Source organism: Excalfactoria chinensis, chromosome 4 (genome assembly GCF_039878825.1).
Source record: "Excalfactoria chinensis isolate bCotChi1 chromosome 4, bCotChi1.hap2, whole genome shotgun sequence".
Lineage (NCBI taxonomy): Eukaryota > Metazoa > Chordata > Aves > Galliformes > Phasianidae > Excalfactoria > Excalfactoria chinensis.
In genome coordinates, this window is record NC_092828.1 from 58,177,948 (window position 1) to 58,658,900 (window position 480,953).

At 37.9% G+C, this 480,953-nt stretch overlaps 3 protein-coding genes and 2 long non-coding RNA genes across 6 annotated transcripts; 3 read left to right on the forward strand and 2 right to left on the reverse strand.

Annotated features, from left to right (window-relative positions):
* The first annotated feature begins 70,075 nt into the window (after nt 1–70,075).
* Nucleotides 70,076–311,089, forward strand: INPP4B (inositol polyphosphate-4-phosphatase type II B). The gene is given in 28 exon segments (XM_072334549.1): nt 70,076–70,134; nt 73,292–73,353; nt 92,015–92,073; nt 142,823–142,907; nt 152,766–152,862; nt 152,864–152,991; nt 154,746–154,790; nt 169,444–169,562; nt 171,355–171,471; nt 205,352–205,402; nt 208,113–208,192; nt 214,663–214,774; nt 216,971–217,043; nt 223,156–223,303; nt 231,665–231,795; nt 235,914–236,018; nt 243,600–243,708; nt 251,430–251,607; nt 255,426–255,638; nt 260,386–260,524; nt 268,304–268,476; nt 269,452–269,575; nt 270,575–270,692; nt 275,180–275,320; nt 277,292–277,389; nt 281,955–282,067; nt 287,127–287,281; nt 309,707–311,089. Coding segments are annotated over 26 exon segments (3,039 nt in total). The 5' UTR covers nt 70,076–70,134; nt 73,292–73,353; nt 92,015–92,061; the 3' UTR covers nt 309,882–311,089.
* Nucleotides 311,090–317,104: 6,015 nt separating this feature from the next.
* Nucleotides 317,105–323,110, forward strand: LOC140250946 (uncharacterized). Its single transcript, XR_011903339.1, has 4 exons — nt 317,105–317,196; nt 319,077–319,232; nt 319,877–319,955; nt 322,857–323,110. It is a non-coding gene; the product is annotated as an uncharacterized lncRNA (long non-coding RNA).
* Nucleotides 323,111–326,823: 3,713 nt separating this feature from the next.
* Nucleotides 326,824–343,831, forward strand: LOC140252184 (uncharacterized). The gene is made up of 3 exons (XR_011903562.1): nt 326,824–327,072; nt 334,322–334,399; nt 343,505–343,831. It is a non-coding gene; the product is annotated as an uncharacterized lncRNA (long non-coding RNA).
* A 13,517-nt stretch (nt 343,832–357,348) lies between these two features.
* IL15 (interleukin 15) lies at nt 357,349–386,165 on the reverse strand. Its single transcript, XM_072336027.1, has 7 exons — nt 386,082–386,165; nt 377,320–377,448; nt 363,300–363,409; nt 362,063–362,144; nt 361,543–361,584; nt 358,174–358,317; nt 357,349–357,594 (listed from the first exon to the last, which is right to left on the reverse strand). Exons 2-7 carry the CDS (start codon nt 377,380–377,382, stop codon nt 357,469–357,471), a joined length of 567 nt encoding a protein of 188 aa, XP_072192128.1. The 5' UTR covers nt 377,383–377,448; nt 386,082–386,165; the 3' UTR covers nt 357,349–357,468.
* Nucleotides 386,166–446,692: 60,527 nt separating this feature from the next.
* ZNF330 (zinc finger protein 330) lies at nt 446,693–456,754 on the reverse strand. 2 transcript variants are annotated; one of them, XM_072335184.1, is made up of 10 exons: nt 456,628–456,754; nt 454,345–454,474; nt 454,083–454,102; nt 453,899–453,969; nt 451,844–451,923; nt 450,957–451,083; nt 450,145–450,249; nt 449,219–449,265; nt 448,026–448,143; nt 446,693–447,383 (listed from the first exon to the last, which is right to left on the reverse strand). In XM_072335184.1, the coding sequence occupies exons 2-10, from the start codon at nt 454,462–454,464 to the stop codon at nt 447,109–447,111; spliced, it is 963 nt and encodes a 320-aa protein (XP_072191285.1). In that variant the 5' UTR covers nt 454,465–454,474; nt 456,628–456,754; the 3' UTR covers nt 446,693–447,108. The 2 variants fall into 2 exon arrangements, with proteins under 2 accessions (XP_072191285.1, XP_072191286.1); XM_072335185.1 differs by having other exon boundaries at nt 456,608–456,719.
* Nucleotides 456,755–480,953: the final 24,199 nt, after the last annotated feature.

Consider the following 480,953-nt stretch of genomic DNA (forward strand, 5'->3'; position numbering starts at 1 on the left):
CTCCCTTCCTCCCTTCCTCCCTTCCTCCCTTCCTCCCTTCCTCCCTTTCTTTTTCCCTTCCTTCCTTCCCTCCCTCCCTCCCTTTCTTTCCTTCCTTCCTCTCATTCCCTTCATTAGATTAATGTAAAATGTAAAATGAGGTTCTGGCAGTCTTAACTTGAGCACACACAATGGTTTGTGGGATGAATGAATGAAGCAAATCTCTGAGCGTTTTCAAGACTATTCTCAGAGAGTGTTTCCCAGTGCATCTGGGGCTTCCCAGCATAGGGTCTACTTGTGTCTCTGCTCAGTAAAAGCAAAGCCATAGCCAAAATGAAGGCACACAGCACGGTTTCTGCTTCCATTCTTGTGTCCATGCATAGATGTCAGTGTAATTCCACCTGGGAAACAAAACTGAAAGTGTTCACTTCTCAGCTGTTTTCCTTTAGCAACACCTCGATTTGTTCAACTACCTGGCTGCTTGCTTGCAATTGTGCTAAAAATGCGAGACTGCTAATAATGGTAGTTCCCTCTCCTCTAATGAGTGCTCTGAAACAAAAGATTTAAAGATATCAACTTTTACATTATGAACTCAGTGTCTGTAGTTCCCAACATCCAACACTGTATGTGAAAGAGTGGGTTGAAGGAAGGTACAAACTGGGATTTTCACATGGCATCTAAGGGCGGCTGGATATCATTCCCAAGGGAATACTGATGGACCTTAGCATCACCAAGAAAGTCACTAAAGGTTCCTTCTCCTCTTTCATGGTTATCTGATGTGTGGGGCTTAGCAGACCACTGAAGAAATTTTCCCTCTTTCTTTAGGCACTGGGCTGTGATACTCTTCGTTACTTTCTGGAAACTGGATCACCTCTGCACTATAGAAGGAAATTAAATTCCCTTTCTTTTAATTATACTGTTACCCTTACTCCAGAGTTCGTATAGGAATATAATAGTAATGGAAAATACAATTATAAAATCTCTTGAGCTCATGCACGAATAAAACCGTCAAATAAGACAAAGTGTTAATAAAATCTTATACAACCTAGGGAATACTACTGTAATAACACCGAATGGAGAATAAGCCATACATAACAAAAATATAGTAATATAATAAAAATAATATAACCAAAGTTGTGTTACTTAATTAAAAACCTTTCCCTTAATGTCATTTGGTTATGTTCCCTTTCCACCAGAGGTCAAATTTATCCCTGGTGTGACTTCAAGGGAGTGTTAACAGATGGATTTCTGCCTTTGATGAGGACTACTGAGAAGTTTTTGGCACTCTGCTCCTAAAGCTCTGAGCATCCTCTTTTGTCAATGGCACTAACCTGTTCTATAACTCTTCAAGCTTCTTAGCATATGTCCCTGCTTGCCCCTGCTCCTGGTGTTCCTGTCCTTGAATGTCTTCTAATGACACTGTCATTCATAGGGAAACAGAAGTATTTGCTTGAACTCAGGCTGCAGAGTCATCTGTTATATAGCGAATATCAGAATCAGTAGATGGAGCTGTACCACCTAATAGGAGCTTGTTTAGACTATAGCTACATCCATATGAGCACAGGCATTATATTAGTTCAGACCAGGAACACACATGTGAAGCACATCTCTTCCCAGCTGTCCCTGTAAATAAGGTGGAGGCAAGAACAGCTCTGTGTGATCCTGATGGGTTGGGCTGGAATGTTTCTACTGCCTCTGGGATGAAAATACTGCTTTCCAAATATGCTTGAGATAAAACCCACAGGAAGTTGATCAGAAAGCAGTAAGGCATATTTTGTTTAAATATAACCATTGTCTCACACAAAACTGCCTGTTTGACTGAGTGTGACCATGAAATTGAGCTTTTTCAGTGCTCCCCTGGAAAACATTAGATATGGTCGGAGATCTGCATGTGCAGGTTACCTTTTTATTGTGTATGTTTTCTACCTTCTCAAGAAAATAATCAAACAATCACTTGCACTGATTGAATTTGTTTTGTCTTTGTTTCACTTAATTTTGGTCTTTTATTCTGTATGAATGCTCGTGTTTGAATGAAATAGCTGTCTGAGTTCATCAGTCAAACAAAGAGTAAGCTAGCATGAGCTATCTTCCCTAACTTGAAAAATATCATCTTGCTAGCATTAAAACTCTATTTTTTGTCAGTTTTACTAGTCCGATTCACAATTTGCAGTTCTGGTAGCCCACTCTGAAGTATCTTTTCATACAACTGCATCTGTGACTACACAGCAGTTGCCTTAACATGTCGAGACCTGGTATTATTTTTATTGCTTTAATAGCTCTCAAAAGTCACGGTGTGCCATACAACAGGCAGAGGGACTCATACAGTAAATCTTGTAACATCTCTTGTTTATATTCTGCTCACACTCTAGAGTATGTAGAAACATAGCATCTTATTTGCCCACTTCTTTATTGCATATGTGCACTTGGTAGATTAATGTTTCAGTGATTCTTCCACTGTAAATGCAAAATCCTTTTCCTATTCACTGTGCTGGATGATTACTCCATTTAGTACATTCCTGAGCTTGATTCCTTATTTCCAGGCTAATTATTTTACAAAGTGCAACATCTAATCTCAACTATCATGTCAAACTGTCAATACCTCTAACTCATTCTTTCTAACTTGTAGAAAAATCAAACCAAACATTCAACAGAAATAATGAACATGAATTCAGAATGTAGAGGAAACCACTCATTCAGCTGTCACTGCTTTTCAGAACAGTTGACAAAGATCGGAGATCAGTGACGCAGCACATGGTTTGTCCCACATGTCTTTGCACTATGACTTCTCCTAGACTCTCCCTTACTTATCTAAGTGCTTCTTTGACACAGTAACATCTGAGATTTTATTACCCACTCTTACCTATTAGGTCACTTATATGAAATACTGCTTCAGTGATGTTTTCTGTTAAAAACAGCTCTTCCCTCTTGCTGCCATTCTCCCTTGGGCTATGTAAGGTCTGTGTAGAAAATAACTTCTCGCAGTGGTTTTTATCCTCATTTTCTGCAGGAGGCATTAACTTCTTTGAAGAACTTCTTTCTGGGGATTTCAGACTGGTAAAGATATCTTTTCGAATCTTTGCTAAAACATACTAAATGGTGTAGATCTCAGTATTAACAAAGAAAATTAGTTTCCTTGCCAACCAGGTATGTGTCTTGCAACAGGCTGATCAAAGATGTCAGTATGAAGTCTTTAATTGAAAGATTATGCACTTGAAATGCTCATTTTGCACAAAATTTAGGAGGCAAGTGGCAAGGACTAATTGCAGTACCTCAGTTTTCTAAAGCAACGGAAGTCAATGTGTGTAGTATCCAATTTTCACCTCAATAGCTGTAGAAGGGAGCCAAGAGAGTACATGGACTCAAAGAAAGAAGGACTCCAGAGGACAAAGACTTGAATTCCATTTTATAGATTGCCTTTTCAAACTGTAGATTGTTACAAAGCAGGCTTAGTGAGAAGACTAAGAAGGGAAAGAGATAACTGTCTCAAGCTGTAGTGAAAGGGAAATCTCAGATAGACTGCAATTAAAAAAAAAAAGGAAAAAAAAAAAAGAAAAAAAAAAAGGGGGGGATTAATCAATCATTCACTAAATCAGTGTTCCTTGGGAGGTTGGTTTTCCCTCCTTTGTGAAACTGGATGTGACCTTGAGTAACCTGGCCTAATTCTGAAGCTGAATCTAACTTTGAAGCTGGTGATGTGGACCAGATGATCTCTGGTAGCCACTTTTGACATAAATAGTTCTGATCCTGTTGTTATAAAATATCTGGTAAGATAACTGAGATGAAAAAGGAGAAGTTGAGAGGGTGAAGCAGAAAAGGAAAGGGTATCTCTGGTGCCTACTGTAATTTTTTGTCTTATTTTTATAATTTTGACTTGTGCTATTGCAGAAAGTTCAAGAAAGCTCTGTCTAAACAACTCAGATCCAAAAGCTTACAGCCCCACAAATGGCAGCTCATTTTAAAAAAAATAAGTTAAGTATTTGCTCTTATTAGAATGTATTTTTTGAATTGAATTTAGCATCATCACAAGCTAGATCTGTAGCAACACAATATTTAAATGTAGCAGCATTCATGAGAATACACTACTTGTAATCTGTCTTCCAAAGAGAGCTTTCTATAAAACAACATCAAATTACAATATTTACTTCTGGCATAGTTGAATCTTTCCTATGGAAGCAAAACTAGACGAGATTTTCAGTGTCTTTGGTAACTTGCTTATCTCTGATGATTCACATGCATTCATATTGACACTTACTTTCATCCATCAATCATTCTGTAGCTGTATCCACAAGTAGTTTTTGGCTTTAAACTTGAAATTTGAGGATGGAATAGTGATTTAGATGAAAAGTTGCAGCTCAGAGTAGAAGAGGGAGTTAGGAAGTACTGCAGGCGATTACGCTGATTTCTCTTTTGTTTAAAAGTCTTTGAAAACAGTGCTTGAGATCCTTGGGCAAGGACGGTGGTCTGGTGGTCAGTGATCTAAAAATAACAATGAGAGCATGCGCAGATCTAGCAGCAGCACTGGTGATTCATGGTTTATCTGATTCTTCCACTTCAAAAAATATTCCCTTGCATCTCTGCGTGGCATCATCTTACATCTTCTCCCCAAGATATGCTGCGTTAAGAAGTCAGTAGAGCATAAAGTTGTTCCATTTTCAACATAATGGGAATCCGGTCTTTTCTGGATTTTATATTTTTAGGGACTCTGAATGAGATCCGTAGCTTATATTGTACATTTGTGATATTTCATTTGCTTTTCTGCAGTACTCCCTTGCTGAACTAAGAGAGGCTATGTTAGACGTCATGTGAAAAGACTCATAGTACTAAAAACTGAAAAAAATATGTGCTCCAAGCAGTATTTTCCTCAGAAATGCTGGGCAAACACGGCAGCACATTTTAGCCTTTCACATATTCGCATACAAAGTTTATGTTTTCTTTCAGTGATTAGTGGAAGGGAAAGTTGCTACAGTGACATTTCAGTGTAAATTTATGATTTATTAATGCATTTGAAATGCTCTGCTAAATCGCGTTCCTCTTCCCTTCCCTTGTGCCTTTACTATCTTATTCATGCATAACTCCTTTCTTCCTTATATGAAAGCATTCTGTTCCATACAAACTGTGAAAGCATTACTGTCAATGTGGTTGCTACTTCTCTGGTCCTGAATGAGGGACAAAGGCATTGGAAATGACGGGAAATTACTACTAAGAAGCAATTTTAATCTTCTTAATTGAACACAGCCAAGCAACAGTTACTTAAAATGAAACTCCAGTGTAGTATTTCCAGCAGATGTTTATGGTTCTCTGTCTATCTTTATAGCTTAGTGGTTAAACCAGTAAATACCACCAGCTCTGTGGAGGCAGTTAAATGGAGGTTTTTTTACTCCTCAGAGTGATTCTTGATGTTCAGTATCAGCAGAAGTGTTGCTGAAAGGCAGGGGAATGCTCACTGAGATCACTGTGCCATGGATCTTCTTGTGGGATCTAAGGGATGCTCCAGGAGAACCTTCCCCAGCCAGGGCTTCTGGCTGGGTTGGGCACATGCTGCAGGAAAGGCCCTGAGTGTCATGCAGAAACATTCTAGTGATTTTGCTCAGGAACTGAGGGCTTTCTTTTCTTTCAAGTTAAGGATGTTGGTGGCTGACACATAGAGACTCAAGCAAGTCAAGAGCAATTCTGATAACAATATTTTTCCAAGTGGAATGTTTGGCATCTGATCATCCCAGGGCCAGACACTGAGATTTCAGGTCAAGAGTTAACCCTGATACCAGCAAACATAGAGATAGTTCTGCTGAGTGCAGGAGGACTCGGATTTTACACATGATGGCAAATATCTCCTCTCACCTGACTAACCAGCTGACCAAAGAGAAAAAGAATTAGAGCCTAGGGGTGGGAAGATTGACTGTAGCTCTGTAATTTGCTTACATTTTCCCCAAGTTTATTAATTAAGGGAATTTTAGGAGGTAGGGAGGCTAACAAATTGTTAAATGAAGAGCTGCTATGACTGCTCTCCCCGTGGTTCCCTCTTGCTGAAGGGTTCTCTCCTCCCTCATGGCATGAGATCATTTCAGAAAGGCCCTGCAGTCCTCCTCTGTAATTGTTGGCTTCTTCAGTGAAGTTCTTATATAGCCTTTTTAGAAGGCAGTAAAATGCCTGCATCTGGAGCCCTGGAGCCCTCGTTCTGGTCTTTGCATTTACAAGAGCTGCTGTGTTTAATTAACAGCTATCACTGACACACACACACAAAGCCAACAACAACAAAAAAAACCCACAAAAAAAACCAAACAAACCAAAAAAACCCATAATATCAGAGGTAATTAACAAAGTATTTACTCATTAACAAAGTATTTACTGCATACATCTCTGCTAGATATCAGATTATAGAGATGTAAAAAAAAGTGATACTCCTGCACTGCTGAGCAGTCTGAAATGAACTGGAAACCCTAGCTTGGCACCCCACAGGCTTTGGTCTTTAATAAATATTTCATTTAGCAATATATCAGAGTCCTGTCCTTGGATTCCAGAGCATGTGCTCTTATCTATTTTAGCTCCAGAGTCTGGCATTAAGATAACTCACATTCAGCACTGAAATTCAGCAGGTTTGGCCAATCACATTTCCAGAGAATCAAGCTAGAAATTACTTAACATTGGCAAATTAGTCATATTTTTATGGTAGGAGAGAGCTTGTGTTCCTATGTATCTTGGTGGTTACAAGCTCAAATACACTTGTTTTGAAAGTGATATCAGGAAATGAATTCCCTTTACCATATCCTTGCAAGAGAGTGCTGAATGACATCAAAAAGAAATGTGTCTACTTCTATAAAAACATGGATCTGTTGGTATCCTATCTTCCACTCTAAGGAAATTGGATAAAACACTGCTTATGTCATCATTTGTTTCTTTGAGTGCAATTCGCATCTTATTTGACTTGCAGTAGAAAAAGTGCTTTCCACCCACCTCTCCTAGTTTGGTCAGCTTTCCGCCAGCTGTGGTTTGCCCTTTCGAAGCCCTTGTACTGCTGATAGTGTGTAGGAAGCAAGCTTAGCTAAAGCTTTATAATCCTATCCAAAGACTCTGTAACTTGGGTGGTAGGAAAGAAAGAGAGGTAGAGGAGGAGAACCATCTTTAATGTTTAACTTAGTTAAATCTTCATAATCCTGTCCAAATACTCCATAACTTGGGTAGTAGGAAAGCAGGGTAAAGGAAGAGAACCATTTTTAATTTTTAAACTAACACATCTTTTTTAAGACATCAATTCAGGCTACTATGAAAATTAGCTGGAGCTGCGCATGATTTAGAAGATGTGAATAATTACTGTGCTGTGGCTGTCTTGAGGGTTTTATACTGCTGATTATCTGAGTTCTGATGTGTTTAACTTTCATTGCGTTATTTCAAGTGGCTCCTACTGACTTGGGCCCCGAGTTGTTGCTTTATGACAGCAAGGCTCCCAGGTAACCGGACACAAGATAGGAATAGAAAGATCTAAATATGTACATATATTTTCCTGTTAAGCATAGGGTTCAGTTGTTGCTGCCTTTAATAAGAATAAATACTGGGTGTAGCCCTGTTATTTATCAAATCCAGCCATAACATTCCTAATTACAATTGGAAAATACTTTGGTCACAGCAATCTCTGCTTTAACAAGAAAATCCTGACCCTACATCAGAAGCTTCCAAGTCTTTACTACCTGGCCAAGGAGCAAGACTGTGTGATGAGAAAGACTGTTTTTTATTCCAAACATCTTGCAGAGTTAAGTCATAATCCTGCAGCAGTTTGATATTACCACATGGTGTTGATAGAGTGCTTAGTGGCAAATAAAATGCATATGGAACAAATCATCTCTGATGCATTTTTTATCACCTCAATCATATTTATTTTTGTGGTGCAGCTTCATTTTCCTATACGAAGGCTCATTTTTATGACTTCTTTTCTTAATTTTGTGCCCATTTGTTTTTGCCTGTCTCTAGTGATCACACATTGTTTTAGTGTTATATAAACATTTGAAATGGTATTAATTTGGATTATTTTATTAGAAATGTTATGGGTAGTTTCATTTGTTTCTATTTTTATGTCTGATGAAAGTCTACATAAGTGTGATCATTTACTCAGTGTATCTGACAATTATACAATGTTTATTAATTAAATTATTTCCTATGTTGCTGTCTTACCAGCAAAATGTGAAGTAAAAGAATTCAGTGGAAGGAAGTACAAAGAAATTTCCTTAAATCACATAGAACATAACCATGGTGATCATAATTGTTGAATAGATGGATAAAATAAGCTGAGTTTATCTGCCTGCAGGCACAAGTCAATTAATCAAGAAACCATGTTTACCATATTTCTATTTCAGCTAGCCAGAAGAGAAAACCCCAGAAGGAAAAAAAAATATATAATAAGAAAATGCTTCTTTTTATAGGCACTTTATTTCTGCCTTTTGCAAGTCTCTGTAATCCTCTTCGGTCATGTGTGTAGGTGTTTACAAATGCTCTGAAGGGGCATCTCGTGGAAGAGCTCCTGGCAGCTGTGAATTGGCTCCACTACACGCAGCAATGTTATCAGCACTGTAGGTTTGACTGCAGTACTTCATGCTTTCAGAGAGCAATATTCAAACAGCTTGTCAGGATAAACTTTGTATTATGTATTAGCTGGTACTGGAGCTACAGCTTAGCCTCTGTACAAATAGCCCTTTCTCCCTTTACTGGCCTTCTCAGGAAAGTAGAAATATTTGCAGAATGTACCCAGATATTTCAAGATATGAGGGAGTACTGTGAAAATTCCCTTTTTCATTTTGTTCTTTTTGTGCTTTTTGAGTATGGCGAAGACAGTGACTCTAGAAAAGTTTTGTGAGGCATCTGGTAAATCTTTGAGTATTACTGAATTAAATCTATTATTTGTGGACTACCAGTCATTCTTAGTCTGACTTCTACTGTCAGTCTTACCTGCAGTTGCTTACAGTCACATTTTCCTGCTTCCAGTTCTGTCAAAAAAGACCATACTGCATATCTCCCTACTAACCCTTGTTCACAAAAACAGCTGTTGCTGCTGCTGTGGCTCTTGCTGTGATGTGACCACCTTAATGTGATGTCTGCCTGTAGGATTACAGCACGGGCGGTACGGATGCATGCCTGCAGTCTCATCTTTTTGTTGTTGTGCAGTGAGATAAAGCTGTCAGCATTCACTCAGGAAACGTTTATGGATGCACACCATCTTCATGAATACAAAGACTATCTCTGATGACACTGTTCAGGTATAACTGAGTGATCTTCTGAGGGTGGGTAGGGCAGCTTCAAATGGTACCAGTTGTTCCTTTCACCATGTCCCCCTTGTTGTCTTCTTTACCATGTTAGAGGAAAAGCAGGAACAGATACGAGTAATAGCCATGATGTAAGGAAATTCAAGCACTTTACCAATTTCATACAGGCCCCACAGCAGCATATTTTTTTTTTTGCTCTGGAAATGCTTATATTCTATATGGGAGAGATGTTGCTTGCAGGCTGCTGAAGCAGAATTGGTGGACTGAGGCCTAGTAATGGAAGAAATAGCTGGAATAATATGAAACCCTAAAGTACAGTAACAGGATGTATTTTCTAATGTAAAAATTTTATGAAGGCTGGTTTTTGGAGTAGGATGAAATCCCGACTGAATCGCAATTGGCAGTTTGTTATAGCAGCTCTTCCTGAATTTCTCGTAAACTGATACAGGGTTGTTTTGGTTGAGGGTAAACAGTTCCCCAAAGGAAAAAAATGGTATTAACGTGCTCCTAGCTCTAAATCAGAAAGAATTGCCGGTTGTCCTCCTTTAACTGGAGTTTTATTCTAATATCTTTCAGTCCTTCCAACTTCCATCTTTTTTTCTTTTTCTCCTGATAATTTTAAAGAAGCACATGTGCTAAAAGCCAATCAGGAACGTTTTATCAAAACGGCTTTTATAAAGAAACAAGGTTCTGGCTGGTAGTTCTTCTCCCTTCCTCACTATATCTTTTACTTTGATGGCAAATTATTTTAAAGTGAGAAGAAATATTCTGGAAAGCATTTCAACGTCTGGCTGAACAGCTGCAGAATGAAGTGTCTTGGGTTTTGATCTTCTTTAAAATGTCTTTGCATAAATTAGCAGAATGGAAACATTTATAATTTATTGACGTGTTTTGGCTGTGAGCTTATGTTGCTAACAATCTGATTAAATGGGAAAAAAGTCATAATAATTTGCCTTTTCTTGCCAGCCTTCAAGTTTATTTCCTTTTCGGTAGCTGCTACCAACTTGGGCTACAGTTGCTTTTCTTGTACCTTGGGACAAAGGACGTACTTGATTGTGACAAGTCACTGTTTTGCATTTATAATCCCAAAATGTCTCTATCCCAAAATTAGACCATAGCCTACAATACTAAGCAATAATCATCCCTGTCTTTTTCATCTGCCTGCTGCTCTGTGCACTTCCACCAGCCTGGCCCTGGGAGATTATTATGGCTTTGGCAGCATTTACAGAATCAGACCAAATCACTGCGGGTTTACTACCAGGGGTTTTCTGGAGGTCTCAGCACCCCTTGTGCCTGGCCCTGCACAGACACGTGGTGAGAGTTACTGCCTGACCTACAAGGACACCTGAAAGCTGCAGCAGCAGATACATGGAGCAGAAACTGGAGCTGAGACTAATCTGGTGTGGTGACTCCAAATATCAATTAGCTGGGAACAAATTTTAATCCCTCCTTGAGCTGGGCAGGATTTCATTCGGTATCAAGAGGTGACAGGCTGTATCATTCACTTGCCACACTTTGTGTTCAGGGAAGAGGCTTATTAAGTCCTAATCTTTTTGCATTTTGCACAGACCCAATTGCCTTGTTTCTGGGAATATGAGCACAGCTGCCTAGGACAAAGGACGCTCAAAGATATTCCTTCCTTTTTGCTGGGTGCCATCACTGCCCACAGTGCCAGCCAATATCCCGAGCTGTGCAGTATTGGAGGCAGCAGCACTGCCCTGCTGAGTGGTGCCATCCTATGAGCCCCTCACAGCCTCACAGCCACAGCACAGAGGCTGCCACTGCTCATCGTGCAGGGTGGGCACTGTTAGTCAAATGGACAAACACACAGCTGTCAAAGATGCATTAACACAGTCTTCAAAGTCATATGTCGATACAGTATAGAGGAAACAAATTATTCTAGAAGCATCTGAATTCATTTACCTTCAGTCTGTGCAAGAGCCCTTCTTGGCTTGTCAGTCCTGCTGTCGGTGCCATCCGAATCACTTTTAGATCATGTTTGGCTTCCTTTTTCTTTTTTGTTTGCAAAACTGGGGAATAATAGCTACTGTGCAGTTGAGTGCAATGTCTTGGGTTGTGAAGGGCAGAAAAATATTAACCACAGTTGGCAGAACAGCTGGGACTTGAACAATTAGCCTCTAGACACATGGTTACAGCTCTTCTCCTCAAAGCCCTGAGATGTTTTGAGGGGAATTGGTTCCTCATTCTCATTTTGCTCTGCAAAAAATTGTGTGAAAGTTGCGAGATTATATATAGTGACAAAACAGCCTATAGCAGTGACCAGAATTATGCTACCTGTGATTAATAAAAAATGACAACACTGCCTGTATGTGGCCTATCTCAGCAAAGAATCTGGAAGTTACAAATACAGTCTGATCTCTTTCCCAGTGATATCCATGATGAAAGATTCATCACTTTATCTAACACAAGAACAGGCTGCTTGCAGAACTGATGTACGAATTATATGTACGGCACGGTTAATCTCCCATTAAGCTGCAGCCACACCTGTTTGAAATGTTGCAAAATCCAATAGTTCATGGCCTCGTTACATAATGGTGTGAGACAGAGGTGAGGAGCATCACAGCCACTTCAGTCTGCACAGGGAACAGGCAAACAGCTACAGATCCGTCTGGGTACCTGTGCTAGGCTGCTCATACTGAATAAAAGCTCTGCAAAATACTGAATGGTGGCTGGTTTAAGGACCTTGAGATGGAGGTTTTCTCTTCCTCTGGTCACTATTTGACACATCAGGGCCAGGGGGATCAGCTGAGAACACAATCTGTGGAGCATGAGTCCAGCCTCAGTGACCTGGAGGAGTTTCCCCATCTGCACTGTGTACTGAGGGTAAAAGCAAAGCTCTAGTGCAGAGCTCTGCAGGATTTCTGAGTTATACTGTAGGCTGAGTATTTGCCCTCATTTTTACCGTGTTTTATGTTTAAACTCCAAAATGCTCTAGATTCAGTAGGGCAAAAAATGAAAGTAACCACTAGCCAAAGAAATTTCTGTATCTTTTGATTTCCTGGGTTCTCTCCAGGAAGTACAGCATGGCACCATGTCTCCTGGTTTCTTTTGAAATCAAGCACCTCCAGTAACTCCATGCCCTCTTCACACAGGACTGAGGAAGTGATTCATTATTGACTGGGGGAGAGGACAGTGTGCAATCAGTATCTGTTGTGACATGATTTCTATACGATGTTTTATTTGCTTTCTTCTTCTAAATAGGAAATGTTCCTGCGAAGTGGTGGTGGTGTCAACTTTGTGATCAGATAGAGCCTGCAACAAAATGAATGTGGAAGTGATGAGGAAGACCTTATGTTTACTCTCTGAATATTTTTATTCAGTGTAAGATAAAGGTCATTCTGGAGAAACATGTCAAGAGTTCTCATGAGGCAGGAAAACATCTAATGTAACCAGAGAACCAGGAGGTCTACAAAGGATTTAAACAATAAGGAGGAAAAAGGTTGTATTTTTTGAAATCCGTAAGTTTTCTATTTAAATTAAAGGACATTCACCTGGATTGTGTTTTCTGAGGTGGGCAGTGCACACACTGAAGAAAACATTTGGTGTAAAATGATTCCCTCTATTACTGTTCAGAGATGCAGCACTAGTAGCCCACCGCTCTTCTCTTCCTTGTGCTGGGGTGAAGTGGCACTTGGCAGGCACTTACATGCTACACTGCAAAAACATACATCTAAAAGAACAAGTCTTAACAGGTATAAGAGATAATACCAAATTCTGAATCACTTTCTGAAACCTTGTTCTCCTATGAGGTTTCTCACTCTTGCTGAAATTGGAAGAACTGAATGTAAGTCACTACTAAGGTCACTGTAATCAGGAAGTGTAAATTAAAAAGAGCCTTTTAAGCATTGTGTATTTACATTATGTAAAACGTGCTTTTCAATTGCTCTCGCCACCCCCCTCTTTGTCTATTTCTGAAAGACATCAGTTTTCTTCTGTGTCAAGGTTTCAGAGTTTGTATACTAAGAAATAAACAAAGAATGAGGCAAGGAAAGCTTGCTTCTTGAAGCTGTTGCCTTCTTTTCTAGTAGGCAGATATGACAGATCAAGAATCCTCTGGATAAAAGAGAGCTAACTGGATGGAGATTTGGGATACATTTCCATTTTCATCTAATTGAATGAAAAAAATATATCTGGTGAAAAGATGTCATTGGGTATCAGCCTAAGTCAAATCAATAGTTTCAGGGTCTCTCTCCTGTTCCAACTATGCAACAAAGAGCATCTCTTTCACTGTTGTCAGTTGCTGCTCTTTTTCACATTGAAAAGGCTATGGGTAAAATGGCAAAGCAAGGTGCCCTTTTAAGGGGTAAAGGCCTAGTAAGAAGCACTGACTGAATTGCTACTAGCATTTACTTATTTTTTAAAAGCAGAAGTAGGTGTAATCTGCTTCAACAGATAGTGTAAATACCTTCATAAACAAAATGGATAACGAACATAGAAGAATTTGTCTTGGCACATCCAAGGGAGCCTCCAACATTTACAACCTGATTACATAGTTCAGAAGGGCTGCTTACAAGCTGGTCATAGAATCATAGAATCAATCACAGGGTTGGAAAGGACCTACAAGATCATCTAGTCCAACCGTCCTCCTATTTCCATTGCTACCACAAGCCACTAAACCATATTTCATAGCTCCTCATCCAGACACCTCTTGAACACTGACAGGTGAATCTACCAGCTCCCTGGGCAGGCCATTCCAGTGCCTGACCACTCTGTGAGTGGTCAGCTCATACCAGTTGTGGTCAAGCTTGCATTGTCCACCTCATGGCAGTTTATCCAATTATAATAACATCTTAGAAAAGTATATGGTTTCGTGGCAGAATTTCTGAATAAGCAGATAATATCAAATTTGACTATTGCCTATGCTAGCTTCATTTTGGAGATGAGGTCCTAAAACTAAACTTTTGGTCTTCCTTCTAGAAAAACACAGAGTTCTATCAGACACTCACTTAATGACTGACTGACGTGCAGTGCTTTATTCTTCTGTGTGTTCTCCATCCTCACTACTGTGGTCTTTTCCCACACAGCATACTAAAATACTGTAAGCATTGCTAATTACTAACAGAAGAATCAGTACTAGCAATCAAATCTAAAGTATCTGACTTCCTCAGACATTTGCTAGACAGTCTTGTGTTGTCTTTCTGCTGCTGGTAATCTGTCTAACCTTCAGTATTGCACTGCAGAACAGGGTTGCAGCACTGTTGCCTCTCCCAGACACACAGCACACTGATGCCTGGCAGTCAGCACCTGCCATGATGGATGCAACCAGTGTTGCTTTGAACAGGACAGGACCGGAGACAACCTAGCCCTTAGCACATGAATATTGCCAAGTGCTTTTTGTACTCATTTCCATCACTTCACAGCTCTCAGGTTGTGGCTGATCCTGGTGAATACTGAGACAGTGACACTGTTACATGTAAAAGAGGTGAATGAGGTGAAAAGTAAATCCATTTAGGTTCACTGAAACAAAGCTGTAATATCCTTATCAGATTTGTATACTAGATCAAAAAAACTGTTCTAGGAGCTCTTGTCTATATAGGGGGTGACCTTTCTGTAGTCTAGAACTGTTCATACAGTCACCTGCCACCTTACTGCCACTTTAGTAGGTTTAGATTAGTTTGGAGTGCATCTGGATGAGGGACAGCATGGCAAAAACTATAATGGCAAGCAACATCCCTGTTCCCGATGATGCTCTTGGTTGCAGTAGGACACTAGGACTGCCTGAAACTGCTCTAAAAGGCTACTGACAAGTGTGATACAGTGGCTGTCTGAATTAAGGAGATGAAATAAAACAGTAGGCACTGAAAGGCATACAATGAAACTTTGGAACATAGTGTCGTTAGGCAATAGTACCAGCATAATAAATATGTGCGTGTTTTCCCCTTACCTACCCTTCCCTCAGTGACAATGTTCACTTCCCCTAGACAGTTCTTTTGTGCCTTTGTGCTCAGTCACCACCTCAGAGATTGTGAAGGGCAGATCAGTCACAATGTTTGCTGAATCCTTGCCCTTCCTGCTTGAATTGCCCACAGGGAAGGCAATCAATTCAGGCATCTTGTAAACAGTAAGGAACATTTTCTGAACACCATTAAAAAAATAAATTATTTTAACCCAAAATTTTAACCGGAATTTATCATTAGGTTTCTCATTTTACATGAAACGTTCAGTACTACACTGATTTTTATATTATGCTGAAGTATAGATTGCTATGAACACAAATTCTTTACTTTTTCACAGTAATGCTTTAATTAGGCATTGCTCTTAAGTGGGCCTTGGGACTGCCTCCCTTCTAAGGAGGCCAGAAATGAAGCAGAGCTCCATCCCTCCAACATGCTGACTCATTTAACTCTGCTCTGCTGGTACATAAGTCAGAAGCATTTACCTCTGTGAAACATAAAATTCCTATTTTTTATAGCTCTCAGGCAACAATATTTCTCCTCTTGCAACTGGCCATGCACCTAGAACATAATCTCCTTCTTAGCAGTTAATTTTAGAAAGGAGAATAAATAGTAGTGTGTCAAGATTATATATATATAGCATCTTGGCGTACTGCAGTTTTGTCCTAAGGTGTTTGTTATTTGGCATTGACAAGGAAGTGGGTTGTTGGGTTTTTTGTGTGTTTGTTTTTGTTTTCTTGCTGAGAAGTAAGACTTCACTTTGAACAGCTCACAGCTCCTCTCACCATAGAGAGAAATCCTCAGAAATCAAGGAGGGTTATTCTGTTTCAGAAATTATTTCACTTTCTATGGTGGGTTTATAGAAGGAATGCTCTGAAAGCAATGCCTCCTGTTTTACTATGTTGGCTCATAAGGTCAGAGGTGGATGATGGTGGTTTGTCAGTAAAGGGTGGACCTTCCCACCAATATTCCATTCCATGTTGTTGTTGTGTGACTGGTGGCAGCAGAGGGGCACTCTGACAAAATGACATCTGACGTGGAAGTGGGTATGAAGCGAAGATGTGTCACTGAATTCCTCCACGAGGAAAAAAATGGCACCCACTGACATTCATCAACACTTACTGAATGTTTCTGGATACCAAACAGTGGATGTGAGCACAGTGAGGCTGTGGGTGGTGCGTTTCAACAGCATCAACACTTAGAGTGGGTCACCTCCGCTATGCAGATATTTACAAGTGCAGCTCTTGTTTACCTCTGGCAAAAATGCATAGCTAGTGGTGGTGGCTCTGTCAAAAAATGAGGTTTTGTAGCTGAGAATTTTCTCTATCCAAAAGTGATACTTTGCTCTTTGTACCTGTTGTAGTTTCCATGGAAATAAACAGAAGGCATTACTTTTGGAGCAATCTACCTATGTTTGACACAGCTAATCTGGAGCCAAACAGCCACAAAACAGAAATGATCTTTTCTTCCTTGTGTCAATAACTGAAATAGCCATTTTCAGAGCACACTGTAGGAGGAGATATATGTGCCAAATGCAGGTTTCTATTCCACAAGTTGTACAGTTTTAGTGAACATGAAAAAAATAAGTGCAAATTTTGTGAGAACTTATGTTGGCTGAAATTGAAGCATGAATCTTAGGTGAATGGCAAAGGTGCTTCATTTGCTGTGGTCTATGTGCAAAAGAGGTAAGGAAAATACCAGGTCACTACTGCTCGATTCATTTTTAGGTATGGCAAAGTGGGTATTGAGAGGCACCATTTAGATTCAATAGCTTTTTGTGTGTGCCATGCACCAACTGAACAGCAGTGGAATTTGCTGTATTTATTATTTTCTGGAAGTGTCGGAAGCTGTGGTGTCTTTGATGTTGCTTTCCTTTTTCCTTTTTTCCTCACACATTAGTCAAATACATCTTTCACTCCCCCTTTAGTGTTCAACTCTAAGCCTATCTAACCAAAGGAAAGCAATTCACCACAGTGAATGTGAGGCAGAACTCTCTTCCCTACTGAGAGAGATCAACTCCTTCAGGAAAACCAGCAGGCCAAAGGGAGCACTGAGACCCAGCAGTTCTGGGAGGAACTGGTGCTTTGCAGTGGCCGGGTCCTGCCACCACAAGGGACTCGCTGTTCTGAAGACCAGCCTGCTAGCCTGGACCTGGGGCCACCTTAATGTCAGCCTGTGGTTTCCTGGGTGGAGCTGGCCTGCTAGAAATATGGGTAAGCATGCTGTGACTGGCCCAAATACCTGTGGGTAGACTTACCCCATATCCTCCTTACTCTACCAGGAAGAGCTCCAGGCTGCTGTTATGACTCTCCTTAAGGAAGCAGTCTCTCATCCCACCTCAAACGCCACACAGGACAGCTAAAACCTCAGGCCATTCTATTTCACGGCTACCTGCTGCTCGGAGCCTTTCCTTGTGTTTCTTCCTGAGATAATCAAATAGGGATCCCACTCAGCTGCTTTCCCTGAAATCCCTCTGGCATCCCTGCGTGGTTCTCCTCAAGGATGAGGACTTGCAGCCCACAGAGCAAGGAATGAGAGGCAGTCAGCTCTTCACCTAGAGCTGCACTTAACTATCCAGCACTCAACCTGTTGTTAACACCTGCTAAGTCTTTTCCTCCCTTTCATCTATGTTACAATATAGTCTGGATTTAAAAAATGGGCTTTCTCTTGCTACTTTGTAGCAATTTAATCTCCTTTACATGTTGTAGCACCGGTAGTTCTTGATCAAGGCACTGAAACCTTGTGTTTTGTTTTCAGCATTCTTTGAACAACGGAGTAAGTCTGTCTGGTAGAAAGATCCTACTTTCCAAGACCAAAACAGTTTATCATCCTCTGCTCTTCTCAGTGTGCTCTCAGCTTTTATCCTCTTTCTTATTAAAGGCTACTGTGCATAACTCTAGTTTGTTGTTTACAGAGATGTAATTGTCAGAGTGGTTAAAGGACTCTGTTCTTACATCTGTTTTTAACCTCTATTTACTGCCATCTCCAGTTTATTTTATCATATATCCAACCTCTGCTGCCAGTTTGCACTGTCATTAGTTCCCTGTGCTTTTCACCTAGAGTTGCTGTGAACCCACTGCAGTGGTAATTCAGGAGCTCTCCTACTTACCCACATGAAGTTTTGCAGAAGACATTGAAGATGTGCCCCCATCTGCAAGGGGTTGCTGTGCTCTCATCTGCATGAGCAGGTTTTGACAAGCAACCCAAAAACAAATGCTCTAGAAACTGCTAGAAGAGACAGCAGTTAAACTCTCGGACACAGGGGGCTGATATTTTTGTTGCCAGGAAGAAGACCTGACAAGAGGAGACCTGCATGACTTTGGATCCCAAACTTCTTCAGGTTTTGCCCTTCAGTTAAGATATCCACAGAAGGCTGTTCTTTCAGAACAAAATCGCAGATAGGGATGAAAGAGAGACTGCAGTACAAGGGAAAAGTAAATGATTAGGAGAAGAAAAAAAAGAAAGAAAACCCAAAACAACAGCAAATAAAAAAAGAAGATAGAGATAGAGAGAAAATCATTGTCTGTTTCCTTTGAACCTGCTACCAGTTTCTTTGATCTGTTTTTGGAGTTGTGGTCCCTCAGCTGAGGAAGATGAAGCAGCGTCTCTCAATAAGCTTTGAAGAGCTATCTGTTGTTCAGTTTGTTTATACCAGACATCCAAATTCATTATCTTTTCTTATTCTATCGATGTACTAGACCTGGAGAAAAAGGGAAAGACAAGCAGTCGTTATGCTAATACAGCTTGATTAGTGTGTGAAACTGAAGCTTAAAATCAAGTGCATCCTATCATTTTGACAGTTGGCCCAGCTACTATTATGAAATCCTTCCCTTGCTGTATGGCGTGATGGCTGAAAATAGTCAATTGCTTACATTTCAGCTCGGTATTATGTTTTCTTTGCAATTTATGTGACAGCTGTTAAACAATGCTATGCGATTTTATAAAGACCAAATCATCCACACAAGTAGCCCCACTGAGCTGGATTTGTGCTCAATAATACAGGGGTAAATGCAGATTAGCTCCTTCAAAGGCAACGGAATAATTCCAGATTTACAGTGGTGTAACCAGGTCATAAACATTATTATGACTAGTTCTGAGGAAAATCAAACAAACAAACAAACAAGCAGGCATTTGCTTAAACTCTCCTGGGAGAGTCTGGAAGGAATTGTTTTCGAGGTTATCATAAGCGATGGTATAGGAGGCAAGAAAAACTGACTGTGAAAGTTCTGAACCAGCAGTTGTTAATGAAGTAAAATTGCCAGATACCCCACCAGGGAATGTGGTAAAGAAAGAGGCATCTCGGTACTGTATGTAGGTCTGTTGTCAGAACACCAAAGAAATAATTGTATGGGGAAACTGAGCGACTGCTGTGAGGAAATTTACAAATTATTTTGGAGAATCAGTAAACATCGCAGGTAAGAATCACTGGCTTTAATGCACTGCTTTTTGCATTTCAAGTTAGCATACAAGCCATCCTATCATTTAGATGACAACACACTTGTCTGAGAAACTACTGCCTGGGAAGAAAGCCAGGAGCTAAGGAAACTAGTAAAGGGAGAAAGCATGTTCCATAATGCCGTGCTTCAAAGAAGGTATGCTGTAGCCTGATATTTTTACAATTTCCTTGGGACTGATCTCCATATCCTTGAAGCAGTACACTTTTATGTGAACAATGGTTACTGCTTAATGAGAAGTGAAAGACTGGGCACCCCTCATTCTTTACACTTTATTTCCTCCCTTGCTCCCCTCTCATCTCCCAGCCCCAAATGCAGAGCTTACACCAACCCTTTTCCAGCAAAGTTTAGGACTGCAGGTTAAGATGCACATCCTTTCTTCTGTTCTGCTGCTGGCTGCATCTTTGAATGGAAGCATAATTTTGTTGGTCGTTGGTGCTGTTTATTGCTAATCTATTCTCTAATTGTAGAGAATACTTTATGAGTAGCCCAGCACTAACCAAAAACTGTAGGTCTCTAAATACTGTAGTTATAAATTTCTACAGGATTTTAGTACTGCACCTTATTAGCCTGCCAAGATGAATGGTTGTTGTATGCATTCTTTTTTCTTTCTTTTTTTTTTTTTTTTTTCCTTAGTAAAAGCACATGTCATTACAAAGAGTAGAGCCTGGACAGAAAAAAAAAACAACCCTCCTGTATTGCATAAAAATGACTCAGAAGGGTGTAGTGTCCTCTGAAGATGCGGTGCTATATTTCATGGAGCTTGCAGGGATGGCTAGAGGAGAACTCCCCTTCAGAGAGCAAATATATTTTTAGGAACAGAGCTATAGGATAAAGTGTAGGGCTGCCAAAGAAGAACGTTTGCATTGTTTAGTATCATGTAATAAAATAAGGGAAATAAAGTGGAGTAATGTGGCTGATCTAACTTGAACTAACTGCTTAGAGATGTTCATAGAGCTTTCCTGTAATGTAAATTAAATAATGCTAGTAATCAAGGACTATAGAAGTGAATACAATAGAGCAGGTCACACACCAGTGTTCTGTGAAGTGTACGTCAGCTATTTAAAGAGCAAAATTAGAAATACTACCTCAGTTGAATTAAGTGAAAGTCTCAATACATCAGTCTAGCATAAAATTTGTTTTTACTTCCTTAAATTATAGGTTTTATGCATTAAATATGAGCACATTGCGTAAGTTTGGCCAATGAAGTTGTCCTACAGTATTAGGAAATTGAGATATTTCACAGCTAAAGGAAAGTGCATGTAAAAGACGTGAAACTTCAGTGTATAAAAGGGAAGGGATGACTCTTGCAAACTTATTAGAACTGGCAAATTACTCTACCCCTGGCACACTGAGCTAGCATGACCAGTGATGAGTAAAGCTTTTGGAAATTGAAAATAATAAAACCAATTCCCATTCCTGCATGGGTCACAAGAAATTGAACACATTAGATGCTTAAACACAGCAGGAAGTTGTCTTTTCTTAAATGATAAATTGCTTGGCAGCAAATGAAGCTCACAAAAAGTGATTTTATGCTCCTATTTTCTGTAAAATATGTGATAGATTTTATGATCATTTTACTTTATTTTATTGCTTTCATATGGGTGCTTGAAATAAATTTTATGCATTGTTTTTTACCAGTAGAACAGTAAAAAATAATAATACAGTTGCATGCTGTTCCATACAACTCTGCCCCAGCTGAAACCAGGATGTACAGTTGCTGAAATGATTTATGTTTGCAGATGTATAAAAGTTATATATGTTGCCACCCGAAATTATGATTAATTTATTGCCTAAGAAGCTTGTTGAAACAACGAGTGCATACCCATATGAATGGCTATTTTGCTTTTTTAAAAGCCCTGAAGACAAAAAAAGGAGCGATAACGGATCTTTATAGAAATTCTATTACTCTAAATAAAATAATAATAATAAAAATTATGCTGTGATTTAATTGTCGTTAGTAAATATTTGTAATAATCAAATGTTTGTAATAATTGCATCATTATATAACTACCAACTAAAATGACATAAAGTGACATATTCATCAAGAAAAGCAGGCAGCACTGTTTATTATTGATTAATTGTCAGTCTTTCTGTCCACAGGACGCATGACTGGTTTCAGGTATAGAACAGAAATAATTCTGCTGGAATCTAACTCCAGTGAGTTTTTCCTGGTGTGCAGCCCAACCCCATGCCACTTTTCCCCTCCTTCTGTATAGGCATTCTGTTGTACTACCTTTTCACCTACTGAAGGCTGCTGGTGGTGATACTCATCTGTTGTACAGTTTCTGCTATTTGCCAGAGCAGCCCAATGGGGACAAAGCTGTAATTTAAGACACTTCAACAAGGAAGAGAAGCATAAAGATCCTACTTTGATGTATGGCAGGGACCCTAGATATAATTGGCTGGATGTTCTGACAGATGTGACATATTACAATTAAAAACTTATTCTTCTACATATGTGCAACTTCAGGAGTGAGAGATAAGGGAAGAGTTTCCCGTGTGAAGCACTGCTGTACAGGGAAGTTGGTGGCTTCTCTGCTGTTCATGGCGGGATTTATGTCCTGGCCTTGGCCAAACACCTCCAGGGAACCTTAGGGATTTACAGGCGCTGTTAGAAACAATGCCCTGTACTTTCCATACACTGAAAGGTTTCTTGTAATTGGTTATCATGCACACAAATCTGATGTAAAAAAAGAAAACAGGGCTGGGGTATCCACACTGGGTGGATATGTCCAGGTTGTGGGTCTATGGTCGTGATGTTGTGTTATTCTACTGTACATAGCCATGGAGAATGAGCTTCTGTATGCAGTCTGTCCTCTTTTCTCGCATTCTCTTTGTCCCGCAGCCTTTGATCTACCCTTAATTCTTCTTAATTCTGCACTTTAGGCTTCTTTCTGTAGGAAAGAAGTGTTACTGTGAATGGGACACTCAATTACATTCTATAAGCTATAAGTTTTTTTCTTTATTATATCCTATGGTGGAAGCCTTTCACCATACATTTACCATGGAATTCAAAACTTCTTGCTAACCAGTGTCCTGGATTATCATGCAGGAGTGAGAGTAGAGAGTAGCCTCTTGTAAACCAGTGACAGGGCTTTTGCTTTTTATTTTTCACCATATTTTTCCCCTTGCAAACACACCGTGCTTATTTGATCTGTCACATCTGACATGGCAATCTTCGGATGAATCTTTCTTTCCTGCAAAAGGAAGTTTTTTACCTAAAGGTTTGGGTTTTTTGGATATTTTTTTTTTTTTCTTTGTCCTTCAGAGAAGTCGTTTAAGAATTCACAGCTGCAAGTAAAGGAACAAGTCAGGTAAATAGGAAAATGTGTGCCCTTTGCCTCTGTACACTTTATTTATTTATTTATTTATTTATTTATTTATTTTACATCAGAATGAAAACTGAGTTACTGCTGTGTGGTCTTTTCATTTAATTTTATTCAATATGCCAGTCATTTCCCAGTTTCTTTAATATTTGCAGTACCTTTCAGAGCACAGAAAATTATCAGTTTCTTGCTCAGGTTAATCACTTCTGTGGTAGAGGTGAAACTATATCAAGGCTATTATCTGAATCACACACATGCAAACCCTCTTTTTCTTGAATACTATTCTAATTTGTTTGCACTTAACCTTGGTTACTGATGAACATGTTCAGAATGGGCAAGAAAAAAACTTTCACTTCAGACTTGCTAGAAAACAGTATTCAGCAGAGCTGTGCTGGGCTGACTGAAGGAACTTGTGCTCTTTATCAGTGACTGGAGTCTAGCAAGAGGAAAGCCATTCATCATGGGAAAGTGTAGAAATCCCCCATTAGAACTTGCTGCTTCTTCACATCTCAAAAACTAAAGCCTTCAACTATGCTTGTTTCTTTTCTTGTACACTGAGTCCAGTAAAATAAAAGCATCTGATTGTTTGGTAAGTATGCCAGCTGTGCAGGTATCTGGCACTAACATACATGTCAGAACGTGTTAAACAGTTTGCCTACTTAATACATAAGGAAAATCCCCTAAGGAAAACATCTCAGCTTTTGCCAGTGATTTGAATTTCCGTTGAGCTCAGTTCTATAGTCTGTGCATTCCTTGCTGAAGAGAAACTCGTGTTTAATTTGATGGGCATTTGACCTGTTTAATCAATTTGGGTAAGGAAGGCAGCATTTAGTCCAGTGTTATTAATAGATAAAAGACTTCTGAAGTCTGTAATCAGTTTTGGAAATCAGTTCCTCACAGATCTTAGAGAAGACCAAGTATGATATTTTGTTTCAACTTGTGGATACTAATCCATGTTATTACTTCATGAAAGTGTGTGTTCACGTGTTTGAAGTAAAATGATGCCAAGAAGTGGTGATGTTCTTCATAGTCCCAGCAAAACTCATGTTAGCAAACTTTCCAGTTAACCTATGATCCACAGCTTGATGATGCAGTGATCACTCAAAGATGCTGCACTTGCCCCAGAGGAATCTAAAGTGTCTAAAGTGCTAGATGCATTTACAAAAGAGTCTATTTCCCACCGTGACATATACCTTTTTAAGTTCATTCTCCATCTGCATTAATGGCTGGCTTAACTAAAATGCATTCGCAAACTGAGTGGTCTCTACAAAATCTAACAATAAGTGAAGGCAACCCCTGTGACGTGGGATGCAAATGCACACATCGTTGCTGCTTTAGCTGAGAAGCAGCTCAGGCAGAAATCGATATGTAAGTGAGGCAGAAGGGAGGTGTCAGACAAGATGAATTGTCTTGTTCATCTCCCTATATCCAAACCCAAAATCGCTAATGCACTTGGCTGCCAATTCCACATCTGTTTTTAAGAGATTTTGATACATCATTAAGCAGTCTTTAAGTATGAGCTCCCACTTCAAGGCAGCTTTGAAAAAACAGGCCGCTGGACTGCACTTAGATATTTTTGCCCCCCAAAACAACAGCAAACATGGGTAAAAATCACTATTCGTGTCTTAAATTCTAGGTTACTTCTAAAGAAAGTATGTAATAAGTGATATACAATAGAAGAGAATGATGTGTTTGTGTTCTGGCACTGCTGGCCATGGCAGGGAGCTGAGGCAGCCTGCACTAGCCCTCTTTGACCTGGCACTGCTGTTGATGGCCAGATGGTGGGATGTCAAAGATCTGGGCCCCTGTTGCACCTTGTGCATTGAACAGAGCCTAAGCAGTGTGGTGTTGTTGGGGACAGGGTCCTGTATGGCTGCAATGTGTCCCACCTCATTCCTAATCCACCAAAAAAAGAACAAAAAGAACAACAAAAGGCACAGACAGATCTGAGCTCAAAAACAAGCAGTCCAACTTATCAGTTTCATCTTAGAAACCACTTAGTGCCTTGAGTGAAACAAATGAAACACTACTAGAATGAGTTGTGCCTGGCGTCAGACAACAGACAAGCAGTAAGATACACTTTAAATTAAGAAACAAGCTGACTTCTTTTTCCCCTTCAGTTCTTGCCAGTGCAACAGTCTTTTAGATGTAAGCAGCTGTGTTTCCCTTAGTTTTGTTGTTGTGGTTTATATGTTTAATACCCATCATTTGACCTATTCAGGACCAACTGCATGTATTTATTTATTTTATTTTGTGGTGTTGATGCAGGCACAATCAGCAGTTACTGTATTAAAAACCAGCTGTCTCTCTGAAACTCGATACCCTGTCCTTACACCATCTCATCTGCCCAGGAGAACTCTTTCAGTATTTAAAATGAGACACTGTGTTTGTAACAGGTCAGAAAAATAACAGCCATCCTCGCTGGAAATCATAATAATTGATAATAATTTGTAGTGGGGTTCAGATTTTGTAACTTTCCTTTATTCTTCTTGGACCTGTGAGATTTGCTTGTTACGTACTGAATAATACTTAAAATTAATTTTAATTTGATCCCTTTTTAAAACTTATTTCTATTACTCCGAAGGACTAGCACATGTTTTTTATATGCCTAGTTTTATGCAGTGTTTTTGGAGTTAAAAACTTAGAAACTGCAGAATAACATGAGGCTAGTCGTTCCTTATGCAATTCAAAGGGAGTAATCATGATTACATTGGAGATGAACCTAGAACGTGTTTTAATATCACTTGTCTCTGCAGCAGAAGGTAACCTATTTGATTTCTTTTTTTAATCATTGAAGTCATTAAAGAGCATCTGCTAAATTGTATTTTACTTATTTAGTTATTCTAATAATTCACAAATATGAAAAATGCTAACATTACAGATTAACATGCATAGCATGCATGGAGGTCGCTTTCAGTGTGAATCTTTATTGGATGAACTATGGACCTTCAAGACAGAACCTGTAAAAATAATTTAGTTGAGGGATTTTATGATGCTAAAGACACAAGCCTCAAAGACTTGAAGCTAAAATAGCAACATGACCACGCATTCCTTATTCTCATCAGAAAGACCAGCAATTTTAAATGACTTTTTGTCTTCTTGAAATTCAATATCATTTTTTATCAAAGAAACCACCAGGAGAAACTAAGAAAGTGTTGTGGAATACACTGAGTAGCTTAAAGTCCTTCAGACTTTCTCAACAAAATTATTTCCTTACTTAACTGTAGGGTTTACAAGCAGCTAAGAAGTAAATCTTTCCGAGTTCAATGTCAAAGCTCATAAATCTAAACTTAGATACTGCAGAAAATGGAAAGATTTCTGCTAGAGAGTGAAAAATATTAGTTTGTCTCTTCCATTCTGAATATGGTGACATACCAGAAATGAAATAAAAGTTGTGAGCTGAATGAACATGGACATGGTCCTGAGACCCTTGTCTGTAGTTCTCGTCAGTATCTGTTTTATTAATTAAAGATGATTTGTCATCTATCTTCAAAGCAGCACATCTTGATCTCCCTCTATGACCAGGTGACCACTCTAGCAGATGAGGAAAAGGCTGTGGACATAGTCTATCTGTACTTTAGTAAAGCCTTTAACACTGTTGCCCATAGCATTCTGCTGGAGAGGCTGGCAGCTCTTGGATTAGACAGCTGTACTCTTTGCTGCATAAACAGCTGAGTGGATGGCTCAGTGATGGTGTGTGTGGGTGGTGGTGAATGGATTTAAATCTAGTTGGTGACTGGTCACGAGTGGAGTTCCACAGGGGATGGTAATGGGGTCTATCCTATTTAATATATTTATTGATGATCTGGATGAGGGAATTTTCAAGATGCAATTGAACAAGGCTCTAGATAATCTCATCTAGGTTCTCTTTTCCCATGAAAGACTGAACTTGGTGATCCTTCAGGATCCATTCCAGTCTGGGCTGTTCTGTGGATCTATGGTTCTCATCTGTGATACAAACCTCAGCTCTCTTTAACTGCTAACATACAGAGAATGCATAGACACACAATACAATCTTCAGTTGCCTAAATTAAGGAGTTGCTTAGCTAAAGTCTAGGTTCTTTCATTTGGCTAAAGTGCGTAAGTTCCATTTCCACAAAACCTGAAGACAACAAGGGATCTGGGACATAAATGAGTCATGGCCTAAAATAGAGGAGTCAGGATGTGGCTGGGACATAGACAGCTGTGGGTGGCAGATCCAAGGCCTCAGGTTAGACACAGTTTAGCAGCTTATCCTTCCTGTAAGAGTGAAACAATCACAGAAAGAATAACATACATCAGGGTGGCACATGAAACCCCATTGCCGTTCTTTTTTTTCTATTATGTAAAATGAAACTTGCCTGCCTACTGTAAGCTGAACTGTAGCTACTGTTGGCCTATTGAAAATTCTCTTTGGTTTGACTTTGAAAGAAACCTCCAACTTGCTTTTTTAGATTTTAAAGCAGTACAGTTTTTAAGCTAGTTATTTTACAGCCTGAGATAATGATGATTCATTCAGTTTGCCTTTCTCGAGCATTACGCGCTGAAATTATCACCAAGGTAATTAAATGTTTGTTATCAGGCAATAATAAAGCATAATAATCTCTAGCAATTATAAAGGCCTTAGAACCTGAGGTTGAGATCACCTAGGAAAAGTTGAATGTTTTAAGTAATAAATTTTCTTGAAAAATGGTCTTGCCTTTGTACCATATTTTAATAATTACATTTTGGCTAAAAATTCTTTTTTGTAGTTGAGTCTCCTGGCAAGAAACTTAGTATCTTACTTAATATTCCAGCTTCACTGTGTTTGGACTATTTTATGGTATATTGTGTTACATGTTTCAGAGACATTTCTGTGCTGTTGTGATGGATCTGCTTTGAAAGATCAGTGATTCTTTTGTGATTCTTCAGAAAGCATGACGTTCCATGGTTGTGCTTTGCTAAATAATTCTTTTGTTTTAAACACTGTATTATTTTAACAAAAATATATACAAATAATTTCAGAGTATTATATCTATATAAAATTTATGTATGAATATCTGTTAATTACATGCACTATGATATACCTATACTATCTATATACTATCTATATTATACACAGCATATACTATGTTTATGGTGTGTGTATATGCTGTATAGTTACAGAACTATATAACTATTTAGCAAAAGTATCTACAACCACACTGAAATATGCTTTTTTAGAGTTAGTATATCTCTGCTTTATTATGCACATTAATGGGAAGATTAATGTAGTTTCTCTTCTGTTGAAGGGAGCAGGCAAACAAGCACGTTTTGTTAAGCTGCTGCTACATTTTTTAGTAAAAATTCATTAAGTGTAGTAAAATGGAATGAATTGGGTGTATTGAGTAGAAAGAATTGAATGAATTTCAGCAATATTTTTCCAACAGAGCAACCAACTGGATTTCAGCAGATTGGACACATATGGGCTGATACAAAGATTTTGCTGGTCCCACCTTAAGACAAGCAGGTGCTGACAGAATCTGGCCTCTGGACTTTGATGAAAAGAGACAATTAGGGCTCAGCTTGTGTTCTCAGACTGACTTACTTAAACACTGACTCATTTATATTTGTGGAGAACTAAGAGGTCCATCTTTTGAATTGAAAATCCAGTGATGTTAAGGAAAGCTGTTTGTTCAGTCTTTCTGTATGTCTTGGATGTGTAGTTGACAAGAATGAGATCATGGAATCATCTAGGTCAGAAAAGACATTCACGGTCACCAAGTATAAACACTAACCTGACCTACTGAGACCAATGAGGTCTCCCCTTATTTTCCTCCAGAATAAGCAGTCCCTGTTCTTTCCTCATATGTATTGAATTCTAACCTCTTCACCAGGTATACTGTTCTTCTCTGACTGTGTTTCAGCAATTCAGTGTCCTTGTAGTGAGCAGCCCAGAACTGAACACACTACTCAAGGTGTGGTGTTACCAGAGCTTCATACAAGGGGACAATCAGTACCTTAGTCCTTCTGGTTACATAGCTTCTGGTTAAGGCTAGGAGCCACTGGCCTTCTTGGACACCTGGGCATGCTGCTGGCATACATTCAGCTAGCTGATGACCAGCAGCCCCAGGTCCTTTTCTGCTGGGCAGCTTTCCATCCACTCTTCCCCAGGTCAATAATGCCTCATGGAGTTGTTGTGACCCAAGTGCAGGGTTTGGTCCATCTCTCTAGGCCTTGGACTATGTCTCTGTCTAGGCAGTTGGATTCAGCACATCAGTTATATAACATTTATTCTAAACAACAAACTGGCAGTGAAAGGTGGACTGAGCTGTATCTTTGTACCAGACATACCTCTCAGGAAGGCCAGTGAGCTTACTTTCCTCCAGACTCTGTCTGCATAGCTGTCCATCCCCACTGGCACTCCCACTCATTGGAGGGAGTTGAAGCAGTTTATGTTACGGCTCCTCATGGTAAAGGGACAGCTGAAGTTACTGAGGTTGTTCTGGCTCACATCTGTTTGCAGTTTGACTCAGAAACTGGTTCAGTCTCTGTCCCATTTTGAAGCAAAAAAATAAAAAAATTGAGACTTGTATTTCATCCAAGTTCCTTATCAGAGATCTCCAACTCTTCTGCCACCTCTGAGTACAGGATGAATCTAATTGTATTTTTTCAGTGTCACTGTATCAACATCTAATCCTTTACTGGGAAAAAGAGCAGCCTGTGGAGTTATGCCAGTTTACCTTAGTAAGGAAGCTTCATTATTCTCCTTCAGCTAAAAGGAAAGGGGTGAAAAACCTCACAGAGCAAAAGGGAGAGTGAAGTAATTGATTTGTAAGTCTTGACATATAGCTGGGAGAAAGGCTACTGGGGAAGTAGGAAAGGCAAAGATTTCAGAAGCCTTGGTCAGCTTTCCCCTGGATGTCTGCAACAACTGAAGGGTTTCTTCAGACTTCTCTGGACTACTTTTTTCTTTCTTCCTTGGTGTGTGTATTTTCTTAATGTGAGGAGTCGTTACTATGATGGGAGCCCTAGCTCCAGGAGAATACCTCTAATTCCACCCTGCAGCCAGCCTCTGCCTATGTGGGCAGGCTGGTTCTCTCCTTGCATGCCCTCTCCAAGGATCTCTAGCACCGAAGTGCAAGTGCTGGAGGATTCAGGAGAAAACCCCATTACAGCCCCTTTCAAGCATGAACTGTAACAACTCTTACTCTTGAAAGTCAGTATGACTCCCATAATTTATTCATCCCAAGATGTATTCATCCATTCATTATTTATTTGTGTTTGTTTTACTACTATCATTACAATTTCATAAACAGCAGTGCAAAGAGAAAGACGGGACGTTACAGAGAGAGTCAGCTGCTGGAGGAAGATCTTGGGCTTGCTTCTTCTTGGCCACTGGTCACCCCCAGAATTTTTATAGGGGTTATTACAGAGAAAGCAGAAGTTCTTTTCTTCTTTCCTTTTTCTAGGTAAATGAAAGCCTTTTGTTCCAAGTAAAGTCTTCTTCACAGTCATTTATAGTCTTTTAATATGATGAGGATGCTAGACCATTATGAAGCTACGAGGGATTCTACTAAGTGCAGAAGATGAGATTAAGGGGAAATTGAGATTTCAGTTTCAGTATTTCCCTCCTCAGTTCAATCCGTGAATGCAGATTTCAGCAGGTAGAAGGACTGAACTGGTTTAAGGCCTACTCAGAAGATGAACAGATTTAGATGTATTATTTCAGGCTGTAATCTGGTGTACTTATTACAAGGAAAATGGAGGATTGTGTTGAAAAGAAAAAGGGGTAAATCCATTGCAGAACGTCAGCTCCCCTGTGCCCTTCCTTCTCAGGCTCAAATGCACAGTGTCTAGGCAGATAGTTTGGAGCTATCAATTTACTGTGACTCAGCTGTGGTAGCTCACTGTCTCAATATGCTCCTCACGAATCAGCTGTGAGGTAACACGAATTGGCTTGAGCCACCTTCATGATTGCTGTGTGGAGAGAGAAGTTCAAGTATCAGGTACATTAAGGCACAGCACTGACAGCCAGTGGGTTCTCATTAGGGAACTTGAGCCTTTCTGTAGCACAATGCTTTCTGAAATGTGTTATTGACGTTATAAAAGCCATAGCAGCTTTGTTCTTAGTACTGCCCTCTAGACCTACTTCTTTCAAACAATATACAGCCCTATTGTAAATCAATGTCTGAAACCACTGCAGTGGTACTACTTTCATCTGGAGGGACCATTTTGTAGAAAAGAGAGGTTTCTTTTTCTAAAGAAAGTGTTCTTAATTTTGTAGGGAATCTTTCTGAGGCTTTTCAATCAGCCATAGTGCAGAAACATGGGTTTGTTATTCATTAAAAAAGAAAGAAAGAAAGAAAGAAAGAAAGAAAGAAAGAAAGAAAGAAAGAAAGAAAGAAAGAAAGAAAGAAAGAAAGAAAGAAAGAAAGAAAGAAAGAAAGAAAGAAAGAAAGAAAGAAAGAAAGAAAGAAGGAAAGAAGTTCAAAGAAAGAAAAAGATTTCTTCTTTACCCCTATGTGGAAGGAAAAATAAATAAATAAGTTGCCATCAAATTAGATGGTGACATATCAGCCTTTTATGTAAATCAGGAGAAGAGGTTAAGTAGTCGTAAAAAAGGCTTTAGCCCTGGGAAACATGAAAAGTGGACTGTTCCAGATTTGATATGTCCTGGATTTTTAGAAGGACAGCATATCTGAAGCTTCGTTTAAAAGAACTGTGCTTTTTGAAATACATGAAGCCAGTAAAATGAACTTATGGTCTGAGGGATGAAAATTTAATAAGGAAAAGAAACCCTAAATAATGCAGGGAAATGTCAGGGATATTTGAACATTTTGTTGCAGAATATCTGGTACTCACAGTTGTTTCTTACAAACTGTTTTGTCTTTAACAAACTCATGCTCTTTTTTTCCCCCCAGTGTTGGCGCAGGTGAGAACAGCTGTGAGATGGAAGAACAGAAGCTGGCATCCTCTGTTCTCTTCAACAACTATGCCAAATCTGTTTTGTTGATTGCATGAAGGAGCACACAGGCTGTAGGTTCAGCAGATATGGTCTGCATATTAAAAATGTAAGCAACCAAAAATATGAGGTTTTAGGCACTATTCCCTTACTTGGGCATCCTTACTAATATCCTTTCGACTAAGTTTCAGAAGGTCCCTGGCTGGCTGTGACTGCAGTTATTGGCTCATATATACTGTAAGGATGCAGTATTGGATAGCAATGCTAGTAAGTGGCAGCAGTTTGCTTATTGGAGGACACAGAAGAAAATCAACAAGTTTGCTATTTGGGTTAGAAAACCTATGCCAAAATAATGTTATCTATCCAGATCTTGTATGTATATCAGAATTGTGGATATTTGTTAAGCACCTAAATAACAAAATTTTGCATTAAAACATAGTCTAATTTTAGGTCAGTTTCACTCACACGTACATCATAATACAGAAGACGGAGTGACTTAAAATATTTATAGTATTGTGCTGTAACATATCTTAATGCAATCCCTGCATTTACATTTCATTTAGCTGTTATCCTGCCCTTAGGGAAATCTCTTTTGCCTAAGAATGCACAAATGTAACAAAAAGAATCACAAAAACAACAAAAAATGAACATTAGCAATATTCATAGAAGGAAGAAATACCTGAAATTTCACCATTTTATGATGTGGAACTTGAGAAGATGATTGATAGTTTTCCAGTGGCCTAGGGAAAAAAAAATACAAAATAAACTCTAGGGAAATGAATGCTTCTGATAGAGTTGCAGTTAAAAATGAGGAGAACTTTGCCCCAAATTGAAGTTCAGCAGAAACTCAAAGCCCCATGACTTGAAAGCAAATCAAAAGTGGAAGAATGGTCTTTTGATCAAGGCACTGACCTAAGAGCAAGTACAGGTTCATGTCTTTGCTCTGCTGCAGACTTCCTGTCTTTATATCTTCTGTCTCTCTGCTTCTGTGCTTTCTTTCTTTTTTCTTTTTTCATGTAGTGAGCCTGATAACATCTAAATTGCACGCTGCCTCAGATGGGGCTATCTTTGACTCTGCCAAGAAGTGAATAGTTTGGTGAGGGCTCACTCGTGTGGTCTCATGGTGCCGTGGTAATGCTTAACACATTGGCAGAAACACTTCTCAGTCAAAACGTTTCCGATTTTGACATGTTTTTTTTGCAACCGTGTATCACAGTTTCATTTCACAGTCCAACTTCTCAGCAAGTTTTTAAGCTGCAGATTTTTCCATCGGAAAGATCTAAGTGCAGTGAGATAAAATATTTCATGAAAATGCATCAACCTCCTCATATTCCAAGGTGTGTTATGAAAACACTTTGCTGTGGATGGGACAAAAGGATTTCTTTTATATTTCCCAGTCTTTTTTGCACCCTTGCAAAGAAATGGGAGCCTTAGTAAATCTAAATCTTTTAGAACATGTTGCTTCATGAACAACCGAGGTATTTTTGACACTTTGCTTTGACACGTGGTTAAAACAACTGTAAAAAGTCTATGGATTTCCTCTCCAATGTATGTTCCACGTTCTTACCAGCATTACTGCACAGTGTCCGCTGAGATCACCATTTTAATAAAAATGTCTTCAAAGCTTTAATTCCACTGTTATTAATTCAAAAAACCTCTTAGAATTTCAGTGTTCATAAAAGAAAAATCTTCTTGTGCTCACTGATATATAAATGTAATCCTTCTAACACAGCAACACTGAATAATGAGCCAAAAGCTACAGATCTAATTACTGGGCATCACTGGCTCAGGAGTCAGAAAAACCTTGACTGTGAATAAACAACCTGACTTCTATTATTGAAGTATCATATCTTGTACCAAACAAACGCTGTATCTTCTTATGATAAAGAAATGCATCTTTATGAAAAGATTAGATCAGCTGATTATGTAACAGCATATTTCTGGCCTAATAACATCCAACCAGAATTAGTCCTGGTATTGCAGGTCTTTGCAATGAATTGTAATCAGGGTATGATAAGAAGGAAAGGAGATGAGGGCTGTGCATCAGTGTAAATGGAGAGATGGGGCTTGATGACTTCCCTGTTTTTTGTTTTGCTTTGTTTACATCGCTAAGCTGAGAAACAAATGACAAATACAAAGTTGTATTTTCACTTGAAAACAGTGTTGGAGGCTGGGGAGTAGGTTGAGAGTGCAGACTAGAGGGGTTGAAAGCCCTGTACTGCACTGGGACTCCTTGTCCAAGTGCCTGGCCCAACAGCTGCTGGCCTTGCAGACAGGAGCTCTCTGGCCTCCAAGGAGTACTGCAGGGAAGATAAAGGCTGTTTAATCCAACTAGCTTTTCTGGTCCTCTTGTTCCTGGGCAGCTTCTTTTTTTCAAAGCATCCCTGGACTTTCAGAAAGCTTACCACTGATTAATAAGATGATAGCAAGGTAATTGTGGGAACAGCTTGCCTTGGGCTGATGTCTAGAGCAGAACCTGCACTCCATATCTATGCACAGTTCTTCATGTTCATTTGAGAGGCATAAAACAGATTCTGTGTAAATCCTTGGATTTCTGTCATATACATTCAATCGAATGAATGAATACCATTTGCCTGTTTCTCTAAAAGAAAGTGAATTTCCTAATTATGGAGATAACTGAGAAATATATTAAAAAAAAAAAAAAAAGGTTGTGGGTGGAGGGAGGAAAGCCATGGGGGGAACCACTTAAAATGAGAGTAGTCTTTTCCAGGACTACTCTCAAATGCAAACACAGACACCTTGGAATCAGAAGACTGTAGACATGGCAAGAACAGACAGGCTTGTAGCAAGCACTGATTTAAGCAGTGGAGCAGAGAATGGCAAGGTAGGCATTGGTGTGGTGGGGCTGGATTTCAAATGAATGAGACTATTCATCAGGACTGTGGGAGATAAAACATTAGGAGTGTGTAAGTTAAGTATATCTTCAATTAAGGTCATTTTCCATTCAACATGAATAAATCCACTATTAGCTGCACAAACTGATAAAAATTATAATCAAGGAAAAAGCTATATAGCACTCAACCTTTGTGCTAATATGGGACAGGAATTAATTTGGTCTTTGTTATGTCAAATCAGGAGGCTAAGCTCACATTCAGCCCAATGTGAACAACTGACAACTGCTACGACAGGATCTTCAAAGTGCCCTAATCATGTAGGTACATCTGGGTAGCCTATCCATTATAGCAGGAAAGACTTACAAAAGTAATAGGCTATAAAAGTCTAATAATTCAAATATAGCCATTCCTTTGTATTCATAATGGGGAAAATTAAAATCTTCTGGATTAGATTTGAGGAGGTAGTGACAAGTGAGGAGCAGTGTGAGAAACGATGGACAATTATAGAACCTTGGCGAGGAACTGACATCCCTCTTGTAAGGAGAAACTGCATCTCACAAGCCTTCTGGAGACTGTTAAGAGTCAGAGAGCATTCAGGTTGTGGTTACTGAGTTGATGGAGTCCATTTGGATTTCCAGAAGATTGGTGGTTAGGTGTAAGGTCCCTTAAGGAAAATTTCAGCAATGACATAAGGGAAATATCTTTCAATAAATGAAATTGATTCAGGAGAGTAAAAAAACAAACAAACAACAACAACAACAAAAACACAAAACAAAGAAAAAACCCACAACAGTTAAGAAATACTAACAAAAGAACCCATTATCTTAATAATAACACAATGACAGTTGAAATTTAGTGCAACTCAAATGTAAAGAGGGACAAAACATCCTGGGTTTACGCAACCTCCAATTTTAGTAGTGATACTCAGGAGTGATAACTTGAGTTTCACAGCTATACGAAAATGTCTGATCACAACCACAGAAAAAAAGAAGTAATAAAGTTGAAATTTGACCTAGCATTAGAAATCATGAGGAAAAGAGGAAACAACTGAGAACCAATTCCCTTGTTTGAATGCAGAATGCTTCCCTGGTCCTGGCATTTCAAAGGATGTAGAAGAACTGACAAGGTTTAGAAAATGACAATAGGCTCAGCAAAGTTACCAGAAGCATTCCTTTCCAAGACAAGATTAAAAAGGCTGGAATCCTTCACACTGAAAAAGAGTTGTGTAAAGCAGCTAGTGACATAGAGGAGTGGATAGCAATTGACTGTTCACAATTTTTTTCCACTACAAGAATAAAAGGACATCAGACAGAGGTAATGTAAGCCAAATTCACTGGCACAGATGCCCAGAGAAGCTGTGGGTGTCCCTTCCCTTAGACAGTCAGAGTCAGGCTGGATGGAACCCTGGGCAGCCTGAGCTGGTGGGGGGCAGCTGTGCTCGTGGTAGAGCTTGGACCTGGTGGGCTCTGAGGTCTCTTCCAACCCAAGCCATTCTATGGGTAACAAGCCTGTGGAACGCCTTGTGGGATGCTATGAACACTAACACTTCTGCATCTGGATGAGGATGTCATGAGGGATGCTCAGTGTCCAGAGATCAAGCCTGGTTAAGGAATCCCCTGAGCTGCAAAGGGCTGAAGGCTGTCAGGGTCTTGGGAATACCACGTGTCTTGCTCCTCAGGCATGTGCTTTAGCATGTGGGTGGAAAAAGAATAATGAGTAACTGGATCTGCTCTGGTTTGCTTTGGTTCTTCTATCTGGTTCTTCTATAACATTGTATCAGCAACAGATCAAAGCAGTTTCTAACTTCAGGGCCTTCTGTGGTCCAAGATCCAAGGCAAACCTTCACTGGGAATGTTATCAATGTCACAGTTTTGTCAAGATCCTCTGGCAGAAATGCACACCCAGACAAGTTTGCAGAGAAATCTCTATCTAGCAAATGAAGCAAATAAACTCTGGCATCTCATCTTGTGCCCTGGAGAGTTGCCTGGCAGGCTGATACTGAATTAAAATGCTTAATCACAATCTGCTGAACATGCAAGGTTTCCATGTACTTTGACCTCACATGAGGAGAATAGATACAAATAATACTGTAGAGACCATGCTATAATTTATACATCATCCTATGTGGTGGCAGCAGGACAAAATATTACAAGTTATAGATCTGTGGCAATACTATGCATGTAGTAAAATCATAGCAGTTAGCATTTATGGGCTGATTATTGGGCACTCTGAAGCTGCTATATACATCACTGACAACCTAACAGGGGAATTAAAGTGAGTGAAAGTTCCTTTTTACATCCATTTAGTCTCTCTTATGCTGCCAAAGCAAAGTAAATTGGTCTTAGAGCAGTGAAGAGCAGACTGTTCCAGTTTAAATCTGCCGTTGCTTACAGAAAGGTAGTGCCTGCCCATTTTATTTCAGACAGGGAGAAGTATGAGGGAAATGGCAGGAGAATCAACTTGCCGCTGATGTAGGCTGTAAATGCATGCTGCAGAGCTACTTCCTTGATTTCAGGCGACACAGAAGAACAAGTTGTAACAAATGACACAGAAAAACGTTCTCTAGATTTGAGCTGTTTCAACAATAATTTGTTGTCCATCAGACTCATGAGGCTTAACTAATGCTTTGTGAATTATATCAAGTAAGATATCCTTTTTCACCAAATATTTTTTCCAGTTGATTAGCCTGTAACTCAAATGTCTCTTGAGTAAGATACAAATTCTGGATGCCCTAATAAACTGACCAGCCAGTAATTCATTCCCACTGCCACGCAGCTTTCAGTTTTGTAATCTTGGGGGGGTTATCCCTGTCAGTACAATTTTTTGATTAAAAAGAATTGGTTATTTTCCACCAGCTCTGTATCTGACGTCACACCTCCTGATGTAAATAGAAAAAGAAGTGTGGGACTGCATCTGTCACCCCCATTCTGCATTTAAAGCCAGGCTGGGCCATACTGATCCTCCTGCCTCCCCACTTCAATAAACCTGCTGGGCCACCATCAGAGGTACCAAATATACTTGCTTTTACAGAATTTTAGCTGACTTTACTTTTTGGATATATGTTTTTAAATGATAAACACTAACTAAAAAATATAAAACATATTTATATATATATAAAGTTTTAAATCATGGCACAGGTCTGTAGTACCATTTTTTGTAGGCTTGTGGAAAAGCAAATAACATAAACTCACCTCTAACTGCAGTAGATTAACAACATAAAAATCAAGCCTTGCCTTTGCAGCTCTTTATCCTAGCATGGTGTGCAACAACAGGCAAAGCTTTTAGCCTGCAGAGACTAAGGGAGAATTCTAATATATAAGAGATGGGCACTTTCATTATCATTAACAAGCATGCTGGATTATTCATGAAAGCCTCACTTACGGATATAAGCAGGCATTTGCCATTTATTCCTTAGTGTAATTTAACTCATCGCATCACTTCTTCACGTTAACCTCATGGAAGGTCTTTTGATCTTAATCTACTTTTTTTTATTAACGCTATACTAAAACTCTGTATGCATTTGCACCCAACCATCTAGAGCTGGATTACAGAGTCATCCAATAGGGGCAATACATATGTCAGTGTCATGGGAAATATTGCAAGGATTACCAAAATGAAGAGTCTGGAATTAGCTGGAAGTATATTGGGAGGACTGACTCTATAGGGCTACTCCCGTCCTGCAGGTTTGTAGGAGGAATCTGACACTTGGCTTGCAAATATTGCTCTGTATTAAAGAGCTGATTTGTCTGAAAGAGCATTTTAGACCCTCAGAGCCGCTGATCTATTGAAAGCCCAGAGGAGGATGAGCAAGGTAAGGTACTTACAGCATGATGAAGGATGGTAACATTTGCTTCCTGGTGCTTCAATCTCATCACCAGTGAGAAGGCTGAGCAAACTGGTCTTTTTGCATTTATGTGGCTTTGTTTAGGCATGGTCAAGTGGCAATGTTCCTATAGACATTTAGCTGAAGAGAAAATAGAAGGGATACTTCATAGCAAGCTTGCCTTGTTTATTTGGATGGAGCCAGGAAGGAATATTCAAGTAGGGTACTGACCTAGTTTTATGCTAAAGAGACAGAGATATGACTACAAATGGCTACATCTTCAAATTATAGTGAGGGAGGTAGAAGTAGAACTGAGTGTTGTCTACACTTGCAATTTGCTGTTTTGAGATAAGGCAGGGAGAAATGGGTAATCTTCATTTTGCCAAATTAGAGGGAGGTTCGCTGTTGACTTGCCTTTTTCCTCAGCTACACAATTTCATAGAGTTATGTGTGTTTGCTTCATACCTGTAACCTGTAAAAGTTGTTCAAATTTTAAAACACAGTAAGTTTCACACTCAATCATCTCATTAGCAAAAAATCATCTGCTTAGTTGTATGGGAGATTGGTAATCACAGCCTGAACCTCTGATTAATCAGCTGAGGCAAGTATGGGGTCAGCTGTGGGAGCACAGGTGAGAGTGATGTAGCTGTGCTCCCGGAAGGGGTGGAGCTTGACTCCATCCCCTCTGAGACCTCATTTAAGGGCTGACTCCCACTGGAGCAGTATCTCTTGGAGATCGCTCACCAGGGAGGACTGCCTCAGCTGCTTCAGTCAAGGCACCACCGTTGGTGAGTTTTCCCTTTACTCATTCACTTATATACCTTCTGTACATTTTGTTTCCATCTGTACATTTAAAACCAATACATTTGGCGAGCCAGCCAGGAGCCTGCAAATATCGGAAAAAAAAATGTCTTTCCTGTGGAATGTGTTTAGCTGGTTCAAGGGGGAGAAGATCACCCCCTTAGGGAAAATCCTCCCTGGACAAATACCAGGGTTTGAGGCATCCCCATATTTTCAATTAGCGACGATTATAGAACAATGGGGGCCCTTACGGGTAACGGGCAATATGTCCCCTTACCATCTAACTGAATACTTTCAGGGGTTGCAAAAAGATATTTTGACAACCAAAGAAAGGCAAATGGCTGCATCCATGGCTGCTTGGCCTTTATTGAATGCTTTAAATCAGGCAGAGGTTAAATCAGATAAGATTGAACATGAAAATCAATTATTAAAAGCCCGCATTGAAAAATTGGAGGGCGAAATTAATCTATTAACGGGGAAAAATTCATCATTTTTTTCAAACACCCCCCAAATTAGATATATTACAATGGATGATAGTAAGGATCCTGAAACATCGGATCAAACTAAGGTCACCAAATCTGACCTAGAAGAGCCACTTAAGACGGACTTATTAGAAGTCCGTCCTATGGTAACCCAAAAAACAAAAAAAGTCCAGGAGCGACCAGCAGGGGTGCCTCCTGATCAATGGACCCCTGCTGACTCCTATTTACACGTAACAGCACGTCCATATACACCCACCGAACTTATGGATCTAGTACAGCGCTTCAGGCAAAGACCAAGGGAAAGTGTCCCAGCCTGGCTGTTACGATTATGGGACTCGGGAGCTGAAAGTGTAATAGTTAGCGGCTCCGAGGTATCTAAACTAGCAACTATAACAGTCCATCCTGCCCTGAGGCAGAGATTGTACTCAGGGTCCCAGTTCCCTGAAGAGAATCATTCGATCGTAGATTGGATAATGGCTGCCTGCCGTATGGTATGGTCAAATAAAACAGACATGCCAATACATACAGGAATGTGGTCTTCTATGGAAGACCTACAAAATTATATCCGGGAACTAGGCATGCGAGAGGCTGTCTATGAAGATGTATCTGTTAGTCCGGACATGGTGAAGTTTTCCGCGGGAATGAGGGACCTAATCTTACAACAGGCTCCCTCACATATGTATGGAACATTGGTTTCTATATTGAATCCTCTAGTGGCCGCAGAGGCAGCAGTCCAGCATGCTGCCCAATTGGTAGCGGACCTGGGGGAAACGGAGCGCCTAAGAACCAAGCGCAATATTAGAGTAATTGAAGATCCTGAAGTTTTTCCAATAGCCCGAGCCAGGAGATCGGCTCCACGAACCCCTCGGGCGGGACCCATTAGGGTGTCCCGAAAACAAATGTTTAATGATCTACTCCGAGCAGGTGTTCAATTTGCCAAAATTGATGGGCAGCCCAATCACGTTCTGCTTCAGTTGTGGAAACAGCTGAAGGATGAACAAAAATTTCAAAACCGCCCCAAAAGACCGGGGATAAGGCTTATAGAACGACGACCAACAACAGTTTGGAATCTAGAAGACTTTATCGTGCCAAATAGGAAAAAGAGGCCACCTCAGGTGCCTCGGGTCACAGTACCAGAGGCATCAGAGGTAAAAGACTTGAATCTGGCCCAGTTTATGGCGTGATGAGGGACGTCAGTCACCCTAGGGCCTCTAGATGGGACCGGAGGCCCTATGTGGAATTGACAATATATTGGTCCCGAGAAAATGTGCAGAAGGTTATGGCCCTCGTTGATACGGGGGCGGAAACATCTATAATTTATGGAGACCCAACAAAATTCAGAGGGAACAAAGTAATGATTGGAGGCTTTGGGGGACAGACCGTTCCAGTCACCCAAACTTGGGTAAAATTGGGGGTCGGGCGCCTCCCACCACGGGAGTACAAGGTATCTATTGCTCCAATTCCGGAGTACATATTGGGAATTGATATCTTGTGGGGTCTGGCTCTCCACACAACAGTGGGAGAGTTCCGGTTGCGGCAGAGATGCATTAGTATCCGGGCAATTCAGACAATATTGAGAGGCCATGCAAAACATGAGCCTATTTGTCTGCCCAAGCCACGTCGGATTACTAATGTAAAACAGTACAGACTCCCAGGTGGGCAGGATGAAATAACAAAAACAGTGCAGGAATTAGAAAGAGTGGGTATTATAAGGCCTGCACATAGCCCGTACAACTCCCCAATATGGCCAGTGCGAAAATCGGATGGAACATGGAGGATGACAGTGGATTACAGGGAATTAAACAAGGTCACGCCGCCCGTTCATGCAGCCGTACCCAATATTGCCTCCCTAATGGACACACTAAGTAGAGAAATTAAAACGTATCACTGTGTCCTAGACTTAGCGAATGCATTCTTCAGTATTCCAATTAGTGAAGAATCACAAGACCAGTTTGCATTCACATGGGAAGGCAGGCAGTGGACTTTTCAGGTTCTGCCGCAAGGGTACGTGCATTCACCTACTTTTTGTCATAATTTGGTGGCGCGTGATCTGGCTAAGTGGCAGAAGCCACATAATGTAAATTTATATCATTATATCGATGACCTCCTGTTAACATCCGATTCGTTAGAGGCGGTGAGACAAGCAGCAGATTTATTGATAGCTTATCTGCAGAAGAGAGGGTGGGCTATAAACCCACAGAAGGTGCAAGGTCCGGGGCTATCTGTAAAATTCCTGGGAGTAATTTGGTCCGGAAAAACCAAAGTACTACCCAGTGCAGTAGTGGATAAAGTCCAAGCGTTCCCAGTCCCTACAACATCGAAACAGCTACAAGAGTTCTTAGGTATATTGGGGTATTGGCGCTCCTTTATACCTCACTTAGCTCAGTTGTTGAGGCCATTGTATAAGCTTACCAAGAAGGGTCAATCGTGGAACTGGGGGAAGGTAGAACAAGATGCTTTCCAACAGGCAAAGCTGGCAGTTAAACAAGCCCAGGCATTGGGTATATTTGATCCGACCCTCCCAGCTGAACTAGACGTTCATGTTACCCAGGATGGTTTTGGCTGGGGCCTGTGGCAACGCCAGAGTTCTGTTCGAACCCCCATTGGATTCTGGTCTCAGGTTTGGCACGGAGCAGAAGAAAGATACAGCATGATTGAAAAACAGTTATTGGCTGCCTATTCAGCGTTACAAGCGGTAGAGCCAATAACGCAAACAGCAGAGGTTATAGTTAAAACTACATTACCGATCCAGGGGTGGGTAAGAGATCTAACTCACCTTCCTAAGACAGGGGTGGCCCAAGCACAGACGGTAGCACGATGGGTCGCCTATCTAAGTCAAAGAAGCAGCCTGTCTTCGTCTCCACTCAAGGAGGAATTACAGAAGATCCTAGGCCCAGTGACATATCGCAGTGATACGCCGAAAGAACCAATGGTCGCTCCACCAGAGAAGAGCCCTGTTCAGGAAGGAAGATATCCTATTCCTGAAGATGCCTGGTATACGGATGGGTCCAGCAGAGGCAACCCGAGCAAGTGGCGAGCTATAGCATACCATCCCTCTACTGAGACAATCTGGTTTGATGAGGGGGATGGTCAGAGCAGCCAATGGGCAGAATTACGAGCCGTGTGGATGGTTATAACTAAAGAACCTGGTGATGGCATCCTGAACATCTGTACGGATAGTTGGGCCGTGTACCGGGGGCTTACTCTGTGGATTACGCAGTGGGCTACCCAGGAATGGACTATCCACGCCCGACCGATCTGGGGGAAAGACATGTGGGTAGACATTTGGAATACAGTCAAACACAGGACGGTATGTGTCTACCATGTCTCTGGTCATCAACCCCTGCAGTCACCAGGAAACGATGAAGCGGACACACTGGCCCGAGTTCGATGGATTGGGAATTCACAATCCGAAAATATTGCCCGATGGTTACATCAGAAGCTACGGCATGCTGGACAAAAGATAATGTGGGCAGCTGCTAAAGCATGGGGGCTGCCTGTACAGTTATCTGATATCGTCCAAGCATGTCAGGACTGTGACGCTTGCTCGAAGATGAGACCAAGACCGTTGCCTGAAACAACATCCCACATTGCTAGAGGATATAGTCCTCTTCAGAGATGGCAGGTTGATTACATTGGGCCCCTCCCTCGGTCTGAGGGGGCGAGATATGCCCTGACCTGCGTTGATACTGTAAGTGGACTGCTGCAAGCCTATCCCGTACCAAAGGCAAATCAAGCATATACAATTAAGGCACTCACTAAACTGATGTCTGCATATGGGACACCTCAAGTCATCGAGAGCGACCAAGGGACTCACTTTACTGGAGCGATGATACAGCGCTGGGCAGAAGAGAACAACATTGAATGGCGATTCCATCTGCCATATAATCCAACAGGGGCAGGCCTTATTGAACGCTACAATGGTATTCTTAAGGCTGCCCTGAAGACAGACTCCCAGTCCCTGCAGGGGTGGACAAAAAGATTATACGAAACCCTGCGGGACTTGAACGAAAGACCTCGGGATGGCAGACCCAGTGCTCTGAAAATGTTACACACTATATGGGCCTCCCCTCTTAGGATTCAAATTACAGGTGCTGATAATGAGGTAAAACCGCAGGTTGGTAATGACAATAATCTTCTGCTCCCTGCCCCTGAGAATCTAAAACCAGGAATCCATAAGATAAATTGGCCCTGGAAGGTGCAAGTAGGACCCAAGTGGTGTGGCCTACTTGCACCTTGGGGGAGACTATTGGAGGCGGGAGGTTCAGTTACCCCCTCGGTGATAGGTACATGGCCTACTGACATCGTGGTCAATACTCCGGTCTTTATTGCTAAAGGGACACCCATCATGTCCCTATGGCAGATCAGGACTCCTCCTCTGGTGCCAGATATAGTTATACAGCCACAGATATCTGGCCAGAGGGTATGGTATCGGAGGCCGGGACATAATCCGGTGCGAGCAGAAGTATTGACCCAAGACAAGAATACGGCCTGTATCTTGCCCTGGAGGGCAGACCTTCCTCTCCTGGTACCCTTGAAACATCTGTATTACTCTCCCTAAGATTCTAAGCCTCTAGGACCATCAGAGAACAATTTGTGTGGACTGATGAAACGCAAATGGACCTGCACCTCGAGATGGCTTGTCTCCAGTAACATCTATCAAGCACTGGCCCACGGAAGATCGTGAATACCCATCCAATCATCATTTGAATAACATCAGCATTCGGTGCGACGGGAAATTGTATCAGCGTCGCGTTGGGTCTCTGTGATAAGGGAAAACTCACCTAATCATTGGTTCACGCTGTGAAGGGGTGGAGTGTATGGGAGATTGGTAATCACAGCCTGAACCTCTGATTAATCAGCTGAGGCAAGTATGGGGTCAGCTGTGGGAGCACAGGTGAGAGTGATGTAGCTGTGCTCCCGGAAGGGGTGGAGCTTGACTCCATCCCCTCTGAGACCTCATTTAAGGGCTGACTCCCACTGGAGCAGTATCTCTTGGAGATCGCTCACCAGGGAGGACTGCCTCAGCTGCTTCAGTCAAGGCACCACCGTTGGTGAGTTTTCCCTTTACTCATTCACTTATATACCTTCTGTACATTTTGTTTCCATCTGTACATTTAAAACCAATACATTAGTACTGGTCTGCTCAGCACCTTAATGAATATGTATTTTAAGATGGCTGGCTACCCTAGAAGTTGCTTTTGTGTAACACTTATTCCTATTAAAAAATCAGGATATTTCTATGAGATTTTTGACTTGCATTCAATTTTGCACGAGAATTCTCTGTTAAACTATTCAGTATGTATAAAAACAAAACCCCAGAGATCTTAGAAGATCCACGGATCTTTTCCATAAAATGTTTTCACTCTTCCTCTCATCTGTCTTTCTCTTGTAAGTTCTACCTGCTCCCATATCTCTGCTATTCTAATAAATGACAGTCATATTAAGACAATATTGAAAATATTAAGAAAAATCAAACATAAATCCATGAAATTGTTGATTTAGAGCAGAACTAAAAATAGTACTGTCACCCCTTCCCCCATCAAAAAAAGGCAGTGAGGGTTTGATTAGGTTGTTGCAAAAGGAAAAGCAGCTTCCTAGAGATGATCTCTGCATAACAGCCTTATTTTCTTCTATCCCTATTCTTCCTTCTCTTGGCTCCAATGCTGATACTGTTATTATGGCAATAATAGGTATTTATGCTGTTCGTGCTATTACCCAAATGTGTGACTTGATTAGTGTGCTTGCAACCTGACAATACTGCAGTATTTTTTATGGCAACTAATGGCTGGGAGAAGGCACAAAAGGGAGGGACACTACATTACATTAAGGCTGCAACTAAATCTGAACATGCTGCTGTGTTCCTCATTCACAGGGGACAGAAGATCAGTTGCTTTCTCTCTCAGCTTATCTCCCTCTGATTTTTGGATTTTGCTTGAAAATCCAATAAGGAGACATTGAAAACAGTCGAAGTGGCATATATGGTCATTACATTTCATCTTAAAAGAGTGAAATCTGCATGCTTGTGCTGTGAAGCAATAAATACACACAGGCTGAGCATGTTGATGGACCTGGATTAAAGGGTGATGCAAGGGAACCAAAGCAGGCTTCATTTACTTCAGATTTCTAAAATGCACTCTAAATATTTCCTTCAGCCTCTCTGCTATTACTATATGTAACACCAAACTGAGCTAAAGGTAGCATTTTCCCCTTTGCAGGCATTTAAAAACCTTACCCGTATTTCTGAACAGCCAAAATATAATTAAAATACACAATACATTTCAGTCCAGCCACCAGGTGCAGTAGATTTTGTTTGTCTAAATCCAACATCCTCACTGAAAATATAAATAAATATGTCTCGCTTTATACCTGTGTATCAGAGATTTCAGACAACTATTTTGTCTGGCTGTTGCAGGTTTGTTTTTCTCTTGGCTTTAGAGGTCTTGCTTGATCAGTAAATAGAGGAACTTCAGGAATGTGGGTTTTTGTTTTTTTTGGCTTTATTGATATATACAAGTAGAGATTTGATTGCCTGTAAGGTACCACAGAACATGATAAATACTTTTCCTATGTGTACTACCTGATCTCACAGCTGAGTAAACAGCATAAACAAAATGTCAGGAGAGAAAAAAGCTAGATGGTGCTTCTCTGATCAGCAACTGTAGATTTAAGTTTGAAGAAATATTCTGACAATTTTCCTGATGTTTTAACCTTTTTATTGTAACACTCCTTGTATTTCCTTTGTTAACAGTACTGCAGAGATACATGGATTAATCCAACTACTCTTTCCAAACAGCAGATCTGTTTACTAGTCTTCTGTACACTGCTCCTAGAAATCCTAAAGTAAGGTGAATAAATGCCTCAACACTTATCAAAGTAAATTACATCGTGAAAAACATAAACTTGGCATCTAAACCAGTATTGTCCTGGTTTAGATACTCTTTTATGTTACGGTATCTTTTTGTATTCCTTTTTCCAACCTTATTTACAGAAATTGTACTCAGAGATTTAAAGCATCCTATTCCGTTTTATACTAGGTGTAACAGCACAGGAACTATCAGCCTACAGTCAGATGGAGAAATTCCTTGATAAGACTGCTATCATTGCTTTCATCTTTCATCTCCTTTGTTTATAGCAACGCTTTTCAAAAGGAGAATACAATGCACCAGAATGCATCTGGCAAAGAAGGGGAGTTGGTATTACTAGTAGCTGTTGAGGTACTGAACATCAGTGTTAAATGAAGGAAAGGGACGCCTTGAAGAACATCAGATCTCACTGTGCTTCTTTGTTCTTGCTCTCATTTTGTCTGCATTATCTCTGCAATCCTATCACGTTCCCAAATTTTGATTTTTTTGTCTTTTGCACCAATCATACAAAATTTCAACAAAGATGAAAAATAAACATCTGAACAGTGAATGGCAAGAAGCTTTGAAATACTTCTACCTTCCTGCATGAAATCTGATATCAGGTCCCCTTGCTTTCTAAATTTAATATGAAAATGAGTACGACAAGAAACATATATCTATGGGTTTAATCGAGAGAAGTTGCATTCAGCAGTGTATTCTGAAATAAGGCACCCACGAAAGCACATGATTGACTCAAGTCCTTAGAGACTCATTACTAGTTGCAATTCCACAGCTTTTTCCTTGTGCCTTATCCTCACCAGTAATTGTTGAATACTTTAACCCCAGCCCAAATGAAAAAGAAGAAAATGAATGGCTGACCTGGAAGTAATGTTGTGATATAAATACTGTCTAGTCTTCCTCTCAAGCTAGTATTACATGCAAGTTAATTTCATTCTTCAAGCAACAAGGGACATATACCCAATCTTTTGCAGGCAAGCTAGAGCTCATTCTGATGTACTCTGAGCATGGCTGAGGTGAAGCACTTCTGACTGAAGGAACCTGTTTAAACTACACTCATTATTTCTGCCATACAATAAAAATTTGGAAAAAAACCAAAACAACAAAAAAACCAACCCTCTCCTCTGGAGGCCTATTTCCACCTAAAGGAGAATTTGTCTCCAAACATTTAATATACAAGCCCAGAATGTCAAACTTCCCATGTAGGGTTTTTTTGTTTGTTTGTTTGGTTGGTTTTTATTTTGGCTTTTTTTGCCTTTGCTTCTCCATTTTTTTTTCTCTCTTTGTTTAAAAGAAATTTGAAAGTAACTTCCTCAGGCAGACCATTATTTGAAGAGGCAGGAAAGGTAAAAAAGACAAATAAAAAATAAATTAAAACATTCAAGATATTCTGCAATGAGATTTTTAGGAAATCTAAAGGAAAAAAAAAATCAATATTGGTCTCAGTATACATTGCAAGAGGAATGTAACATTTCAGCGTGTAGTGGAAATGCTAAGTCAAGGCTTAGAACCAATGATTAAGCACCTGCTGGGAATGCAGAGCCAACCCCAAGTAGCTCAGCTACATGCTGAGTATCAGAGCAACCAGAAGGAGTGGAGCCAGGACCCATCCCTTCCCAGACCTCGTGTAAGGGTTGGCAGTGGAGGCATTTCTTGCTGGAGGTTCCTGTGGCCTTCTGAAGGTAAGCAGTTGTTTTTATTTCTTTGATTCATAGCTGGTGTACTTGGGCTCATCCTTACTTGCCTCAGGATTTTGCCACCCTGCTATTATTGCTGTGCTTTCCATCTCATTACAGCATGAGAACTTGAATTGCTTTTCACAGAAGAAATAGATGTCTCCCCGATTCCTTTGGCAAAGACCACTGGTTAAGAACTTTGTGGAGACCAGTGTTCTTTTCATCTTTTACTCTTAGCTTTCTTTACCCAGTGAATGTTTCCAGGATTTGAAGGATTACTGTTCTTTCCATAGAACAGCACATGTGATGTTGAGTGCAGCTTTTCTCTTCTCCCATAGCAAAATAAAACCTTCTAGGAGTGGCTGCTTCCAGGAGCTCTGAGGAACTGCCAAGCCTTTGCCTTGGGTTTGCTCTCCACCTCTATCCTTTTTCTTCTCATCTATCACACCCTCCCCAACACATACCATAGACCTAGGGTACTTGGCTCACTCTTCTGAGGTTTTGCTGGTGTATAGGAGATTGGTGATCACAGCCTGAACCTCTGATTAATCAGCTGAGGCAAGTGTGGGGTCAGCTGTGGGAGCACAGGTGAGAGTAATTTAGCTGTGCTCCCAGAAGGGGTGGAGCTTGATGTCACCTCCTCTAGACCTCACGTAAGGGCTGACCACCACAAAGGCAGCATCTCTTGGAGATTGCTCCCTGGTGGAGATTGCCTCAGCATTTCCTGGCAAAGGCATCCATATAGGTGAGTTTTCCTTATAAATAACCTTTTGAATATCTGTTACCATCTTTGTATTGTTTCACCTTACAGCTAGTTAATAACAAATGTGCGGGAAGTAAATTCTACCTGGGTTTGGCTGGTAGGAAGCTCCATGTGCATTTCATATAGAGTGGGTGTAGTTATTTTCTGCTACCTAGATAAACTGATAGAAGTTTGCTCTTGCTAAGAATGGGCTAGACTTCTCATGTGGCCTGACATATGACTTGACTTATTTTAAATATTTTCCTCCTCTTTGAATGAATAATACTTCACTCTTGTGTGGGGTCCTCTGTTGAAGATTTTAGTTTGTGCTGAACACCTCAATCAATTAAAGGCTACTCTGTTCTAGACACAGAGTAAACCAGACAATCGTCTGAGAAATAATTGAAGTTTCTTTTTCATATGGTTCCTTCTTAAGGTTTATGACCTTTCCCACACCAACAATTCCAATTTCTTCTAAGCTAATCCTATGGCACATGAAGGAAAGATTTTTTTTTTTCCCCAGTGCTTTCCTCACACTAAGTCATCTTGGTCAAAGTGAAGTAAAATTATATTTTTTGGCTGGAATGGCACATTGGTGCTGAAAAGCCAATTGTAGCCTGGGATCAAACTTAACTGACATATGAGGTCAGTGAAGGGGTTTACAGGTATTTTGCAAGTGAGTTGGATCTATGCAAATTTATGGTCCCAAAATTATGTCTCAGGTGAATGTCTGGAACTAAAACCCGTTGCTCTCACCACCAATCACTGTGTAGTAGTTATTTTCATTGCTTTCATTTACCTTACAATGCAAGGCAGAAGAAACAGCCCTTGGCAGAACATACGGACCCCTTTAAGCAGTGAGCATTATTAGCTCTTAGCTACTCTATTTCTGTTACATGCAAGTTTCTACAGGACAGGCAGGGTCAAAGTCCAAAGTATATCAAAGATCAGGAAATGAGAAGTAAGGGTCGTTATCAGCTAGGCATATATCGAGCTCTCCAAAATATTCTTTGTGCTACTCCTTTAAATTGCAGTATGGGGAAAAGAATATACCATTAAGCAGTGATGATTTTAGATTAATCATTTACCCTAAGCCAGGCTGCAGTATCATCTGTAGACAAGAGACTGCTATTTTTGAATGGCATCAAATTGTGAATTTAAGCACAGTGGGTAGGAAAATGCTGCAAAGGGTTTTGCAAGTGATTGCTCATCTTTGTAGTAAAATATATCCTTTTTGAAGTCCTGCTGTGACCAGCATAAAAAGATCAGGGGTGAGTGTCTGCATGTGGTCTGCCAACGTGTAGGAAACAGAAGTAAAATCATTGTCCAATGTAGGCCTGGGTACATTACAGGCACATGAATAAGCCAACACAAAGTGGTGATACAAAGTTATCCTCCAAGTTATGCTCTGAGATCCAGGTAGCTAAGACTGTATAGTGTTGGCTGATTAGAGCAGAGGTCAGCAAGTTTTCAAACAATGGATGTCAGAACTGTGTTTTTGTTCCTTAAATTAGAGGAAAAGAGCAACAGGAAGAACTCATCAAACTCCCCCTGGAAGCCAGAAGTTTTTCCCTCTAGAGAAGGATTGCTACCAATTATCTGACTGCTGGCATCTTACATCCATGACAGATGAGCTCCTTGCTTCTAGTGTAGAGCCGTGCACCAGCCCTACTTTCAGATGCCTCCTTTAAGCTGCTACACCTTCCTAAATAGCACATACACATGCTATTCAGAGCTGCTTGTTTGATGTCTTGAGCAGTGAGTGTATTTTTTTCAGACCTAGATTTTTGCCAGAAAGTGTTTGATGTGGTAAATCTACTGTTGCTAGCAATAACATTCCTCTTGATGCACGGATGAAGTATGGTGAAAGACAGATGTGTTCTGGAAGCCTTTAGTTAGTTTATCTCAGTTAGGTCCCTGGTGGTTACCCTGCAGGAAGAAGAGAGGGTTGAAACATCATGGCACAGGGTACCAGGCTACAACACTCCAATGTTTTGTTAGCCTGCATGTCAGAAACCCACCAAAAAGCTGTGAAACTTCCCATACCAACTTTATTTTTTATGCTCACACACTGTTTTGTGCTGCATATGTTAGACCAATGGAAGTATAAGTTAAAGTAAGAGGGGAAAATTGCTTCTGAACACAGTGACAGGCTTGCACAAATCATGCTCTCAGTTATCAGTTCCTCCTGTCATACAAGCCTGAAGCCAGTGCAAAAGGCCTGAAATCCAGTGCAAAAGGGAATGGCCAGCAAATGGAATAAAACACAATTTCTAAAAATGATTCTTTTGTTGGTGTTCACAACTTATTTATGTTTCACCTTTTCAAACTTTAAATGCCTACTTTTCTGTGGAAGAGCGTCTATGTTAAAATTCCAGTTTAAATTATTTCATTTAGTTTTTAAATGCATAGTTTTCTTTAGGCAAGTGTGGTACCTTGTTGGACTCCTCCTGCTGTGAATTTGCAGGGCATACATTAGAGGATTATACGTGTGCAGCTATAAAAGAAAACGCATATTAAATGAGAAAGAGTTCACATAATCATTTTATCAGGCTACCAATGATAAGGTATCATATATTGCTGCTTCATGCTGGCAGGCATTTATGAATTTTCAGTTTTTTAGATGCTGCAGACGGATCCAAAAGCTATTTCAAAGGAGGATGCGAACTGCTGTGTGAACTGCACCACCACAGAGCTCTAAGGACTTCATTTTCTATTGCACTGAGCCTTTTAATTTTCACCCTGCAAAGTAAATAAAACGCTATCATGGTTTGAGAGAAAGTTATCTTCAGCATAAAGGGATGTAAATTAATTACACCAGGGAGAATAATGTAAATGTGAACTCTGCTGTTTTCTGCTAATTCTTTCCTTTGGAAGATGAGAAAATTGGGAACAGCTGGCCATTGGCAGGGGGAATTTTTAGGCACTGCTGTTTGAGAAGACAACAGTTCTTGATTCTGAATGGTGAGGTAAGGAAAAACAGAGGTTTAAATTCAGAAGAAAATTAGATTTGTTGGAGGTTTTTGGAAGGATTTTTAAGAAGATTGATGATATTATGTTTGTAAATAGGGAATTGTTGCAGTTTGAACTTTTGAGAAGGAAACCAATAGTCTGAATTCTAATTTCAGGGGGTGTTTATGGGGGGGAATACATGCCATGAAGCTGCATTTCTGACTGTAGGGTTTTTCTTGTTTGAGAAATATTTTAATATTGATTTTTTTTTTCTGGATGTCAATAATATGCTTTAAATCAGGCCTGTTGAAATTCTGCACGTAAAGGGAATGTGGGAATGCTGCAATAGCAAAACCCTGTTAGGAAATAGGGAACGCTGTATTTCTGCATTTCAGCTTGTCTGATGACTTTATTGTTTCAGACAATAAACCAACTGTTGGCTTGACCTTCCACCTTCTGTCCCAAACAAGTATTGCCAAAAGATGTTCAAGTATTTTTGCCTTCTGAGATGAAACAGAGCAGTGTTATTTATTTATTTGGCAGAGGTTAAGCGTCCATCATCCAGTAATAAGGCTTTTGGCCTGAAAGATGGCAAACAGCAGCAGTCCTATTAAAAACTATGGCTTCTGCCTTGGGTAAAGGCTAGTAGAAAGACTTGAAGCCTGCTGAGTTTGTACTAATAGGACTAAAACAGTTAATTGCTGTCTTTTATGCTGTGTAGTCATTTATGTGGGTGCACCATGAGCAGAAAATGAAATCTGTTTTTTTTGTGTTAAGGCTGCAGCCTCCGCAGTCTTTAATACTCTATGTGAATATGCCTGTCTTACTTGCAGGATATGACTGTGCTTAGGCCTAGGCATTGTTGTCAAAGGAGGAAGATGGTTTGATGCAGTGGCTCTGCAAGTTTTGAAATAGCTTACGTGACATAAAGAACGTTAAAATAAAACCGCTGCATTATCATGTTTTGAGCAGCTGAGGAAGTTTATTCTGCCCAACATATTAATACTCATACAAAGGCAATGTTTCTAATGTCATGTTAGTGATAGAATCGTGTTTGCTGTCCCGTGGAACTCTGGCTGTTACTGTTTGTTTTCATTTTTATTTTTTCTAATAACACACACAAAGAAAACAACCGAAGTATGACAAAAAAAAAAAACCAGGAAAACAAACTTTGAATGACATTAAATTAAGAGCTTCAGAGAAAAAGCCATTGAAAAAACAGCAGTGCAAAAGTTCTTTCTGAGATATTTAAGGTTGACTGTTTTTCTAACTTTTTGGGGAAAAAAAGCTAAATTACCATCCAGATGGATGCTGATGATACATATCTTACATCCAGTGCATAGAACAACTTTGTTACAACCATTCCCTACTGGTACCACAAACACTAAATACTATAGAAGTGTTAAGGAAGCAATTCTATCTATCTTTTACCAGGAGGTGCAATCTGTGCAGCACAGGACTTTGTTTTGGTGGGATTTTTATTATTCGAGTTACTAATTTCTTGTTTGATAAGCAGTATGATGCTATCGCAGTGATCTTTTTGCTAGTGCTTCTGTATTGTTTTTCATTACTGCCTTTTGATGAAGTCTGCAGTCTTAGATAACTGAGGAAGTGTTCCACACTGTTCTCTTCTGTCTTTTCTAGTAAGGTATGTCTCAGTTTCACCTCTGCTTTATTAGCTGTACAGCTTCTACTGTTTTCGGGTGTTATATGTTGCCAGTGGCCTGTGTAGGCCTCTCTGCCCTGGAGTCCTGGTACAGTGGATTGCCCTCACAGAACAAGCTGTAAAGTCAAGATATTGGTTCATTCAGTACTTCATATTTTCCTGTTCCCTTACAGAACTTACTTCGGTCTTCTTGCTTCTTTTGCAGTTTTTTTATTTTTATTTTTTATAGCTGTGTTGCAATGGGTATTTTGGGTATAAATCACCCTTAGATCAGCAGGATAACTTTTTGCAAACGTTCATCATCAGTGTAAGTAACAAGGTGTGAGGCACTGACAGCCAAACTGTAGTTCACGGTCACTGATTCTGTGTTTGTTAAGAGCCTGACAGAGTTCACAGGCTTCAATTCTGTGCAGTAATCTACAGTGACACTTGGGCAGGAAGCTGTACCAGCCAAGTTCAGTCTTGCTTCGGCTGTGTTTTTGGTAATATTCACTCGGTGCTTTAGATTCTGGTTCAGTGCCGGGAACATCCTTTGGTTTCAGGCAGGGTTGTTGGCTGTGGAGTGAGGAGGATGGTGGTTTTAAGGGGTGTCCATTATCAGTCACAGATAACAAAACAGTTTATGCTTTTGTTAAGATTTGTTTCTTGAACTACTTCTTTGTGATCAAAAAACCTTTTCTTTTTCTGTATTATGGCTGTCACAGAGAAGCAATGTGATTATCTTACATAGCCATTCATACTGGCTATCCTGAGAGCAAGTGGGCTTGGATTTTTACTCTAGCCACACCTTTAAAGGTGTTTCAGACTCAGGAATGCAGATTACTTGAGATAACTTTCAGCTTTCCTTTGCTGCTGTGCCTGTATCTAACTACTCTGCATCTTAAAAAGGTTAGTGTGACAGACCGAATTGTGTTTGGTGTATGTTAACCCCTTTCCCTTGATAAACAGTTACACAGAACACTGATCAAATATAACACAAAAAGCTTCTTGGAAACAAACCATTTTGTCCACCTAGATGTACTCTGAGCAAAGGCCTATAACAGCAAAGTTTTCTGTTTTCTCTTGCTTAGATTTTTGCCTTTCCATGAAACTCTGGTATATTCCCATGAACGCTGTGCTGGGAGACTCAGATTGCGTGCTGCAGCTTCTCCACCAGAGAGAGACTGCTTGAGATGCTGACAGACCTTTAAATCCTACTGCTTTTTTTCATCCTGGAGTTAGTGATTTAGTGTTCTCTTTGATCCTGAGCCTTGGCCTGGAAATAGTAAGCCTTGCTAGCTGGATTGGAGCAGAGCAGAGATATTCCACTGTAGCTCCACATGCTGTTCCCCTGAGAAGCCCTCAGTCTGTCACAGTTTAATTTCTTGTTTCCTCCTTCACCTCCTTATCCTCATCCCTTTTACTGAGTGAGAAACCCTCAATTTGATTCTACAGTCAAACTGAATAAATCAGAGTAGGAAGCTTAGATACCCTTAACGTTTATAAGATGTAATACAAGAGGTCATGTGTAGGAGTAGGGTTGATAGCTGCTAGGCTTGCAGAAAAGGAAAGACTTTCTAGGCAGCATTTTTGATTTGAAAAATATAGTTGGGGGAATACCAGTAAACAAATAATAGGAAAACTGCCTCAGTACACATTTGCTTTTGATTCTTTCCCTGCTACTCCAGCTGTCTATTAAAGGCTGGGCTTCAGATGCTGCTTTCCATATGCCAGAACGTGTTGAATTACACAGCCAAGCGGCTTCATCACGGTAGTGTCTCATGCTCTAATGGTGCAAATTTGCAGTGCTTTTTTGAGAATGCTTTTATGGCTCGTCTGATGCATTTATTATGAATCACAGGTATATGTAGGTTAAAATTTTCAAGCCTGGATGGATGCAGTTAAACATCCAAAACCTATAGTTAGGCCCTTGAAGAAAGTAGTGAGCACTGAAACATATTTGAAATCATTTTGGGCTCAATACTTTTGAACATTAGATGACATTTTTATGCTTAAGTGTAGCTTTGAGCTCTGAAAACTTTGTGTGATGAAAGTTTTAAACTATACAACAATTCAAAAACATTTCAGAGGAGGAATACAACTCTAATGCAATTCAGTGGGGCAAAGAAGATAGGTGAGTCTTCTGAACGGGCATCTTCTGGTGATACCTTGTCTTAACATAGAAGTCTAATCTAAAAATCTGACTGCTTCCTTCCTGTGCTCTGCAGTATGACCTGCTGTACAACAAAGCCTTGCCTGAGAATAAAGTGTATGGTCAAGATCATTGTATTGATAACAGCTCCTTGTAGAAGAAGCTGCAAGATATTAAGGTTTCACTACTGAAATAACTAAGCAGGTGCTCTGTAGCACATTTAAGAGTATTTCATTTGAAAAGTAACTGCAGAGTAAACCTGAACTATATTCAGTTCTTCAGGGAGCACAGAGAAAGAGACAGACTGTAGAACTCCATCTGGTTAAGTTCTCCTAGTTGCCTGCCTAGCACGTCACTTCTCATTGGAGGCAGTCTGGTATCAGTTCATACACCAGTAGGATCTTTTGTGCTGTGTATTATGCTACAAAACATTAAAAATCAAACAAGAAGGCAGATTATGAAGAAATTCCTGTTGTGAGAAGCAAAATAATGTTCATGAGATACGGTTTCACTTCATTACAGTGGCTTGCTCAGCATGAGCACAATTCTGCAAATACTTATGACTGAATAGCTTTACATAAATGTGTGGTCCCATCAAGCTAGGTCTTTATCCATTACTTTTATTGCTTAAGCATTTAGACCTGGCCTACTCATGTGTCTTCTCAAGGTTTTCCTTTCTATTTTTATCTAATTTAAAGCAAATATTTGGTTAGCTCTTCCCTCCTGCTTTCAATTTTGACTCTGTGCAACTTGGTCTTGACTTAAATTTTTTGGGACTAATTTCTTGTGTTGTCCAGATATCAGTAGGTGACTAAGCAGTCAATAACAAATGTTTTGATGTAGAAAACTCAATCCCAACATTGCAGGAAGTGTTACTGAGTGGGTTGAAGTAATCTAATGTATATTGGCTTTGTGTTTTGTGCATGGTGGCATAGGAATTGCTTATTCAGCTCCACTCTCAAACTGGGTCCAGCTGTGGTGTGGAAGTACTCTGGGTAGCACCAATTCAAGTCAGAAGCACTGAAATTCATTAGCAGGAGAAGCAAGGTATTTATTAGCGCAGCCCAAGGGCTCCGCCGCGCTCTGGGGATGCCCCGAGGCTGCTCTGACGAGCAAGGGGACCACTAAGCGTAGCAGCGGTGCTCCTGCCTCGAGGCGGATAGCTCCATACACACGCGCCACCCCGGGGGCCTCGAGAGCAGCGCGGAGCGCGAGGTGAAGCCCTCCGGGCGCCTCGCTGCCGTGAGCGGGCTGCGTCTTTCTCTCCGTCCCAAACTTCTGCGGCTCAGAACGCAAACGCGGCCGCTCGCTCCGCTTCCCGCTCCGGGCGCGGGAAGTGACAAACGCTTCCCCAGCGCGCTCGGGCCGCCCGGTCGAAAGAGGCGGAGTTGCTCCGCCCGGCCCGGCCCCGCCGCCAGCCGCCCGCCGAGGGACTGCCGCCTGCCGGGCCGCCCCCCGGGGCCGGGCGGGCTCCCGCCGCTGGCGCGAGGCAGAGGCGGCCGCGGAGGCCGGGCTCCCTCTGGGCGGCGGGAGGTGAATGGCAAGCGGCGGCTTCTTCCTCCCACAGCCCAGCGTCTGTCTCGCCTCCTCCAGCAGCAGCAGCAGCAGCGGGTCACCTCCGCGCGGCCGTGCCGTGCCGCCTGTCTGCCTGCTGCAGGGCTCCGAGCCACGCGGGCTGCGAGCGGCCACCGCCGGCGGCTGCGGTGACATTGGGAGGAGACTCGGCCGAGGGCGGCGCCGGGGGCAGGAACGCCGGTGCTCGCAGCGAGCGGGAGCCGCAACTCGCCCTCGCGGCGGGGCGGGCGAGCCCGGCTCTGGGTGCCGAGAAGCGCAGACCTTCGTTTCCTCTCGCTGCCGCCGCGCTGGAAGCTGCGGACTATAAATAGCAGCTCGCCGAGCAGCACACGCACGTACCGGGGGAAAGTGCCACGCAGGTCGCGCCGCCGCCGGGCAGGTAAGCGCCGTCGGGGCACGGCGGGCGGGCGGGGCGCTTTGGTTCCTCGTTTCCCCGCTGGCTCTGGCGTGTCGGGAGAGATTAAAAACCGGGAGCGGTGCTGCCGGAGTCCGTCCCTTTTATTCCCTTATCAAGTTTCTTAAGGCTACAGCCCGCGAGGCGTGCGCGGCCCTGAGCGGGGGCTGAGAGCGCCCTCGGCGCTGCCCTCGGCGCCGCGCGGGGCGAAATGCGGTGGAAGCGGCAGGGAAGCTATTAGGTAGAAATAAGTTGAGCGGAGTTGCGGCTTGCGGTGCTGTCGGCCAGGAAAGGCGGGAGGGACGGGCCTGCGGGGTGAGAAGGGATGGTGTTTAATCTGCGAGGCAGCGGAGCTCTTGCTCTTTCCGCCGAAATGACATACGGTTTTTGAAGCGGGAATGGCAGAGCTAGTGCTTATCTCTTTGCCTGCTCCCTAAAGCTGACCCTGTGTGCTGTTTGCAATGCAAATAATGGCACGAGGTCTTCGTGGAGCTGGTTTCATTATTTATGTATTTATTATTTTCCCATCTGATGTGCGATTAATTAATTAACCTGATGCTTCTGTTTCTCTTTAGCAGAATAAATTGATTTGTTTACTTGCCCCTTAACGATGTGGTAAAATATCTATCCCCAAACCAGGCTGTATGTATGCCTTTTCAATCTGGCTTTGAATCTCAAAACGAGACTCATTTTTTGGTCTTTGCTGTTTCACAGGCCCCCCTCTATCTGTACTTCAGTGGCTAACATAGCACATACGATGGTGGGAAATGTCTGCGTTTCTCACACTGCATGATGGCAGGAGTTCATGTAAAGATTTGGTTATTGACAAAACCCAGTTTCCTGTTATGTGTTTTACAATTGAGATGATCTGTGACAAGACAGTGTTTCAAACATTTTACTTTAATTGCTTTGTTTATTTAATTTGAGGTAGATTTAAGACCCACTGTGCATCTCAGGCTTTAGTGCCATGAACCTGTGTATTCTGTGGGGTTTGTGCATGTGAGTCCTTGTTACTGTAAGTGTCCGTGCAGGGCTGAATACTGCTTACTGTTGACATGAAGATGCTAGTCAGAAGATAAATAGGATGAGGAAATCAGCCCTGATGATGTGGATGGGAGCACAGGGCAGTGTTGCTACTTCAGAGTCCTTTTTTTCTTCTTTTTTTCTTGCTTTTTTTCCTTTCCCCTTCCTTCCCTTTTCTGTTAGTGTCTCTGAAGATCACCTATCTTGAAAAATAAAGCTTTTCTTTTACTTGCAAGTCCTCAAGTTCCAGTTTTCCATGGGCTCTTCCAACCTCACATGTGCCGATCCCTCTTTTGGCCTGGTTTCTCTGGAGAGCTGTATCTGCAAGGTTGCCTTAGCTTTCACATCAAAGAATTGTAGTTAGAGCTATCAGTCTGGCTGTAGGTAGTATGCTTATGAATTTGTCTCAAGAGGTAGCAAATAGTATTCCCTCGCTCTTCACATTTGTCACATTTGCAGTGACTAAGTTCTTACTTGATCATGCTTATGCATTTCAGCCATGGGTTTTAAGATGTTAGTTGTCAGTACCTGTAGAGCTTCCACTTTTTAAAGTAGCAACTGTTTCGGTCTTCTAAAGTGTTTTAGATTTAAATTCTGAATTCCTTCTCAATCCATAAGAGGCTGTGCAAGACTGTTCTTTCATTTACTGTAGTTTCAAGCCTGTAGCTGCAGGGGAGGTTAATATTGATTTCCATAGATTAGGATGCTAATAGGCTTTTTGCCTCACCTAACAAACTAAGCCTCTTCTTCCTGTTTGTCAGTGAGTTTGCCCTGTATGTACCTTTAGGTTGTTATTAGTGTTGAAGAAGGCTCTGTTTAATGAAAATTCAGAAGATGTGAGCTCAAGATGCTTACTCAACATAGTACTGTGTCAAACGTGGTAAATGGGATGCTGTTTGTCAAGTTCATTTCTTTGGCAGATAGAATTAGTCCTCAGTTGCCTTGTGACATGGCATTAAAAATTAAATCAAGTTGTGTTTTCTTGGTGAATATTTTTCTTCTTGTGGTTGTGTAGTTTGTTTGTATGAAATTTGACCCTATGCTCTTACCTCAGTGAACACATAGCTTGATTACAGTAGTGAAGTCAGTCTGTGCTTTGGCTGGGAGCACTGATTTAACAGCATTTTTCTTCTAAACTTTTCACATATACATAACCAAAGCACTTTCATTTTTATCAATTTGCTTAATTCTGTTAGCTGTACAGCTGCCAATAGGAGTTTGCTTGTTGCAGAAATGCTCATTTGGCAAATAGAGTGCAATCTCTTAATAAGAGACACTAAGAAGTCTTAATATTATTTGATTTTTTTTCTTTTAATTGTAAGAGGTAGCTGTATAAAGGAAAATTAAGGAGAAACTCTCGTGGAAAATGAGCTTTTATTGTGTATTGACGGTTTTTAATGTACCATCATGTTTTTAGTCATTCATAAGCAATGATTCCAGCAATATTAATAGGATGCACTATTCTTAAGGTGACTATTTCTGTTAAGAAAGTGACTTAGAAACATGACAGTGGCCATAAATGGCCAGGTGCTAAATGTGACTTGGTATCTTGCTGTATGTTTACTGCTTTGCAAATGGAGCATTAAACAGTGTGTCAACACTGAGGTTTTGTACAGAGTTTCTATTACAGCAGTAACCTTACTGCTTTGCCTGGGTTTTGTTTGCTTTGTGAATGTGTGGACAGCTAAAGAAAACAGGTAGGAGCTGAGTTGTATAGGATGAAATTGTGTTCTCTGATATAATTACATGGTTGGAATAAATTTCTTTAATGAGTTATTCCAGTTCGCACGCACAGAATTTGGCCCACAGAAGTGGGAGCTGTGTTGTATTTGATGTTCAGAATAAGTCAGTTTGGTGCTTCAACAGTTTGCTGATGCACTTCCTGATTGGGGATTGTGATAAATTTTTAAATTAATAATCAGGAAGTTGGAGGATATATGAGAAACAAGATGCCTTCGTGTTTTACCCAAGTTTGTGGTTCCTTCTGTCCAAGATGCAACTACAGGGCTATGCTACATCTGCTGTAGAATGACCATGTGATGGAACCTTTCTGTTAGCTGGAAGTGATAAAAATGGCAGTGTTGCCTTTGTGGGGGAAATCGTCCATGCAGCAATCTTGCCTGCAGTTTTGCACCACAGCTCTTACTGCAAGAGCTCTGTGATCAGCTTCATGAGCTTATTTTAAAAAGGCATTGAAATAATCACCTACACTTGAGAAATACTCTCTAATTTCAGCTACAACTTCTGTACAAGTGCAGATGCTAAAGCAGCAGTAATTTAGTTTTCACTTGGTGAGTCTATATTAGATATTTTTCTAGATGAAGTATATGCTATAGAAATATATGTATATAAAAGCGGATACTTTTTATCTGTTGCGTCTCCAGGATTCTTTTCCTCTTTTCCTGCTCTCGGTGTCAGATGCCTTTTGAAGTTTTAGTACTAAGAAACATATTGTTTAGGCTAGTTACTGTAGTTTTTTTCCTTCTAGTAATTGGTAGTTTACAACAAATATATACTAAGGGTAACACCTGCAATTTTCTTCGGTTTTAGGAAGCTTGCATAGTGGCAGAGCATTGGAGACTTGGAGCATATGAATGTAGGCTTCACTAGGTGGCAGTGTAAAATACAGAGAAACCTTCAGTCACTTGAATTTTTAAACCCCCCAGCAGCTACTGCTCTGATGGCTCTGTTCATAGATAAGCTTATTTTTGCTGCACGAGATGCTGTGAAATATCAAATCATTTATCTTGAGTTTATTTATCATTTGTCTTGGGATTTACTTTGTTTGAGTAAGAGAATAAATTTGGGCAACTACTTTAAGATAGCTTCCATACTGTTAAATTCTGGCTATAGTTTAATCTTTGGGATCTTGCTTGTGGCTTTTATTTATTTCTTAGGAAAGCCAGATGTATATTTGCAAGCCTTGTTTGAGATGGATATTTTAAAACTGTAGGATGCAAGCACCAATGGAGGAAACTAATCAGTAGATGAGGCTTGATTTTAATGTTATGTATGTATCTCTATTAGGACCGTTTATCATTTACACAGGAAGGTCTGACAAGGGTATTATTGTTTTTTTTTCTAATAAAAGAAATTAGATTGTACGTAATTTCCAGGGCAAATGACTAATGGTAATGTGCAAGTACTGTTACAGTTTGCCTTTTCCTTGCAGAAAGTGTGTGTGTGAAGATACATTCATAAAACCAGTTGCTGTCACTTCAGTCATCTTCAAATGGTAGATTTGCCTCCAAAAGCCCGTATGCACCTCAGTGTTATATATGCATTATAGGAAGGTTTCAGAGAGAGCGGGAGTTGGAACTGTTGTTTGTGGGCAAAATGCATCCTTTGTTAGTATACCTCAGTACATCTTCTGAGTTTGCTTTATTCTGATCAAGGTGGAAAAAATAACATTTGCAAGAAACCTTTAAATCAGTTTCTGTAGCATCAAGATATGATAGCCTGGAGTTACATTTCCCTACTAAAGCATAAAAAGCAAGAGGAACTACAGGACCCAGCCTGTAAAGATTGTGAGCAGTTGCTGAACTGTTTTGTTATCCATTTGCAAGTAAAATTAGAAAGCAGTTTGATGTAACACCATGAAAGCTTTACGTTTTTGTAAATTGGATTTTCTTTCTCTGACAAAAAAAAAAACAACAAAACAAAACACAACAACAAAACCAATCCAAAAACCTGTTCACAATAGTGGCTTTGGAACTGCATATTGGAAAAGGCAAAGCTGTCCACATGCTGCGATTATTTAATATACTCAGGCTGTCAAAATATATATGTAAATATATGTAGTGCTTTCCACTAAATTTAATCAGTAATAAGCTTGGCAGTAAATTAGGAAGACTGTAAGTACAAGTCATGAGTTGATGAATATGTTTGAAGAAATATTATTTTACAAAATCCCAAATTCTAATAATGACTCTTTTTAAGGAGAATCTAGAAGGGTACTAGAAAGCAGTAGGAGTGTTTAGTGAGGAAATAACTCTTCCTTTCCTTCCTTTTCTGCTGGTGCTATAGTGCTTTTCATAGGAGAAAACTGTAGGTACCATTGATAACTAAGAGTATTTTGAAGATGATGTGAAAGCTTCATCAATAGAAAATGCAGATGTGTCAAAAGCCCTGTCCTTGGAGACCATACTGCGTACACGTGTCTTTGAGTGGTACTGTAAGTAGTGCCTTCCCCTACTGCTTGCTACTTGTATGTAGTCTTATAAAAATTCACCCCTAACTTCTGTCATTTATTGATTGTGGTGAAGGAAACTATGTGTAAATTCTTTTTGGCAGTTCGGAGTCTTGGTTGGGTTCAGCATTCACACACAGTTTCTTTTTTTTTGTTTGGTTTGTTTTGATCAGCATTCCTAATGGAATGGCAAACTGTGGTGACCTTGCACGAATAAAAAAGCATGCTAAATGTCAGTGTATTTAAAAAGTAAAAAAGAAAAAGAAGAAAAGATAAAAGGCTGCAGAGGTTTTTATTAACATGAATAGGAATTTTTCCTGCAATTTGTAGCTGAAGATGGGTCTAATGATACAGGGCAGCCTGACTGACCAGTTTCCTGACAAAAGCATACTGTGAAAAGTTTCTGACTCCTAGGGCAAAAGGAAAAAGCACTGAAGCAACGTTAAATGGCTGTCTTTTATGTAGGCTTAAAATAAATTTCAAACACATTCCAGAAATAAACCATCTGATGCCACGCTTTCCTCACCAACTGCGTTCATGGGAAACTGAAATCCCTTTGTCCAGTTGGATGTAAAGACCAAGGAGGCCTGCTCTGTGCAGGTGTGCTGGTTGCATTCTTGATGGTTTTTTGTGGGGTGTGATGATGCTATTATTAATATATTTCAGCTTGGAGTCTGTCATCTTGATTCCTGCTGGTTTTGCTCGGTCTGGCACTTGGCTGTAGTTTGAGGTCCACCTGCTTATTCTCTACAGTTTTACTCTAAAATTTTACAGCTAAATATTTTGGATGTCACTGAGTGCATCGTGCCTATTTGTGTGCTGTGTGATAAGGCTGCTGAAGTACCCCTCAAATTTTGTCCTACTTGCTAATGTGATGTTAAAAGGAAGGTGGGAACTTTTATTTTCACTTTGTGTGCATGTAGGAGAGATTTTTTTTTTTTGCTTCTGCTAATACAGATACTTCAGTTGCCTGCTGCAGATGCATCTTTCTGTAGTTTTGGGTACTTAGTGCAGGTAAAGTGGAATTTTTTTCTGAGGTTCATGACTATCTCTCTATATTAAAAATATACATAATTCTCTCTATATTAAAAATATACCTAATTTCTGTTCTCATTAACTGTTCTACTTTGGGAAATAAAACCAAACAAAAAATAACAAACCTCCCAAACATATGCACAATTTGACTATTTTATTTAAAACAGTATTTTTACTTAAGATACTGATGAATATCTAGCCTATGCCTATGAGAACATGCTCTTGTCAGATACCTTCTAAATTCTGAAAAACATCAACTTTGAGAGTCTATTTTTGTGTCCTAGAAGAGCACTGTCTCGCACTACAATTTGAAGGTTAAGGTAGAAATATTTTACTAAAATCCAATTACAGAGCACAGGAATACTGAAAATATAGCAGAAGATATATTTTTAAGCAATTTTAAAAGACACTGCCAGCCAGTTGGTTATGACCCTAGTTTTTCATTTCTGTGTTTGGAGCGGTGTTTCAGCTTTACATCCAGATGATTTGTTGGTTCTGCTGTGGTAAATAATTCAAAAGAGCCTTGTTGTACAGTCAGCAGTGTCACACATCTCTCACCTCCCCTAAGTGATGAGAGCAGGTTCTGACCCTGTTTGCACTGCTGTAAGTTTTTCTGAGGCTTGTGGAAGCACTTTGTAAGACCTTTTTCTTTTCTCTTTTGTCTCTTTCTCCCCTTCCCTAAAGCAGTTTTCAGTTTCTTAGCTCAGTTTAAAATTGCTTTAAAAATATTAATTGTATCACTTCCTAGTGTTGATTCTGGAAATGCACAGAAGGAGTGATATGGTCAGAGCGATGTGGAAATGCTGGTATTTTGGAAGCAAGTGTGGATGCCATCTTGAAAACCTTCTCTGGGCAGGGACTTGGGCTTATGTGCAGGTCAGATATGCTAATGCCTTGAACAGGCAAGGTGGGATGAATCTCTCTTAGAACAACAGCAAGGAATGGGAGAAGTGGTGGCTGTAGAGTGGGAAATGTCTGGGGAACCATAAAAATATCGGGGCTGGTAGAAACTTTCCTACCAGCTGGGAAATGAAGAGGTGCCCCAAGTGTCCTTCGTACTGCATCTTCAGCAATGGAATTAAGTCTTGGTCTGCTTGCTGACTGTGCATCTTGCCTCAAAGGTTCTTTTGTCTGTGGTTATGTGTAGAGAACTTGTGAGTATGGTCATGGAGAGCATCAGGATCTTTGGTGTCTTTAATTTGGATTTGTGAGTGGCTGGTAAAGACTTTTTTGGTTCTGTTACACATATTTGAGTCACACTGGTGAGCCCTGTTCTTTGTTTTGTGTCTTTCATACAATGTGAAGCACAGGCATAAGACTTCCTTATTTCCTGGTTTCCTTCTTTAACTGTCATGGATTGATATCTTGAATTGATACCTCCTTCCTGGACATGCAGTGATAAGCTTTCAGATCAGAACTTTCCTTGAAACTGTCTTGTGGCGTTAGACCTCATGGTTACCTGGGAGATGAAAAGAGTGGAGTTTGTTCCAACTTCTTCATAGTAACAACTTTTTTTTCTCCTCCATCCTGTATGAAGATGAAAAATAAGTTTTATATACAGAACTACTATCAAGTAGACCTTGAACTAATGTGAATGATACTCCCGTGTACTATTAAACTCCCAGTTGCTTTATTGCTTAATGAAAGGTGCGTATATATATATATATTTTTTTTTTTTTTTGTTGGAATTTAATAACTAGTATTTATTGTGTCTGCATTTATTAGTGAAGATAACTCAGTCTTCGACATAGAGCGGTTAAATTGTTCTCTTATTATGGTCAGTAACACTGGTTTTTACTGTTTCTTCACACATGGCTGCCTTTCACCTTGATCTAGTTCTGTCCAAATAATGTTGTTTCAGTTCTAGCCCAGTGAAGGATATTCATAGCTTTCAGACCTTGTCTTTGTCATCCCCGGACTGCTTGCAGACCCGGACAGCGTAAGCCAGCACCTAGAGCTAAGGTGGGAGTTGTGTGTAACTTGCACTGTTGTTCTTAGTAGGTTTTTGTGTATCTGACAGTTGATGCAACTAAACCAGTGTAGAAAATCCAGATCTTGTAGTATTTGTAGGTAGCAAGGGGCTATGAGTATGTGAGTGTAGGTCATGAACTGTAGTGACTTGGATAAATATAGTGTGAATTATTTTATTTATACCGTCTATACCAAATAAACACTATCCATTGACCTAAATACAATCATATGTGAAGAAAGGGGTAGAAAGTGTAAATTCAGAATAGAGAAATAGGATTTATTTTTTTTATTTTTTTTTATTTTTATTTTTTGCAATGCAACACGTAGGAAAGGGATGCCTTAAAAAAGTTACCAGGCAAGGAGGAGATAATGAAAGCAACAGGCAGAGGGAATTGCACGGCCATTATGGGTAAACAACTTGGGCTACTCCAGATAAGGGACCAACTTAATTTAAGAAGAAAAGATGTCTGAATGTAGTTAACCCATTTATCAATAAGTTATGTTGAAAAACCATTAGTCTTCCTACGCGCATTAACACTTTGCCTATAATTGCAGCATAGCTTTGAAAGGGAACTTTCTAAACATTCTTTGACATTACATTAAAAATGTATAAACAGTGTTTTACTCAAAAGTTATTTTTGATCATAATTTGCACCTTTTTTTTTTTCATCATAAAATATTTAATTTAATTGTCCTTTTTAAGAGAAAGCTGAGATTTGTAGCAAGAATTGCATTTTCTCTTGATCATCTTTGAAAGAGAGAGAGAGGAAGATGTGGAAGAAGGAAGATATAATGTTTCTGCTAATGTTTACTGTGTATTCCACAGGTTAAAAGAAACTACCTTTTCTCTCAGTTGGTCTTGATGATACATAACTAATTAAATGTTAGATTTCTCACTTCTGGCAAAGAGTTTTATACATTTTTTTCCTTGAAGGAAAAGGCCTTATCTCATTTATGGATAATGGTACATGTAATAGTGCCAATGAGATAGTTCATAAGCATATTTTTTAACAGTCACTTAAAAATGAAGATAAATACAAAGCCCTCTTGAAGCTCTCTTGTATTAATTTCTTTATCTAGTTACAACAGCCAGTTGAGGTGTTTTTTTTTTTTTTTTTTTTTTTTTTTTTTTTTTTTTTTTTTAATTGGGCTAAGAAAAAAATAATGGCAAGTAAGATAAAGTGCAGTCTGGAAGAATGTTTAGGAAAAAAAGTATGAGTTTGGAGTATTTACATTAAAGAACTGTACAACTGGCGAAGTAAAGGCAGGTAGATGTTTGAGAGGCACCGAGTTAACTTATATTAGCATACCAGAGAAAAAATCTGAAAAGACATGGAAGGCACCTCTTGTTGAAGAAACAAGATATCCTGTGTGGCTTGCTGGAGCAGGGAATGAATCTAGATGACTGAAACCAATGATTTTGAAGTCTAAAGATGTCCTATTTTATATTCCATTTGATTCTGAGTGAATGACTCTTCAGTATTGTGCAACCAATTAATTTCTGAAGGGAGGAAACAGAAGGTTTTTTCTTATCTACAGCACAGAAATTTAAATATCTATCTACATATTTTGTTGTGTCTTCTGTCATTTTCTGTTTTGGAGGAGACTTTTTCATGCGAAGGTGGAAGTGCTGCAAAATAAATGAGTCCATGCGAGCAAACAAGTGAACTTGGACAGTATCAGAATGATTTCATTTCACAATGGATCTGGGGTTTGGCTAGGGTTTTTAGTGCGGCTCTTCAAGGATCTGCTTTCCCTTCAGCCTCTGTGTCAGAACCACAGAAGATGCTACTGCATGTGGGTGGTGTAACAGCATCAGGGTGGGATAATAGTATCGAGCCAGGCATCCTACTCCTGTAGCTTATTATTCAATACAGTTAAGACCGTGGAGTAAAAAGGAAGGGAATGAGGGACAGAATGGATTGGGAAGCTTGCTGCTCATGTTTTAAAGAGAGGAAAGAAGATTACGGGGAAGAGGCAGGTGGGGTTTTGAAAACCTGAATGCACAGCATAGTCTCAGTAAGTGCTATGAATCCAGTTTGAGGACTTGGTTTTTGTTTTCAAAATAGTCAAAAAAATTGACAGATGATTTGAAAACCTATGCTTTGGGCTATCCTGTCGATTATGTCTGAGTGAGCTGGAGTGGTGGATCATACTGTGCGATCAAGTAGGCAGTTTGTACTGGGTTATCCAACTGATGAAGGTGTGGATGCTGTCTATGCCTGCAAGCTTTGTCTGGTCAGTTATTGCACCACCCTGGCTGCAGCATTGCCACTTGAACAAATTCATCAACATGTGAGAAGTGTATGGAAATGGTGATGCCCGCATTGCCTAGGGAAGCACTCGTTTGTTCAAGAAAAAGTGAGTGGTGGTTTTACAAGTTTGAGGCTGGCCTATAACTAGGGCTGTTAAATTGAAAGCTTTTAAATTACTGTGAACCTGAATTTGGAACATATCAACGTAATACCTGAAGCCTTCCATTTCAAATAATATTATTACTTGTACTTGGTTTCCTAAGTGGTTACTGAATATGTGATGCGACATTTGCAAATAGTGGCATTATTTAGTAAACTGCTGTTACTCTTACTGGTGTACTTGGATGCATTAGTCATTGACTGTCTTATTACAGTCCTGAGTTCATACAGAGTGCTCATGCATAAATGAACATGTATAAAACTTCATCGGGCCAGAAGGGCGGCAAGGGAAAAAACATAGACATGCCAGAGGTACTGGTGGAACCAAAGAGGAGACATCAGCATTCTCACAGGAAACTTCTGGTGCTGTACTTAACAGTAAACTAACTGTATGTAATAAGTTTCACCGTTTTGTCTGGTACTACCTTGCACCTCTATAACATGATGTAAGTGTTATGAATTCAACTGTGTGTGGGTGGGCATCTTATTATTCAGTGGGGCACAGATTCTTGATAATAGCAGCAGGATTCAGCTTCCAAATCATGTTGCTGTAATGGATAGTTACTTCATTTTTTTAAAAAATTAATTAATTTTTTTTTTTAAAGTAGTTTTACTATGTTGCTTTTGAATTTAATACTTAAAATGTCAATATTACTAATGATAAGAGTAATATTGAGGAACCTTAATATTAAAATCAATGCCATAAGAAAGAGCATGTGGTAATTTTTGCAGATTAAGTGGGTAGGAACTCTCTCACAATTCCTTTGGTATTTGGTTGCTTACTGCTTCTTGATAAAGAACCACATCTTCCTTTGTGTCTGCCCGAAGTGGAATTCCATTGAAACAAAGTAGATACTAAAGGCTAGTTAATTCAGATAAGAATTTGTATTTGTAGATTTATTTATTTATTTTTTTTTTAAACTTAATACTGAGAATTGAAACTGGAAGTTCTCATCTATGTCAGTAAAGTCTGGGTTGGCACAGTTCATAATTCTGTTCTGGTCTGTCCTTGGTGCTTGAGATTTTACAGCTCTGTTCCTCATTCAGAGAAGTGCATAATTAGAAACAGGATAAAGTGTGATGGTCATATCCTTAGATGTATGCTCATAAGAATCTCTCTCTGCGGGGTGGTTTCCTGGTGACTTAGCTGAAGCAGAAGGATCAGGTGAGACCAAGAAATGGACCCTGATTAAAGTCTTAAAATTGTATCCAGATGGGTAGCTTTATTCATGCAAAGACTTGCTGTGAGTTGTTGTTTAGATATCTTGAAATTTTTTTTTTTTTTTTTTTTTTTTTTTTTTTTTTTTTTTTTTTTTGCAAAATTTCTGGTACTCTGCCCAGTGGTGCAGGGACTGTTTTGTTTTGCTGTTAGCTTATGTAGCAATGGTTATGGAAGGATGGTTGGACTAGATGGTCTTGTAGGTCCTTTCCAACCTTGTGATTCTATGATTCTTAGTAGTCCAGTTTGCTATTCTTTTGTGTGGTTGTTAACAAAGCAATATCAATAATTATTCAGTAATCTGGCTAGAAATGTGTATTGCCTCAGTATGTATACCGAAATCATATATTCAGCTGTGCTCATCTGCATTTCTTCTTCGTTCTTTTTGTACAAGTGGTACTTTTCAGTCTTAATCTAAAATGTAATGTTATTCTTGCAGGAAGCTTAATTACTTTTTCCTGTCAACACGAAACTGTGGAGTTTCTGGCTGGAAAAGGTTGGTGTTCAAGATATAACCTGACTTTATAAGGGAAAATAAAATAAATTGTTTACATGGGAGAGGCTAGAGAATAGAGCGGCCTTCCTAGTGAAAATCTTACACTGTTCCCAGCATAAGCCAGCTTTATGCAAAGGAAAATTAGGTAGTACCTTAATGCAAGCCAGGGATAATTGAACGAGCAACTGAGCATGAAGCATCAGGAGCATTTTTCTTAGGAAGGATGAGAAGAATGAGCACGAGTAACTTGGAAAGCTGGAGGTGAAATGGTAATCCCTTTATTCCTTCTGCTGTCATCAGTGTTTTCTTTCGTGGTTTCTGAGGCTGTTTTCCTGACAAACAGTGATGAGAAAGAGCTGAAAATTTGAAGTACAGTTATGCATGCTGTTTTAAACTGAGGAAATGTAATAAAGTAACAAAGTTTATCTAAACTGTCTCATGTGTCGTTGTCTGCTGATTTTGGTGGTGATAGAGCAGCTACAAAAATTCGATTATGCCAACCTTTGGGCAGTTTGAGAAAGTCTAAGACCAGGAAAATTAGAAATGACAAGAATGCTGGGGAGAGCAAGGGAAAATATGACATGTCTGTATTTCTCCTAGTCTCCTTGCTTTCCTTTGTGAGATGCAAGTGCAGCTTACTTCAGGGCATGGCAGATAGCTGCTGTCTTTTTATTCTTATTAAAAACAAACAAGAAAAAACAACACAAGGCCCAGACATGACCAACAGCAACAGCAACAGGAAAAAACAACCTTCAATTGCATCTCAAAAGTAGTTCTTTTTTTTTTTTTTTTTTTTTTTTTTTTTTTTTTTTTGAATTACCTTCCTATGCTTGTGTAGATTTGGTATGCCAATAAATGTAAGTTAAAACATTATAAAAATAACACAACGGCACTTTATTTGTAGTCCACAGATAATGTCTCACGAATACCAAAAACCTTGTTCAAGCTGTAATCAAAATACTAGTTGAGAAAGCAACACAGTTGTTAGTTTCTATCTGAAGAGAAGGGGAAATGATTGTAATTTTTTTGATCCACCACAGGAAAAAGGGATCTTAATTACACACCTTTAACCTATAAAATTGATGCTGATCCCTTATGTATCCGACTGGAACAGGGTGATTGGTTAGGAAGTACTTGGACAGTAGTAGTGTTTGTTGGTATAGTATTTGTTAGGTGGACAGATCTCTTTCATCTTTCAAGATGAGAACTGGATCACTGTAGGCTATGAGATGACTTGGAAACATATGGTGTAGATAGGCATGAAAGAAATCTAACAGAAGTGACATGTTTTTTGGTTTTGGTCTAATAGAGCAACAAATCCAACAGCAGTATTTAGTTCCAACTTGTTAAAACATTCTAACTTTTAAGGTTGGTTGCCCAGATTACCCCCCACTGTAGTTTGTATCCACTCAGTCTGGTTCAAGTGATATAGTGTCATGAAAAGGTGATACATTTTTGCATAGGTTGTATTTTTATTTATTTATTTATTTATTTTTTACCTGGGGACACAGAAAGCTGGACAGAGGAGCATGCAAAGGCATTCCTGAGGGTAATGAATTCCCTCATGAAGTAAGAGTGATGAGAGTATTCTGTAGGGAGTTGATGCAAGGCAGTGTGGTATACGGTACTGAGTGGGTATGTTTCTGCCAGCAGCCAGAGGTGAATGGATCATCTCCACTTCCTGCACTATAATTCCAAGCAAAGGGAGCAGAATTGGTACCATGGAGTTACCTGATGATAGAAAAAGGGGTAAATACTTCTCTGCAACTGTAGGTAGAAGGGGAGAAAAAAAAAAAAAAAAAAAAAAAAAAAAAGTTGTCGTATTTTTTAACCTCTTTTTTGCTGTGATTTTCATTGTTCAGATTGAATATGCAAATTACCAATCAAATCTATTAATTTTTTTTATCAGTATCTGTTGAAATGAAATTAAATGGGAAAGAATGCAGCTGTCAGTGGGAGCTGTGTTCAGTTAATGACTGTAAAGTCTAACCTCAAGCTAGGGCTCTATTTGTTTTTGTATAGATAAGGGATTTGATGGAAGCATTTTGCTATGATAACATTTCAGAATTTTGACATATATTTAAATAGATGTGGACTGTGTGCTCGAATCTGTACTTAGCCTTTCACTTAACCCGAAGACTTACAAATGCAAACACAATAAATGAACAAAGCATTCAGTAAAATCATTGTGAGTGATGCCTGTCATATGGGAATAACAGCATACTAACTGCTTGAACTGTTCACAGCATGAGACCTAGAGGATACAGCCTCAGCTGTGGCCGGTTATGGCATGGAGTTGTTGTAAAATATGGTTGCTGTAAAATACATACTAGATGATATGCTATCCTTTTGGTGTTATGTGTTTTAAATGCTCTGTTTTGGGTTAAAGGCAGCAGTGAGTACTGCTGATTTGCCTTTGAATGTATACAGTGTCCTAGAACAGTTTTCCACCATCTCTATTGTATGGAAGCTGATGACATAGCTGTCTTGTGTGACAGGTCAGTCTGACACTGCTGTAGTCAGAGCAGATCTGTTGAGAAATGTGAGAAAAGTTTGTCCTCAGGCTCTTTTTCTGTTAACTGAATAGATCTGATCAACATGCAGTAGCACAGGATTTGAAGTACATTCCCATACTTGGGGAATGTGGAAGATGAGGGTGTTATTTCTTTCTCTGTGTTTGGGATTGCTCACACTTCAATTGGCTTAGTGCTGAATCCTCATGGTCTGTGTTGCTCAGATTGGTCAAGCCATAAGGTGCTTTGGTTAAATGGATTTTCTCATGTTTAGATTGGCTTGCAGCGCCCCATTCCATTGTATAAAGGGGGATGTTGGGCCATTTTCTCTCTAAGAGAAGGGTTTGGTTTACTACTAGCCACGTAAGGGCTAGTCCTCCAAAGAAGCTACAATAACTGTCAATTTGTCCTCTATTATTTTGAGTTATAGGTACCCAGAAGCCCTTTCTATCTTGGTGCAGTGATGATTCTATGAAAACTCTTAGAATGCTTGCATTGTGTGCGTGTACAAGCACTGCTCAGAAAGTAATGCCTCCTATTTTATTACATTGGCTCATAGTGTGAGAGGCAGGTGTTGGTGGTATGGCAATAAGAGGGTGAACCTTCTCACCAATATACCATTCCATGTTGTTGCTGTGTGACAGGTGAAAGCAGAGGGGCACTCTGACAGAAGGACATCTGACATGGAAGTGCATGTGAAGCGAAGGTGTGTAATTGAATTCTCTCCCATGTGGAAAAAATGGCACCCACTGACATTCATGGACACTTAATGAATGTTTCTGGTGACCAAACGGTGGATGTGAGCACAGTGTGGTGGTAGGTGGTGCATTTCACCAGTGGTGACAATGGGCCACCTCTTCTGGTGTAGATTTTTACGACCATGACATGAAGGCTTTTGTTCATCATCACTGGCAAAGACACATAGCTAATGGTGGTGGCTATGTTGAAAAACAATGTTTTGTATTTGAGAATTTGTTCTGTCAAATAGCATTATTGTGCTCATTGTATCTTTTGTGGTTTCCATGGAAATGAACAGAATGCATTACTTTCAGAACAACCTACATATTTTTGATCTTACTGCTGAGAATACATAATACTTGATTCCAGTACTCCCCAAATTTGCTTCATCAATGGAAGAATACTTAACTCTCACTTTGAGTTTTAGCCATCTCTTGAAATGGCAGTGAAATTGTGCCTCACCTCAGGATGAAGTGTTCTGCTGATAATGTGAACTTACTTAGAAAATTTTCTTGAAGTTAACTTTTTCCATGAGCAGAAGCTTTATTAAGATTTGACTGTTTCTCCACAATGGTTTTTATGTTCTCTATCAACAGTACTTAGGTATAGGGGGTTTCTGGAAGGAAATTTCAGTGAATTGCTCAGTTTTTGCTTTCTGCTCCATTATCCATTCAGCTCAGCTTGATTTGTGTTGGTAGCAGCAGTAGAATGCAAGGAGCAGAGAAATAAATTGCTGGTTTTGCACATCCTCTGACCAGAAGTGTTTGTTAGTTAGTCCTTTCTTTCTTCCTTCCAGTCAGGGCGTTTCTGTATAGAAATGTATTTCTTCAAAATGAGAGTACATACGATTTATAGTGCTGTTTTCACCCTGGAAATGGAGAATTATTTTTCCTTCTGGAAGGTACTACCATTCAGACTCATTTCTAAAGGTTTTTGCAACTCAAAGAAAATAAATACATCAAACTCTGAAATCCCTAATTTTGTGATTCTTCTGAGGCCAAATGTGTAGAACCAGAACTTTGCCCCTTTGGAAAGAATGTTCTGTGAGCAAGCATAGTCTCTTTCACAATTAATTGAGTTATCGTTGATCTTTCTGTTATATCTGAAACATTTGGTTCACAGATACTCTACTTATTGGCTAATTAAATCCTACTTCACTCTTCACATTCAGGTTCCATACTTGCTGTGCTTTTCCGAAATAACCAAAATATGTATGATCCAGATCCATGGTGTAAGAGAAGCAAAAACAGATTGAAGTGGTGCAGTTATTGATGAGTAAAGTGATCAGAAAAGCAAAGGTTTGCAAGATCACAATGCCGGCATCCATCTAGCTGACTTCTAGGGCTTGTTTCATGTACCAGGTGATGAGAAATAGAGCCACCTTGTGAAGACCTCTGCTGGGGAATGCATTATTTTATTGCCTTTAAAGCACAACAGGATTATAAGCATCTATAGTTAGCCGTGTCTAGTCTGTAATCAGGCTCAGTAGGAAAGATTAGGTGTTCTCATATAGAGAAACATGGCTGTAGAAGATTGGCAGAAGGCAATATCAAAAATACTAAGGCAACTGGATTTAGCTAATCAGTACTCCAAAGAAGTTGGAGAAATTGGTTTTGTTTCTGAATACTTCAAGTGTAGCCTAAGGTAAAACTGCTGTCTACTAGATGTGAAGTGATTCCTTTCAGATTTAAGGAAATGGCTTATTGGCATACATTTATCTGCTTGATTATGTGCTTATTTGCTTACTGGTAGTGATCAGCTCTGCTATTACAGAATTTAATCCTATGAGGAATGGTCTTTCAAGTATGTAGAACCATAACCTTCAGGGATTATGATTCAGATGCATTTAAAAGAACAATTCAGGTATTAAAACACAATTTTATTACTGAGCATCCTGAGACCTCTGTCCTTTTGCTCAGTACAGAGAACTATGAAACAGTGGTAGAGAGCAAATCAGTTGCTCTGCTGTGGAATGTCCGACTGATGCAAGACTCAACGCTGGTATTTACTTCTCATAAAATACTGAGAAATTAAGACTCTACCTTCACACAACAATGTTCTGGTTTAGCCTGGTCCTTTAGGGCACATAAGTGGAGATCTACTGCAAAGGAAATATTAAGTTGCCTATATCTCACTTACTGATTCCTCAAAATTTAGGAAGTAGGGATTTGTACTTCAGATATTTACAGATAATCACTTAATTATCTGTTTCTTTTTTTTTTTTATTTTAAGAGTTGTTTTTTTTTTTTTAATGTATTTACTGGGCAATGAGCTGGTTTTTCTTTTACTTATTTTGTTCTGGGACTTCCTTGTCTTTCCCTTCTCCAGTAGCTATACTTGATGCCTTACTATGTCCTCTCCTTTGTTGAGGATGTACCGTTCTCACTGTAGGCTGTGGTAGAAAATGATGTAATACATATAATACACATGTATATAATCAAACAAAAAACTCCTGATAAAGCCATTAGGGAATAAGGTTTTGTGACTAACCCTTATTAGCTTCCATTTAAGTATGTCTGCATTCCAGACTATTTCTTGGGAACAGGGGCTGTTTGCAGTTGAATAATTTTTTTGCCAAACTTGTAGGCAAAGTAATTCCAAAGTGAAGACTAAAATTAACAAATAAATAAATTAATAGATTAATAAAAAGGCATCAATAATAGTGAAGATAGTCTTGACTGATAGTTTTCTGGCCTGTGTATTAAAAATATAGGTGGCACATGGGCTAATCAAGTTGCTTGAAAATGACAAGGGGTACTGTTGTAATAAGAGGTTGCATGTATTCAAGCACATTTGTAAAGCTAGCCAAGCTGTCATTTCCTGTAAAATAATGTGGAAACCGAATGTAGATAACTATAGCAATAATTCTACTGTACGGTTAAGAAGTATAGTACAACTCATCTGACTGAATACCTTGCCTATAACACAAAGACTTTGCCAAGGCAAAATATCCTTGTCTTAAGATTTGAACAGTCTGTTAATTAAATGTGAGGGAGAAGTGAGGTTGAGCAGGCAAGAAAAGGGGTTAGGTTATGACTTCCAGTAGGGCCAGGCTTCATTGAAGGTGTGAACTGATGGCATTGAAGGGTCCTAGGAGAATGTATGTTGTAACCTTTGAGTTGATGTGGTGGAAGCTACATTCACTCTTGTATTTGTCACTAATACAGCATCTCTTTAGTGCTCAATGGAGAGGTGACAGTGTTTCACTAGGAATTTTTAAAGGAGAGTAGTGGCTGTATTTCTTCGGTTTCTTATTGTGGAGAGGGAAAAAAAAGAAAAAAAAAAAAAGAAAATTAGTTTTAATGTTCTGTCTTTCTGCGATAGAGTCTGGATCCAATGATCAGGTTTGCTATTTTGAATAGCCTAGCTGGAAGCTTTGTGATAAAGCTGTCTGCATATATTTAACTTTCCAGTAAGAATATGAAGCCTGAACTGCCAAAATCATTGAGTAATTCAGTGTCAATTGACTCCCGTTTATGCACCACCATGTATGTGTTCTTTGATACTGAATCAATATAGATAGTGTTTTGGTAACCATTCACATCTTTGTATATAACGTCAATTGCTGGTAAAACCAACCTTGTACTGTTACAGTTCTGTGCAACCATTTCTTTACTTAGCCTCGCCTTTGTTTTTAATAAATCATGTAGTAGTATAAAGAAGAAAACTATCCCAGTTACTGTTTGGTCTCTTCTCCCCTGGTGATAACTCAGGCAGGAGTTGAAAGGAAAAGGACAGATGCCTCTTTAAATGCATCTTGTTAATACAAAGAAAATGATTTCTGAGGCTGTGGGAGAAACGTGTAAAGTGAGGTAGAATATTCATATTTATTCAAGTATGTGAACACTTATTACTTCTAAGGAAAATATGAAGCATAAAAGTCTTGAGAAAATGCATTTCTCATTTCTTCTCTGAAGAAAAAAAAATTCTCATAAATAACACTGAGGGTTGTGTTCTGTCAAAATGTTCTGCATTTTAAGCAAAGATGGCTTAATCTCAATTTTAAGCATCATATGAAATGCTTAGAAATCTATGTGAATTATACTGAACAGTAGTGTCTTCTTGTATTAACTTTTTCTGTTCCGTGCCACACAGAACAGCAACATTCTATATTTGTTGCTTGTTTTCTACATGTTTGGCCATTTCACATTCTTTCAGTAAGTAAGGCTTGGTTTTCTTTCAATGTGAACATCTCCTAGTGACAGAGATAGTGTTAGCTATTGTTTCTAATTCTAAATTGCTTCTGACTGTTTTACATGTGGGGAGTACGAAAATACAGAGTTGTGGCTGCTGCTTTTACACTTTGTCCTGATTTTCTTTATTGTTGCTTAAGAAAAGTGACAAGTTGCCATTTGAAATCCAGAGCTTTCTTACTACGGCAGTACCCTTGCAGGCTCTCTAAGTTGTGGTGTTTTGCTGTGATTACACAACTAAAATTTAATACTTCTCAGTGACTAAACTCAATTTCCAGTTTGAATGTTTTCAAGATTCCAAGAAACCATGACAAGTTTCTAACAGGACAGTAAGCCTGCACTTGATCTTCCTGTGAGATTTTTCCTTGTTTCTTGAAAAACCAGTCACTGGGAATTCCACATAACACATGGCAGTGACGATAACAGCCTACTTTATTTCTCTGGAGAGAAGGTGAAAGTAGTGATGAGTTCTAATGAACCTTTTTTCCAAGCCTGCTGACCTATTTTGTTGATTGCATTCCCTTGTCATGGGTAGACCAAAAGCATACAGGCTGGAGATCACATAGGACTTAAGTGTGTTGGAATGAGAAGGTGACATTAACTTGGTAGGTTTGCAGATCTGCCGGACAAAAGACTTAGATGATAAACTCAGTTCATTGTAATGCACATTCAGTATGTTAGTGGAAGCTTGTGGTTCTAAAAACAAGGCAGAAGTCTGGCAAATGGAGAGTAGTAAAGAGATGCATGTTAGTGACCCTGCAGACAGTGGAGATTTCTTTTGGAAGGGTCCAGTGGGCTAGAGAAGATGCTCAGCTGTGTGAAGGCTCCCCTGGTAGTGAACAGAGAATCTTGAGTGCTAATCCTACAGAAATTATTTGGAGATGCTGACCCTTTAAATCACATCTGGTGAAATAGAGGTCTTTTGAAAATTGAGCTCAAATTTTAATTCCTGGAGAGACAGCTTGCTGGCACTGAGAGTTTGTGCCATTGCTGAGGTGAAGAACCTGACTGTGAAATGTGACAGATTTGCATAATGCCTATGTTTTGATTTTTTTCTTTTTTAAGTCTATATTATAAAAGGTAGACAATCCAGAAGAACATGCAAATAAATTGGGGTAACAGCGTAGAACAGCTGACAGTTACTAGAATTGTAGTTAAGTGCAGTAAGTATTTCTGAAAACAATGCTTAGGTAATATAACTAGCGGTTACAGCTATGTCAGCTTTAAGCTCAGTTAAGCATTTGTCAGCTGAAGCACAAAGCAGAAGAACTTCTGTGCAAGTGCCAGGAGCTCAGGGCATAAGTGGAGTAATTTGAATTGCAGAATATAGACTGGATATTGTGGCCATAAGATCATAGCCTAACAGTCACGACAGAGTGTTCCTACTGATGGATATGACCTTTTCAGGAATGCTAGAAATAGAGGTTATTACATAGTACTGTAATACATGATGCATAACTCTCATAATTAAGAGACTGTCAAAGTGAAACAGGAGCTACTAGGTGGATAGGAGCTTAGTGAGAAGTGGAATTGCATATTGCTTGATTTCTGTAGTAGGCACAGAGCTGGATCTGGAGAGAAGAAACTATTGGTACAAAGATGAAAAAGACCTGATATGTTGTGAGATTACAAGGACTGGAAGGCATTTACTATAAAGAATCATAGAAAAACCGAATATTCCAAATTGGGAGGGACCCACAAGGATCATCAAGTCCAACCCCTGGCTCTATGCAGGACCAACTAACTGTCAAATATTTTAAATAAAATAAACCATTTGGCTTTCTTTGAGTCATCCAATAAGGCAAAGGAGAAAACTTAAAGGTAAGGTAAGGGTCAGCGGTGGCATAATAATGTGGATAATTGAAAGATTAAGGTATTTCATTTGGAAATTACAGAAAGCTTGTGCTGCAAAAGCAGATAAGTGCTAGAATAGCATTCCATTGGAGATATCAAGATAAACCTATCTGCTTTTAGTTTTGAGCTCAATACTATACATTGTGAAAGGGACTGGATTCTGTTGTTGCTTTTGATAGTTTGGTAAGCCATAGATTTAATTCTGTTCTGTTTTTAATGTGGTTGGACCCTGTTTCAAGTTCCATTGATTGGTAGGAACCATAAGGCACTGGTTGCTGTCAGTTTTTCTTTGAATTACATCCACAAGCTTTAGGGGGAGTAACTTCTTTTTACAGTTTCTTGTGAGGATTAAATCCAATCAAGTTGAAATGCCACTAAAGTGCTTACAAAGAGTTGCTCTAAATCTTTTATTTCCTTGTCAAGAGAAATGTCTTATAGGACTTCAGGCCTTTAAAATGGATACACCTATAGCTGACATGTTTCTCACCCTTGATAATTCCTTTGTCCTTGAAGGCTGATAATAGGAAAAATCTTTTATTCTTGAAAATGTTATGACCAGCACAAAAAAGGCGACAATTTCCCCCAGTGTATGGGAGATTGGTAATCACAGCCTGAACCTCTGATTAATCAGCTGAGGCAAGTATGGGGTCAGCTGTGGGAGCACAGGTGAGAGTGATGTAGCTGTGCTCCCGGAAGGGGTGGAGCTTGACTCCATCCCCTCTGAGACCTCATTTAAGGGCTGACTCCCACTGGAGCAGTATCTCTTGGAGATCGCTCACCAGGGAGGACTGCCTCAGCTGCTTCAGTCAAGGCACCACCGTTGGTGAGTTTTCCCTTTACTCATTCACTTATATACCTTCTGTACATTTTGTTTCCATCTGTACATTTAAAACCAATACACCCCAGCCTGCCCTGGCAGTTACTACAACTGTAGAAACCCATCTGGTCTTGGTTCCTGTGCTAATGGCAGGGTTGTTACCTTCCAAATTAGGGTCTTCACAGTGATTTTGAATTAATGTTTTGTTTTCTTTTTTTTTTGCTACAGCAGGAGAGATCAGTTGATACATGCGCAGACCAGTTAAATCTAGTGAAATGTTGATGGGGAGGGAACAAATAAACAGTATATGGCTCAATAAAGAAATCTTGTGAGTCTGCGTTACTGCTTACAGGAAGGAAAAGAGAAAGGATAAAATTTTAACACCAAAGGGAGGTGTTGGCCAGAAGATAAAGCTTTGGTAATGTTTACCAAGAAGGTAAAAGGAACTTCATGCTTTCCAAAATGCAAGATTTCTTTCTTTCCCCCTCTCTTTTAAGATCTTTATGCTAGGAAGGGATGGTGAGAGTTAAGTTTGTGAGAAACAATGAGAACAACTTGCTACTGTTCATATCTTCCAGCTAACATCCTAATTGCCTGCCTGGCTTTAGGAAATTAAGGAAGAAGTCCATTTTTGAGCCATTTATGGATTTGTTTTTTGCCTTTCTTGTGAGGTGCTGATCTATCGTAATGAATTGTTAATGGGAGAGCAACAACCATCACTGGGTAAATTGAGTAGGATATTTTTGTGTTTATATTGTGTGTGCTTGCAGTCTGCCAATTTTAAGATGTTCCTGGGCAAAGATGATGTCTGTTTACTAGCAGAATTTATATTTCTTAACCTTCTTTTTCTAAATACCTGCACAAATTATGTTTCTGCTTTGAAGAAGGTAGACAAAATAACCTCAGTTCCTGAATAGTTAAGGCTAATGTCCAGAGATTCATCAACAAGGAAGAAAAAACTCTCAAGTCCATTGATGTTCTACTTGAGATAGCAATTTTCTGGCTATTGTATGTTGGCTGAAGGAAGTACCCCAACCCTCCAGCAGTTGCAGCAGAGCTTTTGGCCTACAGAGGAACCTAGGTTCATTCAGATTCCTGGGAGGAGCAGTGGGTTCATCACAAAACTAACTCTTCTGGCCTGGATCCTGAGGTGTGTGTGTGCTGCCTCCTTACCTACCTGTTATCCTTCTCTATCTGCCAGCATCTCCCACATAGGTTTCCTCTTTTGCATTCCTCTCTGCATGTTCTCTGTTCTCCCACCAGCTTTGATGACTTCACTGCTCCCAGGCCAGACCCAGTCAGTGTACAAGCTCTAAACATCAACTCCTATACTTGCTTTTGTTGCCTCTGAAGATGTTTGGTCCTCTTGTTCCCACACATCCAGTCTCCTTACCATTTCCCTGTTTGAGCTGGTGGTCTCTGATAGCCTCATGCTGTGGAGCTCTTTCTATGCTCTGTAGTTTTAACACAGCCTTTGAAAAGTGTATCTTTGAATGGCACATCTTAGAAAATGCTGTTACACTGTTTTCTGGAGAAATACTTCTGTTTCATAAGTTACCTTGTGTTTTCTTATTATTTAAAACAAAACCAAGCACTAATTCTGAGATAGTTAAATCTTCAGAGATTCACATCTTTTAATGCATGGAAATTCAATTAAGATCAAAATAAAAGCAGGAGGAATTTGCAGTGATAGAACAATGCAGTAAGGAAGATAATTCACAATGATATTATTCAAATTTAATTTGGTGTTTAAGTAGTTGCACTATTTCATAGTCACTTGAACTATATGGCTGTGCTGTTTATATTCTTTCCCAGAATCTGGCTGTATGTCAGCAGTAATCATAGGTAACTGCTTCAGTGCTAACTGGGACTGAGTATAGTCCTGCCATAATTTTTACTTGGAAGGTATATGGGGCTTGTTGTTTGAAGCCCCTTTCATTAGCTTTTGAGATGCTACTGCTGCATCAGCGCGTGCTGTAAATGGAAGTTGTAGGCTAACAGGCTGGTGAGAGGGGCTGGGGTTTTGCTTTGCTTCTCTGATAGGACGACAAGAAAGCAAAGAATGCTGGTGTGACAAGGAGTAGTCTGTTCATAATGCCAGAAACATGCCTATAATAAGTTTCATACGCTACTGAGCTTTGAAGGCGTATGCTTTTAGGGATAAAGCTTTGCTTTTAATACTTCTTAGAGTTGTGTGGATTTTTGTGTGTGTGTGTGTGTGTGTGTGTGTGTGTGTCAGATCTGTTGGTCCCCTAAGTTCTGTTTCTCTGCTCCAGGATGGTTTCCCCATTTTTTCTTTTGTTCAGGAGGTCTTTGAGAAGCTGGGAATCCTTCAAAGTATGTGGGTGTGATTAAAATGCAGGAGAAAAACTTCTAGTCTGCTGTTGAGCAGCTTTTCCAGGCTGTGCAATGAGGTACAGTTTCAGTAGGGATAGAAGAGAGGCTGCTACCAAACATTCATGTCCTGAGGCAAGATCAGTTCTGTGGCAAGAGGTTTGGACTGTACTAGGCAGCTGTGATTTTTCATCACAGACGTGCCCAGCCTGAGCAAAGGGGACTGCCTGCCTCCAGTAAAAAATCACCATAGTTTCATTTTCAGTACAAAATTCATTTAAGTCAGTTCATACCTGTTCTTAACCGTTGCATTGTGCCACTGAAGTCACAGGCTCTTTACTCCAAATAGTTCTGTGCCTAAGCAACATGATTCTGTTGTGTGCGTTACTGGGAAAACTTTTTTTCTTTGTTACTGCTGTGAAGTTTTTCATCTTCGTGTGATGTTTTGTATCTGAAGAAAGGGCATTGTTTTTGATTTAGTTGGGCTACTTCTCAGTTCTTAAAAGTCTTAGACTGAAGCTGTTTAAGAATCTTTGCTAGATGTTTGTCTGTGACTCCTGGTAGCTGAAGAGAGTAGGATGGCATTTGTTACTGTACAGAAATCTAAATATATGACCATGTTACCCAGTTAGGTTGAGATATGTTATTGTTTTAGTTGCCAGGTGGGTATAAGGCAGCAACTTCCTTGGTGGTTCTTATATTCTGTTCCATTTCTTCCCTGCTCCCCTTCTGAATATTTGTTCTGTGTACCTACCTGAACATTCCTTTTCCCAGATGGCATGATAGTTTCTGCTGAATTGAGACTTTGAGACTAATGGAATGCTAACATTGAATCATTATTATTGAGATGCAGTTAAAATGATATATTGCTCTTCCTTAACATAATAACATTAAGTCACTGTTTCCTACGTTTATTTATTCAGCAATTGTGTTCTCAACTGAGATAGTATCTTTTTTTTAATCAGAAGTGTAGGTAGCCAGTTATCTGCGATCTGCCAGGAGCAACGTATTTAAATAGGGAAAGTACTTCATACAGGTTTTTCTTTCTATGTCTGAGTTTTAATTATTCAATGTGAGCATCGCCATCTCTTTATTTACCACACTTTCATTGAGACTGGGGGAACCCAGTAATCTCTTCCTTTTGGAAGGTGCAGAAGAGCTCATGGTCTGTCCTGAACTGTGGGACTGTAAAATAGAAGCCTTTGCTGGGTCTGCAGACACACCAGAGCTTCTGTAAGGAAAAACATACAAGTTTTTCTCTTGAAGACCATGCGAGGAAATGACAGCCAAAGCAGAATTGACAGTTCCAAGAAAAGTGGGTAAGGTTCTTTCTTGCTAATGCCAAAACAAAAATAGTGGTGGACTGTCTGAAACTTGCTGAAGGATTTTTGTGCCAAGTACTTAATCTCATACATGAAAATAGAAATAAATTGTTGTATTTTAATTTATGTGGTTGACTTGACTCAGACTACTCAAGGCTAAAATCTTTTTAGAGCTCAAATGAACCCCAAGTCTCTCAAATACTGTTAAAAATCTTCTTAGATTTATATCTTAGATAAACGCCCCTGATATCTCTAATCTGGTGTGTGTGTGGGGGGGGGGATAGAGGGCAACCTTTTCATCACTGATTTCTCAGCAATGTATTTTTTTTTTTTCTTCCTATCAGTATAGATACAGAATTCTGCTTCTAGGATAGAAGGCAAAGCAACAAATGCTAAGAAAATCAGAATTGTTTGGGACTGAAAGCATTTCAAGATCCTTAAAAAAAAGAAAGACTTTACCTTACAGAGTGTAGGCTGCAGCCTCAGTGCAGTAGCTTGTTATAGCAAAAATGGACAGAGAACTGTTATGACATCAGTTTTAATATTTTAGGGCTGCCTTTACCTTCTACATTGGTATAAGTACTGGAAGAGACAGTAAAAAGGTCTTTCAGAGATGGTAGATGCTGTTCTTGCTGCTGGAATACTGAATCTTATACAGTGGAGCATGCTGCAATTTAATATATTGCACTCTTTGGAACTGGTTGTTGTATCTACCTCTCCAGGCCACAGAGAGTTGGTAGGTCACTGGTCCTTACACCCTTGATTCCTTCAGGCTAGCTGGCTGACACTTGAACTCTACAATGGCTGTGGTGTTACACTCACTGCTCCTTTTTTTTTGTTGTTGATGTTTAATTTTGTTTTATTTGAAGTGGCAGGTTACAAAAAGCTAGTCTGCTTATATTCCTGGAGACTACAGAAAGAATTCTGCTTTGTAAATTTGTAAATAAATAGGGAATTAAAGTCAAACATTTAACTGGGGTGTATTCTGAGAACATGTTGTTGCAGGCATGGCTGGACTCCTACTAGCCAGGTTATTGGAGTACATCTGATGTCTTAAAAACATCAATTGCAGTCCATTTTGGTAATAGCTTTGGAAGACTGACTTTATAGTTTTGAGAGTTATTTCAAGGAAACTTGGGAACCAAATGACTATATTGCAAGTGTTTCAGGATAGCATGTGCATTGTGAAGATAGTTTGTATCTTAATGACACTGGTGACCTCCTGCTGTTATTTCTTTGATCATCTTTTAGCTTGGTGGTTAGTCTGAACTGATGAAATGCCTCTTAGTATGCTGTTCTGCAGATCTTGCTTTCACTCTTTTCTGGCAACTCACAAAATGTTTGACTGGTTTGGTTTCCCAATAAATTCAGGTTTTGGTAATTGTCTGGGGAAAAAGTAGTGAGAGAGGCTTTGGATTCTGCATGGCTGTCTCTCTAAACTGAAGTATTAAATTATGCCTGTCTCTCAAACCATCAGCATTAAATAACTGAAGATGGTATCTTTTTCCAGCTGAGTTCTGAGGAAGGAGATTAGCCAGAAGAACATTTAAAGGCTGTGTATGAGTAAGCAGTCTTTCTGACTGACAGCTGTATTCTGAAATGGAGCCAGAAGGGAAGTTGATTGTAGATAATGAGTTTTTCTGCTCCTCCAAGGAAAACCAATGCTGCAGCTGAAGGCAGACATTTCTATCATGGTTTTTACCTTCTATTTTATTGCTGTCACAACATTAGCCATGATTATCATTGGATGACCATCAAGTTAGTTCATTAAACTCAACTTTGAGTTCTGTAGTCTCTTATGTCTTTTAGGTCTGAATAACTTAGAGACATTGTTGGATGGGTTTAGCTTCTCTGTAAGACTTGCAGAGAACAGACACCTTGGTTGTTCTTGCCCGGCAGAACTGCTGGCTCAGCTGCCTTGCATTTCAAGGCTAGTGTTGACTTGTATGTATCAAAGCGTGCTATCTTGAGGGTTTTAACTGCTGTGTACTAGTCTTACTGTCCCGTGTGATTTATATGTTATGGCTTCTATTCAGGCCAAGTGATCCACAGATGTACTAAGAATTTTCTAGACAGTTACTGCGTTACTGATAGATCAGTGCAAGAGGCGTACCATTTCCCTTAGGGGAAAGAATAAGAAAATCAATATCCATGTCTCCCTGTGGAGTTTATTTACTCTTTCTAATAGCATTGCCAGATTAACAGATTAATATTTTGGGTGTCTGGCTGTGTGTCCTCTTTTGCTGGGAAGCAAAAGCCTTTTTGAATAGTAGTTTACAACTTGTTTCTTCCCCGTGTCTTCTGTGCTTTGCAGTTCTCTGTGGAGTACAGATGTCTGTACTTTACAGTAATTACTGCATTTAAGCATAATTAGAGTTTAGCCAGTAACCTTCATTTCTTCCTTAGCATAATTTTATTCAGTTACTGATGGTTTTCAATGACTCCTTCCATCTGGGACTGGACTACTAGGATCTGGCTTCTTCCATGCTGTTTGAAGAGGTTGAAAAAATTTCAAGTAACTGTATAGCTGAAGGTACTGTGTAGGGTGGATTTAAAAGGCCCATAAACTGACCATTTTTTGTGTTTTATTTTTAATTTAAATCAAATAAGGCTATTGCAAGCACTGTGTTCACTACTGTTGTAAAAGTCCATTATGTCCATAAAACTGAGTAATTGAACTCAGTATACAGAGCCTAGTGGGAATATGCAGATTGTCAATCCCAAAGTCCCTTTAGATTATATGCAAGGGGAATTATGGCAGGTTTTTGTCTGTCACATTGGCCAGCTCAGCATCCTTTTTTTTCTTTTTTTATTCTTTTTTTATTCTTTTTTTTTTCCTTTTTTTTTTTTCTTTTTTCTCTTTCTTTTCTTTTTTTTTTTCTTTTTTTTTTCTCTTTTTTTTTTCTCTTTTTTTTTTTTTTTTTTTTTTTTTTTTCTTTTTCTTTTCCTGTCCCCTTCATCTCTAACAGTTTGGGTCTTCAAAACCAAGTATGTTTATAGTATTAGATTATAGTTTTGATAAATATCCTTTTCGTAACATTGTTATGACTCATCTTTCCACATTTTTAGTTCATCAATTTAGTGTACACAGGCTCCATGCAGGTGTGGCTGCTCATTTGGAGCCAGCATCTCATTTTGATCGCAGTAGCGTGCTTGTATGTTGTAAATTGTAGGTCAGACTTTGTGATGACTGTAAGGCATGAAAATAAACAAGAATAGCCGTTGATGCTGAAGGGAAAACAAAATTGAAAAGAGGGGGAAGAACGATTGGAGAAGTGAAAACTGTAGATATGTAATGCTTAGGTATGTGATGGGATTACTTCTAAGGTTCTCGTTTCTTGCTTGTGAAGGTATAGGTAAGGAAAAGCAAACTTGGAATAGTTTTTAACTTTATGGGAATTCTTCAGAGAATTGTGGAATAAGTTGCGAAAAACTTATTAGAAGACTTGTCTTCTGACCATCGTGTTTATGATTTGTCCATTTTTCACAATGTACAGAGTAATATTTGAACATGGCCTGCTTTTGGTCTTATAGTGCTATTGGAATGGGCTGTGGTTTGTTGATTTCCCAATCAATTTCCCAATAGAAAGAGTCTGTATAAGTCTTTGATTGTGAGAGGTGAAAAAAAAAAACAGTCTAAAGAAGGAAAATTGGGAATAAAAGGGCCAACAAAAAGGTACACTACAAATCGTGTAACTTGTTCTTCATCTCAACAGCTGAGAAAAACTTGATTAGGAGTTGTTGAAAGCTGTAGTTCTCTTGCTGTGAAAGATGATATCATTGGAAGAACTCCCAACTTAGTGATGGAAAGTGGCCTTTTAAGTCCGCTCATGGGAAGGATTCTTTAAGTAATATTACAGCTGCATTAAGAGCCACCTGAGAAACTTATGTTGTTTGTTTGCATAAGGGTGATTCCAACAACTTCTTTTGAGAACAACCCTTAGAAAAAGATTGGATATTAAGAATGTATAAGGTTTTGGAGATTAAAAAAATCTATTTAAAACTACTTATGCCCTTATTTTCTCCCTTTTGCAGCAACGTGAAATGGTGTAACTGCAATTTGAACAAATGTTTGTTCTCCATACAACTTTCAGTTTCCAAAATTGCAGCTACTGAACTGAAATTTTGAGTTATTTCAGATAAACAGAAGGGGCTCGTAGGGAACTGAAGATCTTGTATATGTATCCAGTCTAATTTATTTTCATCAAGTTGCATTTCTGATGAACATACATTCGAATAATTATTTTCCTGAATTGAAATTTCCGAAACTAATTGAAAACTGTTAAAATATCATGAATGAAGAATTACTGACTTAGTAATAAGTCATGGCATAACAAAATACCAGTACTTGAGTAAGTTATGGAACAGTTTGTACTTTGTATTCTATTAGAGTTATTGTTCTGGTGGAGGAGATAGAACATGTCGTGGGTTAACCTAAAATCACAGAAGAACAAGGCAACTTCTACCCCCTAAGCTGCCGCATAAATGCATATTTGAGCTTTCTAGTTATTGATACGCCTATAGCCAAGCTGTATTATCAGTATTATTAAACTGTGTAAATAGTGCATCAAACTACAACTTCTGCATGAAATTGTAGAGACTCTGGAAAGCTCAACTTACTATTTTTTAGGTGATTGTATGGGAACAAGACTGCTTGGATTTTTTTCCTATCATTTGTACTACTTCCATACTATGAAATAAAGTATTTGTAGTACATAACTCAAATGAAATAACAGTAAACAGTAACAAACTTTTTTTTTTTTTTTTGTTTTCTGTATTTCAGTTGACCTTCATATCTGCTGCTTAAATTATGCTCTGCTTGAACAAACTAACTAGCATCAGTATTGTCCTCCATCATTTACTTATCTTCATCTTCCTTGGCAACTGAATGAGACTGAATGTCAAAAATCTGTCTGTGCTGGTCAAGTGATCATCAGGTTGTTTTGGCAAGGAAAGAAAGCTGAAGATTTGCAGAGTGCTCAGGGATGAAAATTAGATTAAATAGAAATGATATGCAGTGAAAACAGCCCATGGTTGATGTGCATGTTTGCTGTAGATGTCAGCTCACAGTTGCACTAATCACCTACATCTCTGTCTTCAGTTATCTTAATTACTGATGCTTGAGTGATGCTAAATATTTTTCTAAGTAAGGAAGTTTAAAACAAGCTATTCAGTTTGCTCAGTTTTTCAAGTATCCTTTGTTACATGCTTGAGAAACAGTACTCAAGGCTTAAGGTTTTTTTTCCTCCCCCCTTTTTGACTAGTTGGCTGCAAGTCACCAGTTGTTAGTTTCAGTGTTTAAAGTGTTGTTATCCTGTTTCTCAAGCCTCATTCCCCCAAAATTGCAGTCTCTTGTCATAAGTTTTTTATGGATCACTTTGCCACCACCTTTGCAGGTTTTCTCTGGCATTTATGATCTTATTTAAAATGTCTTTCAATTGCCAGTAAGCTTGAACAAATGTCTGTTCCCTAGGTAGCTGTTAGGAAATAGTCCCTATTTAGCTGTAGAATCACTTTTAATGCATTCATTTCAGCAACAGCAAATGTTTTATTTTCACTTGTCCCAACTGGTCTTCATTGAGATGCATTTATTTTGATTTTATTAGGATTAAAAAAAAAAAAAAAGGCACAGACTTGATTATGATAAGAGGCTGTAAATATGTGCTACGCTTACAGAATGTTTTATGTTTTCTAAGTAAGTTGAGTAGCCACAGCTACTTCAGGTTTCCCCTGAGTCACCTTGCGCTGAGCAGTCCCAGTTCCCTCAGCTTCATTGCCTTTGTCTGAACATGCTTCAGGCCCTCAGTGTCTTCCATGTAGTGAAGGGCCAGAACCGAACACAGTACCTAAGTGCAGCCTCACCAGAGCTGAGTGAAGATGGACGATCTCTCCCTGCTCCTGCTGGTGGCACTGCTTCTGATAGAAGCCAAGATGCCATTGACCTTCTTGGCTACCTGGCACACTGCTGCCTCATGTTTAGCCAAGCTTCGACCAGCACCCTCAGCTCCAAATCTTGCATGCAATCTTCTGCTCATTCTGCACCAAGCCTGTAGCGCTGTCTGGGGTTCTTGTGGTCAAAGTGCAGGGCCTGACACTTAGTCCTGTTGAACTTCATCCTAATGGCCTCAGACCAGCGATCCTCCCTGTCCGGACATCTCTGAAGGGCCTTCCTAACCCAGGCAGATTACTGCTTCTTCCCAGCTTGATGGCATCTCCAAACTTACTGAAGGTGCACTCAGTTCCCTTGTTGAAGTCATAAATACAGACATTAAATATCAACAGCCTTGTAATCATAAGCAGCATACCGGGCTCTGTCCAATGGAATAATGATGTTTGGAGGATGTGGAATATTTTTCTGCATTTAGTGATACATTTAGTGCTACCATTGCTTCAAAAAAGCCCTTTTATTCACCAGGCATCCACGTAGCATGATATCCTATCTCTAGCATGGTCAGTAAAGGTTGATTTTTAGTAAAACATTTTGAAAGCTAAATATGCATGGAATGTTCCTTTTGCTTAATAAATCCTTCTGGCTCATAGCAATCAGTCTATGACCTTTTGATTGAAAGGCTGCATTTTGACCATTGTATATTCTATCAATTTTGAGGCTTGTCATCATCAAGAATGACTAATCTTCAGATGTTCTACTTGTGCTGCTAGAGGTAGTAACTTTCACAAGTACATAAAAATACCTTTTACTAGGAGTAGATTCCTTCTGTGGATGCAGGGCTCTGAGGGTGAAACATAGGCTAAACAGAGTTACAAATTTCTTTTTGTAAACATAATCTCAGTTTTGGTAACTGTTCTTAGATGTTAGTTGGTGAACGTGCATCAATTTACGCTACTCTTCTTGTTCTCCTCTTGTGTTGTTATTATCCATTAGTAGGTATGGAAGGATCCAGAAACAACCAAAACCAAATCAACAAAAGAAAAACAGAAACAAGCCAAACCAAAGGGAAAAAAAATAATTAAGAATAATAAAAAATCACCAATCTCCCCCTGCAACAGCAACACAAAACCGAACAAAAATTATCCCCGCATCTCACATATAACTGTTATCAGTTATTGTGAGTCACAGTGACTGTAGCTAAAACTTCCACTTGTAGGAGAAAGCTTTTCTCATTTTCGGGTGCTCTCTATTGAAAAATCTGTATTGAAATTATCAAGAATAAAAGATAACTGTATTTATTTAACAAGATTTCCCTGTTTCTGTCATATGACTTAACTGGTGGTCCAGCACTGAGGGACGTACAAAAATCCCATAGAGGCAGCTGTGAGGTAACCATGACATTAGGGCTTTTACAGCAATTAAAGTTTGGCTGCTGTCTAGGTACATGGTGTTTCACACATCATCTCAAGGAAAACGAAAGAGGTTACACTGGTATGTGAAGTGTTTGTTTATGATAGATATGTCATGCTGTCTATACCCATCGGTACAGAAGTGCTTTCTTTGTAAGGAAAAATGAAGCAATAAAAAAAAAAAAGGGCTAGTTCAGTAAGAAAGCTTTTTTTTTTTTTTTTTTTTAATCCACCCTAGATTTCTAAAACATTCTTTTCTCTTAAAAGTTTGTGTGTATTTGTTTGCATATGAGCACAAATACAATGCTGTTTTCATTCGTTAATTGCTTTTTTTTTTTTTTTGAAGTGTAGTGAAATAACAGTAAAGTGACTGAATAGGTAGGTCTCATTTCCTCACTGCTTTCTGAAAACCACAAATCCAGATGAGCATGTTGTGATCTAAGTAAAATACTGAATGTTTTTGTCTTTAAAATGATTGCATTTTATCTTTTGAAATGGCAAGTGTGAAAACTGTAGCATGCTAAAGTGTCTGTTCCTGTATGAGGAAGAGGCAGAGAAACAGAAAACACAGTGGAGTGTCTGCTGCAGTCACCAATTCTCTCAGCTGCAGAGTAGAGGAAACCTTCTGGGAAGTTATCTGACATTTAACAGCATGTTGTACATAGGCAGATGCTGAGTGAAGCTGGCTTTTTTTTGCTTGTTAATGATTTTCTTTTCTGACCTTTATTACTAATGCATCTTCTTTAAGAAGCTTTTAATGTGTGAAGACAAAAGGTTGTTTTTATTAATCTCTTACTTCTTTGCATACAGAAACGAGAGAGGAATGGTGCTGACTGAAAGGAAATCTGCTCTTTCTAATGAAAAATAAGGTAATTCATTTTCGTACTGCTTTTATTCACATGTAAGTTTAATCTGTATGAACTGGAGCAATCCTTTTCTGTGATAGCTACTGGCATTGTCCTTTTAGGGGAAAAAGATATTTTTAGAATGGTAGAGATGAAAAATTGACTGTTTGCCTTCTGTAATGCTGATATTCTTCATGATATCAACATTACTGAATTATGAATAAATAGTCTGTGGTCAGATTTTGCTCACAGATTTAAATCTGGAATTTCTCTTCTGAGTGTACTGGCATAACCAAAGCCAGTATTTCACTGTTTGACTGAGGTACTATCCTAATGTTCAAGATGGAATTTGAGACCCAGTACATTTTTTTGCTGTTGTTTTCTAGCTAAATTTACTATGTAGTGGTTTTGGGTTTTGTTTTTTTTTTTTTGTTTTTGTTTTTTTTTTTGTTCTCTCCTTTATGCATGAGTACTTTGCTTTGATGTAAAGGACAGTTATATGTTTAGAATGAAGGGCCTCTTAAAAGAGTGTCTGACCCTGATGCATAATGAAAGTCTTGCAGAAGATGCTGAGTGCCCTCATTTGACTTTGGATTGAACAGAAGTTGAGGCTGCCTATCCTCTGGAAGGAATAAACTCCAAGAGTGGAATTGGTCTTTTTCTTACTTTTTATTTGGCATTATGAACGCTGCTTCTTGGTTGAATGGTAATAGAATTGGGGTATAGTGCGAAGCTTGGGATGCTTCCTGTTGTTTATGAAATCCTTTATAGTTGGCTCTTAAGATACTCCTGTGTACCGTATGGACCAGTAATTGAATAGAAATGATACTACTGTTTTACTGATTGTTTATTACATGTGAAAGATTTTCAACGTGATATAGTGGCTTATTTTAATATTATACTTGCATGTTTACCTGTATATAATTCCAAAGGACTTTTTGCTTACAAAGGACTATTTAGAAGTGTGTGATGGATTTCTATACCTATGCAAACAACATGATACTGGTTTCTTTGGCTTGACCATCATATGGCTATAATCCTTCGAGTGGTAAAAAGACATACAAGTCTTACATAGCTGAAAGTAAAATTCTGTCCATGATAGCCCTATGTCACATCCTTCAGTGTGTTACTATTCTGTTGTATGACTTAAAGAAATTATGTTTGGCAAAGGGTTTTGAGTTTGATCACTTTCTTACCCACCTTCCTTCAAGTTTGTGAATTTCACAGGAGCCTCTGACATTTTGTAGAACAGTTTCAGGATGATTGACCATTTAGGCAAAGTATGAGGAGATATGGTGGGTGCTCAGTTTAAAAATGTCACAAATTTCTAGACTCAGTACATAGGTTACTGGGTGATTAAAGGCCAGTGACTTAAAATAAATCACATTAAATGATGTAGCACTTGCTAGGGGGCTTACTTTCTAGGAGTTTATGGAATTGCCATTTTTAGAAGCTTCTACTGTTGGGTGCTTTAAAGGATTGTTTCTCCTACAAAGGCAGATTTCTGTTGAATTTAAAATTGTTACTCAGTAGAATACAATTTGTAGCCATACTAAATAAAACTAAAGAAATTTGTGCTGTGGGAACAGATTGGAGTGCATCCCGTTCTTCCCTTATCTGATTCCAGAAAAGAAGAGGGGTCTTGTCTGATGCAGATGTTGGCCATGTGAAATCATAATTTGAATTTTGGGTGTTTAGTTTACCAGTATAATTAGCAATTGAAAATAGCATTGTCATAAAATTTAAACACCTTAATAGGCATAGCTGCTAGCTTTGTGCTTTTTTATATTCAACTGAAACTTCTGTGAATTCAGGAAACGTAGTGTGTCAAAATTGTGTCCAGTAGAGTGCTGTTGAAACTGTGCTCGTATTTTTGTTACTGGAACCTGACTTGGTTTCTTAAGGCTTGATGTGGAAGAAAAGTAACTGTTTTGGAAGCTCATCTGAATGATGAACAGCTAATTTCAGAAGAAACAGTTGTGAGGTGAAGACTGATTTGCTGCTGTTCATTAATTGCTGTCAGAGGCACGTGCGTGTCTGCATACACAAATGCTTATAGTTTAATGACAGGCTTTCATTCTAGTTCAGATGTACATAAATTATACTACTTATATAAAAAGAATATTCACTACAGAATTTGGAAGGATGCCTCCTGACTTCTGGGTGCTGTAAATCTTTAGCAGTGTGGTAGTACATTTTTAGTTCAAGGGGGAAAAAAAATGTTTATTCTTTCAGTTTATTATATATCAATGTTGTAGAATAACCTATTAGGCATGTTAAGGATATTTATTTTCCTTTAACTAGCAAAGTAATTGGTTATTTAGACTGAGTGGGCTAAGAAGTAGACCTGAGCCAGGATCCAGAATCTGCTAGTGGTAATATTTTCCTTTGGGCTTTCCTGTAGACTTAGGTTGTTGGCTTTGTTTATTTGTTTATCCACTTGTTTATTATTTGTTTATTTATACACTTGAGCGTAGGTGGCAAGGTTATGATAACAATGGTGCTTCAGTAGTGATATGTAGGAGAAATTCAGGGGCTCTGCAGTGGACCTGTTATGGAGAGGACCCATGCTCATGCACTGCAAGAAGAAATTACTTGATCCTGGAGCAGGAGAAGAGTGTGAGGACGAGTCCATAGCAAAAGAACTGTTATGAACCGTCCACAATCCCTTTCTGTTTCTCTCTATGCTACTTAGAAGGTAGAGGAGTAGGGAATGAAGCAGTAATGCTGAGGCTAGGGAAAAGTGGGTGAGGTAAAGTGTTATAGTTTTGTGTGTTTCTCATCTTGTCAGTATTTTTAGTGGTAATAAATGAAATTAATTTTTCCTAAGTTGAATCTGTTTTGACTGTGATGGTAATTGGCAAGTTCTTATTTTCATCTTGACCCACCAGCTTTTCAATTGTATTTTCTCCTCCTAGGTCTTTCGAGGAGGAGTGAGAAAGTTAGCTGGGTGGGCATCAGGGAGCTGGCCAAAATCAATCTACTCTAGATGCCATGTGAGACCTGTATGTTTTTAATGTCTTTCTCTGTGAAGTCCTAAAACTGTGAGTTTGCATGTGGAGGTTTTCTTTGTACTTCCAAAGAAGAGGCAGGTGTTTGCAGTTGTGTCCTCCCAAACTCAGACATGTTACCTGAAGACAGCAATTGTCAAACTGTGTTCCATAAAGCTGTGGTGGGCAGTGTGACTGAGCTGCACAGCCTTACATGTAGTGGTATTTTCTGATGGAAGTTTGGCATTATTCTAATCTTGAAGCAATTCGAACAGATCCTAGTCCAAATTCTTGAGAACAGTGATGTTGTTGGGGGTTTTCAGATCAGCTGTGAGTTAGAACTAGAAAGCAATATGGCTTATGTGCCTCATTGAAAGTCTGTGCTGTGCTGTGGTTTTAGCTATGTATTTATATTTTAGACAGTTCCAGCCTGGGAGGGACGTTCTTCCAGATGTCATGTGAGTGGGAAACAGGAGGGAAGGTTGCTGGGTAATAATAGGTGTTAGTATGTATAATAAATACTGTGGTTTTATGTGCATTTTTTCATTGACATTGAGGGCTTCTGACTTCAAATGTCTTTGAGGATTGCAGTATTAAGTAAAAAAAACAGTATGTATTTTTAACTGGAGATCAGAATTTGTAAGAATATTTTTATACATATGTTTTTAAGAACACTGCAATTTGTTGCTTACTAAATGCCATACTATGTCATTTCCTTGCTCTTTTCTGTTAATAGGTCCTTCAGGATAACCTCGTTGTTTTTTCTAAGAAAGAAGCAAACATATTATAACTATTCTCAATCCTTTTTGGTCCTGTTTAGTGCCCATCCCCTCCTGCCCCTCCCACCCAAAAAAACCAACAAAAAAAACCCCACCAAACAACACAAAAAAATTAAGAAAGACAAAGTACTTGCTAAATATGCATGAATTTGGAGTGACTGCTACTGAAATGAAAAAAAAAGAAACCTACCTAACCCATGTTATGTTTCAATTTTCCATATATTGATATTCCCAATTGGAGTGCTTATACTTAGCTGGATTTGTAAATTACTTTGCAGTCTACACATAAAAAGATATACTAAAACATGCAATTATGTTTTTGCTTCTCGGTAATAGCTCCAGAGGGTCCATTTTGTTATAGTGCATAAACATTTTGACACTGCTACTTATTTTTAAATATATATTTAGGAATGTAGAAGTATTTTTTGATCAGTACTCTAGTTGGATTCTCTAGGAAATTCCTTAATGTCTATTGTGTAAATCTTTCTTAGGTTCAAATTGAGATTGTGGAGAAGTAACCATTGAGTCCATTAGTTTTGTTTGTCTGTGTATTGGCTCAATTAAGTCATGCTACTTTTTTAATATTTTGGACATTTTTTGAGTGAAAGTTTGCCTTTTAAGACTTTTGCTATATTAATTTAGGGAAAAAATCATGTAGATGGAAAGAAGCTTAGTTTTATGGAGGACCGTATTTAAAGTAAAAGACATTAAGAGTGCTGGAAGTAACTTAAATTGGCTTTCGTCATACTTTACGTATTTAATTGCAAATAGCTTTTTTCTCTGATATGAAAGATGTCATACAAATTTGCTACTGCAACATATTTATGTTGTAGTGAATCTATACCCTTATTTCTTAACCCAGGGTATATACTGAAGAAATTGCTGATTTAACTTCACAGGTGTAAACTGGAAGGCTATATGAAATCTGAAAGTATTAAACAGTGCTGAATATTTTGAGACTGTTCTAGTGATGAATTGCATTTCCTTAAACTGAATGCATTGTTAGCCTTAAGATTTTGCAGACAAGAATAATAAGTAAGTCTGAATGGCTTCACTGTTGATAATCACAGGCTTGCTTGCAATGTTTGCTTAACATAAATTACATTGTTATAGCATTTATCATAACTCTGATATATTATTAACAATTGGCAGAAAAGCTTCAAAGTAAGTTTCCGTGTTGGCTTGTAAGTCAGTAACCAAAGAACCAAGTGCAGGATGGAAATAATAGAATAATGACATACTTCTGAGTTCCTGATTTGAACTGTATTGTAATGCAGCTGTGAAAACGCTACTCAAGTTTTCATGGCTTAGTATATTTAAGTTCTGCTGTAAAAATGTGAGATTGTATCAATGAATCTTTTCTGCATTCAGATAGGTATTAACAATGTGTTTCCAGCATTTCAGTGTAGGCAAACAGCTTCAATATTTTCCTTTCCCACTTGATATCTTTTAAATATTATTATAGAGTGAGATTGTATTATTTTTATTGAAGCTGTGCAGTCTTTTCTGTTTTGTTGGACTGTGGAGAGGTATGTGCGTGTATTTCTATGTAATTTAGGATTCTATAAGTCAGTGATCTCTCTAGGGCATATTGAAATAAAAGTATCTCTTCTGGCTAAGGATGTAATTCTCAGAAACCATTTTTCAGCAGTGGTTTCAATTTTCAAGAGCATGCTCTGTATCAGTTGAAGTGTTAAGGTCTGAGCAGCCAAAGTCAGTGTTGCTGTGCTGTGTAGCTTTGCTTTGTGATAGACTGTGATTACTGATGTGTATTTTGGCTAAATACTGCATGTATAATATTGATTATGACCATGTTTTGAAAGGCCTGTAAGATTAGAAGCAGGTAAGTGAATTTATGTCCATAATATAATATTCCTTCAGTAAGTTTCAGCTAAGTGTATTATTGTTATTGTTGTGCTGGTAGGACTTTGATTTATACTAAGAAATAGAAGATAGCATAATTGTGTCATAGATCTGGAAGCTGCATCACCCCTTACATGGCTTAAAAGCCTTTGTGTGTTTCAGGGTGTTTTCAGCTCTGTTTTCTGTGTGTTTCTGCCTGTACTTAATTGAGAAGTGGTTTGTCACCATACGACCGGAATGAGGCTTTTGTATGTATATAAAAAAAACTTACATATGTGCTGAGGCAGGCAGGGTTCACTTAAGAACTCAGTTCTGGTTCAATTGAGAGAAGGGATGTTTCCATGTAACTTTTGATATTCTATCTTAGTCAGATACTGCATGCCTGTAGTAAGGTAAGTAAAATAAGCTCTCTTAATAAGGTATTGAAGGTATTGTGCAGGTCAGTGATTGATCTTTTTAAGGTTTAAGGTCCTTATTTGAGTAGGGCCTATTTTTAAATAACCATTTGCAGGGCCCCTGATATCATACTGTGAAGGCACTTGGGAAAGTTTGTATGCCTTAACTAGAATAGTAGCTTTTATTTTTGTTCTGTATGTTTGCTTTTCAAAGGCTTCTTAATGCTTTTAGCCATATTGGGTGAGAAAAATGTTATGCAGAGAACTCATGCTAATTGAATGCTGTTAACTAACCTTTTAGTATAAATGGTGACAGTTGTGATGCCCTCGTTGCCATTTAAGGCATCGTGAAGCATGATGTAGATAATGCCACTATAGTGTCTGGAGGGAGGCAGCTGCTGTCTTCATGCTGCTCATGAAGAGATAATGTAGGGATCACAAAGTTGTCTGGAAGAACTAGGGCAGAACAGCAAGTAGGCAAACATAACACCGAGTTTCTCAATAGTTGTTTCTCTGAAGCTGTTGTGGTCCTTGTCCAGACCCCCGTGTATGTTAGAACTCCTGCAGACCACTGCATCCTAGTGGGACCTGAACTCAAGCTCTCCTCAGATAGCAAGGGCTCACTGAGCTTTATTACTGAGAGGCTATACAGCACTACTTGTGTGTGTGTGCTGGCTGTTGTTGCACTTTTCTTTCCAATAATACTTAAAAATGTAATTTATAATTATTGAGTTATGAGAATGATTATTTACTTCTGTTTTTATTATAAATTATAAGGCTTTCCCTTCCCTGCCCTCCCAGATTAATAAGATCCTGGCAAGCCTTACTGCCTTTTTAACCTTGATTCCCTCATTTATCTTGCTGCCTCTCCTTCCTGCCTACAGATACTACAGACTTACTGTCCGGGTACTAAAACCCTCCCTTCCCTAGTGTCAGAGGCAGACCTTTCTAACCCATGCCTGCTTTGACAATTCCATTCTTTTTCTAATTCATATCTTTTTTCATTTCATCTTTAACTTATTCATTAATTTCTTGTTTTTCCTCTATCTCTTTCATAGAATAAGCATGCTTTAATCCTTCCTGACATGTGCATACCTGTCCTTGACTCACCTGTTATTCTCTTTAATACCTACAGTTTATTATTACTGTGTATATGCTGACATCTCTTATGGTTCTATCTCAGCATCTCATGTTCTACTAATCTACTTAGAATGGTCTTTTCTCAGTGAGAGCAAGAGGTGAATCTTGCACTATCTGCAACTTCCAATGCTAGCTCATTATCTGATTCCTGTCACTCCACTTTTTCTTGGTTGTTCTCAACTACTTTCTTCAACTTTATTTCCTTTGGGAATTTGTGGGTTGCTATATCCAGAGTTAAAGGATATGTACTTAAAATTGCATATTCTTAAGTGCTAAATTGCATATGGATCTGCTTCAGTGCCAGTTTGCCCAAACTGTGCTTTCCTCTTGCCTTTCAGAGAGCTCTTCCTGTGCATTTAGCCATGAATTCAATTTCATTGTGAATCAAACAGCTGCTTAATCTTTCCTGTCAAGTTCTTCCTCCCATTGCTTTTGATGTCTGAAGCAAATATTACTTCCCTTCCTGCTATTTGTACCTCTGACTTTAGCATCACTTTCAGTGGGGATGTTTCGAAGTATTCATGTTTTGTCTATGTCTGTATTTTGCAGATTCATATTAAGATGGAACAATTTCATTCTCTCTCTCTCTGTTACCTAAAACTCTTAACTGAGTTCATTTTGCTCTGTGCTTTCAGTTACAGGAAGTTCCTTCTCCTAATCTTAGGAAAGATAACATTTGGTCATATCAGTTAAAACTCCTGCAAAAATAACTTCACTAGCATTTTATTATTATTATTATTATTATTATTATTATTATTATTATTTTGTTAGTCTTTCCTTTGAGATTAAATCTTGCATTATGCTTTTTCTATTAAATGTCAAGATTTTTCTTAGTCTCCAGTACTTCACATGTTCTCCTTTTTAAGTCTAAATCTCAGTTGTCCAGCACATACTGTGCCCTGTTTTATAAGCCTTTGAAATCAAGGAAATGCTAAAACAAGACACTTAGTAAGAAGAATAATTTATTATCTTAATGCTCTGTCTTCAGAAATCTTTGCTGAAAATTGACAGTGGTAGTGCCATCTTTTTATGGAATCATAAAATCTTCTGGGTTGGAAGGGACCTTTAAAGGTTATCTAGTCCAACTCGCCCGCAGTGAACAGGGATATCTACAACTAGATCTGGTTGCTCAGAGCAATGTTGAGGCTGGCCTTGAATGTCTCCAAGGATGGGGTGTCTATCACCTCCCTGAGCAGCCTGTGCTTCACTACACTCATCATAAGGAGAGGTTTTCCTTATAACCAGTCTAATTCTCTCCTTTGTTTGTTTGAAACCATTTCCTCTTCTCCAGTCACCAGAGACACTGCTGAAGAGTCTGTCCCCTTCTTTCTTATAGCCCTCCTTTAGATACTGTGAAAGGCTGCTATCAGGATTCCCTGAAGCCTTCTCTTCTTCACACTGGACAGCCCTAGCTCTCTCAGCGCATCTTTGCAGGGTGGGTGTTCCATCCCTTGAGCCATTTTTGTGGCCCTCCTCTGAATGCACTCTAACAGGTCCATGTAACTATTGTATTTAGCATTTCTGATGCTCTCAGCTGCTTGTGTAATTTGATGTTGTCTTATATGTCCGAGATGTTCTTTTAAATTGTCCTTAGCCCCATTTCTTACTTTTGAAATAATGTCTGTCTATATCTGCACAGTAGATGCTAACAGAGTAGAGTGGTGCTTGATCTGAGATGTAAATGCTCTAGTGATATCTAATCATTTAATTTGAGGAAGTCACTAGATTTGTGAATGTTATCTAGTAGAATTACCTAGATGATTTTTTAATAGCTTGTGTTCTTCATTATTTCTGTAGCAATTACTATGTTACAATCAAATAATATTTGGAATTCCATGTGTTAGAATTAAATAATTGGCAGTAATGAAATAGTAACCTTGTTTAGAGCAGATAATTGTGTAGATAAATATATTTAATAACAAATTGTAGCATATCCCTCTACAGTTCTGTCTTGGTTCATTGACTCTTGATGTATCTGATGTTGTGGTGAACCATGTCATAGTTACTGAAGCATGGGGCTTGCTAATGTTGGGCAGCTTTGTGTTTGGCTGCCTGGGGCTGAGTAGGTCTTCGCTTCTCGGGTAAGTTTGCAGGATCAGCTTTTATTAGCTGTTCTGTGTGACTTGGATGACAATTTTCATAATGCAAGCTACAGTTGTTAAAAAAAAGACTCCTAACAGCTGTCTGGTTTTGGTAGGAGAAACCTGATGAGTATGTTATTGGAAACAAGAAAGGCTTTGAAACTGCAAATAGTGCACAGTACGTAGCAGCCTCTATCTGAGTAGGTGTTGCAACTAAAATAGTTCACAGTTCTTACCACATGAAAGATACTTAGGGAAGGAAAAAAGAATAAAAACATCAGTAGACTGGCTTACTACTCTAAGTGATGACTCTTCCTACAGAGCATGAATCCACACTGAAACAAATCAGGAAAATGTTTTTGTTTTCTATTGTGAATTTCATGTTCTCCTATTGTTAGTACTGAATATAAATAAAGAGCTGTTTGGCTCTGTTTCACTTAACAGGTTGCAGCTAAAGTGCTGGTAGGAAGATAAAGCAATACCAGTGATAGTACTTGACTATTGCACTTCTGTTCATCAGAACCGAGATATTACTTCTAAGATGAAAATTTTGTGAAGCTGAAGGTAAATCTTTGAAATTACTTAGCTTCTTTATGAATGGTAGCCAAAGAAACAGCAGCTCTTCCCCCTTCTTCTTTTAATTAAAAAAAGAAAACACACCCCAAAACAATGGGTTGAATGGCACATCTTCTCTAAGTCTGTAAGCCAAGAACCAGATGAGGATACTGTTGCTAAAGCACTTCTTCACTGAAAGGAGCCTGTTCCTTATATGAAACATCGCTCATGATTATTTATCTTGGTTAACATATACCGTAGCCTGGCTGCCAGTCTGTGCATGCTACACTTTTCCATTGAATCACTTTGTCTCATTTTTAGAACATAACCACTGCTGAAGTTACCGTGTACTTTGTTTATAAGCTGTCAATAGATGGCAGCAGCAATCTCTTGAAACAAGTTTTAGCTTACCAGCTAAGTGAGCATCCTCCACTAAAGTTAACTAATTCTAAGAAAATGTACTCTACTAAACTAATTCACTGAGGGCAACAATTGCTTTTATTTTTGCTTTAAAACAGAATTTTGAAGCTGTTGATTAACCTTAGTTTAGACTTATAGCAAGATTATGAGAGAAGTAAAGCCAGAGGTGCTTGAGTCATCTTGCGATTGATACCAGCCAGCCCAAGGAACTAGCTAGTAGATGTGCCTTACTTCTACTGTCAGACATGAGCTTCAGGCTTGTCAGTGCTTGCTGCATTGTGTAATCATTAGTGAAGTTTGTATTTAGCAGAAGGGAGAAGAGAGCTGTATGAATCCACCAGGAGGCCAAGGTGTTGGTCTTAAAATAGCATCCTAAGCTTTTTAAAAATTCTTGCAACTTCAGTGTTTCTGTAGTTTGAGAGCAGCCTGACATACACTTAAATACCCTACTGAGCTGGTTTGAATTAAAAGCATGTGCTATGGCTGCTGAAAAACTGTCCAGACAACAGACCATCTTTCTCTTCCATAACCAAGCTGCCACGACTTGGGGATGCCTCTTCAGTGGGGATGAGAGGCCATTTGTTTTGGTATCAGCACGAGGATGAATGTGGAAAGGTCAAGATCCAGGTCACATCACAGCCAAAAGTTCTGGGAAGGTGGCACAGAGGGGAGGGAAAGAGGAGGTCAGCTAAACAGCAAAGCATAGCCATGCTTCCAGAGGCTCCTGAAGTGAGAGGATCTCCATCAGTATCTTTACTAACCACAACTATTTATTATTATTGTTATTGTTATTATTTTTCTTATTTCCTGAGTAATGGTAGCTAATATTAAGTCTAACATTATAAAAGTGGTTTTGGATTTTCCAAATATGTGCAGTTTTTACCAGCATTGAGCTTTATTTAGTATTTTTTCACTTGGTTGATGAAGCTAGTGAGATCCTGCAAACCTGTCTTCAGTTTTAGGTTTGTGTCTCTTCTGTTGCTTTAGGAAATGTTACCATCTTACTATATACATCCTTATTCCTGGGCATCTGTTAATGTACTTCCTTAATCTCATGTACCTTGTATTTGTTCTCTGCTTCCTCAAGTTCTCAGACTTCATATCATCTTTACTGTTTGAAAAGTCTGCTTGATATTGGATGTATTTGTAGACTTTTGCCAATGACCTTTTCCTTAGAGGAGTATTTGTAAAGGATAAGACAGATGTGGAACACAAGCTCACGAAGCATAAAATGGATATCTATGTGCTCTTTCAGAAGCGTATAAAAGCTTTCCTAAATATAAGAACATTTTGAAATATTCCCATGGGAGAAGATAAGCCTTAGCATTACTGGCAGTGCTTGCTTTTTATCACAGCATAACACACTGGTGCTAATGGATCATTTCTTCAGAGGATGACAATTAATTCTATTTCTGCTAAGTGCACTGCAGATACTACCATAACATGGTGCCTGAATGTCAAGCCCATCTCCTACCAGTATCAGCTGATTTTATTTCTTTGTAGTGGGGATTACGGGATGCAGTGCTATTGCTCTGTTGAGGTAATTATGAAGAATCTGCAGCTGTTCACTGTCTCCTTTTTTGCAGGAGTTATTTTGATGATAGTGGCTTGTTGTGTCACAAAGGTGAGTTGAAAGAAGACCAATTTGTTTGTCCCTTTAAAAAGACAAAGCAAACAAATGAAAACATTCTCCAAAAATAGCAACACTAGTGTCATTTCAAAATCAGTAGGTGGAACTGTTTTTAGCTGACCCAGTCTTAGATTTTTATGGATATCTTCCAAATGCACAGGAAGGTTAAATAAACAACCTCAAATGCTAATGGGACATTTTGAGGATTAATTTTAATGCAATCCAAGGGCACTACATAGTACAGTAAGAGACCAATGTGTTTAGTATTTTAGAGGAATAAATGCAGTATGCAATTGGCTTTTACTAATTAGACTTTCTGTGAGGAGCAAGACCATTTTATCAATTACTTGGTACTTAGGCTGCATTTTATTAATGCTTTGATAGATTCTACTCTGCTCAACCTTATTTTAATAACTGCGCATGGCTTTCCCAACCAACTCCAAAGTTTATTACCAAGTTGATGAGGTTTTTGTTTTGTTTTTCTTTTTAAGTGAAAATGACTGAAGAAGGGATTAAAAAGCAGAGGAGGAAGCATTAGGATGGTGTAAGTTTTTCTGTGTGTATGCTTCCTTTTTTCATCAGCCCATTCATCAGCCTTGTCTTTTTCTTTTTTTCTTTTTGGGAAATGTTAAATGGGCTTTAAGGAGTTAAGAGCTAAGTCTGAAATGCTGGACCCGTGGCTACTACTAGAAGCCAAATCATCACTTGGAATATTTCAGAGTTTTGTGTGTTTCTCTTTAATGAATAAACATGAGAAATCCTATCAGGTTTATGGAAGCACCTCTGTGTTCTTGAAGCATTTTCTACTAGCCATTCTTTTTTTTACCAGTGTGCAGTTTTGTAGATGGAGGCAAAGTCTGCCTTGAAAATATCAATTGGTCCTGCACATCTCTCTGAATGCTTCTAAGACTCATATATTATTTGTATGGCCTTAAGGGATTGGTACTTGCTGTATCTTGTCTTGGAATCTTTCCATTTACAGTCACTGGTTGTCACAGTACAGTTGCATTAAAAAGGCAGGATCTGAGGCCTTCTGGTGCTGGCTATTTGTTAATTTGCAGATGAAAAACAATTTCCATTCTGTAAGTTAAAATATTGCTGAGGTATTTTTAAGATTGAGAACTGCGTTTACAAACAGAATTCCTGTGGTGATAAAATAATTAACACTTGAACAAACATGATTAAATCTTACGTGTTGGTCTGGCTTAAACAAAAAGTTGTGAATTGAAGGAAAAAGAGTGTGGTTTTACATGTGTTAATGCTAAATTTAAAGAATGATTTGATATGTTTGATAATCTACATTGAGGAAGCTGTGTGAGAATTAAATTTCTGGCAACAAAACATTCCAATCCTGTGGCCTTCTGTCCAAGCTGCAACCCGTTTCTGAGCTGTGTAATATAAATGCAGCTAAGAGGCTTATTGGCAGCTTAGGCCTTCAGCTCACAAGTGTTCACATGAGCACAGTTTGGGTGCATGGGGGCTCTGTGCTCTTGCTGTGACAGGCCCAGTACATCATGGAGAAAGCACCATGGGATAAGTCATAGGCTATTAATAAGAATCAGGGGGTTTAAATACCACTGAAGTCTGACCTTTACAAGGAAGCTTGATAGCCTCTGCTAGAAAATTTATTCAGTCTGTGGCCTGGGGAGAAGGAATATATTTTTTTCTTTGCTTTTGTTTGACATGTTGCTTAGATCTGAAATAAAAATTATTTTTGTTAAACTATTCTCTACAGAGAAGGAGGGATTATTCTCAGGAAAGGCAATACAAATAAGTACACTAAGTTTTATCTGTCAGATTTTAAACCAAGAAGGAAATGCAGCTTCTCACCTTATCTTGCTCATAACAAGTAAAGCTTCTGAAGCTTTTATTCATTTCTCTAAACCACAAGTAGTGGATCTAAAATTATTGAACAGACTCCAGTGACTTTAAAATGTCACCAAACATAATTTAATAATGTCACAGGTGCAAAAATACAATTATTGCTAAAAAGTTCAGTATTTCTCATCCTTGCATGTTAGAGGAGAAGTGAAGATAGTTATCTGTCCTCATTCCTCTGAGAAAAGTTGTGTCAGTAGGACTTCCCACTTGTTCTGGAGTCTCTGAAGAGAGGTGAGAGTAAAACACTTGATGAAGGCTTTTGCCTTTCAGATTCTGTAGAGATTCAGGTCATCGCCTCCAGCCAACGAGACAGTCTGCATTAGCTGACCATGAATCTGTGCTGTAGTATACATTGAGCCAAGTGGTTGAGCAAAAATCGTCATACTTAGCTGTGGTCTAATTTGCTAACTGGTTTACCTTGGTAGGTCCCCTCCATGCTGTAGGCTCCCCTGGTTGGAGCTCTTGGACTGATCCAGTTTGGACAGCACTGTTTGTGTTGCTCTTACCTTACTTAACAGACTTCCATTGTAAGTTTCACCTTGGTGCTTATGTATATTTTGCATACTCATAAACCCCTTAGTTATTAAAGTTGAAGATACTGCTACTGTTCCTTGGCTTTTTAAAAAATAATTATTTACTAATTTTTTTTGGCCAACTGTTCAGATCTACTGTAGCTAATGCAATTAATTATTTCTTTCCTATTATAAAGATTTTTTCCATCCTAGTTGAGAAGAGTTGGGAAAAATGCCACTGAGGCATTATTTGTGTCTCACCCATATTTCCCTTGATGTCATACAGGTAGATGCCAACCTGTTGTTTTACTTCAGACTATTATATATGTTTATTGGCTGGTAAACTTACAAAAGATTGCATAAAATAACTCAAAAAGATGGGGACTGGTGTTCCATAGCTTATACAGCTTGGCTGCATTTTGAATTCAGAAAAGCTTTCAGGGCATGGCAACAGCCAGACTGTGTTTATGCTCTGGAGGTCTGCTCTAATTTCAGCCACTCTAATTCTGTTCTACTGGCTTGTCATTTCTTTCCTTACTGATAGTTTTATTTTATTGACTTCTGTTTCAATTTTTTTTATACTGGTGTTTTAAGTAAGCTCACACCTGAGACATACTGAATTATTTGGTTGGCAGGATTAGGGCTCTCTTATTGAATAATGCATCCTTGTTCTTTCTGTAGAGCAGCTTGGAGATAATGGAAACTTTCATTCATAGAGATCCTGGTTATCCTGTTTTCTCTTCTCTCCCCTGCCTACCCCAATATCTGGAGTAGATGCAAATATATTTTATCTAAATCTGCAAACAGGCTGAGTGAGAAATGTCTTCAAATTCTTTCTGTTTGATGCTGGAAGTAAGCTGTAAATGTCTGAACTACCAGTGCTAACAATTTTATCTCCTTCAAAACTTGGTTAGCTGTTTATTTTGTTTTTCCAGCTGTCGCTTCTAAATAACAGGGGATCTAAGTCTTCTTTGCAGACATACAATCTAATTTGAATGTTTTCAATCTAATTCTACTGTATTCTACAGATAAATGCTCTATTTGTTGAATGAAGCTTTATTTTAATTCTCATGCGAATGAGGTTTTGAGTGTGTAATCTAATTCATACAAATTAGATAAATTGAGGATGAGATTGAACTGTAATTAATTTGTTACTTGATTTCATAATTGCATTGCTTACTCGCTTTTTAATTACATGCTTTGTTCTCCACATTCCTTTTAGAAGGTCTTTGTCTATGAGTTTGATGCTCAAAGTTGAAGGAATCTGTTGAATTGTATTCCTGAAAAAGACATTTGTTGTGGCACATCCTAAACAGTGCTTCCTGCTAAGTAGGAAAATGTAACCCAAAAATGGGGTCTTGTGTTCCGTGGAGCAATGTGATTCATGCGTAAACATTGCAGGGTAAAATAAGTTGTAATCAGAAACGATATTCTGTATTCTAGAAATTCTCATCAACAATACATAAGCCAAACTTCCATGATCTTTTGGTAGCTGCTCTCTGGTCATTACTTCATCTCTACGTGCTTGTTATTAATCAGGATTCTGTAAATCTTGTAAAAGGTACATGGTTTCATGTGTCTCTGTCTCCCTGCTTTGTGGAAGAAGTCACTAAGGAGAAGTCATGTACTGAATTCTGCGTTTTCCCCCTTATGGTCATTTTTCCTCCTTCTATACTTCCTGCTTGTCAGTAAGCAGTTTCCATGCCCCAGAGGGATTTTTAGTGGTGTTAATAGCTACCTAAATCATGAGTGTTGCCCTCTTGGATTGTCTTAAAGGCACAGGATGAAACCTGCCAGCATCATCAAAATACCCTTTGATCGACGACATCTCACAATGTAAGGTATCCCAAAACTTGACTTCCTACACATCTTTTCATTTCTGTAGGAAAATTCCAGCTATTGCCTTCTCCTTTCAAAGCGTGTTAAAACTGCGCCTGTTAAAAATTCGAGAAGATCCTTTTAAAGTTGGATGTAATTTTTAGAGCTGTGTAGCTGAAAAAACCCAAAAAACAAGAAACATGCTCCTCTTTTCTTTCAAGTCATGAAGGAGTTCCACAATGGTAAATAGTCTATGTACTACTTTAAAAGGAATATATATTTTCCTATCCAAAGGAGACTGCTGAAGGAAGACAATTCTTGCCTATTAAGAAATATAGTTGTAGCATGTAAAATAGGGAAATGGAATATTTGAAGATGCAGCTGCTTTCATTTTATGATCTCTTGTCCTTTGTTATGCCTTTCAGAATTAGAAAAGGCACTCTTAAATGTGAATCAGAAAATAACGGCAAGGGTAAAAATGTTAGTTTTGGCAGTGGTTTAAAGTAAATTAAACTTGAGAAATGTTCAGAGTCAGGTGTTCCCATTTTGATCCATTTTCTTCCCTTAATGTATCCCTGGCATTCTGTGTTGTAAATGACCTTTTCCATTTCAAATTAAAGTAAATGCAAATTAGTGAAATGAAGCTGCTGCTTTTTCTATTTCCAGACCAGAAATAAGAAATATTTTCTAGTCCAAGTAAGCAGTAAGCAAACATTTAGAGGTAAGAAAGGCACAGAGTTTTTTATATCGTTTTGTTCCTTGGGCACTTCATTTCGCATGATGGTCTGTGCTGGCCTGTGAGACCTGAAGTCTGTAGGTATGGCTGTGCCCCTGCCAGAGGTCATTTGTGGGAAGCTGTGGGTAGCAACCAGAACTTGCCAAACTGTGTTAGTGAAGTGTTGTGTTTCTCTCAAGATTGGTAGATTGTAACAAAACCTTAATTCTGCTTAGCTCTGCTGAAGTGTAGCTTAGCATGCCCTTACTAATAGAAGAGGTTGGAAGTACACAGCTTTTTAACATAGCAGTGTAGGAACCCAGCAGTCTGGTGGCCATCTTAGTGCACAGTTGCTTTCACATGCGTAAATGTGTGTTAGAAATTGGTTGGCCAAGACAGATTCTCAAATGACATTTTCTTGCGCCAGCAAAGCAATGTGAGATGGGACTCAGTGTTAAAAAAGAAATTGGTATTAAAAAGTGCTTTATTTTAGGTAGCTGTTGCCAAGCCCTGAGTGCTGGCTGCATCAATTGAATATCAGACAGTTCACATTTCCTTGATGAGAATTTCCAGAATACAGAATATTAGACAGTCTAATGGCATTTAAATTTTTTACCAGGTAGGATTATTTTGTAATTCTCTGCTTGAGACAATGGCCCTGAATTGCCTGATATTGCTCTGAAGTAAATCTGGATTTATTTAACTATTTGCTTTGTTTCAAATAAAATGTATTAATAAGCAAGTCTTCTCTACATTTTCTACATCCCTCTTCCTTTCTTAGTCTTAGAGTCTTAGCCCATATTTTTGATTCTAATGTGCAGGCATCTTAGACTTTTGTGATGCAGAGCCCTCAAGTTCTTGGTTTTGTTGACACCACTGGTTTCCTTAACCATGTGCTTCTCCCTTACTCTGAAGCCTTGAACGAAAGTGTTGGACTTTACCAGGTCTTGTACAGGTGAGGGTTTGGAAGAGGAGCAAGTGATGAGGGTTTGGAATAAAAATGATTTGCTTCTTTCTTATGCTTTTACTCAATTGTGATAGGGGCTGTGTGACCTCCAGTGTTCTACTTGGAGGAGAGTTTGTCGAGTATAAGCTAGTCATGGAAATTGAGTTTTTTCTTTAAAATGTGTCAGTTTAATTATTTTAAGTTCCCTATGACAGAGCTGCAGCGTGTGCTGCAGAACAGAAACCTCCATGAAGTGTCTTGAGCTTCTTCAGGCTCTCAGTGAGAGTAGAGAGTGATATATCCTTCCAATTCAATAATCTGTCTAAGATTTTCATTACTCTGATTTTATTGCTCTAGTAGTCAGGAGGCCTATAAAAGCTGACCAGGAGTGGTACTTTCCCATAATTGGTAAAAACACTTATATATACAGAATGGCTAAAGTAAGATTCAGAACTCCATAAGCTTAATAGGAATTTTTTCCTGCAGTAATTGAATATTCTTTTGAGAAGTGGATTTTGGTATGCTTCAGAAAGGGCTGGACTTTTCCAAACTAAACAGCAACAACAAAAAGCCCAACAAAAACAAAAAAGCATTTTGTAATTTCTTTTTTAAAGAATGAGTGTACTTTTTGGATTTCAGTAATAACAACTCTTTTGCTCCTGTATTACACAAAAGAATACATTATATATTAATTAGAAGTTAATATATATTAAACAAATTCCTGTAGAACTCTTTAACTTCCCATTAAACAACCACTTAAATTTAAGCAGAGCTCTCCAGAAGCATAGTATCTTGCAGTCAACATCAATTAAGGTTTTTTCTTTAAAACTTAAAAAAGGAGTAGTGTTAGTAATAGTCCTCCAAAATGCAGGACTGAGTGGGAGCTGGGTTCAGCAAACATAGCCAGTGAACTTCATAATGTTTTATGGTGCCACAAATAGCATTCCCTCATGTTGATACTGATGACTGCATCATGTGCTTTTGCATATATATATATTTTAAATTAGATTTTGTGTTGGAGATGTGTCTTAATGTCTCAGCAAAGCCAAAATGAATGACATACAGGAATAGTCTGGGGAGTCTTAAGATTCATTCACGTTCAGTTATTGTGCACCTGATTGCTTGCCTTGTGGTTTGAGATGAAAGCTTTGTTGTACAGTCCATTTTACTCCATTAGTTGAATTTCCATATGAAAGAAAACCTACTGGTTTTATTTAATAACTTGATGTCAGCAATATATTATGTTCTACTTTTTCTGCACTTTGTCTACCACTAATAACTGAGCGAGGGAGCCTCCTGTCTCTTTAATACTGACTTCTCTTGGGGATCAGGTAATCTTTCCAAAGGAAATACTGCAATGAGTTAGGTCTGGTTTGGTGGATGGTTTGTACTTTTGGTACTATTTAAATCCTGCAGTCCAAAATTTGATGATATCAGACTGCTGTAGTTAATGCTTTATTGTATTTATTGTAGCATTCATTCAGGTGGCTCCTTGCACGTGAATGAACATCAAAGGTTATGTGCACTTCACAGGATTATCACATGGCGATTTATGCAAAGTAGGACTGACAGGGTCCCCTCTTCAGATGTTGGGTCTCTTGTTTCTTGAACACTTCAAATTGTATTTTTCTAGCCTGGTATAGCAATTAGCTACTTCCTTAGTCTTCCTTTGTCTCTGTTTTTGTCTTATTTTGTCCATCTTCTCTTTTTTTTTTTTTTTTCTCTCCTTCCATCATAGCATCCTTTTCTGGATTAACAATGTTCTCTTCTCCCACTGACTTCATTCTTATTTTCCATGTATTCCATGTTTCATATCGTATATAATTACAGTATTAATGGATATATCATTTTTTTTTTTTTTAAACAGCCATTAAACTTGACATAAGAGTTTGTGACTCTTACTATTGCGTTTTATAATAATTATCCCTAACTATTAATCAAGGCAAAGAATAGCAACTAATTTAATGAACTAATTCTTTACCACAGGATAATTACTTACTTTGTGAGTAATATTTTAAGTAGGTTGCAAATGATGTTGTAAGAATACAAAACATTTAAATGGTTCAGTTAATAAACTGCCATTGCTTTTCCATTTACTGATTTAACATCCATTTAACCTTTTGAACCTAATTGTTTTTCAGTAAACTGGCTAAACCTGCCTTATAATGCCTATCAATTTTTCGCCTCTGAAGTAGAGCATTTTTTTAATACTTGTAAATGAAATTATCTTGGGCTGTAGTTGCAGGACTACTGCAGTCTCTCTTACTGCTGGAAGAATATAAATTTGTTGCATGTGGTTCTAACATCACTGGCAATGAGCTCAGTACTAGAGCTTGCTGTGAGTTAAATTGACTTCCAGGCTGCAAGTTTCCTGTAGTTCAAATACAGAATATAGATGTAAATCTGCGCTTAATCTCTGAAATGCTGATAGACTTGAAATTTAGTAAACTTCTCAATTTCATTTTTAAAGAAGGAAACTTGTCTTTCAAAAATGTAAAGCTGTTGCTATTTCAGTACAAATTACAACACATTGTTATATTTCTGCTCATGTTGTACACAAAATTAAGGATGCCAAAGCTTCCTTCAGTGTAAATTCTACTGTGTTGTGCCTGTGTTGTGTTATGCTCATTTGTTTCACCTCTTCGGAGGCTTGATGAAAATAAGAGGACTATATAGAGAAAGTGTGCGTGATGGTGTTTTTTTTCCTTAGCTCACCAAATGAAAAAAAAAAAAGAAAAAAAAAAAAAAGAAAAAAAAGAAAAATAGCGTATCAGACTTGCTCATGTTGTTCATTTAGTTCCAAAATTTAAAAGTTTGAGAAATACAATCTGATATTTACAGACCAAGACAGGCATGCTGGGCAAGAATTGTTTGGCTATTGCTATTTGGAGAATAGTTAAATATTTGCTCTGAGGCCTTCCCTTGAGTCCATGGCATGGGAAGCCAAGCTGAATGTGCACAGGGCAGATGGGAGAAGGTCTTCAGCAGCCCTCCTCAGGCTTCCTCTGGAGACTAAAGCTGTTCTTCCTGTACTGGGAAGCACATGGAACACCAGACTAGTGGTTATATGAAAACCCCATGCTTTCTGTCTTTCAGAGATTATATTGAGAATAACTTGTTCTCTCCAGGGTTTATACATTTGCTGAAATGTAGTTTTTCTTGTCTTCATCAGTTCTCTTTAAGTGCTTCATGAAGGAAATAAAATAGACAAGTCTTCAGCTAAACGTTAGAAATGGTATGATGCAAATCACCTACAACGTGGATTCATGCCAGAATCACTTAGTGAAATACAACAAACAAAAACCCAACAATTAAAAAAACCCTCTGAACCAGTGAAAACTAGTCACAAGAATAAGAACTGGAATAGTAAATATATCTGTTTTAGGAACTGTTGTGCTCTGAAGAGAATGAATGTATAAGATGTGAATAAATGGAAAGATAGGAAGTCATGGGGTTCCAGGACCACATATTGTTTATGTTGGGCTGTGGCAGACAGCATGTAAGTAGACTCCTGTAGTTAGGAAGGTAACAACCCAAACTTCCACTGCCAAGCTGTTTGTTGCAATAGTAACTCCAGGGCAAAACAAACAAACCAAAAAACTCTGCTTCCCCATTAAAATTCTGATCAGAGAAATAGTGTACAAAGTCAATGAATGGAAAAATGCACTTACATGCATTTGTAACCCAATTCCCCCCGCTGTTTGTTGTGGGGAATTTATAAAATACTGACTTAGATCCGTCTAAGGCAAAAGTATTTGTTGTTCACAATATGGAAAAATTGGCAATAAATTTCACTAATCATCTGGAAGTCCTTCTTCAAACTGTTTCAACTGATGTCAGTTTTTTGTTGCTGAATTTGATGTACCAAGTGATTTGGGAATGTGCTGTGGGAAGCAAAATTCATATTCTAATCTGTCCATGTAGATGTTTGTTGTGTATGACTGTTACTGATAAACAAAAGCAAATGAGCCATCTTTGATCATTAAGATGCAGTTTACCAATTTAGAATATTCTATATGAAAAAACAGTGGTGAAAATTTCAAGCAAAAGGATGAATGCTGCATTGTCAGTAGTAGTTAGTACGGTTACTGTATAACATCAGTTTTAACACAGATACATTGTTATGACAGCTTGGTTTGTTCTTGAAGGTCAACTGCTATTCCAGGTGAAAATTACTTGCTCATTCAGGTGACATTGTTACTACTAATAATATTTAAAAAAAATAGTTTTATGTATTTTTTTTATGGATTCTAACAATTTTCTAACACTGGTAATTGTTCTTTTCATTTGGCTGTTTTCTAGACTTATTAGTGGTGGGATGATGCTCTATCATGTTGTTTTAAGCATCACTGTGCAAAAAGCTTAAAAGCTCAAAAAGGGTCATAGAGACAGAAAGACAAGTGAACCTTTGCTGATTTAAAATAAGGTCAGCTTGACTTCAGCCATCTACATCTGTTAGTGCTACATGAAGCTCTGGAATAGTAGGTAAGGGTCACTGATGCTGTAACTGTAAGATGTCAAGTCTTTGTAACTTGATAAGAAACTGTGTCAGCTCTCTCTCATTTTATTTTGTAATCTGTGGACAACTTCCCCATCTCTCTTGCTTGAAACGTTTATACATGTTTCAAATACAGAAGTTGTACATGAGAAAAGACAAAATAAAATAAAATAAAATAATCTGTGGAGGTGGGTAATGGTGGCAGTTTTTGTCATCTTCGTAGACTTTTTGAACTCAGTCTTGGATTTGGTAGGCATATGTTTTGTGCAGGAGAGACAGGGCAGTGAAGGTAGTTTTCCTATTATTTGCAATATCCTTAGACTCGTGAGTACATCAAACTACCCTTACAGTTTAGCACAGCCTCCATTCTGCTCTATGTTGTACCTGCTAACTTATAGCCCCAAATGGCCATTCTAAGCGTACCTTGTCTTTGGGCTATTGTTTTGCAGAGGGTTTGTATGCCATCATCTGCAAGTCAGCAGGATGTAGAAATTGAAGACATGGAAAATCACTAGATATCGAATTAAACCAACTTAACATCTTGTACTTCTTGCTATACTCAAGTGAACATAGGTTTAGCCTGTTCAGTAACTGGATTTTGTAAGTGGAGAGATCAGTTCCACATATCCCAATAGCCTAAAAAAAAAAAAAAAAAAAAAAAAAAAGCCAAAACATTTTCCTCCCCCCCATGAAAATTAGTCATTTTCTTTAGACAGATCATTCTTTTAAATTCAGAAGGTGATTTGGGTATATACTACATTGGATCTGGTTGTTCTGCAAGTAACACGCTAAATTTGTGCTCTAGGCAGCATGCTGATTACATTAGAAAGACAATCATTATGTTGGCTCCAAGTGATTTGAGGTTATTTTGCCTAGGTCAGCTAGTGCAGGAGGTTTGGCAAGCATGAAACAGGCTGCTTTCACTTTTTGTGTGAAGTGGTTGCCTGTGAAAATAATTTCAGTGACATCTCAGTGTCTTGCTTTTTTCAAGTCAGGTATTTGATTTTTTTGTATATGTGCAAGTGCATGCTTGTGTGTGATAGGAAGGATGTAGGGCTGGGCACCTTGAGAGGGCACCACTAACCAAACAAACATACCTTAAGTGACCGTACATGATATTGCTCTAGGATAACAATGCTTAACTCGCTATCTCTAGCATAATGGTGTTTCTGTTCTTCTCCCTTGGTGTATGCAAGAAGTGCCACAGGGTTCCTCATTTGGGTGTTCTATCTTTGAGCAACAGAATGGGCATCTAGCATGTAATCTTGAAGGGAAGCTGCAAAGCATGCAAACCCAGCATGTATTTTATCCTATGTCAGGTGATATTCTAATGTTTTGAAAAACATGTACTAAAAAGTATTTCACTGCTTGTCTTGATTCCAAGTTCATAAATAGCCTAAAATCATCTGATTAAGGTCAAGGATGGTAACATATGCTACAAGCTGCAAGATTTTCTGTGCTCCAATATGATATTTTTAAAAAGTCTGCACATTCCTGAAAGTACTGTACAGTTAATTGCATTCTCGGGGCATCTTGAAATATGGAATTCTGTTCTTCTGCTGTGGCTTCTAGTGGTGATGCTTAGTGCTGCTTAGAGAGTGTTTTTAAATCTATTTCTTTTTATAAGGGACTGAGGTCAGAGAACTGATTTTTTTTAAAATCTTTGGCATTTTTAGTTAGCCCTATTTCTTGGTACCCCTTTATAATCTACTGGCAAAGTTAATTGCTTTAACCTTAATAGTCATCCTGCTGCTTCTCTGGAAGTTGCCTGAAATTTTGAAATGAAATTTACGCTGCTAAGTGTACATTTTCACTTCAGTATTTTCCTCTATAAATTGTCTGAAGTACTTGTTTAAACAAAACATCTCACTGCTTTTGAGTCATGCTGTATACTGTTGCAGTAATTGTTCCCATACTGGCTCAATGAGAGCAGTGGTGTTGCATTTCTGCCGAGGAAAATCCTTCCGGTTATAAGTTCACTTGTCCTAAAGAAAATAGACACCAAACGTGTCAGCCATTCCTCCTTCAGGGAACTGTGGCAATGTACTGGGGAGTAAAAGGGTGGTCTTTGTCAAGGGTAGGGGCTCTGTTCCCACCAGCCCCCTGTACCATGTTAGATAGCAGTGTTTGCCTTTCTGTGGGGAGCAGATCAGGTAGATGCTGCCAGCTCTCTGCTCTACAGACTGATCTATAGAAAGTAAAATTTTGTCTAGTGTTCTTCTGCACCTTTATGCATAATTATTTTTGGCGCTGTACACACATAGAATCAGTCATTTTCTGTTACCAGTGAATCTAACAGATTTCACCTTAAAATACATTTATGTGATGATGGAATCCCTTATTTTTCCAGAATGATATCCTCTTTCCTACAGTACGGTAGGTAAACAGAAAAGAAAAATATCGATTGAGTGGAAAATCAGTCTGTTGGTGAGGGCTGTGCTAAGGGTCGAGAGGAGATGGTTAAGGATCCTGCAAATACATCTATGTGTGTTTTCTATAATGTTCACAAGACTGTAGAATGAAAAAAGTACAAGCAAGTTGCTCGATTGTTTTCTTAGCCAGGTAAACTTTACCTAAGTCTTATGTCCAGATGAGATTTTTTTGTTTGGTTTTGTTTCATCCTTATGGCTTTCTAGGGAGAAGAACTGGTTTAGACTTAAAGGGAGATTATAAAACTGACCAGATAAAAATGAAAAACATTGGCCAGGCAGCTTCCCAGGTGCATGTTAGATGTTGTGGTATGTTCTCAGGGGGATCATGATTCTTCAAACCTCGAGACAGTGCCAGAATATTGGGAGAGAACCAGACTACTTTAATTTGTTACAGTGAAGCTCTCAATGTGCAAGCAAGCTTTGTTTTTTCCCCAACCTACTCTAAATGGATATTGCTTAACTACAAGCGTAGATGTCTGTTTTTCTTGTGAAAAAGATATGAATGTTTTAAAAAAGAAATGATTAAAAAAAAAAAAAAAAGAAAGAAAGAAAGAAATGAAGAGCAATTCAGGTAGTGAAATATTTATCTAGTAATAAAAATAATGTAGCTATTGCTGGGAATCAGCTGTTCATGTGATTTAGCTGTGTTCCTAAGAATCTTTCTGTGCTAAAATGCAGTGAGGAAAAATTGCTACTAATGGTCTTGAGAATGATTGAGTAATTGCTCTGAAAATCTACGTATGCAAATCAAATAATATACTGGAGTTTAGAAATAAAACAGATTTTAGAGCTAGTTATTTCAGATTTAATAATAAACTGGCAAGTGCTGGCACAATGAAAAGGCTTCTGCCCAGGTGTGCGCCCCAGAGCAGTGACAGCCCTTCTTCCTTCCTCTGTGCTTCCGCTGCTCAGTGCAGCACTGCTTTGCCCCTTTTGCTCCTTGTCTTTTTTGACTGAGCGAGACTTGTAATTCCAAATGCAATGAAAATGTGCAATGGCATGAACCTTTCTGAGAAGCTTCCACCAAGAGACCAATGTGTGCAGTAATTTAGGAATGTTTGTGACAGTCTATTATGTACTTGACATTATTTGAGTAGAACAAAAGCCATAGCAGAAAAAAGTAATGTGATAGAAAACGACTTGTCCAAGGGTGTGAATTATGCTTGAGTTGAAGTTTTGAGCCACAGAGGAATGCAGAGGAATTTTGTGTGTGTGTTTCAGCATTGGTTTTGTTTGTATGTTTCAAGCTACAGCAAACTGTTGTTTTTTAACTTGTTTTACAAATCGTGATTTCAAGGGAAAAATGGTGGTCTAACTTGCATTTGACATTGCTGTATTGGTTAAATGAGGAATTTCCAAAATGTGAAATGATTTTTTTTCTCAATTTCCCATGGAAACACGGCATACGTAGCTGTCAAATTTGAGTATGACTTTGTCCAAGCTACAGGAGTACAGAGTTGATTGAGCTGATCTGAAGCTCAAATTCAGCAGAGCAGGTGAGAGGAAGCACTTAATCTCTCTGACTCCTAGCTGTCTGGGGGTTTGTAGCTGTAAGACATTCTTCATTTTTTCTCTAAGAGTATACAGCATGCTGGCCTGTTCTATGATTCCTTCCCTACCATTTTCGTTGCCTGTAGTTTTGTATATACAACTTCAGTTCTGGCTTGTTATGTGAGGAGTATGGAATTTCTCCTGATTTATATAGCTTGCTGAGGGATGCAAATTCTGGAGACTGGTTTTATATGGTGTATAATTTTCTTTGTAGTGAAATCACTATTGAAATTTGTTGAGTACTTATTTTATGTGGGCTAGGATTCATCTCAGAAGTAAAGAATGTAAATATTAATCGATGTATTTGATCAAAGAGGTTCAATTAAGTTAATAATTACTTATCTAAGAAGAACTATTTGAATAAAATGGTAATACTTTTTGAGCACATACAGAGTTGGTGCCTTATGAGTGAAAGAGTCTCTAGATGAGGGAGGGGTGGGCATGGTATGAAGACAGCCTCTTTCAGATGGGGCTTTTTCCCTAGCCAGACCTTATGTGAAGAAGGGAAATTTGGAAGGTAACTTCATTGCCCAGCATCGCTGAGTCAGGCCTTACGGGGAGTCCAAGTGAAATAGATTATTTCAGGTTCGTTTTGTGTAATTTCTGTGAATGTGAAACTACTTTCTCCATGTAAATTTGACATTTGAGAAGCCTATAGTACATCTGAGTTAGAGACTGCAGCCAGTTTCATGTTTTGAATGGTATGCAGGCGGCTGATGAGACCAGGAATTACTGGAACGCTTCTGATTGTTCTCAGTGGTGCCTAGTAGGATTTAAACATCTGTAACAGATTGATTGTAGAATTTTTACTTATAGTTATTTTTCATTTTTGGGTCAGTGTAGGATTTTATAAATTATAAGTAAGTGTTCGGAGTCGCTTACTTAAAGTTAGCCTTGATTTTCAACCTCTAGTGGCTAAATGAATACGTAGCTGCCTAATGTATTTTAATTATTATTTTGGGGATTTGAGATGTGACTGCCTCTGAACTGAGCAATAGGCCCCTGACATCACATGCTGATATTTGCTATTTTGACTCTTCTTCAGAGCTTAAAGTGTGATGGGAACAAAATGAAGTAAGTGAAAATTAGAGTTGCTATACAGCAGATATAAAAATGTGAAGTACTTGGTAATATAGATTCCCTTGTAATTTAGGACTAGAAAAAAGCTAGATTCTTTAAAAACACAAACACAGTGACTGAAACTGGTCTTAAATAATTTATTTGGTAATCTATAGAGCTGCGTTGGTGTGATGATTGTGGTTCACCAGATCAGATTTACAGAACAGATTAATGTAAAAAACTTCAGCTGTTTTTTAAGATGATTGTGTATATTTTGGTCATTTGGAAAATTGGATTGGGCTGATATTATATGTATTGAGTAAAAGGTATACATAACACATAAATCTATGTCCAGAATGGAGAAATGGTAACATTGCAGAGAATGAATGGCTGTATTTTATGATACTATTGCTTGCTGCCTTGTTTTTGGTATTTTTGTTACTGGGCACAGTAAAGATGGCAGGATGGAGACCAAAACCTGCAGGCTCATGTAGGGTTATTCCCTTTCTCCTCCTTAGCTTACTAGTATTTCAGCTTAAATTTCAGAACTGCAAGCCAAGACACGTCAGAATGTCAGATTTTTTTATTTGACAGCTGTTTTTAATTAGGCTTGAAGAGTTCAGATCCATTTTAAGACCTCATCTAAACTCTCTCTACTGGAAAATCATGTGTTAATGGTAATCTGTCTCTGAAATCTGATTGTAGTAATTTGGTTAAAATTTCTCTTAGAAAATTCTGCCTCCTGCCCTAAACAAAAACTTGACTTGAAGGTTGTTGGTTCTGCCCATACAAGCAGTTTTTATTGTGGAGTGAGCCCATGTTGCGCAGTCAGATTTCTGAAATGTTCGATTTAGATTTGAAGCCACAGCCAAAGGGAACTTCAAATGCACACATCTTATCTGAACCATTCCTTTAAACTCTGGAGAAATTATGGCTTGCTTCCTGTCCATAAAGGCCTTGCATTTTAAGTCATATTTCAAAAGAATAGAGATGTTATGTGTTTAAGAAATTGTTTTTTCTATCTGTTTTTCCTTATAGTCTATAGTTCTATGGGCTACAGGCTACTAACAACTGTGTAGAGACAGAAATCAGATGCTGTGTATGGAAAATACTAAGCAAGAAGACCCATTTCCTATGAGTCTACTTTGAGCAAATTCTATGGATTCAGACTCTATCCCTCAGAACTGCACAACTGGAAAGAGACAAACATTGAATCACAGAATTGTAGGGGTTGGAAGGAATCTCTAGAGATCATCAAGTCTGACTTCCAGGCTGATGCCTTGCAAGGTGGGATGACAGTAACTCAGTAATAAGGGATATATTACAGGCAACATACTTAGGAGGAGTAATTTGTTTCAGTAGATAGTGTACATAGCCTTAATAAAAGTTCATTGCCTTAGTTTGCACCATTCAGTTAAGTCTCCTAGTCTTCCACAAAATGAAATCTTTGTTGTCCAGAAAAAACTCTGTTGATAGCTACTGCTTTATATCAATCACAAGTGTAAAATGAAGAAAATTGATTTAAGTATTGTAAGGTGTAAACTAACAGCATTAGAAGTTTATCTTATCTGTCTTCTCTAGAACAATTTTTGCAACAAAATAGCAACCTGTGCTTTAACAGTGGTTCTGCTGAATGCACAGGCTGTAAGGTGATTCAAAATGTGAACTCTGAAATCAAATTCATTCTTGGTGCAAGTCTCAAGTCTCTGGATAACTGTATTTGACCCACAGCTGCTTTTATCCTTTATAATGGTAGCCTGTGACAAAACAGAGTATGGAATCATCAGCTAAAATACCTTGCCAGGTTGAAGAACAGATAGTAATGTTTCTTAGTGAATGGTAATGTATGTTTTTTGTTTTTTTTTTTAAGTATCCCCTAGCAGTTTCAAAGCACTGTTTCAACATAAAATTAGGTCTAGTAGGCACTGTTATAACTTAATTGTTGGTTTTATAAGCAATATGACTATACAAATATTACTTGTAATGTCAAAGAGAAACTTATAAAAGTGGTGATATTTCTGGTTGTTTTATTTTTCACATTAGACAGACTTGCATAGGAGTCCAGCCATTGCTTTTTACTAGGGAAGAAGGCATGCAGACTTGCCAGAATTAGAGGTATCTGGGGAAGATGTGAAATAGCCATCATGAACTTTCTCTTTTTCGACTTCTTCAAAGTAATTGTTTTTTAATGGATATTACTTAACTAAGTAAAATCAGAAAGCTGGGGCCAATATCAGGATAATGCCATCCTAAGAAAATTGTGTAAGATTTCAAGATGTCATTCAGCTGGATCTTTTTAGCGTTTGTATGAGGACTACTCTGAAATTAATACCTACTATATTATTATGTTGACCCATGATGTTGGAGGTGGCTGTTGTTGGAATGACAGTGAAGGCTGAACGTTCCCACCAGTATCCCAGTTACATTTTGTTGCTATGTAACAATTGGCAGCAGAGGGGGAGTGTGACAAAATGGTGTCTGTCATGGTAGTGCATATGAAACAACTGTATGGCATTGAGTTCCACTATGCGGATAAAATGGCACCCATTTACATTCATCAGTGTTTGCTGGAGCTTGACAGACATTGTATGCGAACACACTGAGGTGGTGGGTGGTGTGTTTCAGGAGTCATAAGAGTGATGTGAAAGACAAGGCATGTTCCAGACATATGCAGATTTTGTTATAAGGGCGGCATGCAGACCTTTGTTCATCACTGGCAAAAATGTGTATAGCTAGTGGTGGTGACTTTGTTGAAAAGTAGTGTTTTGGTAGCTGAGAATTCGCTCAATTAATTAGTGTTCTTTGTATCTGTTGTAGTTTCCAGATAAATAAATAGGCGACATTACTTTTAGAAGTGATCTAAGTAGTTCTCAAAGGTTTTCTGCCTTTTAAATAACTGTAATATAAGAACCAGTTCTGCAACAATGCGAGAACAGTGGTATAGCACCTGAAAATTGAAGGTTTTTGGCATTGTACTGTGTGAACTGTGCTGCTGGAGCCATTTTCTTCATCGAATAGTACTTCTGCATGCAGAAATCTTTTTGAAGTGGGAGTGAATTACAAAGCTCAAGTCTTCTAGTCAGATATATTCTTTCCATCTTTCTTTCATGTTCTTAAGCTTTAGTTTCTTCAGTATGTGCGCCAAGTGATTTTTAGTACCAGAATTTTATCTTGCATTTGATTTTTAAAGTTCTGTGCTGATATCCCATCTCAGTGTGTTTGATTATTTTCCTCTTTTGAAGGAGGGAGGGTGAAGCCAGCTCACCCAGAACTTAGGGCTGCATTTCCAATTATATCTTCAGAAAGGAAATGGAAATATGCTTGGTGTTGCAATAAATATTAAATGTTACTTTAGTGAGACCAGGGGCTCATACAGTCCAATGTCACTTCATTTTGAATGCCTTTTATATTTGGAGCTTTTTTCCCAAGATTAGGGGGAAAAAAAAAATCTTTAATGTTTAAAGAGTAGCTTAACTCCATCATGTAAAGTGAAGTATCTATGAAGATGGCTGGGAAAAAGTAGTAAAGAATAACTCAAAGTTGTACTACATGTATTTTTCAGATCATTTCTCTCTAATTTGTCAAATAAATCAGCGTGAGATGTTTGAATGTAATCACAAGGCCTTTTTTTCCTTCTTAAAGTATATAGCTTCTTAAACTTTAAACACTTCAGAAGGAGTATAACTTCCACATTGTTTGAATTTTTTTTTGTTTGATCATATTCGTTTGAGTCACTGGATTATTGTCTATGATTCATTCATCAAAGTTCTTTTATGTTGTCTTACTATTAGAGGTCATGACGGTTTTAAAAATAATCCTATCTCACTAATGGGCTGATTATATTTTAAGAGGAAGCAAGTACGTATCCCTTGAGGAAAAGAACTATATATTTTGGACCAAGAGAAGAGGGAGATGAAGTGAAAAGATTCTGTTGAATAGTAGAAGAACAGTAAAAGAATAAAACTGAACATTTTATGAAGGGTTGAGAATGATTTCTCCAGGGTATAGAGCTGCTTTAAGGGACATGAAGGTTTTACTGTTGTTACAGCCTCAAGGTCTCCTAAACGACCCATTTACCTACTGTGCAAACCATTCAGCTTCCAAAATCACAGAGGACATTTAATAGCTATATTTGAATTTCTGTCACTCTTCATAATCTTTAAATAAGAATTCTTACCAAGTATGCTCATATTTTGTGCTCTTTTCTCATGGGCCAAGTTTTTTTGCATTTTGTTCAAGTTGATTTTATTTTATTTGAGGTCCTCGCATTTTATCCCTTTAAATTAAAGTGAACTTGTTCTCAGACTTTTATACTAGTAATAGCACTCTCACTAGCATTCAGTATTAGCTTTCTTATAGGTATGAATGGAAAACTTATTTCTGTAAGATGTGTCACGCTTTTTTCAATTCAGTGCTGAAAACTTTGCAAGTCCCATTATTATCTTTGTATTTGAAGATAAGCATCTCTGTTAAGAAGAAATTCTAACCTGAAATGTTAAAAACATTTAGAAGGCAAGTGTTGACAATGGAAAAAAGTAAAGGAAAGAACAAGTGGAACACTTGTTCTATATACATACATGAAGCATAATGTCACTGATAATGCAGTGAACATCTATTAAGTTATGTTTTGCTTTGTTAAGTGTAGAGCTATTCTAGGGGACCAGAGTTCAAGAAAAAGGCATTAAACACTCAGCATCCTCTAACACTTGAGCAAGATATGCATCATTCTTATTTTGTGTTTAGTCTTTTCCAGCTCTTTTCACCAAATGCGCTAATAGAATATTAACAGTTTCTTAGCCTGTATCCATGTATAAAGATAGCAATCATCTGCTTAGCAAATCTGTGTGACCCAGTACTGCATGTGTAATAGAAAATTTTGACACAAGGGAATTATATTGCTGCTTCAGTCCAGCAGGAGCAATATGAGGCAGCATTCCACTAAGGAACAGAGCTCAGCAGGGCCTCTCCTGTAATTTAAATTTCAAGTTTAAGCTTCCTCTCTTAAAAACAAAACAAAACACCACCGCCAACAAAAAATAAACAAACAGAAAAACATGGCAAAGCCCCAAAGACAATGATGATCATAATGATAATCATGATTTTTTTTTTTGGTTGCACAAATATGGAAGATGCAAACTCCCTGCATTATGTTTGCAAAAGTGCATAAGCCTTAATTTAGTAGAGTGCAGTGATAATGTTCATCTTGCAACTTATGTAAGATACTAGAGGACCCCAGTGTCACAGCAGGCTAGTGGCAAAATTATATCAACATTTCAGAATTTGATTATCTGAGGCATCATAAACATGTAGGATGAAATGCATTTGTTTTCTGGTGTAGAAAGTAAATATTAATAACAAAACCTCACCACAGCACATTTGGTTTTTGTATGTTTTATTTGAGTAAGAAGATAGATGAAACAGGTGAAATGTGGAACTAAGTACCCACAGGTTGATCCAGTTACAGTTTGTAACAGTGCACCATGAATTTTGACAAGTGTGCAAGTTTTGCAGACTTGTATCTCCTTTTTGCAAAAAGGATAGACTGGTTTGAGGGAAAGTTAGACATGGTTGCTTTGGACTGAAGAGCGTGTGCATCGGGAAACTGAAACCTATTTCTGTTTCAGTTGGAAGCACCTGATGGATTTTTCAAGCAAGCTCTGCTTTTTGAATTCTAAAATGCGGAGCTGTTTTTCTAAACACTCCTTTGTACTTTGAACTTGAGTTGTATACGGAATGTTTTTCCTAAGTATGAATTAAAAGGGTGATTCTATACTTATTTCTATTTGTTTTTTTTTGTTTGCTTGCTTTTGTTTTTGTTTGTATATACATAACATTGGCCTTCCTCAAGTTTATATTTTCGGAAATAAGACTTGCAGTTATTTTTGGCCTTTAACTCTGAGTCAAAAAATGCTCCATAATTCAGTACCTTTACACATGGCACATCATCAAGGGAAGAAAGTATTATGTTTACCTTAAAAAGTTGAGGATGGTCATGTAGCAAAGTAACAGTAGCATTTTGAAGAGGAGTGTATGACCAAGTGGTGGTGAAATAGAGGGAAGTAGCTATTAATATACAGGTGGCAGGGGCAGAAATATGTCAGTGATGTAGAGCTGATAAGGTCAGGAGCGATGAGAGTTGGACAAAAAGTAGGCTTATCTATTGTACATGTTTTACTTGGAATAGTTATTTCTTTACTTGGAATAGTTAAATTCTTTTTTATGTCAGATTTTCTGATCTGACAGAATTTAGTAAATAGGATTAAAGGATACAGAGTTTAACCTTAATTCCTGGGAAATGGTTTGTCAGATATCATATTGTGGACTTTTCTGTAGACGTTACAATTAAAAAAACTGCAGAAGTACTGATCTTGGGGTTTATACTTGTCCTTTGTGTCTTATAAATCTTAGGGCAGTATTTAAGGTCATAGTAAAAGTGGGCTTAGAATAGCTGGATGACATCTTTTAGATGAATATTGCTTGAGTGATCATAGAATGGAGATTTTGCTAAAGAGAGTCTATCAGTTTTAGCAAGAACAAGGCCTAATACTAATTTGTTGTTTTAGTAAAGTTCTTCCTAGGTTGGTTTTGAATTACGAACCTTGCTTAATGGAGTTTCTCACAGAGGGGGTAGTGAGGTGTTGCAACTAGCTGCCCAAAGAGGCTGCGGGTGCCCATTTCCTGGAGATCTTCAAGGCCGGGGTAGATGGGACCCTGGGCAACCTGATCTAGAGCTTGATAGTGACTGTCAACCCTGCCTGCAGCAATGGGGCTGGAGCTAGATGATCTTTGAGGTTCCTGACAACCCCAGTCATTCTATAATTCTATGTTAAATACTGGATCTCTTCCCACCCAGTGGTAGGTTCTGCTCAGTGACAGAAAACATATTTATTTATTTCTCATTAGATAACAGTGGAAGTTTTTAATCTTGCAGATAAAGCTTTTTTAGGTAGAAGTGAGGACAGCTGTTAGTCTACATAGAAAAAGGAATGTGTTTTTTTAGGGAGACTAATGGAATGTAGATCTGCAATGTCTCTGAGCTAATGGAGAGAGATCAGTAATAAGGCATGTCTGCATGACAGCAACCTAGAAGTCTGCAGTTTGCTAAGTGTGAAATGCAGGTACTTGAGGAAGCTGTATCTGGTTGTTATAATGTAGTTATAACATTATAGCAGTGCCCCCTTTAGATGGAGGACATTACTTGAACTGAGCTTTATGTAAAACATTTGGAGACCTGTCTCCATTTTTAGGCAGAGCTGAGTTTTGCTCTGCTACAGCCTAATGTGTGGCTGCGATCTGAATCTGCTTTCTCATGTTCAGTGTAATGTTTGGATGCGGTCTGAAACATCTTTTTGGGAGCTGCTGTGCTACAACATGACTGTTACTAGGTACTTACCTATCCTGAACTGTGATGATTATATTGCCCGTAATGGTTGCTGTCTCTGGCTCAAGTTGGGAAGTATTTAAAAAGAAAACTTCAAGGTATTATGAACATTAGTTGGTGTCTGTAACTGGTTACCTAGTTAAGTGTAGTCTTTATGCTTAACTGGCTCACTTAGAGTGTTGACTTAGGACCATTTAGGACCCTAGAAAAGGCTGTTTGTAATCTCAGTACATGTCTTCATGAAATAACAGGTTAACCTGGGTTCTTTCTGTACTGGTTTGGGTAAGGAATGTGCAATTCCAGGATGTCACACTGCTTCTTTATTTTTGGACATTATCAGTTGCATGGGCAGAGTTCCAGAGGGCAATCTCTAAACTGAAAAGAGGATACAATTAGCAGTGCATTCTTTGGCTGAGCTTGGGCTTGGATGCTCTCTATTGATTATACAATTTAAAACATTGTGTGTTTTTCTCATGTGAACATAGTGCCTTTATTCTGCTATCTACAGATTAAGTAAAATAAAATCTGCTATCTTTTTTTCTACAGAGTAGACAAACTTTGGGTTTGATTTTGTGGGGGATTTCTAAGTGAGAGTAAAGTGAGTTAGCCTTGGGGGACCTGGAGAATTGTCATTGCAATTACTGCATGCAAAATCACATTTAATTATTATAAAAATCAATTAAGAACTTAACTTAGGTAGTATTTCAACCTTGTGATCTTCATCTTTAATCATACATATATTTTTCATGTCTCAACAGAAGTCTTGTCACTGCAACACAGTAGAACCATGTAATTGTCAAGTTTAGCACTAGCATGTATGTTCTGTTAAAGCTAACTGTGGTTTTATGCAAATATTTTGGCAACATACCGTGTTAATACAGTGATTATTTCCAGAAGAAAAAAAGGTGAAGCCAAAAGCAGATTGCAAGCTCACATTACCTTAAAACAAAATGAAACCATATATCTGTTCAGCTTGTGGTGAGGCAGATGTTCTTTGGATTTACAATGTCAACTCCCAGCAATCAGGATTAAGTGGTTTTTTGGTGTTTTGTTTTTCTTTTTTTTGCAGGGCCTCAAATGTCACTGAAGCAGCTGACTGCTTTGTGTATTCAGGAAATGCTGGCAGCTGTAGGGAAGCAGGGTCAGTGGCTATTCCAGCCAGGAGCACAAATTGGTCAAGGGTTTTTCTGTTATTAGGCTTCTGTTCTGTTTGGTGTTTCTTATATCTATTTAGTTATTTTTTATTTTGTGTGCCAAGAAAAGTTTGTTCAAGTATTCAAGGATGTCAGTTAACTGATGGTGGTCTTTTTAATATTGTGTTTTAATCTTTACTGAACTTGAAATAGATAGCTTCTAAGTTGAAAAGACTGTTTCCTGGAATATCAAATACAGATTTTAAGGGGAAAGAAACTGGGAAGAAATAAAGTTCTAATATAGATTGAGATTCCTGTATGATTTGTGTCCTTGCAGTGCTTTTCATTAAGGAGTCATTGTCTTTGTACCTTGCTGAAGAACTGTGTTCCTGGGCTTGTGTTTAAAACAAATAAGAGACCTAAAGACCATTGACATATGAGCAGAGAACATAAATAACTTTTTTCTAACACAACAGTAATGTTGAAATAACAGTGATTAGCATCAATATCACCAGGTCCTTTTAACTGGTGGTTTGAATCCATGTGTAAAGCTGTGCAGCACAGATGAATGCATCTACAGGATGATGCTGTTAAAGGCAAGTCCTTGGATTGTCCCTTGGTCTCAGCTGTATGATTCTGTGCCTACCTTTGTGCTTTTGCTGGTGGTTCTTGAATTGGTTCAGTCCATAAAGCTGACAGAGAAATATTTACATTTCTGTCTGAGCTGTTTTTCTTCATGTTAATAGTGGGTTCTGCTTATGGAGAATCTCATAGAGGAAGTACTGAAACAAGCGCAAGGAATGTGTGGCAGTGGGGGACAGTAGTATGGAAAGAGGAAGGAATCATTCAGGAGGGCAGAAAAACTACTTACTGTTTGTTATACATCTACTTACAGATGGGAATTGAACTGACCCAACTATGTTGCTTCCTTCACTCTATATTTTGTGGGATTTTCTGAAATACTTTGTGGCAGATATATCCCTGTCTTCCCTTGTTCAGCGGTGTGTGAATTGCGCTGGTTTAACAATGAAAGCTTTGAAGAGCTATGAAAACAGAACACACAGTATATGGTAGGTCACACAATAGAATAACCAAACTTCTTCAAAGAAGGCATGGAAGCAGAGGCTCATCATAGAAATATTTGTGTCACAACACTGTATTGAAATGCAGCATTCTTTCTTTTCTTATTAATCTGGAAAGAGTGAGCTGATTTTTTGATCTCATGCATAAGATTTTTTTTCACATAAAAAGGTGCTTGGAAATTGGTATTTAATGTGAACAGATCTGAGTCATAATTAACACCTAGAATGGAGGAAGCCTAAAGGCTTAACAGAATTTGTACGCAGTGATGCTGAAGCAGGGTGACCTCAATGTGGTAGGACATTTTTATGTTTGCCAAGTCACATCAGGTTTCCATATTGGAAATATAAAAACATGTTGGACCTTTCACTTACCTTTCTAAACTTTTGGCATAGTCTGCCTTTGATAATTGCTCAGCAGTCAGAAATTCTATCATGTATTTTAGATTCAGATTTTTTTTATTCCTAATAACTTGTATGTAAAAATTACAGAAGGCAGTAACATGTTATTGCTGTAGCCTCTTTTCTTACTGTTTTCTTATACTAGTACCTTCTTATACTAGTGTTTTGAATAATAAATTATTTTCTTTTTGGTGTTACTGTCCTTTGGCCTTAGTCATGACTGTTATAAAGACTTAGTATTATGTTGTGGAAGTTGTGTTTTGGACAGTTATTTACATCCATGATGCTGAAGCATGGAGTTTATGAAGGTCAGCATGACTTAATTTAAGGCTGAAATTGTGGTGCACCAAACGAATTAGCAAAGGATTGTCTGCTTAAAATTTAGAAGTGGATCAGCAAAGGCATTTTCTGTGGAGACAGGGAAGCAGCTGGAGGAGCCCAGTGCAGCTGCCTGCAGTTGCTTGGCCCTGGATGTGACAACTGCCCTGCAGCCGTGGCGCAGAGTTCTGTCTAGGGATGATTTGGGAAGCTTGAGATATGTAAATGATCTAAATAGGGGGAATTGGAGGCATTCGGTGTTGACACACTGGCATGTAATTGTAACGGAAAACAGTAGCACATGTACGTCTTGTTACATATAACTGTCAGTAATCATAGAATTATAGACTGGTTGAGGTTCAAAGGGATGCCTTAGGATCATTTTATCCAACCCTGCTGCTTCTTTCAGTGTCATCTAGACCACATTGCCTAAGATCATATCCAGGCAGGTGCCTTTGAATATATCCAGAGAAGACTCCACAATCTCTCCAGACAACCTGTTCCTGTGCTCAGTCACCCTCATAGAGAAGAAGCTTATTCTCATGTGCTTCCTGTGTTGCAGTTTGAGCCCACTGCCTCTTCTCTTATTGCCAGGCACCACCAAAAACATCTGCCTAATCCTATTGATACTATCCCTTAAGATGTTTGTACATGTTAATGAGATTTCCCCACAGTCTTATTCAGTTTAAACAGGTCTAGCTCTGTCAGCCTTTCCTCATTGGAGAGATGCTGCAGCACCTTTCATCTCTGTAGCCCTTTGCTGGACTGGCCCCTTGTCTTTTTTTGTACTAGGGAGCTGAGAACTGGGCACAGTAATTCAGATGTGCCCTCACCAAGAAGGAGTAGAGGGGGAGGATCACCTCAGCCTGCTGGCAGTATTTTTCCCAGTGTACCCCAGGATCCCATTGGCCCTCTTGGCCATGAGGAAGCATGTCTTCTTGCTCATGGTCAGCCTGTTGTGCACCAGAACTCCCAGATACTCAGCAGGGCTGCTTTCCAGCAGGTCAGCCCCAGCCTGTACTGATACATGTGGTTATTTCTCCAGGGTGTAGGACTCTGCACTTGTACTTTTGAATTTCATGATGTTCTCTGCTCATCTTTTCAGTCTGTCAAGGTATCTCTGATAAGTTTCTGGTGTAACTGCCATTCCACCTAGTTTGGGATCATCAGCAAACTTGCTGAAGGTTCACTCTGTGCCTTCATCTAAGTCAGTGATGCTACTGTGCTGTTCCTGAGCTTTATCTGGAAGATCGTAGAATAATAGAATGACTTGGGTTGGAAGGGACGTCAAAGGTAATCAGGTTCCAACCCCCCTGCCACATGAAAGACTTCCACCCTCCATTTTTAATACTAGATCAGGCTGCCCAGGGCACCATTTAAGATGACTCTAATTCAGAAGAGACCTGAAGCAGTTTGTCTTAATACTGCATTTTCTGCCTTCACCTGCCATAAAGGGTGCAGTGTAAAAAGTGATTGGGTTTGTGTTTTCTTGATGAACTGCTTAGAAGAATTGCACCTTACGTCATCCACTGCATTTTTAGTGAAGTGAGCTTCTCAGACAATCTTGATGCCTTCACAAGTAGGAAGATGGTAATAATTATACTCTACATTAAACATTATACATTAAGACCAAATGGGGCAAGTAAAGTAACTGTTACTTGTGGCTAATAAAGGGAGCCCAAATGAACTATCTTGTGTGTGAATTGTGTTAATTAATGCATGGGGTTTTTTTCAGCTTGATGCATTGGAAGATTTTCAGTCTGAAGTGAATGTAGCATTAACATTAAGCTGTAGTGTTCCAAATCCCAGCAGCTGCTGGTTATGTCAACCATCAGGCTTTCTGCTACTCCAGTATTGAAAGTTAGCAGGCATTTGGTAGCAGCCCATGGAGAGGAGGATGCTGCAATGTGTCTGCAAAGTGTTAAGAAGTACTGTCATCTAGCAGACTCATTTTGTTCTTTTACATTCCCTTTCACTGTGGCCTTTTCAAGTGTTTCCTTCAGGGGACCATAGGTACTGAAATTACATTATGAATTGTAAATGTCTGGGTCACTGTGGGGAAATAAACACCCACAAAAAAAAATAAAAATAAAATGTAACCAGCAAAATTTCTGTCTGCTACACTGTTCTTGCTGGGAAAACTCATTCAGTTGTAATTATTATGTAATTTCTATGTATTTCCTCATTATATAGTATGCTTTTCAGGTGATGAAAATACACATAGTAAATTAAATAAGGCACAACAGCTAAGGACTGAATCCAGCCTTCTTGACAATATAATATGATATTGCATTAATGTTATATCGTGTTAATGATTCATATTTGTATAAAGCCTCAGTTATAAAAAATTGTTAGGATTTTCTTGACAACTTTGAGTTAAGCTGTAAGTCTGTTGATGAAATGAAATGTTTTACTATCACTTCTTTAGGGTGCTCTGTTGTGACAGCAAGAGTAACTTCTCAGAAGATGGTCTTTTTTTTTTTTTTTCCTTAAGAAAAAACAGCAACAAGAAGTAATGAGGTAGAATTAAAATATAGTCTGGAGTTGTATTTGCAGGAAATTTACATTCAAAAACTGATGCAAGGAAGCTTTAAATGGGCACAAGAAGCGTAATTTGGGATTACCATATTTGAGATAATTATTATAGCGTGGTCAGCAGCTGCTAGCAAAATGTTTCAAATAGTAGATGTGTTACTACTGCTGTTACTGTTACTTAATATTCCTAGCCACTTGCTTGCATTAAACTCTGGTTGCATTTTAATAGTGTGCTCAGCGTGTCAATTTAAAAACAGCGTAAGTTGGATGTTAGCTCTAGTTCTCATTTTTAATATATTGCATAGGATAATGTGCTACTGAAGGCTGCTTCTCTTGAGGACTTCTTGCTTGTCTGAAAATTTATCTCAAGATATTCTACAGCAAAAAATTAACACAGATTGATCTTGCATATCTGTCCAATAGTTAGGAGAAAGATTAGGGGAAATTAGTTTGATTTAATTTTCCTTTCTCTTTCTCCAAATGTATTGCATTTATATTGAGTTCTTAGAACAGCTATGAGGTCAAAAATACTTAATTCTAAACTTATTTTTTAATTGATTTTTTTTTTCTTTTTTAGCAAAAATAGAGACTTTCAAAAGTACTACTTTGTCTCTGGAAATGACATTATGTATCTTCTAAGTAATCTCATGACTTCCACAATTTAGTTGGGCACATGGGATTCATTTATTCATCTTAAGGTTCATATTTAGTACTGATTCATTTAGTTGTAAAGAGCATTAAAGAAAGAAGATAAAATCTTAGATTCCTTGTTGCTTCATCTTCTAAAAATTCTATACATTGTTTCACGTGTAATATTTTGTAGTTTTTCTTTATTTCTGTCAAAACCAACTCACGTGGCTAACAGTGGAAGAAGTCTGAGTGTACAACCAGAACCCCACACCAGTGCTCAACTTTGAAATACAGTGCTGAGCTTTCCCCTTATCACTGCTGTGTCCCTTCCTTCCTCTACTGCTGGTCTCTTAATGAACGTCTATGCTCACTCAGCTTTATCCACCTTCTTACCCCAAAGTCTGGAGAAATGCAGGCTCAGGAGTTGCCTGTGAAGATATGTGGAAGCAGAGATCATGTGCTAAGTGAGAGATAGAACTGGTGGCTCTGGGCTTTGTCCTGAACAGCAATTAAGAAGGTATCTGTAGATGTTACATGGGGACAAAGGTTAGCCTCTTTATTTAATCTTAATTCCTGAAGGGGAAAATAGCTTGTATTCCCACTCTGAGCTGAGTTCCTGGAAATAAAATCAGCCCATAGCTAGGAATTGCATTTCTTTCTTCTCCTGCTATTACACATTTCAAAGCACTCATCTCTGGATACTGCTTGATGAGCTTTTAGCATTGTTTGAGAAAAATGAAAGCATGTATGCAGTGATGTTATGCATGTATTGTATTTTACCAGGGTGCTTGCAAAAATCATGAGGTGCTGAAGTGTTGCTTTGTGTGTGAGAAGGAAACAAAACTGAATGGCTTTATTAATGGTGTGCAGTCACTTTAAAGCAATTAACTGGCGTGTACTACTTACATCCCATTGAATGTGACTACAGTGTGTTAGTATAATAAACAGACATCTTCTGTAATACTTTTAAAAGTCACCGTTATCTGCTCTGGCATATACAGTAGTAGTAATAATGATGGACATACTGGGTGCTGAAGTCGATGTTGTAAATGAATTCGTGTGGTTTCTGTGCAACTGAGTGTAATAGTCTATTATTTCTTTAATATGCTCTTCTTTTGTTTTTGTACTCTAGGTTGTTGGTTGCCCTTCATGTTATGTCATTTTGATCAGTTGCCTGGGGAGTACTGAATTGTACACTCAGTGTTTAAGGCACTGCAATTACAGTGAGATGAGATATGAAGCAATAAATGGCTTTTGGTGGTGATGAAATGCCAAAGCAGTGATGAGACCTGATGAAAAAGAAATGTTTCTGAAAGTTTGTTGGGGAATGTTTTGTTTTGCTCTAGGTAGAGAATAACACAAGTAGATAGAAACATAAAAAATAGCTATAAACTTATTGCACACAGAGGCTGCTTCCTTCTGCTGCTTGTTCACTCTCTGCTTTGCCTCTGGGTTGCTGCTGAAACTCTGTTGTGAAGAATTTAAGTGTAGAAAAAAAGTTTGTTATTAAAAACAAAAAGGATCCAATGCATAATAGTACATGTAAGATAAGTATGTATATTTGCAGGTGGATACTTTGCATGTGTAGTTGTGTTTCCGGTGGACAAATCTACTTGTGCTGTTGCACCTTTGAAAACATTGTAGAGACAAATTGGAAATAGTTTTTGAAGTGGAGTTACTGCTTATTTCAGTGTCTGTGAGGATAAAACAAGCATGGTTCTACAAATTTCCAGAGAATACCATGGTTACAATTGCACTTAAGCATTTGTAATGTGTATTGGAATGCTTTTGGTTTGCTATTTATGATTGGTGCTAAAGTATGTCATCTATGGATTTTTTTTCCCCATCTTACTGAGACTAGTAATTACAGCTTCAAGTCAGACTGTGAAAACCAAATGAAGATTGAACTTGCCTCTGAAAAGTATTTCAAAGCTGTTATGTTACAATAAGCATTGACATTTCCAGAACACTGTGTAGTTTCATCATCATTAATTCAGTGCTTTCAGCCGCACCTTCCTTTTAATAAGAAACATGAATGTATTTTAATTTTGTTCTGAAACTGCTTTTGGGAAAGTTAATTACTGTTATCTGTAATTGAGTATTTGAAAGAATTGTTTCAGAATCTTGAACCTGTCTTTTTATGACCAAGCGAGAATGAAAATGCAAAAGGACAAGATAAAGGTTATATCTTATACCTACTCAGCAAGCATGCAGTAAAATTATTGTGGAATGCCAGTAAGCTTTTAGAATGCTTTAGGTAAAGATTTACAAGTCCAGTATGAACAATTAAAACACAACAACAAAAACAGCTTATTTTTTCATATCTATTTAGCGAGTCTCTGCCATGCTATCATTTTAATGTTGCTTTGTTCACGGGAAAAACATATGTTCTTGTTCTACTTTGAAAACGCTTCTCATTTGTGTTATTATACATTCAACCTATTCAACCTAACACTGCATGGTATTTAATATACTTAGTTTGTGTATATGTATGTGCATATGTTTAGTTTCATAAGCATATATGTATAGTTTCATAAGCAAACTATACTGGACTACTCAAATATGCAGATTCTTTTGAGACTACTAATGTATCATTACGTTGTAAATAAAGCTAAATTTTCTTTAGGGATTATCTGCTGTGAATTCTTCTAGAAATGCTTTCTCTGCCTATGGCTGCACAGCATAAGCCTTTGACATAGTTGCTAGATAAAAACATTCCCTGCAAATTAGGAGATAGTTATTGCATTAGTTAGATTTACAGTTTATATCCAACCTCAGATTTTTAGAGGTAAAAATGAAAGTCGTGTCTACCTCAGCTGTATGAACTCTTCAGTTGTCCACATTGTCCTCTTGTGTACATCAAAACTGTTGTATATTTTCTACATAGTGGGAAATATTGGTGATATTAGGATGATTGGACTGGATGATCTTAGAGGTCTTCCTGTGATTCTGCGATTCTAAGTTTCTACCTCCACGTCTCCTTTCCATATTTTTCTGATTTATTTTCTGTAGCCTTTACTGGGTAAGACTTTCCACCTCTGTTGGCTGCTTTTGCTTAAGAAGGCATTAAACAGACAGATGAAAATAAGCAGTTGAGAAGATAGGTACTGATTTTACCTATGGGCAGGATAGTCTGTTCTCAATGGTTGTGTTGTTGTTTCAAGTGCAATAGCCAGTTCAGTGAGCAGTTACCCAATGTAAATTTCAAAAACATACATAAGTATCACTGTGTACTCTTTTTTTTTTTTTTTTTTCTTTGTCCCTCTCATTTGAAGTGTTTTTAAAACATTCATTAATAGTTTTTAAGGAAATCTTTTGAACATCTTTAATGACATTTTCAGTTTGGAATACATCAGCTGGAAATAAGGTGGCACTTCAGTAACTAAAGGGTTGTGAAACTCTTGAGTTGGACTACGTGGTCTACAAGATTTCCTGGAAGACTTCTCTTTTTCTACTATTTCTCTCTCTCTGTCTCTATTTTCTTAAATAGAGCTTAGTTTTACTACAGTGGTTTGATGTGTTAATAATGTGTGGTTAGTTTGTTGGATTGTTTTTTTTTTTTTTTGTTCTGTGTAAGTCCTGCTGTTTTCCCTCAATATTACATGTAGTGTTACAGTTTTAGTTTAGGAAGTGCAGTAGTTCTTTGCAACTTGAAGCATAAATTTGAGTCACTATACAAGTACTACCAGATAACTTTACACAGCTTCCTAGCCTTTTAATGAAGTCACGTATAACATCACAAACTTAAGTGCACCTTTTGGAAGGTAATATACTCAGTTTTTTTCCTAATGAATATCAAAACATGAAGTATTCAATTAGTAGATCACTTTGAGCAAAGTTTGCATGCTTAAAGCGGAATGCTTTAAAAGGATAGATGCCCTGATTTCTCTGAGTATGAACACTTATGCATTGAGCCATTAGTCTGAATATTTTTGTTATGACTCCACGAATGATATTTGTTTTAAGGCATGGTAGAGTTTGTCACTTTAACTTCAACATTAACTTCAACAGTCTGTTTGATGCTTGCTGTTCATAGGCAGCACGTGGTATCCTAGACTCTAATTTGATCACTATTCTGAGATGCATAAAATGTACTGAAATAGCATTTAGATGTAAATAAAGAAATATTTAGGGCCTGTTGATCCTGTAATCAGTCGGTAATTTCTAGATAATTACAAATCAGTAAATGAATCTTAAAATGCCTTTGTTTGTTTTTGTACCTGCTTTGCATGTAGAACATGATACTTATGTGTCTGAGATTCTGCTCACTGATAGCAGCCTGTGTAGATGGTCTCTTCTATCTTGTGCTTTTGGCTTTGAAGAATGTTAGCATAGCTGTAGCCTGCAGCCATGGGCCATGACTGAACTTTGTGGATTTGTTATTTGTACTTGGATTACTGTAGAGTTTAAAAAGAAAAGTTTTATTTACAGAAGGAGGGTGGCTAGATCTAAGAACAGATTACAGTTTCCTCTAATGTATTGACAGATCATTGTATAAAAATGATACCTCCTATATGGATATCTTTGGAAAACTTGTTTGCATTGTACATTAAGTCACTGAATTTAGTTTGTGTTTGGATGTGCTGTGATGTTCCTGCTCCAGTAAGTCAGTATCCTTCTTGCTTGTACATATTTACCTGTTAACCTTACTTTGCTACCTGTTGAAGGTGCCTTTGTGAAATCTTCTGTCTGTGGGGTCATCACTCCCATTTTCTTTCTCTGCATCTGTGGTGATGAAGAATGGGATCAGCAGTCAGAGGCTATGTCATCAATTACGCTGACTTCTACAGCTGAGAAGTGACAAATGCTTGATTACAAATCTAAAGCCTTCAAGGTCTGAAATCAAACCAGCATTATTCAAAAGGAAGTAAAGGTGAAGGTAGTTGCTTGCATCAATTAGATCAAATTTAGCATCTCTGAATGAAAAGTTAATATCTAGGAGGAGGGCAAGAAGAGAAGTTCTTGATAGAAGGGAGAGATGTGAGAAAGCAGCTACATCTGAAAGGGATGGGTCAGGCTGTTTATGGTTGGTGGAATCTGATGAGTTGGCTGTGGAGGGAGAAATCAAACTGAGCACATAACTTTTATTTTATGGCCCATTAGATATATTTGGTACCTAGCACAGTTATGAATTTTAGCTGTTATGTCAGTTTGCCTGTAAAACTGCAGCCTCTGTTCCAAAGCTTATGTCTGGGAAGAGGTTTGTTGGTTTCCCTTGTGGATAGCATGAGAGCTCAAGTGACTGTTTTATGAGTACTGTCCCTCTACTGATATCAGACTATCTTTGTCCTGAGTCAATTGTTTGCATGAATATACTTTTCGTCTTTTTAAAATTTGTCTGTGCTTAGTTAGTCTTCTTTCAAGTAGCCCAATGTATGAATAGATTATGTTCAAATAAAGCTAGAAGCTTTTTAAATTGAGATATTTTCAAACATTTAATTAGCCGCCTTCTGATATATAACAGAATGAAAATTATTGTTGCTGTTTGTAAGGCTCGTCTTCCAGTTTCCAAACATCTAATTGCCAACAGTTTGTCACATGAATGCTTCACTAGTTCCTGTACAGTGAGAGAGTTCTTAAGACATAATCCTGAAGATCAGAAAGTCAATATCATTTGAACTAAAGCAATCTTGTTAATCAGTCATAGAATGATAGAATTGCTCAGGTTGGAAAAGACCTTTAAGATCATCAAGTCCAAACAAAACCTAACCATACTACCCTAACTCTAACAACCCTCTGCTGAATCATGTCCTGGAGCATCATTTCCAAATGGTTTTTAAGCATTCAGGGGTGGTGACTCAACCACCTCCCTGGGGAGGTTATTCCAGTGCTTTAACAACCCTCTCTGTAAAAAAGTTGTTCCTGATATTCAGTCTAAACCTCCCCTGGCACAACTTGAGGCCATTTCCCCTTGTCCTGTCACCACTAAGAAAAGGCCAACCCTGCTCTCACTGTAAGCACCTTTCAGATATTGGAAGAGAAAAATAAGGTCTCCCCTCAGCTTCCTCTTCCCCAGACAAAACAGCCCCAGTTCCTTCAGTTAATTCTCATAGAGCACATTCTCCAAGCCCTTCACAAGCCTTGTTGCCCTTTTCTGAACCTGCTCCAGCACCTCCATGTCCTTTTACAAAGGCAGGATGACTTCCCTAGTCCTCCTCACTGCATTATTCCTGATAAAAGCCAGGATGCTATTGGCCTTCTTGGCCACCTTTTTTCCAGATTGAGTGATTATGACCTAGATGTTTTGCTTTGCTGTCTGAGAGTCCACATATGTGTTGCTCACATTGCCTGAAAAGAGGAGAAACAGTTTCTTGTGGAGAGAGGAATAAACAGAAAAAAGTCTTTTTTTTTTTTTTTTTTTTTTTTTCCTTACTCTTACAGGTTTGGGTTTCTGTGTAGTGTGATTTCTTTTGTTGGTTGCTTTGTTTTTCCCTCAAATATAAAATATAGAACACAAGAATATCTTTGTGCGTATGAAATAATGGGCCTAATTTTGCTCCTCTGGGAAAAGGGACCAGGCATGGCTGTGTTTGGCACAGAAACCAGGGGCAGGCTGAAGGCAGAGCAGTACTCCAGCAAACCTGCTCACATTGCTCTGAGCTTGGGAAGGAGCCAGAGGGTTGCTGTTGCTTTGGCTGCAGAAAAGAGAAGAAATAAGAGTGGAAGGGATATCTTGGGGAGCGCTGTGCATATCTCCATGCATCATGAAGGACAAAGTATTTGTCCCAAGGGGAGGGGCTGGTATTCTTCCCATCATTCTCACTCATTGGGCATCCTGATGGAAGGAGGTTATTTATCTTTTTGGCTCATACAGCTGAGCCTTTTTTTTTGTTTTTGTTTTTATGGGATTGTTGTAAGCTCTCATGATTCAAATTGTGTTCAGCAAGGAAATTTCTGTAGAAATTACTTCTTTGTAAAGGAAGTATTACAATCTCAAGATTTGAGTAGTTACATGACCCTTAAGTTTTCGGAATTTAGCTTAAAATCATACTTGGTTTGTTTGTTTGTTTTTAAAGCAATAAAAATAGCAATGTGCTTTGGGAACCTGGTGGCCTGTAATGCGTAGATTCCCTCCTGAAACTCCCCTCCTGCAGTAGGGCTGAGATTTATAATAAAAGCTTGTGATGCTGTAGCTCCAGCAATTGGGAATTACTGAAAATTATGCCAGATGTTGTGAGAGTTGCTATAATGTGATGAGAGCTGGCAGACATGGAAAGAAACATCCTTCATTGTCAACCTTTAAATATGCAAAGATAATGCATTTTACAAATACACAATTCCTGTAGTGATAACATTTTGGTATTCTGCCTTCCTTACCCTTCTGGTTCTGCTAAAACTGGTAAAAACTGTAATCAAGCTGCCAGTGCCTTATTTTAAAGTATGGTTAGCATTCATTTCTTTTTTCTAGGCTATTTTTGAAGGCAGTATATTGGGAGCTGAGCCAGTATTAATAATGTAAGGTTTTTTTCCTCTCTCATTAAGAAGACAGGCAAAAATTGTAAAACAGTATTTTTCAAATTATGTTATCTGAGGTATATGTTGTGATATGGCACTCGAGTTGCACACAAAATATAACTTAACTAATTCAGATATGAACTCAGTTTAATGAACTTCAGGTGAGAATGGTAATTTGAGGTCCTTTCAGGCTCTGTGTAGAATGTGTTTAATTTGTATTTTTTTTTAATAGTGTTTATACATAATAAACTGATTTAATATAGAGCGTGAATTAAAATGTTTACATATTTTTATTAATGCATTTTAAAATTTAAAAAATATTGGTTAAATATTCACATTTATTAAAGTTAATAGTTCATTAAAAGCACTGCAGGATTTATTCAGTGATGTAAGTCAACAGCATTTTCCACGGTGAATGTAAATCAGTGGTATTATTGTCAGCAAGAAGTTGGCATTTAGTGGCATTATGTGACTGCTTGATCATAGTAGGGAAGATGATGACTTGAGTGTCTTTCATTGAGCTGACAGTTTGTAAAGGTGGCTGTGCCCTACCTTCCTTATCACACAGTGTGGATCATAGGCTTTGCAGTACTTATTAGGCTGGGTATATGAATTTGGCAATAGAATATATAGAGTTAGAGAAGATTTCAGATGGTTGAAATTGCACTGAATAATCTTTGCCAGTGTTTAAAGCAAGCAACATTTTTAGATGTACAAACTGTATACTTGCTTATGTTATGCAGTCCCTTTTTATTTAGCACGTTTTTGATCTTTTTTGTAATGGATATATCGCTGTAGAAATCGTGTCCATCTTTTAGTACTATTAGCTTCTCTTTTTGTGAATAAAGTTACAGTGATGAAACTTGTAGCTTTTTAGATTATTATTATTATTATTTTTTAAATCTCAAATATATAAGTGGTGCTTTTACTGAAGAACGATGAACCTTATCTGTGCTGACACTGAAGTAGAAAATGTAGGCTGTAATGTTCAATGCATATGTACATTACTGAACGATTATTGATCTGACTAGTTCATTCACCAACAATGATGCTGAAAAATCTTAAGAACACAGGAAAGTTGTAAAAATTGTACAACTCACACCATTTATTAAATGATTTTGCAACTTTCCAACTACTGGTATTAGACCTCGTCTGATGAACTTGAGGTTATGAATGCTGTTATTTGTTAAGTTTGAGCCTTCAGTGCACTGCAGGCTTGCTAAGAGATATTGGCCAAGTCATCATGCTTGGTCATCATCTTCTAGCTCCGCTCCTGGAAAGTCAGCATTCAGTAGGTTTCTTCTTATGCATTCTGTGATTGTCTGAAATCATTGGCAGACTTCCTGAAGTGTTTCCTGTTTGTTACTTGTGATTCAAAACTGTCTGCTTTGAACATTAGAAGTGAGTTAAATTTTCTCCCACTTGTTTTGTTCATGAAAGACCGCATCAGTGCCATGAAAGGCCACGGTAGTGTTAGGTAAGTGAGGAGAATTTTTTTTTTCAGAAAATGTAGAGTCAAGCTATCTATTTAAAAATGAGCAGAAAACTGTCAAAAACAAACAGACAAACAACAACAACAAAAAACTTGGATCTGTTCCTGGCAGGTCAAATGGCACAGTATAGATGTAGCAAATAAGAAGGCGAGCAAGCTTATACGAGAGACAGATGCTATAAGCTGTTTTACAAGTCATACACAACATTAAATATATGGAACCTTAAGTTCCTTCTTCTGGTGGAATTTTTAAATGTTGTAACATGTGGAGTAAAGAAATATTTAAGGAAGGAACATTAAAGGAATAGTTTACATTAGTCCCTTTAGAATCTCACTGAAGTATGAGAATGAAAACTCTGACAAGTTGGGATCCTGCAGTGAGGAAATGTATGGATGCATATACTAGTGATTAAGGATAAAAAATGGATAAAAAGAGTTTTGAAGGAAAAAAAGATCAATTCTACGGGTATGATTGATTACCTCGCTCTGCTTGAAAAATGAGTCAGACTTACTAAAGTAAAAGAGGAGGCTTCATCTCTGCATAGCACTCCCAAGAAAATGATACTGGCAACTTGGATCATATTACACTCTGCCATAAGTCCATATCACTTAATGCTATTTGAATTGCATAGCTAGAGACAACATTTGAAGTTTCAATTTATGATAAAGAAATCCTTTTAAAATGAAAATTAAATAGATATTGTAGGATTGCATATTTTGTTCAGTTGGAAATACTATTAGTATCCGAATTTTCATTCAGCATTAGTAGTAAATATGGAAGTTGGAATGAGATGGACTTATCTGATCTGCTTAAAAAGAAAGTGGTACCCAAACCTATGGTATGAAGAAGATATTGAGTTATTTTTTTCTTAGTTTCATTTGTGGCCTTTTCAAACAGTTCATTCCCATTGAGCTGAAGTAGGGTAGCACATAATGGTAATTAAAGAATGCTTTTATCCATCTGCTTACTATTATGCTTTGTGTCTTTCTGGCTACATACTGTGCTGGCTGTTAACAGCTGAACAGAAGGACTTCCCTGTCAGGTTTCAGATCCTAATGTTTTGTCATTTTTATGTCTCACAGAGTTCTGAAGCCTCCGAGGTGGTAATCCTGGAGTGGTGCTGGGTTCTGGAGTTCAAGTGTAAAACAGATGTTTCCATAATTCTCAGTAAGTAAGACACGATTCAGTATGTTCAGTGTGAATTTTTTATTTCAGTCAACAAAAAACAAAAATGCAACCACTGGTACACTGGAACTTTGCCTTAAGCTCAGCTAAAATGTGATCTTTTGTCTGTTAATGATGCACACATCTAAATGTTGCTCTGTGAATTAATGCCATCGAACAGCCCCTAAAAGCCATAGGTATTATTTTTTCTAAAATCAAAGATCATCTTTCTGTAGCAATAAGTTTGATCCTCTGGTTTTGCTTTTTTTGTGTCTCATATCAGCTTTTCATTCACTGGATTAGCTTTTTGACTGTTTAAAAAAAAAACAACACAAAAAAACACAAGAAGAAGCGTAAATTTGAAAGAGGGAAGTATTTCATAGAAATCAGAACCACTATTTTAGTACAAAGACTTTCATTTGGGAAAAAGCTGTTGTAGTTTTCTCTGCAGGAGAAATTCAACCATTCTGATAAGTTGTTTTTTTTTTTATAATGGAGTGAGCTCACTGAGTTACTACGGCAGATTATTGAATTCTTTGGGCCAGTTTGCCACTTTCTGTTAGTTTTAACAATCTAAGAGGTTTAGAAAACAATTAATTTCTGCCTATCTCGATCTGAGAAAGTGAAGATTTAGTTGTGTATTTTTATTCTGTCCGGTATTGTTTCTGAGTTTTTATTATTTCCAGCCATACAGTAAAATGAGAGTCTGATAAGGGAGGAATTCTTACACGTTTCATTTTCAGAGTGTCTTGCTTCAAAGTGTAGAATATAAATTGCACACATGAAACTGAAAAATGCATTTCATTTAAATACTTGTGTGATGTCTGTCTAAGTATGATCATTCAAAGTACATGCTGTAGTTGAGAGATGGATAAATCTGTTCTGTGCAGTAGGGTCATGCTAGCCTGAGAATAGTGCTGGCGGGATAGTAAAACTGGCCAGAGGGAAAAAAAGCTTATGTTGAATTTGTAGACCTGATGGCCTGCTTTGAGCAGAAATCCCTACCTTATGTTTTTGTAAGCACCAAAATCTCCAGCTCACTAAAGCAAAAATATTTCATTAATTCTCTTAACTTCTGTCCTCGCTTCCTTGAAGTGATTGGTTGCATTTGAGAAGGCTGAGATGTATTCATTGTGGGTTTTTTCCTTTTCTGAGTAGAATTTTGAGGAACAGGTCCAATCCTGCATTTAATGGAATTAAATCTCACATCTTCTGCTTAATGTTGAAACGCTGCATTAAAAAGGACTTTCTGGTTTTCAAAGCATTACTCTGCATAACTATAATAGCTGAATGATCACCATTGACTCTCAAATTGAGGCTATTGTAATTATGCCTTTATTGATTCTACATCATTAATTGGAATCATTGGCTTTATGAGGTGGTGATGTTAAGGTTGGTTATAAATACTGTCATTCCGGTTCCCTTCTGGCACTTCTTTTATAATGCTGGAACACAATGCTGCTATAGCAAGAACTCGGTTATAATTACTACCATGATTTTTTCAGTTGTCTTTGAAGCCTGCAAACAGGATAGCTTCTGTGACAGTGAGGCTGTCAGATTTGCAGTCCAAACACTGGGGAATTAGGCAACAGTGAGTACCGAGTAAGCACTTCAGGCTGCCTATGGAGAAAAAGAGATTGGCAGTTTGTATGGAAAAAAAAAAGTACTTTCATAGTTAGGAACAGAAGTTGTTACTTGAGTGATGAACCTTCTAAAAGACTGAGTTTGAGGTCTCGTAGTGTAGGTAAAAGTAAGGGTGAGGTGTCTGAAAAGTCTTTAAAGCATGTGTTTAAGGAAAAAAGAAGAAACAGTATGGAAAACTTGGGGTATGCCGAGCCATCGAAGGATGAATGAATACCTGGAAAGTGAGCAAAGGAATACAGCAGAAGACAGAGGAGGAAACAGAGAGGTAGAAGAGAAATGGATTTCAAGCTTGGCAGTTTTCCTGTGCTAGAAAATAAGGGCAAGAGGTTGGCAAATGATTTATTGGATGGGAAAGGAGGAAGTAGGCTAGAGTATTGTGAGATATTAAAACAAAAGTGAAGAGGAGTAAAGATAGTATACTCTATAGTGAGTAAGGGTAAATATCAAAAGAGGTGAAATAATACTCAGTGTGGTCTAGGAAAAAATAGAATTCAGATGACAAGAGGTGGAATAAAAAAAAAAAAAGGACCTTGAGAATGAAATTCTTTATCAGCGGGGGCTTTGCTCATGAAGACAAGTTGCATTATCACTAGATGGTCATTAAGATCCATACATTGGGTGTCAAAAGAGAAAGGGAAAAAGAAAAGACTGTAAGATGTGTATAGAGGGCTTAAATATGTTCAGGTGAAAGCAGGATAGAGGGTGTAACTGTTCACAAATACCTCTTGGGCAACTACATCAGAACAAAATGAAGTTTCACTTGTGGTATGGTGCTGGCAGATAGCAAGATAAAAACTGTCACAGAGTTATCTAGATCAATCTATATCTGTGACAGGGCAGTAGGCCTGTGGGCCCCCAAAAGTGGGAAAGAGAAAGGAGTAGGGAGATGGAAGCTGGTCTTAAGGAAACAAACGGAGAGCAGTGGCAACAATCTGAGGAAAACTTATTTTACTACGATATCTGAATGCAAGATAACACAATATAATGCAATCTAATTGATATTGAGGCTAATAAATCAAGTAAAATGAGAGAGAGAGTTTTCCGAAGACTGAGAAGCCTACTTTGAAGTGGAAGGCACGTGTCTTGGAAGCACACCCACACCTGCTGCCAGGCAGTGAGAGAGAGAGCAAGCATCACTTCTGTGACATATTTCCCTCTCTGACCGTGAGGTCCTCTGGGACATGTAGTTCTTCTCTGTGCTCCACATGATGTTATGATGTGGCATACCAATAGCAAAAATTATAAAACCATGACAAAAAGAATCAGTGAGTGGTTCATGATCAGGCTTGGAATTGCAAGGAGCAGATCCTCTTAGGAGCTATGTTAAGGCACATAAGAGATGAAGAGGTGTTTGGAGACAGCCAGCATGGCTTCACCAAGGGCAGATCTTGCCTGACCAATCTGGTGGCCTTCTGTGATGGAGTGAAGGTGTCAGTGGAGATGGGAAGGGTGATGAATGTCATCTACCTGGACTTCTGCAAAGCCTTTGACGTGGTCCTTCACACATCCTTCTCTCTAAACTGGAGAGGTATGGATTTGAAGGATGGACTGTTAAATGGATTAGGAATTGGCTGGCTGGACACAGCCAAAGGGTTGTGATTAATGGTTCTGTGTCATGGTGGAGTCTGGTCACAAGCTTCTTCAGGCGTTGGTCTTGGGACCAGTGTTCTTCAATATCTTCATCAATGACACAAACGATGGCATTGAGTGCACCCTCAGCAAGTTTGCAGATGACACCAAGCTGAGCAGTGCAGTCGATACGTTGGAGGGAAGGGAAGCCATCCAGAAGGACCTGGACAGTCTGGAAAAGTGGGCCCATGAAAACCTAATGAGGTTCAGTAAGGCCAAGTGCAGGGTGCTGCACTTGGATCAGGGCAATCGCAGGTATTCACACAAACTGGGGGAAGATCTCCTTGAGAGCAGCCCTGAGGAGAAGGAAGGACTGGAGGTCTTGGTAGACGAGAAGCTGGACATGAGCCAGCAGGGAGAGGGAAGTGATTGTCCCCATCTACTCAGCTTTTGTGAGGCCCCATCTGGAGTATTGCATTCAGGCCTGTGGCCCCCAGTACAAGGAGGATGTGGAGCTCTTGGGGAGGGTCCAGAGGAGTATTGTGTGTAGTTTCTCAGTAAGAAGTAAGAAACTAAGAGCTCTGGCATCCAGGTAGGGCTAATGAGGCAAGGGGAAGGGTGAGGGAACACAGGAAGACTACAGGGTTTCTGATGCAACATTATAGTTAACTGGCACATCTTGCAGAGTGTCAGGCAAAAGGTCTACATGTAGAAATACCACTAAGATGGCAAGCATTCCCTTTTTCCATTTGCAAGTGGTACATAAACCACACGGAACATTTTGTTTCCTTAAACGCTGGTGGTTTGGAAAGGCGCGTCAGTATCACTTCCCATTTTGTAGGTGGACTAACTGAGGCATACAACAAGGTTACTCTTCCAGAACTGAATAGAGGATTGAGATCTCTGAAGCTTGCCTCAACTGAAGTAGAGTTATGGTTCAGCTTCTGTTTTGCAAAATCAGTCCATTTCTGTGCAAAAGCTTTATCCAGCATTCAGTGAATGCTGCGTTCAGTGATGTTGTGGTGCTTAAATACTTGTGTGGTCTGTAAAGGTGTGCTGTTTGGGCAGCAAAAAGGTAGGGCACGTTTTAAAGTCTGCTGGTATTAAAAGAAACAAATTATTACAGCGCAGTAGACAATCTGAGGAAACAAAGTTCTGTATCATGCCATGTTTATTTCAAATACTTCAATCTTTTTTGTGAGCTTCTGTGGGGAGTTAATTGCAGATGATAATGGTAATTCCCAAAAGTTTATTTCAGAATTGCAAAGTAAAATAAATAAAAGAAAAACAAAGGCCCAACCATAGAAGATAAAATTCTTAATTAAATTCCTTATCTTTGATTGAGAATTTAAGTTCCAAAGGAAGATTAGCATAGCATCATGAGTAACCATGGGATGATTTCATCAATACCAATTTGAACGTGAAATGCATCAGCATATAGAATTCAGTCAGCTTTGTGAATTAAATGCCTCTGATGTCTGTATTAGAAATATCCTGCAGATATAATTTACGTATCAAAGCTTCATTCTGCTTTTATTACAGCATATGCTGGTTAGCTGTGACAGTGCTTTGTATTTTAGAGTGACAATGGTTCATTGATATTCCCGACCATTTCTCACTGCTGAGAACATGCATTTTGCTAGTTTGAGTGAACAGGGATCCTTTAATGCTCCGTGTATGTATATTGGCATGGAAGGGGAAAAACTTTACCCTCTAGAAAAGGAGGGGCTGTCATCATGGTCACTGGTCAGATGCTTTCTACATGTTTTAATTCAAATACTGACAGTAATTAATTTTGTTCTCTGTTAAACATTAACTTTATAACTCTCCTTAATCAGTCTTGATCAGTCTTCCTGATACTTTTACATATTTGGTGAAATAGAGCAATAGAACTATCTTAAGGAAAAAAACAAAACAAAACTGAAAAGCAATACCAAATCAAAGAAGTTTTAGCAAACAGCATTTCCCATTTACTGTATTCTACTTTATTTTTAAAAGTCTATTATACAGTCTTTTGAAAGGCAAGGATCAATTCCCAGTAATTATTAAAACAGTGAGACACTTTTAACAAGAATTTTTTCCCCAAGTATTTGCAAAGGAAAGAGGCAGTTGATAGTGTTGAATTGAAAATTGGTGGAAATTTAGGTTTAATTAAAATGTGAATATAATAATTTAAGAAGTTATTCTGGGATGATGAAACTAATATCAAAATACACTTCTGACTAAAGAGAGTTAAGAGTAGAAGATACTTCAGTACTTTGGGGATATTTCAGCTTTTCTGTGTGTTGTTTTGTTATTTGACAGAAGTGCTGTTAGAGCAGAGAGGCTGAATTCTTTATTTGAGCTGCAGAAGTCCTAAGGGACCACAACTTTATATACTGACTTCAGTTGGAGAAGCTCTGCTGAGGTCAAGCTTCAGAAAGAGTTATTGGTGCAGAGTCTATATCAGAAAAGGCTGTATTAACAGACTATTTTTTCCCCCCTCTATCTGCTTTCTGACCCTAACAAGAGTCCCTGTTAATGAAATAAGGAGTAGAAGCAGTGTAGCCTCTGGACCAGATGAGCTTTCCATAACATCAGTGTATGTGATACCTCCATTTCTGTCCTCTCTGTGTATCAAGGGACAGGAAGTCAAAAGAAGTTTGAAGGTTCTTATACAGTGTGAAAGCTGGGAAATTTCTGGACTACATAACTTTGCTTAATAATGTGTGTGCAGCAAAACATTATTGCTGGCCAAGTGGATGCATGTTTGTATAGTCCCAAGTACGAATTCCACCTGTTGTAAACACAGAGCCCTGCTACAGAACCTGTTCCTGTAGATGTCACAAATGGCACCTTGGCTGTAGGCTTGCTTTCAGTGTCTTATACAAATATCAGTGCTAATGCTGAGCATCAGTGCCATGCACTAGAATTAGTGTTGCTTCCTCCTCCCCTTCCCTTTTCCTGTGAGGCTGATTAGCTGATTTTTGCCAATCACCAATGACCAGCTCAATTTGACAGGGTAGAAATGTGAGAGGAAACAGTTTGATATACAGCTATTTATTGCAGCTGTGGTCTAGAGTTTAATAGGAAATATGAAGAATATGTCCAACTTGCCATACTTTTAGATTTACTCTTGTGTTAATATAGTATGCTAGCAGTTACCTTTCATTTAAGCACTCTGCTAGTTTCTGTGAAACAAATGAGATATCCTGGGAAAAGCTAAGGACAAAGCTTTGTATAGTGCCAATTCATAAAGTGATTTCAATTAGCACTGTACAATTCTACTACCAGTATGAATGCTGTCAGATTCCTGTAGGTTATGTCAGCATCTCAGTGTCTGAGACAGAATGACTGAATCACAGTTCATTTATTTTATGGGTTTATTCAAGCTATCAAAAGATACTATGTTGGTTCCTGTAGTTCTGTAGACCTTTCTTTGATCAAGAAGAAAAAATGTAAAGGTATATATTGTAAAAACATACAATTTTCATTTTTATATGGGCTGTGAAGTGTTTGTTTGGAAGGGTTACTCCTTTGTTTCACCAGAGGAAAAGAAGGGGTTCTGAAAGAAAGCCGTTGTGTTCATGTGCAAATGAAGATTTTTCTTGGATTTATGCCACAGAACTTAAGAAAAAAATATATCTCAGATGTCCAGCACTGAGATGAAAATTACCATTCTGCTACTGGAGATCCCCAAGTGGGTGCTGATAGTGGTATTGTTTCCCTAAATCTTGCATTCAAAGCTTATGTCTTAACAATAAAAGTAGGAATCTGCGCCAGATAGAGAACTGGTCTCACTGAAGTCAGCAGTAAACACTTTCAAAAACATGTGCTTTTTTTCCCCAGAACTAACTGATGTCAACAATAACAGAGCATAATACAAAATCTTTTGTATTTTCTACAGAAACCCTGTAGTACAAAAGGTTTGTTTGTTTGTTTTTTTGCTCACCCATGAAATCCTCTGGTGTAGGATGTCTAAGTACAAATATGATTCCATCAATATGTCCACTACCGCCTTGAGTCCTTCACTAGATGTGAAGATTGTCGATACACAGTTTGTTTTTCAGAAAGCCTCATTGCAGCTCAGTTGTGCTTTCCTGCTGCAACCTGTCTTTAGGTATCTGAGCAAAAACTTTTATATCAAATTTAAAATAATAGTTAAGATGATGATTTATTATATGAGTAAACCTGTTCTCCTTGTTGCCACAGACATTTTTGCCAACGCGCATTTAGAAAATGATGAAGACAGTGCCTGTATTTCTCTGTGTATGAACTGTTTCTTACCAGCTGTATGTTCTGCAGAATAAAACTTCCTACGCTGGCAGAGACTAATATATTTGGAGAACATTTATATTCTTTCAGAGAACTTAATTTTGAGTATTCCAGAGAACTAAATATAGCAGACTGTAGTGTTTTGAAGTGATTAGCTTAGAATGGATTTCGAGATCTCAAAACTGGCACCTGTTAGGTCAGAATGTGCTGAATTATGTCCATTCCTACTGCATTTCACTATCAGTTTCTGGTTACATGCATATTAAGTATGAATCAGCATGCCTTTTGTGCTTGGCAGTCTGAGAGATAAGTATAAATAGAATGATTTCAATTGCAAAACATTGATTTCCCTCTAAAGCAGATGTTTTTTATTTAGCTAGTGGCAGAATGTTTTGAGGCAAAATCACTGTTCCTATTTACATCTGTAAATAAAGAGCAGAGAGAAAAAGAACCTCTCAGCACATTCAAATTTTGGCTGCAAAGCATTTGCTTGTTAAACAGTTTTAGTTAAGGCATGTTGGATATCCTAACCACTTCTGTTAAAAAGTGTCTAGGATTTTAAAGGCTGAATGGTACAAACAGGTGTTTTGTGTGCACGGAAATATATATATTTTTTAATTAGAATGACTGCTAGAAAATTTTGATTAGGGCATCTCAGATATCTTAGCAAATCACATGTGACATTGTAGATGAATTTTCTGTGTCTAAGCTCATGTTTCACAAACAGTAAACATCAGCTTGTTCAGGTTTGGTCACTCAAGGCAAGTCTATCTTGCGTGTAAACAGGGATAAAGAGAACATCTGCATCACCCCCAGATTGTGAATATTCTTGTCACAAGAGCTGAATACATTGTTTCACAGACTCTGGGTCTAGAGGTAAGATTTTGAGCTCTTATTAGCTCTTCTCCAATTACCGGGAAAAGCAGAAGGATGCTTCACCAGTTTCTTCTTCACTTCCCTCTTGTTCCTTTTGAGTTCTGTAGTCCTGCTGGTCTAGAATTCTTAGCAGCAGCTGCAGCCACATATTTTACATTTCCTTAGATCCACTACCAGACAAAAATACTTGTTTCACCTCTGCTGGGATTTGTGCCAACACCATCTTAAGAGACTTGCAGATTTGAGGTTTGCATCTTTTGTCCTCCATAACAATAAAAGCATAGTTAATTGTAAGTGACAGATGTTTAGTTTATGAAGTGCAAATAGGTTTAGAATAACATATGTGGGTAAGTGCCCAAGGTTAGATGCTCAATTTAGGAAAAGGGAAATAAGTTCACTTTGTATATGGGAAAGTTTTTTAGGTTGTTTGGCTTTGAGCTAATTATGAAAGCACATAAGTGTTCTGTTTCATCCAGCAGTATTATCTATGGTACATTCAGGTCAAAATGATTTTGACCAAATTATTAAGTCCTTAAGTAACACAGATACTTGATAGAGGTTTATGTTTCTGAGTCGTTTGGTAACATCTTTTAAAGAGACATTAATTTTTGTTTCTTTTCCAGTTCATTCTTAATTGTGTGTATTGCAGAAAACGTCACATGGAATTTGTGACTTTGTGAAGTTGCCTGTGTCACAGAACTTTAAATGCCCAAGAGTTGTTTATTCTTTCTGTGCTAATTCTAATCAAATGACTGACCCTTGCTTCTTACCTGCATTTCCATAGAAGCTTCAGCTTATTTAATTCCTTAGAACCATAGAATCGCTCAGGTTGGAAAAGACCTTAAAGATCACTGAGTCCAACCACAATCTAACTATGCTATCCTAACTAACAACCCTCCTCTAAATCATGTCCCCTGTTCCTTTTTACATTTGTCCTTGAAAAACCTGATCGTTAAGCAATTAGACTTCAGGCAGAACAGTACAAGACTTGTATAGTAATGACGGCAGAAACTCTCATGAACAACTTGGTAGATCTTTTCAGAGGAACTATGTCATGCTAAATTATCTCTATGTATTGATGAGCAGTACTCTGCCAAGGATGAATAAAACACTGAGCATTAAAGGTCAGCTCTAATAGGAGAACTGATGAACACATTCTGTTAAATCCCACTGCCTCTGTCTGTCTGCTGCCCCTGCTAAATCAAATTCTACTTTATGTTAGCAGTTCTGATAGGCACCTGCTGGGCTGCAGAATCTGTACTGAAAAAGATCTTCCCATTTCAATTTGATTCTGCCACCTTGTTTAGCAATATTTTAATTGCTTTTGGAAGCACTCCATGGATAAGCTTTGTATTGCACTAAGTATGTAAGAATAGGGGTTTGATACAAGAGGTAAATGAGGTGCATGGGTCTGTGACAGAAGAAACATAGTGGTTTTAGTGGTGCACGGCATCAATTTTGTTGTGATCCCTTGTCTGAGAAAGAATTGCTAAAAATAGTGTTAATGTTTTCTGATAGCTGAAATTCAGAGTGGAGAACCAGATCTTTACCCTGAAGCTGCATCAAAAACGGACTGTGAATCTTGGTCTGTGGCACTGGGAGAGGCAAACTCAAAGTCTGAGGAATAAAATTCATCAGCTCTGGAGGTTGATCATGGAGGTCAAAGAGGAGAGAGCATCAGATGAAGCACAACAGTTTCTCCCTTCATCACAAATAGACAGCCTAGGAGAGCCACAGCTTACGAGTAAGTGCACATGCTCGTTTTATTGAATGGTACAGTAATAATGCACAAGAATTTGTAGTACTACAGAGAATGTCTCAAGCAGTGTACGTAATGCTGTTTAATTTGCTGGATGACAAGTTGCAGTTGTAGATGCAGCAAACTGATAACTGTTATCTTTAACTATTATTACCTGTTACATTTTCAGTTACTCAGATAATGTTCAGGGAAACAAATATGTAATTACTACGTTTCTAGCATTTTTCTCTATTTTCTTCATGAAAGTTAAATATTCTTTTGTTCTGTGTGAACATGTGGACTTGTAAGACAACCTGATACCTTTGATAACTTTGTTAAGTAAGCTTTAGTGATACTTAAATTAGAGAACTTGGTAACATCTTTTAAAGATACATTGTACTATGTGATATGAAAGCACTTTGGGGTTTGAAAGCATCAAGACATATTTTGAACCATGTTTGATTCACAGGGGCCTGAACCACGTTGTATTGCTGTGTACAGGATTTCAGTTGTCTGATTTATCAATCAAGTCTGTATCCAGCATACTCATAAAAATGTTCCAATATGCTGAATGTGCTAGTGATGAAGTTGAACTCTGAGAAATTTGTCATCAGAGAATTTTTTATAATTCTATTTTAAAATAAATAAGGAATCTTATTTGTTATTTCTTACTGGCTGAGGCCTTTCAATGCTTTCCAGCTGTTAATTTTTTCCTGCATATGAATGATTAGCTACAATAGTGATAACAGTGTGGCACTAGACCTGTTCTACAACATTGTTTTCATGGAGTAAAACCAGCTATCTTATTTTTAAAATTGCAACAAGATTCTTACTTCCATTTTATATACTATCCTGGTTCTTCCAAATTTGAGCAGTTTGTTTGGTATTTGTGAATACAACGTATGATCATTTGATGATGATGACAAGATGATGATGAGACAGCACATGAATGTGAAACAGTTTCATTTCTACAAGTTTAATCAATACTGTAGTTATGATTCAATTACTTCCTGCTGAGGGTGAACAACCAAATATTATTTATTATCATCCTTTCTGTGTTTCTATAGTTGTGGTTCTGCGGTTCACTCCTTTATCATCTCTACCCCTTTCCTGTTAAATATGCACTAGAACTCCAAAATGAAAGGAACTAAAATACTCTTTCTTTTCCTTAGCATATGAAAAAAATGTAGTGGTATTTTCTATTAAGGAGTAGAGTTTTTTGTTGTTTTACAGTTTGTGTAACACACTTGTATATTTTACTTGATTGATGTGATTTATGTACTTTAACGTGATATACTTTTTGTTTCCATTTTTAATGCAATGGTAAACTCACTTAAAAAAAAAGAAAGTGATATTTGTCTGAAAAATATTAAATCTGTAGATAGCTGTTGTGACTGAATCTTATGTGTACCCCACCCATAATTCTTTCTTAGTTTTCTTTCTCAGCAATGAAAAGTTACTTTTAAAAAGAAACATTATTATTATTAATATTTCTATTTTTTGGTCAAATATTTCATGCAAAGATTTATTTCACTGAGCTTTTAGTATAAAGTGTTACTCCACTCATCATGGCAGATATTTGGTATGGTATGAGTTAAGCATGTGAATGGTATTTTAGATGGTATTAAAAAAAACAAAAACAACACACATACACACACACAAAAAAAACAACAAACCCAGATATTGAAATCAGATTATTTCTAACCATTTTTTTTAAATTATTTTTTTTTCCTTTTTTTTTTTTTTTTTAACTTTGGAAGGTATTCAGAGAATTGCAAACGAGCCAAAGCTGGAGTTCAGTCTTGGTAAGATAGAGTTTTGCCTTCTTGGAGTTGCAGTGTGTGCCTGCATGCATGTGTGAAGAATTTGTGTACAAAATGTTACATAGTACTACATGTTATCTGTAGAAAAATAAGTAAATTAAAGAACTGTAGTTCATTTAGACTGGAGATTTGTTTGCTCATGTGTCTTCTAAAATCTTGGCTGTATGTTCTTGATTCGGTGAAATGACTGAAGATATGTACAAAGTTGTCCCATTCCACCTTTGTCCTTTGTATTATTTCAGCCCTCACTCCCACCTTCGCATAATGCATTATGCCAGCTTGGCTTGCACACCTACAGTACTCACTATATTAAACCATGTATTCTTTAAAAAAACCCAAAAACCAACCAAACAAAAAAACTCACCCAACAACTTAATAAAACATAAATTCAGAAATCTATCCTTCTGTCCTTATAGGGTAGGAGTTGTCTTAATTTGCATTGCCTCATTCTGTCATAGTCTTTAAATATCAGTCTGTGCTAATTGTATGGCTGAATATGCAAGGCTCAAAAAATCCTCAGTAGTGAAAATTGGGAAGCTCTTCAACTTGTGTTCTGGCTGCTTCTTGCAATTTGAAAAATTCTCCTTGTATGATATTTCTGTTACATAACAAAATAAGTATGTATAAATATTACACAAGGAAATATTTCATATTTATAATTTTTCTGTTGATTTATATTCATACGTATTCTCTCTATATTATATAATATATATTGTAGAGAGATATGTGTAGAATCTAAGTAGAGAAATACACATATATAGAGATAGATATCTATTCTCTATATGGCAATGTATTGTGGTTGACAACCCATTATATACCTAGTAGAGCATGATTCGTTTTTGCTGTGTTATCTGCTTAGTTTTTGTGTTTGTTAAGAGGTAATTCTTCATAGAAGTGGTCATGGAAATGCTTGCAACTTGTTGGCATGCCTTGCTTCTTAGTGATGTTCAATAAGCACTTAGGACTTGCTTAAATTTAATTTCTGTGCAGGTTATAAAAACTAAAGTTCTGTGTAACACCTTGCTATGTAACAGTTATTCACCATGGTGAGCTTACGTGCAGTGATGTTTATTTGCTTTGAATTGGATCAGAGTATGTGATGAAATAGAAATGCTGGGTAGATCATGATGGCGCAATATATTCCAGTAAGATTCCAGCAAATATTCCTGGCAAATATTCCAGCAAACTTCCTAATATGAATCATTAATACTGTGAGGATGTTTCAGGTAGTATTCTCCAACTCTGTGTAATTTAAATCTCTTTTGTTTCTGGACACTTTTGCTTTTAAGCATTTTTTTTTCCTTTGATCTACCAGGGAAAAATTGGTGATGATCTTGTAAATACAAATGTGTACCAAACAGGGCTGTGATTAAGGAAAACATTTTCCTTTAAATCTGACAGAATAAAGATTGTGACTGTCATGTTTTGATATAAATGCATCTAGAGATAAATCTTGAATAGCTATGCCTAATCTACTTAGAGAGAAGTTGTAGATACCTGAATTTGAAAAGCTATTTAATACTTGAAGGGTTTTTATGGAATATAACAATTCTGAGAAACAGGGTTTTATCAACTTAGTTCTCAAGTGATGCAGCAGATAATAGGATTAACTTCTGTTAGAAATTCTGAAATGTATCAAATCAATGTATTTATATGGCTGTGGGAAAATGAGGCTAATAGTATTCCTTTTTCAAATCTTAAATAAAATTGTTAGTCTTTTCAGTAAACTCAATTTCCTTTTAATACTGAAACTAGTAATTTTGGTCTACTTCACACTTTACTTGTTGGTTTCATAAATGTTGATTCCTGTTTTTTTCAGATTCTTTTCTGTCTTAAGATTTCAAAGGGGTAAGGTTTGTGTATCCATTAAAAGATGTGAAGTTTTCTGGGAGGTTGAGTATGAACTCAGTGCCTGATGAGGTGAAGGACTGGAAGCTGAATAACTACAGGAGATCAGTCTAAGCATGGGTTAATCTACCTTAATTCTTACTGATATGGGTATTCACCCTGCTTTGCCTGAACTGATTCTGGATCCTGAGCTAGAATACTCAAAGCAATTAGAAACCTTTATGGTAACTTGTAAGTGTTACTGAGTGTTACATAGGAAAAGATTTCCAGAGTTATTGAAGAATTTATTGATATAGGTGGACATTTAATTATGTCAAAATTGGGTGTGCTAGTTTGTTACTTAGGTGTTATAAAAAAACACCACCAAAAAGCAACTCAGTTGCTACCTTAATTTGTTTCTTAGTATTTTTACAAGCTTAATGCTTGCTTTCTGAGGTATTAGGCATTCCAGTGAACATGAAAATCTTTTAAATTATTCTGACTTAACTGAAAACTTGTGTTTCCAGGGTATTTTAAAAGTAGTTCAGTGGAATTTAGGATTAAGGATCATTAAACTAAAGAGAATTTATTTTCAGCACACACCACTGCTTTTTGTCCTCATTATTTTTATCGTCCTGCTTTTTCTCAAAAATACATCACCTACTTTGCATATTTCCTTCTGTTTTTCTTGCCTATGTACTCTTTCTAGTTTAGTTTTTGAACCCCTTTCTCTCAAGTGACTCTTTAGATTTCCATGCATGAATTCCATGTGGACCTCTTACATCTCATTAATTGAGCCTTGATTTTGGAGGTGCGGGTGTGCATGTGTTTGGCCTATTACACCTTTAATCTTTAGGCTGCCAGAATGATAGAAAAGCATAGGTAGGAAAGATTTGTATGATATGATGACTGAGCTGGAGAGGGGAGATGATGATGGTGGTTTACCTTACTTAACAAGTTCTCTAGTGAAAGAACATTTGTGACAACACCTTCATAGAGGAGGCTTGCAATTAGCCCATTTCTCCTGTTGCACGACCAACACAGCTGCAGGTACAGCTCTTTTATGATCTGATGGCCTTGTGCTTATCTGATATGTAGTGATACAACCACAAGTGATTAGTTTGTGGTTCTGGGAAGCTCTTCTGGATGAAGAGGGCTATTTTGATCCTTACTAAGAATCATTTCTATTGCAGATATTTATACACAGAGAGCAACAAGCCAGTTCAAGCTGAAGTATTCCTTTGTTCTTACAGAAAACTCTGTAAGACTTCCTTACCTACAACAAAGATTTTTATGGCAGTCCTGGCACCGCTGTTGTCTTCCAGCCTTTCCCTACCTTCCAGGAAGCTGACTTTTGGTCTGGGAAAATAATTGATTTTTTTTAAAACATGCTGTTGTTGTCAAAGAGGCTGAGTAGACCTGGAGTGTCTGCAGAATATTTTCATCAATACATGTTAGTTTAGTCCGTAGTGCGTGTTACTAGAAATAAGCTTCACTTTTATAAATTCTACATAACTACTCTGTTTTGCCTGTTAAAGGGGCTGATTTTCATCAAACAGCAATGTCTATTAATTTTGCTTTAATTTTAAACTTCTATTTATCGAGAAATAGTATATACAGCAAAGATTACTTAAGAGTTATTTTTATTTTTTATTTTGTTTTCCAGTAGCTGAAGTGTCAGTTTTTCCTTCTGTCCAATGCCCTATATGGTTCTGGGAGGTCTGCTGTGCAGATGTAAGAAATAGATTGTATGTTTGAATAATTGGACGAGGTCATTTAGGAAGTGAAAAACAACACGATTTAGGAACTTGGAGCATCCTTCATATGAGGAGAGGCTGAAAGAAAGAGCTGGGACTGCAGCCTAGGGAAGATATACACAGTCAATAATGTGTATAAGTATGTGGCTGGAGATGGGAGGCAGTAAAGATGAGGAGCCAGATTCTTCTGTTATACTCTGTGAAAGTGGGATAGGCAATAGATGCAAGTTAAGATACTTAAATTCTATCAGAACATGGAAAAACAGCCCATAGAGGCTGTTGAGTCTCTATCCTTGGAGAGGCTAAAACTCAACAGAGTTCTGGGAAACCTGCTGTAGCTCATTGTGCTCTGGCAAAGGGGTTGGGCTTGAATTCAACACATCTGTTATGACCAAAGTCTTTCTGGAATATGTGACAGGGATTTGCCATGTAATTTAACATGGCAAAGTTTTTTTGGCCCTCTTTAGAGCCGACTATTAGTGACTGGCTTGTAACTGACTCTTAAAATGCTCTGTAGCATACATCAGTAATAAGGTGTGTGTTGGCTTGATCTATAAATCCTTCAGGATCTCTAAATAATCTCTTACAATTATGTTGAAATTAGACTTTTTATAATTGTTGCTATTTGTCTGAACTAGAGCAGTTTTAGAGAACTTCTCTTATGAACTGTTTCATGGTGTGTTTAGCATGATTCAGGAAAGCACACTTCTGATATCAGCATGAATTGTTTCTTGGGCAAGGCACAAGTTGGAAGCATAGAGAGCTGAGTAAAACTGGAAATGAAATTTTAATTGCCTGGGATAATATCTGATTGGTGCATATTCTATTGTTTTATGTTTGCGTGTGAAGGTTTGCTTATTTATTTATGTATATTCCTAGGGGAGACTTATTAGCAAAAGTACTTGTAAAATGTTAACGTAGAACAGAAAATTGTTACTGAATATATATTTACAGCACTACTGTCTAGGAGTAAAATTCAAATGGACACTTTTCATCCCGAGTTGAAACTTTCTCCTTTTACCATGCATGAAAAAGTTGAGGACAAGATTGGCTGAAAGACCAGCTGAGAATGACTCTTTTATTGTTAGTGCCCTTTACCAAGAGGGTGGGCATGAGTTCAGGATGATTACTGTATCCTTGATCCAATTTCAGTGACAATTTTAATATGATATATAGAAATTACCGTTCATATTCTTATTTTGTCACCTCTATCCCTGCTGCTAGTAACTCTTCACCTTTTTTGGGGTGGAGGGGTTTGTTTTTGGTGCTTAATCAAGGTGGGATGATTTCAAGAGGATGATTTGAATGTCTACTTGAATGCATTTAGTAACTTTCTGTATTTTGTGGCTGCTAAGTTAGCGGTGAACAGAATGATAAACTTGGATCCATCTGCATCTGACCTCTTTCTGGTCCACTGCTTAACTGAATTCAAAGGGGTTCTGGCAACATTTCTCCTTCAGCCTTCCCGCTGGGTCTGTTGTGAAGGAAATAAGCATTGATGTTTTTTATAGAGCATGGACTAGCAGCTGTGCCCTGTCACCTCCTGCCAGCCCAGGACTGTGAAGATAGGTACATGGTTTGCAAATCTTGACAGGGCCTGAGATAGAGGCATTGCTGCACAGCATTGTCCAAGCTAGGGTGATTGAGATGTACCCAGAAGTTGACCTTTGTATACATGAGGATCTCTTGCAGTTGAAAGCTTAAATACCTGGAGATTTTAAATATCTCCTGAGCTAGATAGCAGGTGTGTGAAGTACTCTGTTTAAAATCCACTTGTGGGCATCTGCCTTTTTGTGAGTTGACTTTTGACTTCTTCCTGGCACTTCTTGCAGTTGGTCTTCTAGCCCGGTCTGCAAAACACTTAATAAAAAATTCTTTGGAGATTTCCTCATATCTCTTTCCTTGTCTGCTTTTCTGCTGGATGTTAGTCACCTTATAATTCCAAAAGAGCCTGGATAATTTGGGAGACAAAAAGCAAAGAAATGACTTGCAGTTTACAGTAGTCATTTAATTCATGCCTCTTGTACAAAACAGTAATGATTAAATGGATGTGAAACAATTCTGTTTTGCTAGGCCGATACTATAGTAACAGAAACACTTTGAAGTAGTTCAAAGCATAATCTCTTGACTTTTTAGGTATTTAAAGGTAATGCACTGTGTTTACTGAATGTTTGTTTCTCAAATGACTGTTGTTAAATACTTCTCTAAATATGCCTATAGAAATAATTGTGGTAATGTTTTCCTGTTATAAAGTGTCTCCCAGTAGACTTCTTTTTTTAATCCTTGTATGAAGGATCAGAAGTTCTATAAAAAGAAAAACATCTAATTAATAGAAGACTAAAGTCATCCTCTCTTTTTGAACACGTTAGTTATAGATGTACTTATTTTTGGAATATGTGTCCTACAGTGAGGTTTGACTTGAAAATGAAGCTCCCCTGCAGGCTCTGAGCGAACAGAATTGTATTCAAAGCACTGCAAAATTCTATGTGATATTGGATGCAGCATGGTGCTGTGGACATTACAAGCAGTCTCACTTATCTGAGGTTCTTGGGAAGGACTTTGCTGAGAACAAACTAAGTTACTTATATTCTTCTTCATTATTTTGCCCACATCTTCTGTTGATAACAAAGTTTTTAATACTGCTATGGACACTTCAGTTTTTGTGGTTAATCGCATTTTTAGTGTAGTTCTTTCTAGCTGTATGGAATATAAAATGGAAATAAAATAGACTGAGCTAAATTGGGGGGAAAAAATAAAGCTTGAATATCTTGTGGAATATTGTTTAAATGCTCAAAACAAGTGTTGGAGCTGACAGCATGATATAAAAACCTCTATGCTGCATTGAAAATATATTTCACAGGGATTGGATGAGTACAGAATTTTATTTTCATGAATTTGGAAGACTTTGATTCTTTAAAGACCAGAATTTTTAACTTCTGGTAAGATGAAGATTTTTGACTGTAATGATGGTAAATGAACTGGGTCTAAAACTAGGAGTGTTTTCAACTAAGATCTGAATGTGCTTCAGTTGAGATTAAGAGAAGCAATGTTTAATTCTGCATGTTAATGTCAAATTCATGAGGAAATCACTCTACATAAATAAACGAATATTTGTTTTAGCCCTTAACTAATATTTCTTTGTACATTATCATTTGAAAAAGAAATGAATAGTGGTATTCACTAGCAGTTTCTCATGGACAACAGGGCTCTGACCACATAGTTAGTTAGCCTGTAATTGCTGGACTCTATTACTTAATTGTATGTCTTTATTATCAAAAGGAAATTTCTTCAACAGTTCTGAATGTGTATTACGAGGATGCACATGAAAAAATATATCTGTGGTAAACCTAAAGAACAGCTGTGTTTTCTTTACATATTAGAGAAAAAGATTGCTCTAGAGAATTGTAAGGTAATACTGTGCACTAAGGATCAAAACTATGTAATGTTTCATTTGTCAACTGGTACAGCGCTATATAAACGCTCATGTCAAAGTAAGCACCATATGCTGCTATAATGAGGAAAGATGTGGCAGACTGAGAACTGTGAGAGACTTGGAACTTGTTTCTTTTTGTCTTCTGGTGATATTGCTGATATTTTTTCTAAATTTATTTCTGCAAAGATGGAGAAAGTAAGAAATGAACAGTATCTATTTTATTTACAGAATCTGTTAAGTTCTATGTACCTGCTGTGAGCTTATAGTATAAAGGGATGCACAGTTAAAAGAAAAAGGGAAGTCTTCATACTGTTCACTGCTCTACTAATTCTTCAAGTGGAGCTTAAGCCTGTAGTCTCTCTGTTTATAGGATAGTGAGGAAACTGGAAATTACAGCAAATTTTCTTCTTTATTAGAAACTTGCTATGACAATATTGGGAAAAGGTGAAGGAAGAAGTGATATTTAGCTCTGTTTCCAGGACATTTAAACCTTTCTGTGGCATTCTAAAATGCCAACTATGCCAAAATAAATTACATCTTTAGAACAGCAGCAGATTCATATAAAAACATACTTTGATAGGAATATATTTTGGAATGTGTTATGGATAGCAGTTTTTTTAGGCTGCTAGCCTTTTTCTTCTTTTTTTTTTTTTTTTTTTTTTTTTCCCTATTGCTCTCTCCAGGGAATGAAGACACCTTCAGGGCAAGGCATAAATACCATTTAAAAAATAATTAAAAATAATTAAAAAAATAATTAAAAAAAAATACCATGGTTGCACCATGATCAGGATTATTTTGAACAGAATGTAAATGCAATAGCTAAAAATCTAAAGCTGCAAAAGCGGTGCTGTGCTGTCCTGCAACTACTACAGAATATGAGAAGAGTTCCCTGTTCAGTTATGTATGGTATACTCAATAAAGAAATGTAAACTCTTTGGAAAGAATTGCATTTTTCTAACTGAGTATGTTACTATAAGATAGAAATATTCTGAGCATCAGAAGTTAAAGAATTCTTAAAATACTGTGCCATAACATTTTATCATCTGTTTCATGACTTAATGCCAGAAGTTTGCTTCTGTGACCTTGGTGCCACAGTGTAGCTTAGGTTAAGAGAACACAGAGGAGGCAGACATCTTACATACAATTCTAAATAAAGCTAGAATGTGATGATTGTGAGTGATGAGCTTGCAGGAAGCAGATCGTCTAACAAGTTAGTCATGGGTTAACTGCGCTGCTCGAATGTCAGTTGCGCAGAATGAGGGTTAATGTGAGTACCATTGCATTCATTTCACCACTGAAAATACAATGCCTGTGAGCTGTATGTTGATCCAGTCAGCCTGTTTCCTGACTCTCTTGCATCTATCATACTTAAGCTCTATAAATAACTAGAGTTGTCTAGGCTGAATGGCAGGGAAGCAGTGTGAAAAATATCTGCTCTTGCATATTCAAAAAACTGAAACCCACACTCAGGAAATGCCTATTATTTCTCCTGAGAAAAGTTACGCTCCAAACCTTTGCATTTATTTTATTTTATTGGAGAAGGAAGAATACTATTTTAAAGTCCTGTATGTAGTGCTCTAGTCCAGAATTAGGCGTCAGGCAAAATACAATATATATGCAACAAACTGATATTTCTCAAGTACTGCAAAACCTGGAGCTGGCAGAGCTTGCTTTGGAATTCAACACTTCCGATATTCAAGGTGGTAATTCCGATGAGATCTAGCATTTCCTATACAAATGAATTAGAGTATGGCTGGCATCTCAACTCCTGGGCATGATCACATATCCCAGCTCTCCACTAGCATGCAGTGTTTTGTAACCAGCAGACCATGCTTCTGTCCTCTTTGAGTGTTTATTAAACAACTGTACTATTTTATCTGCAAATTGGGTGGGTAATGATTTATATATTTTTTTCTCAGTATACTGATATTTTAATTGCAGTGAGTATCACTAACTCTGATTTTTATTTTTTTTTTTCTTCAAACGTGTTTGTGGAAATGTGATGGAGATCTTTGTTTTGTGTAATATAACTTCCTCGTCATCTCTTTTTTCTTCGATGGTTGGAGGAAAAAAAAAAAGAATTCTTCCCACTGTTAATTACAAGCATCTGAGGAATACTTAACTGTATTATGTACGTGCATTTCCTTGTGATACAACTAGGTTACTTTAGCAACCAGCTGTGCATTCCAGAGAAGAGAAACATATTTTCATACAAGTCTCTCATCCCCAGAGATGGGAGCTGTGATCTTAGACTGTACTTAGGTAAAAACGAGTGGAGCTTGACTTACTTGTATGCATAATCTAAATGCAGTCTTCTATATGCATTCTTTTCTCAGTACTCACTGTTGTACTGTGGATCTTACTGGGAGTTTGCAACTGGAAACTGCTGTGGAAGAAGCTTTTTTTACAGTGTAGGAGTCTGTTCTTTCTAATCCCAAGGTAGTGATTTATTATGAGACTCTATCTGGGAAGCTGCTCATTAACGCCATTCTGGGATAATACCGGTCCTCCAACACTTTCCTTGGTTGCTTTCTGGCATGTTTTGCCACACGGAGGACACATCTCTCTCCTGTTCTCTTTTCTCTTTCAGTTGCCTTTACACTCCTAAGTCAAGCATGTGCCCAAAGTTGTCCTGTGTGTTCCTAAGCCTTTGTGTTCCTGGCTGATGGTCTTCTTTTCAGCAGTCTTGGTTAGCAGTGTGCAGTGAAGGCAGAAGCAGTGGCTTTGCGTGCTTTCTTCTCTTACACCACTCCCCAGGGCAGAGGTAAAAAAAAAAAACAAACACAAACAACAAAACAAACAGAAACAGCAACAAAAAAAGTACTGTTTAGTGTTCTGCATATAGCACAGGTCTCAGTGTAGTTTTCTCTTATTTAATATGTGCTTTTGCCCACTAAGGAATATCTGTACCTCAGTTAATTAGTCTGTCAAGGCAGACTGTACATTATTATTTATATTCTGTGTTGCTTTGGGATAGTAATGCTGCTGTATTGCCAGTGAAATGAAAAAAAAGTTGAACTGCACGTTCGTGTAAATATATGTGTATGTGATAGATCAGCTTCTTCCATGCCCCTTTTTTGAGATACTTCTGATCTTCTGTTGGGAGTGCTTACAAAATGATGAGCTCTGGAGAAAACAGGGGTATTGTGTAGTTTAATTCCTGTCCCTTGCGGGTCCCTTGGAATCTATCTAGGTTTGGGAAATGGAAAGAAGTAATGGGGGAATTGTGTTGTTTTTATCACTAATTAGAGGAAAAGCTACCCCAGAAATTACTGTGTAGGCTGGTGGACAAACTGTGTGAATCCCTAGGCTGATAAGACGTTCGCCAGTGTTCTATTATTTCCTCTAATAACAAAGAAGAATAAACACGGCACTGTCAATGCAGTTTCCCAAGTTTTTTTGTATAGTCCTTGGCTTCCTGCTTTATACAACTCTGTCAGCTTTGAGCAGAGGATGTCTTTCATTCTTTCTGCCCACCTAGTTTGTTCCAGCTGCTGGAGCTTTTTCAGTTCAGGGAGGTACTGCATTCTCCCCATTCCCCTACCAGATTAATTTCTTTCAGATCCTCATTGGATTCAGTGCTTGGAGCAGTGTTGAGCAGCTGGTCAGAACTGTAGTTTCAGCTGAGGAATTTCCAGACTATTTTTTTTTTTACTTCTGTGACTCTGTTAGTGAAAACATGAATCAAGTTGCTATTGTTTTACAGCATAGCTGAGTTATGAGCAAACAGTAACCAGGCATTCCCTTTTGCATGTGCACACAGAGAAGGATGAAGATCAGAGCCAGCATGTTTGTGTAGTGCACAGAGCACTAAAATGTTGCACATGGCAAGACTCGAGAATCAAACACCTACTTACAGAGCTTATGCTTACTGCACACAGAGCTTATATACGTAGTAGTGGAACTGGAATGTGTAGAACAATGTATAGGCACAACTAGAAGAGTAGTATTTATTTACTGTGATTTGTGAATAATATTGTAGTCTTAACTGTAGAACAGCTACAGCAATGAAAATGAAACAATTCTTCACTTTTATTCTTTAGGAAATAAATGTTAAATGATAACTATTAAATTATTTCCTGATTTAAGGCATTTTAAATGGTAAGGCGGTTCATACGTAGGCCACAACATTTTGCAAAATACATAACTACAAGTTTGAAAATTTATTCTATAGCGTTTCTTCCTTTCAGCTTTTTATCTTGCTGCCCAGACTGTGATTCCTTTGTTGTCTTTCTTTCCTTTTCCATTGCTTACAATGTGGGGGAATGGTTTCTTCTTGCCCTCATACCTTTTTATTTGTTGATCTAAAAGCATAAATTATTCCCAGTGTAGTTCTTCCTTTAAACATTCATTGTACGCTTGTAGGCTTAGCAGAGATGGGATCACCGGGGCAGTGGATGATTCAGGCATTTACTCGCTGAGTCAGCAGTCACACTGAGTAGATTCATATACTTCAGTCATGTAAATACAAGCTGTCACATCAGTTCACTGAGTTTTCATGTGGAGTTTTTGCAAAATTAATTCCAGCATGGTAAAGTAGTGTGACCTGTGTATGCAGTCTGCTTGGATGGTAGGTTGTGATGTGAAGTATATTCATGTAATGTTGCCTGCTTTCACTGTCTTAAGAAAACAGCCTTATTATTCATTTCACGTTTGCATTTTCATCTGTTTTTGATTAACATGCCGATGATGTTCAACAGATGGATTTAAATAAAGACTGTACATCCTGTACATCATTGTGCATCTGTGTAACATTTCACCTTGTCCAAAGAGTGTGGCCTCTTTCTTTGGGAAGTCCTAATATTGTCAGAGATTTTGCTGGTTGAAAGGACACTAATTCAGCATGGGGCTGTGGAGCTGGCCAGGCTGTGGGTAGGATATAAAAAGAACTTGTCCCATTCTTTTGTGAGAAGTTGCTTAAAATAAAATGTGTTAGTTGGGCCATTTTTAAGTGGTATGATGATGTGTTCTGGCCCAGACTGAAAAATACCAGGTCACCGCAACTCTCCTCTGCTAGTGACAATCTTATTCAGTATCTTTTCTGACTGAAGGGTGGTTGTGAATGGCAGTGACTCAGTGTCATAGTAAACACAAATAACTTTGTCTTCAAATAGATGAGTTTTTTGTTGTATTTCTTTTATACTTCTGCTCTGGGGGCTCCCAGAGTCTTCTGATACTTTGTGCTGATCCTCACAAATTGGAGTAATACAGATCAGTTATTTTCAGTCAACTACACCCAGCAAAATTCAAGATTCTAGGCTACCTTTTTACAAGAAAAGGATCTACTGATTGGGTTTTCCTACTACTAAAGAAATCAGTGGTCTTCTAAGCTCACCAAGGCTGTGGTCTCTTAGTGCATATTCTTCTTATTGCTTGAGGTTTATCAGTGGGATAAAAACCTGTGATATTGGCTGATAGAAGAATTTATTTTATCTAGTTAATGTATTTGATGTCTCATACGTATATCAAGCTGTTAGTAATTGAGGGATTTACCTCCATTCAGAATGCACTGTTACTTTTTACAAGAGCTTAGCTGTAGGATTCTTGCCAGAGGCTGTGTATTTTAATTTAATTTAGATTAGTTGGTTTGTTTTTTTTTTTTTAATTTTATTGTTTTTTTTTTAATTTATTTTAGTTTTCCAGAGTTTCTCCTCCTGTCATCTCTGGAGATCCATTGCATTGAGCTGGCCACCCTTCCTTTATGATGGTTGTGAAAAATTTGACGGTTATTTTTCCAGGTTCTGGAAGAGAACATTTACTCTCATTGCTCCTTTGAAACAGCATTTTTAAGTGTGCTGTATTCTAAAAATGGAGTCATAGAGTAGAACAACCATTTAAGGATTGGGTGGTGATGAAAGACTAAGATTTCAGGTGAAAATGGCGTACCTGCAATTTCTGAGTACTTGATACTGCTTCTTTATGTCAGTTGTGGTTGCTGTTACTTTTTTACTTCAGAGGTTTGTGACCAACTGCGGAGATGATACAGTTCAAATAGATTTGTGTCTGCCCTATCTGATGTACTTAATTAAATACTTTTCTGTAAATCCAATAAAATAATTCTTCAGGTACTATCAGGTATTGAGAGTAACTTCAATAACGTAGTGAGCCTTAGAAGTAAAGATTTTCTGGCAACTTTTTATTGAAGTCTGGTGCTAATTTGTAAGGTCTCCATCCATGCAGAAACCTTTATTGTTATCCTACTTTTACCACCAAATGATGATAAAGTCGGTTTCAGACTTTACAGTAAGATTTCATTGGAAATTTGGACATAAGAAGAAACTTCAAGATATCCCATGAGGGTTAGATTTAATTATTTCCTTGTTCTTGTAACTTTTATGGAAAATTACTAACAAAAGGCTGGATGGTTCATTTTTGTTTTCTTTAATCCTCAAGTGGCAGGTGCAAGCCCAAAGGAAAAATGGTATAAACCAAGCTGAGCTGGCCTTTTGTGTCTATCAGAGCTTTCCTTGCTTTCTCATAAGACCAGGTTTGCTTGCTGAGAGGATAATTTGACTCACCTTTAGAAAGTTAAAGGTCAGCTGCACTTGAGGAAGCCCCTGTTTGGCAGAGACTTCCACAAAATGTCCTCAGCTCTTTTATTTTTTTTAGCAATTACCCTCCCTAAAATGGTAGTCTTTTCTTTTCCTGCCTTAGAATTCTAGGATTCCAGTGTTGCTCAATGAACTGCAGAAAATACTGAATAGATCCAATTTTAGTATTCTCTGTTGCATGTTCTCTTCTTGAATGTAAGGTGGATGGCTTTTAACTTTGAGCCACTGTATGCCATATCAGTACATGTCCTCTCTGCAGTGTAGCTACTGCTGATCTTATTTCTTTCCCACTCCTTTTTTTTTTTTTTATCTTCTTTTTCTTGTTGCTTTTTCTGCTTTTATGTCAGAACGCTTGAGGTATTTTAGTCTAAAAAATTAACTCAGTCACCTGTATCACTATAAGCACAAGTTAAAAATGAATTATTAAAGAATAACTGAATCCCTTGATATTTTTTTTCCAGTAAAATGTGTTTTAATAATGATCTAAAGTAGTCGGAAGTCAGTTATTCTTCTCACGTGCATGCCAATCAATGACAAGAGAATTGTTTGTTTGCTGCCTGATTTTAATTATGTAGATTTTTATTATGAGTTCTACTAAAAAGCTTGTAATGTGACATCAGATGATATAAACCAATCTGATCTCTAGAATGTCTTTCGAGTAGTCATATACTGAAAAACTCTCAGAAAAGAAATGATCAAGTTAGGCTGCTAAGAGAGATTTCATGGCAAATTAAATGAATGCTTGTATAAAATTACCCACTGTCCCAATGTGTGCAAGTGTGAGGGTGTGCATGCGCACATTTGCATTCTGAAGCTGATGAGCCTCTGGTAGGGAGCTTTGCAGAAGCTGCAAGTATTTTTAGTGGAAACGAAATCTCAGTTCAGTTCTGCAGCATGTGACTTCCTATTTCTGTAAGTTACTTCCAAGAGACTTCCTCTGCTAAAACAGCTTGTCTCTGGAGATTTGAGCTGGAGCTGGAGTATAGTCTGCTTTGTCCTGTGCCTGTGGCAGAGTTTTCCCAGAGTTTTCATTTGAGTATTTTATTTTTCTTTTGTACTGTCTCCAGCATGCAAGGATCTAGTGGCTGCTACCCGTGATCGGAAGCTGAATACGTTTATACAAGTCTCAGTGGTACATCCAGCAGAGCACGTTTTAACGAGATATTCGAGTACTGAAATCGTGGAGGTGAGTGTCTTTCTTATTCAATTAACATTAATTGCTCTTTTTTGTTTGTTTGTTTCCTTAGAAACTTAGAAATGAAACTAGTCAGTGCACAGTCTTAGGTAAGGAAGCACACTCTGGCTGTTAGCAAAGCATACCTAAGAGCACTCTGTAGTTCTTGGCATTTAACGAGGACAAACAGTAATGAACTTGCCTTTTCATGAAAGCTCTATTTTTTCAAGCAAAGACTTACAGAATACTCCAGTTCTTCAGATGTTGGTCTAGACTGAAACAGTGAATAGTTGCTCTCAGGAAAGAGTAAGGCTATGTAAAGTAAAGGTAAACTCAGATTACAGTGGGATTGGAAAGTGTTTTTGTACTACAGAAGAACAGAGGCACATTATGTAGTCTGTTACACTTTCTGGTTTTTGGTCTATTCCTTTTTTCCATTGGAAGTTGATATTTTTGCAATATGAAAAATAGTAGTCTACTTCTATGATGAGGAGAAAATGTATGTTATGTCTGTATGTTCATATATGATAGTAACTTGTGTCATGTATTGTAGCAAAAGTTGTCTAGGCTGCTTTGCTCCTTTTCATTTTGCACTGTTAGTGTCAGAGACAACAAAAATCAATTAAATATAAAATTATTTAAATCTGAACAGACAGTGTAGGTATATAGCTTACTTATTCGCTTTGCTGTTTACTGCAGAGATTCATTAAGAACAGAAAAGTCTTACTGTAAAAACAGACACCTGAATTTACTTTACCAAACACTTGTTTTGACTGTTAAATACATTGAAAATATTTCATGAGCTCTTTGTGATCTTACAGTTTTACCCAACTACTAAATTAAATTGTTGTGCTTTCAACTACCAACCATCCTGAAGCTGCTTACTTCAAATATCTTGTATCTGATCAGGATATTTCATTGCAGACAGTCTGGAACAATATTGTGGAGCACATGTAATAGTTGTTTCTTTCCTTTTTTTTTTTTTTTTTTTTTTTTAATAGAAGCGTGTACAATTACTAAGGCAATGTCTTGATATAGAACATGTTTGAGGGCATGAATAATTCTATGAAATCATTGTCAAGGCTCTCAGCTTCCTTCATAGTCAAGCTCTGGGGGGAGGAGGTGTCATGGGCAGAGAAAAGTTAATTTCAGCAAGTGAAATTATATTTATCATGCTAAATCTAAACAAAATTTAAGAATACTAGCCTGGTAAGTTTGGAAATTATGATGCTGCTGTTGTTATAATTATGAGTTAAGTGATTACAAGGCACAGAAACATTGTCTTACTCCATTACCACCTAAAGAGAGGAACTTTAATCCCTGCAAAAAATAAAAAATAAAATAAAAAGTCAGTATCCGTAATGTAACATGAAGATTTCCTGTAACATTTCTATAGACTTTTCATTTTGATTTATCTAAGATATCTCAGGATTTTTTTGGTAAGTTCTTAGTTCATTTAAAGTGATGTGAAACTAAATACTTTACAAGAAGTATCACAGGAGAAGGTGGGACATTTTTTATTACAGATCATTATCCCCTATACTGATGCCTGCAGGCTGAACTGTTTGGCTTGTTTATAGGTTGTTTCAGAAGCACTTAAGTTCTTATCCAGTGTGACAGCTCTAAAGTTGTCTGGTTCGTTATTCATTTCATGTAGCACTGAGCTTTATACAGCAGAGGAGTGTAAACAGATAAGTTCTGCTAAAGAGAATATTTCTGTGCATGCTTCCGTACATGTATCCATCATGTTGTGCTGTGTGTTGCACAGCTGTTACCTTACTGAATATTTACTTGTGTTGTGCAGGGAACAAGAGATCCACTGTTTCTGACTGGTGTGACATTCCCACCGGAATACCCCATCTATGAAGAGACTAAAATAAAACTCACAGTCTATGATGTCAAAGATAAATCTCAAGACACGGTGAGCATTTTGGTTTTTTTTGCATAAATCAAACTCAGAATTAAATTTCCACTATTGTGTTCTTCATTCCTTTTCAGCAGGCTTGCAGCTTGTAAAAATGAGATTATGCTTTTACACAATATACTTAATTTCAGTTATTATATTACAGAATAGAGAAAGAGAACCATGCAGTTAAGATGGACCCTTTGCTAATGTTTAATTGGTTACATGAATCACTGCAGGTATTTCTGGGAAATGAAAGGTTAATCTCTTATACTTTCTGAAAGCAGTGAACATAGGGAATGGATTGGGATAGCAACATGAATAAGTTTTCAGAAATATGTTTTTGATTGTATTGTATTTTATACCAAGAAGAGGTGGGAAATAGAGAGGATTGGTTATGTTTTTCTTTTAAACTCTTGCATGGTGATACTTACTACTCATCATTGGTTCCTGCTGATTTGAAAGGGTCTAAGATCACATCTGTTGCTAAAGGTGAATTGTTTGGATTCCAGTGTTGTGCGTTTTTAGATACAGTGGCAGTTTCTTACACTGATAAATAGTTACTTCAGAAGATGTATGGAGATCACTAGCAATATGAGTGATTTAAGTGTCAGATAAAGGCCTTGAGTGCCATTTTATGTACTCTGGGTGATCTAGGACAGACATAAAGAGCTGTAAGTTACGCAGGACCTATGGGAGTTACATGTTTTTCTTCTGTGACAGATAGGTTTCACTTAGGCATTGAAAGCAGTCCTTGAAACCTGTCTTCAATTAGCCAAATTACTCTTTGTGTATCTGTAATTGGTCCCTGATGTGATTAAAGACCATAAAAGATCATGTGATGACCATGCATGCATTCATTATCCATAAGAAGGAAATTACAGCCATAACACGTAGCTTCTGTCTTTGAACTACTCCCACGAGTAGAGTTATGGTCAGAGGACTTCTATTTATTTATTTATTTAAGGATTGAAAACAAGTTGATATGTTTGCTTAAATTTTAGATCTTCATTAGTAAATAAATTGGTTCTCCCTCCCCGCTATGCTCTCTAATGGGAATATGTGAAGTACTTTTGTCTGTAGAATATGGATTTCTTTCAGCTTACAGTAAGTTATTTTTCATTCTTGAAAAGTAACAGGGAAGGGAACTGTGCGCACTACTTTGCAGAATTAGTATGTTTTAATTTTCGGTTATGATTTAGATTACAGGACTTAAAATGATATCTGCTTTTTCTTCAATAAAATGTTGCAGATTCAATCCCTTCCAGTTTCTAAGCTATAGTGACTGACAGCACGATGGGTAAAAATATTATTCTGTATAGAGAAAAAAGTGAACTTGATTCCTAGACCTATCCCTCTGGTTTCCTTCTGGTTAGATCTTGAATATCTATGTAGTACGTCTTCTACAGGAAAAGTTACGTATGAAAGATCTAACCTAGAGAAGGAATACAATTTGGTAACTTTTAAGAACTTTTTATAACCGTTCCTTATAATTAAGTACAGGATTAGAGTATATCCCAGATAATCGTATCAACACAGCTTATAAGTCTCTGGAGACTTAATGTTTTTCTTTTTTAAATTAGAAAATGTTAATGCCATCTGGTTTATGTGCATTTGGCCTTTTTTAATATTCAACCTCTTTAAAACTGTCTGTAGATAAGAAAAAATTAAATAAGGTGTGAGATTGAATTCGAGGTATGTTGTATACATTTGTGAATGGCCATGGGCCATCCAGATTGATACTTCATTTCTGACAATATTCAGAGTTGCTGTTCAGTTCCTGGAATATCAGCCAGGATGAAAGTAATTCCATGACTTACTTTGAAGCCATCATACTTTCTTGTTAGTTCAGGTGATATTTTTGAGTCTGGAGAATCTGGATTCCTAAAAGTCAGCTTAAAGTGAGATAGCTTGATAGCATTACCAGCTACAGCACTACATACCTTAATGCTTGTTTCATGATCCAGGAAGTGGGATGCATCCGTTTGGCAGTGAGCTGTTCCAAGAGTTGTGGCTTTACCATTGTGATTTTCCAGGCTACAATAAAGATGGCTTCTTTAGTTCATAAAAGCTGCTGTCACAGCTTACCACTGCAACATGTATCCCTGCCATCTCTCCAAACTTGAGCACAAGTAATGCATGTAGGATGAAGGGGAAGCCAAGGCTTTTGAGTCGTCTGTGCTATGCTAGGCTCTGCTTCCAGACTAGACAGATTTGCTGCCAGCTCATGCAAGTGATCCATCTATGGCAGAATAAACCTTGGATTTGACTGCTGAATATGTTTTAGGAATTGGGCAAAAAGCCACAGTAAAAAGACTCTCACAATGTCAAGGCTATTTTACTTCTACTACTTTAGTTAACCATTTCAGAGTAGCTTGTATCGCTCATCACACTGCAGTTCAGAAATAGGCGTATTTAAGAAGTGGATTTTGAGCATTATTTAAACTTTGAACAGGACGTTACTGCCCCAAGTAGAGGACTGTTAAGGACTCAGCCTTACTTTTAAAGCAATTGGATCTTTACTGTGAAGTGAAAATAATTGGATGCTGCTCAGCTTGTGCATGCAGGTGATAATGATGAAGTGAAAGGGGATGCTCCCCAATGAGAAAAAAACAGAATATTTTTTGGCAGTGCTGATATGCTGTTTATGCTGCCCTTCTAAAAAAGATTTTAAAATAACATTCTTTTGCCTGTTATTTAACTTGCATTTGTTTGAGAAGAACAGTTTAATTATGTTTAAGTGCTCTGCAGCTGGCATCACATTCAATGTGCTTGACACACTGGATGTTCTAGCTGCACTTTTTGTATTGTATGCGTGTCTGTCTGATGTTCTTCATAATTATATCTTGGCTGTATCATGTTTTCTGTAGTTGTGACTCTTTAATAGAAAGAAATATGAGTTTTAGTACTTTGGCCAGCCTTCCTAGGTAATGGTGATTGGTTACTATAAATTTTCATGTACATAGAAACTTCTAATAGAGATTATGCTATTCTTACTTTACTTTGATAGAGCTGGAATCAAGAAGTTAATAACAATCATAAAGTATAATTTAAATACACCAGTAAAGCCAAGCATACAAAACAGGGAGTAGTGTCATGGTCTGAAAAATGTACAGTGACATCTGTTTCTACATCAGGAAGATTTTCTCTCCATTCTGCCATGGGCAAGATTGTTTCTCTGGCTTGAGTTGTGCTTTCTTTAAGAATTTTTGATACTTGAGTTTTGTCTTAATGCTTGGGCTGCACCTGTTCTTTAAACCATTGTCCAGGAAAACTGGAATTAGAGGCTCATATGCTGCTTGAAATATCACCACTGTGTGACTGTTGCATAGGCATGCTATTCTTAGCTTTTCTCTAAGCATGCAGGTTTGTCCAGTTCAGTCTATCAAGTTGTAATGCTGAGCAGGATTTGTTCCCTTTAAAAATACTGCATAGCATAAGTCAGGTAACTGCTGCATGGTGGATCTGCAGATTAAAAATAGATGAGTTCATTTTATATTAAGAGGAGAGAATGCCTGGTGACTGATTTGGGAGGCAGCAGTCTTTTTGTTCTGCACTGAAAATACGTACATTTGTGTCTTATTGAACCCCAGAATTATTAAGGTTGGTAAAGACCTCTCCAATCATCTTGCTGAACCATCAGCCTAATACCACAATGCACTACAACACTATTTTTTAGGGAAGCACTGTAACAAGTCTTTATTTTCATTTGCTTTGTTTTTTAACGATTGATTCTGTTTCCACATCTGCATCTGATTTGATTTGATATAATTTAATGCAGTAATAGGCACAGCTCAATATCTTAATATACGGACTTTAGAGTGGTCTTGAAAATTTTCTTGTCTTATATGTTGGAATTGTGTTGTCTTAAATGCAGTGAGGTCTCAAGGTATGCACTGATGCAATGTTCTGGTGTGATGTGCAGTGTTTCAAACTGCCTCCTGTTGATGCAGACATCAAGAGGTGTTGGAAGCAGGAGAGAGAGGCCCTGTGACATCTTTGTGTATTGGGTCTGTGCAGAATTCCTTGCAGATTCTCCTTTTCTTTAGGAGGAGATAGAATCCAGAAGCTTGAGAATAAACTTTAAAAGTGTATTGTAGACAATTTTGTGTACAACTAAGGCTAAAGACTTAGCAGATGATGCCAGCAGGTAGATGCCATCTCCTTTGGGTAGGTATAATTACTGGAACTCATGGTTTATTCCAAATGTGAACAGCAACTGTAATACTGCAGTTCTGGATATGGGAACATGCATTACCAAGTTACAGCTCTAGGTAATTTAGGTTTCAAGCTACTTGTCTTTTACTGTTCTGTTTTGAAACTTCTGCTAGACTTCCTCACTATGAATGAAAATTCACAAAAGCTTTATGCTTTGTTGTTGTTGTTGTTGTTGTTTTCTTGTGTTTCTTTGTACTGCAAATATCCCTTATAAAACAGAATAATTGTACTGGGTTAAGTGGGAAATGAAGACTTTCAAAAAAGAGGCATTTTAAGTTGAATTTGTAGCCAAATCTGAAGTGACAGTCTTCTGAGTTCCCTTGTGGGCATTGATTTGTATGACAGAACCACCACACATCTCGGTGTGTTTGCCATTTGTGCTGAAGAGACCCGTGGCTTGCATATGAGTAATGCTGCAGAGCAGTATGTAAAACACATTAGTAGGGATAAATGTGAAAGCTTGAACATCACCTACCTGCATGCTGCCTCTACCAGAGTGCTCTTAATGCCTCGTACTTGTGAACACTGAAGCTTCTGAGACTAGGTTTCTTTTTTTCTTTAAAACCAGAGTAATCTTATGAGTGCTCTTCTTTGTTTAATGAAAAAGCTCTTCAAATTCTTCCTTTTCTCAGTTCTGTTCACTGTCATCTCTGCAGGATTTGTACAGAAATATTGCCTTAAATTAGAAACTCTTATTATCTCATTCTTTTTAATAGAGCAGTACTGCTCAGTGTCACTGCCCTAACCACAGAAATACTTGTAATAATCCTTTATTCATGTTTCTTTTCAAAACCGTCCAATATTTTTTTCATGAATGTATACTTGAGTGATTCAATTTTTCTTTTGCTCCAAACCTTATATTCTTACCAAATGCCATTACTGGGGCTATAATGGAGGGAAATTTGTTTTTGTTCTTCTGGGCATGTGCAGGTGGAGCACACCTTAAGGAATTACTGTTTGTCTTTCTCAGTATTTTCTTAGAAGTCTGGGAACTTAAAGGGAAATTCAAACTGCTTACTTTCATTTGGCTTTAGATTGAAATAAAATCTATTTTTTAAGTGTTTGAGAGTATAAGGAGGAAAGTTTCTTACATCTTAGGGATGTCTAAAAGAAGGGAAGGTAAGTGTCAAGACCATGAACGCTGCAGGTGTGCTTAACACGAAGCCCATTTGTAACCTTACCTTTGTGCCTTGAAAATCCAGTGGGAGGGCGTTGGTTTTGCAGAAGTCCATCTCTCTGAAAGCATCCTCCTCTTCTTACTTTTTCCCTTATTCATACATATATATACACACACACACACACACACACACAGATATACATACAAATATATATACACACATTCCTAATTGAAGCAAACTCCTCCTTACTGTTGTGCCTTCAGGGAAAGCCATGATCTGCTCTTTTCTAATTTTCCATTTTCTTTTTTTTTTTTAAAACCTACATGTGTCAATCAAGTGCTACTTCTGCCACCTGTCAGGCAAATGCTCGCAGTAAGAGCTGATTCTTTGGTAAAGGATGCCTTGGATATTTCTCATTTTAATTGCAGAGAAACATAAAACACATGATAACCTATTCCTGTAGAATTGATTTCAACTATGTAAGGATTTCAGTAATATAGATACAATTGTTCAAATCTCTCTAGTACTATCCCAAGAGCTTGCAAATATATCCTTCTACTGTAAGTACTTTTTATATGCACATTCAGCTTCCAAGGAAGACTGGCCTGTGCTGCTGTCAGGTTAGGTACTGGAGCCCTGAGGGGTGGGAAGCAGGTTCCTGGCAGCCCAGATGTTGCAAGAATAGAGCATTTCCTTACACTCAGTGCAGTAACACAGGATAGCTTGAGTGGCTATGAGGCTAGAGTCTGCCGATTCTTATTGATGGCTGTTCTTTTTTTCGGATGAAAGGAAGTTAAGCCTATCACACCAGCACAAACCCTAAATCATGTGAAAGATAAGCTGATGTTCAAGGAAATGTCATTGGGTTACCATTAGCTGTAGCAGCTTAAAATTATTATGTATGCAACAGTTGTAGTGTTTTTTTGATAGCTGCTGGGTAGTTCTAAAAGAAGGAAACTCTCTGCAGAGTAAAAAACAAATATGTGGAAGATAACTTTTTTCAAGAAAGCTCCACTGTGCCTGTTGGATTAATTTTAGGTAGTTAATTTACCTAATTACTGTTTTGTTTTCCATGTTTTCTGCATGTTTTTTCCTCCCTCTTAATGTAGGCTTTATAACAGTTCCTATTATAAGTAATTGTCTTTATACCACAGCAACAAATGTTCATGTCTTGTTTTCACTCGCTGCCAGAATTGTACATTAATAGAAATTAGTTAACTGTGAAAATTGCACTAAATCTTGAAAAACAAAGGAAAATCAATGCTTATAGCATAGCTACTGCCTCTTTATCTTTGCTAAAGTAATTCATTTTTAATTTTTTCCCCACAAAAGCAGTTTTAGAACTAATAGAAATAATTAAGCAACCTCTTTTTTTTTTTTTTTTTTTTTTTTTTTAAATCTCTGTTCTTTTAATATATTTAAAATTGTATTGGTTCTCAAATTCTCAAGCATCTCATTTTCTGGAAAGGCACTTAGAACTACTGAGGTAAAATTGAAGGTCTTGTCTGTTTAAAATCTGTTACTTCATTCCAAAAAAAAATTCTGCATAACATGAAAAGAAATGCATGTTTAGCAGTGATAAGTGTCTGCTTACACGTCTGTGTTACAAAAGCAGGCTGTTTTGCTGTAAATATTTAGGGAAATTGAAAGTAGAACAAATCTACTATTGTTTAAGAAACTATATGCAATTGATGTAATGATGGCTAGAAAGCCATGAGAAGGCCAAACTTAGTCTGTAGCATGGTGAAAGTTTAGTGTGTTTGCCTTTCCTGGTAATACATGTCTAACTCCAGTTTCTAGGGGTGGATATTTGAGTGAAAAAAACTAACATTATACATCTGAATGAACATCAGTGATTGAGCTTGAGATTTGAATGTGTTAAGCAGTTCCCATACTGAAATGTAAATCGACTCTTTCATGGTGTTAATGGACTTTTGGGGGGCTGATTTCTTTTCACTGAGAAGTCAACTAACTTCCCTCACCTTGAGTTTATTACTTGTTAAGACCATGAATCATTACCAAGGAGTTACTGGCTCATGCTAATTGCTTTCCTCTGGGTGATGTAATTCTGTGTAAAAAGCTTCCAAAAATGTCAAATCGAGTCAGTGACAAGCTATTGCCTAATAGGTGTACTTAAAACCCACTGTTTTTAAGTAGGGTACTCTTGTTGCCTAAAGCAACAAAGCAGGGGGATGTAATTTCCAGAGGCCCACATAGAAGATCAGAGGGCTAGAGCAGCTCTTCTACAAAGAAAGACTGAGGGAGTTGGGCTTGTTCATCCTGGAGAACGGAAGATTCCTCATTGGAGGAGACCTCATTGCTTCCTTCATAGCCTTCCAGTACCTGAAAGGGGGTTTTAAATAGAGGAAGACCAGCTTTTTAGATGGTCTGATAGTGCTAGGGCAAGGGAGAATGGTTTTAAACAAAGAGAGGTGTGATTTAGTTTAGATGTTAAGAGGAAATTATTTACTCAGAGGGTGGTGAAACACTGGAACCAGTCTGCACAGAGAAGCATTGGATGGCCCACCCCTGGAGACATTCAAGGCCAGGTTGGATGGAGCCCTGGGAAGCTTGGTCTGCAGGAATGTTTCTCTTACCCTGGCAAGAGAGTTGGAATTGGATCTGCTTTAAGGTCATTCCAACCCAAGCCATTCTATCATCTCTGAAATCAGTTTCCTTTTTCTGTAGCCAGGGTTCAGAGTAGAAAGGCATCTACAAAATAGTCTTAAAATACTGCTTTAAAATAGTTATGGCATAGTGATCTGGTACTGGTAATCTGTTCTTCTCTAGTCCTTCTCCTCTCAATATGTAGCTGTACTTATTTTGTGCAAAAAAAGGCAACTGTATACACTGTGAATTACATACTTCAGAGTTAAGCAAGCCTTGTAGTGTTGTGTTGCAGCTCTTTTGGAATGCATTACACATGTACACACAGTATGGTGTTTGAGTCAAATCAAGGAAAGTGTCAGTGGCCCCAAATTTTTGTTGTACAGGAGTCACAGTGAGTGAATGCTATACATAAGAAATAAATGACTGAGGAAAAACTTATTTCAGAGATCTCCTAAGGCACATGGAACAGGAAGTACAAGAAAAACCCCACATAAGTAAACAGCCATAGCTTATTTTGTTCGTGTAAGTGGAAATCAGTTAATACATACATTTCCTACCTTTGGGATTTTCAGTCTGATGACATTTAGTCCTTTTGGTGTTTTGTTTCAGCATTCCAGGGTGTTAAGTACTTGAGGGTTTTGTCTTATTTCCCCCCTTCTGGAGTTCTTGTCACTGTAATACTATAGTATTATGCAGCTGTTGATGTTTATTCTGGCAAGCTTCTTATTCTGAAATTCTTTGTCATATATCCACTCTTACCCATCCCTTTTTCTCCCCCTCTTCTTGCCTCTTCCCTCCCTTCCTCTCACTTTTCCCCTTGAATTTTAAGGGATACGAGAGTATAGTTCTTTACCCTCATTCTGTTTTTCTTTATCAGCTTTCTCTGCAGGCTTCAGCTTGTTTCAGTTAGGCACAGCATTTTAAGCAGAACTGTCGTAGCTGCTCTTAGAGCTATCACAGTAACTTAGTTTAGATTAAAACCAAATGCATCAATTACCAAACAGAGCCCTGTCTGTTCTGATGATGAAACTTGTACCTGAGCTATCTGCAGATGTAATTCAGAGGTCTCTCAGTAGGGAGAAATTATCAAAGTGGTTTTTGTCTAAAAGCAGACAAGCAGGCATGCTGTCGTATGCACTGAAGAGCTGTACATCTGCATCAGTTCTGGTGTACACGCTTCTGTGCAGAAAGATATTTATTTATTTATTTAAAGATATATGTACAACTATGATCTAGCTTGATACATATAATCATTTCTGGTGGAGGATGAAGTCTACTTCATGTATCTCATGTATTTTTGTCTGCATTGCTCTGGTATTAGTTGTATTGTAGAAGTGTGGACATCCATCACTAAGCTGTTCTTAGGTGATGCAAAGAAAGTTGCTATTTCTGTGGTGCAGAACAGCAGAGTAAAATTCAGCACAGGATTTTCTCTGAATCTGCTAGAAAAGAATTTATTTGGGTGTTACTTCCTCGTAAGTTTATGCCTGTATTTTTTCCACCAAAATATGGGAGCAGAACCTGGAAGCATCACTGGATCTCAGCTCCTCAGTTTTATGTCCTGTTCTTTACTTGCCAGAAGTTTAACAGCATCAGAAGCAGTCAATAGCACTTCTGCTCTCCTATAAACATTAAGAGATAAAAGCTAATTCATTTGGTTGCTGCAGCATCTGCACTGTGAGCAGTTGTATGGCTCATTTTGTCTTAAAATGCAGATGAGTAAATTGAAGTTGAGGGAGAAAACTCTTTCTCTGACATTACTCCACCAGACAGGATTGTTTGCTTCCTCATTTTAAAAAATAAATAAATAAATCCCAATGGAAAAAACTGTGCTATATGGGACAAATATGATTTATTTCCTTTAGAAGGCCGTAGTCACTGTGTCTTTGCGATGCTTGGAAGGGCTGCATTTTGACACACAGCACCCTTAGTGAAATGGAGCGAGGAGGTCCTTGATTTGTTACAGCTATAGATTCTCCACTGCCTCTGTTCCTGGGGAATAACTTGGCAGCTTTTCAAAAAGAAGTAATTGCAAGGCTCTCACTCAAGAAATTATCTTTGAATGTGGAAGCTCTGGACATTTACTGCCCAATTATTGCTACCCTGTTCTGAAATAACATCACCCCTGTGACAAGGAGTTTTCTGAATAATTTACTGTGCCCAAATGGTTTTCAGGCTTGGGTATGTCAGAATAAAGACTGTCCTTGCAGTATAAATTAGAGGATGAGTACATACACCCTTACAACTGAGAAGCATCCTAAAAGTCTTTTTCTATGTAGGTATCACAGTGTATGAGTCTTCTATCCAAAGTTTGACTATCCATTAGGAGAACCTTAGCCCTGTGAAGTAGCAGTTCTTTCCTGATGGGTAAATCTGTGTTAACATAGAGTTGGCCATAGTACAGAACATTTTATAGAGATGCAGTGGTGGATTCTTTCCCTCTGCTCCTTCCTGAAAGTGTTCCCGAGGTAGCTGTGGATCAGTCCCAAGAGCAACCTCCTCCTGGAAAAGATCAGAAGGCTAAATATTTCCATCTCTATTTCTGGATACATAAAATATCACAATCAGAAGTGCATTCAATATGAAGAAGATAAAAAGCCTATAAACTCCAGCTGCATTAAAATCTGCATGAATTATCCTTGCAAAAGCATGAGCTATCTACTGAGTGAGGTAGAGAGAGTAGGAAGTGTTTCACCTAGTCTGGGAAAGCAGTTGCTTGTCTTGGTTTTGCTGGCTTCTTTATTCACCCTCCCCTAGCAAGTTCACTTTTATTTCATGAAGTGAAACCTGTTTTAGAAGGTGATACTAGGCAAAGCAGCCTGTAAGTGTTAGATAAACTCACCTCAGGAATGCTGACCTAGTATATGGGTCCTCTCACATGGGTTTTGGGGTTTGGTCATTATGGGTTGCTTTCACAGGGAAGAAGGGAAAGTGGCTATCTGTAATCAGATCCTTGGCCTGATAGTACTATTAACTTGCCAGATCTAACTGACTGAATCAGTATTTCCATGGGGCATATTTACTGGAGATGAGGCTGCCAGGCTGTTGCTTGCAGCTTGAAATAGAGGTTAGTATCCAAGCAAATCTTTCATGAAGGAAGGCTGAAGTTCTGAAAGGTGTATGTATTCGTGTCAAATTTTGCTAATTGTCTTGAAGAAAAGGACTGCAGTTTTTCCTTTTCATCTCTTCCTCCTACCCCACTTTTCACATCATGGTGAAGATTTCTGTGGTTTATTTTATAAGCTGAGAGAAAAAATGAGTTTATCCTTCATGGTATTAGAAGAACAGTATGTGTTGTTTAGTGTTCTGGCTTCTCTCTGCAGGGCTTTTTAATAGAATAAGTAGTAAAAAAAAAAATAAAATCTCGAGGAAAGTTGAAAATGGTCCGTACTGAAATTCTGAATAGAGCTGAAAATATACTATATGTTGGAATAGTTTCTATGTACGTGAGAAGAACTTGGATACAAGTACGCAGTCATGCAGGGTCTTGGAATAGTTGCTAATTGTTTTAAGTTTATCTTTAAAAAAAGGCCTTCACACTTATTATCTTCATTTATTTGTTAGTGCCTTTTTTCTGTCTCCAAATCTATTTATCTAACCATTTATTTATTTATTTTGTGACTGCTATGTTAACTGGCTTTATATCCCTTCTATTTTTAGTAGGGAAATAGAAGAAGTAGGGTTTTGATTGCTGTATGTGGTTAGTTTCAAATCCAGAGTTAGAGTTTCAGCAGTGTTTGTAAGTCCTTTTCTCTGGTGTCTGTGTCTGAAAGCAGGGGGTGGTATGTGGCTGAATATCTGTCTCTGATAGTTCAAATACAGAGGGGTTTTTTTGCAGCAGATACTGAGTGTTCCCATTTGTCCTCTGGGATTCTCTGGAATGGTTACTGTGTTCAGTGTATTTTGACACTGATTATTAACTTGAAGGAATTTATTTACTGGAAAATACTTAAGCTGGAAAGAACAGTAACTGCCCTTTTAGTTTGGAGAATTCCAGATCAATAGCCTCTTATTTTTTAAATAAAATCCTTGTGGCAGCAAGTAATTATTTCGAAGTTGGAAAAATATAACTGAATTTTAGATAGTTGTAATTGTGATTGCTCTTTCCTCTTATATTTTGTCTTGGTAGTAGCCTTGCAGAGTTTTTCTAAGTCTGCCATCTTAGTGCAAGCTGCCTGTACTCGCTTTTGTATAAATCCCTGTCTGTAGTGTGTAGGCTGGAAGAGAGCTGGAAGTTCTTTGGAGTAAATTTGAAGATGCTGAACCAGAGATATGGCCCTTCAGCTTCCGCCTACTCTGCTTTTTTCAATCAAGCTCTAACTCAGTTTCAGTGCATCTGTGCTGCACAGTTGTTCAGTGTGAGGGGCATAGGGAGAAAAAGCTGTGGTACTTTTTTCCTCTAACTCTACATGATCAATTTGGACAGCTTGAGAGCTTGGGTAAGTCTGTCTTCAAGTTGGTATGCTGACTCTGTGGGAAGCAGGTACATACAGTGGAATTTACATTGGACAGACCTAGCTGCAGCTGCAAGTCTGTTAGTAAGATTGGTTTATGTGCAGTGCTTACTTCTTTGAGTTTTGTTAAAAATAGTATCTTGAAAACGGAAATAATTTCCTTGGTATGCTGGCAGGTCTCCAGCAGAAGGTGTGTGAGCACTGCAGTATTTCATAAAGGAAGAAGGGGATGAATGCCTCACAGATCTTCATGGAAATTATGAAATGCCCCATGATCTTTTGATACACTCATGTTGTTTACCAATTATATTCCTACCTGTCAGTTTTACTAATTTCTAGAGTTAGGTCAATAGTGAATGCACTGTGATTTGACATGGCCTGCCTAGCACCTCTGTGTGGTAAATGTGCCTCTGCTTTCGGGCAACCAGTAGGACAGGAAGATGGAAGCACAAAAGCAGCACCTCTGAAGGCTTGGACATAGAAACTAAAAACTTAGCAGAAGGATTTTAATTAGCTTTTTGTCTGCTGGCAAATGTCTAGATTCAAAAAGCGCTCTAAAAATAATGATGTTTAGCCTTTGACTTTTCTAGTTTGTGACAGCCTCAGCTCATGTTTCTATTCTCTGTTTTAGAATTTTCATTTTACCTAAGATGATGTTAAGGATTAGGAGTGTTGAAATTTATGAAGTCAGTTAGATCTGAGCTATTTAAACAATTAATGATGCTAGTGGGCTGCTGTATGGGTTGCAATTGGCATCCAGTTTCTCATATTTATTTTAAGCTACTTCAGATATTTTTAGTCATCTTTTTAACTATTCATACACTTTCAAAGATGCCTTAAAAAATCTGTCAGTGCCTTAAGTACTTAAGTACAATTAAGAAAAGCAACTGTAGTATAGTATCTCCAGATTGACATCTGGACAGATGTTCATGTACTAATGCAAAAGCAGTAAGCTTTGTAAAGTTTCAAGTGAGGCCGTGTGACCTCTGGTCCAAAGCACATTCATGGCTATCATATGGCTCCTCAGAGCTGCTCCTAATTGCTATCGTTTGTGGCTTTAGAAGCTGATAGGGGGTATATGTGCTGACCTGGACCCTGATGTATATTTTCAGTAGAGTTTCGTGGCACAGTTTTTTGAGTTGATCGGCCTTACCATATATATGATGTGGCCCAGCTGAAAGGCATGGCAGTGTCCAGACTTCCTAACTGCTGGCATGTTGGTGACTATCTTAAAATATAAGGAGTTGAGGACATTCAGTTGTATGATTTATATGTCCTGAAAAGGAGAATGGGAACTTTGGTTGTAATGTAGCTGTGTTGGATAGAATGAAACAAATACTGTGGCAGTAGAAGATAATCCTGGAACACATCTGGCAGGCCTACAGGCAATCAGCAACAACATCAAGATAAACTCTTCTCAGAAAAAGAAAAAGCTGCTGTAACTGTAATGAAAGAGCAATTCAGCAGACCAGACTATTTCCACTGAACCCTTTTGGACTAAATGCCAAAACACTACTAATGTGTCCAGCTTAATTCACTTTCCTACAGTGAAGCTGAGTAGATCGCACTCTGTCTAGTCTCAGTAATTCTGATGTTCTGTTTAGTTTAGTACTTCGGCACACAGATGGTTCCTGTAGCATAGTCTTTGTCTAATGTGTCGAGAAAGAAGTGTTTTGTTGAATTTGGTTCTGATTTCACCATTGTTAAATGTCTTCTTTATCTTCTAAACAAACTGTCTGTTTTGTTGTTGCTGTTTTTTGTTCTACTACATTGTAAAACTTATCCATGCTATGTTTGCTTTTTTTTTTTTCTCGAGGGGATGAAGATTAATGTTGGTCATTTAAGTGGTTAAAACTATCTTAGAATTTAACTGGCCATTTAGAAGAGCAAGAACAGACACTACATATGAGCAATTTTCAGTCATTGAAAAAGATGTTTTAAAAGAAGTGCAGTGATAGTTGATCCATGACAAAGGGAGAAATTAATTAAAAAAAAAGATAAGATAATTAGTAAATTTTGGTTTTTAATTACCAGCTTCTCTGTTTTAACTTCTGAACTGAGATACAAATGATGTCCTCATTACTCCTGTTTGTTAGTCATGGAAAAATCTGTGAAGGCCTTGATCCTGTGCTTGTAAATCTTTGTTATACATGACCTCTGGAAAGGAAATTGTGTTGAATACTATTTGGGTCTGTCATCATGTCCTTGCTAAACTCCTGTCTGATTTTGCACTTTGGGGCACAATAACTTGCTTCAGGATAAGTATTGAAAGGTTTAAGACAAAACTCACACGTCTATATGGAGTTTTTGGTGCAGAAATCTTTTACTGTGAATATACATCACAGAGCATCACAGTGAATAAAAGTATTCATTTTTATGTATTTCAGCTTGTGGTGGGGTTGTTTTTTTGTTTGTTTATTCAGTTTGGTTGGTTGTACAGTTTGGTTGTTTTTTTGTCTTTTTAAAATTGTTTTTATTAGTTTTGATTTCAAGTAATTAGGAATGGAGAGTTGGCTTTCAAGAAGGCATGAGGAAGATTTGGGGGAGGAGGTGGAGTAAAATACTGATCCTGTGCTCATGTGTAGTCTGCACAACAACATTATAACTATTGAAACTATGGCATCTTATTCATATATTTCAAGACCAAACTGAACTGGGATTTGGCTAAAACTGTTAGCTTGCGTTCCACTGAATATTGGATCCACATAAGCGGCATGGTTAAAAATGATGCAAGCTTTGTAGCAGAGTATCTGTTCAGATACAGAAGTTGTAGCCCTCAGAACAGTGCCAACATTACTACAGTCAGGCAGTACTCAGAAGTATTTGGAAGGAGTAAAGCTCAAAGAGTCTTTCAGGGGGAAGTTTTTAGTATTCAGTGTACAGACTTTGACTTTTAGCTACTTCATCTATGTACACTAAGAATGTTTCTAGTCAAATACAAGTGAGAACATGAAATTAAAAGTTCTGTTGCCCGCCTTATTTTCTAACAGCCCTGGTTTTAGAGTCTGGGGAATACTGCCTTGGTTTAAATAGGTCTTCGCCTTTCTTTGATGTTAAGATGCACAGTTATATTTGTTTGCAATAATTATCCCATTTTCCTTTTGTTTTCTGATGCTAAATAAATATAGCTACTGTAGTCTTATTACCTGAAATAGGTTTGCCATTCATTACAACTTTTTTTGAATATGAATGGCCAGTGTACACAGTATTGCTGATAAAATAGAAATACCATTCCTAATGCATCCTAAAAGTTTACTTGCTTTTTTGTTATCTCATACTCAGCCTGCTTATTTATGATCTGCTTAGGTCTTTTTGCTGCTGCATTTTTTTTTGAACAAATGTACTTTTAGCTTAGAGGAAGTGCTGATTGTTACTAATTGAATACATTGCTTGGTACTTGATATGCTTATGTTTCTGTTACTCAGATCCTCCATGTGTAATTCTGTCTGTATCACACCGAGGCTTTGCTCACTGTAGGCTCTGATGTTGTAAATTCCTGGTAATGTAGTTTTTTGCCATAGTGTTCAGTGAAAATATTATATGAAATTAGCGTTGTGCCTGAGTCTCAAGGAATGCTTTCAATACCTGAAGGGAACTTACTCCCAGGAGGGGAGCAAACTCTTCGAAAGGGCTGATAATAGCAGGACTAGGGGAAATGGTTTTAAGTTAAAAGAGGGAAGATTTAGGTTGGATGTTAGGGGGAAGTTCTTTACTAGGAGAGTGGTTAGGTCCTGGAACAGGCTGCCCAGGGAGGTTGTGGATGCCCCATCCTTGGAGGTGTTCAAGACCAGGTTGGACGGGGCTCTGGGCAACCTGATCTAGTAAAGACGTATGTTTGGTGGCCCTGCTAGGCAGGGGGGTTGGAACTACATGATCCTTGAGATCCCTTCCAACCCGGGTCATTCTGTGATTCTGTGATTCTGTGTAATGCTCCTTCGTGTTTGAAACATACTATTTCCTGATTAGCCAGTCTGCCAATCTCTCTGATTTCTTTTCAGCTGACTAATGATTTTTGAAAAGGCACTATATCAAATGTTTTGTTTAAGTCCAGAAGTTGAGCTAATGTATTTCTTTTGACTAAGACAATCAGTTCTGTTATTGAAGAAAAAGCCAAAGTCAGACCAGCTTAGTAAACATTTATTTAATACGTGCATATTTTTTTAAGAAGCTTGATAATCATTATTAGGCAGATGCCAGTACTAATGGCTTTCATGTTGGTCTGTCCTAAAAGAAACGACTGGTGTTTAGCCTTTAGAAGAGCTACATCCCTTTGGCTTTCTATCCCCTGATTTTTTTAAAATTTGAAAACTAATGAGCCTTTTGCTGTTTAATAGCTTCAGTTTTTAGCTCAGCTTGACCATTTTAGTTCTACTGTACCTTACTCGATGTGGAATATTTAGCTTTACCTTATTGGAGTATTTGGCTTCTAGCTTATTGGCTTTTTTCCACTCCTTAAATATGCCATGCTTATTTGTATTATAATTTTCAATATGTATGAGAAACAAGGTTAATTAGTGCTGGATTCTTTCTGAAATCAACTTTTAATACCTGTAGCTTTTCTCTTTTTAAAGAATCTACTTAGCTAGAGATGAGTTACATGGCTGCTACTATAGAGAGTACTGTAAAGGCTACAATCCCAAAATGTGGTATCTGGGAATGATTTGCAGAAAAAAAAAATATCTCTTAAGATCTTCAGATCCTACTGCATGTTTAGATAACACTTGTTATTTTGAAAGAGGAAAAAATGGAAGTTGGATGTTCTCCTGATTTGTGAAAGAGTGAAAGTTAAGTCATTTCATTTCTTCAAATATGGCAGTTTAAGCAATAGAGAGATGCTCGTAGTATAAAAAAGACACCCTAGGAACCTAATGGGTTTAGGAATCTGCTGGAAGGTGTGCATTGCACAACATCCTTCTTCTAAGGCTTTTTAATTTAGTAAAGAGCTGAAAGAAATTTGTTTGGATATTTCAGACTCAATAATGAGCAGAAGCAGAATTGTCACTCAGCGGTCATTCTTTACAGTAAGGGTGACAGAGCCCTGGAATGGGCTGCCCAGAGAGGTGGTGGAGTCTCCTTCTATGGAGATACTCTAGACCCATCTGTATGCCTACCTTTGTGGTCTGCTGTAGGATACAAGGGTGCATGCTCTAGCAGGGGGGTTGGACTTGATGATCTCTTGAGGTCCCTTCCAACCACTGCAATTCCATGGTACTGTGATCTCATCAATAAGTCTGTCATGAGGATGTATATTGTGAAACAGAACATCACCTCTAGCAGCAAACTTGGTGTGGAGAAATGTAGTTCAGAGAACTAACATAAATCATATAGTAGTTGACTAAAGGCTGTATTTATGGCTCCAAGGTGTTTTACTGGGTTGTAATATGATTATGCCTGAAGGTGGACAGGTATTAATTTTACATCTGCTCTGTTGAGTGGGACTCAGAATTGCTGTTGAGTGCTTTAGCCAAGAGTATGTACAACATAAGTAGAGTAGTAATATCTGGAGTGATCTCATTCTTTTCTCCTTTGTTATCGCATCCTGTGTATGTTGTGTACCATACTGCAACATATATTTTAAAAATATGTATTTTATATAAATCTATCTGCTGTCTTAAGTCAGCACCCAAATTCTTTTATTTTCTTTCTAGATCTGTGAGGCTCTTGGTGTGATGCAAACCAATTTTCTAAGTCCTCTGCAAAACTCAATCACTTCAATAGCGTATTGGATAAGCAATACAGTGCGGGAGTTGCAAATCAGAAGTCTCAGAATGGCCTGGCTTTTAATGTAGCTCAGCCCAGCTGGATTTTATGGCTGAGACATGTTTTTGGGGGATGGTTCCAATTTGGTCTTGGGCTTTGAAGAGGTATTTTAATAGTGCAGTGTTTGGAATACATAAATGAGTTTCTTAGGGGGATACCCCTAGCTGCAAACAGAGGAAGGAAGCTGAGTAATCCTGTGGTATGTGAAATGGGAGATGTGAGCCTGTGTTCTTAATTCTGCCACAAGCATAGTGTGCTATCAAAGGCAAGTCACAAATGTTTTATTTCTTTTCAGCAAAGGCTTTGAATTTTTTGGAATTACTCCTACTGCATGAGAAAAATGTTTGTGTGCATTGCTAGAATCTATGTATATGGTATTAAAATTTAAGATGTTATGTACCTAACATTTCCTTTTAATGGAAGATAATGTTTAAAAAAAAATAAAATCAAGGTGTTTTGTTTATTTGTTTTTTAGAAAGACAGAATGAATACTACAGGCAAAAGAGACTTTCTGACTGAAATGACCAGTGCAGAATGGTGAAATTATACTGTTAGTGTTCCTTGCTGCTGGTCTTAGGGCGTATGATGGAAGAGGTGCTGATTTTCCCCTACCCCTTCAATGTGCAGAATCACGACTGGAATGGAGCAAAAATGCTTTAATGTAAAAACAGTTTCTCAACAGCTAAAACAAATAATAGAATTGTATGGCATTTCTTTATCTCACTCAAATGTTTAAAAGCACATAGTTATAAAGGTAGGAGAGGCAGAATGTTTCTCTCAATGGTCTTATGGCCAGATTTTATCCTGCAGTGAACTGGGATGTGCCACAGAATCGGTACCCAAAGCACTGCTGTGGCTCCTGGATCTATTAGCCTTTTTGTACAGAAAGAATATTTTGAGGTGCGAGTCCTGCTGGCTGTTACTGTGGATGATGAAAAAAGGAGCATGGTTTGAGCTGCCATCATGTAATAGCCACCTTTAATTAAAATGGTATTATATATAACCTTCAACATGGTATTTTGAATTGTCCTGTTTTGTTGTTGCTTGCCTCCTGGAGGGACCTTGATTTTTTATTTTTTTTTATTTCCTGCAGCCTGTTTGTACTTTTTATGTGTGTTGTTATTGCGTGTTTAAACATACCAACACATAGAGGTGGCTTTTGTTAGGGTTTGTGGCTTTTTTAATGTGTTCTATTTTGTTTTATAAACATGAAATGTGGGTGTCAGACACTCCTGATATATTGCGCAGGAATTCCTGTAATTTTCTGGAACTCAAAGCCATTTTAGTGCGAACGTTCCTCATATATGCAGAGAACAGAACTTATTCTCTGCAAGTAACAAGCAGGAAAGTCAGGACTGGATTACTGTCCTGACAGTATCTGAACTCACTTACTGAACAGTCCATTGAATTCAGGCTTATGGGTTGCATCTTCCAGGAAAATGCAGTATGTAGAATAAGTGTAACAATAAAATAGTTGTAAAACAAAGAATTGGTATGAAATCATACTGTAAGCACTGGTATATAACATCTAGCAGTCTGTTTCACCTCATGCTGTTTCTGATATTGAAGGGGAGATGGGAGGCCTAATTATGAACTGCTATCATTTTGAATTTGAAATTCTGAAGGTCCAGTTTGCAGAGGTTGTAATAAAGAGAAGCTGCACATGTGTAAGTTCAGAAGAACACAGAGGGGATTTTGCTTTGTCATGTGAACATCAAGAACTGTGTACCGCCAGTCAAGCACAGCGCCTCGTTCAATTTCTCATTACCTGAAAACAAGTATATAAATGTAGAAAGAGGTAGAATTGTTTTCTGAGAATAGGTTCAGCTTAATTGTGCTGATTCCTAGAGTCCTGGGAGCTGTATTGGCCCTGTGCCACAGGGCAGCCTTTAGCTCTGCCCTCCACGCAAGAGGAGTTACTTTGCTGGATGATTCATGGGCTGCCAATGGAGTAAGAGTTACAAAGAATGTGTTGGAACTGTTTGTTATCAGCAGAGGATGTGAGAAATTCTGGTGAGAAAAAAGTGAGAGGAAAAAATATTGCTGCTAATACAATTAAAATGCGTAACTGGAAATGGCTTTTGTTGTTGCTTGTCTATAAGGAGGCACTGCTGGAAATGCACTGAGCCTCTGCTCAGGAAGTGTGGGTTTCTTAAAAGCTATCCACTAGGTACCATTCCTTATCTTTACAGAGAAATATTGTCAAGATAAAATGATGGTCAATTTGCAGATTTTATTTACTGGAAAGAATAATTCACTGTGATAACACTGTCTTTATTTCACTGAAACAAAACAAGAATAATAGCTATGCTCTTGAGAGATCTTAAGCTTCTGTAGCACAGTAGATTAAAATAAAATAATAATAATAATAATAATAAAGGTTAAAAACCATGAATAATTCATTGTAATTTTACAAAAATAGTTTGGAGATAGGAAAGAAAAAGACTGCTAGACTTGACTTCTCAAACCATTTTTTCTGCAGTTCATTTTCTTACTGTTGTTGGGAGCTGTAGTACGTACTGGCAGGAGGTCCCTTGAGGGTAGGCACTTGTAAAGTTAAGTATATGGTTATAAAAGGATATTTGATCTTTGTAGAAACACTGGAGGATTTGTATATATGTGGCAATAGAACTAATGATGCTAATGGTGATGGTGATGCTTCTAGCTGTGGTTTCATACTGTTGTTTGGGAAACTATGTTTATTTAAATATAAGTTGTGCAGCACTAATATTTTCACATGCAAACTGGAGTTAAAAGTAAAGTAAGCTCCATTGTTTGGGTGGTCCATGGAAGTCACAAAACTGATGTACAAAAACGAAGCCCTGATGAAGTGTTTAGCAACGATAGGCCTTTTAAAAAGACTTCTAACAGCTGTGTTTAAAAATAAAATCACAAAAAATGTTTTGTTTTTTTTTTTCTAATAATGGGATTTCTTTGCATATTCTATATGTGTTATACTTAGGTTTTACACACTAGTTGTAATACTTAAAAAATGAAATGAAAACTGCTGCAAAGTTCAGAGTTAGATTCTTGGTAGTGAAGAATTGGAAAGAGTGGAAGTTTGGCATAGCAGCTCAGGAAACTCTTTGAGGAAGCACATAAATCCTGGAAAATTGCTTCTGTTGTGTGACCCTTACTAGTACTGCCAAGGATGAGATGTAAATATCAGCTTCCCTCTGCAGGGCCATGCAGCACTCTTTGTTAATCTATTTGGTGAGGGAAACAAAATGATCATCTTCTCTAGGAAGCAGGTATATTGCAGTCGGCATATGAGTTTTGAAGAAAAGCAGAGTCTGGGTGTTTTGTAGGTATCATTTAATCTAATCAATTCTCTATTACTGAGGCTGAAAATACCATTGCTTGTGTCTTCTAGTGAGAGATGGTGGTGTATTAAGTGAGGTGTGGGAACTCAGTACTTCACCACAGTAATGTTTCCTATACACAGTATTAATGGGAAGAAATTGACATTTGTGAAGAACAAAGATGCTACTCAGGGGAAAAAGTTAACAGCTAAATTAAACTGTGACAGTAGAATCAAAAATTGTAGTGACAGACATGAAAGGATGGGAAGCAGAGTGTTGGCATTCTGGACCGATGTGCAGAGAATCCAATAGCCTATGCACTCAGTTCTGGAGGGTAGGGGTTTTTAGCTTTAATTTGATGTTAGGTGTTATGTTCCAGATGGTACATTAGATGTTACCATTCCAGAGATTAATATAGATCAGAAGAGAGTTTTTGTAATATCACAGATAAAAGGCTTTTAGATTTCAAATACCTGCTGTTTCTTGCATTGATTATGCTTCTCCTCTCCTCACAGAAATCTAAAAGTTGTCATTTGTGTGTTCATGAATTCTTGAAATTCGTTCATTGGGTCTTGGTTTCATCCCTTATGGATAGCAAGGAAAACAAGTATCCTTAAATTAAAGCAAACGTGAGATTTCTTAGAATGTTGGAGGACCCTCAGAAATTCTTAAACTGTTTTTTTGAGGTATATGCAACTGTGAACTGCTCACAGTGCGAAGTATTTGTGGTGCGTAGAGTGATGCATAATTCTCTGCCTTTCTGTGCCACGATCTCTGTGTAGGAGGATGAGAATTTTAAGCTGTTTAAATCAGACCTGTCATGCGTGTTTTATTAATCCAAACATTATCTTAAACTGTTAAGTTCCACATGCAGTTTGAATCAGAACCTTTTAAAATGAATGTTCAGTTATTATTTTTAAATGTGGACTTTCAAATAAATCAGCTGTGTTTTCATTTTTGTAGGGACTGAGGTACCAAAGAACATTAGCATGGGTGTTATTCCAATTGTGTTGTTTCAAAAGCAAGAGAAATTGAATTTTATAGTGTTCTTGGTGCTGATTCTGAGACTGTATTGATGCTTATGCTGACAGGTTTTAAGTTCTTGCAGTAGCATTAAATTAGGTATTGCTTTAAGCTTTTTTCATGCTTAAAACTGCTTCCACCGAAGGTGTATAAATAAGCAATTTATGTACTCTGAATTAATTTCCCATTTTTCTTCTTGTACCTCTGAGTAAAAGCTATTTCTTATCCTTACATTTATGTGCAAATAAAAGTAATTGTAGTAAATACATAAGGGAATTTTTGTTTGAATGATCTCCTGGTAGCTAAATTCTTAAACCTTTGGATATTTTAAATTATTTTTTACTTAATATAGTTCGATTAGTAAAAACACTTAAAAGCATTCTGATTGTTTTGTTTATTTAATTTATAACTGTGTACAAACGATAGAATAAATTTAGGCATGCTTTGAGGAGAGTTTTAAGTTTGGTTGGGGGCAGATTTCAATATTCATTGCAAATGAATGCCTATGGTATTTGTACTGTATGAAATAGCAATCAAGATTGGTGAATATATGTGAATACAAGATTTTTCACTTGTTGGAAAGATGTGGTAACCTCTTCCAGGCAGTTTCTAATCATGTGGGAGAGCAATGACATTTAGAGAGCAGCTTAAATGATGCATAAATCTGGACTGCTTTCCTGAATGAAGACTGTTCTCTCCTCCTTATTTCATTTCTCATGTTCCTCAACTTGAATTTAGAATACAAATAGCGTTTTGTAGCTTATTTCTCTGAGAGTTTCACCTATTTTGTATCCAGATTTCTTTGTGATCTTCAGTTAATAATTGTTTTTGGTATTGTTTGAAAAAGCCACTGATTAGTAGGATGTCTAACCCAATCCTTATAACCTAGTTGTATATTTAATTAGTAGCTTAAAATGATTTGTAATGAGAACAATAAATAAAACCAAGTATTACGGTACTGATCAGTTAGTGTGACTGACTGAATTTATAATAGCAAAATAAGCTAGTGCTACATGTACATGTGCTCATTTCCAGCTGAAGCTGCTAGAGGAGAATGTGCAATACTTAAAACTTAAAACTGCTCTAACCTGACTGATTCTGAATTTCATTTCCTGTACTTCTACTTTCTTGTCAGCTATTATATCCTCTTTTCATTTGTTCCACTCTCAGGTGGAATAAATTAAGTTTTAAGTACAGTTCATTCAAATATCTCTAGAATTCATTGCCCTCATTACATTCTAATCTTTTCGTCATTTGTAAATGTGGCTGTTACTGCTCTAAATAACCATCCTGACTAACTGTAGCTTAAGAATTAAAAATCCCATTTAGGGTCCCCATTTGGGTTTGGGTTTTATTTTGTTTTGTTTTGGTGTTGTTTTTATATATATATATATATATATATATATATATATACACACACACACACATATATATATATATATAAAACACATATATACACATATATATATATATCTATTTCCATTCAGCTGTTGAATGTGGCCTTTTTTGACACTGGAAATTTTATGTAATTTATTAGAAAACTAGGCATGTGAGCCTTTACATTCATTACATTCATGCTTGATCATTTTGTCTTGAAATGCTTACTGAAATTACATAAAGATTCAGGCATTTTTATCCAGAGTTGTTTTGTGTTGCTCCCGATGTTAGTTAGAAGGTGAGTCTGCAAGGTGCCTTCAGGCAGCTACTATAATAGTCATGGTAGAAGCAGAGTATCTGTAATTATTCATACAGAATTTATTGTATGTGTTGGAAGTAGCTCTATAAACACCATTTATTGTTTTATATGTAAGTTATTCTTTGTGGCATACATTTTTTTTTTATTATTATTATTTTTTTTATATATATGTGAGCTGTAAAGGGGAAATCTCTGAATATTAACTTTCTGGAACTACTACCATCATATCAGACTGTAGTATATTGCACTCTTCAAGGCATTACATCATAACCTGTCCTCAAGCCATACAGATTACCATACATTGACATGCTAACTATGCTGCATGTAACTCATCTTGTATTTAAATGCTCTTCTTTTATAAATAATTTTTCACTGTGCCAGAGGATAAGAGTGTACTCTGTGTGGGAGAAGAAAAGTAGAAAAACTGAAGGCCCTTGTGTATTTGTGTAAAGTGTAGATGAACACCACTGAACTGGAGCCTATATTTGATAAACCTTTCTGTGGTTCTTTGCTTGAATGTGGCCAATGCTATTACTGAGAAGCTGACAAATTAAAATTATTTTGATTCTCAAGACTACTACCACATTTTTAGAAGTATAGCCTATATGCAGTGTATTAAGTAGAATCTCTTTGTTGTTTTCAAGTCATTTCAGGACACCATGGTGTCTCTAGTCAGCTATTAATAATTGCTAATTATCAAAATCTATAGGAGGATAGGTCGGCACCTTTGATTTATTTAGAAAAAGGCCTGTTTGCTAATTGACATGACAGAAAAGCATTACAGCTAAGTTGTTCTCTTTCGTTCGCTGTTATTATTCTTCACTCACTGTCGAGTGAACTTCTAATACTTATTTTGATCTGAGGACTGTTACTTCCTTCAAATACAGATATGTTCCATGAGCCTGTTTACCTAGATGTGGGTCTAGTTCAGTGGAATTCATACTACTGAGGAGGCTCATGCCAAATAGTTTTTTAATGAGTTGACTTGAGTTGGGAGCAGACCAGGTAAGGAAACTTACTGACAGTATTTAAGAAAAGGAATTTTTGTTGAGCAGCACTGAAATACTCACCTTTCAGAATTTCTGATTCCCTCTTCTAGCATTAAATTTTGTGTATCTTGAGATACAATACTGACTTTAAATCTCTCCATCCTACGGCATTTCATGTTATTTGCTGAGGAGATAAAAGGTGAGTCAGCAACTGCTATCATCTTAGCAGAGCACTGTTGGAAGCAATGAAGGATGCAATCATGAAAAATGATTCTGCACATCAAAGGTGAAGGAGCAGTGCATGAATTATGAAAGAGTGGGGAGAAAAGCTGTCACAGAAGTTTGTGTTGTAACTTCCCATCTCCTGGTTGTGGCAACTTAATAAGCTGTAGTGATGTAGCTAGCAGCTGGATACCTCCCAGAAAATACCTGTCTGGTAGGCTGGAAGGGAGATGGCTTGACTTTGAAACATCAAAAAAGATCACAGAGAGAGAGACTGTTCTCTTGTATAGCTTACACATACAGGTGAGGAAAATGATTATGGCTGCAAAGGGTTTGAGATCAGTCATATGCATTTTGTATGAAAGTGACTGAATATAGTTTCACTGATAAAAACAATGAAATATTATTAAGAAATTTTTCTCTATTACAACCTAGAATTGGAAAAAAATGGAATCATGAGATGTTTGCTTTTGCCTTGAGTTGTAGGTACAAAAATAGGCTTAGGTTGCTGCAGAAGGTAAAATAGGTCCACAACGACACCTACTTCGTATCTGTAAAGAAAAAAGCGTAGCTTAAGGGGGAGATGTGATTCCATCCTGAAATCACTTCTGAAGTCAGCAGTGAATTTCTGTATTTAATAAAGAAATAAACCTTTCTCTTTCTTATTTCAGGAGGGAAAGGTTAGTATAACGCTCAGAACACCATCAAAGATTGTTTGTTTACAGATGGCTGGTAAGCAGTCTGTTTGGGTATTTATGTACTTAGTAGTTTAATTCCAGTTATGCAGTTTGAATTGCATAACTGAAATTTAGTCTAGGAACAAAATAATTTCTCAAATAAAAATACATTTGTATATTTTCCTTTGTAAGCAGTTTTGGAATCGCTTATGTTTGGGTAGCTGGAAATGTTTGTTTGTAGACAGCTTCTGATATGTCAGAACAGACATCTGCAGTCTTTTCCCAGGAGCTCCCAGAAGTTCTTGTGAGAAAATTTTTTCTCCCCTCAAGGGTGTATTGTGTTAGCAATGCAGAGGAAGCATCAGGGGGCCCTGGACAAAATATTAAGTTGCAAGTCAGAACTGGAGTAATTCAGACCTGAAGGGCCATTACCTAGGGAAGCTACAGCTATGGGATTGCTAAAATGGACTTTCAGAGATAGATATATCCTGAGCACAAATGTGAAGAAAACAAGCCTGGACAATATATATATATATATATATTTAAGGTGTTTACTCCAACTTGTCTAGCCTGTACTTTTATGCCTTCTAGCACAGTAAATCTGATGAGAACTTCTACAGTTCCCTGAATCAAAATTGTATTACCATCCACTCGGTAATACAGGTACCAGACCTCAGTCCCCTTACTGTATTTTAAATATTACCAGCAAATATCATAACATAGCAATCCTAATTGAAAAGTCTGATTTTCTTCGCTTTTGTGGAAATACATGCAAAGGGTTGTCCATGTATGAGAGCAAATTTTGGCATGTGAAGTAGATTCCTCTCCTCCTAAAGGGATGTTGTCAGCTAAGGAAACTGTTTGCCCACAAATCCATTTTGAAGAACTTGGAGTCAAGAGTAATAGAAACAGGATGAATTACAATAGTCTCCAAGTACATGAATGTACATTTTCTGCTATCAGACGCATTTGAGTTCATGCATTTGAAACAATTGAGATAAAGTACAGTGCACATAATGAGTTGATTACCGTGTAACTGAGCAGCAGATATAATACAGCAGAGGGAGGCAAGTGAGATTCCCAGATGTGTCAAGGGAACTATCTTCAATTTACAGAATTTAGGCCTTTTCTCAAACCTGTGAATAACGTGATTGTTTTTGTTTAAGGAAGATGAGTTAAAACTGGATGAGATAAGATGATGTGGGGAATGGAAGCCTACTGTATCATCATATGTTGCAGAAGCTTGGCTTATTATCCTAATCAAATGAAGTACAAGAGGGCATATGATTTCTTTCGTATGAATACATCAGGAGACCAGTGTGAAGAAGAGAAAATAATGACTTAGCTAAAAGACCATATTGGCAGAAGAGCAAATTAATATGTGGTCTCCATGAATAATTCTTGGCTTCAAATTGGAAAATGACTCAGAACTGTTATAGGAATCAACTTCTTAAATGACCTTCTGACCTTTTAGTCAGAAGAGTGAAAACAGAAATGGAAAGAATTCTGAGCTGTAATGCAAAAATTTGTGAAGGGATTTTTATTATATATTGTCTACAATTCTAAAATACTGAAACAAATGCCCACAGGGGTTGACAGAGTGATAATAGTGTCTCCTAAAGGGTCCTTAATTAGGGTGTGTACTGGAGATATGTCTGCTCCAGCAACAAAAAGTTTTAAATGCTAGGTACTTGTAACTGGCTCATTACTGCAAATAGTGTGATTTTTAACTTAGACCATAATTTCTGAAGAACTTAATGTGATTTTTAAGAAAATAATTACAAATTATGAAAGGCAGTCTTCAGCATACTCAAAAATAGACTGTTCATCCAGCTAAGAAAAAAAATGTTCATTCCAACTTTGTCGAGGTATCCAGAATCACAGTGCACTTTTAACCTGCTTTGATGCTGAAGTTCATGTTCTTACAATATTATCATGCCAACAAGCTCACCTTTTGATCAGTCCAGTAGTACTTACCTTAATTTTTGTAGTGCATCTTATACTGAAGTGAAATAGTTGGCTGCCTATTGGTCATGAACCCAGCGTATGCTTCTTACCAGCCCTGGATTATATTCTCTCAAGTGTCCCCTGAGAGAAGTGCTTAGATTACAAGTTTTTTCCTTGGCTCTCTAGCATAGCTTTTTGGCACAGGTTATCTGATACTCATATGGAAATTTGTCAGGCCCTGTGAACAGTGCTGAATGCTTTCATTTTAGGAAGGCATTTTTCCCAGAAATTCCAGCTTTAACACTAGGGCTATAGTCTGCAGCTTCAGGGAAGCAAGATGCTCAAATAGATGGACTGTGAGACAGACAGCAAGACAGATCAGCCTTATCTTGCTCAAGTAATATGCACAGCTTGATGAAGAAAGAAGGAAGTACCTATGTTGCGTTTTCTGTTTTTCTTTTAATTGTGGAGTCTGTTTTGGTGATTTTGGAGAGTGCAACTGTAATAAACTGCCTGAGTTATTCAGACTTGAGCAAGCAACAGCTCCCTGTTGGCTGGCCTGTATAAATGAGGAGCCAAAAAAGCTTAGCAGTGCTTCATCAGTAGCTTGCAGACAGAATATGCCTGCTGTGATTTCTATTTCATAGTGAAAATGCGGAAAGAAAAGGGTCATCACAAGCATCCTGACTGAGTTCTTTACTCCTTGGATTTTTGCAGATTGGTCCCAGTATGTGACAGAATTTGAAAACTGTTTGTGATTTGGTTCCCTGAAATCATCATGGGGGGAAAAAAGCAAGCATCTTACTGCCTGATTGTAATGACTAGGTACTTCACATGTGATGTTCTTTTATATTACAATTATAACTTATTAAATGCCCAGAATGTCCAGTACTTGCATAAAACTATGGAATGTTTTTATTCCAAATGATTAGGCTTCGTTGAAATGAGCTGACAGACAGTGAAAAAGCGTGTATATAATTAATGGGTGGTCATTATATTGAATTATTTACTGCACTATTACATTATTAATTTGCCGTTAATAATTATGGTGAGCCAGTGTGTTGTCAGTGCCCCATTGTAGCTGGATGTGTTGCAGCCAAAACCTTTGCGCTTTTTCAGACTGCTGCTACATGTGAACTGTCACTTCTAGGTGTTTCTTCATGTTTGCAAACCATGCACTGAAACCAAAATGCAAAGGTCTTTGTTTGTAAGCAGCTGGTTACAAGCTCGGGATGATTATTTCATCACACCAAACAAAAATTTCTTGCAGCCTTGGTCTGCATTAACTCTTTGGTGTCAGCTAAGTGCAGCAGTACGTGACATTTTCTCGTCCCTTAAAAACAGCGTACAACAGAAACAGATACTGCCAGAGTCTCTGTACTCCAAATCTCAATAAAGAGCAAATTAATTACTAGTAGCAGTAGAGTTTCTATTTTTAGTGATGCCAGGACTCAAATGTTAATTGTCTCTAATTTTTAAAGACCATTTTTGTCACTTTTAATCTCTTACATGTTCTTACAGTTGACAGACCTTTCTCTCAGGAAAAAGAAGTTGTTTGAAATAGGCTAGAAAAATGCATCTGGTGCTCATTCTATATACTACATTAACAAGTTTCCTCCTTTCATTTTTCATCGCATACAGCAAAAGCACATTAAGATTATTTAGATTTATTTGGCTAGATATTACAGCTTTTTCATACTTTCCTTGTCTGCAAGAGATAAATCAAATGTGGGCTTTTGCCTTCAAGGATTAGTTGTTTATCATATGAATTGCTCTGAAAGTGAGTAGACCTAGATATCATACAGTTGTAACTGTGATTCAAAAGTATGATTTTCACTTCTGTATTTCAGTTCTGGGGCATGTATAATCATAGAAATGTATGGGAGAAGAGCGTTTTTTCAGTGTAGCCATTTCTCTAGTTGGCTGCGTGGTAATTTCCAGACTAATGGTGTCAGCAGCTGAAGCTGTGAACCGTGCTGAGTTTGGCCCTAGACCCAAGTCCTGTGAATTCCTAAACTGCAGGTATGGCCTGCATCATTTCCACCATGGTATGGTGCAAGACAGTATAGCTTCAGTATGACTGGCAGTTACATTGATTCAGTAAGCCTTGGTGGAAATTAGCTCTCACATATACTGATTTTACTGTCCCTTGGCACAGTCCACCTCCTTCCACTTGGATGCCACAAAAGTTGCATGCCTGTTGAAATACACTCACTATGGGGAGACCTCCTAAGTGATTTGTTATTTCTGAACTGCGGATTTCAATTTACTTTTGAAGGTTCATCTGATCACATGCCCAAGCATTAAGTAAATAAAAATAAAATTTTTAAAATTGTAAATCGGATATCTAATTTCTGCTTGCTCCTAATACACCCAATTCTGCGCTTACATAAGCTGTTAAATCTTGTTAACATCAGTCTTTACTGAGGAGGCTTCTTCTAATGCTTGTTTTGTGCCACACGTTGGCAAATGAAATACACCTACACTTCTTTAGAAAGAGTGCAAGGTGCAGCCTACACAGAGAAGCAGGAAGATACGCAGTTGCAGAGAAGCTGGGTAGAAAAGCAGTTTATGATGACTCTTAGAGACTAAGATCTTTGCATTTTCTGTTATCCTCAAATTCCTTCTTCTAAAGTGTGCCTGGAGGCAGTATCTAGTCTCTCTGCTGCTCAAACAAATGCTTCTGACTCTGCACCCTGCAAAGTAAAGTAATCTCACATTACCTGTGAAAAGTACTCAAATGTACGCAAGTATTCCAGCCTTTCTGCTTGACCCTTTCAGGTAAATAACAGCTGATACTGTCATTTCATATACAGCAGGTAGTAGAGACATGCAAATAGTTAAGGAAAGTGTGTTTTATGTCTCTGTAAAAGAACTGCATTAAGGTTGATAGAATTTCTTTTTCTTCTATTTATTTATTTATTTATTTATTTATTTGTGTGTGTGTGTGTGTGTGTGTAGTTTAATTTTAACATTTGTTAATCTCTCTGCATAGCATCTTTTCCATTGGAACTGTAGATCCTTGCAATATTAGGCATGCCTTTTGGGGGAAATATTTTCTTCATTACTTTACATGGACTCTTAGTAATAGTCATGTAATAATGCTTGGAGAATTTGCATTATGTCTTCCATAAAATCTGACAAGATATCGATGAAAGTGTTTTACTTTGCTGAGTTTTATATTGACAGAACTATTTAGTAAATTGCCAATCTATTTGATGGCAGTGAATGTGTATACTGTCAAATTTGTATCTTTTTTTAAAAACAAATTTTAAGTGTGTTGGAATGGCATATGTCTTATACAAGCCTATTGATATTACTGTAGAACCTAGCACCACTTTCAGCATTTTCATTTCTTCTAGCACATATACCTGAAGCTGCAACTTCTTTAATGAGAGTTACAAAGAAATGCAGTCATTCTCTGGTGGTTGGTGGTGCAGTAGCTGGCAGGTGGGTGGGGACAGTGTCCTTATCAGCTTTCGGTGGAGTTGTGGTGGTTGTATAAGCAGAGTTCAGCACTTGCCTTTGATGCCAAGAGGGTTGTGAGGGGAAGGAAAGTGCAAATGGTCACTATCCCTGAGCACCTCCAGGTGATATAAAGGTAAGATGTCTATTTAGGTTGTGCTCTTGCACTACTGCTGGGGTTGTACCAAGGGAATGAAATTGAAGGCCTTCCTGGAAAACTCTAGTTTTAAAGAGTTCAAGTCAATTTTTCTGTGACTTTCTTCAGTGGACATCACCAGTGCTTTGTCACATCAGGAGAAAACTTGGTTGTTTTGAGTTACTAGACATGTAATGGTTTATAGAATAGGGCAACTTAGCAGCCAGCAACAGTAAGTGCAGGGAGCTCACTGAAAGCCATAGGGGATTTGATGAGGTTGAGTAACTGAGAAAATAATGTAGTACTATTTCTTGGCAGAACTTAGGTGCCTTTTGAACTTGGCCGTCAATCACTAACCAAAACACAAGGACTTTAATTAAGGTCACACAAAAGTATTACGAATAATAATTATTCCATCTTTTGAATTCTTGATGGCATGTATGGTATACAAAACCATGACAGTGTGGATGGGGATTACTGTTGTGAGTAACCAAAAGAAATGTTCTTTGTCAAAGGCGGGTTTATATGATGAAAAAAAGACAGGTAATTAAAGCTGAATCTATACTTTGAGAAATTTGACACTCAGATATGCCTGATCTGTGCACTAAAAGTATAAGTTAGATATTAATTGTTCTGTATATGATATTGAAAATATAGAAACATACAATGTTAATGGAGTGGTTATAACCACTCCATGCCCTTGTGTTTTTCATGGTGTACTACACACAAACATTTTTACTATTCTATGAAGTACAAGTTTGAATAGTCATTGTAAATGCTTTGTATTTGGCCTAGGATATAAGCTATATTTCTTAATTACTTTTTTGACCTCTTCATACATCTCTTGTCTCACAAGGTAAGAAGGGAACATATGTTTTTCTAGGGAAGTTAAATCTTCCACCACTTCTGAATAATCTCATTTTCCAAAGGTTTACGTTTTGCTTAGGAAAACCTGGAACACATAATGTGAGAACAAAAGTTGTCTGAGATTGAAGTCTACCTTTGTATTTCTGTCTTGTAGTTTTAGAATGCTAGTTTATGACAAGCTTTAAAAAAAAAAACAAACAAAAAAAAAACACAACAAAACCCAGCTTGTTTAATCCAGTGATGTACGAGGAGAATATTTGCTTTTGAAAATTCTTCTCATTTTTCTGCTTATCCTTGCATTTTGTGTATTGAGTTTAGAGCTGCAGAATTATTTTCTATCTGTATACAAGGTATCCGCCTTTATGTTTCTAATGATCTGTGCCTTGGCCTGTTGAGACACCTCATTATGTACTTAGATAGTTGTAGTATTTTGAGCAATTAAATATGTCTGGGGAACTATACTAATAGATAATATGAAAGGGACCAAATTATAGCTCCCATATGACTTCTCTTTTTAATGAATATTTTAAAACATACTTCTCAAGATAAATCAATCAAAAAACAATAATTTAAAAAAAAAAGTTAATAAAAATAGCCACCAGATATACTTAGATCAGAAGTCCAGTTTCCATTCAGCAGAGATATTTTTGATATCTTAAAGTGGCTTAGTCAAATACTAGGATCACAAAATACAGTATTCATGCACATCTGGCTATCAGACTATTGGTTAGAAAGTGATACTACATAGGTCACTCCAAAAGTAATACCTCTTATTTATTTCCAAGGAAATGAAAACTACAAAGAGCATAATAAGACTGATAGTAGAAACTCTCTGCTACAGAATGCCATTTTTCAATACGATCACTACCATTAGCTATGCATTTTCACCAATGGTGTACAAGAGTCTGCAAGTCATGCTTGTAAAAATCTACACCAGCTGGAGGAATCCACTGTTTCCCAACTGCTATGATGGTGTCATTGTTAAGTAAATATTGCCCACACAGTCCAGCTTTCACTGGATTAGTGTCTTCTATTTGGTCTCCATAAAAGTTCAGCAATAATCAGTGAATGTCAATGGTCACTGTATTTTCCACATGGCAGTACTCACTGAGACACCTTTGCTTCATATGCTCTTCCATGTCAGATGCCCCTCTGCTGCCTTCTGTTGCATGGCAACAAAATGCAATAGGAGGTTCAGCCTCTACTGCTGTACCACTTCTTACTTTGTGTGCTGACTTAATGAGATAGGACATAATATTTTCAGAGCAGTTCTCATACATGCATATATACCTTTTAAATATATACTATATATATTTTAAAAGTGCATGAGTACTTCTCTCATTTTTGGAAAGTGCCAACAACAACAAAAATAATGTTTGCCTTGCCTTATTTTTGTTTTTCTTTCTCCTCTCAGGTCCATACCACTGTCCTACCTGATCACAAGGAGACAAGAGCAGATGTTGGAGTAAGCAATTTTTTGTTTATTAGTGGATTCTTCACCTAATCGACAGACACAGACATCAAAGAGAAATGGCATTCAGCTTAAAGGCTAAGCACGAGCAGGCAAGCTTGGTTTTTTAGAAAAAAGTTAGCTTAAGTGAATAAAGAATCAAGGCAGGAGCAACATGCTTGGTGATTGATGTCATCCCATTCACTAATTGTTTTCAGTTGAAATTATCCTGAGGCAGGCACAACTACCTAGATTTCTTGCTAATGCCATACAAACCATCTGGATATTGAGAGCGCAGAATTGCATTATCTGAATGAGCCTTGCCAATCGCTCTCTCATTTTCACATGCAGAGTATAAACAGTGCAGAATATAAATAGTCCTGCCTGTCTGGTCTATTTTTGGCAAAGGTATTTGGGATTTCTTTTTTGTTTTTGGGAAGGCTAGAGTCTCCCAGATAATATGCAAGTCTCGGCAGGGGTAGGAAAACATTAGTCCTGCTAGAGCTGAATAAAAGACCAAACAGGATCTGGGATTTTTACATTCTAAGTCTAAGGTGCTGAATTTCCTGCATTTTCAGGGCTTCCATGGCAGAGTTTGCAGCACTTCAGCTAATGTTCAGAAAACCTGTAATTTGGCAGCACTTTCAGGCTTAGTGAAATAATCAATGCGTTTCATCTTTTTATGTAACTGTTACAGAGACTTCTCTCTTTGGCTAGGTGGGATAATTTATCGAACTAGTCAAGACTCATATTTTCAGATGTATAACCATAAGTACTCCGCTACCAAAATTATTGGAATATTGCTCTGTAATTAGAGTTACAGCAGCTGTTCTGTTTGAAGTCTAATTTTAAAGTGCAAAGTTCAATTGGTTTGTAGACTGCCAGTTTAGGCCCCCAGGGTATAAGATTTGTCTCCAAATAAGTTTGGAAAAAGTAATCTCCAGCATCATTTGAAATTAGACCCCTTGAACTCTCTGCGTTTAGGTCATGGAATTATTCACAACTGTAGTTAATTTTGCTAAGAATTCCCAATTGCATTGCCAGGTAAAGGTAGCTTTATTATAAATAAGCATAAGAGTATGAGACAAGCAAATAAGTGGATTTATTGTTTTTTAACCCCATAAAATTATTCAACTTCAATTTTGTGATCCCAGAGAGCTAGTTGAAACGCTCAGAGATGGTTAGTGGATATAGTGCCCAAAGCTCCTAGATTCTATGAAAGGACTGTGTAACCACCTCCTAGCTTTGGTCATATAAGGAATCCTACTTTGGGTTCTGGAATGGATTTGTAGTCTGCTGTACTGTAAAAAGAAGCACCAAACTTGTATCAGTTTTGTTCAGATCTCCCACTTCCTCTTTTCAAGTGGTAAGGTTGTAGATACAAACATTTAACTGACATGAAATGCCAATGAAAGGCTGCTCTAAAGAAGTTGTACCAAAGAATGTATTCTCATTGGACAGAGAAGGATGTGCTCTTTTAAGATGAGTAATCTGAGCTAATCGTGCCACCATAGAGTTTTAACAGAAAAAAATGCTGTCACGACTGATCTAAAGGAAGATGAAGATGTCTGTGTGTCTACTCTAGCAAGGCAGTGCATCATCAGACCTGGGTGTATTTCTAACAAGTATATGTTTCAGTTGGCAGTGAAAACTAACCAGATTTTATGTGACTGTGTCCTTTTTATTGATAAATTTTGCTTACCAACTTGAGTTTGATATTGTGGCTTACCTAAATTGGGTATTGTGATTTAAACGATATGCATGAAAACCTATCTTAGTACAGACATAATAATATCTATACTAAGATCTACATAATAAATATATAAATATATGTAAATATTAAATATATAGCTGAGCCTTCTTGAAATAAAGCAGTCTGCAGGGTTATTTTGTTTATTTTTGTTGTTCTTTTTTAACAAAAGGAAGATGATTACTCAGTACTAACAAATCCTCATTTTCCCCCAGGTTCTTAGTTGGTCTCTGCATGCTGTGTGTTGATTTCACATAGGAGCAATTTGATTATTCTTGTATCTGGAGATCCAAGATTCCATATAGTTTTCAGTGGTATTTTATTTTGATTTCAAGAGTAGAGTGAAATCAGGGTAGAGTAATAAACACAGACATTGTGTTTCATTTAATGATTTTTGTAAAAATGCAAAACAAACTAGTTAACATTATCATAGAATCACAAGGTTGGGAAGGACCTACAAGATCATCTAGGCCAACCGTCCTCCCATTACTGTAGCTACAGCAAACCACTAAACCATATCTCGTAGCTCCTCATCCAGATGCCTCTTGAACTCTGCCCTGTTTGTTTCCCGGGAGAAAAGGCCAACCGCCTCATTGCATCCTCCCTTCAGGAAGTTGTAGACTGTAATGAAGTCTCCCCTGAGCCTCCTCCAGGTTAAACAATCCCAGCTCCCTGAGCTGCTCCTCATAAGACTTGTGCTTCAGACCCCTCATCAGTTTTGTTGCCCTTCTCTGGATGTGTTCCAGGGCCTTGATGTCTTTCTTATAGTTAGGAGCCCAAAACTGAACACAATACTTGAGATGCAGCCTCACCGGAGGCAAACTATTCACAAGTAATTTCTGTTATATAATTTGTTGAACTAGTATGTTGGGATGTTTCTAGGTACCAAAGAAAGATAGGAAGACCAAAAAAGTAACAATTGAAACTTCAAAAATTGATAGAGATTTTCTCTTTTCTTTCTGCTTCATTTCATAGCGAAGCTTCCTGGGCTGTACAACTTTTACAGTAGGAGATTTGGTGAAGTCAAAGGAACAACAGTTGACTCTTACCCTCAGGTAATTGTTTTCATCTGTAGTAAACCAGATCAAGTTAATAATCCATCTCATTGGATGATTCCTGCTTGACTGTTAGAAACTCTGTATTTTGTTGCTTATATTAGATGTCAGCTTGAAGTGCTTCTGTTTCTCCATACACTAAGACAAAAGAAAATACTAATTACTAAAGTTGATAAGAAAAGGTTAGTATTTTTTTGATGTAAACACATGGAAGAATTTCAGTGAACTTAAAGGTAGAGGATTTTGTTTCACAGTTTCCATTAGAAATGAGTGTAATATTCTCAGTTTGGTTTCATAGGTGTATCTTAAAGAATAAGAATTTTACAGTTTGCTGTCAGAGGGCTAAATGTCTAAATGACAGTGGGGGTTGATGTCCAACACTGTTCAGTGACACAACACATGTATCTGCAGGAGAGTCATGACCAGTGTTTGAAAACTAGGGTAGTGATTAATGGATATTTATTAAAGCTCTGAACTGAAGAATACAGTTTTCACCTTTGGTGCTGACTTACAGTTATAAGATACATTAAGATATAAATGAAAACCATTTTAAGATCAGGGGAAATATTTTAGCTTGTGATTTTTCAGTATGAATCCATTGGACTGGGCATGGTATTGATTTGCAGTTTTTGCAAGCACAATGGAAATTCATTTGGGATGACTGGATAGGCATAGGTAAAATTCTCTGAGCATCATGTTTCTACATAGCACAGTTTTGAGGGTAAGAAGATGTGATTAAGAAAGTTGAGACTCGTGGTAGAAGATACTCCTAAGTCTTCTGGTGTATATTCTGCCTGCAGTATTACACATAGGTGATGTAGAAAATTTGTGTTACATATTTTATTCTGCATATGAGTTGAACATGAAGCCAGCCTTGAATTCATTGTTCAGAGTCCAGTGTTCATTGCCATTGTCATAGTTCCATCATGTCAAAGTGTCTTCATTTTTTGAAAGGAAACCTTTTGGAATATTTTTTTTCTACTACTGTATCAGCATTCCTATTGTAGCATTAATTGTTACATACATAAACTTGCAGGGTGAGGCTAAAATGCCTTGGTTTCACATTTACCCAGATACAGAAAATGCCACATATACCAAGAGTATAGTTTTATTTTTTGATGGTACAGGATTAGATAAAATGTGAACTGATGGAAATATTTGGTTAAATAAATACCAAAGTAATGTTTGTAAAAGCCTATTCTTAGAGGATTTCAAATTCTCAAGGTCATTTTTGCAGTGGTTTAAGTATGTGACCTTTGTTTCTATGACTTTCTTATCAAATAATCACTATAAATTACTATATTTTTAGCAACTTTCCCCCCATTAGAATTCAGAATCTCCCTACAGCAAGTTTTACCAGGACTCCATCCTGAAATGATTTCTTGGCTGCTTCATGTCATTGTCATCCACCACAGGAAGTAGATAAAAGACAGGTGTATCTCCCAAAGAGTTGAGGGGAAATGTTATACTGAAATAATGAAAACAGAGAATGGATTGAACATTGCAGAACTTCATGTGTTTACATTGCAATTTTATAAAATATTATTTATCAGTGAACTTGTTTAAAATCCATATAGTTGTAGATAGACTTCACTGTGGTTCCACGAAATAAACAGAAGGCAACAGCATTTTAATACAAGTACAGTAGTTTTTTGCTTACATAGTTAATGTATTGCATCTGTGGAGAAAATGGATTTTATGGCATTTTGTATGTTAGCCTGTACTAACTGCATTTGTTTTGTATTATGCACTGGAGAATGGGGCTGCCTGCTTGACTGGAAATCATACCAGTTGCTTTTCAGGCAGTCAGTGGCTTTGTCATTTATAATTAACACTGTTATGCAAATACACAGTCTGTTTCTCTTTTTCTTTCTGTTCTTAAGCCATTTTTTTGGGTTGAAAGGTATAGCCATGGGAGAAAATTAGCAGGCCTGAATTTGCATACTCACTGTGCAGTTATGAGACTCAATGAGAAGTGCATCGGAGGCGAGTAACTATCATTCTCAGTCCATCTAGCTCATCTGCTAGCTTGTTTCTTCCTTCTTTTCTGGATGCTTGTGTTTTTATCGCTGGAGGTGTTGAGATGGATGTTTCTGATGCTCAGGACAGTTCTAGGTAGCTCTTTGTCTCCTCTTTGATGAAACTGATATTAGCCTGGTGGTTCTCAAGGACACGGGGTGGTAAGCAAACCCATGTATATAATGAACTTTACAGTAGTGTTAGAAGCATTACTAAGCAATTGTGGTTTTAAACCTGAGCTGAGTTCAAGACAACTTCAAAAGCATCTGGATTTGGCTTGGTAAACTAAACAACATTATGGCCTCAAGTTGTGCCAAGGTAAGTTAAGGTTGGATGTTAGGAAACACTTCTTTACAGAAATGGTAGTTAAACATTGGAATAGGCTCCCCAGGGAGGTGGTTGAGTCACCATCCCTGGATGTGTTTAAGAGCTGTTTGGATGTGGTGCTGAGAGATATGATTTAGCAGAGTTGTTAGAGTTAAGGTACTATGGTTAGGCTGAGGTTAGACTTGATCTTTGAGGTCTTTCCAACTTGGGTGATTCTTTGATTCTGTGTAGCACTAATGGAACTACTGCTTTAAGTTTGAAAACTACTGTTTCACTTGGAACTACGCTCTAGGGTTTATGAGAAGATGGGACTTTGATTGTTCCAGTGTAGGTGGGTGCCAGCTGACATGGGACTATGGCTGCAGCAGATGGAGTGAGCACTGCAGGAGGAAGGCAGGTTGGACTGAGTGGGAAGGGATAGACTGAAACAGTGCCAGCTTTGCTACTGAAGCCTGCATCCTCTGCTTCCAAATCTGCTTTAGAAGTCACTCTTCATACACTGTCTTCTTTATTGATAATATTCCAAATGCAGATGCTCTGTAGGCAAATATGAGGCAATTGGTGCTCTTTGTCCCAGGCTGCTTTAAATGAAATAAATCATCAGGAATTTTCCAGTTCCACAAGCCAACTAGCGTTGAAGCCAAATGTGGGCTTCTCACATTGACAGTTGCTTTATTTATTCTTATTGTTCTATTACACCTCCCTGCTGTGTGTGTCAGAAAAATCCCTATACAGGCTTTTCAAGGTGCAGGCCATGTTATACTGACCTCCTGGGGTTCTGCAGGGCATCTTGTCTCATGGCTGTAAGCAATTTGGCACAGGGACAGTCTTCATTGCAGCGTGTCACTGAAAGTTGCACTTTTAACTTTATTAAACAACAGCAAATAAGCTTTTCTAACCTGATGTATTTTGAAGCCCATTAATTATTTTCCTAATGATCTGCTTAACAATGTGTGCGTGATTGTCTTCTGTTTGTCCAAGCAAATTACCTGAAATATATAAATATACAGTAGTGTTTGTTTTAATTTGAAGTAAAATAATACAGATCTCCATCTTATTTCAGTGATCAGTTGCTTTTTTTTTTTTCCTACTGAGTAAATTCTGAGTAATTCTCACTTCTAATTTTCTTTTAAGCATAATTACCTCATTATGTTGCTTGAAAGTTTTAAATCCATGACGTGTCTGTTGTTTGAAGATGGTCATGCACCTGTGCTATTTTAAATTCAGTGTCTTATGGAGATAATGATGGTTTCTCCCTGGACATGTATAGAGTTCTTTAAGTACAATTACAACGTAATAGCCCCACTGTTTTATTCCGTTGCATTGTCTTATCTTGTAAGTACTGTGTTTCATATTTTAATGTAACATATGTTTAAGAACTGATCAGGAGTGATTTTGAGAAGGCAATAATCAAAAAAGTTGATAGAAAATAAAATTACATCAATTGCATTTCTTTCTACGTGTATGGAGAAAGCTTCCACACTTCTGTTGCCATGTGTGCAGGCTATCAATGCAGTCAACAATCACCACCAAACTGAAGCAATGAGGAATATTTAGTCCTCTAAAGCAATTCAGACAAGGAACAAAAAAGTGTAACAGGTGCTTTCTTTTTGTTTTTTGTTTTGTTTTGTTTTATTTTGGCAGTATATGTCATTGTCTTTTATCAGTTCATTTGCAAACTGAGCTCATTTTTATTCAACTTCCAGTTATACTCTTAATTTTCCCTTATGTAATCTTGAATCAGACCTGTTTTATATCTAGGTCAGTGTCAAACTTGCTGGTCTTTTTGACCTTAGAAATCATGTTTCCTAAAAGAAATGGAAGGGCAGGATTTTTCTTCTGATTGTCAAGTGAATGACCAGGATTACAGCCAAGTTCTATTGCATATTGAAGTCAGCCTGCCCATGAGGTTGTCCCTTTGACGTTTTGATCAGGACACACTGAGTTGTTGAAAAAATTGTGAGTCTTGTAGCAACACGCTGGCTCTGCTTTATGAAATTGTGTATGATATGCTAACGTCTTTTATGTTCCCTTTTTTCCTTGGAAAAAGTCCCTTTGTTGAAGTAACTTAGTTCACATGCTGGTTGCTACCTAGGAAGAAGAAAACAAGTCAAATTACTATGCTGTAATAACTGAATGTTCTAATTTCAGAAGGAACTCAAGTTGATTTTCATACATTTCAAAATTATTATGTACTTTTGCTCATAAACACCCTTTGGACATTGAACCTTTCTACCTCATTATTTTTCTTTATATACTTCATTAATTAACATAGGCTTCTTTGGTTGCAAGGCTATTTAGAATTTGTTCATTTTAATTGTTTCTTTTTTTATTGTCAGTAATGAATTTGTCTTAGAGCAAGTGAAGCAATGACATGAAAATATGGAGAATTGTGTATTTTGAATATAAAAACATTTGATTTGTGTAGCTGCAAGATGAGTGTATTTTACTGAATCACGCATTAAAGGTATAATGACTGGTAACAAAAATTACTTATTAAAATTGAAAGCTCAAAGTAGCTATATTTATAAATGTACATATGTAAAATCTATGTATGTAAATAAAAAGTTTTAATTTAGCATGATAAATAAGTATTCATACCCGAAAAGCTTGATGTGGGTGCTTAACGTCAATCACTTCAAAAACTCAACTTTCTCTGACCTAATTAAGACTTGATACAGCATACAAAAATCAAGATTGTGTAAAATTGTGGTAGCCAGGGTTCTGCAGCCTGTATTTCAGCAATTAACTTGAGAGAGCCCAAGCACTGCACATGGCAGGAAGGCTGAGCCAACATGGGCCTGGCCTGACTGAGCGCAGGGCTTACATGAATCGGTGCTGTGCTTCTCAGAAGCTCTTGTGACCCCAAATGTAGTGGGCTTTATCTTGCCTAATTGCTCAGAGTTGTAATGCTATACCATACTAGTGGTGTACTACAGAGACAATGTTTGGCTATGGGCTCTATCCTGGTAGGGAAAATTCTGAGAGTAGTGGCTGGTGTTCTTATTGATCCTTTACTAATACAATATGATGTGGTGCTGTTTTTTTTAAGATCTGTGTGTCCATGCTAAACTTGTTTGTTGTTCTGCAGTGAGAGTTTCCCCAGGAATGTGAAAGTTTTTATTGGAAATACTTGTCTAATGCTTTTTTCTATGTATTTCCTTTGTGCTGCTCTACCACTTTGCTTTATTTCTGAGTTGATTTATGGTATTGCCCCAAATCCATTTGTTTTAGTTCTTCCACTCTGTGCTTTTCAATTTTACTAAACTTATTATCATCATTGCTAATTTCTGCTTGGTAGGTGTTGTATTAGTTTTTTTCATTACTGTCAAATGGTCTGTTACATTTATTTCCTTCCTTTCAAAAAATCCAGCCATTCAGAATAAGCCAGAGGAGACAGACTGTGTAACCTTGGTACTTTGAATAACGTTTTGCTTCAAGTGAAAGCCAAAAAGCATTGAATCACTTTAGAGTTTAAAGCCTTATTTTTCTGAAAGGTAGCATGCAGTATTCTTTCTTTCAACATGTAATTGGAATTACCTTTCATTTTTTCCCAAAACTATTTGCAGAAATAATTATATAGGAATTCACCTGAAATTATGTTATCCTCGCCCATTTAGTTAAAGAAGTGGAATGATTCTGTATAATTACTCTGTAGAGATACTACAAAAAGAAAAGTGAGATTCAGATTTGTTGCACTCTTGAGATTTAGCAACAAATTTATTAACCTACTGAACATGTTCTTTGCAGATTGTTAGGAAATAAAGCATTGCACGGTGTACTGAGACTGCAGGTAATAAGTGAGCTATTGGCATAGCAGGTAATGGCCCTTACACCCTGGAATCCACAGGCAGAATACCATCTAGAATGAAAACTTGACAGTGTGTATGGATTCTTCCACCATTTATACAGGCTTCCAGTCCTCGGTTTTATGATGAAAACATTCCATGTTACAAGCAATATGCAGAAAACATAATAAGCCTTATTGTTAATGCCTCCTTATAGATGTAAATACAGATCTCTGAGGTTATACAGAAGAAGGAACTAAATGTTTACTGAAAATATTTTTACTGATAGAATTAGATGCTACGTATGACCCAGTGTCATGGGATTTTTTTTCCCAGAACTTCCGATGGTGGAAAGACAGTTGGTACCATTGAAGTCAATCTTGTGAAGATGGGAGAGCTAGAAGATGGGGAACCAGGCCACATCACAACAGATTCACAGGATCAAAAGGTATCAGCTCAGTTGATTGCAGAAAATTAAATAGAAATATTAGTTGCACCAGATACCTAAATTACTCATATCACATTGTGTTAAGTAGTTAATAAATAAATTGTGGGGTAAAGTACTGTTCACACAATCTCTCAAAAAATAAAAGTAAATTTTATGAAAACATGCAGAATTATGCTCTGTTATTGATTTCTCAGTCCCTCTCCTTTTTTAGAAGAAAAAAAAAAAAAAAAAAAAAAAAGGGGTTGATTTTGATTTCATCTGATCATCTTTAATCACTCCTGATCAACACCTGTCCGTAGAGACACCATAAGTATGATATTTTTTTTTCCCTTGGACAGTTCCTCTGTTTTCTGCCATTGAAGTCCCGTTCACATGGATTTTTAAGTGCAGCCAGTGCCCACAATACTGAAAACCTGGAAAGAATGGCAGACAGGCAATCCAAAGAAGAGGTGAACCCCCTTAAAAAGGGACAGATTCAGCTGCGTTTCATGGGAGCATAAAATGGTGGGGAAAATCTACTGGTGTAGTGGGTGGCAATGGTGATACTTCAGTGCTAGAATAGTGTTGAGCAGAGGGGGTGTGTAAGGATTTTGAATTGAGGCAAACATGGTGAGAGGCAGGAGGAAGAGCAGAAGGGGGTTGGAAAGGGTAGAAATGCTCTCCAGTAGGCAAGACCTGAAGCCAGAAGTGGTGGAGATGCCAACTGGAGATGATAAAGCAGGAATGGATTTGGAAAGGAATAGGAAGAACAAAGGAGGGGTGGAAAAGGTGGATGACAAGAGGCTTGGGCTAAGACAAGATTCAGAAACAACAAATCTGGTACTGCATTCTTTTTTGTTTGAAGGTAACACAAAAGAATGCATATTTGGAGAGAATTAACACTGTTGTGAGTATCTTTTCTGCTCAGCCAAAGTAGCGTACAAAACTCTAAGGATATGTTGACCCTTTGGTTTTTTTAACCATTCTTGTTGTAGGGACCCCAAAGTCCTTTTAAAAATGTGGACCACTGGGACTAATTCCAAAGTGGCTAACAAATAGTATGAAACCTTTCTTGTTTATTACTCTAAAATGTCTACAAGATACGCAAAACTGTTTCTTTAGCCTTCTCTTTTATTTTATTTTTATTCTGTTTCAATGTGTTGAATGAGATTTGACATGGTAATTTGACATGTGTCTGACTTGTGGAAGCCAAAAGGCTTTTAATAGACTCTTTCTAAGGGATTCTAATACTTCAAGAAAGAGCAACCTTGTGACAACTTTTGATCTTTATAGCAGTCCTTAGTTTTTATTGATTAGTTGTGTCATGGTGTTGCATCATGGAGCTATAGTTTGTATATTTGTAGTAGAGATGTAGTTTGAGTATATTCCCGAAAAACAATTGTGAAAATGTAGAGATGCTGTATTACTTCAAAGACATAAGTTCTGAATTAGATTTGTTAACTCATTAGATAAACTATACACAGGTAATTACTCATGGAGGAATAAGCTGATAGTTCAATTCTACCTGCAGTGTCAAGTTGTGGGGAGTACTTCATGTCTTGCTCTTTAGTTCAAGATCTGCAGCAGAAAATCTTAATAAGAGCCACAGTAACTGAGTTTCCTATCACTTTCAGAGACCTTTTTTCTGACTGAGGGAGAAACATGAAAAATATTAATAGCAGCACATTTAAAAGTGGATTTATACCAGTTGATTTGTCTATTAACTTTTGATACTTTTACTTTATACACTAGCCTTATCAAAGGAAACATCATCCAATTCACTTGTCACAGATGACTTTAATCACAAACCACAACCATGTTTTAAAGATTTCTTGTGTCTCCTACTTCTGCCTTGTTTAATAATTCACTGAGTGCTTTCTGACACCGTGTATGTGAAAGCTACCTTATTGAAAGAAATCCCTCTGAAAGCACATCACTTGTCAAAAGTTATTTTAGCCTGTGCAGTTGTATTGGCAGGAGATCTTTCTGTTTTATTACGGAATAGCTGACCATATGCTGTCATTTTCTCTGTAGTACTTCTGATTCTTTTGCCACATATTGGAACATACAGAGAGAGAAATGTAAATGGTAATTAATGGTAGGGTTGGGAAGTTATCGGTGTTCTTTTTAGTTTGCTGCTTATGAGCCGCTTTTATAGACACGTAAACTCCTTGTCATGCCACAATTTGCAAGTGTAAACTTGTGTTTCTTTTGTAGTGTGCATTGGTTCGTGAGTGTACAGAACCTGAAGGCCTAAGTGGTAAAGACAGCTTGCCTTCATTAAATGCAGGTGAGTATTTTAACTTCCATAAGAGGTGATTATTGGAATATCTGATCTTGAAGAAATCACAAACATTTGGAGCAGATCTCTTTAAGGACTCCTCATAACTTGTAGAGATTAATTAATATTTTATGTATTTTTGACTGTGTCATTTTCCTAACAAATCTTTCAGACATGTAATGCTTTCTGTAATACTGCTGAAATCTCCCACTCCAACACCTTTACAATTCAGTGATTTTTCAAGACTGTCATTGTCTTCAGTGGGCATAGAATTAACCTCATAAGTTTTTGTCATGTCATTGCATGACATCCCATTAAAATAATTATGTCCTATTTGCAATTGAATACCCAGGAGAATTAATCTTTCTCATAGTTGATGGCAATTTCAGTTCAATCTGAAAGCTGTACCTCCTGAAACTGAGGAAGTGATGTGGGCTAGGCATTCTCAGTTCTAGTTCTGCTCTGGCCTTGTCTGTACTTCACTGAACTAGAGTTCTCTTTCAGTATACTGAGAAATATTACATGCTGCTATGCTGCACCATAAAGGTTTTACTAGCCCAAGTTTATGAATCTCTACAGCTCTACAGTAACAATGTCACAAATAAGTTATATGTGTTATCTGATACCACAGTACTGCCAAGTATTCTGTGCATTAGCTGCAGGCAGTTGAAGAGAAATGTTACTGAAGTTTAAACGTTTTTAAAACCTTTATCAAAACTTTTTCTTATTACTTGACTGATAGGACAGGAAACACAGTAGTACAGCTCTGCGGTCTGATGGAATCACTAGAAACATAGCAAAAAATAGTCTTCCCATGCATGAATGAAACGTGTATTTTTTCCTGTGATTTGTTAAGACTGTCTCAGAACCAGAGAAAAACTTTTTAGAGCTGCCATTTCTTGTTACTGATTCAGTGGGAGGCTAGAATTGTTTGTGGAAAAGTTATGCATTGAGAATTACTAAATGGACAGGAAGCACATCTGGTTACAGAAATTTCTGAACTGGAAGTAGCTGGAGTCAAGGAGAGTTCATAGGCATATATTTATGGCTTTTCTTGGAGACAAGGTACAGAGCCAGTTGGATGATCTGCTCAAACTTAATGCAGCTCCTTGATTCTAAATGTCATCCAGATAGTGAATATCAAAGCAATTTTTAATCAGAAAAAGTGTTGCTGATTGCAGATGTATTATTTCAGTTCATTGCCTTCTTTAGGTGAATTTGATTTTTTTGGTGGGCAAATGTTGTATTGTGAGGAATAAGTAGCATTAAATTGTTGGAGCTCTCAAAGTAGATATCAGCTTTACAAATAATGAAGTTTAGTCCTCTTTGCCAAGTGTGAATGTAATTCTACAAGGTATGTAGACAGCAGCGTAGGTGTCTATGTGTATTGTTCTCATGTATCATAAAATGAAAATTACCAGCCCATCACCTTTTCTAGCATTTTTGTGTGTTTTATTTTTAAAAAGAGTTGAGAGGAAAGAGCAAAACTGAAGATGTGATATATGAGAAATGACAGTGCACAGGATATTGGAAAGAGTTTTCAGGTGTAGGAAGTTTGTTCTAATAAGTACTTATTTCTCCATTTGCCTTCTGTACCTGTGACTTCCTCTTCTTGCCCTAGCATTGCCTATGCTCTCAATAGACACTTGGAATCAACTTCAAGTTTTGTCATTCCCACTCTTTTCACCTTATTCTTACTGAATTCCCAATTTCTTATCAAATTCTTACTTTCCTTTTCTATTTCCAGCCTTGTTTCCCAGCCAGTCAAGCTTCTTTCCCAGTATGTCTCCATGACTAGGCTTTATGTGGATTAAAGCTGTCTCTGTTGCCTGGAAATGGGCTTTCTGAAATGGGTACTAGTGTTGCCCTTAAGAATGTTGTACCACATATTAGCTGTGTCTGAAAGAGGCATTCATCCACTCTGTAGGAATGACACATCCACAGTTATGTTAGTATTAGAAACTAGAAATGATGCATTTTCAACAGAAGTTGACCCCTGGTGCACATATAACATGTTTATCTCAAGTCTATCTGTTTTAATATTTACATACTAAGATTTCAGTCCTTATGCTTAAATCACTGTCCGATCTTGGTGGATTGCCATGGATATGGTAATTAGAAGACTCATTGTCAGAATTCAAGTTTATAAAGCATTAAGCATTGCAGATCTCATAATTCTAACATTGTAGACCTTCCTGTATTTTCTAGCCTCGTTCTCTGAACAACTGGACCATTTTAGCTGAAAATTTCTAAAATTAATCTGTTTAAATCAGGCAAAATTCGATGTGGCAAAATCAGAGGCAAGAAATGAAAAGAAAGGAAGAAAAATGAGGTAGAAGGTGAGGATAACAACCTACCTGCAGTGGGCATTGCCTGCACTACTCTTTTTGCTGTGTACATACAGAACTACAATAAACATATATTCGACAAACGTAGGTTTATTACATGTCTATGCTGTTGTAAACTGTTCTATCTCCCACATGCTGTTTATCAGGCAATCAAAACTATGAAACTGAAGAAAATGCCCCTATATTTATCTTAAAGTCTGTTGGCATTCTTCTGAAACTTAAAACTTTATGCATAGACCTCAGAGTCCTCGAGTTATGATGCACTTAATGAGTGAGGGGAATTAGTATATTTTACAGATACCTATTTTAATTACATTATATCCCCAAGGATTGAATCTATATGTCTCAATGTTGAGTTATTCATTTCTAACAGAGGAACGCTTGTCAGCAAACCTATTGCCCTTTGGAATGACAAAAAGAATAAAAGTAATTGAAATTAAGCAAAAACTAAGGATGCTGAAACTTATTTTATCGTAATACATCTATCCTAAGAAAGGAAGATATAAATACAAGCACTAATAGTAAATTAGTATATGGTAGCAGTTGATTTTTGTTGGGTAGGGAACAAGAATAAAAGTGGAATACTGGATCTTTTATTATTTTTTTATTTACAGGGGAGCTGTGAGAAGTATATTGCGTGGAGTAAAAAGCGCAGGCATCTTTAAAAATGGGAATGTCCAAAAGTATGAATAGTAAAATATATGGTATTGGCTTCAAAGCTTTGTGCTATAAAGAAGCGCTTTTAAAATAAATCTTTCCTTTTTTAAACCACTGAAGTTCATCTGAAATTGCTTTTTTCCAGTGCCCTTCGTGATCACTGTCTAAATACAGGAAGGATTAAATTTATGAGACTTTTACTCATTTTAATAACTACTACTTATAAAATCTAATTCTAGACTTACCGTCCTTACTGTTTGGGTGCTAAAAGCCTTCTGGATTTCTTTTTTAGGCCATGTGGTGAAATTAGAAAGAAAAACGCATCTAAGAATTTTATGGAGTCACATAAACATTTCAGTGTTTCGCTTCACAGGAAAAGAAAATATTGTGCAGCTCTTATTGTCAACCTCACAAAGTAGCTAGCTATAATGAAAGTTAGAATTATTTGGTTGCCTTCCAGTCTTTTTTGTGTGTGTGTGTGTGTTTATAAATGAAGCTTTCTTCATAAACCCATAGAAAGATGTTTGTGCTGTTTTCTTTCTTTTCATTTCCCCTTTCCTAAAGAACTGTAAATGGCCTCCAGTCTAAAATTTAAGTAGCAGAGACATTACCTTTAAGTAGTATCTAAAATGACTTGCTAATTCTAAAATTTGTAATAGAAACAACTTTGGATCCATGTTACCAAAGTGATACTAGTCTTGCTAGCTGTTATGCTGCAGTACTTTAAGTCTGTGGTTTTTTCAGTTGATTGTTGGTTTTTCCTGTTTTGTTTTATTGGTGGTGATGATAAAGAGTGATGCAGAGGGAAGAGACTGCTAAGCATACACTGCTTAGCTCACTGTTTTGTGCACATGCATTAAGTTCTCACAGACAAATATGACTTCTGTGAATGTGATAGATTGAGTGCAGATTCAAGTGTTGTTCTTGAAAAAACTTGCTTTGAAAGCTTATTGGAAAATAAACATAAAAAGAAGAAACAGTGAAGACTTTTCCATCTAGGTCATCATTATTTGAAATCTCATGGTCAATGTTACTGGCCTGCTTCATAATGAACAGGTGGTGCTACAAAATAATTAAATAAATAAATTAGAGAGAAAAAAAAAATGACCTGTTCCCATTTTAAGACAGTCCTAACTTAACCAGGTTTATTGAGCTCTCCTCTGATTTCTGAAGATTGTCATTCTGTGTCTTGATAATGGAAGATGATTGGTGCCTTTTATCTGCTTAGTGGATTGACAGAGGCTGTTAACATTATTGAAAATTTGATTTTATTAACATAATGGAATCTCAGTGGAAGACAAGGAAAATAGGAGAACATCACAGCACATTTTAATGAAGTAATAAAGCACGGACACAGGATGCAAGTTGATCATATGTTCAGAGCTTGAAGATGTTTTTCTTTTTTGAGGATTCTCAAGCTGTAAAATGTGTGTACTAACATTTGAATATTGGGGTATTTGGGGTGCTAATAATGAACAGAAACTCCTATTCCTCATCTGCCATTTCCATCAGTCATCTATTATGCCTGTTCCACAGTAGTTAGTCAGAACCTAGGTTTTGTAAATAAAATCAATCGTAAAGGCAAAAAGACTCTAAAAGGCTTTTAATTTCTCATCAGACTAGTTAAAGAGATCTCAAAGAAATTATGGAAATAGAAAAGGAACATGAATATTTGCAGCATTCCTTTCTTTATAAATTGACAGCAGCTGTTTTATTACAGATACCTCTGAACCTATGGTCTCGTTTCAAGCTTTTCTTGGAGGATTTTATTGATTAGTTATACAAGACTACTTGTGTAACTAATAACTTTCTCTGTTTTTCATTCTCTGTAAATCAGCCTACGTAGGCAATAACGGTTGTAAAAGAAGCTGATAGTCTTACTAGTTGTCATGTTTGCCACATAGTTGCTATTGGGAGTTAAAGAGTTAATGCTGCAGTTTCCTCAGAACAGAAGAATGAACTCTTTAACTCCCAATGCACTGCATGATATAATGATGCAGAATACCAATGAAAACTATGAAACCAAGACAACAGTATATATCATATTGACAAGAAGTTTATTCTCAGCACACATGGGCTTTTGTCTGAGTTACAGACCATTCAGTGACAGATCAATGGAGACCTGGTCTGAAGCACCTTTTCCAGAAGGCAGGTAGTAGAAAAGTACTTTTGGAGGTTTTGGCTGTCCAAAGTCATTCTGCATTAGCAAGCTGCAGATGTGTATGTTTAATGACAGTAATTTGTGTCCCATGAATCTTATTTACAAAGTCAAATGATATTTTCCTTTCTCAGCATTTTCCCGAACGGTTAAGAGTGGGGTGGGTATGAAGAAGAAAGTAGAGCACAGAAATTTCTTGTCTGTATTACAGAACACCACTGAAAAGTCAGAGTAGAAATATTGCCAAGATGCACGAGCTTTAAGGTGAAAAACACTGTCGGTTTTAAGGATAAACTTCCAAGACATTAAGTATCTTGATTTTCCTAAATATTTTTATTTTCTTATGCCAAACTTCAAGTTACCATCATAACCTAGGAACAGAGTATATACTATGTTTACAGGATTGTTATCTTTATTTCTATGAAGTACCAGTTTCTTGGTCATATCGGTGGTAAAGTTTCCATTAATGTTAGAAACACATCATCCACTTACATTAATGACTCCTCTGTGTACATATCATGGGAGAAGATGCATCAGATACTGCTAAACTGCAAGGCACACTTCACTTGTCCAGTGAAATTCATTATTCATGTGATTCTAGCAGATAGTAGGTGGTAGCATTGACTATGTCAAGTTCATTGTTTAATTGTGCATTTTGTTTTTCCTAACTGTGTCTTAAGTGTAAGAATAGAGAGCATAACTCCTCTTTCTACTGCACTGAAGTACTAAATTCACAGAATACCTACTGTGATTTATCTACTATATTGGCAATATTTGGTCTTCTACACACTATTGTAGTAAATAAAATACTAATGTATTTAATAAATTCATAATGGTTTTGACAGTAATTCTACAAGCAATGGGAGGAAATAATGCATTATTTTTAGGTATTTTGTTCTCATAAATTTTCAGTCATATAACCACAGGAAAGCAACTATATAATTTTTCCTCTCTGCAGTGTTAAAAAACCCAATCTGTAAGTTGTACAGATTTCCTACTTCTGACAACAAGTGGATGCGAATCCGGGAACAGATGGCTGAGACCATCCTCTCCTTCCATGTTCCTAAAGAACTGATCAATCTGCACATAAAGGAGGATATGAGAAGGTAAGGATGAGATATTAGCAATAGTAAATACTACATATTTTCTTAGTAAGAATAAACTATATGATGAGCTAGAAATATAAATTTGGACTATGAAATAGGCCAAGTGCACTGTTCTTTGGATTTTTGAGGCCTTAGAGCTGTAGCTGAACAACAGGATTATCAGATTTCTCTAAGACTGCAGTGACTTCATAAGTTCTGAGCAATGATCCATTTTAGAGAGAAGTCATGACTTTAAGTGTATAAGAATCAACATCTGGTTAACAACATACATTTTCAGAAAAGCTAACATTTTGTAATGAAACAATGCATGAGAAGGGTGCTAACTATGTTACAGTGTTTTGCTTTGTACTTTGGCAGCACTTAATATCGCAGATAAATATTATGCAAGCAATGGCAAGTAATGTTTGTAGTTAGTGAAGAAGCAATTAGAATATAAATCACTTTTCTTCTAGCTGATTTATGTTAATTAACATGAGAAAAATTTATAAAAATAGTTTCATTTTATAGCCTTAGCTCATGTTGGGCCTTTTAGTCAGGAAAGGCATCATAGGATGTGTAAATGGCCTGGGAAAAAAAGAGGGAGCACCAGTGGCCTTAAACTCTTTTTATACCCAAATTCCCACTTAATGTGCTAAGTCTGCAACTTGCCCTTAAACAGAACTGTAAATTCTGCTGGTACAACTGGGCAAAATGTTTCAAGAGGTTTTGGGCTTCTCTAAATGCTTACCTGCTTTTCCCAGTAATGCTGAATGATGCAGAAGAATGTTGTTACTTCTGCCATTACACTTTGCCTCACATAAGTGGGCATCTTGTCTCATGCATAAGAGTAGCACTGTTAACTAATGCTGCATCCCTAAGCTACCCTGTGCGCTTTCAGGTATTCCCTCTTTAGCAACCCAATAGGAAGCCTTGCCTGTGGTTGTTTACAGGAGGTCCTGCAGTAGAGGCTCCTGTCTTATTAATTATTATTAAACCCATCTACTACATCAGTGCGATTTTGTGTCAGTAGAGCAGCATGTGACAGTCCACAGTCTTGCCTTGAATAAGTCAGTGGACTGGCACATACTTAGTTGTAGTGATGATGGGTTATAAAAGCACATTTGAATTGGTTTAATACTTTATTTTTTTTCATTAGTGCCATGCTTAGGTGTTCATGGCCAGATCCTGTTTGAGAATACTAATGTGTAAGGGTTTTTTAGTAAGCAATAAAAATCGATCATGCTGACTGTATAGCTCATCCACTTCTCAAATTTTTATTTGCCCAATAGGTAAATGCCATTTAAGAGTTAGAGAATTACTTTAACCACTTTTATTTCTTACGCATTATCATCTCCAAAGCCATAGTGCAAATACCAGTACTTGGTGTTATTTCACATTGTAGCATTCATCTTTTCGGAACAACTCATAGTATGTTTTATTGCTTATTTATGTTAAATGATCATCCAATACCCACTGTGACAAAGAAATACTTTGAGGAAGAAGCATAAGTAAACGTAGCATGATGATTGAAGCATGTGGTTCTGATTTTCCTTCCTGCCAGTGTGGATAGCTGTAAAGCCTGGTTAGAAGCGTGGGTGTAACAGTGAGAGGGACAAATCACAGAACTGTAGGGGTTGGAAGGGACCTCTAGAGATCATTGAGTCCAACCCTCCTGCCAAAGCAGGTTCCCTACACCATGTTGCACAGGTAGGTATCCAGGCGGGTCTTGAATATCTCCTGAGAAGGAGACTCCACAACACCCCTGGGCAGCCTGTTCCAGTGCTCCGTCACCCTCCCCGTACAGAAGTTCAGTGCGGAACTTCCTATGCTCCAGTTTCTGGCTGTTTCTCCTTGTCCTGTCTCCTCACACTGCTGAAAAGAGTCTGGCCTTGCCACTTTGCCCCCCACACCTCAGATATTTATAGACCCGGATCAGGTCCCCTCTCAGTCTTCTTTTCTCAAGGCTAAACAGACCCAGTTCACTTAGCCTTTCTTCATAGGGGAGGTGCCCTTCACCATCATTGTGGCCCTCCACTGGACTCTTTCCAAGAGATCCCAGTCTTTTTTGTACTGCATCAGTCTGAAAGAGGAGGTAAAATCGTTGTGTGGGTATAGGTAGTATAGAGGTAATGCCTATGGTTCTGATAGCACTAAGTTGGGTGCAGTTTTGCTATTTCATGTCACTTGGGGGTGCAGAGAATATAAGTTAGAGGCATTACAGTGTAAACATGACTTCAAAAGTTTTGCATAATGTTATTTTTACTCAAGTCATAACAATAAGCACTGTTTCGTTTTTGAATGAAGTACTGATCAGTAAACTGGAAAAAAGAAAGCACTCACAAAAGTATTTAGGTGCTTGAGTAATCATGCATTTAAGAATATGATGAATCATGCTCCAATCTGAAAGAAATAAAATTCTAAATAAAATCTCTCCGAGGTAAATGTTGCTTCAGCTCTATGATAGAAGCAAAAGCATTGTCTTGAAAATCTGACTCAAGCTGATTCCTCTGATTCAACTTGTCTGATTCCACTGTATCCTGATGAAATAAGAAAATGTAGAAACAAACAAGAGCAGACAATTCTATGTATAATTGCTAAGTACTAAAAGTAAAGTTTAGAACAAAATGTGAATTCCACAGGTGCCATTCTGAGTGTTACTGAATTTCAGACTTCTTATAATCGTGTGATCAAAACTATTCTTTTGAATTATAAGTAACATTATAAGTGAGTCATAAGCTTAACCTCAAATGTGCATATTGAAGATTTTAGTAAAGATAAATATAGGTAATAAAATATCCCCGGAAGGAAAGTTTTAAGACAAAGAGGAAGAAACAGCTGTAATTTAGCTTGGGGACAAATATTTTGTAAGGGAAAAAAAAAAATAAAAAATTCTGTTTTCAAGAGGTTCTAAATGAAAAAAAAAAAAAATAGGAATTAAAGAAAAATATCTTTGTACATTCTTGTAGTAGTTTCCCCAGAAGGGATTTAATCTTTTAAAATAATTATTTGTTTGCTTTAGTAACAATATAGTAAAGAGGCTACGATTCTTTTATTTCTGGAAAAGATGTTATATTGCTTTGATGGGTTATTGCCTACATATCACAGGGTCCACTACCTGTTATAAAGAAATATAGAAGCAATTTTATCTGCTTTTATTCTACTGTAAGATATAATGTTTGCCCATAAATATGTACACTAAAAAGTAAATTTTGGTAGCAAAAATAATTTCTGTGTTCCTTTCCTTAGGAGTAAACTTTTAAGCTTGCTACATTTAAGTGACTGACACATGCCCTGAAGTTTATGGCTCATATTTACTCCAGAGCTCTTGTTTGACTAAGTTCAGAATATTTATTACTTTTATCCTGTTTATCTCTATATTAGAGAGCGTTTCAGTGCTGTTGAGCTCAGAGCTGAAAATGATAAGGTTGAGTCTCTGGGTAAGTGTCAGGGAGAGGGCCCACAAGGCTGACATCCTGGTGGGTGTTTGTTACAGATCACCTAACCAGAATTAAGTGATGGACAAGGCATTTTATGAGCAGCTGCCAGAAGCTGCTCAATCACCAGCCCTTATTGTCATGGAGGACTTCAACTTCCCTGGTATACACTGGAAATATAAAACAGCACAGAAGAGGCTGTCTAGGAGATCTCTAGAGTGTGGAAGATAACTTCTTGACACAACTGGTAAGAGAGCCACCCAAAGGAGGTGCCCTGCTAGAACTGCTGTTTACAAATAGAGAAGGACTGGCAGGTGATGTGGAGGTCAGGAGCTGTCTCAGACATAGCAGCCACAAAATGGTAGAGTTGCATATTTTTTGTGAAGTCAGGAGGGGTGTCAGCAAAACTGCTACTGTGAACTTCTGGAGTACAGAACTATTCAGGACATCAGTAGGGAGGTTCCCTTGGCACTGAGTTCTGAAAAGCAAAAGGGTCCAGGAAGGCTGATCACTCCTCAAGAAAAATGTCTTAAGAGGTGCAGAAGCAGACTGTCTCCCTGTGCCTTAAGGTAAGCCAGCAGGGAAGGAGACCTCCATGGATGACTGGAGAACTTTTTCTGATACTCACAGACAAAAGAGTCAACCTCTTATGGAAGAAAAGATGGGCAACTTGGGGAGAGTACAAAGAAGTTGTTAGGATATGTACAAAGAAAATTAGAAAGGCAATTGCCAAGCTTGAGCTCAGCCTGACCACTGGTAAAGAGAACAAAACGCTTTCACAAATTTATTAACAGTAAAAGGAGGGCTAGGGAGAATTTCTGTACTTTAATGAATGTGACAGGGAATGTGACCACTGAGGATAAGGAAAAGGCTAAAATTCTCAATGCCTTCTTTACATCTGCCTTTAAAAGGCAGACCAGTTATCCTCAGGGTACTCTACCTGGAAGCCTAGGATGGGGAACAGAATAAACCCCCCACAAAGTGGTAACATAGACATGCTACTCCACCTGGACTGTCTGCGGAGCCTTTCAGCCATAATGGAAAGTACTTAATGAAAGCTTGGCATAATTAGGCTACCAAAATAAGAATTTTGAAAAGAAGAGAGTGCCAGAAAAAGTTAATTGTCTCAGATTAGATGAGGAAGAGGAGGAATAGAGCAGCCTGTACTTTGAGTGGATACAGAATGGAGCAAGTTAGTGTCAAGGCCTCAAAGGAAGGTATTGAAGTAACCAAGACAGGAAGCAATAAAAATGGAGACGCTTTCATTGTTGAGAGTTTCCATTGTGCATTTGTTGTGGTTTAACTTGACAGATGTCTAAGCACCACACAGTCGTTCACTCATTTCTCCTTTAAATATTGGGATGGAGGAGAGAATTGGGGGAAAAAAAAAAAAAAAGAAAAAAAAAAGTAGAATTCAAGGGTTTAGACAAAACTATTCTAAAAAGATAGAGAAAACAAAACAAAAAAAAAAGATTAAAAAAAAATATGAGGTGTGTGTATATATATATACATATGTGAATGTATATGTGATAGACAAGCAATTGTTCACCACCTGCTGACAGCAGCTAGCCCCTCGACCAGGAGAAGAGAAAGAGGGATGAGCTCTCACCCCCTTCAAAACTCTCCTTTCACATGATATCATAGAATCATAGAATAGTTTGGATTGGAAGGGACGTTTAATATCATGTAGTTCCAACCCCCCTGCTAGGCAGGGACGCCTCCCTCTAGATCAGGTTACTCACAGCCCCATTTGGCCTGGTCTTGAATGCCTCCAGGGAGGGGCATCCACAGCCTCGTTGGGCAGCCTGTTCCGGTGTCTCATCACCTTGTTGGTAAAGGCATTTTTTTTAATATCTAATCTGAATCTGCCTTCTCTCAGTACAAAACCTCTCATCCTCTCGTCCTGTGACTATTGTATGGTATGGAATATCCCTTTGGCCAGTTTAAATGAGCTGGCCTAATTTCTGCACCATCTCAACCCTTCTTTAGTACGAGACAAGAAACTGGGGTGGCCTTGGCTCTGTAGAACACTGCTTAGTAGTAGTTATAAACATCAGTGTGTTGTGATCATTGTTTTTCTGCCAGAACCAAAACATGACATCATACCAGACACTCTGAAGATAAACAGTTCTGTCTCTGCTGAAACTAAGACAGCAGGGACAGAGAAGATTGGCATGTGTACAGTTTGTGGAGCTTAGCAGCAAAATTTAGAAAGCAAAGATTGAGTTTGGTTCTGTAAGGAGGGTTGAAGATGATGCTGAGAACAGTATGTGGCATGTTGATGAATAAAATTACCTGAAAGAGACTTAAAGAGAGGGTTTGAAGTGAGTGAAGATAATGATATGAAATGATAAATAGATGTATTTTACGTAGGTTACTGTAGAAGAAATGCCTTCTATTTTTTTCAGTGGAAACTAGAAAGAGCACAATAACACTATTTGATAGAGCAAATTCTCAGGTTCACTATTTTTCAGCACTTTCACTGACATTAGGGATGCACTTTTGCTAGCCATGAACAAAAGCATTCATGCCACACGCTTAAAAATCCACACTGGCAGATGTGACCCACTGTCTCAGAACTGCTACAACAGTGCCTTTGCTAGGAACATGTTGCCAACACAGCCCATCTTTCATCAGTCTGAACAGACAGAAGTCAGAAGCTGCCAGATTTCACATTATATGGATCCAGATTTTATCCAGATTTATATGGTGGGTATGGTTAGGGCAGTACAGTCAAGATTGGCCATGTGCTCCATGTCTTCAAACTGCTGTGGGGTCTGGTCTTCTTCTCTGGCCTGGCTCTGGAAGTTCTGGCTTTCAGCTTATTCAGCATGGCAATGTATAGGTCAGAGCTGATGGTTTTTCTGAACTTCAGGGAATCCAGAATGATCACCCCTTTCCTTTCCTGGAAGGCAGTGCACATCATTCTACTTCCTGAGGGTGATGCTTTGAAATTCTCTTCCCTGGGGAATCTCAGTGCTCCATGGTCTGCTGTTTTGACTCTGGCTCACAGTGGTGTCATCACGTTCCATTGCTGGTAATGCTGCAATAGCAGGAAAGTTTCACCTCTGGTCTCACGCTGATTTGGTGTTGTTTCTGTTCCTGAGTGAGCCCTTGTGGGACCCACCAGGTGCAAACTGTGATATTCCAACATTTTTACCATGATTTCCAATGCATTGAATCTAACATCCAGCTCCATACACAGTTCCCTGTTGCCACAGACTCCCTGTGCTCACATCCACTGTTTGGTCTCTATAAGTGTTCAGAAATCACCAGGGAATGCCAGCATTGTTTTCCACACAGAGGAATTTGGTGACGCAGTTTTGCTTGGATGCACTTCCACATCAGATACCATTTTACCAGACTGTCCCTCTGCTGCCATCTGTTGCATGGCAACAAAATGTAACAGAATATTGTCAGGAAGGTTCAGCCTCTGTTACCATACCACCAAGATCCACCTGTGACATTGTGGGCCAACATAATAAAACAGGAGACATTACTTTTGGAGCCCTCTGTTGATACCGATGTTGCTCTGAGCTGTGTTTGTAAATTATTCCAAATTCTATGCTTGAATTGAAAACATTAATTAGTTACCAATTTGTCCTTTGGGTGGACTGAATTATATTAAAACTACTGGATTCCATGAATTTCAAAGTTGTTATTTAATATGTTTGCTGTCTGAAATGTATTTTTAAGTTGTTCAGTGAAATACATTCCGATGAAACGTACTGCAATGTATATATATATATATAGAGAGAGAGAGAGATTGAATATCGGGGGGTATTACTATGGACTTTGAAATTTCATAATTTCTAAAGTACATTGTTTCTGTGATCTATTCTTTTACTTGAAGGTTTCTCACAGTTCAATAAAACTTGGTACTGTGAAGTAATGGTGGTGAAACTTAACTGCAGAAGATCATTCTCTTTTTATTCATAACTGAGGACAGAATTGCACTGAGTCAGCAACAGCAGTGTGACAAAGATTAAGACCTTGGAACTCACAGATAGTATGCAAATCTGAGATAGCTTGGGTCTGTTATTGTGTTTGGGGAAAAAAAACAAAAGTAAAGATGATGTATATGTAGTAACTCTAGTAGCTCTGGGATTGAATTTACTTTGCAAGTGGGGAAAACAAACTGCTCAATGCACTGTAAGTAAATGTGCTTGTTAGTCTAGGAAGTTGGTGAGCTCTATTTTGTTCCAGTCAGCTCTCAAAAAGAGTGCACAGGAAGACTGATAATTTGCTAAAGGATTTCCTTTTGCATTTTAGTGACATGTGTGGTTACCATAACATTGCTGTTTTGACCTGATGAACACAGCTGAAAGGCTGAAGATTGCGTTTTGGGGAAATTGTCACTTTATTTTGTTTTGCTCCCCATTTTACAATAAAGAAATGTGGGGATGGGAAAGCTTGGAGGGGAACAAGGTTGGCATGGGGGCAAATGACAGGACTGTTGTGATGGATAAACTGACATTTGTAGAAATACTGCCACAATAGTATCCAAAGAGTAGATAAAACAGCTATAATGGAAGCGTTGGAAAAGGAATGGACTTTGAACTTTGTATTCTTTGCAATGGTGCTTACTGTTTCTTCATGAAATATTTCTTACTGTGAACACAGTTCTTTGGAGCCTGGAAGCATTCCTGCCTACTGGGAAGAAACAATATTTCACTTTGCAGGCCATTGCATTTGTACCCTATGAGTTTTGAACGTTAAATTATTCTATTATTCAGTGATTTGACATTCTTTATTGCATGGTTAAAAATAGGGCTGAAGTCAGCAGTCTTAGTAAGAGGCATGAAAACAGACCTGAAATAATAATTGTATTTCAATTGGGAAGAGCTTTTGATGTTTCTTAATAAACTATCTCAGATTAATTGGATTCATTTGGAGGAGCATTAACGGATTAAGGAAATAAGCCATGTCTTTCTGCCTTTTGATACAGGAATCAGGAACTTAAAGACTTGGGAGAACTTGCACCTCACTGGGACAATATGCGTAAAAGTGTTATTGCTCACTGTGACCAGATGTTGAGCATGTATCAGGATACTCTTGCAGAGCTTGGAAAGCACACAGGTATGAAAGTAGCCTCCCCTCAGCTGGAAAAATTAACTGTCAACCTAGTCAACACTTATTATATTGCTAAAGTATTCAGCATAAATAAAACACATAAAACCAAAATATTTATAATCACTTTATTTCTGAGATACCAAGAGGTTCCCTGTTTCTTCTGGCTTTTCTTTTTGTCTTCTTTTTGTTCAATTCATTCCCGCATGTTTTCACAATTAACATAGCACATGGTTATGCAGCAACCAAAAAATTGGAAGAGTGGCTGTGCCTCCTTTAACTGCATATTCCCTTGAATGTACTGCTCTAGGAATATTGAGTACCATATGACAGATGAAAACAGTCTTAAAAAGGTAGTTGCAATATGTTTTACATACCCTTAGTGTATTTGTCATTGCCCAGGTCATGCCTGAAAAGCACATAATTTATGTAGGATGCACAGTTTGTCCACAGTCCAGAAATAGCAGTGTGTAATACTTCTGCTTTTTTTTTCACATGTAGTGATCTGATGTGCGTGAGGTGTTTGTTCAGTCATATTTGTCAGGATCTTGAGGACTGTGATGTAGTGTCCACACGCAAGTTGAATAAAAGCAGCATCAGTGACAAATGTACAGAGAGGCAGCTAGTCTTTTTTTTTTTTCTGTAAAAATTCTTGCTTATAAGAAGAACAAGACTGCAGAACAAAGTATTTATGCTTTCAAATTACTTTTCTTTTGATTGTTCACAAATCATTTAGAAAACTTACAATAATGCTTTTCTATTTGGGAAGGCTGCTGGAATTATTTACTGAATAGGACTGTATTTTGAGCAAACTGTTTTCTTTTCGACGTTCATAACATGCCTTCCACATCCACTACTGCTTATGAGATTTTTCTGGAAGGAAATAGACACTTGTGTTCTAAGTGACTGCAGAGGCCCTGTTGCTGGTTTCTTGCTAGTGATCCTCATGATCACCTTCTCATTATGCATTTTCTATGGCTGTGCTGCCATTATTGGATATGCTGTTTCACTCCTTATTCTCTTTATTAGCTATGTGACTTTTTATGCATAGGCATAGGCTTGCCAGAGATTAACAGATCTTCGTGCAGTGTGTTTACATATACAGCATCTGGTTACATCTTTTGAAATATCAGTTAATTACAAGGATTAACTTGCATTACTTTATTCCTAGCTTTCTACAGTTTTATAAGAACAAACCAACTCTTTTTTTAATTATTATTTACTGAGAAATTGTTTGACTTGTTTTAGTTCTGTATAAAACTAAATTGCTTTAGAGACTATTTTTCTTTCACAGAATTAGGCATGTTTTTTATTATTAATCTACTGCATTTAGTAGCTGAGACACAAATCTTTCTTTTCCAAAATAGTCATTAAAACTGTAAGATTATCTGTTATCTATCACCTTTCAGTAGAAAACTGAGTGCAGTATTTGTCACCTCATATTGTTCAGAGATGTCTTTTTTGGTCTCAGGAAAAGAGAAATCATGTTTTAGCATATGAACAAAAACAGCTCTTAACTGAAACTAAATGTTTTGGCAGCAGTGGGGTAGGAAGCTCATCTGTTATTCTGAATGTTGTATAATCAATTGCATTTTGGTTGCACAACTGTAATTTCTTGTGTTTATGATTGTTTACCATCATCAGAGTATTCCCATTCTGATTTTGGCAGACTACTGTGTGACACGACTTAGGTTGCATCATTTTAACTAATACACATTTTTTTAATGCTTTGCTAGTTAGATTTTGATAGCATTCCATTAAATATCATATGCGAGGAAACAGATACAGATGGTAAACGGAATCAGTATATTAATTAACACTTTGAGGAGAATATTAAAATGACCTTTTGGGATTTGAAAAAGAAAAAAAGACAGTGTAAATTTGTTGAATATAAATTGTGCAAGGGCTTTATTGTGACAAATGAGTTTGAAAAGGGCTGCTGATGTGAAATGACTTGTCTTAATGAAAAATATCTGAAAGATAATGCAGTCACTGGTCATAGCCAACATGGGTTCACAAAGGGGAAGTCCTGTTTAACTTAATCTCTTTGTATGACAAGGTTATGCACCTGGTTAACCAAGGGAAATCAGATAATGTAATCTTTTTGAATTTCAGCAAAGTCTTCAATACTGTTTTTCAGAGTATTCTTATGGAAAAAATATCCAGCAAACAGTTAGACAAGATCATAATGTGATGGGTGAGCAATTGACTGATAGATTGGGTAGGACAGCCTCATCAGAAGTGCTGTATACCGTTTTGGCACCACAGTATAAAGAGGGTCTATTAGAGATCATCCAAAGAAGAGCTACAAAGATGGTGAAGGGTCTGGAGAGCAAGGTGTATGATGAAAGTCTAAAATCGCTTCATTTGTTCAGCCAGTGAAGAGGAGGCTGAGGTCTTGTGATGGCCTACAGCTTCTTCAAGAGGGCAGTGGAGGGGCAGGAGGTGCTTATGTCTTCACTGGCATCAGCGACAGTATCCAAGAGAAAGGCAAAGATTTGCTCCCCAGGGCAGTGGTCACATCTTTGAGGACCTTGACTTGAGGAGTCAAGTCCCTGACATTCCAGTATGTCATAATCTTTCCAGAGACATTAAAGTGATCTTCATGGAAGTTGTTATGTTTGATGAATAGGAATAATGAAGGCACAGGTGGGCGAGACATACGGTGAATACTTTGTTGAAGACATGTGCCTAGGATTAGAATGCAGGATTTGCAACCAATAAGAATGACCATTAAGTCATTTTTTTATACATCAGGACCTTGCATCTGCTCTCTGTGGTCTCATACGGTTGGCACATCAATCAAATCTGTCCAGATCCCTCTGTAGGGCCTTCCTGCTCTCAGGCAGATCAGCACTTCTTCCCAACTTGATGTCATCTGTGAACTTACTGAGGGTGCCCTCAGTCCCGTTTTCTTATCAAATCTGAATCAGTTACTCCTACCAACTGCTTTTTACTACCTTTGCTCTGAATCTTCATCCAAATTATTATTTTAAGTTGTTAAGCTTTGATAGCAGCCTATGCTGGTCTACAGCTGATATAGATGAAGTACCTTCTCCTGGCTTAGCTTTGTGCAAGTATGCTAGTACCTCTGTAGCCTTGCTTTGTGGCGTCACTTGTGCCATCTGGCAATACCGTTTGCATTGAGAGTCTAAAGCATGCTTAGTTGCCTTGGAATTTATGGCAGTTCAAACAGATAACCTCTAGGAAATTTTGTGTGAGCAAATGAAGCATTTCAAATGTATGTTTTTCACTCCTTACACACAAGAAAATGTTGAATCTTTTCAGATATTTCTGTGGAGGAAGGGAGAGAAATCAGAGACCAAAACCAGAACTAATATCAGAGAAATCTTAGTTTAAACAATTAACAGGCAAGATGGTAGGATGCTGAAAAAAACTAAGTTGTGCTGAGTGAGAATGTGGGATTGACTCTCTTTACTAATCAATGAACTTTGGCTTTGTATAAGTGCCCTATTAAGTATCTCCAGGTAAATCACATTTATTCCCATGAGGCTTTAATTGTATTCCTTTATCTTTATACCACCATAGTGTTGCTTGTAATCTCATACCTCTGAGGTGTGTAGCCAGATTGATTTTTTTTTTGAAAGTATTTTGATTTTTTTCTGATACTGGATGTTTTAAGAAAGAAAATGAATTTACAGCTTTTCTTAAACCGTTTTATGCTTCTTTAATTGGAACTTTCTAGGTTCCATATCTCAGTCAATATAATATTTTTCTTTTAATTTAAAAAAAAAAAAAAAAAAGGGTTGGTGAAAATGTAGTAGTATCATAGCTCTGTACCACTGTGTTTTTCAATCAGAATAAACATAATGCCCGTTAACTGTGGCATTATTTCCAGCAGACTGCAGACCTATTTCAAGCAGCAGAAAAGAAATGCGTATCACCTAGAATAAAAATTTAAATTGTTCTGTGAATTAAAAGCTGTTTTGTTGCTTGCAATATGGATACATGCTGAGACTCAGTTAGTGAACCATTCTTCTCCTAATATACAGTTACACATTAAAAGTAAATTAAGGAAGGCTACAAATATTGTCCTCACATTAAAAGAAGACAAAACATCTGCAGGGTGCTTAAGATAATGATTCTTTAAACTTCTTTTTTTTCAGGTTCTTCCTTCAAGTCAAGCTGTAGCAAAGGAGAAAAAACATTAGAATTCATCCCAATAAATCTCCATCTGCAGAGAATGCATGTGCATAGTCCTCGATTGAAAGGTAAAGCATAGTTTGCAGAGAAATCCCCTAAGTATGACAATGTATACTTAGAATTACAATTAAACTGACAGCTGAGGGTTATGGTTTCCATTTTAGCCTTTCTTAAGAAGCAAATATGCTAATTTATGTATCCAGTTTCAAGAATCAACTTCAAGTGGATGTAAAGCTTTTGGATGAAACCTTACAACTTCAGAAGGTCTGAAAGGTAGTCTGTTTAGAGAGTTGAATCTCGATGATTTATTTAACTTAATTGAAGGTTACCAGCAACAGTGTGTTGTTAAACTGCTTAGATGGAATGTAAAGATGATTGAGGAAAAAAAGAAATCACAGCAAGATTTAGTGTAGAAAATTGATTCTTCAGTAAATTCATCTGCAATTTGAACTTACATGAATTTGGAATAATAGTGAGGAGGAAGTAATTTCACAGGAAGTACGGTGACTAAGAAAATTTTGAGATTGATTTCATGTGGTTTTTATTTTACCATCCACTGAGGTTTGTACACTATTAGTTTGTTTAAGATACATGCAGTATGGCACGATATGGGCTTCTCGTATGACTATTTCTTGGATATGGGCTTCTCGTATGACTATTTCTTGTTTTCCTTTTGTCTTTTCTTTTTCATATAATCATAGAATCAATCAAGTTGGTAGGGACCCTTAATGATCGTCTAGTCCAACTGCCCTGCAGTGAACAGGGACACCTATGGCTAGATCAGGTTGCCCAGAGCCTCATCCAGCCTGACCTTGAATGTCTCCAGGGATGAGGCTTTCACCTCCTCTCTGGGCAACCTGTGCCACTGTCTTACCACCCTTAACATAAAAATTTTTTTTCTTATATTCAGTCTAAATCTCCCCTCTTCAATTTTGAAACCATTGTCCTCTGACTACAGACCCTGCTAAATAGTCTGTTCCCTCCTTTCTTATAGCCCCCCCCATTAGAATACTGAAAGATTGACATCAAGTCTTCCCAGAGCCTTCTTGTCTCCAGGCTGAACAGCCCCAGCCCTTTCAGCCTTTCTAATAAGATCAAGTTAGTGAATTCATTATTTAATGACTTGTACTGCTGTAGGGGTATTTAATTTTTCACTTCATTTAATGGTCCCAATAAATTCTGTGTAGACATTTCCTGTCTTTGTTTTATGTCCAAATATGGAAGCTGCCTGCTTTCCTGTGTGGCTGAATTTCATTCTCTCAGGATTGTTCATCTACTTGTAAATATCTAACAAGTTGATTGAAATATTTCTAGAGAAATCGAATATGTATTGTCCTTAAAGAAAAACTCTTAAGTAAATCACAAGAACAAAGAAATGGCCAGCTACTCCTTTCTTTCCATTTCTCCAGTAAATTCTGAAACCTACACCCACACATACCCACTGCTGAGACTAATGAAAGCTATGAGTCTGTGCTGAAACCTGGACATCACATCCAATGTTAGAGCTATGTGGGGGATTTCTCTGCCTTGTCTTCTGAAGCCACAAGCTTTTGATACTGACCACAGAACTTGGAAAACTAAGGAGTGGTTAACTAAATTTCTTTTGAATTATTTTCAAAAAGAATTTCAGGAGTTTCATTCTCTTTCTGTGCCTACGACTTTTCAAACAAATAAATGCAGAATACATGTGCATTGAAATACATTTGTAATTCTAAGTGTGATTAAAAATATTCAATTGTGCCAGTGCAGAACTAATACTGTATTGTTTTATAATGACATGCTGTGCAGTATTCAGTAGGGCTCACATGTGTCTAGGGCATTGACTGAATTTTTCATGATGATCTGTAGTGCAAATGGTGGTGTAAGTCTGTCTTACCTGTTTTGTTTCTGAGGTGTTTGTTTTTTTTCCACTCTGGCACTGGAGATAGTGGTAGAGCATGCTAAATTTCTTCCCAGAGATTGTAGGGTAGAATCACCAGCCCAGGTAATATAAGTAAGCCATGAAGAAAAATGCTACTTCTAAACTTAACATATCCTATTTCCTAGGAAACCTTAATGAACCCAGTTCTGTTCATGTCTAAATGAGCTCTTTCAGTGCTATTCTGTGCTATGTAAGCATTTGCTTAGTCTGCAGTGGAATTATCTCATAGAACTATGCTGAAAATAGAATATTTATACCTTCTGGAAGGTGGGGATAATTTTTTATAATGTATTCTATCATTTAATAGAGAAGTCTGCTGCTTGGATGTAGCTTTAGCAGCATCCTATGCAAATAAAACATTGTATTAGATAAATACAGATGACTGCAGTATAGTGGATGCCTTGTGGACAAACTGAGATTGGTTGAATTTGCAGGCGCTCTGCAACTGCAGATTGCATTCTCTAAGGTTTTTGCCTTAGCAATGCACTCTTCTGCTAGGCAGATTATAAAATATTAGGGCTGCTTCAAAAGTAGTGCCTCCTATTTTATTCTTTTGGCCCAAAATATAAGTGGTGGATATTGGTGGTATAACAACAGAGGCTGAACCTTCCTGACAATATTCCATTACATTTTGTTGCCATGCGACAGATGGCAGCAGAGGGACACTGTTAAAATGGCATCTGACGTGGAAGTGCATATGAAGCAAAATTGTGTCACTGAATTCCTCTATGCGGAAAACATTGCACACATTGACGTTCTTTGATTACTGAATGTTTTTGGAGACCAAACAGTGGATGTGAGCTTAGTGAGGCCGTGGGCGGTGCATTTAAGCAGTGGTGGTGACAGTGAAGTAAAAGATAATCTGCATTCCAGATGATGACACACAGCTGTCACAGCAAAAGTGAACAGAATCTCAATCAGCACATCCATTCAAAGTGGTGGATAATGACCAGGGAACTGTATGGAGCTGGATACTGGCTTCAGTGCAATGGTGGCAACCTTGGAATATCACAGTTTGCACCTGGTGGGTCCCACAAGGGCTCACTCAGGAACAGAAACAACACCAAATCAGCGTGAGACCAGAGGTGAAACTTTCCTGCTATTGCAGCATTACCAGCAATAGGACGTGATGACACCACTGTGAGCCAGAGTCAAAACAGCAGACCATGGAGCACTGAGATTCCCCAGGGAAGAGAATTTCAAAGCATCACCCTCAGGAAGTAGAATGATGTGCACTGCCTTCCGGGAAAGGAAAGGGGTGATCATTCTGGATTTCCTGAAGCTCAGAAAAACCATCAGCTCTGACCTATACATTGCCATGCTGAATAAGCTGAAAGCCAGAACTTCCAGAGCCAGGCCAGAGAAGAAGACCAGACCCCACAGCAGTTTGAAGACATGGAGCACATGGCCAATCTTGACTGTACTGCCCTAACCATACCCACCATATAAATCTGGATAAAATCTGGATCATATGGATAAAATCCATATAATGTGAATCTGGCACCTTCTGACTTCTGTCTGTTCAGACTGATGAAAGATGGGCTGTGTTGGCAACACGTTCCTAGCAAAGGCACTGTTGTAGCAGCTCTGAGACAGTGGGTCACATCTGCCAGTGTGGATTTTTAAGAATGTGGCTTGCAGGCCACATTCATGTTCAGGTTCATAGCTAGCAAAAGTGCATCGCTAATGTCAGTGAAAGTGCTGAAAAATAGTGCTTTGTACCTGAGAATTTGCTCTATCAAATAGTGTTATTTTGCTCTTTGTATCTGTTGTTATTTCCCTGGAAATAATTAGGAGGAATTACCTCTAGAGTAACAGTGTTGTAAAATCAAACGGTAATAACAGGATGATCTTGTTATGTAGTGCCTATGTTTGTTCACTTCTGGGATCGGAAATGGAGACTTCTGATTGTCTTTTAAAACTGTACTAGTTGGGGGGGGGGGGGGGGCGGGGCTATTTCTTTTACTAAAGAACTGTGCCTTTAAATGTTTTTACAGCATGGGGATTTATAGTGACAGAATATGAAAGCACAACTTTTAATTCAGCTAATGTTTTGAAGTTAGTTACTCTAACATAAGTGGTTATAGATTAAATTGCTGGCCACCCTATTTTTATGCCTTTTCAAGAAAACCTCCCTGGGAATAGTATTTTTATTTGCTAAGTTGTAAAGTGGAATGAAGCATGCTACTTATACACAATTTTAGCACTACTTTATTTTGTTTTTGGCTAATGTTCTCCTTTTTGACCCCAAACTAGAAACAGATAGATAACAGAATCTTCTTCTAAATTGAGATATGTCTTTAAATTATAAAACTCTCCCTTATTTCATTAGCTGAGTATTAGATAACTTTGTTCTAGCTACATTCATCTTTAGGGACTGTGAAGCATTAGTAAAGATGAGAACTTTTGTTAAAATCAGGAGATGCATATGTGCATATATCTTTGTAAGACTGACACCTTATTTATAGGGAACTCTTTTTATTTCCCTTCATACTAAATGAATGCATCAATATGTTTAGGATATTTTGGTGGCACTGTATTATAACTGCGACAAAAGATAATTGAAGGTGATTATACTTGCCTTTTGTTGGAAAAGTGATTTTTCTATCTGTTACTCAGCATCCCATCTGTTTGGTTTACTGAAATAAGTTTTGCTTTGTGAGCACTGAAGATTTGTGTCTTCCAGTAGATATATGGTGATATTTTTGAACAGTTTGTATCAATTGCTGCTCGTTCTGGTGTATGCAGCACATAGACATTAGGTTGATATTGTCATGTATCAAAGGGCAGCCAGAGTATCACAGGAAGTATGAGCCATTCACACAAGCAAATGAGCCATAAAGCAGTCGTTAACCCTTATGCTTTCAGATATCTTCAGTATGGGGATGCTAGGTAGCTCTCTATCACATCTTATCATATGTATGCCTATGGATACATACTGGTTTGTTCAATGTGTCCAATAACAGGGTTGCTTTTATTGACCTTTGATTCAGGTTATTTTGCAGTACCAATGTGGAATATACCTGTATGTTTAACTTTCCAATAGAAACAACTTTGAGAAAAATACTGTTTTACTCTGAAACAACTGTATCTATATCCCTGTCCCCTTTGTTAAGCACTTCTTGCTCTGCTCACCATACTGCGGAACTTAAGTGTAAATATGGTTTACTTTTGTCCCTCTTTATACAAAAAGTGTGCTTTTGAATGGATTTGGTGGAACCCTGCTTCTGTGTCCAGTTCAAGACAATTGCCTCCTGTGAAAGCAAGAGAGTGGTTTCAAGTTCTAAACTGAGCTGAGCTGTGTCGTAGAAATTTCTCAGCTCTTTAAATTGAACTGATAAAACTGAGGTTTGTGGAACTGTATTGCAGAGGTTGTTCCCATGTTGCCCCTGTTTTCCTCAGGACATAGTGATGAGAGGTAGTTTATATGTCTGCATCATGGAGGAGTTGCGATTTGGCAAGTGTCTAAGTGTTTTGCTTGTGTAAGGAGCGAGCAGAGGAATGTATCTTTCAGGCTGAATAATGAGAGTGAAATATTAAAAGCCCAATCCCTTGTTTTTTAATGCTTTAGTGTTTATGTGTTTTTCTCCTTCAAATTCTGAACTAATTATTTGAGGGAAAGCTCTTTTTCCTTTCCCTCTTCCCTATATCTATTAATTGTTAATTTTTGTGGAGCACGCTGATAATATGACATTGCTCCTGTCACTCTCAGAGACATTTTAAGCTTTGTTTCTGCTGTGGAATTTTGTCAGCACTTGTCTGTTCTTGACATGGGTGATGGTTCTGAGTCACTATAACATTCCTGTACTAGTACACTTGTGCTGACAGTGCATACCTTTCATGAGGGGCCGCACTGATGTGGAAATGGAGTACATCACAAGGAATGTTTCCCAAGTGTGCACCACTTTCCAATGCAGCATGCTCTGGAGGGTGAGAGGTAGAACACCCCATGCCTGTCACCAGGATGATAGATGTTTTGTTAGCTGGCCTTAGTCTCCCATGCTCTTTTGCATGTGGGAGGTGGCTCAGCTGATCTGGATGTGTTTGCATCTGAATGAGCTGCTTCTTGACATATGCTAAGAGACTACAGTCTCAATGAAAGCTGCCTTCTGAGCAGATCCCCTGAGGTAGTTATAATCGCTGTTTTTTAAACAACGCAGCAAAAGCAGTGGGACACTTAGTCTTTAATGTATTTTCCTTTAGTTTTGAGTTCTCTGAAAACATATTCAGGAGTCGTTATGCAATTAAACTGATGAGTTTCATTTATTACTTTATTTTCAAACCTGTGTTGTTTAAACAATAGAACTGTGGAGCTCTAATGGCCCAGGACTGTGTTACTGATAAATGTCCATGAAGATCTGAAAGAATGGGCTATTAAAGAATCTCACCTGAAGCTAATGATACTATGTTGCTTCTCCTTTTAAGAAAGAGTTGATGAGCCACCAATTCATTAGAGTTGGAATCAGTTTGAGTGAATATGTTTTGAGATTCAGTTCTGGAAGTAAAACATAGTTCATTAACTCTGAGTCATTTGTACAGTGTTCTTCCTTCTAGCGATATTTATCATCAGAATGCAAGAAAAATTCTATTTTAGGAGAGAGCAAGATTTTAATTTACATTGAAAGCTTCCTTGATGAATAAAACAGTTCACAGAATAAAATTAAAAACAAAATAAAATTAAAATTAATGTTTCCTTTAGGAGAATGTTTAAAAAATGCATTAGTTTGGCCTGTATTTTTATACCTTTAGTGAATGCAGCATAATACTACTTAGTGCAAATGGAAATTCCAACTTTGAAAGAGTGATTGTGGATGGAACTGTCCTCATCTTCATTCTCACAATTGCAAGCCCAAAATGAGAGGCTGTTTCTGAAAAGGTGTTGCATCTCCAGTTCTGTGAGCATACATCCATAGGAAAAAAATCATTGTGCATATCATTACACACAGAGTGACGACAGTTTGTCACATTAGCGAGAACTTCAGCAGCGTATCTATTTCTCATCTTGGTAACTTTTCAGTTGAAGACAGTTACCGTGTTTATAAGCATATATACAATCAAAAAGTGATTGAAAATGAGTCATTAATGTAGTCAAGAAAGTAGTTGTAGCTGAAAGTAGAAGCTAAACAAATTCAAACGAGAAGTAGAATGGAAATTTTTACTGGTCAGGCTGAGTAATTCTCAGGGGATAAAAAGAAGTCACTGTCACTTGAAGTCTTTAAATCAAAATTACATGAAGACTAATAATAAAAAGTCTTTGCTCAACCAAGACATTAGCTTGATGCAGTAATCATTAGCTGTAATTCTATAACCTGTATTAGGTAGTTTGACTATTTCATCACAGTGATCTCCTGACTCTAAAATACGTGAATATGTGCCTTTCAGCATGACGTGAATATGTGCCTTTCAGCATGACTGCAATTTAAATAATGGAGGATGTAATTAACTGAAATATGCTGAGGACCAATTTACTTTGTAGCTCTGTAAACTGCAGAACTAAAGTATTTTTCTACATTGTGGCACACAGTGATAAATCAGATAAACCTTCTAATGTGTGCAGGTGGCTGTGTACAAAGATTGATCTGCTCCTGGGCCTTCCTGAGACACAGATTCTTGATTATTCCTTGAAAATAATAGACATATTCTGCTCGTGTATTGTGGAGTAGATGTAGTGTTGCTGTGCTTTGGGCATAGGTTCTCAAAAATCTCTGCTTGTCTCGTCTTATTCCAGATGCTCAGTATGATGTAATCACTGTGGGAGCCCCAGCAGCACATTTCCAGGGATTTAAGAATGGCGGTCTCCGAAAACTGCTCAGTAAATTTGAGGCCGAAAGGCGAAAGTAAGTATTTTAATAATGACTAAGCAAGAATTATCAAATCTGCATTGTAATGCTCAGCGCTCATTGAGTTACAAAACAGTTTCCCCCTGCTGGATGCAAGAAAAGTTAAAATCCAGTATGATTAGGCAAGCGTTCATTCAGAAAACCGTTTTTTTTTTGTTGTTGTTGTTGTTTGTTTTTATTTTTTTTTCCTTGTTTTTTTTTCTCTTTTTTGCTTATTAGACTACAAAACTGAAGCACAGTTTACCTGTAGCACCAAGATTTATTTTGGACACAAATGCTAAGCACTGAAATTTTCTTCCCATGTTTCAGGGAGCCTAAGGAATACATGTGCTAGAAAACATGCTGTTCAGAATGAAACATCTCTTCTGTAATACTTGAGCCCAAGCAGAAAATAGCTATAGACAGCTTTTCAATAAAGAAACAGTAGCTTGTGGTACCATCTTCATTTCTGACAGCCTTGGGCATGTGAGACAAAACACTTTTCAGTACCCTGTGAAGTAAATCAGAACGTATTGTTTTTCTTCATAAAATCAAAATGACACTAAGCAAAGGTAAAGGCATGAAGTAGGATATCCATTTGCTTTAAGGTAAACCCTAAGCATGTACAGCAGTGTCAGTTAAATGTCTTGCTAACTAATTATTAGCCATGTACATTTGTTGCTATGGCTGTTAAGTTTTGGCAGGCACAGCTCTGAATGGCAACACCTACAGTTGTGACTGCTTAACACTTGGACTAACTGTACCAACCCTTTGTAGTCAGTGGCACATTTGAAAGGGAATGCAGGAAGTTCTGTATGTATGCTCATCTAAATCATGACAGTTCTTCACAGACAATTAGTTCAGTTTGTATTCAATACTTCCAAATGTTTCATAGGTCCAGCATCATAAGGAATAGAAATAATGAAAATCTGCTGTTGAATTCTAAGCTGATCAGAAGTTGGTATTAACATTAAAAAACAAAAAAAACTAGGAGATGCATTTGCTGTGAAAGTTGTGTTTTAAAAAAATTCTTTTTATTGTTTTACACTGAATATACATGAAAGGCTTATTAAATCTTTCATTTCTGTAGCTAATTCTCGTGACAAAAGAAATATTGCAGAATCATAGGAGTTGGAAAGAACCTCAAGAGGTTGGGTCCAACCCCTGCTAAAGCAGATACCCCACAACAGGTCACACAAGTTGGCATACATATGAGTCTTGAATATCTTCATAGAAGGAGACTCCACAAGCGATCCATCACACTTAGCATAAAGAAGTTTTTCTGCATGTTAGTACAGAACTTCCTATCTTCAAGGTTTAGGCCATTACTCCTTGTCCTATCGTTGCATCCCACTGAGAAGAACCTGGCCTCATCCATTTGCTTTCCACCTCCCTTTAGATATTTATGAACAGTGATCAGATCCCTCCTCAGTCTTCTTTTCCCCAGACTGAACAGGTTACTCAGTCTTTCCTCATACGGGAGATGCTCCAGGCCCTTTATCATCTTTGTGGCCCTTCGCTGGAATCCTAGGAGGTCCCTGTCTTTTTTGAACTGGGGAGCCCAGAACTGAAGACAGTAGTCTGAAGTGTGGCAGAGTAGAGAGGGAGGATCACCTCCCTTCACTCGCCGGCCACACACTTTTTAATGTATCCTAGGATACTGTTGGCTTTCTTGGCCACAAGAGCATACTGCTGGCTCATGGCCAACCTGTTGTCTGTAAATACTGTTGTCCATTAATACTCTTTATCATTAGAGATCCATAAATGGATTTTGCATTGAGAGTAAGTATCTATTCTGCTGTCAGTTGTCTGGTGTAGGTGGCCTTATCTTTATGAAATTATCCTGTGATGCTCATGTTTCCTTATGAAGAAAATGTCTAAAGACATTTCTTAAAATATTTGTTACTGATATTTCAAAATTATCTCCAAAACTATATTTATCTGATGCATTAAATGCAAACCTCATATTTATATCCTTAGATACTTAAATATTTGCAGTAGTACTTAATCTGCTTATAATCTTTATATAAGAAGGAACTGAAGTTATAAGTAATTTGACGAGATTTGCAATTTCAGCCCTCACAATATTCAACACTCATTGTTTCTCACTTGCATGGTCCAGCAAAGTACTCACACTGATGGGACATGATTTCCTGAGCACTGGGATAGCTTTGAGTCACTTAAAGTGACTGTTAACTGGAGAAAAAAAAAAAAAAAGAGAAAATGCCTCCCGGGGGAGAGACCTAGTCTTTTCTAGTCTTTTTTTGAAGTCCTTATGGAAAATCACTCATTGCAGTGTCTTGTAGGACTGAACTGCCAATGCACTTGATTCATGGTTGCCTTTAACAAGAGAGAAGATGGGCTAGACCTTTACATCCTATGCAATGTTAGGCTTCAAAAAGCTAAGATGGCAAGGAGTACTCAACACAGCACAATCTCTTCTCATTTTCATTCATCCTTATTTCACTGACTCGTGGCTGTGTAGGCCTCTTAGTTTGTAAAGGATTTTACTCAGGAGCCATGTGTAAAGCTTTGTGTAGGTTTTACCAAGGCATTTCATACCTATTTCTAAGTGCTTAGACATCCTCTGATATTTACCCTGATTCTGAGAGTTTTCTGTGTCTCTTAGAAGCCCATGTATTTTGATGACTTTCAAGGACGCCATACTGGACCTTTATTCTAACAGTGCAATTTTCTTTTTTCTTCTTTTATTCCCCTGAAGAGCAGAAGTCTGTCTTTAGGATGATATAACTAGGGCGACTGTGTCACTATCCTTTCAGATGCTTCACAGAAAAAAAATCTAAAGTCATACTGACAGACTTATATTTGAGCATTGACAATGGGGGAGTGCAGCTTCTAGCAAATAGCTTGCCAACCCTGAAGAAGAGATCACTTAGCATATGAATTTTCACAAGATAGAATGAGGAAACTTCCAAAAGTCATCTTCCTTTCTGTCTTTGAGAAGTGCTCAAGGGAAACTCAGTTGGGCCAAAAAATGAGTGGAAGCGAGCTCTGAATATGATTTGGCTTACCTGAAAATTTAAAATTGGGGGTATTTTAAGTAGTTAATTGTAGGAGCCACTGTCATCCTTACTATGGAGAAAATTCTTCTGTTGTAGCAATGAGGCAATGACAGCTTTTGTATGCGACTGTTTATTTAGCCACACTAGGGATGCTTTGAGGATGCTTAGCATTTCTGGGGGCAGACTTGACAATTTAAATTTCCCGTTCTACAGTTGAAGCAGCTTTTCTGAAGCTATGAGTGAAGAAAGAAGTGACACCTTGAGATATCAGTCAGAATATAAAATGAGCAGGAAAAAATGCATATTTAGCTGTCTTTTCCTCTAGGCTAACTGAACTGAAGACCTGGGGAAAGATGTGGGAAGAGATTATTCCTCAATCCACTCCTGGTAGCTTTCAAGACATCATTGTCAGTGCATATGATGGAATGTCTTGCATGTCTTTGACCTTCAGGCTGATTAGTAGAACAATGTATTGAAATATTCAACATTGTCAGCGTATCACAAAATATTCCTTGCTCAAATCTGGGCTTGTGGAATTAACAGACAGCAGGAAGTGTTAACTGGTAGCAAGGTTATATCACCCTTTACAAGATGTAATTACATAAGCAATTGCCAAACGAAAAGGAATGTGTAATAAGTATATCTGTGTGAAGATGAGCATGGATTATTACTACATACAATCCAGATCTCTGTGCAGACTAAACAGAGGACAAAGATTTTTGTAATAATATTTATTAAAAATGTGGTATTTTAATGATTTTTTTCTTTTGATAATTGCAAGCAAGTAAGTCAAGAAAATAAATTTTAAAATCATCTTAAATAAGCGAGAGTCTCAGTTTCAGTTGAAAAATTAAAGAAAAGTTCTATTTGTAAAACAGCACTTAATTGCATGTGATCTAAAGTCAGATGGATTGCTTTATAACCCACTCGTAATCTGTACAGTTTGGTATCTTCAGCAAAGTTGCAGGTAAATGGCTTCAGCACTATAAAAATTAGGCATGTCTTCAATGCATGTCTGTAGGTAGTCTGTTCTTTTGGTAGCTATCAGTGAACTTCATAAAAAATTCATCAGTGAGAACAGGAGATACTTTTAAATCATATTTAGGTATGAGACCATTTAAATTCAAATAACTGAAATGTGATGATTAAGGTATGCTAAATCACTGTGAAGCAATTAAAATAATTATCTGTGGATGATATACATTTATCTTAGGGTTTTTTTCTTTTTTGCTTTTTTTCTTCTTTCTAGCTAAAGGAGAAAGTAAATCGGTTGTTCAGATTCAGCCTCTGTCAGCCTGATAATTACTTCTCCTTCCAGCAGATGGAAGGACTTGTCTTATAACTGGTCTAGATGGCAAAGCAAATTATTATTTAGAGAGCTCAGTTGTGCAGGAACAGTGGAGGCAGGTGTTCTGCATGTTTTACCCATGTTACGCCTCTCTGTTTGAAGGGTTCATAAATCACTTTCAAGCTACATCAAGGACCCTTTTTCTTGTCATCATAAGTCTAAGAAAATATTCTAAAGCCCAAATACTAACCATCAAGAAAAACAGAGGCATTAGATGTTGTAATTCACTGTGGTTTTTTACATCGTTTCTAGCAAGATCTTCATTAATGATCCCTCATTAAATTAGCACAAACTTAAAGGAGTAATAAAAAATTGTTGTATTTTTGTATGTTTAAGTGGGTTTCTTTGGCCATAATTATTTTATTTTTATTTTATGTTTGAACTAAGAGAATTTTTTCTTGTTTGACGAGGTCTAGATAAATGATTTTACTAACTTCTTTTGTTAACTTGCTTGCCAACAGAGCTTTTATTAAAGCTGAGATCTTCTGGGTTCCTATACGTGAATTTCATAACCTTCAACCATTTCTAATCTCTGAGGAATCTAAAATATTATTGCTTCATAGGAAAGCCCAGAAATGTTAAAATAATGATGGCTTGTGTTTGGTTTAACTTGAACCTTGATTCTCAAGGGAAATCACAGCTTGTAGTGTATAGTACTTTGCAAAGAGATGTTCTTTGATCACTTTCTCTTCATATGTACATGTGTGTAAATATGCATATGTATATGTGAAAGAGAGACAGACTTCATGGAGATTAACATTTTTTTATACTGACCAAATGTATTTATTAAGGTTGTTGAAAGTGTCAGAGAGAAATTGCCACAGTTCATGTGCTATTCAGTGGTATTAACTTTTCATCTGAAAGTTTTTCAGCCACTAGTCTTTCTGAACAGAATTGCCTGATGCATTTAAGGTGGCCTGAAAGAAAGGTAGTGTGGACTGGAAAATGAAGAGAAGGAGGGGTTTAGAAATTCTCCACATGTGAAGGTTAGAAAGGATTGTCCTTTGGAGAGCAAGAAACTATATCTGGGCTCCAGGTGTGATAGGAAGAGAGCAGATTCGTGACTTTGTCAGTTGTTCTCTGTGGAACAAAAGAGGAGGGCAGCATGTCTGAAACACTGTCTTCTGGATGCGATGTGCACCTCAGCAGGCTTCCAGGAAATTACTATGCTGAAAGATGTCATTCACTCTTGGTTCTGTGGTGAAGTATTATAGCTTTTGTCTTCTGCTAAAACTCTTGCTCATTTACCCTGGGTAAGGTACTCCCATATGTTAAAGATTATTTTATCTTTCAGTTAGCTCAAAGATGCACAAAAAACAATTTCAAGAACTGCAGAAGGCTTTTCCTAGGTAGTCATGCTTCCCTGCCTATCTTCTTAGAAAGACTCACTTTGAGCATGAATTCTGCTTAGGTCAGTGGAGGGCTGATAAAGGGTGTCATGACTTCTATTTTCACTGAAACACGTCCCATTATCGATCAAAGACAGTTATTTAATCTTACTTCAAGGGGGATCAAGACGCTGTAGAAGAACCGCAAAAGAAGCACTGTACGTACAGCCTTGTTCATTGCTTCAAGGAAAAGATTAATAGAAATTCAGACTTGATCAATAAAAATGGATTGAATTGAGCCAGTAAATTTCCAAACTGTCAAGAGAATCTTTAGGAAATAAAATAATAATAATAATAAATATTACTGGGGCATCTAATCTCTCTCAGGACTGTTTTCAAGACCTCAGTACTGATCATATCTGATCACATGGTCATTATTATTATTATTATTATTGTTATATTTAATATTATATATTATTTTATTATTACCATTATTTTCTGATCCAGTAAATTTTCCTGTGTTTTTGTTGTTGTTTTTTTATGTAATCAGTTGAGCTTTGATAGGACAAGGGGAAATAGTTTTAACCTCAAGAAGGGAAGGTTTAGATTGGATGTCAAGGGGTTCTTCACAGAGAGTGGTGAGGTGCTGGAACAGTCAACCTGGTCCAGTACCAGATCTGGAGATTTGTGGCTATGTATGTGGCAGAGGGGCTGGAACTTGATAATCTTTGGAGTCCCCTCCACCCCAAGCCATTCTGTGATTCTACGGTCATAGCTTTAGATAGGATGCATGTGATGCTTTAAAACAAGCCTCTACACTGGTAGCATCTGTAAGGTACATAAGCTTGAGATTACATGGCAGGAGATATTTTTTGTTGTGCATTTTTAAAACATGTTCTGGAAGTTATCTTCTGCAGTTTTTATTTTGATAAATGTGAAATCAAATGTTCATTGTTAAAAGATTTTAAGCCAGTTGCAGATGGTGATAATTTAACTTAGTCACACAAACGACTCAGTTAACAGCAGGAGTATAGAGTTACTCTGAGTGTCATTAAAATTTAGACATTTAGCATATTGCCATATTTATTTCCAGGCAAGAACTTTGTTAATTTGAAGTTGAAACTGCAGATTTAGTTGACATATTCTGACATAAATCCAGCTATGCAGAATTCTGCTCTCTACACTTGGTAGTCAGTAACTAGTTCAATGGAATTAGAGACTTAGGAATTTTGATGTGGTTGGTAGCATGACTGATCACAACAAAGCTTCACTGACTTAAATATTATGCAGCCTGACCGCCTCTACAAAGAATTGTATTCTAAAATGTAGACATTAGTGACAGAAAATTAGGATTTAGTATTGTGTAATTTGTGACAGCAACTCAACGAAGTGTTTAAGGAAGATGCTTATTTTTGAGACTTTGAATCCATTCTTATTTGCAAAATGGTTTATGTGCTTTAGATTTTGTGGAAGTTGCTTCATTTGAATTTGTGTGCATGTCCTTCACTGAATTAAATTTAATTTCTTATTTATAGAATGCTATCAAGGGGGAACTGGAAGGGATTCTGGAGGGGAGATGGGAGAGAAGAGCTCTGAAAAAGGGCTTAAATGAAAAGCAACAATCAGTGAAGTTCAAAAGACTACATGAGTGTCGAAATTCAGGTGTTGATCAGTGAAGAAATGAATTGAAATTTGGGGGGGGGCATAAGGGTATGGAAGAAAAGTATGGATGAATGAAGAAAAGTCACAAGAAGAAAGATGGGAGATGCGTACGGAGGCAGCTGTGGATGCTTTGTCATTGATAAGTTTCCAGTAGTTGCTTGGTGATGTAATTAAATGCCAGTAGTTTGTGAACAGCTAAAAGGAAAGCAGGAAGTTTGGTATTTTGCATTGTCTTCTAATGTTCAAATAAGGACTTTAAAAAAGGAGAGTTTCAGTGATAACAATCAATTTTTGGTATCTGTCATTCTTACAGCATGTATTAACATTTCTTAGCATGTTAATGAAATCATTTTGATGTGCATCTTTGTGTTGTTACAGTACTGGATACCAGTGTATTTACTATTCACCTGAAAACACAGCTAAGGCAAAAGAAGTTCTCAGCAACATCAATCATCTACAACCTCTCATATCAAGCCATGCAGACCTTCTGCTTAATTCTGCAAGCCAGCGTTCTCCGGACAGCTTGAAGAACTCTTTAAAGATGCTTTCCGAAAAAGTAAGACTCAAATCTTTGCTGCAGTGGAAAATGAAATAACCATTGTTCTGTAGCTGCTGGGGCTTTTTCTCCAGCATAAATTGCCTTTCATAGCATTTACAGTAAGCTTCAAAATGTTGCCATCAATAAGAAAAAGAGTAAAAAAATATAGTATTTTGCCTTTCTGTGGGTATTCCATGTAGAAAACTAATGAAACTTATCAGAGTTTGCATTATTTGAAAGTATAATTGATGTGATTTCACGTCATTGTTATCCTCTTGTGTTCACATAATAGGGTTTACCAAAAATAGATTATTGGAGATAATTTTGTAAGATGATAAACTGTAATATTATTTCTCTTTCTGTGATATTCCAACTGCCTATGGGAGGAAATTCAAGCTAGTGCATAAAGGTGAGAATAATAGCATGACCAGAAATGACGATGAAGTTTGGAAGGATAAGTTGGAACTGGAAGGTCTCAAATTTTAATCCTCCATCTCCTATTATTTTCTTCTCTAGCTGTAGGCACTTCCTTATCTTAGGTTCTTTAGCTCTAAATTAAGGAAGATAATATTTTCCACCTGTCTCACAGAGGGATTTTGGAGATTATCTTGTGTCTGCAAAGTACTCTTAAGCATATGTTACTCTACAAAAAATATTAAGCTCTACAGCAATAACCAAAGGGGTTTTAAAATTTTCCTGTTGCTTCATGGGCCCTACCTTCTGTAATGTGATCTCAATATGACTTAATAGCACGATCAATAATGATTTCAGTGTATCTTCAGCTACTGGGAAGTGGCAGCCCCTGTGGTCTGTTGAGCTGTTATCCCAGCAGTACATTGTTCAGTGTGAGAGTTTCAAGTCTCAATATTAAACTCAGCCACATACTGTGATGGCGTTGCACTTGGAGCCACAGGGGTGACAAATGTTGCTCTTGGTTATAGATGTGTAAATCCACAGTAACTTTAGGAACAGTGGAGTTGCTGCAAATGTCAGGGATATATAGGAAAGTAGAATTTGGCCTGAAAGTAAAAGGAAGGAAATTCATTTTGTTGTACCCTTTGTGTATCTTTTACATGTAAGAAAGAAATTTTCTATGACTTAAATTGATGCCAGTTTCAAAGTTAAGTTTGAAGAAGTTGGACAAAAATATTTGCCAGGTAATTACATATATCAAATTTGTTAAAGAGTGTGTCATTTTCAACTGACGGCAATATTAGACATCATATAAAGACTATTTCCAAACATTAGGTAGCAGTAAAATTTAAGTTTCAGCCAAGTAATTTTGTTAGAAATGGAAGGACTGGCTGCATTCATTGGAAGTGAAAATAATTCCACTGCTTATTTTACTGAGCTTATTTTCTAATATTTCTATCATGCTTTTACTTCTCCGTATATGATTTGGAATTTACTGTACAGTTTTTCCTGAGACAAATCTTTTATCAACACTTTCTGTTAATTGATTTTAAAAGCCATTAGCTGTTGACAAGTGTATCAGTATTTGCAGCTTGCAGAAGGCTTGATGCATTCATTTTCCAGCTATGCCTATCCTTATTTACAGAAATACTCTTTAATCAAGTATCTAAAGGAACTTGCAAAGTTTGCATTTCTTTGTATATACTTATTTTGTAGCTTCAATGAAATTCTATAAATAGTGATGTTCTGCAAATTTGGCTGTATTTAACTGTAAGAAAATGTAGTTAAATATTGATAGCTGTCAAACCAATGGAATCTTTGAATGGAATTTAATTACGGTAGAATTTTAGTTTCTATATGAAAAAACAGATATTCACTTCTATGCCAACTTATTTTCTAGAACACGTTCTTCCCTACAAAATATTTACACTGAAATTAAATTACTTAAACTCTTCAGAGTTATCTAATATGTATCACAGTCATAGTTGGCATTCCTGACTTAAAATTGTCCAATGCTTACAACTTTCTGAAACTCAAAGTTTTTTTTTTTTTGAATTTACCATTCCTGATGCAAAAACCTGATACGATCTCAGACTGTGAGGGGAAGGAGAGATGCAAGACCTCAGCAAAACCGTAGTATTATCATTTCTAATGACAAACATGTAGTTTGGACTCTTTTAACAGGAACTGTAGAATAGCCACAAAAAGTAGCTCTGCTGTTACTGTGTGAGAAAAGACAATTCTGCAGTTATAATTTTACCTGATTTTTATAGCAGATTGGTATGGTTTGATAGCAGTAGTACTTAAAGACTATGTGTTTTCTAAGTGTGTACCATTTGGAGGCTGGAAGTGTAGAAAAACAAAATTGTCTTGTAGTTCATTTGAAGACTACCATAAAGCAGTCCTGAAGGTCTACAAATAAGAAAATTGTCTGTATCTAAGTAGCCTTTCCCTCAGGTACTAAATTAGCGAAGAGGCAAAATGGGTCTGATAAAATTGCCTGTGAGTTAAATAGTATTGATCGTGGCTAATCACAGAAAAATCTCAAATTAAGTCCAGAAGAAGTCCTGATGCTAACTTAAAAAAACGTGACTTAACTTCATGTTTCTAAGGTTGTTATTTTAAAGCCTTTTGAGTTTTAGTTGCAGTGAATTTTCATGCATTCTCTGTTCAGCAATTAGGGATCAAATGTTGAGAGACGTGTGACACTTCATCCTGGAGAAGAGAAGGATAAGAGGGTATCTCAAAACTGTATAAAATGCAAAAGTCAAGTTGATGGGGATGGTCTCTTTTCAATTACTTGCAACAGTAGAACAAGGGAAACGGGCAGAAACTGGAACCAGGCAGATCTGTATTAACAAGGAAGAACTTCTTAACTCTGAATGACGGAGTACTCAAACAAGCTGTCCAGAAAGGCTGTGGGGTCTCCTTCTCTGGAGATATTCAGGACACATCTGGATACCTTCCTGAGTGACCTACTGTAGGAAACCTGCTTTAGTAGAGGGGTTGGACTCAGTAATCTCTAAAGATCCCTTCCAACCCCTATGATTCTGTGATCATGAACAGTTTTTTTCTGAAAACAGCAGAAGAGCAGTAACTTCTCATGTAGGTGCCCAACCTCAGCAGCTAAAGTTTTAATTACATAAAATATTACCAGTTCTTTAGAGCACTGTGGTATAAATATCAGTCAGTTTATGAGAACTATAGTGGCAGGAAACCACAGAAAAAGAAGAGTTTGAGTAAAGGTACATAAAAGTGAAGTCAATGCTAGCCCAAAGCGTCTGGATAAAACACTGGAAAGGAGTGCCGAAACTGGGAGAAAGATTTCCAGGAAGATAGAGAGTAACACTTAGAACTTAAGTGTGTTTGTTTTCATTGAATCATAGAATGGTTTGGGTTGGGGCCTTTACAATTATCTACTTCCAAGCCCCCTGCTGTAGGCAGGGACATCTCCCACTAAATCAGGTTTTCAACCTGATTTCAACCATGCTGTGATTCTGTGATTTTCAACCATGCTGTGATTCTGTGATTTGTTGGTCAGATTTTGTCTGACATCTGCAAATGATTGAGAGGTGGTTGAATACACTTAGAACTAGTCTTTGTACAGGTTTGTTGCTGCAGGCAGAATTTGAGCTCAAATAAAACAGGATTGTATGAAAAGATGATAATCTCTAATACAGATACTTTACTGGTGTGTTAGTTAATTTTTAGGGTGATAAGATTGTAGAATGTGATGTTGTAAAATGTCTTGAATTGTTCCTTATTTTTTGCTGGTTTACATTGCTTTCTGTTCTTTGGGCTTACCAGAAACATGAACTTCCCTATCTAAGCATAATTATTTGTTCTAACCATTTGTTTGTTTGTTTGTTTTTTCTTTTCTTTTTTTTTTTTTTTTTTTTTTTTTTTTTTTTTTTTATCTCTAGACAGAGTTGTTTGTGCATGCATTTAAAGATCAGCTGGTCAGAAGTGCCCTTTTAGCACTATATACAGCCCGACCTGGCTGTGTCCTCAAGAAACCAGCTGTGCCTAGAAACAGTGCAGAAGAGGGGGATGACCTAAAGCATCAGGATCATCCATCTCAGGTTAAAAGACAGGACTCTATACCCCATCATTCTGAGTATGATGAGGAAGAGTGGGTAAGTATCTGGAATACTTTTGGTTGGTATTGAATGCCAAACCTAAAAATGAGCATAAACAAATGGAAGCCCCTAGTATATTCGTCACACTTTGCTGGGGAAGGAAGTAATTCAAAAGTATTAAATAACATTTTCAAATATATTTTGAGTTACTAGAATTTAAAAATGATATACTTCCCTAAAACTAATTTAAATAACTTTCCTAACTGCAGTGTGCTTCAGTGCAACAGCTTAGAGGATCATATAATAGTGAGGATGATGAATATCTTCTTGTCTAAACAGGAGAATAAGTGTTATTTACTCCTACTTGAGTTCCTTTTCTTGATTAGACAGATTTAAGGAGGTTGAAAAGGCATAGACTGATGTTGAGATTTTTTTTTTTTGCCAAGACTGGACATAAATAGTTTCAACATCCATGAGTTAAGTCCTAGCAAAACAGAGCTGTTTTCCCATTGATTTTGTTTCTAGAAGATATCTGAGATTGCATAAAACAAATCAAGCATGGGTTTTAGATTTTAACATTCTTGGTATGTCTTTCAAAGGTGTATATTGTTTGTGGCTGAGACTTTATAAATTAAATGATTTGGTAGATGTGCTCACAAAAGATGCACTTCTTTGTTATATATACCCCGAACTCATGTTATTTTTATTCGGTTCAGGTTCACACTGTATTCAGTTCATCACTGTATTCTCATAAATATAAAAGATTCAGACATATTAATCTGTGTTGTAAATAATTAATAACTGTGAGCTATTGTTACCTACAGTGGAATGGTAACTTTTATCCATACCATAAATAAGTGAAGAAGAATGTGACTTGAAGAGAAAAGACAATTATCTCCATGCCCATTCATTAGGGAGACATGAGAGTTAAGCAATAAATAACTAACTCATTCTTTTATTTATCTGCTTGCTTTAAAACCTTGCATTCATTTTTCACATTTCTTTTCTGCAATCCAGCTGATAGAACTGTCTCTCTTTACTTGAAACTTAAACCGAAATGTTTGATTGCAGCTGCTGAGGCATTCAGTAAAATAAATATCACAATATGTTTGACAAAGGGGAGAATGGAAATTTTTGTGCAAATTGTATTTTAATGTACTAATTCTGCTGCTGCAGAGAAGCTAGCTGAACTGTATTTTATTGTTGATTTTTTATTGATATATTTCTGCCAGATATTTGCACCTAATTACTAAACCACAGAAATGCATTAGTTTACAGCATTGGGATATTTATTCTTGCTGAATTAGTGAAATTACCTGCTTGGTTAAATTTAAGTGCATCCCTAGATGTTTTCTGAATTAATAAACTGAGTTTGAGTCAATATCAAACTTGAGGCATTATAAATCGTAAAAAAATATTCTCTTTTTTCTAAATTTGAAGATTAGGCATTAGGCTTCCATTGATATTCATTTCTTTATTAAAATGCAGGTAATGATAATGTGAGTTTTAGTGATCAAGCTCACGTTATTGTGTTGGAAATAGTAAGAATAATCACGTATAAAATTTGAAAATAAAAAAAAAACTTAGTATACTCTGAAAGCCAGCTATAAAAAGAGAAGAAAATTATTTGTATGCAGGGTACTATAATTCTCCTTTGTTGGTTTTCCTCTCCATTATCTTGAGTTGTTTTTGTAACTCAGATTTCTATTTTGCAGTTGTGCAAAATCTAAATTGTGTCCAACAACTCTTTGAACTGACCCCATTCCACCTTCTTTCAAAGACTGCATTATCCTACAAACATCACAAAAGTGAATTCAAAGCACAATACTAAAACAACTTGTCAAGATCTCCTCCTTCCCTGGCATCCAAATTTATCTTAAGGAATAGCTCCCAGTTTCTTGACTGTGCACATTGAGTGCCCTTTCATTGTGGGAATGGTGTTTTCCAGAAAGCCTTCCTCTTCTCCATAGCAATGTGTTGTACTTCTGCTTTGATATCAAGTACAGATATTGATCCCACTGTAGCTGACAGCAGTATGGATTGAGCTGTTTATATCGGTGCTCTGTATGTAGGCAGCAGTACAGCAGTGCTGTTGAAGGAAAAATATTTAATTTGGGAGTATTAGATTGCCTCTGGATAGATATTCTCCTCTTCTCTTGCCAGCTGCTTCTGCTATCCTAGAACCTAGGAGGGAACAGAGCATGTTGTCATGCATTATACAAGAAAAGGTAGGCACATTGCCCCTTGGAGCTGTTTCTGCTCTGCATTTCTGACTGACTACGTAACATGATTGGAGTTGCAAAGACCATAAAATGTCATTTCCTATAAATTATTTACAAATATTGGCATGGTGTTCAGATATTGTTCTGAGGTACTGACCCATGTATGATTCTTTCCATTCCAAAGCACTGTCATTTTATGACAGAATTTTAATCATGAATGCTATTAAAATACTTTCTTTATCTATGAGCACACCTCTAAAGGGCTTTAATAGAATATGTGGATATGAACCCAAGATGCATCCCAAAGGAAACACAGAGTCTCCATGGCACTGAGTGATGTAGTTGCTGCATCAAGACATTGCCCAAGTGTGCAACTGTAGCACTGTATGTGAAAGGGCACATCTCAATGTCAGTGTGCCATTGATTTGTCCCAGGCTGCTTTATCTCAGCACAGTCAAGCCCCGTTGCACATTATTTCCCTGTTACTAGGTTGACTTTTGAGTTTAAAGAAACAAAATGAGTAAGCCAGAAACCTCTCTCTTGGTTCTTTATACCACAGAAGTAAACTTAACATTCAGTTAGCTCTTTGACAACTGGTGGGAAAACTATTGTTAGGGAAGAAGCATCCTGTTGAAGAACCTAGGGTGTCAGATCTTTGATGTATGAAGAAAAAACATTTTATTTGATTTATTCCCTCCCTAACTTCTCACAAAAGGGTTATAAGACAAATTGTGATTGTTCTGTATTTTACTCTGACACGTGCTGCAAAATGATCATTTGTGACACATTTTATAGGCAAATGGAAAATAAATTGCTTAATATGCAAGGTGAGTGGAAGGCATGATAGGCTACAAGAAAACGTGAAAGGTGAGAGAGAAGAAGGAACATAAAATTTATGTATTTGTATTTCCCCTCATGTAAAAGAACAGTGAACCACTTGATTTTCATTGATTGGAGAGAACAATTTTATTCGAGATGTGTTCTTTACAATTAGGCCATCTCTGATGTAGACTATAATATCACCACAGATAAATAGACGCATCTACTTCTTGTGTCTGCATGTAGTGATAACATTGAACCATAAGAACCTTGTTTCTAGAGAAAAAGAGCTCTGGGACAACAAGCTTTTGCTCCGTGTCACTTGCTCTCATGTAAAATGGCCAGATGTATGATAATAAGTGAGCTTTCTGTCAACAGATGTTTATGACTCTTACTCCTAAAACCTCAGGGAATGTTTGTGTGAATATTCTATAGACATCATCTTAATGCCAGGTTAAAAGTTGGTTTACATGGAGAAGTGCTCATTTCTAAATGAACTAAAGCTCTTATTTGTATTGCTTGTGCAGTAACTCCAGATGCTCGTTAATAACTTAACACTGTAGTTAGGATTGAACTGCCCCAGCAGAGGGAGAAAAGGGAAATTATGTTCCTGCAGCCACGCTGAATAACTTGAGTTCGTACACGTTAGCAATTTCAGTGATTATAAAGACTGGTGTTCTCTGCCACTCTCCACTAAAACTTATAGCTGTTTTGAGCTTGGACTTTTACTATTTGCAACATTTTGCTACTCTTCACCTAACTGTTTTCCCAAAACTAATCTTTGTGGGGGCTGAAAAACAATCATTTCATCCATACTTTGAACATTTTTCAGGAATATTTGAAATACATTTCATGAAGTGGAGGGGATGTAGAAAGGTGAGATCCCTCTGCTGGTGTCAGAGACTGGCCTAAGAATTGTGGCATGTAGTTGGAATTAAATATTATATTAAATAAGTTTGCCATAGTGGTAGTTCTTCCTTTACTCACCCCCAGTTTCCAAGTGTTACCACTTATATGGAACGGTAATATTTATGTTTGAGTTTCCAGTTGCAAGATTATGTGTGATTGCTTTGATTTCTGCACATTATGGTACCCTGCCTGTATCTATTCTATATTAACTCTTTCTCTCCCTCCGCATTCTCTCTTCTCCTTTTTTCTGCTTGTACAGATTTTCTTCAAGATTATTATTTCTGGAATTCTCATATTTATTATAAACTCAAACAACTCTCGATTGCAGTCTTTGTGAGAAGCGCAGAATTGAAATTACCTCAGATGATACCTCAAACGTATCATGTTAATTTTTATCTTTTAATTTTACATCTGTATTAACAGACTACATCATGTGATGAAATAAAGGATATGTTAAATTATTAAAAAGAGGTTGTCAAGTACGATGGCAGAGTATCTAGTTGCATACAAGATCTGATTTGTCCAGGTCTTACGTGTCTGTACCCTTAGTGTATAATGTCAAACAGACAATCTGCTCAGTTTCCTGTGATTGAGCCTAAAACTGATAACATTTCATGTAGAATTTGAACTATGTTTCTTTTAGTATCACCCTTCCTACCAAGAAAAAAATTAACATGATTTCAGTTGTCATTCAGTCCATGAAAAAGGCTTAAACTGCTTGTAGAATGAGAAAAATGGTAATATGCTAACACTTAATATTTGTGTAATTTGTCTCCATTTTAATGATAAGAAGTTGGTTTTTTCTCTTCATCCTTCTTCAGTAATGTGCAGTGATAATATTATGCTCTTTTCAGGACAGGGTGTGGGCCAATGTGGGGAAGAGTTTAAACTGTGTTATTGCCATGGTGGACAAACTACTTGAGAAAGACAACAGCAGCAACATTAAAGAAGGTGAAACTGACCCTTCAGCAACAGATTGCAAGCATGCAGGCAGTAAGCAACCTTTTGGTGTGACTTTTTGTTGCTGTTTTGTTTTTGTTTTTGTTTTTGTTTTTTAATATGACCATTGACTAGTGTAAACACAAATAGAAAAAGCCACAGAAAAATGAGATAAAGGAGTCAACAGCATCTTTGAGAGTGAAAAGATTTGCACAGTAATAACTTTCAATGGTGGTAATCTCGTTTATCAAATTGATACAAGCTTTTTTCAACAGAAGTAGCTTTCTTTTCAGAGAAGCTTTCTATGCCCTTCAGACCTTTAGATAAGAATATATAAAAATCTTAACAGTGAGGTAGATGTAATTGTCAACTTAAAACTCCTTAGAAGATGAACTTCCTGGTGTTAACTAGTTTTTCTACTAATAGCTGAAATTCAGGATGCCAATTAACAGTGTTTTGCAGAAAAAGCCTTAGGACACTTTGACATAAATTTCTTCTGTTACTGCAGTACATTTGTACTGAGAGAGTCACATGCTCTGTTTTTATTTCTGTACTCTAATTGCTCAAATGTTAAAGAACAAAATTTGAGATTGATATTGTTATTAATCTTTTTCAAGTCTTGAAAAATTATGATTTAGGATTATCCTTCATGTTTTTATGCCTTCTTTTCATACAAGAAAAAACACTTAGCAATGAGAACACTTACTAGTTTTCCTTCACTGTTTTCAACTCCCTGAAAGTCTCCTCTGTTTTTCAGAATAAGACATGAAATGTACTTAACTAGAACCATTTGGGTTTCAGTACAGTTGTTAAAAAGTGTATTCTTAGATTTGATTTAGGCTCACACCCTTCACAGGCAAGTTTAATATTCATTGGAATTTTTTAGCTCACTAAATAAAAAACCCTTAAATCTCCCTTTAAGTATCATAGTTTATTAAAAAGAATGAGGAATTCCTCTTGGTAAGCAATAATGATGATTCTAATGGTTAGAAAATTATATTGTGTTTTGTTCAACTAAAGCTGTCTTCTGGAGATGGCATAGGCTTATGTTACTGGGGTAAATGTATCCCACATTTCAGAGTCTTCTCTATGCCTATTGAATCAGTACAAGTGCCCTACTGTGGCAGTGGAGTTGGTGCATCTGTTTAGTTGCACCGAGTGTTCTGCAGCACCTGAACATGTACACGCTGTAGGAGATTTGTGGGGGGACGTATTCATGCTTAACTTCTTCATGAAAGCGTGATTTTATGTGTTTTATTACTCTCCTTGTCTCTCAAGCTTGACATGAAGAAGCACCTACATACAATGGAGATTCTGTGTTTGGGGTTAAAAATTAGTTAAACTTTAACTCTCCTTATTTTATATTTGAAGACACAGCTGCAGTGGTTCATAACTTTTTCTTATATAGCATCTAACAAACAATGAAGAAGATCACATATTCATATTAGATGGTAAAAAGATTATGAAGAAATTTGAAGTTTTTGAGCAATAGAATATTTCTGTAACTACAAATGTTATCATTACATGTGTTTGAAGCTTGTGGAGCTTATATTTGCAGTCTCAATATTGGTATTAAAAGATCTTATTCTTTTTTTTTTTTTTTTTTTTTTTCTCAACATGGTTGTATTTGTTGTATGGAGTCTTTTTAGTCAAGAAATGTTTGTGGTACCATTTTCTTGTAGTTAGCTTCCAATGTGAGTTATGCCTTTGTTAGCCTAACTTTTCATGCAGTCTGACTTTTGAGTGTGTTCTTAAGACTGAATTTGGGTAATCACTTACCAAGGTAACATGCTGTAGTTTCATCACTTGCAGGATTATGATTTCTCTGCGGGATAAATCAGGAAGAGCAGATGGATTTTAAAAGAGATCTTCTTACCTTTTTTAACTCAAGACTGTTTTGCTTTGGAGAATTACTTGACAGCATTGAATTCTCTTTATTTTTGTCTTATCATTTTTCATCAGAGTCAGAGTGTGAAAGCATGTCCTGGAGAATCAGAGATGCCAGTAAAATGCAGTAGTTCGTTCTTAGGTTTATACAGATGTCCACGTTTATCTGTGGTGGTACGAACTGCTCTTTGTACCCCTCCATCAAATCTATCACACTCAACTTTTCTTCCACTGGCTCTGTGCAAATACTTCCTAATCTGCTACGTATTAAATCAACCAGGTTATCTCAAACAATTTAAACCGATGTTGTGATTGCACCTGGATTTTGCCTGGAGTGAAATATAAATTCAAAAACTAAGCTTCTGGGCAGATGAATTGGTCAAGGGTAACTTTCAGTGTATACTATGAAGAGTACCTACAGAATGGTGCCATATTTTATAACTCAAATGACAGAAAACATCTGTTCACAGCCACATTGCTACAGACTGTGTATGTTAATTTATTTTTTGAATAATCTGATACCTGATGAGGACTCTGTAAATCAAGATTAAATTGTTCTGTCTTTCAGTGCCCTAGGGAATTGAATCCATCCAAATGCAATTTGCAATAGGAATGTGAAATAGAATGGTGTGGTTTTGTTTGCATCTTCAGAAGAACAGCTTTTACTTAAAATGATGGGAGTTGGGAAGATGAACAATTCTCCCTTAGTCTGTTCCTTGATTAGCAAGTGCTATTCATTTTTAGAAAGCAAAGAACAGTACTGAAAAACTTACTCTTCCATTACTTTTCCTCCATGTTTTTCTTTCTTGTTTTCTTTAATTCTTTGCATCTGCTTCTTTTCCAAAATGTAATGTACTACTTCTATTTTTTCCATTTTGTTTTCCGCCCTCTCTCAGTTTTCCTTCTTTTTTTCTCAGTTCTTTAGCTGGGCTGTAGGTATCCCAGAATATAAGACAACCACTACAGCAATACTTGCTATCAGTAAATAAGTTGTTGACAGGAGCTCAAAAATAAATAAGGGAAAGAAAGACTGATTCAACAAACTCTAACCGCTGTTAACTTTATAACCAAAAGTTTCTAGGGTTCTCTGTTTCTTTAAAAGACAGATGTTCTGCCTTAATTACATTTTTTGTTTGTAACTTAATACCATTTAAATTCTGAGGTAAATTAAAGCCATCAAAGATATCTAATGATTATTAGGTAATGTGGACAAGAATTATGGGATTGGCTTTTTTCCTCTGCTACAGGGGTAAGACAAGATAGGAGTGCTGTTGCACAGCCTTAGGCTCTTCCTATTTGATCATCAGCACATTTTAATGAACAGTTCAGTGGGCTTGATCTTGAAAAGAGCAGGAGCTTGTTTTTCTGCCAAACTTCATCAAATTTCAAGTGCAACTTGAGTATAGCATGTAGAATGACTAGCTGTGGGCTGAGCATCCTAAACTGAACTTCCACAACTCTGTTGGCAGTGAAAGCAGAGTACTACACTTGTACTGTCTTACTCTTGTTTTAATCTCATGCTAACTGTATAGTGATTATGTTTTCTTTTAGTCTCATCCTTCTGATTTCCATTTTAACATTCCTGGCTTTTAGTTTCGTACCAAAAGGCTGACTAGCATGATTTTTGAATTGAATTTCCTTTCCTCATGACTAAGCTTTAACACCTTTGTTTGGATGCTAAATATTTCAAACAGGACAGGGTGCCCTTCTCATGATAGCAGCATGACAGTCGTCCTGTAGTCTATGTGTAGTTTATGTTCTTGATCCTAATGTCCTTTCTGAAATGTTTATTCATTCAGTTAATCCATCAGTCTTTTTGAAAGTCTTTTTTTTCACTTTATTGAGGATCTTGCAGATTCAATTTTAGAGAAATCTGGTATCTGAAAGGCGAGTGTTTTCTGTAAGATGCTTGTATGAGTTAGAAACAAAAGCAATAATTATTACAGTTCCTTCCCATATACGATTCTGCAAGCCTGTTGTCAGTCTCTTCAGGATCAGAGGTCCTGAGTTATGATTATCCTGACAGCATCTTTCAGCAACAGCTGATGCTGAGCTGGTTGCAGGTTTTCTCGTGAAGAAAGGGTTGTGGACATCATGAACATCTCACAAACTGTTCTAGATATGGAAACAGTGTCTTGTAACCGAACAGTACCTTCAGACATGAGTCACATTGTGCAAAGGTAAATGAGGACAATCTAAACATGAATTTAGATCAGGACTTTAAGGTTCTTTTTACATGTACTTTCTCTTCACAAGTTTATTAGTATTCCATGCTATCCTTTGCATATAAATACTGCATTTTCCAAAGTCTTTTAAATTTATATAGGTCTCAAAATACAGTGCTTTTTGTTGTTGTTTTTTAATAAATGTGCTTCTCAGTTTCAAGGAGCAATTTCAAAGCTGCAGTATTTGCTGTTTCTCATACACAGAGACTTGTGCATTGTTAATGAACAACCTTGTTTTATGTCCTCACTGGAGTATTTGCAATTGGATATCCAGTATAAGAACAGTCATATGGAGATTTTAACACAGTCCAATGATTGAGCATCTGTGAAGATGCTTTTCTACAGCTGACCCTTCAAAGAACTTGTTTTGTGATGCACTTTTTTTTTTCTTTAAATCTTAGAACACTAATCTTACTTTAAAGTAAAAGGGCAAGCCTGAAAGTATACCCGTCCGTTCATAAATATTCTGTTCTCAAGTAGCTGTGTAATCCCTTTTTTGATTTGCAAACTAGCTCCACCTTCTGGGGATTGAACATCTCTACTAAAGGTGAACATTTTTTCTGTAGGCAAGTTGTTAAGTGATTGTTTTAGGTCATTTTATTACATGGGGATATTGTATTTTCTCCCATCCAGTTGTCAAGTACAGATCTATTTTATACTGTAAAGTAAAATAATTTTTCATTTATTTAACCATTCAGGTAAGGCTTCCTACAAACATAGTATTTTTATTGTTTTCTATGAAGCAAAGTGCATATGAAAGTAAAGCTCTGTATACAGTGATCTTATGTCAGTTTTCTTTGGAACATTAACATTTGGTAGGATCTATTTTTAACACAGTTAGCTGGACTGTCATTCAATGAAAAAAATGGCCTTGAGTACTCGAAATCTTTGAATTTCTTCTAAGTGCAAGAGGAACTGACAGATTCTGACATTACTCGTGCTAGTAATATTTCCTATTTTTGTCTTTTCAAGAATTACATTCCAGTCTTAGAAAAATTCTTCTGAGAATATGTTTGTGAAGCTACCTAGAACGAGAAGCATGACAAATAATTCATAAAATCACAAGAAAAATTAAGGTATCAGTTCTTCACTGGCATCCTGGAAGGCTGTATGTAGTAGAATCCTCTTAGATTTCTTCTCAGTCCATTATTATTCAATATTTTCATTACTGACTTGGCTTATGAAATATAGATGATTCTCATAAAATTTGCAGATGATTAAAGCTGGGAGATGCTTTAAACACCACGGGAGTAGGACTAGAATGGATGTTGACGGAGTGGAGCACTGAAATACTAGAATGCAGTTCACTGAGAACAAGTACAAAGTTATGTTCCTAAAGAAACAGAAATGCACTATATGGAGTATCTGATTAAGGGGCAACTTGGTAGAATATAACTCAGTATTACTTGCCTTTTGTGGTTGGTATATGACCTACTCTTTTGTGAAGGAAAGTTGGTGGACCTCCTTAGTCCTCTGTACATAACCTAAGTTGTAAAAGCATGCAAGTAAAATGCATCTACATGTACCAATTCATCTTTTTCTTTCTTGCCCTGGATGTCAGTGTACTTGGCTGTGTTTGTCCAGCTCTCCTTTGGAGTAGATTGTCTCTACCTTCAGGTCTACTTTTCTACCCTTAAGTAAGAGATCATGCTTTCACAGCTTAGATTGTGCTGCTGATTATAAGAAAAATGGGGAATACCCAGGGATTTCATCAAATTATTTGTTCAAGTGAGAAGCAGGCTGGAAAGTCTATTTTTATCAGTTATGTCCTGCTCACTGATTTAGTGTACGCTGTGTTTTAATCTCATTCTGCTTCTCATGGCATTTATTTATTGATTAATTTAAGAAATCAGTATAATTTAAGACTAGAAAGAAGTATTTAGGTGACCTGGTCAACCTAGTCTGCCTTCCACTTTTCTGCTGTGTTTATAAATTTGAATGTGTCTCACAGCAGCCTCCAGCCTTTGTTTCTTTTGCTTTTATTCCCTAGAATGCACATCCCCTTTAGTACTCTTCATTTTTTTTCTTCATAAAGAACAGAAATCAAATTACTGCTTCATCTTTTTTATAGGTTTAAGAAGATTAAACTCTAAATCTCGGTAGCTGTCCTCTGCAGGCTCTTGCTTCTTCCAGTAGTCTTTAAAATGTGTAAACAAGATGTTGGCATGCGTTGTTATCAATATTTTTGTATAAAATCAGCTCCTTGCTTCAGCATGGAACTGGTGATGCTTATGTTCTGTTTGGTTCATGACGGCTGTAACTTGATAACTACTATTTTCAGGGAATAGCTCTTCAGTCTTTATTTCTTCAGTTGAAATATGTATGTCTCTGTTAAAACACAGTTTGTCTCACCACATAGGCGCTGTTTTCAAAGCAATCCAAGTTACTCTCTCTGACCGCTCTGTCTTAATTCCCGTTCCTTCCTTCCTGCAGCTTAATTTTTTGTGGTTCCTCCTAGCTTTCAGTGCTCTCTGTTGTCTTGGCTACAGTTTTATCCATTTCCATATTTTTCTGCAGCATAGCCAAATTAACTTTGCAGCAGGCAGCTATGTGGTCTTGTTTAAAGAACTCCATAGCACTAATGAGCCTCTCACTGACCTGATTCAGATTCTGTTACCTGAAAAAATGTGCTGTTATCTTCCACATAATTACAGTTTAAATTGAATAGATTTTGATTATCATTGATTCTTAATTACACTAATCTGCAGGTTAAATGACTTAGTGATGAACAGTATTAAGCCAGTTACACTCCCTGTTTTTATATAGATTTTTCTAGAGCATAGTTTTCTTTCTTTTGAAACTACAACAATGAAAGCAAGGAGCACAATCTGAAAGGAGACATTTTTTCTTTATTATTTGCTCATTGTAAAGGGGTAGGCAAAACCGTAGATAAGTACAGTGCAGGTCTGCTTTTATTACATCTTCACGAATTCAGGGACAGCTTGAATAATTGGGCAAGTTTGAGTAAGCTATTCTAGTTTTCCTTCATTTCTCATTATCACTTTCTGTCACTTCTTGTATGTTCAGAAGTCCCATTTTTTTAAATGTTTCACTAGTCTTTTTTTTGTTGTTGTTGTTGTTTTCTGTTATTGCTAACATGCATTTTAACTGAGCAAAACATTTTATAGAATTGTTTGAAATCTCTCTGCTCAGAGTAACTAAAATAATAATGAGTTCAATATCTCTATTTAAAGAGAATACAGATAGAAACCAAAAAGAAAAATGAATGTGACTTGAAGGTTACTACCTTTCCAGCCTGTACATTAAATAGGTAATATCCTTCCCAGGTAACTATTTGTTCTTCTGCTTTGCCTTCCAGCACCCAGTCTTTCTTGAATATGTGCTCTTTTTGAGTTTGTTTTTTTCTTTTCTGGCTGCATTTCATCTGCTTAGATCTGAGTTGTCAGTGCTAGATAGAACATGAGATTCTTCATCATATTCATGTCATGTTAAATGAATTTTCACTCTTAACCCAAAATGCTCTGTGTGCTACACTTTAATGCAGGCTTTACAGAGAAATTCAGTCTGTTAGAAAAATATCCCCCATCTCAGTTGTAAGCTAGAGTCGTTCCTCTCATGTTTGCAGAACCACAATCTTAGAATACAGCTGTAGTGTCACCAAAAGTCTAAGACATTCTACTGCAGCCCACTCTCCAACCTGAAAACAGAATTTTTTTCTACAACATTCCTTTTCTGGAACTAATGATCTGTCTTGTTCTAGGTGACTGGTATGAGCAGCTTTATCCCCTGGTGATTACGCTGAAGGATTGCATGGGAGAGGTGGTCACTAGGGCAAAGCAGTCCATGGCGTTTGTTCTGCTCCAGGAGCTTGCCTGTGGTTTGCCTCAATGTTTGATGTTGACCCTAAGGAGAGACATTGTCTTTAGTCAAGCAGTAGGTTGTCTTACATCACTTATCCTCTACTGTGGTGACTATATTTGATGTTATTAGTGTTGCTGTAATTAAACATGCTATGCTTGCACATGTATTGGTTTGTTGTTGTTTTTTCCTCCCAGTTTAACAAAACTGTTTCATGTATTTTCCATTACATCCACCTAAATATTTTATAATGTGTTTGAAAAATCAATAGTAAATGGAAATCCATAGTAACTGAATCACTGAGTCACAGAAATAGGTCTGCAGTATACTGAAATATCTTAAGTAATCTATCCCCTTTGCACAAAGAAGGATCCTTAAACCTATTGACACAGTCTTCCCAGATTATCTATGCCAGTATCCTGTAAGGATCTCAAGTCTAGCCTGAACATTCCTTGCTGCTATTCAAGCTAGAAGTTTTTCTTCTGGTCACCTTGGAAATGAATTATAGATCATTTGTTTTCTGTTTGAATCAGTATTTTATGTGTCCGAAGACTGTCAACATGTCTGTCCTCAGACTAGTCTTCTCCTGGTAAATAGCTGAAGTTCTTTGGATCCTCTCCTGTAGGTGGTGTCTTCCAAATAGCTTTCTTGTAAATGACTTGTCTAATTTCTCCTTCAAGATTGTGTATTTTTCCTAACATAGTTAAGGATTTTGGGTGTGATGAGCAAGGTGGTGTTTGCATTAGGTAGGTGCCAAACTGCACTGAAATCTGTTATAATTCACTTCCTTCTGTGCTTAAGTTCTATTAAGGAAGGTTCTGGTCTCATTTATTCTAGTGTAAATGATACAACCTCAAAGAAAAAAAAAAGGGGGGGGGAGGGGGTTCTGCAATATTAAATAAGAGAATATTTTACTTATTTTTTATACTATGAAGTGGCTAGACAATAAACTAGCATGAAATAATGTAGTATAGTCACTAAGTAGAAATATCTAAGTTCTCAAGAATCTAAATATTACTGATGTGATTTCACATTTTATTTTCTTTATAGCTTGCTGGATTGGTCTGTGGGTTTATAATCAAGCTGCACACATGTTTACACGATCAAGGATTTTTACAACAGCTTCATACTGTTGGATTACTTGTGCAATATGAAGGACTCCTAAGCACATATAGTAAGTAGAGTTCTTGGACAAAATTCCTTATATGCAGACCAGTTGTTTACCCAGGAGTTTCTGATTTTAACCTTGACTTTATTTCCAGAAATTTGGCTTACTGAATCAAGAAACACTAGCTTGAAGAGAAAATGGGCTTCCATACTGTGGCACATTGAAGCTGTTGATACTTTGTTGTTAATGCAATATATCACAAATTACTTAATTTATTTTCACTCGCTCAGAGAACAGTAGCTGATGCAGAGTGCTGAACTGCAGTGCCTTAAATACAGGAGGTCAGTACAGCTAGGGGATCTCTTGATTTTGATACTCTGTAAAGGCATTTGTCCTGACCCAAAAGAGGTTTACAAAGCTAACCCAAACAGAATATGTAAGGGGTTACTATCTTCTGTGCCCTGACTGTGTCAGTATTGGTGATATGAAGATACCTTGAAAATTGTTTAATGCCTAAGTTGTTATGGGTTCCATTCTTCAATATCTATTTAAAAGATATTTGGAGAGAGAAATTGCAGCTTGTTTCAAAATGGTTTGAACCAGATGTATTGGAATACTTCCCCAAAATAGAGATTTTTTATTAAGTAGAAGGATTTAGCATTTATGCAGTTCTTTGCTGCATAGGCAATTGCATCTCCACATTTGAAGATTGCCATCAGACTCCTTTTATACTATATTCGCTGTTATTCTTAAAACCTTTGTCCTCCATCAGCAGGACAGTCTTTAAAAACACTTTTAGAATGAACCAAAAAAAAGCTATTCTATGCACATATAGAACAGGTTGATTTTCAGAGGTGCTTAATACTCGTTATCATCTAGGCCACAGAGAATTGTCAGCAGTTCTTAAAATCAGCCTGCTTTTATGTAGGTTACTTTTATGTGGATTTGGGACTGTGACTTTTAGATGCACAGACTGGAAAATATAATCCCTGCATTGCCTTACTATAACCTATTCAGTGTCATCTGTCTTCTCTGTTAAATAACTTCTGTAATCTTTCTGTATAGGTGAAGAAGCAGGGATGCTTGAAGACATGGCTGTGGGGATTTCAGATCTGCAGAAAGTAATGTTTAAAGTCATTGAAGCCAAATCAGAAGACTTTTTGCCTATTATAACTGGGAGACGGTAAGATTATTATTTTTTTTCCTGGAGCATGTAGCAGGTAGTTTTAAATGGTAGCACATGAAAACACACAGAATGATTTGCTTGTTGCTGGGTTTTTTTATATAGAAGGTACAGTAGTTTCATTTTTCATGAGGCAGATGAGATGCAATGAAGTAGCAGGGATTCTTAAAGCTATCAGTAATACAGGATCTGTGTTGCTTTCTTGATGACGACCTAAAAGTTCCAAAAATTAATACAAATTAATTGTAACAGTGTCTGAATTGTGTATAAAATTTGTGCTGTATTTTTCATATCCAGGCACCAAGTAAAAAATAGTGACAAGACCAATATTGCCAGAAGTGGCCTCTGACTAAATATACCGTATTTGGAGGTGACCAGAACTTTAATTTTTCAGTGTGACAAATGAAATCACATTTCAAAGAGCCAGACCTTGGTTGTCTTAAGATGAAAATTGAAAAACTCAGATGCCAAGAACTAGCACAGAAATGGTCAGTTTTGAAAAATGAAGCCTATCGTATTTGCTGAAGATCATTCAGAACACAAGCAGCATCAGAAGTCCTTGTGGGAAGCCATTAATGCATTGTGCATGACGCATCTCCCATAAGCAGTGCTGGATATTGGGGCTTAAACTGAAATACTTGATTGATTTTCATCTGAAAAGGGTTAAAAAGATGGTTGCACACAAGGAATGAGATTTTAATCTTCAGTATTACTCTAGGCTGAAGCTCTGAATGTTCTTAGTTTTGCCAAAATCACTTCCTTAATTGTATCGTTATTCTTAAGCCAACAGTAAATTGAATTCAGCTAAAAGCAGCCACTATTAGAAACAATGTTTCCTCTGAAGGAGGCTCTCACAACTGATTTACTTTATTTTTCTAGATAATTAATTCTTATCCTATGGACCTACCCAGAAGTGATCAAAATGAATGGTAGAAAGGCCAGAGAATGATAGGCAACACATTGGGAATAATTGAGAATAATTATGATGTACAGATAAGGCAGAAGAAATTCATCCTTTGTAAATCACACCAGTCAAACATCTTGAAAAACATAGCTGCTACCTTTATTGGCTCGCTCTCCTTGCTGTGGTACATTGAACCGTCACACCAGGAGGTCCTGGTTTTGCAAGACTCAAGCCTGAAGCTGCCTTAAGCATTCTGGATTGATAATAAAGTACTCATTCTTATAGAAGAGTTACTACCTATGGTTCTTGTACTGTACATACTGGAAAGAGTTAACTCAAAGGAACTGATATCGGACTGAAAAAAAAAAGCCATTTAAGGCCCTGTTTCTTTTAGAGCTGTAGTAAGACAGCTCCTATCAAACAGCGTGTGGAAGCTGGCCATAAAAAGAAAAGACAGTGGAAAAACTGAGACTGTTCAGAGAATCAACAATTCGGTGGTTGTTTTTGGAGATGAATTTTATATGTTGTAGCTTAGCATAATAAGGCTACATTTTGCATTTCTACAATTAATAGTGCATTCCATATTAACTGTAGAAATGCAAGACAGAACGTGAAAGTACCGATTCTTAATTTGCAGTCAGAGAAGTTGCTTATATTTGATTTTTGAGGGAGCTACTAAAGACTGAGATTCTATTTGTAAAACCAAAACAATCCAAAGAGCATGGCACTGAGTAGCATTCACCTGCCAGCATGGATGGCTGACTCCAGAAATCCAGGTGGAATAAAGTTCAGGCACTTGCATGCTTCTTTATGGACAAAACTAGTTAGCACTTTTATAAAACCCTTTGTTAGAATGTATTTGATTGTGTGTGTGAACATTAAGGCATTGCAGGGTTTGATAAAAGTGCTTTCAGCTAAGCACGTGATCAGGCTGGCACTTACAGCCACATTGAAGTGATGTAAGCAGTTGTCACTTGGCTGGATAAAACACCTCCCTGCTGAGATACAGAGGCTGTTTGCATTTATTATTTTTTCTGTTGCAAAGCAAAGGTGCGTGTAAATGACTTGTTCTGTGTTTATGGCAAGGAGCTGTGTGCGTGTGTGCAGCTGACTGCAGGTAACTCCAGTCTGTGGCCCTCACCTGCATGGGGTTAATTGTGAGAAGCTTTTTATCAAGACTGAAAGTATATATCTATCCTATGTCACGATAACAAATGTAAGAGAATAAGGCAAATAGAGAGGGGTGCTCTTAAGTAGTCATGTTTAAGTGAAGAAAACATAGAATTCATAAATCTTTACAATTAGTTTACAAATAAACAATACTGTACTATTTACCCTTTTAAACATGCAAGATTTCTCTATTACTTGTTTTGTTTCTTTTCCTCCCTAAGAGATCATTCAATTAAAAACAAAAACATTTACTGATTTTTTGTTGTTGTTGTTGTTGTTTGGCTTCTCACCTTTGTATTGGAAAACAAAATGGATAATAAAGTCACCACATGTCAAAACTGCTTGATACATTTGCACTGAAATTAGGCATAAAGAGAGAAGCTAAGTGACAATAAAATATGTTTCTCTAGAGCTCTTTCTTATATACGTAGAATCATAGTACTTGTAAAATTTTGGTAAATGAATGTCAAGTCCTCCAGTTTTCAGTTGTTTGGTTTCATTTCTTCTTTCTACCTGACTTCAGATCCATTTCTGGAGTTACTCTCATGGTTGAATAGCCTTTTTCTTAATTGATGAAAAGAGGATTGTTCTAATTATGGAAGTGGTTAAAGATCTTTTAATTTTACCAGGGATCATCTCTAAGATTTGAACAAAGGTATAACTTATTTAATTAATGTAAAGTAAGAGGAGGCTCTTAAATGATACCAGTGTTAATTGGCCTAAAGGTCAACACTGAGAAATGTTATTTCACACACTTGAAAGGTCTGTAGTCATTTTGAGGATGTGGAATGTAGCAATACAGTGGTTTGATGATTTTAATTCAGTAACATACAGTCTTGAAATTAAACTAAACCAACATTTCTTTTCAACCTCCTGAAAGCGCTACATCACAGGAAGAGGTTATAGTAACTTCACAGCAGCTAGGAATGCAGGCTGAGAATGAATGGTACTTTACAAAGATCTACATCCTTTGCTGTCATCCTTGCTAACTCTGTATTTCCTTCATACAGATGAATTACTTAAATAAAACAGAAAGCCTCTGAGTCATGTACCCTCCATTCGTAGCTACTGACAATCTCCTTAATATGGAGCATCTCTCTTTTGCTCAAATATGTAGACCATACCTAAGCATGTGCTGTTGCCCTTGTCACATGTAATTATGTTTTAATCATAAGTCTGTTTTGTACCCAGTTTATGTTGTTCTTAGACATGTGGGCAGGACTCCTGCTCTGAGACTGTGGCACTCATTTATCCAGATTGTCATTTTTCTTGAGAGTTTTCTGCCTTCCCCTCCTCCCTCCAAGTTCTACATTTGGGAACTCAAATTTCTGTTTGATTTTTTTAGCAAACACACAGTTGATTAATTGAGAGACTATAAGATAAATTTCTTTAGTAGAAGCAAACAGTATTATGTAGAAAAAAATAACTAAACCAAGTCAAAAAAACAAAATCTATCCTTTTCCATTTTAAGTTTGCATGCACACATCATGTGAGATCCTAGGCCTGGTTTCTTCAGGTAGGATATAGATCCTCCTTCACTACTGCTGTAATATTTTTCTTTCTTGATGCCACACTTAAGTGAGCTCTGTAGGAAAGCTCTTTGGTATCAGTTGGCTCTCTCTGAATGATTAAAATTGCCAGGTCCGAAGACAAATTAATCTTCTTCTAATGTATTCTTATTTATTAATCTAATTGCTGTAATTATAGAAAGGAAGCTAATAAAAAACAAGCTGACTGCGTATTATTGTTTCTGTCTTGTCAAATCAGTCAGTCCTCAAAGACAGGTGAAATTCAGTTTGAGGGTTTCATAGTGAAAGACATAAAAAACTGAACTGGCAGTCAAAGTAATATTTTTAATATCACATCCTTCTCCTAAAATAGGATCAGTGTTTCAGAAATCAGTCTTCAATTATTATCTGAACAGAGTCTGTTTTGTTGTTCATTACGTTCTAACCTCAGTGTGAAAATCCAGACTGTAAAAGAAACCTAGAATTCTGTGTTGGGTTTTTATGAAGGGTTTTTGCTTTATCAAGACCGTTACTATACTTCGAGTGAGCAGGAGGAATTCAAGTTGCGGCTTCCAGAAGGAAGTTGTTTTTGTAATTCAACAAGATCTTAAGAGTTGGGGTGTTCTGATGGTAGAAGACTGTTTTGCCAATTTCACTCTTAATCCCATTTTCACTTCTGTAAAGAAGTCATTATCAAGTGCATGTAATTAAATATATTTGCCTATTTCCAAATAAGCTTGCAGTACTCCTAAAACTGATTTTTAACACTTCATGTTTTAACACAGTTAAGAAGAAAAGAGGAAATTGGTTTGTATGCTTAAATGATCACTATGGCTTAGGAAAATTATAAATTCAAACAAACTAAGCAATATTGCTATTCTTATTCTTCCTTTTATTCTTCCTAGTGAACATTATGTCATAGAGGTTCAGCTTCCAGCAAAGATGTTTGAGTTGCTACCACAGGAGATTAAAGAAGGAAAGCTACTTCGCATGTATCCAGTACTCTTTAACGTTGGAATCAATGAACAGCAAACACTTGCAGAGAGGTAAGACACTTGCCAAAATATTTTCCTTATTTCCTGAGTATTCCGTGTGAGACATCTCTCACAGGGTTACAAAGAAATCATTTTTTGTTATTTGCTCTTGGACCATCTCAGCTTAACTACCTTTGGGTAGTGTTCAGTATGAACTCAAAACCAAAAGCAGTCTAAGTGTAGGGGAGCAAATTCATGGGCGTAGTGAAAAACTGCTAGCTTGGACAATAGGCAAAAAACAGCACTACAGGAGTTTGACGTCGTATTCTTCGTATGTCGTGAAGAAAAGGTTGACAGGATTTAGAAATAGCCCAAATCTGGAGAGTTGTCAAAGAGTAAGTCAAAAAAAGATGTCCACTGGCTTCAATGTGGAGTAATAGGAAGTGTAGTAACATTGTTCTCAGTGGTGATTTTATATTTTACCCAAAGAAAAGAAAGCTATAAATGAAAAACTTAATGTGTCTATCAGGCAAACCAAATTAGATTATTCTGTGCAGAAACACACTTTCTGCATGCAGTTACACGTGCAGACATCAGTTCAAAATAACTCCTCAACTCCTGTAGCAGCACATTCACCTTTACAATTGGGAACACTGTGCGTGCTTTTTGTTACAAGGTGTTCTTAGTGGGAGGACGAACAAGAGAATAGAAATAACTTCTTGTGATGAATTGTTTACAATGCAGTACTTGATTAAATGTTAACTTGTTTGCTTTCAATAAAGTACAATAGGGGATGCATCTGTTTTAAAGGTAATGTTTGATAATCTTGGAAGGTGGGCCCTTGTGAACCTTATGAAGTTCAACAAAGCCAAGTGCAAAATTTTGCACTTCAGTCAAGATAACCCCAGATTTGTATGTAAACTTGGAGAAGAACTCCTTGAGAGTAGCCACGCTGAGAAGGACTTAGATGTCTTGTTTGATGAGAAGCTTAACATGAGCCAGCAGTGTGCTCTTGCAGCCTGGAAGGCCAGTGGTATCCTGGACTCCATCAGGAGAAGGGTGGCCAGCATAGACATGGAAGTGATTGTCCCTCTCTACTCTGCCCTTGTGAGGCCCCATCTGAAGTGCTGTGTTCTGGGGTCCCCAAAACAGGAAAGATGTGGAGCTTTTGAAGAGGGTCCAGAGGAGGGCCACAAAGATGATCAGGGGACAGGAGCACCTCTCCTTTGAAGACAGGCTGAGAGACCTGGGCTCGTTCAGTCTGGAGAAGGGTGTGGGAGGAGAACTCATTATGGCACTCCAATATTTAGAGGGAGATTATAAACAGGAGAGAAAAAATTTTACAAGGGTAGATAGTGCTAGAACAAGTGGGAATGGTTTTAAGGTTTTAAACTAAAGGAGGGAAGATTTAGATTTGATGTCAGGGGGAAGTTTTTTACTAAGAGTGATGAGGTACTGGAACAGGCTGTCCAGAGAGAATGTGGATGCCCTGTTCCTGGAGATGTTTAAGGCCAAACTGGATGGGGCCCTGGGTGATCTGGTAGTTGTAGAAGCTGGCAACCCTGCCTATGGCAGGAGGGTTGGAAACATGATGATCCTTGAGGTCCCTTCAAACTGAAGCCATTCGGTGATATTCCTCCTGATACTTGCCTCTATTCATTGTGTGTGGCTTCAGTATCATCCAGCTCTAAGCAGCAGCAGCAGTAAGAGATTTAGTAGTTGTACTCTGCCCAAGCTGCCATTTGAAATTCCCACAGAGAATTTGTTCAGAATTTGTGAAAGAAATAGGAATTTGTGCTTTACTGAATTGTTGTCTGTAAATTAAATATGTCCGTATGTTTGGAGGAATTTTCTGTGGATGGTTACCTCATTCCCAAATACTACTTTTAAATCTCTTGGAAGATGAGTACTTATATGTTTGACCAAATTTAATACATTCAGCACTAGAAAAAGGAATTTGTATGAAGAACTCAATTTAAACGTTCTGAAGAATTACTTGGCTGTGTATTTCAGGTTTTTCATCATTTTACTATGTTTTTATAGGTTTGGAGATACCACTTTGCAAGAAAACATTAACCAAGAAAACTTAGAAATTCTAAAAGAATATTACAACCTGTTTACGGAAAAAATGCCTCCTGATTGTGAGTATAACATAATAAAGTATCCAAATGGCTTTTTAAAGTTCTTATAGATGAAAATTGATAAGGAAGTAATTTTAACACAATATTAATATGCAGATTTTAGATTTAGGTAATTTATTCCATATTAAGAACTTGGGGCCTGTTTGAGCCCAGGGCCATAGCAGAAATGACAGGAAGAGTGAAATGCAGTAGTGGTGGAACCAAGCAACTCCTTTAAATTATTCATATGATATGTTCTTTAATAATTTAAATAGAGGACAGTCCGTACTTACTATATTTGTACAGATGTACTCTCTGGGAATTTACATCAGTTTTACTTATTCCCCCTACTTTTCTTTTTGAGTATGTGCATAGGTTGCCCTGAAAATAATGCCTCCTATTTTTATGGAAGTGGCACCAGATACAACAAGTACAATAGCACTATTTGAATAGAACAAATTCTCAGCTACAAAATGCTATTTTTCAACATAGTTGCCACCATTAGCTATGAATTTTCACCAACAATAAACAAGAGCCTGCATGCCGCAGAATACTGGTGGGAAGGTTCAGCCTCTCCTGCCATACCACCACCATCTGCCTTTGAATTTGTAGGCCAACGTAATAAAATAGGAGGCATTACTTCTGGAGCAGACCTCATGTTAAGGGATGGCAAACAATACTGGGAAATGTGTAGATATAAGCAGTTAACAACAGTGTTGTTCATATTAGTAGTATGATTCTATTAGAGTAGGCCCTATATTCAAATATTATAGATATGTGCTATTATAAACATACTGTTCTGTTATTTTGTGAAAGCAAACACTGCAAGGACTTTTTGCATGAATATAATCCTCTTAAAGCAGTCTTAATGGCTAAATTATATTCTCCTAAATTGCAAATTGTACAGCCTCATTTTAAATAGCTTGGATTTAGGTCTCTGCCCCTCATTCTTTGGTAACTATCTGTGAATCTAAAGTGCTGTTGTGCTAGGGGGCATTTGTAATGCCTTGTGCTCTCTTACAGATGGTATTGGTTATTTTTGCTGATTTCCATTCTGTGTGCATACTCATAGTTTTTGCCAAATGTGGTGCTGTGTATGTGTACATGCTTCTATTTCATCTCAGAGTAAATTTTATATGTTAATAATTTTAACAGAAGTGAAAGGTGTGTTTCTAAGGTGTATGCAGTATGACCATTGATCCACTCGCATCTCTAATATTTCTAAGTTTTCTATCAAAAGTCTTATGTAATAAGTTAGCAGGTTTTTTTAGGGGAATCTTCCCAAGAAAGGTACCAAAAAACTAAACTTGTCTGGAATTAGGTCCAAAGTGTATCTGCTGCTTTGTAAATGAACCTGTTTACATAAAAGCAAAGATTTAGATGCAGATAGTGTTTACTCCTTTTCATTCATTGACAAGAACTAACCTTGTACTGCCTTCCTCTAGAATGATTATTAGTGTGCTGCACAGTCTTCCTGGACTTCTTCCAGACTGTGCAGACTTGTAAGAATTGTGCTTGTCTAGCTCATCCTGTCTTTTCTGGTTATTGTTGCCTTCCTGCATTTTCTCTGCCTCTGAGAGTCGAGTCTGGCTGTCGTCACAGTTTTTACATAACTCGAAGTTATGGTTCTGGTTCCACTGCACTTCCTGATTGCCCTTTACAATTACAGGGTATTGGTACTGCACGGCTCTTCCTGTTATCTAAACAAACTGCAGGGCAGAGGTATCCATTAACATACACTATCAAGCTTAACAATATAACTCAGCTTGGAGGAAGGTGCCTTTCAAACCAGCCCCTTCATACATTATCCCTCTACCTCCATTAGTTAATTTTTGTTTTGAGGGTTTTTTTTAGGAGAGAGGGAAAGGGGAACTGAAGCACTCCAAGGTGTTCAGCCTGAGGAGTACTTCATTTCTTTCCCCTTTCCTCCACCTTTATGCTCCAGCTTTTAGGAAGATATACCTCCACGCAAGCTGGCAGCAGCCCTGACTGTGGAGCCAAGTGAGAGCCATTCAGCACTGATGTCTTTGTCACACCTTTCCAAATTGTTTGCTATAGTGCCAAACCTGTGCTACAAAATAAGTGCATGACCCATTTTACAAAGCTGTTAGTTACAAATTGTACTCATATAACCCATAAAACCAGACCCAATTTGAGGACTCTCAGTCCTGTTGGCAGGTAGTTGCATCCACAACCCTTAAGACATCTTCACTTCGTATGCTTCACTTCAAAGAATAAAGCTTTGCACTCCCATGAAGGTATTGACACCTTTGCTATTAATTTTTCTCTCACTGCAGAGCTTTTCATTGTATGTTCAAGCCTTCTCTCTACTTCTCATTACTAAAAAATGTTAATTGTTAAATCCTGCATATACCAAATGCCAACTTCCTACCTAACTTTAAATGAGTATGCACTCCATCATTATTCCATTCCCTAATCCCTTGAATTCTTTCCCAACGGGAAATTGTGAACCCAGTAAGTTACAGTGTGCCCCAAGAAAGATCCCTGCCAGAAATGCCAACCAATTCAATTATTTTAGACACCAGAATAGCTTTAGGAGAAAAATTCATGTTAGAACACAGAAATATGATTGTTATTTAGTAGTACGTATGTAATTGAAAAGAGTGCCTTAGAACTCAATTAAGCAGCAGAGAGCGTAAAATAAGATAAAGCTGTTTCGCAAGTGATATTTGGTATCACTGATTTGCTACCTAGCACCCACAGCAACATCACTGTTGCAAGGTACATCCCTTGTGTGAAAAGGTGTGCAGCAAGGTTTTGAAATCATGCAAGCAAATAAAGATTTTCTTCCGTAGCATCATAATGTATGTAGTTCTACTACATACATCAACAATGCTGTCTGCGAGTCTGTTTTGCACTTGTAAGCTTCTCCCCCTTTATAATCTACAAGAATGCTTTGACAGTTTAATACTGCTTTGTGATGCAAGGAATTTAAGCTATCAGTCACATCCAGTCAAGATACAATTCACTTGGCAATATTATAAATTAGGATAATATTGGTTTACCTATTGTGAAGTCATCTCTCTGAAATGATGGATTTTCTGCTGTGAGCCAAAGGAAAACTATTTTGATACAATAAAATGTTTATCTAGTGATATATTCATGTAATCTGGAAACATCCTTTTAGACTACTGTCTGTATGCTATCTATTTTCAAGGAACAGGTGCAGGATAAGTATAATAGTCTAGCAGGTTGTGATGTATGTTTATATACTCAATGTAATTGTATGGTCAGGAATTCTAATGCTCAGGTCACATAGTCCTCAGTAAGATTATTGCAAAGCAGGTTTTAATGTATTTTTCCTGTGTGGTGGTTTGTTGTTGTTTTTAATATTTTTGTGGGGAAGGGAGTGGGAATGTGGTAGGGAGTGTGAATAATCACATATTTGTGATTATTTAAATTATTTCTTACAATGAATCATGGATAAAGAAGGCTGGAGTTTATTAGAGACAAGAGGTAAAAGCCAGACGATAAGAGGTATCCTTCCAGCAGTGAACAGCTTAGGAGAATGGATTTTGACCTGCATTATAGTAGTCGCATCATTTTTACTCTCTGAAATTGAATATAAATTGTAGGTGTTTTATTTTGTTTTCCTTTTTTCTTTTGGATAGATCATCCTTTTTTTTTTTTTTTTTTTTTTCTTTTCTTGAATGAGGAAAAAAAATGAAATATCGGCATATTTATTTGCAGAAAAAGACCGTTCTAATAGATTTAGTTGAAATCTTGTTTCAACTGGTTTTAAGAGTTATTTTGGAGATGCTTTTTTTCTGCTTCCCTATCAGATGAAAAAAAATCTTTTAGAAAAACAGATTTTGGTTGTTTTCAAAACTAATTAAGATTAAGGTAAGATTAAAAATCCTTTTCTGATCACAAAACTCAAGAGGAAATTGAATTGTCCACTTCTGAATTCCCTCTAGGTGTGTATCGTTAATAAAACTTCAGCCTTTCTATCACAGTCAGGGCAAGTAGGTAAGCCTTTAGATCTTAAACAAACCTGAAATTGTTTTGTACTTGAAAATCAAAGTCCATTTCCCTATAGACTGATGAATATCCTCTGTTAGATTTTGGGGGATATTTAATGTTGGTTAACCTGCCTGTACATTTGGTATTTTAAGAACTAAAGCATCATTTGAAAAACCAAAATGAAATGTATCCTTTTGAAAACAACAGTAAATATTTTGACCTCAAAACAATCATCACCTCAAAGCAGCTCTAAATAGCACTGTTTTATTTCTTCAGTCATTTCCCGTGGATGTTTGTGGCTGATGAACAAAACTGCAGCAAATACTTGAATCTTGCTATTTAAAAGATGAAAGTTGGAGACATTTTAATTTTCCAGTGTGAATCCCTTAGGTAGGACAATGTAATACACAGAAATAAGATTTTTTTATTCTCTGAGGATTTAGCCAGTTTCTTCCATCCCGCTTTCTCAAAAAAAGGCTGTAAATGATAGACCTTAAATAATAATTTAATTTGGTCAGCACAACCCTATCATCAGCCTTGCCATCTTGCCATGAAGATCAACCCTATGCTGCTTTTTCTTTTTGTTTGTTTATTTTTTTCAGGTCTACCACATTTTCAAGAACAAAATGATTTAAAGGGATTGCTAGAAAATCTTCATCAAAATATCCAGGCCAAAAAAAGGAAGAATGTAGAAATCATGTGGCTGGCTGCAACGGTGAGATCTTTTTTTTTCTTTAAATATATGGAATATATATTTTTTTCAAATATATATTTTTTCAAATATGTTCACATGATGTATTAATTTTCGCATGTTTTTTGATACAATAAGTGAAATGGATCTCAAGAGTCTGGATAGAAAACTCAGTGATTCAACTAGGTAGCTAAAATGTTTCTCTGTTAATCTCTCATCCCATTCATGAATATCTTTCTTCTTCCTACGTTTATATTGCAGATACATTCTTTCTGTCTTTTCTTAACTGAAAGAACTCGCCTGAGTTCAAAGACAAAGGTGATCTTGGTCACATTGTTGCCAATATCCCTCAGGTGCTTGACGGCACAGCTTCTCCTAGGCAGGCAGTCCCTGGCCTGTGAAGCTGCATGGAGCTGTTTCTACCTCAATTTAGGATTTTGCATTTTTCTCAGTGAGATGCATTGCAGGCCTTTAACATGGTCCCCCACAACATATCCTCTCCATAGCGGAGAAATAGAGATTTGATGGGTGAACTGTTCAGTTAACAAAGAACTGGTTGCAGGATTGAGTCCAGACTGTGGTAGTCAGTGGCTCTGTGTCTGGATGGAGAGCAGTGATGAATGGTGTCCCCCAAGAGTCAGTGCTGGGACTGGATGCTCTTTAGTATCTTCATCAGTGACCCTGACAGTGGAATCAAGTGCACCCTCAGCAAGTTTGCTGATGACACCAAGCTATGGGGTGCAATCAATACAACAGAGGGATGGGATGCCATCCAGAGAAATCTAGATAGGCTAATCAGTGGGCCCAAGTGAATCTCACGAGGTTCAGCAAATCCAGATGCAAAGTCATGCACGGGTATCTAGGCAACTGCCATTACTAACACAAGCAGGAGGATAGAAGGACTGAGCGCAGCCCTGCCAAAAAAGACCTGCAAGTACTGGTGGATGATAAGCTGGACATGAGCCAGCAATGTACCCTCAGCCTAGAAAGTCAACCCTATCCTGGGCTGCATCGAAAGAAGTGTGGTCAGCAAGTCAAGGGACTTTTTGTGTTCCAGTCTGTGCCCACTGCTTCATCCTGTTGCTGGGCACCAGTGAGAAGAGCCTGGCCGCATTCTCTTGACTCCCACACTTTAGATATTAATACAGTTTAGAAATTGCCTCTCCACCTTTTTTTCTCCAATGTACATTTTGCATGTGTATGTTAAAAACAAACTCAAGCAGATAGATGTTTATAAAAGCTCAGACTTACGAGAAGTGTGAAAATCAATTAGATAATTGCCTTAAATGCAGAAAAGTACCCTTGCTGGCAGAGTCTTGAGCCTTTGCTAATCTACTGAAAGTTAAAAGTAGGACCTTGTGTTTTGGGGACCTTTCAAATGCATGTGCCCTTTAAGGTAGATAAATATTTGATATAAAATATTAATAAAATTTTGCATGACTTTTCATTAACACAAGGAGCACAAAGAATATTAACGGTGTCTTTATTAATAATACCAGCATTATTTTTTATATTGCTAATAAAATGTTCGTTTTGGTTAATAAGTATTATCACATGCTATTGAAGTATAAATCTTTTGTAAGTAAAAATGTAAGCTTTTTTTTCCGGTATCATTTCTGCAATTACTGTGAAACATTGCTTTGCAAAGATAAGATAAGTCGGTACAGAATAATGTGAAATCAGCTACAAAGAGGAAGATGGAATTTACTTAATCTTTGGATATAGAAAGTTGTCTTCTACTGTCTATGCAGGATTTCCTGAAAATTATGTCATGGGTAAAAAGAAGTTCTTTGGACATTAAAAAGAAGTTTCCTGTTTGGTTTTTTGTTTGTTTGTTTGTTTTTGTTTTTGTTTTTCCTTCAGAATATCATAATTCTCTCAAGCTACTTTACTGTAAGCTTCTGAAATGGGTATTTCTGGACCCGCTTCTATACACACTGCTATAGTGTATCATATGGTGAAAGGACAGGTTCTCAGCTGTAAGGACATCACTGTTACAGCAGTAGATAAATGAGATTCTACATGGATATGCACATGTAACTGCACCTGCAGGTAGCCTTGTAAGAACATATCTGTTAAAAAACAAACAAACAAAAAAAACAACTGCAAATTGATATCACAAATATTTCTTATCCTAAATAAACATAGCAGAGGATTTTTAAATGTGGTACATTTTCACTTCCTAAGCTGGACCTTTAATCTTCTGTCTTATTTCAGGAGGAAATAATTGGAATATTGATTTTTCCTTGTTTTAGTCTCCACTGTTTTATGTGCTTTTTCATTGGTTTACATCCTCTTTAAAATTAAGCACAGTCCCGATCATTTAAATCTATGTTTCTGTGGAAGACTCTGTAGAGGCCATTTAGAAGAAGTATACGTGTCCTGTGTTCTGATATATTTTGGGAATCGGTTGAGCAAAAGTGAGGGTAAAAGTCAAGCTGGACACTTATTGTAAGCTGTTGATTCTGATATTATGATATTACCATAGCATTGTATCTCAATAGATTTCTTGACCATCTAACCGTTGTTTGCCCATTTTAATTATTCACTTTTGCTGTTGCTCCTTAGTGAACTAAGTTATTTCTGAGGATTTATTTGTGCCAGCCTATCAGGTTAACCTAGGTTTCCCTTGGATCACAAGCTAAGGATTTTTTTATTATTTAATGTAATAGAGTGTTTTCCATTTAAACCACTTTAACATGATTGAGCCATTTCTTCTGAACTTACATGCAAAATAAACACTCCCATTTGTGGTTATCCATTTGCTTATTTTCCCTAAAATGCTTCGCAGTTCAAAACTGACTCTCTGTTGCCAGTACTTCAGTCAGATCCTGTCAGCTCAGATTTGGAACTTAGTCTCCCCTCACTGCTCTGGAGGTCATCACCCATCTAGAATAATTACCTGCTTTTTGCTTATGACTCATTCACTTCAAATAGTCATGATGACTCATGAACTTCAAAAGAGGGAAGTGTAAAGAGAATTAATCTTTTCAGTTAAGCAGTTATCTACTTCATGGCATTATCAACCCTACTCGATACTTTCTTAAAATAAGAATTGCCTTTTAATACATTACTTAAATCCCCAGGCCACTTCCCACATTTCTGACAGATATACGTTTTAAAATTTGAGTGTATAGAAGAAACATTCACAGAATCTACTTACCTAATGTGTACTTCTTGGGGTTCAGAGTTGGGCTCAATTAATTCCTTTGATTCAACTTTTGAGATGTCTCTCACCATAATGCTACAGATACTTTAAAGACCGTGTAAATGTGGTCTGTGCCATTGCTTTTAATAAAATTTCTGGGAATGCCATTGCTGTGGATAAAATGTGTTTGTTTACTGAAGTGAGGTTCTTGAAGATTCAGTAGTTTTGGAACTGAAGATCCAGTTTCATCTTGATGCCAAGTAAACCATCCATAGCCACACTGAAAAGATGCTTGGGCTTGGGCCTAAATAATTTATAGCTTTGCCTTATTCTCCTGACGTAATTTTTTTTCACATTGTCTTACTATGACTGTCCAGGGACAGAAGTTTGGTAGAAAGGTTGTTAATCTTTCTTAGGGAAAGTGAAATTGGGAAAAATAGACCCAACTTTGGGGCACTTCAACTCTCTTCAAGTCTTTCTTCTTCCAGTAAACTCTTGATTGAACCAAGAGCTTTTCTCAATAAGCTGATACAATGGCAGATTAATTCAATTCGTAAGGCAAGAAATGATCCCTATACCTTTGTTATGATTCCCTTATCCCTTTTTTGTCCAAATGCTGGGTAAAAGTAAGCAACCCATGGCATTTGTTTACATTAAGCTTTCATTGTTTCATTGTTGTGGGTCGTATGTTGAATGCTTTAGCTGTTAAAAATAAGGACTGTATTTAATTTTGTACAAAGATAGACGTGTGTGAATTGACACTCTCATGAGAAATTAGTTCTCTGTGTTCATGAGTTTGAGTTAAGAATAACTTGTCAAAGTTTTCTTGCTTTTTTTACCAAAATTCATTAGGTGTTCAGGCAATTAAGCTTTTATTGAATTGGATGATTGTCACAGAAGGAGAGAAGCAACTTTTCCTTTTATAGCCTATATTAATACAGTTACTTTTTATTTCAAGTTGGGGAATTTGGATGCAATGGTTTGCTAGCCTGTAACAGATGTAGATTTTAGTAACTTGCATAACATGCTAGGGACTAAGAGTAGTAGACTCATCATTTTCCTGCTTCACTAGGGTTGGGATGTGGGGGCAGAACTGAGACTTGATTGATCTCCTTGTAATAGAGAATGGGGCCATCCTTTGTGAACTGTTTTGTCTCCCTGCTTTGTACGAAGCCTGTTCCTCATCAGTCCATATACAAAACATGGTGCATATGTCACAGTGCTGTGATCATTGATTTTAAATGGTAAAACAGAAGGCAAGACCTTCTACTGAAATAAAAGAAAAGATGCTGACTTTGAAGCATGTGTTATGAAGAAATTTGTGTGTGGTACTTGTGCATAAAGTATGTGTCTGAAGGAGCAAGGGATGCTATAACTACAGTACATACCAAGATAGCAAAACAAATGTGCAGACTGCAACTTCAGTGAAAGATTCTGTGCAGCTCCCTCCTAAGCCCAATAAGGACTTCTGTTTCTGCAGTGGTCATGTTATGGGCTTGTCCTGATAGTGGAAACCCTTAAGATCTGCTTTTAAAATCTTTAATTTTGACAAATTGGAAATGGGCTATAGATCAGTAGATATGATCTTAGGGTATTATTTTGCAAGAGTGTTGGTTCTGCAAGTTTATAAACAAAAGAGAAATTTACCATCCCTTTCAGCACAAAATATTCACCTTTTGTGCCTTTGTGACAGGCCAGCATAGGCGTAATCCTTAGAATGTGACAATTCTCAGGCAGCACTAATAACTGATGTAAGGACATGCCTGTCAGCAGCCATATGACAGAGGTCTGAGCTACTATCTTTTAATAGCCGTTTTCTTCCTAGAAGTGTTGTTGTTTGTAAGTGATTGTAAACTGAGGGATTTCCCAAGTCTGCTAGTGTGCAGAGAATAAAGTGTGAAAAGAGAAGCCCTCTGACATCTGCCTATGTTTCAGATTTGCCGTAAGCTGAATGGAGTCCGCTTCACCTGTTGCAAAAGTGCCAAAGACCGGACATCCATGTCAGTGACATTGGAGCAGTGCTCCATCTTGAGGGACGAGCATCAGCTTCACAAAGACTTCTTTATTCGGGCACTGGATTGTATGAGAAGGTATGTGAAGATTATTGTATATTCCCTGCTTTTTGAGCTGAACCAGGAACTGCAGAACTGGCAAAAGCCAGTTGCAAATGCATGATAGGCCCCAGTCCTGATCTAGAACTGTGCCAGCTACAATTCACTTCTGCATGCAAGGACTATATTTTAGCACTAATGAACAGTTTCTGAGATTTATATGTGAAACTCTCTGCAGAGTGCCACTTCACTGACTGAAGAATTTGGCCAGGGTAAAGAGCCATCATTTTAACAAGGCCTAAGGCTTTCACAAAGCTTAAAATTTTAACAGCGTTCTGTGACTGTGTACAAAAAAGAGTTATTTTTTGTTTTTAGAATATTTCTGAAATGTTTAAGTGCTCACTAAAACATTTGTATAAAATTTGGGGAAACTATGAAAACTAAATAAGTGTTTGTTGCAGATGGCGATTCTTATTATGTCATGTCATTAAAAATAAAAGAAAAATTGCCATTTTTGATTGATGGTTGCCAATAATATTAGATAAAAATCTTTGTTGTGGGAAGCAAACAAACAAAAAAAAGGGTTTGCTTCATTCTAAATTGCAGCCATGCAATTAAGGCTGATGTAGTCAGAAATGAGTAATTAAAACATTTAAAAGAATTTTAATTATCTGAATCCTGTAACTGAAAAAAAGACCACCGAGCAAACAAGACTCACAGAATGAATCCATGTGCTGTCTTCTCAAAAGAAACTGTTTCATTACTGGTATTAACGAGACCTGTGTTGTATATTCTGTATGTGAGTTGACTCAAGTCATATCCAACAAACTTACCTACAAGACTAATAGAAAATATCCTGGTAGGCCTGCAAAGAAGTAATTGAATTTTATCTTGCACTTCTGTGAAACACACATTGCGACTGTGTGTTGGATTTTGTGTCTAAGTAACAATTGTGTTTAATGTCTGTAATTGAGCATTTTTGGCTTCAATATTTCTTTTTATCAGATTAGAAGTTTAAAGTTTAGGTTAATCTGTAGGTTTACACATGCAAGGTCTTTTGTTTTTGTTGTGTTTTTTTTTTTAGAAAAGGTAAATTTTCTAACCAAAAATCCATAATTTTACAATAACTAATTGAGCAGAGTGCTGAAAATGGCATAAAAATATAGTTGGCTTGCAAGTTGCTAGTGCAGTGTGATGTATTAAACTGAGGTATCATTTTGTATGTATCATTAGCTTGCATACATCCCTTAGTCTCTGCAGTATTTCAATGAGTGCATGACTCCTGTGTGCAGCCTTTCATAACTACATGTTTTATCATTAATGAACAATTTGAGTTTTCTGTGTTAAGTTCCATTTGTGTTGGCATTTCAAATATGATTTTTTAAAATGTCTCCAGTATATAATGATAGAGTGTAAGTTTGAGTACGTTGTCAGATACAAACAAACTAGTTATATGAAATTATTGCATAGAACGCCACTTAAAGGTAGGCTGGAAAAATTTCACAGATATCAATCTGATTTTAAAAAAAAGAAAAAGAAAAAAAAGACTGACATTTTTACAAACCAATTTGTTAATATGGAAGTGATGTATAGAATGATTTTGCAGACAGAAATGTAAGGAAGTTTACATGCTTTTATGTTACATAACTGATTTGGAAACTGAGATGATTAACACATTAGTTGTATTGACAAGTAACAGTAAATTAGCATCACAGAAGAATTGCAAAAAGCCAAAAATCTGCAGAAAACTCATCAAGTAGATGAGCAGATGGGTATATGAGGCTGAAGCAACATCATAAATGTGAATTTTATATTTTTGTCCTGTAGTTTTAAGGAGATAAAACCTTTTTCCTGTTAATGTCTGGCAAATGAATTTGAAACAGCCTTGAACTAAAGTAGTTGCCTTTTGTTGCTTTTATTCAAAGGCAATAACTTTGACTTGGGTGCTAGTATTGTCTGAGATTTGAAGCAAGGTCCTTGAAAGAAGTGATAGTAGCATATAAATTTAGCCCTGTAGTATCAGGAACAGAAATAAGTAGATCTGTTGTTTCTGCTAGTTTGTATCTGCATTGCACTGCGCACACAACCCTTGGTTAAAAGAAAGAAGAACTGCAAATGCTTTTTCCCTCTTGAGCTAGTGAAGTAAAGCTCAAAAATTCAAAACAGAGGTATAAAAACATCAAGTGGGGTTACAGAGTATTGAACTTTGTCATACTGCTGTTGAGAGTTGGTCAGACAGTTCTAGGGGCTGTCTTTGTCTTGCAGTTTTTTTGTTGTTGTTCTTTTCTCTTTTCCTTCTTTTTTTGTTGACAAATACTTAAGGCACGCAGTAAGTTGTTCCTACAGTAGGACTCCTGCTTTCCCACCATACCTCTGTTACCAGAGGTGCTGATGGAGCAGCTCTAGAAGCTGCACGGTATTTTTTCCTATTCCCTCTCTCCACTGGCCAGAGGCTCAGCAAGGCTCCTCTGGCTGTGCTCTCTTGTTTGAAGGGAGTTGAACAAAGACAAATTGCAGGGAAACGCAATTTGTGAGAGCAAACTGGGAAGGAAAGAACAGCAAGGAAAAAAGGAGTGAGAAAAGGCCATAATTTCCACACAAAGATATATAATGGCATTTCAGCTAAATCTCCTATATGTTATTTGAGGGAACTGTAGCAGCTGTATTTCTGGGGTTCGTGTGAATAAGGTCAGCAGATTGTTTGTCACTTGTTGTAATGCTTGCCTTTTCATCCTTTCTTATGATTACTATTACAGAGTGTTTGTTAAAATTGCACGTTTTTAGGCCTTTTATTGACTACTTGTTAGGAGCTTTTAGATTGGTTTTCACATCTAGAAGAATGCATTTTGTTTTTAGAAGAGAGGGAGAAAAACTCTGGTCACCTTTTAATTTATAATTTATGCAATTTTCCCCAATGAATCCCCTCTAGATAACTTTGTTAAACCTTGTCAAACAAAGTCCTTTATGCTTGATTGCTGCAAATCACTTTTAAGCCTTTCAAAAGAACAAGTAGACAAGAAAAATTCAGCTTTAGCATCCAGAATCCTAACAGGCTTGATTGATCTTTGGAAGGCTTCTTTAAAGGATTAACAGTGGGAGACAGAGTATTGTGAAACAAAGAGAATTGTAAAAGCTGATGGAGATTCACAGCCATTCGTTTGAGCTACAAAAATCAGAAAGGTTCCCTGTGTACCTGTAAAGCTTTTCTTTTTCTTTTTGCTGCAGCTTTGGTAGCTGTTGCAAAAAGACAAACATGGGCTGATGGGCTAGTGTACTCAAGCCATAGGGTGAAGTTTGGTAATGCACTCATGTTGCTGTCTTTTGGCTTTGGTGGTGTACCTGCATGCCTTCGGATTTTGAGTAAATCAGAAGCAATTTCAGATGTTGTTCTTTGTTTGCTTTTACGTACATTGTAAGAAGCTTTTTTGAGAAACACAGACAGTAACTACTAAGCTATTATTTAGCATATTTAGTGTCCTATACCAGTTGACAGTGTGAAATTCAAAGCTGAGCAAAAATCCTTCCATTTGCTGTCCCTTCAGCTAGTGAAGAATGTGAAATCTTGCTAGGAACTGAAGCTTTATCACAATGTTTAGAATGTAGCTTTAGCTTCTGGGTGCAGTTCTAGCCATTATGATGCTGCAGCTACAGTGTCTGTAAAAGCAGGAGTGACTATTCCATAAATAGTTCTGCATCCTGTAGTTTACTTGGTAGATGTTTGTGAATTCCATTGATCTTAATGACATTCGTAGCACAGAGTGAGGAGAATCAGTGCAATCGACCTTTATCAAATGCTTGTAATTCTCTTAATATTGAAATAGTTTTCCCAATATTACTGCCACTTTCAGATGACCATTTTTTGCAGTCAGTATTGTTTTCATACTACTGTGTTCTCCAGCGTGTGGATATTTCTTATCCTTCATCCTCAACTGTATTCCAGGACAGAGCAAAAAGACAAAACTGATTTAATTGAGAACTTTTATTCCTCAAAGCTGGACACTGCTTAAAGGAAGTTGGGCACTGGTAGGCAGCACCCTATAAAGCAGTTTTGTAAAACTCTTTACATTTTCTTTTCTGAACCTATTAAATTTTAACATTTCAGTGGCAGAGCCTCTTTTGGAGTCCTTGGGTACCTCAGAATCTCTTGGTTTTTGAACATGTTTCAAATAAAGCCTCAAAAATAAGCAAATGATTTGACAAATCTACTGTGTACAGTGAAATTTCCAGTCTTTCAGCCTTGTCATCTTTCTTAATAGGACACAATACCTGTCAGATACTCCAGACACTGAATACAAAATTTCCCTCAACATAAGACATGGTTTTTATCTGAAATACCAGTCAAGGATATTTCAGATGATTTTAGATAAATGGCCTATCAAAAAATCGTACCAAAATGCAAGTAGAAAGAATGAATGGTCTGGACAAAAAGGCGTGGACATTTGATGGCTTAACTATGAAGCAAATTGCTTCTTCTCAAACAGATGTTTGAAGGCAACTTTTCTTAAAGACCATCTTAAAGATGTGTAAGTTGAGGAGGGATAGTTTTAACACTATAGTTATAACACTTTAATCACCCAAAGATGATCTAGATGAAAGTTCAATCTCAAGGACCTTTCCTGTGGAATGCCTATGCCAAACCGTACAGTGTTGTGATTCCTACAGCCTAGGAATCAGGAGCAGACTGAGAATCAGGCATCCATATGCAGATCTTTCTTGACTTTTCTCCTATTTTGTGGCCTTCACTCTATTTCCTGTGAGCTTGTAGTAGTAGATGGAACATGAGTGGTTACTCAGAAGAGAAAGCATGTGTTCTCTAACTTTTTCTTTCAGTACCTATCAGATCTGCCCTGTCTTTCTTTGTTGTTTTTCTCTGAGAGTAAACTTTCATTGTAAGCCAAGCTCTCCCGTAAAGGTTTTCTCATTGATCTCTGGTTCTTGAGAAATATAACATTTTTATTATGAGGTACAAACTTCAAATGAAAATATTTACACTGTCTAATGTATTGAAATGTATTAAGTAGCAGCACAGTTCAATCTGATGCCTAGAGTCATCTATCAATGTTCTCTTCTAAAACCAAAGTGCTATTTGTTTTTAATAGCCAACAGGGTGTGTTGCATGTAACAGGAAAGAAAATATAATGGAGTGAGAAGGCAACAAGGTGTAAAAAGAATCCAAGCAATTGGCATCATCTAGGACTTTTTTAGAATAAAGGTCTTTTCTTGAACATCTTTCTGGAAGGAGGAAGAGAATCACAGGCAACTATTTCAGAATATTAAACTGTAGCTTGAATAGGATGTATTAATTCTAAAGCTTTCTAATATAAGATCTTCACAAAATTCTTACTAGTAATGCATCCTTAAAGTAATTATCTACTTTTGAAGACATGAAATAAAAAATGGCAAGAAAAAAAAAAAAAAAAAACACAAAAAGAGAGCACTTACATCATAACAGGCTCAGAAAAGATTTTGTTGATGTTCAGGCTTCTAATGGGCAAATGAAGTAAAATTGGTCGTTAGTTTTGTAATGTATTTCAAAGATTGGATCTAGATATTCAAGTCCACATTTTGCAGGGAATATTCTTTAACTGACAAGAGAAGTTTGATTGCTCCTGTATGCCATTTCACTGGCTTCTTCCCAGTGCTCATTTCAGCATTTCTGACGAACATGCCAGTCAGAGTCCTGAGAACTCTCTTGTGGGGATGTTCTCCTTTCCTCATTTTCACTGTCACTTCAGTATTTCCCTCTTCTTACTCCCCAGTGTGATGTATGTGGCTGTCATTGTCTTTCTTCTCTTCAGTGCATGGACACTGTCTGCAGTAACAACGGAGAACAAACACAGTTCCCCTGCCCCATTGCCTTGGCTTCCTGTTGCGGCAGTCACTGTGAGGGAGAGGAACAGCAACAAAAAGTCACATCCTACCCTGCAACCTGTTTAGCGTAGATTAAATCCTCAAAACATGTACCTGCTGAATTTAAGTGAGTCCTTGTTAAGAGGAGGTGATTTGAGATTCTAGTGGGAGCAGGGTCTTAAAATGGTTAGGTCTCTCATATATTTATTACCTTCATGCAGAATATCAATGCCACTCTAGTGATCATCTCAGAAGAAAGTATATTTTTTCTTCTTTCAGTGACACTTTGAGCTTGAATTTTCACTGTTCAAAATGAACAGACAAATGTATAATCTTAATGGAAAGCACCATGTAACAATAATTGTAGGTGCCCTTCCCCCTAGAACTTGTGTTAATATTCTTGAGCTATTCACAGGAGACTAAGTGTTCAATGGAAGAGTGAAAACCTTTGCCACAATTTTCAAGGGACATTTAAGGATATAACCCAGACTACTTGACTGATGCACTAACATTTTCAGTAGTAAGTAAATGAGAATTTCTGAAGAAAATGATTGATTTTCCTGTCAAACCAGGGAGAGGTGGTCATACCAAGAACAATGCACATTGTCTCTAAACTTTGACACCAGAAGTAGTTGGTTAAGTCATTGAGATGCACCTACTTCACTGATAACATACGGAAGGGTGGGTTACTTCAGGAAGTGAAGTGAGTCTGAACGTATGTTTTAACTACCAAGTAGCAAAACATACCCATTGCAGTATGTTAATGGAGAGTGAATGGGGGGGAGGTATTTTTACACTAAGAAAGAAAATGTTTCGCTGTGTTTGGTTTTTTTTTGCTTTGTGGGAGTCCTTGGCCCTTGACTAAGCATGCGCGATGCCCTTCTCCAAAGATTTAATGGAATTCCAATAATAACTTGACATACCCTGAGTTGTCCTGCTCTAATTTGTACTTTTTTTCCTCACTGAGATATTGACATAGTAAATCTTCTCTTACCTAGCCAATATTAGTATTTACCATATATTGACCCAAATGAGAGTGTGGGGAATTGAGCTATGCCTTCCTTCTGAGAGAATATTTTATTTATTCAGCACAGATGGTGGAAAAGGTGCATAATTAATTACCAGGTGCTCACCATGATGACTCAATTTTCAATTTAAAAAAAAAATTCTGAATAGCCATATACAAAAAATTTGCTTTCTCATTTAGTACTGTGCTTTAGTGCGTATGCTATTTCTTATTCAGAAGTTCTATGAAAGACTTGGTATTACCTGCAATCAGAAAATAGATTTCTTTCCTATTATGTGTCATTCCTGTTAAGATTTTCAGAGGGATTGTGGGATTTCATAAGAGAAATCTTGCATGCATATTTATTACCCATTAAATCTCCATGAGCTGCAGCTGAATTACCCTGGCTTTGACCATGTACAGCTAAAGCTATCAGGAAAAGCAGCACTGCCAAGCCTAAAATTCAGATAAGAAAGGAGCAGGAAATTAGGAGAATAAGCGGGTAGTAATAGCATACAATAGCTGGTTAAAATTATCACAAATCCAATCTCTTCAAGAATTTATTCATCTTTGAAACTACATTCTTCTCAAAATAATATAATATGGACAGGGAAAGCTGGTAACTTCCTGCAGTGCTAGCCAGTGCAGATTGTGGAGAAGTTGGAGGAGATGCAGAAAAGGGCAGTGACTAACTGCTGTTATAGAAAGGACGCTTTGAAAGAGAAAACCACTCTACTTTGGGAGAAATAGGATGCAGTGTCAGGCTGCAGCTCTATCTGGCTTATATAGAAGGCAGTTAATGTATTTTGGTCTATTTTCACTCTCATTTTGGACTTATGCCTTTTCTGACTTTGGTTTTCTAGGAATACTCCTCGCTCAGATAATCATTTGTCTCATCCCACATCTTCATTCCAGTTTTCTTCCATGAGCTTCCTGCTCTTTTTTTCTTTTGGTCTTTGCTGTACTTCCTGCTTCTTTTTCTCCAGCACTCCCACCTGTAAGTGAATTAATTATTTGTTTATTCATTAACTCCTTTGACAGTAGGCATACTCAGTTTGGGAATGAGTTTTAGTGGTGATTTCTTTTTACTTTCTGCAGCAGTTATGAGTTGCTGAGTGGCCTTTTGTGAACAAGCTGCCATCACAGCAGCACTGAAAGACTTAGCAGCAGCAGGTCTCTCAGTGTTTCCTTGTGGCAGAAGTCCCAGTAACTGCACAACAATGACCAAAGAAGTTAGTTCCCATTTGGACTATATTTATCTAGGGATTTCCTATTTCTGTGATGTTCTCACTAGTTGGCTGAAACAGGATCAAATACTAGAGCTAGCAGCATTATATTGCTACTCCGCGTTCTGGATCATTCAGAGATAAATTTGGGATACAAATTAGAGAACTTGCATTCTTTATAGCTTAACTATAATCCATAGAAATAGGAAGACTGGGGGAGGTAAAGGGTGGGGAGGAAGCCACCACTCCCTGCAACAAGGGGAGAGATTCCAACACGCTAGTTAGATTTCAGTTAATGAAATAGATCCGCCTTTCTGTGGTACTCCAAAGCTTCACTTGTCCTCGTAGAAAAGATTTCACAGTACTGTGATATGAGGAGTATCTCTATTCTTTTTTGAATCAGTTATTTGTAGTCTGTTTTATTTGTTGCAGAAAATAGCACATGGGAGAGATTACTTTGATAACTTTGGAATTATTACCAACATCTGTAATTTTCATATGAATACCATTATAGACAGGACTAAATTAAGCTTGCTGTTACAGTTAGCTCAGTGAAGGAGTCTGGGATCCAGTTTGTATCTCTTGTTAGGAGGGCTAGTTTTATTTTGTATTTTTTCATGGTTCATAGATTTTCTTGTGGAGTGGGCATCTGGGGCCCAACTGCAGCTTTTCCATGTCTATAAGGAATTTTCTCTTTCTGCTCCTCTCATCATAAGGATTTCAGATTTACAAGGAGCTTCAAACCCATGCTACAGCCTACCTGTTTGACAGTGTCTCTGCGACTTATCTGTGAGACACTGGTGAGAACTGCCTATTCCTAACAGTGGTGAGAACGTAATCAGCTTTGAGGTTTCTTATCCCTTCTCTGACTTAATCTGACCTCAGCCAACATGCCCAAAGGCAGCTGCAATCCTTCCCCTCACACCAAGCACCAACATGTGACCTTTGCTTCTGTAGCAAGAATCTAAAAAGGCAGCAGTTAATTATTACCAGGAGCAAAATGGTGACCTACACCTTGTTTTGTTTTTAAATACAACATCTTCCAGTCAGCAGTCAGATGTAAAGAAACTTGTTCAGATTATTTAAAAAGAATGGATTAAGGAGCAATCTGGTCATGTATATACAAGAAAGATCTTGTCTTAAGATCATCTGATGACCAGTTTACGTTTGGATTAAGCCGGCAGGTCCAATGGAAATATATCATCCCTGTCAAAACCATATTTTGCTTCATATGCGTTTTGCAAAAATCACTGCTTCGAGTTGTTGATTTTTATTTAAATCCGTTTGTAACTCATTTGTAACTGTTGACAGTGGAACATCTGCAGAATACAAAGTAATCAGCAACAGAAAGGTTTGTTGAGCAACTTGTACTGCACCATCTTCTCTTGTTGCAACAGGCATAAGATGGGAATGTCCAAATATCCACAATAGGTGGTTGTGCAGTTTTTATCATAATGTATGTCAGGCAGGAAATGAAAATCAATGCTTTTAGGCTGGGTTGATTGGCAGTTTTTGTTTGTTTGTTTGTTGTTGCTGCTATTATGCACTTAGTTTAATCAAGAATGAAAGGATCTGTTTTCCAAGATTGCTTCATGTAATAACATGGCAATTACATAGAACACAAAAATAGATAAACTGACACTATGTCAAAAGCATCTTCTGCTGGTTTGAAATGATCAAAGCTTCATCACAGTGCATTTAAAAATGAAGGACTACCATAACAATTCAGTCTCAGCAATCCATGAATTGATTCTGGAATTCTAGAAGAGACTATTTTGATTAAGTTGGTTATAACAGTTTTAAATACTTATTTGGGAGGTTTTTAAAGTCTTTGACATGTTCAGTGCTTGCCGTTTCACATTTTCTTGTAATCAGAATGCACTTAGAGTACGCTTTATACTACTTCCATATTATTACGTTTGTGTTGATAGATATCTGTAAGCTTTCTTCTGTCTAGTTTTAAGAGTTTAAAACCAAAAAGATGTAATGCAGATTTGTTTCCTGAGGGATGTGTGACACTTCCTAATGCCTTATTCTTTCCGGTATGTAATATATTCTCAACTGCTGACCCATTTAGCTAATGCTAGTGTGGCAAGATAGATTAAAAACAAATAAGTTTTTTTTTGGTTGAAGAGGACTGAAATCACCTTTTCATGGTGCTTAAGTTAATTCTGCATACAGCAGAGTTTAGCTTCCTAAATATGGTGGTCTGTACGGTACAGAATGTAACACATACCCACAGTCATTCGAAGAAAACATAGGAAGCAGTGCATTTTATTTTGTCTCAATTTTCTGCATTATTATATGACAATATATTTTCAAACATGACTTAGAAACTTTACATCTTGTACATCCAAGAAACAATTTTTTGAAGACTTCTTTGTTTCTGTCACTGTGGTTTCTGATTGTTTTGCATGCCTTGTCTGGCAATTAAAACTTAGCTAGCAGACATTGTGTTGAGTGGCCCTGCAACTTTACCATTTTCAGGTGCAAATGCTTGTTCTTAGATGAAGGTTTTGCTGAAGTAGAAGTGCTGGGAAAATTCAGTCTCTTCATACTGTGATGTGATGTAGCAATTGTTCTTAGCACTGAAACACCAAGAAAATAAGGAAACTTGCATATACAGAGCAGTTTTTAACTCAGAGATTTTTCTCATTTTCAGACGACAGGTATTTGTTAGTAAGAGGGTGCTGAGCAAACACACAGCACAGCAGTCCGTAATGATATTTGTAGTCTTAGCTGATTTTTTTGAAATTACTTTGTGACAGTTGTACCTGATATTCTGTTTTCAGTCCCAAAGGCAATCATTCTTTCTGCTGTCAGAAAGAATCATCATCTGCATCGTCTGTGCAACACAACTGGGATAACAGAATTCATTTCAGTCTCGATTTAAGTTTAATTTCAAGGTAAAACTTGAAATTAGGTGATAATGAAGTCAACATTTTGATTCTCTCCTGCATGCTTATGCTGTGCACAGACACTGTACAGGTATTTCTGAGGCACAGGACTGGTGATCTCTTAAGCACCTTAAGAACTGAAATTTTCTGCTTTAACCTCTTGTCACAGTTAATAGAGTGGCATTCAATGTTTGGAATTCAACTATGTGAATAGCTGTGAATGAGATCTACCTAGATTTAAAAAAAAAAAAAAAAAAAAAGCAGAATAAAAACATTGTGACTAATGTAATAATTCTAGGAAATGATGAGTTAGGCAGAGAGCAACCCTCTGAGCAGAGAATTATTGAACCAATTAAAAGCATCTAGAAAACAAATCTCACACAGGTGTTGTACAATCCCAGATGTGCAGCCCAGTGGATGCTATGATGATAACTGCCACCATCTCCTTTACATTGTTTGCATTTGGTAATGAGTGCCTTTTCTAAAATACTGGCTTGTGTTACACATGTACTTAATGACACACAACTTCCCCCAGAATAAACTGACATAGCTCTAGCAAGGTCAAAAGAACACTACCAATACTAGCTAGAAGTAGACCCTCAGGGCAAGGTCTCTGTTGGTCCATCCTATCTCCTCTCCAAGCAGCAGTACAGGCCATACCACAGGAACAGAGGGATATGCAGACCTTCATGGTGGTGTGATCAGTTTTCCTGGGCAAGTCTGTTCTCCACAAGTGGTCTGTGCAATTAGTTAAACTGAAAAGCATCCTTTTATCACGCGTTTAACTTTTCATAGACATGGTACAAACCAAATTTGGACTTCAGTTGTGTGGCAGTACCTAGCCAGATGGAATAAGGAGTCCACACTCAAGAACTCAAAGACCTGTTCCCAGACAGGACCAAAACTATTACAGTGGGCTTCTTTATACAAATGCTACCACTTTTTTCCCATTGCACTTCAAAATGCACTAAGCATCCAATTTCCTTTGTAAATGATGCAGTGTATTACCACAATAGCTACTTTTGAAGTAATCAGCAACTTGAAACACAGATGTTAAAACTAATGGAACTAAATGGACCCCATCTGAATTGTAATCCTTGAATAGAGCAGTGGTTTTAGTCATTTTTTATTATAAAGTTTATTAAATGAATTATGTATTGCAGTGGAGAGGAAAAGTCAAATGATCTTTTAGAGCAAAAATAAAAACTTTAAACTTGCTATCCATACTTCATTGGCTGTGGAATGCTAAAAGAGAAATAGTCTTGTTGGAGAGCTTAATGATCTGTACCGCATTGTAACATAGCCCAAAACAGTTAATTGCTTGCTCATAAATCTTTTTCTTTTATTCACACTACAGAAAAAAAGTCTAGATTCTCCTCTCAGAATAGTCTGTAGTCAAGTGAGCTTGAAAGCCTATGCTTTTAGGCATCAAGATCAACATAATTTGTGGTGTTGGAAAGGAAATCTGAGGTTTCCATCATTCATTTTGGGAGTTTTGCAGTGGTAGCCTTGTGTATGGGCTGGAGATACAAAAGCTAAGTGGGCAGTTAGCCAGTCTTTTACAAAGGTCTTTGAACTCTGAAAACGCTCACAACCCAGCTGTTTCTGCTGTAAAACTACATGTAACTATGATATGAATATCCAGGTTAAGAATTTTAAGTCCTCAGTACACACGTTGGTGGATGGGTAACTACCTCACCTGGGGACTCTGGCTCATCTTGGTGTCGCTCTATGCATGTATGGGAAGCCTGGGCTGCGAAGTCTGGTAGCGAAGTACTTGGTATTGCAAGTCAGGGAGTACACGATATGCTGTCTTTTCAAGGATTTATGTCAGCGCACGGTGTAGTTATCCTTCAAAGTAATTGAAAGTAAAACAGAGTGAGGAGGGCACAAAAAAAAAAAAAAAAAAAAAAAAAAAAAAAAAAAAAAAAACAACCATGAGAATTTGTTCTGGCATCAGCAAACTACCCATTGTGTTTTAAATATATATCAAGCACGAGGCACTAAAGCATTTATTGTGGGCTCAGGGAAAGCAGGAAAGTTACTTTAGTGGTGCCTTTTTTTTTTTAATTGCTGTTTAACTGGCATCCAGTGCACTATTCAGGCTGCTTCCTTTGTTTGTCTGCTTACTTCCTATGATAAAAAACCTATTTCGTGCTTTGCTATTCTGGGGGTAAAGGTCCTCCTTTTCTTCTTCTTTCTTTTTTTTTTTTTTCCCCCACTTCTTTTTTCTTCAAGTTTCCTTGTTTATATAGACGGCAATAGCAATGAACTTAAAATACTGTTATCCCAAATTGCTCCTCGTATGCGTTGGGTGCCAACTTTAAAATTCTACAGCACTCCCAGACACAAAGGTACTGTAGCTTAAATCATTTGTTTTAACACTCTGAATTCTGCATATACTTACAGTTTTTAAGTAGATAAATCTATCAAACTTCTTTTTTCAAAATGTATTCAGTGTTTCAGTGAGTGATGTTCTCATTTTCTTACTAAGGTGATTTGATGTGTTTACTTTTGAAAGCATCATAGCTAGTGTTCCTTAGAAAAAATATGCAGCTAATCATTTGAAGGCAAGAGAGAGGGGAGAAATCTTTGCAAATAAAGTATCTCTTCTTTAGGGAAACTAATGTTTGGTGGCTTACTCCTCCCTTGCCCTCAGGTTGTCTGTTACTTCTTCAGTTGTTAATTATCCTGAGCGCAAGAGAACACTATAGAACCAATTGAAAACTGTCATTTTTTCCACTGAAATTTCCATTAGATGAGAATAATTTCATCTCAGCTTAGATTATCATGTTTAAAAAATTTTACAGTGTTCTGCATGTATTTCATTTCTAATAACCATACTTGGGAAAACATCATTTACTATTTTATGCAGCAGAATACTCTGTGTTGATATACGGGCTTCTCTGACATGTGCAATTGCTGGCCTGCACTCACATGCCTTTAGCTTTCTTTGTATCATCTTATCTACTGCCCTTAAATATTCAGGCAAAGAACAAGAACAGGTTAGAGCATTTTTGCTAATTGCCTGCTTTAACCATCTTGTAACAGAGTAAGAAGGATGTCATTAATCTAGTGCTACATAAACCATGCAAAAGCCAACCCTGCCCCTGTGCATATTGATAACAAGCGGTGCCTGTAGCTAGTCAGCAATAATTTCTAAAAATTACTCTTTTTGTTTAATTGCAACTTTTGTGTTTTAATGACTGCATTTAAGCCCTCAGTAGCAGTGCATTAATAACACGTTGCAGAATTCAATTTTAACTAACATGGAATGAAATACTAATAAAATAAAATGAGCATCATTCCAGCACGCTTCACATGTGTCAGCTGTGTTCTGGTAAGATCATCTGGAAGCTGATTTAGCTTTTGGTAAAGGTTAATTGAGAGTAAAAATGTGTATATTTTTAAAGACTCTAGTGTATCTGTCCGTATATGTATTTGTTCGTGACAGAAGATTATTTAAGCGGTTTGTAAGTCTTGGTGTCTGCTTTGTTCTCACCAGCACAGTGAATACATGCTATAGAGGGAGTTTGGTCAGTTAGTGGAAGCCTTTAAGTGCTGTGTGGCAGACACTGGTACAATCCTAAGGCAAGGGGAGCAGCAACCTACTCAGACCAGAGGGCTGCACTTTTCCTTGGTTCTGTAACCATGAGCAGGCACCTGAGAGGCCTGTGAGAGCTAGCACAGCCTTCAGAGGTCAGGAAGGACACGGTGTTTCCAAGAAATTCGTGTGGGTCATGTTCTAAGTGCTCTGAAGAGCTTTAGTATTTATTATGCATTAAAAGGGAAGCAGAATTCCTTAAGGCATGCCCTTGTAATGTGTGTTTAGGGAAATGAAGTGTTTCTAATTAGCAGCCCACTTGCTTTTTGTCTGCAGTGAAGGTTTCTGTTTAACCACCTCACCTGTGGCTCACAGTTATTCAGGGCAAATTCTTGAAAACCACAGCCAGAAACACAGGCAGTACCTGGGTTAATGTCTCTCAGACCTAAGTAGATGGGAACTGCATTCACATGAACAGAGTATAAAACAGGAGATGCTGGAATTGCCTCCAGCACAATCTCATGCAGTGCAAGGCTTTAGGAACACAAGATATTTTAAATGACAGAGTTTATCTGGAAAATTGGTGCAGTGTTTATCTAAAGTGGGAGTATCATGAGATGGTGTCTCACTGAACTGTTTCTTAAACTGTTTCGCTTCCAGCCTACAAAATAACCAGTTTACACAACAGTGGAAAAAATGCACTGGAGACTAGAGATAACTATGTACTATTTCAGGGAGGGAAGATTTATACCTTCCCACTCACTTACGTTTTCCTTCCTGGGGAAGAAGGGAGGAAATGCTCAAATAGCACCACTGGTTTGCTGCTTCATCATAATAGAATGGTCTTACATGATAGGTGAATAAGTTCTCTTGGGAAAATACGATCTATAGTACAAAAGAAAAATTAATTCAACATGTTTGATCAGAACAAGATGTAAACTGACTTTTTTGGTTTGTTTTTTTTTGTTTGTTTGTTTGTTTGTTTTGTTTTGTTGGTTTTTTTTCTATCTGTCAGTGACTTACCTCAAAATGAAGTGATACTTCCAGGGTGACTAACTTCCTCTTCGTTCAGGAAGTCCTGAATGTAGTTTGTTGAGCATACCTTGACAGCTGCATCTTTGATCTTTGGCAAACTGTGAATTACTGTGGCTGCACTGAGCTGAGCCATGTCCTTGATTTCATTCTAACAGTAAGGAAAGGCAGCGTTACTGCAAAGGGGAAGATATTTGCCCTTGTCTGATAATTGATTTATTTACCACCTGCTGCTAGCAGAGGCTTAAGAGAACAAGTAGTAAATACACTGCTTCTTTTTGCTATTGTTATCAGAAATTTTTAAAGGTCATTTTTCATTGAAATTATATAAATTTCAATGAAATTTATATATAATTCAATTCAATTTATATATAATTCAATTCAATTATATATCTAATTGAAATCATATAAATATGAAGCAAAAACTGATCGAGTTTTCATCTCTTCACTCTCCCCTTCAATGCAGTGCTATTTTTGCTTTGAAAATAATGCTCTATGCTAACGCTAACTTTTTGATATGAGGATGAATTAAGCTGAAAGAGTCTGTTTGAAACTTACTGAGAAACCTGCAGCAGTACTCATCATGAAAAATTTTTTACAAGGATGTGCATAGTACCAACAAACAAAGAGAAAAGACTTCTAAAGTCTTTCCTGTGATTGTTTCATCCCTTAGAAGATGGTATGAATTGCTGTCACTAATCAGAAGCAGTGACATTCCCCTTTATTTGCATATCAATCTGAAATTGCATGTGTAAAACACTAAGAATATTCAAATTTACAGCTATTGATGTTCAACACTTTCCTCAGTTGAAGTGATCTGAGTTCCAAATGCAACATAAAATAATTGATCCTTGCCTTACACTAGCATTTCTCTTTGACCTTAATTCTATCATTCTACCCATAAATTTGAGCATTTATAAATTAGTTTCTGATTTTAGTGCCATTCTTCATGAATGGCTATTCAGTTGTCCAGCATGTCTCTTCTGCTTCTTAAATTAGCGTTGCCACTTTTCTTCACCACAGGGAAAAAAGGCTAGAAAATCTTTGCCAAAAGATTAGAGATGATTCATGAAAATTTTTCATTATCAACATGAAGTATTTAAGATCCTATTAGTCATGTGTGAGAGAGGATTGATCACAGGTTTATGTATCACAGTGTTCTTTGAGCTAAATGTATAATCACATCCTTGGTAGAATTCACTTACTGTGACGTAAACATACTGGAAAAAATTGTGACTCAATAGCCAATAATACCAGTGCCATAGCTTTTTGGAAGGGAAGCATCTTTATATTCAAAACTTATTTTAAGAATATCATCATTGTCATCACTTCCCACTTTGTCAGATCACTCTGAAACCCGAAAGTTGATTTGTGAGTTGGTTGTGATTGGTTTTGGTTGGCTTTTTGTTTCTTTTTGTTTGCTTTGTTCCTGCACTAAGGTATAAATTGCATTTGTATTTTGTTTGAACATCAGATTGAATTTCGAACACTGTGAGAGAAATTCCTCAGGAAAGACTCTGGAAATTTATTCTGAGGATTTTGCTTGTACATAATCCTGATACTTTATAGAAGAGGGTCTAGGAAGATTATTAGAATCATATTTTGGGAGGGGATAAAAAGAGAAACTTTTGTAGAATTGATGTGTAATACTGCACACCAGTATTGGTAGTGTTTGAACACAGCAAATCTTCTACTTGAAGTATAATAATATTATAAAATTGTGTTTCAAAAACCACCCAGGTGTCTTGACAGGTAAAGAAGCTCTCCTGTGAACAATTTCGGTTCTGAAACTAATCTCTCCCAAGATACCAGCTTGGCTGTGCAGGACTTGTAGCCTCTGTCCATATCTGCAAATTACAGACCACTGGGAAATGTTTGTAGCACCTGATCTTAGTTACTTTATACTGTCACATTATTAAATGTTTCTTGGCACAATTCTGGACAGCAGAGACTAGCCTTCTCCTAGGCAGTTTTGAGGATGGCACAACCAAAGGACAGTTCCCGCATGACAGGCAGTGGTAGGTGATTTCTTTTGTCAGGGAAGGGAAAACCGACAATTGAAAGTGAACTTGGTTTTGCTGTTCAACTTCAGTCATATGGAACTGCTGAGGGCAGGTTTAAAGTGCTGATGAAATTCATCAGTATACTTAGATATGAGGCTGCTATTCTGTTTCAGTATTGCCAGTAGTTTTGAATCTGAGTAGTGACTGTGATCACCTAAGTGGCAAAAAATTGATTTCTAGCATTTTTTACTTTATTGGATGCCATCTAGATTTGAGGAGAATTTAAGGTATTGACAAGAAAAATTGTCATTGAGAAGAATATTGATGTAGAAAACATTTCTGGTGGTTCCCTTCCTACATATTCCATTTAAAATGGTGCAGAAACAGGTTTTGTTCTTTGACAGATTGTAGGAGGTTTGTGCCAACTGTATCTCTCATCATAAAGAGATTTTGCCCAATATTCCTTTACCTGTTCTAAGTGAGTTCTGCTAATTCAGCAATCCTCTTGGACAGTGCTCAGATCTATTTGTTTACTTCTCAATCACATTTTATTATTTCAGATGTTGTGGTGATATCTTGATTATGGCCGGGGGATGCTCATGAGGATCCCATCTTCCCCCTTTGAGAAAGTTCAGACTGCCTTCCTAGAGCTGTAGTGCTGTACATGGAAACTATTGATCTTTTCCTTAATACAGCTGGAGCATTGCAGTGAACCATGGTAACACAAATAATGCAGAAATTAGGTAGCTTTTACTCCAACAACTTATTATTAAAATATTATTATTTTAAAAATAAATTAAAAAAAAAATAAAAAGCAAGCAGACAGTGTTCTGTTTAAAAATCTTGAGAGAGGTTTGAAAAACTCTTGAGAGAAGCTCCTTTAAAGTTCAGAATTGTGATAGCCTGAAGAAGAGGAAGTAAGTTAGCAAAACTGTATAAGATTGAGAACTGCTAGCAATCAGTTCTATTTGAAGAAATGTCTTTGCTGCTATTGTTGGAAGGGATTGAAAAGAAGCATCTCGCTTTTGCTATTTTTCTAAGTCAGCACTGGCGTTTGACAAAAAGAGCCCAGAAGGCCGAGAAACTGCTTGCTTCAGTCTGTTTGAAGGGAAAAAAAAAAAAAAAAAAAAAAAAAAAAAAAAAGGGCAAATTCCCCAAAGTATTTGTGCTATTAGGCATGAATTCAGACTGAAGTCTCTGCAAGCATTTGTGGGAATGCTTGTGTTGTTAGGAGGCTGCATAGCCATCTTACCTGAAGCACAGCTTTAGGAAAATTTAGCATTTCTAGTATCATTAACAGCAGGATCTGGGTAAGTTCTACCAGGAGAAGCAAAGCTGAAAAGTATTAAAATGTCTCAGCCAAAAACACTGTGCAGGGATGGCCAAGCACTGTGATTGGTAATGAGGAACTGCAGTGTGCCCTCATATGTGTGCTTGACTTTAAAGGAATCCTCAGAGGCTTCTTTTTTTTTTTTTCCTCACACCATTTTCATTGTCTCAATTTGCTTGCAGCTTCAATTTATCATCTGAATTAAAAGGCAATAGAAAATACTGCTGTTTTGCTCTGTATCGTTTGACAGGCATGCAGTATTATCCCAATAGGAGTTTAAGATGATAAAACAACAACTGAGAAAGAAAGCAGATTGAAATGGTTATATCATCATTAAACTTAGAGCACCCTCGGCTGCCACGGTGTTATTTGTGCTTTGCTAAAGAACTCAAACAGTTTTCAAAGTAAATGAATAAAAATTATGCACTAAATTAGAGAGGTGTTCATGACCCCAGATGTTATAGATTTAGAAGCTTTCACTGGTTCTCTTAAAGTGAGGTTTGTACGTGCAATACAAACTTAATTTTTTTGAAGCCTTCTACCTTTCCATTTTGTGTAACTTCTGAGCTCTTAGAGTATGTTTTGTGGTGGAGAGACCATCTAAAGCTATTGGCTATACTGTCACAACATAATAGTCAGATATAGTTCTGCTCTGGTTGTGTTGTGTCAATCAGAAGGCAAAGAAATCCAGCTGGAATAGCACCAAATGGATGCATGCTTTTCAATGCAGTAAAACTTGCACCAGATTTTGGTTGGCTGGGTTAAGCGGTGCTGTCATAATACGGGCAGCCTAGTGGAGGAGCCTTCTTTGTTTCTCTTCATAGAATCACTGAATTGCAGGAGTTGGAAGGGACCTGTTGAGATCACCACCCCTGTTAAAGCAGGTTCCCTCCAGAAGGTCACACAGGTAGGCGTCCAGGCAGCTCTTTAATATCTCCAGAAAAGGAGATTCCACAACCTGTCTCAGCAACCTGTTCCAATGCTCCATCACAGTTGCTCCCTTGACAGTGGAGTTCTTCCTTCCATTAGCATGGAACTTCCTGTGTTTCAGTTTCTGCACATCACCCCTTGTTCTCATCACCAGAAAGAGTAACCCTCAGTAACTTGACTCCTGCACTTGAGATACTTCAGTCACTGTGGAGAATGCTTCAAGATTTGCTAGGTGTTGCTGCAGTGCATTGAGAAGTATTAGCGGTGCTTAGCAAACCACCTGTTCATGTTGAAATATTCTTCTTAAACTAAAAGCATGTTTAGGTATTCCTCTCAGCCTTGTTCTTAGGTAGCTAATAATGGAATTGAATCCCCTTGCTCTATTTTGAGGATGTCTTGTCAAATCATGCATAGAATAATGTGACTAATTTGTAGAACAGAAGTCCCTATGCATCAGCTGTTCACAGCAGTTTTCCTGGGGGTAAGGACTTACTGTGTTGAAAGACACTGATCATTCTTTTTCAGCATGTCAAAGAACAAATGTACTGTAGGGTTTTCTACTAAAAAGAAGAAGAAGTAAAAAAAGAACAAATGGCTTTTGTCTGTATTTCCATTATAACTGCATAAATCTCACTGGTGCTAATGGGAGTTTTAGAAGCATAGATGAAAGACTGTCACACTGTCAATGAGATATGGAGTAAAACAGAGCAGGACACTCTACAGAAGCAGGAGGGTTGCATCCCCGTAGGGGCACCCTGCAAGCGTCTAGCTCAGCCTGCTTAGAATGAACTTTCAGCATGCAAAACTAATACTCTCCAGAAAGAAGTGCTTAACCAGTGGCAAATTCAGTGGATTGCAAACTTGCTCAATACTGAGCTGTGCTGCTGCCCAGATGGACTCAGAGAAAAGGGAGTTGAGTCTCTGCATCAGCTCTGCCATAAGCACACATGAAGTTTGTGATGGAAGACATCCAAAAGAACAGTTCAAAAGCACCAAAGATATGAAACTGAGGAGGAATTGATGAGGCTGTGTGCCGAGCTGTGTACTTAAACCAGGATACTCACCTCAAAGAGTTGGGAAAGGGAGGAGGAAGAGTGTTAAAAGGTTGAGGAGGCCAACTTGGAGGATTCCTGTAGAGATTAAGAAAGGCAAAAGGAAAAATAGCAAAGAGCATGTTTTCAGAAGTACGTAGAAACACACAGTGAAGCAGAAAATTAGTGAGGAGAAATATACTGAGTTGTCATGGCTGATCACAGATAACAATGTTATCATTGTGAGCAGAAGGGGAAGGAAGTTCTGAGGGGTGGACCCTAAGAGAAAAGCGTTAACTAGAGAGGTCTGATACAGAACACAATTATTTATTTCAATGTAAGCCACAGTACTGAGGAAGTCAGCAAAACATAACTTTGCTTCTCTAAAGAACTGTGTGAATTCTATCCAAATTAAAAACACCAGACATGCTGGCACCTGTAATTGCCTAGATACTACTCAAACATTTGGAGGTTTAATTTTTATATCTTATTTCACTGATTAAAATAGTATGGGCTGTCTTATTTAGTGGTGTAGTATACAGATGGAAGACTCAAAGCTAAGAAATAAATGAATAGCTTATACTTAAAGGCTTCTCTGAAAGGAAAAATATGTAAGGAATGGTTTCGATCAGCGCATTTCCCAGGATACCACCTCTAGACGCAGTTCTTGTACCTCCTTTGCTATCCTAGCTCTACATACTCAATGTGGCTTTTAAAAGTGCAAGTCAGAAAGGCTGCTACTATTTTACTTCCTATTTTTATGAGGTTGTGTGATACTACCTTTACTGGCCTGTAGTGTCTCATTGGTCTCATTGATGTTGATATGTGTATAATTCTACTTGTCTAGAAGATAGTCAGGTTACAATAGAAAAGATGGGGTGACTTGAAAGTATCCCTGCTGCTCTGATAGGAAAGCAGCTGTGCAGCCTGCAGAGACTGAGCAGAACTTCAACTGTAAGCAGCTTAGTTCCTCAGTGGGTCCACTGAACAAGGTACAAGGTAGATTTCTGAGGGTAATGCAGGTGTGAGCCCTTAAATAAAAACAAATGCCATTGACTTCAAAGCTGAGGTACCAGCACTGATTAATTTTTTAAGAAATCGATTTACCATCAACTAAAATTATTTTTGAATAGTTGTAATTCTTTCAAAAAGGAGCACGTGGCCTTTCTGTTTTTGCCTATATATTTCTTAGTCAGTGGTAGAGCAGGACTGAAAAACCTGTGAAAACCATGGAGACATTATTTTGTCAATTCTGTGTTGTGACATTTGTGATCTTTTTTCTTTGCTTCCTTAGCTGTTTTTTTTACTTTGTTATTTCACTTCTGTTCAGTGTGTGTGTTCATTGTAATGGTGGTATAGTTCATCTCATAAGTTATGTAATGTTAAGTGAACACTACCCTAAGGCACTTAGGAGGCCTAAAGAGATGCTAGCCATCTAGCCATCATGCTTCCCTTGTCAGTTGCAGAAAGTACTAAGTCTATGCAAGCGCTTGGCATAAATGATTTTCATCAGAATGGCCATGTAGTTTCGCTTTGTTGTCAAAATGCCTACATGTTGGCTTTCTTTGCTGTTTAAATGCTGTTCTATTTGTTCCTAACTTCCCCTATTTAACAGCAGACAAACCCAGGGAGCACTGAATGACTCGGATGATCCCGAAACAGGCTGTCTAACTGATAACAAGCCAACTTCTCGACACTTCTATCCTGTCGCCTTGCTGCTTGTCAGCTCACACTTGCTGGTCGTGTGGCTTATTTTAAGTCTTGCTTTGCTATTAGCCAAATATCAATAAACTGCACTTGTGTTCCTTTCTTTTCTACAAACAACAACAAACTACTTTAGAAAAAATAAATTATGCTGTAATATTTCTACAGTTTCAGACCTTAAGGAATCATCTTCAAGATACAAATGTCTGAAATGTCCAATGTTTTCATTAATTTTTCTGAACTCTTAAGAAGTATACTATGCATTGAGTGAATTGATTTGCTCTTTCTGTTCATGGTAAAGCTTTCCCACTGTAATTAGCTCAAAGAAAGCCCACTTACAATGCTGTCACTGTGTATACAAAAGATGTGGAATCCTGAATGCTTGAACCCCTTTTTCCAGAGTAACTCGTCTAACAAAATGAAAAATGGATTTGCACAATACAGACTGACCCCCCAGACAAATTTTACAGGGCGGTGGTTTGTAAGACTTGCTTTCATTGTGTTATTTTCATTGATATTATTAGCTGATCAGATCTTATTTGTTCAAGAAATGATTCTTTCTTTGCTACAACTAACCTTTTTCTGTCAAGTAACTAAGTGGAATATAGTAAGTTCTGTTTTGTAGTTAGATTAACCTGATTGTTATTGTTGCTTTGGTTGCATTTGCTTTGAAGACTCTTTTATATTCTTTTTTAAAAAGTCTGGTTTATGTCTTGATGCACCACTTTGGCACTTGTGACTTTTGTACTGTATGTGAACAAACATCCTTCCTTTATAAAGCAGAGAGTTGGATTGGGCTGTTTGAAAAGCCATTCTCTCTTTTTTTTCATTGCAAAGCTGAACACTGGGGAAATGATGCAGAGATGAAACTTTCCATCAGAAATCTATAGGGCCAGACTTCATAAAATGCCTTATTCCTAGAATCCGCATTTTTATGGCAACTTGTAATCTCACATATATAGTAAGCAATCTGAAAAATAATAATAATAATAATAATATATAATGTTTAAAAGACAAATATATTTCTGGAATTAGAATGAAATGTATCATTATTTTATTTTTATTTTTTATTTTTTTTAACTAAACTTTAAACCTCAAGGGCAAATATATGAGGGGGGAAGAAATCTAATCACCTATTTCTGAGGGCAATAACTGTACTGGGCCTGGCCTTAGATTTAATTCTGTAAGATGTATCATCACTTGTGGAAAACAAAAATGTAGAGTTGAATCTTTGTTATTTTTACTTCAACTGCTGCTGAAACTCTGCAATGAACAAATAAAGCATATTTATTTATTTTGTGTTTCATGAAGTTGTACTTTTTCCCCCCTTTCACTAGAGAAGGATGCCGCATAGAGAATGTACTGAAGAATGTCAAATGCAGAAAGTATGCATTCAACATGATACAGCTGATGGCTTTCCCAAAGTACTACAGACCTCCAGAAGGGACATATGGAAAAACTGACACCTAAGTTTAACAAAAATGTAATCAGGAACATATACCATGCTAATTAGTGAATATAAAAAGTGCTGTTTATGACTTAATAATTTGGAATGTGTAACCAGTTGAGGTGTTATTTTATGAGGTTTAACATTTTAAAAGTAACAACGGTTAGTCATCATGAAATAAAATACTGGTGATTTAGATATTCTCAAAACCAAATACATTCAACTTATCTTTGTGAACTTGAAGCTCAGCATGACTCATCAACAAGTGGGAATTAGGTCTTGGGGCAGCTTGATAGAAGATTAAAAAGGGAAATGTCATTTGCAATAGGAACTGATGTTATCAGTCTGGAGGGGAACATTCTGACTCTGAACCAAAGCCTGAGATGTGAATTAAGGGATCTCTTCCTGCCAGAAATGATGTTTTCTGGTACTGGCAAAGCACTGAGGTCATGATCAGTAATAATTAAATCCTCCATGGATTTTTTCATGAAAGACGCAACTCTGAATACCTAGGCTAAATACAATGTTGGTTATTACGTTTGTCTTCTTTATTATAAGCATGGGAACTTCACAGTATATTTTTAGTAATTACTACCTGTAATTTTGGTAATTGAGTTCTGGTTTGTTGCAGTTCATTTGGATGTATCTTTCTTGGCTTTCTGTACCTGAGCCAAATACAAACTTGTTTTACTTAATCTTGCACATAAATCACACTGGAATCAGAGGGATTAGTTCTTCAAGTAAGCCAACTTATATCTAACCCGCCATGTTCCTGTTCACAGTAAAACCTTAAATCTAAATTTTCCTCAGTGATAGGTAAAATGACTTGTATATATGGGCATTAATGTATTGTTTGCCTATAGAAATGTGTTTTTACAAAGTCTGAGAGAAATGTTATGATTACAGTAACCTCTTGTATTAGGACTAGTTAGCTTTTGCAGCTGATTTATATGAAATTTGCAATGCTGCATGTAGATGCTGTAGGATAAAGAACAACTACAAGCTTTAAAAGTGAATGTTAATGCATCTGCCAGCTTGTGTTAGTCTTGAAATGTGTCTTGCAAAGAATGTGTTTTCTAATTTTCTCTATCTAATTTTCTCTATTTATTGCATTCTTCTGCCTCCCCCCTCATCCCCCCCCCCCCCCCCCCCTCCCCTGAGAAATACAGAGAGAGAGATACAGTTAACTCCGAGAGAAATACAGTTAACAAAATGCAGGTGTCCACTGGTTACAAACCTTAGTGTGATGTGTTTGTTTTAAGAAAAAAGTATCTAGAGCAGAAGTGTAAGGATTCTACCCAAATTAAACTGCACTGGGAATTTGAGTATTGGTAGGAAATTGTAGTTGCGATGGATAAAGTGGTAAATGTCTGTTTGCTTCTATAGAAGTCCAAGAAATCTTGATGCATAGTGAATTACAGTTTGGTCTTTCACATCTGTTAAGACCTGTTACTGGGTCTGGTATTGGTACAGTACTGGTAACTGTACTAGTAAAAAAATACTTGCTTAAGCACCTGATTGTGCACACTCTATTTGGTAGGTCATGTAAAAATTATCTATTGTGAATAGAATTAAACCCCTCTTGTACATTTTCAAGATGAGGCTTTGGAACATGTAGAAATACGTCAGGATGGGGTCTTCATTCCAAAGCAGTGACTTCAGTGAAGCCAAGAATTCACCTACACAACATATTTTCCTAATTGGAACATTTTTTCTAAGTGAAGTAGATCCTTCAAAAAGGACTTCTGTGCAGTTGTTGTCTATTCATATTAAGTCTCTGTTAGAATATTGTTTCATGAATGACTTCTGACTATGACAATGCTATGACTTTTCCTGTCATGTACCAGTGGGCTCTACTCGGTGCATGGGTCGATGTGTGGATAAAATTGTGTGCATTTAAATATTACACAGCCGGTCTGCACAAAATTTTTATCTGCAGGTTTATGAAGCATAAATATTCCTAGGAAAGTACTGTTCTGTCAGTCTGACTTCTACTCTATACCTCACTTCATTCCTGCTGTGTTTATTGCTAACAGAAACATTACATATACAGCAGAGAAAAATCAGTAACTTCTTTAGGCACCTCTGAAATAATCCCAGTGATACACAGTACAAATGATGGCCTTCCTAAAGTGATTCTGAAACTGCCTGTGAAATTCTAGGCAAAGACAGTATTCACTTGTGGGTACTCTTGTTTCTTATGTTTATCTCAGCCCTGTGGGAATTCTGTTGAATTCAAAATATGAAGAACTATAGATTTCTTTTTTATTAAGAAAACAGTCTTTCAAGATCTTGCCTCAGCATTTAATCTCGCTAGAGTTCTAAATTGTTTTGACTATAATGTTACCTTTATATTTAAAATGTTTTCATCAGTGAAGCCAACAACCTGACACATTGCAGTTCTTTTTATTCTAACAGGTACACACAGCAAGCTTCACTGGGCTTGGGCCATTACAGAAGAGAAGGTTGGGTTTTGTTTTGAATGAGGCTGAACTTTTTCATGCCTGTGTTTTCATTGGAATGTCTTTTTGTAGGTCACTAAGACTATTTTAAAACCTGACACAATTCCAAGTGTCCTGGAAGAGCTTTATTGCTTCTGTTCTGAAGGAGGCTCAACCGTTTCTTTGTTTTGTCATTGCCTGCCATGTGTCTGCAGCATTTTAGTCAGTCAGTCTGTCTCATCAAAACAGAGTTGTCAGTTAATCATGGATTCACAACTTGTGTTTTTCTGGTTTCTCTTCATAAAGAAACAAAGATCTTCTTGCTGCAGGTTGACAGTTTAATTGAAGTATATTCACTCTGTAGAGAAGACATTTTAAGTCATGTCTGTCTTTTGAATGCCCAACAGAGAAGCTGAATCATCCCAAGGTTCACCTTACCTGAATCCTTGTATATCACTGAATTACACAGGAGCAGAATTCAGCAAATAAATTTTCATTAGAAAGCTGCACCTTTTGCACAGAGTTAAGGGAAACATGTTCATTTAGCAGCATATATATGGGAAGTGTTCCATATCTGCTTGACTTAAAGTTAAAATTCTTTTTTCTCATAGATGATTATATTACTGTTAGAATTAATACTGAACATGTATAGGCTTGACATTATTACGCAGTCAGATCTTCTTGCTTCTGAAGTCTTCTTTGGGGGAATTTTTTTAATACGTTTTTATTACAGTTTATACTTCAGCTTTTATGGAGCAATTAGGAAACAAGTTTTTAATTGTTACCTGATTTTGCTGATGTGTACTTGTGCATTTTAGTGGAGTACAGGAAAATAGATGTGTTAAGAGGAACAAAATATGTAACAGGATAGCTGAAAGAGACAAAGTATTACCTGGGAAAAAGCCTCAATGTTGCTAAGAACCAACAATTCTTAGTTTTTGTACTGTTCTAATTTTGGCATTTTTCTTAAATAAGGAAATTAATACTTTGTGTAAAACAATTGATCTGGGTTAAAATTCACTGATTGTAAGTGAACTAAAGTCTGATGGTATTTTAAATCATCACTAAGAATTTAGGTACAAAGTGGAATGTATTAATTGGAAGCCCCCTGCATATTATGCCTATTTTGACTTCCTGAAAATAAGCTTATTCTTATTTGTATTTTTATCACAAGTTTCAAGAAATGCTATGGCCAATTTATGAAGAGCAGAAAATGCACTTAACAGCAACAGGTAGAAGATATAAATTGCATTAAAAACTGTGCAGCAAAATTACTTGTGTGAATTAATATTTGTAATCAGTTAATAGACTTAAAAGTATATTGTGTGAGTTGGCTATGTTATAAACTCGAAACAATGATATCTTTGTATTTATGCTTTGTTATTGTAAAAAGGAAACGTTCTGTACAGGCAATGCCGTGAGACATGAATTTGCTTCTTACCTGTCACTTATTTGCAGCTTAAAAGGATATGTTCACATTCAAAATGCTTTAACATAATTTACAACTTTTTAAAACACAATCTTAGCTTGTAATTTGGACGTTAAAAAGCAGAAACTCACAGAACTGCATTTAAAAACAAGCAAACCAAAACCAGACTTCAGTCTCTAGAATGTTGAGGTTTTTCCTTAGTCATGCAGCCCACGAACTCCTGTGGTGCTCGAGCGGTCACCTTACGCTCTGCTGCATTCAAGTGCTTCTTTCTCTTATTGTCATCTGAATAAGTAACATGCCACAACAATAAATTTCAGCATAATACTTATGATTCAAGGTGAAAATTTTTGATTTGCTCAAGAAGGAGAAAAAGTAGCAATTAAATAATTCAGAATTTAAAAAAAAAAAAATTAAAAAATAAATATAAAAATAAAAATAGAAGAAATTTGTTAACCAATGTACCCATATTCCAAAGAGCAGAAGCAGAAAGCATGGGGTTTGTGTGCTAACAGGGAACAAGATTTATGTTAGAAATCTGAGTGTAATAGCTGAATGCTCAGAACCTAGAGTTTGGAATGGTGAGATTTGGGGGAGTGCTGCTTTAACTCGGATTTCCAACTGCAGTGTTCTGTATTCTTTCCATCTGTCTTGCAAAGGGCTTTAAAAGTTTGTAGCAACTCTGTTTTGTTTATGAAGGGTCTGGCTTCAGATTTCCTAAAATCCTGAGTTACTTTGATACTCGTTTTCATTTGGTGTTGCTGTTCCTTGTAATGTTCAAATCTCACACTCTCGTGCACACGGGGCTCAGTATAACATTAGCAGGACTTCAGTCCAGGTTGTGTGTGTGTGTTCAGAGAAATAAAGCACAACTAAGCAATTCAAACCTTTTTATACGTCAGGATTTAGCATTTTTGTTTCATTGCTGTCTGTAAGCCATGCTCATTGTACACTGTGTGTATATTTTTATTTAAATAAATGTGATATTTATTTTTTATGTTTCTGACTTTTTTGTTACTCATTGTTCATTTTCATGACAGTGGTGCTGCCCAGAGGGCAAGCTGTGCGTGATGCTGAGAGTGGGTTTCCTCCTGAAATAACTGAAGTAGTCTTGTCTCAGCTAAGAGCACACACTTACAGAAAGCTCCAGTACAGCACTAAAAAGCCTGAAATGGCCATAAATTGATTATTACTATTATTCCTAGTGTTACTACAATTTTCATCTCAGAACCAGGTGGATTAAAATCAAACAGAACATTCACACACTCCCAAAGTAACCCCTTTCACATAACTACTCATCTGTAGACAATTATTCAGTGTAGCACAGATGGAATCAATACTTTTTATAAATATGACCATTAAAAGGTGATGTGGCTGCTTTTTTTTTGGATGGTGAAGACAATCCCAGACCTTGAGAAAGGTGGATCTTTTGTTGAAATCCAGACGTGTGTGATCTGACTACTCCATAATAGGTAAGTCCTCCATGGCTAGCTGAAATGCAGTGGAGATCTTCTTTTGGAAATATAGTAAAGTATGTCTCACCTTCTCTATTCTATGGTTAGAAGCTTATTACATCATTTACTTTCTGCATTTATGCTTGTTTATTTAGTTGCTTTACAGTGATAAAGTTCTTGAGATGCTAATTACCTGCAAGATACTTGCTAACCTCTAGAAAGCACCAGGAACTAATGCTTATTGTGGCAGTAAGTTTTAAAACAGCTGTTAGCATTCAGCCTAAAAAAAATTCTGTCTCCTACTAATAAAAGTGACAGTGTTTTAAAAAGTACTTTGTATTATTACTTTCTGATTTTATCTTCTATGTCAGCTAAGAAACACTGTTTTTTCATGACAGTATAACAGAAAAAACAACAACAAACAAAAAGCTCTGATGAGAGTGGAATTGCATGATAGTAAAAATGCATTATCACCATTTTCCTTTCCAAGGTTCTTTGGGGTCATGTTTGAGATTTCTGAATCATAGTCAGCTGTGGTCAGCACTGGGGCAGCCAGTGTTGGCACTGATAATTTCTAATGCAATTGCTTCCATTAGCGAAGTCTGTGAGAGCTCTGCTGTCCAGCTCCTGGTGAGTATTCTGTGAATCTCAGCCTTTAGTCATTCTGTGACAGCTACTCTTAATGTGATTAAGGGCAATGAGGTTGTAGACAATAACTGTACTGTGTTCTGCTGGCTTTACCTATGTAAGTTTACCTTTTGAGTTTTTGTGTAGGCAGAGCAGTGTCCTAAGCCTGTAATTTTGTAAGATATATGCTTGCTCTGCTGCTAGAAGTGGAGAAGAAAAATTGCTTCTAAATGAACAAAGATAAGAGGTTGAATTTTAAAAGCAGCTAAGATTTCTTTTTATTAAGCATATGCAGATATGTACATATGTATTTATATACACCCTTATTTTTTCATAGTAAAACTATAGAATGGGAAAAGGCAGTAAAATAAGATCAGTTAACAGTTGAACTTAACCTGTTAATATTTCTAGCAGCCAAATATATTTTTGCTTTTGGAGGTCTTGCACAGATATGCACCTGTACAGCTTTAGCGGGGCCTTTAAGTATGCCTAATGCATATGTTGACTCAAATAGTAAAAACTACTTTTCATGAAGGATGAAAAAGGAGGGGAAGGTGGCTCTCCCTGCAGTGTGTTTCTCAAACTAAATGTACTGTTCCAATCAGGAACAGCTTGGAAGAGCTCAGGCCAAAACTGGCTGTTCCTCCAAAATGCTGCTGGCACTGATTGGCATGCTGTGATCAGAAGTCTGCTGATGGGCTGTGATGAGGCTCTGTGCAAGTGTGTCACTGGGGTCTCTAATGAAAAGCAAAGGGTACACCCAAGGGTGATGGAAAAGGGGAAAGAGTGAATTTTGTCAGTGGCAATCACTGCCTGGATAAGTCTGCCATAATACCAGTCTGCAGGTGTGAGGCTGGGAGTGTAACAGCAGAGGATCAAGGGAAAAAGACTGCCTTGTCTGTTTCCCCTTTCTCCAGCAATGAAAGAAAATCTCCATGGGTAACTTTTTTTCATGCAAGAATAATTTGCGATTGCTGTGATTTATGGGACAAAGAGGCTTAAACTGCTGACTTGAACAAAATTAGAATTGTCATACGTATGCACTGATTGTCAGAGCAGAAACCAACCTTTGGGTGGTATATCACTCCTTAGAGATTTTCTGTCAGCGTTAAAGCTTAACAGATTTTGAAATAGAGAAAAGTTTAAGATCTGACTCTTAAGTCATTGATCACAAGAGAATGAACAGAAAGTGAGAACCACACTTGAGAAATCAAAACCAGATTTTTAGGGGGGATTATGATGCATTCACATGCCTGAATTTTGCTCACAAGGAGTTGTGTTCTGTGAATACCTTTTCAGTAAGCATAAAAGTTGAATGCAGTGTCCTGTAAATTAGTGCAATTAATAGTTAATTAGTTAACTTATACACAAAAGAAAATACATTCCTTCTAAAGGCACCCTTGTAAGGGCATATATGCAGCAAAATATTAAAATACATATGAATGACTTGAGAGCTGTTTGATATTAAGACAGAAGTGCCAAAACAGGTTAGAAACTATCAAATGAAAAGTGCATCACCTAGCTAATGCATTTGGTTTTCTCTGGTGCTACTTAAATCAGGGTGGGATTTGTCAAGGTAGATTCTCAGCACTTTCTATTTGAATTTAATTGCTCTGATATAGTGGGTTTTAAGGGAAAGTCTATAGAAGCCCAAGTTAACGAATTATCATAGTTTGGCTTTTAGCAGTTTTCACACAAGACCAAAATATCAGGAAACAAAGGATGTGTGAGAAAGATGTTTGTGAATTCAGTTATCTGACCTGCTTCTGTTTCCAGATGCAGATTTAAGTTTTTGTGATGAAGAAAAGACTCAAGGTATGACACTGGACTCCAGCAGCCATATTCTGCTGTCTGATTTGTAACATTACAATTCTCTCAACCAGGCTCAGCCTCAGTAATTCCAAAGGAGACTTCTCGATAAATCTCACTCTTCCTGCTGCTCATTCCATGCATGACTTTTCTGCATTGTGGAGCAGCCAGCAAGCATGACCACACTTCTGCCCCAGCCCCGGATATTATGCTGTGGCACCTGGACTCTTGTAAGTATCGCACATCTATAGCTAACTGGTTATGTGATGGATTTCAGAGTTAAGGTTATGGGATATGTGTCAAACACTCATCAGATAAACAGATGTAGGAAAGTTAAGGAGCAAAGACTTCTGGCTAGTGGAGGGCAGATGAGGAAGGTCATTTCTTAACCTGAGTTATGCATTGTAGACTGCATTAAATTCATCTTCACCTCAGATATTACTGAAGTTTGGATGCTTTATTGCTTTATGAGTGTAGTAGCAGCTACAGTGGAAATAGACTACTAGTTTATCAACATAAATACAGAAAATGTCCTTGAATAGATACCAAGATTGTTGAAGAGCAGTGGCTGTTTGGCCAAGGAGGTGCCATGCACAGACATTCTCATACAGGCAAAATGATATTGCAGAAAAATGATGGCATTGCTATGAACACTCCCACAGAAGTGAGGGACCAAGGCCACATTAATGGAGAAGATGAGAAGTGAGTGCAAGAACAAATAAAGACAGTCATTTGTTTTTCCAGTGGTGTGTAAGCATCATGTCTCTGGATTTCACACAGATTATAAGATCTTTTAGAGGTTAATTGCAAAACCTGACATAAACAGGTAGTACTTTCTTGTTTAGATAATTAAAATGTTTTTTACTGTTCCCAGGAGCTTTTGATGCAAAGCAGACTAATTATCACTCTGAAAGACAACAACAATTAAAAGAAAATAACCTCACAAAATATCAGTAAGTAATATTTAACAGGACCTTTAATGGCTACTTTTAGCTCCTCGTGATTCATCACCTCCCCACTTGAAACAGTTGAAACAGTTATCAGAAAAATAAATTCCTTAAAATTCAGGAGTTTTACTGTGTTTTTTTTTAATATCGATAGGGAAAGAAGAAGTGAGCATTTCAGATGAGTGGGAAATAGCAGCCGTTAGCAGTTTTTTGTGTGAATCCAGTTAGGGTGCCTAGCCATAAAATGCTGATAAGAGTTTGGGTTGGGGTTTTTTTTTGTAAAGGGAAAAAAATAAAACACAACCCAGAGTGAAGCACCCAATTTCATTCAATTTATATTTATGTATTCATGGACATCTTAATGGACGTCAGCAGGGAAGACGTGCTCCCACACTTTCTAAAAATCAACAGGAAAGCAGTGCACGGAATGCAATTCCCTTTTGCATTAAACTTATTGAGTCAAATCAATTTTTACGAGCACATAGGGCAGAGCTCTGGCACTTAATTCCTTTTGATCTTGTGCCTGCTAAATTCCATGTCCCACTGTGCTACCATGCAGTCTATTTTTAACAGATAATTTGTTTGGACATCATTAAAAAGAAAATACTACAACTTCTAGCAGTAATAAGGCACTACGCTCCCTGTCAAGTTATTAACTGACTGCATAAACATACATAAAGAAAAGGAAAAAAAAGGAGCATAAAGGGAACTTCTAGTTTAAAAACAAAGAGTAAAAAAACACCCAATGTTCAAGAACATGAAGCAGACTACATACCTGATACTGAGCAATGCAAAGTCAGCTTGCAGATAGCTTTCACCACTTTTGGTGCTGAGTGAACCTGCCATTTACCATGGCTGTTAAGCGTCTGTAGAAAGAGGGTACTACGAAGTGATAGGTTTTTGAAAAGAAGCTCTTGTGAATGAGTCAATGGATTTGTCTCATCATTGGAGTGATGCTAATGCAAAATTATGTTTTACTATGACTAGTGCCCTGAAGGGTGCATTTGCTTCTCTTGGATCCTTTTCCCACCTGGCTGCTACTTAGAGGTGATAAAGGGTGTTTTCTATACAAGTAGTACACATCTCCAGGACTAGGGTTTTCATGCTGTTTCAATTGTTATGTCATGAGAAAACATTTAGAATATTTCAATTACTGATCGTGCTATGATTGCATTTTAGTTTCTCAAGTGTTGTTTGTTTGTTTTGTTTTTGCTGGGAAACTGGTAATGGGATTTAGGAGCAGTTTACTAACTTGTGGCAGCCAGATGCACATTTGGATCCTTGTTTCAGGCTGTCTGTGGATGAAGGGTTTAAATACCTCCACAGACAAATGGATAAGGCCTTTGACTCACTGATGCTATGGAGCCTTAGCAATCACAATAAATTGACAGACTAATTGCTCTGCACAGCTCAGCCAGGGAGAAGGGTAGTCACATTGCTGTGCCTGAAGCTGTGTGGATCTAATAATCCTAGGTAGGAATTTTCATAGTTGGTGGTTGCGAGTCCATGGATTATGGAAGTTGTCATAAGCCTTCCATTTTCTAACTGTGATGATCTTTTATTTTGTTCAACCAGCCCCTCACCCCCGCCCCGTCCTGGTTTGTGACCTTCACACACAGCCTGTTGAGAGAGTCTTATAAAGAAATTTGATGTAAGAATTGGAGCGCCTGTTCTGCTTTCACCTTGTCCAACAGTGACATGAAGCCCATACTTAAGGAACAGTGTAAGAGCAGGGCTTGTACTGGATGAGCCTCCTCATATAGCTCTCCCAGATTCTGGTAATCAGTGATCCAGGGACACCTGCAACAATATGCATATTGAATGTTTGGGGCAAACGGGGAAAAAAAGAAAAGGGTTTGATAAAGACATGTAATGGGCCTTAGTTTCAATAGGGTTTAGATTTTTATTTGGAAAGAAAAATTCTAGTCTTTATGGCTAATTTTTCATTAGTGAATGAATGGTTATTGCTATCAGTGATCGATTCATACAGATTTAAGTTGATGTTCTCGGAAAGGATGGCATTACAAAACAAAAGCTGGTGCATGAGAAGTGCTTCTCTTAAATGTATATGTTTCACTGAGTCTGAATCAAAATTATCCAGTCTGTACAAACTCAAGCACTACGAGCAATAGATAGACGTGATGCTACATAAATCTTTTTGTACCTCATTCTCCCCAACATATTTTTTGATAACATAGCCTCCTGCTTTTAGCTCTTGTGTCTATCCAAATTTGGAAACCTGAATGGAATACAGGATTAGGAAAACTGTTGTCCAAGCTTCCCCTTTGAACGCTTGAAGAACTGTTCAATAGTGTACTCTAAAAATTAAGTAAATGCGAGCTTGGCAAATACTGTGTTCAAGTCATGCTATCTGATGGATGACACCTCCAAAGCACAGGGATCAGATTCACCCAGAGAAAATTCTGTGTTGTAGCTTTGCCAATTGCAAATATAAAGCACTTCAGTAAAATGCAAGCATTCTGAATCACACTCATCAGCCATGCCTATAATGAACTATATCTGCTTTTATTACACAGCAGGGATAATATGTCAGATTAACCTTTTCAGATGTAGGCTGTGTTAAGGAGAACAACTGCTTTTCTGAGTCTCGAAAAAATTGTTTTAAAATAGCTTTTCTTGAAACTTTGTGAAGGGAACGTTATGATGTGGATTCCAACAAGAGAAGTGTGGAACTTGTAACAAAATTATTCTAAATGTGAGCAGAAAAGTTCAGAATCTACCCACCTAATTTTCTGCAGAATAATCAAATGCAGTTCAGGAAATGTCAGGTGTAATTGCTGCTTTCCTTCAAAATGCACATTTGTTTTATTCATCAGATATAGAGCACATTTTGTTCTCATTCTTCTGTTCTCTTTCTTTAACTCACCCATATTTCTTACCTCCTAGGCAGGATGAAGCTTTATGTTCGTGGGTTTTACAAGGAAATCTCCCAGCCCCCCAATAAAATTTTGAAGTAATATCCGCTGCAAGAATAAACTGTGCGTGGAACACAGATGGGAAAATCCTGTGTACGTTTAGCAACAAGAAAACACAGAATGTGCTTTGTAAATAACATTCTTAGATAAATACACAAGGACTGTGGTGAGGTCTTCATGGAAATTATAATATTAGTTATGCAAATAACTGATGAATTTGAAACAGTAGGTATGTTACTATTCGTTCTGGTTTTGTTCTAGACTTCAATTTGGAACAGCTGTTTTGTTTATTTCATTTGTCTCTTTTGATATGTTCCTTATTTTCAGGTTTATGTGTCATAGGTTCAGTGGAGATTTTATCCCTAATGTACTTCTTATCTGAGAAAAACGACCATGAAACCACAACACTTACTAAGAATCCTGGATATCATCATTTTTAATCAGCATACTTAAAACTTAGAAACTATATTACCAATATAATTATGTCTATATAACAACAACCTCACCCTGTAACATGCAAGTGAATGCAAGTGAATACTTTCTTTTCCACTTCATCAGTCTCTTCAATCATTTTATCCCACTGCACTGCTCAGTACAAGACTGTATGACAAGGAAATGTATCATAATATCTACTATTAACATAATGCATGTTGAAACACCAAAATGAAGATGAATAGCAACTAAGGCAACTTAAATTCTAGTTCAGCACACAAAATAGAGAGAAACATACTGTATTTACTCTTATTTTAACAGCTAAAGGTTAGTACCTATGCATGCACCTTTGCTTTTGTGAACCAATCCATGTTGTGTGAGGTTGACCTTGGAATGCCAGGAGGTATGCAGAAGTCCTTTGTTTATCTGGTGTTTGCTATGGTCTTTAATGGCTGATAATTGTTATTCTCCTCCACTATCTGTAAAAGTACATCAAACAAAAGAGCAGAAGTATAAGGTGATCAGTGTAGTGCACAGCAATATATATTTTTCTTAATACCTTCTTATATATATTGTACATCAGTGGGAATAGCGTGACATCATGCATTTGTCTGTGTGCCTTATTCTACAGCAAATTACCATCATTGTGATAATCTGTTCTCAAGGCTGAGATGTAGATTTCAGCCATGAAAATGCCACTAATCACAGTTTTCCAAGTTGCTAATTGTATTGAGATTTTGCAAATGATTCAAGATCTAATGCATTGCCACCACTGCTCTGAGACTTCAATCTAGATTCAATACTTCATTTCATTCCATCAGCTGAAGGAATTCTGATTCATTCCACACATCAATATATGTTTTCCATTAGGAAATTTGATGTTTTCACTGATAAAGTAGGTATTGTCTTTATTCTTCTTCCATGGCTTCTTCAGTTGTATTTGTAGGTACTTGAAAACTTGTTTCTTTTCCCATTCTTTAGCAGATTATTTGTATCTGAACTTACTGCAACAGAAAAAACAAGACAAACAATAGCCCTAAAGGATGGAAATTTAAAAGAAAAAAGTTTTATGCTTATAAATGTTATTTATACAATCTTATCACAACATAAGAAGAACAAGTAAACTAGTTTTAAGTAAACCCAGTGGGTTCTTTAGGCAAAGCAAAGAAATTCCTTTTATGTCTCTAAGTGGGAAAGATTGAAGTGAACACTTGGAATCCAACGATTTCTTGTTGGAAGGTGATGCTTGTTACAATGCAGTGATAAAAACAAGAAAACGTTTGTAAAGCTGTTCTATTCTTACTACACTAAACTGAAAACAACACCACTATCAAAATGTTTTCAAAATGACTTCATGCTCCACTTAAGATAGATCATAAATCAGTTGTTGATTTGATCTTTGTATCCCTAAATGCTGAACTGGTTAACTGAGTACTAATTTTCATTAATAAAAAATAATAATTTTAAAAAAATAAAAAAATCAGCTTTGTTGTACAGTATTTCCTGGAGCTTAAGTCCAGAGAAGAATATAAGTCCTCCATATTCTGATTTATGAGGTACTTCTACTTCAAATCCATGTACTTTAGTTAGACCAAAAGACTTAACTCTTCAGAAATGTAAACTCAATATAAGCTCATAGAGTCCAGTGATTATTTTAAGTGTCTCAGATCCTTGTTATGGTATGATCAGGAAACATACACACAGATAATCTTAATTTTGCTCTTGAGAAAAATAAAATCCCGATATCATTGCTAGTTGGTCGTGGGCAAACTTTCATCCGATTTATGCAAGTACTTTCATGCATGTATAAAGCCATATTAGTGTAACATCAGGATGGACCCATGAACTTCCTCAGAGCACTGAGGAAGTGCTTCAACAGTTGTGGTTATTTTTTTAGTGTCAAATACCAAGCCAGTAATTTAGCACTGGAAATACAAGCAGAGGCTCAACTATCTTGGGATGAAGGAAATAGCACTATGCAGCCTAGGTCAGATCAGGTTCATGTGAGGTAACCCTTAGCCTCAGGACAGACAATTCAAAGCCAGCAAATTGAAATTCAAGCTCTTTATGTGAAAATGGAGCCTGAGGCATAGGTTTATGTCACGTAACTTTTGTTGTCTAGTTGTCATTTATAGTCCTAGGAGATAAATAGCGAAAGCTTAAAATGTCTTAAATCCAGCTGTTTGAGGAATGTGTTGACTGTCCTATAAAGATGCTAATCTCTCTCTAGGTAGAAAAGGACTAGATCAGAACTTCTCTAAAATCGTTTAGATTAGACCCCCACAGCCAAGGCTGGGTCGTCTGAATCCTACCCACTGCAGGAGCCAGCTGTCAGTGTTGCTCAGCTGTGAAAAAAAAGCTGCAGTTAAAGAAAGGAGAAGCCTAAGATATATTAAAAGAGGTATCTCCAAGAATCCTCAAAACATGGAAAAGCAAGGTAAAAAATGATTTAAGCAAGCAAACAGTGTCATCTGGATAAAAATCCTTGTCTGCATTACGTTGCCAGACTCTACTGAAAATTCAGTACCAAAAATCCCTTTCAATAGTCAGGAAGAACTTCTTGTACTCTGGAGCTACATTAAAATAGTAATTTACGACTGAAATCCTTACTCCATGTACAGGCAAAACGGTAATACTGAAAGTTGGCTATTGTTTAAACTCTGCATCTACTTTAAATTTTCACTCTGGGAAAGGTCGTTTGAGATGAAAGGTAAATAAAATATGCCATTGTCAATTTCACATTGAAAATCTATTGGCTTCTTCTCCATGTGATAAATCCTAAGCTGTAATGCTTTCTAACAGCTATGCCCCATGGTTTTTGAAAGCTACACAGACAGCACAGTAGGCGCAGCCATCAGTCATACATCTGCAAGCCCCGTGACTCAGAGTGGCAGAGAGAGGGAAGGCAAGGCTGCCATTTCTAGAGAAAGAACAGGCAGTCCAATTATGTTAAGCATCCAGATTGTGAGACTAAACTGCCAAATAAAGCAGCAACATGAACACCACACACAGAATTCCACTGCTCAGGGACCTACTTCTCAATCACAAAGGGATGTAAGAAGTTGCATAGACTTACTCAGAAGCTGTCAAGTATTTACAGCAGTACTGATGAGGAGTTAGTTGGGATTTTTCACACCTGTAGTGCCATTAAGATCAAGGGCAATTGAATATATGACAGTCAGCTGCTTGCTCTGAATCTCCCTGTGCCTCACCTTTCTGAAATGGTTTCCTTTGCTATTGCAGGAAGAATGAGGTGATTCTCTAATCAGAGATAGCTGCCTGCCAGTGAAACTGTGCATTTTCAGCACTTCTGAGAGATCTGTTTCTAACGACCTCTACTTTTCAGTCACTTAAGTGCAGAGGAATGGAGCTACCACCTCAGCACTGGGAAGCAAACAGCAGGACAGAGGAGCACTGGCTGCAATCAGGACAGGTGGCTGGTTGTGGGTGAGATTGCTCACAGGTGGCACAGAGCTGGTGGGGGCGGAGAGAAACTTCTGGAAGTTTTGGCAGGAGAGCAAAGGACAGAGACACCCTTCTGGATGTTTTGGCTGGAGAGTGAGGGGCAGAGAGAACCTTCTATTAAGCTCTGGGAGAGAGCACAGGGAACCTTCTGGAAGGAAGAGAACCTCCTGGAGTTTTGCAGTGTGTGGGAGGGGGCAGCTCCTCTGAGTTAAAAGCTGCTGTCCATCTGTGAATTGAGGAAAGTCCTGAGGAGAAAGGTTGCATCTTGCTGTGAGCTGGCTTCCAGGAAGGTGAGATGCATTTTCAACATTATTTTCTTCCTTTGGTCTTAAAAACCGGAGTTCTATCTGTCTCCTGCTTAAGTATATAAATAGGGAAATCTTGTTCTGGAAAGATTTTCAGTGTGAGGTCTCTCTGCTTTTGCTTTGTGTGGTTGTTTTGAGGAAAGGTAAGGATGGATTTTGCTCAGGTGCTGAGAGCCTCAGGGTGCTGCCCAACAGCTGCCTGTGGGATGGGGCATGCAGGGCAGCTCTCCCAGAGCTGCATCTCCCCCACAGGGGCAAAGGCCTGGCCATGTTTGCAGGGAGCTGGCATTGCTAAGGGGATTGCATTGAATGTGCAGTGTGGTCACGGTTGGCAGCGTTGCAAAGAGAGCTTGGGAGCTTCATGACTTCGGAGTCCTCCATTTTGTAACCTAGCAGCATACCAAAATGAGTACTTTTAATCTTTCCCTCTCTTTTATTTTTTGCTTAAACTGTCTTCTACATGAAATAGAACCATCTGCCTGGTATATATTCAAGAATATATAGGTGGATAGTTGCTCTAGCTACAAGCCCAGAAGCATTTGTCAAGTTCCCTGAGCTGCTGAAGCACAGCCCTTGCAGGGTGACTTCTGCTGGCTCTCACAGCCCAACCTGTCAGTTTGTTCTTCTAGAGGCTCCTTTGCTACCAGTGTGCTGCTTTGAGAAGGAAAAGCAGCAAATGTTTGCTCTTTGGCACGGTGTGTCTACTGCTTGCTGAACTTTCTCGGCAAATGTTAGATATGAAATAGCAAAGGAAACTGTTGTTAAGAATTAACAAGCACTTAAACATCTGCAGGTTTATAACTTTGTTTCTACCCTGATTTCATACTCTCAAGAGCTTCTGAAGTTTACCGGAGTGCTTATTGTGAGTGTTATCTGAATGAATCATATTTTCTTTGAGTGTGATGCAAGGGTTTGCCTAGCATTTGCACAAAAAGGTAAGGAATAGTTAACAGTATGCAAGGATTTTTCTGGATCATAGTGTTGTCAGTTTTCTTTTGTTGCTGTTCATAACCCTTTGTTCTGTAGCTGAACAGTAAAGATCACATTTCAGGAAGAACTATAGAAGGCGGCATTATCTTGTTGCTACTTCACTGATACCTTTTACCAGTAACCAGATCAGACCTTTTGGCCTCTACAGTGTGTTTGGAAAGCTTTATCTGCCTGTGCAGGCAGCAGTGGTCCTCAGATTTCTGTTCTTTTTGTTTACAGAATTAACAATATCTGACAAGGTTTGTGGATTTTGGACACTATGGTGCCGTTTCTTCACATTTTCTGGATGTATGCCTCAGGTGAACACACATCTGACATATCAAATGCAAAGCCTATAAAAAAGTACTTGTTCAGGCAACTTGAAGTTAGAAAATATTTACCTCTGCATAGCAGTGCCTTTCTTTCACATATACGGTCTATTAAATCAGTGTGTGACGTACATGCTGCAATCACCTGATATCTATGGCATCTAAAACAAATTCTCTGGAGTTATTGTTTGGCTCTTTGAAATGAGCTCAACTTCTGTCAGGGGTGGAGGTCACAGTTTGTATTCTGGTGCACAGTACAGCAACACACTGTAAGTTTTGTACACTGGCTGTTGATTCTTGTTATTCCCAGGCCACGAGTCATGACTGCATAAAAACAAATACCCCATAGTAGCTAGACAGCAGTGCCCTTATGTGTTCAGGTTTTCGTGCTTCAAAGCATTCTCAGGTGATCTGATAAAGCTGAGTGTGCATTGCGGTGGTCTGTTCTGCACAATGATTGTGACTATCTTTTTCTTCTCCCCTCAGTTGTCTGTAAACTTTGGCTGATCTGAAAGCAATCTTAATTTTACACTAAGGACTTTGAGTGCTCTGTGGTGGTACCAGCAGAAGAATTTGAGGCTACAGGAACAAAAATATCAAAAAAAGCAAAACTTGGTTGAAAATCTCTTGTTCTGTGGTAGTTAGGATCAGTCAATGTGTGATACTGCTTTTGGCCCAACATTTTGAAATGGGCTTTAGTTTTGGACTATAGAAGCTCTGGTGATGTCATCAAAATTCACCAACAAACAAGGAGATCCCTCAAACGCTCTGGTTCTGGGGACTCAGTATAACACCATGACTTTCTGTATATTTTAATAGTTCTATAGTACCGCCAGACTTATAAAGCTAATTTTAATGTATTTTATAGTTAGCATTTGTCCATTTTTTTCCACCCTTGTTTGCATTGTGACGTGCTTAGGCAACCTGCAGTAGGGAGCCTGCTTTAGCAGAGGGGCTGGACTAGGTGACCTGCAAAGGTATTACTCCCTGTGAACCTACTGAACAAAGCAATTTTATTATATATGTCCAATTAAAACTGCAAGTGCTAAAATTGTGTTACTGACTGTGCGTGCCAATATTTAACTAGTGCAGGTGAGCTGCTGATAAGTAGATACTTCAAAATGTGTAAAGCTCTTGATGTTTCCTACACTAATAGATGCATGTGTAGTTACTGTACAGCGCTGCTGCTATGGCATCAGAACTTTGATCAAGGATTGAGCAGGTTCAGGCCCAGAGGTCCAAACCAAACTCAGAAAACTGGGATGGACAGTATTTTCAAGGGGAACTGCAGATGTGTTGGGAAAAGGGGAAGTGCATATTAACATGGTCTGTGTATTGAGCTCTGGAAGAGGCCTCTGTAATTGTGCTTCCACAAAATATTTTGTACTTGTTGGTGCAGCCTTGTTTCTGTTCACAGTCCATACTTCATGCTCAGAACAGTTGAAAACTAAGCAGCCAGATTCCACACAGCTTGTGCAGAGATCTCTGAAAGCATCCTATTGAGTCTAGAACTGCAAGATTATTTTCTGAAGAGTAGTAGTATAATTGAGCTGCAATGAGTCCTGAGGGGCCGCTTGAGCTCTGTTTTTCTCATAGCCTTTGAAAATCTTTTCTAGTTTTCTCAGAAGAGTTCTTGCTTCTAGTTACCCTTACAAACAAAGCAAAACTGACTCTCATTTAATTCAATTACAGATAAATCCGTGTTGATATACTTCATAGACAGCAGTGTGGAGACTTGCATCAATTATAAAGGTGTATAGGTAATGAAGCATTTCATTATATGTGTAATGAATTTGCCTTCAGGTGTAGAGAAGTAAGAGAAATTGAGCAATCACCTAGACCATGAGATGTACGTGCAGCTTTGCATTAGAAGGTATTGAATACTTAGGAAAAATGCACCATAAGCATAGATGGCATTGGGTAAAAGTTTGATTGTAACCCCCTTAAAAGATATGTGTAGTAACGCATATGGGCTATTAAGCAGATAGTTGACATATACAGTAGTTTGATAGAGACCATTCCTCCTTACAGGGAGATATTAGTAAGGCAATGACTTCCTGTCTTCAGTTTCCTGTATAGAAGTAGCCATATCATTAGATGTTACTGTCATTACATTTTTCATTCCCACTAGCTAGAACTTTTCCATTACCTGATGCTATGGAGTTTATATCCTTGATTGCTGCGTTTGAGAAAGAATTAATTTTCTCTAGACCTTTTTACTTTTTCTTTCATTCTATTCCTGCAGTCTAGCAGCTAATTTCACACCAAGGACCTAATTACCTTTCTTGGCATTTCTCCTCTGCTTAAGGCATTCATAAGGGCTGTGTAACTGTTTCTGAAGTCCTCATTAGAGCTGAGATAAACTCCCCTTTACTACAGTGGAATCAGAATTTTCATGTCTGTTCCCTGCTTTGCTCTTTGCTTTCCCCACCACCAGATCATGGAATATTACAGAGTTGTACAAACTGAACAAACTTCTAAGAACCCATTAGAGTACTAGTCATCTACACAAAGTACTTCAGCCCTGAACTTCTAAGTAATGTGCATTGGCACTTGTGACCAGTGTTACTGTATATATTCCTTATCCCTGTTTCTCACTGCCTGTCTCATCTCTGGCTCATCTTGACCTCTTCCTCCTCAGAGGATGCTTGTATGCATCTTCTTCACCAAGGGGTTGCTGAAGGGGCTTCTGGTGTGTTGCGCTCCATCTTTGTTCTTCTTCCATCTGAGTGCACATCCCACTCCTTCTACCAAGTTCAAAAGCAGAACAGAGCCATGTGGGGTGTGTGTGGGAGAACATTTGTTTTTCCCCATGACTTACTCTTGCTTCTCTTAACCTGCTGTCTGAAGTGACACCCAAACCTTGTCCATTGTCAAATATTACAAAATGCTGGTGAAACTGTGTTACTGTGGGAAGTACTACCATTGTGGAGTATTTAGATGAGCCTGCTCAGCACAGAGCTGCAAAGGTACATTCTCCCATAGTACACAAGTAGTTAAGTTTAGTTCAAGGGTTACAGTGAGTGTTGAAACATGTTGGAATTTTTCATCCACAAAGATGAAATATAAAATGAGTTATTGCTTAATAATCTCGAGTTTATTAATAATTTCTGAATAAGCCAGCATAGATTTTATATTCCTGTCAGAATAGAGCCCTCATCACCCTTGACAGTGCTTCATAGTCTAGTAGAGTAACAAAAGTTGGGAAATTTAAAGCTCACAGGTGCCAGCCTCGTGCTCTCACCCTGGATTCATATAATGCATGTTTCTAGTTACTGGGTGTCCTTTGAGCTTCTTTTCACCCTGTACTGGCAGAAATCTAGCACGAATGGAGCAGGCACTTTGTTCACTTCTAGAGCTAAGCTTAGCTATTTGGCTGTTGCGTTGAGTTCCTTGGACTGAAAGCCTCTGAGGCCCTTTGGAAGCACTGCCTTCTTCAGTCTCTGTGTCTCTGCCTATCAATGTGCAGATCTTCTGCTTTGGTACTGCCTTGGAGGCCAGCACTGAGTGTACAGCATTGTATTTATTAAAAGCTATGTACAGAGGAAGTGTTCTTGAGAACATTTCACCATACAACCCATGTTTTAATGCCTTTAAGTTATTATTTCTTCCTTAGAAGGCAGAAGGAATAAAACAATATTGCTGCCTCGGTTGGATCAGGTTTTGCCTGAAAAGACTGTGAAGCCAGTTAGGAAATGGCACATTCGGGTTTTTGATGAGCACAGTGATTTTTTGGGGGTTTCCCCAAACAGAGGAGGTCAGCCTTACATCTTTGGTTACACACGTCTCTTATGAGAGGATTAGGCCAGACATGAGGGAAAGCATTGTTTGTAACCTCCTAGAATTTTCCTGGAAAGGTGAGAGCAAATTCAGTAAGCCTGAAGGTGTATCTAATGCCTCCGCCAACTGGATTTTTTGAAAGTAATGTGCAGGTTTACTTAATTGTTTTGCATCCAGTGCTGCTGACTTTCCCAAAAAGGATACTGTTTACAGTCTACTTCAAAAAAGGGTTCATGCCTGCAGGCAAATGCCCATAGTGTAGGAATAAGAACAAAGTCTAGCACACATGCTTCAGCTGTGTATTGAGGCCTCTGCTAAGTCATACTGCAGCATCCTAGAATGAAGACTGCTTCCACCCCACAGGTGGTGGCTTGGGCATGGGATTTTTACAGGCAGAAAACCTAGCTTGTCTCAGCTGCAGCCCATGAGGTCAGAGGTGCTGATAAGGGCATTGCACTGAGCTGTATGCACCCTGAGCTCCCTGTGACCAGGCTCTTATTTGTGTGGTGCAGCTGGGCCTCTGCAATTTGCAGCATTAAGCCTGAAATTGCACCAGTTTTTGGCTACTTTAACATGCTAGAATTAAACTTGTTCATGCCGTGGAAGCCAGCACAGGGGGGAAAAAAAAGCACTGCGGAGAGCAGGATGTGGCACTTCAGTCTTTCCTATGTGAGTTGACTGTGTACATAGATGATGTAAAACAGCATTTAACTTGAATGTAGATCAGATGCTTTTTTTCCTTCTTCATTTTTTTCTTAATCTCAAGTTGCCAGCAGCCCCTGTAGAATTTTTTATTTCTGCCTGGTACTGCAGATGCATGCCTGACTTTTAATTAATCCAGTGGATGCATATAGATCAAATTTGCTGTATCCATTCATCTGTGGTTGAATTAAGAAAAGGGAGGAATTTGGTGCTCTGATGTAATGAAGTTTATTTTTTTAATTAACCTGATTTGCACTTGTAAGTGAAAGCTAATTAGTACAGCTCATTCATCGTTTATATCTATGACCACTGGGGACTGCTTGATTTTCTGACTACTTGATTCTAGGCCATGAAAATACATTAATTGTTGATACATTTAGCTTTTTCATTGAACTGTCTTTAGTGTTTGTTGGACTTAGCATTATATAAAGGTACAGTTTCCTAAGGGCTGAATTTAGATGTCAGAATTGTTTGCTCCAGTTTTGCTGTAAGTGGTCTTTTTTGGATCTGAATTTTACAGGTTGAACCTAGTTTTATTCTCCTGAAGGAGCTGTGAATTGCCCTTGAAAAACTTCTGTTTGTATAAGAAAGCACATAGAAACAGAGGGAGTTGGATTTACTGAGCCAGTCTCCCTCCCTGCTTCACTTATGAGTGGCATTACTTAACACTGAGATGCCAGATGAAAGAAACTATTATTTTATATATATTTATAATATTATATATTACGCTATTATTATCAGTGTGAATTTGCACATACTCACAAATGAACCAAGCAGATTCTTGATGTCCCTGAAACTGTGCTGCCAGTGCTTCCTTTTGTCAGGTCCTGTATTTGCTATCAAATAGTAAAAGCCTTTAGCAAGCTTTGGGCCCTCCTGAGCATTTATTCCTGCACAGATTGTATTGCTTAACATAAGCTGTGCTTTACATAAGAACTGCAAAAGCCTCTGTGGACTCTCTCATTTTAAGCCAGGCTTATTTTGCTTTCACATAATTAATGGAAGAATTAATTAGGTTTGATCACTTTCTGATGATACTGGATTTTCTGCACAGCAGTTGTGTTTGTTTCACCCTTTTTTTTCCAGTAAAAACTTACTGAGAGCGTCAAGATTTGACTTTTTAATATTAAATCTAGAGTGTAAAGTTATCATTGCTTATTAATGAATTGCCTTTTGAGAAAGGATGTTTTAAAAAAAAAAATTAAAAAAAAAAAAAAAAGAAAATTGACCAGCATGAACAGAACCACAGAATAAGCTGTTAAGCATTATTTTTAGTTAAGAACAAAGACTACCTTTATAGGTTCTATATGCTTTGACTATCAAAAGTGTTTATGGTCTATTTAAGATGAGTAGCATTAGAAAAGACTGTGGAGAACTAAGCAAACAGCCTTTTAAAATGGGAATACATTACACTGCATTTGACAAAGTAGAACCGTTGTGTATTTTTATTGCAGTGCTGCCATTATTGGAACAAACAGAACTTACTCTCCATGACCTATAATATAAATATTCCCCAAGGGCACAGAAGAAAGGTAAGAATTTGTACTACCGGTATATTCTCTCTGCTGTTTTATTGCTCCCCCACTTTGCCTGATTATTCAGCAGAGTTCTGGTAAGGGAGAGGAGGAGATGGAAGGGGAAAAAACTGATTGGAAAAGCTGTTCTTATGAAATGGTAATGCATTCTTCAGGAAGTCACCTGTCAACAGAGTTACTCACTTCAGCAGCTAATGTCTTTGTGCGGTGAAGCTGCTGAGTTTTGACAGCTTGCAGTGCCAGTGCTATCTTTGGGTCCTTTTACTTGTTTCACAGTCTCTAGTGCTCTCTTTGAGCTGCTGCTGTTGTTTAGGGCAGCATTTTCTATTACTCTGTTCTTAACTCTAAAACTTGGCTTTCATTTTTCTGGTAGAATTTTCTCTTTCGTTAGTGGATTTTTTTAGTTACAATATGGAGCAGTTGCTGAATAGCAGTCAAATATGTAAATTCAAAATTCCTAGAACCTGGGGGCATTGAGCTTCTGCTAATATAAGACACAACCATATCAAACCTTTAGAGCTGTGTGGGTATTATACTGGCTACATGACAGCCAGCTAAGTGTGATCTAAGTGGCTGTTGAATCCAGATAAGGGAACTATAAAATGACTTAGCTACAAATAAAGGGCTTGTTAAATATGTCAGGGTAGTTTCCAGCTAAACATTCTTCAGTCCCAAGTTTCCGATGTGCCAGCACTTACAAAGACATAATTGAATCATCAAGTGAACTCCAGCTTATATCCCACCTTTCTTCCTTCCAAAATTGTAGCTGTTTTTATTTATCATAGAATCACGAAACAGTTTGGATTGGAAGGGACATTTATGACCGTATTGTTCCAACCCCCCTTCTGTAGGCAGGGCCCCCTCCATCTAGACTAGGTTGCTCACAACCCCATACAGCCTAGCCTTGAATGCCTGCAGGGTTGGAGCATCCACAACCACTCTGTGTAGCCTGTTCCAGCCTGTTCCAGTGTCTTATCACCCTCACAGTAAAAAAAAAAAAACTTCTTCCTGATATCTAGTCTAAATCTGTCCTCTTCCAGATTAAAGCTACTTCTCCTCATCCTGTTGCTACATACCCTTGATAAAAAGTCCCTCCCCAAAATCATTCTTTGCCTGATACTTAAAGCACGTATAATTAGGTGAGAACCTTTGTGCCAACAAGCTTACAGGAATTATTGTTTCAGACTAGATTGTAAGGCCAGGCTCTAAGGCTTGACTGTTCATATGTCTGTCCAACACTGGTGTGAAGTTTTCCTCTTATTCTGTGTATGCTGATGTTATTGATAGAAATAGTGTAATTCTTTGTAGATTTGTGATTATTGTTGCTATGCATCATTTTCAAAGTAAGACTTGGAAATTTTAACCTCTCAGGATGTCTTTCTGTGTTCTGAGTTGCTGAAGCCATTGTCTGTTTTTTGTTTATTTCAATAGCCATACACTTGATTCTGAATATAAAGACCCATCACTCTGCCTCTACATTACCTTTTCTTTACCCAAAAACCAAACAAAATGACACCGGTTTGATGGGCACAAAGAGGCAATATGAAGTTCCGGTATAGAACATTCAAAGGTTGCATAGAAGAATTAATGTGGAAGAATTTTTTGCAGAAGTTTATATACTCATTCAGAATTTAGGGGAATTAAGGGTGGAAAGTTCACACAGCTGTAGGCTTTTACAGAATGTCCAGAGGCTCATATAAGATTTACAGTTCAATTATGTATTATGGGCTGTATTTGCAAACTTTGCATCTTTTCAATACTTGAATGTAAGGGTTCTTCTGTAATTTAAATCTGTCACGGGGTTATCCCTCCATATAAGTCCATGATGGGTACACCAGGTCCCAGGAGAAAGGGAAAAAAAGGAGAGACAAAGGAGAGAAGGAAAAAAGGAAGGGGTTTGCAACCCGGCCTGCCCCGGGAGAGGGGAAAGGGCAGAGAGTGAACAGATAGTTTTAACAAAGAGAAAACACAATGACAATGATCTGAGGATGAATGGTAATTTACTAAACGTAACCGAATCAAACCAAACGAGAGAGACAGGAGTACCCAAACTACAAGTTGAACCAGGACAGTGTGAGGGCAGCACATGCTTTTTTCCACTATGAGCTGAGATGACCAGAGGCAGAGAGCGGCTGGGGTCTGGTCCAGTGTCCCACCCTGCTGCCTCTTTGCACAAAGTCCTCAGGTGAGGCCAAATGGAGCACTTGGAGTCATTTGTATTTGGTTATATCTGCGGTTTCTAATCTCAGACTACTTGGCCACATATCATAAATAGGCTTGTATTGTGTTCTGTGATGGAAGGTAGCAAATGGGACTGCATTCCACTAGTCTTCTGCCAGTATTCCTATGGCTGTTGTGTCAGATGTAGCTTGCACTGACTACATTATCCAGACTCTGAAACAATTGCATTTATAAGTTTAATTTCATATTTAATGTTTTCTCTGGCACTAATGTATGTTGAAGAGTCAAGAAAAGAATCCCAGAATTTAATTGTTGCTAGCATCGTGCTGGTTTACGCTGTGACATAAAACACATTTGTAGCATGTGCTCCCAATACTATGTGAGCTAGCTATTACTGTATTATTTGTTTATTGCAGCGCTCTCTGGGCCTCTGAGATGGAGATTTAATAAAAATAATTGAAAGTCTCATCCATAACAATATGAACAAAATCAGGCTAACCAGCAAGCAGAAACACAGCATATTGAAAAGGAAGGTTATTTAAGGAGTAAGCACAGTGTTGATATTAATATCAAGTTAATCCTCTTGAAACAATAAGCTTACTCAGAGCCCAGAACCGTGCAAGAAAACTTAGTACCTGAGTGCAGCTCAAGGCCTTTCCTGCAATCTGGGGAATGCAAACAGGGGTTACAGGCTTTAAGAGTTAGAGAGTACATTTCACGCGGCTGGGCACTGCTCCATGTCTAGCTGATGATAACATGGTGCCAGAGCTGGCTTACAGCTGTGCAGTGCTTCCACAGGTGGTGTAAAATAATGCTCTTTGCATGGCTGATGCCAATGGAAACGTCTTGGTTGTTTATAAAAAAAATCCTGCTTAATTTCCATGTTAGGGCAGTTTTACAATTGAAATAAGTTCAAAGATAAATGTCCTTTTAAGAGTCTTATAAAACAGCTGAATGCTCACACAGGGCTTCTTGATTAACCACTCTCTCAACTGCTCTGAGGAGTCAGATGTACTTTAAAAGCAGGAAGATAAGTGACCTTTCCCAGGAATCACTTGCAAACCATAGTGTGTGCGGGAAGAACAGTGTATGAATCCACGCTTAGTTTATTTTTGATTGGTGCAAATCAACAGCTGTTTCCTTGAGGTCTAGTATTTTGTGTCCATTGAGACTAAGCATTTTCTAAGAGGACAAGGAAGAAGCCTTCCCTTCGATACTGGACATGACCAATATTGCACTTTTAGAATTATTAGTCATTTTATTTTCTTCATGAGTTCAGTGAGCTGAAAGTTACAAGATCTGGCTTCACATGCCAGAAATTCTTCAGTACCATAATGCTGTCTGATAAAGAATCATTATTCTGACTCTTCACGGGTGCCAGATGGGAATACATCTCCTTAAAGGTCTATATAACCATCTTAAAGCCCATCTGTGAAACTCAACATATGATTTCCACAATTTCTGTTTGCTCTATCAAAACTGAAAGGGTACAAGGATAGAAAAGGTTGATTTTCCTTGGTGAGGTATGTAGCTCTTTGGACTTACTGGATGGCTTCCCTGCATAAAATAATAAGCTGGGCAAGTATTATGAGAAAGCGTTTCCTTTGAATGAAATACTTGGAAATATTCGATGTCAGTCAGGCTGTTTAAATCTAGCCATTTTATATTCCTTTTGATTTTTCTGACACTGCTATTCCCTCAGGCAAACTGTGTCTTCTCAGCACCTCATCCTTTTTATAGCTGCTCTACTGTTCTCAGGAAAACTCTGGTTCCTGCTTAGACCCTTATAGTCAGAAACAGTATAACAGCAGGCACAATTATTTCTGTTTTCATTCACTTGGCTTGATGAAAAATCTGTGTATGTGGGGGGTGTGGGGTAGGTGGTAGGGAAGAAGGCTGGAACCTCTGAGAAGCAGATGTGAAACAATGTCCATTGCAGGTAATTAATGCAGGGAACTGGCATACCCTAAAGTTTTATAAGGGATCTGACATATGTCAGGATACAGCTGACTGCTTTCCCTGAAGCTCTGTTTCTGTCAAGCATACTTACCTTTTGACATATTTGTAACTACCCCTGGGTGCAGAGTCTTAAAGTAAGAGTTGGATAACTCTTTCCTTGATTTATGGTGAGAGACAAGGGAGAACATAATGCTCTTCAGGTGGACAGTTTGCCTTTTCCTCCTGAACATGAGGTTTGATTCAAATGTTATCCTCAAAATGAGCAGGAATCTTTCAGGTTACTCTCTCTGTTCAGTTTTGTATAGAGTTCACTACAGATTAATCAGGGCATTTGTTTGCAAGTATCCCTGGAAATGTTAATAGGGAGATCAATAACATTTGTGCTTGTAGTAGACTTTCTGCATAACAGATCTTGAACAAACTTTTATGCTATTTTCCAATTCAGATATCACAGTTCTGTGAGTTGGATATAATCCAGGAAATCTATCATGTATTGAAAGGTAGAAATTGTATTTTTCAATAGTCTGAGGTTCAAGATCAGTATTTTCTGTGTTTTTTGGAATGCCGATCCTTTACTTTCCCCAAAAGACAGTTTAGAACATTTCAATGTTTGTCTGCCACTGACGTATTTGAGTTGCTTTATGTTTGAAACCATATATTGAATTAAGGACTTCAGAAACTCTGGAAGTGACTCTACCAGATTATTTTGGAGTCTTATCTACCAGATCAACTAATGCTGAAGGAGAAGACAACCCTTCTCCATGCAGACTGAAGTACTTGGTATGCAAGTTCATCAGTCATTCATTTTTCTGTTCTACTACTATGCACAGAAAGTAAATTTTGAAGGTTTTCTGTTATGGAAGGAAAACACTTCTAATCTTCCAATCCTTTTCTTCATTACCTAATTTTTCAAGTGACTTGGTATCAAATTATTTAGTACAGGATTGTCTTTCTCAGAGGCTGACCTGTTAGTTTGCAACTGTACTCTATACAGTGGACTACAGGTTTTGGTAGCAGAAATCTACCCTGGATACAACAGCTGCCAAAGTGACTCAAGGGAGCATATTAAAAGCTAGCTGTGGTTTTCCAGTCTGCAGCGTGAACACATACAGCCAGGAGCAGCAGGATATGTTCTGTATTTTCTGTTGTATGTCTATTACTTCTGCTATTTGAAACTTTGCTTGCAAATGATCAATTATTTTTCCAAGTAATCTGTGAGAACATTCAACATCTTGACATTACAAATCAAAATATTGCTTGATTTAATCTAGTCTTATGAGTATTTTTTCTGTTTGGAAATTGAGTTTTCAACAAATAACTTCATTGTAAGACGATTATTATTTTATTTTTTTAATGTGTGATATTTCATTTAATGAATCAATTGCCTAGTGAATGCCTTCTGATTTGAAAAATGGCAATTTAATTAGTTTCCTGTTTTGCATCACTGAGAGAGAAAACTCTGGCTGTGAAATGGAGTTACAGTCTCATGTAAACTGTATTTGATGCTATCAGCTAGAAGTGACTGTACTGACAGTACTTATACAGCATGCTTATATTTGCAAGTGTCAAAATGACTTTAAGTACACTACTCTCTGTTAGGCTTCTTTTCACTTTAACTTTGTGTGCTTTTTTTTCTTGTGTGGAAACATGAGGTACTCAGAGTGCACTGACTCCTGTCTCACCCTGCCCCCTTTCTTTTATAAAGAATAACATGCTAAGAGATCTGTCTCCATTGCCCTCCTGGGAACCTGCTAACTTGAACGCTGATGTTAATAAGGAGTGCTGTACTGGAAGACTCGGCAGTTGAGGGTAATTGGCCCATGGTTGATTCAACTGTACATGGTTTAGCAATGCCATTCCACCTCCCTGAAGTAATCTGGCATAGCTGAAAAATGTGGCTTGTCAGAGCAAGCAGGCAGATGATAGTCAGGAGATTCCAAGTTATACTTTCACTATCGACTCTGTGTAGGGATGTCTCACCTAGTCTTAGTGCCTCCCTGAACCAATGGGGTCATGACTGCTTAACCATCAGAGCACAACTTTCAGGAAGTTCTAGCTGAACCAATATCATTGCCCTCAATGCATGCATTGTTACAAATACGCACTGTCTAACACAGTGGTTTCTGAACGTAGCTGTAAGATGCATTTTATTGATTGTGATGATTAGAAAGTTTCGTTCAACTTGGAGAGTAAGTTCATGTAAGTGAAATAGTGCAATTGCTTCAAGTGTCAAGAAGACAAAGTGACTGTGTTTAGGAAAAAAAAAAAAAAAAGGAATATTAGATTACTTCAGCCAAGAAGTAACAGAGTAAGACCCACTGTTGCACCCAGGGAGAGTTATAAGCTCTCATGTTTAAGCCAATGCTGAGATTAAAGTAAGAGATATCTTGACCATTAACTTCTGCAGAAAAACCGACAAATTTACAGTGTAATTAAGCATTGTATTTGATGACTGAGATTTTACCCAGACACTGCACTAATTGTTTTACTCTCTGGTGTGGAAGTTGCTGCATAAAATGAAATAGACATGAGAAGGCTGTAGGCACTACAGGTGAGAATTCTTCAAGGCATGGCAATTGTAGATCAATTTAAAGCCAAACATAAGTTTTAGAAAAAGATTAAGGTCTGAAATAATGGGACAGAAATAACTATGGAGAGATTAGGAGCAGACCTAGAAAATAAGAGCAGGCCAGAAGAATAATCGCTGAACTGAAAGGAGGGCATGATGCTATGCAAAGAACGTGCCCACAATGCACCGAACAGTGCAGAAACAATGAATGAATTCACTATACTGACCGTCTAGCAGGAGTTAGGTGTGTGCAGCAAAGCATTCCTGTGCCCTCGAGTCCATTCACCTTTGCCTGACAAGTAGTGACAGTGACTCTGCTACTGGCTTAGGCTCCTGTGTGCCAGGAGGAAGGTGAAGGAAGAAATCTTTCAATTCTTCTAAAATGCATGGTTTACACTAAAGTTGTGGATGCTTGTCATCACTATTCCTTTTTCCATGACAGCATTTGTCACTTAATTGTATGCTGTCAAACTGAGATGTCACGAAGTATATGCAACAAATACTTTGATATAAAAACTGAATTTGCATCAATTTCATCTGACAAAGAATAGAATGAGCAATGTATTTTTGGAAGGTGAGTCATTAATGAGAAGGAGTCGTGACAAAAGGACTGTTATACAGCTCAGACTAGCTATTCAGTGTTGCTCTAACAGAGCTAAAAGGAATAGTCCTTTCCAATGCCTTGTCTCCAAGGGCAGAAGAAAACTGCAAAGCAGTATTACCCTCCATAGACAACTTACCCACTTGTGGTGCGCTGTACATTCTGCACTTTGATTTTCTTCTTTTCTTTCCTCTGTTACTATGGCCAGCTACTGCATCCCACCTTGTGTGTTAACCTGCAAAAGCCCCATGTTGCTGTCTGTATGTTTGTGTATATTAGGCAGCTTCTCTGTGCCAGTTTTCCCATTGGTGTATCCCTTCCATTACTCTTAGAGGAATTCTAGGATGAAAGCCCTTGCGTTGATGAAGATCTCAGATAATAACATAAGTGGTGTATTAGTACATGGGCTAGATTCTAAACCAGTGAAATGTCTGTTACAAAAATATTACAAGCCTTTCAGGTGTAAATATGGGGTATTTAACGCATCTACTGCCAGATAGCAGCACAAAATACTTAGCATCCTTTCTATTCATTTCATTTCCATACACTGTCTTCTTGAAAGCGGGCATCGTAGAAATTAATCACAGAATTGCTCAGCTTGGAAAAGACCTTAAAGACCATCAAGTCCAACCACAACCTAACCATACTACCCTAACAACTGTCCACTAGATCACATCCCTGAGCACCACACTCAGTTTTTAAACCCATTCAGGGATGGTGACTCAACCACCTCCCTGGGGAGCCTATTCCAGTGCTTAACAACCTTTCAGAATTCCATGTAGATGTCTTAAAATTTTATGAGGTCTGCTCCAAAAGTAATGCCTCTTATTTTGTTATGTTGGCCCATATCCAGAGGTAGATGATGTTGGTGTGGCAGTGGGAGCTGAATCTTCCCACCAATATTCCATTACATGTTGTTGCCACCCAACAGATAGCAGCAGAGGGGCATTCTGTTGAAATGATATCAAATATGGAAGTGTGTATGAAGCAAAAGTGTCACTGATTTCTTCCACGTGGAAGAAATGGCGCTCACTGACTTAGATCATTGTTGCTGAATGTTTATGGATACCAAACAATGGATGTTGTCAGAGTGAGGCAGTGGGTGGGATATTCCAAGAGGAAGTGTGACTCACCAGTGCACAAAATTTTCTGCTGTTTGCATCTCAAGAGTAAAACCAGAATTGGCTAAAGTGGATTAATAGGTTAGTTGGAAACTCAGTAAAGATATCTTGAATACACATTTTCCTCTTAGCTTGTAACGTGCTTCAGGGCTTAGTGTACACTTTCAGGTTTTTGTTTTTCCAATTTCCTATAATATTTTCTTATTAAAACTGTCAGTACAGAGAAAAGGAGTATTTTAGTACAAACACCTTGTTGAGGACAAAGCAAAATATTTTTGCATTTTTGCAATATTTTTCCTCAAGTCTGATGAAGATTCTAAAGAGAGATACATGTTCTTGATAAATGTTGAAGCAGAGGACTGCTCATATTCCCCCATGCAATGTACAGCCTGTTCTTCCTCTCTGTGTGCTACTGCCTCTGACACATGAGAAGCTGACAACTGGAAAAGGAGTGTCTCACAGATAACTTCCTCAGAAGAGAGTAGCGTGCACTAGCATTCCTATCAAGTTGTGTCCCTGCCAAGAAGTGGAAAGGCTCATTGAAGAATCATTTTAGTTTTTTGTAACTGTCAATGGAGGCTTGCTCTTTCCTGTGATCTTAAGTGTACCTGATTCTGAAAAGGGGTGGCTGAACGAGGTCTTACCCTATATATATTTTTTTCTCTGTATAGGTGCCAGCAGGTCAGTAAGAGTGGATTTTCAGCTAAAGTAAGCAAAACTGAATAATAATTCTCGACAGAGATTTTTCTGGGTCTGTATGATACATGCACCTTTACTTCGGCAAAACACTAACTCCATGTGAAGTGGTGCCACCAAGAATTCCTTTATAAGAACTGACACAGGCATCTCAGAGCCCTGAGACTGTATCCTTGTGCTGGCTGTGCAGGTTTTCTATGTAGGTCACCACCTAATGTTTCACTGGCTCCACAGACCACTGTGGCAGAAAGTTAGCAATGACTGCTCCAGGTCAAGGTTGGAAGTTAGAGGTTGTGACCACTCAAAAGGGGGGTGCTGGTAGGCCTTCAGCCATCTGCTGTAATTAAAACTTTTCTTGGAACTTTCTGCCACCAATTTTGAATAATGGAACAGGAGGTCTGAGACTGTATGATGCTGTTGCATTAGCATCTGCTTAATTTGAAAAATAAAGAGTGGGAAAAAGAATGACCAGACCACCCAAAAATACCCTTTGTCATTTTTGGTAGGCTAACACAGCCAACCAGCTGTAGTATAAATTAACTGGAAAGTGTTTTATGCTAAGACTTTTTCATTTTGAGAAAACATTACAGTGCTAATAGCCCTTTGATGTGATTGAGGTTTATCATCTGTTTCTTAACTTTTTTTATTATTATTATTAGAATTCTGTGCCATCTAGGAAAAAGAAAGCAATGCCAAGGTGCTTCCTGTGCTATCTTCATGATACTTGAATTACAGCTCAGAGCACACTGTAATTAAGACTTGGTGTTAGGATACGGTTTTGCCATTTACTTTGTTCTGTGTATATGTGACAGTTTAAGCCGTGAATTTTATTTTCTCAGATGTGTTATCTGAGAACGATTTTCTTGAAGTGCCATGAACTTCTCCTTACATGTTTAGACCAACTTCCCACAGCTGGCTGTGCAACTCTGGAAATCTAAAATTCTGGGAAAAAAAAAAAAACAACAAACAACTGACAGTTCCAGACAAGAGAGGTATCTCTTACGTGTGTTATATAAGTTGCTCCTTGGCTTCTGAAACAATATTGACCGTCTGTGTGGGTCACAGTAGTAAGACAACATCTAACATGGACATGACTAGAACAAAACACTAACTAGCGTAAGTTCCTCCCATTTCTTGTATAGAATAGTCACAACTCGAGACAGAGAAGCCTTTGTTTCACTGGGCATAATACACTGAACAGATAAATAAGTAAAAGAGAGAGAGAATTTCTGTTAAAATGTGTAACTTTTGTTCCTTCTTGTCAGAAAAGAAAATAGTTGATCAAGATAATAATTATTTTATCATGGCTTCATGTGGGAGAGTTGTGAATTTCATATTAAGTTAAAAAGCAGCAGTAGCTCCATTTAGCATTTAAAATGTCTGTGTAGTGCTGGTACTAGGGGAGAATCTGTCCAGTGAAGATAAAAACTGAGCTATTTAATGAATGACTTGAAGCAAGACTTGTACCATTCAACTTGAGGGCTTCTGCAAGTGAAACTCCAGTCAGAGTTTTCATATCCTCCAGGTATCATGGCTTTTACTTTTATGAAAAGTAAAGGAAAAGATGATTTGTAAAGCATTAAAGCAGATTTCTGAATGGCAGTTCTGGTAGAGTGTCTGTCTTGCTGAGATCTTTATAGTTGTTATCCTTATTCTATTATTAATTAAGCTATGAAAATACATTTATCTATCTGAGGCAAATGCTGTGACACATGATTTTGTAAGAAACAGGATATTTCAAAAGATAAAACACAGCAGGACTCAGAAACTTGCAGGAAGGAATAATTCTAAGAAGAGGGGCTGGAAAGTATAAGAATTTCAAGACCTGCACTAACGTGGTAAAATTAAGATTCTTCTGGAGCATAACATCCTGCTCTTTTAACTTTCAGTTCTAAAGAACCCTCTCTACTCTCATGACACTAGGCAACTTAAACTTTAAACATTACATAAATTCTCTATAAAATACTGCAGAAATACTGCTCAAAGTGAGTGTATTATGTTCAACACACTGCATCAGATAGCATTACAACTATATGTAAATTAGAAATCGATAGAAGCTGGTATTATTCCAGAAATTTTCCTTATTTCCTTTAACTATCATATGCAAGATGTATGAATTTTTGGAAGACTTCTCTTAAAAACAAATAAATAAATCGGTGTATAGACATGCGATCTTGTCCTTACTACTCTCTAAACTCCTCTGAAGTTCTAACCAGATGGAACTGAGATAATTTACTTTGCTATTAGCAAGAAGTTAGTTGAATGAGGCTTATAGAAATTAAGTACCCCCAAAAACATCACAACATTGTTCATTAACAAAAGTCAAGCAGTGAAAAAAAAAAACAAAAAAAGCGGTTAATTTAGGCAATTTAGAGTAAGACAGTCTTTCAGCAAGGTGGAATGAAGTCAACTTCTTAGGCAATATATTGGGTTAGTTCCTTAGGGGTTGTATATAAACATAAACATTTTCTTCTTTATGTGACTGTCAGTTTACAGCTTAGTTGTTTTTCCAACTACAGATATCTTGATGCACAGTTGCAGCCAGGTCAGTACCATTACTACAGCCAGATTCACTAGCCATCCAGGGATAATGGGAGCTGGTTGAGCTTTTTCCTGCACTTATGTTGATGCAATTGACTTTTTTAAACAGCATCACTGAAGGGCAGGTTTGTTCTGGAAGCAGAAAGAATTGAAGAAAATCAAACTGTTTAAAAAAAAAAAAAAAAAAGAAAGTTGTTAAGATTCAAAAAAAGTAATAATGATGATGAACTGGGTTCATACACATGCAATGCAAAAATTACAGTTTTCTAAATATAATAGGAACAAGTCAAGGAATTTGTTATTATGTCTCTAAGGGCTGTACTTGCAAGAATCATAGAATCACAAGGTTGGAAAGGACCTACAAGACCATCTAGTCCAACCATTCTCCCATTACCATTACTACCACAAGCCACTAAACCATATCTCGTAGCTCCTCATCCAGACACCAAGGTGTATGATGTAGAAAGAACAAAAAGAAAACTTCAGACAAGGAACAAATGAAATTAGATTATGCTTTGAATCATCCATGGCAGCTAGTGAATTCTTCTGTCTCCTTCAAAATGGAAAAAGAATGGTGCTTTTTAGGTTTGAGCAACATATGCATCTAATAACTTGGTAGTACATGAAATCTTGTGAAAGTCTCATTAAAATGGTTTGCAACAGATCCACTGATTTCAGTGAATCTTGAAGTGTATTCTGACACATTAAAGATTTAAATGACCAGAAGTTATTCTGTATGGAGTCAGCTGACAAAATACCAAAAAGTAATCTTGATTTCCTTTAACAAGTTGGAACAATGGATGGTTGTGATGTACATGTGTTTTCAAATTAAGGCATTTGAATTTCAGTAATATAACATGATTTCATCTGTTGAAAAGTCATAAACAAGTTGGAAAAAGCATTAAAAATCTTTTCTTTTTTTAAGGACAATTTTCTGGTCAAAAACAATTTGGTGTTAGATGTATTTTTGTCAATATATATTTTGTTTGACAATTTGAACCAGATCTAAAGGTTCAAATATTGCCTAAGGTATGCTTAGGCTGACTTGTCTGTAAGCCTTCAGCTTGTTCTTGCCTAGCGTATAAAAAATAAAAAAAATTAAAAAAAAAATGCTAGGTTGCAAATGTTCCTTTGCATGCATGATTGCCTGTGGTGTTCTCTTTGACCCATTTGCTGAGCGTGTGTACCAATAACTGCAGTAGCTTCAACTTTTAATCGTGATCTTGACACTGAAGAAAGAGGGAAGTAAACATCTGTGTAGGAAGCAGAGGCTGTCTGCTGAGATTGTAAGTCTTTGGAGGTCAGGCCAAACCCATCCTGAACATATGTTTTACACTTCACCTGGGTTCTCAGGAAAGTTGGAAGTGATGCAAATCACTTCACTTCCTGCTCTTACACTTCAGCTATGCTTTTGTGGTTGCTTGCTTTCTCGATCGACCAACCATACTCATATCCTCTTTTTACTGTTCTGAAATGGCAAAATACTCAAAGAGGCATTCTGCTTGTCCTCCAACTTTATTCAAATACCATCTTTTCCCATAAAATATTTTCTTCTTTCTCCATCAGACAGGCCATGTGATAAAATGGGGTTGATCTTTTATTCTAAGTACAAAATGTTCTTTTGTTTCCTATATGATCTTTCTCGTTTTCATAATTAGAACCTTCCCACATAGCTATCTGAAAAACAGCACAAAAGGCAACATTTTATTCTTTCACTTGTTTCACTTAATGCTTATTTCAACAGATTGTGTTAAAGATGTTTGTAACCATTACCCTTAAATAGTGACTAAGCTGCGTGTAGGTAATAGAAGCAAGTAAATTAACTACCAGTTAGGGGAAGAGAAACTTAATCCTCAGTAAACGTTTGGGCTAACTAGCATTTAACTTGGACTGTATAAGATAAAACATCTGCAGAAAATTAGATTAGATTTAATAGACATCAATAAATCAGCAGATTTTATTTTTAAAGTCTGTCTGAAATGTATTTCCTACAGTAACTGAATTATGTGATTGCTATTCAGAAGCAAGAAGAATAATGGAGCAGGAGGGTAAGAAAACCAATGGAAGACTCTTCAGAGAGTAAGCTTGTAACGAAGTCATTATGGAAACTGACTGAGGAACTGAGAGATCAATGTTTGAGGTTTGTACAACAGTTAAGAAAATATGAGTAGGTCCAGTGGTGAGGAATGAAAAGCAACAGAAATCGCTTGAGCTTTGGATTTATTTGTACTGAGCCCACTATTTCAGGTGTCAAAGTCCCCACTAGGATCATAAAATCCCAAGTGCTTGCATTGTTGTTTTCTTTTAGTAGAAATCAGTGAGACAGGCAAAAAAGAGTTTAATTAGAGTATTTGTGATCTTGAAGAAGTCTACTTAGACTGTAATCTGACTACAGTACAACTTTACACAAAAGACATTGATTAAATTCCCTGTACAAAACAAATCTGATTTTTTCTCTATGTAAGTTTTGGCCTTTATTCTACTAACAATGCTTCTTGTAATACTAAGTGTAAAAGCAAGGAGAGCAAAAACTTTTTGCAGATGTTGGTGTGTTGATAGGACAAGCAGGGTTCCTTTTGGCTTGATTTTCTCTTTCTTTATGACAGGAATGTTTGCAATAGGCTATTACCTTATTCATGTTAGGTTTCTTCTAATGTGCCAAACATGAAAAGCATGAGGCGTGAGTGATGGTGTTTGGTTATTTTAAACACAGCTCCTAGATATTAACCACTGAACGAAAGGTGAAAGGAGCAGTAACTGTCCTGTATGAGAAACAATATTTTCCTTATAGGTGTTGACTGGGGCTTGACATCTAGGCTGTGTTGGATTACCAAAAATTAATTCCTTTGCATTAGGGATGTGAAATATTACTTGTTCAATTAAAATAATTCAGGTGAGATATTCAGTCATCTTGTATTACTGCATCCAAATAAAAAATCATAGCAGTCAGTATCAGTTTCTCACCATTTGTAAATTACTGGGACTGTAATCTCTTCAGGAGGCAGTCCTATCTACTGTGTTGTATTTGTATAATGCATAGTGCAATGATTCTACTTTTGGTTGCCTTTCCAGGAATATTTCAGTACAAAGAGTGTAACATCGTTATGATTACTCTGTCATATTTCTTTCTTCTTGTAGATGGTTTTGTCACAAATCACAAAATAACAAGACTCAGAATTATCACTGCCTTAGCCATAATATCAGAAATGATTGGAACGAGAAGCATGACGCTTTGTTCTGAAAAGTAGTTCCCTGAAAAAAGCCCAGTTTAAGACCTTTTAAAGGCCATTTACTATTTATAGTTGATGTAGCTCTTTGGCAGGCATTAGAATCTTAAAATAGAGGAGAGTAATGTATAACATATCACCTGAGCAAGATGAGTTTTGTGTATTAGTAGACCAGGTAAGCATTAGTTCTACTGTTACTAAAGTTCAGAACGTTGTTGTGGAGACCTGGAGACAGATAGATTTGAAATAAGACTGCTAAAAAAAATTAGAAACATCATCACTACAAACTAATTCTGAAATCATAATTCCATAATGTACTGGCTGTTAAATAGAAGTACATTTCCCTACTTAATTTTTCTCCTTTTACCAGGGGGAGGAATTTCATAGGAAACTGGGATGAAATCAAGACTCAGACCATGATTTGTAGACATTCAGACTTAGACTTACAAATTTTAATATTTGACTGTGAACTACATTCCCACTGTTTGATCTTTTGCACATAATCTGGATTTTTTTTTTTCTAAAATCAATCTCATAAGTGCATAAAGCATATAAGATTTTAAATATTATAAGCAGTGTTAGAGACATTTTTTTCTATTTATAACTTTTTCATTTCCAAACAAAAAGAATTGTGATTCCTTATTCCTCACTGTCTTTTTTCTTCCCCTCCAGTGAACTATAATCTGTGTGGATAGTAAGAATTTGTAGGGCATCCCAAGTCACATGTCAGATTAACTCCTGCTTCACGTTTGACAAAGTCTTTCTCTGTCTATCCTGAAACTGTGCTTGGACAGTCTTGGGAATGGCATGTGAGAGCAGACTGTAAGAGCTGGAGGCATAATAGCAAGATTTACAGATGAACAGCTAGGAAACAAGGTCAGTGAGAATTAGGAAATAAAAAAAAAAAAGAGTTTAACCCACTCACCCTCCTGAAACCAGCCTCTCCTCTCTCTGTTAGTTGTTTTCTTGCAGTAGTCTTGATCCTAATTAAACGGCAAAACTAAGGAAATCTGAAATTACCATATATCAAATCTAATGTTTTCTTCATATCTTAGGAGGTGCTTTGGCATCTCAGATTTGCTAGGAAATAAGTTTGTTACTATCAAGTGTTTGAAAGTGAGAGAGGAAATCACCTGAGCTTGGAAACACTATTCAATGAAATACAGAAACATCCTTTCTGAAGTGAATGTTGTTCATTCATCTTTCAGCCAGTAGAGAAAAGTGCAATGCAGTGATAAAATCTGCAGGAAAGAGACTTGGTAGTGATGCTGAGGAAATGCTTCTGCTGTCATGTAGACTTTTGTCTCAGGTCACAGCCTTTAGCACTTCTGCTACTTATGTGTTAAATGCATCTCTAACTCACATTGGGAATCGTTCATCTGATTCCCTAATTAGCAAGACAGGAAAAGGGCAAAAATGGTCTAAGAGGTTGGATCTAGCCTGACTCTTTGCAACTGTGTGTGAGCTCAGACTCAGATACAGACTCAACTATCGAAAGGAATAGCTGGGAAAATCCAAGGTGGCTATCAAAAAATCCTTGAGTGCTATCTAAGCAATAAGTGAATGGCAAAGCCATGTTCCTGCCTTAAGAATCATTTATCTGTTTGTATGATTCTCAATGTTTTTTCATGTTCCTTCTTTACTCCTGATGAAGCAAGTATGACATCTGTCGTTATCTGTCTTACATGAACTCCCTATGATAACATGCTCACTCTAATAATAGCAGCACTTGTATGCATGCTTGCCTTCAAGGCTTGAAATGCGATACAGCTGCTATCAAATTTCTATGCTCTACTGCTTTTCAACAGTCAGCTTCTACCAAGATAAAAGGAGAAGAATTAACAGCATTTTGGGATGAAAACAGAATCTTGTGTATAGGTACATCTTGCCCAAGCAAGAATATATCATCATTGGTCTACAGTGTAAGTCTATAGGGCGCTGCAAACTGCCCATTTAGCTTCTGCCTAAGATGACAAAGCTGAACTACTGTGATCTGAACAACCCATCTGTACCTCATCTGCTGTGCTTTGAGGGTCAACCTATGTGAAGATGAGGAAGGGAATGGCAGCCTGTGTGTGTGTGTAGTCTCAGTCCAAAGCAAATGTTGTTTTTCTACCTTTGCATCTGCCTGAGGTCTGCCAGAAGATCAGCAGAAAGCTTCATTCTCTGGGATCTCAAATATTGTTCAGGTTCTGCTTTTGATCCTATCGTATCTGTAACCCATATGATCTAGATTCTTATCTTTGGCCTTCTTTTTGGGGGGAAGCTGATGGGAAGGAGAGGGAAGGATGTCAGTGCAAAGTTAAGAAGATGCTTCTGGAGGTATGGAAGATGGGTGGTTTACATATCATGGATGAGCTGGGAGGTATGAGATGTCCTTAAGAGGATAGTAGGTGCAGTGGAGAGTGAAGAAAATGCCAGAACAAGAGGATTAAGAAAAGGGAAGGGAAGGATCCTTGTCGCTCTCTGCAGTATTTAAAGCGCCCTTCAGGCCTGGGGCCTCTGCCTCCATTTTTAATTACTGTCTTTCCTTGTATCTGACTGCACACTCCCTGTAGAAACTTCTTTCCTGCTACAAGGAGCATCTTAACAGGAGAAAAGAAGGGTTACAAGCTGATTTCAGTTAGCAAATAATTGTTGCAATAGTGAAAGAAACTAGTAGACTTTGCCTTAATGCTGAAACTAAAAACAGGGATCGTGAAAAAACACTTCAGTGCTGCGCAAAACTGTCCATTCCATCAGTGTTGATGAAGATGAGGGTTTTTCTAGTTTGCTGAACAATAAATAAGTTTTTATTGGAGTCTGATTGGAATGTAATTTTACAATGAAATGTACTCTAGTAATTTCAAGTACAGCTCATTTAAAGGAAAGAACTTGCAGAAAGGAAGTGTTCTTAGGTGTTACTCCAGAGGAAACTCTTTCGAGTGTCTAGCTAGAGGGACATACCCAAGGTGAAATATTCAGTTATCAGATCAATTGTTAGTTGGTTACATTCCAGTAGTGAACAACTTGGAATTACAGATCAGACTGCCATTGATTCCAATGCTGTGTTTTAATGTGCAGTGAGCTATTTTCTCTGTATTATTCAGTTTTGCTTAATTGCCCATACCGTTGTTAAGTACCAATGAGAGTCAAGGGATTTTGGATTGAATCTGGAAGGAGTACACTGAGCAATTAAATGCAGATTTTCTAATCTATCTTTACATTTAAAATGTTGTAGTCTTCTATCAAAACGTTAATCCAGGTATGACCATTAAAACCGGAAAATCTGTATACAGGCTTCTATTGACCATCAAGCAGATGTTCACCCTACTTAAAATGCAAAGGATATAATGTGAAAACACTAGTTCTCTTTAAAATTGTTCCCTAAGATGGAGAACAGCCATCATACATAAACGCATAACTGTCATCTGCAGTCATAATAGTTTCAGCAGGCTGAGGTAAAGAATATTACTTTATGAAGGAATCATGACAAATTTTATGTAAATTACAGCTAATTGTTTTCCTGTCCTGCATGAAGAGAATTAGTTCTTGGTGATTGTATCAGAATAAAACCAGGAAACCATTCACTGTTAGCTCTGATTATTTCATAGCAAGTCTACGTCCTGGAGACACAGTGAAACCCTGAAGACTTAACGTATATATAGATTATAAGAGAACCCATGAAAAGCCTAAGCCCTAACTCAAAGAAATCCATGAAGAGAGAATATAAAGGAGGTGATAATAAAAAAAGTAATATACAAAATGCAAGAAAATAAAATTTATTTCTAGTCTCTCATATAAGATCCAACTAATATACTTGACTTATCAAAATGTGCTTTTGTCTTTTGATTTTTTATTTAACCCAAAATGTTGTTGGATTTCCTACTAGAAATGTATTTTCTTGCTAACAGCAGGGATGCTTATAACAAGGTTATAGAAATTCTGGCCTAACATTTACAATAATCTCCTCTTTTAGAATATATTTTAAGCCAATTTTCAGAGTGGGACTTTTTTTTTTTTTTTCCAAAATTTTCAGATGGAGTAAAAAATAAAGTAAATGAAGTAAAAGCTCCCTCAGATTTGTATATATTTTATCCTACTCAACTCTCTGACCTAAGACAAAAGAAGCTTTCAGATCTTTTCATTAAGGAAAAAAGTCTCAAGCATATAGTGGGTTTAACCATTGTTTTTGTATAGCAAGAATGAGTCAGCACAGCACTTTGTAAAAGTGTTGCAGGAGGTACATGTCAGATAGTAGTTAAGCAGTCTTGAAAAAAAGTTGCATAGACCGCCTTTTATTTAAAAGTCTGTATTTTTGCCTTACATAGAGAATATCTGTAGGAAAATTCTTAGTCAGTTCTGATGTAGCCAAGATTTTTTAATGTTGAGTTGATTTTGCAGGGTTAATTTTTCAGACTTGCTTTATGTTGGTAATCTGTTTAGATAGTGCAAGTTGAAAATTACAGTAATTTTTCTGGAATACTGAACAAAATCACTAAATTTACCTGAAGCCTTGAGAGTGTAATGCATGTACCGTTTGCACTAGTACCCTCCCAAGCATTATTCTAGGACAAGAGAAAAATAGAAACTACTTCATTACACTTTATTTGGTCTTCATTTCCAACTTTGCACAAGACATCAGTAGTCTTACCATAAAGCTGTAACTTGTTTAAAAACTTGTTTCTAGAGTTGAAATAAGTTTTCCTGTTATGAACTGTTTGCAATTCTGCCTACAATCGGAGAACATCTAATCAGAATCTTTAGCATGAATAGATTTCTGAGCTCTCTTGGTTATGTTTCGGTTGCAGCAACAGCTGTGAGTGAATATTTATTGAAGTAAACATGTTTTCCTAGCAGAAATATCATCCTGCTGTACTGTTTGAATTCCAGCAAAAGTCCCAGAGTCCCAAATATTCTGCAGAAACTGGAAGACTTTCAGGCAGCATCTAAGGAGTTAAAAACCTTTCTTAGGTGAGCATTATTTTGCTTTTTTGGAGGCTCAAGTATTTTTGTCGGAGTTTCGTTTGTTCATTTATTTGTTTTTGACAACCCCCCTTTCCCCCCCCCCCCCCCCCAAGTAAATAATTGTAAGAGTTATTTCATATAACAGTACTTACAATTGATTTATTTGATACATTGTAGTTTATTAACAAGAAACATTAATGCAGAGTTAGGTTTGCCTAGAGATACGATTGTACCCTTCTGGAATGACTGGTTTGGCAAAGCTCATACTGATGACCAAAAAATGCACAATAACCTTAAGCATTACAGCTTTCACAAGATAAAAATTTGACTGCAAGCAGTTAAGCTGTATTCACTGTCTCAGTGGTAGCTACTGAGAATGTTGGAGAGCTTAATTAAAGCAGTTTGGCAGAGAGAAAATGATGCGGTCTGGGAAGACTCTGCTGTGCTAGAATAGAATGAACATTTTTCTTGCATGAGATGCACATGGGAAGAAAGGAATGGACATGTATTTCACAAGTCCAGTGCTGTTTCAGTTGCAGAACCTATGATGGTCTTCCTACTGGAAGCAGTTAGGATGGAAATGAGTAATGTCTGTATGTTTAATCAGAGGAAAATTAAGTGAAAGATCCTTAAGTAGAAGACGGCTGTGAAATAAGTACATACAGTGTTTTGTTGTTTTTTTCATTAATAAAAAATAAATAAATAGAAATCGACCACTGGAAGGGCAAAGGCATATCTTATTTAAAATCATTCATGAACTAGTGAATTTGTGGCATAGGTTGCTGTTAAAAGCAGTGTTTGGATGCATATACTCTTTAATTCATACTCCCTGCTTCTCAGAAGCTTGAGATTTGTTATTCCTGCATTCATAGACATGATATTCAGCCAAGGAAATGGCTTTCTACTGTTCTTTTATTTCTCAATTTCTTGGGGTTTTGTCAGTGGTGGCGGTGATGTTGGTTTTAAAGTACCTTTAGTTGTTAGAGACTGCAGTTACCAAGATGGTTTGCAGTTGAAAACAGGGCTTTTTTGTTGCGATTTGAAGACTTGGAAGCCCTCTAATAACAACATTCAGAAAAGGGTAAGGCATCAGAAAGTTGTTTAATGTATTAAAGCTAATGTGTTAAAGCTTAAGTTGTTGGCTATTGGTCTAAGTAAGCCTTTTGACAAGGAGATGATAATTCTTCTCCAGCATATGTAGGTTTTGGAGGAAAATAGCTGAAAAGGAACAGTTTGGAGAAGCTGTTATTCTTATTGCAAAATACTTGAATTAACCCTTTTCCTCATAATCTGCATGAGTAATACTCCAAAGAGAGCATAGGATCAGAATTTGTTTCTTTGCCTCTAGAGAAGCTCTTTGCATATTTGTTTGCATATTTCTTTGTGTCTTTAAACTTTTGCCACAAGGAAAGTGAATCTTGAAGTATGTTCCTCATGGTGCTTTTTCACACATAGCTATATGAACTAAGACAGATAACCTGAAATTGCTACAGAGCACACCAGCTACTTCACTGTGGGTAAAGAATCCACTTTTCAGAGTTCTGTTTTTCTAAGAACAATAGAGCTCCCAACAGGAAAGGTAGCTGTAATTCAGAATTTGCCTTTTTCCACTACTGTTTATGCTCCTGGCTTTCAGAAAGATCTCATTTCCAAATTGAACAAGCATTTGCAATCACTTACATGGGCCCCTCAAAAGGAAATTTGAACAGAGATTCATATTGTCACTCAGGTCAAATAAGGAGCCATCTGTCTCTGCCAGGGAAAACCAGACCATTAGTCACAGAATTGCAGCTACCCTTCCCTTTGCAGATTCTTGAGATGAATTCCCATGTCTACTGTCAGGTAAACCCATTACAAGCTTCTCACTGAAGGCATCTTGGCCATTGAAGCAGCATCACCTTGGCTAAAGAAGTAACAAATGGACCAATACCTCTGGATAACTATTATTTATTACAGATGAATGCATCCAGGTAGCTAAGTATCTAAGAAAGGGCCAGCTAGTAGGAAAAACTTACTTCAGGTAATAGAAGAGAGTACTCCTTCAGTGGACTCAGCAGTGAATACTAGCATAATACTAACTTAATACATAATACTAGCTTAACTAAATCATGGTATAATCTTAGAAATTGAACTGGCTCATTAAAGCTTGTGTGGAAACTGTCAGATGCTACTACTAAGGACCAAATGTATACTATGGAAATGAAGTTGAAATGATATGCCATGTCCTGAATTTACAGAAGGCAGCAAGACATTGCAGAAGCTGAAATCTATTGATCATGCTGCAAAGGACCCAACCAAGAGGTGCTCAAGTATTTGGAGGTACAGGAAGCAATATCCTATTATCTGGTAAGAGTACAGTGAAATGACTTGGCCATTTATCAAATAAAGATGGGGAATTGGGGGTGCCTGGAGAATAGATCTGCTTATAGTGAAGAGTGGTTGATATGACATGGTTGTGAATCAGGAAATAAGCTGTTAGCACAAAAAGAGCTGAAAGCAGAATATTCAACAATGACAGGTGACTTTGTATTCAGTCTTCTCATATGGACACTATAGGTAAAATAGCTTGCTCGGTTTAACTGAAAACCATAGTGAAATGGATACAAGAGAGCCGGTGGACATGTAAGACAAGTAGACCTTAGCTAGTTTTTGTTTTGCTTTTTTAAAAAAGGCAAGGAAAATTGTCAGACACATGAGACATAACAATAGAACAAGGGATGAACTTCTGGGAACCCAAATGATAAAATAATGAATTTCTGATAACAAAAATAACTACTATTGCCAGTTGCTTTAATAGGATAAGATCATTCTAACTTATAATAATTAAAGAAGAGCTTTCCTCTGACACTCCATTCAGCCAGCTGTGAACTGATTTTTACAGGGAAGTTTGCAGTGTGGATGTCCTTAGAACATCTTTAAAAACTTTCAGTGAAAGGTTAGTAAGTTAGACATATTTTTTTTCTACAGCAGACTTGCCAGAAAATAAAGACATCTTAAGTCCAGGGAAAAAAAAAAAAAAAAAAAGAAAGTTAAGTTTCTTTAATTTTTACTTCAAAGTTGGTATCATGTGTATGCATTCCATTATGAAAACATTACACATTAAAGAGATTTTATTATTCTGGTTTTTATTATTATTATTCTGTGCAAATAGGACTAGAAGTGAAGTTCTTTTTAGTTCAGTGTTATTGACAATCTAATATATCTGAGGTATGGTTCATGAACAGTCATTGTTCCCAGCTTGTGTATTTGCATTCCCTCTGTATAACCTTTACAAAACTCTGTATAAATTCTGTGAAATTTTTTTCTTCATACTCTTCACATTCTTTGCATTTTTTTGATGTGGAATTCAACTGAAAAAGAAAATGCAACAGTAAAGCAAGATACTTTGTCTATTTGTTCTGATAGAGAACTAACTCTTTTTATACTGCTTTTGTCAATAATTCCAATGCAGTCTATTGCTACAAAAAGCACTGCTGGAGTCTTCCAAGGTATTCATGTTTTGTTCCTGGCTTGTTTTCTGAATAGGATCACCTTTCAGGGATACAGGTCTTCAGTGAGAGGTTTAATTCATCTATCCCTTTGAAAATTGGGACAATTCTTTATTTGTGACTAAACATACCTGAGTTTAGATACTGAATTTACAAACAATTATATATATATATGTCAAACATTAACATTTGCGTGTATGCCCAGTCACAAGTCTTTCATGATATGAGTCCTGGGAGTGTCTTTCTAAAATCACCGAATGCTGCTCTTTCCCTTTTATATGTGTAACTTTCTCAGTATTATGTGCATGGGTTACTGGTTGATTCCCCTTTGCTTCCATATATACCATCTTGCCTCTTCCAGATCTATGAGAAATAGAAGTTCTGGTTCGGAAGAAACACTTCTCATTTCCATTTTATCCACAGTCTTTGCATTTTACTTACCTGGTTAGTTTCAAATCTTGCATTTCCATTTTTCCATATGTTGAATACATCCTGTGTTCTACTACATTTTTTGATATTACATTCATGAAGAATCACTTTCATCTCCAAAAAAAAACATCTCATTACAGGCTCCTGGCATTCTTTCTGGAAAAATAAAATAATATATATATATATATATATATATATATATATATATACATATGTGTGTATATATATATACATATATATATATAAATAATATGTGTGTGTGTATATATATACACACATATATTATATGTATAAATATATTATGTATATATATACATATATTATATGTATTTTATATATATGTGTATTTATATATATACATATGTATATAAAAGAAAGTTATTGTAGTTTCAAAATTAAAATGGAGTAAGTGAACATGGGATATAATTTACCAGAAAGTGGTGATTTTTATTTACTTAGCATCTGTTCTTACTATTCAAATGCTTTTAAGTATCTGCAAAAATATACTAAGAGTTAATATATGACGCATAGGCCAGCCAGTTTCCTATGACAAAGTGAAATGCTGTCTTGACAAAGGACACAGGAAAATTATAATTAGGAATATGGGAAAGAATGGAATTAAATGGAATTAAATTAGTATTCTTAGTAGTTCTAGCACTTATATTCAGATATCATTATTCAGAATAATTCAGAGTGGAGGAGAAAAAGAAAGTAGATATTATCCATATTTTACAAATTAAGAAAAAACACCGAACAACAGAGAGGTATCATTTTTTTTTTTCCACCAAGTCAACAATAAAACCAAGAACAAGCCCCACGTTGTCTGATTTTCACATCAAGCCTTTACACTTTAAGAAAAATTTCCTCACACCACCAGCTAATCACAGAATCACAGAATTATAGGGGTTGGAAGGGACCTCTAGAGATCATCGAGTCCAACCCCCCTGCCAAAGCAGGCTCCCTACACCATGTCACACAGGTAGGCGTCCAGGCGTGTCTTGAATATCTCCAGAGAAGGAGACTCCACCACCTCCCTGGGCAGCCTGTTCCAGTGCTCCGTCACCCTCACCGTAAAGAAGTTCTTGCGCACATTCGTGCGGAACTTCCTATGCTGGAGTTTCAGCCCGTTGCCCCTAGTCCTGTCCCCACGCACTACTGAAAAGAGACCAGCCTCGCCACTATAGCTCCCACACCCCAGGTATTTATAAACCTGGATCAAGTCCCCTCTCAGCCTTCTTTTCTCAAGGCTAAACAGACCCAGTTCCCTAAGTCTCTCCTCGTAGGGGAGATGGTCCAGGCCCTTCACCATCTTTGTGGCCCTCCGCTGGACTCTTTCCAAGAGATCCCTGTCTTTTTTGTACTGGGGAGCCCAGAACTGGACACAGTATTCCAGATGAGGCCTCACCAGGGCAGAGAAGAGGGGGAGGATCACCTCCCTTGACCTGCTGGCTACGCTCTTTTTAATGCACCCCAGAATGCCATTGGCCTTTTTGGCTACAAGGGCACACTGCTGGCTCATGGCCAACCTGTCGTCCACCAGGACGCCCAGGTCCCTCTCAGCAGAGCTCCTTTCCAGCAGGTCTTCCCCCAACCTGTACTGGTGTATGCAATTATTTCTACCGAGATGCAAGACTCTACACTTGCTTATGTTAAACCTCATCCGGTTTCTTACTGCCCAGCTCTCCAGCCTGTCCAGGTCTCTCTGAATGGCCGCACAGCCTTCAGGCGTGTCAGCCAATCCTCCCAGCTTCGTGTCATCAGCAAACTTGCTGAGGGTGGCCACTATCCCCTCATCAAGGTCGTTGATGAAGATGTTGAACAAGACTGGACCCAGCACAGACCCCTGGGGGACACCACTAGTCACAGGCCTCCAGCCAGACACTGCACCGCCAACGACAACCCTCTGCACTCTGCCAGTCAGCCAATTCTCGATCCACTTCACCGTCCACTCATCTAGCCCATACTTCCTCAGCTTTGTTATAAGGATGTCATGGGGGACCGTATCAAAAGCCTTACTGAAATCAAGGTAGACTACATCTACCGCTCTCCCCCCGTCCACCCAGCTAGTGACATCTTCATAAAAGGCCACCAGGTTGGTCGAGCACGACCTCCCCTTGGTGAACCCATGCTGAGTACTCCTGATAACCTCCTTTTCTCCCAGTTGTCTGGAGATGGCATCCAGCACAAGCTGTTCCATCACCTTCCCTGGCTAATAATATAATATAATAATAATAAATACATAATATATAATATATAATATATAATATATATAATATATATAATAATAATAAATTAGCCTTTACAGTATATTAACTTCAAAGGCTCATTTCACTCAAGAGAATGAGTGTGTGAGTATGGACTTGTATGTCCTGCAGTTTTTTTTTCTATTGTGTACAGGGCTAACTGCACAGACACATCAGCATCTGTTTTCTCAGGTTTGCTAGGTCCACTGAATGCATCAACATTACTGTATTCTGTATGCACACTGAGACTACTTTGCACAGATACAATAAGTCCATTATTTCTAGGAAATCTCATTAACTCTACATACAGGAATCAAGTATTGAATGTATTTGGCACAGTCATTGTGTGAATGTTTATGCTGTCAGGAAAAGGCTGTCTCAGGAGCAGGCTACTGCCAACATCACCACAGCAATGAATCCAGCTCATGTTGCACCAGGGCTACACTAAAAGTAACTACTAGGAGTAGGTTATGGGTTGGATTCATGTTCTTGGAGGATTGCCTGGAGTGAAGACTAAATTCCACAGTAGATTATGAAGAGGTCTGTCCAGGAATGAATATATGGAAACCATGATTTAGTTAACAATTATATTAAAAATTAACATAATTTATTGCTTATAGGATAAATCAAAATCTGCATCAATTTTAAAGCTAAATCCTTGATATTACATATTATTTATTTATAGGCTCTAAAAGCAGAGAATTGCACTGGCAGATGCTGACAGTACTTTTCAGCATTGCACTTCTCTAGAATTTCCTTATTATAGAATTCAAGTTCATGGTGTTAAATAATAATCTTAGGAGGTATTTTTCTCTATCACTCCTTCACTTTCTCCAGTTACAAATGAGTGTCAACATTATTTTTCAGTGTTTGCTTTGATAAGATCATTTTAGACCTCTTTTAGATCTCTTTTAGTTGAATAATTTTAATAGCAGCTACTTCAGTAAAATTATTTAGTACCAGCTTACATAATTTATCATAAGTAATTTAACTTGCAGAACTCTGCCTTCCAAGGCAAATGATTTGGTTTCTGAAACTTTTCTCAAATTAGAGTAAGTCTACCTTTGGAAAGAGTTGCTAGTAAAGAGGTGAAGTTACTGTATTAGACTGATTTGAGTTAACTTTTAATTGTACTTACATCCTCGTCTATGTTTGCAGTATATAAACTGACATCAATGTCCTAAAAGGAAACAAGAGTTGTAATTATGAGAAATAGCCAACAAACTTACTTACTAATAATGAAGTAAACACTAGAGCCATGGATTCAAATTCAACAGGTCAATTAATCCAGGTACTGGAACACAGTGAGACAGTGATCTGAAAGTTGCCTAGTAACCTTCAGGATGGGTTTAATTGTGAGGAATGCTCATCAGAATTGAATCCTGCAAGTACTTTTTCAGAAAGAGCTAACTTCCATGCCCTCTGCCCCTTTCTTTAGGAAAAGTTTCTTCTTGCTTTATCCGATTAAAGAAATTCTGAAAAAAATAAAGTAGTAATTCATCTCCATTTCCCTTTAGCTTAATATTCCCTAAATTACTATACAAACAATATCCTATTTTATACTCCTTGTCACTGACTCTCTTAGCTGAGTACTGTGTTAAATGTGTAGTTATGTCTGCTCCTGTGTTTGTATGAAATAGCAACTTTTTTGAACTTACTTCAGATGTCTTGATCTGCTCCAAATCTTTCAAAACTTCTGACCACTTACAGTGATTTGCTTCTGTCTTTGGTACATAAACACTAGAAGAGAAACAGTGAGTACTAGGCTAAATAGTAGGAACACGCATTATTTATCCTGAAAAAAGAATCACCAGTTATTCAGATACTAAAGACATGTATACATATGTTAATATGTGGAGCACGTACATTTGACAACTTGTAAAATCACAGTGCCACACTGTTTAAACAGACAAGGTTGGATTTTTTGTTATCTTTTTTAAAGCTAATTTTATAAGGCATAATGCAAGAGAATCAATTATTTATTGTAAGTTACCTACAATTCTTTCGAAGTATCACAAAAAAACACGAATTTCTAAACCTCTTACACTGAGTTGTTTTTCCTTCTGCTACTATGAAATGTCTGTTTTTAGTGCTGTAGAAATATTGTATGTCATTTTACATCTAATTTTTTGTCTATGGAAAAGATCCTGCCCTGGATAAAATTTTGCATAGAGCGAACCACTAAAGGGTAGAAGGTATATTTCTTTTCCCTCTGGAAGATTATTGCACTGTGAACTGTCGTTTTATTATGTCCCTTTTTTGACCCTTCATTTGGATCCCTCTCAGTATTTAATGTAAGAAAATGAAATGAAGACAACAAATTGATTTGGGAAGTTAGTATAAAACCAGCAGCTGTTCCCTATTTAGGCCTTAAACAAAAGCTGAAAGATAACAAGCCTTCTGGGAAAAAAATAGAAGAGGTATTATAACAGGGATCAGAGGACACTTACCCCTGATTTTTTCTTCCTGGAAGACAGATCCAAAACGTTAGACCTTAGTAAAGATATTTGACAAAGAAAGAAGGAGTAGGGGATTCTGGCACTAGAGTCAGAATGGAATGAGACATCTAATGTACATAAACCAGCATACATATTTAAACATGTTCACGTTGTTTTTTTCACTGCAAAGGCATGTGGAAGTCTTCAAATGCAACAGTTCAAACAACTTGAGGATTATCATGGAGATAAAGGCTGAGAAATATTAACTGGATGGAGACTGATCAGAGAAAGAACAAAGCAAGGGACCATGGCCTAAGGGGTATTGTAGGTCTTGCATAACAAAGAAGGAGGGGATCCACTTTCTAAAGCAATTGGAAGCCATTACAAATAACAACAGTAATAGTGAGAAATAGATAATTTGTATTTACTGTCTCGCTAATATTAACTTTATAGTTACCATAGGAAGAAGATGGTTAGTCCAGTCTTATTCTTTAAAAGGCAAAAGAAATAGCTGTTCAAAAGAAGATACAGTTGGTACTGGAGACAAATACTTTTCACATGTGTTTTCTGAAAGATACAACCAAGAGGACAGTGTGTCATAATTTTATTTCACATAATTTTTTTTAGTACTGATTTAATTGATCAATTTGACAAGACAGCCAATCAAGGCAAGGCTACCTGTTGTGTGTATATTGAAAGACCAAAAGATCTGTAGCTTTTAGCCAGTTTCTTTTTCCTATCTATCTGCTCACACTGCAGGCTACCTTAATGTAAGAATAGTATTAAAGATCTTTTGTTCCATTTTCTGTCCTGCAGATTTTTCACCCGGCTACCTATTTGCCACCCTAATCTTATAAACTACCTACAGTTGTAAGATGATCTGCAGTATCGTGACTGTGTATGTGTGAGGTGCTAGATATACATACACCTTGTGCTGTATTTACATGTATAGATACAAAACTGTTAGATACAGTATGTATTTATGGTGTTATATCTACTATATGTACATCTAATACTGGGAAGTGATTGAAGCATTTAAGAATTCTTTCACTGGAGTTTGACAACTGGAAATGAGAAGGTGTACTTTAACTGTTTTATTGTGAAAAACCTGGCAACTTTCATTCCAGAATTACAAACTCTTTGATTTGAACTCATATACGGCTTCTTCACAGAGGTTGGTTAATTATCTGCAACTGTGATTTTGGTCCAGTGTTTAATTTCTTACCAAACTATGTTTCTTTCATTGTGGTTTATATCCACAATAATTTACATGTGCATGTTTAAAAATTGATCCGAGAACACAATAGGAAAAAAGCACCATGTGGTAGCAAATATATTAGAGTGAAAAGTCTATCCATATTTTATTGTTGGTTTGCTGCTAAGTTGTTGCAAGCCTTTTAACTGTGCTTAAAGAATCTACTGGCAAAGCTAGGAGAGCAGTACTTGCTCATGCCTCGGGGGGAGCTATGGAAAGTATTTGTAACTAGTATTTGTTACTGTTTTAACCGGGAAATGCTCTAAATATATTTCAATTGTCTTGCTTCGGAAACCAAAAGATTTTGCTGAGATAACATAGTAACCTCACCATCACATAAATGTCCACACTCAATAATGGAAAATGGTGCCAGATTATTGTCTTACTTTTGTGTCCAGAATCTGTTATATAAGAAGTATGTAAGTGAAAGGTAAATTCAGTTTCATACCTAATGAAATTAGGGCCAAATCAGTAATATCTCTCCCATCTTCTGAACTATTTCAGTTACCTTTAACCAAATTATGTCTAAAAACAAAGCTGAACCTGTTGCTATTTCTGCAACAAATGGAAATAAAAAATATATGACTATTCAAACCCAAACATTAAGTACTAATACAATAAATACTCTTTTAAACAGGACTCATAAAGAAATATATACAACTTAGCTCTTGTCTAAACTTGAGTAATTTTGTCACAGCACAACAGAAAGGCTGCAACCTTTCACATTGTTTGATCTGGTATTTGTTGTTCTCTGTAAACAAACAAACAAACAAAAAAAAACAACAACAAAATAACAAAACAAAGCAACTCTTTTATTGTTTTCTATGTGTATTCTATTTATTTTGACTTGATTTGGCAGTTCTTAACAATTAGGGGCTTTTGTGTGTTGTTGTTTTTTTTTAATTTTTTTTAAATGTATTAATTTAAGTAAAAGTCAGAAATAATCTTATGGAAGATTTCTGGATACATGCTAAGAAATTTAAATCTTATTTCTTGTCTACAGCTGAAAAAAACATTCTTGTGTTAAAAAACACATTTTAAGGAAATGAATTAAAATGAATTATAAACATTTTGCAATAGGTAAACATTCTGATCACTAGCTAGTTGGTAGTGATAAAAGCTACCAACCATAAAAGCTAGTTGTCATCAGAATAAGTATGGAGGCTGTTAATGAAAATGTCAGGCAAAAATTGTATCAGATCTTGAAGTGTTTTTCAGCTTTTGGTTCATAATTAATATGTTGGGGCCTTAAGAGCTGATCTGAAGGGGAGTTTCAGGCCAAATGTGTTATCAAATTTATAACATAGGAAAAGAAAATACTCCATTACCCTTCCTAGTGAGTAATGAGACAGGGTTGATGTTAGTTTGACATTTGTTTCATTTTTTTAAATAATGTTTTTAGCTCACTGTGATGACAAAGGAACACTTTGTTCCTAATGATTAATGTACTTGTCTTGATCTTTGCTTTTTTTTTTTAATATAGAAGGCAACCAACACATAGTAAGGAAATAGTTGTTACTTATTTGAAAAATAAGCTTAGCTTTTAGGTTAGAGATCTTTGACTAACTGTAAATAATTGTAATAAAATTACAGGGTATTTCATTTGTTTATAGAGAAAATGTTCTTAAGGTCCAGTAGATCACTTAATACATTGTTTCTACAATTCAGGGCAATTTTCTACCTGAATGACTTAAATCTTTCATGCAAACTACTATTCAGCAACTTAAGAATGCTATCTCACTTACTTTGACAAACTACTCTTCTGCTTTCAACACACATTGTTATTTAAAAATTTCTCTATTAGGTTTTCATTTCTTACTGTGTTTAATCATTAATCAACTTTATTATGCTTCTGATGCTTGCCCTTGTTTTATGCGCAGTTGAACTCTGGACTTTGAAAAGAAGATGAAGCAGTTCATATTTGAATCCTTTTCTTTTTTTCCCCTGTAGGTTGTAACCTGATAACCTGCAACACCCATGTAGGGATTAAAGGCTTTGTAAGTGAATATTCTTTCTTTATTTATTTATTTAAGTTGCAACTGAGAGTTATGATTTACAGAAATAGTCTGCTTTGAAAAAATAAATTAATAATAAATAAATATATAAATAAATAAATTTTTTTCATCACAATGAAGCACTTATCATGGAGTAAAATATAAGCCACAGTAGAACCATTCTCTCTTTCAAAGAAAGAAACTTAAGCAGATGACAAAAGCTAACAAGACAGAATCAGCTGCTGATTTTGCCATTTTGACTGTCATAAAATAAAAACATAAAATAAATATTTTTTTTAAAAAAGTAAGCTAGTAAAAAGACAATATTCATAGTTCTATATAATACTTAAATTTCATGCAAAGGAAATTACTGAAAGCTACAATTATATGACTTTGCTTACCTACCATATATCTGAACTTCTTTATTAAATGTTGCTTGTAAATTTCTCAGTGAATCCTTTAAACGTGATAATTATAATCAGAAAAATTTAGTTGCCATATAAGTTAGTTTTATCTACAATGGTCCACTGTTGTTAATTGTTTGTGTCCATAGTCTATTACTATAAAATTCTTTACCATTCAGTTGAGGAAATATGCAGGAGGGGAAGACATTTTCTTACCCTGACGAAGTAAGCTTCTCCTGCTAAGTCCAACATCCTCTACCATATTAATATCAGGCTTCTGGGACCTAAATATTTGCACTTTCAGTCAGGTGTCTGTAAAGAAAGGAGTCCCACTGGTTGCAATTGTATGGTGGCCTGAAGGAAGAATTGCTTTTGGAGGCAGAACCCCCTTCAGAATCTGAGGACAGACGCAGTATCACTGTAGTGCAAGATAATGCTGTTCTTTCTCCTTGCCTATTTCTCTATATTGGCCCTGTGGGATTTTCAAGGTAATCTTCAGATTCAGTGATCTGAAGTGGGTGTGCCCAGATGTTTTTTGGGAGGAAAGCTCTAGATGGAAAAATACAAGTTCCTGCTCCTTCTGTGATTTTATCTTCTTGAGAGTTGAATATATTTTGCCAGTTACCTTTGGCAACTACATGTGAATACGGATTCTTGTTACCTAATACCAGCCCAAGCAAATACTAGAGTTTGCTTTTATCATATTCATACAGTATGGAACTTACAATGGTGCTTTTGTGGAAGAACTGAGTATTTTTATTCTTAGTTAGAGAATTTAGATCCTGAACCTACAAGTCCTTTATTTAAGCTTTTAATTTCAGTACTGATCCTCATTCTACAACAGCTCTTTCCTTCACAGGGATCTCTCAGAAATATAAATACATCAACAGCAGTCTTTTCCTCTCACATTCCATATACCTTAACTATTGTACTGAGTCTGCTTGGGATAGATTCAAGTGTTTTAATAGTTACTTGAAAGGCTCCGTGTTGTAAATTTGTGAGCAAAAAAATGCTGGTAATGCATGAGGATTTTAGCCTTTGCTGAACAGTTTTGTACACTGTTAAGGCCTTCTCTGTTTCTCACTCTCCCTCCCTGCCAGCAAATAAACTAGGGGTTTTCAAGAGGCTGGGAGGGGACATAACTGGAACAGCAGTCCCAAAGGTGTATTCATGACCACATAATATATAATATCACATTTTAAAATTTCAGGTAAAAGCACAGGTGGGGATGAGAGAGTGAATTTTTCAAAGAGCAGCCATTGCCTGGAAACTGTCTGGATATTGATCCACTGGAAGGAGGCGGTGAGTAATTACTTCTGTATCACTTGTGCTTTGGTTTTCTGTTATTCTTCACTTCTATTTATTAGTCTGTCTTTATCTCAGCTTATGAGTTTTCCTCACTTGTGTCCTTTCAGTTTTCTCCTCTGTACATCTGACCGTGGGAACAGTGAGCAAACAACCACGTGGGAGCTTAGCTGCCACCACTTATGCATTGATGTGTTCTTGGTTTGCTGGAATACTTGTTCATTTGCTTTTGGTAGTCATTCAGTAAGATTTCCTTCTCCTGTATGCCAGGTGAAGAAACAAGAAAGTAAAGTTTGCAATGCCTGTTTGAAAACATTGCCAAAAGGTCACAGAATCATTATTATTCCACTCAATATCTTAAACATTAGAATTTGAAATGAAAGAAGTTAAATCTTTCCTTTGACCTTTCTTTTACAAAACATGCTTGAAGCCTGGGGCTTGTATCATTTATGAAGATGGATCCTATACTTATCTGTTGGCCTAAGAAGAAGTTAGTCCTTGGTGCAGAGAATGATTTTATACCTCTCCAAAGATCCTTGCAGTCACAGCAGCAGTGAAATGCAAAAGAAGTACAGCAGTCTTTAGGGCAAGATATTTCTAGTTGAATATTACTATTTACTTCAAACCTTTCCTTTTAAATCTACTTTCACTAATTTCTCAGTGTAACTTGAAAACCCTTCAGAATGTAATATGCAGAAAACAGTAAAAGTGTTTTTCAGAACACACTCTCCTGCATAAGTAAGCACATAAATCACAAGAGATTGTAAAGGGCATGAACAAAACAACATGAATAACAAAAGAACCAGCAGATCTAGTCAGTGCTGAAGTTTGTATAGCAAAATACGTATGGTCTATATATGCTTCTAGGCAGTCCCTGTAAATATATTTGTTATATTTTCATTCCATGGCAGCAAATATTCAACAAGGAACTAAAGTGGAGTTAAAGATTTTGTGCATTAGGGGGTAGGCTTTTAAAATCAAAAACACTGTCAAAGAAAGGAACTTTTCTCTAAAAGTGTAAGATCTGTCATAGTGATGGAGAGAAGATGAAAACCCTGTTTGTAAAATAGTTTCTACAGGAGCAGCTGCTAGACAGTTAGACAGTATCTCAGACTTAGAATAGTACTTAGCTCAGGGACAGTAAATTATATCATGTACTAATGAAGATCAGCAATATACCTGGAAGAGAGATTAAACATAACAACTGCAGTATCAAAAGTGTGAAGTGAGGCAGTATTTTGAGACATTTTTAAATAAAACAAAACAAAACAAGACAAACAAAAGAAGTTATAACCTGTGACCCTATGTTATGCTATTTATTACAGTTTACTGGATTCTCAAGATAAGCAAGAAGGATCTAGCTGGAAATATTTTACTATTTTACTACACTACAATCAACCCTACAATGAAGACCTGAAATTTTATCTGAGTTTACTTATTTTTAGCAGTACTGTTTCATAGATATTTGCAATATAAAGGTGAACAGTGATTTATTTGTGCTTTGCAGGCCTGTCATTATTTTATATACAACTGATTTGAACATTCGTTTAACAATCTCTTTCTAAAAACACTTTCATTTCAATGAATGTGTTGTCTAGTAAACTCATTCCAAGTTTTCAAGATGAGTGTTAGACAGCACTCTTAATAATTATGACTATATTTTGTCTTTCTGCTAGGAGCTATGGTACAGAAACAAGCATAATATGATTTAGCATTACTTCAGCTCTTCCTAGTTTGCAACATAACCTCTTTAAACCCTGCATATCTTCTGTCTTCCAAAACTTCCTTAAGTAAATGTTTTATGATTACATTTATAATTATAAATAATATATAATTTATGCTATTCAATAATAAATATCTAGACATTTCAATGTGGGATCTCAACAGGCCAAGAAGCTAGTCAATTCTGTCCACCTAATGATCATGTTGAATGCTGTTTTACACACTGGAAGGACTCAGAACAAAATCAGAACAAGGTGTGGTTGTATTACAATGATGCCAGGTCAGAATCATCACCTGCTCAGTTTTCCACTTTCAGTTTTCCACAGCTACTCCCAAACCAGAACCAGAAGTTGTCATCAATCCAGACACTTGTTTTCAGGAGTGTAGACAACAGTGTAGAATTTTAGTGTGCTTCCTACTGCTCTCTTTGACATACAAACTGGATAATCAGTGTAGCAGCATAATGGCATGGCTGAAATGTGTATACTGAAGAATTTTATGCTTGCCCTCTGTAAAATTAAGGACATGTACACTTATAACTATGTCTACTGATCTTTCCTCAAATTCTCTTCTTCAGAAGTTGATATCCTGAACTATTGAAATAAGCACCTTTTTCATAGAATGCACACACAGTTTTCAGTACTTGTGCAAGAACATGTTCAGCACCAGTCCCAGAAAACAAGAGATGAATTGGAAAGCTCAACTTCCACTATGGTTATCACCAGTAGTGTTTCAACAGTGAATCCAAAGACAATGCAGAAAGAAGAAAAATCAAGCCATAGCAAAATGCATAAGACAAATACCTTCAATATCTCTTAATGTGTATACATACTATTATAAAAACCAAAACAGTAAATATCCTATAAACATCCCTTGTATGAGCAGATAAATTAATTTCATAAAGAGTTAGGGTGTGAAGTTAATAGCTCTTTACAAATGGCTGAACATCTGGTTTATTATTCTTACCAAGAAAGAATGGTTGAGGACAGAACTTTCTGTTCTGTGTTTTTCCAAAGTCTGTTAGATTTTGCTAAAGCAAACTGTCCATTCCTTCTACTCTTGCAACATTCCATTTCACAGAGTCTTTCTTGGAAATTGATTAGGTCAGATTTAACACTGTTACTTGTTTTACACTTAGAAACTGTGCCTGCAAGTTGCTATCTCCAATATTTTTATCTCGCTGGATTTCCTACCTTTTGCTTTCAGAGCCTGACTGATCTTACTGTTCTTTGTTATTGGCTGTCTGCACAGACAGGTGTGCAGGAGTCGACTAATTGAAAACATGGGTCTGTGCTATACTAAAAATCGTTATACAGATTCTATATACCCGGAGGGCTACAGGAGATCCTGGTTTAAGAAGAATGTCTTAGGCAACTTAATACTCTTTGTTAGTCCCTCCTAAAGTCCAGACAGTGTGTAACTTGCAAAGTAGGGATACATTATAAGAATTAGAGAAGCACACAGGAATCAGGAAAAGCAGAGCTGGCTCTGGATTTGCGGAGTGGGTCTTTAGACCTAATGTCTTCAACTGCAGCCAGTTGTGAATACCAAGAGAAGAGCTTACTGATATTTGCTCGATGGACTCTTCAATGTCCAACTAAGTACACAGATTTAAGTATCAGATTTACTGCTAGTATTTTCATCTTTATTTATAGCACTTTTTTTTAATTTATAGCATTTTCTAGCACTTCTTCACTATTGTTATCTGTATAGATAAATACTTTCTTTGTAGTAGATTTTTAGAATTGTAACTAGTAGTTCTTTATCCTTAAATATATTTTAACTTACATTTCAAATTTTGACAGGCAGTGTTAAGTTCTAATTTAATAGAAGTTTTTAAGTAATTGCAAAATGTTACTTTAATTAGGCTTCTTCATATTGTAATTTTCTGAAGAGTTCTGTTTTATATGTGTGTTTAATCTAAGGGAACATATCTTCCTTTTTTGAAGGTCAGCTTGAGCTTTCTGAAAGTCATGATGTCACTACTTAAAGTAAACGTTCATATTGTTTCCAGCCATTACAGTGCAACAAATGCTGATATCCACTCTAACCAAAAGTAAGTATTTTTTTTCTTTGTGGTTTCACTCTAATTTATTTTTGCTTCAGTTCACAAAGCACTGTGAGAACATTTTCATCATTTAAAAGAGTTATATCAAAGCTGAAGAACCTATTAGGGAAGAAGAAAATAAAGTTTCTTATCTCTTAGTTGTAAATTGTGAATTAAAAAATGGAATAATTCCACATACTTGAGAAAATGTGACATACTTATTTTGGACTCTGAGACAAGTAACTACTGAATTCTTCTTGGCTCAGAGAAAAGTCACATCCATAGACCTGAACTTATGATCAGCTGTAAGGGTGATAATATCTATATCCTATTGAATTCAGTAAGATTGAGGTTTTTCTAGATGTACTTCCACATCTTTCAGAAAATCTGAGGGATACTGAGCAAAAAGAATAGTGTACTACTTTGGGAGTGCTACTTTTTTCTTCTGTCTCAGAATTACTTTAGATACTCATTTAATTCATGCAAGGCATGATTCAGATTCTTTTAAAGTGTGTTACTTATGTTTTCATTTCTTCAGAACAGGTATTGACAAAAGTTTTAAGCAAAATACAAAACAAAAACCAACAAACAACAAAAATCACAATTCATAATCTAGGATAACAGTTAAGATTCTGAGTGCATAACTTACAAAGCTGCTTAAGAAATATCTGTTCTTAGTATATTTAATATGAAGCTTTCTTTTATTTGAAATTTTATTTTAGTGATAATGTGGACCTTTTCTTAAGAAAGTAACTGAGACGTACAAACAGAAATAAAAATTAAGAACCCTGATTTAAGTCAAAGTTTTTTGCTGTAACTTGATATTTAAGTCAGGATAAAATGGGTGACATAAATTGCTTTGAGACAAATCATTATGTCTCAGTTCTAGGATGCTACCATACTTTTGATATAGTATAAGCACTGAACTGTTAGTGTAGGTTGTGGTAAAAGTCATCAGATCTGTTTCAGGGTACATTTGGATTTCAGAGTCAGGATGCGTCAGGACCAGAGGCAAGCAAACTGTGCACACAGAGCAGCAAAGAGAGTTACAAGTTTTATTCAGTATACTCACACTCAAACACATGCAGGCATCCATTACAGATAATCCTGATAAGTGTTAAGCAGAAACTCCCTAAGCAAGTGCACTATTGCTTAGCAACCCCTGAGAGATGGAAAACTGCCAAAAAAGAGAGAGGAGAAACATGCCAGCAGTGGATTTGATAGGTGGAGTCAGCAGAGCATCCCCTGCTTCAAGGTGCACTTTTTCCTCTCTCACCCACTGCTTTTTTTCTCCTCAGAGTCTGCAGGGTTTTTTCCACTTGCACACCATACCATGCATGATACAGAGCCCAAGTGGAAATACCTGTTTGAAAAGCAAGTCTTTGCCAAAACAGGACAAATTACCAAGGTCAGCTCTCTCTACAAAACAAGATATTTGTGGCTGTAGCCACATCCCTTAAAACTGTCAGAATACTTTGTTCTATCCCCGGCTCATTCTTCAGTCAGAGGCCTTTAGGTCCCCAACACAAAATCCTAAGAAGAATGGAGGATAGCTACCAGTCCTCCATCTTGTGTCATGTCATGTTCAAAATTCACTTTTTCTAAGTGTAATGCAGAACTGGAGTTTACCTCCTCAACATTTATTCATTAGTCAACATTCAGTGCAGTACATCACTCAGTTTATTGATGAAAATTGTCACGTATGCACAGCGCATAAATTTGCATTATTGTCGAGTCACTTGTTTTTATCTGGATGAAATCTACTAGAAAACCACTTTAATTCTTACTGTGACCTATTTGTCTTGTAATCACACATAGTTTAAAATGAGAGCTGAAATATTCATTTGCCATTTAAATTATGCAAAATAATCTACAGGCTTCCATAAAATCTCATGAATCTGAGAGATGTTTTCAGTTACACAAAGACAGGAGATGATTGAGGCTTTTTGTCCTGTAACAGAAATGAGGGGGAAAAAAGGAAGAAAGAAGAAACTGTTTTAAAAGTAGAGTGTTGTAGAACATTGAAAAAGTTTTGCAAATATTCCCTTGAAAAAAAAAAAAAAAGAAAAAAAAGGAAAAAAAAAAAGTTGTATAGGTTCTTGAAGAATAACTGTATCAGTAAAAGTACATGCTCTAGACCTTTCTTTTGTATTAATATATGTTTATAATACTTTCAGGCAATGTTAGATAACTTCAGCAGAGATAACAATTGTTAGTAGCATAGAGTTTTTTGAGCGTGATATGCAAGTCATGTGTTTTCTGAATACAGAATAATAGAAGAAAGAGGGTAAGAAAATGAGTAAAACTGTCTGATGTTTATATCCTCAGGACTTCCATCTCCTGTAGATTGCTTTTTCAAAGCTGAAGTTAAATTTGAGTGTTAGAAAGGGTAGCTACACTTTGTGTTCTGGTCGGCTAAACTGATAATCAGAACAAAGCTCCATCTTTGTCAGCTCCAGCATGGTCATCACTCTTCCTCCTGTGTGTATGTATGCACCGTGTTCTGTTGAGAGAAATAAGCCTGACCCCATCATAAAACAACACCATTTTGCCAGAGTCTTCCTCTGTCTGTTTCATCACTCAAGGGTACTAAACCTTAAATGCTTCGCCACATATTGAATAATTTTACACTGAAAAAAAGTGAGGTGTTTCTGAGATAAAGTTTTCAGTAAAAATTTCTCTCCAGATCAGGGAGATATTTTCACTGCATTTTCTTCAGATTTTACAACAAAAAAATTGAACAAAGAAATACATTGTGGTAAACTTTTGGTTCAACTTCTGCAGAAAAATAAGCACTGGACTGATTCAGTAAAATCTGAAAGTTATCTGAGCATATCTATAGATGTTATAAAGCTATAAGATCTATGGAGCTGTATTCTATCTTGTTTTGGGTCTGGGTAAATTTTCTTCAACAATCTAATTCAGTAGCAGTATACTGCATATCAGAGTCTCAGCAGGATATTAATGGTTTTGAAGGTTTTGTGGTAAAATAAAACAACATTCCTTGTAACCATCTCTGATATGATGTATCAGATGTAGATTTTTATTACTTTCCTACCCGTTTTTCCTTGTCCTTCTTGGGTCTGCAGGAGCTAAACATAAGTGAGAAAAGCCAGGCACACAATTTCAAAATGAATGGAAAAAAATAGCAGGAAGCTTCAGCAGTTTTTTCCAGAGCCCTGCTTGTTTGTTTCAATTGCACTGAATCTCCTAACTTAACCAAATGCAGCAGTACCAATATACTGAGCCTGCCTGCAAGTACTGGGGTCATAGGTTTTAGAAAGTCTATGCTATTTGTAAGGACAGTGATTTGCTCTTCTGTCCTTGACATATGTACAGAAAGACAAGAAAAGTGAAAAGAGGTGGGGTTTCCAGTGATTAATTGTCTTGTGGCCTGAGTGAAGAAATATGCACAGCTGCTGCTGTCAGCATGCGTCATTAATTTTAGTCTGGAAAGCTTTTCTAGATTGTAGTTATAACTGAAATAGTCTTGAAGAGAACCATCTATTTCTGCAGTTGTTCCAGCTGATGTTTCGGCATGCTCTTATGTTTGTAAGTACTGTCTTCTGACAATGTCCTATGCATGTCACTTTTTTTTTCATATAGGTTCCTTTCTGCTTTTTATGGGTGGTAAATTGAGCAAGAAAGAAAAGGAGTATTAATCTTTCTATATAAGTTTGTCAGTTCTGAAATTGGAAATGCTCTTCAGTGAAAGAGATTTTATTACCCTCACTCAGGAACTAGGAAGCAGAAAATAACAACATTGTATCAATTTATACTTGGCAACTGTAATAAAAGTTGTATTTTCATCTGGTTTGGAATGTTTGTTCCATGATCATGATTTTTTCCTTTGTTCCTTTCATGATCTGGAGAGCTGGTAGATTGAGCACATCTTCATTCACCTTTGCAGAAAAAGATATGATTCAGGCTTAGGCTTTTGAGTTGGCTGAAGTCTGGAGATCCTGGAGTAAAGGTAAAACAAGACAAGACTGCAGTCCACCCTGGAGGAAAGCTGTAACCTACAGGTGTATCTCCAACTTGCTCAGAAATGAAATGGAACAACACTCTCCTGTATCTCTCTAGGTTTTCTTGATAGCATGTCCATCCTGTTATAGCCTAAGTTGCTTCCCAAGAGGATATAATTAAAAGCATGTGGTAAGTCATAGAAATGCTCACTGATGTTGCAAACTAATTTCCTTGCTTCTAATTTCTTTCTTTTTTGAACTTTGACAGATTTTATTTCTTGCACTGAGTAATTACTTGGTTAGTATTTGTCTTATAATTATGAGGGGAAACAAGGGAGCGAATATCCCTTGAGCTCTTTGGAAGGCTTTCCTCTCCTAACCAACACTGGTAGTCTTGTAGTACAGTAGAGGAAATAGATAATTATAAAGATGTAACAAAATGCTGCAAATGAAACATGATTGAACTGTGAGCACAAATTAGCTAAATAAATAAAGCATTTCAGTTGTTTTCTAGTTACAGAACTAAAGTTGATTGTGTTAACAAAGGATGGTGCTGAGGATGGAGAGTGTAACTGGAGACAATGATGGAAACTGAAAAGAATGCACTCTCAATGGTATTGACGTGCACTTCACGGAACTGTGTATCCTGAACAGCAGAAGTCAAGAGTTGCATGCACTGAGCTCTTCAGTAGAAAAACAGATTCAGCTGAGTAAGGAACAGGTATGGTAACGCATTTCATGGGAAAGGAAAAGGGAGAGGAGAGGAGAGGAGAGGAGAGGAGAGGAGAGGAGAGGAGAGGAGAGGAGAGGAGAGGAGAGGAGAGGAGAGGAGAGGAGAGGAGAGGAGAGGAGAGGAGAGGAGAGGAGAGGAGAGGAGAGGAGAGGAGAGGAGAGGAGAGGAGAGGAGAGGAGAGGAGAGGAGAGGAGAGGAGAGGAGAGGAGAGGAGAGGAGAGGAGAGGAGAGGAGAGGAGAGGAGAGGAGACAATTCTTGTGTGGCATGTTTTTTCCCCACAACCTACATATTTAGGCAGACTGACTTTACATATGGATGTGTCTATCCACATTATAGCACAGTGGAAGGAAAGGTGGGGCCGGATAGGGCTCTGCCTGTTGACTGCCTCAGATACATGCTCCAGCCTTTGCAGAAATGAGTGCCCAGAGCTGGAGCACTCCTTATTGTTTTTTCTGGTAACTTCCGGTGTAGAGAAGGCTGGTATACTGGGACCACCTAGCAGTCCAGCTCCCAGATGAGGCTGGCATAGTTGTCAGGGCATGACCAGGTGAGTGTGTATACAGGCATCCAAGCCTCTCTGTAGGGAACTGTACACAAACCTTGGAGATACTGAGTTCCAAGTACTAACACCCTGTGGATTATTAGGAGGCCACCTGGTCATGCTGCTTACTGGAGATGCAACTGACACTGAACCATCCAGAAAGTGTTTTGAGAAACTCTGAAGAGTGCTAGAAAGGCTGAACACTTGCAATTATCCTCCTGTATTGAACCCACATGTTGCAGAATGTCAGCTAGAATTTAACTGTGCAGGAAAAAATATATATATACAGATCTGTAAAAATCCAGACCCAAGGCTAGAGAAAGTAGAAAACAGTGTGAAAAGAACATAACAGAGAATAATAGAGTACTAGCAATCTTGTCTAAAATGCTTGAAATATTTCCAAGCTTTAAATTTGCTGTATTAACAGTTTTTTCTTTTTAAGTTATATAAGTAACACTAAAAGCTTTGCAGACACTTCATAAAATGTCAGATTGTTTAAATGATACTTACCTGGCGCTCCAGCCTTCTCCATGCTCCAGCAGAGTTTTGTGTTGGCTGTGCCATCTCCAGCATCTTGTTCACTGGAACATCACTTTGAACAGAGAACAGAATCTGGATCAGGCAAGTACATTGTGGTACCTAGAAGTGAAAAAAAAATAATAATAAATAAATGTATTTAATGCTGCAATAAATCTCAAACTGGCTCTCAGATGGTCTGTCAAGAGCACTCCAACCAACCAACTGAAATTTTATGTACATAGAAACACTAGATCTGTCTTTTCAAAAGGATGACTTCTATCTAGAGACCAGCAGCCCGTCTTAGACTGAATCTCTGAACACTGCAATATAAGGGAGGAGAGTCACTCTGGAGCAGGTATATTATCATCAAATAACATTTTTATGACTTCTGATGAAAATTAGAACAGAAGTTGTAGCTGAATTAGCTAATGTGAAAGTCATTAACATCAGCAAAATTCTGTCGTTTGTAAAAGGCTAGAAGAGTTCCCCTAATTACATCAACAGAGCATGACACTTGTTTTTAATAGTTGCTTTTTATGTGTCAGTCCAGCTATGCAATTTTACTTTCATTCTCCTCTATTTTACAAGGTAAATTAGAAGAGAATAAATGAGGCAAACCATATAGAAACAAGGTCAGGTCATCAGCAATCCAGTATGCCACTTCTTTTAAGCAGTGTTTTCATAGCAGGCGTCATGGCAGCTAACTAGCTCATTCCCCTTTTTACTATCTTTTTATAGATGAAATGATCAAAACTTACTAGGACATTTTCCTTTTCTTTTATAACTTTTTTTCTACATTCACTTTGAAGTCTTGCAGGTGCTGCGGTTAGAGAAACAAGCAATTTCTTTTGTTAAGATAGTGAATTTTGTGTTCACAGCAAGATCTTGAAGACATACAGCAGAAAAATATAAAGACATTTTGGCAGTACCATTTCTCTGAACATTAATATTTGTATTTTTTATAAAAGCAGTCAAACATAATCTGCAAGAAAATAAATCTCCAAAGCTACTAATTTATTTACTGATTTTCATGTTTTACAGATGGCCTGTGAAGTTGCAATGTGTGGTTTTAATTTGTCTCATAAATGAACACGGTTTCTTAGATTTAAGCCTGATTTAAGCTTTTCCATGCTGGGAAATTATGGAACAGGGTGGTGAGAAAGGCTCTTAAACTGCATTTGTTTAAGCAGAGCAGTTGAGAGTCCACCTGCAGTACCTGTATAGTTATGCGTGCCACCTTGTGAAAGAAGTGAGAGCAATAGTCAGCTCACATAAACACAGGACAATGGCCTTGCTAGCATTAAGGAAATGTGGTGAGACATTACATCACCAGTATGTTGTGACTGCTCAATACAAGGAAAGATGAGCAGAGAAGACCAGAGGGTGCATAGCTCTAGTGCAAGAAACTCTGGTGTACAAGGAGTGTGAGGCCTGATGAAAGGAGGAATCAGCATGAGGACATGACAGTGAGCATCTGCTGAAGGATGTTCGATCATAGAAATGAATGAAGCTGTCTTTAAACAAGTGGAAAATGTCTCCCACTTGCAGACTGGATTAAACTACCCAGCATCTGATGGAAAGTCAAAATGAAGGGCTCAAAAAATCCATTATGTTTCTGAAGTGGTGCTCCACATGATGCAGGCTGCATGTGAAGTACTAGGTTCAGTTTTAGCCCCACTGTACACTGTACACACACTGTACACACTGTACAAGAGAGACTTCAAAACTGGAAAGTCTGGCACTAAATTGTTTGGAGGCTGAATATACAGGCTAAGGGACTAAGGCAACAAGGAGAAGGCAAAGAAGTTCTCTTTTTTTTTTTTTTCCACTACATGTAGAGGTTATAGAGAAGAGAGATATAAACTGTCACTGGGGAAGTACAGTGAAAGAACTGGAGAAGACACTGGCTATGAGGGGGAAAAAAATCACAGTGAGGGCAGTTATACAACAAAGGAGGCTACTTAGAGAAGTTGTAGAACCTCTGTCCTTAAAGTATTCAAAAATTAGCCAAACCTGGGGCAACCTACACTAATGTTGTCCCTGCTTTAGTTGAGAAGTTGGGAGAGGTGGTCTTTAGATATCTCTTATAATATAAATTCTTCAGTGAAATTAGGTGTTGGATTAAAAAATAATGTGCTATTGGAGGGAAGCAAAAATATGAAAACATGCGCAGATGTGTGATTGTATAAACATTATTTTCTTAGGAAATTAAATTAAACTCCAATAATTTCAAATGCATTGACTGGGGAAGCAGTCCTATCTCTGTTTATGTAAAGGTGCTACTACCTGCGGTTTTGTTAGGGCCTGCTTTAGCTATGTTTCAAATAATAAAATTGTTTTTATCATTTTCATCTTGGTCAAGATGAAAATTCTTATAGGGAAAGTCTTGACAAACAGTAATTTACAAAAACAAATGATCAAATGAAAGAACTACAAGAACTAAAGAAAATGTTTATAACCATTTAATTAAAACTCTGCTTTTTAGTAATCTGTTCAATTTGGCTGCCTAGAAAATCTGCACAAAGTTCGCAAAGTCGCAAGTGGTTAGTCATGTAATTACAGAAGAGATTTCATGGCAATGATTATTTGGTCTCCAGCAGTCTCTTCACAATGAACATACTCCATCTTCAGAGGCAAGCAGAACTTAAGGTATCAAAAAAGGCTTCCTGCAGGAACAGTGTGGTGAAATCCAGGGAACAGAAATAAGTGATGCTGTTTGCAACACAACAGAAGAATTTGAGTAACGTGACTGAATGAGAGGCATACATAAGAGAGAGTGGAGGTGAAAGGAAGGAGGAAAGATTTTCTGTAACAAAAGTGGGAGGATTTATGATCACTGAAGGATATTCTTATCCAGAAATAGAAACTGAATCCTACTCTCCTTACCTTCCTGTGAATTCACAACTTCAAAAAGTTACCAAATCTTTAATGATAGTATGGTGTAATAATTTCCTTTTTCTCTCACAGGATCTCTGACTGGAATGGATTATGTTTGCTGAACATGCCAGTATTGTGAAAGAGACTATATCAATCTCTTCATTTGAAAAAAAAGAAGATGTATACAAAAGGAAGCAGAAGAGAACAGAAAGAAAAATGTAAGTTCAATGACAAGAGCAGTGTAGTTTAGCAGCTCTGAGGAACAATCCCAACCTTGACTTCATCTTACCATCTCCATGTGATTTGGGCAAGTTACTTAATCCACATTTTTAACAAGTGTCAATCATTTGGATGGTTGGACTAGATGACCTTAGAGGTCTTTTCCAACCTTGATAATTCAATGATTTCCCTCCTACATGAAATTTAGGTTTTAAGTTGCTTTGTGTGTCTGCCTATAGGATGACTTGTTTCATGTTCCCCAAGAATATATTCCAGTTAGCTCAGATGGAGGTTTCTTCAGTGCAGGTGGTTACAATTTGAAGAAATATGTGCCCTCTACAGATCTTAATTCAAAAAATAATTGAGTTATCACAGCAGCAACAGAACGCACTGGGAGCTATATACGGACACAGACAATCCTCAGGAATGCCTAACAGTCTCTTAAAAAAATTCATCTCCAGGTATCACATACCAGACAACAAGTCATTAGATTCTTCAGATCTTTTTTCATTTGTAAAATATAGTTCCCATTTCATTACCCTTCAGGGCTTTTGAGAAAATGAACTAATTCATGTTCAAGAAGCAATTTGATACTGTACTACTGAGTGCTATAAATGGAAGGAAAAAAAAAAAAAAAAAAAAAAAAAAAGATAAAATTAATTATTCTACATTTACAACACATTGCAAGGAATGTGCAGCAAATCAGATATGGGGATGTGCAGAAGAATATCTCATTTTTCTATTATATATATATATATACACATGTCAGAGTACAATCTCATTTCTTGCACCCATGTAACTAGTTATTATATTATAAAATACAGAGGATACCTAGGCTATAGACTTCTTTACAGTTAAACAAAAATGATGTTAAATTAAATAAAATTAATGCAAGAAAGATGTAAGCAGTCAGGCAACATGTAAAGGCCAATCCATTTGACTTTTGCCATCTCCACTGTCTGATGTTGGCCATTGCAACATCAAGTCATCTTCCAGAGTCCCCAGCCTGACTTGAAAAGATCTCATCTCAGTCTCTTCTATGGACCAAACAACATCAGTTCCCACAGCCATTCCTTGTAAGCTTTGTTTTCTAGTCCCTTCACCAGCTTTGTTGCTGTTCTTCACACACTCTCAAGGAATTCAGTGTCTTTCTTGCAGTGAGGGGCCCAAAACAGAATACAGTGTAAGGTCTCACTAGTCACATGTACAAGGGAAAAGTCACTTTCCCAGTCCTGCTAGCCACTATATTTCTGGTGCAGATCAGAAATCATTGGCTATCTTGTCCACCTGGGCACTCTGTTTGCTCACGTGTCAAATATTCAACTGAAAAACAGATTAAAAACATCCATAGCCTTTGCCTTATCTACTAAGCAAGTCATCTTGACATGGGAGATAAGTTGAATCAGGCAGGACCTGTCTTTCAAAGACTGGCTACTTCTGATAACTTGGCTGTCCTGCATGTGCCATGTGAGAGATGCAGATACCTATTCCTTTTGCAAGGAGGTTGATGGCAGTAATCAGCTGCAGCTTTCAGATGTCAGGAGCATAGATTTCCGTGTTCTTTCAGTACCTTATCCTAATACTGTTCTTATTTCCCCTTCTAGGAAGACAACCGCACTTAGTCACTTGCTAGAGGTACAAGCAGGCACTACTGTATAGGTGCTGTAGCTCTTAACTAGCCAATGTGGCATCAAGAAAGGCAGCTGAATTCGTGCCAAATTTTCCATCATGTTGAGTACGAAATTGATTAAATGCTAATAGTAGTTAACAGCATATGAACAGCTATGTGATATTTAGGATATGTGGAGTGAAATTTTGTCAGTGTTGTTATTCCTGTACACAAAACAAATCTTCTACAGGATCATTTGTTTGCAAGATCATTACATCAAAAACAGCACTGTCATATTTTGTATCTGCACATATGATTTTTGTGGGAGACAAGAATCTGACATTACCAATGAGCTCAAGTCCCTCCCTCAGCATAAACAACAAACTTCTCCACACCATCCTGAGCTGTTTTTTCAACTGTAGGGAAGAAAATTACTGAGCACTTCATGCTCACAGCCTTCTGGCAGGTATAAGAGGCAGGTATTACCTTGTTGGCTAGCTGTTCACTGTATGGCAATCTCTCTACTCAAAAACAATTGGCATCCAGTAAATTTGTTTCATTTGAATTTTTATTTATGAAAAGTTCCTTTTTTAAAAAAATTAAAGATTTACTCTAAACATACAACAAATTCTAGTCACAGCTGTATTGGTCTAGCACCTTTGATATGAGATTTTTATCTGTCATAGAGCCTAACCTTATAGTCTAAAGATATTTTTATAAAGCAAAAAGAGTTCCACAGGGGGATGGGGAGGGGGGAATAATCAGAGAGTTTTAGAAGGTTTCTCTGTGTTTCTGTGTAAGTGGTAGAGTTAATTGTTGAACTATTAAACTATAGGTTGCAATTTAGAGCATCTACAGTCACAACAATTTCTGAGTGATCACCCTTTGCTACCATTAAAGACCTATCTCATCTGTTATAGTACGAAATACTGTAAGATGGCTTGCTACCTGCTGATAATAACCTACAAGCTAGGACAACAGTTTAATTATATACTAAACCTCCTGCTGGCAAATAAATGACTTCCAAATACTTCCGGAAAAAATAAATAAATAAATAAATAAATAAAAAATCATCTAAAAGGTGATCCTGGCTATATGAGATCTCCTCTGCTTACACTGAGATAGTACAGACATCTTAGGCGAAAATGATACCTTTTTTTTTTCAGAGTCTCTTCCTTTAGCTTCATTCTGAGCATGGGATCATAGCACCCTTAAAAGCGCTGCTTAAAAGGGACCTTTGAGCAGATTTTCTCATGATCTGTTAGCGGTGCTTTCTACTCAAGTTTGGTCCTTGCAGAGAGAAGTGTATCAACTTTGAAAATATGTCATCATTCATTCCCAGAGTCATCTGCTGTCCTAGCAAAATCTGTAGAATGGAAACTGGAAATCTGGGCTGTGTGAAAATAAAATATAAAAATTTGGGGACTACTTATAAAAAAATAATTTATATATAAATAAGTGCTTCATCGACATTTCTCAGAGTGATAAATAGCAAATAACAAATAACAGATGGTAGGGACTTGTCCTTTCCATTTCTGAGCAATTTTCAAACTTCAGAAACTCAGGGAAAGGTACGTCTGTAATTTAAAAGGCAGACTAGTGACTGATAAACACAAAAGGCAGCTTGCCAAGCAGTGACATTTTTGCATCCTACCTCAGTTGTATACAGCTCACTACAACTTCACCTTGAGAGCCAAGAAGTATTTATAGACTTGTGATAACAGCTTGGATTTCCATTTTCTGGCACAGTATGTTTTACTGTGTCATGACGGCCTGTGCAGAAAAGATCACTAGTAATGATCCATATATGACAGTGATACTGAGCAATTTTGTTAACGCGTGGTATCTTTATAGGTAATGACATCATAAAATTGTATTAGAAATAATAGCCAGATTTGCCTCATTGAAGTTAGGAGACTCAGTATTTAACAGCTCCTAAAAATAATTCTGATTTGTCCTAAAAGGTCTCACAGATAAAACATGTTTTTTATTAAGACAGCAACCAAAGAACAGTTACCATGTACTAAAATACATTATTTGGGGATTCTGTGGCAAACTGCTGAGAGACAAAATATTAGAGTACAAACAATTGCTCTGCACCCTTTTTGTGTTTATGTGTGAAGTCTTTGCAAATTTTGCCCTCTGAAAAGAAAGTAAATAAACAATACACTTGAAAAGCCAAAGTATTTTAGCATGTACACACAGTGAATGTATATGATTGAGTTGTTTTTGTTATACCTAAAACACTACACATTAACTCTAGAGAACTGGCAGTACGTTTTGGGAATTCTTAGTGCATTAAATTGGTGTAATTTAAATTATCTTCAAAAATACTGTCCTTCTTTATGAGTTTAAAAGTGTACAGAAAAACATTGCAAGGGTATTTACCGTCTGTGGTTTTAGCTTCTTTAGCTGATGGTGTAGTGGTGAACAAGAGGATACACTGACAAGTCCTTGTCATGTAGAAAAACAATAGGGATAAAAATTGTACTTATGCGCAGGCTAACAAATTTGTTCCAGTATTTGAGTTTGGGCTGCTGTCTTTTATTGGTTCCTGCAAGCCCTTTCCTGGTTCCTGAAAGTGATGCCCTGCGGTAACCCCTCCCTGCAGAAATGATCTATTTTACACTATTTTTGACAGAACACAGTTCCCACGTATTTCTGCTCCTTTCTGTGTATTAAATATATGACTGGACACAGACTGGATGATGTTCATGCAAAGGCATGTAGCAGCAAGCTAAAGTGAGATGGGACATTTAATTCTTCAGAAAAAAATCTAGCATATTATTCATACTTGCCAATAACTCCACATCAGCCTGTATCTCTGTTCTCTGCAATCCTTGTTTATTTTCAGTCAAAGTCTGGGACACCTTAGAATAGAATTAACAATAATATTTTTTCCCCAGGGAATGCAAACAATTTTAAAGGCAATAGGATAGATAGTGTTACACTCTGAGGATTTGGCAAAGGTGATCTTTATTGTTTGAATCTGCAAGGCTAAAGTAATTATGACAGGCTATAAAGTTGCTTATATTCTTGGAGTCTAGAACAGTCCAGTGGACTCCAAAGGAAGGAATTCTATACCTCCATTTGTTTGTACTAAGTCAATCTATGTTTATATGTGTCATTCCAAGAGAAAATATCTGAGTGATATCCTTCCATTTGCCTAGCACATTTCAAATAAATTAGTAACTGTAAGTTGAAATGAACACAGTAAGAAACTTTTGTTCTATTGTCTATCTGGAAAGCACAGCAAAACATAATGAAGTAATGATAATCAGGAATTTCTCCTGTAGTATCACACTGTTTTAAAGGAAAGCAGCTATACATAGCTGCTGAATATAGAAGAAATCATCAATACTGTGCACAGTTAGGAGAATTTCTGGCTTTTACAGAAGTAATTTTGCAAGTCTTAAAAATACAGTACTTCACAAGTTCTTCCCCTACATGTCCTTTTCCTTCTTCCTTTGGATTTCATTATGCAGAAAGTGTTATTTGGACAGCAAATTCATGAATGCAATTGTTTGGTTGGCTTACTAACCGGATAATACTTTCTTAGTACACTGCTATCAGCTACTCTATCTTCATAACACCATTTTCACTTGACTGCAGTTTTCAGTTCCTTACATACATTTAATGTTCTTTCAAGAGCATACATCAAGTTGGTAAATATTTTTCCTCCAGATCTTTTATCTCTCACCTTGCTCTGTCCACTAGTCTCTCAGAAATGTCTTTTTTTTTTTTTTTTCCTCCTTATCTTTGCTTTGTGAGTTTGTTAATAAACAGTGACAAATTTTCACTGGCTAGCACCAGTTTGCCATACTTTCTAATGCCTCTCCTACAGGAGAAATGGTGAAAGGGGCACCAGGTAGGTGGTTAGAGATACTTAGGTAAAGTATGTCTCTTACATTTATAACAGTCTTAAAAGGCAACTAAAAATAATAATAATAATTGAAGCTAAGCAGTATAAATTCCCTTATTATTTTAATACAAGAAAGAAAATTATTTTAAAAAAGCAAGAGGATATAAAAGTTTGTAAAATACTTACAAGCCTCGGAAATCTATGTAGCAAGTTGATACGGAAACTGGGATAAAGTTTGCACTGGTGACAGCACTCAGTGCTCCACCCCCTGCTCCATTCTGTTTTACTTTCAGTTGTTACATAATAATTTAGGACTGTGTTTATACAAAATACAAAGTGGAAATTATTCTCACCCCAGGGAGCAGATTTCCCAACTCAATTTCTGAGCAATGCTCAAACCTGGGGAAAAAAGAAAAACAACAGGGGGAGACGAATATCTCTCCAGTTTACAAGGCAGGCAAGTATGAACAGCAGCTGCTTACTGTCTCAAGTAGCAACAACTATGCACGCTACCTCTTATTCCATGAAGGGTGGGAAGCACAGTTTGTGCCCTTGTACAGTCCTCTCCCACTTTGTAGCTTAAGTGTATTATCCCAGATAGAACTCCAAAGACTTGCTTAATTTGAAAGCTGTAGCTTTTTGCTCTAGTTCCTCATTTTCTTGAAGCGGACGCTGCAGGAGGAAGAGAAATTCTTTTCAAGGAAACATCAAAAAAGAAGAGCATGGCCATGGAAGAGGGCTGGCAGGACAGAAAAGAGCTGAAAGGGAACAGCATCTAGCTTACTGTGGGATCACAGGGCAGAGAGGTATATACATTGGCATAATTGACATCAGAAGATTAGCCTTCTAAAGTTGCTGAAAAAATACTTAGTGAATTTCATTGAGCTGGAAAATAGTGGATTTTTGTCATTAGGATAAGTGTGGGTTTAGTGTTTATGATAACCAAAGGCACAGCAGCTGTAATCCTGCAGTCCTGCATGGAGTTGAAAAGTCTTTCTTACAGTGCATTAAACTTGCTTTACAGTCCTGATAAGACCTGATAGCCATAGGAGTTTTCTAAGGTTTCCAGACATCATGACTTAAATACATAGAGGTCACATACTCCATAGGCAAGAGTGAAAATAGTACTTTCTATCTTCTGCATCACTCTGGGTTCTGGTTATTACTCTGTGTATATATATTCTGATTCTCAGTAAAATAGCTTTTTTTTTTTTTTTTTTTTTTTTTTTTTTTTTTTTTTTTCAGGAATGCTATTTATAAAGCCATTTATTTTTAAAAATACCAGCTAGGTTTTTGCATTATAATATTTTATTACAGCCAGATACAGAAAATATATTAAAGGATCTAAATGAGACTTCTATATCTTCATCAGCCATCATAAAATAAAGAAGCAGGGACTAGAACTGTTTCCAGAGAGTGGTTCTAGATGATGGCTGTATGGCAAAATTGTTACATGAAGCAGCTTGTTGCCACTTCTCAGTGCAAGTGCACATTATATTCTGTGATACAATGCTTAGGCCCAGCGTTCCTTCTGTGGGGAAGGCACAAAAAGAAGTGCAGCCACACTGACTAACTCCTGTACAGGAACTGATTCAGAGTCAATAGCCTTAAGAAAAACCCAACAACTTACAGTAATGTTACCCAAGCCACAAAAGCAGAACTCACAAATTCGTGCTCTCTAGGGACACTGACATGACAATGTATTGATGTGATCACTGTGTCGTGGTCCTTGTAGACTGTCTCACTAGGGAGGGTTAGATGGAGGGTTAATACCATTTTATAAATTGATTTGCAGGCATGGGTGGTGAAATTTGCCCCCACTGACAGCTGCTGGAAAACTAGGGGATATTAGGAGGAGAAAATAAAAACATAGCTGGAATTCTTGCTATGATGAAGGGCAAAAATGCAAACAAAAAGAAGGTTCCAGCATTGCAGGGAAAAACAAAAAACAAACAAAAAAACCCAACAAACAAACAAACAAACAAAAAAAAAACAGCAGTCTAGATGAATATTTAAACCAAAGGAACATACTGGTCTATTAATTCATCAGGTATGGAGTACTCAGTATAAGAGAGATGTGAGCCTGTTGGAGCTTGTCCAGAAGAGGGCCACAGAAATGATCCAAGGAGCACCTCTCCTACAAAGACAAGCTGAAAGAGTTGGGGCTGCTCAGCCTGGAGAAGAGAAAGCTCCATGGTGACCTGATAGTAGTATCTGAAGGGGTGCTATAGGAAAGAAGGGGACAGACTCTTTAGCAGAGTCTGTTGTGGTAGGACAAGGGAAGATGTTTTCAAGCTTGCAAAGGGTAGATTTAGGTTAGATATAAGGGAAAGGTATTTTACAGTGAGGGTAGTGAGGCACTAGAGCAGGTTGCCTAGAATTGTTGTGGATGTCCAGTCCCTAGAGATTTTCAAGGTCATGCTGGACCACCCTGGGCAACCTGATCTAACTGAGGATGTTTGTGTTCACTGGAGGGAAGCTGGACTAGTTGGCCTTTGAAAGTCACTTCCAACTCAGATGGTTCACTGATTCAATGATTCATTCATTCAGATTTATTTTTTAAGTCACTTTCCAAAGTATTTCACTTGAACATCACAAAATGGAGATGTATGCAGTAGTTCTTTTGAGGGTTTTTTTACTGTCTCTCTGGGTTTGTTCTTTTTTTAAGCTTTGCTGGCATTTCTTAGATTAAAACATACACTTTTCCAGATTATTATAAAAATTGCTCCTTAACATTACAGTAGATATATACAAAAATAATGTTTGTCAATATAATTATGTTACAACAGGGCAGCAATACCATCTGCACTTCCTCAATAGTTCATTTGCTTTTTTTTTTCTTAATTACACAAAAATGTTCTTTCTAAATACACAAGGGATGGTTCATAGTCATCTAAATGTTAATTTCTTTATCAAGGTGTTAATTTTAATATATATTAATTCTTACATTCTCTCAGGAGCAAAATATCCCCTTCTAATTTATGCGGGTTTCATTTATAGTGGACACAGACCATTTGACTCTTACCAAAGAGCTACTAAATTGTAATTTACTAATATAAGAGCATTGGCCAAGATTGTGAATAACTTACATCAGGAAAACTGTAAAGTCAAAATAGACATATGGATATCATTTTGAAAATGAAATGGAATAACTGAAAATTCAGCCATGACCTCCCTGATTTGAAGAAATATCACCCAACCTGTTTGTGTGGTTTCACACCAGGTGAAAGAAACTACAGGTTTTGTTCATTTCTACTCTTTAGGGTTTACCTGTAGTCCTATGAAATGAATTTGTTTGAAAATGCTGCTAGTTATGTCACTGTACACTAGAGGAGAAAAAATAAAGCCCAAAGTATTGCTACAGGAGCAAAAGTGAAGATGTAGGAAGAAAGGAAGATACTTCTGGAGCAGAGGTCAGCATGTCTTGAAAAAAAATGGCAGCTTTTGTGGAGGAACTTTCAGGAAGGTTCCCAGCTGGCTCATCTCATTCCCAGCTTTCATTGGTAAACTTCCAAATGCTTAAAGGTGAGATGGCAGCATTCTTTTCTCACATACTGCCTCAGTATTGTTTCTTTTCAAAAACCAGTCTGGAAGTTGAAACCTTCTGACAAGAGATATGAACTGGTAAGATATTATACTTCAGTATTCACAATGATTTTCATAAACTGATCTCCAAAATTTTTGAGCCCTTATTACCAAATGTACATGTGGGTGCAGAGGAAAGTATTTGCAGTTTGAATAGTGTCTCCTCCTGCTATGCTTGATTTTATTTTGCAGAGCTGAACTACTACACTCTTAGTAATCAGTCTTATGAATTATTGCATGGGAGATTGAAAGTACTATTATTTTCTTCCCCCAGGTGAAAGAGTGGATATATATAGCTGATAAACTGGGACAACTTTATCTCCTCCCAATTCCAGTGTGGCAAGCAGAGGATATAACTCAGGAGGAAAAGGCATTGAGCTTCTGGGGAGTCACATCCTAGTCAGCAAACTGACCCTCATCATCACAGTCTGCTAAGAGCTGGGGCATTTGAGCAAAGGTGAGTTTTGTTTGTAGTGACAGTAACGAAGTACCTTACCCTTGAAAAAGAGGACAGAAGAGTACCTTCCAACCCAAACCATTCTATGATTCTATGATTCATTCTAAGTATGTGGGATGAGGTTGCATTTCTGTAAATTATAATCTGTTCTCCAACGGTTTCATTCCAGCAAGTAAACTAATATGCAAGTCTAGAATAACAGTGTGTCAGAGTAATTGCTGTAACAGAACATGTAATATACTGAACAAATGACTATATATGTGCACTTTCTTGTTAATCTAGCTATTTCTGCTTCATAGTTAGTAAAGCACTTCAAATAGTCTGTCTCAATTTTCATATTATATTATAATATGTCCTAAATTATAGACCCTTCATATTACTTATTAAAAACTTCTTTCATCTCACAAATGTTATTTAATTTCTAGACACATGTGGAGAGACATGAATATTCTGCCATTCAGAATTGTGCTTAGTATTTCTGCCAAGTTATAATTTATGAGCTATTGCCACTAACTACAAGCTATTCCTATCTGAAGAGACAGTGTTTCCAAGCAAAATAATATCAATTTCTAAGTTAGCAAAACCGAAACAAAGGGAAAGACATATAAGGCTTTAAATTAGTAGAAATATGTTTCTGAATCTGTGAAAATCTGTGGGTGGCGGGGGGGGGGGGGGCAAACTATCATATAAAAATGCAGAGTAATCTTCAGTTCCTTCTTGGATTCATGCGAGGAGCCTTTGATTTTAAGTGTTATGTTTAATGTCTTGCAAACAAGCACTGATCTATTTCAACAGCATATTAGCAATATTGCAGCCTAAAAGTTTTCCAGGATTGAGTTGTTCCATAAATTTAATTCTAAATACATAAAATCCTATAGAATAAGGTATGTGTATAAATACAGTTTGGCTAGCATGCCAAAAGGTACATCACTGTGAAAGTTCTCTGTAGTTACACTTATGTTATTTCTCCTTTATCAACCTTGAATAGACCACAAAAATTTCCCAGCCCACACTGCCTCTCTGGCCATAAAATCAATCACAGAATCATTAAGGTTGGAAAAACCACTAGGATCATCAAGTCTAACAATCAACCCATTACCACCATCCCACTAAACCACACCCTTATGCTCCACATCATTACTTGAACACCTCCAGGGATGGTGACTCTACCACTTCACTGGGCAGCCTGTGCCAAAGCCTTACCACTCTTTCTGAGAAAATAGAGGCAAACTCCCACCTCCTTTCAGGCAGCTGTAGAGAGTGATATGGTTTCCCTTGAGCCTCCTCTTCTCCAGACTGAACAATCCCAACTCTCAGACACTTCCCATAAGATTTGTGCTCCAGAGCTTTCACAGCTCAATTGCCCTTCTCTGGACACATTCCAGGGCTTCAATATCTTTCTTGTAGTGAGGGGCCCAAACCTGAATGCAGTACTCAAGGTGCAGCCTCACCAGAGCTGAGTGCAGGGGATGGTAACTTCTCAGCTCCTGCTGGTGAATGATGTACAGATTTGCATGCCAAATCAACAAAATTATCAGGGAACCTACTCCTTATTTAATCTCCCAGATAGGTAACACAGGAAAAATTATTTACTTAAATGCATTTTTGAAGTGACATGTTGAGCGACCTGACTTTAGATGATTGGGAACTTCTAATCTAAGTAGCTGGAACCCCATACAGTGCCTTGGCAAATGTCCTGAATGAGATCATTAGCAGAGCTTGTACAAACCTTTTTTGGATTTAAATTTTTTTTACTATACCGAATATGCCTCCAGGCAGAATCCCTATCTCAGTGTCCCTTTGAAAGCATGGCATGATCATGGGTGCCTAAGCCACACCTTACTAATTTTTAATGAAGAGCTCTACGAAACTTCATATGTGCTGAGAACTTCAGAGATGTAGAAGAATATAAAACACAAGAGAGCTGCACAACAGAGGTAGAATCCTGTGACAAACACGGGAAAACAGAAGAAAGAGAAAACATGTAATAGAGAAACAGGTCTTAGAAGTGAGCAGAAATTCTAGAGGAGCAGAGGAAAGTGAGCACATTTCGCTCCTGCAAGAATGAGTAGACAGAGAGGGAGATGTGTTTCAAATATCCATTCTCACCAAATGACTCTGAGTTAGTTGAAGGGTTGAGTGTTTTTATACTTGTTCTATATTTAAGAGCTGTTCAGAATCTCGTGGTGCTGTTTGTGATTTGTTGATTCCCCTCTAACCTCTGGCTGAGCTTTTCTTCCAGTCTTGTGTGTAGACTACTTCTGGTCCCATTTTACTCATCTGCATGCTGTCACCACATAGTTGATTGCAACTGGCTGCCCTCTCCAGTAGGTGGGCCATAGCTGGTAGCTAGTTATCCCCATCCATTATTTGAGCACCTGACTATGCATTTTTTCCACTCACTCTTCTCATGTTGTATTTTGGGCCACTTTTTCAGTTTTTCAAGGTTATTTTGCAGTCTACTCCTCACTTCCAAAAATGGTTCATTCCTTTCATTTACTACTGTTTGAGATTTTGTCAGCACAGCTTTCATTTGATCACTGCATCATGAGAGAAAGCACATGAATAATACTGGGTGACTCATCTGTTTTCCATTTTCTATATTACATTAATTCTTCTGTGAGGAGCACTCTGAGTCCAGCCTTCCAACTATGCCATTCATGCTGGCAAATTCCTTACTTGCTTTTATTAATTTTATACAACAGTATGTCAAAAATCTTACTGAAATCAGGCCAACATGACAGCAACAGCTCCTCCTCTACCACTTAGACTTGTTAAACTGTCACATAAGGAAGGATAATTGGGCATAATTTGTCCATATCAAAATGTGTTGGCTTCTCACTTATTATATTGCCATTTTCTTTGATTGTTTCCCCTGGTAATTTTTCAAGAATGGAAGATTCTTGAATCTGGACTGTAGTGCTCTCACTCTTTCTGCCCCCATTTTGAAGATAGACACTCTGTACCTGTTTTTCTGCCAGCTTGGAGCCTAGTACTTCAGTCAGAGTTTCTCAAAGGGAAGGAAAAACAAGTCTCATATTCAGTCAAAACCAAAGTCCAAAATTCAGTCTACCTACTGTGTGCTGGCCAGAAGTATCTGGGGAGAGAATGAGAGCAAAGCAAGGGTGCTGGGACTCCTAACAGTGCAATGCTTACATCCTTCAGAGATGTCTCGGGCAGCAAAAAGCTGCAAGCTATCACAGTGATTCACATCTGGTCTTAAGTCGAGGTCATGCATGGTTCGTAGCTCCTATCAGTTCCTATCATAGTTCTCTATCAGTTCTCTGCACTTTTACTGCTAATAAGAGTGTGCTTCTTAAACTTATTAAGTTTTCTTCTAAGACTTTGGTGATCCACATGTCAGACAAGGAAACATCAACTAGTGTAAATGGCATAATTTCCTGCAGTTTTGCTACTAAATGATCATCATGGAATCATAGAATGGCTTGGGTTGAAAAGGACTATAATGATCATTTAGTTTCAACCCCCCTGCTATGTGCAGGGTCATCAACCACTGGACCATGCTGCCCAGAGCCACATCCAGCCTGGCCTTGAATGTATCCACAACCTCCTTGAGCCCCATGTGACACCACTGTGTGAAAAACTTCCTCTTAATATCTAAACTGAAACCTCCCCTTACTCAGTCTAATATCATTCTCCCTTGCCCTATCACTATCCACTCTCGTAAGCAATCTTTCCTTCCTTTTTATATGCTCTCTTCAAGTACTGGAAGGCCACAGTGAGGTCTCCATGGAGCCTTCTCTTCTCCAAGCTAAACAAGCCCAGTTCCCTCAACCTTTTCTCATACAAGAGGTGCTCCAGCCCTCTGATCATCTTGGTGGCCTTCCTCTGGAAATGTTCCATGTCCTTCTTTTCTTTCCTGGTTGTAACAAATAAAAAGTAGCTTGCCAGTTGGCATGTATGGGATAGATATTTGTAGGAAAGAGTTGGTTTCCTAAGATGAGTTTTCATTTTGAGAAGTTCAATTTTGCATTACTGTCATGTAGAAACATAAACTTATTTTAAAGTGTGAATGTCAGTACTGGGAATAACGATCCTGTGGGTGAAACCATTAACATGGATTTCTTGAGGAGGATTTACAGAAAATCTTCATATCTAGGAATTACAAGGACAGAAGAAAGCACTGGCTTGAAAAAAATTGGTGATTCTATGTGGCAGATTAGCAGGGTGAGTTAGCAGATATGCAGATGATATCTTTAAGGCTTTAAAAAGATTTGTGTTTTAAAAACTACAACCAACTTAATTGGTTTTCTAAAACCTTTGACTCTGTTCGCAGTGGGACAGTGTGAAATAATAGGCTATTCTAGTAAAATATACAAGCAAAATATTTCAAAATGGAAGAGAGGCCAAAAGGACATGTTGAAAGGAAATGGAAACTGATTATTTATTTCAAAATTGAAAAAAAAAGGTAAATGCTGAGAGCAGCTTGATAGTTTTGTGTTTCAGGATAGTCCAGTAAAGTTTGCAAGTTTTTAGACAAGCCTCAGGTCAATAAAAGTATCGTAATATCTGTTGGACAGATACAGTGAACAGATACATAAGGCATAAGAAGTAATGTCTCTTATTTACTTACATGGAAACTCTAACAGATACAATGAGCACAATAATAGTATTTGACTGAGCAAATTCTCAGCTACAAAACACTATTATTCATCATAGCCACCACCATTAACAATGCCTATTTACCAGCAATGAACAAGAGCCTGCATGCCAAGCTCATAAAAATGTGACTGGCCATCAAGAACATGGCGTGTCTTTCAGGCTGCTGTTGCCACTGCTGAAACTCACCACCCATTTCCTACTGTGCTCACATCCATTGTTTGGTCTCCATGAATATTCAGCAAGCACCAATGAATGTCGGGGGGATGCAGTTCTTTTTGGCATGGAAGAATTCAGTCATGCAAAAAGGTATTTTGCACCTGGTACGGAAGTCCTACATTGTAAATTCAGATCTTTCGCTATTTGTGAACTGGTTTGTTGACTGGTAAGATCACTTTCTTTTATGTGTTTGGAAACAGTACTGCAAATTCAAGTATTCTCTTTGTTTCATGTTGAATTTAAAAGTGCTATATAAAAGCCAGAAATTAATAATTATTTGCTATATGCTCTTCATAGTAAGTAGTATGTGAAGCTTTACATTAACTGACCTTTATAAGCTTCATCTTCTTGACTTGATACATCCTCGAATTGTTTCCCTTGCATATCTGTAAATGAAGGATCTTAATGAACACTAGATCAAAAATATATATAGTTAAAAAATTTAACTTTTTGCTCAGCTTATATCTGTACACTGTGGATTATTTTTGTCTGCAGTTAATGGAGATTTGTTCTACAGAAATTGAACTTTTGTTTTTTCAGAGCTTTATAACCTAAACAACTGTGAGATGAGCTTTTCATGAGTGTAACTGATGGGCATTATCCAGGAAGTAAAGTGTTTCAGCAACAAGGAGAAGAGCTGTGTGAACTGTGGTTTGTCAAGTTACAAATCAACATTTTGTTGAGCTAGTCAATGGTTTGAAGAAAATGTAAATGTTAAATTATGTGCTGATGACTGTAGCAGATAGTACTGGCTCTTGTGGCTATCATCTCCTAACAGAAACAAGGAGAAAATCTCAGGCTGAGGAGCACAGATGTCCCTTTATCCTTCACTTCTTGGTCCTGCCACCATGCCTAAAAGCATGGGGCTTTGCACGCACAGGAGAGATGGAAACAGAAATTGCAGAAGGTAGAAGTCATCTATTCATCATTTGGGAGTGTTAGATTTCGTGACATGTTATTGTCTTCATTGCCAAGGCCAGCACTGCGCCCAGTAATAGAACAGAATGTGATTTGAAGAGCAGGACTAGTCGGTGCCTGTGAATATATGACTTAATGCTTATAAACCCACGTGGCTCTAAATTTGCTGAAACACACTAACCCCACATAACCCTAAATTTGCTGATACGTGCCTTGTCTGATAGAAAGCTAGCTGGACTGAATCTTCGCTACTGCTGCTACAGATGTTTATTTGAACAGACAAAGGGAATTGTATAAATTTTCATGTGTCTACTGAGCAGACTGACTATTGCTTATGATACTGATTTATATGATAGCTTATAATTTTATAATTTGAATCTTCAGATCTGAACATTCAAAATTATTTTTCTTGATGGAATCTGAGCCTTTCTGAACTGTAAAAATACTCATAGACTGGAATTCTTCATCTGAAAAAATAGGTCCAGTGTGGCTCCTGAGAAGTGCTTATTACTTTTTTCTTCCTTTTTGTAATCATGCATTTAGTTTTGTATCCTATTTTCTCAACTACTAAAATATTTATTTTCAATTCTTATCAGTATTTCACATTCTTTCCTCACAGATTTTTTTATGAAATCCTGAAATTTAGGCATACATTGCCTCTACAAACAAAAAACAGATGTTTTGTCTGTTACATGGCATTCTTTATATTACTTTGGGGCATATGTGTTTGTCTACTTACAGTTTCTGGGCAAACATTAACTTTTTTGAATATGATAAGTCCCTTGAGATTATATTTCTCTACCTGTTTTGAAAGTCAGATCTTTTTAGTCAGTGTTGCAAGCAGACAACTTTAACAGAACATAAACATATCTTGTTAAGATCAGGTTGTACAACACACATGAAAATGTTTCAAAACATATCTTGTTAAGATCAGGTTGTACAACACACATGAAAATGTTTCAGAAACCAACCAAAAAAGATCGGTCACAAATCTGTTTAATTAACTTTCTTGCCAACCGACTACATTTGAGTTGTGGAAGAGCCTCTACTATCAAAGTGCTGCTCTGTAGAGCATCTGTTTCTAACTATAACTAATATCAGCTATTAACAACTGGACTCAGGACAATGGGGTCTTGTAGTTACATGCCTGAGCCCAAACTCACAAAGGTAGTTTTTATGCTCAAACAACAGTTGTTCATTTTTTGGCAACAGAATGAAACAAACCATGTTCGGTGAGAAAGGCATGTTAGATCTAATACCTGCTGCTCTTGTGAAATCTATGCAGAATTTTTGAATGACAGAATTTGTCAAAGCACACATTTTATAGCAAAAGTAATTATCAGTGAATTCAATAGAAGAAAGGGATGAAGAGGCAAAAGGTTTTATTACTACTGTGTGGTAGGAGCACTGTATCAGCAGAAGCTAAAGTGCTGTTTAATTTGATTGTAGATTTTTACCTTGTAATATCTCTAATTGTGTTTTATCTCTAACTAGTTTTCTATGAATGTTTGCAAATTTCACTGTTAATAACAATCCCAATATAGTATTCATTAGCCCGTTAATTACACTGTTGTTTAGAAACCCTTGCTTCCAATTACCTTTAATGGCAACATCAGACTCATTTTTCTGTGCTGCCATTTTTGTGCAACACTTTCCTATTTAAACTGCCTGCTTTTCTATCTTAATTAAATTTAATAACAGCAGTGGTAGTTTATAGGGGAGTTTTCATCCTCATTTAATGTCAGACCATTTATACTAGTTTGAGGAAGACTCAGAGAATGTTTGCATTAATCCAATTACTTCGAACAGGAGCAGACTTCATTTGTGTCAGACGATATCAATAAAGGCAAAATCTGCATGAAAGGTCAAACTTCCTACCTGTGCAAACATGTAGAAACATTAGGGATTTTTTCTAAGTACCCTGAAGATAGTGAATTAGCACATGAGAAAGGAGACCATAATTGTATTTTTCCTTTTTTTTTTTTTCCCCTTTAAATAGCAAAAAAAAAAAACCAAAAACCAACAACAAAAAAGAGGTGAAAAGCTGTCAGTGTCATTAATGATTTCATGATGCCATTCAGACGAAACTTCAGGTACAGAACAGTTGCAGTATTGTTAATTTTTTGTTTGTTTGTTTTTTAACTTGGGAAAGCTCCCTAGGACCTGGATAATGTGTTTAGCATTATGCAACACTCTTGAAGATACCTAATGAGATCAGAATCATGCTCTCATTGAAAGTAATTATCTTTTTAGCTCAACCAGATGTTCAGCCCTTCTGAGAAAGCTCACCATGAAGTAGTAAGAAATTACAGAAAAGTAAGATTGAAAGAGATGCTAGAAGTCACCTGGTCCATTCTCCTTCTCAAACGAAGTGTCTAAGCCAGTACCACTTGTGAAGAAAATTTAGTTATACCTTATAATCCTGCTTTCATAAAATGTTTTGCACCTTCTTCAGCAGGCTCTGATTGATATGCGGTTGGGACTGAGTGCACCCTCAGCAAGTTTGCAGGCCAAGCTGAGTGGTACTGCTGACAACCTAGAAGGAAGGGATGCCATCCAGAGGGACTTGGGCAGGCTTGAGAGGTGAGTCCATGCCAATTTCACGAAGCTCAGCAAGGCCATGTACCATGTCCTGCACCTGCGTCAGGGCAATCTCAAGCACAGATTCAGGTTGGGCAGTAAATGGCTTGAGAGCAGCCCTGAGGAGAATGGCTTGGGTGTACTGGCTGATGCAAGTTTAAACATGAGCCAGCAATGTGCACTTGTAGCCCAGAGGGCCAACTATACCCAGGACTGTGTCATGAGAAGTATGTCCAGAAAGTCGAGGGAGGGATTCTGCCCCTCTGCTCTCATGAGACTCCACTGGAGCACATTTCTGGACACAAGAAGGGCACTGAGCTGTTGGAATGGGTTCAGAAGAGGGCCACAAAGATGACCAGAGGGCCAGAGCACCTCCTCTATGGGGACAGGCTGAGAGAGATGGGGCCCTGCAGCCTGGAGAAGGCTCTGGGGAAACCTCATAGCAGCCTTCCAGTACCTGAAGTGGGACTACTGGAAAGCTGGAGAGGGACTTTTTATAAGGGCAGGTAGCAACAGAATGAGGGGAAATGGCTCTGAAGTGGAAGAAGGTAGATTTAGACTAGATATTAGGAAGAAATCCTTTACTAAAGGTTGTGGATGCCCTCTGTCTGGAAGCATTCAAGTCCAGGCTGGATGGGGCTGTAAGCAACCTGCTCTACTGGGAGGTGTCCCTGCCTATAGCAAGAGGGTTGAAGCTAGATGATCTTGGAGGTCCCTTCCAACCCAGACCATTCTGTGATTGTATATTATATGCTCCAATAATGATTATATCTCTCTTTGAATTTGGCAGTGACAGCTGGCACCACTGTAATGAGGCATTAAGCCTGACCATGCTTAATGCATGACTGTGGAAAAGTCTTATGGTCCTCTCAGTGTTATCTTAATCTCAGACATGATTTCATGTGCAGAGGCTGATAGACCAGAAAATTAAAGGATTTCATTGATCTGTCAAATTGGCAGCTACCAGCAAAGCATGCTGAATTTGTGAGATGCAGCAAAGTTAAGGAGGGGTGCAATTCCTCAATTGGAGGTGAAAGGGAAAACTCAGCCCTAACAAGACAAGTTACAGACAAGGATGGTGGGCTGTGACTGAGGATCAGTAGGAGGAAAATCGCTGACAGCATCAGAGGACCATTGTACCCCAAATGCTAAGTAGGAAAACTCCAAGGCAGGAAAGAGGCTGAGGCAGGAAAACACTTCTAGGGGCTTCCTTCTCTGTAGCAGATATAACTCCCGAAGATTTCAGAATAGGAAAGATAAAGATAAATATTTTCTTCCCAGAGAATTGCTGAGGTCTTGCACACCATAGTGGTGCATAATAGGTAGCTCTCTGCCCAGCCTTCTGAATTGCTTCTGGGACAAAAGTGGATGACATTAAGGTAGCCATTATCTGGGTGTATTTTTGTGTGATGAACCAATTTACATGCAAGTCCTGTTTCTCTGAATATACTTAGCATACTTTCTCTTCCTTTCTTTATATGCTGTGCTACAAATCTCATTTCTTACAAGTATTGCCACATATCTGGCTTCTTCTCAACTTATACATTCAATTATCTTCCTGCTTGGTTGAAAACCAATAGCTTACCCTTGTGCTTGCTGCTTGTGTATTTTAACTGTGACGAGTTAAGTGGCTCACACCTGTGTTCCATTGTCTACAGCTGCCTCTGTTACCGATAGATCTTGCTGTTTGCATGCACTGAATTGGAACAAGTGCTTTGCTGCTCCTCTGATTTCAACTAGATTTACATTTCTTCTTGAGAAAAGGAAGAACTGCCATTAATAGTAGAAGAAGCTTAGTAAGTCTAGCAGGATTTTTTCTCTGTATATGTCTGTATGTTGCAATTAGAAACCTGCAGAAAAGCTCAGGGCAGGACAATTGTTTGCTACTTCTTGAGTTTTGCAAAATTGGAACTAAAGGAATAATCTGTCAGTACAGTCACAGTATTTTGCTCTGAATAGGCTCACCTGGAGTGCAGGTGACCTCTGGAGAAGATTCCTTGCCTGAGTAGCAAAGCCGTCTCAGGGCTGTTGATCTTCATGGTCCAATCATCATGCAGAAAAGGGGAAGGATAGAATACAGGAGATACTGTTATAATCCCAGGTTACATAGGAATGACCAGATGTAAAGAAGAGAATGTCCTGCAGGAAACAGAACATTTTTGGGTGTGGTCCATCCATTAATTTAGTAATTTAGGTATATATCTCAGTGCAGTGTTTCATCTTGTCACTGGCTCCTCATTAAATACTAATACAAAACCATCCCTTTATTAGATCAGGATTAGTGTGGGATTTTTGAGTAGGAGCTGCTGATTTGCTCTTTGCAGAATTCATGTAACAAATAGGATCATTTGAATGACCACCACAAAGGAATGAATATTGTTATAGATACTGAACTAATAAGGACAATTAAAATTATTTTGATCTGAAAGTTAAATGAAAGTATTAGATAATGAGAAGTGTTCCATAAGTTCAATATCTTGCAGTCCTAGCTTGAAATTGTTAATGTTTCCTTTTTATATACTTGCAAAGGGAAAAGGGTTCCAATTTGGGAGATATACTTTTCACAGGTTTTACTTGCTGTTGTGTAAAAGGTGCTTTATATTAACCTTGACAATAACGCAAACAAATGCATATCCCTAAGCTTAAGAAGTTAACTCTTACAAGATACAATTGTTCCAGAGCTCTCCCTGGGCTCATTTTATCTGACTGGGAAGTTAGCACGGCTACATCATTCCTGTTAGCTTGAGAAGGCCAGCTGAAGTATTATTGCTTTGTATTCTTCTCTACAGGGAGTTTTGCTCATCAATTTCTGTCTTCTTTCAGTCAAGATGAGCATTCATCTGTGTCCTTATCCCTCTGTAATGACTGTACAGGCATCTGAACGAATGAAGATGAGGAGCCAGTTACACCTGACCCGGTTGTCCAGAATTGACAGTGAGAATACCTTTTGTGTTCTTGCCTGTGTAGCTGCAGCAGTACTGCAATATCAAAAATAAAATACATCACTGCCACACTTCCATGCCTACCCTTAAACAGACCCTCCTGTGGCTTTGTTCTTCCCCCTGATTGCTCATTGTTTTTATTCTATTATCAAATCACTTTTTTCAGCAAATTTTTCCCCAGACTCTAGGTTTACTAATTTTTGATCAAATATTTATTTAAAATATTAATTAAAATTATGGAAACACTGATTTGATCCCATTATCTTCTTGCAGTAAGTCTTCCACATTATGGCACTGACTTAGGTCTTAGTTTCAGGTATTGTAATGGAGAAAATGTGTGTTATAGTAGGTCATGTGAGTAATTAACAGCCTATCAAAGAATTTCCTTGTCATCTAGGAGGTATAATTTAGAAAAGTATTGTGACTATCTGTGCCTTGTCCCTATTTGCCTCATCAACTTGGATGCATACATTGCTGAGGAAGGGGTGCAGACTTATGATATGGAATAGGGTTATCTCCTACATCCTCAGCAAAATCTCATGCAGAATAGCTTTATGCTTGCAGCCTGTTCTCAGTGTATTTGTAGATGTGGTTGGTGTCTTGCAGGGGTAAGTGCCTTTGAAAGACAGATGGAATTACAGAAGTCTTTCCTGAGAACAGAAGACAAGAATGTGCTGTGAAGCACGCTGAGATGAAGAGAGGCTGTGAAAGCTGAAGGCAAGTAGGAGCTAGGATGAGATTTAAACAATAAAAACAATAAAAATTAATCCTCAGTGTCAGTGTGACTCAAAAGCAAATAAAAAGGGTACTTTGGGATTACAAATTACATGAAGGAAGAAAGGTCGATTGGTAGAAAGAAAGGCAGGGAAGAAAACTCCTTCAGGATGATGTCAGTTTGATAGATATGTATTTATAAAGTTTGCCTGAATTCAATAGCAACAGAGAATAGACTGAGCCACAGTAGTTTTACAAACAGCTTGTATTGCTCAAAACTTCAAAAAGGGAATATGAAGATGGATCATAGAACCATAGAATGCCTTGGGTTGGAAGGGACCTCAAGGATCATCACACTCCAACCCTCCTGCTGCAGGCAGGGCCACCAACTTCCATATCTAATACTAGGCCAGACACCTACACATCTGGTGTTGTTACATCTGTGTCTTGAGTAAATTCTGTTTTTTGTCCAGCTTAGGAATCCTCTGGTATTTGTTGCCTGCCTTTCAGAACAGCTTTTCAGATGTAAGTCTTAATTCTTGCTATTATCAAAAAGAAGAGGGAATGCACATGAATCGTAGCAGGAGAGTTGGAAATGATAGATGTAAATGAACACTATATGCCTCAGAAATCATCAAGTGGTTTTGGTCTGCAGTAGAAATTTGAAGATTTTCTTGTTGGTATTCCAAACACTGAAGCATAAAACAGCCATGGTCAGGGGAGGCAAGCAGTCAGAGGATTGGATGGTAAATGTTTAATATGGGGAATCCTTCCCAGGCACCACTTCCAGTATTTGTGAAATTTATTGTTGTGCCCCTTCACTTTCTGTTCCTTAATGTGGAACATCACTTAATCATTTAACTGGATATTTAGAGTGTAATTTGGAGGTGACATATATATGTATATATATTTAATAATGTCTCTGTGTATGGAACTAATTGCTAAAGTTGCTACAAACAGTATGGATGTTGAGACAATCAGTTTTAAACATAATGTTTTCTAAACTTTTTTGTCTAGGCTTTAGTACCACTTTTCTAGTATTTAGAAAGTTTTTATTTGCTTAGATTAGATCAAAACTAGTTGTACTTTTGAATCTGTAATCATGGACTGTTAAAACAGAATGTAATTAGAAACTGCAGAATGAGCTTGTGTGCTTAAATAACTAATGGCACTTGTTTGATTTTATTTCATAGTTGATGCCAAATCATTCATTTTTAAAAGTTGTTATTTACATTTGCATTTATAATTCAATGATGCTAAATATTCATATTGATTTTTTTTAACTGCTAGGGACTGTAAATCATGCTTCATCTCATGTTTTCTCTTTCTTTGTTTTAAACTTCTGTTACAGAATGAGACAAGATTTGCATGAAAAAACAAAATCCCAAACAAGATGGTAGAGGCAAAAGCAACGGACGAAGTTCCAGACACTCACTTCTGAAGCAGAGGTGAGCTTCACTGTAGTAGAGACTAGGAACTGCTGTCCTGAGTTGCTAGAAGTAAGACCTTGATGAGAAAAGTATACTTTACACTAGTAGAGAAGAGGAGGATAATATAAAGTAGATAAGGGATACAGTGTTAGGCCACCTTGGCTTTAACAACTTGGTTGCCATCTTTCTGTATTAGTCTTAATCCTAAAGTTTCCATTAACAATGAGAACCAACAGAGGAAATACTGCGCTAGAAGTTGCATCAAAAGGCTTTTTTTAGTATCAGATTTTTTTTTTTTTTCCCCAAGAAGGTATTCCTTATTTTATCATTTTATTTATTGCATTTAACATATTTCTAGAAATGTCTGCTGGCCAGAAGCACGTTTAGAAAGACTGTCACTGAAGTAACTGGCAGTAAGAAAGAACAGAACTCTATGGCATGACAGTTCTATAATGTATATTAGATTAATAAATCATCAAAATGAGACTTTCCAATAATACATTACTGAAAAGACCTTGTAGACCAGAAATAGATTAATTTTGATCATACAACTTCCCCAGCAAAGGCAGACATGGTGGAAAAAAATGACATGAAGCTATTAAAAAGGAAGCAAAATCAGATCGTAATTGCTGTTCCTCTGTATTCAATGAAAAGTAATTGTTTCATCTTCTAATATTTGCACTTTGTTTGCTTTGTCCTGCTGATTATGCTTAGATTTGACAAGGCATCTTGCAATCAGGCAATACTGTTCCCATGAATAGACTTTGGAATGACTAATATGGCCAGATACAGTTTGTGTTATTTCCAGTCAGACTCAGTGACCTAGAATCCTTTTTGGAAGTTGTTTCACTCTTCTATGGTTTTACTGTTTGTGCATATTTTAAAGAGATCTGAGGACACTGAGCCTTAGGTGGCATTCCCTTGGCAAGATTTCAGAAGATCCATGTTAGAAGTGAATAAATGCTAGGATGGTGAATCTCAGAATTTAAACTTCAGCTATAATCCATGTGTCAGAAAGATTATAGATGGAAATGTTTATGTATCTGTTTTTCATCCAATTTCATGCTACATCCTTACTATTGCTTTCTTCAGCCTAGCTTAAATGTCTTGAGAGATGATGATTTTGCAATATTTTTCTTGGCAGGTGTTTAGTGATACAGGTGAACTTGCCATTCAGTGATTGCATAGCCCGGATAGTTGAAAAATAAAATAGTTCACAGCATTAGCTGCAGATCTAAGTGGGTCATGCCATGCAAATGTCTTTGATTCAAACCACAAGAGACACTGCTGTGTTTGTAAAAAGCACTTCAGTACAAGTGCTAGAAATTTAAGTGAATATAATAAGCACTTGTGTACCCGAGTGCATGTGCTGAGCAAATGTCAACAAAGGAAAGGTTGGCTGAATAGATCAATAGAGATTAAATATCTGTGCCTTCAAAAGAAGTGTAATATGACTTATTTTTATGAAAAAAGAATAAATAAATAAATCTGATCCTTATTTTAAGTACCAAAGGTGTTCTGAGAGTGGATATACATTGCCAGCTGCTATGAATTTACAGATTTAGATGATTGGAGGCGTGGAACATTGCTTCTACAGAAACAGTTGGGGTTGTTCAGCCTGAAGAAGAGAAGGCTCTAGAGAGACCTTATAGCAGTCTTTGAGTACCTAAAGGAGGCTTACAGGAAAGCTGGCCACTTCATCAGGGATTATAGTGATAGGAGAGAGGGGTAATTTCTTTAAACTAAAGAAAGTAGATTTAGGTTAGGTGTTAAGAGGAAAATCTTTTCTCAGAGAGCGGTGAGGCACTGGGACAGGCTGCCTAAAAAGCCTATGGCTGCCCCATCCCTAGGAATGTTCAAGGCAAGGTTGGATCAGCCTGATCTAGTGGAAAGTGTCCCTACCTATATCAGGGAGATTGGAACTAGATCTTTATTTTATATATGCTTAAAGCAGATAATAAGTGTTATTTGTTCTTTTTGCTTGTCTAATGTTGTGTCCTGAACCTAGAGTTTGTTCCTATACCTATCAGTACTAGCAGATGCTGCTCTTGTTATGACAGCATGAGTGAGAACAACGCAGTAGCCTGCAGCTATCTCTTTTAAGTCTGCTGAAGTTACAAGACAGAGGCAATGGTTTGAAAACTCAAGCAACATATAATTGTTACAGTCTTTTTTGTTTGAAATGTGAACAGACAGTGTAAAAGTAAACTAGAGTCTAAAGGTTTGCTTATGGATTACTGAGAAGAGAACAAATATTTCAGCATGCTTCTTACCCCCACTCTGATTCTTCAGCTTGTTTGCAGGTTGCCAAAGAGCTGACTAGTCAGACATGACACCGTTGCTCCCAGCAAACAGTGCAAAAAAACTGTGATGGGATGTGATCTCTATTGCCTGGGTGAGCTCAGTTTTATCATGTGTTCGGTCTTCGACTCCTCAGAGGTAATTCTTATGAGGGCACTTGATGCATGGGGTGACTTGCATAACAATTTGATTCCTCTGTAGCCTTTACTACAGGAAATGCGTTGACAAATTGGAAGTGGTTTTGCCTCAAAATGGTCTGATGTATGGTAACCTAAAGCAAATTTGCTGCTGGCAGTTAGGACAGCCAAGTCTCTAAGAGCAATGAGAGAAGTTTCTGGGCAAAACTCTTGCACAATAGGATTTTTCTTTCTAGCTTAGATTGTAACTCTATGATTCTTTTCACTAGATTTTTAGTTTAGGGTAGAATAGGTCAGTGAGAGATGTGCATGTAGTAACAGTTTATCTTTTGCATTGTGGTAAGTTCCTCTACATTTCTGAAATGACTTGACTTGTTCAAAGGTTTATTCATCCTTAACATCAGAGTTCTTACTGAGTTCTATTCAGATGGATGAGGTGAGGCTTGAGTATTTTTATCATTACATATGAGAAAAAAAAATGGTGATATGAGGTACTTGATGGAATTTTCTAGACATTTTTTCTGTGCTTTTATTGTATAATGATGTTGTAGATTTTATGTTGATTGTAGAATGTTGTTCTGTAGATTTTCTCTTCAGTGGTGGCATCTTCAGTTTTCCATTAGATTTCTAGTTGCTTCTTATGCTTTGTATTGTCAGACACTGCAAGATGAGAATGCCACAGTTACTGTGTTATTTGTTGCAGCTGCCAACACTTTTTCTTGCATACATTAGAATTTAGTTAGCATCTGTTTTTGCTTTGGTGATGTCACTGTTATCAGCAACTATTTTCCTAACAGTGTGTTACATCTATTGCTGGTTAGTGAGAATATAAGGATGACCCAATATAACATACAATGGGCAAATCTATTGGATTAAATTAATGCATATAGTAGTCTGAACAGCTTCAACTACAATTATTTCAGTAATGAACCTGATCCAATATGTGTCTATAATTGCTATTACCAGTGATAGCTTCTCTTTTACTTCTACTGTCAGAACTAAACACAAACTTTAGTCCATGTGAGAGTGATTAAGGAGAGATTAGCCCACACATAAAACCAGCTCTTTGGCTAGTGTTAGCAACCCAGCTGATTTCAGCTTGTCTGCAAAATCAAACATCATTCTCAAATGACCTGCAATAAACCAGTACTACACTAGGTTTTCCAGAGTATTCTTAGCAGATCATTACACTGTTCAATGAGTAATTTGTTGTTGTACAGACCAGAATGGAAGCAAAGTATTCAGGCTGCTTTGCAGATGGTATGTAGCTGAAATTAGTCATAATATGATTCTAAATTTAGTAGGAGTAGTGAAATTGCTTGACAACTGATTAATAGAACTTTGATCAGATGCCTGCCTTTTTTTTTTTTTTTTTTTTAAGACTAATTCATTCTACATAAGAATTTAGTAATTTTTTGTGACATTGCCCATCTCATTATGAAAGTTTTGTTCCTTAACAAACAGGTATGTCTAATGGTCTGCTGCCACCAGGTTCTTACCAATTCTTACCAATTCTTAAAGACTTTCTGGTGACCTGAAGCAAATAAAATTACCTTTCTGTTTTCTCTTACGCTGTGAGTTGCTACCTTGCAACTATCACTTCTGCACTCCATTTTGTAGATAAACTCTGACATGGTGTGAAGCTTGATCTGTTAGTAAGTAAAATATCTTTCTTCTCCATTTTTTTTCTTCTTTTCTGGGACACAGACATGGAAAATAGTATTTTTCCCAATCAGTCCAATGTAGCTTGTTTGCTCCTTGTTTAGAGAAAGAACCTGGTGTTGGGGGGGGGGGGGGGGGGGTGAAAGATATAATATTCATTTCTGCAGGAAATCTATTCTACACTGAAAAGCTTGAATTTATACCAATCTTTTCATGTCTTTCGAAGACTACTAGCATGATACCTAATACAATCTCAAATTAGACTGGAAGCAGTCTAATTTTCTTGGGAATTTTTGCTGCTTAACAAAACAGCTCTTTTGCAGTCAAATCTATCATGTCCTTAACCACCTTTAGAATTTAGCAATAATGTAGATGTCAAAACTGTCTAGATGTCCCAGTAAGAAGTCACCTCTAAGAGGGAAAACCATATTGCTCAAAGATTTGTCTTCTTTAATGCAGTAAGAAGCCCAGCTGCTGATTACTTAAAATCATATTGTGCTGCTTATCATCCAGGTTTGATGGAGCTCTGGGCAGCCTGGTCCAGTGGGTGAAATACTACCAGTAGCAGGGGGGTTGGAACTAGATGATCTTAAAGGCCTCTTCCAGTCCAAGGCATTCTATAATCCTATGATCCTTAACAATGTTAGTATTCATTGACTCATAACAACAGCAGGACTCCTAAATTCTCAGTCCTACAGATCTCTGATCCTCTCCCTAATCTTGTTCCAGGTAAAAACTGACACTGGACCAAGCTTTCAAAACTGTTTGTCCGTTGGTTTTTATGTTTATTAGAAACATGTATATTCTCTGCAGTGAAAATTGATTTATCTTGTTATTCAGGAAAAAAGGCTAATGAAGTAGATAATTTTATTTTCCTGAACTGGAACATTCTGAAATATATCGTGTTTTATATTCAGTATTTCAATAATCTCTTTTCTAATTGTATTTCTGTTTTTGATTAGCACTGTCCAAGGGAGGCTCTGCAGTGTATTTCCTTAAAGCTCTGAGGTATTTAAATGTTTCCTCTGAAAGCATCTTAATTTTAAGATAACCTTCAGAAACTGGCAGCAGTCCAAATTATATAAGAGGAACATAGATACTGAAACTAGATTCTTGCAGTTATTGAGTCTTTTGTATGCTCTTTGAAAATTAAGCCATTCAGAAAGATAGCCTTTTCCTGGGGCATTTCCCTAATGTTTTCCAGATGCTGCTGACTCACAGTCTAATGATCATAGCCCCGTGAAAATCTTATTACAAAGGCACAGATATATATATATATATATATATATATTTGTTGTTGTTCACTTGCAATGTATATAGCTACACTTCCAAAGCTGTAACTGAGTAACGTACATGTAAAAGTTTTGCTTATAGGCTGCACAACTGAAAGTCAATCCACTTTCTTTCAAGACTCATAAAAATAAGATGGTCTGAAGTGTTACTGACTGTTTGCTTTGTGTTATAAGCAATTACTCCGGTTTACAGGCAACACTCCTTGATTAGCAAGGAAGAATATTTTCTGCATAGGTTTGAACAAAGTTCAGAAGGAATTCAGCAAATTACTTTCTTTAATTTGCTGGCTTGGAATGCTTTAGATATCTGCATTTCATTTATTCCATTGTCCATTTTGTTATGTACTACTCTTGACTAAAGTTGAAAGATAAAATAAATAGGGAAAACAGAAGGAAATATACTTAAAACAAAACTGATATCCTTGTGTGCTTTGTGTGTATGCAGAATTTTTGCAGGTGATTTGAATGAATGAATGTATGAGTCCTTTGTGTACTACATGCCTACTTACCATGGTGCTTCAGATATAATTTTTAGGTATGAGTAAGTAAGGTAGAATTTCTTGAAGTTTTCTGAGTCTTTATTCCTTTATTTATTTATTTATCTATCTATCTATTTATTTATTTATTTCTTCCTTCTGTTTCCTCTGTCTTTGTAGTCTTTTTCTTGTGCAGTTTTGGGGTTTTTTTGTTTTTTGTTTTGTTTTTTGTTTTGTTTTTTGCCTGAACCATTTATGCCTTCCCTTGCTGGGATGGATATTTTGTGGAAGGTTCTGCACAGGATCCTGACTTTGCTTGTCATACAATTGAAGCATGTATAGCCCCACTCTTATGCTGGGAAATGGCTCCTTACTGCTTAATAGGGTGTGGGTAACTGGTGTTTGAAGAAGGTCTCTCACAACCCAAGCCAAGAACTATTCTTTCATGACTGGAATGAGTTATTGCTGAACCACAGATGATGTTTTCACTTGGACCAACAGTTGGCAATCAGAATAACAGGTGATATATTATTAAAGGAAGAAAAATCAATTGGATACCCTTCCCCAATAAGCCCTGTAGTATTAAACATAGTTTCCTGCTGTGCAGTGATTTAATTTTCCCGACATATAAAAGTGAACCAGTTGGCTCAAATAATATTTTGGTAAGAAAAAGAGGAAAATAGGCAAGCAGAACAACACGTAATACTAAATAACTGAAACATAGCTATTTCATAAGTCTTTTCCCTTCTGAGGCAATCCATGAAGACAGCTGCAGTTTCTACACATCCATTTCCCAAAATAGCAGCAGTCTGTTAGCCTGTTGTACAAGAGGATCCATGTAAGTGTTAATCCAAGTGTGTGCTTTTATATTATGAAAGCTATGTAGTTGCTAGTTAATGAGGATATGTATAATCAATTTTATAATTAATCACTGTATGCATATTCAATACATAATCTGTCAATGTGCATGTTGTCAATTGAGTGTATCTTATCCATTTGAAACCCTGGTTTTATTGTCTCATGGGCAAAAATCTTTGTTTTCTTTTTGATCTGAAGCGCCAAGTTTAAACAAAGCTACTATTCCAAAACTGTGGTGGATACTAATAGTAAACATAAATGTTTCAAGAGAGACCATGAAATCATTGTAGATTTGATTTTAATATCATATTTGCATGGATTGAAAGCAAGTAATCTTGAAGAATAGAACAGACTTTGAAATAGAAAAGGTCAATAAAGAGAAAGTATGCAGAGGCTATTTTCTAGAGAGAGGAAAGGAAAAAAGTAGAAAGGGACATTTTGTAGCCTCATTTTACTGAGTTAGAAGCTGATTGCGTCACTAATTTGCCATTTCATGTCTTGGACAGCTTTTTCAGAATGTTAGTGTCATACCTCGTTCTGTTCAACTGGGACAAGTGTTCTTCAAAAGTCATGTAAGTGACCTGGAAGGACAGTAGAAAGTTTGTCTTAGATTTAGTCCTCTTTCAGATGAGACAATGTGTACCCACAGATACTAAAATTGAAATGCTCCATTCTGCTCATTTGTAGACATTTCACAACAAACTGAGGAGGTGAATGGGAATGCCCCTTCTAACAAATTATTCTTAGGATAACACTAAATTTAAAACAGTTCAAGCAATGGCAGTGCTATTGAAATACCTTGATCATTTGAAAAGAATTACTAGCTATTTCGGAGCCCAGCATTGTTGGTGACAGGCATAGGAATGGCTGATGTCCCAGCTGGGAAGTAACCAAGCCATAATTTGCTGGACTACATTTTATCCCTTTTTACTATGTGCTTGGACAGCTTCTTATCCTTACAGAGCAGTCTCTGTGGTGCTTAGTTCTGACAGTATGGGCAGATCTAGAGTGTGAGCATTTTTTCTCACTGAAAGCCCAATGGAGAAATATTTCTGCGTAGACAAAGCACTTGCAGCTCTGCAGAGCCTTTAGCAGTGCATTGCTTGATCCTGAAAACAGCACATGTCTGCCACAGTTTATTGCCCAGTCATTGTGCTTTATCCAGTGCTACTGTGTGCACTGTCATCACTCTGTGATTTATCCGCTTTATATTGCAAAAGACTTGCTCCATGCCTGAGAGCAGAAATTATTCTTACCTTTTAATACATGCACATTTGTGTGTGTCTTCTGACCTATCTTATGGTCATTAGTTTTACATCAGTTCAGCTTTTCCCAGGATGCCTTTTGGGGCAAGAAACTGTTGCTGTAAGGACTCTAAAAGGATGTAGTACTTCAAAATTTGTGTGTAATTCACAACTTTTCTATATTGTTTTTCAGATATCAGTTACTGAATGCTGTGAGAATAGTTAGACTCACTGCAATCTGATTTGTTTTAAAGCTTCACAAGTTCCAGGAGTCTAACTGGCAGCTGGAATTTTGTGAGTATGCTCTTAGTTATTCATAGTTCCACAAATGATGACTAAGGTTTAAGAGACTTCAGTTCTCTTCAGCTACAGCATGTGACTACTTTGTTTAATAATTAATTTTTCAGGAGATTTAATATTTGTCACACCATGATGTCTTCGTTCTCAACCTCTTGTATTTTCTGGTGGGGAGTTGTGTTGTTTAAGTCAATGAGTCTGTCTGGATCACATTCAGTTGACATGGAATCCCTTGTCAGGAAGCTAAGGTCCTGCCTTCCATTAACAATTGTACCTGGGGTTGTGGTAAAGGTTTGAATGTTTGATTTGTGTCATTTATCACTGTAGAAACCCTGTCATATCACAGTAGGCACAGGTATACAAAGTAGAAAGACTTGTTTGGGCAGGTCTGGTGTCCTCTTTGCTTACAGTGCTCTGTTCAGTGGCTTTGGGTTAACAGATCTGCCTGGGTTTAACCGAATTCCATGTTGTAAATCCTGTGCTTGGGCAGGCTGAGATGGGCTGATATGCACAGAGGTTCTGTTTCTAAACTCTATTTGCTGTCCTGTAGACACTTATCTTGAAATTATAGATACTAGTTAGAATTCTACTTTGAGAGAATCAGGCAACTTCCTGATCGCTGTTGTTGTTTTTCCCACCTTTTCTTTCAAATGAAATATGATACGTAGTTCAGTATGTAAGCCTACAGCTTGCCCTGCCCTTCTGGCTGGTCATTCATGTTTGATATTCTTTGCATCATCCATAATGTGTTTCAAATGGCATGGCTTGCTTTTTTAAATTTTCTTCTTCAAAACTGGATTTGCTCTTTAACTTCAAAATGAGGCAACTCTTTCCTCTAATAACTGAGTCTAATACTGCTGTTTTATCAGTGATCCCAAGATTATGTGCCAGCTGCAATCAGCTGTCCATTGTTTATATAGCCTGGCTGCAAGGATGGCAGCCAGCTGCTGTAGCCTATAATCATGTGAACTGAAAAACTTTGCAAGCATTTGTAACACTATGAATAACCAGTCCTTCATTAGCATTGCTTCTTGACATGAATTACTGTTTGCTTTTCCTGAAGTAGCTGTGTTAATGGTTCCTAGATCTGCCGTTTCCCGTAGCTCTTGTATCATTGCCTCTCAGCTGTATATTTATCTTCTTATGTGGCATGATGTTTTTGCAGAATATTTCCTGGCCCTCAACATTTGCTGCCTCAAACTGTGTCTGCTTTTCACTGGATCTCTTTTAGCTTTAGCCTGTGTACATGCTTCATCTCAGCAGTCCTTGCTGAAAAGAAAAGGGGGAAAAAAAAAAAAAGTGTGCACCACAAATAGCATCTAAGCAAGTCCAAGGACAGAAATTTAATACTCTAAGAATATCACTAATGGATTTAATCTTATGCTCATCCTTTTTCACCCTTCTGGGTTGTTGTCTGCTAATGAAGAAAGAGGAATAGGGGCTAGGAAAATTCCAGCTGACACTGGAATGTACTTCTTTACTGATGTAGTTACTGGCATGGAGGTAGCAGGTGGTGCGCAATGCGTTGAGCAGATTCATTTTTAAGAGTTCAGCTGAGGCCATCTGTTGACTCTATAATAAACCCAACTTCATAATTTTGAGGATGGGATAAGAGAGGTTCTGGCAACAATGATCCAGTGTAAACTCATAGAGGTAATTTGTTAAAAAAAATTGTTTAAAAGCAGTAGATTCAACAGATTGATGCTGTATTAGCATTCTTTATGTCAGATCAAATAATACTCATTCTCACAAATACAGAATAAAACGCACTCCTTGACATCAAGGAATGCTCTGGCTAATGTGCCAAAAATACTACAGCTGATCCAAACCAAGTGAGTGCTGCTGAGTGATCATGCATAGCCTTGGCATTAATGACAGTGAACCTACAGTGACAAATAATTAATAGCAAGTGCACCTGAGCTCTCAGCAGAATTTGTGCTGTAAGTATGGCTATTCATTTCTCCTGATCCATGGCTAATGTCATATAGTGAAGCTGGAGAACTGCAAAAATCTTTGAGCCCTCACATCTTCTTACTCCAGCTTTAGCGAGCTGACTTCTGGCTTTGGCATCTGGGAAATGGATTCACTTGTGTGTTGTTTTGTTTATGTTTTTACCTTTGACTGCTTCTAGTGTTTGAAGGAAAAGTGTCACCCCAAATCACAAGAATGCTACTGGTACATTCTTGTCAAGATTTTCTCACTGCAGCACTTGCATATTGTAAGACTGAGACTGGGAGTGAGCGACATCGCTTAGGCATGTTTGTTTCTTATTCCCACATTACGCAATTCTCTTTTGACTAGCATGCGCTGCCAAATCTGTTACTAAAGCAAAAAACTTTATTCCCCAAGAGTAAAGATCTCTGACTATGTCCTTTGAGGAGAAAATGTGGTTGTTTTTCTAATAAATTGCCATCATTGCTGGGACTACCAGCAATAGCTCAGTCTGGGGATATGTGGGTTATTTTGGGAGGAAATTGTTTTAAAGAAGAAAAAAAAGGCAAAATGGGATCGTACAACTTTCTCTATTCAAAATGGAATGGGCTAGCCATCATTTTTCAGATATTCCTGAAAGGTGTTATAATTTGAACATCACTGCAGAATGAAAATTCAGGCACCATCCCTTCACTATCTTCTCTGTTTAGCAGGCACCAAAGAGGTGGGAAGAGACGTTTGAATCTTCAGGATGTAGACACTGTTCTGTTAATCTCATACAACCTATAATTTGGGCTATGCATTATTAAGCATTATTTTATTGCACACCTGCTTGTACCGTGTTTGTTCTTTCAAATTGATTTGGTCTATTACCTGAGTACACAGAGCTAGTCTGTCTTTTTTCAGCGCAGTTCAGATGCTGTGTGGCAGTCTCAAAACAGGTCAGCTGAGTGAGTCCCACTGACTGTTGCAGAAAGGGAGCAACCACAGGTCCGTATTGGAAAGCTGCCCAAAATCCCAGCTGCACGTTCAGCTAAACTGTCTCTTGCAGAGCCCTGTATTTGTTTTTGTCTGGGCACTCCAAGGAACTGAGAGATCTGTCTAGACATGTCATCAGTACATGGCTTAGATATTCAGAAATGATGGCAAGTTGTTCTTGCTGTAAGAGAATAGTGGTAAGAGCAGTGTATACGATGTATCTCATTTTGTTTAGGGGTGGACTTGTCTCAATCTCTTCCCAACTCTGCCTTTACTCTGGATCCAGAATAGTTCTGTGTGCTGTGAAGAAGGGGAACTTTTTATGATGGATCTGCCAGTACAAACAGTTAAAAAAATTCTGTCTGTGACAGTTGTCTTGTCTGCCAGTAAAACTTTGAATTCTCCTATGACAGTGCTGTGGCTTAACTTGGCAGAAAACTAAATACCACACAGCTGTTCACCCACAGTGGGATAGGAGAGGAAACTGAAAAGAAGTGCAAGAACTCATGGGTTGAGATAAGTACAGTTTAATGATAATACTAAAAAAAGTAACAAAACCACCAACAACAAACAACCAAAAAACCCCAAAAAACAAAGCAAGTGATGCACTGTGCAACTGACTCAGTGCTCGGACATTCCCCAAGCAGCAGCAGTTCCCCTGACCAACTCCTCCCAGTTTTAGCGTTCCACATGGCACCATGTGGTATGAGATACGCTTTTGCCCAATTTTGGCTATCCTGATTCAATCACATCCCAGCTTCTTTTGCACATCTGGCTCCTTGCTGTCAAGGCAGTGCAAGAAGCTATAAGTCTTTGACTCAGTATACACACCACCATGCAACTTCGAGTTATCAACATTATTCTCATCCTAACTTCAAAATACAGCTCCGTACCAGCTACTAGAAAGAAAATTAAGTCTATCCCAGCCAAAGCGAGGGCAGACAGTTAAAACCTATGTCCCAAGCAAACTGAAGAATCTGAAGAATAGTTCTGCCCAGGCTATTTGCTGGTGTTTAGTCCTTTCTGCATGGAGTGCTGCAAAGAATAGTGCAAGCCTGGGATACTCAGGTTTCTTCTGACAGTGTGCAAAGGCAGAACACTCTTCGAGGTTCTTCTTGAGCTACTGAATTTCTGTTTGTGTTTCTGAAAGTCAGCTAATTTGTTTATCAGGCCAAGACCGTGATCAGTGTAGTGAGTAATAAGTTGAACAGAAGTTATATTCTTTAATTTAATCTCTGCCATCACCTGTTGTTGTGCTAATTGGATCAGGGAAGATTCTCAGGCAGTCCGCAGAACTTTATATTCTCCAGTGCTTAGTCTTGTATGAGATTGACACTCTTTCTTCAATGATTATATCCCTTAACAACCTCCTGAATGGCTCTAGGGGACAACTTAGAGTGCATGGGTTATACCACATGAAAGTGCATCTGAATTATTTAGACACCTGTCCATAGTGATGGGCTAAATTATCAAGTGTGAGGAAAAAAACATTTTCTTGTGGAGCACAGAAGGGCTCCATTTGAGCAGTTTATGCCACTAGTGAGTATGAAGCTTATGAAGCTGATAGCTGATCTTTTTTACTGCTGTCTGCCTTTTGGCTATTCAGAGAATTAAACAATACACAGTAGTGTATACAGGGATATATTATATCTTCTCATACCAAAATGCCAAATTAACTGTAGTCACATTTTAAAACGGAGCCCTTTCTGCAGATCAGATGTTTAAAAAAGAAAAAAAGCTCTAATTTTGAGAAAGAAATGCCAAGAAATGTTAGGGTCATTGCAGGTTTTCAAGGTACTAGATAAAAAAGGGACTAAATGCCATTAATGCTGGAGTCCTTGGTCTGGGTCATACAGCAAAGAGTTTCCTGGAGGCCTTCTCTGGCTAACTGAAAAGGTGACTGAAGATGGTCTTGACCTTAGTGATGCCCAAATTTACCCAGCTATCAAGCCTTATTTTTTATAGACCATTTCAAAAGCACAGCTATAGATTCTGCTCCACATGGATCAGAAAGGGGTAAATTTATTTGCTACAGAGCTCAACACCCAAAACCCGCCTGGGGACAGTGTTGTGCACCCAAGTGCTGCCCCTTGACCTATCCTGCCTGCAGTTTCTTGAGCTGTGCCTCAGGCAGATCTGCATGAGCTGGTGAGCTGCTGTTAGTTGTTCCTTAGACTGCAGTAAAAAAGCACAGGTGGATGCTTTTTGTGATGGATCAGACAGTGCTTAGAGCACCACCGTCATAACTTTCTCTGACAACATAAGTGATTGCACTGACTAGACCCTGGATGTTCAGCCGTGTTTTCCAAGGTTCCCAGCTTTTAAGAGAATGGAGAAGAATGTACTTTTAAAAGACATGTTTATTTGTTTATTTATTTTTAAAAGGCCTGAAATGCCCTTTGGTAAAACCTCTGGAAAAATTTACAGACAGGATTTTGTTGGTTATTTTAAGAGAAAGGAAAAGGCATCTTCAGAATTGCCAACTGAAAGTAAAAGGGAAAAAAAAAAAGAAAAAAGATAATAGAGGATGTGGGGAAAATCTGTGAGAAAGTCCTTTTGTGTATTGTACTTCTTCACATCACTTGGGCCAGTTTCACAGAGATCCACGGTGCTGTGCTTTGATTGATACTGGGATCGCTGAAAGCAGCAGATCAGTAGGAATTGATCATCACTGGATCAGATATTTGGGAAAACTACTTGTAATTAGTTAACAAAGGTCTTAACAAATTCACTGCTATAGAAGTGTGATTAGAATACATACTTTCTGAGCATGCCACGCTAAAGGTCCTCATTCTTCCTCAGTACACCTTTATCTTTTATCAGTTTTCTCATAGTTTAAGTGATTTCTCTGTGTGATAGTTTTCTTTTAAACCTGTATTTGTATTATAAACACAAGTTTCTATGTTATTCCCCAGAAATTTTTCATGTTGACTTCTTTATTATAATTTATATTTTTCTTTCACAAGTGGCTACAGTTTTCCTGAAATGATATTCCAATTCTAACATTGTGGTATAATATCAGTGTTAATTAAATGTTAGGAAATGAGGAGGAGACTACCATAAATGAAAGGGCTCCTCAGCATTCAGACAGGATTCAGACTCCAAGGGCTCATTTCTGCTTCCCATTTGCTGTGAGAGGTAGCGCTCCTGCAGGTGACTTGGGCTGCTCACCTGTTGAAAGACTTCCACAGAGACAAGAGGAGATAAATGTCTTCTGCAAAAGATTAATTCTGATTAATCCTGTCTTCTGAAAAGATTAATTACTCAAGAAAGAGCTCAGTAATGAAAAGTGAAGTTGCTTTTTTACAGGCCATTGTGTCCTGGACAGTCATTCCCATTTTCCAGGACTAATCTCTGAAGTAAATGGTTTTCTTTCCATTGACTGTCAGTAGCATGTCACTGTGCAGTGACCTGGATGTGCAAATGTTCTGGGCCAGAGATCTTGTGACCTCTGCCAAGTCTGCATAGACTACATCTCCCACTCTTAAGCAGTTGGGGAACACAGATGAATGCCCTCTGCCATCATTTCTGTTCTGTCTGGAAGGAGTGAGATCAGCTCTGAGCAGGCAGAGATTGAGGAAGTAGCCTCAGGTGCTTGATGGATGAGTCCTTTCTTGCCTAACTTCTTTTCTTAGTTCCAAATCTCCATTTTTATTGCAACAATCGTCTGCTCCACTACTCCTCTTGACTTTTTTTGACTTTTTCTGTGTTCTTTTCCTCTGCTTAACTCTTCCTTTCTTTAGAAAGTATGGCCCTACATTCCTGTTCATTGAAGAGGAGTTGGACAAGATGGAAATCAGAGGTCCCTTCCAGCTCTAAGGATTCTGTGATTCTATGATTCTACATGTGTGTGTGCATGTACAAACACATGCAGAATACAAGTGTAAAATCTATATTCTTCCAGTAGACACCATCAGGTACCCAAATGTTTCCCCCAGATCTCAGTATATCATAGTCTGTGGTCAGTCTCTGACTGGTTAAAATAAGATGACGTAAGAGCAGTGTACACACTCAGGTATTTTTGTTTTCAGCTGCATGCATTTATTTATTTGTCCTTGTTTTGTTTCATGACAATTCTTCATCTTCCTGAAGAGCAGATTCTCACTGCAATAAACCCTGCAACGCTTGGGCAGTGTTTTCACAGCTGATGGTTGGAGGCAGCCAGAGGAACCAAACCTTGGGCGTGTCACCTAATAGAGTGTATTGTAATGCATCAGAGTTGCTCGTTTGTCACTTGTTCTTTCAGGGACTTTATTTCTTTCTCATTTAACAACAGTGCTCTTTGTAAATGGTAATCTCAGTGATCCTTGCCCCACCTCCTTGAGAGAGCTGGTTCAGAGGCTCAAGCTCTCTGGAGCATGTGAAGAAGCTGGGTTTCATCAATGCATGTCTCAGCCTTCACGTGATCTGAGAATGAACTGAGAAGCTTAATACCTCATCTTGTAACGGTGCATTTCTAGAGTTGTGACATACTTAGGAAAAAAAAGCACAGACCTCACCTTGCACCTGAGTACATGGTAAGAAAATGAGCCCAAAGGCAAAGTCCAGTTGAGCTAAAGAGTTTAGAATAAGCAAGAAGGGAGCAGGAACAGAATAGGGCTAATGAGTCGCTATCAGGCATTATGAGCATAGGCTGCAGTAACTCTGAAGGCAGCTGAAGTGACTTTGCAGAAGTCTGTGCTGGGAGAGCACTAGCAGCTGGTGCTTATTGGTCAGCTGCAAGTACAGACCAAAGTGTGCTTTGAGAGAAATGGGCAATACAAGGTGCAAAGCTTGTTTGTTGCAGTAGGAGAAGAAAGCAGTACATGAAGGATGAAGATCAGGTGAAAACATAGTAGAAGTGACAAGTCAGCAAGGTATTTTTTTACTGCAATTTACTAAATAGTTTTGCAGAGAGAGCAGTGAGATTTGTTGAATACAGAAAGAGGAAGCTTCAGCTGTGAGCATGTAAAACAATGAAGACCTGAACTGCAGCTTTATTAAAGAAAAAGGGGCTGGATTTTCAAGGCAGTTTGCAGGAAAAATGGATTTGTGTACAACAGGTTGCTGCTTCTCTTGCCAGCTGTGCTTGTTAAAGAAAATGGTGTTCTTTGCAATGCAGGTTACTTCTCTTACAGAATGAGTGAGCATTTCCATGCTTGTCATTATTTAGAAATTTCTACAATAAAGCTAATCTGATTATTTCAGTTTCCTCTGCTTTGGTTCCTCTTATTGTTGAAATTAGTTCCTTTGCTGGAGCCTACAAGTTTTCGTAACTTTTGTTTCATTCGTTATTCCCAAGATAACCATTATGTCAGCGTAAAAGTCCTTCCAGCTTGCACAGTATTTTTATATAGTTCTGTCTTAGGCCATATAAGCTGAAAGACTTTTACTCAAGAACTTGAAACATAAGACTGCCTAAACTGTGTTTCTTAATTGTTATTCTTCTTTTTATTTTGCTAAAAGCAAAACCACAACTCCTTGGCTTTTTAACTCAACTTTGATGTCAGTGAGACCAACACGAGTAAAGCTGTTGACTAAATAGTGCCAAGCTTACTTCAATAATCCTACAGATTGGCATAATTTGAATAAAGACCTTCCTGTGAGCCATAACGTTAATTTCAATAAGAAACACATATAAATAAATAAATACTTATGTTCTTCCAGCTAATATCAAGGTTTGCTGAAAAAAATATCCCCAGAACCTTGATAAACTGCTTAAACTCTCTTCTACAGTTGTAGAGAAAAAACGTTTCAATTACAGTAGATGTTACTTTTTGTGTTCTCTATTTTGTGTTCTTTGTTATATGTAGCCTACAGTGAAAGAAGCGACCCTTCACCCCTCCAGTCTGAAATCACAAGGGATGTGGAGGGACCATAGGCTGATGGTCAAATGGAGGAACTTCAATCACCAGAGCTGCTTGTTTCTACTGGAGAGCATCAGTCAGGAAGGAGTTGACAACCGCGCTGCCCTGGGGAAGGAAGGTATGACACCTTTGGCTTTTGTTTGGTTTAGCAGTTTGTTTCCTTAGCAAGACAATAACAGTCATCAACCTGGGACCAGGACAAAAAGGAACATTTTATGTTGCTATTTATTTTCAGACAGAAATTTTACAGCCTGTTTTGATGTTTCTGGTGGTGAAAAAAGGAAGGAGAAAAAAAAAAAAAGAAAAAAAAACAAAACAAAACAAAAAAAAGACTCTCACTGTTTTGATACAGACTGGAGGAAATAAGGATATGGAGCCTAAATGTCTCATCTTCATGTAAACGGGGCTGCTATGAGCAGGACTGATAGAAATTTACTTTTTTAGTCCTAAGATGCAGGCAGCTTTTCAGCTTTCTCACATAGTGTAATGCAATTTCAGTAATGCTTTTGTCTGCTAGGGGGAGAATATAGGAAAGTGTACATGCACCTACGTAGCTTACTGTTCTGTAAGTGCTAATTCAATTTGTTTCTCATTTCCTTTGTTATATTAAGTCAGATCTATGCTCCTGGAATTCTTGTCGTTCATATAAAATCCAAAATTATCTATAGCCATATCCATGCTCAGGATACCCGTAATCACAGTCCTTGTGAAAACTTACTTCATTTTATACCAAGACACTGTCTTTGTACTGAGTTCCCTTGAAAGAAATATCTAGGGGAACAAAAATTTACTGATCTCACTGTCTCAACTTTTTTCTCTTTTTCAGCTTCTCAGAAATAATTTTATCAGGGGAGAATACTTTCAGTAAACCTGGCATTTGATGTTGCTGAAGATTTTGTTTTGCTTCATGAGAATATCATACAGCATGTACAGGACAATCAGAGGATTGGGCCCAGCCCGATTATCAGGGTTTGTGAAAAGTAGATAGTCAGCAGGACGAGGGAGGTGATCAGCACTTCTTTACTCAGAACTGAAGAGGCTCAAGAGAGACCTTATCAGTCTCCACAAAGAACTGAAAGGAAGCTGTGCTGAGATGGGGATTGGCCTGTTCTCCTAGGTAGCAGTGATGGAATGAGACATTATGGCCTCAAGATGCACAAGGGGAGGTTCAGGTTGGATTCTTCTCAAAAAGAGTGATGAGGTGATGGAACAGGCTGCCCAGGGAGGTTGAACACCCTGTAGGTGTTCAAGAAACATGGAGATGTGGCTCTGAGGTACATGATTAGTGGGCAATACTGGTTGCAGTGGTGATAGGTTGGTGGCTAGAATTGATGATCTTAGTGGTCTTTTCCAACTTTTTTGATTCTATGATTCAATCCGGTAAAATATAAGAATATCATTTTTTTATCTTCATTAGATGGTTTTGTATCTGTAGAGATTAGATAGAAAGAATAAGGAGAATGTAATTTCTCCTTAAGTGCACTGTAGCTACTGATATTCACATTCTGCATTCTGGATGAGAGATTTCCCATTTGCCATTACTACTGCAGCACTCCTGCTGACAGAACAACTACAGCTCTTTTCCCTCTACAATAGTTGTAGTATATGCAGCAAAAGCAGCCAGCAGCACTGCGACAGAAATGTATCAAAAATCACACTTCAATTTAATTACTTATTCTATACCAGTCCTGTAAGAGAGGGAGTAAGAATTCACTGTTGCTTTGCTTAAATATATCAGATTGGAGCAATAATCTTCAAAGTTCCTTTACCTTGGATTTGAAATATGCAGGAGAGACCTGGATCATCACTAAATCAGCTGTCCACTGGCAGAAAGAGATTGGTACCACAGCAAAGATTCAGTGCTGTAATAAAAATGTCTCAAGCTATTAGATTTTTCTGCTATAAAAATAGAATGTCTTAGAATTGTGCTGTTATCTTAACTTTTGCCTCATATACGACAGATATATGGAAATTAATTAGGGGAGCTGTGGGGGGGCTGAGGGGGAAGGAATTTAGAATGTGTTCTGTTTTGGGAAGGTGGGTGTTAAAGAGCACAGACCTTTTGAAGGTCCCATAATTTGTTTGCAGTGCTTTTATACTGTGCAATTGCACTTGACTGTTTTTATCCCCATCAGAAAAGAAAAAATGAATCTGATGTTCTTACCTTCTTGAAGAAATATATTGCTGTAGGAGCTGAACAAAGTCTTAAAATCTCTACTTAAAAATCTCCCAGTTTTCTGTGTGCAGGGCTTTGTATCACTGCCTGTATTTTCTCAGAGCAACCCATTCTGAGTTGGTTTCCATTTCAAAAGAACTTCCATTTGAAAGCACCCTTCCTTCCTTTCTAAATCTCTCTTGGAGATCATATTCCTTAATTAGTTAGGCAAACCTCCACAAGAAGATAGATCTTGTCAGAAATCAAAGCTGTGGAAATGGTTCCTCTGGTAAGTAGTGTCTGGGCATGTTACTAAGTAATACAAAGGCACCCAAGTTTAACTCCTCTTCTGAACTGCCTTTCAGAGGGATCCTTTTCTTTCTGCTGAGGCCAGCCTCCTGATTTTGACACCAAATTGGAATGTGCCCGGATAAACATCTCAATAAACAGACACTTACTTGCGTGTGTTGAAACTAATTCTGAAAATAAACTCTCCCGATGGAGGCTTTTCTTTTTGTAAAGCTTATTTCACACTTCACAGGTCACTTCACCTGAAACCGCCATTTTCACACCTTCTGTGTTGTTATTCACAGACAACAGTTACAGGACCAGGCTATAGGTGAAGTGCAAAACTTGGGCATGGTCTCATGCTCACAGAGCTGAATACACCTCCGGTCACATTCACACTTATGTCAGATTAAAGGATATGGATTTGTAGTTAATTTTCTGATTCAGAGATTTTTGCAAGTTTATTATTTGGGAATTCATTTGCTAATATTTTTAGTCTGAAATAATTTGACCTGTGTTTTTATCTTCTCAAAGGAAATAGTAAATATTGTTTGCTTCTTTGTTGTACATATATATATTTTTTTTTTAATACAGATTTATTGGATTGCTCATTTTCCTATGCTATTTCTTTTCTTATCCTACCAGAATTTTCCGTTTGAAAGAACCTCTGCTTTCCTGCCACCAAACTGCCATGGAGCTCATTACCCCGGATGAGATGAGCAATGGTGTGGAATAACTAAACTGACCTCCTGTGAGTGGGAAATCTTTCCATTCCATTCCTTTCAGTTTGACCTTTAATAAACACATTTCCCTTTGCTACATGAATGGCCATTTCATCCCCTGGATGCAGCATATTGCTTTATCCTGGAGACAGTAGCAAATTCCATGGCTCAGTTTTTAATACTGCGTTCAACTGTTCAAATCCTTGTCAGATGTCAATAAAATCTGATTTTTCTGCGAATGTGAATTTATTTCCATAATAGAATTTCACTAGTAATGCTTTTTAATGAAGAAGTGTCACCTTGCTTATGAGTGAGTGTAGCATTTAATCATATAAGAAGTCTAATTCAGAGCTTGCTGATGCAACCTATCACATAAGTATAGCTCTTGGGAAGCTTCAGAGAGACTCAGGAGTTAACTCCTACTGAAATCAACACAGATAACACTTCTATTATAAGTTTTCTCCTCAGTTTCCTTAAGAAAAAAAAAAAAATCTACCTAAAAAATTAAATAGAAATCAAAACAGAAATAAAAATGTTGCCTATCAAAGTGAAGTGTAACAGAGTTACAGCATGACATGAGTTTGATTTAGTGGTATCCAGTTACCACTGCAGATAACTGGCACTTTCCTATAGAAATCCTCTGTTTTGGTTTGGTTTTTGTTTTGTTTTGTTTTACATAATTTGAATGCTGTTGAATATTGGCACCCTGCAGACCACAAAGCGTGAGAAACACTGCATGGGAACCAGCAGCCCACACTGCCTCACGCCATCCTCATAACATTGTCCAGCTGGCTTTGCCAGAAAGAAAAACAACAGGAATGTAATTCCTTGGACTGCTAAAGGCCCTTCTCTGGGAACTTCTGGTCCTTTTTCCCTGTTCTGTTTATGTGGTTATAATTGAATATTAGTAAAAACAGTTTCACTACAGGGTCTCCTGAGCCCTAGGCAAGAAAGTTGTTTCCCTTTCTTGACTTCTCACTCTGGCACTTTATTTTTCAGTGAAGAAACTGGCCTGTTGGAGATAACATAGGAGAACATGTGGGCTGAATTCTCCCTGTGGCAGAGAGGGCAAAATTAAATGAAGGTCTCCTGGATCCTGAGGACATCAACTCACCCAGCATTGATGGGAACACCACACTGTGATTCTCCACCCCCAGTCAAAAAAAGACTTGTTCTTTGTGCAGCTTTTGAAAGAGTCTGGCACCTTTGCATTCTGGACAGTGGATGGAGGTAATGCCATGAAAATCCCTGTGGAAAATCCCCACTTCTCCATGCCAGCTTTACCTTCTGATGCCTGCAGGCACTTCCCTGGGGAGCATAGGGCTAATTCTGATCAGGTTGCCTTCCCATGCGCTAACAGCAGCTACACAAAAGAAAGTTGTCTGTGTCCTCCTAGACTTGGCTTCCAGTATTGCTGAAGAGAATACAGAGCCCGTGAAGAGTCACCCCTGTATCAGGTGGAAGCATAAAAGCTATAGAACCAAGCATTTCAAGCTGTCTGTAGCTCCTTCATCACTGCTTGCCAGGCACAACCCACATAGTTCCTGTGGCATCAAGCTGTGGAAGCAGGACTGGCATCAGCATGTTCTGCAGAGCAGGTAAGATGCTCTGCATAGGGCCCTGCTGGGGAGATCTCATCTGAGCTAGGAACAGCAGAATCCACTGACAGTAGTTGTACTGTTATAGTCCTTTTTTCCCTTGCCCTTTTGTCCTCTTAGTTTCACTGAACATCATGCAGCTGAGAATTTACAAGGCTGGCAGGGTCTAGATTTCACCTACTGTGATATCACTATTAGACTGTGATGATAAATGAGGTGTTTTTCCTTGGGGAAGCTAAGTTTTGCAGCCAGACTTTGCTACCATTTTTTTCTCCCTTACTGCGTGCCAGGCCAAATGCCTCCTTGTTCATTTCCTCAGACTTCTTGGAAATGTCTGGAGGAAAAGCTTGCACTACTCAAGTTTCAATGCAGATGGGAGAATAGTCAAGAAAACAATAAAGTACAAAGCTGTTAAAGTTCTACCTCAATTGCATATCATCATCTCTGAATTACTTAATCAGAGGCTGCCTGGTGGTGTTTATATATATATATTTTTTTATAGTTTTAGTTTTGCTTAAAATAAAATGTAAATTAGCATAGCATTTGTACTTTAGATAATCACTAAGATTTCTTTGCGTGGTTTCCAACAGAACCGCATGGATTCTGTGTTTTTTTCCTAGGTAAGAAGACAAGGCATAAGGTCAGTGAGACAATTTTGTTGTCATTTTTATAATGGTGTTTACAAAGGCAAAAAAGGCCTTGGGGCATTTTTGGGGTTGATTCATGTGCAGTTTTTCCTGTATTTAAATGATTCCAGCGTGCATACATCTTTATTGCTTGCAAGATAAATCTCAACTGATATCCAAAATGCTATTGGCATGGGGCACAATTATTATTCCAGTGCTATTGCTCAAACAACATTTTTGCACTACCAGGGGATTTACATGTAACGCGTTTCCTTTATTACTCTGGACCTTCCAAAAATGACATGGGAAGAGAACAAATGACAAATACATTATCTCTTGGATGTCAAAAATGTTTCCTTGAAATTTGAACCAAGGCCTGGTTTTCAGTGAACAGCAGGGCAGAGACGAGTAGAAAAGCAGAATGTAGAAGAATTTTAATGAGTCTCATGCTGCCCAAAAGCTGTCTTTTGCTGTTTTCCTCCAGACTTTGTGCCACTGAGAATTTTGGAATTGCCATTTCTAGATTATTAAAATATAAAAGAAAACAGGTAATGCAGCTCATGCAGGGAGATTTGTGTAATAATGAGTCAGGTTGGACTGCAAGAATCTTTTAAATAAAGAAAACATAGACATGTAAGCATCCATGCTCTACACAGGCAAGTGACGGGCAGTGCAGAAAGTACTTGCCACATCACTGACCTGTTTGGGCTTCTGTGAAGCTTCGAGACTCACTCGTTGAAATGTCTGAGCTGGCACTTCTGAAAGTTCTGCTCCTGATTTTCTCTCCTTTTCTGATTTTGATGGCTACAGAGATTAGAAAAATGCATTGCTGCGTCCAGACGCAGTAATGTGGGAACTGAAAACACCCTATGAACTCCAATTCTCAATATTTCTTCTAGACTTTATTCTGAAGGCTGAAGATTGACTTTCTGAGATAGACCCTACAAGCTTAAAAAAAAGAGTAGTGCAATAATAACCTTAAAAGACTGTAGAAGTGAGGAAAGTTCAGGTGAAGCAGCATTACTATGAAAGACAGTTCTCTCACAGAAATTCTTGTACAATCTTAGGAAAGTGCTGACTTGAGGAGCTGACAAGGTATTTAGACAATTCCTACCTAATATGTTCCTTCTGTCAGGACAAATTCTGCCATCCGTTATTTTTCAGTAGTGATAAAACTGAACAGTATAAAGGAGGAATAGGTATAATTTGTAACTATGTGAGCTTAAAAACAAAAATCCAACTGCCAGTAATGCGTGTGTATAACATGGACTTGAAGGCACGTTTTTGCATATGAAGTTTTCCAGTTTCTAAAAATGTCTTCCAAAATATATTAAAAGCTATAAGTGAAGTTATGCCTGATTGCTAGGCAGCAAAAACTGAGGTAAGGGCAGTTAGTGGCACATCAGTACAAAAGATACTAAAACACTCTGCTAAATTGGACCACTGTAAACAGTAGAATTTGGAGGAAGGCTGAGGTCGAAATGCTCAACTCAGACACCAAAAAAAAAAGAGAAAAAGCTTTACTTGCAATCCTGCTACAGCTGCCTATTATCTAGCAAAGTATTTTTAGAGGTTTTTTTGTAGTGCTTTCATCAGCTGTAAATTGAAGATTAGTGAGCCTTGCATCAATATAAAAGAAGTTAGATACAACAATAATTAAATTTAGAGTTTTAAATAATGTAATCCTGAGCTATAGTGGCTTTTTAAAGGAAAATCAAAGAGAGCTTGAAAGATCATGAGATAAAAATGTAAGAGAAAGTAATCTTGTAAGGAAAACAAAGCAGTAATTGACCTCTGACATATATTCAGTATTCAGAAAGATATGGGTTGACTTAATATACTAAACATTTAAGAAGGATAAAAACTATCACACTTCAGAGTTAAGCCCGATTTCTAATGAATGGAAAAATAAGAGAAACTTCCATGTATATACCTGACATTTCTTTGTTGCCAATAAGGTAGTTTCTTGATTTTTTCGCCAGCACTAGCTGCTGTCAGGAGCAGATTGCTGGAGCTGATGCTGGCTGGTAATTCAAGTTGCACTTCTGCTGTGCAAGTAACTGCAAGGTGAAGCAGACATTGTGAAGAAACTGAAAAGATGCATAAAGGACACAGAAATATTTCCCTCTGAGAAGCTGCTTACAGCAAATGCATTCCTTTGAGGAATCCTTTGTATCCCTCCCACCCTGCTAAGGTGCCTTAGTTCAGTCACCAGAAAGAAGACATCCCAGGTGGCCCATTAGCAAAAAAAGAAAGAAAAAAAAAAAAAAAAAAAAAAAAAAAAAAAAGGAATTGCAAAAGCATACACAGAAGAAAATAGAATCCCACTGGCCCTTTTCTGTGCTTTGCTCAAGATTCACATCAAAGGGAGTTTTGCTGTAAAAAATATATTTCTTGTTTCTATGGAACCTTCTTTGTGAGAATGCTAACGTTCTTTCTGTACCGAGGAAACATTTTTTTCTAAAGCTTTGGCCAGTGATCCAATGATTCCAACTCTATTCCAATAAGGTTAGTTCTCCTGAAGCCTAAAGTGCACAAACAAGACAGATTGTAGAAGGCTCTCTAAGAGCGGGCTCATTTCACTGGAGTCACGAGCAATATTTTTTATCCATATATCTAGCAGCAAAAGGCTCTGATACGGTAATTTTTGCGTCCTTTACTTTCTCTTCTTTTGTACTCACTTCAATTTCTCTAAAACAAGGGATGTACAGCCATGTATTTCCTCCCAGAGTGCCAAAAAGCACATGTACTGCACCCACCAGAGAATACTGAGTCTGATGATGGCTTAGGACACATGCAGGCAGGTCTGGTGCAGCAGGAACAGCAGCTGAGAAGAGAACTGGTCTAGAGAGGAGCAGTCAGATTGCTCTTGGCAGGTGGATTGCTGGATGAGGTTTGCTATTACCACCTTTTTTATTGCATCCCTGCCTTATAGAGGGTGCCTATGGCTGTCATGGACCCCCTTGTAGTCAGCTGAATAAGCACAGTTTCCAGTTTTTAATGTGATTCCTTTCATAGCTTTCGATTTTCCTGTCACCTCAGAATTAATATTTTGGTAATACTTCCCCATGCTGTCTTCCAGGGGCTCATACCCATTTATTTTTTTCAAAAGCTGCTGAAACAAACTGAAATTCTAACAGATCTTTGTTTCCCTGCTACCTAGGCTACTCTTGAAAGCTTGAAGCTGTAACGTGTTACATTAAAAACAAAATCAACGTTCATATGTGCCATTTTAACCCCCCAAAATTGTACCGAAATTGCAAGTTCTGACATTCGTCCTGCTCAGAGCAGCAAGATTATGGCAGAATTGGTCCTATGGTCTGTGTAAGCATCATAATCAGAAGGCAGCTTTTCCCAATTCAGTCACAGTTATGATGCAGAAAATTCCATCTCGAGTAAGGAAGAGAATATTGAAGAAAATACTCAAATTTTATAATACTTCATATAACACAGAAGCATCCTGGGATGCAGATCTGAGACAGCATAATCTGGGAATTAGCTGGCGAGACAATAGCAGTAAATATTCTTTCATTCAAAAAGCCAAGTACTCAAACCACACAAAAGGCACTAAGAAAGTGCTACAGAAGATAAAGTGAACAAACTGCTGGCCATGTAATTATTCTCCCAGCAGGCTCATCAAACAATTCCCAGCATGCCCTCCTACCTCTTCTGGGGATGTTTTGACTAAATCTAACAAAATAATAGCTGCAGTCACCTCCTTACACAGTCACTTGCGAAACAAATTGGATGCAGTGTCAAGTCCTTGAAGGAGCTGATGATTCTCATCAGCAGTATTTGACTGTCAGATGCAAACCACCTGGCAGAGATGCAATCCTTTTGCAGGCAATTGAAAAAAAAACAGCTTTTTCTTTCTTTTTTTTTTTTTTCCTAGACTGAGAAACCCTCGGGGAGGAAAAGTGCTGAAATCTGCATATTTTGTATGTGATTTATTACCTTTTTGTAAGAGGGAAGGAATTTTTTTTTTTTTTTATTTTTTTTTTTTTAATTTTTTTCATATTAGGCTGCTTCAGGAAAAGGTACTTACGCTTTTGCAAACCTCTCAAGCAAATCAATCAGTTCACTCCTCCTTAGTGCAGATATTATCTTTGCCATAATCAGGAAGCAGGAAGGTGAGCAACCCTGGCTTCAGGAGCTATTTCAAGACATTTGTCCCTTCGTTACATCTTTTAATCCTTGTTATAAGTACACCTCATTTTCAGAACTTGCTTCCAAAACTAAACTAGAACTCAAAGCTTAATTAAGTCTTTACATGAAAATGATCCTCAATTTTACTACAACTGGGTTAGATCAGAACTGCTAATGCAAACATTTCCTTCTATCCATTACCAACTACAGAAAGTAACCCAGAGCAAGAGCTTCACAGTTACGTCTCTTATACCCATTGGCTTCACAGCTCAGTTTTGATAACTATAGACATATTTTAGGTCTGAGTAGCATTTAACAATGGCAGCAATTTTAGCAACTTGTAGCTTTTAGCTGTAGAAAAACTGTAGAATAATAGTATGATAAATTTGCAAGGTGAAGTGTGATTTCTCTGTGCACGCTGTGCACCCTATTGACCATAAGCATAAAGCAGCCTTTCTACTCCTTTACGTTACAAGAAGTTGAGAAGTAAAATGCAGTTCCCCTCCCTGATGTGCAGCAGTCTGGTAGCGTCCACTGATGATCAGGAGCATGAGTTCATCAAGATCTTGTTTTCTGGATTTAAATCAGGAACATCATTGAAATCTGCTTTTGCTGTCAGACATAAGCTGTCCCTTTGGAGGAAGGGACAGGGCACCACCTGGAATATCCAATAGGATCATGCTGGTCATGATGGAAACTTGGTGTCACAATGAAGCTGCAAAGCTATTCAAGGCATCTCAGGGTGGAACTGATCGGAGCTCTCATTTTGTTAGCCCTGGAGTGTGCCAAACCTGTCCAGTGTGGGAGAGTTCTGCTCATGTTGGATAGCTATCAAAGTGCATTTGTCTCTCTTCTACAGACTAGGAGCTGAAGCAGTATCTGGCATAAGTCAAGATGGTGTTGCTGAATCAGTTATTGCTGAGGGAAAATGGCATGATTCCCACTGTGCATGCTATATATGTCTCGTCATACTTTTATAAAGGAGAAAAGTTATGAATCTCCTGGTGTTTCTGATCATTTCACAAACAGATATCCTTTAAGGTGAAGAGGAACCATTAGTCTATGACCATGCCTCAAGTGAGTCACGGAGTCTCATGAAGTTACCAGTGCAGCAAGGCATACAACTTGCAAGTCAGGAATAAGACAAAACAAGTCAGCTAGAATGAAAGCCTTGAGGTGTTGCTGCTTCTGCATCCTTGGAGGGCAGAGGGATGTGCTCAGAGCCTGCCCAGCCAGCCCTGGCCATGTGCTTGCTCCTCTTCTGGCCCAGGCAAAGGTCCTGGCCATCCTCTTTAAAGTATCCCTAGGTATGAGAGGAGCAGTGCTGCCAGGAATATCTGATTGTGAAGAGGTCATAAAGTGGAAAATGTTATCTTAATGAGCTCTTTCAGTCACCAAATCCTAGTAAAGCAGAATCTTTCAGTCACCAAATGCTAGTGAAGTAGAATCTTTCAAAGTAGTTCTTTTTTTTTTTCTCCTTGGTTCTATGTGGTTTACAATCTTAGGATAACTGAAGAATCCAATTTGCCTTTAGAGAAACCTCTTTCTACCGTTGACAATTTGAAATGTTAGACTTATTCGAAACGACATTTGCATGTCTAAGTGGATAGATCAGTTTCAGTGTGTGAGTTACAGTCTGCTCTCATCTGTCACTGAGTTTATGGAAGCACATCCTCTCAGAACAAACTTCTCTTTTTTTTTCCTTTAAGTTCTTACACACAAACTTCACTAACTCCACTTACAAAATTATAACTATGCTGATGCTCCATTTTTTGTAGTTTTTTAGTAGTTTGTTGAGTAATGGCTGGTTTGTTCCAGATTCCACTTCAAGTCTATGTTTACAACAGGGTCATCCAGAATGTTCCCCCTTCATGCTATTTCAAGAATTGCAAGTATTCTTTGTGTTCTATCATGCACATGTAAATATGATCCCTTGACCTTTGTGAAGCTAAACTCTAAATGAAACAATTGGCAATTTCCTGCTTCTTACAGTAAGATTTCTTGTCTTCTTCCATCCGTAAGATTCCTGTCTCTCCTTAATCGGGTTTACTTCTCCACCTTTTCTTGCACATTTGCTATGTCAGGGCTGCTTCTGTTTGCCTCTTATTCTTGATCTAATGGAGGCAGCCTCAAGACTGGGTTAACCTGATTGCGTGGCTGACATGCTTCCCAGGCCTCCTGCCTTCAGGAACACAATGCTGCATGTCTGGAGCTGAGCCAGCACAATTGCACCACAGTCCCAAGACTTTCTGCTTTTTCTGCAACTATTGCCACTGAAATCAGTGGAGCGGCGGATCCTCTTCCTGCTCAGGCTCTAGGAACTTGTGTCCATGGATACTGACATCTGGGATTCATGTGGGATTGTTTCTTGTGCCAGGATGGCCAAGGAGGCAGCTTACAGCTGCAATGAAGGGCACAGCAGGACAAGTCCTCAGCACGCTCCTTGCCCTCACAGGCACCCAGATGCTCTTCTCTCTGCCTGCTGCAGCTGAAGGCAGATCCATCCTTCCATGCTTCCAGCCTTAGTGCCATTCCCTCAGATCCCAAAGGCACTGACCCACTGTTTTAGCCGAACATTTCTAGTTTAAGAAGTGGCCTGAAAAAAAAAGAGAACATTCCTTTTCTTTGGGGTATTTATTTCCCCGTGCCTATCTCATTACAGCCTGGTCTGTTTAAACATCAAAAGTGCTTGTGTAAATATATACAACGAGGCTAAGTGATTAGAATAATCTAATGCAAATTTCAAAGTCGACAAGCAGATCTGAGAAATCCACTCTGTCATAAGTTTTATTTCCACAGCATGAATGGAAATAATATAACTAAAGAACAGGTTGTACTTCAAAGAAAAGAGATGTTGAAATTGTAGTAAGTATGACAATTGCTTAGAGGCAGGGTCTGGAGCGTGTGGCATGAAGAAGAAATATCTTTTCCTCTTTAGTAGATGCATTTTGTTTGTTTATAAACGCCTGAGAAAGTAATGACGTACCTTTGAGCAATGAGGCTCCCTTTTCCATTAACTTTTGCTTTAGAAGGTTTTCAAAACTCCTCGTTTGCCCTCCGGGACTGACTGGCTTCCCTCAGCCCTACCCCGCAGGCAGCCCAGCCTCTGCGGAAGGCACCTGCTGTCATCTCCAAACAGACGAGGAAGGGAGACATCTAAAGGCATCCCCGGGAAGTTCACTCTCCTGCATACGCCGATCTCAGATTTCGGCCACCGGTTTGACAGAGGCAAGTATCCCCGTTGTGCAAAAGCAGACCTAGCACAGAAGCAGAATATTTCTGAGAAACATTGCACACATTCCCTGCAGTCCTGCCAGAAAGGACAGTAGTGTCTAACTACTGAAGTGTCTACAGAACTAACTACTAAACTAACTACTGAAGTGACTACAGAAGTGTCATACTACAGTATGCTGATAGCCTCCTAGCAGCAGTTCTTGAAGAGTTTTTGATCTGCACTTCCATCCTTTCCCCTCACACCCCGAGGTCACTGCTGAAAGGGAAGGTGCAGATGGAAGCTGAGGTGTAGAGGCACATCCTCTCCTGTCTGACAGGGGACGTGTAGGAGCATCGGTAACACACGCAATAAGCATTCAGACTTTCAGGAGGCTGCACAGCATTCACTAACAGCAAGCAGGAAGGTGAAAAACATCTCCTCCACACCAGAGCTGTCAGTGGACGTGGCTGCCTTCCCATCAGGAGAGTGCAACACAGAGCAGACGGTGCATCTTGTCCCTGAGCTGGAACTGAGGCACCCGCCTCCTTCCCCTCACCCTGTCTGAGATCTATGGTAGCTCCAAGGCCCAAAGTGCTCCTTTCTTTCTTTGCCATCATCACCGCCCAGAGTGCAGCAGGTCAGGGAGCTGCTGGAGAGTAAGGCTTTTTCTAATTCTTGGGACAGGCATTTGCATGAGAAAAAGGAAAAAAAAAAAAAAAAAAAAAAAAGGTACATTTTCAAATCAGTATTAGGTGAACAGTTCAGAAATAAAAGCCTTTCCCTTAGAGATGCAAATCATCTGGACTGCTCTAACATTGTCAGTGCTCTAACGACCTTAAAGCACTGTCTTTGTGCCATCTGTAAGGCAACCATAGCTTGAACTGTGAAGGACAATTTCATTTGGAGTGACCTGGCTGGAAGCAATAAAAATTCAAAGACCAAGTAGAAAGAAATACTTGCTTAAACAGTCACAACTTTATTTTTATCTGCATCACACAGAGCACTGACCAGTTCTGTATAACCTTTCTACTCCCTAGAAATTGCAGTGTTCCGCTGTACAAAATGCAAAGAGTATAAGGTCAGTGTCAAGTCATAAAACAGCTACAAGTGCAATTTGAGCATTTGCAGTTATGGGAAAAACAAGAAAAAAAAGGTACTTTATGCTCCATCTGGAATTCTACTCCCTCTGTAAACAGTGTTAATAAAATACAGATGCAATTTGGGCCACTGGCATTCAAAAGTCATTAACATGAGAAGCTGCTCAGTGGCCTGTATGAATCGCATTTTGTTGGTCTTAGACCAGTGCCCGTTAGACAGACATCTACATTACAGCTAGTGCCAGGATCAAGTGCTGCAATGCATTTTCTCCCTGAATTCCCCTTTTGGAAGTAAAGCTAATCACTTTTGGACACCACAGAGTCCGTCCTCCCCAGCACTGCTGGTGTCCATGCATCCATCTGCAAGGCTGCTGGGCCAGGACTGAAATACAAACATGTACAGAGAGCAATGGCTGACCTTAGTGCAGCAAGTAATAACTGTCAAACTGTTCTACATGGTGAGTGCTGATGCCTCTATACTTCGTGCCCGTACAGGATCAGTTCTACATGCTAAATGCAGTCAAAGACATCAGCATGGCAAAAAGATGCAGCGTGCCTGCAAGGCAGCTCTCTGGGTGCATGATAGCCAACACAGACAGGACTCTGTTACTGTGAGCAAAAACTGTGTACACATTTCATCTTTGCCATTGGATTTTGGCCTTGCAAGAGGAACTTTCATGTGTGCTTCATTCCCCATCTAGTGCTTTATGAACTCTTTGAGTCACTGTCTGCTGTGGTGTCTCTAAATAATCAAAGGAAAAATATTTGTAAACACATCTCTTGTTTGCCATGCAACTTCTCCCTAACCTAACCTTCTACAGACTTTTCCCCACAGGAGGCTGCTCAGTGCCTCTGGTATGTGCTCTCAGTATAAAGCAGCCTTCACTTCCAGCTAGCATGAGTGTTATCCCACTGGGAGACACCAGTTTCCATCCCAGTTTTTGCAGGATCATCCTCTGAGAAACACAGCCATTCACTACCAGTTGAGCATGCCTTACCCCTCCACTCAGGCAGGCTTTCAAGCCTCGTTGAATCCATATGCTCCAAATGATCCCGCTGATTTTTCTCCTGGTTTCTGCACGGGTGTGACTTGTGGCTGTCTGATCCATGTAAAGGCTGCCATATGCTCTTGGGTACCAGCAGGAGCAAGACAGGATGGATTACGACCTTCAGAGGACTGCAGCTGCTACCAAAGAAGTACAGGACCTGTATATAAGCTTTGAGTTTTCTTGTTAAGACTTGCTGTTCTCTGACACGCCCCTTTGCACTCAGATTTGTTATGCATCTTACAGGTTGGAAACTATATCCTCAGCCATCAAATCCTCCATTTCTGTCTTGAATAATATGCTTTGTGGCAAAAAAATTCTTGAAGATGTTTCTGTGAACATACAAGTAAATTTGTTTTTAAGGCTGTAAGGATACAAAATGTGTATTCATTCACTGAGATGCTTCAAAAAGAGTACAAGGATTAGCAAATGAAAGTAAAATAGATCTGATTTATGCAATAATACGGTACAAAGACTGCGCAGGAATAATGCAAACAGTCATTTTATATGTGTTTATGCACATTAACTCTCTAAGTGATGATACTGTCTCTAACGTCTAGGTTATCACAGGGTTCTGTAATGCTTCAAAGGACTATAGCTGCAAATAGACAAGCCTAAGTTCCATTTTGGTAACAGCAAATGCATATTTTTGCTCACACAACCTGCCTCCTCTGTCAGCTGTACCTGCACTTTTGTCTGCTCTTTGACTGATAAAATGCCACTGACGTCAGCTGTAGCAGAGCTTCATGGTTGATATCTGTGCAAACAAGAAGAGGATCAGGGCTACACTAAACAAACAAATGTCAGTCACCAAGGGCTAAGTGCTCAGAGGAAAGGTAAGTGAAAGGGGCTTTGTGTAGCTCTTCTACCATCCTCAAAGGTGACATAAGTTTGGATATAGCTGAAGAAGTCTGCAAGTTGCCTTCTTTTTACTTTGTGTGCTCTTGGAGGAAATGCTTTGAAAAGGCTAAAGCCACTGACATTTTGGTGCTATGAGAAGTAGAATGTTAGCTAGAAAATAATGGAAACTCTCCCCTAAGTGTATGATCCATTAAGTTGTTTTGCAACACTGGGAAATGAAGCATGGAGCATTTTACTGAAGTCAGTATCCCATGGGAATGAAAGAAAGATCAGAATCTCTCTCTGCAATAGGCTGAGCTCTGCCAGCAAGCATGTAGATATAAATCCAGAATATCTCCAGTTTAGTTGAAAGAATTACCCTGAGTTTGAGGACTAACCCAGGGTCTGTCCCACCAGTATGGATGTCTTCAGCCATGTGTGCCCAACCAGCCAGTTCAGTTGCCTGTGTGGAGAATTTCAGCCAGATACAGGAGCTGTGTAAGGAAACTAAGGACTCCTAAATGGCTGCCTGACCCCAGGTGAGGGATACCTTGCTCAGTGTTGGGATTTACCGTAGCTTTATGAATAGGTTTTGGTTTATTCTGATTGCACAGTCTCCTACCCTCTGAAGAACACTAAATTCCTATTAAGTGGAGAAAGGGCAGTGCATTGGTATTCCGCAAATAGCTTTCATAACAGTCAGTCATTCCTACTCTTTCTGCAGCTCCAGCACAGAAGGATGGTGTTTCAGTCAGTCCTGGCAGAACGGATCAATTACCAGTTTTCAATGGAGTGCATCTTGATGTCGCTGCCTTTCTCCTGCAGCTGTTGACTGCCTGTACTGTAGCTGCTCTGCTGAGCAGAGCTCTCTCTGCCAGGTGTTCAACTATTCAGCTGGTGCTTCAGCATATTTTCTTCTGCCTTCCCTACAGACCTGAAGGGCAGGAAAAGGCCCTGCCAACTTGGCCTGAAATGGATTTGGACTGGTGGTTTCAGGGCTACTCAGCTGCAGGTTTTTGTTTCAAACTCAACTCAGAGGATGGAACAATAATAACAAGAAAAAAAACCTCTCAGAAGGCTTTCTTTACATAGGATACCTGAAACTTGAATGAAAGCAGAATCTGGGCATTAAAAACATCAGATTCAAAAAGCTGTTGGCACTAAACATGGTTGATCAATGATGTTTTGTTGCTACAATGAGAGCTTTTACTGAAGCTCTTTCCCCTTGATCTGCTGCCAGGGACCGCAGCAGAGGTCTCTGAGGAGCTCAGAATGGAAGGCAAAGGAGTCTAGAGGAGGAATTCCTTTGTGACAGAGACTACAGACTGAGAAAAACCTCTCAACCATGTGCTGCAGCTACATTTTTACAGCCAAAAGCTCAGTAAACATTAAAAGCAGGCAGTAGGCTGTTGAAAAGAAAGAATACTCAAACCTCAGATGCACTTTTCATAGTATTCTGGCTTCTGGTTTCATGAAATAACAGGGGAAATGAAACACATCTGAAGACAGTTAGTTACCTCTCTGCCTTTCCCTCCACACTGGGCATATTGGAATTTGAAAAGCAGATGAATTTTTAAGCAGCGGTTGCCCAGAGTATGGACTCTTCATTGCCTGTTCAAGAAAAGATATGATGGATCAGGAGTTTTGCCCTAGTAAGGAGTCTTACCCAAGCACAGCAAAGAGCTTGTTCAGGTTAGTGTGCCTCAGCTGGGCATTGTCCCAGGTGATCACCAAATTACAGACACAGTAAGTAAGATGCTTCCAAAATCTGATGTGTTCAGTGCACTCTTGGGAGGCAGTCATGTGGCTCCTGCTCTGAGACTGATATTCCTGGGATGCAGCATCCTGGTCTCCTCTTCTGCTGAGGCTGAGGCACAGCATCTCCAGTCTGGCTTGGGCTCTTCTGGCCAAAGCTTCCATTCCTGCTGTGAGAGGTCAAGAAGTCAAGGCTGTAGCCTTACAACATCAGGTTGGATGTTGAGAGACAATGTTGGCCTTACTATGCATGACATGATCTGCGTGCAGAAGCACTGCACCTTCCATTGGTGACAGATACAGTGGGTACTCAGGCAAATAAAGCAATTCCTCAGAATCCAGCTGGGTAAGGTTTTGGGCAGAAAGCAGCAACATACACAAGTCAGAAGTCTACCAGGCCCATGCTGCCCCATACAGATGTACTGAAAGTGGTGCCCCACCACTTGGCCTGGCTTCTGCCTACTGCTGGGACACTTTGAACTCAGGCAACTGAGAGCTCATCCAGTGGCTTTAGGTGGTTTTGTTTCTGCTTTACAGCTCATTCAGGTTTGTTTGCACAACTAAAACCATGCTTGTGAACCACAGTAGGTGTACTCCATGCCTCTCACTCAGTAAAGCTCAAGGAGTTAGCACAGCTTGCCAGAGAGGGGAGGGCCAGACCACAGCCATCACACAGACTTAAGTAACCCTGTCCTTCCAGTTCTGCCATGCATTTTTTTTTAAGGTGGGTTGTTTTGTTTGTTTGTTTGTTTTTGTGTTTTATTTTGTTTTTGTTCTGCTTGGTTTTTTTAACTTTTATTCTGGAAATAAAGCAGATGCCTTTAATAACCAAGCAGAACCCTTGGGTGCTGCGTCACTTAAATCAGAACAGAGAGAGGCCAGAAAACATCTCTCCCTATGAAAACTTTTGCCTTATCTCTGAAGTAACACATTTTCCCAATCTAATAAATATGAAATGCATCTTAAAACGACTATATTTTGGGTTTCTGAAATTCATGATGTCTTTAGACTGTTATGCTTCTCCCCTAAACTGCAACATAATTTTAGTTAATAAAGGTCTGTTTTGCCTTACAGTGCAGTCCCATTGAGGTCCCTCTCCTTTAGAGGGAACTGATTTGATTTTTTTGCTGCTGGGGTTGAAGATGAGGACAAACTGGAGAGGAAGCAAGATTCCTCTTGTGCTTTTCCTTCCTTTCCAGGCACCTAAAATGGAGACAATGAATAAATCTTTCCCATCTGTGTCTGAATGCAGAAGTAGGTTACGCTGCCTGAAGCAATTGCAATGAGTCACTTGCCACTTTTATAGAACTCTCTGCTTTATTAGTCTTATGCTGATAACTTTATAGCGTGTGGATTAGCGATGTTGGTAAAGGCAGAAAATTCTGCAGATCTGCTGGATCTTGTCACTCGGGCTTATTTATATCAAAAGCTACAGTCTGCATGGCTTACAGGCACAGATGAAAAAACAGCTTTCACCCTTTCAGCCATGATGGAACAATTCATGGTGGCTAACAGAATGCAAGAGTGAAATTGCAAATGTCTCTGTCTGTGGTGGAAATAAGACCAAAGAGCAGGGATCTCTGGTGCAGTCACGTCTCAGGATTAAGCTGAACAGTTGTGGAAGGCATACAATTCTCCCACCTCAACATATACAGCAGATCTGGGAAATCCTCCCCCTGCCACCTCTGCTCAGTCTCCCAAGTCACCAAAAGTCCTTCCTTCAGTCAAGCATCAATTTGCTTTTCCCTGCAGAGCATGGCTGCAACAGCAAATAGCTCAGCTAGGGTGCCAGAAACATCAAATGGAGATGGCACTGGAGGTCTCTCACTGTTTGTGAAAGCTGAATTTAGAAAACCTTTTTTAAGATTGGGCAGTTAGAAAGGATGTATTTTATTGTTCATGAAGTAACTGTTGAAAGACAACACTTGGTGTCTCAGCACAATGATTGCACTGTTCCCGTTGTCTGGAGATGGGTGGTTATCCTTTGCTTATTCCCTACACTTAACAAAAAGACAATCCGTCCAGAACCTTAAATGAGGGTTTCTTTAGACCATAATCACTAATACTATCTCTGCATTATTCACTAATTTTGTATCTCAGGAGCTGAGAAATCCTGTTGTTTGTTACAAGAAAAACAAAGCATGCAAAAGGCTTTTTGTGCTGGTCTTTCTACTTAGCTTCAGACAGGGACACAGTGTGCCGCTAGGTTTGGTCTGCCAGGCTCTGTGCAGAGGTATTGCTTGAGGGAGAACGTGGTTCTGAAGCAGCAGGAGTGTGTGTTCTCTGCCTTGGGCCTTGATTAGACTCAATTCTTCAGGCAGAAATGGCTCCCTGGAAATCAGGCACTGGTGCTGGGCTGAGACTGCTGAGCTAGGAATTGACTTCTGCTGCTCCCAGCTGCCAGTGATGTGTAAATAAAAGCAAATTATACTTGGGCTCTCCATCACTTCATGCTGTAAAATCAACCCACAGGACATTGAAGTCTCAAGCACTAAATGATCAATATCAGTGCCAGAAGGAGCACTGACATGCAAGAAAGGGGAGAACAAAGGTGCTATCCTCAGGTGCAGCCTACAGATGTCTGAACCCCACAGCTGGCAGCCAGCAGACAACCCCAGGAGCTCCCACAGCCTCAGCCGAAGTGTCTGAAGACCACTCTCACTCAGCCCACAAGCTTCATGGGCTCATCCTAGCACAGTCAATGCTTCCTGGGTATTAGGCTTCAATTTAAGGTAATCTAACAGGGAGTAGGTGGCAGCAGGGTTTTTATCAGGAGGTGAAAGGGCTGAGATTGAGGATCACATCCCACAGAGTCTCATACAGCAGGGAGCTGGTGGACTGGAACAGGCAGATTCAGGAAAACATACACAATACCCATCCTTTACACGGTTTATTAAATTTGGTTTGACAGCATTCCATATACCTCAAAATGCCAACACTGTAATTACTCCAGTAAAGAGCACAACAGATCATTTGGCTTTTGTTTTCACTTCAGGATATTTCACCAAAGGAGCTGAGCTTGGCTGGAAGAAGAATCCCACGTCCTGTGGCTTCGCGGGTCAGATCACTGATTGGTACAAATTGCACTTCTCTGTCAGCTCTAGCAACATCTGTCACCCCAGGATGTGCTCCCCTGCTGGGCTGCAGCTTACAAGGCCAGCAACAGAGCAAGAGGGAAGACCTTTTAGCATTCTGTATGAAGCTGGGAGCAAACTGAGCACACGAGAACCAAAAACCTCCAATAGAGTAATTTCAGACATGTTTAAGTGGCATTATATGTGCTGTGGTTCATTTTGCTCTTAATACTTTGATACAGCCGTAATATTTCTTTCAACTCTCAAAGACAAATTGCAGCATATAAAAGACCATGAGGTCACATTTTGGTTCTGAGATAGTCAAACTAATATATTATGAAGGCATTATAACAAGTACTAGTATTTTCATGATCCACCATCTAGGGTCAGTAGAAAATATGTATCATTTGCTAATCCATTTTAGATACAATGAAATAGCATAGCACATGGGATGTGTCACTTCCTAAATATGATGGATATTATTTATGTTTTACCCTGCAATTTTTTTTCTTTTGATGTAAGAGGCAGGAAGGTGCAGCAGAACTTTGGAGATGATCACACGGTATCTGCAAACATTCAGAGATGCCATGGAGGCTCTTCTGACAGCAACAGACAAAGGCTGAGGTAATGAGAGGGCTTGCTGATGCTAGAGATAAACTGCAGAGAGACCATGCTCACCTTGCCTAATCAGAGAAGGCCCTCAGGAAGCAGGTGAGGAAGAAGGTTATAAATGAGGGAGGAGGGCATTAGGGAGCCATTAGGGAGCACTCTGATCCAGAGGAGCATTATCTGAGGTCCTGTTCCAGAGCTGTTTTTGCCAGAGGTAAGTGCTGGTACCTTTCTACAAGTACAGCTGGTGGCAATGAGCAGAGGTGCTTTGCAGGCCTGGGGAGGTGGGGAGAAAGCTGGCAGTGGAGGGTGCTTTCCATGTGTGTGAGCTTTTAAGGGTGGCTACCCTAGGCTATGTGAAGTTCCTGTTTCTACATCTTGCGGTCCTATGGCTGAGCTTGGGGTGAGATCTGTGGTGCAGCAGCCATGTAGGAGTCCAGGGAATGGTAGTGTGTATTTGCATTCTAGTACCAGCACTGTTTGGGCATGGATTCACTCTGCTGACTGAAGCTTACTAACTTGAGCTAAGGTCAGAAATGTTCCTTGCTGGAATGGTTTCTTAAACTGTGAATATCCCGGTGGCTCTGTGAAGTGTGTGATGCAAGAAGAGTGTTCCTTTGAAAGTGTGATAAACTCAGAAGGTACCTTCTATGATTTATGTTGGCACTATCTGGTTGGAAATCATTTCTTATGGCAGATCAGAGAATTATGTTTGTGCAGCGTTAGTATGTAAATGTCATAATAGAATCTTTGAAATATATGTTGTGTCAAGCAAGCAGGGAAAATATGCAAGGAGTGCAATTTGTCATCCGGCTTCTAAATTATTCCTTATGTTTCAAGTCCAGTCATGGTGCTTGTGTGTGCTAAATGTCCCTTAAAACACTGTGTAGTGCTTCTTGTGAAGTTCCCTTGGAAATGTGAGTGCTTTGGCAAACATAAGCCCCAAGGTTAAGCTCTGTGTAATGCTTCTTTGGCCTGTGCTTCCAGACTTAAGAGGACGGTGCAAGAGAAGCCAGTTGTGAGCATATGGTATTGTTTCTGCAGTCCTCTGTTCCAACATACTCAACATAGCTTTGGTTTTCAGCTGTTGATATTGTAACATCTTTGTTTACCTTTTTGATGCCATCTCTTTTTCTCACTTAAAGCTACCCTGACAGGTTTTGTTCATTTATTTTAATAAGGGAAAAATATTGACAAATACTTCTTATAAAGTTGCAGATGCACTCTGTTGTCCCTGTGGCAGCAGTGAAAATACCAACTTTATGGGATTCACCTTAGTAGGAGTTGCTTTTCCAGCTAAGATATGTTTCAAGGCTGATAGAGGCTGCAGCATTTGAATTTCTGCTGGTTTCCAAAGCAATCTAGCGTAAGGTCACATTTCACTTGTTACCATCTTGAACTGGCAGAAGAGCACGGTATTTCAAATGGATACTGATGTCAAGGCTGAGGACCTTGTACACCTCTCCTGCTGGTGGGAAAATCTCAAAGGGGTTCGTCATTGTCTTTGCTATCCAAATAAAGTGCTGAGCTCAAATCAGGCTGCAGGCAGCCCAAGGGTTATGTGCCTGACTAACAGTGAGGGACTTACAAGAGAATTAACTTCATGGTGCCAGAAATGAAACAGCAGGAAGAGCATTGGGCAACTATAGTAGGAAATACTTGTGTGACTGTTAAGGCTGGGGAATCCTTTGGAAAAATCACTTTATGGCTCCAAAACTGGGGTTAAAAAGAACGTAGCAAACATTTCAGTGTTAAAGAAGGGGATGGGGGGAGATATAAAGATAGCTACAAAAGGTTTTCTCATTGCATCACAGATGTTTCTCTTTTAAAAAAAAGCTTGTTACTTAAAAATAGGATGGTTGTTAACAGACAGCAAAGCTGTGTGTTTATGGGCAGCTTCATTCGGTCAGAGGTTGAGATGTGATCTGATTTTTTTCCTCCAAATTGCATCGGTATTTAATCAAGCAAATAGCTGCGGAAGATAAAGAACAGGCTTGCAAGCCCATCATTTGTTCAGGGAAACCTATGGCTTTTTCATTGAATGATTCTCATGTCTGTGACATTCTTATTTATCATTATGTTTTATGCCTATTTTGGCTTTGAAAGCTTCAAGAGAAAACTAGACCCTGCTTCAAATTTCAGTCATGTGGTAGCTAATTACAGTATGCGTAAACTTAATAAAGAAGTGTCATCAGCTATAAAATATATTTACTCTAGAGTTTCCCGGGTATGAGATGGAGAGGCCAAGCTGCTGAGGGCTGTTGCCAACTGGATCACTCAGGCTGTGATTTTGTTAATTACTGTGTTTTCTATTTACATACCTACAAAGCAGAGATGATAAAATTTGTCTGTCCCCTAATTGCCTTGAGCTTTTAGCAAATATTTATTGGCTACCTGTAGACTTTCAGGAGATGAATAATTACATTTCCACATCTTGTTCAACATTTCGCAGAATTATATCCCTTTTGGCTTCAAACAGCTTCCTCCTTCAATCTTGAAAACACCTTATTAGAACAGTTAAAATTTAGGACTTGTATATTTATGCTGATGATAGCACATAAATCTCACGCTAAGCTTTGTTCCATCTTCCTCATTTAAGCTTCTCCTTCTGCTTTGTTCCTTATCACCTGTTGGCAATTTAAGATTAACTGTACATACTGAAGAGTGTTAAATTGCTCCCACCTGGATAAATGGGAGCTTGGCCATTGGTTCCTCCAGTCCTGGGCTCAGGACCTTGATAGATGCATGCAGTGTCTACACTCCCTGGCTCAAGAAATAGGACTTTAAGCACTTCAAATCTCATCCTCTGGTAGCATGCCTGCTACTGCTTCATCAGCTGGCAATTGAAACTGGTACATTACAATGATCTTCACATAAACTTGCTGGAAACAAAACCAGCTGCTGCAACAGGACTGACCAAATGACTCCCAGTCACTTGTACTAAATTACACCTGAATACAAATGGAAATACATTATATCCATAAAAGCACCCTATGAATTCATAATGAGCTAGTGCTGTCACCACTATAACTGCGATGCCGGAAAAGACCTTACAGAGATGACCAGAACTCTTGTTTATTTCAGGGACTACAGACACAATAAATACTACTGTATTTTTAGCTGCAAACTAAAATGATGCACTTACTATGAAATTAAGCTCTAAGTGCTTATTCCTATGTGTTTTAACTACACTGAATAAGCAGATGAGGATGATAAAGTGAACCTATAGCATCGTATCCTGCCTGTCCTGTTGCAAACAACCAACCCCATCAGTACAAAATTCAGTCGTGTTTGTCTCTTCCAGCTTGAATCTACTGGATTACTTTAAAGCAGCTTAGAACAGCTTGTTCTGACCCTTCAAATGCCAACTACCACAGTTCTAATACCTTGGCTCTGTTTCCAGTCTGGTTCATAGTTTAGTACTATGAAGAGCAGCCCAAAGAGAAATTGCAAATAAATGCCTCTGTCCGCTGAGCGGTGACCTTGCTAAATTACAGCAGGTATCCTGAGCATCTGTGCCGTGGCCTTCTCTTACTGCAGCATGATAGGAACATGCATTAGCACAGGAGGACTGATGTCAACCAAACTGGCAGAGAAAGGGCACTTCAATGAGAAAATTAATAATTCTTTACTCTGATTATGATGATTAATTCTGTTACATCAGCAGCTTTTGGCAGAGCCAGTGACAGCAACAGATTTCATATGGGGAAAAAACCTAATTCAGGAGCCAAGGACATTAAAGTGGAATTTTGTGCAGTTAAGCAATGATATTAACAAATTACGCACAAGCAGCTATAATTTAAATATGTTCAGAAAGGCACGTTTGTTCCTCAATCCTATATAAGACATTGCAGTGATGTAAAATTATTTTGTGCTTGATATATTAGTCAAGATAAAAAGAGATAGTTTCTGGAATTGACTGCTGGCAGATGGACTCAGCCGTGGAAGTTTTTGGACCACACAAAGCTGAGCACAAACTCTATCACAGGTGCCATTTTCACAACCTGGTAACTAATACTGGACTAGCAAGCATCCTACTTCCATCTCTTCATCTTTGGTTATGCAACCAAGACTAATTTCTGAAGAGGACTTTGCTTTCAGGCCCTGTATTTGCTGGTTTCCTCTCAGCTTCTGAAGGCAAGCACTTAAAATGCACTGATTGGTTGCTCCCTCTAACTCAGTTTGTTTTCTTTCAGTTGTCATAACCAAGTTGCCTTGTTTGTCAGTTTGTTTTGTTTTGAATGCACTCTAACTCATGCCTTTTATGCATTCAGAACGAGGGCCAGGTTCCTCAGTACTGCTTTGTTAGGAAACACTCATTTGGCAATCGTAACACTAAAAATTATCCCCAGTAGGATATGCTTTATCAACCCATGACCCTTAGTTGTTTGAGTGAGAACAACAGAGAGAGTACAAAAGTAGATCATTCTGTCATTGCTTCAGCTGTTTGACAGATGACAAGGACTAGTTCCTTTCCACTCAAACACGGTATTTAGAAAACTGGAGTAATGCTTTAGGTGGCTGCCTTTTTATCTTCTTGATCTGTCTGCTGTTAAAGTCACTATCTTTTCAGTGTTCTCCTGCAAGAGGAAACTAAAAGCTAGTCCACTGAATTACAAATTAGAATCACTTCAAAAACTGGTGCAAGCATCACCACCTCAGCTCAGGCATGCTAATGATTTGTCTTGTACCAGTACATTTGCACAGAACCAAGGGCAGTTCTGTTTTCACCTTATCAGTTCATACACAGGGTTTGTTTTATACTCTTCTATTTATTACTTTTTCTTTTGCCATTTCTTTTATACTATGTGCACAAAAGAGAGCTGAATGCTACGCAGAGAACAAACCAGTCTCCTTTTGATCTACTGAGAAACTGTGCAGACTTCAGCAGCACCAATACTTGTGTTGCAATAAAAGTTACGATGATCTGGGGAGGGAATGCTGGTAATGATTTCAAATAACCCCATTGATTTCTGTCATGTACTAAAAACTACCAGAAATATAATGTTCAAGTACATAGAGAACTACATTGATTTGCCTTACCTACATAAACTAAGAAGTTATTTTAATTTCAGTTTACTCTTTGCGTACAACCTGCTTTCCAACTATTTAGAAACACCAATACTTAGAGACAACTCATTCAAGAATGCAGTTAACTTTTATTGTGGTGACCCCCCAGGAATGCAGTCTGCTGCCCAATAATACACTAATTTTATGAAGTCAGTTAACAAATACTGTAAAAATAACTTAATTTCTGATGCATAAATGGAAACAAGGCATTAAACCGTTACACTCAGTAACTGAAAGACAACATCATTTAGGTGGTCAGAGGAAGAAAAAATATTCCCCCGATTTTCTCCCCAAGTTCCAAACCCAATAATGGTTTATATCAACAAATCTCACCTGGAGTTACTATAGATGTCCCAGACTTTATTGTCAACCTCTGATATGTTAAGTACCTGATAGAACTATCCTACTGGCATCTATACAACTCAGCAATGAAGCACCTGCTTTATGCAACCTCTCAAAAGGTTCTAGTCAATAGCATACTCAAATTAATCTTCAGGTTCTTCATAATGTGCATACCCACTAGCGTAAGTCCTCCCTAAACTCAAATTGCTGAATACATCTGTGGTCTCTGTATCAGAATCCTTCCCTCCTCCATCCTCATCTTCATCATCATCTTCTGCTTCATATTCATCATATTCATCATCATGATCACCTGCATCTCCAGCCTTGCTGGAGGAGAGGTTCTTCCAGTAGGCGTCATAACCAGAAGCTCCATCTGCATCTTCACCTCCAGTCTGGCGTCCAAACTTCAAGGAACGCGCTATAGGCAGAGAGAATAACCATCATGCTCTCACCTGTCAACAGTAATTTGGGCAGATTATCTGACATTTCTTTTCCATCCTTGTTCACTACTCAACCTTTTTCTAAATCTGACATTTTCACATTAAATCCATGCTCTAACAGAACCTTTCCACTACAAGCAGTCTCCTCCTGTGCAGCCATGTTTGTACAATCAATAACTGTCTTCCGAATATGATACAGGTTTTAGGATGCTTTCAGTACTCTAGCCATGAAAAGTTGTAATTGGATGTGCTCTGCAGACGTCGCACATGTTCTGATTTATTAAAGCGAAACTAAGAGGTAGATTCAATGTATGTCACCAAATGACACTTCTATGTTCATCAGCTGTTTTTTGGTAGATGAAATGAAGGTGTGAGGACTGTAATTCTTCCATGACTAAAATCTCGAACTACGCAAAAGCTTTGACTTTGTCAGAATCAATTAAAAATTAAGAAAGACTCTGCTCACTTCAAGAACTAGGAAACAATGTTTCCCTAAGAACAGATGCATCAAAGCTTTGTAAAACAGCTGAAAATAACTGTTTTCTCATTGTTCCCATATAGAAAAGTAATCATCAGCTTGTGATGCTTGCACAGCTTGTGAGCTAGAAAAGCAGGCTTACTTGACATGCTCAGATCCTTTGTCTGCTGAGTTTCGTGGCCACATTTAGGGCAGGGAGGCTCTTTTCCCTTTTCCTGTTTGAAAACCTTACTTCGCACATGATCATCACAAAAACAAGCCTGTAGGGTGAAAAGATAGTGAAAAGGCTAAACGTTTTAATCATACAAGCATACAGTTCAGCAAGAAGCCAGTGAAAATGTATCTAACAGCAGCAGGATTTTCTGGATGGGATTAAACTTTATTGAGCTCTTATCTGCAGTGGAATGGGCAATCTGCACGCCATTTATGAAGTTGAACTACTGTGTTAAATGTCGTTTCACGGTTATCTGAAGAGGAGATTGCACACAGGTGATGATAAACAGATAGAAAAAGTAACATATTCAAGGACGGGGTTACAGTGCTGCCCATAAGGGGTCTGGCAAACTTTGGTTTACCTTGGCAAGCATACATAAAATGTATTTGGAGATGTGCATCAGAACATAACTATGCAGTGACCTGAAGGCAAGAATGAGAGATTGAAATCTCATATCTTGCGTACCAAGGTGCTGGTGAAGATCCATGGAGAAAAGAATAATTTGAAAGACAAAATTGATGTGATGGAGAATGGAGGGGAAAAATAAAATAAAAAATTGGAGGGCAAGAAAAAGAAGAGCAGGCAACAAACCAGCACCTGGAGAAATCTGGGCAATGCTGATGGTGAAGCAGGTGGAACTTCTTATACAATGTGATTTCTGACCATGTACAAAAGAAAGTCTGGTTTTTAACAAATCAGTCTGTGTGTATGTAAAATAGGAGATAATTTTTTTTTAACCACACTGAGGTGTTTTCTGGGTGGATCGTCACTCAACTGCTTGAAAGAACATAACTGTCTTAGCTCTATGCTAGATCAAAACATATCCCAAATACTTGGATTTGAAAAGGTCCGAACACGGTACAACCCTGACTTCAACACAGAGCCAGACAAATAAAAGATGACCTCACCTGGCATGAGGGTGCACAACTGGCTTGTGGTAACATGCAAATGTAAGTAATGGCCCTTTTGACCTACCTAAATCCACCCCCAAGCTTCAGAAATGAATACCAAAAGTATCAATATTTTTTTCAAATCATGCAGAGGAAGCCGTGAACTTGGTACCATCCCTGGAGGCTGAGGAGAAGAAGTCTAAAATTGTAACTACTTGCAGTCATCTTTACCTTACAACGCAGGCATGAATGCTGCCCAAGCCTGTTACAGGAAACACCTGTTAATGAGAAAAATATATGTAAAGCTCATTACTTGGAAACTGTAGATCTGAGATTTAAACAATGCCACAGCAGCTTTTATCTCGTTTAAATGAAACCAGAGACACTCAGAGCTTACAAACTCCAAACCTAGAAGCTGTTTTGTATATTCCATCTCATCCTCAAGAAATGCATTTTATTGCATATAACTCTATATGGAAATCTATCTATACTAAAGAATTGCAGCTGGCACGCGAGCTGTAAAAAGCAGCAGAATCAGCGCTCTCAAAATCTAACTTGTCTTGAAGCTTCAAACTGGTTTCTTTACTCCACTAGAGGGACTACGTTGAAGGCAGTCACACAGGAATTGGTAGCAGCACGAAGCTGAATGGTTACAGTAAATAAGTTACTCCTCAAAAGCACTATTTCATCTTAAGAAGTCTCTGCGCAAGTACTTTCTCCACCTTGCCTTACACCTAGGATAATGACACTTCTATATCTGAATTAATTAGTATTATGAGTTCTCCATGTGAACAGGACAGCAGTGGGAGTCAGCACTCTGTGTTTAAAGACAGAATTGGAAATGCTAATGCTCATATATTTAAACATTTCTAAAGCATCTGTGCTTAATAAAAACTCTTGGTGTTGGAAAGTAGTTTTCTTCACCGATAGAATGGGATTTAGACTCCAACTGTATGACCACATTTAAAAGTTCCTGTATTCTATAAAAGTTCAGGTTTTTAATTCTGCCTTTATACCAGGATTGTAGGCACTTTCTTCCAGTGGTGGCAAAAGGCAACACACACCTGGAAAAGGCACTAGAGAGAATTCTGGAACACAGAGGAAGCAATTCGAGTTAGTTTAGTTTTTGAGAAAGAGACTACAAACAACTAACTTACATTTAAATGTCTCTGCTTCCAAAACTTGGCAGCTGGCTTGATGTTCAAACTGATCATCTTCACAGAGGAAATTGTGGCAGAAAGAGCAGGCAAACATTCTGCCTCCTGGAAGATATATCAAGGCAAAATAACCAGTAACAGGCATAGGCATTCTGCCCCACGGACAATTTAGGCAGTTATGTGGCTTTTTTGTTGTTTTTTTTCCGAAGACCAGTCCTGCCCTTTGTCTAACGCTCTAACAGAAAGTTCTAAATTAGACACTGGCATCCACTATTAGTCTGAAAAATACCATGTTTCCTACTAGGCAAGACAGCATAAATATAGAACAAGTACTGCTAGTAGCTTTTTTCAATTTGACTATGGCATTTTAGTGTTATTTAAATTGTACTGGGTTTTCTCTCATCCAGTGTTGTTCCTTCCCACCCCCTCGCCTTTGATGCACTGAAATTATACTTGAAAGAATTCTACAAATAGTGATCAGTATGGTTTGCCAGGCAACTGAGAACCCAAACACCTGTACCAGTGCAGATGAAAGGGGTGAGAATGGCAGAAAATTGCATGTTGATCATCAGATACGGTACTTAATTATGTAAAGCATTCAGCGGATGGGACAAGCAGTACGTGTTCTTGGGCATATTTACATTCCCCACTTTGTAAGATCTGTTTTTAAAATGGGGAAAATGCCTTCCTTTGACTAAGTATACTAATCTTGAAGACCAAGAATGTTATGCTAAGCATATAGGTACAATAACTTATATAACATGAGAGGAAGAGCATAATTGAGATTTTTTCATTAACTGTGAGCAGCCTACCGTGATCCCAGACGCTTCTTTCACACTCAATACATTCTGCATCTGCAAGAGGGCAGATGCATGCATGCGTGCTGAGACACTTCCTCCCGTGGCACACCCAAGCTTCACAGAAATCACAGATTGCACCCTGCAATTACAGAAAGACAGCATCCTGGGACTTGTACAATGCCCAGAGAGACTTATTTCAAAACCCTGCATCTACCTCACTCTCCCTTCTCTCTGTGGGTTTATTCCAGGTGAGCACGACGGTATGAAACAATCAGTATCCAATCAAGCCACTGCAGGATTCTCCTTTTCTTTTAATTCAGTAATCATTTTTGCAGGTTTAAATGAAATGAAAAACAACCCCTTTCCTCCTTTTCTGTTTTTACCCTTTAAAATCTGTATCTTAAATTTTATGCACAGAAGTTCTCTTCTAGCTAAAAGCTGAACTTTATAAATGATAGCCATTTTCTGGCAAAAGTGCAATTTGAAGGAAAAAGAAAAAGAAAAAAGCTATAGATTCTCACAGCTGAAATCACTCCTTCAGATGTTAAACCACGTTATATTAGAGCATCAGGTCCATGGCCAGCAAAGACCAAATAACACATCAGAAATACAAATAATACATTTTCATTTCAGTTAAAGTGCAAGATCGGAAGATCAACTACATAATTATAGCATTTAAGAAGCCACCTCAGCCCACAGGCAATGAACTACCAGCCAGGGTCTGCAGGAGCTCAATCTAAAAAGGAAAACATTACATTTTCAGTAATGTAATGGTAAGATGAGAGAAAAGTCTTAGCGTGCCACATGCTATCGTTTGCAAACCTGTTTTACCTTGTTTTAGAAAGATACGCGTAGAATAATGTCACACTTGAAAAAAAGCAGTCATTTTATATACATACCACCATTGCCAGCCCAGTACTGTACACACCAGCATGTTTTATGACACAATCTGAAGACTTCATCATGCATTTGGTTTTTCCTGAACAAACAAAAAAAAAAGTAGTAAACAACCAAAAGGAAAATACATAGAAATAAAAACAGTGCTCGTATAAAAACAGATTCAAGCAAACATCTGAACTTAGTTGTATATCCAGTTAAAGACTAATGCAAACAAATGTTTGCAACTTGTTTACCTCCCCGTGTATTTCACTTAGCTCAAATGAATTACGGTCTGTTTTCAGCACCAGTGCTGAGATGAGGTAGTGGGCTGTCTTGCTGTATATTTTGAGGCAGGCTGAATATATTGGCAAGGATTTCAAATGTCAAAACAAGATAATTAAGGTGCAAGTAAAGGAACATCAACAACACTGCTGCTTGTCCCACCACAAAAGTGGCATGGCTGAGGACCTCTGAAAATAATACACGTACTTGATTTAATTACTTACACACTTATATGCTTAAGCTTTTAATGTGTTTTCTTTGTTTTTCGAAACAAATAAGAGATGGCAAAATAATTCTCTTCAAATGCAGAGCTTGTACGGGAAAAGCCACAGTCTGCACTTCAAAGTCATTCTGACACAGGCAAACAACTAGTGTGCTATTTTTCCCCTAGAGTAAGTAGCTTTACCAGGAAGATGCTTACTTGGTATGTAGATATGTAAGCAAAAATACCTGTTGCTAGGCTAGGTCATTGCACTGGGATTTTATCACTGGTTTAAGTTGACCTGCCACAGATCCCTTTGGTGTCTCCATTATTGCCTCCTTATGGGGGATATTCCCTGCAAACAAACTCAAGATTTCATAAAACTAAATTCTACTCTGCAAATGAATCCCAGTATGCACTACCAGCAGGAGGGTTTTGATGCAATCAGATACCAGATGGCGCTGAGAAGTGACCACTGGTGGTCTGAGCTGGGCAGTATAATGTGGCAGGGATATTACTGGCTCTGGAGCAGAGCAATACAGCTACTGTGTTCCTATCCTTCAGGGACTACTCTAGGAAAAATGACATTGGTTTATGGGGCCTGTCACCAACACCTGATTAAGCACTGAAGAGTTCTAATGGTCTTTGTGTTGGCAAACCTTAGGGGACTCAGCATCATTCTGTGGTGATTGAGAACACTTTTCTTCTAGAAACACACTGCAGATTAAGATAAATTCAACATACAGGAGTCAACTTTGGACTGTAAAACAGACAAAATGTTTTTAGTACTTTACAGTATGATGACAGAAGGAAGACTTATGAAGGATGACGCAGTGCCACTGCACGCAGTCAGCCTGGCTTCCAGAAGTGCTCAGTATCTGCAGGTCCCAACAAAGGCACTGCAAGCTACAGATGTCAGCAGCTCTGAGTGTCAGACTGCAAAACTGCCAAATTGCTTAATGAAAAATGTAAAATCTGTGATGATATGTTGAAGTAGTGACACAAAAAAAAACAATTTCAAAGTACAGAATGATTATTAACCTCACCTTCAAGCAAGTTGCATAAATAGGTGTTTTAGCCTGATTCAGAATATCACTAAGTGTCCTCCTCATCTGATTTCAAAGCATCGTCTCTCTTGCCACAAATAGCTTACAAAACTATGTTGGTTTAATCGATACTAAAGTGATCAGCAACTATATCATCCCTAAAATGTAGTATTTATTGTGTCCTTTGGGAAGTCTGCTCTTCATCAGCTTTGTTGTCACTAGGAAACAGCGCCCCCACACAAATCTAGGGGAATAGTCATACGTTCTCAGCCCCAAAAGGCAGTGAGTAAAATTCTTATAAATATCAAATACTGAAGACAAGCCTATGGCCCAGACTTGCAAACCCTGGAGGGTCACAGGTATGTTCATTAGTTTGTGTGATTGAGCAAGAACCTCTTCTTAAGGAGGATATTCAAAACAGATTTAAAAGAACCTGCTCTAAAAATTGCATAAGCGCTTTTAGACAAAGGCACCTTAACTGCAGAGAGTTTGAAGACATAAAAGAAACAGAGAATAGCACGTTTGCATTCATTATTTCCACTTACCACACTGTGCACAAATGGGTAATTTTTGAACAGAGTTGCAGAAGTAGCAAAAAGCTCTATTCTTCTGTCGTCTAGGCACATGGAGGGGGGGGGGAGAGAATAAAATGTTAAAACAAGACCTGTGAAATGTTTGAGACTAAATAATACATTAAACGATTAGCCTGTAGAAGGGAAAAATGCTTACCTTTGGCACTTGTCACATTCCTAAAGAAAAGAAATAAAACAGCGATAATTGTGTTTATGCTTTGTAGAACATGTAAAACTCAGAATTAAGTTCTGATTAGGAACCATACGTTTTATGCAAGTACTACTACCTCTGATACAAATGTAATCTTAAATGTAAAGGACGTTGTTCTAGAGGTACTGTACATAGTTAATGTATCATCACTCATCTTACATAATTTAAAATCAAGTATTGTAATACAAAGTATTTTAGTTTATTTTACCATTGAAGCATTACAAGGATGTTTGGCTAAATCTATGTTGGCTCTTGAAGCCCTTATCTGCTTCTCACGTTCTCGACGGTTCTCAGCTTTCTTACGAGCACCAGTCTTCTTTTTAGGCATTTTTCACTGTCTGTGGGACAGAAAAAGGTACGTAATAAATGCATGCAAAACTAGACATGTAAGTACATGGATACAAATGACATAGCCAGCACTAAAACTAGATCTTGAAGTTCCCATCTATTAAATATTTCATTCCCACTCGTTTCCTTTCCTGAGAGATTTTCAAAAGGGCTCCTGTCCCCTATGAAGGATCCTGTAATGACATATGAATAACCTTGTGATCTGGAAAGGATTTTGCTGTCCTGCACTCCATCCCTAACTATCTTCTAAGTGTTTTGCCTTTGAAATAATGCGCTTTGTAGGATTGTTTGTGATGGGCCTCTCCTTTTAGACTGCCTTACTGTCTGTTTAATAAGAACAATACTCAGCTCATTTTCACTTCTCTCTTCTCAAGCTCTCTACTACAACCAGCTAAACAAAATTCTTCAGGTAAGTGAGTCATGGTTTGCTGCAAAAGTGTAAATGGCACACTTTGTGAAAGCTTAGAAAGCAAAAAGTTACTATTCTAGCATTAAGAGCAATGAGAAAGGAATGTCTCAACCACTAATTTATTGTTCTAGCACAACAGTAATAATGAAGAGATGAGCACACGTAGCTTTAAAGGTGCCACTGATTCCCAAGAGTTTATGCTGATTTAATTCCTCTGGTTCAAGCTGATGTGTAGGTGTGCATGCTGGTAGCTGCAAAGACAGCTGCAGCATCAATAGACAGTGAACTGTAGCAGCTTGAACTTAAAAATTGGTATCCCTTTTCAAAAGGTCTTAGCTTTCCTGAGCAAAGAAACATATTGTCCCGACCAAATGTTAAAGTTTGATTTTGATAGCATGCATAAATCAGCTTGCTTGCTCTGCAGCATCCTGCACCACATTTAAGTGTCTTATTATGTAGTCAAAATTGTATTGCTAAGCTGCCTGCTGGCAAGAATCATTATTCTAGAGCATGACATTTCTGACACTGGAAGTTCAATGTGAGATTGCACATTAATTTTCAAACTGCTCAAATGCCAATTTAACAATAGAATCTAATAGTATTTATACCTTGGCTTCTTCACATTACTTCCTAATTGAAAGCACTGAAGAGGCAAACCTTCATAATAAACACTCTTGATGACTACTGAGGACACATATTATGAGAAATGCTGAAGACTGTAGTTCATTAGAAAGCTGCACTTTCACCAACAAAAATACAATGTCAGGTTCTTTTAACAAAGCCATCGAGTTAATCCAGGCTTTCAAACACCAACTAGCACCCTACGGACTGATATTCTATCCCTCTTCCCCTCTGAGCTTTCATCTTTGTTGTTGCCCTACCTGTAGTTTTTTAGGGAACTGACTGGCCTTTTTAATTTTCTGACTAGAGCAAATAATATTGCTATTACACCAGAAATGACAGCAGTAAGAGCTGTCCTTAGCTGTAGTTCTTTTCAAATTGTAGAATCGCAGAATGGCCGTGGTTGGAAGGAACCCCAAGCATCAAGTCCCAACCCTATTGCCACAGGCAAGGCCACCAACCTCCAGGTCTGGTACCAGACCAGGTTATTGTGCCTTTCAGAAGTGCTAACCAGTTCCTACTGGCAGTGTGTCCTACCTACAGTTCTAACAGCCCTTCTGTAACCTGCGGCTGGAGGATGGCCAAAGAAGTGTTTAGGCACGGGAACACTGGTACCAGATGCTCAGACGGGAAAGGCACAGCGCCATCAGCAGGCTCAATGGGAGAGAAGTGCCTCGGGGGAACCAACTGAACAGGTCCAACCAAGGAACCAGCAGCTCCAAGGAGCCGCTCATTTAGGATGATCCACGCGCTGGAACGACCCTGGGGACCTCTTGCTTAAGCACAGTCCTTTAGCTGAAGGCACAGTGACAGCCACAGCGCTACCCTGCTCCTTTTCACCTACAGCTGCTGTCAGAGCACTCAGCACGCTGTCACGCAGGACATGGCAGCTCCGTGCCTGCTTCCCTTCCTCAGCCCGAGGAGGTACGATCCTGCTGGCCCGCACCCGATCTCCTGAGCTATCGGCACTTCTGCACGAGGGCTTTTCTCCACGCGAAGCTTTCTACCCTAAATCAAGCACACGTCTGTTAGTATTGCAGCAGTTCCACCTAGGCCCCCAAACCGCGTCGCGAGGCGCGTTTCCAACGCGGACCTAACGCGCTCGGCATTCACCTCCGGAGCAGCCCGCCGCCGCCCCGCTGCCTCCTACCGCACAGCCGGGCCGAGCTCCGCACCGCGCACCTCGCTCCGCCGGCGGCACGGAAGCCGGAAGCGGTGCGCTGCCCGCCCGGCCCGCGCGGCGACGCGGGAAGGTTCCGTCCCGACGGCTGTAATGCTCTGCTCGCCTCCCTCCTTCACCGGCATCACTGGGATTTGCTGCCCGCCTTTTCTGTGCGTAATGAGCCTTTGCTTGCGAATCGAAGGAACTGATTGAAAGGAAATTAACAGCAAAGTTTTGTTACTGTTGAGTCAGGTATTCTTCATTAGCAGCAGTGGGAAGCACTGGGGATGTTTCCTCTGTAAGTGCTTCAAAGACGATACGATTCAGAGCATGCTGTATTTCCACAGACAGCACACGTTCATCAGTTACCCACTAAATAATTAACATATACATGCCTATTACTCAGGTAGTGATTTATGAGGCTTTGTCTTCTATTCCACGGTCTCTTCTGCAGTCTAGCATCCTTTTAGCACCATGACAGTCCAAGGAACAGCATTTTACTTCATCCGGTGGTCTTCCTCCATCATCTTCTGGGTGCATTTTCTTCACTGGCACACGCTCAGTAAGAGAATGCCTGTTATTCATAAGCACCAAAATCATAGCATTTGCTCACTCAGCACCCGGCCATTAGCTCTGAACATCTTCTTGTCCTTGGATAAAGGTAAGCTTGACAACCTGCCTTTTAATGATATATACTGAGGTGCTGGAAGATAAGGGTTGGAACAGGCTGCCCAGAGAGGCTGTAAATGCCCCATCCCTGAAGGTGTTTAAGACCAGGTTGGATGGAGCCCTGGGCAACCTGGTCTAGGACCAGATCTGGAGGTTGGTGGCCCTACCTGGGGCAGGGGGTTGGAACTTGATGATCCTTGGGGTCCCTTCCAACTCAAGCCATTCCATGATACAGATGATAGAGAGAAGTATCTTGATGTCTACCTTTTGCATCCCCATCTACTCCGGGTGTGAGACAATTCAGCCTTGTGTGGAGGCCCTGGCTGCTTTTGATGTTTCATAAGCATACTCGTGTTGTTTCCTTGTTGTGTTTCTTTTGCTGAAGGTCTTTTCAAAACAGAATAGCCTTGTGACATGCTTTCTAGTTTATAATGATACATCCGTAACTATTTGCAACATCTAAAAGCTATTACACTTCTGCAAGTGGGAGCTAATCACATAGTACAACAATTCAACAGTTATATTTCTAAACATAGGCTTCTAAAATATACTGTGTATTCTTTAATCACCTCCTTATCATAAGTGGCACATGGCAGAAGTAGAAACAAAGGTTGCAAGAGTGTCTTTGATTCCTTTTAATACTGTAAGTTCTTTGAGCATTTTGCCTGAAAATCCCTTTGTTGAAATCATTAGATGAAGTATCAGCTAGTTATTTAAATGAAGATGAGTGGAAGGCCCACAGAGCAGTTACAGTGAAATATAATTCATGGTCTTTTGCCTAGGATGGGAGAGATATGTTATAGATTTTGGTATGGGTTTCTTTAGCAATGGGGATAGGTTTAGTGGCAAAAAAGGAGAGAAAGTAAGAGGTCAAAGACCACCAGAGGTAGAGTTCTTGGGAGAACAAAAGAGATTTTGTATGCCAATGTACTGCATATGTATATCTTAACTGTTTAAATGTAGAACTTGAGCTCCAAGGGCATGCACTTGGTTTATCAAGTCACCCAGTACTTACTCTGAGGAATAAAAGAATGCTACTTTCTAACACCACAGTAGAATTAGAGAGTTTTCTTCTCAGATTCTAAATGACAATTTCACGCACATTTATCTTAGCACACGTTTGTATTCCTAGTATGCTTTGGCCATTCATGCCAGTGGGCTGGTTGTGTTGCACCACGCTGTGCTTGGTCACGCCTTTCTTACTGTAAGGTGGTTGCTGGTTTTGTGTGTGATTTTAGCTTAAAGCGAGAGAGATTGATTTAGTGGGCTCCACAGTTTTTCCAGCAAGTTACTCTTGTAGCTTCAGGGGTGTGTCTCCCCAGGCTTTCTTTACTTGTTGTTCTTTTCCTGCAAGATGTTATCTTTACACCAGGAAATGCATGATTGCTTAAGAAACAAACTCACAATGATCACTTCACTGAACTTTTCTCCTCATAAGAAGGCATGAGAAGTAATTTTCTGTCATTCTGTAAATATAGCTACGTACTATTTAACTAACAACCAAAGAAGACAATGTGATCTTTTACAGGGCCTGACAGCTTTTAGCGTCATTCTCACTTTTCTTAATGAATGCCCTTAATCTTTAGTATTATTTTATTCTGGTTGTGACCATTTAATTTAGGCATCCGTGAATGGAAGACCACAATGGGAATAACTGATATAGCATTGGAGGGGGGTGGAGAAGATAAACAGAAGGTTTTAATCTCTTTTAGAATAATTATCCTAGGTAGCTAATTTGCTTTCATGAAAGAATGGAGCTGCTAAGGAAAGGACCTGCAGATACATCCAAAGAAATTATCAGTCTTCCCATTCGAGTGCATTCTTACATAAGAAAACTCATAAATGAAGAGAGGAAGAAAGGAGGTATGCTGCCACTAGAATCTATAATATTTGTGTTTAATCTCATAATTTAAATGGCGTCTAAGCAGGCCTTTTGTTAATTCTGTGATACTCTCATCCCCTCCTCGATGAAACTCTGCAGAGCACCCTCTAGATGGCAGGAGTCACTTCGCTGGTGAGCGGTGAAACGTGTCGATTTCAGAAGGGCTTAGAAGCGGCCCAAGGCTGTAATAGAAGTGAATAAGAGGAAAATTAGATGATGATAGCTAATTTGGAGTTTATATAATTTCCATTAGCAAGACTGGACTTCTGTGTGGGAAATTCGCACATAATGAAGTAGTATGCAAGGATATCACAGACCATTGCTTTGTCAAAGATATGTGTGGAAATGGGAGTCACCCTGCTTTTAGTGCTGTTTGCAGTGACTTCTATAAGAGAAGCTATGGAAGGAGAGCATGCACCTCTCAGAACTGAGCATCATCATTCCTTATTACCCTGCAGAGACAGAATATGTAGGTTACAATTACATTTCATTCGATCTCTCCCCATCTTGCTCCCATCTTTGTTCACCTTTTGGGGTTGTGTGACCATGCAATGTTACTATGGATTACATACTGACTGTTGGTCAGACTTACGTTTTGTTAGGCAGTAAATTCACAAGAAACTTAAACTTAAATTCAGTAAAAAAAATAAAAATAAAAAAATAAAAATAAAAATAATAAAAAAATAAAAAAGAAAATATGAGTTGGGCACTGTTGTCTGGGTGAAAGTGGGAGTGCTTTTCCAGTGGCATTGTGGAGTGGTATCAGTGCAGCACATACCATTGCCAGCCTTGCCCTGCTCAGTCCTGCACTGCTCATCCTGTAGAACTTTTTCTTTCCAGTGAGGGCTACTTTGGAGGACAGGTAGGAGGACGGGTACTTACTGATTGGATAAGCTATTCAAGTAATAACATAAAGTTCATGCCATTTCACTTCCAGTATCCAAAATTATTAAAATCAGGTAGGAAGAAGAGAGCATAAAGTGCATGTACAGCCTCTGTCAGAGAGGCAATATTCTGAAATATATTGAGAAACAGGACCTCTGTCTGCAGTGATGCTGGGCTGTGGCTAGCTGAGAATGAAAGATTCTTACTTTATTTTACTGCAATATCTTACTCCCTTTGAATATACAATAAGGCATATTAGCTATCAACTTGAAATAAATATTGACCCAATTTGCTGCAATTTACTTTTACTTTGATACATTGTGACTTCTTTTCTTCTAAATAACACTCTTGTTCTGATCTAATTAAGCCTCTGTTACCTAACTACATATTACCATAATTGTCTTAATTATTACAGTGTCTCCTTGCAGCATTCAATATGTTTACCTCCCTGGGGGTTGCATGGTGAAATGGGTGCAGCATATACCTTTCTAACTGACCTTTCAAGCCTCGTACATCACATTTAATTTGTTTTTAAATCCTGGCCTTGCGGCTACTGACCTTAAAAGTCATATCAATCTTTGTTTGATGTAAGATAATTTCATCCTTGCTGATTTCACTATATAAAGAAAGGGGAGACGAGGAAAAGAACTTTGGCAAGAATCTTTATTGATATGTGGTGAATTGGTATGTCCAAATAGAATATTTTAAAACTGGAAAGATTTTTTTGTGTGTTCCAGTCCTTTTAGCCCTACAAAATGATTCCCTATGAAATTTTCTAAGTGGTTATTTTGTCTGACTGAGTGTGAAATGTATCAAAAGGGAAAAAAAAAAAAAAGGGGGGGGGGGGGGGGAGAAAAAGACAACAAGAGAATTTGCTGCTAAATGAGAAGAGTCTCAGTTCAGGAAGCCTTTTCAGCTGTCACTTCTTTATTAAAACCTATTAATCTTTCCTGTGATAGCCAAGTTGTGCATCTTCACATTACTGCCATCACTTCAGCAAACAACTGTACAACATTTTATCACCATTGTTCATTGGTTTTTGTTGTTGTCTTTAAGGTGAAAGTCATGCAGTAAAGCTAAGCTGCTGGGATTTCTATAAAGCGTTTAATGTGGTATGATATGTTAATTAACACAGGTTAATTAAGATTGGGGTGAGGGAATGGCACAATATTAATCAGTTACTCATTTTTCTAACAAAATCGTTTGTTTTGGAGTACGAACTTGTTGGCTTGTGGCAAGTTATTACTAGTCTAGTTTATCCATGATGAGATTGCAATGTCATTAATAATCTTGTTTCTCTTCCAATTGGCCCCACCAAGAGGGTGGCACGTGATGATGAATTTTCTGCATATGTGAAACTGGGAGGCTCTGTGAGTGAAGAACAGGAAGGAGATACCTGGTGGCAGAAATAAACAGGAGCACCTGTGTGACAGGAGTTGGGTCAAGTTCACACTGGATGACTAATAAAAAGAATTCCTCTTGCAGTGCTGGATGCTTGTCAGATGGAAGTGACAGAATGGGATGAAAAATGGGAATGTTTTAATTGGTCACAGGAGATAAGATTAATTCACCTAGCTTCAGCCTTGTAATGATGAGCTTACCAGACTGAGTTTGTTGCTTGGCCTCTCCCTCTAATCAGTGGAAAGAGATGGGCACCTGATGCAGGTCAGTCATTTCTCTCAGGATAGGGTGATCTCTCAGACAGCTGAATCTAGGGCCCAAGAAACCTGACCAGTGTGTCTACAGGCTGTCATTGCCAAAGGGAGTATGATTCTATGATTCTCTAGGGTGTACTGAAGGTGGTGTTTCTAGTTGAGCTGGAGGAGAGCTAGCAGAATCAGAAAGGTCTTACAAGACATTACCTAGAATATTTAGTACCATTGTTTAACTCTGATCTAGCGTGAGAGGTGTACAGCTGTAGCCATGCCACACAAGTTAAGTTCCACTGGAGGTTGCTGAAGGAAGAGGGACTCAAGTCAATGTAAACTTCCTGTATGTCTATGTGTGTGGACCAGTTAGTATCAGTTAATCCCTGCTGAAGAAAAAAAAAAGATAATACAGCCATGTGGAAGGAAACTTTGCTAAGGTGATCAGGAAACTGAGAAGCCTCTCACCTAGGAGAAGGCTAAAAAACGTCCCATAGCTGGCAAAATGAAAGGTCAGAATGGGGTATGGTGGATTTCAATCAGTGTGCTAAGTGACAGGGTGTGGGAAAAGCCTGTTCTGTCACAAAAGGAAGTAGATATGAAACTTAATGGACCAAAGAGTACAAGACAGTGAGTGACAATGGGAGAGTGTTAGGATTTAAGGGCTGTAGTGCATGTTGTATGAATTGAGCTGAGATTGTTTAATCTGAAGAAGGGAAGGCTGAAAAGATCTCATTGCCATCTTCAAGGACCTAAAGAGAAATTATAGAGAAGTCAGAGGCTCTTCTCAAGGGTGAGCAGTGAAAGCATGAGAGTCACAAGCAGCAGCAAACAAACAGTCACAAGCAGCAGCAAGTGGAATTATAAACGGTATGTGGAACAATATTGTTCAGTGATGGTGGTTATGCAATGGAAAATCTGTGCTGCAAACTCATACACTGATGACAAGAAAATCTCTTCTAATTTAGAGAAAATATTAGTAAAATAGTGCAGTAAATTAGATTGAAAGGGACTGCTGGAGTTTAGCCACTGAAAATTACCTGCTGAAAATTTCCACATCAAATAAGGTTGCCTTGTTCAGCTGAATCTCAAATGTTGCCAAAGGTGGAGGTTGCACAAATACTGTGAGCGACTTTTGTCCAAACTTAACAACATTCCTTGCAAGGACCCAATGTCCACTGAATAGGAGCATCCAAGTGACTTCAGAGGCACTTGGACTATGGTCTAGATGAGGCAGAATATTTGTTTGCCATCCTTTTTTTCTGAAATGTTTGTGAAAATAAATTCAACATTTCAGTTGTTTCATGTTTTTCTTCTGTTATCGAGCTTGCCTGACACGTTCCCCTTTTGTGTCACTTCTTATCCAGACGGTAATTTTTCTCCTTTAATTACAGCTTTTTCTTATTCAGTAGCATTCAGTCATAGAAATCTTATGCAAATTTGAACTGAATGGTTTTCCTGTCTAATTATAGCTCCATTTAGATGAGACTAATATCAGTGATACCGAGGACTGGCTGAATTAAACACTGAATATATTCACCTAATGAAAGCTGAAGGACAGATTGTTTGTTTTATGACATATAATGTGGGTGGTTTAACTGTTGGTTCATGGGACTGAAAGAGATCTTTTGAGTCACCAGTTCAATTCCTGATGCTGCAGGGAGCTCCCATCATTTCTTTTGCAAACTTCAAAAGGTCCCTTATTTTTTCTACACCGTGTTCTTCTAAAGCATTATGGATAAAGGTTTTCAATCAGCATCATGCTGATAACAGCATCGTGCCTCAATTCATTACATAGTGGACTTTATATTTTAGGTTATGTAACATCTGTATTATAAGTAGAATGTTCGAATGCAGGTAATTATAACAAGTGTAAGGAAAACTTGATCACAGCCTGAACCTCTGATTAACCATCTGAGGCAAGTGATGAGTCAGCTACAGGAACACAGGTGAAGGTAATTCAGCTGTGCTCGTGGAATGGGTGGAGCTTGACTCCACCTCTCCCAGATCCCACTTAAAGGCTGACCACCACTAATGTAACATCTTTTTCTGGAGGTAGCTCCTTTGCGGAGTTCTTGTGGTGAGCCTTGACATTGGTGAGCACCTATCTTGAAGGCCTCAGAGTTGGTGAGTCCTTTTCCTTAGTTACCCTCTGGCTATTTATTTACATCTATATTTGTATGATTCCATATATGTACAATACCATACTTGTATTATTTCCACTGTACAGACAAGGCTTAGAACCTTTTCTAGGCATGGACATCAGCCCTCGCTATTTTGACTGACTTAAGAAGAAATTTGTTTGGGTATGTCTCACTGCTCTTAGCTGGTATTCTAATTGTAGTTTATATTCATTCCCATTTATGTTTTATTTACTAGAATTCATTCTAGTGCAGGGTTGTGATAACAGTTCTATCAATTATCAACATAACACTTAAAGTTATCAAAGTGTCAATGTTGTCATGCCACCAATGTTCACTACAGTTCTTATTTATACTTATTATGGAGTAATGCATCTCTAGTCCTTGAGCTAGAACTTAGCAGGTGATGTACTGTGAAATATGTTTTCATCTTATAGTAAATATTCCAGGTGTTTTTTAAGCTGAGCAAAAGCCTTTCTGGTGGAGCACAAGGGGGAATTATTTTATGCATTATTGAAAACACAGGTGGAAAACTGCAACGCTGTTGTACCTGAGGTAAAAGTACAGAAGAGGGACAAGAAAAAAAGCGGCATCCTGGTTAGACATCTAATTTCCTTACCAGTTTTTCCTAGATTATTGTTCTTTTTGACAAGCGGAAGTTCTCTCTCTTTGCAGTGAGCATGTGTCTGATGTACAGGTGGAAGTACCATCAAGGTGGCTGAGGGGTTGTTTGTTTTCTGTTTCTTGCTGATCTTGTGTCAGTGGTCAGTCTAGGAATCTGAACAAGTTCCAGTTGCCTCTGGTAGTCAATGCTGAAAATTCAATTGTTGAAAAACCAGAGTAATAAAAAAAATGCTAATGAAGAATACGGTGATACCCCTCTCAGTCTTGTAACAATCAACTGTAGCAACTTATTGAACTTAGGAAGCTTTTCTCTGTGTACTGAGCACTCGTTAAATTTCTCAGGTTTGAACAAAATATTCTTTCAAAACTGCAGTTCACAATGCCTTACTTAAAATATTACAAACAACATAGGAAATCACAAGAGCAAATCTGGTAATCATCGCTAATTAAGGAGCAGTTTTTAAAACATTGTATCATGTTACCTTACTATTTATTCTGAAATTCATTATCTAAGCATATATGAAAAGATTATGAAGGCCTTGTTTGCACCTTTGCATGCAAATAAACTTGATGTTGTCTTTTATATATAAAATTAAGTTGGGGGAATCTGCTTGAGGGTAGGAAGACCTTCAAAGGGTCCTGGACAGTCTGTCGGAGTCTAATGGGATGAAGTTCAACAAGACTAAGTGCTGGGTCCTGCACGTTGGTCACAACAACCCTAGGCAACACTACAGGCTTGGGGCAAAGTGGCTTTCCAGTTGGCTGACTGTCAGCTGAACATAAACCAGCAGTGTTCCCAGGTGGCCAAGAAGGCAGAAGGCATCCTGGCTTATATCAGAAATAGCACAGTCAGCAGAGGCAGGGAGGTGATCATCTCCCTCTACTTGGTGCTGGTGAGGCTGCACATGAAGTACTGTGCTCGGGTTTGGGCACCTCACTACACAGAAGACATGGAGGCCCTTGGGTGTGTTTAGAGGAGGGCAACAAAGCTGGTGAGTGGTCTGGAGCACAGGTCTTATGAGAAGTGACTGAGGGAGCTAGGATTGTTCATTGTGGAGGAGGCTCAGAGGAGACCTTATTGCTCTCAACAACTGCCTGAAATGAGGTTGTGGTGAGGTTGGGGTTGGCCTCATCTCCCAGGTAACAGCAATAGGATGAGAGGCGATGGCCTCAAGCTGCACCGGGGTCCTTCAGGCTGGATAGTAGGAAGAATTTCTTCTCAAAAAGAGTAGTCAGGCATTAGAACAGGCTGCCCAGGGAGGTGGTGGAGTCACTGTCTCTGGAGGTGTTTAAGGAAAGGGTAACTGTAGTATTTAGGGATGTGGTTTGGGGAGCAATACTGGTCATAGTTTGGACAACTGGACTAGATGATTCCACAGGATCTCAGAGGTCTTTTCCAGCCTTAATGATTCTATGAAAACAGTACAAGTTTATTGCAACTGACTGTCTTTCTTTCTCGTTGCTCTTTCTTTCTTTTTTATTTCTTTTTCCTTGTTCCTTCTTTGTTTATTTCTCTAGAGCATTCCCATTGGTATTATTAGCCATCTGAAGTGAAATGTTACTTCCATTGCATAGTGGTGTTTTTCTTTTTTTCAAGTGCCTGCTTGGTGGAATTTATTTGCATAGTGGTGTTCTTGTCACCAGTCTATTTGTTTTAAGTCTAATTACTTTCAGAGAGCTCAGACCTTCTAAATGAGCATACTTTTTCTGATGTTAAATCCAGCTAAACAAGCCTGGAATGAGTTGGAGTGCTGGCCTAGAAAGGGAAGGCTTCACAGCCCATTACAGATTCCCTGAGCCATCTCATCCCCTTGACTGCCATGTAATGTTCGTTTAATATAAAATTTCCATAAAAAACAAAACTGAATAAAACCCCAAAAGTAGAACAGCAGCTCCTTGACATCGTGATGTTAAGATGTGAAGGCAGCGAAAATGAGATCTTCTTTCATAAGTGCATTAGTGACCTTAAGGGGAGTCCTCAGCAGGGAAATAGCACAACGGTGAGGAAAAGCTCTGCTGAGAAATGGAGGTGGGTGAGCATTTGGCAGCAGGAGCTGGAGCTGCTGGGGAGTTTTCTTTTCAGCTTCAAGTGAGAGGAGGCCTAGTGGGAGCCTGGGAGGATCTCTAAAATAAGTGCTCTGGGCCAGTGTGTCCATGTGCATGTTACCCAGTACAGCAGGGGAGGAGCGTGCCAGTGTGTGAGTTTCTGAGGATCCCTGTGCATAAGTAAGCACATCATTATGTGAGCTGCTGAGGGTTTTTATGCATGAGTGACTGTTTCTGTGCTTGAAGATGAATAAATAACATCCAGAGCCTCCAGTCATTCTGAAAAGGTTTAATCAAGGCTATCAAATGGCTGGACTGTCAAAAAAAAAAAAAAAAAAAAAAGTAGCTTGCTGAATTTATTCATGTGGACTTGGGGAATGAAGTAAGTTCAGTGTTCTAGCAGCTTCTCACAGGTCTTTTAAAGTTCCAAGGAAGACAGTGACCCCTAATTAAGATCCTTAAACATCTAGAATAGAAATGGGATCAGTTGAATGAAAGGTAGTGGTGATGCACTTGCTGTGTCCTGTACATACGTCCCCTGTTGTGGGATGTTCTCAAGCTCCACAAGCATCTTCATGGCCACTGGTGGGCTTGTCTGGCTTCACCCTGCATTGGGCCTTGTCATATTCAGCTACTGGTGGGGTGGGTATTGCAGTGCATGGCAATGAGGACCGTACTTGTAAAATGTGAGTGGCAGCCTGTGAATATTTGCTGAAGGGTGCAAGGGTTTCAGAGCTCACTAGCTGAGCATATGTTAACGTTACACACTACCTAACTTTGCTTTCATGCAGCCCTGCCAACTCTGGCTCTTCCAACTATGTACTCCCTGTGTCTGCCCCAGCATCTCACTGCCCTGCACTCATTACAGACGTTTGTTCTGTCTGTCACAGGCCTTCCCCGTGGGGACTTTCACAAGGAATGCAGTGCTCTGCAGTCACCTGCTGCTCCCAGGGAACCAGGTGCTTGTGCAGTGCGCTTGCTGCAGGCTGAGCTCTGAGTACATGGACCTCTGCTGGGAACTCACTGGAGCTTTCCTAAATTGCTGTTTGTTTCACCACAGGTGTCACAAAGTTGAGGAATGAGTCCAAATTTGATGCTCAGGAGGCAAGGTACAAGTTTTAAAGTTTGACTTATTAGAGAATGGTGTCGTTTCTTCTACTTATAATTAGGTAGCCACTTACAGAGCAATGGGAGAGTGGCCTGAAAGTTTTTTTTTTAAAAAAAAAAAAAAAAAAAGAAGATGAATTCTTCCCTTTTGGTAACCTCAATCTGTAATTACCTCAGACTTCCTCAGATTCAACTACGACAGTTGCTCTTCAGCCTAATGCTGATCTCATCTGAATGTTTAGGGGCTAGCAGATGGCAGTGTTTGCATCAGAGGTGAAGCTGATGTAAAATTTGGAGTCATTTTCTTATTGCTGATATTTTATGCTTGCTAGGTGTGAATGCACCCTAGAGGTTTACAGAGAACTCTGTGTGACAGAGCCCATTTATGAGCAAAGCCAAAGTGCTGAAATAAAAGCAGTTACTGAAAGCTGGTCAAATGTATCAAAAGAGAGTTTGCTACTCTTTGTTGTGCATCTTTCTCTCTTGTGGAGCTGTTGTAGTTAACAAATAGCATGTGGGAATACTATAGGCATCTTTGGAAAAGAAGAACGCGGAGATAAATGCAGATAAACTTGAAATGCAATTATCCAGCTTGGAAACAAGTTACAACACAATTTTTTTTTTTTGCCTTCCCTTTTGGGATTTTGACAGAAACAGTCCTTCATTCCTCCGATAGAAGAAGAAATTCCTAAGCCTAATACACGTTAGCAGCATTCAAAAGCTTTTGCTTATTGTTGACTGAAAGTTAACACCATCAGTACCCGCTGACTCACTAGCTGACAGGGATGTAATGTATTCCCTAGCAGAGGCCTGTTGGCAGATGATAGATAAGAAAAAACTCTCAGGCAATCAGTGGTAATGTGGGGGTTCCCTACTTTGACTGGCAGATGGGGATTTCTGGGGCATACATAACATCATAACATGCCACGTGTGTGAGTGCTTCCTTTAGGAAGAGCTGTTTGAGAGAAGAGTGCAAGATATGCATTCCCCTGATGCAAATGTGCAAGCAAATGTGCAAAGAACTCATGTGTGGAGAGCTATCAAACAGAAGAGGGAAGGAACCTTATTTTCCCTTTGTTTTGAAACAGGCTGGATTAAATATTAGCCACAAAAAGATGGGGCTTCCAACCCTTTATGTTGCAATGGCTCTGCGACATCATATTTCTGAGCAACATGTAGCTGACATAGAAGGTAAAGGTACACCATTCTGAGCAGAGCTGAAAGCTCTGTTAGCAGGGAAGAGAGATGAGCACTTCTCTCCCTTTTCGTTTCAGACTGCCACCTTCCTTGTGCCTGTGATATTTGATCAGGCAGATAAAGTTTGTGCAGCTTTTAGAGCTAAGGGGTCAAAAAGCATAGCTGGATTTATCTAGCCATCTGCAGTGAATCAGCTGATGGAACAGAGAAGCTGAGAGATGATGCAACAAACCAGATGAAGCTACAAGAATTATCATTCCCCTGGGTAGGACATGGTTGGGGTCAGAAGCTGAAGGTGGGCTGAAGCTAAGGACAGACAAATTTGGAGGTGAAGGAAAGTTCACCTGAACATGAAACAAATAAATGGTTCATGTAGGACTTGTGAATAAAATTCCATCAGTTTTTTCTCATATTACGAAGTGGATGGAGGATGTTGAGCTTTGAACTAACTATGAGGGCCTGGATTCACTACTGATTGCAGAGCTGCACTGGAGTCATCTCTCTGGCCATAAAGTAACAGATTTAGCAAAACAATGAAGGCTAACACAGTTTTGTAATGTTCAGGCAGTAATTAGCAGAATATCTGTGCATATGCACAAAATCACTTGAGTCACCAGCATTTGTTTGATGGCAAGTGAAAGTTAAGAGATACTATGCTAGGGCTAATATTTGATGTAAGAATTAAGAGAACTTTACCTTCTTGAACAATGGGGAATATGCTTGTAAACAATTGGAGCTGTTTTAGTTGCAATGCAGGAAGCAGCTCTAAGTTAGAAAATTATAGATGCTATTTTTTTATTACCTTCCTCTCAACGTAACATAAAAAATATATTTTCAAATTGAATAATAGATTCAACTTTAGAGTAGAATTGAACATTAGAGTAGAATTCATATAGTAATAATTCATATTTTTTAAGCACCATGTTTCTACACAAGGAGAAAATCATCTATTTGATAGAGCCAGTCAGCATATCACAGCTTTCAAATGAAAGCCACAACACTGTTCTTTTCTCATACAGTGGTTGTATAGAAATAAGCTGAATATTTAATGTATTTTGTCTGTATTGCAAGTTAAGTGTACAGCAGCAGTATGTTTATTTCTCCACTGTAATCTTTATTTCTCTGATGTCAGTTAGTGGCAATACTAGTTAGAAAACAAAAAATGAGATGAGGGTTATTATGGATAAAATCTGGAAGAAATACTGATTTTTGGAATTCTTTATCATCTGAAAGTACAATGACAAATACACTCTTCAGCCATAAGTTTTGCAGGTAGTAACATATCCATGAAATTAGTGAACTAGATTTTCTTCCCATGTGGGGTGTTTGTGCAGCAAGCTTTTAGTATCTCAAGGAACTAGATATATTGTTGTAGTTGCTCATGAGAGTAGCATGACACTTGTGCTAATTGAATGGTACTGGATTGTTAGCTTTAATGTCTGTGAGGTTTCCATGGTGATATCGCTAGATGAGAATATGGACACAACAACAATTTCTTTGTGCTGATGTGATTCTGTGCTGTGTACTTAGCTGAGGGTGAAATCCCAGCTTCATTGAAAATGAATGGGAGTTTGTTGATTTCAGTGAATTTGTTATGGTCTCAATCATGACTGGCTTTGGAGACATAGTCTGAAGTCATAAAATAGTCATCAGACTGTGCTGACATTGAAACCCATTCCCAGGCTGACAACATCTCCACAACAAATAAGTTATGCAAGCCATTTCTCTCATAACTCAGACCCTTAATCTGTGTTTATTTGATTTCATTGCATTGGAGCTTGTAGAATGGAGTATGACCCTACTGCATAAAGGATCATAAAAGCGTGGAAGATGGTTCTCTTTCAAAGACCTTACAGCTGGGTACACGGGAACTTCTGAGGTGAAGTGGGGAAAGAACGAGGTAAGAAGTAGCAGTCAGTGGTCATAGATGATGCCTTACTACATCAGGTTTGGAGTTATTCTGTTTTAGAAATTGCCATTGGGCTTATGGAGGATTTTGAAGAAATGCAAAATGATTTGTACCAGCTGGAAGGAAGCATGGCAGTGCTTTTGACAAATGAGTGGGCAGCAGAGGCTGGCAGCATGGGCAGGGAGGGGTGTGAGGATGCTGAAGTGGCAAACCTGAGAGTCTATGATGTCCTTGAAGGTGAAGCTGGTAGCAACAATTTGGTGTGACTAAAAATGGAGACCTGGCAGAGAGATGTAAAGAAAAGGGTCAGTCATAAGATGCTGGACAGTACTTTCAATTGACCTAAACATGCCAAGATTGCATTTGCTGGGTCAAGGAAGTTTCTGTAAAGACAGAATGTGCGTGGCTCCTGTTAGGACACGAGATGGGTGCCTAGATACAAATTTTTAGGTGCAGGTGTGAGTAAGAAAGTTTGTGATTTTCAATTATGCAAAATAACATTGGCAAGACTTATGTGTAATCATGGCAAAGAGAACCTCTGGAGGGCTCTGATTTTAAAGCAGTTTTCTAACTTCTTTTTACCTCTTTATGCTGGTGAGACAGGTAGATATCATGTAACAAAGTAGAGAGGGAAGCATTTCTGTTATATTTTAATGGTTGGACAAGGAGCATGGATTCTTGTAGAAGGTCAAAAGGTCTTAAGGAAGAGTATGAGCTGTGATCTTAAAAGTTATTTCTTTTGCAACATTAAGTAGATTTTTCTGCCAGCAAGAAAAGTATCCCATAAAGTCACCTTTTATTTATCCTTGTGTGAAAGTTGAATGACAAGTGTACATAGAGAATCAAGAATGAAATTAAGGAAGTTGAGAGAAGACATAGATTAAGGTGTATATATTTCGGTAATCACTTAGGACTTATTATATATTTTCAATGAATATGATAAAACAATCTGCTTTATGACTTAGCTCTAACTTACCTGTGAGTAAATTCAGCACATATGCATAGATACCAATATTTTTAGTACTGAATTGCCCGAGCACTGTTCTCATGGAGTAATAATGACCTCTTGTGGTAACATGCTTAAATTACACATCCCATTGATTGAGAAGTTTGAATTTTCATTGAATTTGTGCAAACCAAAAGTTACGGTAATGTGCTGGTCTACAGGAAAGTACCATCTTTTCATTCTTTATGCTGACTGATATACAGGGACTGAACACTCTGCATTTGATGGTTAGTGAAAAATGTACTCATAAAATACTTATGTAAATAACTCAACTTACATTCACACTGGCTTATGTTTTTAATGCTCAGTATGTTCCCTTTGAGCTACATAGGGAATCATACAAATTAATAATTATTAATCAAATTAATCAAATAAATTTTTCATATGATTAATTTAAGTTCAAGCAGTTCATGTTCAGCTATGGTCTGAAAGTTAAAAAGCTTTTGACTGAATTGAAATAGGTTTAAGTCCTCAGTAGGTTTGAGGAAGGAAACTTCCATAAAGCATCAAGATCACTGCTAGAATACCTTTCTATCTCTGCTAGGTACTGCAGTGTTCTATGAACTGTGGTGCGTAAGTAGTTTGTGGCGTCTGTGTACAGAGATGAGTTATGTAGTTTTTGTTCTGTTATGTCACCAACTTCAGTGTAAAATCTGTATCATGAAGACTGAGAAGACAATAGAAAAAATTTCAATCTTGGTATATTGGTGAAGGAGCACATCTAAACATTGGAATAATTGTGGGAGGAAAGTCCTTGTTCAAAACAGAAATATAGACTTTGTTACCATTGGATCACTGTAACTGGAAGCAAAATTCAGAGGCTGAGCTGGGGTATTTGAAGGCATATATTTCTAGTGGCTGATGCTAACACAATGCAAAGACCTTGGGCTTCAAGATTTATGACAGTTACTTCCAGAAGGCAGTATGACATGAACTGGAATCAACAAAGAGAGGAAAGATCACCTCACACTGATTTATCATAGGGCTTTCTGTACCTTCCTGTGTGTTGCTGTGTTTTAGCCATGTAGAAATTGGATGTTGTTCTGGGTTCTATGGCTATTAAATACAGCCATTTTCAAGGTCCTGTGAATAAATCACTATGTTGAGCATCAGGGAAAAAAAATAGAACACAAGAAGAAAAGTTTTCTTTCTGGACAAATCACTCTGCTACACATGTAGGTAACATAGACAGTTCCTAAATGATGAGGAAATGTTGCCACTATCTGTGCTATTGCAGCATACCAAGTATGCAGTCTGTTTGTTTTCTACCTACTCTAGCAGAGCCCTAACTTGCCCCTGAGATGAGGAGAGGCAGTGAAGTTTCTCATTCCTTAGAGTGGAGAGCTCTACTCTCTGACCACTCTGGATTTCCTAACAGACTGATAGGTTGAGGGCTTCCTTTTAAATCTTTCAAGCCTCTTGTCTTGCAAAAACTTGCCTGAAAGCTGATTTTCTAATAGCTGAGTCTCTACAAGCTGGATTGTGAAAATGGTATTGGATAAATAAAATATGTATTTTGGATCTCTCCAGACTATTTGGAAGCAAGCATGCATTTGGGAAGAAAACTTTTTAGTCTACTTGTTGGCTTATATGTGTCAGACTCATGAACTGGTAGCTGCATTCAGTTACTAAACTGAGCACTCTGTTTAGGACAAAAGCATTCAAGGCAAAGAAACCAGACCAAGGCCGTGCTATGCTTATGAAAGAGCTCAGTTAATTTTGTAAATGAGTATTTTGCATTTGTATTTGATTTTGGTCTTCTGCAACATCAGCAGAGCAGCCTTAGCACCTATTGAAACATTTTGCTGTTTTCTTATTAATGGGTCGGACAGTAAGAGAAGTGGCATTTGCCTGCGTTCGTGGGTTGCTTCAGAGTCTGCCAATGGGTTAGTACAAATCTACTTTGAAGATCAAATATTAGTTTCTGAAGTTTGAGAAGTGTAAATGCTAACAAGTTGAAAAGTTAATTTCTTTTTAAATGTCTCATAAAACATGGACCTAGGAGTGATATTTAGTAATAAAATCAATGTTAACAATTTAGATGTTAATAACATCATTAGTGTCATAGAAAATCGAAATAAGTGATCATAATGTACTCTCTTACAGGAATCCTAATTAGACTTTGCAGTCTTCAACAAAAACAAACAAAGCCATGCTGACTCCAGAAAAGCCTTTTCTTCTCCCAAGACAATGCTGTAATGAACCATTAAATTGACTTGTCTGACAACAAAACTTTTAGTCTCTTTGCAAGAAGGAGCTTTTAGGCAAGGTACTGACTAATGCATATGCCGAATAAAGGTGCAGTGTCATAAAGGGACTTGAGTTTTAACTGTGTCAGACAAAAGGCAGTATTATTTCAAACTGCTGTGCTCAATTTTATGTAACAAACCAACAAAAAATCAGAACTAGAACTTGAGTAAACTTCCTTGAATTACTTATCTTCTAAAAGTACATATGAATCTTTCATCAGTTCTTATCCTGCATTTCTCTGCCATTCTAATTGTACTGATAAACAACCAATAAATGTAAGAGATAAGAGGACATGATACAACAGCTAGGGCTATTATCTAAAATCTAAATGCATTGTCTGAGCTATTTGACTGTTGAATCCAGAACACTCAGTTTTGAAAGGCAAGTCTTAGAGGAGGGAAAGCACAAAGGGAATGAGAAGTGGTAATAGCTTCAAACTAATAAAACCTATCTCAGCCCTATCAAATTTTAAATAACATCTATTTGTACTTCTTTCTTTTAACTGTGTGTGGGAAGCCTTCATAGGATACATCCTATGTGGAGTCGCCATCCCTGGCAGTGTTCAAGAAGCATCTGGATAGGGAGCTAGGAGATGTGGTTTAGCGGTTTTCTGTAGGTATGGTAAAGGGAGGACAGTTGGACTAGATGATCTTGTAGGTCCTTTCCAACCTTGTGATTCTATGATCCCAACTCAGAGATCAGGTAAGGAATATCCTTGCACTAAATTTAAAGTAGCCATAAGGAGAAAAAAAAAAAAAAGCCAAAGAATAGCAAAATTCTGGGCTTTCATCTTTTTTCATATGCTTGGCATCCTTAGAATTAATGCAATTTTCATTCAAGCCAGTGACAAAAATACCATTTCAAGAGGTATTTTAGTATCTACATTTGAATGTGTTTCCTTTAAGAACCTGTCCAGATACAGATTTGAGTAGATAACAAACATGAGTAGCATATGCAAGAACATCATAAAATATGCTAAATGCAACACAGCTATGCAGCATTTCAACCATAACCTGTAAAAATGGAAGCCTAGGCATAGTGCATGTAGAAAACTGTCTGTGGCAGCACAATCTGGCATCTTCTGACAATGTTACTTAGGCTGCTTTTAGGGGAAGGAGGGGGAAAAGATCCTATCAACTTTTAAGTGAGGTTTGGATCGAAAAGGGGATTTCCTGGATTATCTTATCCAAACCCTGCTATCAAATGCAATCATTTAATAACTCCACCACATCTGTTTATCATGCCATCTTTAATGCCACTGTTGTAGGTTTAGCAATTAGTAAACAGAATTAGTGTAGATTAGTAATATGTAAAAGTAACCAGACAATTTCCTCCTTCTCTGTTTGTATTCATTTACATTCTTGAAATATTTCCTTAAATACCAAACACCAGCCTTTATCCTAAATTGCTGTTTTTCATCCATTGCATCTAGACCTCCAGATACAGTTGCTATCCAGTTGTGCATCTCCTCTGGTTTTCCCCTTGTTGTTAAGTTTTTAATTTTCCTTTGAAAAAAAAAAAGAAGTTCTTCATTCTCTCATTCTCCCAGTTATCTTTTCCTGCATCTTCTCCAGCTGCAAAATTCCTTTTATGCAGAGCTACACAAACAACTCCAGCTGGGTGTTCTTGAGGACACGTGAGAGCAGATTCATATCCCTCATCAGTTGGTGAGACTGTCTGCTAATGCATTGTAGGGTTGTTAGTTTGTTGTTTCTTTTTTTAATGATATCTTTGTGACATTGATGTCCTAAAGAACCAACACCCCAACCAATGGGCAGAAATAGGTATTTTTAGTCTGTGAATTCATGACCTGGCATTATGAATTATTGAATTTCATCACATCTCTCTCTCAGCCCAATCAATATAGTTATTCAGTATTCCATATAGGCCTTCCTCTCTATTGCCAATGGCACCTTATTTTATGTCATCGATGTATTTCATTAGTGTTTTCCTATTTTGTTTGCGTGCGCTGTGGCCATTAATGATAATATTAATGATGATCAATCTGAGAAGTCACCTCTGTAAAAACTCCATTAGTAACCCCGCACATCTTTTTCAGCGCAACATATTAATGTCTTCCATTTAGACAAGGATCTATACTTGCTCTGGGTATCTTTCTCTTTTTTCCCCACCAGTGACCTGCATGGCACTGTATATAAATGGTATAATAAATTCAGCAGCAAGGTGTATTAGTAAAGGAAAATGCCTAGTTAATTCAAATATATTCCTCCTAGCTCTCATTTGAGATCAGGAGTATCTGTATTTGTCTGAATTGTGCCAGAAAAACATCCCCACAACTATCCAGGGTCTACCTGTTCTCTATTATTCCATTCAGTCTTGTAGGTGGGAGCCTTGACAAACAGTAGCTGCTCAGTGTTGGCTGTGCTCAGCAGTGGTGATCAGAACCACAGCTACAGTGTGCACGTGTAGCCTTCTGTACTGGCAATTAATAGCTTCATTTCAGAAATGGTGGAAGAATTCTAGAAGTGTCCTTTCAAAAGCTGTGCCTCCCACTAAAAAAAAAAGTCCTTGGCTTGACTATGCCTCTCATGACTTACAATATAGCCTTCACGAGATGAACATTGCATTTTGTTGCTCTCCTGCTGCTGATTGCCTCAGAAGCAAGATGTCTGTTGAGAGAATAACTTTGATTGTCCATGCAATTAATACTACTTCACAGAATGACCCGGGTTGGAAGGGACCTCAAGGATCATGAAGCTCCAACCCCCCTGCCTGGCAGGGCCACCAAACTTCCACATTTACTAGATCAGGTTGCCCAGGGCCCTGTCCAACCTGGTCTTGAACACCTTCAGGGATGGGGCATCCACAACCTCCCTTGGCAGCCTGTTCCAGGAGCTCACCACTCTCCTAGTAAAGAACTGCCCCCTGACATCCAACCTAAATCTTCCCTCTTTCAACTTAAAACCATTTCCCCTTGTCCTGCTATTATCAGCCCTTTCAAAGAGTTTACTCCCCTCCTGGTTATAGGTTCCCTCCAGGTACTGGAAGGCTGCAATGAGGTCACCCCACAGCCTTCTTTTTTCCAGGCTGAGCAAGTCTAGCTCCCTCAGCCTGTCTTCATAGGGGAGGTGCTCCAGCCCCCTGATCAACTTCGTGTCCCTCCTCTGGACCCTTTCCAACAGCTCTGTCTTTCCTGTATTGAGGACTCCATACCTGGACACAGTACTCCAGATGGGGCCTCACAAAAGCAGAGAGGGACAATCACTTCCCTATCCCTGGCCACCCCTCTCCTGATGGAGCCCAGGAAACCATTTGCTTTCCGAGCTGCAAGAGCGCACTGCTGGCTCATGTTAAGTTCCTCATCCATCAGGACCCTCAGGTCCTTCTCTGCTGAGCTGTTCTCAAGGACTACTCCTCCCAGTCTGTACAGATGCCTGGGGTTCTTCCGGCCCAGGTAAAAAAACTTTGCACTTTGCCATGCTGAATCTCATTAGGTTCACCCAGGGCCACCTTTCAAGTCTGTCAAGGTCCCTACTTCTGCAACATATTTGCTAAAATGTTTCAGGTAAAACAGTGTGAAGCAGGAATCTGCTATTAATTGAAAAATACATTAGTATTTAATATATGCTGTTTACAATAGACAAGATCCACATTTTCCTTTCACAAAGACTGAACTATGTATTTCTTTTAAGTGTTAGAGTGTGGCATGTAGCTGGCAAGTACTGCTTCCAAGATTTATCATTATACAACGCAATTTATGAGCCACCTGACTGGCGCTTAGCGTGACTTTCTTCCTTCCAGATGACATGAATTTCCAGCATGAGGCACAGCTGATCTTTAATCACACATTTCTACGCATCTTCTGTAGCAAATGTCACTCTTTCACAGTTATAGCTAATTTATTTTATTTTATTGAAAGAAGTGGTAGCGTAAGCACTTGAAATCAAGAGGTTAGTGGCATAGTGCAGAAGGAACCAGACAGCTGGGATAGCAAGAAATACCAGTGGAGTGTTGACACCTGGGCTACGCTGCAAAGCTGGGACTGAGTTTTTGTCAGTTTGCATTTTCTCTGAGTGAGATATTTAAATGACTCCCTTTATAAGAAAGAGCAAGGAAAATAATCTTATAGCTGAAGAAAGCTAACTTCTGATATTTTTATATCGCAAAGGAAAGGCCAGTATTTTGAGGGCTGAGTAAACCTCTACATGAAATTAATGACAAGCAATAAAAACATGGAAAGTTTAAAGGAGCTGAGCAGGCTATCATGGAAGAGAAAGAAATTGCACAAAAGAGATATGTTTTGTTCAAAAGTTTTCATTTTTAAGAGGCTATAACAGAAGAAGGAACAGGCAGAATGGCATTCATCAGCAGCAATCTCCTGGGTTCTTGTAGTTTACAAAAAAATCCCTACAACAAAAGCAGACGCTAAACAAATGTGATAAGATGTGGCAATTTTGCCTCTGGGACAGCAGGAGCACCATCTCACTATGAAAACTTAATAAGGATCAAACGAGATAAAGCTTGCTTCAACACTTTTCATAATTTCTAAATGAAAATGTCACTTTCCTCATAAATTCTACTAAACCTTTCCTATAGCAACAGTGAGCTTATCTTGGCTGGAACACATTTTATTTATTTATTTGTTTGTTTGTTTTTTCTGGAACTTTACTCTGAGTGTTTCTTTAGAACATTAGAATTTTATCAAAAACATTAAATGTACTTAAGTAAATGAAACCAGAACGACAGTAGCATCTATAGTAATTCCAACAATGTTATGGAAGAATGAAGCGGTATTCAAATCTAAGGCAAGACTCCATAATAAGGTAGCAAGCAATGCAGCTATTTGCATTTGGATTGGAAGATGGATGGAATATTAACAGTGTCAATTAGGTCAGGAAAATAGGTATCGCTCAATTAACTCGCTTAATGGACACAGATGTGTTGTCTTCTTTTATGCAAAGCATAGTATTTGCAGCAAATGGGTGAGGCAATGGTATCACTTTACCCTTTGTCTGGTTTCCCAGTGTTCACATCTCTTCTGTTCTCCAGGTGTAAGCAAGACTCAATTTCAGTTTCACAGAAGAAAGAATTCATTTTCCTGAGCACCTGCAGAGAGATCGTATTTCAGGCAACTTTTTCTGCTGTCCATCAGCATTAAAAAGCCTTCAGGCTGCCCTGTAGTTAGCTCTTACCCCAAATCATCCTGAGCCCACACCTGTTGGGGTCCCAGCTCTGTAAAGGGTCACCAGGCTGAAAGCTGAGGGAAAAGGAGCTATCAGATGAAGCTTCTGAAGTGGAGAGTGAGGAACTTCTTGCCTGCCCTGGAGTGTATGTTTTCTGTCATTTTGCTTTTGCCTGTGTCCAGCTCAACATAGAATCACCTGGGAGCATCTAGGTCCTGTACTCAATAAGGTATTACATTTGCATGTTCTGAATTGCTTGCTGGAAGTACTTTCCATTAACAGTAAAGGGTTCCAGAGTGCCTAATTTAGGTGCCAGTGCACCTTTCTAAATACCAGTGACACCATCTTGGTCAAGGCCCAGTCATTCTTAAGAATGTGTTAAGATGTTTAAATTCCAGGCAAACTGCTATCTCATCAGAATTTAGACAGCCCTAACCTAACTTGAAACCTTAGCCATTTTGTCTCTCAGCAATGATCCTCCCAACAGGCTCAGACGGAGGTTCACAAAACTCCATAGAATTGTCCAAAGGAGCCTAGCAATCTAGAGGGAATCCCTCACATGGCCCCAGTTCTGCTCCAGAGTGGTTGGTGGTTTTGGTTTCCTGGAGCCATATTTTTGCACTGAGCTATATGAAAGCATTCTGATGCAACTGAGTTCTTCTTTCTAGATTCTTCATGAGTTACACTTGTAATGATAATACCATATATCATTGGAAAAGCACCTTTAAATAAAAGCTGCTATGGCGATGGCTATGTAACAGCACTGGCAATTTCCACGCAAAAACATCAGTCATGCTTGTTTGGCAGGCTACTTCCCATTTAAACTGACCAAACAAAAAAGTGCCCTTTCTAGCATCTACACAACTGAATTGTTCTATTTTGTTTTCCTTGGGGTTGGTTAACATTGGGCTACCTGTAACTACCTGGTCATCGTAATTCGGTGATTTCAAGATTTTCCTGTTATACCAAGTTTCTGGTTATTCTCTCCACTCCCCATCCACTCCTTTGGGATTCATGAGTACCATTTTTCTGTCTTAATCTCTCTTTTACGAGTCAATAATCTGGGAAACACATCATCCTTCTCTTTCCAGATATAAACCTGAAATATTTATCAATCATTTATATTGTCTGTCTTCCCTTCTGATAATACTTCTTTCTCTCCCAAGTATACAAACGTTTCATTGCCCCTAGCCCTGCCAATCATGGATTTTCCTTGCTGGCTTAGCTTCCCTTCTGAAATCTCAACACCTTCCAATTACTCTTGATTGCCATCTACTTTCCTTTCTCAACATTAGTTGTACATTGTAACTTTTTCTTCTTAACTGCTGACTTTCTTTCTCCAGGAATTGGCTTGCAAGCAAAGTTGTCCTTTTGCTTGTTGGTAGACTTACAGCTTTTTGGCAGTCTACTATATTTTGTTACAAATTTTTCTCTGTTATTCCCACATTTGTACATTTTCCTCCCAAAACTCAATTTTGTCAGCACTGGGGAAATAACCTTTTCATGGTTAAGGCTGTCAGCAGAAGACGGCTTAGATCAATGGCAGCTATGAAGCTGAAGTGGAAACAGGCAAATATTGCCAGCAGTGAGATATTTATACATCTCATCTCAGCCAAAGGGCATGGCATTTCTCTCATCAGGTTTTTAATAACAAGGTGGTTGGGGTAGGCAATATATGTTAAATCTTGTGAGATGTCCTCCTGTTACACCAAACATACCTATGAAAACATGTAATGTTTGCTGCTCGCTTGCACTAAGATGGACAGAGCCA

Bases quoted from the DNA above. Each gene is read 5' to 3' on its own strand.
- IL15 (XM_072336027.1), bottom strand. From the start codon at position 377,382: ATGCTGGAGATGGCACAGCCAACACAAAACTCTGCTGGAGCATGGAGA. The intron at 363,410-377,319 runs GTAAGTATCATT...TGTATCTTTCAG, and splicing joins GGAGAAGGCTGGAGCGCCAG to AAAACACATGTGAAAAGTAT. The intron at 357,595-358,173 runs GTAAGTAAAATG...TTTCTTTTTCAG, and splicing joins CAAGATTTGAAACTAACCAG to TTGAATTCCACATCAAAAAA.
- ZNF330 (XM_072335184.1), bottom strand. From the start codon at position 454,464: ATGCCTAAAAAGAAGACTGGTGCTCGTAAGAAAGCTGAGAACCGTCGA. The intron at 451,084-451,843 runs GTATGTATATAA...CTGTAATTGCAG, and splicing joins GTACTGGGCTGGCAATGGTG to GGTGCAATCTGTGATTTCTG. The intron at 448,144-449,218 runs GTAAAGATGACT...TTCACCCTACAG, and splicing joins ATTCATGCCTGCGTTGTAAG to GCTTGTTTTTGTGATGATCA.